Raw genomic sequence first — 447,104 nt, forward strand, 5'->3', positions numbered from 1 at the left:
AGTGACAACAGACCAAAGTAAATTACTAAACAAAATAAAGTAAAATATATCAGCTAAGCTTAATAATGTAAAAAACTTTTTGCATGTAATTTCTTACCTTAATAGCAGTTTTAATCCTTTTCTTTTGCACAAAGTAGGCAGCATCCTAGTCTGGGCTCAACCTTTCCTCCTGTTCAAACCAGCAATCATGTGGATGGTAACCAGGTGTCTCTTAGCATCTGGCAGCTGCCCAGATTGGGCAAAAATCTCTTTTAGGCAGGAAATCGAACAATGTGGGAATCTTCTTTGTGTAGTTTTCAACCCTGTTTACCCTCTCATGGAAAACTACCATATTCAAACTGGGTTCCACCATCAGATGACTTGGTCACATGTCTTGGCAGAACTAACCATAGTTCAGGCTTACAGGAAGAAGACTATTTACAGATCATTAAGTTCCTTGACTACTATTAATGTCCTTCATTAGCACATCTAGATATCTAAACAGTTTATTCATATTTTTAACTTCAAATACTGGAGGGAGAGGGGGGAATAGAATGTTCACATTCAGGGGATTACAAGCTCCCCAACTATAGGTTACATGCCTCATTTTGCACAAAGCATTTTCAAATTAGGCATATTCAAAAACATATTTTCATAAAATATGGGGACACAATGTCAGTCACCCTATAACAATAATACACTGGCAAGTCTCTCTTAATGGAAGCATTAAATATGTACAAAGATTCAGACACATATATAGCATCCTGTGAGGGAGAAAAATGAAGTGGTTTCCTTTCTATGGCTACTTGAAAACTTTTATAATATTTGATAGTAATAAGTATCTCATTCACACCACACTTTAAATTGGAAAAATATAGGTTGTACCTCCCTGGTCTGACTCTCTCAGGACCTGACCAGTCCTGAATCAGGGCAGGTCAATGCTCACCCCTCGGATGCTCTGGTGGCAACAGAGGGGCTGGCGTTGACCAAGCAGGCACCAAGTAGCCACCTTGCCTTCCCTAAGCATTCCCCCATTGCCTCTGCTCCTCTCCCTTCCTTCCTTCCTCCCTGACCTTGAGCATCATAAATGAGCTATTTGCAGTGCTCTGTGAGCTCTGAGACCATGTCTACACTGTATGGAAGATCGACACTGCCATGATTGATCTTCCAGGGTTCAATTTGGCAGGTCTAATGAAGATCCACTAAATTGACCAAAGGGGGTGCTCTTTGAGTTACCAGTACTCCTGCTATTCACGAGGAGTACAGGAAGCCAATAAGAGCATTTGCTTTTGTTGGCTTCCCATTGTGTGAACAGTGCAGAAACTCAATTTAAGATACATTGACTCACTACATAATTAACATAGCTGAAGTTGCGTATCTTAATTCAACCTTCCACTCTAGTGTAGGCCTGCAAGAACAGGGAGGAGTTGCTAAGTGCAGGGCCTGGCTTTTCCCTGTGAATGCTCAGGACCGGGAGCATCCATAGAGATGCTGACCATGGTATTGCCAGACACTGGAAGTGCAGACTATAGAGGTACAACCAGTATTCAGAACTTTACAATTTCACTGATTGGAGATAGAATACTTATCTTCCTACCACTACACATTTAAGATGTATAGTGAACCTCTAACAGGGAATCCTTTTTGGAAGGGGACACAAACTATCATCTGGCACATTATGCTAACCCAGCTACAAGCAAAGGGCACAAATGTGACCTTTAAATAAAGGGGACATAACCACTATAGTGGATCAGTGCAAGTACAGTGTATTGGCTGGGTCACCAGTGTCCAAATGATTATTGACCTCATTCAGAAAATACCACTAGACTGGTGAGGCATGATTTTCCCTTTTAAAAGCCAGCTTGACTTTCCCCAGAAATATCAAGTTCATCTGCGTGTCTGATCATTTAGTTGAAACTATAGTATACAACAATTTTGCCTGGTTCTGAAGTGAGGTTTTTCTGGCCTGAAACTACTAACATCACCTCTGTAGCTCTTGATTTTTTTTTTTTAAATGGGCACTATGTGAGCTATCCTCCAGCCATCTGGTACAAAGACTGATTTAGGCAATCTGTTATATAACACAGTTAGTAGTTCTATAACTTGATATTTGAGTTATTTCAGAACTGTTGGGTGAATTTCATTGGTCTTGCTGACTTATTGCTATTAACTTTATCAACTTGTTCTAAAACCTGCTCTGACACCCCAATCGGGGACACTTCCTCAGACCTGCCCCCTAGAAAGGATAGCTCACTTGTGGGTATTTCTCCCTGCATCTTCATTGAAGAGTGATATAACAAATTCATTTAGCTTCTCCACTTAGCTTCCTGGCATGTTCCTTTAGCACCTCAATTAATCCAGTAGTCCAACTGAAAGTTTGTCAGGCTTCCTGCTTCTGATGTTCTCTTAAAAAATTGTTGCTCTTTCTGACTTTTGCCACTTACTCTTCAGATTTTCTTGATATGCATAATTATAGTCAACTTTCTCTTTTCTGTTTTCCTCAGTAGCATTTCAGTTTGGATTTTTTAAAGAATGCCTGGGTTTTGGGGTCACTTCAGTATTTTGTGTTTGAAGGGTAAGGGAGTGTGTGTGTAAATACATTTAGTTTTGAGCCTGTGTTATGGAGTTTTTAATAGTTTCCATGCAGTTTTCAGGCATTGCACCCTTAACTAGCTCTTTCATTTATGGTGTAGTTCCCCTTTTTGAAGTTAAATTCTATGATGGTGGATTTCTTTGACACTTTGCCCCTTTTATAGGCATGTTGAATTTAATTACATTTATGTTTACTATTATGGCACAGTTAAGCTATATTGGTCTATGACCCAGTGCTCCTCTTGGATTAAATCAAGAATAGCCTCTCCCTTTGTGTGACCCAGGGCAAGCTATATCAAGAAGCAGCTGTGGTCTTTAAAAAAATATATATATATTTTTTTTTGTTTGTTAATCCTCATAAGAGGAGAAGGGTTTCAATAACTTTTTTTTTCCTGGGGTACTGAAAGTATTTCAATGCCAAGGGAACAGTACAGAAAAGTAGGTCAAATATCGCAACTAACAAAATGAGCTGCACGTGGCAGTGAAATTGGGTGTTTCAGGAAATCAGCATCATAATCTTTTTAGTACATTTACACTTCACAATAAGCCCTTAACGCTTATGTTTACCTGAAGTATGTTCTCAATGCAATAACATACGCTTCTAAAGGCATGAACCATTGAAAGACTGCATCATTAATGTGTAACACTTGCATACGTATCAGTGCAATATATATTTATGACTAAGTAGATTTTTGACAGAGTGATACAGAAAATGTAACAATAATATCCAACTACATTTACAGGTATTTAATACTATTAGAACGTTTTGTATGCTAAACTATCATCATTGTATCTACAGTACTGTGTTTATAAAGTAAAGTACTTTCAAATGCTTGTCAACCCAGTGACACACAGTGCACTTTGAACATATGGTAAAGGCACACAGTTAAAGTACCATGTAAATAAAATTGTGTCTTATCAGGGTAGAACTATACACAAAATTAACTCCTATTAGAAGACCTCTTGTCTCCAAAGCTGTAGAATCTGATATGGAACTTGTTGCTTGTCATTTGAGACAAGAGAAAATGTTTGCCTTATCTGTGACACTTCAGCTGCCATTTTGTTCTGTCTGTCCTCCAAACTGCCGTGATCTATTTGCTACTGCAGGGGGGAAAACCAGGAATCATCATGTTGTAGAAAAGCCAACTGTAAGTGTTACCTCTTTTGTTGTGAGAGGTGGAGACAAGGGCTTCTTTTCATAGCTTCTCATGCATGTATTTGTGTAGAATACTGCTCATGCAGATTCTTTTCTGAGCTGGTGGAAAAACAGTTAAAATATTGATGCAACTGTTTGCCATCTTTCTTTTTTTCCCAGGGGGGGGGGGGGAAGAGCTGAAAATTTTTCAGTTATCCGTATCTTACTGTCACAAAGTATAACTGCAATCAACAGGGATTTTAAGCAGTTGCTCATCATTCCTGAGGGCACATCTAAAAGGAGATGTTAGTAGATTCCACCTTCTCCTTGTCCTGTTCAATGTGCAGATGAATGAGAGAGCATATATTTGCTTTCCATGTGATATCTAGCTCTGTCTCTCCTCTGATCCAGTTTATGTTGTGGAATATCATGACCAGTATCTTGTTGATCTTGGGGAAGTCGGCTGCGACTGTCTAGATAAGATGAAGTGATGATGGTAGGCTGACAAAAGCAACCAAAAGATGCATTGACAGTATCTGTTCCTGTCATTTATTACTAGAACTTGCATTCTAAGAAACCTCATTCCCTTATACTTTGCTTCTGATCATACCTGCAGCTGTAATATCATAATCAGAACTGGGTCGTCTTGGTAAGTGGTTTGCTGGTAGGAAATACTCCAAGAGGAACCCTCAGCTTTAGAACTCACTCCTGTCTTGAACCAAAACAGTTCTAGTCAAAAGCGACAAAGTCCTGTGGCACCTTATAGACTAACAGATGTATTGAAGAATAAGCTTTCATGGGCAAAGACCCACTACGTCAGATGCATGTAGTGGAAATTCCAGGGGCAGGTACATAAGAAAAGAGGCATAAGAAAAGAGTACCGATCAAGAGCAAGGCTAGGGATAATGAGGTCAATTCAGTCAGGGAGGATGAGGCCCATTTCTAGCAGCTGATGCGGAGGTGTGAACACCAAGGGTATGTCTACGCTGCATTCCTCTTTTGAGGAGGAATGCAAATGCAGCTGAGCAAAAAATGAGATTTAATGGTTATTTTGAAAGAAGGGGTTTCTTTCAAAGTGACTGAGTCTATACTGCATTTTGATTTCTAAATAGGGTGTTTCGAAATAGCAGCTGGACGTGATTATACAAATGAAGTGCAGGAAATTCAAATCAGCGTTTCATTTGCAATTTCGCTCAGCTGCATTTGCATTCTCTCCCGAAAGAAGAATGCAGTGTAGCCATATCCCAAGAAAGGAGAAACTGCTTTTGTAGTTGGCTAGCCATTCACAGTCTTTGTTTAATTCTAAATTGATGGTGTCAAATTTGCAGATGAACTGTAGCTCAGCAGTTCCAGGTCAGCCATAAAAATGTTGGCATATTGTGGGACCATACAGGTGCCCATAGTGGTGCCACTTGTTTGGAGGTATATATTGTCACCAAATCTGAAATAGTTGTGTGAGAGGATAAAGTCACAGAGCTCAGCCACCAATTGTGGCTGTGACTTTATCCTCACACAGAACTATTTCAGATTTGGTGACAATATATACCTCCAAACCAGTAGTACCGCTATGGGCACCTGCATGGCCCCACAATATGCCAACATTTTTATGGATGACTTGGAACAATGATTCCTCAGCTACATTGATGACATCTTCATCATCTGGACCTATGGGAAGGAGGCTCTGGAAGAATTCCACTGTGATTTCAACAATCTCCATCCCACTATCAACCTCAGCGTGGACTAGTCTACACAAGAGATCCACTTCCTGGACACTATGATGCAAATAAGTGATGGTCTCACAAACACCACCCTGTACCGAAAACCTACTGACTGCTATGCCTACCTTCATGCCTCCAGCTTCCATCCCTGACACACCACATGATCCATTGTCTACAGCCAAGCACTAAGGTACCACCGCATTTGCTCCAACCCTTCAGACAGACAAACACCTACAAGATCTTCACCAAGAATTCTTGAAACTACAATATCCACCCAAAGAAGTGAGGAAATAGATTAACAGAGCCAGACGTGTACCCAGAAGCCTCCTACTACAAGACAGGCCCAACAAAGAAACCAACAGAACACCACTGGCCATCACCTACAGTCTTCAGCTACAATCTCTCCAACGCATCATCAGTGATCTACAACACATCCTGGACAATGATCCCTCACTTTCACAGGCCTTGGGAGCCAGGCGAGTCCTCGCCCACAGACAACCCGCCAACCTGAAGCAAATTCTTACCAGCAACTATACACCGCACCACAGTAACTCTAACTCAAGAACCAATCCCTGCAACAAACCTCTGTGCCAACTCTGTCCACATACCTACACCATCACAGTAACTAACCAGATCAGCTACACCATCACGGGTTCATTCACCTGCACATCTATCAATGTAATATATGCCATCATGTGCCAGCAATGCCCTTCTTCTCTATGCATCGGCCAAATGGGACAGTACCTACATAAAAGAATAAATGGACACAAATCAGATATCAGGAATGGTAATATACAAAAATATAGGAGACCACTTCAATCTACCTGGACACACATTAACAGATTTAAAGGTAGCCATCCTGCAACACACAAACTTCAAGAACAGACTTCAAAAAGAAACTGCTGAACTACAGTTAATCTGAAAATTTGACACCATTAATTTAGGATTAAACAAAGACTGTGAATGGCTTGCTAACTACAAAAGCAGTTTCTCCTTTCTTGGTGTTCACACCTCCACATCAGCTGCTAGAAGTGGGCCTCATCCTCCCTGACTGAACTGACCTCATTATTTCTAGCCTTGCGCTTGACTTGTATATTTATACCTGCCTCTGAAATTTCCACTACATGCATCTGATGAAGTGCATCTTTGCCCACGAAAGCTTATACTCCAATAAATGTGTTAGTCTATAAGGTGCCACAGGACTCCTGGTCACTTTTGCAGATTTAGACTCGCATGGCTATCCTTTTAGTTCTAGTCAAGTTTGTTTTGAACATAAGAACAACATAAGAACATAAGAACGGCCGTACTGGGTCAGACCAAAGGTCCATCTAGCCCAGTATCCTGTCTACCGACAGTGGCCAGCACCAGGTGCCCCAGAGAGGGTGGACTGAAGACAATGATCAAACGATTTGTCTCCTGCCATCCCTCTCCAGCCTCTGACAAACAGAGGCCAAGGACACCATTTTATCCCCTGGCTAATAGCCTTTTATGTACCTAACCTCCATGAATTTATCCAGCTTCTCTTTAAACTCTATTATAGTCCTAGCCTTCACCGCCTCCTCTGGCAAGGAGTTCCACAGGTTGACAACATGCTGTGTGAAGAAGAACTTCCTTTTATTAGTTTTAAACCTGCTACCCATTAATTTCATTTGGTGTCCTCTAGTTCTTCTATTGGTTTCTGGCGCACTGCAGAGCCTTTCCCAAATGGGGAGAGAGAGTCGTATAAATGCAGGCAGTAGCAAGTTAGGTGGTGTTTTGCTCATGTTAAGAATCTATGGATTGTGAAGGATTAATATATGGTTAGTTAATGAACAAATAAAGATAGTATTGTATATGATAAGTGTGTTAATGTTGCATGGGATTACAAGGAACTTGTTGGAATGTAAAACAAATTGACAAACTTAATGATATATCAACTTATATAACTGATTTATAAAAAGTTCCCTTAATATAAAGTGTGTCCATAATTTCATTCATTATATGTTACCTTGCACTTGGCCACATGGAATTTTTAATTGCCTTCATGTTATTGAAGCATTCTTTCAGGACCTCCTTGACTTTTCACATACACCCTTCAATTTTTACTGACCTAAGTAATTTTCTTCTCAGAATATTTTACCACTGTGCTATTTATCGCCTTCAAAATCACTGTTAAGCTCATTAACCAACACAGATTCTAGCATTGATCCTTTGAATTACCCATTATATTACCCATTATTAATTTATTTGCACCCTGAAAGAGCCATTCTTTGCTTCCTATCTCCGAACTAGTTCTGAAGTCCGTGCTAACTTTTTCTTTTTGCCCTGTGGCTTCTACATTTCTCTAACTGCTTCTGACAGATTTTGTCAAAAGCCTTTTTGGAAGATCAAATTAAATCCACAAGTTTTTCTCTAGCCTGCATTTTTATTAATTCTTTCAAAGAATGCTAAGCAATTTGAGACACACAACTTGCCTTACAACAGTTGCACTGTTTTTCTTCTATCAAATTAATAAAGGTGACTTACTCTTGCACATTCATCATCCACATGCCTTCCTTACCATCATGCCTCTCCCTTCTCCCCCAGTTTGTTTTTCAGGTACTGAGTTGAAGCTCTCAAGTAGTTTATTTTCCATGATTATTCTTATTGGACTTAAAGACAGCACCAAAAAGACCATCCTCTAGTCCTGAAGAGTCAGCTTATACCTTTTTTAAAGCAATCTTTCTTCAAACATCAGTAACTTGGTGCTTTACCTGCTTTAGAACTCTCAGATGAATATCTTTCACCAAACTAGAAGTAGTAGTTGTTCAAAAACTTCTGTACAATTTTTGGGTACATGCACATCAAGGTGGATGTGTTTCTTCTATCTGGCTAGAAGTGTGATTAGACCAGGAATACTGTGTTTAATTCTGGACACCACATTGCCAAAAATGATGAATGGAAGGAGTTAAAAGGAAAAGAACAAAAATAACTAGAGGACTGTTGGAATGATTTACAAGGGAACACTAGAGAATTAACTAGGTAAGGTAATCTTCTGATGCTGAGGAAGGGGGGATATCAAATTATACATATTTTAAGATAGAAGATGGAGAGAGATTACTTGAGCTTAAATAGTATCCTAAAGATGGCAGTGGAAGCCCAGTTGCTTGGGATGCTTACACTATAACAGACAAAATACCAGGAAATGCCTATTGTAGAGACGAGTGCTGCAGTAGATGGTTTTTCATGTCAAAGCAAGAATAGTTGCATATGGAATGCCCAACATACAGGGTTCTAAACCTGATAAGGACCTGTTGGATGCTACCAAATATAAATGTTTGAGAGTAGTAGCAATGATTCTGTTCAGATTTGGCAAGGCACAAAGCTAGCAACAAAAACACAGATGTTTCAGAGTAATTCAGACATGGGCATTATTACTCCTATGTGTAGAGGAACATCTGGCAAGCATATGATCACTGTCCATCTGAAAGCCATAAAAAGGCACAGTTTAACTATGTGATTAGGTTCTTAAACTACACTCATCACTATGGTATCAGAGAGCCTAAGAAAGATGTCCTAGCAAGCTGCAAGCATGACATAAACTAAGAATTCATTAAAGGGGACAGAGGTAAAAACTAGCATTGTCTGTTTGAAGTGACAGCTTCCCCCCCACCCCTCAGCTATAGCATACAGATGCTGTATAGATTTTTTTTTTTTAAAGCAGTATTGAACTTTATCCATTTGGCACAGATTAAACAAAGCCACAATACTGTATTGGACAGATTTTCAAATAATCTTGCCTCCTGGGGCATGTTTGTGAAATGTATCTGACAGAAAAACAATTAAGATGGGGTCTGGTGACCTCGAGAGGTTAAATTGTACATTTCCAGTATGTTTAACCATTTGCCTTATAACTGTACTGTTTGCACATTCTTGTCAATATCAAACAAAGCTAAGTATCACACAAAACAATAGCAGCAAAGGAAACTCATTCTGTCTTTTAAATGAAAGCAAAGCCCTGGGAGGGCATGGGGAGGTGATAGAATTGCTGACTCCTTGGGCCAAGTGAGGGGTGGCAGTTCTGTGCTCTCAGAGGTGGTGCGTTGGCCAAAAGGAGAGAGGCTGGACAAATTGCCATCAGGACTTGCTGGACTGCACCTGCATCCCCTACCCTCACCCAGGGCTCTGCCAATGATTAAGGGCCCAAAGCTCTGGCCTCTCTTGAATTGGTGGGTCCCCTTTGCCCCTTCCCTAATACTGTATATTCAAACAGTATGCATTTCAGTACAGTCAAATGCAAGGACGTATGTGACAGTTGGGTTACAGATCCACTTGAGACTGTCAGCTGAGGGGCTGATCATACCACTGACACCCCCATCTGTCCTCTGGGGCAACCCCCTTTCTACCAAAACCTTTGGTCTCCCCAACAAAGGCACAGAGTTGGAGTCACAACTCACAGCAAAGGCATCGACATTGAGAACAGTTCAACTCTGGGAAGGCTCAGTCATGGGGACTTGGAATAATTAAATTAGAACTTTGAGAGATAATCAAGTTCAGTCCCCTGTCCACACAGCAGGACTAAGCATCATCTAGATCATCCCTGACAAATGTCCATCTGACTTGCTCTTAAATATCTCCAATGATGGAGATTCTACATCCTCCCTAGGCAATTTTATTTCAGTGAGTAACAACCCTGACAGGAAAGTTTTCCTAATATCCAACATAAACCTCCCTTGCTGACCAGAACCCCAGAGATAAATCCATCTTATGCTGCATTAAAGTTTTACACCGAGCAAGCTCATATGCTCCCCCCCTTTATCAATGAGAGAGAGATGCACAGTTTTTGACCCTTCCCTCCCCTCCCCCTGTAACATTTATACTGGGTTTAATAATAAACAAGTGATTTTATAAAATATGAATGTGAGACTTAAGTGGCTGCAAGTGGTGAGAGATCAAGATATGTTACTTAAGCAAAATGTTGCTAAGCCTAATACACTAAAGTTTTTAGAAATCATCATAATTTCTCATCCTAGTTCTTATTTCATGTAAAGTCTTTTTCAGGCCAGAGCTGATCTTTCTGACCTGGGTCCAGCAGTTCACCACCTCCTGTGTGTCAAACCTTTTTGCTTCCAGGCCTTTTCATGTATTCTCTTGGGGGTAGTGAGCAGTCTGTGAAGCTAGCTGAAGACAATCCTTCTTTGGTCCCCATTCCTTATATAGAATTTTCCAAGGACAGGAAGTCTGTTTAATTTAGGGATGTAAAATTTCAGTTATTTGGCTAACCAAATAGTCAATGCAATTTGCATTGACTATTCGATTAGTTGATAAAGGTGCTTCCACCTTTGAAGTGTAGCAGAGCTGTTGCTACACTTCAGAGTCAAAAGCTTAGCGTGGAGCCCAGGGTCAGCTAGGGAGTTTGTTTTAAAAAGTTCATTTTATATAGCAGTCTAAAGCGTTACAGATCCTAACAACTTGAAGAATTTTTTGAAGAAATTAAATCAAAATTGGGTGCTTTTCTAAGAAAGAGGGTCTGGATCAACCCCAAGTTACCGAGTATGATACAATAATTACTTTTTGAAGCTCTTTATACATGAGAGGTCAGGCTAGATAAGAATAATGATCCCTTCTGGCTTTAAACTGTGTGCATTTTCCAGTAGCAAAACTGCTTTTTCTTAAACAAATACTATTCATACAATGATTCACAAATTCATTTGGGTCTCAAAAGTTGCCTTTTAAAATATTTCATGTGCATGCTTCTTTACTTCCTTGTTTTGACCAGGATGATAAATGGAAATAGTGCCGTACGTTTAGAAATGCCTGAAGACGTTTTAGCTGTCACTTAACTAAGTTGCACTAGAAGTGCTGCACAACAACATGGTTTCTCAAATGTAGTCGAGCTCAGAGTTGTACGTAAAACACATACAATAATGTGCCTATCTTATGTAGCCATATGGAAATAGAAAGTGAGTGTAAACAATTACTCAGTTTTCAAGTGCACTTATGATAACCATTTAAACATGCAGTGGTACTGGTTTGTATGTGTTTTCTGGACACTTTCCCCTTTTGTAACATAGCTGGCAGAATCCTTGAGGACTGATTAATTGTGTAATGCTTTAAGATTCTAAAGTGCTAAATGTTGTTGTTTAGCCAAATGTAAGACGCTTCTGATTTCCAAACCATGAAAGTTTAATATTTGGAAGAAATTGTTTAGAGTATAGATATGTTTTAATATTTCTGCTAGAACATGTTGCTTTAACTTACTTACATCGGATAGCAATAGGTCCATTTCCTATTTACCTTATGTCTATAAGTACCCAGGTGACCATTTGTAATTAACAAGCTTAATTGTTAATTACAATTCAAATTTTCAGGGCCCACTTCATTAAAGACAAATAGCACTGATTGTGATAGACACTAAGTATGGTGCTTTTCATTTGCCGGGAGATACCAGGAGTCTTTCCTGCATTGATTCCCCCTTGCTGTGCATTATAATCGATTCTTTATATTATTTCTTATGCTAGTTGATCATTTAAAGTGATGTGACATATCAATATTAGAGACACAAGGTGCATGAAATCAGTCATGGGACTAACCTCTGGTGAGAGAAAGCTGCTCTCACTAGCAGAGATGGGTCCCATTAAAAGATAGTACTTCTCTCACCTTCTCTCCCATATCCTGGGTCCAGCACAGTTACCACACTGCATATATCAATATTATCAATTTTACAAGTGCTGCCTCTGATTTAGAAATTTTGAAAAGTCACAAAACAGAGCTCTTATTGTAAAGTTTTCCATTTCAAAGTCATGGTGTTTTTATAGTCCCAGGCGATACTTTTAAGCATTTAATAGTCTGGAGAAGGTTATAAATCAAATCTATTAGGTGTGATTTCCCTTTCCGGAAGCCATGCTGATGTCTTTTAATTAAGCAATGCTTTTCCAACAAGTGGCTCTTTGTAACAGTTTAAAACCTTTGATTCATAAACATTTCTGTTGAATTTATATAACTTTTTTTCAGTATAGTTCAGGATCTACTGGTAGATCTTGGAGCCTCTGACAGATGATCATGACTGCTTTGGCCAGGAGGCTATCAAATGCTGGCAATTGAGGTGCCTCTTCCACCCCACTGCTGTGCTGCTTCTGCCTTGGAGTTGCCCTCCAGAAGCTTCCTTCTTGCTATGGACAGGAGGGTAGTACTGATATCAGGGTGTCCCCTTCCACCACACCATTGTACCCTGTCTTCACAGGGAAAGGGGCATGACAGGATGGGGAAAACTTGCTGGCAGTTGTTCCTATGTTTGAATGGAGTAATATGACTCTATCACACTCGAACAGTGTGTCTGTCACTCACATACACACTGTCTTTCACATATCTCCTGACCCAGCCTATTCTTGCGGTGGTGGTTTTTTTACTTCTTTCAAAACTTTTGCTGGTCTGTGCATTTCATGGTTTTATTTCTTATGCTTAAATTTAATTCTTTGAGTAGGGAGTTCTAAAATGCCATGCCTGTCCTGTCCTATGGTAATTTTGCTAAAATATATACTTTCTTCATCAAGTAGTGTCTCCGAGGGTGCTCCACTCGAAGTGCTGGGCTCGTCCTGGCGCCACAAACCGGTGGATTTTTAGTAGCAGTAGCCCCCCCTCTCCCACGGGACCGTGCATGTGCGACCACTGCTTCGTGCCTCTCAGCTGAGCGCGGTCCGGCTAGTCAGTTTCCTTCCAACCGTCCGCGGCGCAGACGGAGTTAGTTTATCCTCCCCCTCCTCTCTGAGGAGTGAGGGAAATTAGTTAGTTTAGCTTGTTCTTCTGTTTGTCAAAAGTTGTTACTGTTAGTGTAGTTGCTAGTGTAGTAGTAGTTCCCGGTCAGTGTTTTTAATTTCCTTTGCTTGTTCTGTCAAGCCTCAGGTTGCATTAACAATGCCAGGATCACCTGGTTTTAAAAAGTGTATTGAGTGCCAAGATGCCATGCCGGCATCAGATGGGCAATCTTGTTGCATAAAATGTCTCAGGGACGGACATGTCCTGCTGAAGCGCAGCCACTGCGCTAAAATAACAGCGCGCGCCAGGAGGGATTGAGAACTCAGGCTTAGAGTTCTCCTTTTCAATAAAGTCCTCTGGAGATGTCAGACTCACTCCCCAATGGGGAGCTTAAGGATCGGACGACTCAGGAGAGCCCCTGCGGCATGGCAGGCAAAGTAAGCAGCGGAGACAGACTAGGAACCTCTGGCCATTCGCCGAGGTATCCTCATGAAAAGATAGGCAAAGGCCGAAGTTCCTCGGTCCCTACCCGAGCCCATCGCGAGGACCCTGTCCTGGTACCAATGGGGGGACTCACGAGCAGAGTCAGTGCCGGCAACGGTCCAAATGGCTGCTCTAAAGTGGCCAGTGGACACCCCGGCACTAGCTTTTCCTGCACATGCGCGGATGACCGCAGCCGCCGCAGCAGCAGTGCCGGGCTTTTCCCCAGCTGTAGCTGCTGCTTCCTCCCAGGTGCCTGAGTCAGCGGCACCAGGATCAGTGCCACAGGAGGGTGCTTGCATTTCAGAGCCCTCGGCACCGGCATTACCGGCACCGGACCTGTAGCCAGCGGCACCGGGTCGGTCAATAAACGCACAGGCTGTGGGGGTTGCCTCCTTATCCCCTATGCTCTGCACCGTTGCCTTCTTTCAACTCCTTGGTGCCGACAAAGGCACAACACAAGTCTGCGCAAGTCCGAACACCGTCTTTGACATTGGACCGTGTCATGTTTTCACCTGGACTGATGTCACCTGCTTCATCTTATACTGCAGACCATCACTACGCTCATCATCACCATTATCATTATGCATCGGCCGGAGGCCATTACTACCAATCATCCCACCGCTCACCGCCGAGACAGTATTGCCGAGACCGCTACTCTCGATCTCCCTCTCACTATTCCAGGAGATCCTTTTCACCAGGTTCCCCTAGACCCCTGGAATGTCCTTGCCACTGACACATGCTCAGAAGGTACTCTTCCAGACGTTCCCCGAGTCCATACCGCAGGCATCATTATCAGCGAGGTTATTATGACCGCCCTTCTCCTTCTGATAGATGACGTCTGCACTCCTATTCACCGCAATCCAACCAGACCCTATCTCTGCACGTACCACTGCAATCTTTACCTTCGGCTGCTCCACCGGCTCTGGTGGAGGACACAGCATCTGTCTATCAGGAGGATGACCACACCCCTCACCAGGAGCACCAGAGCCCGGATTCGCCGGCTCCCCACTTTTCTTCATCATCACCTGGTGACGCAGTGGTTCCTGGAGACTTGTCTCCCACGAAGACCACAATCAGTTCTAGGAGCTTTTCAAGAGGGTTGTCCAATCCCAAGAGATCCACACGACAGACGTACAACAAAAGCAACAGCGGTTGTTGAAGAACCTGCAACCGTCCCGAAAGTCGAAGCTGGCATTCCCCTTTGATGAAGCCATTTTAGAATTTGCCAATCACATCTGGCAGACCCCAGCTATGTCATTGCCAACCAATAAGAGGTTGGACAAAAAGTACTTCATAAGCCAAAAGGGTGTGGACTTTTTATTTACACGCCCTCGGCCCAATTTCCTTGTGATAGATGCAGCACAGCAGAGGGCGAAGACTTCTCAGGCCAGAAACGCTGCGACTGACAAAGAAGCTAAGCACCTCAATCTCCTAGGCAGGAAGATATACTCTTCCACCACTTCAACTTTAAAGATGTACAATTATGTGGCGCAATTAGCAAATCATGACTTTGATAATTATTCAAAATTGGTCCCTCTATTTGAGCATTTGCCGGACTCTAAATTTTCCATCTATTTGTGGGAACACTGGCTGAGTCTCTTGGAATCAGGATCGATCTCCTGGAGACTCCTGCAGCCAAATCAGGAGATCGGCTGCTAACAGTCCGGCAGCATGGCACACACAAGTTAAATTTCCCCCTCCTTGGCATTGGCTCTGCATCATTCCAGGAAGTGGCTGGCACATCCCTATGGCTCCAGGAGAAGGTGGGGCAGGAGGTCTCCACATACTGCCTTTGCCTGCAGGCAACTCTTCTGCAGCTGTCACTGGTCAGGAATGAGGAACCACAATTAGTGGGACATGTGGATCCGGGAGGGTCAGAGTACGAAGCCACTTTTCCTTCCTTGCCAGGAGCCCACTTTTGGACATGATCTTGTGCTTAAAAAGGTTGGAGATCACTGCACTAGCTATCTTCCAGCCATTTGGTACAGAAGTTGATTTTAAATTATGGTTACAAACTACAGTTTTAGAAGTTCTGCAATTTCACATTTTATTTTCTTCAGAACTCTTGGGTGAATGCCATCTTGTCCCAGTGACTTCTTACTGTTCATTAGTTGTGTGACAAAACCTCCTCTAATGATACCTCCACTCTGGAACAGTTCCTCAGATTTATTACCTAAAATGAATAGCTTAGGTTTAGGAATCTCCCTTATGTCCTCAACTGTGTAGACTGATGCGAAGAATTCATTTAGTTTCTATGCAATAGCCTTATTGTCCTTGAAGGCTCCTTTTAGTATCTCAATCATCCAGTGGCCCTATTGGTTGTTTAGCAGGATTCCTGCTTCCGATGTTCTTAAACAGTTGTGTGGTTTTTGTGGGTTTGTTTGGCTGGTTGGTTGGGTTTTTTTGCTATTACTTTTTAAATCTTTGACTAGTACTCTTCTGGCCTTCTTAATTATATTTTTACACTTCACTTGCCAGAGTTTATGCTTCTTTTGATTGTCCTTACTAGGAGTTAACTTCCACTTTTAAATGATGCCCTTTTGCCTCTTTCTGCTTCTTTTCCTTTGTATAGCCATGGAGGCACTTTTTAGGTTCTTTTTTTGGTTGTTTGTTTAATTTGGGATATAATTTAAGTTGAGCCTTTATCATGGTGTCTTAAAGTTTCCATGCGGCTTTTAGCCTGTATCCTTTTAAATTCTATTAACTATCCTCATCTTTGTGTCGTTACCTTTCTGAAATTAAATGCTACAGTGTTTGGACTGCTGTAGAGTGCTTCCTGCACAGGGATGTTTAATTTATACTATGGTCACTATTACCAAGAGTTCCAGCTATATTCACCTCTTGGACCAGATCCTGTGCTCCACTTAATCCTAAGTCAAAAATTGCTTCTCTTATTATAGGTTCCAAGATTAGCTGCTCTAAGAAGCAGTCATTTAAGGTGTCATAAAATTTTATCTCTGCATCATGTCCTGAGGTGGCATGAATGCAGTCGATGTGGAGATAGTGACCGTGAAACACTCAGGAAGAATAGAGAGGCCAATAAAAGAAAAACCCTCAACAGTAGTAGGGGATTTCAGCTATCACCATCCTGGTCAGCTGGTTGGTAATATATCCCTACTGCTATATTCATATTCTTAGAGCATGAAATTACTTTCCATATAGATTCTACAGAACAGTTTGGTTACTTAAGACTCTTACTTCATTTGATTCTAAGCTTTCTTTCATATATAGCTCCACCCACCTCTCCTCAGCATGACTTGTTCTGTCCTTCGGATATATTTTGTACCCTATCATTACTGTTTCCCATTGTTTATCCTCAATCCACCAAGTTTCTGTGATGCCTATTATATTGATAACCTCATTCAATATGAAGCTCTCTCTGTTTCACCTATCTTCTTATATAGATTTCCAATATTGGTATATAAGCACTTTAAAAACTTGTCACTGTCTGGCTGTCTGCCTTTACATGATGAGATTGAAAAGACTCTTTCATTTGACTGTTTCTCATCGGATCTTGCCTGTTTTTTTTTTATGTTCCATTCTCTCCTACTTACTAGGACATAGAGAATCCCCATTAATAAATCCTCCCCTTAGGGATGTCTCTGTCCAAACAAAATGCTCTTCCACACCTCTCTGATTTCCCCCCCCCCCCCCCCCATCTCTTCAAATTAAAAAGCTTGGGCAGTTTTCAAGCTAAGTGCCAGCAATTTTGTTCCATTTTGTTTTGATGGAGCCCATTTTTCCTCCATAGACTTGGAAAAGGGGGAAAAGTTTCCCCAGATCCTAATAAATCTAACCTCCTTCCTATACCATCATCTCATCCACACATTAAGAACCTGCATTTCTGCCTATCCACGTGGGCTTGTGTGGGTGACTAGAAATATTTCAAAGAACACTAACATGGAGGTCCTGGATTTGGCCTCCAGGACTTTTCTCCTATCAGTTCCCTATGTCATTGGTAGCTACACATATCCTGATCACCAGCTCCTCCCAAGCACTACATATATCTCTATCTCTTGACACCTTAAGACAGGGATGGGGAACCTTTTTTGGGTCAAAAGCCACTTACCCACAGAAAAAAATCATTTGGGGATCCGCACACAAGTGAGAAGCCTCTGATTTAGAAGGAGAAAGACACTTCCCATGTTCCCCTTGCGCACCACAGCCTAGGGGGGCCCAGGACAGGTAATTTTGTGTGCTCCAGCCCTGCAGGTGGGTGGCAGGGGGGGCTGGAGTGCCAGCACAGGCTCCTGAATGCTGAGCCTTGGGGGCTGGATCCAGGCAAGTGAGGGGGCTCAACTGGCCCCCAGGCCTGAGGTTCCCCACCCTCAACTTTGCACCAAGCAAGTCACCATGTGGTTGTCCCCATCATCGCATGCCCAGATATCTGCTTCCAATGATTGAATCTCCCATAACAGTTACCTGTTTCTTCCTAATAAATGGAGTTGCCTTTCCTGCAGAGAGATCTTCAGTGTGAGAGGATACCATAACATCATCTGGAAGGAGGGTCTAAATGGGATAGTTTCCCTTTGCTCCAGTTGCATGTTCTCTTTTCCTGAGACTTCCATCCTCCTTAACAGTACAAAGGCTGTCAGATCAGCGGTGGGACCATTCTACATGGATAAGACTTTCTGGGATATTGTACTTCTCTGTCTCTTAGCTCCTTCAGTTCCGCCAATCTGGCCTCCAGAGCCTGTACGTGATCTCTGAGGGCCAGGAGCTCCTTGCGCTGAATGCTCACGCATGCCAAATGCCCATATATGCTGCATTGGGCTCAATAAACTGGACATCTCCCACTCTGTTGCTGGACTTCTGCCTGGATTCTCTTTTTACTCCTGAAACGGATTCCTTTGTTTCTTTTTGTTTTTTATTTTGGGATTATTTTTTGCTTTACATTTTAAGGAATGTTAAGTGTATCTAGCCCCCCTACTCCCTTCTAAACTCACCTGGAGAACTCCCTCACAGAACGCCCCTGTTAGCAGCTTCTGTTTGCTAGATTAAGAGCAGACTTTTTGAAAGTCCAGGTCCTCCTGAGTAGCCCAACCGCTGGTTAAGGGTTGATGGGCATTAAACAACTTAAAGATCAAAGCCCCATTAAAAGATCTCAGCCTTGCCTACCAGGCTGCTAGGCTTAGCACACACATGGTCAGCACACAGTCCTCCAAAGAGACCACACAGTATATTTCAGTCAAACAAAAAATTGTCTCCAGACAGTAAACTATAAATAGTCTCTGGGTATAGGTGAGGGGGGACAGGGACTTCATTTGGGTCCTTCCTGGCACCGTGGCAGCTCCTGTGCCACGAGGCTGGCTGGAGGTGGCTCTGCTCCAGGCATTGGATTCTCCAGGATTGCTGTGCTGCTCTGGCTTAGCCCTGCCCCCGAACTGGACCTGACTGTCTGGGTGGAGCATTTACTTGGTTCATGGGATTGCAGTGTCACTCATTCACATTTGCCCTACCCGGACTCCTGGGAGAGGCATAAGGATCTTGTGAAAAACCCCTGTTTTGCGCAAAAAAACCCCATCCACGCAGCTTCTTTTTGCACAAAAACCCCTTGCGCAAAAAGAAATGGCAGAAAATATGCTAATGAGAGTCCCTCATTAGCATATTTTTTGCCGGAAGATCTCGCAGTATAGACGAAATCTTAAAGTCCTGTGACTGATGACAAAGGGAACTGGGTGTCACTGGGGAGGAGAGAGAAGGAGATGGAATCATCAAGGACATCAGAAAATAGGCATGAGAGGGGAAAGGTGCTACAATAGTTTATGCCTATTTAGGGATGGATTCCGGTACAGCTCAGTGTGGAAAAGGGCAACAGAATCTGATCCTCAGTAAACAGAAAATGCCTGCTCAGGGGAAACAGACATGCCTTTGTTATATTCAGTAGGCACTCAGTGTTTAGCCTTGAAAGAAATGCAGCCAGAAAAAATCACCACACCTAAAGTAAACCTATATAAGATGCAAGGAAATTAAATGTTTTAAAAAAAATCTTAAAATTACCGTGGAAACCTAGTCTAAAAAAAGACATTAGAGGTGATTTCTGATGCTTATGGACAGAAAAATCTCCCTAAACTGTAAGTATACATGGAGCATATTTGTTTAAAATGTTTGAGCCTTACCTTGGGTGCCTTTCTAAAGAGAATGCTGTAGTAAACCAGAATTTAGGGACATATTCCAGGTTACATTTTATGGAGGCAGGCATATTAGATTACCATATTGATCCCTTGTGGACTTAAAAGACCTTAATCTGCAAAATTCTGCTCTTATTTATTAATTTGTTTAGCTTCTTGGTTTCCTATTCATTCCCTTGTTCTGCTTTTGTCTTCTACCTAATAGCTTCCTTCATAATTTTCTCTATTGTTATTGCTGTTACTTGTGGTATTCACCTTTTTTTTTCATGCAGGACAACTATGTTCTTTCAAAACAAGTGTGGCATCTTAGAGACTAACAAAAATATAATTATATACAGGGCTCGACAATTAGGGCAATCTACTCGCCCGTCGTGAATAGATTTTAGCCTGGTGCGGCTGCGCAGCGCAGTCAGCGCAAGCGCACCGTGCCAAACTGCGTGGCTGGCAAGCGGGGCTCGCCGCTGCTTGTCAAGCCCTGATTATATATGGTGCCACAGAATTACTTGTTGTTTTTAAAGACACAGACTAACACAGCTACTGCTCTGATCTTCTTTCAATTCCTTCTTAAAATATACTACGGCCATGAATTTTTCTAAGTGATGATTTGCCATATGAAAACTGCAGAGTTCCAGATTGTGAACATACCCTAGATAGTTGGTGGTATATTTCTGTATGAGCTTTGTCAATATTAGACTCAAAGTCCCTTGGGGCAGGAGCCAAATTGCTTGTTTGTAAACAGCTTCATGCACATGGTCAATATGCAATATTATGTTTCATGTAAATGATTATTTAGCACAGAAGAGGTAAAGGATTTAACCCACCTGGATAAAATAAAATTGCACATGCTGTTGAACTGACTTTAAAATTAATTGTAAACCAAAGATCCAGGCTCTTAAAAGTTGCAGTTTTAGTTTAATATCTTAAAAGCTGTAGTGTTTTCATTTAGTATCTGCACGCACATAATATATAAGGACTGGCACTCGTCAATCCCCAACAGATTCCTTTATAGTATTGATTCTTCTTGAATCAAAATGATATCCACTTTGTGTCTGAAAATAAATCTGACAGCATTACTTTCCACTTAGTTGACTGACCTCACAGCTTATTCAGAGCAGCAATGTGAATGTTTAATTAGGGACTAATTTTGCAATGTGATGAGGGCCAGATTTTTTTAAAATACATTTAACAGCTTAAAGATGCAGGTAGCTGCCTAATGAGATTTTTCACAAGTGTGAAGGCACCAATATATCGTTGGTTCTCTATTGATACCTACCTGTATCTTTGTGTTTTCAGCATCTTTGAAAAGCTGACGCTGGGCATCTTTGGTTCCCACAGATTTCAAAGGGGCTGCTAAGTACCTTTTAGTGTTCATCATTTCTTGCAGGATTGCCTGCACAGCAAAGCAAAGTATATGAAGAAATAATTAATTCTGCTTTTCAGCACAAACCACTCCTTTGCATAATCAATATTTTATTCCATATTCAAATTCCTTATCTACACCCATTCTCCACACTGAAATCAAAGATATGTCCAAAAAGCGACAGCAGTGCTGAACTATGAAATACTTTTGAGACTGTATGATGGAGAATGTACCTCACATCAGCTCTCATAGTGTTATGAGAGCCTGAGATAACCTAATGGTATCTGGCAGAGGGGAAGGTGGCTCTGACATGAGGGAGGGGCATCAGGAATATGGAGGAAGGGGTAGGAATAAGCCCAAAGATGCTGTCCTGAGCTGAGACTCTCTGACCTAGCAATGTTGTCAACCTATCCAACTTCACTCTTAGGGCAGATTCCTCTGCCAGCCTCCTCTGCCAGCCTATCTTGAGTACTCTCCTGCTGCCTCACCATCCTCACAAATATGATTCAGTTCTGTGGAGATCTGGAGACCGATTTTTTTTTTCACCGCATCCGCTTAAAGGAATATTTCCATCACATCAATGTACACACACTGACCTTGCAGTTCCCCTCGACCAATTCCACAAGAGGAAGGCTTCTATGTGGAACCCTACTAATGGTAGCAATGTGAGTCTTGACTTCTACATCGATTGATTCCGCAAATGTGCATGAGCTGACATTGTGAGCAAACAATAACATATGACCTGAGTCCTGCAGAACGCAATGCTCAAAAACAATTCTAACATCATAATCAAAGAGGCTGACAAAGGGGGTACTGTAGTTATCATGAACAGATTATGAACAGAACAGATTATGAACAGGAGGTGACCAGACAACACACCAACACCAGAATGTACAAGCTTCTCCCTTCTGATCTCACTAAAGAATATTAAAAAAAAACCTTAAAACAACTGCTCATGAAGTTCCCCAATACTGCTCAGGACCAAACTTACACCAACACCCTCCCAATCCCCAACCAGGAGTTTTCTATCTGCTACCCAAGATACACAAACCTGGAAATCCCAGATGAGCCATCATCTCAAGGATTGGCACATTTGTACCAGGATTATCTGGCTATATTGACTCTCTCTCCTCAGACCCTAGACTGCCAGCACACCTAGCTATCTTCGAGACACCACCAACTTCCTGAGGAAACTACAGAATATCAGTAATCTTCCTGAAAACGCCATCCTGGCCACCATGGAGGAAGAAGCTCTTACACCAACATTCCACATGAATACAGAATATAGGTTATCAGAAACACCACCCCCGATGACAGCACAGCACCCCTGGTTATAGAACTCTGCGATTTTGTCCTCACCCACAACTACTTCCGATTTGGAGACAATTTGTATCTTCAAGTCAGCAGCACAGCCATGGGGACCCGCATGGCCCCATAATATACCAGTGTCTTTATGGCTGACCTTGAACAATGTTTCCTCAGCTCTTGCCCCCTAGCAACTTTACTCTACATACACTACATTGAAGACATCTTCATCATATGGACCCCCCAAGAAAGAGACCCTTGAAGCATTTCACAGGGATTTCAACAACTTCCAACCCACTATCAACCTCAGCCTGATCAGTCCACTTGAGAGAGACACTTCCTTGACACTACAGTACAATTACATGATGGGCCCATTTCCAGCACCTTATACTGGAAACTACCAACCATCACAGTAACCTTCATGCCTCTAGCTTCCATCCCAGACATGTTACTCAATCTATTTATATACAGCCAAGCCCTAAGATACAATCGGATTTGTTCCAATCTCACAGACAGAGACAAACGCCTATAGGATTTATATAGACTGAGCATTCTTAAAACTGAAATACCCACCCAGGGAAGTGAAAAAACAGATTGACACAGCCAAAAGAGTACTCAGACATGAACTACTTCAAGACCAGGCCAAGAAGAGAAAACCAAATTCCACTTGTCATCACTTACAGCCCACAACTTAAACCCCTCCAACGCATTATCATACAATCTATCCTAGAAAATGACCCTTCACACTCACAGGCCTTGGGGGAAAGGCCAATCCTCACCTACAGACAACCCCCAACCTCAAATTCTTTCCAGTAACCACACAGCACTCCTCCATTGTAATAATAGGAATCCACCCCTGCAATCAGCCTGGAGCCAGCTCTGTCCACACATCTACACAAGCAGTTTCATCACAGGACCTTGTCAAGTCACAGGGCCAGAGCTCAACAGGGTTGTAGATTTGCTTCAAGACAGTGTCAATTAGGGATAAATAGTTGCTTTTATTAATCTCACTATGAAGGCAGACTTAATACTGCCAAATAGTTACACAGCTACTACAAAATACAAATCTCACTACATCACAACCATTACAGGCTTAATACTGCCAAATACACAACTACTGCAAACTAATCCAAATCATTAGCATAGGCAAAGCAATGCATATAAATGAGCAACAGGCACTTGGCAATGCTTACACCCCTTCAGGTCTGCGGGGAGTCCTGTTTGAATTACCTCGCATCAGGATGCAGCGGACATGGCTCCAGCTGAGGGACCCAGGGCACCTTCTGAGGTAAAAGATCTCTGGTGGAACTCCCAGAGGGGCGGGACCCCCAGCAGGTCTTATGCTCTAGCTATTTACCAAGTGTGCACGAGTTGGCCCAATGCCACTGTGTTCCCACGGGGCTTAGAACTGAGGTCATGTTATTTATCCCATATGAGGTTCTCAGCTAGCAAGCAAGGGGAGTTCAGGCTGGTGAAGACTGTCTGATAAAAAACACCTGATGTTTTTGCTAGCAGTCCTCAAGGCTGGCCTAGAGGAGCGCAAATTTAATCCCTGCAGACCAACCTATGGCTCATACTACAGACCCCACCACAGCAGAGGCTCATTTAACTGCACATCAACTAATATGATCTATGCCAGTAATGCTTCTCTGCCATGTGTATTGGCTAACCTAGACAGTCTCTACAGGAAAGAATTAATGGACACAAGTCAGATATCCGAAAAGGCAACAAACAGAAACCTGTTGGAGAACACTTTAACCTGCCCGGGCACTCATTAATGGATCTCAAAGACACCGTATTTTTTCAGGCCGATTCTACAAGCCAAATACACAGGGAAGCACTGGAACTTAACTTCATTTACAGGTTTGGGACCCATCACAAAGATATGAATAAAGACATTACCTGGCTAGCACACCGCATCCTAATGACTTAACCAACCAAACAATGGGTACTTAAGAACAACTTGACCTTCTCTATCAGCTTCTTGTAACATGAACACTCTAATTCACTATTTTTCCCCCCTCTTCTCTCCCCCTCCCAACCCATCCCCTATTTATTTTGGAACTGGACTGTTAATACTCCATTTTATTTGAAGAAGTGGGTTGTACCCACAAAAGCTCATGATACCATCTACATGTTTTGTTAGTCTTTAAGTTTCTGCTGGACTATGTGTTGTGTTTTAAGTTTTTCCTGAGCTAAGGAGTCTGACAAGAGGCTAGAAGCAGTAAAGTAGTTAGGAAATACAGCAGGCTGTCATGGTAAACCTAGAAACAGGCAAGGGAAGAGCGATTGGGTAGGCAAGAGCCCGGAGAAACAGCAACAGGGATATGGACTCAGCAGTCCTGGATTGCTGTTTATAGGTCCCTGGGCCAGAATCTGACAGTGGGCCTAGGTTTCCTGACAGCCACCTGTATAGAGGCACAGAGGTGGAGCAAAACACCATCAAAGGCAGCAATTGGACAGTGTTTGCTGGACTTGACAACCCCAGAAGAGATGGAGCAAATGGTGACTTGGCTGGAGGGTTAAGATATAAAAAGGGACTATTGCAGAACAAGCAGGCAGCAGAAGGGGACACACAAAGTCACAAGAGCTACTCTGTCTGATTTAGACATACAGAGGCATGCTAGCAGTGAATGGGAACTCTGTTCCAGGAAGTGAAAATATTTTTAATTCTGTGACTTACTGAGTCTTGTGTAGCATGATAGTAATAGGAATTATATTCATGCTGTTAAAGTATTCCCCGTAAATGTTTCTTCAGCTGTCAGGTGCTTAGGTTTCACTAGGCCATTAAATTGCATACACACAAACTTTCTTGTTTTCATGTCATCCATGTTATAACTAAAGCCTGTGTAAAACCTCTTGGAATCCCCTCACTTTTTTTTTTACATGAATTTGAGTTGCATAAGATTGCACCTTTTATGAAGTTTGTGTCAAGTTTCAGCAAAACCAGCAAGGAGTCCCGTGGCATCTTTTGAGAGTAACTGATATATTATGGCATAAACTTTTGTGGGTAAAACCCATTTCATCAGATAAATTGGAGTGGAATTTACAGAGGCGCGTGTGTGTAAAATTATATGTAAAATAAAGTGTCCCATACTTAGCTTTTGATGTCCATGGGATGTTGAATATTAGGAAAGCTGGTTTTACAATAGGTCATCCAGTTCAAGCCTTTGTTCGGGCCAAGAGAAACAATGTCAAATTTGCATGTGAATTCCACACACCCTCTGTAGTGGTTTGTGAAATTCTTTTGTAGACGAATGGCTGCTTTTTAAATTCATTGAGTGCTCAGGCAGCTTAAAATGTTCCCCTACAGGATTCTTGAATGTTCCCAGGCACCTTCAAGAACCGTCCAGGATGGTGTGCATGCCAAAAGCATTTTTGTTTTAATTAAACACGGAGAGTTTATTCTGCCTGGAAGTCAGGTGACTTTAATGCCATCCTTTCTTATACGGCTATGTCAACTATCCCTTCCTCATAAGGCATAATCCCATGAACTCTGTGAACCTGTAATCCTGGGGGGAAAATCCCTCAGTTTGTAGCATGCTACTATATCAGTCCGGAAAGTCTAAATCAGCTTCATTTAAATTTAAGACATGACCTTTATAATTAATGAAATATGAAAGTGAATACAATAATCAGCACAATAGTAGCTTGTGCAGATATTAAATCCAGTTATGTTTGAAGTATCCTCATGTGTTTGTTTGTCAATACATCGGTCACCAATATAATGAAATGTGTAATTACATCATGTCAGAGTTGAAGCTGAAGGCCTTTGGCAGCTGGATTAGTGTTTTGGTACTTAATGTTGAGTGAAAGCATTTTAATACTATGGGATAAGCCTGTTAGGTTGAATTCTTCTGCTAAAATGATAATTAGTTTAAAAGTTCACACTCTCAAGGCTGTTGTCAAGTTTCCTGTGTTAAGACTCAGGAACACAACCTTTAAATGTGAACCCACATATAAACTAATGCTGTATCATCTTCAGAACATGAAGGCTAGAAACAATTTTTAATGACAGACTTTGATTCTGGAATATAATTATGTGAAAAGGGAGTGGAGAAAAGATAGGTGTCATGGCAAACTTGGGAACTACAGAGTGCAAGAGGGCCCATTCTAAAGATGACAACATTTCCTTACAGATGTTGGATGTTTGCATGTTTTAAAAAACTTTAGTATTGTTTTACACATGTAGCATTAGATGGCCAGATTCTGCCATCACGCTGTAAATCCAAAATAATTCCATTATCTTGGTTGTAGCTATTCTGCATTTATAATAGAATAACTGAGAACAGAACTCGGTCCACAATTTGCAATAAAGAGAAAAATTATAGTAGAGTCTATTTTTTCATCAAATGTGTGGATCAACTAAACACGAAACAAAAGTGTGAGAGCTTAGGGTTAGGGTTCTCCACATGTTCTCTTAAAGGAGTTAAATGAAAATTGTGCAGTTCAACTTTGTATGGTTTTGTAGGGTCTAGTGTTCTTCTGGTAATGTGCTAAAGAAACTTTGGGGGAGAAGGAACTGAAATCCTACTCAACTCTAAGTAGCCTCTTTCTTGTTTTTGAGCAGATTAGCCAGAAGCCCAGAAATTTGCTTAAAATGTAATATGTTGTGCAATAAGTGGCATCAGTCTGCCTGTGCTATTTCATACTGTGAATCATTCTTCTGAGCATTGTAGCATTCAGGTTAATGCAATCAGTCTCCCCAAAAATTTCAGTTGCTAAAGGAAACTGAGGCCTTACCTTTGTTCCACTGGCTAATGTAAATAAAGGTGAATTTGTAGATAATGTTAGCAAGACCTGTTTCAGGAGACTATTTAATAGCATACTAAGCCATCCAATAAAACTGAGGCCAAGTAAGAATGTCTATAAAATATGAAAGATACAATCTTGTTTCATCAAATGAAACTACCACTTGCATGTCAGACATTTTTCAAAATAGATGTAATAAATTCAGTTGTCCTCTGTTTTCTATCATTAAGCTGTCTTTCCAAGATAGGGAAAGGGAGGGGCTGAGGTGCCAGAGGCAGAATCTGACTAGGAGACTTACCAGCCAGCAGCCTGTTCCTGAATCAGCCTTGGTGCCTGCCCTGCCCTGCCAGGCTGCAGCCATGTGCTCTGTGAATAACTAGAAGCCCCTTGTGCTTTGTGGCTGCCTGTTATTGAAACAAGCAGCTCACATTGGCTAGTTTCTGGCCAGAAGCCAGCCAATGAGATTATGCTAGGGGTGGGAGCAGCTTCTAAAGCTTTCTCCCTACCCTGTGGGCTCAGTTTTTAAAGTGAAACTGCCCTGCAGTTGCATTTGAGTGCTATGCGGGTGGGGCGAGGCAAGCAGGAGCCTGCCTGCCTACCAGTTTGCACGGGCTGTATTTGGTGGCATGGCAGGCTGGATCTGACCCATCGGCCATATTTTGCCCAGGCTTGCCTTAGGGAGTTTTGCAAGCAACGTTAGGGTTGCCTGGTGTCCAGTTTTGAACTAGGCAGTCCAGTTTTTGAGCTTTCTGTTTGGGAAACAAATTGAGAAAATATAAACGTCTGGTATTTTCTAAATAAGATGTACTATAGATTGTGATGTAGTGTCAAATGTCTCCAGTATTTTTGTTGAAACCATCTGGCAACCCTGAGCAACATTATTTATATAGTGTTCAAATTCTTGGTCTTGGTTAGTGAATATTTATTAAACATGCTGCTTTTACCAAACCCTGACAATTGTTGTTCATCAACCCAGCTCCACTCCCCAGAAATATTGAATCTGTGTAGAATAATTAAGTATTTACCAGCAATGAGGGGCCAAGACACACATCACTCCCACACATGTTAAACTGCCATGGGATATGTGAGTGTATACATCCCCTTTTAATAGGTGGTTGGAAGCTGTCTCAACATCTGAGCACAAAGCCTTCATGACATACCTTGATTGGTTATATCTGAATGATCAATGAACTCACTATGTCAGCATGTTGACCTTAATGAGATGTTGAATTGGATTTGCAGCTGCTGTCAGTGTCTTCTGTCTTGTTAGAAACCTAATTATCCTCACTGCATCTCTAACAGATTTATGTAAGAAGTTCTGTGGGAGCTATAATTTGGTCTCCAATTATTTTTTGATGAATTTGAGGTTTTTGTGGAGGGCCTTAGGAAGCATTTAGTTTAGTTTATGCTGGTATCAGCTGACAAACTGCGTTCTGTGAAACTGAGTGATCTGTAATATCTCTTAGCCTCACAGAAGCCAGTAGGAAAGCTCCCAGTGATTTCAATAGAGTCAGGATTTTGACCTCTATCCACAGCAGTGATTCTCCATCAGGGGATACACATACCTCTGGGAGTATGCAGAGATCTTCAAGGGGATATAACAACTCATTTAGATAGTTGCCTAATCTAACAATAGACTAATAAAAAGCTCTTCTGAAGTCAGTATAAACTAAAATTTCATACAATGGCTTGCTCTATATACTCTACATTGGAATGTAAGTACAATATTTGTATTACAATTGATTTTATTTTATAATTAGATTACTGAAACATTGTAGAAATGAGAAGTAATATACTGCTGGGTCACACTGTATTTTTGTTGGATTTTGTACGCATGTTTGCTTGTGAAGTGAATAGGGTTGCCAGATGGTTGCAACAAAAATACTGGACACACTTGACATTACATCATAATCTACATTTACATCTTATTTAGAAGATACTGGACATTTATATTTTCTCAGTTATATTTTCTCAATTTGTTTCCTGAACAGAAAGCTCAAATACTGGACTGTCCTGTTCAAAACCGGACACCTGGCAACCCTAGAGGTAAAACTTGGGGTACAGAAGTCTGGAAAGGTTGCGGGCCACTGATCTACAAGCTATACAGGGCAAAAGGCACCACTAGTGCACAATGTCATTGAGATCCATGGATTGCATTGTTTTTACCAGGTTCAAATCCGCCTGCTGATGACCTGGATCCATTGGCACTGCTTAAGGTGGAGATCTAAGTTCCCTCTAAACTGTGTGGCTGCAGCAGCTCTGGAGAGAAGATAAGTAGGAAAGGGGGAGGGGAGCAAGTTGGGGCATGCAGGGCTTCCACATGCCTCTCCTTTTGCCTCAGAGTTTTGTGCTGCTGGTAGAGAGAGAAAGGCCCCTCCTCTCCCCTGATTTTCTTGCTGCTGGCCAGGAGAGGATTGTGGAAAGTCCTCTGGCCCAAGCCTCGGGGATCCTGCACCCCAAACTCCTCCTCCCCAGCTCTCAACCTAGCCTCTACTCCAGCCCTGAATCCCAGACACAGCCCCAAACCTCTGAGTCTCAGTCCCATCCAGGGTACGTCTAGACTGAAGAGTTTTTCCAGGATACTGGAGGTATCCTGGAAAAGCTCTGCCGAATCCAAGGCATGTGTCTGCTTTTCCAGAAACAAATTGGGAAAAGCAGACATGTTTTTTTGGCATCCCTGTAAACCGTGTTCTATGAGGAAGAAGGGATGTTCCAAAAGAGGGGCTTTTTTCTGACATTTGGCCCACTGGAGACAGGCTAAATGTCGGAAAAGCCTCTTTTGAAAGAAAAGCGGAAAAAGATGTGCAAATTGAGGTTCTCAATTTGCATCTCTTTTTCTGACTTTTCTTTGTAATCTAGACACAGTCCCAGAGTCCTCATTCCTCCTTCACATGCTCTGCCCTACTCTGAGCCCCCTCACAGTCCTCTCAACCTCACCCCATTAGCTTTATGTGCACCAATCTGGAGGTGATTTGTCACACATCACCTTCATAGTGGTGCACATTGCAAGATTCATTCTGCACGTGAGTGGGGGAAAATTAGAGGAAACACTGGAACTTGTGACTCTTCTTTTGGAATCTGAATGCTTAATTTCCGTCGTAGGCCCAATCATCCCATGAACTGTGGCAATGACGTGCTGAATAAATTTCCATTGACTTCATTAAAAGTTGTAGGCATGCAACTGATAGTTACCAGGCATCAAGTCTTTTGTTTTCCTTTCTGGGAGTTGCCAAACTGGACTTATCTCCTTTTAACTATACATTATTTGTACCTGAGGCCATGGGTGACAAATGATCGATGTATCTATCTTAAGGACCCAATCCAGCAAAGCATTTAAGTCCATGTTTTACTTTAAATATAAGCTTGTAGTTCCACTGAAGTCTAAACCTGTTGTAATTTGAGCAGAACGATATAAAGGTTTGTGTGTACATTTTTTTTTTAAGTGGAAGGATATCTAACTTTTTTTTAAAGCCTTTAGATACTTTTATTCTACTGGCTGTGGCTCAGAAAAATCAGGAACACTTTTCTATTAGACTTCACAGGCACTGTGAGGTTTTTTTTGTCTTTGCTGTATATATTATGGCATTCTGCTTTAACAGTGATTCCTCCTACAATCACTTGTTCACTTTTCAAAGCAAGCACACAAGCTGTTTAGTACTGTCATGTAAATATTTTGTGTGTGTCTCTTGTCCTCTGCAACTATAGTCCGCTATGAACTTGCCTTTACGAGTAGTACCTGTGCCTGAAGGCTGTACTTGCCTAATCTCATTACATGCATTTTGACAGCTCCAGGCTTTCCAGGACATCAGCCACTCCATACAACCTGCTTTGCTGGCAGCAGAAGGTACCTGGAAAAAACCTTGTTTTCCTTTTTTATCAAATATTTTCATGGGAAAGGTAATATTATCAATGGGCATGTGGCCTGGTGTAAGGAGAGCACAGAATGTGATTGGAACTTGTATGGAAAAAACAGACTATTCTGAATATCTTAGTTTTATGCAGATTGTTTCCTCATAGATTCCTTTGTTAAATGATGTGACAGTCTGTGATTTTCAAAAAGGCATGTTTGCTACATTTGAAAAATTACACTTTTAAAATGACCACCTATGCAAAAGTTTATTTGTAGAGAAAAATAACCTCTAAATGGGCATTTGAATATGCACTTACCTATTGGATATGCTCTAATGCCCATCTTGCTCCCAAAAAGGTAGTTATTGTAGTTCCAATTACAAGCCTTAGATGACTTGGGAATAGTTTTTTTTAAAGCCCCCAACAAGCAAGAACCTGGCCAGCTCATAGATGGTCTCCTTTCATAGTCACTGTTAGAGCTTGCAACTGAAGGAGTTCAAGGACAGGCTTCAGGTTTTGGAACCCTTTACAGCCAGAAATCAGAATGCTCAAAAGTTTAGGGCTCAGTGTGCAAAGCATGTCCTCTTGCAAGTTTTTTCCTCAATATCTGTGGCAGCAGAATGGCCTACATCTGTCCTGAAACCAAATGTTTCCCTTCCACTTCATTATGCAGACTAAAGGATGAAGAGAGGGGCTGTCTCATTTTGCACTTTTGTTGCTGTTAATAATTAGCAATATAATCTCAGTGATGGATATGCAAACAGATGGTCATAATATATGTGCAGCTAATGTGTGTCTTGTTAATGTTAATAACTGCAGCATTTTAATTCTCAACACTGAACCTTTGTTTCCTGTTAGTAGTCAAAGTCCTGTAAATGGAAGCCTGCATGCAATTAGGAAGAAAATGTTAATCTAAAGAAGATGCTAGGAGTACAATGAAGCTAGGAGTACAAACCATATACGTAATAGTGATGGAAAAATGTTATGGTGTGCCAGACCTTTGTAAATGGGATTCCATGGATTTTTCACCATTCTCTTCTGCTAGCTGTTAAGCAGTATTTTCTGTAAGCTGTGCACTTGTGCAATCACTCAGGAGAGATTCAAATGCCACCCACTGCTTAGGAGAGTGTCCACAGCTAGATTTTTAGTTTGTACTGATAATGCATATTTGGACATACCTTGGTGCACACTAAAATACTTATTCTGTACATGGTTGGAAAAGACGAGGGGGAACATTAAATTGCAAAATTAAGTAATTTCTCATTTTACTCTACTGTGATTTTCCTAATAAATTAAAAACCATAAAAACATTACTTGAATTTCCACAGGATATTCTAAAAGAATATATAGGCTTAATAGATCAAAAAATGGTCTGAGCCGATGGGGTATCTTTCTCCCTTTGGTCTATTGGAATTGCAATCATTGCTACACGTGTCTGAATATTTTATGTGCAAAAAAAAAAAGCAGATTGGCTTCCATGATATCTCTGCTATGCAATGAAGTGCACAGAACAGCAGTGTAAGGTTTTTACAAAAGGACAGATCTAATAACATGAACCTCACTTCTTAACAATGTGTTCTCATTGTAATCATTACCATTAACAGAGAGAGAAGCTCAATGTGCTAGAAACATTCTGATTTATCCAGACATGGATGGCGGCTCCAAGCACAGCAGTTGATTTCTGCGTGTCTGAGACTGCCTGCTGTGAAACCAGGTGTGTGTTTGCCCTCCTGCTCAGAACTTTCACCCTAAAAACTGCATTTCCAAGAATGACATTCATAAACTATTCAGCTGACGATGTCAATTGGCTGGTGCTATGAAAAACTCACTGGTAAAATAGCTTTTGTGGTATAGACTGGAATAGGTACACGGACACTTTAGTGGGTGATGGGGCCATTCAACATCATTCCCTTAGCAACTGAGAAAGAAGAGGAAAGAGTTCCTAGTTTGTGGCAAAGGTGCTGCTCAAAGGATCTATGGTCAGTCAGTATAGAAAGAATTAGATATTGTCTTGGTAAATGTTAGTTAATGTTGACTCCACTGTCCACACACAGACAAAAAAAATTATCTGACCTCCTAATGTTTGCAACTGTGAAAATTTAAATCAATAAAGTAGACAAAGCTGAGAAATACAACTTCTGCAACTGAGAATTTAAATATCTAAAAATTTAAAACAATGCCTAAAATGAAATATTAATATCCATTAATTACTCTAGTATTCTGCAAAGCTTATCTTTATGCTGCTGGTTCCCTTCCACAAAGGAACCTACACTATTGGGAGGGCTATGGGGGGAAATGGTGCAGAGAGAGGGGACTTTGATGTCCTCTGTGGCTGTAGGTATAGAGCGGAGTGAGCTCTGGGGGAGGCCACTGCTACGCCCAGTAAATAAAGCTGAAATTCCTGTAGATAGCACTTTCCAAGGGACTTAAGACAGGCCTATATTTCAGAACTCTAGGACTATGCTACACACTGACACCAAACTGAAAGGGTATGTCTAAACTACGTGGCTGTGTCGCCAGAGCCATGTAGATTAGTTTACTAGACATACCCAAATGAAGCCATGATTTAAATAATCGCTATTTCATTTAAATTAAAATGGCTGCCGCACTGTGCCGATCAGCTGTTTGGCGGCACAGCGCTGTGGTCTTGATGCTCCACGGTCGACATCAAAGGCATTTGTCGACCTCCTTGGTAAGCCTCATCCCATGAAGCATTTATTTAAATCGCCACTTCATTTGGGTATGTCTAGTAAATTAATCTACAAGGCTCTGGCGACAGAGCCATGTAGTCTAGACATACCCTAAGTAACTTTTGGATGGGGAAAGAGGACTCAATATGACAAAGAACATATGCATATTGAATGTTCATGACAGCAGGTGTATTTAATGGACTAAGTTATTACGGGCAAATGTTTTATCATTCATACAGCTAGATTACTGTTGCTTCTTTTCCCCCTAATAAAGTGTTCTTTGTTTCATAAACAGACTCTGTGCTTTCAAGAGGGAAAGCTATTGTTTATTAAGGCTGTCATGGCAAGGTATTTAGTGACTGCAGAAATTCTGCATGGGGGCTTGAGCCAGTGTTAGGTAGGGGTTACTCTTAAAACTGTTTGAACTCAGCCCCCGTGGCTGCTGACAACAGGCAGAAGGGTTACAAAGAAAAGAGTTCTCAAGTGCTCTGTTGTCTCCTATATGTAGGAGCTTCAGGGGGTAGCCGAGCTAGTCCGTTACAGAAAAAAAACCAGCAAGCAAATGGTCTGGTAGCACTTTATAGACTAACAACACATGTAGATGGTATCACGAGCTTTCATGGGCACAACCGGTATGTAACCTATATGTAGGTTAGCAATGTTTGTATTTGTCAAGCATCAGATTCTATTGCCAGAAAGAAAAACAGTATGTCTCTTAAAGGTTCTCACAAAGATTTTTTTTCTTCAGTTTCCTTTTTCCTTCAAAAAATATAACCACATTGAAAATTAAATGGAACAAATTAATGTTAGGTGCTTGACATAAAACCAGAAATGCAATTAAATTCAGAGTTGAAGCTGAATTTCCATCCTTAACTCACTCTGTGGGAGGGAGTGATATTGTAGTGTTCTCCAAAACAGTGGGTGGTGATTTTTCACATATATGTGCTTTTGCATTTCTACAAGTGGAGTGGTTTAAAGTATGATTCTAAAATGGTTATGTATAAACTACTGCTCCAATCTGGTCTTTGTGTTACCCAGTCATGTCTGCTTGATACAAATATATTTTTCCTACTTTTTACTCCCATCATCCCTGCAGAACTAATGCTACTCTGGGAGGGTGAAATGAACTGAAATGTGTTCTCATATAATCAAATCACTAATGGAATTCCAATTGCAGTGACAGCTGGGCAATGCCATTAACTTCAAGTTATACCTCAGTTACATCTGCCACTCTGCTAAAGCAATAAGTGATTCAGGGCACAGTCTAAAGACAATGAAGTTGAAAAGGAGTGAACTGAGAGCAGCATTTGGCCTATAGAATCCATGGCCTGAATCCACAAAGGTGCTTAGACACTGAGCATTGCAAAACCTAACTTTTAGACATCTAGAAAAACACAGGCAGGAGGACCTTGTGATTCATCAGTCCTGTTAGTTGCTTATGCTTTCTATGCAGGGAATGGGCAGACACAGAAGCCTCACAATGTGATTCATAAAATCCAGCAAGGTATGCGTAGAGCTACCTAAGCTAACCAGTGGGAGATATCAGTGACAAGTGTGCTCAGTCCTCTCCCTCTCCCAGAAAGGCATTTGTCGGCTAGTGATCCAGTAACCTGCTAATCCTGTTGCCTGGAGTCAGGGAGCTTAGGTGCCTAAGCTTGTGGTGTTCTAACTCAGATCCTGAAAAACAGGGGCCTGCCTCATTCCACACACACTGGAGGAGCTGGTTATGGGGGCCCACCTCAAAAATTGTTGTCCATGGGTTAGAGCACTTGCCTCCAGATGTGAGAAACCTGGGCTTACTTTCCACTTTCAAAGGGGAAAAGGGAGATCCTGTTCAAATCCCTTCTCTGGCAGATAGGGCTTTTACATGTCTCCACATCCCAAACACTAGCATGAAAGTTAAAAGGTGAGCATCACAACTTCTGCCACCTCCTGCAGACTGAGAATGAGAGCTGATCTGGGAGGCAGCCTCTCAATATGCCTACTAGACTGATCATGAAATATTGATGGGCAAATGCAACTGCTTCCTGAGTTCATGATTCACTCTAGAACTGAAATGGGGGCAAAGCAGCTAGATGCCTAGAATCAAGCATCAAGACAATTTCTTCCTTTGAAAATTTGGGCACCAAGTAAGTTTGGGCACCTATGAGGTTCAGCAGGAGTTCTGTGGATTGCCGTAGTGCCTAAAGCTGAGGTTTAGGTTCTTAACCCAAGATCTATGTGAGTATCTTTGTGGAATTCCACTGTTTGTAGCTAGCGATGATGAAGATTTAGAGAGGTCTAACTTTATTTTCAGACACCAACGTGAAATACAAGTTGGCAGTTTGGAAAATAATCCTTTCACTAGTAATCTGAGCAAATGTGATATGAAAATAAGTGACACACAGTAAATGCAGAACCCCACGATACTGTTCTTACAAAGCCACTTCTAATAGTAAAGCACTCTTAGGAATGGTTCCTGTCTTCTCTCAAAATGTCATTGACTGTTTTATGACAGATGCTTGATTTTTTTTCTATATTATGACAGTAGCTTAATATTTTATCAAGAAGCTATAGCTTTTACCAGTGGTTGTGGTCAGCTTACATTAGAATTTTAATAATTTAAAAGAGACTCTTATCTCATTTCTTGAACAACGATAAATTCATTCCTAGGTATATTTTAAGCTTGTCAAATTTCAGCTGTTACAGCTTTTCATAGCATTACTTGTACAAATGATCTCATTCTCAACTCGATAATAGAATCCTTTTTATAACTTCAAAGGCAGCTGCTTATTGATATGGTGGTTAAAATTAACAGTACAAGAGGTTACCACAGTGTTGGCATTGTCTTATCTTGTTGCCCTTAAAAAAATAGCAACTCTTACCCCATTTCCATTCTATTCTATTAAAAAAGGACATGTATGAAGCTGTGCTCTCATTACACTTTTTTAGAGACTCAGTCTTAGTGTTTTATTTCAAAACAAATTCTGTGTTGATTATTGTATGTAACACTTCAAAACAATTAATCTCATCCTAAGGCATAAAACCAGGCAAAAATGCCTGTTACACCACATAGTCCCATGTTCACAGAATAAACAGTATAGACAGAAGGTGTCTATGCAGCACCTTCAAGGACAGCAGGAACCAAAGATAAGTTGTTTGCTGTCTATGGCTTTTCTTCTGAGAGAAGAGAGCTGAGTAGTACTAGCTGTAGTGGTGGTTTTTGTAAAGGGGGCAACTGGGATCTGTCCTGAAACTGCTCACTCCTTTCAAATCCACCAGGGTTCAGAGGTAATACCTCTTGGCCACTTCTAACTTGGGCAGGATTTGTGCTGACCGCCAAGATAGGAGCAAAGGTCAGAAATTTGTTACTGAGATCAGTTGTAGAAGTGGCTTGAAGGATTAAAGAGATTCTCCTTAGAACTTAAATTCAAGAGCTTGTCAAATAAGGGAAGGTAAATGGATACACTACTGCATTTACTTTGAGGTTTGAGAAATGAATAAAACACGTACAAATATAACTTCGTAAGGATGAAAAGTGAAGGAAAAGAAGGAATTTAATGGTTGATAGACTGTTTTTTGGTGCTCCAATCCATTACTACAGCATTTCCCTCATTTCCACCAGCTGACTTGGAAAGTTAAGTGCATCTTCAGGTATCTCTTTTATGTTTTACTGCCTAAGTTAGTAGTTTTCTGCCCACCACTGTTGGCATGACATTGTGAAAGGCAAATTTGCCTTTCACACTCCTCTAGGATTACTGAGGGAGAGTAAATTAATTAAGAGGACTTGGAGGTCAAATAAAAGGAAATAATTGATTTGGTCTTGTTCTGACTTTGCTGAGAGAGAGAAATTATAGATGAGGTTAATGGTGCACTTGAATTAAAAATATTCAGTGTTAAGCAAGATATTTGAGAAGATGATGATAAAAGCAATTGAGAATTGGGGTATGAAGATGCTAGGGCTATAAAGGGTATTTTAGAGCCACTACAGTATACATGGGTAAGGATACTTCTTACATTGACAGAAGGGGGGGGGGTTTCCATCAGAGTAGTTAATCCACCTTTCCAAGAGGTGGTAGATAAGTCAATGGAAAAACCTTTCCATGGACCCAGACATTTTTACACAAGGGATAAGCTGCTTTAACCACAATGTTCAAGGTGTGAAAACTTCACAGCCTGGAGAAAGACCTCTAGGTAGCTGTAAATTTTTATTGTAGACCAAGCCCAAGTCCCTCCACATTGCACAGGTCAAGGATCACAATACATGATGGGGTGCTTGGGGTGTTGGAGTGGTAGTACCTTTACAGTGAGACGGCAATGCCTGTCTTTTTCAAGTGGTCAAGCTGCACTAGTCCATGCATCAATTTCAACTTGTACAGTTGCCTCCTCGTAGCCACTTGGACAGAGGGGTGGGCATACCCTGGTTCCCGATTTTGGCCAATCAGCTGAATACCTTGTGGGCAGCCAGCTGAAGATTCTTTGGCTGGCGAAGGGAACCATCCTTTCCCATCCTTGTGTCAAGTGGCCAACAGCAGGTCCCTTGTGGAGATGGCAGATGAGCTGTAACCTGGATAACCAATGGTGTCTGGCGGATGAGCTGCTGGGTTCTGTGCTTCGAGACATGGCCTCCCAGTCATCTTGGACCTCCTTGCCATTTGTTCCAGACAATGCCGTGGTCAAGCATTGTGTAGTTGCTGATGTGCAATGGTGTCTCCATGTAAAACACTACCATTCACAGGCTCTTTCTTGGATAATCACCTCTACAGCCTTCTCTTTTCATGACTTGTGTCCATGACTCAAGTCCTTCGGCGATCTGCAAGTGACAAGGGGGGCAGGCTTGTGCAACTGGAAGCTGCTAGTCACAACCTGGCATGGAGGCAACAGCTGCAAGATGGTTGTTGTGCACTTGGATGAGATAGAAGTGTACTCCGGAATCTGTAGCTGTGAATGAGCAGTTCTATTTAGGATCTGCTCTTCTCACCCCAAATGGGAAGGTGGGCTAGAAAAAATGCCCAAAAAATAATCTCTCTCAACCCAACCTGCCTGGTAACTGTGGCCAGGGGGAACACCTTTCAATTTACAGGGGCAACAATAAGGAGAGAGAAACATTTATACATCGATTTGGAACCTGGACACTGACAGACAGCAACAAGTCTGACTGGCCTGAACAATGAACAGCTGTCATTGCCCTAGAGGTAAATGTGAAGATGAGCACTTCATGCATGTTATCAGCTTTCCTATTAAGAATAGCCTAAAGTGTAACCCCAGTGGATACCCTACTGGAGTCAGTGAACATCTAATGACGCTGTCTTAGGCTGGCTAACAACCAGTTCACAACAGTAGTCCATGCTTACACTCCCAGCCTACAAGCTGACAAAGATACTAAGGAATGCTTCTACACAAACCTTGATAGCATCCTCAGAGGTGTCCCTAGAGAGGACAAGCTTGTACTTCTCAGGAATTTCAGTGCCAGAGTAGGTACTTAGTACTATCTGTGGAATGGTGTCATTGGGTTGGAAGGTGCAGGAAAAATGAACTCCAATGGTCGTCGTCATCTTACACTCTGTGCTGACCATGGTCTTGTTATAACAAATATCCATTTGATATAACACATACACATGGCCCCACAATATGCCAACATTTTTATGGCTGACCTGGAACGCTTCCTCAGCTCTCATCCACTCACTCCCCTTTTCCACCTATGCTACTTTGATGACATCTTCATCATCTGGATCCATGGGAAGGAAACTCTCGAAGAATTCCACCACGATTTCAACAGCTTCCACCCCACTATCAACCTCAGCATGGACTAGTCTACACAAGAGATCCACTTCCTGGACACTACGGTGTAAATAAGTGATGGTCACATAAACACCACCTTATACCGAAAACCTACCAACCGCTATGTCTACCTTCATGCCTCCAGCTTCCATCCCGGGGACACCACACGATCCATTGTTTACAGCCAAGCACTGAGGTACAACCGCATTTATTCCAACCCCTCAGACAGAGACCAACACTACAAGATCTTCAACAAGCATTCTTGAAACTATGATAGCCACACAAGAAAGTAAGGAAACAGATCAACACAGCCAGATGTGTACTCAGAAGCCTCCTGCTGCGGGACAAGCCCAAAAAAGAAACCAACAGAACACCACTGGCCATCACGTACAGTCCTCAGCTAAAACCTCTCCAACGCATCATCAGTGATCTACAACCCATCCTGGACAACGATCCCTCACTTTCACAGGCCTTGGGAGGCAAGCCAGTCCTCGCCCACAGACAACCCACCAACCTGAAGCATATTCTCACCAGCAACTATACACCATGCCACAGTAACTCTAACTCAGGAACCAATCCCTGCAACAAGCCTCGGTGTCAACTCTGCCCACATATCTACACCAGCGACACCATCACTGGCTCATTCACCTGCACGTCTACCGATGTAATAAACGCCATCATGTGCCAGCAATGCCCCTCTGCTATATACATTGGCCAAACTTTACAGTCCCTACACAAAGAATCAATGGACACAAAGCAGATGTTAGGAATGGCAATATACAAAAACCTGTAGAACACTTCAATTTCCCTGGACACACAATAGCAAATTTAAAGGTAGCCATCCTGAAGCAAAAAAACTTCAGGACCAGACTTCAGAGACAAAATACAGGACTATGTAGCACTTTAAAGACTAACAAGATGGTTTATTAGATGATGAGCTTTCGTGGGCCAGACCCACTTCCTCAGATCAAATAGTGGAAGAAAATAGTCACAACCATATATGGCATTCTTCCATTTGACTAAAGCATTTGACTCCATCAACCATGAGGTCGTCTGGAAAATCCTGCACTTTGGCTTTCCACCAAAATTTGTCAATATTATATGTCTCTTGTGTGATAACATGCAGGCCATGATACTCGACAGTAGCAACGCAACTGAACCAATTGATGTAAGGACTGGAGCCAAACAAGGGTGTATGATTGCACCTGCACTATTTAATATCTTTTTGGCAGTCATGCTTCAGACTGTTAGAGAGGACATCCAGGTGGAGTTGAAATAACCTACAGGATGGATGATAGTCTCTTCAATCTGGGCTGCTTCAGAGCCAAGACCACAACAATGTGAGGGGTAGAACTTCAATACTCTGACAATGCCCAGGTCAGTGCCACTTCAGAAGATGGGCTCCAAGCAACTGTCAATGTTTTTACCACAGCCTACTGCTGACTGGGACTGGCTCTCAATGCACAAAAGACCAAGGTTCTCTTTCAGCCAACACCCACCATATCATTCTCTGATCCAACCATCATGGCAGGTGACTAAGTGCTGGAGAATGTCAACAGCGTCCCCTTTCTTGAAAACTATCTGTCCAGTAATGCAGACATCAATGATGAAATCCACCACCGACTCTCCAGTGCCAGTGCAGCTTGTGGACATTTATGGAGACAAATCTTCGATGTCTGAGACAACAAGAGAAAATACTTTTAAAAAATCTGACTTCTCAGGAAGAGCATGAACCTTGGGGATTAAGTACTCCAGAATCTGATTTTTGCAGCTTATGTGGTTTAACTTTATACGGTGACCTAGAAGGGCAGTTTGGGCTTCCAACTAGTATTTGTTTGTGATCGATCTAATTCTATTTTCTACTGCAGGTGAGCAATTAGACATGATGGAGCTCCCTGAGTGATTTTTCTCTTCTTCTCCAAAACTTGTCTAAGGCAAAAAAATTTTGTAGACAGTAAATTGTTAAAGCTTGTGTGAACTCAAAGACATGTCAATGTCACTTCATTAATAGATCTTCAGTGTCCAGGTGAAAAATGGGAATTATATTGCAAAACTGGAAGGGGGAGTTGAACCATTTGGTGTATACTTAATGGCCATGATGCACTGAAAGGTGACAGAAGTGACACATCTGTATTGCTGTCTAGCATTTTTATGTTTTTCAAAATGTAGCACAAAGTCAGTTTCTGAATACTTCATAAAATATAAATATGGCTTTGTCATTTGTGTTCACACTGTGCTTGTTAAAGGATGGTTGTTGTTGGTACTTTTATGCATTGGCTCTCCAGGCAATTTTGAGTACCAGCTGTGCTGCAAGAACTGAAAGCAAATATTTTTAAATGAAGATTCCACTTAGCTAAAGACTTCAAGAGCACAAAGCAGGAGAAATCATCTCACTTTAGCATATGAAAGGATTAAAAAACATTTGTTAGACATTCCAAAGTTTTGGGAGTAACGGAAGTCAGCAATACGGATTCCATTAGCATATTCAAAAGATAGGTCGCCCTGAAGAGCTTTTAGCTGCTCTAGAATGTATACAGGAAGGATCTTTGTTCTTGAAAACCCCACAATAGCTTGTTTCTCTGCTGATTTTCTTAAACCATTGGAATAGAAGAATGCATGATTGCATAAAACTGACACTTTTTTTTTTTTTTTAAAGCTTCGGGAATTCACTGCACCCATTTGCCTGCCTTTAGCAGCCTGAATGATTTTTTTCTTCAGATTTTACAATTTAGGTATCTTGTAGTTGAGATACTCCCCTAACAGAGGTGGTGTATGGGGAGCGGGGAGAGGAGAAATGAGGGCACGTGCCTTCCCATGCCCTGGGTGGACATGGCAAAAGGCCAGCAGAACCAGAATCTCTGAGTGGCCAGGGGGCAAAGACAGGCATTCACAGCAGGAGTCCCCTTCACATCCCACCCTTCACTCACCAGTAGGAGGAGAAAGTGGAGTGACGTGGCCCTAGCCTGCTCCACTCCCCTACTGCATCACTTGGGATGGGATGGGATGGGACTACTCTTCCCCCACCCCACCACTGGTGGGAAGCGGAGTGATGTGGGCAATTGCTACATTGCTCCACTTCCCCCTGCCACTAACGGGGTGGGGGAGGGGGTGGGAGAGACTGATCCCCACTGCCAGGCCAGACTCCTGCTAGTCCCCAGGCAGTGTCACTCAGAGGAGGGTGTTTGGGGGCAGAGCAGGGGCAAGTCAGGTTTAAGCATGTTAAATGTATATTAATAAAATAATGGAATAATCAATGTAATTTGCATCGAGTATTCAATAGTCGATAAGGGCGCCTCTGCCATTGAGATGTAGGAAGAGCCCTGGGATGGCTCTTGTACATTTCAAAAGCAAAGTGCTGCCAGGAATGTGGGCCCAGTAAGGGAGCCTCTACTGGGCCCACGCTCCCAGCGGCACTTTGCTTTTGAGATGTACAATAGCCTCCCCTTCCTCTCCTCTCCCCCCCCCCCCCCCCCCGCTCTTGCTACATTTTAAAATCAGGGAGTACAGGGCCACTAGGGGACTGTTTCTGAGTCCCCAGCTGCCCCAGGCTCTCTGCAGTGCTTCTGCTATTGAAGTGTAGCCAGAGCTCTGCTCTTGCTACATTCCAAAGGTGGCAGTGCCGCCAGTTCCCCACTTATACCTCTGCCCCTTCTCCCTGCAGAGATGGTGCTGGGAGGGGGGAACCAGCTTTTAAGCCAGCTTCCCCCAGCACCATATCCTGCTCTCCCTGCTTTTGCTGCCTTTATCAGGGAGAGGCAGCAGGAAGGGGGATGCAACTAGTCAAGTCACTAGTCAACTATCTGATAAGTATTTGCTTATTGGATAATCAACTAGTCGCTTACATCCCTAGTCAGTTTAGCATGTGTATATAAAAATATTTCCCTCTATTAGTAAGTATGTCAGTCCTGTGCAAGTATATTTGACAATATTGCTCCCTGGAAGCTACCAAGGATCTATGCTATTAATGGCTGAAGGAGATTCTTCTTCCATTCAGGTGGTAGGAACTTGTGAAGTATTGTGCAGTTGCAATGAGCAAAATAGCTGATGACTGACTCCCAATGGGTGGAATAATAAGTGACATTTATCATTATTCATGTATGCTTCTTGCCCCCAGATCATATTAGAAAACTGTATAGAATTCATAGTTGCACAAAGGTCTTTAGATATGGACTTTCATAGATGATTCAGACAGAAAATCCTGTGTGACTAAAACAGTTTTATACAACTTTCAAACTCAACTGGAAAAATTTTGCTCTTAGACTGTAATGGCACAGCAGATAAGCTAGTTAGAATGTATAATGAGACCGATGCAGTATAGTAGCCCTTCACTAGCTATAAATGTCTCTATTTGTACAGGAGACAGTAACAACTTTGCTGGTTTGAGGAAAAAAATCCATTAAAATCTCATCTCAAACGCATTAAATATGAAAGCATGACTATTTGAAAATTGGATTGTGGGTTTGATACTTAAAATATATTGCAAAGCTGTATGCACAGATCTGCACTAAAGTCCCATAATAACGTAACAGGTGCAGATGATAACTCAACTGAAAACCATGGATCATTTCAGGCAGGCTTAGCCAAATACAAAATGTACATGAAAAGAACAAATATTACAGATAGAGAGATGTGTGAGTACCAAGAAAAACACTATTTATAATGGACAGTGACATGAAAACTGCCACAATAGATAATCTTGATGTTAGTTTTGTCTGCCCTAATCTTTGCTGTACATGATACTGAAGACAAAGATGCTGTTTTTATGATCTCTTGATCTTGCTGCATCACAAGGGCTCAAGTTGCTCACTTCACTGTGAGACACTTCATCAGAAGCACAAAGGAACATTTTGTGGTGCTGGAGAATGTGGTGGTGGATAAAAAACAACTTTTCAGATTTAACTCCTTTGAGCTCATGAAGCTTTGAAAATACTGGTAACTGAGCCAATAGGATGGTCATTGCTGGTCTTGGACAAGGGCCAAGGGATGAGAATAAAGGATGAAATTGAAAACCCATAAAATATGCTAAATAAGTAGAATAAGTTCCTCCTTCAGTGGTAGTTTTTTGGGGGGTGGTTTTTTTGCAATGAAAATTCTTTTCTCACAATCCCTATTACAAATTAATAGCTCACTAACTTTGGCCACACCTAGTCTGATGTTCTGGCCTTTGGAGAAAACTTCTTAACTCCCACTTGACAGGCCTGGTTCAAGCATGCTGGTCATGTGTTTCCAGCACATCTAAAAAGTTCATTGGGGGTTAACTATCCATACATCACACAAGAATATTAATGATCAGTGTCTTGTTAGTTTTCCAGTGAGTTATGTCAGCTCATGTGCCATCTGGCATTGATGTGTTTGAGAATCATTCTTCCACCACCCCTGACAAATGCAGGAGAGGTAGCCACTGACTGACCCCAGGCAGCAGGTCAGAAGCCTCTTTTTTTGGGCAGGGCATCAGTAACCTTATTTTCTTTCCCCTTTAGTATGTTACATGCCATGTCCTAGTCCTGGAACATCATGCTTCACCATGCCAGCTTGGAGTTGGAGGCTTTCCTTCTGTGCAACCAAATCAGTGCAGAGCAGGCCAGTCAAATCCCTGTTGTGTTTTTTTTTTTTAATAAAAACATAAGGTCTGAACTGCCTGATTGTCTGCACTATAGCCTCACATTCCGTTCCATAGGGGATCCGTTTCTTTCTTAAAGCAATGAAATGGGGGGGAGGGACATCTCCTGAAGGTGCATTAACACAGCACCTAAAACAATGCGTTACGCATCTGTACAGAATTCAAACATATTGTCAAAATCTGAACTGGCCAGAACGGGCTTTTCTGACAAAGTTGTCTTTATTGAAAGCCTCTTGACCAGCAAACAACCCACCCCTTGTCTAGCTTTGTTTTTTTTGTGCAAATCTGTCATGGCAGATACAACCTCACTGAACTCATACACAAATCCAGCAGTAGTAGTTAACCTAGCCTAAGAAAGATTGAACTTGCATTTTTGTCTGAGAGAGTTCAATTCATAATAGCTTCTTCCTCAAATAAGGAATTTTGACTGCTCCAGTTTTACATGTAGAGGTCTTAACAGTGAGACCTACAGTCTTCACTGTACAGTTTCCAAGTGTTTCAGTTGATCTGTCCAAGAGTTGCTAAATATTGTAATATAATCTCCTGCAAAGTCTTATAATCCTGGGGTTCTCAACCTTTTTCTTTCTGAAACCGCACCATCCCAACATGCTATATAGTTGCCTAGCCTGTCTCATAACATCTTTTTTTGTTTCTCAATATAAAAGCTTGGACTGGCATTAGGGGGTAGCAAACAGGACAACTACCCAAGGCCCCATGCCATTGAGTCCCTCCTGTGAAGCTACATTTCTTAGGCTTTAGCTTTTACCCTGAATGGTGGGGCACAGACCCCAGGTTTCAGCCCTGGGCCCCAATGGGTCTAATGCTCATCTTGGTTGGAGGATCTGGTTGAGAACCACTGTTGTAATCCATTTAACATTTGATTGACGAGCCTCAGAAAAGTGGCTCTTGTTTGAATTAATCCAAAAGGTAACTCTTTGAATTAGTCATGTATTAGTAATAAAAGCAGATTTTTTTCTGTGCATTTTTATTTAAAGGTTAGCTGCCAATAACCTTTCACAAGATCAAAAATTCTAAAATATTTAGAGCAAAATAAGATATTGGGCACATTGTCAACTCTGGGCAATGAATAAGTATTTGGAGCAGTGACCGTTGAATTTTCCATACACAATGTAAAATCTTAATGTTATAATTTTTAGGGACCAAAAGGTGATGCCCAGGAGCTGTCAGATTCTTTAAATCATCCCCATGTTCAATATGCTGTGTATCTGGTATCCATGTGCTGTTGCACCTTGCCAGTGGTACAATTGGCCCAACTGGTGCAGGCTGGGGTCCAAAAGTGATAATTTTGTGTCATCATGAGTCCTCTCTGACTTGCTGTAGAATTTCATGATTGCAGTAGACCTACTTCTGCTTGCCAGCATGCATCAACCCTCCGCATGCCTCAGTGCATTCAAGTGATGAGTCATTTCAGCATTCAGCTCTCAAATCCACAAGAGAACCTCAGTTTCCTCTTAACACAATACATTGTATTTACCATTGCTTCCTTACTATTACAAGCTTTAAGCTAATTGATATGTGCCTTTTGAGTGGCAACTTTACTGTCAGCTAATTTTCCATATATGCATATACCCTTTTTAGTCACTTGAAAAGGTTCCCTCCCTCCTCCCCTCCTCCCCATGCAAGTACTGCATTTGGGAAGGGGGGGGCAAGGGAGCAGGTTTGTGTTAAGTTTTCTCACAGGGATTGGCACAGAGTCCTCTACTTCAAAAGAGCTTTCACAAACATATTTATAAGACCAAGTCTCTTCTTTGGTCTGGCTGTTAGTGAGGTTAGTTTGAACTACATCCATCATGTCTCAACTTTTTTGTAAACCTTCATATATACTCAGTTACAGGCTCCTCTTCTCTGTTTCCTCTTCCCAGGAGTGTGAGATCCAGTGGTCCCCTCACTTTTCTTCTGCCTAAAAGATCAACTGAGGCAAACCTATAGATGCTTGGGGCACTTCTGCATAAGCAAATAATGGATAGTCCTGGGCTCTCTTGTTTGGAGACATCCCCAGCATTAATTTCAGTGTCCTATTGAACCTTGCCCCCAAACTATTTGTCTCTGAGTGATATGAATCAGTCTGAGGTTGCTTCACTCCACATAAATTCCATAATTCGCTGAATAGCTGGAATATGAAATTTAACCCACAATCTGATAATCTCTCCAGGAAAACCTACTCTGCTGAAAATAGCAAGTCAACCTCTCCATTAGATAAAGCCACTGCCTCCGCTATCTAATGGCAAAATCGAGTACAGTCAAGGTAATCCTCTCTCCATTTTGGTAGGATACAGCAATAGGGCCCACAATATCCAGCATGGAGATGACAGCATGGAATGCACACCCAGGAGGGGAAAAGATCTATATCTGGGGATACATTTCAGAAGAATACATTCCAAACGTTGAATGGACTGCAAAGTGAGGGGCTTGAATCCCTAAATTATCCATTCTTGAGAAGCTGTTGGCAATTTTGACTCTCTGGGGATCCTCCTTTTTTCCATTCTCCTTCTCGGGGCATCTTCGTGAGATTCCCAAGAGGAGATCTGTTTTTGAGGAATGAGTGTCTGGGCTCCCAGACTATGTATTCCATGTATCCATTGTTGTTGTTTTTCCTCATGGGTAAATAGGGTCCCCCTTGACATGGAGCTTTTGCCCTTCCCTTTAGGTTTTGTGCAGACTGGGCACCTTAACTTGCACATGGCATCAGCTAAATCTGCCACTTTTGGACAAAAACCTGGGGTTTAGCTCAAATAACTTGCCCAATCTCTTTAGAAAGTATTGTAAAGAATTCTTCATGAACAAAGAGCTCACATAACTAGTCTGCCTGTCAATGATACACATACTCAGAAGCTTCCTATATAGAAGGATATCTTATCACTTTTTTGAAAGGCTATGAAAAGTACATAAATTACCAAAGGACAAAGAGAATCCCCACACTCAATAATAAGAATTATATAAATGTATGGTTTGAATGTGGCCTCAGATGGAAGAACTCTAAAAATTCACTGAGTATGAACCCAAACCTTAATCTTAGCCTGAACAGATCACCACCTCAGCCCATTTCTCAAAATTCAGTGGGTATGCTTAAGGCATCTATGAATAATGGGGAATCCCTTCTTTGGTGTGTTTTTACACTTTTAATATTGTTCATTATTCTAACTACTATAACTACTGTGTCCAGGACACTAATCCATTGCTTAAGGGTAATGATGCCTTGACCCAAGAAGCCAGTTAAAAAATCACATTCTTTCAAGGAAAAGCGACGAGGAGTCATGTGGCACCTTATAGACTAACAGATTTATTGGAGCATAAGCTTTCGTGGGCAAAGACCCACTTTATCAGATGCATCTGACAAAGTGGGTCTTTGCCCACGAAAGCTTATGCTCCAATAAATCTGTTAGTCTATAAGGTGCCACATGACTCCTCGTCGCTTTTGCAGATCCAGACTAACGCGGCGGCTACTCTGATTTTTTCAAGGGCATCTATTGATTACTCAGATCCTAAACTCTTATGGTTGTTTGTTCCTGTGCAGTTGAAAAATGTTATTTCACATGCATCTTAATGTTCCAAAATACCCATCTAATATCCTACAAAACTTCTATTCAGTTAGGAAGAAATGGGAACTCCCCCTCTCCCTTTTTTTTCTTTCTTGAGCCTCACCTTCCCATTCCTGCTGCTTCCTTTCCCTGACTTGCTTCATGAGTCTTCATGATATAGTTAAGTGATGCACTCTAGCCTCTCTGAGCTATTCTAGTGAAACCATCCCCTTTTTGCATGTGTGTTGTGATGATTGGGCCTAAAGGTTTACCATAGTTTGTAAGCTTAACTGGTGTAAGGTGGGGTAAAGGCTCATGAATTATAACAAATCATTATGACATATCTGTATAAATAAAGAATTGAGGAGATAGAATGTGTTAATTGAAACAGAAAAGCTCTACTGATACCAGTCAAGGAGTGTGGTGGTTATATGACAGATAAACAAGAAGAACAGAAATCTAGAAACCAAAATTAGTGTCAAATTATGTCTAACAAGAGGATAAAATAATGACAAAGAATAAGGAACTCTTACCATCACCATGGCTTCTATACTAAAACTTCAGCTATCACTATTAATACACTTCACTAATTCAAATAGTTGAAACATCATGTTTTTAATCTAGTCTTAATTATGGGAGAGGTTTAAGAATCCCAGACATAAATGTAAATGCAAATGAAGAATGGGTTTGCCTAGATGATTTACTTGAGGATCATTTGTGCATCCCACACTTCTGGAGAAACTACATAGATTTAAGGCCAGAAACAACAATTCTTAATGAATCTGTAGAGCAGGGAGAAATTTCGAGATTAGTAAAGGGAATTTTTACCTCCCTCACATCCTTTGAAAATGTTCCTCATAATGAATAAAAACTAAATAATTATCAAACCACCACTTTCAAGCTACTTTACTAGTATGTGAATCATGCTTTTCATATCCTATTCCCTTTGGTAATTTTAATAAGAAAATATTCAAATGTCATCTTTCGTTTACATTTACTTTAGGGATTCATAAATTTCTCCTCTAATTAAGATTAAATTAAAAACGATATATCTCAACTATTCGCATGAGTAAAATGTATTAATAGTTATAGTTGAATTTCTAATACAAAAGTAGTGTAATTGATAGTGAAATATGTATTTCACTGAGACAGCCATGTCTACAACACAGCAGTAAATCAGCTTAAGTTAAGTAGATGATCATAAACCACTAAAATGACATTGTTTGTGCAGGTTCACTCAGCGCTCCTTATGTGAGTAGAATGCATTCATGGTTGGTGCTCTAGCACTGACAGAGGGAGCAGTACATTGTCGGTAGCTATCCCACTGTGCTAACTGCCACCTTCTCCTGTTAGGTCTGGCAATGGATCACCACAAGGAGGTCTGGAAATAGATTATAGTGCATCATGGGGGTGAGATTACTATACCAGATGCAGTTTTCTTGGTCCTATAATTCTAAAAGCTTCTGACTGTTTTTCAGCAGTTTTTGTGAGCTTTGTGCACATTTCTGCCTGAAAGCATAGATCCTGCACTGTTCCCTAGTCTTGTGATAAGTATTATGAGCACAACATAGCTGATCTTGTAGGTATTTCACAAGCTGCAAGTCTGACCAGGAATCCATGGTGACCGTGCTGCTCTATGCCATGGAAAGTAAACAATTTGATTTGATGTTGGCATTCAGTGAGCAGCTGCACACAGTGGACCATTGCTTATGGACTCAGGGAAACAAGCACCAAGTGGTGGGCTTGTGTTGTAATGCAGGCATGGAACGACAAGCAGTGACTACAGAATTCTCACATGCACAAAGCCCCCATCCATGGACTTGTGCAGAGGTCACCCATGCTCTGTAACACAAGGACACCCAAATGAGAGCTGCCCTAACTTTAAACAATAAAAATCATGGGCTTCATAAAGACACTGGATTTGTGCTTATTACAACCCGCTAACTCCCTCTCCCCACATTTTTTTGTCCTATGGCTCTGTATAGCTCAAAAGCTTCTCTCTCTCTAACAAAAATTGGTCCAGTAAAAGATACCACTTCACCCATCTTGACGCTCTACATAGCTATAGGAGGAATAAAATTTAAAAAAAGACAGCGTCCTCTCTCAATATTTATCCACATAAATGCAGAGGTGTGAAAAATCTCAGTCCTCAAGGGTGGCCACATCAAGGAGCAAACTGTTTCCTGCTTCCTTGGGCTCTGTATACCAGCCCTCACTGACAGGAGTGGATTTGAATTTGGGGAAATGCATTCTACCGCTCCATGGTGGGGAGTGGCCTTCCAACATCTTTTTTCTTTGGCCTCTGAAGAACATGAAAAAGGTTGGAGAGGGATGAATGTCTACCAGGTACTATACACCCACAAAAATGGTTACTGACTTTTGTGGGTACTAGCAAGACCTGTTTGCGTGGGAGGAACAATGGCTTGGTCGGAGGCAGGACCTAGGTGGAAGAAATGAACAAGAACTGTGATCTCCACTATTTCCTTCTGCCAAATAAAAGTAGGAAAGCCTGTCCCTCCTCCCCATATTCAGGACTGGTATTCTATGCAAACTGCAGAGAGCAGCTGGGATCCAACTCCCCAGGCCAAATGAGCAGCAAGCTCCCAAACTTGGACACACTGCTTTCATTCCATGTTTCAGTTAGGATCCATCAATAGCACATGCTGTATATTCTCATCTCCCTTAAAAAAATCTTTTTTTGAAATTGCTAAGTGTATCACTGAAAATATATGTATGAATTTTCCATTCGCTTAACCAGTAGAAGCATTTCAAAAATAATTTGCAAAACATAAAGCTCTAGCCTCATGACCAGCTAAACTCTGTTAAATTCATTAACTTTTTTTTTTTTAACATGAAGTCACAGTACTTGCAAACAGAGTAAAATCCTGCCCCCACTGAAATTCATGGTAAAACTCTCTGGCTGTGTCTACATTGGCACCCCTTTCTGGAAAAGGGATGCTAATGAGACTAGTCGGAATTGCAAATGCCATCTCCTTACCTGTGTCCACAGAGCCAGTTACTGCATCATAGAAGGCAATCAAGTTGGTCAGATATGACTTACCTATGGTGAGTCCATATTGACGATTGCTGATCACTTTACTTTCTTCCAAGTGCTTTTAAAATGAATTACTTGAGGATCCCCTCCATGATTTTTCCAAGGGCTGAGGTGAGGCTGACTGGTCTGTTGTTCTCCGATTGACCTTTTTTAAACATGGGAACTACATTTGCCTACATAACCCCACCTCTGCCTAGGGTAACTGAAATTGAAACCCACTAGCCCTGCCCTACTGGCTGCAGAAGCATGTTAGATTGGGTGGCTTCCTAGCAAGCACAGTTCACATCATGTCAGAGGCAGCCAAAACACTTCCCAATCGGCACTCTCTGCAGCCAGGACTGTGTGGGTTTGGGTGCTGCTAGGTGATTCACTGCACACCATCTCTCCATCCCTTGTCCTGGCAGCTGTGCAGGCCTGATTAAGTAACACTTTTTTTCCCCCAAAATATTTCTCAGGTCAGATTGGGGAGTGCTTGGGCTGTAGATGGGCCTCAGGCCAGGAGTTTGAGACCCCTGTCCTAACACATGCTCTAATAGATTACCTATCACCTGGAGAGTGTGCTAACTTTACTAACATGGCTCCTGCAGGAGGTTGTTAAAAACATTTCCAGAGCCAGATGCTCTCTTCACTACAGTGGACAGCTCTTTGGTTTTATATTTGGCTGGGGGAGTGAAAACAATTGGCAAATGTATTTATTTTAAAAGGATGGTTGTGATGATCTTCTCTTGTGTATTTTGATGGCAATGCAGCCACAGAATTGTGTTCTTCAGCCTAGGTTTGAGGGTTTAATAAGTAACTCAAAAAGAGACATAAAGCTTGGTTATCCCGAACGTGATTTAACCTGCAATCAGATTTCTTGTTCCATACTTCAATCATATTAACTATAAACCCATTTTAACTGGGTATGAGAGCTACAGCTGGAACATGGCATTAAACTAGAAATTCTCGCCCTATATTTCATGTTACCAAAGACACTATGGAATAGTAGAGTGACCATGGATAGAGCCCTGTGCGTAAACAACATTTTGTATCTCCATCTGCAAAAATAATCCATGGATATCTGAATCTACATCCATGGGTGCAGATACCCATAGATATAAACCAGATAACTGCAGATTTGTAAGGCTCTAATCATGGATCTTTAGGCTTCCACTGCTGTCTGCTACTGGTTTATAGAATGGCGTTGGACATATGATTTGACCTCTGACTCTATTTCCCCATCTATAAAATGGAAACACTACTTAATTACTTTCCTCACAGGAGTATTTTCAGGATTTATTTAATGTATAGGTATGTGACTTCTTCAAAGGACAATAAACAAAGTGATTACAGCATGGTGAAAATTTAGCATACCCAGCTTCCTGTTTGGTGTCTCTCAATAAAACTGACCCTGTTCACGTCAATGGAAGCTGCAGAAGCACAGCAAACTCCAGGTCAGGCATCTAAAAATAAAGTTGGATGTCTAAAGTTAGATACCCAAGTCCAGAAAAAGAAAATACATGTATAGACACATACTAGCAAACAAAACCTTTTGTTTGCTTTTATTCATGTCCCACTGAAACCTTTGGATACCAAATCAATACCAGAAAAATTCACAGCCAAGTTTCTATCTAGTTTATCCTGAATGGTTAAAATGTATGTGATTCTTGTAGCTGTCAACAGCAGTCTTACCTATGTTAAAAAGTGGCATAGACAACTTTTGCCTTTAACACTGAATGTCATCCCCTCCCCAGATGTTCTCCTGCCATGTAATTTAAACGACCATATGCTTATTCACTGATTTTATTTATTTATTTATTTGGCACCAAGGTCTGCTCTCTGGCTTTTTAGCATGAATAGAAATTAAGCTGTTCAAATAGTACGTTACTGTCAATGATTGTGCTTATCCTGTTTCATGATTACCCCCCCCCCCCCGCAGTAAAGAAGGCCAGATGGAATCAATTCCTGTTTGCTCAGACACAGTCAGTGGAATTTCAATAATGGGTTGCTAATTTAGTATTCTGAAGGTTAAAATTGCACGCCTGCCCATGATGAAGCTACATACTGTGCTGCTGTCAGGTTCTAAAATAAGCAGAAGAGCATCAAAGAGATTCTCCCAGAGAAAAGTCATAGAGGTAGGGAAAGAGGAATTTAATTATGCATTGGATCCTCACAGTATCTGAATTAAGACTAGATACACTATAGAACAAATGTCTTGAATGCTGCTATTCTAGAGATGTACAAAACAGCCAGTTATGAATGTTGTAATATGTTCATATTGTTTTCAACAGGTTTGTGTACAATGACTGAGCTCTCCATTTAAAAAAAAAAAAATAAAGAGGGGGGGATGGTCACAAATGCTCTTTGATTCTTAGTTGAAAAGAAATAAGAACACAGTGCTTCCGTTAATGGGTATCCTGTTGCAAACTTTTTGTAAAAGAATGAATCAAAGTTCCCAGTGAACTCTCTAAAGTTTGAACAGCTCTATGCAATACTGTACTGAGGCTAGATGGCGAACAAAACCAACAAGAATGTGTACCATAACTGCTGGTTTATTTAAGATAGCTGTATTGCTCCTTGGGCATTTTACTATTGTAAAAGTTCACTAATCAAAACTGTGTACGTTATCCAGAGGCCACATATATTTGACACTTTCTAGGTGATCCTAGAAATATCGAGCTTTTTGACATCTTAGAAAGGCTAATATTTAGATACCAGTCTGTTTGACACAGAACTGTTTACCATTTTTGGAAGGATTGATTCCCAAGAGGAATCGCCTAAAGAATTTAAAGGAATGAAAATTGTAAGTGCCTAATTGTGTTCCTGGATATGCCTTTTTTTAAGGCATAGAATAGCTCAAGCAGTATTTGTAAAAAGCTGTCCTATGATATTTTTTGGAGCACAGTGCTAAATGTATGCATAACGGGTACTTGTCAGCTCATGAACTTTTGCGTTTTTCCAAATCATGTTAACATTTCAATGTGTAGAATAAAGCCTTCTGTAAGCTCCAGTATTGCTGCCATAATTCACTTGGGAGCTTACTTGAAATCTTAACAAGGTTCATTTCTAGTAAAATGAAATGTACTTGCATCATATTACATGGGGTGGGAAATCCCAGAGACAAACTATAAAAGTAACAAGTTTAAAATAGAAAAAATAAATTGAAATTAGAGAATTGTTCTATTAAACAAATGGCCAATCTATGGATTACACCATGCAGTGTCACAGAAAATCATTGAGGCCAACTGTTTAATAGACAAGTGGGTAGACTTTATTTTTTAGTTTTATGCCTCATGTATAATGCATAAAACTAAGACTTACAATTATGTTTTCTAGGGTAGATAGAAAAGTTATAGGTATATTCATCTTCATGCAAGGCCTACAGCAATTATTGGTAGTTCTCATGAAGGAAAGGCTATCATATTTGTCAGATCAGAATACTAGGCTAGATGGACCAATGGACTTCTCTGGTATGTTACACAAATCGAATGTAATATCTGTTAATCTATATTTAGCATTAGGTATCCATTTGTAGTAATACAGCATGATCACAGTCTAAAACTGAACTCTACTGGCAAGCAAAATATCCCAGATGCTGGGGTGATATTTTTTAAAAATTAATATAATTTTTCTACTCTTTTGCTTTACAAATGCTTTCGTATGCTAGTCCTTTGATTCATGTGTCATAAAGCCAAAAGGAACTGTTATGATCATTTGGTTTGGCCACCTCCATATGCTGTTTTGCTATTGAATATTGAATACTTTACTTATATATATTATAAGTGCTTAGGATTTTTTCTGTGTGTTTTTTTTTTCCCTCTTTGGGAATTGACAACTGGGTTTGAATTTTGTGATTCAAATCTCATTACTTTTAAAAGCAGAATAGCACTTGATAATAGAGGTCATCTGGTAAACCTTTAAATATCAATCTGCCTACATTTCTGTCCACCTAATGTAGTGAGCTCCTATATAAGAGCAAGGCCAATTTGATTTCAATCCCGTGTGTCTTTTTGTTCATAGTTTTAGTGGTTGCATGCTCCAGAGATGGGACATGCAGATGGGGAATCAGCTGCCTCGTGCAGATGGCCTAAGGTGACACTGAAATTTTCTACAAATTGCTAGTGCCTTTTTGTACTATCAACTTTCTCTCTTTTGCAGTAGAAGAGATACACAGTGGAGACCAACAATCCTATTTTACATCCTGTTCATAATATTATACAGGTGGCACAATATAAGTTTACAAGGTGACAGTTTTCATAATGCTGTGGCAGGAACCATTATGGAGAGGAATTTTTAAAAATTCATCCTTGGTGAAACATAAATGTCAGCTAAAATGTTCTTTGGACTTAAACAGTTAGTAATTGACATAACATTTAAATACTGTAATGTATTAAGTACAGTTAAGAATAATACATTGCACTTTGAAGATCTCTTAGGGTATGTCTACACTACAGCGCTAATTCGAACTAACTTAGTTCAAATTAGTTAATTCGAACTAAGCTAATTCGAACTAACGGATCCAGACTAAAAAACTAGTTCGAATTAGAGTTTGCTAATTTGAACCAGCATGTCCACATTAAGTGGACCCTGAACCGGGCTTAAGGCTGGCCGGAAGCAGTGCCGGCAGGACATCAAATGAGGACTTAGAGCGTGGAGCTGCTGCCTCAGGCTAGACGAGGGCTGTGCTTAAAGGGACCCGACCCCCACCCCAGACAGACAGTTCTCAGGGGTGCCCCACTTGCAAAGCAGTCCTGGCTTGGAGTGCCCTGAGTGCCCACACTGGGCACGTCACAGCACTCGGCCATCAGACCGGCTGCACTTGCCGCAGGCTGCCATCAGGGGACAGGGGGCAATTGGGGGGCTGCAGGAGAGCTTCCACGCCCAGAAGCCCGCAGAGCCAGCCCAGTCCTCCCCATCAGGGGCTCATACCCCATTCCTCCCTCACCTCCTTCTACTTACCCTTCCCTAGCCCCCCTTTCTGATGTACAAAATAAAGAAAACGTGTGGTCAAAAATAGAATCTCTCTTTATTGAACAAAACTTGGGGAGACTGGAAAAAGGAGGTGGGAGAGGGGAAGAGAGAGGGTGGGAGAGGGGAGGGCAACTACAATGATCAGAGGTTTGGAAGAGGTCCCATATGAAGAGAGGCTAAAGAGACTGGGACTTTTCAGTTTAGAAAAGAGAAGACTGAGGGGGGATAGGATAGAGGTCTATAAAAGCATGAGTGGGGTGGAGAGGGTGCATCAAGAAAAGTTCTTCATTACTTCCCATAATAGGACTAGAGGACACCAAAGGAAAGGAATGGGTAGCAGGCATCAAACTAGTAACAGAAAGTTGTTCTTCACAAAGCAAAGAGTCAACCTGTGGAACTCCTTGCTGCATGAGGCTGTGAAGGCTGGAACTAGAACAGAGTGTAAAGAGAAGTGAGATAAAGTCATGGAGGTTGGGTCCATGGAGTGGTATTAGCCAGGGGGTAGAAATGGTATCCCTGGCCTCTGTTTGTAGAAGGCTGGAGATGGATGGCACGAGACAAATGGCTTGGTCATTGTCTTCAGTCCATCCCCTCCAGGGCAGCTAGTGTTGGCCGCTGTCGGCAGACAGGCTACTGGTCTAGATGGACCTTTCGTCTGACCCAGTACGGCCATTCTAAGCTCAGGGTCGGGGGTCTCAGTGGACCACCTTGATTTTCATGCAAACCTGCTCCTGGGTGGCCAGGCTGGCAGCTCTCCTGCCCTAGATGGCCACTTTCCTGTGCCTAGTGCGGAGGTCATGGACGAGGTCCACGATGTCTGCACTAGCCCAGGCGGGTGCCCGCCTCTTGTGGTCCTGGGCAAGCTCCCGGGAGCCGCCAGCCTGGTCCCGGGAAGAGGGGGAGGGCTGAGGGTCATCGGGTGGCTGTCTCGAGCCGTGCCAGGTGCAGGGTCTGCTGGCTGGGTGCTGGCAGGCTTGCACCTGGCACGGGCATCGTAGCCAGCCCGTGCCCCTTTAAGGGGTCCGGGGCCGGGAGGGGGGCAATAGAGTTTGAAAAGTATGTAAGTATGTAAGCTTGAAAATGGGACTTGGCATCCTAAATCACTTGAATGCTTTTGAAAATTCTGAAAAGATAATCTCTCCTAATAGTTTTTTCTTATAGTGAATGTTTATTTCCCCTTCATGACTCCCATTTCTGTTAACGTGAACTGCAAAGCTCCACATAGCAGTGAAAATTTACTATGGTCTCTTAACTGCTATGATTACTGTCAAACTACCAAATACAGGCTATAAAGATATATGAAAGTGGTCAACTTTTGGAACTCATGGTCCCGTTGCCAATTTACCAGCTTTGCTCTCATTAGATTGTGCACTGCTTAGATACAACAGTAATGGAAGCCTATGGCCTTGTGAGGCCAAGCATTTCCTCCTGGCCCTTCTAGGCCTCTGGAGAGCTTGTCTTGCTGGGAATCAGATCTGAGCAGATTTCCTTTGGGAAGGGCAGGGCACTGATGCCTCCAGCAGTGAGCAGGGAAGGTCTAACGGACACTGTCGCAGGGCCATATCAATACCATAGACAGATGCCTCCTAGCATGTATCTTTTGTTTGTCAGAGCATGCCAGAGCTATATGCTTATACAGTGAGCACCATTTCAATAAACTTTTGTCACTTTGGGGTATATAATACAGTATTTGTGGTACCTCTAGTGCTTTAAATAGCAGCAAAATGAATAACTGGTCAGCAAATATTGGATGGGGGGGCTTCAAGAATACTTTCTGTAACCATATTTTAAATTTTGTTGTTTAATGAAGGAAGCTGTAATCCTTGAAAAATCAATACATTATATAAATAAACCTGGAGGCCACCTCAAAGAACTTGCAAACTCATGGCCATATTTTCAGGAAGAATTACATATAAAGATTTGAGTATATGGTACCCCAAAGCTCTTACCTACTGAGAAGGGAGTCCCAGAAGGAACTTCTTCCTTTATGCAAATCCCATTTGCTTAGGAGAACACCATCAATTTAGAATTCTATATTGTAAACAAATGTATTTACCGATGTTAATAAGAATACTTTAGTTTTTAGAAGAGAGATTTATAAAAATCTAACTTGTCTCGGTTTACTTCATTGTTTTTTATCCCAGTTGTGGAGTGGGGAAGACAAAAACCGAGTCTTACATTTGTTTATAGCCTGGTTCCACAGTCAGATGAAACACTAGGAAAACATGTCTGTTTATATCACAACAAAAGCAGTTTTTGAAACAATGAGAGAACACTGTTCACAGATTTTATAAAAATTCAGTTATACAAAATTTAAATTTGGGAACAAATTCACATTGACAGGATACATAGGTGATTTATAGAATACTGGAACGGGAAGGAACTTTGAGAGATTAAGGCTAGCCTCCTGCCCATATGGCAGGACTAAGTACCATCTAGATCAGAGGTCAGCAACCCCCAGCATGCATGCCACAAATGGCACGCAAGCCAATTTTTACTGTCACATGGAATGGGAGCTCAGCCCTATCTCTCCCACCCACCCAGCAGGGAGTCTGTGTTCTGGCCGGATCCTTAGCCATGCAGTGGTAGGCTGGAGCAACAGCTCTGGTTTCTTGCTGGGGGTGGGAGCAGGAGAGGTAAGTGCACGAGTCCCTGGAGCTGCCTACTGCTTCAGAAGGGGGCAGGGCTGGGCCTGCTCTGCAGAGCCGGGGCTGAACAGCCAGCACACGTGGCATGCCAGGGGCCAGGCTATACCACGCTGCTCCCAGTGGGCTGTGTGCAGAGCTAGGGAGCCTCTTTCCCAGTGCCTCTCTGTACCTTGCTGGGCTGGAGCCAGCCCTGGGCAGCCCTCTGCACTGCCTGCGCTAACTCTGGAGCCACAGCCTGCAGGCAAAGGGCTGGGCTGGGCAGGGAAGAGAGTCTGCCCCTTCCTAGCCTCTCCTCACTCCAGCGCTGCTCCTGGTGATGGTTGTGAGTCCCAGTACTGCTGCCTTGCCAGTGAGTGCACCAGAGAGGGGGTGAATGAATGGGTGAAGGAAGATGTGGAGGCAAGATGGAAGGGGGCAGAGGTTGTACTGAGGATCATGGGGTGATGCAGGGGATCAGGCTGGGGTGGATCATGAGGCTGAAGGGAGCAAGACTGGAGCTGAGGACAGATGTGAGGGGGGGATACAATTTTACTTTGTAGAAGAGGCACTTTCCTTTATTCCCCACTTTTTTGCCTCCCTCCCCAACTAGCTATTTGGCTACATTCTCACCCTCTCGCCTTTTCTGCGTTACTCCCCCAACTCCTTCCCACCCCAAAACTACCTCTCATACCCACACCCTCTCTGCTGCCAAACTCCCTTCCAGACCCAACTTCATGCCTGGATCCTGCATCCCTGTACCTCTCACTGGCAGTCTTGTCCCACACATTGAACCCCTCATTTTTGTTCCTACCCCAGAGCCTAAGGGAATCCACAAAATTCACTAACTCTGGAACCCCAGAAAAGTAAATCTGGCCTTTGGGAAATCCTGAACCTCAGTCCTCCCAGTTCCTTTCCCCGGTGGGCTGGAGTGCCAGAAGAATGAGGGTGAATCAGTTGGGGGCCACATCAGTGAAGGTTGGAGGTTTTGGGAGGAGTTTCTTTGGTTCTCACTTGTCTGGTCCCCATATAAGGAGTGGAAGATGGGAGGGATCAGCAAAGAAAGCTACCTTATTAAGGTTTGAGCATGTAGGGATAAAGTGAGAGAGGCTAAAAGTCAGGTAGAGTTGGACCTTGCAAAGGGAATTAAAACCAATAGTAAAAGGTTTTATAGCCATATAAATAGGAAAAAAAACAAAAAAAGAGGAAGTGGGACTGCTAATCACTGACGATGGAGTGGAAGTTAAGGATAATCTAGGCATGGCCCTATATCTAAACAAATACTTTACTTCAGTATTTAATGAGGCAATGAAGAGCTTAGGGATAATGGCAACATAACAAATGGGAATAAGGATATGGAGGTAGATATTACCAAATCCGAAGTAAAAGCCAAACTCAAACAGCTTAATGGGAGTAAATCATGGGGCCCAGATAATCTTAATCCAAGAATAGTAAAGGAACTGGCACATGAAATTGCAAGTTTATTAGCAAAAAATTTTAATGAATCTCTAAACTCAGGGGTTGTACCATTTGACTGGAGAATTGCTAATATAGTTCCTATTTTTAAGAAAGGGAAAAAAAAGTGACCCGCGTAACTGCAGGCCTGTTAGTTTGATATCTGTAGTATGCAAGGTCTTGGAAAAAATTTTGAAGGCGAAAGTAGTTAGGGACATTGAATTAATGGCAATTGGGACAAATTACGACATGGTTTTACAAAAGGTAGATCGTGCCAAACCAACCTGATCTCCTTCTTTGAGAAAGTAACAGATTTTTTAGACAAAGGAAATGCAGTGGATCTAACCTACCTCAATTTCAGTAAGGCATTTGATACAGTACCTCATGGGGAATTATTGGTTACATTGAAAAGATGGGGATCAATATGAAAATTGAGAGGTGGATAAGGAACTGGTTAAAGGGGAGACTACAGCAAGTCATACTGAAAGGTGAACTCTCAAGCTGGAGAGAGGTTACTAGCGGAGTTCCTCAGAGATCAGTTCTGGGACCATTATTATTTAATCTTTTTATTACTGACCTCGGCACTAAAAGTGGGAGTGTGCTGCTAAAGTTTGCAGATGACACAAAGTTGGGAGGTATTGCCAATCCAGTAAAGGATCAGGATATCATACAGGAAGATCTTGATGATCTTGTAAATTGGAGTAATAGTAATAGGATGAAATTTAATAGTGAGAAACGTAAGGTTATGCATTTAGGGATTAATAACAAGAATTTTAGTTATAAGCTGGGGACACATCAGTTGGAAGTAACAGAAGAGGAAAAGGACCTCGGAGTCCTGGTTGATCACAGGATGACTATGAGCCGCCATTGTGGTATTTCCAATAGGGATAAGGAGGTGTTAGTGCCATTATACAAGGCATTGGTGAGACCTCATTTGGAATACTGTGTGCAGTTCTGGTCTCCCATGTTTAAAAAGGATGAATTCAAACTGGAACAGGTACAAAGAAGGGATACTAGGATGATCCAAGGAATGGAAAACCTGTCTTATGAAAGGAGGCTCAAGGAACTTGGCTTGTTTACCTTAATCAAAAGAAGGCTGAGGGGAGATATGATTGCTCTCTTTAAATATATTTGAGGGATAAATGCCAGGGAGGGAGAGGAATTATTTAAGCTCAATACCAATGTGGACACAAGAACAAATGGATATAAGATGGTTATTAGGAAGTTTAGACTCGAAATTAGGCGAAGGTTTCTAACCATTAGAGGAGTGAAGTTCTGGAACAGCCTTCCAAAGGAAGTAGTGGGGGCAAAAGACCTATCTGGCTTCAAGATAAAGCTAGATGGGTTTATGAAGGGGATGGTTTGATGAGGTAACATGATCTTGGCAATTAATTGACCTTTCACTATCAGTGGTAAATAGGCCAATGGTGGGAAGATAGGAGTTGCTATAGAGAACTATTTTCTGGGTGTCTGGTTGGTGAGTCTTGCCCACATGCTAAGGGTTCAGCTGATCGCCATATGTGGGATTAGGAAGGAATTTTCTTCCAGGGTAGATTGGCAGAGGCCCTGGAGGTTTTTCGCTTGTCTCTGTAGCATGGGGCATGGGTCACTTGTGGGAGGATTCTCTGCATCTTGGGGTCTTTGAACCATCGTTTCAAGGACTTCAATATCTGAGATATAGGTGAGAGGATTATTCTATCAGTGGGTGGGTGAGATTCTGTGGCCTGCATTGTGCAGGGGGTCAGACTAGATGATCAAAATGGTCCCGTCTGACCTTAAAGTCTATGAGTCTGAGTAATTTTTATGTGGGCCAGTGACCCCAGACCCAAAAGAGGTTTCCCACCTCTGCCATAAATAAAGAAAACATTGAAACCTTTGGGGTTGGACATAATATTTTACTTTATTTAAAACTAAGTTTGATAAACTAACATGAGAAAGTTAAAATGTTTAATCTGTTTAATAATTTAAATTGAACCATTCTCCCTGCACTAGCAAAATGGCTTAGACATAATTATGTAATTAATGGTGAGTTTTCATTAGCAACTAGTAGTCTGAAAAAATTTGCATTGACCCAGGTGGTCCACAGGGCACGTGGTGGAGAGAGTGAAAAAGGGTTAAATCTTGGCACAGTACTTCGGTGCTGACCCCTGACCTAGATCATCGCTGATAGATGTCTATTCAACTTGCTCTTAAATATCTCCAGTGATGGAGACTCTACAACCTCCCTAGGCAATTTATTCCAGTGTTTAACCACCCTGACAGTTCGGAAGTTTTTCCTAATGTCCAACCTAAACCTCCCTTGATGCAACTTAAGCCCACTGCTACAGAGGCCAAGGAGAACAATATCCACCCCCTCCTCCCTGTGACTCCCTTTTAGATACCTGAAAACTATCATGTCCCCCCTCAGTTTTCTCTTTTCTAAACTAAATAAGCCCAGTTCTTTCACTCTCTTCCCTCATAGGTCATGTTTTCTAGACCTTTAAACATTTTTGTTGCTTGTCCTTAGACCTTTGCCAATTTTTCCACATCTTTCTTGAAATGTGGTGCCCAGAACTGGACACAATACTCAAATTGAGGCCTAATCAGCGCAGAGTAGAACAGAAGAATGATTTCTCATGTCTTGCTCACAACACTCCTGTTAATGCATCCCGGAATGGTGTTTGCTTTTTTTGCAACAATGTCACACTGTTAATTCATGTTTAGCCTGTGGTACACTATGACTCCTAGGTCACTTTCTGTAGTACACCTTCCTAGAAGGTCACTTCCCATTCTGTATGTGTGAAACTGATTGTTCCTTCCTAAGTGGAGTACTTTGCATTTGTCCTTATTAAACTTCATCCTATTTACCTCAGACCATTTCTCCAGTTTGTCCAGATCATTTTGAATTATGACCCTATCCTTCAAAGCAGTTGCAGCCTCTCCCAGCTTGGTATCATCTGCAAACTTAATAAGCGTACTCTCTATGCCAATATCTAAATAGTTGATGAAGATATTGAACAGAGATGGTCCCCAAACTCATGGTAGCACTCAGGAGGTGCACTGCTCCCTGCACCTCCATCAACATTTTAATTGCTAAATAGGGTGCCCCTTTGTACCTCCTGTTACTCTGGGTGGCCCTCCCAGCACCTCGTTACTGTCCACCCCCCTCCCCCCAGCCTAAAATCCTTAAGCAGTGAGGCTTTTGGATCTACAGGTCCATATATTTTATGAGTCAGCACCTCATCCTGGGGCCCTGATCCGCAGATTGGTATATGTTTTATTTGAATCTTCCTTTGATTCTATCCTTTAAGATCTTCTTTGTTTTTCCCCTGTGCTGAAATACTTTAGTTACTATGGAAACAATGTCATTGGCTTGGGCTTCTAAATCATTTGTGTGTGTATTGAATGTTGTTTTTCTTTTTTCCCTCACTCATGAACATACCTTCTCTATTCCTCCTACACTATACTTCATCTGCAGCTGACTCCAGTAAATGGCACTGAACAGTTTAATCACAGCCATTTCATACAACCAAACTCTGGGATGCTTCAGTATTTTGTTCATTTTCATGCTGGAAATAGATTGCTTTTCTTGTAGTGCTTCTCCCAATGCAAGTATGGCCTTATTCAAATCTTATTTGTGGCAGAAGAAGAAAAGGTCCCAATATTTTCAGTTCACATTTATTTTTAAAAGACCTCTTTGGACCTATTACATTTATATCTCATACAAACGCAGGACCCTTTTATTAATATACCGATCACATTGTTCTTGTTTTGAATGATCCAGGATGTAAATTATGTAAAACGGAAATATACCACAGGTTTCTTAAATCTGAATGATGCATTTAAGAAGGATTTAGCTGCAGAACTTTTTTAAAACAGTTCTGCATAGTGCCTATATTAATTGTATATAGCTTTATTCAAAGATACACAAAAATTAGTTACACTAGAGGTACGACTCATGAAAGTTACTGATGACTAAACATAAAACTGGTATTTACATATGATTTTTTTTAAAAATCATAGTTAAACTTGAGAACTGCCCAGTCATTATTGCAATAAGGAGTCTGAATGCCGAAGTCTCTGTAATAAATTAATCACCTGATACAGCACAAGAACTATTTTGTAGACTCCATTTAAAAAAAACACTTGTTTTGTGGGGTGCCACTTGAAAGAACATAAGCTACCGAAACTGTGACGTAAATGCTGTTAATATTATTTGATTAAGAAGCTTGTGGAATGTGTTAGCATTGTTGCACTTGGTGGAACAAAAGGAGCAGTGACCTCTTCGTGAAAAGAATGTAGTGGATAAGCTGATTGGTACCTTATCATCTTAGTTATTGTAGCTATGCCAGCCAGACATGTTTGCATTACTTAGACATGCTGTGTGATGATATTTATACTCAGAGAGAAGTGTTTGAAGATTGATCTGTGACCTCATCTGGCAGAGGTAGCTGCTAATAAAGTTTAAGCCCATATATGAGAAATTCAATATTTTTAAAATGTCTCCCTCACAAAATACTTAGGAACCAGGCTGAAGCTAGCTAAGGATCATATTCTCATTTTCAGTGACTGTTTTTTCCCCCTGTCCAGCAAAGAATGTTAGTGAAAATAGGTTTCATTGTTCTATTTATTTGGCACCTGTACACTCGCTCACCCACCTTCTCTTTACGCTAATGATTAATGACAGCATACTTTGTAGCTCATGCTATTTTAAAAGTACCTTTGAACTTTGATTTAAACAATTGATTCATATTTTTGAAAAATACAGGAAAGGGGCTTGAGTATAAATTGTGAGCATCCAGAGAACTGTGGTGGCTTAAAACTTTGTGCAGAAGGGCAAATTTCTAATGTAGCAGTTAATCAAAATATGTTCTTTAGTTAACTTTCAGAGGTGTTTTGAGTCTGATAGGACAGGCCCAATGAGTTTCTATCATTTAATTGGATGATCTAACAAGACAAATAGAAAAGCTGCTGAGTTCTGAGCCACCATTGTGGTGATGTGTCGAGGAAACTGTTCTCTAGTTTAAGTTGATTGATTATCATCTTGTTCTCTGTATCATGCAACCATGAATATACTTCAGGTTTCAGGGGAAGGCAGAGTACTTGGTCAACTTCTCGCTGTTGCTTTGGGCTTTCGCTCCAAGCTCAATCTGAGATTGGGTGAAGGGAGGCATATCCTGTTGTTGGCAGGATATTAAATGCCTGAGCAACCCTTGAAAATTTGCATCCAATGCTGCCACCACCCTCTCTGCCATCTTCTTTTACCAAACAACACATATCCATGATGAAAAGGTGAGGGGAAAAACAAGGAGGAAAAAAAAAGGAAATCTCAAATAGGGAAGAGAACTGGCTAACAGATGGATTAGTGGGGTGGGTGCAGGAACTCAAAGTTAGAGGAAAAAGAGAAGAGATTATGGCTAAGGAAAAAAATAGTTGCTGGTAAGCATTGCATTAAGGAAGAGATGATGGGATGGAGTGCTGTACTGCCGAAAGAGAGAAACAGGAGGGTAAGAGGGATGGGAGCTCACTAAATGTATCTTTCCAGATGTCTAATATAATTGCCTAATGTGTCCTTGAGTTCTTATAGGTCAAATAGTTTGTGTACCTAATATGTTGCTAGTGGAAACGTTTTTTTCTCTTAGATTTCAGACTTCTCGTTTATATTATCCAGAATGTACAATAATAAAGAGAAGACTGCAAAACCTGTTACTGAAAAACCAATACAATTTTCATTTAAATCTTTCCCTTCCACTGTTAATGTTTCCTAATGTATTCAGATGATTGTAGCACAGATGGAGCAAAGTCCCCTCTCACAGCATGGACCTCTCTTACATAACTGCATTCTTTCATGGGCAAGTGCAGAATATTAAATTAGAGCTCCACAGTATAGACTCCCACATTGAGTAGATGGATAACTTAGCCAGGATTTGAGGAGCCAAGAGCAAGAGAGCTAGAGATAGTGCATGGAGTCTCCTGAAATATATATCAAGGTATAAATGGGAAAGCTTGCTTGACCTCTTCCTGAAAATGGATTTTGTTAAAATGTGCATTGTACCAAAATTATTTCATTCACTTGAGTAGATTATTGCTCAATTGAAATCACCCAAATACAATAAAAATTTCACAGTGCACTTCAACACATTGCCACAGTTTAGTATAGTAAACTAAGTGGACTGCTTTCTTTTCAAGCAATAATTATTACAGATAATATCTAGGGCCAAACTTGGTTCATGTATTCTATGTACATTGCCCTCAACCCATGTAATGGGTAGTTTTGGGTTTTTGTTGTTGTTGTTCTGGATGTAATTATGCTGATAGATTACTTGCAACCTTCTTTGTGGATCTGTTATTACTTGTATCAGAGGGGTAGCCGTGTTAGTCTGAATCTGCAAAAGCGGCGAGGAGTCCTGTGGCACCTTATAGACTAACTGAAGTGTAGGAGCATAAGCTTTCATGGGCAAAGACCCACTTCATCTGACGAAGTGGGTCTTTGCCCACGAAAGCGTATGCTCCTACACTTCAGTTAGTCTATAAGGTGCCACAGGACTCCTCGCCGCTTATTACTTGTAGTCTATCAAGACTATTATGCTCTTTCCAGGACCTAACATTTCTCATTTACATATCCTGGTGGTGTGTATGTTTAATATGTAGAAAGATCCTAAAGCTTACAAACTGTGCAGGAATCACTTCACCCACAACTCAATTGAAATCACCCAAATACAATAAAAATTTCACAATGCACTTCAACACATTGCCACAGTTTAGGATAGAAAACTAAGTGGACTATTTCATGTCCATCTGAAACTGAGACAGAATTTTAGACCCACTTGTAATTTTGCTGGGTCAACATACACTTATAAAGAAGACCAGTTTTACATTTCAGCTAGAGGACTGCTACTTTTCAAAAAATGTCCCATAATTCTATTCAGTGGTATTGGTTGAGTAATATTTCCTGCAGCATTTTGGAGTGCTCTTGAAACCTCCCATCCAAATAGTGACTTATGCCAACTCATTTTATGCCTGATGAAATCTTACTACATACGTGATATGGCTATTTATGGAATAATAGTCTCATGTTTAAACTGGACTTTGTTTACCCTAAATTGTCCTGTCCAACTGTTGTTTAAAGTGTTGGTGTGTTAGTCCCCAGATGTTTGAGAAATAAGGCAGGAGAAGAAATAAGTTTTATTGGACCAACTTCTGTTGGCAGACGACAAGTTTTTGAGCTACACTGAGTTCATCTTCCTTGTTTCTGTCCAGTTGCTAGAGGGGTACATTTTACTGGCTCAGTTTTTCTTGAGACATGTATTTGATTCCAGGTTACTAAGAGAAAATTGGGTAGTGATATAGTTGAGTCTAATTTTATCTGATATTTTGATGTAGGACATCTCCTGTCCCAAAGTTAGATGCATTTGAAAATATTCTCCTTTGTTTTTGTCCCACTAAAAGTTTAAGTTGGGAATTATGGTACAGTTAGCCTGCCCTGCTAATCTTCATATTTTCCATGCAAACTAGCCACATAATTATCTGGCTTCTGATGGAACTATCAGGACTTAACTGTCTTTTGTTTTCATGCAGATGACAACCATATGGTTTGATATGGGTTCTCATGCTTTGTTAAGAAACATGGTGTTTTAACCCCAGTGGTTTCTGTATCAACACCATGCGATATACAATAAGTGAACATACTCAATATCACTATTGAGTATAGGAATGAGAATTGCCTTCATACACACAAGGTGCTGGTTGCCTTCTCTAAGCTGAAGTCAGGGCATTTTTGATCCTGCCCTGGCCAAGTGTATTGCTGGGTTTAAGGCATCTCTGAGAGACTCCCGAATAGCCAGTGGGCTACTTTGTCCATGGCCTATGGGACATAGCTTCTTTTGTCTTTCGATGTCTATATGGCATATCCTGAGTCTCCTCTCCTCATGCACCGTCTACATGTTAGTATCAATCTTGCTGCTCATCTTCATATTAGAATTTTAAACACATCAGATATCTTGTGAACGTGAAGAGAAATATCTGGAGGTAGCTTTAGACAAGAGAATTGATGACTAACAGATATGGAGAAGTCTATGGAGAACATAAGGCAGAGGGTGTATGCTACTTATTTGATAATGAAGGGTATCTCTACTATGCCAAGGAATCTAGAATGATGAAGACAGTAGAGAAATATTTTCGCCATTTTTTATTTTTTCTCTGTTCAACAGAATGATTTCTCAGAGATCAAAATGAGTAACAACCATCACTCTAAAAGCGACGAGGAGTCCTGTGGCACCTTATAGACTAACTGAAGTGTAGGAGCATAGGAGTACTCTGTGTGGCTGGCCAGCAGAACTGATGTATCCCTTTTGCATAAAGTGGGGTAGGATTTGGGGAGTGGATGTGGACAACCTCTTTGCACCGTGGAGCCCAACCCGATGGAGAATAGCGGTGATTCTGGGACAGAATGAGGTTGGTTTGGTCTCTCACTGTGTGGATCCACAAGTCTTTGCCTACCCTCTCATGTGCATGCAAAAATCACAGCTTTGAAATTGAAGCAACAACACTACAATGGCCTGGTCTCAGGATTCTTCCTCAACTTCAAGCCTCAAAGGAGATCCCCAGTGCAAACTTGAATTTTGTGTTGGTGTGATAGTGCTCTCTTTATGAATCTATATACATTCAGGTATAATGCACATGATCAAAAGGCAGCATAGCTTTTCTTTAGGGCTAGTCTACATATTAAATTATTCCGGAGTAGTTATTCCATAATAATTCCATGTGTGGACACTCTCTTAATCTGGAATGAGTACCATGTTTCTCTATCTTAATGCAAAGTTGAGTAAGCTAAATAGAATCAAGCACTCATATTGCAAAGCATCAGACATGTAGGAATGGTGGCTGTGCTTTAAACTCATGCTTGACCTTGATATGAATTAATTTGCAAGTGTAGACAAGCCCTAATTTACTCCCCCCGCCCATATTCATGGACACTATCAGTCTGCACTGTGCTAAGAGTTGTATGATGAGGAATTTAGTGTTTACCACATGAGTAATATATTTGGATCATCTAGTAGGAACCACTCACATTTTTCACGTTGGCCTGAGATGAAAATTTTGTCATTGGCTTTGGTATTGGAACCTAATCTCTTTTGAACTTCAGTTTCCCAATAGACCCTGTTACACTGGTTCCATTTCACCAAGCCAACTCACTCTCATTATTCTAAATCTGATGATAGCACGGTTATTATTGGGATATTTTCTTTTTCACTCTGATTTCACTTTCAAATATTGTCTACATCTATAACAGTGTGTGCCAGGATTTTTTAAAATATTTTCTGATTTTTCTCTTTTTTTTTAATGTTGCAGAGAGAGTGATTCTTGTGTTGAACAAATTGTTTTTCTTTGTAACCACGGTATTAATCACCAAAATTCACTCCAAGCAAGAAATCACAGCTGTATTATCCTGGAAAAATAGTGATGATTTTGGGTTGGGGAGATAGATCGGGGAAGACCTATGAAATGTAATAAATTTTGTTGATTTTCTGTTTTAAAAAATAGTTTCTTTGCTTTGCCATCATTTAAACTATACTGAAGGCATACTTTTTTCTGACTTCAGTTCAGCTAATTGATTTTATCTAATACTGTGTCACTTTAATTGTTTTCTGCAACAATGTCAAGAAAGTTACTGAATATCCCATCAGACCTAGAGATTAAAACAAAATGAATACCAACATAAAAGGAGCTAAAGGGGGGACATTGTTGAGAAAATGGGTCTTAAATCAGCAGACCACATTTCTCTATGCTGAATATGGGACACTTGATAAAACTGCTCATATTCAATCAAGTTCAGTGGCAATCAAACAGAAGTATGTAGTTCAAATGTTCAAATTAACATCAAGCTGACTGAGCCCCTGCTAAAAATAATTATTTCGTAGCTGGATTCTTTTTAATTACTTATCTTTAAGACATTAGGGTTCACCTGGGGAGAGGTGACACCATCCGCAAACATACACACGTATGTGTGTGCGCGCGTACACACACCCTTTCCTATACACCTCTGTAACACATGGGATGGTGACTAACAACCCTCCTTTCCTGGTATTCTACACTTTACAAGCCTAATATCTGTCTTTCCTGATATCTTCCCAAGGCATAACATGGGAGAGGGCATGCAGGGTTACATGTTCCCCCTCCGCTGATTTCTGCCAGGATTCACACCTGAATGGGGACAGCACCATCCTTTTGGCACTGTGTAGGAGGGAAGGAATGGGAGCTGCTGCCAAGAGTGGCATGGAGAAGGTGACCGGGGATGAAGGAGCATCCAGCCCAAGTCTCTGCAAAGCTCATCTCTCTTTTTTCCTTCTTGTTCATCTATGGCTAGAAATAACTTTTCCCTGCCTGCCTGCACAGTGTTGAAAGGCAGCTATGCCTCCAGGCTGCTGCTAGCCACTGACACATCTCATCTGACAGAGCAGTATGGGCAGGATGGGGTTAAACCATATGGATGCACTGTGTACCAGGACCCAGGAAACATGACTGCAGGAGCTTCAGCGAATCAGGCCTGAAAGGTAGCTCAGCTGAGGAGGTTGCCTAGGGCACAGGGCAGCCCCATGCTCCCTGGGGGAAGGACCCAGGATGGAAAGGCAGGTGAAGAGGTGCTAAGCCTCTGCCCTGGGAGCTGTGTGAATACTGCAGGGTTGGGGCACAAATATGCTGGAAATCACTTTCCCCCTTCACTACAGAGCTTAGAGATTGCCACTCAGGAGCACAGAGATTGCCCTTTGCCAGTACTGTGTGGGGCTCGGTGCTTAGGCTATGTCTACACTGCGGAGCTATTTTGGGATACCTCCAGTATCCCAGAATAGCTATTCCGTGTCTTAAGAGCAAGCCTGTCATATTGAAATATAATATATTCAGTTATAATATATCCAACGTCTCTGAAACCTCATTGCACGAGGGTAAAAGGAAGTTTCAGAATAGCATCTTATTTCAAAATTACCTCAAAATGAGCTACACAACTTGCATAGCGCAAACTGCGAAACAGTGTAATGTGAGGTCTCAAGTAAAACATGGTGTGTCACTGGTCATCAATACCAAAATTCATGTGTAAAATTAAGGACTTGTCTACACTGGAAGCTATATTCCTAAAGTCTGTGTTTAAGGACTGGTGACCAGGAAAGACAAAAAACAAAGTTTCTGTCAGACAAGAAAGGTTCATCTGTCTGTTTACTTAATTTACATGTATCATATATTTCACAATGGGACTCCTCTCACCAGTCTGAACAGAATGTTAATAAAGGACTGTAAACATTTCATAGAACAAAAAGCAACAGGAAAAAGAAAACAGCAGAGAGGGAGGAGAGGTACAGAACCTATCTTGAGGTGCACATCAAAGGTTTGCTTTAGTATATCTGAGAGAGCAGAGAACACTGTCATTTTTCACCTAGCAAGTAAATTGACAGCAAATTTATGAAAAAAGGATTTCAACCAGACTTGTTTGAAAATGCTGGATAGAACATTGGGTGAGATAAGCTTTAAACAAGAGGATAACCTGTTTAAGCCTCCAGAAAGCGGTGGTGGTGTTTTATATGTAAGATTATCCTCATTTAGCTCCAATATTCCCTCTAATTTTTTTCCAGCCATATGTGGAATACATTTTTGTGTGTGTGTATCAAAGAGTGTGTGCTACCAGTAGAAACAAAAACCCTACCTGTGAGCACTCTGCTAATCACTGGGTGGCCACACATGAGCACAGTTTATAGGGAACACTGCTTAGCATCACTTGAATCTCTGTTCTACTGGTAATACACACATTCTTGTTTTAATTCTAAATATATCGAAGTGCTGTGGTGTTAAGCAAAATGCTGGTCTTGAGTTGAATCTTACAAGCTGGTGTGTACTATTCCTTTGAGACCAGCAGTCCTAGGAATTCTGTGCATGTTCAGTGGCTAAGGGGCTGGACACTGCAGCGATGCTCAGAGGATGTGGGGGTGGGTGTATATCTATCACTACTTGTACAGAGAGAGCAAGGGCTGTAAGGTTGTGCTTGTGCTTCCAAAGACTGGTAATTTCCAGGAGCTAATCCATATCAGGCAACAGACAAGAGGAAATGATGATGGTGCCTTACAAACCTGGGTACAGTAGGGGATTGTCACAGTGGGTTAGAACTTAATCAAAGTGAGCTAATATAGTGTAAATTCTGTTGTGTAAAAATAGCAAAAAAAAATTCCAAAATTATATAAAGGCCTCCATTATCCATTTTACAAGATACAAAGAGTGAGATCCTGCCCCTGACTAAAGTCAGTGGGAGTTTTGGCATTGATTTTAGGGGGGACAGGGTTTTACCCATGCGGTACAAGTGATGGAGAAACTTCAAGATGTTCAAAGATTCTCTTTACTTCTGTTAATTACCAACCTTGAGGGTTCTTAAGAAAATTAGCCTACATGCTCTGGACCAGATCAGGACCAGAAATCTTACAAAGGCAGATTGTCCCCAGAGACATCCAGGACATAGTCATTCTGGCAACACCGTGCAACATTCTTCATTACAGTATGTTGGCAATTCTGTTTCTAGTTGTAACTGATTTGGTTTAGGTTCTGAGTTTAGTGACAGCTGGAAATGCAGGAGACAAAAACATAGCATTTATCTTATTGGAACCATTCAATCGCATTGAAGAAGCTTTGTTCTGAAAGTCTGTTGTATTTTGATTGAACTGAATCTTTACTTAAAGCTTCACGAGGTAGCTGAGTTGGGGTATGTCTACACTACAGCGCTAATTCGAACTAACTTAGTTCAAATTAGTTAATTCGAACTAACGTAATCCAAATTAGTGCATCCAGACTTAAAAACTAGTTCGAATTTGCGTTTTGCTAATTCAAACTAGCATACCTACATTGAGTGGACCCTGAACCGAGGTTAAGGATGGCCGGAAGCAGTGCTGGCAGGGCATCAGAGTAGGACTTAGAGCGTAGAGCTGCTGTCTCAGGCTAGCCGAGGGCTGTGTTTAAGGGACCCGACCCCCACCCCGGACAGACAGTTCTCAGGGGTTCCCCGCTTGGAAAGCAGTCCTGGCTTGGAGTGCCCTGAGTGCCCACACTCGGCACATCACAGCACTCGGCCATTAGCCCGGCTGCACTTGCCGCAGGCTGCCATCCGGGGGGGGATCAACCGGGGGGCTGCAGGAGAGCTTCCACCCCGAGGAGCCCGCAGAGCCACCCCAGTCCTCCCCATTGGGGGCTCGTACCCCATTCCTCCCTCACCTCCTTCCACTTGTCCCTCCCTAGGCCCCCTTCCTGATGTACAAAATAAAGGACACGTGTGTTCAAAAATAGAAACTCTCTTTATTGAACAAAATTCGGGGAGACTGGGAAAAGGAGGTGGGAGAGGGGAAGAGAGAGGGTGGGAGAGGGGAGGGCAACTAAAATGATCAGGGGTTTGGAACAGGTCCGATATGAAGAGAGGCTAAAGAGACTGGGACTTTTCAGCTTAGAAAAGAGAAGACTGAGGGGGGATATGATAGAGGTCTATAAATACAGGAGTGGTGTGGAGAGGGTGCATAAAGAAAAGTTCTTCATTAGTTCCCATAATAGAAGGACTAGGGGACACCAAATGAAATGAATGGGTAGCAGGCTTCAAACTAATAACAGAAAGTTCTTCACAAAGCAAAGAGTCAACCTGTGGAACTCCTTGCTGCAGGAGGCTGTGAAGGCTAGAACTAGAACACAGTTTGAAGAGAAGTTAGATAAAGTCATGGAGGTTGGGTCCATGGAGTCGTATTAGCCAGAGGGTAGAAATGATGTCCCTGGCCTCTGTTTGTGGAAGGCTGGAGATGGATGGCACGAGACAAATGGCTTGGCCATTGTCTTTGGTCCATCCCCTCTAGGATACCTAGTGTTGGCCGCTGTCGGCAGACAGGCTACTGGGCTTGATGGACCTTTGGTCTGATCCAGTATGGCCATTCTAAGCTCAGGGCTCAGGGGTGGGGGTCTCAGTGGACCACCTTGATTTTCATGCAAACCTGCTCCTGGGTGGCCAGGCTGGCAGCTATCCTGCCCTAGACGGCCTCTTTCCTGTGTGTAGTGCAGAGGTCGTGGATGAGGTCCATGATGTCTGCACTAGAACAGGCGGGCGCCCGCCTCTTGCGGACCTGGGCAGGCTCCCGGGAGCCGCCAGCCTGGTCCCGGGAAGAGGCGGAGGGCTGGGTGGCAGCGGGTGGCTGGCTCAAGCCATGCCAGGTGCAGGGTCTGCTGGCTAGGTGCTGGCAGGCTTGCACCTGGCATGGGCACTGTAGCCAGCCCGTGCCCTTTTAAGGGCTCCGGGGCTGGGAGGGGGGCAGAAGAGTTTCCCTGGTGGTGCCCAGAGTGGCCACCAGGGAAAGCTGGGAAGGGCTAGCCTCTCACTAGTTTGAATTAAGCGGCTACACAGCCCTTAATTCGAACTAGTTAATTCGAACTAGGCATTAGTCCTCGTAGAATGAGGTTTAACTAGTTTGAATTAAGCGCTCCGCTAGTTCGAATTAAGTTCGAACTAGCGGATCGCTAGTGTAGCACCTATCAAAGTTAATTCGAACTAACGTCTGTTAGTTCAAATTAACTTTGTAGTGTAGACATACCCATGGTCTGTACAGGATAAACTTAAAAAACAACAAATGGTCTAGTAGCACTTTATAGACTAACAAAACAAGTAGATGGTATCATGAGCCCACTTCTTCAGATGACCAGTCATGATACAATCTACATGTTTTGTTAGTCTATAAAGTGATACTAGACCATTTGTTGTTTAAGTTTATCCTTTACTTACAGTATTAATTTGGGGCATGGAAGGGAGAAAAACTAGTATATTAATGTTTTTATACTATATTCCCTAGACTTTAAGGCCAGAAATGATCATCATGATCTTCTAACCTGACCTTTCCAGGCCATAGAACCTCACCCACACATTCCAGGGGCACAAGGAATCCACCATTTATTCTAGTTCAAACCAGCAAGTAGCCTGTACCCCATGATACAGAAAGAAGTTTGGAAAAAAAATAGAACAGGGTGTGTGCCAGTCTGATGTGTTGAAAAATTCCTTCCTGAGCCTAACTATGGAAATCCATTAAATCATGAGCATGTGGGTGAGAGTCACCAGCTAGGCATCTAGGAAACGATTTTCTGTAGTAACTCTCAGTTCTCCCCATCTAATGTCTCATCTCCAGCCATAGGAGTTATTGCCTTCATAGTGTACGGGGCATCCTTGACTGCTATTAGAAATCTCTTCATAACATCCTCTCCATAAACATATCAAGCTCAGTACTGAAACAAGTTAGGGGTTTCGTCTCATGTGGCTCCCTGGGAACCCTGTTCAAGAACTTCACTCCTCTGCTGATTAGAAACCATCATCTAATTTTAGGGCTGAGGACAGAAATGTCATGCCCCTGAGGGAGTTGCTCCCCTTTTCGCCCCTCCTCCCCAGCCTTTCTGCACTTCCTGAACTGTGCAGCTAAGGGTTCTGGCAGTAATTTAAAAGCCAGAGCACTGGCTGCTGTCACAGCTGTGAACCCCAGGCCCTTTTAAATCACCAGGCTGCAGGGTAGTTGCCCTCTTTGCTCACCCCCATTGGCTGCCCTGTCTAATTTAAAGTCTAAACGTATTTATGGCTAGTTCATATCCATTTGTTCTTACATCCACATAGCTGCTTGACTTAAATCAATTCTGTCCCTTCCTGGTGTTTATCCCTGTGATATGTTTAAAAGAAGCTATCATATCTCCACTCATCATTCGTTTTGTTAGACTAAGCAAGCCAAGTTACTTAAGTCTTCTCTTGTATGGCAATATGACTTCATATTCATTCTTGTCCTCTTCAAAATTCAGTCCCAGAGATCTTAAAATAGATTGCTGATCTATTCCACAGTTCACACTGATATGTACTTGAGACATTAGAAAATCTGAAACATTTTGTTGATACTGACAGCCATGATGACAAAGTAGACAGTTATGCTAAATCACTGCTTCATAAATAAGATTCATAACTAGCAAAGTAATGTGTGTAAAAAAAAATTGAGCCCCCCTCTCTCTATATTTCCCCCTGCTTTAGCTTCTTCATAGTGGCAAATCTCAAAGAATATGACTTCTTTGCAGATAAAGTGCCACTGAAATTTATCTGTAAGTCCTTAAGATGAACACCAAAAAACAGACCATCTTAAGTCCCACAGATTGTTGGCTGTGTAAAACACACACCTTAGAATCCATTGTTCTTCCAGTCTAATATGGAAAGCTACTGAAACCAAACCAGTGTTGGGTTGCTTAGTTGAGCTTTGAATATCCTCATTTCTGTTCTTGTCTTGCCCTTTGATATGAAACAGCTAATTAAGACAAGAATTGAAAACATCTATCCCATGTTCCTCAACTTTCCTAATTGTCCATGTTTAACTTCCCTACCAGAGAGCTGGTATAAGCAGAGCTCTAAAAATCTACAGCTTGGTACCATATTTGATGTCATGAGTCTCAGAGGCCACTGGCTAAACTGAGACACTCCTGGTGCTATACAAGCATCCACAGCTTTTGAGTATCCTCCAGTGCAGCCTATGATGCTGCTAGACACCTGACAACTGCCACTTGTTCATCTGCATGGTTTAATTCAGAATTGGTTGTAATTTGGAGGACACGGCTACTTGATGGTAATGACCAGGGACTTATTATTTATCTGGGTTAATAACCAAACCAATGTGCACTGATTCTCACCCAACCAGATGAGTGATCACTGCAGCAATTCACCAAACCATGCCAAAAAACCCAGTGTAGTTGAGATCCAAAAACAAATCGTTCAGCTCAACACCCCACAACAATTGCTATTTCAGCCTCATACATCAGCCAGTCAGTGCTGATACTGAGCAATGACAGAAAGCAATCTTGCCAAACTCCTGTGGAGACGGGAAACCAAGCTGTGTATCTACCATTGAATCAACCACAGCTTTCCAGTCCACTATAGAAATCATCTGTCAAATTCCACTATCTTCCCAGGGATGCAAAATCGCCTTATCAGATTCTGCAAACTTACTTGATGCACAGAATCAAAGGTCTAACGGAAGTAGACAAAAGTGCTCTAATTAGTTTTAACTTAATTTTTATGGGGCTCTATTATTTTATCCATTTTTAGAAGTAAAATGTAGCAGCGCTGAATTTGACAGTATTTTGATGCTGACCATAATTTTACTTAAGTAAATATATTGCTAGAACCTGACTAGTACTGTGAGGGGATAGATTGTTATATATCTCCTTACAGTGGATATGTCTAAAAATGAAATAAAGAATTTTTAAATACTTAGCAAGTTTATTACTAGTGTTTAGAACTGTTAGTTTATGGTGCCATACTGCTTTATTACAAGGGTAATTTGGAGGTCGTCTTGGAAAATTCTATAAACTTTTAAGGATAAAATAGGATCAATGTGTTTTGCTCCTTTTTGCAAGGGGTTTTTACCCCATGCTGTGTATGAACTGCCTGCCTTAGAGGCATGTTGGCTGTGATCCACATGATTATATTTCTTTTAAAAAGAGGACCACTTTCCTTGAATTCTTTTTTACTCAAATGCCCTCTACCAAACATTTTTGAAGTGATTTTGTGGGTATTTGATTTAAACACACATGTGTAGTTTGAAAAACTCTTAAACTGCCTCCTTATTATACATTCTCTGTACAACATATATATAGTAACACACATCAAAACACCTTCACAAATTATTCGGTAAAAGTAACTATAAAAGCAATCTCTCACTCAGGAATGTTGCTGCTAGAAACTTGAAAATATGTAGAGCAAATAATCAAACAGGTGCAGGAGCTGTGAATAAGTCTGGCACAATAAAATTAACTCTAACTCTGCAGTGTTCTAATTTCCAATCCCTTTTGCATAGATATTACATAATATACATTTAGTTATGATAGTGTTTTGAATTATGAGACATCTTATGTAGTGGCGAGAATGCAAGAATGTGTGTCAAACTATAGGTTTCTATTCCTGACTCTGTCACTGACTTCCTGTGTGACCTTGGGAAGAATCATAATCTGTGTTTCAATTTGCCTATCTATAAATGATGTAATATTTACCTACCATAAAAAGTGTTGGGAGAATTGAGTAACTCATCTTTATAAAGTACATTTCAATATTTCTGTATATGTGCAAATTAGGCAAAGCACTCCCATTTTCATTGTAAATTGAGAAACAATATTGTCTATCGCAGCAGCCCAACTATCCTTGCATGGATGTGTTTTTCATTTAAGCCTACCATGCACATGATATGGGCGATGGAAACAAGGTCATAAAGATCTCTGATTGTGCTAATGATATCCAGGCATAATTGAATGCTAGGCTTTGTTTGTTTTTCTATTTGGGTATTCAGTTACATCCCCAAGAATAATTACATCAATCCTATATCAAGAAGGATAACTTTATTTTCATGTGAATGTAAGGAGGGATTTGTTCTAGTGACATTTGGTGTCATTTGGTGCTAACTGCATTTGGAATTTGATACACTTCACATTTATGTTTTATGGCTGAATATTCAGTTTAAGAATACAGTTAACAATTAGTCTGGTGTTAAATGTGGAAGCTAAATTTTACACTTTTGCTGCATGGAAAAACAATGAATACATTTGAGTGATCCTTGTTGAACTAATTTATGAAATCCACCAGGAATGTAATCTATGATGTTGGTGAAGGAAAGTGAATAGTTTTGTAAGTGCTGTAAATCATTCTGGTCTGAGACAATTGGAAGCTACCATATGTGGAGGAAAAATAGCAACTGGAGGATGTGAATTACAATGCTGTATGTGATACGTTGATAAAGGTATCTCTACAGATAAAGTTGTGAGTAATGCCTGCCATTTCTGTTTTGAAAGTAACATGTCAGAGCACTCTCCTAGGTAAACCATGAAGGAACAAGCACCATTCAATGTCTGCTAACTTTGTTTCCAAATTGTGGTGACTTGTGCACAGTGGACATTTGTTCAGGTCAAAAGTAGCTGGCAACACTATGTGTAAGCCATTTTTACAGGCTTCTGTATCTGGACTGTTTCAGAGACTGGTGAGGGCTGAAACATAATTTAGACTAGGGATGTTAGCTATTGTGTAATTGAATGGTCATGTAACTGCACAACAAAAAGCTCCCCTTGCGGACCGGCTTCCTGCCACCTTGTGCTGCTGCCTCTGATATAGCCATGGGGGTGATGGGTCTGAGCTCCCCATGGACAGAAGCTGCTCCATGGAATGCAGAGCAGCCTCTGTCTGTGTGGAGTTCAGACCCTTGGTGGACAGAGGTTGCTACCACAAATCAGCTTCCTATGCCCTCCTGCAGTGCTAGGGGAGCAGGCAGCACCGGCTCCTGCTTCCCTGATATAGAGGCAGTAAGGGGGGAGAGAGGTAATGCAAGTAGTTGACAAGATTAACTGATGATTAACCAATAAGTCTAAACTTGTTTAGTCAACTACCTGTTAATATCCCTAATTTAGACAGACCTTAGGCCTGTCAAAGTTATGGGAGCACAAAAGGGACTTGAGTGGTGGTAAGGATCTCACATGCTGTGCTTTCTTGAATTTGGACCATATTCAGGGTCTTATATTGTCTCTCACCTTGCCTTCCACCTAACTACTTACTCTGCAGCTAGTACGGTACTCCTTGTTTAGTCAAAACTTCTACTGACTAGCACTGGAGCTATGCTTCCAGGAGGGATATACAGTTGGATGCTTAACATTGAACACTGCAGACTGCGTCCCATATGTGCATTCTTTAACCTAAAGAAAAAAAATGGAATAAAACATTATGCTTCTCTTCTGGGTTTAAGGTAGTCATGGACATGGGCAATCATATCAAAAGGATTAAAACATGTATCTTTCAATTTACAGTGAAGTCTATGTAAATACTAACGAATGTGGTAGCAATTATAAATGATCTAATGTTCATGCATTGACCCATATATGGGGCAGAAAAACAGAAAAAATCTTATTCTGATTTTACTTACTGTGCTGTAAATCAAGAACAACTCCAATGATGTAAATGGAACTACAGCAGTGTTAAACAATTGTAAATGGAAAACTGGACCCAGTATCCACATCTCATCTGAGGAAGTAGGGTTTATATATGTTTTTTTTTAGCCTCTAAGGTACCACTGGACTACTCATTATTTTTAAAGTTAAAGACTAACACGACTACCTCTCTGAGACTGGTAAAGAAAAAGTTACTGAAATGGTATTTTAGTAATGCAGAGTAATTTTGTTGTAATGTTCAGTACACATCTGTAACACATTCTTAAAGAGGTTTAATGTTTTCCAGCCAACAGCTTTAGAATCAGTTGCAAAATCAGCAAATTGTCTCCCTTTCTGATCAAAATGAACCAACTTTGGGTAGTAGTCATGACACTAAGAATCTGTGCTTGAGTCACTGCACTGTTCACTTGAAGGCAGTTGGGACCTTAGCGTCAGATGATGTTTCCTAGGGAATGTATTAATAAATACGAGCAAAGGATTCTTCCTCCATTCTAGAAAGTTAATGGAGAAGGTGAAAAATCAATAAACTAGGATTGATGTTCAGAATATGGTCAATGATACAGCATCTTACTCAAATGTGCCAGAATGTGTTTGAAATCTGACACATTGACATTCCTTCTAAACACAGAGCATTTCTTTGTAGGATTCATAAAAGCAAAGGACAAGCTGCAGAGAGCTCTGAAGATGATCAGTAGCCCCCCGTGGTCCATTCTTCACTTGTGCTGTATAACTCCCATTGATGTCAAAGATTTGAAGTCGGTGTGCATATTGCTACCCCGCAAAGGAGGGAATCGGGCTTTGGTGGAAGAAATGTCTGAAATCAAACACATTGGGCCTGCTTCTCTGCTTGCATTTGTAACACAGACAGACCCTGTTTGTTGGTGAGAGGAATTAAATGTGGGATCTCTGAAGATAAATACGTGAGCCTTTACTGCATGAACTAAAAGCATTGTGCCTGTTAGCTAACACTGCAGACCAGACTCATTAACCTCTTTCTAAGATGTCTCAGTGCCACTAGATTGGACAGTATACCACACCCAGGAGGTGTGTGAGTTACATAATCCACTGGCAAATTCCCAGCTGGGCCCCAGTAGTAGAAACTCAGTTAGGAATAGAGGTGCAGCAGTACAACCTCTCCGAATTAGACTTCACCAGAAAGTCTGAAGCTACCTGCTGCAACCCAAAAGGGCATGAAGCTGACCTGGGAAATGCTGTGATACATTGTACATCCTGAGCAGCCTCAATGTGCCCTAAGGAAACTAGAATGGGATTTAAAGCTGCCTTCCTCTGATCAGAATGGAAATTCAACAATAGCTCCAGATGTCCTCTCCCAGGATTAATCTGTCAGCTCAGCTGCAGGTGGCACATGCAGACTAGGGTGAATCTTACCCTTGAACCTGTCATATGCCAGAAACTCTTATACAGTTTCTAATTAGATTAGATGCATAATATATATATAAATAGCATGTGTATAATACATTATTAAAAAAATCTGAAACAGCTACATAAGTAGCTGGGGATGAAGGGTATTAGGTATGATGTGGTCACTACTAGAAAGCCAATGTTTGCCAGTGTTACCGGATTATATCTGATATGATTGTATCTCCTTCAATCTACAGGTAAAATGTGAAATTAAAATTTCACAATTTCAGGTATCATTAGTCCTATGGAGAAACTGAGATATAATGAAGTGTTTAGTTTCATCTCCTATACTAAGTAAATGATACTAGTGTGATACCTCAGGTACAGTTGTTACCACCTAAAATTATTTTCTCTTTAGAAAAAATCCACATTAATATTAGTTAAACATGCTAAGAACAATTTGTAAAGATTGTAATGGTTATTTTTGGTAGCAAATGATGCTTAATGTTGACTTCTTAGTGGCAGTCATGAATTGTAGTGTTAGTGCATATCAGTAATTCCAAATTTATTTTTAATTAGGTGACCTTTAAAGGCTTACTTGTCATAACTGCATATTGCTTTTCATAACTTCAAATGTCCTCCTTAGTTACACTGAACATCAAAGATACGGGACTGAGACAATTTGCCTTTTATTAGCCTAGATTATTTGTAATGAGGTTTTACTTTTTACAAACATGCTGTATGGTGTATATAGCCCTTCTCCCACTTAACAAAAATTCTGTACAGACCGAACTGAATGTTTGCATAAAATGTTGAAAAATGTAAAATAACTGCAGCACAGAAAAAGAAAAAAACCCATAAATTAACATTCTGTGCTGGAGATCTGCACATGATCAGCCATGCTTGCTGGATAAGTCTGTCTGTTGGTTGTTGCTATGGCTACAAAAAGCCAGTGGAACCCAATGAGCTGTCTGCAGCACTGCTGAAAGGACCAGCCATTTTGCTTATGGAAAAGAGTGTGACACGTTATGCTGTGTTTTACCACGGAATAAACAAAAATCCATTTGCAGAAAACAGAAAACAGGCATATTAGTGAACAGTTACTATAGCTGAGAATGTCCTCAAGATGCCATTTTGACCAGTGGGTGGCTGTTGCTGCTGCCACTAGCTGATCTGAGAGGGTGGAATGCAGAGTGATAATGCTGCATATCTGCTAACAGGCAGTAGAGTAGGATTTTTGACTTGTAAAGGCAAGGTTTCTCTGTAATGTTATCTCAACAGCTTGCTAGCTGCTCGGAGTGAAAGCTGCTGACCCAAAAGAAGGGTGTTGCCCTCTCTCAACATTGTTCTTGAGTGCCGCTGTTTTATATGAGCAAGCGCTGCTGAAGAAGCAGGTGTGCAGTTCAGATGGGCTGTATATTGTAGGCTGTACAAACCAGGTTTACATGTTTCCCATTAACAAATTGTTGGTTTAGGAGCATCTGCCTGTGGACTTATTCGGAGAAGGCGGCTACTGTACATCTCAACTTATGTGAAAGAGGTAAGCATTTGTTTTGTTTTCAGTTTTGTAAATACATCAAGCAAAACTTCATGCAAGTGAAAGTGATCTATAAAATATTTACTGTTAATATGTGACTTAAGCAGTAACTTGTTTAGAATCTGTAATTATACTGATTGAACATTTTACAGATTGTCAAAAATTGTATCCCTCCAGATATTTGCTATTTTGAAATTGATTTCATTTTGAATAGTCCACAAAGTCACATACATACATTTTACCCACACACAATGGGGATTTTATGTGACCTGTATTGTGGGAATTATGTGGGATATGAAACCTTATAGAACTTGTGAATATTTTATTTGAAAAACCTTAAAATCATCAACTCCATCAGTATTGCTGTACATGCATTGTTCAACCTTAATAATGAAACTAGATTTAAACTGTCCAACTGCTACTGTGCAGTATGTAGGTCATAATAGAAAGCAGGCTTTGCACTCATTTTTATGAACTGCATGCCCCAGTGCTGTGTGTTAGGTTAGTTTCTGGTACTTGTACTTTTAAGAGCCTAGGTAATAGCGTCCGCTCACACCCCTTTTCAAAGATATCGCACATACCATGAGCATAGAACACAACACACCCATTGTGTCCCTCAATTTGGAGTTCGGGAAAAGAAAGGAAGCCAGTACTCCACATTGAGCACTAGTATAGCTATCGAATAAGATGGTTAAACTTCTTTTATTGCACAACCTCTTTGCTATGCTAGCTGATATGAGTGTTACATAAAATAAAAATACCAAGACAGATGCACAGAAATATTTAAGTAGAATAGTTTTTGAAAATGGCTGTGGTAAAATTATAGACTCTTAATTCCAAAAAATTGCCCCTTGAGTAATATGAACTCAGACACCGACAGCAGTTATGTGGATTGGACTGGGTCAATAAAACTACAATCCTTTGGTGCAGCCTGTGATCTGAAAATGGTTAAATTATGTTAATCCATACCACTTCAGCCTTAATAATCTAAGAACGCTCTTACTGAATACCATCTCTTTTTGACAGCTCATAATAATATTGAACATGGGAAATGGATTAAAAATATCCACTGACAACCCACCAGGAATTCTGATTCTTGCATCGTATTTTATATTTATTCTTGTAAAAAACATGTTAATGCAATGTTTGCATTAACTTGTATTTAACAGTTGTATAGATTTAAATCGTGCTGTGCTACCTCATATATTTAGACAATAGACTGGGCATGAGATTAATCATTACAAATTCCAGTACATAATTGCAAAGGTAAATAAGTAACAAGTCACTATTGTATAAGTGGTCAGTAACTGAGAGCCAAAGTCCAAATGGTTTTCGAAGTGAGTTTGTCCAGCCAATGCACACAGAATTACATGTTATGTTTGAAAACACTGTTGCAGAAATGGAAATCTCTTATCCTACTGCCTCTTATAAATCGTTCCTTCAGAAAAGCCATCTCTTCCATGAATGTTTGTCTAATTATCCCTGAAATAGCTCCCCTTCCTGAACTACTGTTCTGTGTTGAGTCATTTAGGCATACCACTGTAAGTTCTTGATGCAAGGACCATGCCTTTTCTATGTTTTGTAAAGTACCAAGTACATTTTCAATGCTACATAAGTATTTATAATTAACTGAATATATGTGTGAGATTGCTTCAGTCATCCAAATAAGTGGTGGAGAGTAGGTGGAGCTCAACATTTGTAAAATGCTTTGTAAGCATCTAAAGAAAATATTGTGGGTCGTCATGACAAATCATGCAAAATGTAAACATTTATATATATTTTTACATACTACAATAGCAGCCAGCCCATGCTAGCACTTTCCCATCACAAAGCCAGGTACTGTACATTCTTCTAGACAGTGACTATCTAAAAAGGCAGACAAATGAGGGCTGGTTATTTAAGTAATGACAGGCACATGTCTTATTTATTACACATTTGTGGGATTAAAAACCACTAAATTTCTTTTCCATGGCAATTTATTCCTCTTGTCTCCCCCCCCCCCTTTCCACAATGCCAGTCTCCAGACAATCTTTCCTTGCTGACTTTCATTCCCCTCTATCCACACTGATGAGCAATTTGCTTAGAAACATAAATGAGATAGATAAGTAAATGACTTTCACGTAGTGCTTTTCAGGCATAGAAGAAGTGTCTCTTCAGGAGGAATTTAAATGAAGAATTTCAACTGAACATCATATGCAAATGAAGCAAATTCAGTGCTGTGTGTGGGTGTAAAATAAGATAATTCAATATTCAAATCAAATCAGGAAAGTCTCTGTTCGGTTTAATTGCCAAAAGGTGTGTCTAAAAAGAATCTTTGGAGAAGAATATGATGATGATATCAATTTGCTCTGAATGTTACATTCAGGGCAAACAGTAGCAATTCACATAGGAACTAAAGTTGAAATCCTGGCCTCATAGAAGTTAAGAGATTTGCCTTTAACTTTAATAGAGCTGGGATTTCTCCCACGGTTTAAAACCATTTTGGGTATCTGCAGGATTGTGCAAATCAAACCACAGGAGCCATATTTTATCTGCAGAATCTTTTCCCAATTATGCTGATATCAAACTACAGTAATTTCTAGACCTTATTGATAAAATGAGCCAGCATGTTCCGTGTGTCAGCATTAGTTAAGTGGCGTGGTCACGAACACTGTAGTAAACCAAAATGGAATCAGACAAATGAGTCTTAACATGAGAAGTCCTTCTCCAAGCATAGCTTACCATAGCTGCAGTAGGTGCAAGAACAGGGTCAGTGAGGAAAACTGGGATGACCAAGTAAAAGAGCAAAATCAAATAACAGCAATTATTTGGTGTTTTCCTATTTAAAAATGTTATTAGATGTGACCAGAACAATAACCTGCAACAGAAACCCATTGTGGGCTGTGGAATACCAGAACATAGTGGATGAAGAATGGGTGTAACTCATGTCATACATACACCATTAAGATATGACTGCTTAGGTATGTGAAGTGCAGTATGTTTGCAAACAGGGCAAAGGAAAGTACCAGTATGAATGAAGATGGATAACAGCATATGCATACAAATCAGTCTCAAGCGTCTGTATAATAGTCAGCACATCTGGAAAACGTCATACTTTGCAGCACCGCCCCTATTTTAGTAGTCCAATATGCCAATAAGAATAGATATTTAATAAGATACACCCATGATTATGTGGTTCTTGGATAAAGTATCTCAACTTTGATTGTTAACTGCTATTTCTATTCCAGTAAGGCTGTCTGTGTTATTGATTGGGGCATGATTTGAGGGTCTGTTCTTATGTAAATATTTTTGCCTAAGGGGAATACTGATATTTCCATCTTGTTGCATTATTCTGTATAGGTGTCCTTTTCAATAGCATTTTATTGACATTGCATTAATATCTGTTACACTCATTGCAAGCTACTACATTTGTTCATAAGAATGCTGTGCATAACACACATATATGCAATATACCTTAGTAGTAGATTTTTACAGATCTGCGTTACTGCACATTTTTACTATAAATGGCATCTAAACTTGTAATTGTTTCCCGTACAAAAGGCTATAATAAAAGCCTACCACTAGAACTGGTTTTAAAAAAAAAGTGCTTTGTCTTTCATTTTCTCTCCCCTTTAAGGAAAAATTCAGTGTTCTGATTTGTTGAAAACAGACTCCCCAAACATGAAATATTCCTTCTTATTTTCTTTTCTCTTCACTCCCCCCCCCCAAAAAAAACTTGCCATTTTTCATCTTTTTTTGTTAGTTTGGCATGCCACAGCTATGTATGTCTTGCTCTGTTTCTGATCTTTCTCTCTAGTCATATATAAAAACTATACAGATTTTTAAATGTAATATATTGTAGAAATCTATCAACAGGTAAAGAAAAGCAAAAAAGCTAAAAAGCACTAAGCATAGTTTCTAGGGAATTATGTGATGTAAAATGCCATGACTGAGAATGAGGGAAGACAATAAAGGAAGAGTAAAGAGAAGTAAATGCTTAAAAAGAGTCCTGAGTCAAGCTAGCAAAGAAAGCTTTGAATGGAAACAACATTTTTAAATGACATGATTCTTGACCTAAAGTAAATCCCTGCTTTCAGTATTTTAGGACAGTTCAAACATGAAAAACACATCATAGCTAATGTTGCTGTGAAACTTGAAATTCAAAAACAGTGAAAGATTTTCCTTCTGTTATTTTCAGATCCTCACTCTAAATCAATTAATTTTGTCACCTTTTTTGAGTTCAGTCTGGATAGTATTCTGAATCATCCACACATAAAAACTTCACTAGTCTTACTCAACAAGGGGCTTCCCTTGAAGAACACACATTTGGCTATGAAGATAAGCTAGGTTTTGATGCTTCTACTGGAGTTTCTAGGCAGCCTTTTAGAATTTAAAAAAAATCTTTTGAAAAGCAAAATATTGCAGCCCTATACTTTTTTAAAACTCTGATATTGAGTCCTGAGAGCTCAAAGAGTTTGCAAAAAAAAAAAAAAAAACTATATAAAACGTGAGGGAAATATCCTCCAATCGTAAATTGGCTATCATTTCATTAGATAATGATTTTTTTTTTAAAAAAATCTGTGAATTAACTTTGATAATGAACACTTTATTTTAACATGGCACCATATTTATGTTCTGAATATTATTCTTCAAGCTGTACAAGCCGTGTTTGTTTTACAGTTAAAATGTTTTAAAGCAATTAAGAAATTAAACATCAGTAAGCCCCATAAAACACAAATAGTTGATCAGTCAATCAACGGTCAATGTTTATTTTATTTGGGTTGCAAGTAGTGTTTATTTTATTTGGGTTGCAAGTAGTGGGTTGCCGTCATGAAAAGGCAGATATGCCTAGCGAAAGAGAAGGGAAGAAAAAGTGCTGTAGCTGCTGAGCACAATCAATAACTACAATGTCCATAACAGAAAATAAAGGAAACCAAACCCCTGCAGGCACATAAAACTGTAAAATGAATCTGTGATTAAAGAGCCATTAATGTATATGACTTACAATCCCACTAACAGAACATCAACAACTGAAGCTGACAGTCAAAGTAGGTGGAAAGTTCAAGGACACTTCCAATCATTGTCTCAACTCCAGCAATGGAAGTTCAGGATACAAGCCAGCTGTAGCTCAATAGATAGCTCAAAATTGTGTAGTGCAGTTCATATGGACAAATATCAAGGATGGGGCAAGGACAGGCTAGTTATGAAATGTGTTTATGTGGTGTATTTCCGGGATAGTCTTCACCATAATGAAACAGGTAAGGGCTTCTACTACACTTCAGACTAAATAAAAAGCTACTAAATAAAAAGCTGCTATAGCCCAAGCAGGACTCTAAGGAAGAGCCAGATGGTCCCACTTACATAGTGAAAAGAAGGTGGCTACATAGAAATATGTGAATATTTTCATTAATTTCATTGTAGGCATAGATAAGACACTGGGTAGAACAGCAATGGGCAACCAAAAATAGGGAGTGTATTGCATGAGTGTCCCTCTTTCACCTCTGTGGGCCACAGCAGCCCATGGCTCAGTAGGGTTCCACTTGCAGCCCCCTTGTGTGTCACATCCCCCTCGGGTCTCTCACTCACAGGGGCACCAGAGCCCTGCACTTCCTTTGCCTCCCCACTCCCTCCAAGCCTTTTTAGAGCGTATGAATCGTCTGATTCACACTCCGTGCCCACTCTGTCCCTCCCTCCCAGAGCTAGAAAGCTGCGAATCAGCTCTTCACAGCTGTTCCAGCTCTGGGAAGGAGTGGGGACAGCAAAAGGATCAGGCAATTCATGGTGCAGGCCTCTGGCATGAGAGACATATGGGGGAGAGGGGCAGATAGAGGGTCCACAGGCTACAGGTTGCCCACCACTGGTGTAAAATGTTATGTGATCTGGATATAACCCATGCTGTAGATAGCATTGCAAGCCTTCTTAATTAGCACAGCCCTTTATTTCTACATCCATGTCAACAATGGGTGACAAGGGTACAGAATGTACAACTGTGTGATGTGGTCAATTGATAGATGTATATGCAACTGATGACAGATGTTCAAAGGCATTTAGGCACCAAGTGGGATTTTCAAAAGCACTTACTGGGTGCCTAACTCCCATTGATCTTTACTAAAACAGTTAGCTGTGGAAGAGGACCTTGATAAAGACATTTCTGAAACATGGTAAAATAATACAAAGTAATTTCATACTGCTATCTTTGAATATAAACTATACTGGAAGGTTGGATTAGGGTGTAATGGTGGAGTCGGAGAACAAGATCTAAAATTCTATACAATCCATTGAGATTAATACATGAACTGAGTGGACTATATTTAGCAGAAACTGTAGAGATATTAATACCAAGAACTACACATACAAATATATAGTGTTGAGGTTTTTTCTATTGGCCTTCTGACCAGAAAAAGAATATGGAGTGCATTGTATTAAGGGATATAAAAAAAGCAACTAAGTCTAATAAGAATTGCTTACAATAGTTACAACTAACCACGAATAGACAAATTGAATCTTAGAACAGATCAAGGTTTAGGCACACATTTTATTTAACATCAAATTTCTTCTTGGAACAGCTAATTTTCGAATAAAACTGGAAAGGCTAGTCTTGACTAAGTCTTAAATAATGCTGAAAATTGTTTCAAAAAATAATTATAATTGAGCCTCTAACTAATGGTGCCCCCAATATGGCTAAGTTCAACATACTCAAGCAGGAAATCATATCAAAACCTTGCACAGTGGAACCAAACTGCAGGAAAGTTTGCAGATTAAATGTTGTTCTCATGTCATAAAAAATAGGCAATACGAGAGTCCTATTTAACGTTAACATTAATAGGACTCTCATATTGCCTATTTTTTATGACATGAGAACAACATTTAATCAAATTAAAAGGCAACAAATTCTAAACTGAAGATTTTTTTCTTATACTGTGACAATGAGTTCCATAGGTTATCCTGGAAATCAAGAGTTCGGTTGAATTAGGATTTCTAATTGGGGAGGGTATTAGGTGTCTAAAAATTCTAACTCCCCCTCATTGTCTTTGGAAACTCCTACCTTAGATGTGTATATATAAATTGTGAGATCTATGATTTCTAAATTATGATTAAAATTAATAAGGCATATAAAACCCTTATGCATCAGATCATAAGTCAATCATTAACTGATGAGAATTTGAAAAATTGCTATATAGCATGGTTATTCCCTAATTGTCATTACATTGTTTCTTACTCTTTTGTCTTGCAAGCATCTGATACTGGCCAATGTCTGAGAAAATATACTGACCAGATGGACCCTGGTCTAATTAGGTACAGCAATTCCTATATTACTCTCTTCCTTGTCAGAGAAACTTACATATATTTTAGAACTTTTCCAATTCTAATATATCTCTTGAGATCAGATGACCAGGAGTACACATGTGGATTTATATACAGCCGTTATCATTATTTCTGTTGTACAGGCAGTCCCCGGGTTACGTACAAGATAGGGACTGTAGGTTTGTTCTTAAGTTGAATCTGTATGTAAGTCGGAACTGGCGTCCAGATTCAGACACTGCTGAAACTGACCGCCAGTTCTGACTTACATACAGAATCAACTTAAGAACCCCAGGCGTCCCCAAGTCAGCTGCTGCTGAAACTGATCAGCAGCTGATTCCAGGAAGCCCGGGGCAGAGCAACTCTGCCTGGGGCTTCCTGTAGTCACCGCTGGTCAGCTTCAGCAGCGGCTGACTTGGGGACGCCTGGGGCAGAGCAGCTGGGGTGCTGCTGGGTTGCTCCAGTAGCGCCGCTCCTCGGTGCTACTGGACCAACCCAGCAGCACCCCATCTGCTCTGCCCCAGGCGTCCTGATTCAGCCGCTGCTGAAACTGACCAGCAGCGGCTGAATCAGGACCTGGGGCAGAGCAGCTGGGGTGCTGCCGGGTTGGTCCAGTAGTGCCCAGAGCGGGCGCTGCAGGACCAATCGGCAGCGCCCCAGCTGCTCTGCCCCAGAGTCCAAAACAAAAGCCTGGTCTGCTGGGGGGGGGGAGCACACTAGCTGCGCGCCCCTCCCCCCCCCAGCAGACCAGGGACACGGGGAGCAGAGCCGCAGCGGCAGTGGGGTGCCGCGCCTCTGAGGCTTTGCTCTGGCAAAGCCTCAGAGGCGCGGGACCCCCCCACGGCTGCGGCTTCAGTCCGGGTGCCTGTGGTCTGCTGGGGACCATCCCCAGCAGACCACAGGCACCCAGACTGAAGCGGCAGCAGCGGAGGTTCCCCGCGCCTCTGAGGCTTTGCTCTGGCAAAGCCTCAGAAGCGCGGGAACCCGCCCGGTGCCCCTGGTCTGCTGGAGACGGTCTCCAGCAGACCAGGGGCACCGGAGCAGCTTACGAACGGGGCTTTCTCGCCCCGACCTCCGGCAAAGGGGACTGCCTGTATTATATTTTCCTTTCCTAATGGTTCCTAACATTTGTTAACTTTTTTGATTGCCACTGCATATTGAGCTGGTATTTTTCAGAAAACTATCCACAATGACTCTAAGATCTCCTTTCTGAGTGATAACCACCAATTTAGACCCCATTTTATATGACTAGTGGGGATTACATTTTACAGTATACAGTACGTTGCATTTGTCAACATTGAATTTCATTCACCATTTTGTTGTCTAGTCATCTATTTTTGTGAAATCCTTTTGTAACTCTTCACAGCCTGCTTTGGACTAGATGTTGAGTAATGTACTGTATCATCAGCAAGCTTGGACAATTCACTGTCTCCCTCTTTTCCAGATCCTTTATCAATATACTGAACAGCTTTGATCTAAGTGCTGGTTGTGAGGGGTACCCTATTATTCACCTCTCTCCATTCTTAAAACTGATCATTCATTCCTATGCTTTGTTTCCTATTTTTTAACCAGTTACCGAGCCATGAGAGCAACTTCTCTTTTTTCCCATGCTGGCTTCCTTTGCTTATGAGCCTTTGGTGAAAGATCTTTTCAAAGACTTTTCAAAAGTCAAAGTTTACTATATGCACTGGGTCAAACTTGTCCACTAGTTTGTTGAACCCCTCAAAGAATTCTAAGAGACTGAGAATGTATGATTTCTCTTCACAAAGGCCATGTTAATTTTTCCCCATCAAATTATGATCATCTTTATGTCTGATGATTCTGTTTTATACTATCGTTTCAGTCAATTTCATATTTGAGTATCTGCACCCCTCTTGAGTGAATATCATATCCTCGTGACTACTTATTCTTTAATTTTATCAATTTATTACAAACCTTCTATCAACATCTCAGTCTGGGACAGTGCCTCAGATTTGTCACCTTAAAAGAATGGTTCAGGAATAGGAATTTCCCTCACTACTTCTGCAGTGGAGGTCAATGCAGAAAAACATGCATTTAACTTCTTAATAATGGCCCTGTCTTCCTTGAGTGCCCTTGTGTGCTTCCGTGAGCACCCTAGTTGGTTGTTTGACAGGTTTCTTGCTTCTAATTTAGTTTTTGTCTTTTGCTAGTTGATCTTCAAATTCTTTTTTAGCCTGCCTAATTATACTTGACTTGCCAGAGTTTGTTGCTTTCCATTTTATTCATGAGGCTATGGTTTTTTCGTTTTGCCTGTCACTATCTTCTTTACTATGGTGTTTAGGCATTTTTGGTCCTTTCTTTTTGCGGGGGGATGGGAACATATATTTAATTAGAGCATCTTTTGTAGTGTTTTTAAAAAAATCCCATTTCAGTTTTCCTTTACACAAGGATGTTAAATGGAATTACATCATGATTACTATTACCAGGCAGTTCATCTATATGAACCTCTTGGAGCAGATCCTTTGTGCCACTTAAGACTAAATTAGGAGTGAGCAAGAGGCTGCCAGCAGGCTGGATCCAGCCCGCCACACTATCGGATCCGGCCCACGGATGCCTTGCCGAAACACTTAGGAAGAGAACAGCTCACACTTCAAAAAGCCAGCTGTTCTCCATTCCAGATAGCTGGGAAGGGAGGAGGGAGACTTCTCGTGCTGTTCCTGCCCCCCAACAAAATTTCTTAGCTCCCATTGGCCAGTTTCTCAGCTCCTGGCTAGTAAGAGCTGAGAATTTTTGCTGGGAGTAGGAGCAGTGTATGAAGCCTTCGCCCTTCCTCCTCTATTTCCTCCCCCTCCTTTTCTCTCTCAGGCCTGGAGTGGAGTCATGTGGAGCAACAAGCAGTCTGCAGCAGACAGTCCAGGTTTCTGCTGGTAAGTGTCTCCCAGCCAGAGCCTGTCTCTGGCAACACTTTGTCCCCCCTCCCCAACCATTTGTCCCCCCTCCACATACCCCAACCCTCTGCCCACTCCTGAACTCATACTCCTTTCCAGATCTAGCACCCCAGTCTCCTGCCCCAGATCACAATCACCTCCTACCCTAGATCACATCCCAATCCCCCTGCTGTAGGTCACAACTATCTCCTTAATCAAACTCCCTCCCAGACCCCATTCTCCCTCCTGCACCCCAATCCCTTCCCCCAAGATCTCTTCTGAATCCATTCTCCATCTCAGACCCCACACCTCCTCCATTAATATCATGGAAGAGTGCAGCCTTTGACCACTTTCCAAAATCTTGGAGTGGACCCCCATCAAAAATTATTGTCCACCCCTGGACTAAATCATGAATTGTCTCTGTGCTTGTGGGTTCCAGGATTAGCTGCTCTAACAAACCATCATTACTGTTGTGTAGAAAATTAATTTATGCACCCATCTTGAGGTAACTATACCCAGTCAATATGTTGAAATTCCCCATTATTGAGTAATCTGTGAAATGATCATAGAATCATAGAACACTAGGACTGGAAGGGACCTCGAGAGGTCATTGAGCCAAGTCCCCTACCCTCATGGCAGGACCAAATACCATCTAGATCATCCCTGATAGACATTTATCTAACCTACTCTTAAATATCTCCAGAGATGGGGATTCCACAACCTCCCTGGGCAATTTATTCCAGTGTTTGACTACCCTGACAGTTAGGAACTTTTTCCTAACATCCAACCTAAACCTTCCTTGCTGCAGTTTAAGCCCATTGTTTCTTGTTCTATCCTCAGAGGCCAAGATGAACAAGTTTTCTCCGTCCTCCTTATGACACCCTTTTAGATACCTGAAAACTGCTATCATGTCCCCCCTCAATCTTCTCTTTTCTAAACTAAACAAACCCAATTCTTTCAGCTTTCCTTCATAGGTCATGTTCTCTAGAACTTTAATCATTCTTGTTGCTCTTCTCTGGACCGTCTCCAATTTCTCCACATATTTCTTGAAATGCGGTGCCCAGAACTGGACACAGTACTCCAACTGAGGCCAAACCAGCGCAGAGTAGAGAGGAAGAATGACTTCTCATGTCTTGCTCACCACACACCTGTTAATGCATCCCAGAATCACGTTTGCTTTTTTTGCAACAGCATCACACTGCTGACTCATATTCAGCTTGTAGTCCACTATAACCCCTAGATCCCTTTCTGCCGTACTTCTTCCTGGCTAGTCGCTTCTCATTCTGTATGTGTGAAACTGACTGTTCTTTCCAAAGTGGTGCACTTTGCATTTGTCTTTATTAAACTTCATCCTGTTTACCTCAGACCATTTCTCCAATTTGTTCAGATCATTTCGACTTATGACCCTATCCTCCTGAGCAGTTGCAACCCTTCCCAGCTTGGTATTATCTTCAAATTTAATAAGCGTAATTTCTATGCCAATATCTAAAAAGTTGATGAAGATATTGAACAGAGCCGGTCCCAAAACAGACCCATGTGGAACCCCACTTGTTATACCTTTCCAGCATGATTGTGAACCATTAATAACTATTCTCTGAATACAGTTATCCAGCCAGTTATGCACCCACCTTATAGTAGCCCCATCTAAGTTGTATTTGCCTAGTTTATTGATAAGAATCTCATGCGAGACCGTATCAAACGCCTTACTAAAGTCTAGGTATACCACATCCACCGCTTCTCCCTTACCCACAAGACTCGTTATCCTATCAAAGAAAGCTATCAGCTTGGTTAGAGGTTAGAGCTATCACATTAGAGAGGTTATAAAAACAAGCATAGTTCTACTGCTCTAGTCTTAATAATGATGACTGGAATTTCTACCTGAGGTTCTGTGGTACAGTTTGATTCATTTGAGATTTTTACTATATTAAACACACTGCTTTTTCACATATATAGTGCCACTCCCCTACTAGTATGACCTATTCTTGCAATCCTATATATTTTATACCCCAGTATTATCATGTTCCATTGATATCATTCTACCTAGTTTCTATGATCCTAGTCTATCGGTATCCCCATATGATAGCAGGCACTTAAGTTCACCCATGTTTAGACTTTCTAGAATTTGTATAAAAGCCTTTACAAAATTTGTCAATATTTGTCAACCTTCATGTGATATAACTGAATGGATCCTTCCTTTCTGAACACAGAGATCACAAAATATATCTTTGAGTACAAAATTGTTCCATATACATAGTACTACACTGTCTTCTATGCAGTTGCTCACTTTGACTTTTTTGCAAAGCTGAGTCTTGTCAGGTAGTGTCTGCCTCATGTCAATTCTGTAGAAGGATTTTCCCCTTCTATTATCAGGCATACAATGGATGTAGTAAACTGTTGTATGCCTGATAATCAAGCAAGTCCCAAATATCTCGTGACTGAAAAATGTTCAGTATGTCTCCTTGAGGTGGGGTCATGCATTACACACACATCAATAGACTGCTGCTTCAGGCTAGTCATGCCATTTTGCAACATTTAATTCCAACAACAACTGTCAGTCCAGGTTTTTAAAAGTTTGTCTATTCAGTTTCTACTACATTTCCAGTGAACTGCTGGTTCTCAGCAGTGAAATTCTCTCATGTAGCTCAAATCCATGGAAATTTCACTGTGTTAATTTTCAAGTGATATTAGCATTATTGGTTAGCCATGAATATGTATAGTACTGAAGAAAGACCAATCAAAGAAAGGAAAGTATGGCTGCATATTCATGGAGTGAGATGTTAACAAGTTAGACCGTAAAATAAGACCTAAAGCTAAGACTTTGCTGTGACATACATTCAGATAACTAGGCAACTTGAGTTTCTTAACAGACATATTTTCCTTAGGGGGGTCACTTGACAGGTCTATCTAGTAACCTGATCAGCACTGCAGATTACCATCCAGCATTTAAATAAGCTCAAGGGAAAGGTTTTCAATTCTTTGTTTGCATAGCTGCAGATTCACACATTCTATTTTAACAATGTCATTTGTTTCAGATAAATCTGTTGGCTGATTTACAGCCTTGCATTTGAACAAAGGCCAGATTCAGGGAATATACCGAATTGTCAAAACTACTAGCCCAAAGAAAGCTTTCTTTTGGCGATCAGCACCTGTTCTATCTCATACATTCCAGTATGAGATACTGTACATTGGCATAGAGAAATATTATGAAAATGCCTACCAACTTAACTGCTATGAAATACAGTAAAATTTTCATGCCCATAGGACTACACGGGTTGTAAAGACATTTTCCCAAACTGGGTGTAATTCACTGGCTACTGTTTCAGGTACTTTATTAATTATTGACAAATACTATTTCAATAATTTCAACTAAATTTAATCAGTCTGCTTAAACTGAGCCTGAAGATTGAAGATGGTTTGAGAAACAACATAGAGCTATACTAGCATCTCTTCTGCTGTGTTGTTTGCAGCATTCTCTTCAACATAAAACTAGGTGGCTCTTTTTTAGAAGTTATAAAGGTATTTTGTAAGAGCCAGAACTTAGCTTGCAAGTATAACTTCAGTATTGACTTCGCTCATTTATAATGCTCTCAAAGGGCTATAGGACTCTTCAGGAACAAAGGCAGTAATAAGATTTCATCAGAATTTCTTAGCCTTGAAGAAAATCTGTGGCTTAGAATGCTACAGAAGAAGAGGAGGGATCCTTTGGCTATTTCATCTCAGAAAGAACCATTGTTACTAGTATCCTTTGAAATACTGCCCACTGTATGTTACATGCTCTGCAGTAACTCAAAAATTATGGTCCCTGTTCTGAAAAGCTTCCATTCTGAAGCCAAATGAGTAGATCCAGGTTATTAGAAGGGGAACCGGCTCTTGTGCTCATCATGTCTTAATTGAGGTCTCAGGGTACCCTTAATCAGTTCAGTTTAAAAATAGGGCTGAACTTCAAGCCCATCATTATTACTTATAATTGATTTGCATAAAATAATTAATAAAATTAATATTAAATAAATCTAAATCCATAACCTATTCCCTTCCCTTTGTATGTCTTAGATTGTAAGCTCCTCGGGGCCTGGAAACAAAATCCAATGTCTGTGTCTAATAAATAATATATTATAGTATTTGACCTTTTATGACCCTTGCAATAATACTGCTGTGTTGTAGCATCTTGCAGCATATGTCCCTTGACAATTAATTTACCTATTACAGATGAAATTACATATTCTCCACTCCAACCATCTGATATTTCTTAACATGATTTTATTTATGCCTGTTTTTGGAGTCGTCAGTTCAGTTTTTCACTGCCTAGCAGTGCTTAGTATTTCTAGTTAGAACCACGTTGACTCTGATTTGTTGTTTTCGTGATGTAAGTTTCCTTTTCAGCTTCTTGCTGTTTTGAAGCTTTCAAACTTAGCCTGCGATTATGTTTGCCAAGTCTGTACCTCAGCCAGTGGTGTGAAGATGACAGGCCAACTTCCATCTACAGTTTTTGCCTCCCTGGTCCAGCACCTTTGGGACCTGACCAGTTCTGAACTAGGGAATTGGCCAAATGAGGGAAGGTCAGTGCCAACCCTTCTGCCGTCTTTGACTGCTGGGCTCTGCTTCATCAGCAGCAAAGGGGCTGGCATTGACTGAGAGGGGAAGAGGCAGGATGGCTGGAGAGCCCCATGGTTGGGTGTTAGGAGCTCAGCCAGATAGGAGTGCAGCCCCGTGGGAGCTCACTGAGCCCCACAGCAGCCAGGCTGTGCTCCCAGATGCTGCTACTGGCTGCAGAGCTGCACTTCTGGCCCCTGGCTAGAGGACTCCACAGCCTCTGTGTTTCTTCCCATGAACATCCACTGTCCCTGCTTCTCTCCCTCCCTCCTGCCTCCCTTCCTGAGCTTGTCATAATGGAAGTTCTGGGAGGGCAGGGAAGGAATTGCTGAGTTGGGGGCTGGCTTTTCCCCATGAGTGCTTGTGTCCAGGAGTACCCATGGGGATGCCAGACCACAGATGGTCCCAGGCTACTGAAATCTGGGCCAAAGAGGTTGAACCTATAGTAGAAACACAAGAGTAAAACACAGAACATTCAGTAAATCATATGGTCTCTTGAGAGAGAATGAAAAGGGACTTCACTCTCTGGCTGTTTCTGTATCTATAGAAGCAGATTTTAAGACAAACTAGGATGATATCCATAAGTAGAAAAATGAAAAAGCAACAAACTCCCTACAATATGAATAGTTTGATGCTTAGCACTTCCACTAAAGGTACTAACAAATTGAAATAACTTTTATTTCAGATTTCACAAAGCATTTATTTTTGCTGCAGCTGTTATGATTTGATGGCATTTTATTTTTGCATATATCATCGTATACTAAAACTTTACACTTTTTATGGATTATCACAGAGATTAGGTTCATTTAAACTTTGTCAAAATACAGGGTCAATAACATTAATAAATCACTAACCTCAACCTAAGAGATCTCTCACGATCTGTAATTGATGGAGACCCTTTTCAAACCCACAAAAGTGGGCTCATCACAGGCCACAAAGTCCTGTTCACAATTTTCTCAGCAGGGAAAATAATTGTAAATTCCCTAATACCACAATACTACTTTTATGGGGAATGCCTCTCTGATTATGAAGAAAACCTTATAAAAAGTGGAGACACATGATGGGTCTCCAGAGTTTCCAGTATCTAGCTGTAAAATGTTAGAAAACACACCCAGATCTGTTTGAGTTGCAAAAGGAAGAGCAAGTCCAAGTCTGCATTTTAAGGATCCTGGGAGTGCTAAATTTGATTTCTTCTTTAAGGCTACTTCTGTGTTCGTCAGGCCCTACATACTACCTTCCCTGGACGTGGGAGGGTAAATAACTGCATGCTTAAATTGTGTGAAAGATACAGCGTAGTATAAAACAGTTTTAGAGAACAATGACCGGGACTTAAAAGGATCCAAAGCTCTTCTAGCATGTGCTAAGCCAGTGATTCATTTGATGACATTTAGAAAGTTGGTTGACCTCCTTGTACTTCAGTCAAACCCAAGTAGGAAATTGTGTGAAACCTTTGTCTTGGAGAAAACCAGGGTTATATGCCCTATGGGTGCATCTACATAGCAAGGCTAAAGCTGAAATAAGCTATGCAACTTGAGCTATGTCAATTGCGTAGCTTAAGTTGAAATTACTTATTTTGGCTTTTGGCGCTGGCTACACAGCAGGAAGTCTGAGAGAGCACTCTTCCTTCGACTTCCCTTACTCTTTGTATAATGAGGGTTATGGGAATCAGAGTAGGAAGTCCTCCAGTTTGCCATTATTTCAACATTATGTCGAAATAACTGCTTGCAATGTAGACACGGACGATGTTATTTCAGAATAACATCAGTTATTCCTAAATAATACAGCTGTGTAGATGTACCCTACCATTGCAGAACTGCAAATACAGTAGTTCTTTTTAAGTGAGGAACAAAAAGTGATCTAGGAATCTACAGGCCTGTTAGCTTAAACTCAGTTGATGCAAATCCTTAGAACAAATCTTGAAAGAGAGTAATTAAAGACATAGTACTAATCAACAGTAATTGGGATAAAATCCATGTTTTTGCAAAGTTAGATCGTGTCAACCCAACCTGATCTGTTTATTTGAGAAGATCCTGCATTTTCTTTGTTTAGAAATTGTTTAGGTCTAATTACCTCTATTCAGTAAAATATTTGATGCAGTTCCACATGGGAAATTGTTAGTTGTGTCAAAGAAGATAGGAATTGATATGAAAATCAAAAGGTAGGTCCGACCTGGTTAAAGAGGAGACTGCAGTGGGTCACACTGAAAGATGAACTATCAGGCTGAAGTTTCTAAGGGATCAGTCCTGGGCACAATCTTATTTAACGTTTTCATTAATTACCTTAGGACAAAAAGTGGGCGTGCGCCAATAAAATTTGCAGATGAGTCAAAGTTGGGAGGTATTGCTAAGAGAAGGCCGGAATGTCATACAAAAATATTTGGATGACCTTGAAAACTAGCCTTGCAGAAATTGGATGAAATTTAATAATGCTCAAATGCAAGGTCATGTTGTTAGGAACCAACAACAGGAGTCTTTGCTATAAGCAGGAGACTTGCCAGCTGGAAGTGATGGAGGAAAAAGACTTGGGTGTATTTATCAATCACAGGAGACCTATGAGCCACCAGTGTGTTGTGGCCGTGAAAAAGACTATGAGAATGCTAGGATGCAGTAGAGATAGGAAGCATTGTAGGTGGGAGTATTATTATCATTATACAAGGCACTAATGAGATCTCATAAAATACTATGTGTGGTTCTGGTCTGCCTTGTTTGAGGGATTAATTCAAACTGAAACAGATGTTGACAAGAGCGTAATAGGATGGTCAGAGAAATGGTAAACCTGTTTTATGAGAAGAGACTTTAGGAGTGTGCCTTGTTTAGCCTAATAAAATGAAGGCTTAGGGGACATATAATTGCTCTATGTAAACATATCAGTGTGAAAATTACCTTTCTGTAAAGGGCCATGGCCTAATGCAACCTTGTTTCTGCTTATGCACACAGTAGGGCTGATCTATTATGCATAGACCCCGACATATAAAGGTGACTTCCCCCCTCCCATATTACCATGCGCCTAGGCCTTAAGTTGCTCTGTTCTCTCAGCTCCTATTGGATTCAGTGTACCTCATGGGTTCACAGCCCCTGTCCGCAGTTAAACACAATAAGTGATCATAGCTCAAGCAGAAAAGAGAGCATGTAAACAATAGTGACCTTGTACAAAGTTCCAGAAACAATGGGCTGGTGGTAAATACACAAAACTTGATGAACAATAGACTCCTAAATTGTATTTCCTGCTAAATCGTTTTGCATATTTACACCCTCTGTGTATTCTTGTAATCCCTTGAAATTAACATTGAAGCAGGGGTAGGTCTGTTTTAGCAACACAATTGGAGTATTATGTCTGTACAATGTATCAGTTGTAGTTACAGTTAATGAAGCTTTTTTTCATTTTATAAGAACAAGAATAATTTAGACTGATGCCAGTTAAATGCACTTGGCATAGGTGCTACATGCCGATTATCATAGATTGAGGAGATGCTATATATTTTTGGAGTATCTAACAGACTGCTTAAAAAAAAAAGCCTTTTGAAAGGTATTTGATTTGCATCACCCTGAGACTTTCCTTTGCTGTTTCAATGCAGTTATTTGGCATTCATGTCAGTTTATGTAGTGGGAGTAATGATATCATAATTTTTAGAAATCGGTATCCTTGTGTAATGTCATAATGAAAGTATCTCAATGTGTTTTATAATAATCCAAAACAAATAGTGCAGTGAGTCTATGGGCTACCTAAATGATATCATTTCCACTCCTTAAACATGAGTGAAAACCTCATCCCATGGAGTCAGTGGGAGTTTTCCCATGGAATTTGACGGGACCAAGATTTCACCCTAAATCTGGTTTGATGAAAATATGATTGGCAGGGAGCCTAGAGTTCTCTACTATTTATATCTAAGGTGTCATAAAACCTGTTTCTTCCATCTCAAGTGGAGTGATACCTGGCTAGGAGTTTGGGATGTTGAAAGCATGCTGGCTTGGTAAACGGTCTGCTTTTTTCTCTGTGATGCCAGTATAATGTGTGAGATCTCAGAGACCATGAAGAATAGTTTCTCAAGCTTTCAGATCTAATGACTCCTTTCCAGATTAAGGATCTTTGAACATGTCTAACAAGAATCAAAACTGTGAGCTGGTGAAATCTTGTAATTCTGACAAGTTAAATAAGATGTCAAAAGAGCAACGTTTATAAAGGAGATACAATTTAATATGTTGGCTGAGTCTTTCTTATAGACAAAAGCAGTTCCATATAAGGTTGGATAGAGGAAATAATAGAATTAATTCATTTTTAGTTGGTCAATATTTAATTTTTATTGCAAGCATCAAAGAGAAATCTGTCTCCTCAAGTACAAAGAGTAAAATGAAAACAGCACTTTCAATGCATCTGTAGAGAAAGTTAGGTGATTAGAGAAAGTCAACTACAGACATTTTTTGGTAAGGTATTGGTCAACTTGTCTTACAATGATTCTGTCAGTGCTGCTGTGTTACGAACATCTTGGATACAGCATCTTCTGATCCACTTCTTTCACAAAGGAGTTACTGGAGAAAATAGTACCACGCCTGGGCCTGCAGTTCCCTCAAACACTCACCCACAGAGGTCAGATGCTTCCTGATAATTCCTGTCTGGCTCTTCAAATTTCCCTCACAAAATCTGAGCCAAGAGGAAACTTCTATGTTTCCTGTTTGTGCTCAGGAAGACCAAATTCAAAGTTTTCTGATGAATCATGCATGGACAGACCATTCCTGTTCCAACCCTTGTAAAAAAAGCTCAGCTCATTCAAGGACGTGAGCTAAGCAGTGCCACCCAAAATGACTTATTGATGGAATCTGCAAAAATAAATTGATCATTCAGAAAAACCTTTACTTCTCCTCTAAAGAGCTGAATTAGCTGTCATGAAATTAAGTGCTATCTCACTTCATCTGAAAGTGGAGAAGATTGTAAGAGATTTTTCCATTGTGATAAGAGAACAATGGGAAAAAATCAGAAATACTTTCCATGGCCTTTAATGAAGCTCACTACTTTATAACCTCTGTAAAAACAATATTTTTCAGACATCTAGGCAACAAGCTCTTGGGAGCACATAAAAAGCTAAAGCTGTGAGGTGTTGCACATAGTGTGTGAATCCATGTGACTAGGCTACTATTCTTATCCATCATCACGTTGGCACCATCCATGCAGATTGCAAACCATCATTCCCATTTGGTGTGGATATCTTTGACTGTTTCCTGCAATGTCTTGAAAAAAAGTATCTTGTTTTGTTGTTTTCCCTGTCAATAGCTGTATAAAAGACTGTCTACTGTAATAAATAATTAGAAACATACCTTGCAACACTAGATATTTTGCAGCACCAGTTATATCATTTAATTGCACACTCAGCCATGTCACTACAGGTTGCACCTCCGAAAACTAGCAACCCAGTTTTGGTCTGTCTGGTTCAGGAGCATCTGTTGGCTCCTGGGTTCTCAGGACTAATGGAAAGAAGCGATGGCTAGGACAGGGGGCAGCAGGGCCAGTGGTGGTGGCCTGAGTCCGGAACCCCACAACAGCTCCCAACAGACTGTGGCAGTGGGGCTAAGCCACGGAGCTGGTGATAGTGGGGTAAGCAGCCTGGCCAGCAGTAGAGGGGACTTTCTAGAGTACTAGCAAGCTGGTAGCACTGATTGGTGGCAGGCTTGGGGTCCAGCAAAAATTCTCTTGTTCGGGACTAGTTAAGTCCCAAGAGTGCCAGATCAGGGAGATCGAACCTGTAATATGGTACAAAATAGTAAAGCATAGCAAAAAATTTTGGACAAGATTTTTAGCAGAGAAATGTACATGCAGATAGATCCAAACATTTGTGAACTCAAGTCAAATTTGTCTGATTGCTTTGGTTGGAGGTGAGACTCAAAAAAATCCAAACATTTCTATTTTTTTAATTCAATGTTTTTATGTTTTTCAAATAAAGTAAAACAAACAAAAAAGTATTTCATTCAATCCAAAAAAGTTTTTTTTTTTTAACTTTTAAAAGCTCTTTTTACCACCACCCCCAATTTTCTCCCCTTCTGATTAGCCAGTGAACGAAAAAAACCACGATCTGAACAGCTCTACATAATGGTGTTATTTGGAAAAAGACATTATTTAGTAGCTTTTCCGTCCCTATACTTCATAAAACCTATGGAACAATGGTATTCCATCTTCACATTGTTCTATGATTTGAAGAGATACTTAAAAGTTTTGAAGGATTCCATAATAATATTGCCACTCCAAGTAATGAAGACTTAGGTTTCCCCCCCAAAGCTTAAGGTTTTCCTTGTGGGGGGATGTAATATATATCACAACAAATTTGAGGCTTCATACTCTGATTTGCCAACACTTCAGAACACATTCTGCCCTACGGTTTTCAATGAATTGATATATATTTATCATTGTATTCCCATGGTTTCTCTTTTCTTTCTGAGCAGCTAGAACAACTGGCTGCTCATTTTTCACTAAATGACCCACCTTTCTGAACTAGTCCTGAGCTCCAGCAAAGATTGAAAGGTATATGAAATTCAAGGTTTAGCAGTGATCTTTAGCCATTACATCTTAACTGTACAGCATCCAGTTCAGTGCCAGGTTTCTGCAGAACTTGTGCTTATTTATATATATTTTATTTCTATATAAAATGTATATACTTCTTTGAGATGTGCTCTACTTTAGGTGTCTTATCTGTAAACAGAGATTTGTAGTAGCAGTGCCCAGTTGGCTGCACAGGATCAGCAGGCATCTCCCATCATTCCAAGCAATCACCTAGCATGTGCAGTCAACCTTCTCCCAGTTTACTTGAGCTGGAGTAATAGCCTTGCCTGTCACACTTTAGATAGGTCACCACCAATCCTCTTCCTTTCCCTGTTCCTCTTCAGGGGCTCCTTTCACAAGCACCTGTTACAACACGAAATCAACCACCTCCTACAATTAAATACAGGTCTATGTAGCACTTTAAAGACTAACAAGATGGTTTATTGGATGATGAGCTTTCGTGGGCCAGACCCACTTCCTCAGATCAATGATGAGCTTTCGTCTGGCCCACGAAAGCTCATCATCCAATAAACCATCTTGTTAGTCTTTAAAGTGCTACATAGACCTGTATTTTGTTTCAGCTACACCAGACTAACACGGCTACATTTCTACCAATCTCCTACAATTAGGCATTGTAGAACCTGTAACAAAGCAGCTCAGGGAGAGGGTTTTATTCCCATTACTTTTAGAAAAAGACCAACAGTTGGAGACCCATTCTGGATTTATGAAGACTCAACAAATTCATGAGAACATGACATTTAAAAAATAATGACTCTATTCACAATAATTCTGGCATTAGAAAAAGGAGTTTGGCTCTTGGCCCTTTACCTCCTAGATGCTTATTTTCATGTTACTGTTCACCTGCATATTCCTGAGATTTAATTTAGGTCACCAGTGTTTCTAATAAAGAACACTACCTTTAGCCTGTCAGTTGCCCCAAAGATTTTCACCAATTGTCTCATTTTCATTGCAGCCCATCTCCACAGATGGGGTGGTGATCTTCCCATACCTAGACTGCCTTTTAAGAGCACTAATGCAGCAGGCAGGAAGCAACACCACATAGACCACTATAACCTTGTTCATGGACCTTGGATTACAGATAAATGTGCAGAAGTCCACCATGTGCAGTAATTAGAATGTATAGGAGCCTACCTCAGCTGTCTCGCAGCAACAGAAAGCTTACCCCAATACTGCTCTCTTACCTTAGCCAATCTAATTTCAGTGGTGACTAACAGTCTGCAAACATCTGCCTGAATGTGGTTACAACTTTTGGAGCATGCAATTATGACAACATTTGTTGTAACATATGCCAGGCTCCACATGAGATGCTTACAGGCCTGGCTTCAAAATGTCTATATATCACATCAACATTCTCTCAACAAATGTCTCAGTGCCCTGCAAAGTAAAAGTCTTGCTCCATTGGTGGACATAAGCACAGAATTTTTGCTCAGGTGTCCTCTTTCAAAAGAAAGCTTCTACTGTAACGGGGGTGGGCAATAATTTTTAATGGGGAGCCACTCCAATACAAGCGGTCAAGGGCCACACTTCTATAGAGGAAGTACAGTATCTGGGATGGAGGTTAGGTGCAGAAGGGAGCTTGGGGTAGGGGGCTAGGGTATAGAAAGGAGCTGAGAGGATGTTTGGGTGAAGGAGGTGGTTGTGATTTGGGGCAGAGGCTTGGGGTACAGAGTCTGGGCGGGTATGGTGCAGAAGAGGATTCTGGCCAAGGGGATACAGAGTTTGGGAGGGAGTTGTGACTTGGGAGAAGGAGGAAAGGGGTACAGATGGTTAGGGTGGTGGCCTGTGGCAGGTAGTTGGGTGGGGTGGAGGTAGATACCAGAGGTAGGCTACTGTCACATATAAGGGAATTACATCAAAAATAGCATTCCAAAGGTGATGACAAAGTTGTGTAGAAGTATTACATTAATAATAATAATAATTTATACCCACTTAGTCTGGGTGGTGGTTACCTGCAGGAACCTGAGGCAAGCTGTCTGCTGAAGTCCCAGGCTCGTCAATGGCTGATCCATGTGGTTCTGCTCTGGGGGTGAGAAGGAGGGTGGCTTCACACGCTGTCCCTGCCCCCAGTAAAATTTCTCAGCTTCTATCTGCCATAGACTGGACAGTGGGAGCTGAGAGAGTTTGCTGAGGGGTGGGTGCAGTGTGTGAAATCTCCCCCTTTTTCTCCCTAGCTTCCAGAGCAGAGAACAGCCAGCCATTTAAAGCTGAGCTGCTCTGTGCCTAATGGTCCTTGTGAGGCAGCCATGGGCCAGATGGTATGGCTTGGTGTGTTGGATTCAGCCTGCTGGCCACCTCTTGCCCACCCCTGTACTATAACAGTCAGGATGGCAGCTTTCCTAATGAGATGGGGGGCACATTTTTGCAACACAATCCAAGATCACTGGTTCCCACTGGAGTCCAACCTGCCTATAAACTTACTGGAGCTACGAGCAGTTTTCAACCACAAATTATATGGGAGAAGGAAGCATATGTGGAGAGGCTAGGCAGCAGCAGGGGACTCCAGAGGCATTTTGGCCGTTTTCACTAGAAAGGAAAAAGAGTCTGAAGAGTTGTGTTCAGGAGAGCTCTGATGCCCTTTTAGAGGGTATAGTGTGGCCTCCTCTTCTGTTGTTCTTTTCCCCTCGTTTTCAGAAATGGATAAAAATGTGAACCCAGCTTCACCCTTAGAGGGAGCTTGTACTGAGGATTGGAATAGTAGCTAGTTTCTATGAAAGAGAAAGCTCCTTACACACCACCTTCTATCCTTACAAATAAATTCCAGGGCCTAGTTCTGCTCCTGTTGTAAAGTAACTGAATTTATTTTGTCATTGTCATGAAAGCAAGCAAGGTTGGGCCCTCTCTCCAGATCTTGAATGAGAATTTATTAGGCTCACTGTGGTCAGCGTAACCCAAACACACAGAACTGGGGAGGGGATTTGCCCCCAAAGATTTTTTTTTTTTTTTTTTTTTTACTGTTTGCTAAAATACCTTATGCACGAAAATAAGGTTGTCCTTTTCCATATGCAGAATACAAAGGACATCCAAAAATTTGGAGCACCTCTGGGTCCTAATCTCACCCAATCCTCCTCTTCCTATCTGTGTTCCATAGCTGTAGTTTCTCCAGAGAGGACCTAGTTACTTTAAAAGTGAAAAAGCCCTCCAGAGCTGTTAGCAGAATGTTGAATCTGTGAAAGAGACAGTCAAGTGGTAATGAAGCCATTTAACAGGTATTTGCCAAGACTCACATAAATATTGTCTGTTTTTTAATTTATTGACAAAAGCAATTGTATATTACATATTTACGCAGAATCTGTTAGTCTATAGGATCTTAATTTTAAAATTGCTTTAAATATTTCATTAGTATGTTGCTGAAATTATAAAATCACATCTCTAAAAAATAATCAACTTACTACCACCACCCTGGATAGCCATTGGACATAAGGGCACCAGTTTAATTGTACTGCATGGGGCCCAATAAATCTTAAAGACATCCCTGCTGTCACATAGAGGGGAATTGGATCAATAACCCTCCAAAGGTGACAACAAAGTTGTGTAGAACTATTACAGTAATAATATTAATAATTTACACCCACTTATTCTGTGCCTAAATTATGGGATTTGAACAGCTTTCAAACTAGTCTAGAAAACTTCCCAAAGGAGGAACAATTCTCCACCCATTGAATAAAGACAATTCCCATTGACTTGTCTAGGAGCTGACCTGGAGAAGTAGGTCTGCGAAACTGATTCTAGTGAATTCCTACCATTCTGTTATTTTTTTCTTCAATAACAGCACCAAACTCCATTATCAGTAAGAGAAGATATGTAGATATTTTGAAGAGACTATTTTACCTTCTTTTCACCCTTTTGTTATGGTTTTAATCTGTCCAGATTCTTAATGTGTAAATTTAAGATACTGGAATAACTTGTAAAACTTTCTTCAGTGCTATTCAAACATGGAATTACATGACACCTTGAACAAGCTGTCTATGCTCAACATGTATTTTTATTATTTTCAGTTAGTTTTGATTTGTTTGTACTGGTTATTTAAATAGGATCATAATGCTCCAGTAAAACAACTATAAAAATAAATTTGCGTTGGAGCTGCCAGTGTTAGTGAAAAATAGTACAAATAGTATTTTCTGAAAAGTGTAATATAACAACAGCCTTTGCAACAATGACAAGGATTCAATTATGATTTTTCTTGACTTCTGCCTTTGTGCTTTGTATATGTTTTGCTAACAAACATAGGGATGATCTGAGCTGGCCTTGAGAAGAGCCAGATGGTATGTATGTTTTTTAGTAATAGTTACTGATTATAACACATTTTTCCCAACCAATCATCATCTGATAAGATTTATATCCAATAGCTGAAATAAACGATTAAAATACACCTAAACAGTACTACTGAGCATGGTTAATAAATTATATAAATTAGGTATGTTAAGATTTACATGGAATAAATTGCAAAGAACGTATAATGAACAAACCATTAAGGGCCAGACGTGAATTATGTGCTGCTTGATAAATCATGGAGCTTGATGTAGTGAATGGCTGTCTTCTGAGAACATTGTTTCATGAAAGATATATATATATATACACACACACACATAGTGTGTGTGTGTAGCAGCAGCATTAGTGTATGTATTTGAGTAATAATTAGACATTCAGACATGTCATGAATTTTGGTTGTGAGATTACATGTGATATCTGGATTAATTTATATGTATCAGTACTCAATGGTTTGACCTCTTAACTCGCAGGAAATGTATTATTGAGTATGTGATGTCTAGAAAAGTGACACATTAATGGCCTAATGCATTTTGCTTATGTATTTACATTCTAGATTCAGTTCCAAATGACAGGCCTTTAATGAGGCACAAGTTTGTATCTGATCCTGCATCCATCTCAATAATCCAGTTTAAAAAATAAATGTAAAAATAATTGGGAGTTCTTAAACCTTTACCTGTACAGTGATTGTATAGTGTGATAGAGATTAACTCTTCTGTGCCTCTGTGGGTGAATGTTTGTGGTTAAGATAGTAGTCCTAGATTGATTTGGGTGACATTCAGACAGTTGAGAAGGTGACTGGGCATTTCCTTTTAGGGACATTTCCTTCATTCTAATCATGTGTGTGTCAATAGGAACTGACAACTTGGAATGAAGCAATAATAATGCTTAACTTAGCAGTCAAATATTTAGTCGTTATGTTGTTAGTTAGCAATTGGTCTTAACAACAGGGACACTGTGATGGTATAGCTCAGTTTTGAGAGAGTCCTTCCCCGTGCACAGAAGAATAGGTTCTTTTCATTTTCACACTTTAACATCTTCATCACTGTGTTTGGTGCTGAATTAGGGTTTGAGAACATGTTATTTTTAACTGGGCATTTGTCACTGGTGTTTTTGTTTCAATTGCCAATATAAACTTGTTTTACCACATTGATGCTTTATTGGGTTGCTGTATTTTTGTTTGTTTTTCCTGATTCAAGCACCAGGAAAAACATTCCTCAATGTCAGCCACACACATACCATTCATCAAGAAATCAGAAGCTTAGCTGCACAGTGATTTGAGTTCATAAAAACCACCTACCCAAATCAGCAAGCCAATTAAGTAAAAATCTGAGGTAGATTTAAAGATTTAGTAAAGCATTTTATAATCTAGCCAGCATGGACTTGTTTTGGATCCATTTTAGTAGTATCAAATTATTTTTCCTTGTAATGGAAATAAAAGACTTATCAAGAGAAGTACCTAGTGATGTGGTGGAATGTGATAAATTGTCTTGGTGGTGCAGTGAACTGTGCCTGTCACAATTGGTCAGGAAAAGATTTAGAACATCCTGAAAAGCTCCTTTTCATGACAGAGGTCAAAGAAGGTTAAGTTATGATGACTGTTTTTTCACAGATTTCTGTTCATTAATGTTGTCTGTAATCCCCAAAGAAATTAGCGTCATTGAGGCTGAATAGCATGACCATGAAGCTAAGTTTTTTCTGTGATGAATAGCTCAACCTCAGTAAACATTTTGTTTTCCTTGTCGTATTTTCAATAAGTGGGGGCAGGTATGTGGGTAACTCCATCATGTCACTGAATTATCCCTGGTCTTTACTGACAGATCAGCTTCAGTGTCAACAGTCTCAGGCCACTTTCCGAAATATTCAGATGCTCAAAAAATAGCACACTTGATTAAACTGAAAATTTAGATGCAAGCTGAAAATAAACTGCTAGAAGACTGAATTGCCATCAGACACTGACACCAGCTAGATAATAAATACTTGAAAGCAAAAAGAGCAAATGACCTCTCAGCTCAGAGAGAATCCCTTGTAGAGAGATGGAGCATCATCTGCAGTAGTGATTAATCTTGAAACTACTTTTCCAAGCAAAAAGAAAATATAGTGGTTCATTTATTGAGTCCAGAGGTAATATAATCTTGAAGTAATGTAGTCTACACTATTTTTCCTCATCAACATTACTTGTTCATTCTGTTTCTTTAAACTAAAATGTGGACAATGCACAAAGTTGTTGTTGTGGGTTTCCTGATTTATATGTGTGTGAGTGTTTTGCATTTTCATCCTGATTGTAGGCAAAGCAGTCTGCTGCTGAAAATAGCTCAAATGCTCCTAGAAGAAGTAGTACAAGCCAGCAGCTTGAGTTCATAAAAACTCTCTTATCCGCTTTGCTCTTTCTCTTTACAGATTCTTGGATTTGACTTAAACTTAAACCTTCGGAGTGCAAACCTTCAAAAGGGCTAAATAAACAAGATCTGAATGTACAAGAGCAAAAGCTCTTACTTCCTCTGCACTTGAGAAGCAGCCAAGCTTGTCCGTCTGGTAAGTCATATATAGATAGAAAGATAGATATAGTTTTATTAAGGATTTGTTTTCTTACTACAGTCATGACTGACCACCTTGGTTATCCAGCCAATGCTTAGTTAGAACCTGCTGCTTATTACTAGTATTTCTCAGCTCTATGTACTATTTCTGTACAGAAGTGCAAACCAATTTATGTTATACCGAGGCAGAGTTGAGGTCCTGCCTTACAGTGCTTTTTTAAGACTTTCTGCAATATTTAATCTAAAGTTATGTGTACTACATAGGAAGGGAAGGGAATAGGTCTATTAATTTTAATATTTTAGCTCTCAGGTTGTTATATATAAAGCAAAACCCTAAATCATTGTATTTTTTAGATTTCTTCCCTGTTTAGTATTTGAAAATTAATAGAATACAGCCAGCTACCTAAGTAAACAGAATTTCTCAATCATAGCAACTTAAAGCCTTACTGATTCATTAGTGTTGCTTGGTTGGCTTGTTTGTTGCACATGGTGCAGAGACCGTAGAGAATCTAAAATGTTGATATGTACAGTGTAAGATTTAATTTTTCTTTAAATGATTTTAATGAATCAACCTAGTTAATCTGTGGTGTTGGCACAATTACCAGCAGGCTTTTTTAAGCTAATAAAATATTTCTATAACTTCCCTTTAGGCCATTATAAGGATACTCAGTATGACTTACAGCTTTCAGTGTATTTTGATCTGTATACTTCAAACATGATATATTTTGATTATGGGGTGTTAGCATATCTTTTGGGGAAAATGTTTTGCTATGGTGACATGACAACACCTTCTGAATAAAAACTTTGATTTGTTGACTACATTCCTGTATTCTTCTGCACTGTGACCAAAATGAAGAAAATCTCTAAAAAAGCAATAACAGTTCTTCCTATTTCTGAGATCAATAGCTTTTTTTGAGCTTTGATGATCAGCTTCCTGCTGCATGCTATGACTTCTCTAAATAAGAAACTAGTACTAAATGACAACTTATAAGACCTAGTCCATATGCTTACATACACTGGGGACCACTAAATTACCACAATTACTATGTTCTCGTGTACTGTATGCCTCAGTTCAGCATAACTGGTTTTTCAAACTTTGCCATAGAAAACTCTGGAATTAGAGTTCACATTTAAAAAAAAAAAGTGTATTGAAACCCTGGGCCACTTATCAAAGCAGATCTACATTTAAAAATACAGTAGGCTCTGTATTAATGTTTTCATGAGAGGAAAGTTTGTCTGGGTCAATTCTTCTATTGAAAAAATTATTACTTGGCTTCCTAACACATTAATTCCGTAGGAGGGCTTTTTAGTTTACTTTTAGTAAAAAGAAAGACAGTCATATAAGCTTATAAAGTGTGTATATAGTTTTAACTGTACAATATATATTTTGGTAAAAAATATAGACGTATAAAATTAACATCTTAGGTGTCTTGTGATATTTGTTCTTTAGAAATGCAGGTCTAGGTCAAAGCCCTGTGGTAATATTTCCCACTGCTGTGCATGGGCAGTGAGAGAAGCGGCCACATAGGCAGGTGGGCCCTGCCCATGCTCCACCCCTGCTCCTCCCTAGGGCTTGTTCCCTCCCCCCTGTCTCCCTCTTATTTCCTCATCCCCATCAGACAAAATCATTGAACCCAAATGTAGTAAATGACATTTGAAAAAAAACCACATTTCTACAATTTTTTTCTAAAGATAATGGAGCATGTTTTCCATCTGCATGCCAGATTGTGAAGACTGGACATGCAGAAGGCACATAATTAAAGTACTGAATTTAGAAATAAAAAAGTCAGTCACAGATTTTTTTTTTATTGTACCCTGAAATTTGTCAGAGATTTACTTGCAAAAGCTTGATAGTAAGGGCAAGTCAATTGTCCTGATTAATACAACATTACTTTTTGTGGAATATATGATGCATCTCTTCTGTTTTGCATTTTCTTAATCAGTGTTTCAAAGCTGATTTTATATTTTAAATATACTCTTAAGCTTTCATAAAGTAATCATTCCTGATTATTACATATTTAACTCACTGAAACAAAATACATTAAATTTAGTGTGCTCATAACAGTGTTCATTTTTTTTTTAGAAAAAGAACACTAATTTATTTTATGACCTCCATGACAATAGACACATTTATGAAAATTCATCATATATTTGTTAAAAATATGTTTCCAAAGATTTTAGGAATAACAAAGGATTTTATCTCCATGATACTGATTTTGGTGGTGGGTTCTCTTAAAACTAGTACATTAAATAGAAGGGAAATGCATTTGTCCACTATCTGGAAGAGTAGAAATGTTGTTCTTTTAAGAGCTCCCTTCAATAGGGGGTGAAGGGAGAAAGCTTACAGCAGCCAGGATAGAAAGTACAGGAGGACTATGGACTACAATAAATGCAATTAAAAATGAGTATTTTAGGTAAGGCTGGTCTTTTGAAGTCTGTAGCTGCAACATTACAGCTCCTGGACTGGATAAGGCTCCTCCACAGCAGCCTGGCTCCTTTTCTCCCAAAATGGAGGCCTCCTTCCCCCCGACAGCTGAGACCCTCTCTCCACATGGAGAGCCTCAGACGAAACTTCACTTCCTGGTTTTCTCAAGGGCTCATGGGAATTGCAGACCCTAAAGCTAGATTGCAGCACAGAGGATCCTCCCAGAAAAAAGTCAGTCACCTTTAGTAAGGGGACTATCCTCAGATTGTACATCTAAATATCTGTGCACAGATTTTTTGAGAGACATGATTTTATATTCTTCAGCAACAAACTAATGAAGTATTTAAAGCAAATTTTAAACTACAGTTCTGTAGACTAACAGGTTCTGAGTAAATATACAATGCACATCTGTTTTTGTCAGTAATTTCAGAACCTGACAGTATATATCTCTGAATTGGCAAATGTTTGTAAAATGGCTTCATTACCATGTAATGGCTCTTTTAACAGTTTCACTGTTATGCTGGAAAGCTGGAAGGCTTTTTACTTTTAAGTTACTAGATCCCACCCAGATGAAGATTCATCATGCTGCAAGAGCCTGCTGTGGAATCCTGCAGGAAGAATCAGAATGGGGATAGGAAGAGATGAGAGGTTGGGCACTTCCTTCCTTTGCCTCTTATACTTACTACCCATGCCACTATGGGAGATGTGGATCTCATTCCTGGAGTCTTGCTCCCTCATGCCAACAGGTGTTGATAATTATGAGTAGGTAGGAAGCTCACAGCTGTGTGGGATTTGTATCACTCAGCAGACACATCTCAGACTCTTACTCAACTAATAAAAGCATTCAAACAAATAGTGAAATAATGCATCCAGTGACCTGGCTTTGTCCATTTAATTTTGAGACTAAGCCACTTTGTCAAGCTACATTTCTGTGTCTGACCAAAAGGAATCAACTGGCCTGTGTCTCTCCTCAACTGTCTACCCTTTGCACTTCAGTGCTGGGCCATCCCACTTCTCTCAATTTCTCACAAATCGCAATTTCTCCTCCCCTAGAATCCTTCTCTTCTACTGCTCATCTTCTTGGACAGTGAATCTGTTGCTCTCTGATCTCTCACCAAAAAGCCCCACTTCCTCCTCTCCCAGCTTGCTTGGTCTTTCCTCACTGAGTAACTAGGGTGGGGTTTTTTATCATGCAGCAATGACCACTTATCATAACTGTTAACAGTTGTTAGGGAGAGTGTATGATCTAACCATCAGTGGCTGGTCCGTTATGGAGAGGTTTTTAACGCCGCGGAAAGGAATACTGTTTAACGGCTGGTTGCTGCCATGTGGTTCCAGGTGTGGTGGGCGTGCGCCCTTAGGCAGAAGTGTGGAAGAAATGTATGATTTTTCAACACTGTGATGGACCTCCTTTAGAGGAGATAAAATACAAAACTGTATTATTGGCAAAACTTTTACCAAATATTATTTTTTATCAGAATAATATTTGAGGTGTAAAATAAGGATGGGAATTTTTTACTTGTTCCATTTTAAAGTGATGAAACATTTTGTTTAAAAAAAAAAAAAAAGCTATATTGCAATAAAATTGTTCTGGAACGGCAACCAAATAATGCTAAATTTCAGCCTAACATTAATTTTTATGATCAAGTAAATAGCTACTGCAATTTGGAGTCAGTATGTAAATGCTGACACAACCTGAATTGTGGTGGTGTTAATGTGGCACTTGATATAATTCAGTTGAATGAACGAAGTCTCAGGAGAGCAGCGGAATGTCTTTCTTTTGCTTAAATATACCTCTGCATTCACAGAGAACACACAGTAACATTTTGTTCATGTTTCTCCCTTTGACAGTGTGTCTTTGTTCACTCACCAAAGGTGATGTCAGATGTGTCAGTGAAAAAATAATAAACTTCCTGGTTTGCATTTTTTTATTTTACTTAACTGATATGCTCCCAGGGAGCCTTGTAAGTCCTGAATAGCCTAGCACTGTTGCTTGTAATGCAATGTGTTTGGAGAGTAAAGAATCAATCAGAGCAGTTAGTGTTGGTTAAATAAACAGTGAGACCTGTCACTGATACCTGTATATATTCAAACATGGAAGTACGGGTATGCTTTTTGATCATGGAATCTACACATCTGATCAAATAGGACAACTCAAAATGTCCTTGATTTGTTCATGATGTAGAGGTCTCTCTTTCAAATACAGTGATTGCATTCAGGATATATGGCTGCTAGAAACAATTAAGATTCTATCCTGAGAGCTAAGATTTCTTGTATTGTAAAAAAATGTTTACACTGATAAGGAATTTGAATTCAACATCTGTTTTGCCATCAGTGAACATGGGTAGCTTGAGATTAGTGGGTATATATTTTAATGAAATGTTGTTTAAAACTATATAATTATGTTGAAAAAATAAATCAGAATGTTTAAAAATGGTAGAACAAAGTATGCAGGATGGCTGAAATTCGTCCATTATTTGGAGAATGACACACTGCCCTCTTTATAACTTAAGGATCAGAAAGGGGTGCACCAGGGTCAGCTGGGTGAGTGTTTCTGCTTAACTGCAAGACAACAAAGTACTCTATATATTGGGCTTACATGGATCAGCACAGAAAGTTGAGCATGACAGTGGATAATTCTGGGGCACGCTTGGAGCAATGATTCAATACTGACATATTTCAGTTTGCATCATTACTCAAGAAAACTTCTGCAGAGAGGTTGCACCTTAGTAGACCCTCCATGTAAACTGAGTATGGATAGCTGGTAGCCCTGTATTGGTTGCTCTTTTCTCACATAGATAGAGCTGTGCTAGTCACCTTTAACAAATGAACAGCTACTTGTCATCTACTAAAGTTGGAGTCACAAATTAATAATGTCCTGACGAACCCGCACAATGTTTACTTTATCTAGTTGCTTGTTGCAGGCCATCATCATTATGTAGAGCCGTAATGTTGTGACATGATGGCATATTATGTAAGAACTGCACCCATTTTTATGTCACGCTGAGTGCTGGGAGGACTCCACCTTTTCTCTCCTTCCCCATTGCTGCTTAATGAGAGAAATGGAGGGCATTCCCTCTCCCTCATCAAGCCTTGGCTTGGTATGCACCCTTACTCCTGGAGTGATTCCAGTCACTTAAGAGCTAGCAGAGTGCCAATAAGACATAGGGTTTTGGAGAAAGACCAGTAACAGCCCTGATGAGCCTATTGCAGTTTGTGGGGAATGAGTTAAGTTACAGTTCCTTGTCTTTACACTATAACATTCATCAGGTAATGAGCATTATCATTAGGATTGCAAAATTGTTTTAATGGCAATCTCCTTGTTTTATATGCTTACTAGCAGATGTATTTGGCAGTGCCAAGGTCCTTCTGGGGAGGGGTCTTGTAGTGCAAGGGGCTGTAGGACTCTGGGCAGGACCTTGGGGATTTTTGGGAGGAGAGTGCAGAAGGCTGGTGCAGGAGGGAGTATAATAGTGAGGGTTGGGAGTGAGGAGGAGCTCAGAGTAGGATGTCACATCCGGCATGGGCCTTTTCTCCCCCTTCTGCCCCCAGCACCTCCAGCAGTCTCCGGGCCCTCAGGTACCCATCTGGCTACTGGACACCCTTTCTTCAGGCTCATCCGAAGGACAGAGAGAGAGAGAAATAGAGAGAGAGAGAGGTCTTTAAGGTACCACAGAACTACTCATTATTTTTAAAGTTACAGACTGACACGGCTACCCCTCTGAGACTGAAAGCTATGTTAGTTAGCTGTGTTTCTTCTTATAAAAATATGAAGCATGTAAGTGTAAATTTTTTTAAAGTTTCCACCAAAGTGTAAATCTACTAAGTGAATCTTTGGATATATTTTAGTAAGCCTCAGTAAGCCATAAAAATTGTCTGTGTTCATTTATAAGAGTGTGTCTGTATATTAGTGGCTTAATGAATAGTATTTATCATTATTGGCTTAATCTCTAAATATTCAATACTCTTTAGCATTCAAAGAGGCTTAAACACACATGCTCCCCTAAAGCCTAAAAGGTTTAACTGCTTGGTTCAGTTTGATTTTTTTTTTCCCCTCCCTTTTTAATAAAAAAGTCCAAAACTGAGGGCAAACTAAATCCACGTGTGGCAGAAACTCTCAATATATGGCTCTTTGCTGGTCTTTGCAGAAATATAAGGGAGGACAGCTGCTTTTGCAGCACCATCTCTCTGTTCCTTAAACCCTAAGAAGTAGGGTGACCATCAGTCCTGTATTAAAGCCCTCTTGCAGCTGGCCCGATGTTTTTTTAAAAAATGGGCAAATTGTCCCGAATTTTCAGCTCCATCACTCCCCCTGCTGATCGGTTAGTCAGTGCAGCTGCAGCAGCCTCCTGTTAGGGGCTGGCAGGTGAACACAACAGGTGGTAGCCAGCAAGTGGCGCACTCAAGCAGGGTGCAGAGGCTGGTAGCAGGAGAGGCAGCGGTGTGTGATAGAAGTGTAAGGGTATGGGGATGAGTGAGGGTATGGGGAGAGTGTTACATCCCCCACGGGCATCCTAAATCAGGATTTCCAAAGATGGGGGGGGGGGTCTGACAGTCCTTTCAGGCTGTGGAACTGAAGCTATGATCCCTGGCATCTGCTGCAGGGCTTGATATCTTCATCCCCAGTGGCCCCTCCCACACTGAATTTCCAGCATCACCAGACTGAAGCCCCTGAATTTCCAGGCTGAAGCGTTATCCTCAGCACACCTCTCCCCACCTCCCACCCCCAGGTAGCAGCCCCAATCCCTCACACTCCCCTCCCCCAAGGGTTGAGGCCACAAACCCTGGCAACTCCTGCGAGGCTGAAAGTAGGAGATGAGGGACAGAAGTCCCCATCCCCACTTGGCCAAAGTTGAAGCCAGAAGTGGCAGGGCTGAATCCTGGATCACTGGTGCTCCCCATGCAGCAGAAAGCCCCGAGCCCATGGGCAGAACTGGGCAGCACAGGACGTGTTGGTCCTGCCCCTGCAAACTTGAGTGGAAGTGCAGGGCAGACCCAGGAACAGAACCACCCTTTTCTTCCCCACACCCCGGCAAATTTAGAGGCAGGAAGCTAGAGCCATGCAGGTTGACGCATCTGCTCCTCTGTCTGGTGCCATGGCTCAGGCAGCAATGCTGTTTCCTTCTCTCCTGCCGCTGTTGCTAGTTTAGGGGTTTGAAGCTGCCCCTCAGCTCCCAGTCCCCTTTGTTCACAGAGCCAGTAAGAGCCGCTGGGATGTGAGGGACCTAACTCCATGCCCAGCAGAGCCCTCTGGGAACAGGGGGACTACAAAAGCCCTCCTGGCACAGATACCCATTCTCTGAACCCTGAGTTTTCCTCCTGTCTGCACACAGCCCCTACATCTCCCTGGCCACACACAACCCACAGATATCCCCTCCCTGCCCTCTGTGCTGCCCCCTGGCCACACAGTCTAGCTGTTCCCTCTGGTGGGGTGAACACAAACAATATTGAGTTTTCTTCTCTACCGTGTGAAATTTCTGATATGCAGTATGGATTCCTATATCAATTGATTGAGAAGCTTCTCTTAGTGAAAAGCTTGCTGGGCTTTGCGCAGGCAATACCAATAGAAATTTTGATGGTGCTAAAAGTGCTGGGAAAAACAAAGTACAGTGAAAACTGCATGTCAGACTAGATTAAAAGATCTTTTGTCTTAGTTGTGGCATTCACACAGTTCGTAGAACTGTTGCAAATAGCAGCTGACTGTCTTCTAGTTGTTTTGGTGTCCTTTTTCCATAAAAGTGTATAAATACAAGGGGGGAGGGCTCAGGGCATGCAGTGGAAGGCAGGGGGCGCTCAGGGTGGCAGATGTGCAGGAAGCAGGGTGAGCAGTCAGGGCAGGGGGTGAAGAGGTGGTGGAGTTGCCATGGCTGCCCATTGTGGCAATGGTGTTGCTGCTCCAGCTGCAGCTACTCTGGGAATACGACCAAGTGTGGAGGTGGTGGCTCATCCCAGGGGGCTGGGGTTGCACTGCCCAGCCCTCCCCCAGCAAGTGATTCCCCCTCAGATGGCCAGCCTGCCTATGCTCCCCAGCTGATGGCTCCTGGTGGGGGTGGTTTCCATCTCCCCCAGCGGGCCAGCAGTTCCCCCTGGACAACCCCTTTGGGAGCAGACTCAGGACAGAATGCCCACCCCTTGGCCTCTACTCTCCTGGGGGGATTGCAATGTCCAGCTCTGGGGGGGCACAGCAGTGGGGCTGGTGGCTTATAGGGCACTCCCCATCTGGCACTGTAGCTGAGGGCTGGGGGAAGGGGTTTGGAGTGGGAGGCATTTACCTGTTGTAATGACCAACAAGATGGTAAGCTCTGGCCTTATCTGGCCATTATCTTGCTGGTGTGGTTTTCCCCCATAGTCACTTTGCAGCATAGCTCTTTTCCTGTCAGCCCCCTCTCTTTCCATATTATGGAAAACAATAGAAGTCTATGCACATCCCCTTTTCCTGGCACAACCAAACCTCTGATTGTGCTTTAACTTATATAAGAGGAAGCTTCATACCAACATTGGTGGTCCTAGCTATTACCATTTCGGAGGAGTTCTTGAACAAATGGATTCACGAACAGACAGATTCACATTTCTAAATATATAGACAGATAATAATGCAGTGTTTCTTTTAATGGGGGCTTAATCAACTTAACGCTATTTTGAATGTTTGTGCTGCATAGTTCTGATTGATTGTCGTTGAATTCACATAAATCAGAGCAATTTATCAGGTGTCCTGTATTTGCCATAGGGAAATATGGTCATCCTACTAAGAAGGTCATTCAAGGTAAACAGATGAAGCACAAACTATGTTTCCTTTGCTAAAAACTTCTCCACGTTGCACATGCAGTTGAGTTAACATTGCTTTTTAATTTTCTGTCTTTAGCTATGTCCCCTTACCATTGTGCAACCACAAGTAGATTGCAGAGAATGTAAACCAATCCTATTATCATTAGAGCAACAGATGAAATACAGTAGCAATACCATTTTGTATAGACTTTGGCCTTTTTATAATGCATAGCTTTGACATTCTCAATCTATTTACATGAGTTCAAAGCAGGACAGGTGTGCAATACGGGCAACTGAAAGGATGAATTTGCTACTGAAAGGATGGCTTTCCCATTTCTTTACAGGCATTTCACAGGTCCTGAATCCTAACAGATTTGTATATAAAAACAACAATGTATGCTCTATATCAAATAATCTCGGGAATTGATAGGATCAGTTGCAATCTGACATATTGTTTTCTATGATTTGAGGCACTTGTTCCAAACACCAGCTTGGCTCCATCCTTAGATGCTTTAAAGGCCTGGCTTGACAAAGCTCTGGCTGGGATGATTTAATTGGGGTTGGTATTGTTTTGAGCAGAGGTCTCTTCAAACTCTATGATTCAATAAATCAGATTTATTAGGCATGTCCTACTCTGAGTTTGAGAGCATTTCTGATGAACTAATGATTTCAAGAAATTAGCATGTATTTCTGGGATTATAATCTCAGCCTTCAACTACAGCCTGATTATGCCTAAACCTTAAAACTCCTGGGTGAGATGGCTGCATGTGTTTATGTCATCTAAGATGCAAGGCTAAAGGCTTCTCTTCAAGTATAGTTGAAGTTGGTCTATCAACTCAATTGTCATTTTCTGGACAATCATGTCCAAATTCTTCCAGAGATCCTGGGGTCCTTTCAATGGTGCTACAGTGTTACTGAGGCAATGTCTGTTCTCTCTGACCTTCTTGGTTTTACCTCTTTTCCTCTTCCATCCAACCTATTAAATCAGCACCACATTGAAGTTTTACATCCAGCACTCTACATCTCACAGCATTAATGCTACCTTGCTAGGTGAGAAGGAACAATGCCCAGAAGCTGTTTTGACAAGTGTGGTTTAATAGCCTATGAAGTAACTAATAGTCTTGCAGCACCTTAGAGACTAACAGAAACATAGATAGTATCATGAGCTTTCCTGGGCACAGCCCACTTCTTCAGATGAATGGAGTTTTTTCAGTTACAAACTTATACAACTACCCCTCTGAAGCATATAAAGTAGTTCAGATCATGCCCCACAGAGATAGTGGGCTCCTATGATGAGGACCCAAGTGACATCTGTAGCAGTCCTCAGTGATGTTTCGGTATTGGACATTAGCAGGGCTGCTATCTGATCTTCTATATGTACTTTTAACAGACACTATCTGATTATCCTTGTGTCTAGGTCAGTTCCACAGTTTGGGAAAGCGAAAATGAGTCTGGTGGCACTTTAAAGACTAACAAATTTATTAAGATATTATGGCGCAAACTTTCAGGCACTACAACACACTTCCTCAGATGCTGAAGAGAAAAAGAAAAAAAAGGGATACAGAGATGGGGTAGTGATATCAGTGCTAATTAAATCAGAGAGGATGTGACTCATCTCCAACATTGATGAGAAGGTGATAGTACCTAAATGGGAAATGATCTATTGTAATATGAGTGTTATGGGGCCATTCTTTGAGCAGACTCTGAGTCCCACCTCCTACGAGCACAGTTTGAGAGTCACCCCTGAATGGAATACACATCTGCAGCCACCCAAAGAAAAGAGAGTCACTACCCTGTGTTATAACTGTTGTTCTTTAAGATGTGGGTGCAGATGTTTTTTCCACAATCCACCCTCCATCCCCTCTTCTTTGGAGTCTACTCCTAATTTTTTTATGTGAAAGAACTGAGGGGGGACCAGACAATGCTGTTCTTAAATAGCCAGGGAGGGACTAGAGCCACAAGGTGTGAGCACTGTCACTATGCATATCGCTGGGCAACAGGGTGCCCCTCCCCCCGCTACACACACACGGAATATACATCTGCACCCACACCTGGGAGAACAATTACACTACAGGTAAATCATTTTCTTTTCCCATCCCCTAGTTAGCTTGGCCTAATCTTTACAAAGAGAAGTAGTACCTGAAGAAATCATTCAGATGCTGAGTCTATTGAGAGGACAGAATTTCATACTGTAGCCAATAAGCAAATATTGGCTATTTTAGATAATTTAAAATCTTTCCTTTCCCCTTAACACAGAATGAATATTATTTTTTTATTTTTGTATAAAGACATCCGATTTTTAAAATGACAAGAGAAAGAAAAGTCAAATGTATTGGTTGTCTTGAAGATTATTCATTTAGTTTTCTCTTGTTTTTTTATTATTGATAGATTCTGATTGTGTGTGAGAGAGAGGTGTGTATTTGACAACTAGACATAAACTTCCAGATCAAATACTCTTATATGCTTGAGCTAATTAATTTCTATATATATTTGTGTAAACAGAAATAAAACCTTCTTCCCAACCATTCATATGAACAAAACTCAGTTGTTCAAATATCTTTTAAAAAATGTAATAGAATATAAAAGACTGTTGTCATGATTGGATCAAATTACAAATATATCTTCTCACCATTCACCCATTTTTAGTTGTGATGTTGTCATGTTGTGAAACCAGCACAGAAGATCTCATGTTTCAGAAGTCTCACTCTGGATAACATGTTAATATCTGGCTGCATCTGACCAAGAATAACACTGTACTCAGCAAGACCATTCTTAGAAACTTGAAGGAGATAATTAGCTGCTTCAGCATGTGAATGGCTGTCTTCTGCCATATAAAACCATGGGCTCACAGATCAATTACCTACACAAATAGAAAAATCTCACATACGTTCTGGAGATTTTGGCATTCATGTTGTGCTGATGTTATCCCAATATCAAAATTCACTGACAATTATCTGTTTTCATATTTTAAAGTTAAAACGTGCCATGTAATTTATAAATTAAAAATAAAATCAGATGCCTCTATCAGTAATCCCTCTGATTCCAGCATTATGGGAATGGAATGATCTCTTGCCTTATTTACATAATTGCTGAAGCATATACTTAATATTTCAATTCACTCCATCCTCTTCAAATTCTGTATTAGTGTCTTTGTGCAGCCAGACAAATTACATAATAATTGTGATATTCAGGCCAGCTAATTTCACACTAGATGATAGTAGGCTGTGTTCCACAGTGAACACAAGAGGAAAAATGAGTATTAAAATAAGGCATTGAATGGAAACAAAACAAAATACCCTGTAGGCAGTGTATGCGTTTAGCCACGTATACATATATTTTCTGACAATAGTCTTTCTGCTTGTATTTCTTTCCTATTTTGTTTTTGACGGAGAGCTTCACACATCTTCATTTAACATGTTTTTTCTTTGAAGCCTTTGCTATACAATCCATCAGTGTAAACACTATTTATGTTCTGATGTGTAAGGTTACGCAGACTGATGGCTAACAGTTGTAAATTCCTATCTGAAAACATAGTGATAATTCTCTCACTAAGGTGTGAAAAACTGATTGCAAAGGTCTTTATGGATTTACATCTCATTAAATCCTTTAATATTTATTCATTTATCTAAATGCAGCAGTAAAACATTAAATACATTAATTCTGACATAGTTTTTAATATTTCATTCCAAACTTGATATAAAGTGCACATATATTAACTTCTTTAACAAAAATTCATTAGTAAATTATTGATCTTGACATTTATCATGAAAATTTACCAGTCAGATAGGAAATCTGTTCTAACTACCCTTACTATGAAAATGACTCTGATGAAAGAAGAATAAGGGAGAAAAAACCCTGGAAAAATAGTTTATTCTGTTTTTGTATAGAACCTACCACAATTGGGCCCTGAGGCCAACTGCTTACTATGATTTAAAAAAAAGAAAATAAATGTGTGTCACCCAACACCATCTGGTTTTTGTTTTGAGCAAGTGGGTGACTCGTTTGTTGTGACAGATTGTTTGCCTATGCTCTGCCTACTAATCCATTTTCTTCATGTCTTATCCTAGTATCCTCTTGCCACCTCTTGAAGTAGAACCACTTCAATCTCATGTTGATAAAACTTTTGTACCCACTATAGTATAACCTCAAAGATACGAACACCAGAGTTATGGACTGACTCGTCAAACAGACACAGTGGGGAATTAGAAGTAACCAATCAAGCAGTAGGAGAAACAAAAAAACCTCCAAATACTGTACTGTGCCTCTATTACAACTAAAAGGTGGGCACACTTGGGCTGCCTGTCCCCACCCCAACGTCCCATATTCACCATGTGGCAGGATAGCCACTGATAGGTAGGAGATGAGCACTGCTGTTTTCCAGCTAGGTGGGAGCAAGAGGAAGGGAGACAAAGCTTGGAAGCTCAGAGCCAGGAAAGGAAACTTCTTGAGCTGCTACTGACACTTAGCCTGGAGTATAAGCTGCTGGAGCTGGGGCCTGAGCTCCTGCAAGCATGCTGCACTCTGTGGGAGTAACTCAGTTTTAAAGGACCACAGTCTACACCATGCACCCACCACTGATGGTGCCTCACTCATCACCCTAGCATCCAGGGAATAGAATCTGCTGTCTGTGCATACCCTGACTCACCAGGCAGCCACTGCAGAGCTGTGAACTCCCACTCAGCGCAGTCTGCACTGAGAAGCAACCCATAATGGCTTGTTCAGAATATTTACCTAAATTCCTGAGGTGTCTGTAATTCTCAGGTTCTGCTGTATCATGTATTCTCTCTGTAAAGCATGCTTCTGTATAGTTTGATCTTATTGAAGAAATCTCCTGGCCATACTGTGCCTAGAAAAGGGAAGCAACAAAAGAGTATGTTGTCTGAAACTGCAAAGGGAGGTGATTATTATTATGGATGGTAGCCTTCCATCAACAGGAAATAGTTTTGCATTAAAAGTCTAGCCTGTGGGGACTGGAAATAGTCTCCAGACCATTCATCTTGAGAGTGTCAATCTCAGTCTGGTCTTGGTTAGGGATACGAATTATTTGCCAGTTAATTGGTAGCCTCACCAGTTAAGGGTGAGGTTTACCAGTTCTGCTTAACCGGTAGGAGCTGGAGCTCGGCTGCGGTGTCTGGGGAGGCAACTCCAGCCCAGGGTAAACGCACACGTGCCCACAAACACACACACCCTCTTCAGTCAGTTAACCTACCAGACATAATGTTTAACCAATTAAACAGTGTTTTACATCCCTAGTCATGGTAAATAATGGCCAACATTTGTGACCATTGGATTGTGTTTGAAAGATGTACATGAAATGAGACTAGTACCCTCAGTTGATTTTCCAGTCAATACGTGTATATATCTCAAAAACTACCACCAGAATTGTCAGTAAATGGCATCCCTGTTGTATGTCTCAGAAGGGTGGCCCTGGCTGGACTGAGCACTGAACTTCAACTTTTCTTTCTCTTTTAGAAGAGGTCCCTCTAGGTTAAGCCTGAGGCTTACTTGTCAGACAGAACTGGAACTTTTTCATTTGTGCAACTTCTATTTTATTTTTGTTGTGAAGTAAATTAAGCACTTCAGTGGATGAGATACACTGCTCTGAAGAATGCATATGTTTTTAAAAAATCAACCCTATCATTTATATTTGTGCAAAGTAGGTGGAATATTCTGATTTGGTAGCCTTTTACACCAAAAGATCTTTCATTGAGGGACAGCTCTTGATAGTATAATTAAAGTTGCTTTTAAAATATTTTATAATATTCCTCAAGTGCTGCAATCTTTTTCTTCTCTTTTAAATGGGCAACAGCATCTTACATCCTTTTCTGAAAATAACTTTTGACTAGACAGAATAAAAGTGACACAGAACTATTTGGATGGCATGCAATTTTTTGTGGTCTGAAAAGTTTATCATGCCATGGAGGTGATAGATAAATACAGCAAGTAGTCAGTCAGTCATCGGTATGAAGTACGAGAATAAAAATCTTCAGTAAATCATATTATTTTTAGAACTGTAATAAAAGCTTGTGCAGCTATCATAACCTTTTGGCAATTAAAATATTGCTGCTCAGTAGATACACTATGGTTTTAAATTTGGCACATTGGCTGTGGGTAGTACATTATTTTTCTTATCATCCTTTGTATTTGAGATGAAATCCTAGTGTGGGTGGGGAGAAGGGAAGGTGGATCCAAGCCATTTTCTTCTGTTTAGCTTGTTTCCCAAAAGGCCACTTACCTTTGGCCATCAAGCACTGGTGTCCCTTCATTCTCTCAACACTACTATTAATGGTCAAGATTCCATGACATGGGCTTTCAATCCCTGGGTAGAAATACATTGTCCTCCTACAGAGCTCATTTTGTGTATGGCCTACTAACCACAAGTTTCTGGAAATTCGTTTGCATGTTTCTTAATAAATCCTTTAGATGACTAGCTGTCTCTTTGATTTGTACATTTGCTCTGAATCCTCCCTAACCAACCAAACACTAAGCAATTAGAGAAGAATAAATGTACATTCTAATAAAATATTAAAAGTTGGCTTTACTGTTGCCAGTATAAGTAAGGGTTAACTGTTAAATGGTATTTAGAAGGATGCAAGAACTGTCATAATATGGATCTAGAAATCAAGTTTCTCTGTTTCCTACTGAATTTTACCACTAAGAAATTGCTACTAAAGATGACACATGACAATGAAGAAAGGTTAAGAGAGGTCAGTAAACAAATTCACTTAGGTGAGAGTTAGTCAGAGGAAAATGAGCAGTCAGTGGCACTGATTTATCTACAGATAATTTGAAAGGTTTTCATATTTTCTACATGGTCCAAAAAACAAAAGATACTGGTGAATGATTCTTCTGCATTTGATTTCTGATGCTGTTCTAAAAACACAACTACACAGCTACTACATGCAGTATATAGCCTACATGATCATATGGTCTGATTCAATAAACACATGAGCAAATGTGTGAAATTTTGTACTGGCAAAAATTAGGATTGGTTAAGGTCCCCATTAAAAGTCAGGCCATGATGTGCAATTGAAACAACATACATTCATAACAGGTGGGTACTGTAAAAACAGCCTTAAAATAATAAAAATTAAGAGAAACTCCAGCAAGATAAGGGAGACTTGGCATGTCTGTTAATATTAGTTTATAATTATAAAACAGGATAACTATATTCCCATGCAGAGTAAAGGGAAATTTAGCTGCTATTCTCTTCATCTTAGGCAAGTTGATATGAGTAAACAAGTAATGTTTTTACTGAATAATTTCTCTCTTATTTTATTTGGATTTTGCAACAAAAATCCATTTGGAGAAACACTGAATTAAAAATAATTCCCTCATGAAATCCACTCAAGTAATATTCTTGTTAATTGGCAGGACATACAGATTCTCTTTGAAGAGGCAGAGAAGTTCATTTGCTTCAGCAAGGATCATGGTGTAATGACCCTGCATTTTCAGGGTGGTTTCTCTGCATGGCAGTTTTAGGACTATAGAGTGGATTTCTAGAACTCTAAGAAAGTTCATGTTGTACTACTTAAATGAAGAAAGGCAACTCCCTTCCCGCCCCCCCCCCCCCTCCCCCGGATCCTGTGACAGTCATTGGAGTCCAGACCCATTTATGAATATGCTTCACAGCAATATCATTAGAAGATCCTATAAAAACCATCCAATGGAATAGAATGAGGTATGAACAGGATGCAACTTGAAAATATACCTTTTAAGTCCTCAAATGCAGCATTATTTTTGCAGTGATTATTGAATGGGGAAGGAGAACAAAACAAAGTTATGAAGCTCCATATTTCTAGAAGGACAGTAAAAATATAGCAAATATTCCTGGACAAATTCATGTGTACCTGTTGTTGCCCAGACCTGGGCAGGACTGGGGCCCTGAATTTGTGCACATAAACAACATTTCCACACAATAGATCAATAACTGCACATAAAGATGGGAGAACTGAGGTGCTGGTGGGTACACCAAGGACCTGCTATTATTCTTCCATGAATTCACTGTGAGTTTATTAAGGCTCTGTCTACACTGCAGGATTTTTGCGCAAGAAGCTTTTGCGGAGATCTCCCTCAAAAGCATATCGCAAAAGCCATGTGCTTTTGCGCCAGTGAGCGTCCACACTACATAGACAATCTTGCGCAAGAAAGTTCTGATTGCCATTCACAGAATGGTCATCAGAGCACCTGTGCTTTTTGTGATAGGCTCTTTTTGTGCAAGAAACCCCTGTTGAGCATCCACACACTCCTTTTTGCACAAGAACTCTTGCGCAAAAAGGAGTTATTCCTTGTGCAGAGAGGAATAACTCTACTGGCAAAAGCTCTCTGTCTTGTTGATTTACAGTATTTTTTTTGAGCAAAAACGCACTTGAGGTATGGACGCGCCGCAGGTTTTTGTGCAAAAATAGCTGTGCAAAAATGGCTGGTTTTGCGCAAAAACCCTGTAGTATAGACATAGCCTCACTTTATTGTGCAGTAGCTCCCCATCTCTAATTGGGAATAATTATAATATTCATCTTTGCAAAGTTCCTTGAGTTCTTTGGATGAAAATATATAATGCAATATATCAGTGCTTGGAAGTTCATGGCTTTGGGGGGGTACAGTGGTGTGTGTGTATGTGTGTGTGTGTCCTGACTGTATCATTATTATGTGTATGGTGCCATAAAACATATATGACATTGTCTTATAAATTTGGCCCCATGTGTATCCACAATATTCATTTTTAATAATACTCGTATTCATAATAGTTTATAGCATAAACCTGTAAGGATTAGGTAAGTTAAAATATGATGTGTGTTCTCTTGATCCTGGACAGAATGAGTTCCTGACTTGTTTCTTAATGGTGAGTTTCATTGTTAATTTCAAACTAATAAATAAGGTCCAGTCTGGCAGATATTTTACTTATACTTGATTTTTTAAAATTACATTAGTTAGAGGTTGCAGTTGGATTTATTGCAGCAATGGTAAGCTGTACTTTCAATCAGTGTGATCTCAAAGATTATTATTTGGCTCTCATTCAGAAACTGACAGTCTTAAAGGTGCAATAGATATACAGGCCATGCTTACCTGGAAATGACATGATCCCTCTCAGGCAGTATAGTTCCACACTGGTACAAGGGTGAGTTGTGCTTAAATAGCTTATATATAGAATTGAACTTAGCAATAATAAATGTTACAGGACTGATTCTGATTTCACAGGTATAAATCAGGAGTAAATTCCACTGAAGTCAAAGGAGCTAGACTAGGGTAAAAGTGAGGAAAATAAAATTAGAAATAGGATTTTTATGTTTTGAACACTCTGCTGTGAGCACAAAATTGCTGAATATGTAACAAATGGAAACAATCTCTTCTGCCTCTCTTGCTTTGAATCCTTTATACAGCTTTGTCCAAAGTTGATTTTTTTCCTTTATTTGGAGACCTGCACACTTCATCTAGTACTATATGTCTAAAATTAAGGGTGTTTTTCACTTGATGCCCACCAATTTGTCCAAATATGTTCATGAATGAATTGGCAGAGTAACTGGATTCTCACTGAGGCATTTCTTTCTAGTGAATCATTAAGTGGAATGAATGTTGTAGCTAACAGGGCAAATGCCTTGCTAGTTACATTTTGCCCCTTTTCCCAATTATGTCGTCTTCATTTCACAACTGCAATTTTGGCTAATGGGACACCAACAGCCACAGTAACAAAAGTGAAAACTGTGATTTTTCTAAGTACTGAAAGGAAGAGATCCTTTTACTGAAAAGAAGGGCTTTGGAATTTGCAACACAGCTATAAAAACAAGTAATATATGGTCCAGTTCTACCATCTTTCTGTTGTGAATCTTATTTCACAAGTAGTCATGTTGATTTCAGGGGGGTTGTTTTTGGTCTAACCTAAGCATAGCCGAATCGAGCTCATACAGAGCTAGAGAACCACAGGTATTTTTTAGCTCTTAAGCTTCATTCAGTCAAGGTATTTAGATCTAGAGTTGTATCTACATTATACCCCTCAAAACATGTTTTAGCTTGCCAAAATATTCATTTCCAAAATATTGTGCTTGTAAGAATATTTTGAATATTTATTGTCAATACAGTCTGTTTTTATTCCATATAGTGTTCCACTCTGTCACTGGCACTGGTGTGCAGAAAAATCAGTTTTATGAGACTTAACTCCAGTTCAGAAAAATCATTAATTTGTCACTCTCCTTAAATCTCATTAAATAGTAAACTGCCTTTCTGATGCTTTATAAGTATCAGGTAATGGTAGATGTGTTCTCTCTGCCTCTCTCGTCATTTGTTTGAAGTTATGTACCACAGAGGATTGTACAGGAGAGAGATACTTGTTCTGGAAATATACAATATATTGTTTGACAATTTCAACTGTGGTCCTGTTTCTCAAGTTGGAAAGTTAGGGGAGCAAAATCCACTTTGAAACCAAAGCCAATACCATTTCAGTGACCAAACACCAGGAGACATTTGTATGCCAAGTGACTTGTTATCTTTCCTCCCGGTCCAATGAAAAATATAAGGTTCATGCCTGAAACTGGATCTCAACAAGGCGTCAAAGTGTTCCTGCTTAATCTGGCTTCTATCTACAGTGTAATTTAATCAGTGAAATGTATTATAAAAATTTAAATTTAGATTGTGAAAAGGAACAGACTGTGCTAAGCTCTGAATGCTTGACATGTAGTGAACTGCTTACCTCCTTAGACCACTAGATTTCACCTCCATGTGAACCTGCATAAACAACAATGGCTATGATAGCATTTTGGGGAAAAGCAAAATTGTTACATATAATTTATTTGCTATTTTTGATTTAACAAGCTATGGCAGTTTCAAGTAATTAAACTGAATATACATGTTCTGTGGAGTGTGCTTCATGGTAGGAATCCTCACAGCAGGGTGACCTACAGTACCTTCAGGATGAGGAATGAGTAGCAGGTTCCAGTAGTATTTTAGCACTCTACGCTGTTGATAAGTTCTTAGTACTGGTATGACAGCACATCCAGCTTTCTGTCCTTGCTTTCTCTTTACCCAAGGGCAAACAGATGTTTTGAAAGACTGGAGGCAGCTCAGTCGCTATGATGTCATTTACACGAACATGTCTGTGATGCGGAACATAACATAAGGCAGGCATACTCTGACCATATGTATATCACAGGCCATTAAATTTCACTCTGATATCCCTATAAAGTGTGCCTAATGACTTCAGTTATGCTAAAAATTTCAGCTTTAGAAGACCAAGCTGCTTGTGCCACCAGCAGAGAACAGACTGCAATGCCACCGATGTCCAAGGCCCCCTGAAACTTCATGAGGATAAAACTTCCACTGATGTTAAACTCTGCATTATCCAGTCCCACTTGTTAGAGTATGGGCTCTTTAGAGTGGTATGGCTTTTGATTAGCTCTCTGTACCATTCCACTAAGATTTCAGCTTTCTTTGTGCACATCCTCTCAGTTTTCGGTATTAAACACTCATTGAATGACCTTTATATCTCGGGACAGGGCATTGAGTGACACTGAGAGGTCGAAGACCAAGACTGTAAAAAGACTGCTTAAAGTTATACTCCAAAAAGTAAAATCTTCAAAAACACCCAAGTTACTGAAGAGACTATTTGACATTATGAGAGGTACACTCCTAAAGGCAGGCCCACCGATGGGGGGGGGAGGAGGGCAACTGCCCCTGGGCCTGGTGATTCTAAAGGGTGGGGTAGAGGCAGCAGCTGGAGCCCAAGACCCTTTATATTGCCGCTGCAGAGTGATGCCGCACATTCCAAGTAGCTCTAAGGGCTGAGTCTGGGGTCGTGGGGCATGATCTGGCTGGTGCGCAGGTCTAGCTGCCCCCTGCCTTGCCCCTTTTGCCTGAGGCCCCACCCCACTGGGAGACCAGAACTTCCCCCTCACTTTACCCAGGGGCCAAGTGTGGCTGTTGGCTCCCCTGCCTAAGGGCAGACTATTAAATGTATTCAAGGCTTAAAGATGCATATGCGCATATAGTGGGAATTAGAACAGTACCTAAGCACTGAACTTCCATTGATTTAATGGATCTAAGTCACTTTTGAAAACTCTCCTCCTAAATCACCTAGCTGCTTTTGAACATTTTTCTCCTAAAGTTCATATTTAGGCACTTAGATCAGTGTTGCTAATTCTGAGTATTTAAAATGAATCTCACAATATTTGGGATTTCTTCTTAAATCCCACCTTCTGGAATGTGTTGATTACCCCATGAGAATCTTAGCTTTTACTAATTGAAAGTTAAACTTCTTGTTATTGTGGTTGCAGTAAAAGATAGAAAATGCGACCCAATTGTTTCCTGAAGGCTCCAAAATCCAAAGACAAGGTAAAAGAGAAGCCTAAATGTATTACTTGTTAATATCTTGTGGGTTTTAAGCCAGTCTTGTGATTTTTTGGGGGGGACTACATCATTTTTGCATGCTTGGCATTGGTAGTACAGCTACTGAAATGGTATATCTGAGCACCCAACTGCTCTCATTTAAGTCAAACCAGGCACTTACATAAGCATTAAAAATATGGATTTAGTGACTTAATTTTACGCACTCATTTTTTATAGTTTTGCCTCATGAGTCAGATTTGTTTTATGGAAATGTATATGGCCATTAAGATCTATAAAAGTGATGGGGGAGAGAACCTTTGCTCCAGAGTTAATCTCTCAGGGTATGTCTACACTACCACCCTAGTTCGAACTAGGGTGGTTAATGTAGTCATACGAACTTGCAAAGGAAGCCCGGGATTTGAATTTCCCGAGCTTCATTTGCATGTTGCCAGGTGCCGCCATTTTTAAATGTCCGCTAGTGCGGACTCCGTGCCCGCAGCTACACGCGGCACGAACTAGATAGTTCGGACTAGGCTTCCTATTCCGAACTATCTGGTTCATGCCGCGTGTAGCTGCGGGCACGGAGTCCACACTAGCGGACATTTAAAAATGGCAGCGCCCGGCAACATGCAAATGAAGCCCGGGAAATTCAAATCCCGGGCTTCATTTGCAAGTTCGTATGACTACATTAACAACCCTAGTTCGAACTAGGGTGGTAGTGTAGACATACTCTCATTTACTACACTGCTAAGGAAAAATGTATTTTAAAGAGAATGCTGAGGTGTTAAAAGTTATTAGCACAATATTCCCGAAAAAAAATTTCTCTTTGATCACAGAACAGGGTGCAGCTCTGGAAGTCATATTGCTGTACTTCACCATTGTCTCTCTTCCTGTCCTGGAACCACCAATAGGGCTTTGTCTACGCTGCAAGTTTTTGCAGCAGAAAATATGCTAATGAGGGACTCATTGCCTTAGTTGTGATGTCATTAGCATATTTCTGCTGATTCTCTTTGCACAAGGGGTTTTTGCGCAACTCCCCCACCCCCCCCCTTGCGCAAGATCTCTAGGAGAGACATAAGGATCTTGAGGAAAAGGGGGGGGGGGAGTTGCACAAAACGGAAGCAGCTATACTGCTTCTTTTTGCACAAAAACGCTTTGTGCAAAAAGAATCGGCAGAAAATATGCTAATGACATCACAACTCATACTAATCAGTCCCTCATTAGCATATTTTCTGCTGCAAAAACTTGTAGACATAGAGTATGGGGAAAGCTCTGTCTGTATGCATACATTTAAATCCTTGGTGTCTCTGCTAGAACAGCTGACGATGGTACCTAATAGTACTAATTGTGATGGTTGATCTCTGTGATATGTATGCTTATATATTTACTTGGAAATGGACTGAAACTACAAAACTCACTTCAGAACATGGTTTTATTGTTAAAAACTCAATTTTTATTTTTCTAATGAAAACATGATAATTATTCAGATGAAGCACATGATGAACCTGATTGTTAAAAACAAGTCATAGTAAATGAATGCATATAAATTTCAGGACTAACGTTAAGAAAGAGATTAATGTGTTTCTGCTTAGAAAAAACTGTCCCACTTTTGAAAACTCCAATAAATCAAATTTCTCTCCTACTTTATTTTGCTTAAGCTATCACTAGGAAGAGTTCAAAGCACCCTTTTAGCATATTTCAGTAAAAGATGCTGTTGTATTCATTAATTTTGGAGAATGCTGAGTAAGATAAACCTGATGTGTTTCAGTTTTGCTGAATGGTTTTCCTTTCCAGAAGGAAATTGAGCAGTTTCAGCAAGGCCATAGCAAAGTTACTTCTTTGTTTAAAAAGAAAATTACATTTGATTAAATTGTCCCTTTTGGCCAGGTGTGTCTCTTCTGTTCAAGATTTTTAATAAAGTACATTGAATATTGAAAGATAATTTGGGTTGAGATCTTGCAAACCACTTATGCATATGAGTAAATACAGGCAAGTAAATGTAAGCAAGTCATCCTAGGTCAGAGTGAGATCTTTGGCCAAAATTTGAACATTTTTGGTGGCCAAGGAGATTCTGCTGAAGTTTTCATAAATGAGACATTGTTTTGCATAACTATTTTACTGTTTCTTCTAACAGCTCTACAAAGAACACTTATTTTTAAATATTCATTTAAATTTTGTTCCAATTAAAGTTACAAGTTCTCTGAATTTCTCTTCAACTGAAGCACAGTATTAAAAGTGGGGGAGAGGTAGAGTTTTTTCTGTTGTTTTGCGGTAGCATCACAGAAGCAGAGAAACAAACACAGTCATTATGTCTAATTAGGATCAAGTATTTATTAAGCACTGGTAGCTGAACTTGGTGTACTTGCAGTAGATGGCAAAATTGTTTGTGGGTAATGTGCTGTACTAGTTACACACGAAGCATGCATGGTTGAATAAACCTGTAGAGAGATTTTTTCCCTTCTGTGGAATGTCTTTCATCTAAGTAGATGTTTATGTATTTAGCTAGCCTGTAATTTTCCCACCATTCTCCAATATCTATATCAAAATTATTCTAAGGACTAATTCATAAGATAGCTAGCATGTGTGCACTGTTTTAATGCAAAATTATTGTCAGATTGGCTGGTGAAGAGTCCAAATGGAAACCACGTGGTTTATTAACTTTGCTTTTTCATATGAAATGCAATAAGTAATTAAAAATGGAAAATGTTTCTCAAGATATTGAGAAACCACCTAAAAGTGGTGTCCTGGCATTTTTACCATTTCTGTAGATATATAGGCCCTGACTCCATGGGTGCTTCACGGCTGGAGCACCCGCGGGGAAAAGTTATTGGATGCTTAGCAGCCAAACTTCCTTCCTTATTGCCCCACTCCTATCCACTGTCAGGCCCTGCCAATCAACTCCTTCCCAACCCTCCCTGCACCTCCTGTACAGAAGCGGGAGGCACTGGAAGTGAGGGAAAAGACCAAAGAGGGGGCATACTTGTGGGAGCAGGCAGAGCCATGGTGGAAGGGCAGGAGCAGAGTGAGGATTGATGAGTACCTTTGGGAAAATTAGAATGTGGCACCTGTATGTTGATTAAAGTTGTAGAGATTAACCAAGACAGGAGGCATCTCTGCAACTATTAATTTCATTGGATAGCCTTGGTTCTTGTATTCTGTGAAGAAATAAATAACACTTTCACATCCTCTGCATGGTTCATGATTTTATAGATCTGTCATATACCTCCTTTGTCAACTCTTTTCTAAGATAACCAGTCCCATAGTGTTTACTCTTGAAGTATGCAAGCTGTTCAATGCCCCCTAGTCATTTTGTTGACCTTCTCATTACTGTTTCAAGATAATTTATCACTGTGTTGAACAGCACCAGTCCCAATACTGATTCAATGAGGACCCTGCTATTTACTCTTTTCCAATATTTATTCCTACCCGTCGTTTCCTTTCTTTTAATCAGTTACTGATCTATGAGAGGATCTGCCCTCCAATTCCTTTGCTTAAAAGACTTTTCTGAGGGACTTTGTAAAAAGATTTTCTGAAAGTCCAAGTACGCTATATCCACTGGTTCACCCTTCTTCAGATGTATGTTGCATCCTCAAAGAATTCTAATAGATTAGTGAGGTACGATTTATCTTTACAAAAGCCATGTTGAGTCTTCTCTTGCATTCTGTGTTCATCTAGGTGTCTGATAATTATGTTCTTCACAATAGTTTCAACCAGTTTCAACCTAACTTGTACTGGAGTTAGGCTTATTGGCCTGTAATTGCCAAGATCGATCCTGTCCTCTGCTACAAAGGCTGATTTTAAGTGACAAGTTACATACCAACTTTAGAAATTCTGCCATTTCATATTTGAGTTCCTTCAGAACTCTTGGATGAGCACCACTGTAGAGACAGAAAAGTGATCTTAATGATCTTCTGAAAGTGATTGAACAGTAGTTCTGGTTGTAGAGGTGATCCTTTATTTCTTACTGGTGCTGGGGGTTTCTATATTATTGGGTAGTCACTCATCTGATTCTATGACCTTCAGAACTATTGTCATTTTCCAGTGTTAGCTGTGTGATGCTCAAGTTTATTCACTATCTCTTCAAAAAAAAAAAAGGCAGTTTTTTCTAGAATTGAAACTGTTAATTGAAAGTAGACAAAATAAAACAAAAAATGAGTGGAGAAAACCTGTTAAAAGCAACCTGGGTTTGATGAGCTTCCAAGTATAATAAGAAATGATCCAGGATGCTCTATAAAGCTCTCTCAGTAGTTGCCGGGATACTACCCAGAGAATTTGACCAGCATAGCTGTTGCAGAATAAACACTCCACATTATCCATTACAAAACAATCCTCTTTGTGGACACTTTGTTTCTAAATAAAAATCACTTTATTTCAGAATTATTACTCCAGCTCAATGACAATAAATCATGTCCTCTCTGGACAAGAGGATAAAAACATGAGAGATTATTAAAACTGCTCCCTCCCCTCTCTCTCTCTCTCTCTCTCTCTTCTCCTTCTCCAAAAGCCTGACTCAGTTAGATTCTGTGCAATCCCCAAACCACAAGGAAATTATCCCTGCAAGCTAACAATGATAAAAGTAAGTAGCCCAGCCAGTGGCACCCACTCCAGATCTTTGACTGTAAATGACAGAGGCAAGAAGTAGGTCAGTTATTTGCTAACTACACTTTTTTAGTCCTAAAATAATCAGTACAGCTGTAAGGGATGATGGGTTCAATATGGCAAAAATGGAGCAATAGCAACAGAAAGTGTGACTGCAGATTTGAGAGTAGCCTAAAGGGAATATGTGCACAGTGTTAATGTGGTAGGCCTTATCCTTAACACTACTCTGCTATTCTTAAAAAAGAAAACTGTATCCACTTACCATAAAGTGATGAGATGGAACAAGATGAGAGGGCCATACAAACAACATAAAAGGGCTTCCTATGAATATCCTGTCTCAAAATAAAAGCCTATGTTTCCCTTAATGAATGCACATGTTAACAAGCATAGCCAGTGTTCATTAGCACCAAGAAGTGTACCACTACCACCAAGAAGTGTACCAGTACCACTAAACTTGTTCGAAAAGAAAGTAATGATGGAAGAGAGAAATCTGTAATTAGTGCCTAATAAAGGTGATAAAAGAGCAATCTTGATCTAGGTATTATCTTTGAGTACACTAATGTGTACCAGCTAAACTTGATCTTAGCCAAAGGGCTGAGAAATTTTTCACTATTTGTTGGACACTAGGCCAATATTAGTGGCTGAGTGCAGCTGCGTACATTAGTGTCCGCAAAATGTACAATCTGGTAACCCTTATTTAGTGTAAGGGCAGGTGATATGTTTGCATGAGACCAATTTCTAATGACTTTGGGTATATCTGTGTGAATGCCTGTGTTAAACCTCCTGAAGAGTCCCATTCCTAATTAAATTTTTCCAGAAGCCTAAGCAGATTCAGCATATGCCAAGATTTTGGGGCTATACCTTCTGTCCTAGCAAAGTGGACTCCTGAATACTCAGTGATGCATACACTTTAACATGCTCTTAGACTGCCAATTTGGCTCGCCTCAAAATATCAGAACTACAGCAGATCCAAAAATTTCAGTTGAAATATTTTTATAATGAAAAAGGGAGGGAATAAATCCTTTCTGGTCAATTAGGAAACTGCTGAAAAATATTTGTAACAAAAGGGGGATTTTTTTCCTAAAATATTAATATATTTTGGGGATTTTTTTTAGTTCCTCTGATTGAGAAATACAGGATATTGCTGCATTACAGCTTATTGAGTGTAAATTCTAGAATCTTGGAATAGGTGTATAGGTGATGTGCCAAGAAACAGAATAAGAGTAGTCTGGGGGCAGGTAGAAGGGGCAGTTGTTATGTATAACATAACATATAGTTATGGCTATGCATGGAAGCCATTTTTCTCATTAAGGTTTGCAATTTATATTTGAATCTGAATCCTATGACTGTTACTTTCCCACAAGTTTGCTCATGATTCCTGGGCATAGCAAGCCTGGCAGGTTTAATAAATTCTGTGTGCTCTACCCAACAGCTCCAGTATGTTTTAAACCACAAAATCTCTTTGTAAGCTTAGTTTTCCCCTGCTTTCTCTTGTTAACATCTGGAAGTCTCAGAGCTAGCCTCATATATAGCTCATATATAGGCTTCTTTCCTGCTAATGTTTATTAAGATAAAACTTAGAGGCTTCCTTCTTCTTAGAGTACTAATTCTGTCAGTTCCCTAAATCTTGCCTTGTGTTCATAAGGCATACACTAGTTGGCTCAGATAGCTTCCCAGGAAAGTTTGCTACAGAGTCAGGTGAAATCTTGCCTTTGTTTTACAAGAAGTTCTAGAAAACTTACTTCCAGACAACTGCTAGGACCAGCAACACAATGAATGGTGCAGGCTAGAAGCTAATACAATACCTCAGCATTAGCATGGGGCATAGCGGTTTAAAAAACACCTTTAATTATTTTAAGAGCTGGAACCACAAGACACCAACTTTATTGATATTTAAACTGGGGAGAAGAGGACACATGAATGCAAGATGACACGCTGCTTCCTGAGTTTCTAGGAAGGAGTATTGCAGAAACGGATCTAGGGGTCATAGTGGACCACAAGCTAAATATGAGTCAACAGTGTGACACTTGTAAAAAAAGCAAACCTGATTCTGGGATGCATTAACAGGAGTGTTGTTAGCAAGACACAAGAAGTCATTCTTCTGCTCTTCTCTGCACTGATTAGGCCTCAACTGGAGAATTGTGTCAAGTTCTGGGTACCACGTTTCAAGAAAGATGTGGAAAAATTGGAGAAGGTCCAGAGAGGAGCAACAAAAATGACTAAAGTTCTCAAAAACATGAGCTATGATGGAAGACTGAAGTAATTGGGCTTGTTTAGTTTAGAAAAGAGAAGACTGAGAGGGGATGTGATAGCAGTTTTCAGGTATCTAAAAGGTGTCACAGGGAGGAGAGGGGAAAATTGTTCTCCTTATCCTCTGATGATAGGACAAGAAGCAGCCAGGGAGTTGCAGCAAGGGAGGTTTAAGTTGGACATAACTGTCAGGGTGGTTAAACACTGGAATAAATTGCTAGGGAGGTTATGGAATCTCCATCACTGGAGATATTTAAGAACAGGTTAGACAGACATTTGTCTTAGATCAGTGGTCCCCAACACCATGGTGCCCGCCGGGCCATTTCTGTGCACCCGCAAAGTGATCGGGGCCAGCCCCGCCCCCAGGCTCACGGTGCATGGGCTGTGCCAGCTCCGGGCATGCAACGTATGGGCGTCCCCGCCCCTGGGCATGCGGCACAGGAGCAGTGCCGGCCCTGGGCATGCAGCACATGGGCTGTTCTGACCCCGGGTGCGTGACGTATGGGCGGCCCCACCCCATGGCGCATGGCACAGGAGCGGTGCCGGCCCAAGGCACATGGCACATGGGCACTGCAGGTGCCTGGGCGTGCGGCACAGAAGTGGCACCAGCCCCGGGCATGCAGCACATGGGCTGTTCCAGCCCCGGGCATGCAGCATATGGGCGGTTCCGCCCCTGGGCACGCAGCACAGGAGCGGCGCCGGCCCCAGGAGTGCGGTGCATGGGTGGCGTCAGCACCAGGCATGCAGCGTATGGGTGGCTCCACCCCCGGTTTGGGGACCACAGGTCTTAGATGATCTAGACAGTGCTTGGTCCTGCCCTGAGGGCAGAGGATGGACTTGATCTCTTGAGGTTCCTTCCAGTTCTAGTATTCTATGATTTTATGATTCTGAGGAAACATTTTTAAATATATTGTGTAAAATCCAGGCACTGCTTAAGTCAATGGCAAAACTCTCATAGACTTTACTGGGGCTAGGATTTCACCTATACTATGAATTTTGAAGAGTATCCAAACTTGAAATGCCTCACCATAATTTAGGGCAAAGTAGTTTTTTTAGGTGGGAAAAACCTCTTTGTGCTTTATATTGTGCTTCACATTTATAATGCTTAGCTCTAAGTGTGTACTTTTGCCTGATTAATATTACCAGCAAATTCCCCATATCCTATTCAGTATGAAGAATACAGTGGTAAAGATAATGACATGCAAATGGCAATTGTAACAATTTTTTGGCTATTACATTTCCCCTGTGGTTTAAAAAGGAAATATATACAACTATTTTCCTGGACTCATGCGGAACAGTATATTGTATTCAGATGATAATTGTAGTTATTCTACCTATTTACAGGCAGTCCCCGAGTTACGCGGATCCGACTTATGTCGGATCAGCAGTTACGAACGGGGCTTTTCTCGCCCCGGAGGACGGGAGAGGCGGGACACCCAGATGCGCCACGGTCCCGCCGCCCGCCTCCTGCGGGGTGAGAAAAGCTGCTCGTCATCTCCCTGGTCTGCTGGACCAGCAGACCAGGGAGATGCGGAGCAAAGCCGCGGAGCACGCGGGCAGTGGGACAGCCCAGACGCCCAGCGGCTATCCCGCGGCCGGCGTCCTCCAAGGCTTTGCTCCCTGTCTCCCTGGTCTGCTCCCGGGGAGCAAAGCCTCAGAGGACGCCGGCCGTGGGACAGCCACGGGGCATCTGGGCTGTCCCGCTTCCCACATGTTCCGCGGCTTTGCTCCGCATCTCCCTGGTCTGCTGATCCAGCAGACCAGGGAGACGACGAGCAGCTTTTCCCTGGTCTGCTGGGGGTGGGGGGCGCAGCTAGTACGCTCCTCCCCCCCTCCCCAGCAGACCAGGCTTTTCTTGCTGACGATGCCTGGGGTAGAGCAGCTGGGGCGCTGCCGGGTTGGTCCCGCAGCGTGGCTCCTTGGTGCTACTGGACCAACCCGGCAGCACCCCAGCTGCTCTGTCCCAGGCGTCCAAATTCAGCCGCTGTTGAAACTGATCAGCGGCTGATTCCAGGAAGCCCAGGGCAGAGCAACTCTGCCTCGGGCTTCCTGTAGTCAGCCGCTGGTCAGTTTCAGCAGCGGCTGAATCTGGACGCCAGTTCCGACTTACATACAAATTCAACTTAAGAATAAACCTACAGTCCCTATCTTGTACGTAACCCGGGGACTGCCTGTATTTGAAAAGATAAGTGGCATAGAGGCCTACTGACTGGGGTAGGAGGAGACAAATAGGGCAGTTGGTCCAGGGCCTGGTGGATGAAAGGTTGTTCAAGACTCCTCCCCTTCTGGGAACATGGAGTTGCCCCCCCTTGCGCAGGGCCTTGCAATTCCATCAGCCCTCAGTAGTATAACTAGCCTTGGACTATATAATTTTAATTTAATAGCTCTAATTAAAATAATTCTCTAGTTATATGTTACTAAATAGCATAGACGTCAATAGTTACATACTATGGAAATAGTAATAGAGAGGTAGCCGTATTAGTCTGATCTTGCTAAAACAAAAGGAAAAAACTGTGTAGCACTTTGAAGACTAACAAGATGGTTTAATAGGTGATGAGTTTTCATGGGCCAGACCCACTTCCTCAGGTCATATTCTGGAAGAGAATTGGCATGACCATATATACCAAAGGAATACAATGAAAAAGGTGAACACATTATTAAACTGACAAATCAGATTTAGTACAGAAGGTGGGGTGAAGGGGAGAGGGAGGGAGGGAATAGCTATTTATGAGTCAATGAATGGCTAATCAGGAATGACAAGTGGGGAAGTTATCTTTGTAATGGGTAAGGTAATTAGCATCTTTGTTAAGGCCCATTCGTAAAGTGTCAAGTTTAAGCATGAATGAAAGTTCTGAAGTTTCCCTCTGTAATCTGGTGTTAAAGTCTCTTTGAAGTAAGATGCATGTAGTAAAGTCGTTAAGACTATATCCCGGATACCCCAGAGGTCCCATCATTTCAGGTATCGGTACACTCACTACCGGGTAGGTCCAGGTAGGTTGAAATGAAAAGAAACTGGTTTTTCCTTGTGAAGATGACTGATGTCTGATTTGTGGGCATTAATTCTTTGGCAAAGTGTCTGAGAAGTCTGTCCAATATACATAGCAGAAGGACACTGTTGGCACATGATGGCATAAATTATATTTCTGGATTAACAGAAATATGTGTTCTTGATCATATAACTGACATGGTTAGGTCCAGTGATGGTGTCACCATAGTAAATATGTGGACAAAGTTGTCAACAGGGTTTGTTGTAAGGGAATGTTCCAGGGTTGGCATTAATGTGGTATGTCCTGTGGTGGTTGTTGGTAAGAATCTTCCTGAGGTTAGGTGGTTGTCTATAGGAGACTATGGGTCTAGCCCTCAGAGCCTCTCGGAGTGTAGTATCCTGTTCCAGTATAGGTTGTAGGTTATTGATAATGCGTTGGAGAGGTTTAAGTTGGGGGCTATAGGTGATGACACGTGGTGTTCTATTGTTGGTTTTCTTGGGCCTATCTTGAAGTAAATGGTTTCTGGGTATTCATCTGGCTCTTTCAATTTGTTCTTTTATTTCCCCCAGTGGGTAATTGAGATTTACAAATGCTTGGTAGAGATCTTGAAGTTTGTGGTCTCAGTCAGTGGAATTAGAGAAGATGCAGTTGTACCTAAGGGCTTAACTATAGACTATGGATCGTATGGTGTATCCTGGATGGAAGCTGGAGGCATGTAGGTAAGTGTAGCAGTCATTATTTTGTTTAGGACGGACCTGTTTAACAATTTCCCCAACATACCTGGTTATCCACACTTAAGTCCTAATTCTAGCATATATTTGTAACTCTTGACATATCACATACGTACAATCACACACAAATATTATTGATCAATGAGTTTTCAAATCATGAGATTCAATAAGATTGCAAATGATACCTCGCACAATATATTTTTACAAAGATTACTGCAGCAGTGCTTAAGGTAGGGTATTTAGTTTCACTGATGCATGCAAATTCCAGTTTCAGTGAGGTTCTCACTCAGCCCATAACAAAATTTAACCCATCTCATAGCAATCTCCTTTATACTTTAGAGCAGTGGTTCTCAAATGTTTTGGGCTCCGGAGCCCTTTACATGCGTAAAAATTTATGCAGGGCCCCAGTGGTCCACTGATTGTATGTATTGTACCTATCGATGTTTCCAGTTTGTCAACCTTGCAGAGCCCCTGGTGATGTCTCGTGGAGCCCTGGGGCTCCACGGAGCAAAGTTTGAGAGAGACTGCTTTAGAGAGTGAGTTTGTTTGTTTGATCAAGAACTCCTAAACAGTAAGAGCTTGGACCACCAAATTCAGCATACAGCTTCCTCTTATCATAACTTAAAGAAAGGTAAGGGATTGGTTGTGCCAAGAAAATGGGATGTGCCTGGAATGGGATTGCTTCTCATAAAACCAAACAGAAAAGAGACAATCCTCAAAATTGAGATAACTGAATGAATGTTAAAAGAGACTGAACCAAAATGAGCCAGAAAAATAGGCTGAACCTGCAATATGATTGCTTCTCAATAAAACTTACAGAAAAGAGATAAAACAGATTTTGAGAAGAGCTTTGTTTTGGCACAAACTGCACAACTCGGAAAGCGGCGAGGGCCATATTACTCCAAAGAAAACAGCTGCGGGCTACAAGTAGGGTTGCCAGATGCTCTCCCAAAAATACCAAACACCGCACGACTTCAGCAACCATAGGAGGCACCACCAGGCTTCCGTCCAGTGCCCAGCTAGGCAGAGAGCGCAAATACTGGACAGTCCAGTAGAAAACCGGACATCTGACAACCCTAGCCGCAAAGGTAGGTTGGGGGGGGTTATACTTGATTAAGAATTTTTCAATTAAATCAGGCCTGCACAACATACGGCTCCCAATGCCCTTACCCTCTCCTCTCTCAGCATCACCCTGTCCCCCCCTCCCACTGACACCTCCCCTCCTGCCCTTTTCCTCATTGTCTCCACTTGGCCCCCTGGCATTTGTCTCTCCTGCACCCTGTTCCTTGGTACCTTCCCCTTTCTCCTGACGTGCCCCCCTCCTCTCAGCACAAGCCCCTTCCGCTCCCCTACCTGGCTTCTGCCTTCCAGTTTGCAAGGCTGCCGGAGCCTTTTTTAATCCGGCGGTCACTGGCCATGACATCACGACGCCACGTCACACCAGCGTTCTGGCATCTGCCGGCATCCCGCCCTCTGGCTCGCACCCCTCCTCCTCATGCTGGAGCTGCATGCAGGCAGCCTGGTGACAAGAATCACCGCACTTCCTCCTTCCTGGCGGTGCTCCGCTCCTCCGCCCGACCGGCAGATCAGATGGGGCCATGCCGCCCGTAGTCATCATGGGCAGGAAAGTGAGCCCCTGCAGGCCACATGTTGTGCAGGCCTGGCTTAAGGTTTGAAAACTAGAAGACAATGTTATTGGAAACCAAAATGGTTATAGCTGGTTTTTGTTAAAACATTGCAAATTATAAGAATTTATAGGGATGAAGAAAAAATATATACAATGGAATTCCCATTTAAAACAATTTATTAAAAATAACTTAATAAAAATAACACTATTTTGGAAAAATACAATCATTTCAATAAAGAACATACATTTTCCTTTTATTTAAAAAAAATTGAGTTAAGGACCTGAGCAATGCCAGATGAATCTGCTAGTAGCATATAAATAAGCACATTTCTTTCCATGTTTACAAATTAAACATGTCAGTGTTTTTTGTGCAAGTAAATTTTATCACATGTGCTGATGATTATGTATAAAAATTGCATTCGAGTAATTTCATACGCAAAAATATTTACACTAAAATGGAGTCAAGGCTGTTTTGAAGATTTGTCCTATATGAGGAATTACTTTGGAGTAGCTGTTCCTGATTAGCTTTCCATGATTAGTCTAGAAAAAAATCTGTCATGAAGTATTCCTAATCTGATATTAAAAACATCCACATCATTAACCAGGAATGGTTAATCTGCTTTAAATTTATACCCTGTTTTACTCCAGATTATCTTTCCTATGTATAAAGACCCTACATTATACACCACACGTTTTTATCATTTAAACGTGAATGTTCTGGTTACAGAACAAAAAACAACTGAGTTACAAATTAACCACTGGACAAAATATTAAAGATAACAGAGAATGCTGGAATGAAATGTTAAAGATTTATTACTCTAGTTTTGTGCAATCCAGAAATTGAATCTGATTTTAAAGCTGCTTTTTCATTAACTAGCTATCTGTGTTGTATTGCCATATTATTGAACATTGCTAATCAAGCTCCATATGCTACTTTAGAAGCTCCATCTATGGCCAGGTTTACAAACATGACCTTGACATACTTTGTGCTGCAAGATTAGCACAGTATAATGGATAAGGAATCAGTAGAATGTTTAATCCAGTCCAATTCCAGAACAGTTATCTTCCCAGATATAAAAATAAACAGCTGAAAAGTAAACTAACCAACTGATCATGCACTTACTGGTAAAATATTTTGGCCCTCTATAAAGTTGGGGCCGTTTTCTATTTAACTAAAGAGTTAATATTTACATGTGAAAAATGGTGATTTCTGTAATTCTCTATGCCTTTGCTGTAAATAGTTCAACATGTTTGAAGTATTCAGATAATATTATTCACATATATATCCAGTTTTTAAATTAGTGACCCAGCTTAAAATTGTCAAACGCCTAAATGACTTAGGAACCAAACCCCATTCTAAGTGATTTCAGTACTTACAAAGTTTAGGTATTATAACAAATTTTAAAACTAGATATTATAGCAAATTAGAAAATAGTGCTTTAGAAAATTTGATCCTAGCCTTTTAAAAATATATGTTATAATCAGAAAGATAGGACAGAGCAATAATAGTGATTAAATAATTTAAAGTAAATAAGGCATTTACAGAAACTTGAATTTCTGTAATATTGGTTTCACAGAAGAGCTCTAAGGATTATTAACACATTAATTAAATTAATATACTCCTCTAGGGCCATCAATATGGATATGTTATTTATATATTTTTAAACTCACAATGCCACTATAAAGTGAACTGTAGTGTGCACATGTTAACATCTTCATTTTATCTCAAGTATTTTTAAGTTACTTGCCCAGTTCATAGAGTCAGTCAGTCAGCAGAGCCAGAAATAGAGACTAACATTTCTGACTTAGTTTCCTTCTCTAATCAGTAGGACCTAGGGAGTTATTTCGAAATTATAAGTGAAATGTCCATACTACCAAACCTGTTATTTTGAAATAATTGTCAATTGTGTATTTTGAAATAACAGGCTGGTTATTTTGAAATATGTACTTCTGCTTTACTCAGGTAATAAGCTTATTTTGAAATAGTTATTTTGGTATTTTTATTTATTTTCTTCAGTTTCTTTCATAAACCTAAAATCCACCTGATGATGACAAATTTCCAAGTCTGTGTGCAAAAAGCAAAAGTATGTGTAGCATAAGGGGCTTTCCTTATAGAAATCTGAAAACTGCAGCCCCATAGATTACCTAACTATAATGTCATAATATATGCAGAGTTTCTTTTTCTTTCTTGAATTAAGTACATGTATTTTGCTTTCCTCTATACTAAAATAGATTACATAGTGTCTGTTTATACGCACAAAAATAGATGTGCTGTGTACGTGTAGCTTTGATGTCTGCACATTATAACTGCAAATATTGCATGCAGCATGTGATGCTCACTGGTTGCTCTGTCAAGGGCTTCAGTTTTCCGCCATCTATATTTTATAAGTGCTGTTACCGAACCCACAGCAGAGGATAAAGTTTGTTTTTCCTGTTCTCATATCCATCAGGATGCTTGCTCATTGAATCTAAGGAAATGAATAGTTAATTTTTTTTTCCTTTTAAGCCCAAACGACTGCAGTCAGCATACAGTAAGTGTCTACAGTGTCTAGCATTTAAAGATATAAATCATGGCCGGAAAAAACAGTTTTGGCATGTGCAGTTTCTGAAAGGTAGAAAAAAATCACTAAATTATCCGTCAACAACCTGCAGGCTTGTCATTTGGTCATTGATCTGGGAGCTTCTTTCATGTTGGAGATACTTCGATTTGTTTGGGTTTTTGTTTGTTTAATATAGCTTTCCTTTATTTCTTGTGTAAATTTTTGTTTTCTAAGAGTAATAATTCTTTTGAGTATAGTCAGAGAATAATGAAAAGCAAATAGTGAAGAATTATACAAAATTGTCAGATTTTATAAGTTGTTTAGGTCAGGTCTTCAGTGGTTTTCAGAAAAAAGTGTCAGACATTAATTTATTGCTGAGCTTTATAGGAAATATCTCACATTTAAGGCACAGCATTTTGACTGCTTTCAAAAAAAAGGAATATCCTACCCATGACAACATTTACATTTCAGAGTTGCACCAGCCTGGCTTTTTATTACCTTTAACGTTTTGCTTACCTGTCTTATAGCTGTGCTACTGTGCAATACTGTTATTTCAGAATTTGAGCTTTATCTTGAGGCAAGCTTAGCAATGCACTAGAAAAGATAGCTGCCAGCTTTTTTAGCTCATTATTCTCTTTTTATTAAACTTGACAGCTAATTTGCAAGCTCGCACTCTCCTTCCCCCAATGTTACAGTTTATAATATTCTGACAGCTGAATCCTCTGACTCCCGCTGAATATGCAAATGCAATATCGTACTAAGAGGGTTCCCTTGCATAAGCAATTATAGCCAATGTATTATTAAGTTTAAGATAAAAATTAATTCTCATTTAGTGCAAAAGTGAGACTGAGAAAGGAGGATAACAATCTTGTGATTTCCTTTGGGAATTTCAGTATCTATGGCCAATCAGGTGTCTAGGAAAATGTCTCTTAATAAGTTCCCACCTAATAAATCTGTCCCTTTGTAACAACGTACAAGAAGAGAATGCTTTGGGTGCTTTACTATATAAAGATATGTTCATGTCAAACTGCGTGAGTGGCATTTTTATAAACCGAAATAATTTGTTTATTCTTAGAAAAGGAACACCATCATGTGACCTAGATGTGGGAAAAATATTTGGAGTGGTCATTTTTGGAATGGATTAAGAAAAGGAAATAGTGTGTATAAAATGCTTGGCAAAGCAGAAAGCATAAAAATGTCTCTGAACTGGGTCTGTTGCAAAACTATAAGATTGAAAGCTATTTTTAAGTATCTACAGAAAATAGAAAAAGTGTCTAACCACCTTCAAGATAACTGTTTTAGCTGTTTGTCCAGCAAGCTACATGCACGAGAAAAAAAAGTCTGATTCTGACTACTAGCTTCAAAACATGGATTAAAAATCTGTTTTTTTATTGCAAAATTCTTTCCTTGACACCAATTCAGCAAAGTTCTGAATAATCCCATCCTTATTCAGAAATGTATCTATGCTTAAATTGCCTCAAAGTCAGTGCACTTTAAGAACAAGTGTTTTGCTGAATCAATGGCTACTTTTTTGTGATTCACAAACTTTAAAGAAGCAGTCATTTATTACAGATATTTAAACTCGAATTCAAAGCTGGCTACTTCTTCTACAGTGTACACAATATTTAGGTCTATTAAAAGCATTGCTTGAATGTTTGTACTGTGTAAAATATCAGCTATGAGTCTGTAAAAGAAGGCAAGATTCCACCAGAAGATTAGCTATATCTTGGCATTGTTAGTTTCTTATATTTTTAACTTTCTAATCACAGATTATGCCATAATTTATGAAGATTTCTGTGAAAACTGCAGTTAGTACAGAACAATTGCCATCTTGATAACTCTGTAGAATTGATAAACATTTTGTTTACTACTGGCCAAAGTGATAAGTACCATTTCTTAATGCTGTTAGTTCCATTTACTGCTCTGGGAGGAAAGTTTTCCATTTCTGTAGACACCATTGTTCATATTGTGCAAAGCAGTTGACAGACTGGATAGAGTGGAAATCCAAGGTATCTAATGCAACTTGCTCAAAACCTTCTCTAGGTTACCATTTTTAGCCGCTTCTGCTGCTGGCCAAATGTGGCCATCTGTGTATTACTGTGTCTGCTGTGGCATCATAATGCTTCATGCCATAGAATAACAACATCACAATATAACACAGTACATGCAAGTTGCAATACAATAACATAACTTGATAATATGGGGTCAGGTCCCTTTAGGTCCCTTTAGGTATTCTTGAGGTGTAGCTTCTGTCAGGTCCCTTTAGGTATTCTTGAGGTGTAGCTTGCAGGAAACATGACTCTGCCATTGAGATATTAATACAGTTTTCATCACAGTAAAAAACACATTCTCTTGGGCTATTTCAGACTGAGCTGGCAGATCAGCTCACTGAGAGTAGCATAAGACGAAAAAAGAAAACACAGAGAACACATTTTCCAAAGATTTACTCTTTCGCTTATAATCTTATACTTTTTTCTTTTTCTTTTTTTCTTATACTTTTTTAGACTTTAACAAGATTCAAAGAAGACCTAGATAGATTCATGGAGGTTAGGTCCATCAATGGCTATTACCCAGAATTGGTAGGAATGGTGTCCCTAGCCTCTGTTTGTCTGGGAATAGATGACAGGAGAGGGATCATGTGATGATTCCCTGTTGTGTTCACTCCCTCTGGGGCATCTGATATTGGCCACCATTGGCAGATAGGATACTGGACTAGCTAGGCCTTTGGTCAGACCCACCCAGTATGGCTGTTAAGTTCTTCCTCATCTCTTTTCATGGCTATAATCCACAGGGAAGACGCCTTATTTGGTAGCCTTATAGAAATTAAATGGTTAAAAGACAGGGAAGATGGAAATTTTTCCAGAATTTAAAATAAAGGAAATCCATTAACAAATTAAAGCTTCAACCTTCTTAAAAATGGACAGAAGTTCTTTTTCCCAGGTACATCCTAAAACATATCTAGCATCTCCTAGAGCTGTGGTCTCCAACAAACTAGCCTCACATTTTCAGAACAATGTGGCTAGATTGCTATAGCAGTCAGAACTGGTTGGACAACATGGTCCTAGAGCATTTGACTGATATTGGCTCAAAATTAAAATACATTTGTGAAATGTTGCCCAACTGAATTTACATTAAATATAAAATCTGTGCATCTGTTCAATCATAAAGTATTTTCTTCAAGACAACGGAAAACAAATTGAGCGGCATAGTAAGTTGGCTGGATTTTTTTGAAGATGTTCTATATGTACAGACTATAATCACATTGTGATGCAAAGTTTAGTGTGGCAAGAAATTGAATTCCCATATAATCTCATCTCATCACGATTACTATAGCGTTCCTTTCTGCTAGCTGCCTCTGCCCTTGTTCTTCATTGACTTACTGCCCACATCCTTTTATGTGAGGAAAAACCCTGTATTTTATAGTTTTCTACATCAGCATTCTTAAAGTGAATAAACGTAAGGCTTTTAAATATTAGATTCTTTCCTATGCATCCTTTAATATCATGATTTGAGTATTTCCACCTGCTATGCCCAAAAAGCTTTTAATTAAAGGTTTAATGAATTTTGCAAACCAATTACTTCTCATACAAAAAATACTTGCACATAAGAGAGCTAGGGATGTTTCTGACTAGGATCCACAGTCACCTAATTATACATGCCTGGCATTAGTAGGCATTTGTAGTACAGTATTTGCAGGACTCATCCAAAGACGAGGGGTCCCTGCTGGAAATTGTCCATTAAAAATAATTAATTACATAGCACAGGGCCTTTCTGAAATGTGTGCCTAAAATTGCTCCTGTGTTTTTGATGAAGTGATGATATCTGAATGGTAGGAAGAATAATATTAAAAGGTTTTTTTAAAGATATTATTCCTGGGCAGTAAAATCAAATCTGCTGGCAATGACTATGGAATGGTACAAAATGCAAAACCAAAGTGCTTTGCTTACAGACAAGATTTGTGCTGATATGTCTGTAGGATGACCTCTGATCTACTGAAACACATTGGCATACGAAGGGTGCAGGTAATGCTTTGCATTGTCATGTGAGAGAGCTGGATTTGTTTTCTGGTTCTGGTATAGTAATCCTATGTGTCCTGTGTGAGAGCCAAGAGCCCCCAATCTGTTCAATTTTTTTGTATTATAGAAGTCCCTGAGAGCTCCAGTCATAGACTAGGACTAGCATTGTACAAACACAGGACCGAAGAGACCCTGTTTCCAAGCTGAGTTGGAACCAGTATTGTTCTTGGTGTTACACACACAAACTGCTGCTGCCATGGACAGTTCATAGTATATATTTAGACAAGACGTAACAAATTAATGTAGCACACAAATGTAGGTAGTGTGAGAGGGGGAGGACAAGGGTAAGTGGAGATGTAGTTATGTGGATTGGGTGCCCACTTAGTTTCTAGGTTTGAAGGGCTTGCGTGGTGGTGCTTTTTAAGAAATATGTTGAGAGACAGATATATAGTAATTGTTATAGTCTCAGTAATTATTGCTGACCACTTGCCTAGTTGGGAATTTATCACAAGCAACGTAGTAAAAGTCGGTCTTAAAATAGTTTCAAAGGAGGACATTATTGCTGCTTTGTGAATTAGTTGAGGAACTGTGTTCCATTTCTGAAAGGATGGTATGGAAGCAAACATGAAAGTGCTTATGGGAGAAGATAAGTGAATGATAACCAAGGCTGGCTTTTTTGGCCACATAAGAGAAATGAAATACCATCGTGGATTTGTAACATGAGAGATCAAATAGTAGTCTGTACTTTTTTTTTTTTAACAGATAGGAAATTGGAATACCAAGGAACTCAATGGAAGGATTAGAATTAACATACTCAATGCAATAGGTCAGTGTGACGGCTTTGCCCCCTTTCCTGTCCTAGCGGAAGGGCGAGAGGAGGCTGGGGGAGTTGCAAATCCGTCACAACCTGACCTGTTCACGTCGTGCCCGTCCTGGGACGTCAGGTCTTCTATATGCGAGGTTCTCTAGCCCCGCACCAATGGGTACTCCACGTCGGACACATTCCCGCCCCACGCAGAAGGGGGAAAAAGGGCGGCCCGGGCCCACCCTCACTCACGGGCCCCAGCCCAGGGCCCTAAGGACTCAGACTGCCTGCCAGTCTGGGTCCGGCTGACGGGGGTTTGCCCCTAAACGCATCAGCCCACGGGCTTCCTCACCGCCCTGCCCTGGGCTACTGCCTTTTCCCCCTTCGGTGGTCCTTACCCCGGCGGTGTCGAATCTCGGCAGGGCAACGGCTCGGGGTAGGGCGCTGTCCCTCCTGGCCGGTCCAGTCTCTCCATCCAACCACTCCCCCTTTCCTGTGTTGTCCGGCGGTTTTTAAAGCTCCCGCCGTGCTAGTACGCCGGAGTCCATCACGCCCCCTGCATTGTCCGCCCCGCTGATTGGCCTCTCGGCATGTCCGGGTTGGCCTCAGCACCTCTCCAGCGGCGCCACTGCGCTCGCCCAGCTGAGCCGCGCTTTCGCTCAGCTGAGCCGCGGCGCTGCCCCACCAAGCCGTGCCTCCGCTCAGCTGAGCCACGGCGTCCCCGCTTAGCTGAGCTGCAGCTCTACCCTGCTGAACCGCGGCCTGGGAGCAGCCGGCGCACGGCCGGTATCTGCTCCGTGGCTTCTCTGCCAGGGCGCAGAGCCTCTGGCTTTCAGTGCAGGGTCTTGGTGCCCCGTCACAGTCAGGAAAAATGATTTTAGCTATTGTGCTTAAAATGGACCCAAGGGAATTAAGGTGACTTTGAGGAGGAACATTGAGGAGGTTGTAGTAGTCATGATGGGAGAGTCTGGATCATTGAGAGATTATGGAAGAAGAGGTGGAAAGATTTAGCTAAACCAGAGGCAAAAAATATCTCCCAGATTATGGGCCTCTGTGATTTTGGAGAGTTGTGGTGGCAATGATGGAGAAAGCAGGGAGAGAAGTGGGTTTGGGAAGGAGGAGAAAAGGTGGGTCTCTTTCTCCAAGGGTGGGCTCGATACATAAGCTCTTAAGAAGAAAGTGGTGTATGTTATTCAGCAGCAACAAGGCCATCTGATTGAGGAGTGGGAAAGGGCTCTAAGTAAATGTAGTTATAGTAACAGGTAGAATAGACGAGCTCCTTAGAGCTTGGACAGGAAAACTGCAGACTCTCTAACATTTTAGTGGGAATATTGAAATATATAAGAGAGTACAATTTCATGTGATTGCCTAGCCGCACGTTTTTTGTTAAGTAGAGCCTGGTGACGGTGCAGCATTCTCTCTTCTCCATTTGCTACTGTGGGGATGGTACACAGGCATAGTAGTCCTGCTTCCTCTCTGACACCTTCCAATGGGCTTAGGCAGTTAAAGGACGCAATCTCAGGAGATCAGAGGAACTGGCCCTTGCTTCAGAAGAGCATGGGAGAAGAGACTCTGCACGTTTGCACACACATACACCCCAGTGCACATGCACCAAGTGCAGTCTTACTCTTCTTTAAAGAATGGCAAACAACTTCAGGGTTTTAATTCAGGTAAATAATGTGGCTGTTAAGCAAAACTGAAGCCTTTGAGATGAGTTGCTGGCAAAGACTTTTGCATCTCTCCTGGATGGAAAAGAAGATGAATATTTATGTTAGAAATATTGTTGAAGAGAAGTGAAGAAATGGAAATAACTTTGAGAAAGCTATTAAGGAATACATGGTAGCTGGTCATTATAGTAAAAACCAGTCAAGAAGGAGAGAGAGAGATGGTATTTGGCAGATCATTGGAAGGCCAGCTTCTTAAGTGTGCAAAGTTACCAATGGAAGAGAAGTCTTCTGAAAATTATGCTATGAAGTCACCAGTGTCCAAACCTAAATAGACTTTACCTGACATTGCAAACCACTTCAGGTAATATAAAAATTGAACCTCTGAGCAGAATCTTAAACTGAAATTAGAACACAGTTTTGGAAGCTTACTACAGTTTTTTAAAAGCTTTATAATGCTGCAAGCCAGGAGTGGGCAAAAGGGTCTCCACAGGCCGAATCCAGCCTTCCAAGCGAGTTGATCCGACCCGCCGAGGCCCTACCACTCCTCCCACCTCCAGGACAATCAGGGCCTGAGGGTGGTGTGAAGTGCACAAAGTCTCCTCCCGCTCTGCCCCTGCCCCCGCCCTGCACTTAAAAACACTGCACACTCCTGGCAGGGCAGGCGGAAAGTTTGCACGTTTCTTCATACCCCAAGCTCTGATTGGCCTGGGGATGAGGGGGGAGTGTGCGAAGTCTCCCACTGCCCTTTGAGTGTGCTTCGTAGCACTGCACTCTTCTTGCAGGACAGGGACAGGGTGGGAGGAGATTTTGTGCACTCCCCCTACCCCCAGGCCAATCAGGCATGAAGTCTCCTCCCACCCTGCAAGGGGCTCAGCCCTTAAAATCTATTGCCAGCTGCTGCTCAGCTGGCGGTTGACTCTAAGTGTGGTGCTCCATTGCAGGGCGGCGGCAGGGAGTGAGAGACTTCATGTGTTCCCCCTCCCCAGGCCCTGATTGACCTGGGAGAAGTGGGGGGCGGGGAGCATGCAAAATCTCCTCCCACCACCAGGGGCACAGGTACCTAAAGGGAACCGCCAGCTGTTCAGAACAGCTGGCCGTTCTTTCTGGGGGGGGCAAAGACTTTCCGTGGTCCCCCACCCCCAAACCAATCAAGGTCTGTGGGTGGGGAAGCATGGAAGTGTCCTGGCCCTGACCCTTCCACCTGAGACCCGCTGCTTCTGGGGCAGCCCAGGGCCATTTAAAAAATGTCTGAAGTGGCCCCCAGTCAAAAATTATTGCCCACCCCTGCTGTAAGTAGATTTTCATAGGTATCTAAATACCTACAGATTCAGATAGGTTGATTTCAACATCTATGCACTTTTGAAAACACCACTGTGAACTCCTTTCCATCTTCCACCACCTAAATATTTTTCAAAGTCTGGCCTGTAGTCTCTACTCTATGACATTATACGGTGTCCACATTTCAGCCAAAAGGACTTTAAAATTATAGAGTTTAGAGTGCAAAAATCAAAATGCAGGCCTGGATGGACTCAGAAAAATGCTGGTACAGTAAAACTCCAATTGTCCAGCATCCAGTGGTCTGGCACTCCTGATAGTCTGCCACTAACTGGAACCCAGAAGTGCTCCTGCCAGCTGAACAATTGGAGCTTCTCTGCCCCCGGCTTCCCCAAGTCTGCTGCTGCTGAAACTGACCAGCAGCTGACTTGGGGAGCCGGGGGGCAGAGCAGCTGGAGTGCTGCCGGGTTGGTCCCGCGCAGCACCACTCAGGTGAGGGGCGGCGCTGCGGGACCAACCTGGCAGCACCCCAGCTGCTCTGCCCCCGGCTTCCCCAAGTCAGCTGCTGATGAAACTGACCAGCGGCTGACTTAGGGAAGCCGGGGGCAGAGCAGCTGGGGTGCTGCCAGGTTGGTCCTGCAGCGCTGCCCTCTCCCACACTGCGCAGTTCCCTGCTGATCTCCCCACCTCACCCCAGACTCCTCATAGCCCCCCTTCCGGTACTTGGGCATATCTGATAATCCGGCACCCCCTGGGTCCTAAACCATCTTGTTAGTCTTTAAAGTGCTACATAGTCCTGTTTTTTGATGCTTGCTAGTTTGTCCCAAGCTAGTACATTAAAAATAGTGAGTGAATGAGCTGAGCTAGCACAAATCTGTCTACCCAGGCTGGAAGGCTTGCACCTAGTTGTATGTAGACTTACCCATTATAACCTGCCTGATACAGCTCATTCAAATTGGCTGTACCTCACTTGAGGATCTCATTCAATATTGTGATACCATCATAAACAGCAGACTAAAGTATGTGTCCATTTAAATCTTCAAACACACTCCACTGCACTGTTTAGCTTCCTTGTGTTTGCTGAATTCCTTTAACAGCCACAAAATAACATGATTCTTTACTGATGGTACATACAAGAAATTTATTCTGTGCAAGGACAAACCACAAAAAATAGATTTAGATAAAAAACAAACTGCAGGCCCAATCAATAAGTAAAGGAGCCATCAGATAGAGTATTCCACAAGCATTAGCAAAATTAGCAAGGGCATGTCTACATTACGAAACTATTTCAAAATAACTAAAATGAATTTAATAACTCCAAAATATCAAAATCGAAATAGCGTCTCCTCACTATGAGGGAGTCTCAAAATTAGTCTGAGGCAGGCTCCATTGATGAGGATGCACTACCTCGACTTAGTGCCCCAGGAAGTACTGGGGAGTAATTAGTTTGAATTATTCTGGGGAGTAGTTATTTTGAAATAGCGGCACTGGAGCATCCACACTACCTCTATTTTGAAATAACTATTTTGAAATTACCATTGTTCCCTGAGGAAAGCAGGAGTATAGAATTTGAAATAACCAGCTCATTATTTCAAAATAATGGGCTTGGTAGTGTGGACACTCTGCTTATTGATTCGACGTAGGGGAGTTATTTCGAAATAACTCCCTAGTGTAGACCAAGGCCAAAAGAAAGATATCGAAAGCTTGCAAAAGGATCACAATAAAATCACTTACTGTTTTGCTTTTCAGTTTCAACTTTAAGTGATGATATAAGATATGTGGTGTTTGTTTAGAAAAAGGGAGCAGTTTAATTGCACTTTTTTTTCTTTGAAAGCCGTTTCATGGATTTTTTTCTAACCAGATAGACATTTACAATTTGTTTTGTAATGAACAAGGGTTGAGCTATGCTACTGAAATTAAGAGAAGCATTTCAGGCCTGTGTTTTTTTTTATTATTATTATTCATATATTGCCTCAATAGAAGATTTAGCTTTATTATCAGTAATGAGCTTGTTAATTATTTGCTTCTTCCATCAGATCAATTAATTGGAAAAAAATAGACACTGTCAAACAAGCTTCTCTAATTACAAATATTCTGTGCAATTATACAGAAAAAGTGAATGATGGTATTTATTATATTCTTGACCATATGCATTTACATTTGGAAGCTGTTATGCTCATTGTGAGTCATCAACACTTTATTTTAGCTTTGACACCTCCTTGATTAGCTATAGTTCTACAGACATGAGTGCTGGATCATTATTGCAAATTTGTGGACACAATTAACAGGCTCTCACCTTATTGAAAAAACTAGAAATCCTCTGATGAAGCTACTGTGATTGCATTAGTCTGCATTGGGATGAGTGATTCATATGGTAGTTGTATGGTAAATGCTGAGAATATCAGGGTTCTTGGTATGTGAGTGGGCCCAGATGTTGGTATATGTAGTGATGATGAGACAAGTGAGGAGTCTGTGGGTACGTCTAGACTACATACCTCTGGCAACAGAGACATGTAGATTAGACTACCCAGCATAGGAAAATGAAGCGGCGATTTAAATAATCGCCTCTTCATTTAAATTTAAATGGCTGCCAAGCTGAGCCGATCAGCTGTTTGTCGGCTCAGCGCGGTAGTCTGGACGACCCACGGTTGACATCAAAGGCATCTGTCGACCTCCCAGGTATGCCTCATTGATTATACCCTCACACTTATAAAATTCAATGTCTATGTTAGCTAATCACAGAGGTAGCATGGATTTTCTTCTTTTAAAACCTGTCTCACATTTTTTCCTGCCAAGAAATACAAAGGTACAAGATACACTATTTTATATTCTTCAGTTTAGTATTTATTTGGCAGGCTTTGTAAACTGAAAGGAGGTCGACAAATGCCTTTTATGTCAACTGCAGAGCGTCCAGACTACCGCGCTTCATTTTCCTATGCCAGGTAGTCTAATCTACATGTCTCTTTCGCCAGAGGCATGTAGTCCAGACATACCCAGAGTTCTGTGGTTAATAGTCTATTAGGAAGGTAGTATGTAATCACCAGTCTGACTTCCTTTGTTTATAGTTCTTACAGGACATCTTTTTAGGACACTCTGTTTATTCATTCTGGCTGGATTCAAAGATAGCTCTACAAAAAGTATTTAATAGTCTTATCTACAGTAGACTGACACAGTGAGTGAGGTAATGTCTTTTATAGGACCGGCTCCTAGTGATGAGACAAGTTGTCAAGTTATACAGAGCTCTTCAGATTCTTCAGAACTCTAATATACAGGCAGTCCCCGGGTTACGTACAAGATAGGAACTATAGGTTTGTTCTTAAGTTGAATTTGTATGTAAGTCGGAACTGGCTCCAGATTCAGCCGCTGCTGAAACTGATCAGCAGCTGACTACAGGAAGCCCTAGGCAGAGTTGCTCCGCCCCCGGCTTCCTGGAATCAGCCGCTGATCAGTTTCAACAGCGGCTGAATCTGGACTCCTAGGACAGAACAGCTGGGGCACTGCCGGGTAGGTCCCCGCAGGACCAACCCGGCAGCACCCCAGCTGCTCTACCCCAGGCGTCCCGCAACAAAAGCCTGGTCTGCTGGGGGGGGGGGGGGGGGGGCGCACTAGCTGTGCCCCCTCCCCCCCAGCAGACCAGGGAGACCTGAGCAAAGCCGTGGAGGCGCAGAGGTCCCACCTCTGATGGAAGAAGCAAATAATTAACAAGCTCATTACTGATAATAAAGCTAAATCTTCTATTGAGGCAATATATGAATAATAATAATAAAAAAAACACAGGCCTGAAATGCTTCTCTTAATTTCAGTAGCATAGCTCAACCCTTGTTCATTACAAAACAAATTGTAAATGTCTATCTGGTTAGAAAAAAATCCTGTCTCCCTGCTGTGCTGGGGTAGTCCCCTCCTGTCTCCCTGCTGTGCTGGGGACCCCGCTGCCCATGTGGCTTTGCTCCTTTGCCCCGGACAGGCGGGGTGACAGGCGGGATCCCCTGTGCAAAGCAGGGAGACAGGAGCAAAGCCGCAGAGGTGGGGGACCCCGCCGCCTGTGCGGCTTTGCTCCGGGGCGAAGGAGCAAAGCCGCACGGGCAGCAGGGTCCCGCCGCCTGTGCGGCTTTGCTCGGGACTCCCCCCCAGCACAGCAGGGAGACCCGAGCAAAGCCGCACAGGCGGGGGACCCCGCTGCCTGTGCGGCTTTGCTCCGGGGCAAAGAAGCAAAGCCGCACAGGCAGCGGGGTCCCGCCGCCTGTGTGGCTTTGCTCGGGTCTCCCTGCTGTGCTGGGGAGTCCCCCCCCCCCCAGCACACCAGAGAGACCCGGAGCAGCTTTTCTCGCCCTGGAGGATGCGGTGGCGGGACCGCTGCGCTCTAGGCGGTCCCGCCGCCCGCGAGCTCCGGGGCGAGAAAAGCCCCGTTCGTAAGTGCGGATCTGACGTAAGTCAGATCCGCGTAAGTTGGGGACTGACTGTACTGAGACCAACATGATTACAACACTACATACAACATTTTTCTATTCTTTCTGGAGCAAATTTAGATTTACTGAAGCCTGGATCCATCAAAATGGCGGTGGTCTCAGAATTTCCCATCCAATTATCCAACAAAAGATATATCACCCACCTTGACTCTTTAATACCCTGGGATCAACAAAGTTATTACACCACTGCAAACCATAGTAGACTGTAGTTCTTGCCAAAAATTTGCTTGTTTATATGTAAAGACTTTTGTCTCAAAGTGCTAAAACCAGATCCCAGTATTCAATTACTTCTACTTTCAGTTTACAAAGCCTGCCAAATAAATACTAAACTGAAGAATATAAAATAGTGTAACTTGTACATTTGTATTTCTTGGCAGGGAAAAATGTGAGACAGGTTTTAAAGGAAGAAAATCCATGCTATCTCTGTGATTAGCTCACACAGAAATTGAATTTTATAAGTGTCAGAGTATAATCAAGGATAATGGGTGGCTGGAGCTGCAAGCGTCACATTGCTGCATAATAGAAGTTATTGCAAATTGCTGAAATGTCCGTGCAATATTTTCATTACAAAACCCTCTCCCCCCCCCTCCCCCACACACACACAATATTGTGAATACAAAATTCTCTAATGAAGATGTCACAGCTATTATTTAAGAGCTCGGTATCTCATTGTTTCCTGGCATTCCCCTTTCTGTTTGGCAGTATCCAAAATCCACCTGTTGTCTCTTGCCATATACCTTAGAGTCTAGACTGCAATCTCACTAGGCCAGGGCCTGTCTTTTTGTTCTGTCTCCACAATACCTACTACACTGGGATCTTTGCTCCTGAAGCTTCTAGGTTCTATGTTAATCAGTTGATAATTCTGCTCTTTATTAATTATCAGGGTTTCCACCATCCCCCTTGCTCTCCAACCAGCATTTCAGTAGGTTAAGTAAAATATTAAATGTTCATTGTCAATTGTCATGGTAAGGGGCTGACAAAGGTTAGTATGACCTTTCCAAAACAGCAGGGCTCCCAAAGCTGGAGTGACTTATTGTAGCACAGGTGTGTCAGTTGTCAAATGAGTGCACTGTATGTAGATTGCAAACCCCTGCAGGATTAGTCTGGAGTCTTCTGGAATTGGCATCAATCTCTGGACACCACTGAAAGCAATCTGCTAGATTGGAATAGGATATTTTAAGAAAGTGACATTACGTCATGTTGAGGGAAAATAAATCTCTCAAAATAGTTTATCAGAGTTGGTGACCCTAACCAGGGGTAGAAGTGGGGTTCTGTCAGGATTGTTGCCTTCTCCCTCAGCTCTCTGGCATGTTTGTTTTTAGGTGTGGTACCTCTTTACACAATTCCCCAGTCACATGATTAAGGATTTGGTCAGAAAGAGTGCAGCATCACAAATTTCTTAAAGGTCAGGAGTTTCATATATTCACTCTGCTTGAAATGGATGCTCTTCTATTGATGGAGATATTAGCAGTCAAAACCCTTCATGTCATGTGAGAGGCTTGTTCCTGTTGGGATGATAGATCATTATAGCTTTGCCATTTTCAAGGTGTTCAGTGGCACAGTTGGTACCTTTACTATTTGTCTAGTAAATAAAATGATGATCAAGGCAATAGCTAGATTCATTTACTTTTGTCTTTATAATGCAATTTGTATGTATTATTGCAGTGTAAGCTAAAATATTTAGACCAGGGGTTCCCAAACTTTTTGACATGGGGACCAGTAAATCCATTTACGATATTTTGGAGGACCATTAACATATATTTGCATATTCATTAAGCAAATGATGAATATGCAAATAAATTGTTTCTGGTCCCCCCCCCCCCCCCCAAGCCCCTAGTGCCAGCTTTAGCAAAGCTTTTGATACGGTCACCCACAATATTCTTGCCAGCAAGTTAAGGGAATATGGATTGGATAAATGGACTGTAAGATGGCTAGAAAGCTGGCTAGACCAGGGTTTCCCAAACTTTTTACTTTAGTTGGAACCTGGTTTTTTTAGTACTGTTTTTTGCAGCCTAAAAATATAAACACACATAAAAAAAAGAATGAAAAATGCATTAATTTTCACTGTTTCACCTGCATCCTCCACCCAGCCCAGGCCAGGGCTTGGGGGACCCAGTGCCGCACAGGCACTCCGGGAGCCCAGAACATCCGGCTGCATCCTCCACCCAGCCCAGGCCAGGGCTTGGGGGACCTGGTGCCACACGGGCACTCCAGGGTGGGAGCAGGAGCAGATTGAGGGTAGGGTATCTGGCTAGGAGGGAGGGGTGCAAGGAGTAGGAGTTGGACCTTCCTGGTCTGGCACCCTCTGGACCTGACTGGTCCCAGATGAGGGATTATTTGGACCAGGGGAGGTCATTTCAGGGCTCCTGGTTCCAACTAGGCTTCTTTGCACTTCCTTCCCCTGCAACCCAACTGAGCTGCCCACCCCTGCTGGTTCTCTGCACGTCTCCCAAAACCATTCCCCACAATCCAAGGGAGCGCAGCACCAGTTCCCTGCAGCCCCTCACAACCCAGCTGAGCTGCCCTTCTGTTCCCTATGCCCTCCTGTTCCCTATGCCCTCTCCCATCCACCTCAGCCCAGTTGAGCCCTGCACTGGTTCCCTGCATGCGTCCCCCACAGCACAGCTGAGCCCCATTTCCCTGCACCTCCCCCCGAATCCCGCAGAACTGCTGAGCCCAGCTCTGATTTTCTGCCCCTCCCTCCTTCCCCTTGAGTCTAGCCCTGGGTTCCCGGCACTTTCCTCCTCCTGCAGCCAAACTGAGCCCTCAGCTCCGCACCTCTCCCCCCTCCTCCCGCCCAGCTTAGCCCAGCACCCCGCACCTCCCCACTCCTGCAGCCCAGCTCAGCCCCACACCTCTTTACTCTCGCAGCCCAGCTGAGCTCCGTTTCCCTGCACCTCCCCCTAAACCACGCAGACGTGCTGAGTCCAGCACTGATTCTCTCCCCTCCCTCCCTCCTTCCCCTTGAGTCCAGCGCCGGATTCCCAGTACCTCCCTCCTCCTGCAGCCCAGGTGAGCCCAGCGCCCTGCACCTCTCCACCCCCCCCCCCCCCCCCCCACAGCTCAGCCTGGCACCTCCCTAGCGTGGCGCCCGGGGGCAACTGTCCCCGCTGCTTCCCCCTCGCTATGCCTCTGCCAGGAGCCGGAACATCCGGCTGCATCCTCCACCCAGCCCGGCCCAGGGCTTGGGGGACCCGGCGCTCCACAGGCACTCTGGGAGCCCGGAACACCCCAGCAGCCACGCTGAGGCCCAGTATTTTTTTCCTGTGGACTGATACCAACCCGCGGCTCATAGTTTGGAAAACGCTGGAATAGACCATTGGAGGGAAGCCTGTGGCTTGTGGGCTGCATGCTGCTCCCTGTGGCTCTGCCTGCAGCCCATGGACCCCCTGTCTATCTCTCTTCCCCATGCACCATGTCACTGGAACCCCACACTTCCTACTCCTTCCCAGCAGTTTCGGAGCACTGCAAATCTGCTAATTTCTGATCCATCCCCACTGCTCCTTTTGAGCTGACACATTGTAAATCAGCTGTTCATGGCTGGTCAAGCTCTGAGAGGGAGCAGGAGGAACAGGGATGGAGCGCAAATCAGATGATTTGTGGCACAGGTTGCTACAGCCCACTGAGATAGAGGAGGACCAATCATTGCAGCCTAGTCACTGTTCTTGGTTGGCTATCGCTGGTTTAGGCTATCCGGTATATAAAGAACAACTTACAAATTAACAGAAGTCAAAGTCTTCCTGCGTTTCCACCTGGAAGAAATCACTAAAGCTAAATTTCTTTCTTGGAGCATTCAAGCTCCAATTGATCACACCTGACTTTGTGTGTTCTGTCTTCTGTGTTCTACCAACTTTGGTATTTACATTGTAAGCTCATCTGAAGTGGGAACCTGTTACGTTTTGCACTGACCTCTCACTATCCAGCATTATGGAAACTTTTGGTGTCATACATGAGATTTGTAATAATAATTCATATAGAACAGACTTTTTTCATTCAAAAACAGCAATCCTATGTACTAATTTTGCAATTTGAAAAAGCCAATTGGAGGGTAAAGAAAGAAGACTATATGAATAGATGGCTTAATGTTGAACGTGGATAAATTTTCTAAAAATCCAACCTAAACCTGAAAACAATGGCATTCCAAATGAAGACTGAAAATACAATGGATGAAAGGAGGATGGAATTTCAAACAACAGCTGATCTACAATGTCAGATTCACTATTGCTGCAGTAATTAGGGTGAAATCCTGGCACGTCCAAAGTCAATGGTAAAACTCCCATTAATTTCAGTGGGGCCCAGACTTCACCCTGGTCTTTCACTACTTCCTCCCACTGCCATCTTTTTCACAGGCCCCACATACAGTGTGCACTTTTTGTACATGCTTTTTCAGTTAGCTCCTTGGCTTCTAAATTGGATTCTATGTTCCTTTTTTCCCCCTCATTCATTTATCTTCATCTATTAAACTCTGCCCACATGTGAAATCAAGAGTACTCACAACCCTAATGTTAGGCATGTCCTTAAGTACTTTATTCAATCAGGGCATTGTTTCTCAGCCAAATAAAGCCTCGAATCATTTCTGTCATTTCTTCTGTTGATTAGTTTGCATTCTGTTACCTGTTAACCAGTGACAACGTGCTTAGCATTGTACAATTCAAAATCAAGGACAGAAGTGCTTAAAACTTGGCAAAGTTTAAACTACAAGCTGATGGTGCCCTTACCATAATTTCTGTTCAGCATACAGCATATAGAAGTTACAAGTACAGTAAAACTCCAATAGTCCGGCATCCAATAGTCCGGCACTCCTGATAGTCCGGCATCAAAATGGCAAGAGCCTAATGAGTGAGCTTCGGCAAAAAATGAGTCACAAGGTAACAGCGGCATCAGCTGAGCTGAGCGAAAAGGGTAAAAAAGGGTTAAAAAAACTAAAACATTACAGTATACTGTATACAGTATGTACAATAAAAAGGGTTAAGAACACTTTATATATAGTATATACATAACCAGCTTATAGTACCTCCTGATACTCCGGCATATCTGATAATCTGGCACCACCTAGGTCCCATAGGTTCCAGATTATCAGAAGTCTACTGTATTACATATTTTGCTGATAGTTGAGAGGAGCGTAATCTCCTTTTTGTGCTGTTAAATTATTACTATAACCTGAGTAATCTTGGTAATAAATCTGGAAATGTAAATGAAACTGAGCGATGGGCTTCTAATCACAGGTTATATAGTAAACATATAGTAAAAACGAATACAGTGCACTTATTTATTTTTAATAAAATACTCAGAATTTAAAGTGTAAAACTCATTAGTTTGTTCATGTTAGCATTCATAGTTTTTGTGAATTTGATTTTAAAAATTCATCATTTCATATGCAGGTGTTCTCCGGGGAAGAATTTGTAAGGCTACTTTGTACAGTTTTTTTTTTTTTTAAATTGACAGATGATGTCTCTTATCAGATCATCCACCCCTTCATCTAGTGTTGAAACACTTCTAGTGAGCCTGCCTGAAAATAGCTGTCACCAGAGTTGTGAAAGGTGATACAAACAGGCAACAGAGAGCAGCTGTGCTCAGTGACAAGAAATCTTTAATCAGTTTAACCTCTAAACTTTTGGTAACTCTGCATGCAGTGGAAGTTTAAAACAATGAATGGCTGCCCTGTTACACCCATCGTTGTTTCCTGTCGTCATATTTGAAGGAAATCTGCATTCAGAATATCTGACAGTTATTTGCAAATGGTATGCAGCAAGTTGAAAAGTGAGCTCAGAAAAAGCACAATGTGTTACATTTAAAGCAGTTCAACTTTGTGTGTGAGTCATGGAAACAAAACAGTATGAAACCAAATAGTTACTAACCATATTCTGCTGAGGGGCATCCAAATGCTGTTGTCCAATATAGCTCAGTTTGTGTTTTCTATACTCTGGCATTCTTTGAAGAGAGACCAAATGGTTTTCTCATCTTTTTTGGTACCTTGTAGATGGATTAGGATCTATGGTGTTTAGCTTTTTCAGCAAAAGTATTAGAAAATCTCAAGTGCAATTTTGACACAGGTATGATTTCATTTTGTACCTCACTTGTTGTTTGGGGAGTACTTTGGCTTTTGTAATAGGGCCAAACACAATGAGACAGCAAAGTCTTTAAAGAGCCAATTGGCGCGCGCGTGTGTGTGTGTGTGTGTGTGTGTGTGTGTGTGTGTGTGTGTATTGCTGATTTTAAGGTAGTTCAAGGGATCAGGTTACATTTTGGTTTGTTTCGTCATTCTCCTCCCCCCCCCCATCTTTTCACAAAAATTCCTGAAAATGAATTTTTACTTGTACATGGTCTGATATATGTGCTGACAGATTAATCTTGGTATATTCAGTAGAATGATATTTTTAACTATTAAATTCACTGTTCCTCAAGACAATAGATTAGATTTCCAATACTATGGATCATGCTGATTCCTTGAAAAGAGTGATTTTATATGCGGGAGGGTTCCTGTGGTGTGTATAAAAGAAAAAGCAGTCACTGTTTTTTTTCTGAAGTTCTAAATACAGAAGTTTATAGATTAAGTACAAAAATGTAGAGGCTTGTCTGCTGAATCAGGGGCTTATTTTTATGGCTGTGTTTATTTCAGAAAATTAAATTAAAAACTACCTGGCTTGCCCTAAGAGAGAACTCCAATTTTCAGTTTGGGAATTTATTTTATATTTAGTGATTACAAGAATTTGTTAAAGATGTTTTAAGTGTACAAGAGCAGAATTTGTCTCTTTCACCTTTAAGGCAGGCTAAAGTCATGCCATTAATTGCTTTTGCCAGCTTGGAACTGGCTCTCCTGTAATCATAGAATCAAAGAAGATTACGGTTGAAAGAGCCCTCAGGGAAGCCTTCTAGTCCAACCCCCTTATCAAAGCAGTACAAGCCCCAACTAAATCATCCCAGCCAGGGCTTTGTCAAGCCTGGCTTGAAAAAACCTCTAAGGATGGAGATTCCACTACTGCCATAAGTAATCCATTCTAGTGCTTCACCTCCCTCTCAGTGAAGTAATTTTTTTTCCTAATATCCAACTTAGACCTCTCCCACTACAATTTGAGACCATTGGTTTTTGTTCTGTCATCTGCCACCACTGAGAAATGGTTCCTCTTCGGAACCCCCCCCCCCCCTGCAGTTTGTTGAAGTCTGCTATTGTGGCTGATGAGAGACTTCACCAGCCCTGGGAGGATGTAACTCTAGCAGGGCCTCTGGCAGAAGATCAGGGTTCAGGGCTTGCCTCCCTGAGCCAGCCCTTCAACACTGACATGGCTACAGGGTGCACAGGGCTAAGGGCTCAAACAGCAATTTAAAGGGCCTGGTGCTCCAGCTGCTGAGGCAGTGGCGGCAATAGCCAGGATCCCCCCTCGCGCCCTCCCCCCCTCCCCAGGTCTTTTTAAATCACCGGGCCTCAGGGAAGCTGTCCCTTTAGCTATTCTTTCAGTGGCTCTGGCTGCTATCAAATCCCCCAGGCATACTTCTTTTCTTCAGACTAAATAAACCCAGTTCCCTAAGCCTCTCCTTGTAAGTCATGTCCCCTAATCATTTTTATTGCTTTCTCCTGTCCTCTCTCTAGTTTGTCAACATCCTTTCTGAAGTGGGGGGCCAAAACTGGATGCAAACTCCAAATATGATCTCATCAGTGCTGAACATAGGGGAATGATCACTTTCTTTGATCTTCTGCTTAAGTTCCTACTACTGTAGTAAAATGTGCTATTAACTTTCTTGCAACAAGGGCTTGCTGTTGACTCCTATTGAGCATCTTGTCCACTGTAATCCCCAGATCCTTTTCTGCACAACTACTGTTTAGGCAGTCGGCCCCCTGCCTGTAGCAGTGCTTGGGATTCTTCTGTCCTAAGTGCAGGACCTTGCACTTGTCCTTATTGAACCTCTTCAGATTCCTTTGGCCCAATCCTCCAATTTGTCTAAGTCACTCTTGACCCTATCTCTGCCTTCTAGCATATCAACCTCTCTCCCCAGTTTCATATAATCTGAAAACTTTCTGAGGGCACAATCTATCCTGTCATCCAGATCATTAATGAAAATGTTGAACAAAACTGGCCGCAGGACAAACCCAACTGCCAGGTATCAGCTGCTAGCTAGACCTCGAGCTGTTGATCACTATACATTGAACCCAACACTCTACCCAGCTTTTTATCCACTGTATAATCCATTCATTTAATCCATATTTCTTTAACTTGCTGGCAAGACTGCTGTGCAAGACTGTATCAAAAACTTTGCTAAAGTCAAGGTTTGTCACATAATTTTCTCTGTGGATATGGGGAAAGCAGTAATCTCATCATAAAAGGCAATTAAGTTGGTCAAGCATGACTTGCCCATGGTGAATTCATGTTGACTGTTCCTGATCACCTTCCTCTCCTCCAAGTGTTTCAAAATGGATTCCTCGAGGACTTGCTCCATGATTTTTCAAAGGACTGAGGTGAAGCTGATTGGTCTGTAGTTCCCCAGATTCTCCTTCTTCCTTTTTTAAAGATGGGCACTACATTTGCCTTTTTCCCATCATCCAGAACCTCCCCTAGTCACCACGAATTTTCAAAGACAGTGGCAAGTGGCTCTGCAACCACATCAGCCAACTCTCTCAGGATCCTTGGATGTATTAGATCTGGCCCCATGGACATGTGCATGTCCAGCTTTTCTTAGTAGTCCTTAACCTGGAAAAAGATCAAAACAAATGAGTTAGTGCTCTAGTAAATATCCTTATTACATTTGATAATCACCAATGTATGCATCTCATTTTTTTCTTATAAAATAGTATCAGCGGAATTTCAACCACTCTCACTCATAATGAAGTACTGATCATTAAAAGATGGGTAGCCAATGATATGTTGAAGTCTCCTAACATACACTCTATAAACATGGCAAACTACTTGTCTCTTACATCATTGAGTCTGCACCAAAGAAAAAACATTGATGTATGTAATGTCAATCTTGTGCTAACTGTGCCTTCCACACAAATCAAAATGAGCTAAATTCTGAGCTGACAGGATCTGAGAATTATTTTGGAGCCAATGAATGGTGAATGACTGCATCCTAGTGCATCGGCTAGCAAGCATCTCATGTTCTCCAACAATATTCAGACTGTAATATACACATCCTGTGTCAGCCTTCTATAGGTACAAAGATATGACTTCTACACAATCACAGCCATTCTGTCGCCTGCTGTCTGCTTCTGTAATAGAATAGCATAATCTCCCTGCCATATAATGCTGACAGGTCATTACAAATCTTGATTTACCCAAGGATATTAACCATAGCCTTGTTATACGGTGGGTGCTCTTATGATTTATTAACACATCATCAGTTTTTATTTACATAGTCCCATAGGCGTTGAATTGCTGTTCAGAAAGGCTCTCTGGTTCTGTAGATTTGATCTTCCTTACTGTGTTAAGTGGTGAGAAAAGTATAAGACAAATGGAATGTGGAGAGACAGAGAAAAGATTCAATATAACTAGGAGAGAAAATTAGACAAACATTTGTGAATTTAAAATAAAGTTCACTCTGAGTTTGACAGAGGTTTGTGCTAGTTCTTATGTGTTCTCTCGTTTCTTGTAAGGCCTTGTGCATGTACATTTACTCACAACACTGACTGGGTTCCACTTGCATGACCTTCCAGGGGGGGAGCTGGACCGTGACCAGTACCAAAATAAATTAAGTGGCCCTCCTGCAAAAATTATTTCTCACCACTGCCCTTGGAGAAAGTGGGCTGGCCATCCACACTTTGAAAATCTTGGGCAGAATGGAAGGGAGACTTTTAAGCCACTTGGTAACTATGGCAGGAGACCATAAAAGGAAATAGTATGCTGGGTCTACAACCTGGAGAAATGCAGTTGTAAAGAGGAAGCAAAGTTGTGACACTGGCATACACAAGACCTTTATACAGACCTGTGTGTTTCTGGTATGTTCAGAAGCATTGAAACTCCTGAGGCCAAAATTCAGGCTCTTTGGGAAGGTTGGTTTGATTTGGGGGTTTTTTTGCCTCCAGATAGCAAATGCCTGTTGAAAGTTCATATTTATGCTCATGTAACATCATCATAGTCAGTGATAAAAAGGAGTACAGACACAGTCCATAGTTTGCCTTTAAAATACATTTCTTCCAGAATTCCCTAATGTTATATTATTAATTGCAATCTGTATGTACTGTTACCAGACTTCTGTCATGAAGGGTTTAAGTTTAAACCCAAACATCTTGGCTTGTTTTTAGAGCAAATTATGAGGATATGGGTTTTTTGATTGTTTTTTTGCGGGGGTGGGGGGGGTTGGCGGGTGGTGGATTTTTTGTTTTGTTTTGCTTTGCTTTGCTTTGCTTTAATTGTGACTGTCCTGCTATAACACAAACTCCTGCTTTTAGGGGACTTCATAAATAGTCATTTTGATTTGTGATCACATGGTTCCCTTTATAGGTAGGTCATATCTAGGCTTTGTAAAACATTGGCCATTGTCCCTTTCTTTCAGACTGTGCAGTATTGTGAAGCAGACACCTCCCTGCTATGCACAGGCCCAGATCCTCTATTGTTCCTTCTCAGGGTCAGATTGTCCAGTAACTGTCATTCACATTTGCTGAGCTCACAGAGTGAATCAGTCTATTATTCCTTTTGGGGGGCACTGGCCTCCAGGACTGCTAGATGTCTCCTAGCTTTAGCATAAATAAAAAATATTAAAGAAGCAGAATGTCAAATAAAACCAAAGAGTAGAGAGCTTAGCAAAATACCATCATCGTAAACTAGAATTCCATCTAAGTGGCACTCTTGTTGGCACTCTCAGGAGAGAGAGGCCAGGGATGGAGTGAACATAGCAAGAAAAGCACATCACTCTGTGTTAGGTGATTCCTTCAAGAAGGACTGAGAGAGCAGGAAAGAGAGAGGGGAAATTTCCCAGACCATTGCCTAGAATAACCTGTCCTGTGTATAAATAAAGGATTGCAGGCACCAGAACCCTACTTCCAAAATAAAAAGAGGGAAAACATGTAAAGTACTTCACTGACATCTTTCTTAGATAGCACCTCAGCACCTTGGAGAGAGAATAATAAAACCATTGTGCAAGCAACCCAAAGGGAGTATGCACACTGGATACAGACCATATACAAGTTGGGCGTCCCTGATACGGCGCTGTCAGGACCTAATCGGTCCCGAATAAGAGAATTTGCCAGATCAGGGATGGTCTCCTGCCACCAGCCCCAAGGCCCATTGCTTGCCGTTGACAGGCTGACCAGCAGGCATCCTGTTTCACCCTTCCCTCTCCAACCCTCCCCCACCCTGCCCAAGATGGCTGGGCTACTTGCCCAGCTGCTGCCAGCTCCCTGGGCAGCACAGACTCTGGCTTCTGCCGTGGGGATCCAGCTCCACGCTGTGGGAGCAGCCGCAGGGCTCCAGCCCCAGTCCTGCACTCCAGCCACAGGACTCCAGCCTGGCCCCATGCTCTAGTGCAGGGGTGACCAACCTAAACCTGAGAAGGAACCAGAATTTACCAATGTGCTTTGCCAAGGAGCAACAGTTCTATATCACCTGCCCTGATCATCTCCCCACCACCACTCTCAGCACATCCTGCCCACTGGCAGCCCCACCGGTTAGTGCCTCCTTCTCCTTTCCTCCTGCCCACTGTGATCAGCTCTCTCAGTGGGAGACACTGGAGTGGGGAAGCGTGGGTATGACAGGCTCAGTGGAGTGTTGGGAGGACTCACTGCTGTGAGCTGCTGAAGGTTGATGCAAGACTCCAGCCCTGGTCCTGCACTGCCCCCAGCCGGGCTGCCAACCTGGTTGCCCAAGCCCGGCTGACCTTCCTGCCCTTAGGCTCCCAGTCTCTCTGGTCTAGAAGCATCTCTGATCCTGCCAGACGAGGATGTTGCCAGACCAGAGAGTGCCAGTATTTGAAGGTACAACCTGTATAATGACTTTGTCTCACCATAATAAAAATAATTTAAAACAATAGTTGCAGTGTTTTTTAAAAATACTAACATCTGTTCTTTTTAATAATTTAATGTATATTTTGCTTTGTCTTTGACTTCATATCAGAATTCTCATCCTATTGAAAAACTCATGAAACAGTTTTGTCTGGCATTGTAGTATGATTAATTCATCAAAATCAGCTAGCAGTTGTCAAATCATACATTTTCTCAATAATATCTGTTCCTCTTCATGATTCAACATGTTCATGTTGATGGCTTTCAAAATAATTCACGGTTTGGAGATATCAGCTTTTGACTCGCCATGCAAAATAAATTGTCCTTGCCGGAAATGTATTCCTGCTTAAGCCACATTTTGTGGAAATATTCAAAATCCTAAGTAAGCCATTACATTTTTTAGCTTTCTGGATAATGGCAAATACGCCTTAACTTTCTAGAAAGAAATAATAATTATCCCAATAACTATGGATTTTCCAAGATCATTCATATTTCACTAATTATATTCCAATGATATTGTGCTGCAAGTTTATAAGGTGCTTTAGAGAACATGGAGAAAACAAAGGATTTTTTCCCCCAAGAGCTCAGTCTGTTAGACAAATATGATGCAGAAAGAAGAGAGCAAATGCAAGATGGCAGGAACATGTTACCAATAAAACCAGTGTAGAAAGGCTTCACAAATGAAATGGTGTACAGAGGAATTTTAAAAGTTTGAAGCAGAGGAGGTGAGCACCTTTTGCAAGTTACAATGATGTGAAACCAAGAAAGGGGAAAAGAGACAAGATCTATGTCTTCACTGCTTTAAAGAAAAAGTTTAGTTTTACCAAGGTGGTATAGTGCTGCTTATCTTGCATAATTTACTTTGTGGTAAAAGTAAATTGTAAATTTCTTCATTGTGTTTGCTATGGGATGTTGCATGCAGTAAAAACACTTTTTTTTTTAAGCAGCAGAGACAAGGCCAAAGGGCACAGTTCTGAGGGAAGATACAAAGGAATATCAGTAATGAGCAAGGATGTACAATGAAATAATAGAGTTGTGAGTGGTATAAAACTGTTTTCAGCCCTACCACAGATCTTCATGTGGAAGGTCTTGAATTCAAATGGGGGAAGTGATTTGCCAGGAAATAGGAGGATTTTAACTGTGGTAATCTAGTTGAAAGGGAAGGTGATAATGAGCTAGAGAAGATTACAGTAATCAAAGTAAGAGTTGAGCAAGGAGGAGAGTAATAGCAGTGGAGGAAATGAAGAAAGGATGGAGATGAGAGAAATAATAATAGAAGATGTGGAAGTGGCAGAAATGCAAAGTAAACTTTTTTTGTTTCATTCCATTGCTACTAACTTTTTGATGACATGTCTAGTATAGTGAATGACAATAAAAATAAGGTAAGAGCTGAAGCTAAAATAGGAAATGAACAAGTTAAAAATTACTTAGACAAATTGCATGTCTTCATGTCAGCAGAACCTAATGAACTACTTCCTGGAAGGCTCAAGGAGCTGACCAAGAAGATAGCTGAGCCATTAGTTAATATCTTTGAAAATTCATAGAAGATGAGAGAGATTCCAAAAGATTGGAAGAGGGCAAATATATAATACTTTAACTTCAATATCCAGAAAGATATGGAGCAAAAAATCAAAGCAATCTATTTGTAAATATCTGGAAGAAAAGAAGGTGATAAGTAACAGTCACCATGGATTAGTCAAGAACTAATCACGCCATCTTAACCTAATATCTTTCTTTGACAGGGTAACAAGCCTTGTGAATAGGGGAGATGGGGAGTCATAGATGTGGTATTATCTTCATTTTAGTAAGGCTTTTACGTTAGTTTCTCATAAACAAACCAGGGAAATATAGTCTAGATGGAGTTACTAAAAGGAGGGTACATAACTGTTTTGGAAATCTCTTCACAAAACTGGAAGGGCATATCCAATAGCTTCCCAAAGGGATTGGTCCTTGGTTCACTTCAGTGTTTTCCTACATGATTTAGATAATTGCCTAGAAAATACATGTATAAAGTTTGTGGACAATACCAAGCTGGGAGGGGTTGTGAATACTTGGAAGACAGGATTAAAAATTCATAATAATCTGGATTATACGGAGAAATGGTCTGAAATAAAAAGGAAGAAATACAATAAGGACAAAGTTGGAAGGAACAATTAGTTGCCCACATACAAAATTGTAATTGTCTGCCTAGAAGAAATACTCTGGAAACTAGTGTAGGATGCCCATCGCTGGTCTAGTTATTACTTAGTCCTTCCTTGAGTGCAGAAGACTAGACTAGATGACCTAGTAAGGTACCTTCCAGACCTACACTTATAATTTACTTCTGTGATGAATTCTAGAGGGCTAATTTTACAGTAGGTGGCATGGAATAAAATAACACTTTCAACATACTGAAATAACATCAGGTTTTATTCCGAGAAAAGTGCCTTGTGGGGTCTAAAGTGAAGAATACATTGCATGAAGCAGATATGGACTAGTACTCACTAAGTTCTTATTGTAGGGGGCCTCTGGTGGGCGATGACCAATAGGGTGTTAGTTATGGTAATTTAAGTACAAGCCCTGCACAGGGTCTTAAGTTCCGTACAGTAGGAAGAAGCAACAATCCTTTAACACCTACTTCTGCATCAGAGCTAAAATAGCTCATTTGTTTATTAATAATGTATATTAATTGATTAGACTACTTAAGTATATTAATATAATATATTCGACTAGCTGGAGTTTCCCGGCATTGCTCGGGAAGTTGATATAACTGAGGTGAGGAGCCTGAGGGGAGGGAGGAGGAAGGGAGTCGTGCATCTTCTGCAGGCGCCTGAGCCTGCTCTCCACTTCCTTATCTCTCTGCCGGCCTTAGTGAGTGACTGTCCCCGCTGCTTCCCCCAGGAAGCTGCTTCTCCCTGCACTTCCAAGCTCCGTGCAGCCCCGGGGAGAGGCGTCCATCTCTCATTTCTTCCCTCCCACAGTACCTTAAAACCTTCTCCTGAATAAAAAGTTATCCCGTGCGAAGTTTGGTTACCATAGCTCTTATAGTGTCCAAGTTATGAGCATACAAACATTCTCCTTTATATATTAGATTAGATGTACTTAAGTATATTTTTTTCTTCACTCAGTGCACAGTCAACCTGTGGAACTCCTTGCCAGAGGATGTGGTGAAGGCTAGAACTTTAACAGGGTTAAAAAAAGAGCTAGATAGATTCATGGAGGTTAGGTCCATCAATGGCTATTAGCCAGGATGTGTAGGAATGGTATCTCTAGCCTCTGTTTCTCTGGAGATAGGTGACAGGGGAGGGATCAAATGAGGATTACCTGTTGTGATCCCTCCCTCTAGAGCATCTGGTACTGACCACTCTCGGCAGACAGGATACTGGGCTAGATTGATCTTTGGTCTGACCCAGTATGTGTGTTCTTATTTTCTAATTGATTAGATATGCTTAAGTACTTCATGGGTACAACTGTAAGAAATTTGTGGGGTTTTGGTTCAAAAGTTGTGGCCAGTTTATTTAAGATATGGTTCAAAGTATGCAGTCTACCTTCTGAAACATGACTACAGCCCATAAGAGACGTAGTATACGCTGCTTGGCTCTCCGTGACAGCCATCACAAAGAGGTGGCCAGGCCAAATTTGAGTGGCAAGGCAGCCTTGTTTGCCAGGTCACAGTACCACTCATTCAAATATGACCTATCTACCCCTCCATCACACCAGCCCAAATCTCTATATCACTCTAATATTAAGCAATTATAAAAAGTTGCGCTTTCCACAACAAAATCTTGACCTGTGATTTTTTTCCCAACATTATTTATCAGAAACAAAATGCAGGACAATGTAGCACTTTAAAGACTAACAAGATGGTTTATTAGATGATGAGCTTTCATGGGCCAGACCCACTTCCTCAGATCAAATAGTGGAAGAAAATAGTCACAACCATATATACCAAAGGATACAATTTAAAAAAAAAAAAAAAGTGAACACATATGAAAAGGACAAATCACATTTCAGAACAGGAGATGCAGGGGCGGGGGGGGGGGAAGGAAGGTAAATGCCTGTGAGTTAATGATATTAGAGGTGGGGAAGGATAGATGTCTGTGAGTTAATGGTATTTATTTATTTATTTAATTAATTAAGTTAATGTGAGTTAATTGTATCCTTTGGTATATATGGTTGTGACTATTTTCTTCCACTATTTGATCTGAGGAAGTGGGTCTGGCCCACGAAAGCTCATCATCTAATAAACCATCTTGTTAGTCTTTAAAGTGCTACGTAGTCCTGTATTTTGTTTCAGCTACACCAGACTAACACGGCTACATTTCTATCACTTATTTATCAGAGTATTTTTAATGAAGTCCTGGGGACTATCTACACAAGTAAGAGCTGTGTAAGATGTTTCTGTTATATGCTCTAGTGATTGTTAGATGCTTTTTGCTGCAGAACCAGCAACCCATGTTCTTGTTTTTGTGACTCCAAAACAAATCACATTTTGTATTGAGAACTTTTGACAGAGTAATGAAACTTATGGCTTTTTTTGTTAAATTTAGACTCATACAGATATTTCCCAAAACATATGAGAAAATTGAGTTAAGATTATATACATTGCTTGACGTGTACTTCTTAATACAAATTTAATTTATATTAATAAGAAAATCACTGCATATTTATAACATAGTAAGTGATCATTTAAAACCTATTTGAAGACTAACATCTATAGAGTAGTATTTTGTTCTATTGGCCCCTATTTATAGTATACATTCAACTATTTTGATCAAGAATTACCTTCTAAAAGCCAGCTGCTATGTTTGCATTTTCTCATCATGTGTATTTAGAAGTAGGATTTTCAGTTGCAACTAAAGGACCCAGCATGGAAATAATTTCTTGACATTGATTTCAAAAGCAGGAATGAATTTCTCACCTCCTTAAGTGCCACTGCTCATCAGGTGAATAATTTAACAACTTGAGTGCTAGTCAGAGCCAATTATAACTTGATTTGCCTGGCATGGCATTAAAGGAACACTATATCAATTCACACCTTTCTCTGATTTTTGGTTTGTTTTTATTGTTAATTAACATATCAGATTACTGTAACTGAAAAAGAATAGAGAAAAACAGTTTCTGTACCTTCAGTTTATTAACGTGACAGCATTTGGGGTATACTCAATTTCACTGTTTTGCCTATATAGGGGTTTGCTTATTGTTTGATTAAGTCTTAAGAAAGAAAAGATATTTTGCTTACTGGTAACTGGTTAACTGGCAGTCCAGCTAGACTGGAGTGGCTCTCCATCATGATCGGGCCTACCATGCCACAGGCAGGAGGGCTGTTCCAGCACGGCTGGGCGTGCCGTGCCATGCTGCAGGCTGGGGGTCACTCCAACCTGCCAGATGGCCCCTGCCTGCAGGATCCTAGTTCAGCAGTTAAACATAACATTTAACCAGTTAACTGATTAAATGGGATTTTAAATCCCTAATTAAAATGTGCTTTTAATTCTCCCACAAAATTGGCAGGTACAGTATCCACAACTATTTTAAGCTCATATTTTAATTTCAGGTTGGTCCTTCAAAATGTTGTGCATTTAGTCTCTGGTGGTGTGGTGTGTGTGTGGTTTTGTGTTTTTTTTTTTTTTTTTTTTTGGTATGGGAGAAAAATGTTGCTTTTCTATGCATCTGCTCTAGAAGTGTATTTCAAAGTTTTGTGCACATCCAAATACATGAACTAATTGGAAACAATAATCAAAAAATGTTGCATTACATAGGAATAGGACTAGAAGGGTTCTGTTGAGTTGTTGAGTCCAGTCCCCTGATACCACAGACAACCTACCATATCTTCCCACACATGAACTTATCAAGCTCTATCTTACCTGCAACTACTGAAGGGCTGTTCTAAAAGCTCACTCCGTTCGTTGATGGTTACAAACCATCTACTCTCTAGTGTGAATTTATTCACAGCCAGTTTTTATACCCATTTGTTATTGTGCTAATGTTAATCTAAATAGCTCTTCTCCATCATCAGCATTTGCCTCCCTAATATATTTATAGAGAGTAATCCTATTCCCCCTCTGCCTTCATTTTGGTAAGCAAAAAAGATTTCTTGTAAAACAGGCTCGCTCTCTCCCCCAATCATCCTAGCAGCCCATTGCTGTACCTGTCCCAGTTTGGATCCATCATTCATATCTTGCCTGATATAGATTAGGATCCATATGCGTTCTTTGTAACCACATCATATTGGTGGCTCGTAGGCATCCGGTGATTGACTAATAAACCAATTCTTCCCATCTGTCCTTTCCAACGGCTAAGCCTCAACTTGTAGCAGATATTTAATAGTTATCTTTAATGCGTTACTTTCGTTTTAGGTCCCGGGCAATAAACAAAAATTCAAGGGAGCCCGGACCTGTCCTTGACTTTTACTAAAATTAATGTTGGGAGAGAGGACGGGAAGAGGGAGAAAATAACACCTGGATCCCCATGATGGGGACTGATAGCTCCAACCCCAAAACACGGAGGACACACTGTTCTGTCTGAGCCTATATGCAGTTCCGGGGCGGGAAGTAGGACAACACAGGCCTGACTGGCCCTGGCTGAAGCTGTGGGTCACAAAATCTGTGACTTTCCTAACCTTCCATGACTAAATTATATCTTTACTCATCAGCATATTTCAATGGAACACTCTTATTTTTTGTGACAGAGTCATTAATTAAAATAAGATCAGTCTCATCACCAGTCCTTCAGGAACTTCACCAGAAAGCTCCTCCAGGCCAATACCTTTTATTTCAGCACCATCCCGTATTATCTACACATTAGCCAGTTCCTGCTATCTTACAGTTCTTGTACTTATCCTCATTTTCTCTGTCTTCACTAATAATTTCCCTTTTGATACAATGTGAAATCCTTTGCTGAAGTTCAGATACTGAACTGAAGTTCTGGTATTTTCCTTCAGAAATCATCTTATCAAAGATAGATATCAGGTTAGTCTGTCATGATCTACCTTTGGTAACCTTACATTTATTTTATCCCATTTACTTCCATGTCTTCATTTATTTTTTCCTTCAAAATTTGTTCTGAATCCATGCATGCTATTGAAGTCATGCTAACTGATCTGTAGTTGCCCAGATCACTTTCCCGCTTCTTAAATATAGATACCATGTTTGCTATTCTCCAGTCATCTTGTACTACCCCTGTTTTGATAGAATTATTAAAAATCCTTGTAATTAGTGGATTTGCAATTTCATGTGTTAGCTTCTGGGATAGAGATTATCCAGACCCCATCAATTGAGAATATTAAGTTCTTTGAACATTTCTGCCACCTAGAATGTATTAATTTTCATTTCTGTGAATTCTGTCCCATTAACCATCTTGTCTTTGCTTCTATGTTTTACATTATCATGTTTACTGGAGACAAAAATAAAGTATGGGTGTTTGGTTAGGTTTGGATAGGTTAAATTAATTTTTGATCTGTATCCCGTCTTCATTCCATAGTGGCTTCACCTCTTTTCTTTTTATGTATGTAAGCAGGGGCTGAACTGCTGCTTGCTATCAGCCAGCTAAAAGGAGAGAGCTGCCCTGGGGTGGGTGTGCCCACTACAATTGTTTAGCTCTGCAAGATAATTAACTGTTAACTGTTGATATGTAAATACAGCTCATGCCAGGAGGGGGAGGGAATCCGAGGTGTGGCTATGTAAATCCAATTCAGCCAGGGCTGATGGAGGGTCAGTGTTGGAATGGAATGTGGTGTATTGTAAATAATTTGGGGCTGTTGTGGGGGTCACAAATCATGCTACCCCTAAATGTGGGAACTGTAAAACATGACACTAGTGCTTGCAGGAGAGAGACCTTCCTTGTAAGAGGTCTCCGAGGAACAAGCCTCCCCCCTTCCAGAGTTGAGTGGACTTAGCTGAGCTGGGGGGAAGGGTTAAAAGGGCTTGAGTCAGCCTGCTTAACACCTGCCAGGTGTGAGCTGTAAGACTGGCCCAACCTGCCCTTTTCCCCCTTTGTTTTAAGGGCAGACCTAAAGCAGACTCCAGGAGGAGTCTTTTTGTTAATCCAGTGGAAGCTGGAGTCCTGTGCCAGTCTAGGTGGTGGCTAAATAGTTGAAATCAATAAGAGCTGAAATTACTGATTTGGCTGGGAGCCAGACCCATTGCAGCCAGCAAAGCGGCAGTGGCCAGCAGTGTGGCTGGTGGGAACCGCTGGCAGGCAGCCAGTAGGAGCAGCAGCAGGCGATCAGTGGCGTGGCGCAGCCGGTAGGAGCGGTGGCAGGCGAGGAGCGGCGACCAGTGGCATGGCGCGGCTGGTAGGAGTGGCAGCAGGTGACCAGCAGCACGGGATGATTGGTAGGAGCGGCAGCAGGTGAGAAGCGGCGGCAGGTGACCAGCGGAGGGTCCAGTGGAGTGGAACAAGACAGCTGGTGGAGCGTGGTGGAGCGGCTCGCGTTAAAGACCGCAGCAGAACCCTATGGAGAGGTGGGGCCGTCGGCCTTGGACCACGTAAGGTGCCCCTATCTAGCTCCCCACCCCCATTTCTACTCAGGTTGGGAGGTAAAACCCTGCAGGTGAACTTTTGGACTTTGGGCGGCACTGACCAGGGATAGGGACTTTTTGGGTGTCGGACTTTGGGTGATTCTTGGCTGAGGAGGTGGGGGGGGGCTTAGCTCATGTTTGGGCTATGAACTCTGTTTGTGGTATTTTCCCAAGTTAATGCTGTATGACTTCTCTCTCTGTTTCATTAAATGTTTCTTTCCTACACTCAGACTCTGTGCTTGCGAGTGGGGAAGCATTGCCTCTCAGAGGCACCCAGGGGTGTGTGAATTTTTCAGGTTACTGGGTGGGGTCTCAAGCCAGTTCTGTGTGAGATGGACCCCTAGATATTGAACCCGGCCCTGGTTGCTGCCAAGCCTACCTGGCAGAAGGGTTACATGTATATGGCTAAACCCCTTTTATTGTTTGTTTTTTAATTTCTTTTTAAATGTCTAACTGATCTTGGCTCTGGGTAAATCACAAATTATCCTTATACTTTCTGACCTCCAGTGGGCAGCTTTCTTTGCTAATTGGTCCCATCTTCCATTCTGTGTGTTTTCAGCTTATTTATAATATTCTAGTGAGGTTGTTATTCAGCCACCTGGATTCAGCAGAAATGCACGATGAATTCAAATAACAAAATTACACATACTTCTTACATGGCTATTAACCAGATATTTACTGATTAAAATAAAATTGCATGAACAAAGCAAGTCTAGAACCTCTTACTAAAGGTCTAATTTGACTTTAGTATTCTCATTGGAAATACCATTTGTTAATCATTTCACATTCTTGTGTGTGAGAGAATTTCATATCTATAGTTAATCATTTACTTTTAACTTCCATATTTATATAAAATAACAGCTGTGGAACCTTTGAAACGGCAGTTATGAAGGAATATATAGTACAGATTTGGCAGATACGCAGGCGGATGGCTACTTCTGTGAATAACAAATATCACAGCTGGTTTTATCTCAATAATGGACTGAACCAACTCCCAGCTTAAAACATTTCCTAACTTTGGAGATGTTTGAATTAAATATACAGATTTGTAATCATCACAAACTTTTGTGGCTAAGTCACGAGAATATGACTTGTCCTGAGTTCTGTTTCTTGCAAACTTTTATAATTTAGGTGCCTAAATGGACACCTGTTTTAGCTCCCATTGCCTCCCTGTGCCCTTCTGACTTCAGTGAGAGCCTGTGTGCGCCCAGCACTTGGGAAGAGGAGGTTTATTTAGATCCTTAAATATTATTTTAGATGCCTAACTTTGGGTACCCAGGATTGAAAATTTTCATCTTAATCTTGATATTTCCCAGTTTTCACCTATAAAATTTGAGTTTGTTTTCCTGCAAATCAGCTTGCTTGAATATAAATTATTTTACATATGTAGGGTGCTCAAATAGAAAACTGATGACCGTGACACACAAAGCATGTTATAAAAACAATATCTATTTTATCTTATAAAATCCAGGATCAAACTACCCCGAGAGAACTTACCAAAAAGGCAGATTTTAGATAAATTTCCTAAAATAATATTTGTAATGCTTCCTAGTCATTGGTGCCTTAGAGATAAATCTAATTAGAGTAAAATGGAATAGGTTTTTAAAAATCTGTTTGCCAGTCCACTGCTTTATTTTGCTGAGTAATGCTTTCTCTATTTTAATTTAAAATTACATCGGTGTATAGCTGGAATGCATTTATTTATCTGATTTCTTCTCCCATTTGAACCCTTATTTACCACAGCAGTCTGTTACTCAGTAGGATTAAGCAATCTAAATCAGCCAACAGACAGTCACAATATGTTTAGGCCACTTGAATTTTCAGGTTGCATGAGTGTAATTTGTGTTCACATGATAGAATAGAGCTGTTGTAAACAAAATAGCTTAAAGAAACAGGAAGAATATATTTTATTTCAGCAAACCAAAATATTTGGAAACATACAGTGAAACTTTTAAAACAGAACTTTATTCATAGTTGTATGTTGATAAAGAAATCTCTCAAAACAATAAGCTTCTAGTTTTCTCAGTTACAACGTAGTGGAAAACTGACCAAATAAATACACTTAAAAATCTCAAATAAAGTCCTCTCCAAAAGAGGACTAAACTTACAAGCCCAACTATTCATACAATATGAAGGGGACTAATTTAGCTATAACTACTTGAGAGAGATCATGGGGTCATTGTGAATAGTTCTCTGAAAACATCTACTCACTGTGCAACAGCAGTCAAAAAACCAAACAGAATATTAGGAATAATTAAAAAAAGGATAGGCAATATCCTTCTATATAATTGCCTCTGTATAGAACCATGGTATGCCCACATATTAAATCCTGCGTACAGATGTGATCACCTCATCTAAAAGATACATTGGCATTAGAAAAGGTTCTGAAAAGAGCAACACAAATTATTAGGATTTTGGAACAGGTCCCATATGAAGAGAGATTAAAAAGACTGGGACTTTTCAGCTTAGAAAAGAGGAGACTAAGTGGGGATATGATAGAGGTCTTTAAAATCATGACTAGTATAGAAAAAGTCAATTAGGAAAAATATTTGTTCCCATAACGTAAGAACTAAGTGTCACCAAATGAAATTAATAGGTAGCAGGTTTAAAACAAACAAAAGGAAGCTTTCCTTCATGCAGCACACAATCAACCTGTGAAACTCCTTGCCAAAGGATGTTGTAACCACCAGGACTTTAACAGGGTTCAAGAAAGAGCTAGATAAATTCATGGAGGTTAGGTCCATCAATGGCTGTTAGGTAGGAATGGTGTCCCTAGCCTCTGTCAAAGGCTGGGAATGGGTAATGGGAGAGGAATTTGTTTGATAACTCCCTGTTCTGTTCACTCCCTCTGGAGCATCTGGCATTGGTCACTGTCAGAAGATAGGACACTGGGCTAGATGGACCATTGGTGTCTGACTCAACCTGGCCCTTCTTAAGAATGTCAGTCCAAAATGATAAACAGATTAAACTATTAATACAAAAAACGGATGTAATTTATAGGCTTAAAACACAGTAGTATCATAGAAAATAAATGTCATTCATATATTCATTGGATCACTTTTTTATGTAATCATAACTAGATTAAATAAGTATGTTGTAACCCATACATGTTTGGTTCAGTTAAAAGCAAAAAACATTTTTCACTGGTTGTGTATAAGAACTTTTGACTGGTCCCATTTTTTAGAATAACTTGTATTTGCTGTAGGACTCTCACCATAAATTACTGTAATGACAAAACTACAGAAAAAACATCAATTTATATATTGCCAAAGTAAATGTTTCTATTCTATTTTTAGAGAATCCAGAAAGTCAAGATCTTTGATCAGTGTTACTATTAAATTATGAGCTGAAAACTTCCATGGGAAAACAGTTGACATTTTTCTTCCTCCACCCTTCGCCATCCCCTTCTACAGGAGATAGATGAACTTATCCTTTACCACTGTGGCATTTCCCAAATTTTGTCCTACATCAAGGACCAGGCAGATTCCCCACAAAGGCTGCAGAATAAAGAGAGGGAATGAACCCAGGCAAAGCAGATTGAAAGAAAAGTCTAGCTGTGTGCTTGGATACATTCTGCAATTGATATTCTTCTTTTATAGCCATCTCCTAGGCAGAATTAACATTTGCTAGGTGGATTCTGAAAAAAATTAAACAACAATTTTGTGTTTAATGGAATTGCTCACATGCATAAAGTTAAACGTGCATAAGTCTTTGCAACATCAGAGCCTTGTTTCATAAAATGGAAGAACAATGGAGCCATATTACAAATCAATGTTATCAGATACAATAGATTTTAAATAGTATGTCATTTTGCATTGTTTTATCGTAGCACTTTTGTCTCAAAAATATTTCTTAGTTTAGTGTTGATTCCTGTCCATGAACGTAGGTTTAAATATGTCTTAATATCGTCATGGTTACAGTATCAAAATTCTGTTTGGTTTCCTTTCTATTCTACAGATCTCTAAGCCGTATACATCTAAAAATGGAGATGTGCACTAAAACACAAAGCGGAATTTAATGTGCAAGTAACAGTGGATTTTAAATGACACATTACAATGCACAGCAGTGTAGGTGACAATATCATTCTAAGATTATAATTAAGTATGTGGGAAAAGAGAATATCTGTATGGGAATGAAATCTTTTGCAGCCAAATTATAAAAAAACTACATGTTGCAAAGCTCTCATAAAACATCACGACCAGATTAATCATTAAAAATAAGCCCTCTGTGTTGAATAAACGTAGGGGGTAATCAATAGACAAAAACATTTTTATAATATTACCTCATGTTACCCCCTCTTTTATTATGCACCTTGTACTTGATGTGGTTGAACAACTAGTGCTGAAAATAGAGATGCAACTGGTCTACACATTTTCTTGCAACAGATGCCCACGAATATGTGAGAAGCACAACAATTAGTTCTATGATGATTATATGAAAAATAGGCCTTTAATGGCACTTGTGTGTGTATTAGAAGAAGAAGAAGAACTGGAAGTACATTTAGACAGGGCTGACATTCTTGAAATTGCATTTGATTTGCAGCTGATTCAGAACTCATTAAAGTCAATGGAAGTCTCCCAGGACATCAGGGCACTTCAGATCTTGTTTTCAGTGATGTTATAAATATCATTCTGAAAGCAAAACAAGCCACTATCATAATAAGTAACACCGTATAAACAGAAATGCAATTTAAATTAAATTTAGTAAGACAGTTTTCTTATATAATCAATTCAAATAGTGAGACATTATTTAATTTATTACGGGTGGAGCAATTTCCCATTTTAAGACTTTTCTTTTTCTTATAATTTTGACAAATGTTTATAGCCTTGACTGGAATTTTCCCTGTAAAATGCACTGTTTGGTCCACATTAAAAGATTCTTCTGACCTTTTCTTTGAGAAGCTATACTGCCTACACTTTGGAGGTTGTGAGTGAAATTTGGCAGGAGCACAGCCTTTGCATCAGGAAAGAGTTTTTTGATGCCCCTGTGAAAATCTGCCAAAATTTGGCAAAGTTAGGAGCATCTGAAAAATCAGTTTGCACATTCACAGTGGAGATTTGCAAGAGTTTAGCATGTAAAAAAATCTCTGAAAATTTCATCCGTGCTGAGCATGCTCAAGCCCAGAGTGGCAAAGGATTCCTCTGGACTTTCCTTGCAGTTTCTATTGTGAGCCATCCTTAGCCCAGCGCCAAAACTGAAAAACGGGTGTTTTTGCATCTAGGCATCCTGGAGAACAAAGGTGATTTGAATTCAGAGGGACCAAAAGCTGAATCTGAAGTGGCGTAGACTGGGTCAAGGAGCCTGAGTGTCGGTGTTCATAGCAGGGCAGAACAGGAGCAGTCCAATTATTTGTTGTCTGTTTGTTTCTCAGAGAACAGTACAGTCAGCTGTCAGATACTTCCTGGAGCTTTGAAAAGGGAGAGGCGCATGCCTGCAGGGCAAGGCAACAGAGGTCACAAAACATCGAGCACAGCTATCAGGGAAGGCATTGTGGGATACTGGCAGAAGCCAGTCCTATCAGCAAAACAAACAAAAGAGTCCATGGTGGTTCTTTCTTCACAGTAAAGGGAAGTGTGAAAGTTTTTTGTTGCCAAAACTGGGTGCTTTTCCTGACAAAAGTTGCATCACAGCGTGTACACTCTGGGGGTATGTCTACACTACCCCTCTAGTTCGAACAAGCGGGGTAATGTATGCATACCACACTTGCTATTGAAGCCCAGGATTTGAATTTCCCGGGCTTCATTAGCATAAGCTGGGAGCCGCCATTTTTAAATCCCCGCTGCTTCGAACCCCGTGCAGCGCGGCTACACGGGGCTCGAACTAGGTAGTTCGGACTAGGTTCCTATTCCGAACTACCATTACTCCTCGTGAAACAAGGTGTACCGGTAGTTCGGAATAGGCACCCTAGTCCGAACTACCTAGTTCGAGCCCCGTGTAGCCGCGCTGCACGGGGTTCGAAGCAGCGGGGATTTAAAAATGGCGGCTCCCCGCTTATGCTAATAAAGCCCGGGAAATTCAAATCCCGGGCTTCATTAGCAAGTGCGGTATGCATACATTACCCTCCTAGTTCGAACTAGGAGGGTAGTGTAGACATACCCTGACTGTTTTGTTACCAAAAGGCAGTTTTTGGTACAAAAACTTGTAGTGGAGACAAAGCCTAAATGAACACTATCTTCTTCACCTGAGGTATACTGGGGAGGGGGAAGGGGAAGCAGGCAGGGTGATGGAGCTAAAAGATTTGTAAGGATCTCCAAAAACCTAGTAATCTTCAGCCAAAGATGACTAAATTGAAAAAATCCTAATACAAGCTGCAAATAATCCTTAAAGACAATAACAATCTACTATGCTGGAAGGGAATAACATGTGGGATTCCGCAGGGGTCTGTTGTGGGACTGGTTCTATTCAGTATCTTCATCAACAATATAGATGATGGCATAGAGCAGGGCTACTCAACTTTGGAAACCCTGGGGACCACAATGATACTCACAGCATATGCTGAGGGCTGCAATTTAAGTGTGGTTGCATGTACATGCAAATATATATGCAAATAGCTTCTTTCACACTGACAGGCATGAATACAAAGCACTTCTACAATGCCCCAGTGCTCATGGCACCTCGTCCCTGGGGGCTAGAAACGCTGACACTCTGTATCCATCTGTTCCAGCCAGCCCATAATGTTCACCCTGCCTGGGAGACACCTCGCCGTTGTGGAGAATATTCCCAGCAGAGGCAACGTTCAAAGGATCCCGCCCCCTGGCTGCATGTTGAGCCCCATGTAAACCCAAACCACACCACGGGCTGCAAACAAATGGGCTGTGGGCCACATATGGCCCATAAGCCGCGTGTTGAGTAGCCCTGGCATAGAGAGTACAATTATTAAGTTTGCAGATGATACCAAGCTGCGAGGAGTTACAAGTGTTTTGGAGGATAGGGTCAAAATTCAAAAATATCTGGACAAACTAGAGAAATGGTCTGAGGCAAACAGGAGGAAGTTTAATAAGGACAAATACAAAGTGCTCCACTTAGGAAGGAACAATCAGATGCACACATACAGAATGGAAAGTGATTGTCTAGGAAGGAGTACTGCAGAAAGGGATTTAAGGGTCATAGTGTGCCACAAGTTAAACATGAGTCAACAGTGCAAAAAAAGCAAAAATGATTCTGGGATGCATTAACAAGAGTTTTGTGAGCAAGATATGAGAAGTCATTCTTCCTCTCTACTCTGCACTGATTAGGCCTCATTTGGAGTATTATGTCCACTTCTGGGCACCGCATTTCAAGAAAGCTATGGACAAATTAGAGAAGGTCCATAGAAGAGTAATAAAAATGATTAAAGGTCTGGAAAACATGGTCTATGAGGGAAGACTGAAAGAATTAGGCTTGTTTTGTTTAGAAAAGAGAAGACTGAGAGGGGATATGATAGTGGTTTTCAAGTATCTAAAAGGGTGCTACAAGGGGGAGGAAGAAAAATTGTTCTTCTTGGCCTCTGATGATAGGACAAGAAGCAGTGGGCTTAAATTGCTGCTAGGGAGACTTAACTTCCTTATTGTCAGGGTGGTTAAACACTGGTCTAAATTGCCTGGGGAGGCTGTGGAATCTCCATCACTGGAGATATTTAAGAGCAGGTTAGACGGACATGTATCAGGGATTATTTATACAGTGCCTGGCGCTGCCATAGGGCATGGGACTGGACTTGATGAGCTCTCGAGGTTCCTTCCAGTTCTAAGACTCTATGATTCTACTTATATTTTACAAAATGTAAAAAAAAATGCATGCATTGTAAAAATTCTCCCCGATCTAGACAAGATGAATTCCACTGAAAGGTCCTGTGGCTATAAATATGATCTGACTGATCAGTGTAATTTACTATCAACCTAGGCTATGTCTACTCTACAGAGGTTTTTTTTTTTTTTTCAGAAAAATGGCAATTTTTCTGAAAAAACTTGAATTACGTCCACATGGCAATCATGTTCTTTCAAAAGAAAATGGAAAGAACAGAGAGGTTTTTCCAACAGAGGTAATCCCCTTTCTACGAGGAAGAAACCTTTTTCCGAAAGTGCTCTTTTGGAAAAAGGCGTGTGTGGACGGGGGGAAATGGTTTTCTTTCAAAAGAAGAGGCCTCCTGGAAATAACACAGGGGCCCTCGTGGCTACTCCATCCAAAGTAATCACAACTCTATTGTTCCTGTCTCCTGGCACATCTTAAAGCTGCAGGCACCCTGGACAAGCCTTGTGGCAGGAAGTCAGCCTTGGAGCAGCACCGTGACCACACGGCTCTCCCTGCCACAGGTCTGCTCAGCCATGGTGGAGACACAGACCCCCGAGACCTACCTGGCCCTCACAGGGAGCACAAGCAGGGATCCCAGGACCCATCCAGGGGAACCAAGAAGCAGGCACCCTCCTGGTCTGGAGCAGAGATCCTGTCCCTCCTCAAATTGTGGGGAGAGGAGGAGACACTTCAGGATCTCCGCTCCAAGTCCTGCAATGAGGACATTTATGGCGGGATGGCCAAGTCCCTTGTAGAGCACGGAAACCCACCTTGGAACAGGTCCAGAGTAAGGTGAAAGAACTCCCTCAGGGATACATGAGAGCCATAGAGCACAGCTCAAGTTCCGGCCAGGCCCCCACACCTGCCCCTACTACCAGGAGCTGCACCAGATCCTGGGCGATGGGGAAGCCATTTCCCCACCCATCATGGTGGACTCTGGCTTTGACACATCCATCGTCGCTTGTCCAGAGGTCACAGCGGAGGAAGAGGAGGATGACCAGGAACAGCAGCAGGAGAAGGAGGAAGCGAACGACATGGCCACCATCACGCTTTCCTTGGAGCCAGTTCCCGTGACCCTGGACATCTCCCAGGATCATCTGATGTTGGGGAGGGATCTTCAGGTGAGTGCTCTGTTTGTCACGCACACAGGGTGGGGGAGATGTGTGCAGAGGGGGAGTGGTGTGAACATTGCTCAGTGTTCCCTCACGGCCAGTGTCTACCCCCTACCCCAGGAAGAAGGCCTTCCCCTTCCTCTCCACAATGTTGTGGAGGATACAACATGATGACACCACCTCAGGGATGTTGTGCTCTCTCCATGTCTAGGTGGGTCAGGAGGCACCTGAACTGTGCCTTGAGATGGTCAAAGGTGCATTCAACCTGAATCTTGGTCCAATTGAGGTGGACATTAAATTGATCCCTGCTGGGGTCCAGGTGGCTGGTTTAAAGCTTCATAAGCCACAGCATCAGGGGGTAGACTGTTTCCCCCATGATGCACAGTGGCATCTGCACATCCCCAACCGCAAAATAATGGCAGGGGAAGAATGTGCCCACCTCCTGCTTCCCATAGAGGCTGGAGTTTCTGAAGATGCAGGCATCATGTGCCCTGCCCAACCACCTGACATAAATGTTTGTGAACTGTCCATGGTGGTTGACCCAGGCCTGCAGCACCATTGAGAAGTAGCCCTTGCGGTTGATATACTGGGCTGCTCAATGTTGAGGTGCGCGAATCGGGATGTTGGTCCCATCAATCACTCCACCATAGTTTGGGAACCCCAGGGCAGCAAATCTGAACACGATGGGGTCCAGGTCTCTCAGGCGGATGATCCTCCGCAGCAGGATGGAGATGATGGCCCTCTCAACCTGCAGAAGGAGACAAACAAACACACAAAACAGAGAATGAGAGAGGGGGGTGCCTGAGCCCTTGGGAGGTGCCCACCCTCTCATTGTCCTCCTCAAATGTCCCAGGAGCCACTCCCTATTAGGCCACCCCCCCCCCCCCCCATCAGCAGAGCTGTGTGAGGGAGGGATGGCACAACCCCCCGTGGATGGGGCTTCCCCCCCACACACACTCCACCTCCCCTGTTTCCCAAGGGTTCCCCTTTTCCAGGACTCTCCCCTCCCCCCTCATGCAGGGACTGCAGCCTGAGAGTGCCTTACCTCCATGAGGAGGGCCCCAACAGTGGACTTCCCCACTCCAAATTGGTTGCCCACCAACCGGTAACTGTCTGGGGTGGCGAGCTTCCATATGGTGATTGCAACCCTCTTCTCCAGGGGGATGGTGAGCTGGAGGTGGGTGTTGTCAGAGGGCAGGGCAAGCCAGGCACACAGCTCCAAAAAGGTGGCCTTCTGCACACGAAAGTTTTGGAACCACTGCTGGTTGTCCCACTGCTACATGTCCGGTCCCACCAGTCAGAACTGGTGTCCAGCCTCCAGAAACTCCTCTCCGCAAGGGTGTTGCTTCCGCACCCAGGGAGAGAGGGTCCCAAGAATGAGCACTACAAATTGCTGCAGAAACTGCAGCATGGCCATGTGGGGCCCTTGCATGCCCAGGGGCAACTCCAGCTCCAGGGAAAAGACAAAAGCTGTGGCATCCAAAAAACCTGGGCAACCACAGCATGCACTGCAAGAGCTTTGCTGTCCCTCGAAGAGGTAGGCAAGCATGCAGCAGAAGCAGAGAAACGGCTATCCAAGGGCGTCCCTTTAAGTGCATGTCTCTGCTAGGCTCCGGCACCAACACTCGGAAGCAACTGGTGACCTAAAGCCCTGCGTGAAGTGGTTCCGGGTGGCCTTACATACGAGAGAGCATCCAATCAGTCTGGACCCTATCTTTTGAAATAGCAGATCGTTTTTTTGATACATTTGGCTAATGTGGATGCTCTCTTTCGGAAGAAGTTTTTTCAGAAGAGCTCTTCCGGAAAAGCTTCTTCTGAAAGAAGCCTGCAGTCTAGATGTAGCCTACTGTCATCACACATTCAGAATCAGGGAAGGATACTGTATTGACAGTGTTAAGGATGAACTTGTTTCTGACCTTGGCTTGGCTGTCTGGAATACTAAGCCAAAGCAGTAAACAGTTGCTCTCTCCATCTTTTAAGAACATTACGAGCTGTTAACGAAGAAAAGACTGATGATGTGCATTCTAGTATTTTAACTCAGTGAGGCACACAAACCATTCTGTCCCCCAAAATGCAATAATCAGCAAATCAGATGAATGAACAGAGTATTCAAGTACTTTTATATGAAAGATTGAGAGAGGATGAAATAAGATGACCAGATAATAAAACATGTATCCCCATAGGTAGAATTATATTATTGTTCCTCACAGATGGAGAAATCAGAAACGAGAAAGAGAGTAAATGCCTCTGAGCAGTGAAAATAAAAGTGTTAATTATCATGCTGACTGATTCATTTTTGTGCTTTAGTAAGCATTATCTTTGAATAGAAAGTGTAAGATCCAAGTGTAGGAAATCCTGAGCAATTACATGAATAACAGAGACTGATACGTGTAGTTTAAGTAATAGAGAGAGGAGTTTTTTCTTTAGCTAAGCAGCTAAAATAAAAAATAAGCATAATTTAAGAAAAATTAGACACTAAAGTCTATATTTTGTTATTTCTTCACCGAGTGTCCCCTTTCTTCCATGCTGCAATTGGCAGTGGAAACAGGATAAAAGGGACTTGAAGTGATGCCTTGGTACTTATAACAATGCATTGGAGGAAAGACACATCTAGCAGCATTTTGACAGCATAACCATTAGCCGGGGATTCTAGCAGTACACTCCTGAAAATTGCTATCATCATAGCATCCTAACTAATAAAGGTCAAAAACTGAAGTGCACTTTTTTTTACCTTGCACATAGTATTTTCTTTCTCTCTCTTAGTTTTTTTTCTTAATTTAATGCAGATGTGGATGAAGCTCAATGATGGCTGTTTTTAAAACAGCTTAATATCTTGAGCAAACTAAGTAACATTTATTAGATTTCCTATTTGAAAATGGTCTAACATACTTTTCCCAAGACCATATTGCCTGATAACTTGATACTGAAGGTTGACATGGCTACTGAACCAGAAAAAGACCAGCAAAAAATATTAGTCTCTTCAACCCTTTTAGCTTCTGTGGTTCGAATACTTTCAGTGAGACCTATTATAGTTTTTGGAATGTGTTGATCAGCACACCAATATATCTAAAAAGACTATCATTCAAACCCAGAAGTCACCATATATGCCTAGCTAAGCAGTTCATCTATTCTGGTGTCCCTTCTCTAGAAGCTGCATATTCTTAATGTTTCAGGATATGTCTACACTACAAAGTTAATTCGAACTAACAGATGTTAGTTCAAATTAACTTTGATAGGTGCTACACAGGCAAACCGCTAGTTCGAACTTAATTCGAACTAGCGGAGTGCTTAATTCGAACTAGGTAAACCTCATTCTACGAGGACTAACACCTAGTTCGAATTAAGGGCTGTGTAGCCACTTAATTCGAACTAGTGGGAGGCTAGCCCTCCCCAGCTTTCCCTGGTAGCCACTCTGGGCACCACCAGGGAAACTCGTCTGCCCCCCTCCCGGCCCCAGAGCCCTTAAAGGGGCACGGGCTGGCTACGATGCCCGTGCCAGGTGCAAGACTGCCAGCACCCAGCGAGCAGACCCTGCACCTGGCATGGCACAAACCAGCCACCCGCTGCCACCCAGCCCTCCACCTCTTCCCAGGACCAGGCTGGTGGCTCTTGGGAGCCTGCCCAGGTCCGCAAGAGGCGGGTGCCCACCTGGTCTAGTGCGGAGATCGTGGACCTCATCCACGACCTCCGCACTAGGCACAGGAAAGTGGCTGTCTAGGGCAGGATAGCTGCCAGCCTGGCCACCCAGGAGCAGGTGTGCATGAAAATCAAGGGGGTCCAGTGAGATCCCCGACCCTGAGCTTAGAATGGCCGTACTGGGTCACACCAAAGGTCCATCTAGACCAGTAGCCTGTCTGCCGACAGCGGCCAACACTAGGTGCCCTGGAGGGGATGGACCGAAGACAATGACCAAGCCATTTGTCTCGTGCCATCCATCTCCAGCCTTCCACAAACAGAGGCCAGGGATACCATTTCTACCCCCTGGCTAATACCATTCCATGGACCCAACCCCCATGACTTTATCTCACTTCTCTTTAAACTCTGTTATAGTTCTAGCCTTCACAGCCTCCTGCAACAAGGAGTTCCACAGGTTGACTATTTGCTTTGTGAAGAAGAACTTTCTTTTATTAGTTTGAAGCCTGCTACCCATTCATTTTATTTGGTGTCCTCTAGTCCTTCTATTATGGGAAGTAATGAAGAACTTTTCTTTATGCACCCTCTCCTTTTCTTATGCTTTTATAGACCTCTATCATATCCCCCCTCAGTCTTCTCTTTTCTAAGCTGAGAAGTCCCAGTCTCTTTAGCCTCTCTTCATATGGGACCTGTTCCAAACCCCTGATCATTTTAGTTGCCCTCCCCTCTCCCACCCTCTCTCTTCCCCTCTCCCACCTCCTTTTCCCAGTCTCCCCGAGTTTTGTTCAATAAAGAGAGTTTCTATTTTTGAACACACGTGTCCTTTATTTTGTACATCAGGAAGGGGGGCTAGGGAGGGGTAAGTGGAAGGAGGTGAGGGAGGAATGGGGTGGCTCTGCGGGCTCCTCGGGGTGGAAGCTCTCCTGCAGCCCCCGATTGACCCCCCTCCCTGGATGGCAGCCTGCAGCAAGTGCAGCCGGGCTGATGGCCGAGTTCTGTGATGTACCGAGTGTGGGCACTCAGGGCACTCCAAGCCAGGACTGCTTTTGCTGTCCCTCATCGAGTTAGACAAGCAAGCGGGGAACCCTGAGAACTGTCTGTCCGGGGTGGGGGTCGGGTCCCTTTAACCACAGCCCTCAGCTAGCCTGAGACAGCAGCTCCACGCTCTAAGTCCTAATCTGATGCCCTGCCGGCACTGCTTCCAGCCATCCTTAACCTCGGTTCATGGTCCACTCAATGTGGACATGCTAGTTCGAATTAGCAAAATGCTAATTCGAACTAGTTTTTAGGTCTAGATGCACTAGTTCGAATTAGCTTAGTTCGAATTAACTAATTTGAATTAAGTTAGTTCGAATTAGTGCTGTAGTGTAGACATACCCTCGCAGAAGAGCACATGTTCATAGTTTTCTCCTGTTCTCCATAACAGCCTTTCACTGGAAATCTTAAAGGCATCATTGAACCTGGTACTTGCAGGCTGATAATAGGGTGGTCAGGTGTCTGGTTTTCAACTAGAAAGTCAGGTCAAAAAGGGGACTTGATGGTATCTGGTCAGATTTACTGCAAGTGGGGGAGGTGTTGTATCATGACCCATGCCAGTCCCTACTCAGCCAGGGCCACCACTCTTTCCCTCTTCAAAGGATGGGGGGAAGAAGGAAGAGCAGGGAGTCATGTGGGTGGGGTAAAGAAGAAAGATCAGGTAGGTGGGGCCTCAGGAGGAAAGGGTAAGGTAGGGACAGGGTTTTGGGAAGAGGCAGGGCAGGGGTGGGCCCTGGGCAAAGGGGTGAGACAGGGATGAGGTTGGAGTGGGGTGAATCAGGGCTTAAGGGGGAGAGGCAGGGCAGAAGAGGTTTTAGCACTCCTCCTTAGAGTTGTCAGTCCTATAATGACATAGATTGTGGGAAATGATGTGAATGGCATTTCCTTTCCTAGTAGCACACAAATATGATGAAGCGCTTTTGAACTAACGGAGTGTTGGAGGATTAGCTAATTAAAAGGATGGCCTTGGATCTGAGTTAATGCTCTGATTCAGGGGCAGATGACCGTTTTGCGGGGCCCCGGGCAGCATAATTTCGCGGGGCCCCCCTTTGCCACGGCGCATGCGCAGTGACGCCACGGCACATGCGTGGGGCTTTTTGAAGCGCGAGGCCCGGGGCAGCCGCCCCGTTCGCTCTGCCCTGCTCTGATTTCATATGAAGTGACTGAACAGCGCCTACTCTGTGCCCTACTAAGATTCTTTATAATCCAGCATTAAAAATCTATATTAAAAAGTCTCAAGATTGCACAAATTATATTGTAAAGTTCTTAAATGCAATAACAATAGTTTGAAAAAATAGGGATTGAAAAGGAATACACCAGGAAAATAAAAATAAAAAAGATGGATCTTTAAAAACATGCCCATGTGATTTTTTTGAACTGCAAAAGCTGACATCAAAATATAAACCCCCTGCAAGGTGAATACATTTCCTCTGCTCGTTTGCTCCCTTCTCTTCACAGCTGGTAAATTTCTTTCTTACTTTGTGGCTGAAAGGGCAAGCAGATACAATTAAGGCTGTAATGAGCTCCTCAGTGGAAATGTATCATCTTTCTCACATTTGAATATGATGTCCTTTCCATCATTCTGTCCATATCTTATAACTTTGCTTTTATCCTTTATTTAGCCCTTTCTCCTTTCCCCAGCTAGGCTTTTTACATTGATTGAACAAAGCTGATTTCTCCTGGCAATCTCTGTGGGGTTGGCTATTCTTTTCTGAAATTTCTGGAGTATGTATTTCGTCCTGTTGTTATCATTGTAATGCACAGGAGCCCCAATCCTGGACCACGACCAAAGTTCTATCTAATCTTTTCCATCTATGTGCATGTGTGTGGATTTTTTTTCCATCTTGTGTATGGAATAAATTTTATGTACCACCAGCAGAAACAAAAAACCAGCTGTGAGCACTCTGTTAATTAGCTGGGTGACATTTGAATCTTTCCTGAGTAGGCTGCACAAGTGCCCAGCTTACATGGAACACGGGCCATTCTGCTGTGGGCTGTACAGCACAAAGCGAAAGATAGTTCCCTGCTATAAGAAAAAAGGCGACAGCTAAAGACAAGGGGATACAAGAAAACTATGATATGATATGGAACCATGATTGCTCCAATAGGCACTGCCAGTTGGGCTTTTAAAAGTGTGATCAGCAGCGCAGCAGGGAACCAGGGCTAAGGCAGGTTCCCTATCTGCCCTGGCTCCATGCTTCTCCCAGAAGTTGCTGCCAGGTTTCTGTGGCCCTTACGTGCATGGGGTGGCCAGATACTGGGAGGCTCCATGCACTGGGCCTGCCCAAAATGCTGGTTCCGCAGCTCCCATTGGCTGAGAACCGTGACCAATGAGAGCTGCAGGGAGCAGCATCTGTGGGCATGAGGGCAGTGCACAGAGTTTCCCAGCTGTCCATGTGCCTGGAGGCCACAGTGACCCTCTCACACCCTGCACCCCAAACCTGTGTCCCAGCCCTGAGGCCTCTCCCATACCCCAAAATCCTCCTACCTGGCCTCACCCTTGAGCCTGCTCCCCAAATGGAACCCTCAACCCCCGACACAGCCCTCAACCCCCTGTCTCAGGCTGGAGCCCTTTCCTGTACTCCAAACCCCTTATCCCAGAGCCCATACCCCCAACTAGAACCCTCACCCCCCTGCACTCCAAACTCCTGGCCCAGACCAGAGCCCTCTCCTGAACCTCAAAAACCCTCATCCTTGGCCTCACCCCTAACACCACACCCCCAAACTGGAGCCCTCATTCCCCATGCCTCAACCCCCTCCCTTATCCTGGAGCCCTCTCCAGTACCCTGAACTCCTCATTTTTTTTGTCTCAGAGCCTGTACCCCCAGCCAAGAGCCCATACTCCCACCTGCACCCCAAATCCCTGCCTCAGCCCAGGGATAAAAGCGTGTAATGAATGAAGGGGAGATGAGGTCAATGGGGGGCCTTGGCGAAAGGGTGGGGCATAGGCAGGGCCTCAGGGAAAAGGCAAGGTAGGTGGAAGAATGTTTGGTTTTGTCCTGTTAGAAATTTGGCAACCCAAGCTGCATGGCATTTAACTCTTACTCCAGATATCTAAAGAAGATATTAAAATGGAGAGCCGAAAGGAAACAGTTGGAAATTTAAAAAAAAATAGGAGATGGGCAGATGGAGGAATAGGGAAAATGGAGGCCTTAAAAGCATTCAGACTTAAAATCAAACTAAAGCTCAGAAATTGTAAAGATTCATGTATGAACTACACATACCTGCTGGGTGTGCTGTCCTAGCCCACGTAGTGGCACTTTTGAGACAATTTATAGAAAGAATCCTGAGTCTGATGTACAGCCTTGGCTGAGAGCCAGCTGGCTTTTAGCTCAGGCTCTAGAGCAAGGGTGGGCAATAATTTTTGCCCCAGGGCCACTTCAAATTTTTGCCCCAGGCCACCCCGGAAGGGCCGGAGCCTAAATGGGAAGGGGCAGAGCTGGGGGTGGGGAAGCCCCCTTCCCCCCCTTCTCACTAGGCACCCATGCCCTGGAAGAGGCTTGGCACACTTCCCACCCCCAGGCCAATCAGGGCCTGGGGAATGGGAGAGTGTGGGAAGCCTCCTCCCACCCTGCGAGGAGCACATGACACTTTGAAGTGCCGCGGGCTCCTTGCAGGGCCGGGGCAGGGTGAAAGAAGCTTCATGCAGCTCCCCAGGCCCTGATTGGCCTGGGGGCGGAAGAGCATGTGAAGCCTGCTCCGCTCTCCCCCTCGCCCTGCAAGCAGCGCGCAGCGCTTCAAAACACCACGTGCTCCTGGTAGGGTGGGAGGAGACTTTGCATGCTCCCCCACCCCCAAGCCAATTAAGGCTGGGGGGCAGAAGCAGAGCAGAGAAGGCTTTGGGCACTCCCCACCCCAGGATCTAATTGGCCTTGGGGCACAGGAGCAGCAGGGCCTCTGTGGGCCGGACCCACTTGGGAGGACGGATCCAGCCTGCGGAAGCCCTTTTGCCCACCCCTGCTGTAGAGGCTCATGCACTAAGCTCCAAAGATCCCAGGTTTGATTTCCCCTGCTGGCTATACACATGTAGCAAGTATAAGTAGTTAATAGTAACTTTGCTAAGTATAAGTTTCTTAGTCATAGTTTCTTTGGCTATTTATATGAGGAAGAATAGTAGCTCTTTTGCTTTAAATAGGGGTGAGGTATGTAAGACTATATTAGGCATGAAACCAGTAGACAGCATCATGCATACCATTTGTGTAAACAGAAGACTGGTCATTTTGAGTAGCATTGAACAGTAGAAGACTGGTCAGATTGGGTAGGAACAAAAGAGCAAATGGGGTCAAAATGGCTTTCATATTAAAGTGGCAGCTGAAATTCTTAGCAGTGCTATTTCATTTCCAAGAAGATGTAGTAAACACTTTTAGAAAAAGTTCAAAACTATTATTATATGAAACATAATTTTATTTCTATGTAATGTGTATCCATGTCTCGAGAGAGAGCTTTGTGTTGCTAAACTCTCCATCTTCTTTCTGTCAACACTTAAGGCAAACTCAAGTACCTGGAGTGGTTCTGTACTTGTGCTAAATGCCACTTGTGATTCTCTAAAGCTGCAACAGCACAAGCTAAGAGATACTGATGCCAGGGCAGTACAAAGCAGTATTTTAAAATGATTTTAGTATTTGTAATTGAGCTCAACAGAGAAAAAAAATGGAAGTTGTCACATCTGGGTTACATTTAGCTATCCAAGTACATAATCTGATTCATAAGAACATAAGAACGGCCATACTTGGGTCAGACCAAAGGTCCATCTAGCCCAGTATCCAGTCTACCAACATTGGCCAGCACCAGGTGCCCCAGAGAGGGTGGACCAAAGACAATGATCAAGCGATTTGTCTCCTGCCATCCCTCTCCAGCCTCTGACAAACAGAGGCCAAGGACACCATTTTATCCCCTGGCTAATAGCCTTTTATGGACCTAACCTCCATGAATTTATCCAGCTTCTCTTTAAACTCTATTATAGTCCTAGCCTTCACAGCCTCCTCTGGCAAGGAGTTCCACAGGTTGACAACACGCTGTGTGAAGAAGAACTTCCTTTTATTAGTTTTAAACCTGCTACCCATTAATTTCATTTGGTATCATGGGCTAAGCATTGACTTACCACAAAGGATTTATTATTCTGAAAGGAACCCCTGATAGATCTTGTTTGTTTGTTTTGTTGAAGTACAGTTTCTTATAGCTAATCTGTTTTTGCTGTGGTTTATTACTATAGAAGTAAAGAGATAGAGTGGGAGGCAGAGAGAGGATATACAAATATTCTGATGAATGTCTACTAAGTCAATCTTAGTTTATTTATCCTAAACTTAGAATAAATTAACGGTACACATTTGACTGTGGAATACAATACATTGTTATTTTAACAATTTTAAATATATAATTTTTTGTTTTTGTGGACAAATTAGCCACAACCACCTATCCCCTTCTTAGTGACCGTGCTATGCCAGCTGAGCTTTCATTATGCAATCTTGCCTGACTACACTTATTGGTCAAATGCTATAGAATGGAGATAGCACTACCCAAAGTGACATAGGGATGTGTGTATTTTGTATAGGAAAGACAAAGAGGGACAGAGCAAATGATGCATATAATGACCTCTCAGTGAAAGCACATCACTCCCTATGGAAGTGCTGTGAATTGTGAGAAGAAAAGATGTCTACTGAGAGGAATGGTTATAAATTAGAAATGGCTATTTATGGTTGTTTTATCTTCACACATCTAATCAGTTCCATACCCTGTGGAGAGAGCACCAGTGCAATATACACTGTGACATATGAATATTGAAACTGCAAGTGCCACCTATTTATAGGAGATTTGTAAATGATTCTTAGTTTGCAAAATACCTAGTATACAAATGATGCAAATAACCAGTTGCTATGTTCCTACTATTTGTGCTCATTACTATGATTTAATGAACCAGTTTTTTATCCCCTACAGTGAATTGTAAGCCCTAGGGTAGTGACATTAAATTTTTTTGCCCAGAAATTGTTGTAGGATGTCTGTCTTTCATTTAGACTGGGATGACCAACCTGCAATTCTTGAGCCACATGCGGCTCTTTGCTCATAGAAATGCAGCTCTTATTAGGGTTACCATACACCCAGCTTTTCCCAGACATGTCTTCATTTTCCCATGTTAAATTGCTGTCCGACCGGCTTATTTAAAACACGCAAAATGTCCATGAATCAGGGAGGGGACAGCGGCACCTGCCTTCAAGGGATTGTTGGATTGTCTTTCGGAGCCGTGAACCTGGACTGTTCATGGCTGCTCTGCGCATACACCCAGCGCCTGGAAGGAAAAGCATGTAGCTGCAGTGGTGGCTCCAATGAGCCCCAGTGTGTTAATGTTGTTAAAAGAATTTGGGGCTGCCTGGCTCTGGGGGAGGAGAGGTGGATTGGCTTAGAGCAGTGGGGATGAGGGTGTCTGGCTCTGGGGGAGGTGCAGGTGCATTGGGTTGGAGGGGGGGGGGTGCCTGGCTCTGGGGAAGGGGAGGTGCATTGGGTTGGAGTGGGGGGAGGGGGACTGGAGGTGCCTGGCTCTGAGGGATGGGTGGGTGCATTGGGTTGGAGCAGGGGCGGCTGGGGGTTTCTGACCTTGGGGGGTTCATTGGGTTGGAGCTGGGGGAGGAGTGGGTGCATTGGGTTGGAGCGGGGCGGGCTGGGGGTGCCTGTCTCTGGGGGAGTGGGAGGGTATTGGGTTAGAGCAGGGATGTTGGGGGTGCCTTAGGGTTATAGCTAAATATATAATACGTGCCTTATAGAGTTATAAAAATAAATATATAATATGTGGCTCTTTGCACTACTATCCACAGCTATTTTGGCTTTCTAACTGGTTGGCCAACTCTGATTTAGACTTTTGAGAATAAACTTGCTGGATGACATTTTCAAAAGCACCCGAGTTCCATTTTCAAAAAGTAATGAAAGTCAATAGGGTTAGGCTCCTAAGTCATTGAAACACTTTTGTAAATTTTACCTGTTAACTTTAAATGTGGTTATTCAACATACAAAGCACTTTCTCAGGCTTTACCCTTTTTGTGAGATGTCTATTAAGCATTAACATGAGCGGGTGCTTCCAGTGGAGCAATGTAACACGCTTGAAGATTCATTTGTATTATCATTGCATTCTGATACTGAGCCTGTGTTCATGAAGAACATTGAGAAATAGCTTGAACCCAGGAGTTTGTGGACCGCTTCCTCCTAAATTTGCTGGGCTTCTTTATTTCTCATTGTTGTTATTAATTCCTAGTGAAACCACATTAAACTCCAGGCCAGATTCTCAACTGGTATAAAATGGCATGCTCTATTGAAGTTGAGAACTGCATTGATTTACACCAGAAGAGGAGGACATAGATTTTAGTACATTTAATTAATTTTAATTAAAGTCTTTGTAATTTAGTAAAGACATTGCAAATAATTTTAGATATCCCATCTTCCTGTAGCGATCCATCTTGCACCCACCAAACCTTTCTTCCCCAGCTTCCCCACTCAGATCCCAGAAATCTCTTCCCACATTTGCAATGTCCCTTTGGGTATTCCCCACAAACCTAGCTGTCACAAGCTTCTCTACCAAGCTATCTAGACACCCAGACACCTCTACAAACACAGATATCCTCAGTCTCTGCCACCCTGCTGTCTCCTGGATAAACCCACAAAACCCAATTCCCCCCACTTAAACTTTTAACCCCACTTACTGAGATTGTTCCCATTTTACCTCACGTCATCCACACAAACACAATTTCCCTTTTTTACTACTCACCCCCAATTATATCAATTTGTCATGTTACTTTCTGTGCCACCAGTTGCAGCAGCCTCATCTCCCTCTGTCATTGGCAATTAGTCTGAAACAAATCTTTCGAGTATTATGGAAAAACCTAAGAGAAGAAAAGAAAATTAAGAGGCATCACCTGTTCCTATGAGTTTTGACTCTGCAAGTTCTGAGTACCAGCAAAACTTGAAATGGAAGCACCAATTGGCACTTATGTTTGAATGCTATTGCTGGTGTTAATTCCATCATTGCTATACAATTCAGCAAAATAACTGGTTTTAGTGCCATGCAGCTATCTGATAAAAACATGATTGCATGCAGTGGTGTTGTAACCATGTTGGTCTCAGGATAGTTAGAGAGGCATGGTGAATGAGGTATTATTTTTTATTGGACCAACTTCTGTAGGAGTGAAAAACAAGCTTTCAGCCTAGAGAGAGCTCTTCTTCAGGTTCATTTCCCAGACCAGAGGCAGAGCTATGTGTAAACTTGGAAACTTGTCTCTCTCTCACCATCAAAAGTTGGTTCAACAAAAGATATTTACCTTGTGTTCCTGATAAAAACAATTGGCTTTTAGAGAGTGCCCACATTTGTCACCTTTTCTTTCTCCTCCATCAAATATATAATGTGGCAAACAATAATACAGCTACTGCAGACTCGTTAATCCCCACTAAAACAGCTTCCATGGTATTTGAACTGATTGTGACTATTCCATCACTGCCGTGAATTCAGTGATTAATTTCCTCTCTCCCCCGCTCCCAGTTTTGCACATACTTTATCCACCAAACTACAGTCCTTCATTAGAACTCAAGCAGTGAATCTGTCAAACAAGATTAATGCAGATCTGACTCCCCACCCTCACAAATCCTGCAAGCCCCTTCCTCCTCACCTGCTTCTCAAGCATCTGGATGGTGCCATGCAGCTATCTGATTAAAAATGTGCTTGCATGCAGTGGTGTTGTAATCATGTTGGTCTCAGGATAATGGGAGAGGCATGGTGAATGCCGTATTATCTTTTATTTTATCTAGCTACCTAACAAAAGCCAAATCTATCAATTGCTTGCGAAATCACACAGAGACATGGATCCTGTTGCTTAGCAGTTTGCAATCAGTAATACGTGGCCATAATCATTTACTGAAGATGCTTTTCTGTTGAATTGTGGGTAGTAAAGTATCCGTTATAGTGATGATGCCTAGTAAGGGGTGCATACTGGAATTCACTTGATGACAATACATTGTTTGCCATAAAATCGTATTTTCAGTTTGATAATGTTTGTACTTCTGGGGGAAAGACGGGATAAATCAAAGGGATGTATTTGAACTTATGAAAAAAGCATCAGCTCCTACCATTTTTAGGTGGCATCCATCTATTTTTGTGGAAATAGTGCTGACTACCTTTGAGAAATATTTGGTTCCCTAAGTTATGTTCAAACAATTCACTTGGATTCTTAAAACCAAGAGTGCATTTTTGCAGGTGGCTGATCCATCAAATGATACACTAATAGGGAATAGGGTTTTTGTTTGTTTTATATAGTAGTTGTGAATATTTTATCTAAGCTACATTTTCATCCCAAATGGAAAAAGTGTATTAAGAAGTGATAAATGACAATTAGTAATAACATGAGCCTTTTAATTTATTTCACCCAAAGGACATTGAACTGACAATATTACATTTCTGTTCATCTAGGCCCAGGTTCAGAAATGTATGTAAATGACTGCCTTACTTAACATGAGTAATCTCATTGATTACAGTGGGCTATATTCATTCATTTATTTATTTAGATTTAAAATAATTGAGAAAATTCCCTCCTTCCTGACTTCATAAGACATTAATGATTAAATAAAATCCCTGCAGCATTAAAGTAATTATTCAAAGAGAAACTCCCCAGACAGCAACTCCCCAGTCAGTGACTCCCTACCCAAAAAGGGTTCCCTACCTCTCCCATAAATAAAGAAAACATTGAAACCTTTTGTATTGGACATAATATTTTACTTTATTTAAAATGAAGTTTGATAAACTAACATGAGAAAGTTAAAACTCTTAATCTGTTTCATAATTTAAATTAGACTGTCCTTACTAGCTGCAGCTGGTTCAGAAAATAAGGTCACTGTACCCAGCAGAGTAGTTCTTATCCCTGCCCCCTTCCACCTGAGGCCCCACCCCTTCTGGGTTGGCCCATGGTCACTTCCAAAATTTGTGAAGTGGCCCCCTTTCCAAAATTATTGCCCACCCCTGTTTTAGAGCTATAACATTCTGACTATTTTTACCAGGTCGAGGAGCAAGTTCCACATTACTGAAGTACAGACAGAAAACACCCTGACAGCTGTCTCCTATCTTTTATAATGAGAGGGATCCAGCTGTAGCACCCCTCTTGGGCACAACCATGGCACAGGGAGAATGCCATGATGCAGTTTTGATGGAGCTGCATCTTGTATTAACTTACGTGCATGCACAGAAGACCAGGATTTGCTCCTAATCCTTTATATGCATGTGAGAGATCAAGTTCTTCAAAAATGTATTTGATGATTTGTATGTAGCTTGCTGTAGAGAGTAGTCTCCTTAGACGTATACAAACTATCCTTGGAAAAAAGAAGAAAGTATTGTGTGAGAAACTGGCATTAACTAAACTCACTTTAGATCAACTCCACCTGCTAGAAATTATGTTGACATCTTAGGGTATGTCTAGACTACATGGCTTCGTCGACTGAGCCATGTAGATGAGTTTACTAGACATAGGAAAATTCTTCATTTACATAAAAAATCATAGCTTCATTTACATCAAAATGGCCACCGCGCTGTGCCAATCAGCTGTGTGGCGGCACAGCAGGGCAGTCTGGACATGCCACGGTGGACAAGGGAAGCCTTTGTCGATCGCTCCGTTATGCCTTGTGAAATGAGGTTTACCAGAGCAGTCGGCAAAGGCTTCCCTTGTTGACTGCGGCATGCCCAGACTGCCCCGCTGTGCCACCAAACAGCTGATCGGCACAGCGTGGTGGCCATTTTTATGTAAATGAAGCGAAGATTATTTAAATTGCCACTTCATTTTCCTATGTCTAGTAAACTCATCTACATGGCTGTGTCGACGGAGCCATGTAGTCTAGACATACCCTTAGTATACCCTGTTGTTGAGAGCATGAGTAGTGTTACATTTTATATTCTTTTCGTGGGAGCACCACTGATTGAGTTCCAAGCAAAAGAGCAAAACAAACAAAAAACCTTTAAAATGCTGACTCCTGTAGCAGCATGAAAACACTCCAAGAATTTGATGCTTTCAAGAATTCTTTGTGATTGTTATAGAAGTTTATAAATTGTCTGACTGCAACTTTAGTCATCCCAGTATTATTCCTTAACTTCTATGGTGTTTTAACATTTGCTTGCTCCTTCCCTTAATGTATAATGAAATAAATTGGCTTTTAATAGTATTATCCATGTTAAAATGCCTTATTTGAGTGAGGAATCTTACAGTCATCTTATGAGGCATTCTTAAAAACAACTGTGAATTTCAACAGCAGTACAAAATACATTCTGCATAGGCATCAGGATGGGAGAATAAATTGATAGAGGTTTCAGCCTTAGAGCTGCAATTCACCCAATTCCTCGTGATTTCAGTGACTGTTCAGGATACTCAGTGCCACCCAGTTTGTTTATTAATTACAGTAGCTCCCAGAAGTTCTCCTGAGATTGGGGCCTCATTTAATGTGGTGCCACATTGTAACCTCTGTGCCATTCTGATAATATACACAGTCATTCTTTAAAATGACAGATCAAGGAACAGTATGTGGTAAAAATAGTGGGGAAAGTATTGTGAAGAATAGTTTTGTATTAAATATTAAACTGATTTTACTCTTTTCCTATCCCTGTTTGTGGTGTAGGAACAGGAAGGGAGGGATGATGATTTTAAGTCACTCTTACGCTCCAATGCTTGGCTCTTTGGGAGACATGCTCCCCAGTGGTGTAAAATGAAACAGCCTTTAGATGTAAAGAGCTGAGAATAGCCAGAGTGCAGTTTGTTCTGTATGTGGCCCCTCTGTTCCCAGCACATGAAGTTGAGGGAGAAGTATAAAGCCATTTTGGCAGCACTGTACTGACTGAGCAATCCCCTTATATCAGGGGTGTTCCCTGCAACTTTGTTCCCAGCCCTTTCTGCAACTCTCTGCCTCTTTACTGTGCTTTTAAGCCAGTGAAGCATCTGGAATGGGCTAGACAGAAGATAGACTCTAGCTAGCCTCTAAACAGTCAAATAGTATCCATTACAGTTGCGACAAACTGTCTGCATTGGGGAAATTCAATTCCAGCTTGTCATATCTCAAATCAGAGTGATAAACTCAGGCACAGCATCCAGAGTTAAGGCCAAAATACTGGATTTAATTTAAGATGTCCTTCCTCCTCTTTGATGGTTGTTTCCTTGTTTGATATTTGTTTCTTTGCTTGTTTGTATTTGTTGATATTTGTTTTCTTGGTTATTTGTTTTTAAATATGATAAATAGTAGGAATTTACAAATCCAAGAGAATCAAACTGTTCTGGCTTCCTGAATTAATGTATTTATAATTTGTTTTTGTGCATATTATTATCCTTTCAGGGACAGACAGATGAATTTGGAAACCTTCCTGTGTTAGGGCCTGTTCCTGTATCTACTAAAGTCAATTGGAATTTTGCCATTGATTTCCATGCGGGCGCGAACAGGTCCTAAATCCGTACTTAGTAATTATAGCAACAAGTGGTGAAAATCACAACATCAGTAAAAATATCCATATTATCTTATACATAAAGGAACAAATCTACAACATTAATACTGGGGAAAGTGTTAATAACTTTGGCTGTTTAAAAATGTGTTCCTTGTCTTTCTTGTATATCTGTCTATAGGAAAGCATCAAATAAGACATGTAAAGAGCTTTTTTTTATTTTAGACATTTCATTACGTGAGTTGCTCTTTAGTTAATAATCTACAGACCAAAAATCAATTGCAAATTTCATCTCAAAACAAATGTTTACAGCTGAGATACTAACCATTTGAAAACAGGGTAGGTTATAATGGAAGTGTTGACTCAACTTTAACTTCAGAGGCAGACACAAGTGGTGTCAGTTTAATTAAAGCCTGTGTTTAAAATAAGGCTATCCTTGAAATGACATTGATTCACCAGTGTCTCCCTTTCCTCCCACCCCAGAAATACTGATGACATTTTATACCACATGCTATTGCATTGTGACAAAGTAACAGATAATTTTGTTTTCTGCAGGAAAACTGAAGACTTTTATAGCAAATTTTCCAGTGTCATAATGAATACAGGTATGCTGTTTCTGTGAGACATTTCTTTATCTTTTACATCTTTTATTTAATAAGCAAACTAGGGACCAAATTATTAAATGTTTATACACAAATTACACTAAGCTCATACTGAAATTAAACTAAACAGGATGTTATTTTAATAGTATGTTTGTATATGTGTATTTATATGTACCTCATCAAATATACATACATGTTTATGTATGAATATATATGAAATATGCATGTTTGTATGTGTTGTACCTGTGTGTTCATATATGTATATTGTATGTGTGTATAATACAATTATTGGCAATACATATATATATATGTGTGTGTTCTGCAGCACAATAGTATGCGTAATAGCCAAGGGAAAATGGCATCTCTTTATCTCTGGAAAACAGTGCTAAACTGGTTTCAGTTCTATAACAGCTTATTATCAGTCAATTATTTTAGGTGGGATTGTATAAACAAAAAAAATAAATTCAGAGGATGAAAAATTGAATAGGAGCCAACAATGTTTTAAAACAGGCTGAGGAATATTAGCAAGAGGTGGGTGAGATGTAGGAGGCAATTGTTCTGTTCTGCTTGACACTGGTGAGGCCTCAGCTGGAGTTGTGTGTCTAGTTTTGGGACACTACACTTTAAGAAAGATTTGGACAAATTGGAAAGAGTCCAAAGGAGAACAAGAAAAAGGATAAAAAGTTTAAATAATAGGATCTGTGAGGAAAGGAAAAAACTGGGCATGTTTATTCTTGAGAAAAGAGCACTATGGTGGGAACTGGTAATGGTCTTCAGATATATTAAGGGCTGTTATAAAGATGGCAGTGATCAATTATTCTTCATGTGCAGTAAAGGCAGAACAAAAAGTAATCAAATTAATCTTTGGCAAGAGATATTTGTTAGGTATGAGGAAAAACTTTACATCTAAAGCATAAATAAGTACTGAAACAGATAACCAAGGGATGTTGTGAAATGCCTGTAATTGGAGGATGTTAAGAATAGGTTAAAGAAACATCTTTTCAGGGACTGTGCAGCCTTGGCACAGAGGAAGAGATTAAATGATCTCTCTAGTTCCCTTCCAAGCCTACATTTCTATGATTTGATATACAGGCAGTCCCCGAGTTACGCGGATCCGACTTATGTCGGATCCGCAGTTACGAACGGGGCCGTCTCCCTGGTCTCCAGCAGACCAGGGAGAGGAAGCAAAGCGGCGGAGCACGCGGGCAGTGGACAGCCCAGACGCATCTGGGCTGTCCGCTGCCCTTGTGTTCCGCGGCTTTGCTCCCCGTCCCCCTGGTCTGCAGACCAGGGAGAGGGGGAGCAAAGCAGAGCAAAGCCAAGGAGCCCGAGGGCAGCAGGACAGCCACGGCACGTCTGGGCTGTCCCGCTGCCCCCGTGCTCTGCGGCTTTGCTCCGGACGCCTGTGGTACAGCAGCTGGGGCGCTGCCGGTTGGTCACGTAGCGCCACTCTGGGCGCTACTGGACCAACCCGGCAGCACCCCAGCTGCTCTGCCCCAGGCGTCCTGATTCAGCCACTGCTGGTCAGTTTCAGCAGCGGCTGAATCAGGACACTTGGGGCAGAGCAGCTTGGGTGCTGCTGGGTTGGTCCAGTAGCGACGAGGAGCAGCGGCGCTACTGGACCAACCCAGCAGCACCCCAGCTGCTCTGCCCCAGGAGTCCCCAAGTCAGCCGCTGCTGAAACTGACCAGTGGTTAACTACAGGAAGCCCTTGCCCCGGGCTTCCTGGAATCAGCCGCTGATCAGTTTCAGCAGCAGCTGACTTGGGGATGCCTGGGGTTCTTATGTTGAATCCGTATGTAAGTCAGAACTGGCGTCCAGATTCAGCCGCTGTTGAAACTGATCAGTTTCAGCAGCGGCTGAATCTGGACGCCAGTTCCGACTTACATACCGATTCAACTTAAGAACAAACCTACATTCCCTATCTTGTACGTAACCCGGGGACTGCTTGTACATTCAGATTATCTTTCAAGCTTCTGTCACAGAAATGTCAAATCTGGTCTTAACTAAAACACAAATTGTAGAATGTTTGCTTTATGGTCTTTTACAAAGTACAAAGAAGTACAAAATAGTTTGATCCTACACTATAGAAATCAGTGGGAGTTATTCCACTGTCTTTAATGGGAGCTAGATTGGCCTGTATAGTGGACAAGTGAAATCCTGGCCCCATTGGAGTCAATAGCAAAATTTACAGTTATTTCTGTGGAGCCATGATTTCACCCATTGAGCACATAAATAACTACCATCACCCAGATTAACTCTGAGCTACAATATTAGAGAGAGTGAATTCTCTAAACACAACAAATATGCTGAAGGAGCAAATCAGCTCATGTAATTTTTTATTCATCTGAAGGTTATATCATTTTATATTCACTAACTGGCGGGTCACACAAGAGTTTAAGAAAACATTTATTTATTTATTATTATTATTATTATTATTATTATTATAAAAAAATTTCCTTGTGCCCAAAGATACAATACAAATGAAGTTAAGGTGATTATGAAGCACTCTTTAGCTGATAGAATTATGATAGAAGAGGTAACTCAGCTAATCACAAATTTGACTACAATTCAGTTGCCTATTGCAGTCTCATTGGTTCAAATGTTGTAAGTACTATTTTTGGACAACTCTCCCTTTAAAAATGTCACACTTAATTGCTCTAATATCAGAGATGTGAACTATTGCCTCCTCGTGACAAATAGATATGATGTATGGGTTTATTGTTCTAATGTCCAGGTGCCACAAGTTTCAAATTTCTCTAGAGAAATCCATTAGCTTCTTTTTTTAAGTCCGCGCAGTTGAATTCCTTTTGTTGTGGACTTTAATCCTAATGCCCCCATAGCAGACTTTGAAAACCACTTACTGTAACCTCTTTGGATTGCCTAAACAAGCATGCCTTTATAAACTTACAGTGAACTTAAATGCATTGTACATTCACAGAAGAAATTACAAAATAAAGTAATATTTCATATTTAGGCAGGTCCACCGATAGAGGGGAGAGGAGTAGGGGGCAGTTGCCCCAGAACCTGGCTAATCAAAATGGCCCAGTGTTCCCAACCACTGCTGCTGCTATTGTGGTGGTGGCAGTACCCAGAGCCCCAGGCTTTTTACATTGGTGAGCACTAGTGAGGGGAAGCTAGTCATTCCCCTTCCGCACCAGATCCTGCTCCTTCCGGGGGCATGGAACCACCCACACATACACACTTTGTCCAGGGGGTTGGTAATTCTGTTAGCCCACCTGCATTTAGTTCTATTGATGTAGTCTGAAGCCCGCTACAAAAATCAAGATCGATTTAAGTGTAAGTATTGAGAGTTACTTCTGGGATAGTGCCTGAAGTAGGCTGCTGAGACATCACTTGCACTAAGCATGAGAGCAGGTGAGATAAGTGATAGCATACTTGGTTACACAGAGCTTCCCAACGCTCCTGTACACAGCACCCTAGCTGCTGTTAAACCAAAATAATAGTGCAGTGACCACTTTGGACCTTTGGAGTCACTGTTTCATAGTAGGAGTCCGTATAGATACACAGCTTTAGTTATTAAGTACAGTAATACTGAGTTGTCAACAATGTCTAGTAAAAACTGGAATATATCGCAACCTGTTGGTCTGCTTGAAGGCTAAACAGGTCCTCTGTAGCACTTGTGAACCTTGTCAAGTCATTAGACTGAGGCAAATAAAGCTTTTAAAAAAGAAAGTTTAGAGTAGACTCTTTAGTGTCCCAGTGGGTGCAGTCCTGGCAGACTACTTCAGCCAGAAGATATTTTAGTCTGCATAGTGTGTGTTCAGTTTTAACTTTCTACCATATATGGAATGATTTGTTTATTTGTTATGTGTTTTTGTATTTGATATTAATTCTTTACCAAATGCTAAAAAGGCAACTTCCCAAATTTAACAGCTAAAGGCAACAAAACATTTTTTGCAAAAATCAAAGAAATAAACAAGTTGTAGGAAGGGAGTTTCAAAGGTACAAACAAGGAGTTACACACACAACTCTCATTGGTTTTCAAACTCCTTCATAATGTATACAGAGAAAAATATCTTCATCTGTGCCTCCCCGATGTTATCTGCCCCACTTCTGGGGCTAATGATTGGTGTAAATCAAGGGTACGTCTAGACTACATGCCTCTGTCACCAGAGGCATGTAGATTAGGCTATCAGACATAGGAAAATTAAGCAGCGATTTAAATAATTGCCGCTTCATTTAAATTTACATGGCTGCCGCGCTGAGCCGACAAACAGCTGATCAGCTGTTTGTCGGCTCTGCGCGATAGTCTGGACGCGCGAGTGCCGACATCAAAGGTATTTGTCGACCACCCAGGTATGCCTCAGTCTCTCTAACTACTCTGATTCCCAAAACCCCAGTTTCTTACAGGGCCTGGTAACATTCAATCACTAACCTCCAGTCATGTGCTCCTCATTACCTGTCTATGATGGATTTATTACCAGTTCACAAAACCCAAGAAGTGAGCATAAATCGATTGATCCTAAACCAAATGCCTGCTCACAGGACCTAAAAGAAACATGCATTTCTCTAGAACTGTTCTGCCCTCACCCCTTTAAACCCACTTTCATGTAGATATTACACTTACTCAATTGTTTTACCTGTCTTATCTATCTACTACATCTAGATTATTTATATGTGGTCCATCTCTATGATATTTAGGAGGATAAATATTTACTGGCATTCAGTAGATAGTACTCTTCCCAGTGCAAGGACATTATTTTATGTTATGCCCATAAAGTCAAGTGCACACTTGTGGCACCATAGTAATAATAGGGTTGCAGTAAATTTGGAAAATTAGAAACAATATAGGATTGAAATTATATAGGCAAAACAAAAGATCTTTTTAAAATTTGTATGTAAAATTGCATATAATACTATTTAAAATTTATTTTTCTTGCCATACTGGACTATGAAGAATTTTAGTAGTGTTCAGGATTCACTAAAATTTGCCATGAGAGAATTCTTCTGAGATGGTAGTAATTCCATTGTTACTTTACCTAGATTGAAGACAAATATATATTTTTTAAAATCGTAAATCAGCTGCTCAGTAACTTCTTAAAATGCTTACCAACCTGCTTAACATATAGTGTAGGGTTGTTCCAAGTGTTCAGCATTGATAACAATCCTGTTGACTTCAATTGGAACTGATTTAGGACACCAGGGAATGCCTTAGGAAACCCCACCCATCATTATAAAAATGGAATCTGTGACTATAGGATATGAGAAACTGTAAGTTGGTTTTCTCTCCTTACAGTCTGTCAATACAGCTGCAAGAGAGAGATCCTAGATATGTTGACCCAGAACAATGTTTCGTACGGGTAACATTCTCTTCTGATTATGCCAAACCTGTATAAAGCCGAGACAATCTATTCGCAGAGTAGATTGTCTTTTAAAAGTGTTGTGAAGGCTTCCTTTAGGATGCAAATTGAGAGGTCAGATGTAGAGGGATTGTGAACACTTTTCACAAAGCAAGCAGGCACTAGGGTATTTTGTCTTTTATTATTTTCCTACATGAGTTAATTTAAGAGCATAGTGATTATCTAGTTTTACCCACATAGTTGTTGCTGTAGCATGTAGCTCACTGGATGAGGTACACCACATGTTGTAATAGGCACGTATAGGACCAATGGATGTTGAAAGGTGTGTTGTGGAGCTGATCATTGTGGCAGTGGAGCTATGTCTGCGGGTTTGGGGATCTGTTGTTCTGCTCTGCTGATGCTCTAAATCTGGTGTATCCTGTTCTGTGAAGAGCTGGCTTCTAATCATGAAAAAAATTGAGAGATTGTTTGAAGGCCTGAAAATGGGGGTTATGGAAAGATTTCTTTCAAGGTGGGTTGAAATCTTTCCCTAAAGAAAACAAAGGCTGAACTACTGTGCATTTTCAGAGAGAATAAATGTACTTATCACATATTTCATAGCAATATGCAAATGCTGATATTGTCTTTTGGCACTGATGGATAATGTTAATTTGCAAAAAAAAATCCTTGGTGTTCACCTGTCAGCCGATGGTCAGGGCAGTGTGTGTGTGTGTGTGTGTGTGTGTGTCTGTGTGTTATACACCCGAGTCTTCAACTGCTAGGACACAAGGTCCTGTCGCAGTGGGCGGCCTTAGGAGAGGCCAATGGGTGCCCTGAGAGGTTTTACGTCCGTGTCTTTAGCCACTAGGACCGAGGTCCGTTCGCAGCGGGCAGCCAACAGGCTGACAGACGCCCTAAAGTTTACAGGGAGAGCTTATTACACCCGTGTCTTTAGCTGCTAGAACCAGGGTTCCTCCACAGCGGGCAGCCTATGGAAGGCTGACCGGCGCCCCACGGATCTGTCCCCTGGAGGTGACGTGATCCAAATGCCCAGCTCTGCCTGCATCTGCTCCCTATGACCGGCTGAAGTTCTTTTAAATTGTGCTTGGTTCTGTTACAGCAACTGAAGGAGTCAGGTTAAAGCTTAAACAGTTACAGGTTTATTAAAGAGACTTCTAAAGCATATGGTTACAATGGCTATTGCTCTATTTCTTAACTGCTAGCAAATAAATATAGGTGCCAGCCAAGGCAGTTCTCGCAGCCTCGAGGTTAACAATTGGCGTATCTCTGTTTACAGCCATCCAGGGTCACTGTGAGCTAGCATATCCAGGCCTCCTGTCAAGGCTTCAAAGACTATGCTGATTTTACTGCTCTGTGTGTGACCTGTATGCTCCAGGCAAGCAAGATGGATGTTTCAGGTGGGGGTTCCTGTCTGGCTGCACCACCCATAAATATTTTAGTTAGGAATTTTACAGGGATAATATGCTTGGTAAATGCATCTAGTGTTAAAATGATTTAACAAGTCAGCTGTTGGCAACAAATGAAGCACATAAAAAGCAGCCAGGGAAAGATAGAACACAATTCTGGAAGTCTGCAAAACATAGGTGCATTAATTTTATTAATGTAAGTCAGCATATGATGTACCTTCTAGCAATTTATTCAATTTGTCATGGAGACAATAACAGAAATGCTTGGTCCCGGTAAATTCTCTGACTTGGTCAGAAAGTCACATTTGGTTAAATGAAGGAAATTATATTGATTCTTTGACAGCCCTTTTCTACAGAACATTATTAATAATAATTATTGTTTGTATTTTGGTAGAACCTAGTGACAATTGAGAACAAGGCCTCATTTCACTAGGCTCTTTACAAATTGAGTAATAGATGGTCCATTACTCTACCCCAAAGAGCTCAAGATTTTAAATAGACAAGGTAAATCAAAGGGAAGGGAAAGTGATACAAGTAGAGTGAACAAACTGATGGCTGGCAAATGTTATGTTAGAGCTACTATTTTGGTGAGAGAAGGTTAGTAGGGCTTTCTTTTTCTTTTTCATTCTTTGGATGGATGATTGCTGAAGGGCAGGTTAGCTAGTCAGGCAAAGGAAAGAAGGGAAGAGGAGAGCACTCAGGTCAGGTAAAGTTAGGCTGAGAATAAGACACGGGTGAGGCAGGAAGTGGCAGGAATAAATTGTCATTTTCCAGAGCAAAAACTGGTGAAAATAGTCTGAAGTCATCAATAGCCAACAGTTCCTTTGACAGAACTTGCTGCCACTGCTTCTGTATCTGCTCCCGCCAGAATCATTATTTCTGTGACCCTGGGGGGTTGGCTTCTTCCCAGAATTTTTCTTCCCAGAGCATCAATATCCCCATTTCTCCCTCAACATAGCTGTTAAGTAGCATGGGGATTACAGTGCATATGGCGGAATCAATGAATTTAGTCCATGTTACTATTTGTGAGTTATCTACAAAGAGATGACTTCTTCTCATTCCAAAGCGTCTTCACAGATACATGGAGCAGTGTATCATCACCATTCATTTCTGTTGATAGCTTGTTCCTCTATTAAGATCCACCTGTTCATGTCTTTGTGTACAATATCCTACCATTAGTCGGTCATTTGCTTCTAGATCTGTCTGACCTTTGTTGCATTTTCATTATTTTTGGGCATATCATCCATTTATCTTCTTCAGTGTCCCAGCTACTGTAATCCTTTTGATTGCAGCTAATGCTGTACCATAATTTGACATTCTGCTTTCCTTCTAACTTATTGATTTGTCTTCAAATCATTTCACAGTCTACTGACCATCTTTCAAAGAATTCTCATCTCTACCACCTCCAGCCTTCTGATGTCTGTACTTTTAGTAGAATGATTTACGTTTTCACTTTGGTACCAAACAAATGGCACATCAACTCCTGTGTGGAACCTGTAGCTAAAGCACATCTCCTTTTAACTTTATCTTTGATGAACATGTTGGCACTGATCAAACTTCCTAGATACTCATAAGATTTACATATTCTACAACTTTACTGCTGCTCCATTTCAATATTTTTCCAATACAAACACTTTTTCATCTTGGCATTTATTGTAAATCTAAGTCAACTACATCAGAGTTCCAATGAATGAATTCTAACATGTCTGCCAGATATACAATGTCATCTGCATAAGTTAAAGAGCATAACTCTAGAATATTCAATGTCACTCTCTTCAACTTGTCTACAATTCTTAATATCCAGTATAAGAACATGATGAAAAGTGATGAGAATTCCATATCCCTTTTCTTACATCAAACTTTGACTTGAATCAGTTGCTTAATTTTCCACCAATTCTTTGCAAAGACTTAGTTTTTTATAAATACATTTGTTCAGAATTCTTCCACAAATGTGAGCATTCCATAAGCAGAATCATTTGTGCTTAAAATGTTTACGGCTGTCTGGTAGAGCAGAGGATTGAGGGGTGATGCAATATGAAATAAGTTTTGAGATGCAGGTGAGGTGGAGTAATGTAGGGTATAGAAGATGAGACTGAGCTGTTTGAAGATTGTGTAATTTGCAAGTCATACATATGTAACCATTCCCCCACTCCTCACTCAGACAAAATTCCTGTTGATTTCCATAGCAGTTTTTTTTCCTGAGCAAGTATTGCAAGATTAGCTCCAAGATGAATAAAACAAAAATATCTAAAAATCTAACATGACACAAAACTGTAGAATATAGGATATCTGTACTGTATTTCAATTCAACATTAGACAATAATCTAGTTCAGTATTGCTTATGTATATATGCAGTGTGTTCCTATAAACATGTCTATGTTTATACAGGTGTATGTCATATATAAATATACACACACTCTATATTGCACAGCATACATTTTCCTATAGATGATGGGATATGTAAGAGAGAATGTCAACCACAACATTAGATATTGGGTGAAACAGAGACCTGTTATATAACTCCATTGACTCCAAGATTTTGGGGGATGGAATTCTTTCCCAGATGCCTTTCTGGTGCCTCATGAACCTATGCTCAGAAAGTTTAACTGATGAATCTATTTGGGGTTAGGAAGGGATTTTCCACTGGGTAAGAAGGCACAGATGCTGGGGTTTCACATTCCTCTGCAGCATGGGACATGGGTCACTTGCTGGTTTGAATGAGTGCAAATGGTGGATTCTTTCTAGCCTGAAATATTTCAATCTAGATTTGAGGATTTAAGTAGCTCAACCAGTGATTATGGGCCTATTACAGAAGTGGGTGGGTGAGATTCTGTGTCCTGTTATGTGCAGGAGGTTGGACTTGATCATCATTATGGTCCTTCTAGCCATAAAGTCTATGAGTGTAAGTTATGTAGGGAATGACGTTGGGATAGTGTTTCTTGAAATATTTGTTCAGAATGACATAGTGTAATGATTTGCTGCGTTGACTTTGACTTGGAGAAGTAGTGGTCCAGCCTGCCTCATTCTTGAGTGGTGTCAACAGCAGTCAGTCTATATCTCTATTTCCCTTTTTCCTGCTCTGAAATGAAATTAAAGTGCTTCTAGAAAATTACAATAAAGCTGGTATTACATTTGATTATGATGTAACAACACAACTGTAATAGGTTCACTCTCCTCTTGTGAGCACCCATATGCATATACTTGCACTCTTTCTCTCTGCTTCTTCCTGCTCCAGAATACAGCAGTGTCCCAACGCCCCTGCCTCTGGGATGCCTCAATATCCAGGCCTCTCCCCCCTTGCCATCCCAGCGGCTAATGGGAAATTTGGGGGCACCCAGGCTTGCCCACTACTCTGGGTCTCAGATAGCCTCTGTCTTCTGTGTCCATTCATTCCAAGTTCCACTGCTACTCTAATTCCCTGGGGCTTTTCTCTGTGGCCCTTTGCCATCTTCACCCTTACCTCAGGGCTCTGTCCAAGATGGAGTCCCAGCTCCCAACTCAGAGCTCCTTCTTCTTCTCTCCGGCTGCTGGCTGCACCATCTAGTCCAGGGTTTTCCGGCTCAGCCCATCCATGCTCCTACAGCTCCAGCAAGGAACTGCCTGTCTCTGTCCCAGTGCTTTATACGATCTTGCTGGGTCCTCATTGGCTACTTCTCACACACCGCTCCAGAGAGCTTGGAGGACTTGTCTGCTGCTCTTTTCTGGCGTAGGCTATGACACAGCCTACAGCAGGGGGCCTTGGGGCTTAGTCTATCCCATCACAACAACCAAATCAAATACCAGACTATATTGACATTTGCTAGTCAACTGAGCATCCTTTTAACATCTTTCAATAATTTCATATTAAAGAGAAATAGATATGAATACAATATGGTAATTAAGGTACAATGAAATAATAAAGGTTTACTGTATTCCTCTTTGAATTCTACTCTAAGCAGTTTCAGTGCAATCTGTCATCTCATGTTAGCAGGGGGGAAGTACAAGAATGGAAAATATTTTTGCAAATTATCTCTGATATTTATGTCAGTAATTTCAGGAAATGTACAGGTATGATGGCCATTTCCCTCTGTTTCATATGCATAATATTAATGAATAATTCCAAGCAATACATTGTGTAAGGCTATTGCACTGATAGCATGACTTTAATCACTTGACCTTTTGCCTTATGCCTCAGAACTGGAAGTGACTTTAGATAAGCTTAAGCCAGTGGAGAACAACTCAGATATTTGATAGCATCACCAACATTCAACACACATGCCACAAGATCCAATGCCAATACACTCAGATATTTTCCCTGGAATGTCTAAGCCAGTTTACAAATACCTGGAGCATTAACCCTTTGACCTAGGCTAAAGAGGCCCACGTGGTTCAACTCACAACTGCTGTATATAATAATCTCACATAGGTATATAGCATTTATGTCTGTCACAGAGCTGTTGTGAAAATTGTAGGGCAGTATTTTCCAGTGGGGTTTAAGGTATGCAACTGCCATTGAGTTTAGGTCCTTTGAACTTTAGATGTTTGAAAATTTCAGCCAGAATGAATAAAATAAAGAATGTTAGTAGTAGCAAAGAGTAGAGACAAAGCTGATTCTAAATAGAAGCACTTAAACCAAATATTTTCGGAACTATTTTTGCAAATATGATGGAGAGAGGTGATTGCCCATAATGAAAGGCCCAATCCCCTGACATGCTAACTGCTGCCAATAACCATGACACAGTGCCAGTGGGCACAGAATCTCCATAGTTTTCAGCTCTCAGTCAGTAGGACAGAAAGAAGAGGGGAATAAATGGAGAAGAAGAGGATTATCTGAGATTATTTTCCCCTAATTCCACAATTGTGTGTTCTAATGTATTCACAAAGATCTTAGATCTGTCCTGAACTTTCATCAGTCATGATAGGGAAAGAGCACCTTGCATTAATCTCCACCCTTTTCTGCCGGGATATTTCTGGGCTCCAGAGGGAAGACCATCACTCTTCCATTAAGTATAGTTGCCAGAATAAGGACAGGGAAATAGCCACCCTCCTCTTCCCTACCATGGAAAGAATGAGCAATTTTTGTCACTTGTGTTGAAAATATTCTTTGTAAATCCAAAGTACAGTGCAAAAGCACTGAGTGATGTAATAAAACATAAGCCTGGCTTGTGAAAAATACAGTAAAATGGCTTCACTGTGCTAATTATTGTCAAATATTATGCAGCATTCAATCCTTCATCTTGGTGAGGTATTTGTTGTGAATTATTATCAGTCATGGACAGGACAAGGGCAGGACTAAACAAAAAGTCATGGAAGCTCAAGTCCTGCAGTGCAAGGCTAAAGTTGCAGAGATCACATGAAATCACAGACTTCATGAGTTCAACTCATAGCCTTAGCTATACAGAAGCAGTCTTCTGGAACCATAGTGCATATATTGTCACAATGCATTAATTATTGAATACTTACAAAATTAGATATCAAGAGCTCCTAAAATTTAAAGTGTATTCTGCTAATATATGGGTTTTATAAAATAGAGCAATTCCTAACTGCATGTGTTTTTTAATGTATACTTGGCATCTCACACCATATAATGTGTTGCATGTGCTTGCTTCCTTTGTCCTGGCTTGTGTCTATGTCGTTTTGTGCTTCCAGATAGCGGTGGGTGTGCTCGCAAACGTGCTGCAATGTCTGTCATGTTAACAGCTGTGAAGAGAGTTCAAAGTTCTCCAAACCTATTGGCTCCAGGTATAACTAATCAGTGGGACACTGCCTCTGAATGGCTTTGTATAACATTGTATGTTTCTGTAGAATTATCCTGTGAGAAGCAGAAGGAGAGTAACCAAAATGGTTATTCTACTGGCAAGGTGTATGTTTTATGTTGTGGAAATTGCTGAACATATTTTGTTTCTGAAGATGTAATCATACTTTTTCTCTGACTATATAGAGTAGACATTGAAGAATAGATAAAACTTCATGGGAAATTTTGAACACCTGTTTTAATTTAAAAATTGTGTCTCTATTTTAAGTATTTTGGGTATTTTCCCAATCTTTGCACCTGCCTCCACTTAGTCCCCTATTTTGTTCAAAAGAAAACATAGATGAAAACTGAGATTTGTTTCTTAAGAACTGTTAAATTATAATTCTCTGCTCCCAGTTTTTGATACTATTGTTTTCTCTATCACAAGCCAAAAATTATAATTTTAGTTGCAGGGAAAAAATAGCGCCAAATGAACTTTTACAAAGCAAAAAATCCTATTTTCAAGATAATGTTTCTAGAAATAAAAAATCAGCATGAAATCACAGAAAATATTCCATAGAGAGGCAAAACTGTTTCTTAATTGTTGGAAGGTATTGAGAGCAAGTTTAAGGAAGTAAAACTTAATGCGTGGCTATTAGCCATTAAATGATAGAGTAACTTACATGCCAGGTGTAAATAGAGCAGAAACCTAACTGCATGTATTTTAGACTATTTGTACAGTTCCAGTGCACAAACAGGTTATGGTATTTTAACTTTATTTATAGATGGTCTACATTGTGGACTAGCTTAAAACACATGTGAGCATGTGGCACCAATATGGCATTCAGTGGTCATGTCAGATAAGTGTAATACACAAAAGAGGCAGAAGAGTGAGTGAACGAGAGATAAAATGATGGTCTGGCTGAGGTATTATTTACTTCAGTGTTCCACTGCATCATTTTGGTCATTCAACTAGAAGAAATTGTCAAAAACCTTGAGGATAGAACTGTAAACATTCTTTACAGAATGAATGCCAATTTCTCACAACACTTAGGAGTTTATCATAAGATATACTGATGTTTCAACATGTTTTCAAAGGAAGTAGCTTCCATGTTTTGTCACCAAATTGATATTACTTCAGCAAATACATAGCATCTCATCCTGAATGCATGTTAGCACATTGGATTGAAGAGTCTCCATCTGTACAGGTCTGATTAAAGGGCTGTCAGAAAGTGTAAACTCAGTATTGAGAGATAAATACTAGGTTGGTCATGAAATTTCACTCTTGGCTGAAACTTGCTATGCTAACTGTCAGCCTGCCAGCATTTCTGGAGAGTATAAAATGCACAGGAAACAAAGAGCAGTTGTTTTAGACTATTTGTACAGTTCCAGTGCACAAACAGGTTATGGTATTTTTAACTTTATTTATAGATGGTCTACATTGTGGACTAGCTTAAAAATAAATATGAAATCGGAAAAGTTTATTTTTGTAAATGTCATATGGATTCTTCAGATGTGAGAATCTACTCCATAAAAACAGGAATCTAATTGAAATGAGTGGGACTACTTGCATAATAACATGGTAGTCAATGTGAGTAAGGGTAGTAGAACTGTGCTTTTAGGGGGTTATTTTGTGTGTGTACATTATTGACTTTAGAAAATACATATTATTCCAAACCACCTCTTGCAAAGCCAGCATGGTTTATCATGTAAAAATGCAAACTGAGACTTTTAAAATGTTTTATTTATTATACTTAATAGTTCATAAAGGTAGTGATGGTCCATAGTGCCAGTACTTATTTAGATAATTTTATTTAGTGGATTATTAACCTATTGGATTGGATTGTCACTCATGAATCGTCTTTACACATTTTTTCAAAAGGAAAAAGAATTCCATAAATGTGCGTAACACTTTTCAAATTAGTACACCTTTAGTCCATCTAATAATGACACACCCAAACAGATCCCATGCAAATATACTGAAGATATTTATGTCTTTATCTTTGAGTCTGCCAAATATTCTAAAGGAGTCTTGTCATATCCTACGTTTTGGCACCATTCAAAAATCTCACATCACCTATGTATGGCCTCCTTGTTTTTGAATGAAGCCTCTCCATGATCTCTTAAAGCACTGTAATTTCTTCTAGTATCTAGATTTAAGAAGACAATATAGAGAAATATGGAAAACCAAGCAACAGTATTGTTTATTGTATTCCCTGTTTGATATAACAGTGTTTTTTAAACAGTCACAATGTAATAATTGTCAATGTACAATATAACCCTTGATAAAATGTAATTTAATTGAGCGATAAACATTGGTTACTTACAGGGCAATATTCAGAAGTGCATATATAGGTAACAGAGGGCAAGTTGTGAATATGTCATTTCAATAAAATAGTACATATTTTATAGCATTTTTTCAAACTGTACATCAGAGAAAATTTATAAGAAACTAAGTTTTTTCTGCAAAATGGAAAACTGCCTCTTTTGAGACTATAACAATTGCCATTGAGCTTCCTTAAATTAGATTAATTTCTACAGGCACAATTACATCAGCTTCTTTTAAATAGTCTATGAAATTATCTTTAATTCAATACAAAGAAAACGCAGTGGTGATTCGTTTAGAAAATATCCTTGCATACCAGAGCATAGGCAATTAAAGTTGTGGAAAAAAGAACGATGATGATGATATATAGATTAAAATCAATTTGTCTGTTAAGAGACTAATTTGGCTGTGGAGGTTCATGGAGTGTGTGACCTTATGGCTAAATTGTCTTAAGTAGCAGCAGCAACTGCTGCAGACTTTAAAAAGCACCACCTCAATTATCCTTGAGTTTCTATTAGATTCTCTCAGATACCTTTATTTAATTAGCCCAGTACTCAGATTGATTAAAGATTGTTAGGAACAGTGATTTTTATTATTAAGAAAAAAAGCTTAACTTGGAAAGAAGGTATTTATCAAATTCTGACCATGTTACACCTATTTACCCTAGTGACTTAACTGAGTCAGTGTGTGTTTAAATGGGTACAAAATTTGGCACTACACACATCAATCAAAATATCACCCACCTGACTACAATTTAATCTAAATTGCTGTCTTTAAAAAAAATTCTTATCAAAGTATATTGTGAACCTAGTCCTCCAGTCCTTGCACATCTTAAAATCATCCCAAAGTCAGTGTGTGGTCTGAGTGTGCAGGGGATGCAGAGCCAGGCCCAGCGTCACATGCAGCGTGCTGTTCCATCACCAAAAACACTGACACAATTACCTGTAGTATTTTAATTTCCAGCACACACTGATATGGTTATTTCTTTTTTAGGACCTGATTCTCAGTCTCCAGATTCAGGTAAATAAAATATTATTTTATTTATGTATAAATGTACTAGTATTGTCCATGTATGAATTATAGCCGTCTTCCATTTATAGCATCATACATCCAAATGGATCCCAGTGCACTGTATGAACCTTACTGATTTTTGCAAACTATCTCAGTGTGAAACCTGTACCTAAAACCTCAGTCTGAAGTGATGTGTAGGCTTCCAGGGCAATTTTGTCCAACGATTAGTCGATATCGTATCTGCCATACAATCTGTTTTGCTCCTGTCTCTATGGGACACATAATACCGAATGCTCACCGTAAGTGCAGCCACCTCTAGCCTGAAATGCAGAAATGATTTAAGAATGCATCACAACACTGCACATCTTATCAAACTGAAATTTTATGGTGAACAAATACAGGGAGGAATTTAGCCAGAATACTGCATCTAGTGCCTATTCTTAGGGTATGTCTACACTTGCACCATAGTTCTAACTAGGGATGCAAATGTAGGCATTCGAAACAGTCAGTGAAGTGGGGATTTAAATATCCTTTAAATATCCTGCGCTTCATTAGCATGATCTCGCCGGCGCGTTACTCCGATCAACAGCTCTTTCGAAAGTGAAAGTGCACGCTCATTTTTTGAGGAGTAACATTAGTTTGAACCAAGGGGTTTGGTTCGAACTAACATATCCCTGCACGCACTTTCACTTTCGAAACAGCTGTTGATCGTAGTAACACGCCAGCAAGATCAAACTAATGAAGCGCGGGATATTTAAATTCCCGCTTCATTGACTGTTTCGAATGCCTACATTTGCATCCCTAGTTAGAACTAGTTAGAACTAGGGTGCAAGTGTACACACATCCTTAGAGAAAGTGCCAATGAATCTTTAATAATTACCAGTGATTAAAATCTCAAATCTAGGTCTCATCCAAAAAACAGCATTTCCTGCAGCACAGCTGTGTAATATAGGAGTGTTGGCTAAAAGCTGACTCAGATAGAAGGATACAATATACTGATTCACCTTCAGGCATTTCAATGAGACTGAAGATTTCTGAGTACAGCAAATACATATCCCAATCATTTCCCTAAGAACCCTGTTTGCTTCTGTATCCCTTTCCTCCATCCATTGTCTAATCTTCCAGTCTATAAGATATTCAGGTAAGGAATGCATTTCTATGTGGACAATGACTAGATTACAAAGAACAGAAATCTGACAATAGAGGCCTCTTGAAACTAAAAGGTATAAGTATAATAGGATCCAATGACTACAAGTTGGGAGACAAATTCAGACTAGAAATAAAAAAGGCTGTTGGAATAATTGACCACAATTGTGGTGGATACTCCATCACTGGAACACTTGAAATATAGATGATTTTTTTTCTGAGAAATTATAGTTTGACCAAAGCTATTGGACTTGAAGCAAGAATGTCTGGAAGTCCTATGGCCTGATGTATGCAGTAGGTCAGACTAGAAAGTCACAAAGGTCCCTTCTGACCTTAAAATCTATGTGTTTATGAATCCACAAATATTGTGGGAGCTATCAAAATATAAGCAAAGTAATAATGATGCATCTGATCTAGCTGACAAAATCACAGCTTGAGAGGTTATAGCTTCAGGGTTATCCATTTAATTCTCATTTAGCTGTACATATTGTTGACAGTAGTAATTCTAGAAAGCTGTAATTTCAACCATTTGTTAAATAGATTTATTATACTAACCTAAATACTTAGGGATTGTTTACCAAAATTTTGTTTTGATTTTTTCCCTCACAAAAGCTTGGGCATCTTATAATGATGGAAGCAGAGAGACATTGAATGGAGACACAAGTAGTTCATCTCTTGCAGCTAAAGGCTTTAGAAGTGTCCGACCAAACCTACAAGAAAAAAAGTCACCAACTCAGGTAAACCTTCACACACAAAGTTGCATCCTTGATATTAAATATAAGTGTTAGCTTAGAGGTGCATTACATGCTGGTGTGATGTTGTATGGTGCATTATCCAGATGTTTTGCTGGTAGCATCTGTATCTGTTATATGTTGTAATATCTGATTTGTGGTACACATAAACATACACTATACAGAATACAAGTCTACTGGTTCAGTAACACAGCCAACTATTTTCTAAGAGCAAGGCTATATGCAAATAACAATAGGCCAGATTAAATCAAAAGCCTTAAGTATTTGGACTCCAAAGGGTATAGATTAGTATTTTACACTGCAAAGCAATATATTCTTTATGAAATAAAGAATTGGTTATAAAGTTGAATTACATTAATTTAAGAATAACCAGAACTACTGTTTTTCTCCGACATTGCTAAACTATATAACAATTATAGAAAATGCCATGAAATAATATGGCTTAATTTAGAAACATATTTGTAAGAATATTCACATTACTACTTTAATCCAAAACCTTTAAAAGTGTGAGAGTTTGAAAGTAATACATATGTTACTCATAAATAGTAGCTTTTCAGCTAAAATTATATGTTGAGTATATTATATGAACTATTTAAATCTCTGTAAAAAAATATAATTTTCAAACTAATGTCAGTGCATAGAGTATATTTGATACAGTGGACTCAGTTTTGATCACAATTTTCACTTTTTCCAATAACAAATGGAATCTGTGGTTTTTCTAGACATCAAAATACAATGCTATTATCAGGGACAATGCAGTACCTGATCCAAAGTCTTTCCATTGTATTGCATAGAATTTGGATCAGGCCCTGGTTCTTTTGTTTAAAGTTACAGGTCTAACTCAAGTTACTTTTCCTGCTAACATTTACTTTCTCTCTGTTTCTCCTTCAATGTTGTTTTGCTGTGTGTGGATGCTTTTGGCAAATAAGGCACCCCTGCCACCCACTAGAAAAGAAAGTTTTTGTAGATCAGGAATAACCAATCCCAAGAACAATGAAATTAATTTCCAGTCAATAACAACCAAGCCAACTAAAAAACTCCCCTCAGATAGTGTCCATTATACTAATAAGGAGGCTATCCAGAGTACAATGTATTCTAAAAAATCTAACACAAGTGTGTCCTATGCACAAACAATCACTAAACCACCTGCCATGGTCTCCAGCGCGGGCACAAAAGTAGTAGCTGGCATTAGTGCTACTCTTCAAGGCCACAGAGAATCATCTCAAAAACGCAGAGTGTCTACCCTGAAATTAACTCGGACACAAGACCCACTACATAATATTCCTAGTAATTCACAGCAACAGCCCAAGCCTAATGAAGTGCCAGTATTTCCACAAAGGCCTGTCTCACCTACCTGTAACCCTGTGCCTGAGATACACACAGCATCTCTTTCCATTCAGATAGCTCCCCTCCTTGACAATAAAGCAGAGCCTGAAATCCAAGAACATCCACCTGGCCTTTCTCCAGACACTCCAAAGATGCCTCCAAAAGATGTGGGACAAAACTCTACAGCTCCTCCTTCTGCACAGTCCACAGAATGCAATGTGGTATATTAAACTTTTCCATCTTCTTTTTTAGATCTTTCCTGAACCACTTAACACTTTTCTAGTTAGTATACTCACATTACCATGGCTACAGCTTCTGTTTTCTGGGTAAAACTACCTGCTGCATTATTCAAAGTAGAAATGAACAATTTACTATTTTTCAAAGGGTATTGCAAAAAGGTTTGGCCCTGGTTAAGTTGGGAGGTAAGCTTAAATTACATATTGAAAGTACATTATCTGACTCCTCATATTGTACAGATAGTAAAATTATACACAATAGGAAAGTTGAGCTGTGTTTGTACAGTGACTAGAAAACTGGGACTGTGTTCTTGATTGGCCCTGAAGCTCTACAATAATAAATGTGATTAATAATTATATTGGTGATGCACCCCTTAAATGGCACTGCTTGATGGGAAAAGTAGCATGCTGTCACTAGTGGGAACCTACTAGGACAATGGTGGGCAACCTGTGGCCCATTAGGGCTCTATGTGTGGCCAGAGAGACATTTTGTTTACCATTGTCCATGCTGAGGGTTGCCAGATTCCACTGGTTTCCATTTGTGTAGTATTTTCCTACCAATATTACTAAAGTGACATGCATGTAAAGCAAGGGCATGTAATGTGAGATGTGTGCTGATTACACACAACATTGCCTGTAAGAGCCATGCACTCCCTCTGCATCCGATCAAAGCACAGCTACATTTCATTCAGCACACCCTGAAAATTCTAGGTACGAAAACTACCCTATCGCAGAAGACTTGTTTACCACAATTGTGCAGCCCATTAAGATGAAGAAGAGCCACTCATGTGGCCCACTCACTAGCCTAGGTTTCCCATCGCTATACTAGGAATAGGCTCCTGGTGCATCTTTGAAAAAAAGAGATAGAAAATAAGACAGAGAATATCTTATTGCCTCTATGTAAAACCATCGTACGCCCACATCTTGAATACTGCATACAGATGTGGTTGCCTCATCTCAAAAAATATATTAGCATTAGAAAAGGTTCAGAAAAGGGCAACAAAAATTATTAGGTGTTTGGAAGGGGTCCCATATGAAGAGAGATTCAAAAGACTGGGACTTTTCATCTTAGAAAAGAGGAGACTAAGGGGGGGATATGATAAAGGTCTTTAAACACATGACTGGTGTGGAAAAAGTGAATAAGGAAAAAGTATTTACTTGTTCCCATAGCCTAAGAATGAGGGGTCATCAAATGAAATTAACAGGTTGAAGATTTAAAACAAACAAAAGGAAGTTTTTATTCATGCAGCGCATGGTCAACCTGTGGAACTCCATGCTAGAGGATGTTGAGAAGATCAGGACTTTAACGGGATTCAAAAAAAGAGCTAGATAAATTCATGGAGATTAGGTCCATCAATGGCTGTTAGCCAGGATGGGTAGGAATGGTGCCTCTAGCCTCAGTTTGTCAGAGGCTTGAAATGGTTGGTATGAGAGGAATCCTGTGATGATTCCCTGTTCTGTTCACTCCCTCTGGGACACCTGGCATTGGCCACTGTTGGAAGACAGGATACTAGGCTAGATGGATCTTTGGTCTGACCCAGTGTGGCCCTTCTTATGTTCTTATGATTCCTGTAAGTGCAACTCTACCAACGTGTTGGTGTGATTCCACTCCATCAAATCCCCTTCCTCTTCAGGGAGCCAATAGGGCTTCCAGCAATGCTAATTTTCTGTACTTGTCAGCTCATGAAGTTGTTTCAGCAAGGCAAACAACTTATAGCTGCCCTGTGCACAAGAGATGGATTGGATGTTGCCGGAAGAGGGAATCCTGGTTAAGGGAGGTACCACCTGTACCTTAGTACAGTTTTTCTAGTACCTTGGTATAGTTTTTCAGCAAGGCAGAATGACAGTTTTGTTTCTGCACAGAATCACAGCCTCTCCACAGTAATGAAAAAATTAGATATGAATGCCAGCATTTGGTAATTTGCCACACAAGTTCTAAAAATGTGATTTTCATTGCTGCCACATCCATCTGGATATGAGGGAATTGAGGACAATATTAAGTGCTTGGCTTTGAATGCATCATTCTCACTGCTCTTTTTAGGCAACCCATATGCTCAGGATTGTGGTACCTTTGTGGCTATGCGGATATAGGCTGGAGTCTTAGATGCAGAGCTCTCTTAAATTCGAGCATTTGGCTTCAACTTTGCCTGTTAGATTGTACGAGGTTAGGCTAGAAAGTAGTTACTCTTGATAAGTAATAGGTATTAATTAGTACATTGAGTCACCAATACTTCACTTCTGCAGTTATTTCTGATACCTTATTGCTGATACTTCTAACAGTGTCAGGCTCTGAGTTCATGATTTCTATCCAAGTGAGTAAGTACAGTTTAGGTGATTCCAATAATGAAGAAAGTCAGGAAAAATAATGGAAACTGAGCCAGAGCTTTTACCAGCATTTGATATAACCCGTGCTTTTTTTGTTTAAAAAAAAAAAGTGCTGGTACTCCATGGGAAAAGTTGTTGAGTTCTGACTGGAAGTGCTAGTACAGGCAATCCCCGAGTTACGCGGATCCGACTTATGTCAGATCCGTACTTACGAACGGGGCTTTTCTCTCCCCAGAGGACGCGGGCAACAGGACCGCCCAGACGCGCTGCGGTCTCGCTGCCCGCATCATCCGGGGCGAGAAAAGTGGCTCCACGGCTCCCTGGTCTGCTGGGGGGAGGGGCCCCCAGCAGACCAGGGAGATGTGGAGCAAAGCCACAGAGGACGCGGGCGGCGGGACCACGGCGCGTGTGGGCGGTTCCGCGGCTTTGCTCCGCGTCTCCCTGGTCTGCTGGGGAGGGGCGCAGCTAGTGCGCCCCCCCTCCCAGCAGATGAAGCTATTCTCGCGGATGCCTGTGGTAGAGCAGCTGGGGCGCTGCCGGGCTGGTCCCGCAGCGCCGCTCCTCGGCACTACTGGACCTACCCGGCAGCACCCCAAGCGTCCTGATTCAGCTGCAGCTGGTCAGTTTCAGCAGCGGCTGAATCAGGACGCCTGGGGCAGAGCAGCTGGGGTGCTGCTGGGTTGGTTCAGTAACGCCAAGGAGCGGCGCTACTGGACCAACCCAGCAGCACCCCAGCTGCTCTGCCCCAGGCGTCCCCAAGTCAGCCGCTGCTGAAACTGACCAGAGGCTGACTACAGGAAGCCCGAGGCAGAGCTGCTCTGCTCCGGGCTTCCTGGAATCAGCCACTGATAAGTTTCAGCAGCAGCTGACTTGGGGACACCTGGGGTAGAGCACCTGGGGTGCTGCCGGGTTAGTCCCCGCAGCGCCAAGGTGCGGCACTGCGGGGACCTACCTAGCAGCGCCCCAGCTGCTCTGTCCCAGGTGTCCAGATTCAGCCGCTGTTGAAACTGATCAGTGGCTGATTCCAGGAAGCCCGGGGCAGAGAAACTCTGCCTCGGGCTTCCTGTAGTCAGCCGCTGGTCAGTTTCAGCAGCGGCTGAATCTGGACGCCAGTTCCAAATTACGTACAAATTCAACTTAAGAACAAACCTACAGTCCCTATCTTGTACGTAACCCGGGGATTGCCTGTACTGCATCTGGAGGTGCGGGTACTGAGTACCTGGCAGTACCATCACAAAAAAAGCACTGGATATAACTAAACCTAAAAAACTGTAAGAGACAGAAACGTACCGTAAACTTTTATCACTTTTATAATATGTATTCAAAAATACTGTCACGCAGGGGAATATGTATCAATGTGGACTCTACAAATTATGCCCCTGTACATTTTTATTCTCACTATTATACTGTAGGTGCTCACACTGCTAAATATCTGATGCATCATATGTATTCATTTAGGTAAATGGAAGAACCTCTCCTAAACTCTGCAAGTCCTTCAGACCATTAAAAACATATTGCACTAAATAGTCTGTATCCAAGTGATTCATAATAATGTTTGTCCAGAAGATAAGTAAATTTAACCATAATAACTTAGAATATCAGCATAAAACCAGTAATTTTATATTGGTCTGATAAGTCTACCCTCTTCCTTTTCTGCTTTCTCCTTGCTTCACAGTATGGAGACACGGTCTTATATTTGCTTCTTCTGAGTTTTGTATTAGATTACTACAATGGTTCTTCAACTTGTTTGATCACCCTTCCCTTCTTTGTGTCTGTAGTCATTTATGCTCCACTTTCCTCACTCTCTCCTGATGAGCATAGCCCCAGGGTGTCCAGTAGCACCACAGAAGTAAGGATGACAATGTGAAAAGTGATGTTTTTTAATATCTCTTTTCACAATAGACTTAGTGCCCCATTACCACCCTTACTTCTGCACTATTGCTGTCACCCCAGAGCTGACAGCCAGAGCCCTAGGCTGCCTTCCAGTGAGGTGGGAAAGGGTGGGTTAGAAAGAGAACAGGTTGCCCCCAGATGGCAGGACTCTAGCTGTCAGTCCCAAGGCAGCACGGCTCTGGCTGTCTCCTTCATCCCCACCCCCAAGGTGTGAGCGACTCTTCTGCACAAGCCCCAGCCAACCAGGGCTGACAGCCAGAGTTCTTTTAAAAAAAAGAAGAAAAAGAAAAAAAAACTTACACAGCTTGCAGCTCTCTTGGAAGGCTAACCCCATTGTTTGAGAACTGTTGGATAATAGATTAATGAATTCCAAAGTGGAAGGAACCACTGTGATTATCTAGTCTGACCTCCTATATAATACAGGCCACCGAACTTCCCAAAAAATGGTTCTTAGAACAAATATTTTAGCAAAACATCCAATTTTGATTTTAGAATTGCCAGTGATGGTGAATCCACCACAACCTTATGTTATGCCTTTCCCTGCCAGAGTTTGAGCCAATTGCTAAATATTCCATACGTATTCACTTACAGATTATCTTAACCTTCTCTTTGTTAAATAGATGGAGATACGACATCTTTTCTAATACTTTAAATCATTCTTGTGTCTCTTCTCTTACCCTTGTCCAATTAATAAACATCTTTCTTGAATTTTGGGTACCAAAACTGAACATAGTATTCCTGTAATTATGGCTTATATTGTTTGTTCTTAGATAAATACATTCATATTTAGCCATATTAAAATACACGTTTATTTGCAGACAGTTTATCAAGAAATCCAGATTACTGTGCTCTTCATTATTTAACTCTTCCCCAATTTCTGGGTCATCATCTTCATACTTCATTAGTGACAATATTTTTTTTCTTATAGGTCATTAATACACATGTTAAATAGCATAGGTGTTACTCTGGTTGAAATAGAACTAGCAGAATCTTTTTTTGGAGGGGGGCAGAATAAGGCAATATGCCATTTTTATTGTGAAGGCAGAATTCATCTACTATCCCTAGCTACTTAGATTATCCACAACATGTATACACACCAGCCTCAGTTACTCATGTTATTCCATGAGGTGATCTACACATGAGGAGGGGAGCTGCGTTGTGTCAGTTCACATCAGTCCTCCTGGAGGATGACCCAATTCTATAGTTTTGCACCCATCTTTTTATATGTTTTAGTCCATAGAACCTGTTCTGTCCCACTGCCCCAGGGACTATGATGAGTCCTCAGTTAACAACAGATGGGACTTGGATCTTCTTTCCTTGACAGGGCTTTTTGTGTCTCAGGGCATGTCTAGACTGCCCATGACTTTCTAAAGAAGATATGCAAATTCATGCTGAATTTGCATATCTTCTTCCGATGCTGTTCTCAGAAGTTTTTTCAGAAAATAAGCAGTCTAGGCACTGTTCTTTCAAAAAAAAACCTTTCTCAAAAGAACCCTTTTTCCTAAAAAAATGAGGTGTATAGGGTTCTTTTGAAAAGGGTTGTTTTTTTCCCCAAAAGAACCGCATCTAGACTGCTTTAAAAAAAAAAAAAAAAAAAAAAAAAAAAAAAAAAAAAAAAAAAAAAAAGCTCTTCCGAAAATGGGATCGGAAGAAGATATTCGTGCAAATTTGCATATTGTGCCGAATTTTCCCTGAATTTGCACATGTTCGAAAGCCGCAGGCAGTCTAGACGTGCCCTCTCTCTCTCTCAGTGGGTTCTTTTGTAGGGCTTACTCGCATTGTTCTTCAGCCATTCAGCAGTGCTAGCAGCTGGTCACACAGGCAGGTTGGCTTCAGGGACTGATCTCTGTACACACACCCACATTCACACTTCTAAATGAGATTGTAGACACACTCTTAACTTTAAGCAGAGTAAAGGCAGTGCAGAGTTTAAAATGGGGTTTCGGATACAATATGAAGTTATTTCTAGTTACAATGTATTATCAGTTTAAAAGGGTTTTAGATACATTATAAAAAAGTTACAATAACAGATTCTTACAAGATAATTCTTAACAGGCTACTAACAAATTTATCCAAAAGTGGTTACAATTCAGGAAGTTACATAATGTCATATTGGTAGATATAATTAGTTAAAAGGGTGATTTAATTCTTCAGCCCTACATAGAACCAGTCTTGCTGTGGGATCCCACTTTAAGCACACTTGTTCAATAATGATTCTCCATTTACAATTACATTTGGATACCTCTCAGTTAGCCACCTTTTTATCTATTTATTGTGCCATGTTTATTTTATAGTCTAATGTTTTAATCAAAATATTGTACAGTACCAGTTCAAATGCCTTCCAGAAATCCAAACATTTTATATCAACACTTTTACATTTGTCAGCCAAGTGATAACCTCATTATTAAATTGATAACTCAGAATGACTCCAGGGGCTAACCAGAAGATAATGAGCTTTTCAAACTTCATTAATTTATTGATCTTTTTACAGCAAAAGTTTGCCATTAGGCATACTTGGTGGTTAGTCAGGCTCCATAAACTGTGTGAGTTTCACCAGCTGCATATATAGTACTGCTGTCGAATTGAGACACAAGCCTTTGTGAGGGATTGTATAAATCAGTTCTGCTCCAGTTTGCTTTGGGAGGCAAAGTGACTTGTATTGCTATTGGAAATTGATGTTAAAAATATACTTGTAAGATAATGTATGGGTAAAATCTTGGCTCAGTCAGTGACAAATCTTGCACTGACTTCACTCAGGTTAGGATCTCACCCTGTGCCTTGTGCAACCAGACCTTATAGTGTTTTTATAGATGACAGGAAAGTGAGAGACATACAACCCCCATGCACATGCAGTACAGTGACAAGTTCAATAAACTTGTGTGTTCTATAAAATTTTGAACTATAAAGGCACAGCTTCCTGCATATATATCATAGGTGCTATGTTGAAATTGTTTCTCATCAGATTAAGTCCCTCTCGCACACTTTTGGAACTTGTTGTGAGCACTGGCAATGTTCAAAGCTCCCACAGGAATCCTGAATAGCATTGAAAAATCCTGCAGTTAGTCTTGTGCATGTGAAGGAGAGTGAAGTGGAGGTGGGCGTGGGTGTGAATGAAAGGCATAGTGTAGACTAAGTATTGAAAACACGTGATGTCACATTTTATGGAAAAATATGATGAGTATAAATAAGAGACAGCTCCATATTGTCTGAGTGATGCACAACAGTTTTGCTGTAAGCCAGAATATATCAAAGTTTTCTTCTGTTTGTACTTTTTTTCACACTTCATTTCAAGGATCATCTGCTAGAATTTAAGAGCAAGCAGAAGTGTGGTGTGACTCACTGAATGACATTTCATAAACACGCCTACTTAGAGAAAGGTTAAATCCTTCAAAAATATGTAGATGTAACAAGAGAAGTACAGGCAGTCCCCAGGTTACGTACAAGATAGGGACTGTAGGTTTGTTCTTAAGTTGAATTTGTATGTAAGTCAGAACTGGTACATATTGTTGGGGAAACTCTAGCCAAATATTTCTCCAGAGCTCAGTTTTATTCTCCCACACCTCACTTCCCTCAGTCCTTTATTCTCAAGCTAAGGTGTCTGCTGAGAAAAGCCGCTCCACATCTCCCTGGTCTGCTGGGGAAGGGGGGCACTAGCTTCGCGTCTCCCTGGTCTGCTGGGGGGGAAGCAGCTAGTGCGGGGTTGCCTCACCCCGTTTGTAAGTAGGGATCCGATGTAAGTCAGATCCATGTAACCCGAGGACTGCCTGTATTTCAGGTGGTGTCATGTTGTTGTTACATGTCTTACTGTCTTCGTCTGGTAGAATTTTTTGAAAGATACCACTGCTTCATAGGATACTGATAAAAAAAATCTAAAGGGAAAATTGTCTAATCCATCTTAATAGAGAAGTCAGGATTTCTGAAGAGCTGACCTTTGCAGAGAAAGTACATTACTTGTGTCCATACTGTTTACAGACAAAAAGAGAGCAACAGAGGGGGATAGCAAATCAGGGAGTTTGGTTAAGCATTGAGAGACATTGCTCTGGATTGACAAAGTGTTATTAGTCTATCACCTGTGAGTTAGGAATTTAAAAAATGTATTACTGAAGACTACATTTGTGTCTGTCTCTCACTGTTCTACAACTGGACTTAAGTGCATAGAGTATGGTCTGCAAAAACAAGGTGTCCTTTCCTGTTTGGTAGTAGGCATATAGTCAGTGGGATTCAATGTCCTGGTAGAATTAAAACTCTTGTGCTCTTTTTTTGGGGGGGAGGAACATTTCATAGCATTATATAAGTGAGTCTTTTGCATAGGAAAATAAACTTGGAATTCCTAAAAATGTTTTTGTATAGTTTCAGAAAATACAGACATTAATATTTAATGACTGACAATGTCCTGAGCATTGTACAAGACAAAATAGACAAACACTGTATGCCTTTACGTTCTTTGGAAGAGGGACTGAGCAAAATACCAAAGAGTGTTATATATTTTATTCTCACAGTGGGAAGTAGAACAAATAATTTTATTAAACCCTGTGGACTGCACCGTCTCAACTCAGTTGCTTCCAGTCTAACTCTGCCATTCTTTTTGGCAGTTTTTCAAAGGGACATTATTAAGGGTGCAAGAGTACACCATTCCCCAGCACAGAAGAAATAGGAAGTAAGACAAGAGACCATGCTGGCTTAACAAAGAGAACTTCAATTATCTAAAAATCAAAAAGGAGTTGTATAAAAAGTAGAAACTAGGTCAAATTACAAAGGATAAATATAAATAAATAACGTAAGTATATAGGGGCAAAATTAGAAAGACGAAGACACAAAATGAGCTCAATCTAGCTAGAGGCATAAATAGTAACAAGAAAACATTCTACAAAAATATTGGAAGCAAGAGGAAGACCAAGGACAGGGTAGGCCCATTTTTCAATGAAGAGGGAAAAACAATACCAAAAAATGTGGAAATGGCAGAGGTGCTTAACGGCTTCTTGGTATTGATTTTCACCAAGAAGTTTGGTGGTGATTGGCTGTCTAATAATAGTGAAGTGAAAATTGGGTAGGTTCAGTAGTTAAAACTGAAAAATAACACATTAAAAATTACTTATAAAAAGTAGATGTCTTCAAGTCAGCAGGGCCTGGTGAAATCAAATGCATCATAGAATACTCAAGGAGCTGATTAAGGAGGTATCTGAGCCATTAGGCATCATTTTTGAAAAGTCATGGAAGATGGGAGAGAGTCCAGAAGACTGGAAAAGGGCAAATATAGTGCTCATCTATAAAAAGGCAAATAGGGACAACCCAGGAACTATAGACCAGTCAGCTTAACTTTAGTGCCAGGAAAGATAATGGAGCATATAATTAAGGAATCCATATGCAAACATCTAGAAGATAATAAGGTGATAAGTAAGAGTCTTCACAGATTTATCAAGAACACACCATGTGAAACTAACCTAATAACTTTCTTTGATAGAATAGCAAGCCTTGTGGATAAGGGGGAAGCAGTAGACATAATATACCTAGATTTTAATAATGCATTTGATACAGTCTCGCATGACCTTCTTATCAATAAACTAGGGAAATACAACATAGGCTACTCTAAGGAGGGCACATAACTGGTTGAATAACTATTCTCAGAGAGTAGTTATCAATGGTTCACAGTCATGCTGGAAGATCATAAACATCTCTGGGCTGTTTGTATCTTCAAAATCTGGGGCATGCAACCAGCTGCTGAACGCCAGAGAATTCACAGTTCAACTGCTGCCAAAATTCTATTAAACTTTGTACATTACTCTGTCACTATGGATCAGCTGCTTCCATCATTGCATCCACTGGTCCCTGTTCCATGGGTGTCCCTCCAGAAAACATGGGTCCTCTGATTCCAGCTCCACTGACCACAATACAGATAGGTAGCTCACTGGACAGAACAACTAGGATGACTTCCTATTATTTATTTTGTTAATTATAAAATATTATTAGTACTAATTTTTTTATTCTTCCCTTGTGGCCATCATGGAAGAAGTGAATCTTTAAGATGGATCTGAGGGGAAATAAAGGAAGGTTACTTTGACAGACCAGAATTGGGAGGCAGTTCTGCAGTAGGTGTGGTGTGGAAGTGGGCGTGGAAATAGCTGAGGAAAAGGCAGAGTAACAAGATGTCAGGGCAAGAATCCTTATCAGAGTACTGAAGGCAAGGATGAAATGTTACTGTAGTTTATTTGTTCAGGGAAGATCATCTTAAGCTTGCCTTACAATTTCAGATAGGACATACTTTTCAAGTTATATATGCAGCTAAGCAAGGTATGATGAGATTAAATGCTTTGGTGAACATCATACAATAAGTCATTGACTCAGCTAGAATTTATCATCTAGGCATCTGATCTGTTGCTCTCGCTAATAAACTATATACTGGGGGTGGCCAAACAGTGGATCCTGAGCCACATGCAGCTCTTTTACCATTAAAATGCAGCTCACTGGCCCCCTACATCCTCCCATTCTCCACCTACCAGGCTGGGGTAAAGGGGGCTTGGGACATCTGCTTTGAAGTGAAGTAGTTGAGTAGGAACTTCTCTCCAGTGGAGAGGAAGGTCTTGGGGCTTCAACCCCATAAGGTGCACCTACCAGGGCTCAGGGCTTCAGCAGGAGTGGGGCTGCAGCCCTGAGCCTGGGCTCTAAGCAAATCTGCTCCAGCTCTCAAACTTCTGAAGACTGTCATGTGCCAGTAAGTTTGGCCACTCCTGTTACAGAGCCATAGATGCCAGAGCACATAATTGCTTACATGATATTTTAGTATATTTATTTGGGTCATTGTCATTGCAGCACAGGTTGGACCTTGCTGGTCTGGCACCCTCAGGATCTGACTGGTCCCAAGTGAGGGGATTTGCCGGACCAGGGAAGATCCTTCCCGTTATGGCCGTGCTGTCGCCAGGCTAGTTCTCCAGCCTGTCCCCGTTGCTGCCTCAGCCCCCCAGGAGTCTTCCCAGCTCCACTACTGCTGGGGCCAGAGTGCCTCAGCCAGAGCCGTGAAACCAGGGCAGAGCTCCGCAGGCACCTAGCTCCACAGCTGAGGCTGGAGCTCTGTGACCAGGGCAGAGGGATAGGGCTGGAGCCCCGCTGTCCGGGCCAGAGTTCCCTGTCTGCCACTGGGGCCAGAAATCTCTGCCATTCCGCATATTGTGTGTACACACCCACACCCCCCCCCCCCCCCACACACACACCCCTCTCCCTGCCCTCTTCCTGGACTCTTTAGTGCAGGAACATCTGTGCTGAACCACAGATGTTGCCAGACCAGGGAGTCCCGGTTAAGGGAGGAACAACCTATAGTGTTATTGCTAACTATGAGATGCAGATTTGGTTAATGTTGTTGCTGCCTGTAAAGGTTATGGTTAAATACAGAATTTCTCTTTCCCTCCCTCCCTTGGGAAGGGCATTAGATGATGATGACTAACATTTTGTGTATTTCTATGTTGCAGCACAGGGAAGTATAATTTTCAGTTTTATGCTGATCTATGCTGATTTACATTTTTTGCAGACATATTAGATAACAAGACTAGACAACCAGAAAAGATTTGATACTAACCAAAGACATAGTGCAAATTGAGTGAAGGTGAAAGATTAGCTACAAGTAAAATAAGAAAATAAAAGGATCTCAAACTTAATATTTCAGGATGGTGGGTAGGAGGGGAGTCAATAGGATGAATCTGTGCACAGACAAAGGCATGAAAGTGTGTGTACATAAGCATTTATATGGGTATATGAGTATATAAGTCCGGGAATGGGTGTGGATATAGGGTACATATGCGCATATATACATGGAAGGTTTGTGGGGAGAGCATTCATGCCAACAGTTTGCATATGTATGTGTACACATGCATGGAGATATGGATGTTGTAGTGCAGATGGATGGATGTGTTCAGAAAGTGTGTGTGTGTGTGTGTGTGTGTAGTTTCATTCTGGGCAGCCACTTTCCACTCTTTTAGTTATATATGTGGTTACCCTTTTCTTTGCATTGTTAGGCCCTATCAGGCCTCTCTCTGTGAAGCACAAAGACATACTGGGTTTTTACCACAATGAAACGTGAATATGGGTTAGACAAATGGCTGCTGGAAATAAAGTGTACATTTTAACAGTAGACATAATGAGCCATTGGAACAACCTAGAGGGGATTCATCATCACTTCAATTCTGTACATCAAAACCATGTATGTCAGTTATACTTTTCTGGCCCCATCGTCATAATGTCTGAGCACTTCACAGTCCTTAATGTATTTCTCCTCACAGTGCCCTTATGAGGTAGGGAAGTGCTACTGTCCCTATTTTACTGAGGCACAAGGATCAGTGCCCAGCCCAAGATCACACAGGAAATCTCTGATCAATTAAGGAGTGAGCCCAGGTTTTACTGAGCCCCCTCACCCCCACTGCACCATTCTTCCTCTTATCATAAAAGTGTCTTTCCAAAAAATAAGGTGTAGCTCATCAGAAGTTATGGGCTTAATGCAGCTACTAAAGAGTGAAATTATCTGGGCTCTGTTATGTAGGCAGCCAAATTAGATGATCATAGTGGTCTCTACTGGCCTTAAAAATCTGTGACTCTATGGCTCAGAAATGAATAAAAATAATAAAACACTTTTAAAAGACATATTCTTCAAGTGTTTACAAAATAACTCATCAAAGCAAATGACAAGGAGAAAGGAGGAGAGGAATGTAGGCAAGTACTAGTTCATTTACAATTGAGCAGCTTTCCTAAAAGGGCCATGCAACTGCGAGCTTCCATAGCCCTGGCAAAGAAAACTAGCAGCCTTAAAACTCCAACACCCTGGCTGATCACAAGCTCCAAGAAGCAGTGCTCAAAGTACAGTAGTAGCTGTCTGTAGGACTGATGCTATCTGACACAAGGCAAAGACTTATCTAAGGGCTATGTTGGGGAGAAAAATCAGACGCTGGATGAAGCTCATTTTCAGGGCTGAAGTAAGGCACATGTAGAGTTCCAAAGCCTATTTTATTTGATTTGCATTTTCCCTCTTCACTTGGAACTGATAAAACACCACATTCAGGAAGCATACATCTAACTTTCAGCTACATTTTTCAGCAGAACACATGCATCTAGAAGAGATTTCCAAAAAGAAAACAGGCTGAAATTGCAGTAACCATCAGCCATCTCAACAATTTAATGATATATGGCATCACACAGAGAAAGCATCACAAATCCTTTTGTATGAGAGAGATGAAGTTGGAATGTGACACAAAAGAATGTTGCGTAATGGAAGAGAATGTTTCATGTATTTAAACAACATTCATTGAGACTCCTGTAAATGAAGACTTTCAAGAAATTGAATTACTATTCCATGCTAAACTAGTAGCTTAGGGTTATTATGGCACACTCAACTAGCCAGAAGGAGGCTTTGTGGTAAATTGTGACTTTAGAATAATACAAGGTTCTCAGAGAAGATTTAACTTTTTAAAAGCTTTCTTCAGCACCCTGTCTTAACTGGCTGACAGTGCCCATACTATGTATAGTAGAGCTAGTCAGAAAATGAGTATCTTTCCTGTGGAGAATTATAATTTGGCAAAAGTCTGAGAATGAAAATATTTGTTTTGGAAATGCTGCTGCAGGGATTTGTGAGAGCTGTGATCTGAGTGCTTCATACTCCCAATCTCCACTTTAGACAGGTAAATATTCAGACTATATTTCTCCTGATGCACCATCGTTTCCTTCTTTTGGAGAAGGATGGTGGTGCAGTTTTTGGAGTCCCTTGCCATGGCGTGTCATGGGATATGTAGTCAGCTGAACTGAAATTCTTTACAAAATTCATTACAAAAATCAATGGAAATCAGACTTTTCACACCAAAAAAAATCAATTTTGTTGAAAAAACAATTTTCTATTGAAAATCAATTTTTACCAGTTCTAAGACATACATTTCCACTGGGTGTCAGGATCACACAAGCAATACTTCATTATTATTGTGGTAGCAAATTTCACAGGAAGCAATTGGTGCTTTCACACACAGCTCTGATTACTGCTCCTAAATATGATCAGATGTTTCATGTGTGATGAATGATCCATTCAAATAATGCATGACAATAATAATAGTAATTTCTAGCTTTCATGTAGTGCCTATCATGAGATCTCCAACTACTTCACACTCAGTAATTTTTAAGAATTCCAGTTAAGGTAAATTAAAATGTTTTATTACAATGAAACTGCCAATCTGATTTTGCTTTTTAATGATGTTTTCCAGCAATTCCTTGCAAAAATCATTCAAATATGATGTTTGGCCAAAGTTTTTGAAATGGAATACCTAAAATCATATTTAGATCACTATATAACTGACTTGATCTTCAGAAGTGCTTAGCGCACACAATTCTCATTTAGTTTAGGTGTCTAAATATGGATTTAGGAGTGTATCTTTCAGAAATCAAGTTTCAAAATTTTGGCCTCAATTTTTAATAGTTAAAAATAAGAGGTATTTTTACCCATTTGTAAGACTAGGGGTGTAACTTGATTTTTCTGTACTATCCTGTCCTTATATTAACAGAATGAGTTCATTTACTTATATTTGAGTCTTCTCAGTTGTGTCTTGTCTGCTGAAGCAAGGCCAGCAATTTGGTGTCATTTGGTTGCACCATTCCAAACACCTTATTTTGAAATACCAGGTGACAGTTTTCAAAGAGCATACAGTAGTTATCTGCCTATTTTATAGTAATTCCAGAAATGTTATAGACATGCCTGACATTTTGCATTTATGCAGAAGGCAATCTCCTGTAGCCATTTAGAATGAACACATGAAAACAAATGTTAAAAAACACATTATTTGAGATTTTTAATGGGAAGGGGGAGGAATATGTTAACATTTAGCAAATCATGATCATTATCTTGTTCTGCTCACACCGTTTTTCAATATCTATATCTTACATATTCAGAACATCTGCCCTATGATGAACTTCTCATACTTCTTGGATATAGCCATAATGAGCCTGATCCATAGTCCAAATCAATAAATCAGTATTTCCAGAAGTATTGTCTTCAATATGCTACTTTTAGGAGTGTGTCTACAAGTTATGAAGGATCAGATAAAGATGACAATGTGCTCTGGGTAGGTAGTAGTATGAGTAGCTAAAATACTTACAGTTTTCCAGCACTCCATGTTGAGAGACATTCATGACTTTTTGAAGTTGTTTGGTCCAGCTTCAACAATCATGTTATTTTTGGTATCAGCTGACACACATTTGAAAGGAAGAATAATAACTATGATATGAACTTTAGTATGATCAGAACATTGTTTTCATTCAGAGTTGAGAAACTTAATAATGAGAGAATTCATTAAAGAGCAGTACTTAAATTCCAAGGCTGCTTCTGTACACAGTGGTATTAGAGTGACTCCATTATGTTCTATGATAGCTAGTCATATTTACATTTTTGTTTTGTGAAATTTGTGATCATTTGTCAGATAATTTAACTCTTTGGGTATGTCTAGACTACATTGGTTTAAGAAAAAAACCCTGCTCTTTTTTCAAAAAAAATTCACCTGCGTCTACACTGTAATCACATTCTTTCAAAATTAAATCGAAAGAATGTAGGGGTTTTGTTAACATTGGTAAACCTCATTTTACGAGGAAGAATGCCTTTTTCAGAAAGTAGTGTGTGGACGCAGAACAGACATTTTTCGAAAGAAGAGGCAATCAAAAAAAGCACAGGTGCCCTGGTGGCCATTCTGTGAATAGCAATCAGGGTTTTCTTTGGAGAGACCGTCCATGCAGTCTGGATGCTCTTTTTTTTGAAAAAGCAGATCGCTTTTTGGATCTGGTTTTGAGGTATGGATGCTCTCTTTCTAAAGAGTTCTTTTGAAAAAGCTTCTTTCAAAAGAAGCTTGCAGTCTAGATGTACCCTTTGAGACTGATTTCCTTTTTCTCTCTGGATGCACCCTGAATATCTTTTCCCATGTTGTCACCTCTGCCCTTTCCTTTTCTTAGACATGCTTGTTGTGATCCCAGCTAGACTTGCTAGAATGATTAGTACCCCAAGTTGCCTTTATTTCCTACATAGTGTTTTAGACCGTTTAGTTCACAAAGACATTTAACCATTTCTTCTACTATGGCTGATTAGAGGACAGCTAATCTCATGGACCTTAGGGCTCCCTATTATCAAGGCCTCGTAATATATTACTTCATCTGTCTACATTTTCTGAAGGGTCTTGAATTGATTCCTGATGTTCATCAGCACTAATGATGGATCTATCTTTCTGTTATTGCCACACTGTTCTGTGTCTAACAGTGAATGGTGAAAGTTACATAAACATTAATGAAACCATTATGTACCTTAAACTCCTGAAACTTTTAAATTTAGATTAATCTTCATAATTGCCTTAGCTATTCTTGTGGATGCATTTTTTGAAAGACAGTTTCATAAATAAATCAGTTACTCATCTCTTTACAGTCATGGATTTCTGTCTGGGAAACTGTTTTAAGTTAACTTATGAAATACTTTTGTTTTCATTTTAGAGTGTATCCCTGAAAAAACACTCAGAATAAACTATGTTTCTAAATTTAGGATGGTGCAGTGCTCCATGATTATAACTCCATGTTTGTGTACATACTATTCATCCGTTAATGTCAAATGATTTTTTTGTCATCTGGAACAAGCACATTGTATTTACCAATTTAAGAATTAGTTCTGTAGCCTTCGCTCATAGGCGTGGTTCTATCTACTTTACTTGTCAGTGTGAATAAGGGATCTTCAAGTAGTGTCGCTATGGGTGCTCCAAGTAAGTGTATCTGTACCCCTGCATTTCTAATTTCAGAATTTTGGTAGCAGTGTCTGTTCAACATATGCACCCTTCTTCCCTCTTGATCTGCCTTGAAAATATCTAGCATTGCATGGGTTATCTGTCCTCCATTCCTTCTCAACCTCAATTGGTTTGAGATGGAGCAAGTAGCATCCACTTTACTTTCTATATATTTATATTTGGATAGTGTTAGTTTATAGCTCTTCTTAGAGTTTCCATTCTTTGTTGCAGTAGCTTTAAAGTTTCTGTTCCTTAATTCTAAACAAAAAATATTATTTCTCTTCTAACCCATTTTCTTACCTTTGTCATGGGATTAACCTCCTACAGGCATTCCCAATTCTCCTGGTTTTAGAAGGAGTCTCTTCTGTAGGGAGGCAACTGACATGATGGATGGATAATCTTGTTGCATGCAGTGCCTCAAAGAGGTACACATCCCACAGAAGTGCATCTTCTGCCAACAGCTGAAAGCTACATCCCAAAACAGCCAAGAGGTAAAAGTGAAACTCCTCACGAAAAGTGCTCTTAAATGGGCAGCAGAGCCTATTGTGAGTCTTCTTCAGGATGCAGTTTGTCTTCAGACCCATCAAGCTCTAGAGAGGGAGAACTTCAGAAGAAGTCAGCTGACTCTCTCCCCTCCCCCTGCAGAGACTCCAGAAAAAGTGTTGCAAGTTCCCAAACACAACTCCTGAGCAGCCAGAGAAGATTCCTGGCATGTTTGGTCACTGTGGCAACAATGGCTCTGAGGCTTGAGATCCTAAGGAAACAGCCCCTCTCTTCCCCTCCCTCTGCCCGGTGCAAACCCTGCCACAATGCCTAAAGACCTGAGGGGCAAAAGCTCTGAAGCAGCGTCTCCGCCTGCTAGAGGCGAGAATGGGGACCGTACCATAGCTCCTAAATTAGCACCCACAACATCATCCTTGGCACTGAGTGCTTTAAAAAAAAAAGTTTAGTGCCAATGAGTCAGCACTAGCATCCCTAACAGTGCCAAGTGTGATAATGATACTGCAGGAGTTCTCATAGAATCCTAGGGCTGGAAGAGACCTCAGGAGGTCATCAAGTCCATCCCCCTGCCCAAAGCAGGACCAACCCCGACTAAATCAATCCAGCCAGGGCTTTGTCAAGCCAAGACTTAAAAACCTCCAGGGATGGAGATTCCACCGCCTCCCTAGGTAACCCATTCCAGTGCTTCACTACCCTCCTAGTGAAACTATTTTTCCTAATATCCAATCTAGACCTCTACCACTAACTTTTTTGCACCAGCTTATCCCATCTTGAGACCATTGCTCCTTGTTCTGCCATCCATCACTATTGTCTCCATCCTCTTTGGAACCTCCCTTTAGGAAGTTAAAGACTGCTATCAAATCCCCCCTCACTCTTCTCTTCTGCATACTAAATAAGCCCAAATCCCTCAGCCTCTCCTCATAGATCATATGCTCCAGCCCCTAATCATTTTGGTTGCCCACCGCTGGACCCTCTCCAATGCGTCCACATCCTTTCTGTAGTGGGGGGCCCAGAAATGGATGCAATACTCCAGATGTGGCCTCACTAGTGATGAATAAAGGGAATAATCACTTTTCTCTAGATCTGCTGGCAATGCTCTTCCTACTCCCCAGTTCTGCTTCTCTAGGGACCTTATTATCAGGGCTCGACAAACAATACAATCTACTTGCCCATGGCAAGTAGATTTCAGCCGCACGCCCCGTTCATTCGCGGCGTGCGCTTGCGCATTGCGGCTCTTGCGCATGTGCAGTACGGGGCTGGCGAGCGGTTTTTGCCGCCATTCGTCAAGCCCTGCTTATGATCATGGAGGAACTAGAATCCATGCTTGTCAGTACTGGAGCTCCAGTACCAAGTATGTCTCAGTCCCCAGAATCACTATCAGCACCAGAGAGCTCATCACCAGTGACCCTGTCAGCCATACCCTACTCCAGCAGGAAATCAGATGGGAAATAGGATGACAGTTTCTCTCTGGTGTTACACCACAGCCTACCATTATGGCGTCTGTTAATCATGTCCCCATCTCAGAAATCTGCAGGGCAACAACTTGGGCCTCTGTCTATACTTTCACAGAATACTTGAGACTCCATCTCTGATGCTGTCTTCCACGCCACAGTACTATTGTCAATAACAGGTTCCACTCTTAAGCCCCAGCCCTCATAGGAGGCTACTGCTATGGAGTGACCTATAGTGGAGCACCCAAAAGAATGTTACTTCAAGAAGTTAGTCACTTTGTGCAGTAATGATATTTCTTTGAGATGTGTCCCTATGGGTGTTCTACAACCAGCCCTCCTCCCCTCTCAATAAGGGGAAGGAACAGAGGGCAGTTTGCCACCGCAGCACTAGTTAGGCTCGAAGCAGACCACGAGGGACGAGAGGGTGCATGTGAGACAAAGGGACACTGCTACCAATGTTTTCCAATGTGACGTGCAGGAGCACATATATACTGACAGGGACACACATCTTGAAGAACTATCATTACTGCACAAAGTGGTTAACTTCCTCGTATAGAAGTGGACTCTTAATGAACTCTTCAACACAATCTGGGTCATCTACTAAGTATACTCTAAAGCTTTAAATGATATTTTTCAGGTTGTGGATTAAAAGGCCATTTCCAATTATCAGAAAAATCTGCCTGATTAAAACATTTTCAAAAGAGGAGTGTAAGATGCTTGTATATAGGAAATAACTGTGATATCTCTGAAAACTGTGTGGTCACTGTTACTTATTTATTATGGTAATTAGTGTGTGATATTTTTCTTAAATTTATATTTTTTTGAATATCTTCAGCAGCTCCTTGCCCCCTTCTGAGAAGTGAAAATATTAGTGCTGAAATAAGCAGTGTTTTTTTTTAAAGTTTCTGTTTATGACATACAATATGTTGCTAATTTATAGAAATTGTATAGCTGGCAGACAGTATGGAGAAGTATACCTTCTTAAGAAGGGGGCTTCCAATATGATTTTGAAGCACCTTTATTTGAGATGGGAGAACCTGGTGCAAAAAGTAAGTTTCTGGATTAGTTCAAGCCCAACGTCTGTTACCAAACATCAGGAAACAAAGCTCATCAAGTGTGTGGCAAATTTTCAGCACTCTTATTTAAAGATATATCCTTGTTTTCTTAAGAACACCAGAAAAAATTTGAAACGAATCAAGCACTTTATTTGTTTTGATATTAAACTGTCCCTATCTAACCCTTTCACCATTCCTCCTGCTTCATCTCTCATTTAAATCAGATAATCCTAACAACTGGGCTCTTTTCCTTTATACGTGTTGTGATCTGGTAGGTTTACAGGATACCTCTAGGGCTGGTATTCAAGGACTATCAAAATTTTTGACACTGAAAAAAAATGCAGTGGGTTCCAAGAAGCAAAAACTCCACAATCCATTTCTCACAACTAATGTGAATGTTTGATATTAATGTTTAAAAGTGGATAAAATGAATTCAATTCATGTTGTACTCTGTTTCAAAAAGATCTGATGGAAACCATTATTATTTGTGGTGGAGGAAGGATGCATTTTGTGATAATCAAACAAGCTGCTGAATTAATATCAACACTCTCCAACATTTATAAGTGTGATCCTACTCAAATCTCAACTCAAAACTTGAAACACATTATGGATATTCATCCCAGGACACTATGGTTACTGGCTTTGCTTCCAATAATACCTGACAGGATAATTTCCTTCATGTTTTCCTCCTCTAATATAGAGTGTGGTTGATTTATTTCCTAATCCATGTGAATGTGAACTTGCTAGCACAGCTAAAAGCATGTGTTTTTGCAATTTGCCTACACACAGCAAAAGGAAAAGGGAAAGTTTTTATTAATTTGGTAACGTTTTCTTTTCTTATTTTTTTTCTCATAACTCAGCTTGGAAACCAGAAAATAACTGCCAATGTGATGGAGGTAAATGCTTCACAGACACACAGACAAACAGCAACAGAAGTTTCTTCACTGCCTTCTCCTTCTGTGGTACCAGTTAACAGATCTTCTTTCTCACCCGACAGTGGCACTCACCTAGCATCATTTATTTTGCCAACACTTGATGATTTTTTGCCTTCACGCTTTTATAAAACCCTGGCCCTCTCACATTTTTCATATAAATACCCTTTCATAGCTCCTGAAAATACTATCCACAGGAATGAAACAACCTCTGTAATCTCAGACTCTGCCATGAGTGAGTACTCCTCTTGCACAGTGAGCGAGTCCTCCACAGCCATTCTAGATGAATTGCAGATTTGTAACTATGATACTACTGACTGTTCCGAGACACCTTCCCCAACCTTGAGCCAGATGTCTGCTGTGTCAGATGGCACCACCTTAACCACCACTGCTGTCACTTCTCATGTAATTATCCTTCCTTTTTCCTCCATTTTGTTCAAGCAGGTTGCCAGAAGGGATAAGAATTAATTCTTGTCTGTTATCCCATTACTCGTGTGGACATGGTGTTAGTTGTTTGTTCAGGTTCTGCAGAGTATGGTAATATGTTATACTACAATATTTTTTTCAAATAACATGTAGTAAAGCCACCAAAAATTGTGCAATTAGTTGTGCAACTCTAATTTCAACTAAGATACAGTGAATAGTTTGTTTACAGCAAATGACCAATTTCTCTCATCACTCTGTCCAAATATTTTAAAGGAAAGCAGACTGGAATTTAGGCTAATATACTATAAAATATTTAATTATTGGCCATACAAAAAGAATGCACAGATTGAATTTTCAGCAAGGCTAAAAATCAGCTTTTAGCTATCATTGAGGTACTTATGTCAGGCACTAATGTACCTCAGATTCATATTAATATGGCTGATGAGAACACATAATACAACCTTGTTTTTCCCCCAGCCATGATCACTGATTGCATGAAGCTGTTTCTGTTTTATCTCCTTTAACTAACAGTTCCCTTTCTTAAGCACAGTTATTTATCAGGAATGGATTGTATAAATAATATTAGATTTGGCTCCTAGGAATTCTATTATTTCTCAGGGATGCATTTTCTCTGGACAACTCAAGAAAAATAACTAAGTCTACATACATATGTGTTTATATATAATGTATAGTGGTGGTTTTCAAACTTTTTTTCTCACAACCCAGTTGAAGAAAAATGTTGATGCCCACAACCCAACATAAATTGAATAAAGTGTGGGCTCTGAGGTGCAGGGATGAGCACATTAGGTTGTAGGGGGGCTTTTGGTCAGTGGTGCGGCAGGGGTAGTAAGACAGCATTCCTGCTTCTCCTGGCACTGAAGACTATGCTGCATCCCGGAAGCAACCTACAGCAGGTTCCTAGGAAATGGGAGTGAAGAGCTAGCACTCAAGGCAAGGGCAGTGCATGGAACCCTGAGCGCTCTCTTCCTTCCCTCTCACCCCCTACCTAGGAGCTGGGACTGCTGCTGGCCACTTCTGGGGCACAACGCAGTCTGCAGTACCAGGAGAGGCAAGTAGCCTGCCTTAGCACCGTAATACTGGGTCATGAAACGCAATGACAAACAGTGATGTATAGTATATGTATATATGCATAGATAAGCAAAAAGGTATAGAATGTGGGTCAAATTCACCTCACTTTACCCGTGGGAATACTTCCATTTACTGCAAGGGACTACATGTACAATTAAGGGTTGTCAGAATTGGTCCCATATTTCAATTAAATAATGAGTCACTGAATTACAAAACTATTGATATTTTTAGTAGGGATTCTTTGGTGATATGATGATAAGCTGAGACCAAAGCTGTACTGGGTCAAAACGTTGACCAAAGATTTTGTTTTATTATGTACATGTAGAAATAACAGCAAATTTTAACTTAATATAAATAACTTTAAAACTAAAATGTCTTTTTAAGAATGGTTCTACAACAAAGTTGCAAATAAGAGTCAGAGTTCAAAGTGCTGAATGTTTTTTATACTATATAACAAATTTATGGTCATGTCATGTTAGCCTGATAATTCCCACCCATGAAACAAGAATTTTGAGGCACTGGAACTATGAATCTGTTCTTTGCCACCTACCTGCAAGCAAAGATTAGACATTTAATATAATAAAATAAATACAAAGATAAAACTGCATCAACACAGGCATTAACCAGCCAACACAGGGGAATGTCAGGTGCCTATATTATTTGTGTGCATTTATAGTAAACAACTTTTACTTTTTGAACAATATTTTGATATGTTAAAATAATCATGATCTGTTTTATTGCTATCTCCACCAAATATTCTTTTCTGGCCAATCTCCCCTCATGGAGACCTGTGATCTGGCAGCTACTTCCACCGTTAGCCACAATCATCCTTGTTACCATGAAGCCAAGTGGATGTCTTCTTTTCAGTGTCATTTGTCCCTTTAACTGCTAACAAAAATTACTCATCCCAAAGGAGTAGCTCCTTCTGAAGGACATAAAGAACCAGTCTGGAAGCCACACATGGAGTTCAGGCTGCTGCAAAGAGCTACTATTGAGATGATGAGGCGTTACTGCTTCTGTAACCAACCTTTTCTCCTTCTCCCCTCTTCTCTACCTATTGAAGGGGGAGGGGGAGGAGACTTCAACTGCTTACAATAACTAGAAATTAATAGAAAGGTTGGCAGCAGGCATGGGAGTCTTTGCTGTGGTTCCATTCCCAGAGGTGGGCATGCTAACCTAATTGAGGGTGACTCCTTTTCTTTTATGGAGGACAAGATCAGGTGAGGAACAGTAAGGACTAGGTGGACTTTACACCGTTCAGCAGTTTTCAAGACATTGGGTGTGTCTAGACTACAAGGTTTTGTCGACAAAAGTGGACTTTTGTCGACAAAACTATACCTGCATCTACACTACCGCTGAGTTCTGTCGACATAACGTCGACAGAACTCAGCAGTTTTGTCGACGCTGGTAAACCTCATTTCATGAGGCATAACGCCTTCTGTCAACAGAGTTCTGTCGACAGAAAGCGTTATTGCATGTAAACTGTCCTTGTGTCTACACTGCCATGTCGATAAAGCAGCTTGCTTTGTCGACAGAACTGAAAGTAGTGTAGATGCTCTTTGTCGACAGAAGCTTTGTCGACAGTATCTGTCGACAAAACCCTGTAGTCTAGACGTACCCATTGTGTAGCTCTTTGACATCTGCTGTGTCCAGTCCTATGGTCAGCATTAACTCAACGTTGCCACAAAATGGTCTCTGAGAAAACCTAGTTATGTTCTATTCTATATATAGTAAAAAGCTTTGATATCCCAAACATCACTGTGAGCTACTTTTGGCAAAGCAGACATTAATAGTGACCATTGCATGTCTTACTTGAGTCTCTCCCTCAGAGGTCACGTCTCCACTCACCAGAGGATTGACATTCTGGCGATTGATCTTCCAGGACTTGGTTTCGCAGGTCTAATAAACACCAGCTAAATCAAATGCTGAGGGTACCCTGGGTCAATGCCAATATTCCTCACTATCACAAAGAGTAAAGGACAACGATAGGAGCATTTCTCCTGTAGATCACCTGCTGTGAAGATACTGCCAAGCTCAGCTTAAGGTACGTCAACTCCAGCTATTTATGTGGCTGGAGTTGGATACCGTAAGCCTTCCTTACCACCACACTATCGACCGTGTTTCAGTAAGTCTGATGTAGTCGATGTTTATAATGTCCACATAAGCCACACGGTTATTTGCAAAGTACAGTGAACAACTATAGCATCTGAGACACCAGAGTGTAGTTCCTGTTGATTGACTGGCTATTTAATGATCATATATTTAGAGAGAACTTTTTGCTTTATTAATAACTACTCTTAGCCTATTTTGCTGATCATTATCAAAGATAATTTTATTTAAATATGGACCATTCCTCACTGACCGCCTATCTTTTCCAACTATATGAACTTGCAGCAAACACAATGCTAAATTAAAATTATTGCTTTAGCCACTAAACACTGTAGCCAGAGATGAGTTGTAAAGCAAATCTCTTATTCAAACACATATATTTGTAATTGTAGTAAAAGAAATTCAGAAAATAACTGGCAAATCTGACTGGTATGAGTGAGAATTGAAGCCAGCTGCTCCTCCTGAAGCTAAGAGTTCAGTGCAGGTGCCTGGCTTGGAGGGTGTCATCTGGTTGGTAAATTAGTAAACTCAGGGAGCTGGCAGATAAAGTCTGCCTTCTTGAAATCCATGTCTTGATGTTGCTGTTCTCCTTTCTATCATTCCTTAGAATCATTTCATGATCACTTTCACCAAAGCTGTCTTCCACTTTCAGATTCTCAACCAGTGCCTCCCTATTTCTTAAAATCAAATTTAGAACAGTCTCCCTCCTAGTAGCTTTCTCCACCTTCTGAAGTTAAAACTTATCATCAATATATTCCAAGATCTTGTTGGATAATGTGTGCCCTGCTGTGTTAATTTCTCAACAGATGTCCAGATAGTTCAAGTCCCCCAGCATCACCAAGTCCTGGGCTTTGGATGATCTTGTTAGATATTTTAAAAAAGCCTCATCCACCTCTTTTTCCTGGTTAGGTGGTCTGTAATAGACTCCTACCATGACATCACCCTTGTTTTTTACTCCTTCTGATCTTATTGAGAAACTCTCACCAAGTCTGTCTCCTATGTCCATCTTGACCTCAGTCCAAGTATATGCATTTTTAACGTATAGGGCAACACTTCCTCCCTTCAGATCACATGTTTCCATAAACCTGCTCTCCTGCCAGTGTTCAAGCCTGCTCTATGTTAAGGCTGAAGCAGGCAGTGGTAGAAGCCACACTATCCCTCCAGCATGTACAAGGCTATCCACAATATCCTCTCCATCCAGCTTTTGCTGAATCAAATGCATAAAGCTGGTGGGCTGCTATGGACTCCAATATATAGAGCAGATGGCCAACCTACCTGAGCTGGCATTGAAAGTTACATGGGAAGACATTGGAGGCTAGTTGGTCCAAAGCCTGACATTCTCACTCATAATGGGATGAAACCACCATATGTTTTCAATACACGAGTGCTGTTTAACATAAAAAATGTCCAACATCTCTGTGGTAGCCCAGGTTTCAGAGCCATATAATAGGATAGAAGCCAGCATTACTGCTGTTCTATTGATGTACAGCTTAGTTCACGTTGATATATGGTATTGATGCCACAAAGGCTCCAAAATTTTTCCAGTCTACAAATGTCCTGTTAACTCTGTTCCTCCATCTAGAGAGAGAAAATCACGGGCCTACCATCTGCAATTGGGAGCAAGCCTCCTCAGAGAGGTTGTTGCATTTACCTCTGCAAGAGGTGCAATTGGGCTCACTCTGCTTTTAGGGGCGAGGAGTCCTGTGGCACTTTATAGACTAACTGAAGTGTTGGAGCATAAGCTTTCGTGGGCAAAGACCCGCTTCGTCAGATGCAAGAAGGAAGGTACTTCGTCTGCTTTTAGGAAGAAGGAAGGTACCTCACATCCAGTGGGCCTTAGCTGAAGACATCCTTTCCCTAGCTCCTGAAATATTCTCCCTGGTGTCAACCAGCTCTTGTGTTCCTATGGCTAGAAGTATTTTTAGAGAGCTTTATAAAGGGAGGCAGCTCTACTGTAGCTCAGGTACACCACATTCAGAGTCCAAGATGAAGTCCTGGTAAGAGCCAGTGCATGGCACGAAGCACCAATGTGAAATGCTATTGCTCAGCTGTCCTGTCAAGAGCTGGGCTACCACATGTTGGATCCAGGGACATTTTTGATAGCATTTCTGTAAATTGATAAAGGCCTATATCCTAGTGACCATATTCAGGTTGTTTTTAAAACCCTGGCATGCACATGATACTAGAATGCACAATGGTCATGTTCACCTCTCACAAGCACCCCTTTTGGCCAAGTGCACATACCTCACTTTCTCTACATTCCAAAAGCCTTTTCAGCAACAAAGCCTTCTGGCTGAATCACACGCTGTATGAGTCAATCAACACAAACCCCTTCTGGGGTACACATTTAATAGAACCCATCTCTAAAGAGTTTGCAGGACCCAAGGTGGCATGCTGTGGTTGGCTGCACCATGCATCCAGGTGGCTTCCAGCCAGGGCAGCAAGCAACCAGCTGGGTGGGCAGGTGCCAGGCAGCGTGGGGCCTTGAAGGCATGAGGCAGAGGCAACTGCCTTGCTTGCTTTGCCCTAAGGAGTGCAGGGCCCTGAAGGTACGGAGCCAAAGGCTGGGCCTGCCCATCTTTCTGCCCTCTGTCATGTCCCTTCGAGTCCATTCCCCACTCTGAGAGAGAGTGGTGCCCCCGGGACTTCCCCTCCCGGAGACCATGTCCTTGCACTTACATCTGGGCTTTCTCTCAAAGTCCCATCATAGTCCACTCAAAAGTCCCACACTTAGCTCTCCACTCAGAGCTCTCCATGGTTCTGCTGCTCTCCTTCTGCCAGGCAGTCTCCCGCTCTATCCAGGTTGAGATCTCCAGAGGAACTGAACTGCCTCTATTCCTGCACCTCTTTCAGTCTTCCTGGCCTCTGAGTGGCCACTTCTCCTTGCAGCCACTCAAGCCTGCCTGGAGGAGTTCTCTATAGCCTTTTCTGGGCTGGGGTGTGGCAAAGCCACAAGCCTCCAGCAGGACACTTCAGGGCTTAGTCCATCCTGGCACAAATCATCTCAGCCAGATGGAGACTGACAATTTCAAATAAAGGAGCAGACACTATATTGGAGACTTGCATGTGTAAACACCTGAAATATATGAATAAATGTGAGTTCAAATTAAGCATGCACCTACATACACTGGGAATTCCGTATTCTGGAAATCAGATCTTTGAATTGTTTCATTCATTTTTAAAGAGTTTAGAAACAAACACATTTACAATAAATGCAGCTTTTGAAAAAAAATCTATTTAAATGTTTGTTCTTGAACAAGTCTGAACTAATGGACACTTTGGCACAACCTAAAACTTCACTATTCAATTCACTTCTAAAAGATATCCATAAAATATTATGGTCTAAATGCATTCAATTCTGATAATGACATATACTTAGGAGCTAGATCTTCTTTTCCTTACTCAACTGCAATTTCTATTGAGATGGGCATGTAAAATGTGAAACCGGGCCTGAAATTATTCATCCCTAAAATACCTATTTCTTAAACTACAGAAGAGAGTGAGGCTTATCACTTCTTATAACATGAGAGAGAGTGAAACCACATTTCATTTATGAAGAGTCTAGCCGTAACGTACATTCTCTTTAAAACTGAGGCTTTGTGTTCATTGTTTTTCTGCTTCATACCCTTAACTTCACATTTCACAACCACAAGCCTCCAGCAGGGAGCTTCAGGGCTTAGTTCACCCTTCACATCAGCAGTATAACACAAATCCATGCTTCTTTAATTGTTCTCTATTATACCAAACTACACAAAGGAAATTTTCAATGCTCATAATTCTGCTCAGATTTTTAAAAATAACTGCACGTAAAAAGAGGCACAGAAAATTGCAGCCCTGCCTTATTTTTTAAATGAAATGAATTATTTTATATTAAAAATTAATTTATCTTCTCAGATTTTCCACTCTATAATCTTGGCAGTGCTTTCCAAATGGGGAGTGGCAGCCCAGCTGAGATATAAAGATATGTGGCATGAGGGAGAGGGGAGCAAAAGGATACATTCCTTTACAAAAACTTTCTGAGAGCAGAGCTCAAGTGGTTTGTAATGTCAGCAAACCCCCTTAATGTACTGTTTTCTCCTTTTTTGTTCACAAGATGCATTGATGCTCCTTTTTGCTATGTATACATTACACTCAAGCATCTCACAGTTGCCCATAAGTTGGGTGGCACGTGGCAAAGAAGTTTCAGCTATGTCCTTTCCCGTTCAATATGCACATTCAGTCCAATTCCATTAATACCAACTAGAGGTAAGTATGTGTATTGGGGGGAGAATAGAAAGTGATCTAAGGCAGCCTTTGTCACATGCTGAGAGTAAGATTCACTGCCACCTTCATTTTATACTGATGTCAGAGCCGTGCAAATATTTTGTGCGGCTTATCCTGCTGTCTTGAGTATGCTTCTTCTGTCCCCTACCCATGATCCCAACATGCTTCATTCACAGACCTTTATTATAAGGACAAAGGGAGAGGCAGAGATGCATAAAGAGCACACTGCACTTCTTGTGTGATGAGTTTTGTATTTCAGTGAATTCTGATCCATTACAGCTAAGTACCTGGCAACGGGCATAGTCATGTGGATGACAATCTTGCATCACCCTTTGTTTGGGTTGGTATTCAGAGAGCTTTGTGTGCACTTTAATGGGATATTGTTTTGTTTCTCTCAGGCCCAGATAACAGTGAATGGGAACTCTGGCACTGTTACCAGTCCAATGAGTCACTTTCAAAGACCCTTTTCCCCTTCTTCAGCATACTCTCCACCAGCTTCACTCAATTCAAACATTATCATGCAGCATGGCAGGAAGATGGGTAAGCCTTTCGCAGAATGTTTACTTTATACATTATGCAACATGTTCTGATTTGTATGGCAAGGACTGCAAACAGTTACAGAGATTACACATAAATAAAGAAGGGTTTTTTTTCTATTTGTGTACCTGGAGAAGATTACAAGCAACCAAACAATTTCTTGCTAATAAATTAACATTGCTAAATTGACTTTACAACAAAGTCGTATTACTTTAAAGTAAGATTCTTGTGCCTATGGAAATGACCTCTTGCAATAATTCCATTAGTTATATTGAGAGTTGAAATTGTATATTAAAGATATTTGATCTTCAGATACTCCTAAATCTGGATCAGAAATCCATTAGGTATTTATTACCCACATTAAGGCTGTAGGGTCCAGTTTTGCATGGTGCTGAGTTAGTGCAAGTTGAGGCTGCAGTATCTTCAGATTATGAGATCCTGCGGTCTTATAACAGAGATGGGCAACCAAGAATAATGAGCAGGTCGCATGAGTGGTCCTCCCTCATCTCAGTGGGCCACAGCATCCTGCAGCCCACTGGGGTTCCACCTGCAGCCCCCCTGTCTGCCCTCCTTCCCCATGTATATCTCGTGCACTGGAGCCCCCACTTCCTACACTGCTCCTCCCACCAAGCACTTTTGAAGTTCCACAAATTGGCAGACGAACACTCCTCTCCCTCCCTCTCAGAGCTTGAACAGCTGCAAACAAATTTGCGGTGTTCCAGCTCTGGGAGGGAGAGGAGCAGGAATGGAGCATGGATCAGTGGGTTTCTGGTGCTCTGAAAATGCTAGGAGCGAGGAGAAGAAGCAGGAAGTATGGATCTTCAGTGCCCCCAGACTGTGAGAGGCACGTGGGAGAAGGGGAAAGATAGGGGGTTTGTGGACAACAGATGGAGCCATCAGTGGGCCACATGCAGCTCATGGGTTGCAGGTTTGCCACCGTCTTAAAAATTTAGTCAGTGCCAACTAAATTTTCTTATGTATTCTTTACTATAATAAGTCATACTTCAGAAGCATATAAAGACAAGGTCTCTGTTCCATGGAATTTTGTCTACAATGATTTCTGTTTTCAAAAAGCACATATACAACCAAAATTAATGTCTTTCCATTAATCTTAATATGTGTAGTTTTTTCATCCGCATTTGCATACCCAGAATCTGCATATACAAAAACATTTGAATGCGCATAACTTATTAGCTCCTGTGTTACAAATATGGTCTGATTCAGTGATCAGAATGGTCCCTTCTCCTCTTAAATATCTATGAATTGTATACATGCGGTATCATCTGTAGGCTATATCTAGACTACAGAGTTGTTTTGAAAAAAGTGGCCTTTTTTCAAAAAAAATTCACCTGTGTCTAGACTGCTGTTGCGTTCTTTTGAATTTAAATCAAAAGAACGCAGCGGTTTATTCAACAGCAGTAAACCTCATTTTATGAGGAAGAATGCCTTTTTTCAAAAGAGCTCTTTCAAAAAAAGGCATTATAGAATGCAAACAGGTCTTTTTCGAAAGAGAGCATCCAGGTTGCCTGGGTGCTCTCTTTCAAAAAAGTGGATTGCTTTTTTGAAACTCTTGTGGCTGTCTAGATGATCTCTTCCAAAAGAGGCTTGTAGTCTAGACGTACCCTAAGAGATGGGAGTGCAAATTGAGTATGTGTACCTGCACAACAAAAACACAAGGCTCATTTAAAATACCTGACCCCCTAATTTGGAGATCTGACTGTTTATGCTTCGGTCCTTTATGAACACATTTAAGAGCATTATCTCAGGATTTCTGATTCTGGGGTGATTCTGAGTTTGAGACTTAAAACAATGGCCAGATCTCATATTCCTTATACACTCAAAAATCCCTTTGATGCCAGCAGACTGGACCCTATAAGGAGCATAACATTGGATTTCAAAAATTTTCTAAATTTAACATCATGGATCAAGCCCAGATATTCAGACATTTGACACTCACAGATCCATCTTACCAGGTATCTGTAGTACTGGATTTTTACAGGCTTTCAGATTAAACAACTGAAAGGGTTGTTGTGTTCAATTAATTTTTTTTCCAATAAACAGGGAAAGAAAATATTCCCATTACACATAGAGCCACAAACCATCAGTCTCTTTTGTTGTGTTATGTCACAACTCTTCAAGTGAAACAGTAAAGACTGTAATGTCTATTCCATTGGTTGGGCAATCATAGTTTCCACTAGTAGTGCTAGAAATGTAGTTTTATGCCTAGTTTCATCCATACCACAGCAGAAGTAGATGGGTAGTTTAGAACCAGCTGTTGCAAACCAGGCTTAGTCATAATTGAGCACTAATAAACCACTGAAATCTGTTGCCTGAATAACAAGGGAATCTTTATTGTATTTCTTCAGTATGCAAGGTTATATTTAAGCACATCACCTTAGCACAATACAAGGCTTCATATGACATGTACCAGCATCTTAACATTGTCTCTTTTTTGTTAATGACTTGCTGTGAATTTTAAAATTAGGTAGTAGTAGCCAATATTAATTTCAGTAATTGAAAGAAATTAAAAGTAATGTAGATTACTTATTGACATGCCTGCTACTGGAGTTATTGATGTGCATATGGCATATTATTCATACAAAGCTATATAAATAAATGTACAAATAAATGTAGGGATGAAAAGTATGTGTAAAAAAATTAGGCTTCATAATTCATTTCTGTCCCAAAGCTGATAATGTTAAAGAGTGTTACCTGGGTAATTCTCCTACAGCATAAGCAAAACATTTCCCAACATGTTTTAAAAATCTCTGGAATGTGAGAGTAGATTCACGTATAGAATAGTAATTGTTTTCAACTCTGCCATGCTTATAGAAGCATATTACCTCAAAGCACTAATTCATAGTATATATGTCAAAGTGGCAAGTTTAGTTTACAGAAAAAAATGCCTGTTCCACTAGCTTAACTAAAACTTTTGCTTGTGTGTGTGGTTGTCTCTCTTCCCTCAGCCAGCCCCTAAAAACAGCAAAGCAAAAATTGTTTTCCAATGTCATAAGTTTTTTTAAAATCTCTTTAACCTGAGAGATTTTGAGATCAGCACAGAGGTTAATAAAATAATCCACGTATGTGTAGCTCCTTAAGTAGAAGGTTTTGCAGCAGAAATCCTGCTAAATTCAGCTGCTCAGACTAATGTGTAGTATTATCAGGTATTCTGTATGAATATGGTTATTAAATTTCCTTTAATGTTTGTACAGCACTTCGAAAATATAACGTGTGCTATAAGTGCTCAGCATGATTATTCTATTGTTTTACTATGTTTTGTTGCATTTTCTTTACAGACTCCACAGAGACATACTCACAGTATGCTCAGTCTTTTGGCAGCAGCACTGCTCCCAGTACAATACCAATCTGTAGATCTTCAGAGGAAGAAAAGAAAGTTACAGTCATTAGAGCACCACATTATGCAGGGATTGGCCCTGTAGATGAATCTGGAATCCCAACAGCAATTAGAACGGTAGGAAATGCTGGGGAGCGTGTGTTTGTGTGTGTGTATGAGAGAGAGTGCGACAGAGAGAATTTAGACAATGAATTGATTGTTGGTAATGGGTTTTTCACATTCTTCTAGTCTTATATAATGTAGAATGCAGTGTGTGTAATCAGAGGGCTCATGAATATAATATTGTGTGTTGCAGGAAGCTAACTGGGCAACTCCACAGTTCTAGTTTTAATTATAAATAGTAGGAACTGCAGTTATTCTTATGTTTCCATTAAGGTCCCAGCCCTTTGTAGTGTTATGCTGTAATATTTACTCTCTGTCTTGTCATTCTAAATCTGCAAAGTTTTGCTAATTTTAGCCATTAGCAAATAAAACTCAGGGGCCTTTTTTCCCTGGGTACTGTATTGAAATTAACTGACTTGTTCCAATAAGAACCAATCTGACTGTTATCCTAATGAAATGCATCAGAGACCCACCATGCAATGTTTAAATGAGCAGCATGGAAACCTTCTTTGTGATTAGCCCAGTTTTGATGACTTGCCACTGGTTACTGCATGAGCAGTCCCAGGATGTCAGACTGAACAGGGTTTTGTTTTTACTATGCTGAAGCATTCTTTCCATGCTGCTGTCAAGGCAGCCCCTTCTGGCTAGCCTAGACACTAGCAGTGAGTCTACAAAGGAGCTGCTCACTGGCCTTCCTGGCTGAAGGAGAGGTGTTGTGCTAGACGGAGAGAGAGTAAGACGAGTGGCAGCCAGGATGAGAGCCGCAGGACCCTTGCAGGTGAAATCTTTGTGATGGGCAAGCTGTTGGCTTTACTTTGCCTGCCAACACTGACATATGGGGTTGTTTAATTGTCAAGAGCTGCTTTTCAGGATTGAAAAATTGGGCGGGGGGAGGAAGAAAGGGACAGGAATTGATGGGGAAAAGCAATAGGAAAGATTTCAGAATAAGTGGTAAGACCGGGATATTTTCGGTGGGTGGGTGGGGTGGGAACTCTCTAGCATTTCTTGCTTTCTTTTACTTTGATTTCAGCATATATGTCATAAAATAGAAAAGCTTTCAAAAATGAGTAACTCGCATTAGAATCAAGCTATAGCTTCCCATGCCTGCTAAGCAGATGTCCCTGCCTTTTGTGTAGGAGTTATTAATAGCACATTGATTCCATAGGGTAGATATTAGTTATATAAGCGTATAGCTGAAATCCCTCAAATGTATTTGTGATTGGCAAGCAGCTAACAGTGTACTTAACTTCCAAATCTGTTTCTAAAATTTTCTCTGAAACTTGTGTGTGCCATTCGGACTTTCGATTTGAGTTTCTGGTTGCTTTCTTGTCAGCTCTGTACTGCTGCATCAAAATATTACACAGATTATAATATTACTGATATGTGAATGTCATGACCAGATGAGTTAAAAGTTACAGTCTGCTGTGTGTGTGTGTGTGTGTGTGTGTGTGTGTGTGTGTGTGTCCCTCACTTTCCCATGGGACTTAGCTGGAAAGAAGATGCAGTTCTCAAGGTACTGATGTGAGCAAACGCTTTAAACAAACTGCAGGTGATTTCTGCATGTCTGAGCATAAACCAACAGTGAGAGAATGAACACGGTGTTGCTGTCAGCAAACATGCCTCTCCCTCAGAAATGTAGCACCATCCAGGAACATACAGAAGTGCCACAACAGCATTTTCAGGGAACAAAGAATAACAGGAGTGCAGCACTCACTCTTTTTCCAAGGGTCACTGGATACCAAAAAATCCAACTTGCCCTTGAGTTTTCTATTGGTGGCACCTGGGTGTTTCAGTTCAGCTCATCTCAGTAGTACAATGAAAGTTTCAAAGTTTTTGCTTCATATGAAAAAGACAGCTGCCTGCAGAGTTCAGTAAATATGAGTTCCACTGTGGTAGATAACATTAAAAAAGTCTGCCCAAAGCACAGATGGCTTATCATGTTACCATAGTTTAATGTGCATCTGTGTCTCTTTCCATAGCTAATAGTATACAAAGGAGTTATGTGACTAGCATTCCATCCAGTCACCTTTGACTTCCTTAGCACTGTGGTTAGAAGTTGTCCAATAAAAGATAATATCGTATCCTCCTTAACTCTCTAGCCCTGTGGATCAGGCATCCATTTTGCAGCTGGGTTAACCTGATACAGCCTTTCAGTGTGAGTTTGAACCCACATTCCAGGATTGTAGTCAAGCACCTTGACCATTCAGCTACTCCACCTCATTGTAAATAACATCCTTACTGTATATTGAGACACCATGCAGCACAAAGATAGACTTTCAAGTAAAGGCTTAGAAACAAACATTTTTTTGCAGCATATAGCTCTGGTGATCTCCTCTCATTTTCCTTTTACTCTACCATGTTCTCAAACTCATTGTTTTCCTGATAAGAAAGACTGGATAAAGCTGTTTTCAAAATCCATCCTTGCCATTTCTGTATTGCAAACTGGAAACCATCATTGCAAAGCTCTCCTTAGTCCCAGCATCTGAGCATGTTGTCTCAGTAGCATTTCTGCCCTGCCAAACCAGGAAGCGTGGGAGTAAGCCAAAGTCTCTGACTCAGATCTTTGCATGTTGGGGTACTACAGGAGGACCAAACTACCATCTTAGTTCCAGACATTTTGAAATGTAAGAGAAAAAAATGGATTTTGGAAATAGATGATCAGAATTTGTCTCTTTCAGAAGAGTTTTTGGTCACATTGTCAACTGTAATTTTAATCCAGTTTTCAAATTTTCCAGCTAATTTGGGAGCAAAATAGTATCTGTATTGTGATTTTGCTAAGCATTTGAATCTTTACAAACATGAGGAAAAACAAGGTAGCTGGGAAACAATTTGAGCATTAGGCTACATCTACGCAACCACAGAAAGTAGACTTAAGATCACAACTCCAGCTATGTGACTAGGATAGCAGGAATCGACATACCTTAAGTTGAGTTACTACAGAGTCTACACTGTGTGGGATCAAGGGGAGAGTTGCTCCCATCGATTTCCCTTCCTACTGTCTTATGGGGCAGAGTAACCGGATTGACCAGAGAGCAGTCTGCAATCAATTTGCCTGACAAGTCTTTACTAGACCTGCTAAAACAACTGCCGAAGGCAAGAATCCTTTATGTTCAGTTTAAACCTTTTCACACTTTCAGGGGAAAAGTACAAAGTCCAAGATAGGTTCCTGCATCAGGGGACCTAAAGTCCCCCCCCCCCCTTTCCCTTTTGAGGACTTTGAACCCTTCTTACTGAGGCTGGCTTATAGAAAAAACGACAACATTTATAGATCATTGTATTAGTGAGCCATCAAGTTTCTAAAATACCTTTAATGGCCTTCACTTAGCATGTTTATATTAGTAAAACAGCTTTATACTTCATATTTATAATTTTAAATACAGGAATGATACATGCATACAAAAGGGAAAATCATATTCAGTAGATTATAACTCTTCAAATAATATGTTACATGGAGTATTGTATATAAAGCATTTACCATTTATGCATATTCATAAGCATATTTCAATATGGAATATAGATAGCCCTGTGACAAAGAGAATAGAAAATAATCTTTAAAACCTTTTTTTGCTATTATATAAATCACTGATAGGAAAGCTTGCAACTGTATGGTGAATGAAAAACACAAGTATAACATTTGAATGAGTGTGTGTGGGAGGGATGAATCACAGTGGGTCAAATTCAATCCTACTGAATCTCTTTAAAAGTCAGTGTTAATTACAACGTAGGGATGAGTTTGATCTAATGTGTCACCATTAATCCTTTTGTTTCTTTAGCTAATTGTTATAAATTGTATTTTTATTTAGACAGTTGACCGGCCAAAAGATTGGTATAAAACAATGTTCAAGCAAATCCATATGGTTCACAAGCCCGGTAAGTATACATTTTTCTATGTGCTACATAACTCTTAGAGCCGTTAAGAAATGCAACTTTCCCTGCATTTTGGTGGCTTGCTCTCTGGAAATACAAAGCTTATGATCACTGAGTTACAGATATTAAATAGGACCCAATGGGAATTTTTTGAGGCGAAGTCAGACTGTCTACACTGGGAAAGTTTGGAGACAGAAATGCTGTTGACATGCAAAATTGCCAAAATTGAAAACTGGTCAAATTAGTTTTTCTGTCTCTCGTTGTCAACAATTCATGGCCATATTGCTAGCACCCTATCAACAGAGAAAAGCAATGTGGGTAAGAATCCCACAGTGCAGTGTTGTGGGAGGGATGAACTGATCCCTGCATTTCCTGGGATTCGGTCATGGTTCTCTCTGCTGAGGAATGTCTAAGCAGCACAGCATTCTCGCCACCCTTCCTTCTGCAGCAGCTGTCTGCCTGCTGCTATATTCCTATCAGGGCAGAACAGAAGCATTCCCATTATTTATTCTTCGTTTGTTCCCCAAATGGAGCGGCTCACTCAGCTGTTACCTATTTCCTGGACCTTTGAAAAGGGAGAGGTGCATGCCTACAAAGCAACAGAGATCACAAAACACTGACCACAGCCATCAGGGCAAGCATTGTGGGATACTGGCAGAAGCCAGTTCTCTTGATGAAACAAACAACAGAGGCCACACTGGCTCTTTGTCAACAATAAAGGGAAGGGAAAATACAAGAGTCTCTCACAGGGGTGGAAGATTTTGTCACCAAAACTGGATGTTTTCCCAACAAAAGTCACGTTGCAGTGTAAACACTCTCAATGTTTTGTCGCCAAAAGGCAGTTTTTGGTGACAAAACATGCCAGTGTAGTCAAGGCCTCAGTGTGATAAATGTTTTTCCAGCAAAAGGATATGTACTTTTCTGATCGGCTTATTTTTACAAAAAAATAAAGGAGAAAAGCCTATCTGATCATGTATAGCACAAGAGGTCAGTGAGATGTTCTGAGCAGCAAGGAAGCTTGCCTAGTCCCATCTTCAGTCTGAGTGACCAGGAGTTGGCTGGGTAGAGGATGGTAATTGCTGCTAATCTCCATTCAGCTACATAACTCATGTGTGCTAGAACAATGAAGCCTACTGAATGAGGCAATATGTTGCCTCTCCATTTAAACTTATTTTGTCCCCTCCTATTAATTTCTAAATAAATTGTTTTTAAGGTGCCCCTGAAATGTGATTAGTCTTATTAATAATCATATGTTTGCTTATTCTCCTGTTCATTCAAGGATGGCGAGGCACTTTCCGCCAATATTTATGCTTCATTACACATCATGAGGGTTTGAGGGAAGGAAAAAGTTGATATTATTTCTGTTTTACTGGTGGGAAAATTGCTGTAGCAAGGTTGATTTGCTTATGGTCACACATGACATCAGTGGTAGAGCCAAGAATTGACAAACACCAAAATTATCTCCCCTAATCTGCTCTAGCCACTGGATAACATTGCTAGATGTAAAAAAGTTGTTTTTTACAGTAGAATGATACCTTACTGGCCTCTAGTATGAGCAAATCTGTCAGGAGAAGGAATGGCTGTGGGAAAAGGAGACGGTTGAATAGAAAAAAATGACTATGGGGTGAAGTAGTAACTGTGCAATCTGGATGTCATAACAACAAGATGCCATTCAGAATAGGATGATAAAAATAGCCCATAGTATGTTTTAAGGGAAAAGACAAACTCCAGAAAACATATACATGAGGGGTGAGAGTTGATTGCCTACTAATCCTCTGTTTGTATTTGCAAAGACAAAACTGCTGGCTATGATATATTGGCAAGTATTGCCCTACAATAACATATATATTTCTTTTTATAGATGATGTCACAGACATGTATAATGCTGCATATGCATATAATACTGGTAGGAATTATTCCTTTACTTCTTTTATTATTGTCAGCAAGCACTAATGGTAGCTAACCACTCAGGGCTGCTCTTATTAAGTTTGTATAGCCGGTCCCCGAGTTACGAACACATCGACTTACGACCGTTTGTATTCACGACCAACCTCCTATACAGCTGGAACCCGAGTTACAAACGAAATCCGCACTTACGAACAGCATGGCCGTATGTAAGTGAATGTAATCCGACTTATGAACAGATCAAGTTATAACCTAGTGTTTGGTTCGTAACTCGTTGGTAAGTCAGGGACCAGCTGTATAACAAAAAAAAGTGCATGTGCTTGTGTCTTTGTTCACCAAATGTGGCAAAGCCTCATTTTGGTTGGTTTCTTACTACAAAAATAATCAGAATGGTATTGCAGATTTGGCCCTCTCAATGCAGATCAGATATAATGTATTGGTATAATCTTTGACTAAATTATATTTATTCTCACTAACAATACTGAATAGTTTGCCTCTTGAATATTAAACTAAAGAGTAAAGTACAGTATGAAAGTATTAACTGTAATTACATCTACAGCTGAGGATTAGCATTGGGCACCATGTTATATACAAGTGCCATATCTTTAGATTATGTGACCTTAAGAAAACATAGTTATTATGCTCCTACTTTGTGTTCTTGTCAACTTTTTCCATGAGTCAATTATTATTTAGTGCTGAAAAAATAATATATTATTCTTGTGAGAGAGAGATAAATATCAAATTTTTCAAAAGTTAGGAAGCATATGACAGAGATATTTTACCATAACAAAAACTCCCTATTGTGTGAATGAAATACACACACAAAGTATTGCAGATTATAATTACTTGTAAGAGTTCTGTAATTTAAGTTTCCATATTACTTTCAATGGGGCTCCCATGCTGATATTTTATGTTTGATCAAAAATGTGTGTATATGCAAGATTTGTGACCCAAATGGACTCTTAGGAGCTTAGTCAAGAAATTTTACTGGGTAATTGTCTACAGCTCTAATTATGTAGAGATGCTCTGACATACAAACCCAAAATACATTCATTAAAAAAGATAAAAAAGCATGTCTACTTCTTTCTCCTTCTCAGCCTATGACATTAATAACAGCTGAGGGCAGGACAGTTCTGGGGGACTAATAACAGGTTGCAGTTAATTGCCATGGGCTGCACCTCAAACATTATCTCCCCCAGATGGTAATTAATTCTCATGAAATGTCCTGAGCTTTTGGGGGTGGAGCAAGTAAAAGGGGCCATATATTGATCTATAATAATTATTTGAATATGCACACATTACTCACCACTGTGTTTCCAAACCTTACAAGGTTTTGATGTCCTACATTTGTTAAAAGAGTGTAATTGTAGTTTAATGGAGATGCATTTTGGCTGTTTCTTTGTTCTGTTTTATTTTAGGTAGTTACAGCCCATCCCCCTCTGCTCAGCCACACCCTGCTGCGAAGACACAGACATACAGACCATTGCCTAAAAGCATTTCTGACAATGGCACTGATGCCTTTAAGGTCTCCTCTCCAATACCTCCTCCACATGTACCTCCTCCAATCCCACCACTTCGACCAAGAGAGAGATCTACACCTGAAAAGTAAGCAGATTTACTGGAAGAGGGAAAGTTCATAAATACAACATTGCATTCAACTAATGAAAGTAATGGATGTAGAAGTAACATAAGAGAGAGTTGGAACTTTGGAAGAATCACATGATATGAATGTTATGGTCCTATCAGGTATGAATGTTGTCCTCTCAAAGCATCTAAATAAATGTATATGCAGTTCTGGTAGGAGCAGTAATCATGGCACAAATGACATAAGAAGCACCTTGTGGGGGGCACCATCAGAACACAGGATACAGGACTAGACCCAGGCTCTGAGATTTGCTGTCACAGGCTTTTTGGTTTTTTTGTTTTTCCAGCATAGTCATATCCTAAAACAATCCTTATATGAACTCTTTTAGCAGAGAGCAGGATGTAAGTGATTTTGTAAATTGCAAGCAGTATGGGGACCAGCCTCATCTGAGATGTTTGTGTGGCACACATTTGGAACCCTAATGAGGAAAATTCCATATTCTCCTCTTTCTCCTTCCCTAACTCTTCTTTTAAAGCAGAAGGGTTTCAGGTTGAATGGACTTGGGCATTTTCTTCCTATTTTCTTGTCTCGCATGCTGCAGTAGCATAAATCCTAATGTTGAAATTAATGCCCAGCCCACCAAATGTAAATCCTGTTAGTTTAGGGAAAAATCCCCCATGCTTTTAGTCAAAGGAGAGCTGATTAAATGAAAAGTGCTATACTATTTATCGTAATTACAAGTTCCAGTGATGGAGCAACATTTTTATTTTCATACTTTCAGACCTTAGAAATTTCAGCACAGTTGCAGATACTAGTTCAAAATCCAGTTTATATTGACTATTTAACAACAGTTCATTTTAAGAAAATGAAATGGGTGAAGTTCTGCATCTTCCAGTACGTAAGATGCACGATATAAACGAAGAGCAGAATTTGGCCCATTCATTGTTGTTAATAGCAGAAAATGTCTTAAAACTATAAAAAGGAATGTTATATAGATGAATAATATTTATCAGACACTTAGTTTGAAAAACAACAAACAATAAATCCCTTAGTAATCTATAGAATGTATTGCAGGAAAAGAAAATTAGGGGCTTTTGAACATTTAACCAATTTATCCTGTAATTACAGCTTTTTAAAACATCTGTACATAAATTCATTCCAAAAGATAATTAATTTTGTTTTACTCTATTATCAATGTGAGCAAGGAGTGTAATGTAATATATTTTAATCTCATAATATTATAATATTCTACAACCATATAATTCTAATATTCTAAGATTATATAATATTGATCTTAACTGCCTGAATGAACCACTCAGAACTAAGTACTTGAACACAAGTTTAGTTGGTTTGGTTTCTCTTTTAAGGAATGTCTTCCATCAGGTGAAAATAAATTAATTTTGTTTTCTTGTCTGTCTTTTTGTACCTGAGGGCCTTAGTTTTTCTCAGAACTGCATACATTGTTTAAACTTGAAGGCCCTTGCCATGATCTCATTGGCCAGGGCATGATAAGAACCTCTACCAATGATTAAAGTGTAGGTGCCTCACAAAGGCTTTTGTTAGCATGATGTACAGAAATGCGTAACTGCTTATCTCTGCCCAAATTCTGGAGTTTTGGTGATAGTCCTGGCACCTGCGTAGGATACAATGAAGATCCTTTTAGGAGCCAGGAATCAAAGTCTCTTGCACTTCATTCTTCCTGCAGGAAACCATTCCAGACATTCCATTGAATAGGTCCCTTCTCTACTTAATCTGCTGAATTATGAAACTGAGAAAAGAAATCCAAATTTTCCCAATTAGAGAATTCTGAAGTCTTTAGCTTAGTGTATTCATGACAGTTGTAGGCCCAGACAACCATGGTGTGACGGATTTTACGGGTGCGAGCACCTCGCACCCCTCCCCCGGCCGATCACGGCCCAGTCCGGGGAGAGGACGGGGCCCAGCAAACCCACCGTCTGGGTTTGGCTCTTCGGCCTCCCCACCCGGGGTCCTAGTAGTGGTGTCTGGTTGCGGGCGCGGTCACCCCTCAGCCCCCCAAAGGACTGATGGGGCTCGGCGGCCCCTTCGTCAGCCTTTCCCCCTCCTCAGTTTTGAGGGGGAAAAGGGGGTTGATGCGGGGGGAGTGGAGTGGGGGACCCGGGCCCTCCCTCACCTCCGGGTCCCAGCCCGAGGCCCTAAGCGGAGGTCGGCGACCTGTTGTCGCCCTCCACGGCGGACGGGGCTGCGGCCCTCAACTCGTCCGCCCACGGGCGCCAAAAGTGTCCCGCCTCGGGCTCCTTCCACTCCCCGCTGACTTGCCCCACTGGCGGAACAAGGTTGGGATCACTCACCACGCCGGAATCGTCGGGCGCGTCCCAGGGCGAGCCGCCAGCTGCCGAGCCCGTCTCTCCGGGTTGCCCCAAGGGCTGGGGGTTTGGTGCTCCTGGGCGCCAGGGCGCCCGCCGTTGCACTCTCCCCCCTCTTGCCAGGACGCTCCCGGCCTTTATGGTCGCCGGGGGATGACGTCGGGGCGGTAAGCTCCGCCCCCCCTGTGCCCCTCCCTTCGCGGCTGCCCCGGCGTGCTCCCGGGTCCTCTGCTGAAACGTCAGCCGGGGCGGCAGGGTTGGCCGCTTCCTGGCCGCTCGTGTTCGGCCCCACCTCCCGCTCCCGGCTCCTGCAGGCGCGCTGCGGGGCGTCCGGACCCCAGCGCTGCCGCGCCGGTGCATTTACCAGCCGCGGCGGCTGCTTTTCCCGCCGCGGGTGGGGTTCCCCCACGGGTTCGAGTGCGGACCCCGCCGGGTCCGTCACACATGGCATGAGCATTAAAAGTGTGAGTCTTTCTTGTCAATAGGAGATTTTTTAAAAAATTTGTCTATGAAACAAAAGTATCTAAACCCTCAGCTAAAATGGTTTATGGTCCACATGCATCACATCTTTGGAATTTGGAGGCAGGACATAGTATGCTTCACATTATCAGTCATAACCAAGAAGTTACACTACATAAGGGTATGTCTACACTCCCCTCCTAGTTAGGCTTCCTAATCCGAACTAGCTAGTCCGTGCCGCGTGTAGCCGTGCGGCACGGGGTCCGAACTAGCCGGCATTTACAAATGGCACCGGCCGGCTTTATGCAAATGAAGCCCGGGAAATTCAAATCCCGGGCTTCATTTGCAACTCCGTATGACTACATTACCCCCCCAGTTCGAACTAGGGGGGTAGTGTAGACATACCCTAAGGGATTAAGGGTTAAAAATTGTAAATGAAGTAAAATGAGTATGAATCTTAATTTTATTGACATCTTTTTGTCTTTAAAATTACTTAAATTCTCTGAGTTATTTTGATTAAAATGCAACCTGTACTGAACACTTCCATATATTCAGTCATTCTTGGGAGACATGGTTCCAGTTTTCTGCTCTGAAATCACAATATCTTCCCAGTTAAAATAAAAACTAATTGAATCAGATAGTTTTACTTTACTTGTATTGTACAGTAATCCAACACCAGATGTGTCTGTGTCCCAGCAATTTCTCCTACAAACATACCTGTTTATTTTTAAGTACATGATAAAATGTGACATGCTTCATGTCAGATCACTTCAAGCTATATCACGTCATATGATGCAACAATTATCAGCACCTCTTTCCCATGTGTTACTGGTAGGTCATTTGCCACATTTCTAATTCAAAAGACATATCAACTGCAATCATCCTAAATGCAATATGGCTAGTGTTGGCAAAAAATTGCCCTGAAATGAAATTTCCTGATGTAACTAGCTGACAACCAGAAAGAAAATGTATTCCACATAGGTGCTGAGATATTATGGTGCGGGATGCAATATAAGATTCTAATTAAAATAGAATACAAGTGATATTTTTATGTGGACAGCATGCACAAGTTGCTAAGCAATGTATAGATAGCTATGAATAGGGCTCTATCAAATTCACGGTCCATTTTGGTCAATTTCACAGTCATAGGATATTAAAAATTATAAATTTCATTATTTCAGCTATTTAAAAAGTGTTGTAATTTCAGGGGTCTTAAACTAAAAAGGAGTTGGGGTGGGAGGTTACAGGGCTCTTGTAAGAGGGTGTCACAGTACTGCTACAGTTACTTCTGCATTGCTGATGGTAATGATGGTGCCTTCAGAGCTGAGCATCTGGAGAGCAGTGGCTGTTGGCCAGAATCCCAGTTCTGAAAGCTCACCCACAGCCAGCATCAGCACAGAAATAAGGATGATACAGTATTGTCACTCTTCTGCTTGCAGAGTGGGGCCCTCAGTCAGCAGCTACCACTCTGGCTGCCCAGTGAAGGCAACAGCACAGAAGTAAGGATGACATGGTATGACATCCTTACTTCTACACTGCTGTTGGTGGGTTGCTACCTTCAGAGCTGGGCACCCAGCCAACAGGCCACTCCTCTCTCGCCACCCACCTCTGAAGATAGCACAGAAGTAAGGATGGCAATACCAAAATAAACTTGTTGGCAAGATGTATTTTTCATGGCCATACATTTAGTGCGGCCCTACTTATGAAGATAATGGATGAAATCCTGGTGTCGTTGAAGTCAACTCCCACTGATTCAGTAGGACCAGACTTTCACTGAAGATGCCTAATCTGAAGAGCTCATGACCTAAAGATGAACTGAAATGATCATTTATTTGAAGCAAACTTCCAATTGTATAGTATATCTGTACATAAACAAGTGAAAAGGTACAGATCAGCATATAAAGCATCCATTAGATTATACTGTTTTATTTAAATACTGTTCCTGAAGTTATCCACCATGAAACAGTTTGCTAACTATATAATTTAATCGGTATGTATTTATGAAAATTTTGTCCAGTGACTAAAGCATTTAGTGCTTACCTACACCAAGTTTCTTTTACGTTTTACTGTATTTGTATATATGATATAATAAATGCTTCTGATGGCCACACTTGCATTTTAACCACTGTTGTCATTTCTCCCTGCTCAGAGCTGGTACACACAATAGAGTGGTAAAAATGCTGGTTGTATCCAGTCTATATAACACATTCACTGTTGCTGCGGCATATGGAACAGCAGTGACAAGAAATGTTTATCAATAATATGAATAATTAATGTTTATATCTGCAATGACAGTTATGGGAATTAATCATGTTTGTTACCTTCAATATACATTTGAAATGCACAAAAACCTTTCTATACAAATTTCATATTTATTGTGGAACAAACATTACAGTAGCATTCCTACTTTTGTACTGTGTACAGGTGTGGTCTCCTCACCTCAAAAAAGATATTTTGGTCTTAGAAAGGGTTCAGAAAAGGGCAACTAAAATGATTAGGGGTTTGGAACAGGTCCCATATGAAGAGAGCTAAAAAGAGTGGGACTTTTCAGCTTAGAAAAGAGGAGACTGAGGGGGGATATGATAGAGGTATATGAAATCATGAGTGGTGTGGAGAGGGTGAATAAAGAAAAGTTATTCATTGGTTCCCATAATATAAGGACTAGAGGACACCAAATGAAATTAATGGATAGCAGGTTTAAAACTAATAAGCAAAAGTTCTTCTTCACACAGCACATAGTCAACATGTGGAACTCCTTGCCAGAGGAGGCTGTGAAGGATAGAACTGTAACAGAGTTTAAAGAGAAGCTAGATAAATTCATGGAGGTTAGGTCCATAAAAGGCTATTAGCCGGGAGGTAGGAATGGTGTCCCTGGCCTCTGTTTGTCAGAGGCTGGAGGTAGATGGCATGAGACAAATGGCTTGATCATTGTCTTCGGTCCACCCCATCCAGGGCACTTGGTGCTGGCCACTGTTGGCAGACAGGCTACAGGGCTAGATGGACCTTTGGTCTGACCCAGTATGGCCATTCTTATGTTCTTATGTATTATTACTATCACCAATAAGACTGCAGCATTGTTAGCACTGGACCACTGATGTTCCTAGACCTCAGAGCTCAGGAAAAGGGAGGTCTGGCAGCAGAGGCAGGAGTGCTTTAGAGGTCAACGATGACTCGGCCAGAGTGTGTGGGGGAGGAGGAGGGATGGCATAGTGGGGAGTTCTGGCCCCAGCAGAGCTCCCTGGCCCCAGTGGCTGGGGAGCTCTAGCCTGGCCGCAGCCATGGACTTCCAGCCCTGGCCAGGGAGCTCCAACCCCAGCAGCAGCCAGGGAGCTCTGGCCTGGGCTGCAGAGCTCTGGCCCTGTCTCTCCACCCCAGCCACTGAACCAGACAGCTGTGGAGCTCTACCCCAGCTGCGGAGCCAGGTGGCTGCAAAGCTCTGCCCTTCCATAGGTCTGACCGTGGTGCTCCAGCCCCAGCAGCAACGGAACTGGGGAGAGCCCCGAGAAGGCTGAGGCAGCAACAGGGGCAGGCCTAACCTGGTGATATCACAGCTATGTGGGGAGGGACCTTCTCTGGTCCAGAAAATCCCCTCGTCAGGGACCAACCAGGTCCCCAGGGTGCCAGACCAGCGAGGTCCAACCTGTAGTAGGAAAGAAAAGGACCAGTTTAGACCCAGGTATATGCACATGGAGTAAGTTAAGGGGGCTAAGATTTGCTTAATTCATAATTCCTTCCTTTTGATGGTTATTTCTCTGTCTTAATAGTCTATTCGTGCATTTTGGGCCAAATCTGTCTCACTTTTCTCCTGTGAACAGCCACTACAATTAGTAGATTAATTATGTGAGTAAGATGAGCATAATTTTGTCTCTAGTGTGTACAAAAAATGAAGAATAAAATTCACATCCAGTAGACTACAATCTGCATGTTTGCTACCTTTGTGTAACTTGGTAAGGCTGGATGTAATTTTCATGATTGAGGCTGGGAAAAGAGCAAGTTGTGATGCAGTGAAACTGCTGACATATATATATGCCTTGTACAAAGCTGCAGTGTTGATGGAAAAGACAGTCCCACTCAACCTTTTATGTTTGTTGCTTAGAAATGATTGGGATCCTCCTGACAGAAAAGTAGACACCCGTAAATTCCGTTCTGAACCAAGAAGTATTTTTGAATACGAGCCGGGGAAGTCATCAATTCTTGAACATGAAAGACCGGTAAGAGGTGTATATGAAATGTGTTCAAAAAGGCTTAATGAGAATTAATGTTTTGTTTATTTTAATTTTTAGTAAGTATTGAATGCCTATTTTCATATTTGAGGTTTGGTCAGCTCACTTGGTGATTTTGCCTTACCCTTGAATGGTTGTGAAGATGATTTGGGATTGGTTTGGCTTACTTATTCAATGTAGCTTCTTTGACACTAAAAAGAAACCAAAGAATCACTGTGAGAAATTTAAACTCCCTTTAGATTTCACATGTTAAGATGTACATTCATGGAAAGTAATTATTTGCAAATGTAATGCATATCCATCACCCAATTTATCACCTGTTTTGTAATAATTTTATCAACACACCTAATCATTCACATGCATGTAGTGGTATGCCACTAGACAGATGAGAAAAAAATCCTACAGTGTGTTCAGGATATGTGCCTAATAGTACCGTCTCAAGAACATTGGTTGCCTATACACTAACCTATGGACTAAATATTCCTTATTGCCATTTTCTAAGCTATATGTCTACAGTTGTGAGATTCCTCTCAAGCATGTCTAATAAGGCTGAACTCTAATGCTCACAAAATTATCATTAATCTAAGTTTCCATTAACTGAAAAGGCATATGCAACCAGCTCTTCTTCTATACCTGAGAGTGTTTCAATGCTCCATTGTTTATGGATGGAATGGTGGTTGGGGGAATGTATGTGGTTAAGGGGGAGTTATAGTATTATTATACATGTATTCAGATGGCTCATTTTACTAATCTAAAATATATTGCATGCATGGGTTGTGGTATATATAATAAGTCAACAGTATGTCAAAGAATTGCACTGATATATCTGTTTCATCATATTTTTCTATAGTTTATATTATAATATGAGTTTAGTTAATTAGCTTCTATAGCAAACTGTGATTCTATAAAATAAGGCTCTTATAGAACTCAGACTTTCTTTCAAAGGGGAATTTCCCTTTTTAGCATAGGCCACTTAAACTGTCTGAACTAATTAATCATTCTAATGATTTACCAAAATTTCCCTGACTTAGGAATTAGTAGTTATTGTCAAGCTGAATTTACAAACAGTTCTGTGAAAAAATAATTATATTTTGCTGAGTAATTTTTCTCCCTCAGTGGCTGCATTACAGATATGGTCATTTACTAGCTTTTTCAATTACAGACAATCTTCAGCAAGTGAATGGTGATAGTCATAGGTTAAACACTTTTTAAAAATTACAAAGATATTTCATGTGAGGACACACATCTCTAATAAATTTAGACTTTCTGATATGAAAAATTAACAAGAGTAATTCATACTAGATCTGCAGTGCTGACGAATGTGATAATACAATTTTTACTTTAAATGCACTCAGTTGTCACCACTTTAAAGAAAGTGTGTGTGTGTGTGTGTGTGTGAGTGAGAGAGAGAGAGAGAGAGAGAGAGAGAAATATTTGACCATTGCTTGAGATTTCTTAAGCAAGTAAAATAAGCTTTTTCAATAGAAAAGTTTTCCCATTTTTTGATTGAATGAGGATGGTTGCTCTGGTGGATCATAACAGCCAGGAAGTCCATACCTAAAGCTGCTTTGGGCTGGCCCACAAGGCCCCAAACTTCCCCCTGTTGCCGCCCTGTTTTTGGAGATGTTGCATAGAACCCAAGTGACTGGCTAATCCAAGAGGTCTGCAACCTATGGCTCTTTTGTCATTCCCAATATTCACACAACTTTTTAAAATAAAATGAAAACATTAATTCAAAATTTTTAAAACGTATAATTACTCATGTCAAGATGAAGGTTTTTTTGGTCTATTTCACTTTTAACTGTTTGTTTTAACAACTATCCATCCTCTCCACTCATTGTGGGTTGTGTATATTCTCTTTATTGGATTGGTCAAGAAATCTTTCAATCACCATAAGTGATGGTGAACTCTGTAGCACCTTAACAGTAAAAATGGCAAAGAGAAGAGAGATGACGAGTATCAAAATTTTCTAAAGGAGTGGGCAGACTTGTATGCAATTGTAGATAGATATGGATCTCCACACTGTCTCATTTGAAATGAGAGACTGTTCACAAACAAACAAACAAAACCAACAACCCTGAATTTCATGGCAAAACATGTAGCATTTGCTACAAAATACTCTGAAGGCAATGCACGAAAAGCCTGTGAGGAGCTACAGCAAAAAATGAACATTGAACAAAATAGCCTGCTGGCATGGTCAAAAAGGGTGGAGCTTAAACACAAGTTGTGCAGGCTCATACAGCATTATCTGAGAGGGGAAGCCTCTCATTGATGGGGATTTCATGAAGAGATGCATGCTAAAAATTGGCCATGAGCTATTTGATGAGTTTCAAACAAGGACAAAATCTTACAGACAATTGAAGACATGCCATTATTGGCAAAAGCAGTCTGACAGAACTGTGAAAATGGCCCATCAACTCAACAAGGAACAAATGCAAAATTTGAGTACAGCTACTTATTTTTCATTTGCTTTGGACAAGACAACTGATATTTGTGGTGTTAATCAGTTGTATATTTTGGGACGATATATTTGTGAAGATGCTGTGAGAAATGATTGCGATATTACCAATGAAAAATCGAACAAGGGGCAAAGACATCCTTAAAACTCTGATGAACTACGTAAACAAGAAATACAATTGTATAATCTTTTGTCTTTGTGTACAGATGGTGCACCTAAAGCAGTTGGCAAATACAGGGGATTCCTTATTTTTTTCAGAACAGCTGAACCACCCACTTCTGAACTTTCATTGCATTGTGCATAAAGAGGCACTTTGTGCTCAATCTTGTGGAACTGAATTCAGAAATGTAATGGGACTGGTCATTCACATTGTCAATTGGATTCTTGCCTGAGTCCTTAATCACCATCAATTTCAGTCACTGCTCAAGGATGTCAAATCCGAATACCCCAATCTACTAATGCACAATGTTCGTTGGTTATCTCATGGCAAAGTTTTGTTTCATTTTGCCTTATGCGTTAAAGAGATTAAGTAATTTTTTGATATGAAGTGTGTCAAACACATTGAGCTTTCAGACTGTAACTGCTTGCTCAAATTTTACTATCTCATTGACATTACTGGTCATTTGAATGCATTGAACCTTAATCTACAAGGGCAAGGAAATACAGTCCTGACTCTGCAGCAGGCAGTGTTTGGATGTGAATCAAAACTGACTGTGTCTTCATCAAAGGTATTAAGATGGGCAGACTGGCACATTTTGATAGTTTATGAATGTTTCGTGATTTGTCTCAGAGAGAGAATCCAAGTAACAGCCTTGATTTGCAGTAGCTTGCTGGGTTTGTTTCTACGAGTATGTCTACACTACCCCCCTAGTTCGAACTAGGGGGGGTAATGTAGTCATACGGAGTTGCAAATGAAGCCCGGGATTTGAATTTCCCGAGCTTCATTTGCATAAAGCCGGCCGGCGCCATTTGTAAATGCCGGCTAGTTCGGACCCCGAAGCCTAATCCAAACTAGCTAGTCCATGCCGTGTGTAGCCGCATTTAAAAATGGTGCCGGCCGGCTTTATGCAAATGAAGCCCGGGAAATTCAAATCCCGGGCTTCATTTGCAACTCCGTATGAATATATTACCCCCCCCCCAGTTCGAACTAGGGGGGTAGTGTAGACATACCCTACGATCCTGATGGTATTCAAGTCTAGTTTTGTTGACTTTTGCAAACACGGTGCTCTGTTTTAAGTTTATGATTCATCCACAGAAAGCATCCGATGGGGGAACTAGATTTGACAGTCATCTCAGCATTTTGGAAATGGAAATAGCAGATTTCAAAGCAGGGTGGAAAAATTTGCCACGCTGAATTCTGATTTAGAATGTCTTGTTTGACAATGTGCAGAATTGACAAAACTGCACAAAAGGGCTGACACAAAGAAATTGCAGCAGGATGATAATCTGATTCTACAGTCTTGGAAAGAACTTCTATATACCACCATGCAGAATGTCAGCTTGGCCTTACTTTCAATGTTTTGCTCCACTTGTATGTGTGAGCAAGCTTTCTCTCATTTGAATCACATCAAAGGTAATTTGTGCTCAAGAGTGACAGAAGATAGCTTCATGCATGTATTCAGGATGAATTTGACCAGTTATGATGTAAACTTCAAAGAAATGTGTGAAAAGATGCAGCAGCATAAGTCCCATTAAATAAAGTCCTTGAGTACAATGTTTCATTTATGCTATTATTAATCATCATGTCAATTATTAGTAATAATAAGTTGCATACTTTCAGTCATGCAAATGGGCATTCTTATACTGGCTCTTTGACCACCTGTTCCAAATTTTGATGTAGTTTGGCTCTTTGGTTTGAAAAGGTTGCCGACCGCTGGGCTAATCCATCTTCTATTTTCTGTAAGGAACACCAGCTGCTAACTTTGGTATAACTGGAAATGTTATCCCAGACACACTGATTCACTGTAGGTTAATTCTGTGAATTCCTGAACCAATACGTGTCTAAGAAAGAAAAATGTCCTCTTGGGTATAAAAATCTATAGAGTATGTGTCTGTGCCATAAGGTAATGTGCTTCATAGAAATACAGTTTCTAAAATGCTCTAATGTGTTGTTCATTAATTGGACCATGTAGACCCTCCTGTTTTGGGCTAAAGGTTCCCTAGTGCAGTTAATGAAGTACTGTTTCAAACAGCAATGTGTTACTGCACCAGCAGGATATACGTGGCCCAATTAATGCACAATGTGGTAGCATGCTCCTACAGCGCACATTACCCCACTGTGTAGACAAGCCCTTACTATACGGGAATGAGGACTAACCAGTAGTTTTTTTACATTTTTTCCCAGGTTATCTAGTTCAGAATCATAAAAAGGTGTGAAACAAACTGATTAATCCAGATGCTTTTATATGAAGACTTAGCTGTACTAGTGCTTAGTTCTCTGTATTCATGTTTTGTTTTTTTTTTTAGATATTTTCCTTTGTACTCTCTTCAATTATATACACTAGGCTTCTGTAATTTGTGATCTTCTAAAGACATATTTAATTCAAGACCAAGGGCAGGTCTATACTGACTGGGAGGATCAGAACTGCAGTGATCCCACCAAGGATCGATTTAGTTGGTTTAGATAAAACCCACTAAATCGACTGTTGATTGCTTTCTCGTCAACGCCAGTGCTTCACTGGCATAAGGGAAGTTGACTGGAAAACGTCTCCCATTGACTCCCCCCAGAGAACCTGCTGCAACTCAGCCCAAAGTATGATGACTGCAGCTATGCTGTTAACATAGCTAGAGTTGCATACTTTAGGTCAATATTGCCCACAGGGTTGACCTGCCCTAAATAAAGTAGCAAATCTGAAATTTATAAAGCCAAATTTAATGTAATTTTTCTATTAAAGTCTTGGAAGTAATTTTTTATTGAATCACAGTAGATTATAGTGGTTCAGTGGTAATATTGAACTATAAATATCATGGAGATGAAGGATGATCTTATGTCTACTGACTAAGAACATGATTCAGGAGAAGTCACTTCATTCTCTGGTATGTGATACAGGCAAGCAAATTCTCTCTGGGCTTCAGTTCCCCATCTGTAAAACTGGAATAATGTTTCTTCTACATCTGAGTAGAGCTGTGAGGATAAATCTGTGTTTTTGGATAGTGTCCAGATGCTATGGTAATATCTTCTAAATAACCATATCTAGATAGCTCAATAGTGCTGTTAATTGAACTAACAGCAAGATTGGGGCAAACCCTATCTAGAGAGAGAGGTCAAGGCTTGAGTAAGTGGCTGGAGTATGTGGGCTGTTTCCATGGGCTGTTCCATTTTCTCTTTGGGAAAAATGGTCACCCAAACTGTGCCCCATATTGTCATTTTGAGACACTGGATTCAACTTGACTCAGGGCAATGTTGCCTACTGAATCACCAATATCATTGTTTAGGCAGGCATTGGCTTAGCTTATGAGAGATGAGAAACTGGCATACTACATAACATTTTAAATACAATCATATGAGTTTAAGAAGAAGGGGGCTTATATGTCAGAGACTTTAAACTAAGGCTACACTGTACCTTTGTGCTACATGACAGTTTACTTCAGGCTGTACAAAAGAATTCAATACCCTTTAGGAAATAATTTAAATAAAAGCTTTTTAAAAAATTCCACTGGAGCTGCCATTGTTTTGGACTGTGGTTTTTGCATGAAGAATTATTTTTCTGCTCATTGGGCAGTTTCCTTTATAATATTTTGGACCCATGCTATGCCAATGCACAGAGGATATGAGATGTTATAGCCCTGAGCTACAGAGCGTCGGGGTTCTTTAGCTGACGCTGTAGCAGCTCATGTATTTAACTTTGGAGATGCTCAATTCAGTCTCAGATGCATTGGCCAAGATGGCAGCTCACGAACTGAAATTTGTACTAGTTCCCATTTTTTGCTGAAAAATGGGAACATTTTCATAGAAAATAATTAAATCAAAAGGTCTGCATTAGACAAAAGTTTTTTTTAAAAAAACAAAACCACTCAGAATCCATAATTACTAATATTTTATACATTTCAAATAAGATGATTTAAGTAGATGGCAGTTTCATTACACTGGTTGAAATGGCTTTTTAACATAATGATTCCTGCATGATGCATATCGCTTATCTGTGCTGTGCGCTTATCTTCAGGCTTCAGGTTGAAAAAGTACAAAATTAACACACCTTCTTTTATAAGAAGACCCAACAGTGGCAAAAGCAATGTAGCTAAAATCATGTGCCTATCTACAACTGGTCAAGTTGGGCACTCTTTTGTACACACTAAAGGAAAAACAGATTTAAATATTTTCTTAGCAGGAAACCTTTGTAGGCTGGCATTAACAGTACCGAACAAAGCACTGTGTACAAAGCAAGCAACCAGCCGTTACATTTGTTCTATAATTATGCTCCTTTCTTTTGCAGGACAGTTAGGCTTTCGATCCTAACTGTTAATGCTGCCAAAGATAATACTCAGCTTTTCAAAAATTATTTTGAAGTGCTTGACATCTTTAATATTTGGTGTAACATTATGCAATAACCAATGGAAGAAAAAGCTGAAAAAGGAGGCATTTTAAAACAACTAGTTTGTAACCAGTCTTGAACAAAAATATGTTCCATATGGAATTCCATCTTCATTCTTTGGTTTTATTTCATTCCCTTTCTCCCTATTACTTGTTTTGTGTGTGTGTGTGTGTGTGTGTTGTGTTAATGTGACATGACATTTCCAGACTTTGCTCAGTGTGTGCCTTTTCCTTCCCTTTTCCTTCACAACGGCTCCAGATTGATCACATAACCCCAGATGACATAGATTTAGAAAATGAACCCTGGTATAAATTCTTTTCAGAACTGGAATTTGGATGTCCGGTAAGTGAGGCTAGAATATTAATATTTAAATATTAGGATAATATATTGCTAAAATGCAATCCATCAAATGCTAAACAGACATGTAATGAGATAGACAGAGATATTAAACTCAACAGTATAATACATCTTCAACCGTGTATGTTAACATATATTTCTATACAATATTGGCCCAATTTTTTATTCATAAATCAAGAAAATAATCCACTGAACTCCATAGGTGTTTTACTTACGAAAGACCAGAAGAATTGGGTCCAATGTGCATACACATTGGGCCATTTTCTTTTTAAAATGCATAATCTGCCAAAACATTTATTTTAATCACTAATTAAGGTGTGTATGCTACATAGAACAAGTAGTATATATACAAGTTGCTAAATGTTATATCAGCCATTTACAAAACATAATTGTTTATGACTTTTTCTAAATGTTTGCATTTGGAAAGATTAGATTTGAACAATTAAATTATCAAGAGTAGAGAAGACATTTCCATATAGACTAAAGTTAGTTTTGTATGAAGGAATATGTTTATTTTTAATACATATGCACACACACAAAATAAATGCCATTCAGAAACTCAACATTGGTATGCCTGTCATTATGGAATCTTCATCCTAAGTATAATAGATACTTCAGTTAGCGCAAGTGTCCGTGGAAACAAATGTTGACTTTGGGAGGGTAGAGGTTGAAAAGGGGGAATTCAATATTTCTGGACACAGGCATCTACAATAACTGTAGTGTTAAGGTGACAAATGTACTAATGTTGAATTTTTAAATGATGCCTGTTTTGTGTGCATGTGTCTGTCTCATCTACACACACGCAGGATATATAATTTTATACTTCAATAGGTATTAGCTTTAATTTAAGATAAACATCTACCTGCATCTGCATACTCTTTGGGTTTACTCCAGTTTTCACAAAAGTCAGTAACAAAACTCCCCTTAATGTCAATGAGAGCAGAAGCAAGCCTTGTATATGCAACTGAAGGGGACTGCAAACCCATTTTTATTGATTCAAACCATTACATTATATTTAAAGATTTAGATCCTAATTTTCTTTTTCACTCAAACAATGTACAGTATTTGATACTTAAGTATTTTTTTAATTTGTAGTCCTGCAATACATTCCTCATATTTTCATCAAACTAACTTTAACCTCATTGTATCAAGCTTTTAAAACTTTTAAAATCATCATTCATCCATATGTGCACAGGGCATAGTCAGACTAAAAAAGCTCTACCTTGAGACATATCAATAGTTATTGTCATTATTATCCTTTAAAATGTAAACTGAACATAGAAATGTCACTAGCAGGCCATAAATACTCAGTCCTTTATTCTATGTTCTTCTATCTCAAAAGTTTTTAAACTGTTGGCATTAATTAAACCATTCATATTTTAAGATAGAAGTTTTATTCACTAAAATTGCTAACATTTTATTAAGATGCTTGATAGTATTGCAAAATTATTGTACTACAATCTTACTTCCAGTCAACCCCCATTTTGCTGCTTATGAGTCACTCTTTTATCTGATGCTATCAACGCTTAGTTCCTAACTATGTCACCTTCTCCACATGTTTCATTCCTTGCTGCCATTGATACTGCTCCATTTCATCTCTACACTTCTACTTATATGGTGCAGCCTCCTAAAAAGCTTTTGGACTATGTTCAAGACAATTCTCCTGGTGTTTCCAATGAGGTAAATGAAGCATTCTTTCTTGTTCAGATCATTTGTTTGGGAAACAAGAACATGATACTCACCAGTCTTACCTGACTTTGTTAATCTTCAGTGATTTCCTATCAATAATTCCTGGGCTATTCATAATTCACAATTTTATCTTTGTCTTCATATCTTTCAAGATCACAAGTTCATATGGATATTCTTATTACATTAGAAATGGAGTACACAGCCCCAAACCACTGTGTCACATTCAGAATTATAAAATAAACCATACATTTCTAAATCTTGATACATTCCTGCTTCTTCAGAGTTATTCATTGATTTTAGATAACCATTAACTGTCAACAAGAACAGAATTTACAAATGATAAGACTTCAAGTGAAAATCTTGTTGGTTGAGCTTATTTTTTTTTTCCACTGAAATATTTATAATTGGCTTTCCTAGCCAGGAAAACCAACAGTGAATTGTGGTTGTAAATTAATAACTGAAGTATTGATAGATGTCATGATTATAAAATACCAGAATTAAGTAGAGGAGTATCATTGCCCTGCACTAAATCGGACAGATCCATATATCCATTCTTTGTCCCATGTCATGCCATGCTTGAGCACAAGACAGTGTCCTATGTAACAATGTGATTTTAAGTCATTCATGATTCTTAAATAAGCTTCCATTCCCGCATCCAAAAAATTAATGCCTTCAAGGATTAAAAGTAAAACATGACCCCTCATTGTTTGTTGCATAGCAGATTATTCATATTTGCTTTTAGTCTTGGCACCTGGCAAAACCTCCTTGGCTTCAAATGAAAATTGAGGGCACACTTGGGGGAAACCATTTGAATCACCCAGAATATGATGTTTATGAGTCTGTATCCAGTAGAGCTGGGTAAAATATTTATAACTGTGTTGTTTTAATGTGTAAATTATGAAAATGTCTGGGTTTATTTTAATTGAGTGTCTGTGAAATTGCAGTGATTCTTGAAGATATATTTCCTCAAATATTTTTCACTGAAGGCATTTATGAACATATTTAAAAAAATAATACTTTATTAAAAAATAACAGGGTTATCAAATTTAGCGGATTAAACAAAATTTCAGGGGAGCAAAGTCATGCCAAATGTCCAAAAAATCAACACTGATTTTCATGGATACACACACAAACTTTTACCAGTTTTTCCTAGTTTGGTATCAGTCACCATAAAGGCTCTGATTTGGAAAAACATCCCCTGTTCAAGAAACCAATCAGACACATGCTTAACTTTACGCATCTGCTGAAATGCTTTGCTGAAAAACATAATCATTTTGTAAAGTTTCATTCCTGTATTGAGCTATTTTGTAAAATTACCATTTTATTGGGTAGCAATATAGAAAACAGGAACACAAAAACTTTAGGCAGTGCTAAACATCCCAGATACTATGTGTATGTGGGTTGAGGGATGTGCCTTTCTGGGCATTGGATAGCTCCTAGAACTCATAGAAAGGACTACAGAATCCCTATAGTGTTGCCAAAAACACTGATACCAGTTCCTGTCCTTCCAAGACATTAATACTTTCTACCACACATGGCACTTCCTCCCCGTCAGTCACCCTATGCACAGTTTCACCTGCAGGAGCTTTGTAAACAGTTAAATTTATATATTCTCCACTTATTTTTAGAGGATCCTGTATATGAAAATGTGAAACTATGGTATAAATTAGTGTGATGAAGTGTATTTTACGTCCTTATACCAACTTTCATATGCATAAAATGCTTCAAAAATGAGTTAAACATAAACTAAAGAGAAAGAGAGGAGTAAGACAAAGTGGTTCAGTGGCTTGAAGGGAGCTTGTTTAGCAGCCTGGAAATTTTGTTGGAGAGTAAACACAAATCTTAAAAAGTAAGGGCTCAGTTGTGTGATTTAAACAGGCTCTAGTAGAAGGCAGGATGAACTGACATTGCCCCTGGGAGCACCAGCTTCAGGGGGCACAATTCCCCTAGAAATACCATGACACACATAGGGTGCATGTTCTGTGCATTTCAGAGACTAGCAAAGATTGCTTCCCAGACTTTGACTTCTTGGGCTGGTGACAAGGTCCTACCTCCTCTATATTTTAAGCCCTGATGATCTGCTCCTGGGATGGAACAAAGTTTGAGAAGTCTTTATTCATAGGGACTGCTATTGTGATGGACTCTTCTATTGACCTACATCACATCCAGTCAGGCTTTAGTGCTGAGTAGCAAAAAAACATGGCGTTACAGTTCACATTTTTAATAGGCTCTGTTCTCCTAAGTTCAGGTTTGGCTCAAGTGTACATTTTGGTCTCCGCAGTCTATATTTCTTGAAGGGCCACCACAAGTTCTTCAAAGTCATCACTCTCTCTGTTGTTTGTTGGCTAATAGTATGTGAGATGATAGTCTTGCTCTGATCTTTAGAGGAAATGGGATATCACAAAAAATCCACCTTTGATATTAATCTGCAACTGTCATGGCAATGAACATAGCTCTAACTAGAACCATACAAGTTCAAAATTCTTGTATGGTATGACTGATTGGTGCAATATAGATTAGACAGCCGGATGCTGTCAGACTTCGACCAAAACTGAGTGGGGAAGCAATGTTGCCTTAACATCATATAAATGTGGTCCTTCCAAAACAGACTTGACAATATGGAAAACATACAAAATTGAGGTCTTTGGTCCACTATCTTGTGCAATTAAATGGAGAGCTTTGTTTTCTATACTGTCAGTATAACCGCCTCAGTATTTGGCCAATTTTTAAAAGTGTATTTCATGCATTGCCATATTTGGCATTATTCTTAGAACCCCAGCTTCTGGAGTCAGATAGTTTATAAGAATCTCAGACTCCATTTTTGTACAAAAAAGTAAGTTTCTCGCCTTAATGGTTGCAGGAAAAAAGCTTGACAGCATGACTCGTAATATTGTAGTTCAAAAACCAGGGAACAAATAAAAAAGCCTTCAAGATTGATACAGTTTTTTAAAAGTTTGACCTACGATTTTTTAACATGCCATGGTATCCTTCATCAGCTCTAAATTAATTCCAAATTTTTAGAAAATGAAAAAAGGACAATGTTTTGAATTCTATAGACAGATTTAATATCTATGAAAACACTAAAGTATTAACTCTGTAACATATTTGGATCGAAAATTCAATAGCATATGGAGAGATTGCATTGTGATGCTTTGTTTCCTGTATAATCTGGATTATTAGAACTAGATTCTCACTGTAAAATTCACTCTAATCTACAGATAAATTGATTTATTCATCTGGCTTCAGAAGTTTTGGTCTGAATTCATGTATTTCTGTTTTTCATTTTTAATCCAATTCACTAATTATTTCTTTCAAAATGCCTTACAATATTCTGCTAGCAGCAGGCAACAGTGTAAGTAAATGAATGAGCACATTACTATGCCATATGACAAGATTTAGAGACCCATTTTTTTGCTGGAACATTGAAACCTGGAAGAAATGTCTTTCCATTCTTAGCATAAAAACACGTGTCTGTAAGAAACCAAAAAAGGTTAATTTAAAACATTATTTATGTTGGAATGACAAAAGGGCTATATTGTAAGAGCTGAAAGCTCTCCCCTCATGGGAAAGTGTGTACAATAGGTACATAAAAAGCTCCATGGGAAAAGGACATAGTTTGTAGCAAACTATTTTCACTGATGTGTAAGCTCCTAACGTTAGAAAATGTCAGGTACGTGGCCAACAATAGTGGCACAATCTTCCACTGCAAGGGCCATTACTAAAGCAGTCATACCATGTGGATAGAGGTATACCGCTGGGAACATTGGTCCACAGTATCCATTATTTCATTAATATATATGTTTCAGCCCAGCACCTTATAACCAAAGCTGGCAGGAGCAATGGATGAGGCAATGTTAATGTGCAAAGCCTAGCTCCTGTAATAACTTACTCCAAATATCAGTGGTATCATGCATATTACTTTTACGGTCACATACTTCTTACGGTATCTTAGCGCTTTTTGATGTCCTCCATCATAGCTCTTGTGTTGCATATGTTTTGGGGTTGTATTGGGCGTAACACCATGCCAACAAGCCCTTTTGTGTAGCACAAGTACGTAGGCATCCAATTTTGTTTTCATTTACAGCTCTCTTCCTTGCATGGCACAGGAGTACAGTGGTATGCCACCACTATTTTACCATGGGATTAATAAAAAACATTTGCCCGTGTTTTCCATTGGTGCACGTACTGCAGTGAGGAAGGATGATGGAGACAGGAATAAATTCCTTTTTTCCCCTCTTAAATTTAAAATGAATTCAATTACCTGCCATTAGGTGAAGTCTGTTGCATGTCAACAGCATACAATTTGCTCTTCAGACACTGCTTGACCCCTGTGAAGAAGTTATCTTTGGTGAGATGCTATAATAGTACCCCGAGGGATGAGCTCTATTAGCTGTAGTGAAATTGCCCTAGCTCTGCCTTTGGTGGGGTGACAATTTTAACAAAGAGACTCTGAGAAGTCTCCAAGGGTACCCCCTGCTGTAGGACTATATGGCCTGTAGAAAACTTGTGTTCTTAGTCTGGCACTATTTTTTGCCTGTGAATGGATGGTAAGATTAGATGGTATGAACACAGAAATAGTGAAAATTTAGAAATGGAACAGTTTTCATGCAGCATTCCCACAAGTCACATAACTTAGTCCTACAGCCTATTTCATTTCAGAATGAATTGCAAGAGAACAAAATTGAACAGCTAATTAATATATTTTGAAAACTAGTCAATTAAATGGATATTTTTTTTAAAAATTCTAAATTTTCTGCCAATTTTTAGAAGTTTTCTGTGAAAACCAAAACCTTTTTTGTTTTTGCTAAAAAATTCAGTTGTGAATGTTAAAAAAAATCAAAAAATTGTGAAGGAAACAACTTTTTCCCTTTAAAAAGCCAGTTTTCATTTAAAAAAAAAAAGTTTGATGAAAAATTTTCAACCTGCTCACTTCGAGAGCTGATAAGCATATTAAGATCAAGCAGTGACTAAAAATAACAGTAGCTTACTCTTCTGTAACATTTTTCATCAGAACATATCCGATACTTTATAAACATACTTTGCAGAGAATAGTGATAGAAATGTAGCCGTGTTAGTCTGGTGTAGCTGAAACAAAAAACAGGGCTATGTAGCACTTTAAAGACTAACAAGATGGTTTATTAGGTGATGAGCTTTTGTGGATCAAATAGTGGAAGAAAATTGGCATGACCATATATACCAAAGGATACAATCAAAAAAATGAACACATATGAAAAGGACAAACGTCTCAGACACTTTGCCAAAGAATCAATGCCCACAAAACAGATATTAGACAGGATGACAAACAAAAAACAGTTTCTTGCCATTTCAACCAGAAAGGGCATTGTCTCAATGACTTGATTACCTGCATCCTGCTTCAAAGACATTTTAACACCAGACTTGAAAGAGAATCCTCTGAACTGAAATTTGACACTTTGCACCTAGGTCTGAACAAAGACATTAATTACCTTACCCGTTACAAAAATAGCTTCCCCAATTATCACCTCTAATATCATTAGCTCACAGACATTTACTTCCCCCCCCCCCCCCATCATTCCCCTTCTGAAATTTGATTTGTCCTTTTCATATGTGTTCATTTTTTTGATTGTATCCTTTGGTATATATGGTCATGCCAATTTTCTTCCACTATTTGATCTGAGGAAGTAGGTCTGGCCCACGAAAGCTCATCACTTAATAAACCATCTTGTTAGTCTTTAAAGTGCTACATAGGTCTGTTTTTTGTTTGCAGAGAAGTGACTTGCCCAATATCAGACCACAGTTGAGTGGCAGAGCTGGGCCTATAATCTAACTCTCCTATATCCATATCAAATATGCTTTCCACAAGGCTATGGTATTTTCCAATAAAACCTAGACTTGCTTACAGTTATAATGTTAACAGACATATCCTGTCACTGATCCACTTGTGGAATTTCCAGTTGAAATCAGTTGACCAAGGGCTGTACACAAAAACTGATAGCAGGATATGGTCTTTATATTATACAGTGTAAATAAGAAAGGATCTGCTGGATCCAGTTTTTCCATAATGCATATAAGAGCAAAAGCAATAATAGTTGATGGGGCAAGATGAAGATAGGTTATGTATTTGTAGTAATCAAAACTTTTTTCAAATACACTAAAAATGTGTATAGTAGATGATATCCTCTCTCTTCATCTTTGTCTTTACTTTGTAAGTTCTGTGGAAACAGGGACTTATGTTTTAGTGTGTTTGTACAGCACCTAGCACAATAAGACCTTGATCCTAAGTGGGGACTCAGGACACTACAGTAGTAAATATAGATATATAGAATATATATTATTAATAATAATTATTATGAATCTAAATCACTGATAAAAATAACAAAAAGTTCATTTCAGATAAACATGCCCAAGTTTTGATCCTCATCCAGAGATAACCTGAAGTGCTTTCCTCTGAAATTATTCTTGCTTTTCCTTTCAATGACTTTCATCTCAACTTTCATTCCCACCTAAATCTAGAAAGTTCTAAATCATTTTAACCAAGCTGTTTAAAATGTCTGGAAAAATTTTTGGGATCAGTTTGGTCCAAGTTTTAGGCAATATTATGTTTATGGTTTATCCATATTTGTGTGGTTTTCTCTACTTTTAAAATGTGATAAACTTTAGTGAGTAATCCAATAGCTTACGTTAATATGCATTTTGGTGGAATTGTTCAATATGTGATATGAATCTTTAAAGAATGAAGTGTATTGAAAACTAATTTAAGACTATTATCTCTGAAGAATCTCGGGTATTATAGATACCTTTGATTATAGACTGTGCATGCTGTGCTGAATGTCCTTGGTAATGCAAAATCTTTTTCTAAATGTTTCTTAAACAAAGAGCGACCTCTAGAGGTGTTTTTACGTGTCAGTTATCAAAACTTAGTTGGACTACATTTTTAAGAACTTTGATTTTTTAAAACATTTGCAATGGCAAAGCATTTAAGACTCCCATAATTTTTCTATATGATTGTAGCATACCCAATACTTTCCTATAGAGAGAAAAATAGATCCTGTAGCATAGAATGCTATATGACAATTCTATTTTTAGTTCACTAGGTCATCTTTGAAAGGATACAGCATGAAATGTTTAACATTTCATTGACCTGGTTTTGTGCCCATAAAGAGGTGTCATGGGGACAAGATGACTTCTTTTCTAGCTACCACAAACTAGTGCTACATAACTAATTCTGCCTGCAGCCTTGAAACCTATTAAGTGAGTGGTTTAAAAGTAGCTGTAATTTAGAATTGAATTTATGTTGACAAGTAAAAAATATTTCAGAGGAACACTGCATTCCATCTTTCAGGCATCATGCAATAGCTACACTTAAATAATGAAAAAGCATTAGGACTCTCTGGGGAGAATGGTTCTTAAAATAAATTTAGGATGGGCAGCAAGTGGCCCCCAAAATTATGTCCCTTTCAGCTACATTTACAAAGAATTTCCAACTTTAATTGACATCAATATTTTGGTGAGTAATTATTATAGGAAATTCTGGGGGTCTTATATGCAAATGAATATTTTAGATTTTGTGTATTTCTACCTTTAAATCCATTTTGACCACAGTGTAGCAAATTTTGAAAAAGGCTAGAAAGTCCTGGATTGTTGTTTTGTGATATTTTAAATTGAAAGATATAATTGAGAGTGTGATAAAAATATTATGGAGCTTTTTAAAAAACAGCATAAATTCTGTTATGAAATACTATCAAACATGAAGTCTATAGTGCACAGGACATTTATTATTATTGTTATGGGGCTCATGATAGGGTCACTAATTTAATGAATAGTCAGACAATATCAATAGAAAATGTGACACTTTTTCTAGTGCAAAATATTAATAGATTGATTTATTTGTTTTCATAGACCTCCTTATATCACCCTTCAGACAAAGGCCTGGACAGACCTTCTAGGTAAGAAACCTGATGTGTCCGTATAGTAGATAAGCTAGCCAACCTGAAGCTGAAGGTCTTCTGAGCATCCTGAAGTCAGTGGGAATTAAGGGTGCTCTAGATGTGCATAGCACATCTTGGGACCCAACCTTTAGAACCCCAGTTTTGAGATGAGAGAATAACCAGATGTGGGTTCTCAAGACACTTGCAATTCTTCCTTTTGATTTAGAAGGAGATATTGCTCACTACTCAGAACAACACCCAACCTTTCATACCCCTCCACTGGAATCCGTCACCTTCTGTATTAACTTGTAGCTTCTATCGCTCACTTTCAGTGCACTGCATATTACATTACTCCCAACATCTTTGCGCTCACTTTTATTACACCTCTGCTTTACTCCACTCAAGGATTCCATCTCACTTCTATCTTCATATCCTTCTCCCATTCTCAACTTTGTACCAGGAACTTCCATTCCAGTGTTCAGTGGTACCAGACTCACGTCATTCAAATCCTACTTGAAAACTCCCCTATTTCACACCTACTTGTGTTAACCCCCAGATTAAATCTACTGTTACCTAATTTAAAATTGAAAAAATAAGCCTGTAACATCTTATACTAATTTTCTCCTCATCACATAAAACTATCAGTGGCTGTTTGATGCATCTATCTACTTAGGCTCTTACATTAGATCCTGAAACAAGATCCCTGTGCTCTTCAGTGAATGAGATCCCGCTTTTTCCTACTGACTCTTTTTAAGGGGTTCTTCTAATCTGTCCTTTCTTAAGGTCACACCATGACTGCTCTTTATTTCTTGCATCACAGCTTGGCTTTCTAAGACCTGTCTATACTTAAATTGGCTTTGTCAATACGAATATACTAGTACAGATTAAACATAGTTTATTTCAGAGGTTTTTAATAGTATATCTTAAATCAGAATAATCCACATGGATGAAAGGACTTTTTTTTACCAGTAGAGCTATGTGAGTGGAGTGTGTGATAGTTATGCCAGCAAATCTGCCAGCTATGCTAGCAATTTTTTCTAGTGTAGACCTGGCCCTAGAAGCCAAATGTATAGACAGCCTGCCAAAATGTTAGGAAAAAGCAAAAGTGTGAGATGAAGGCAGGTCTGCACTGGGCCTAAAGTTCTTGTGGAGAAGGAGGAGGAGAACTGCTTGTGTCCTTATTACTGCTCCTGTGCCAAAGGAATTCAGTAATCCCTTCATTCCTTCCCAGTATCTAACCTGGGAAAGTTTTGCTGACTGTAGCTGTATTCTGCTTCATGTAACTGACATTTCTGTTCCAGCCTAGTCGCTGGGTCTGAAACCTTAGCTTTGCTGGTTGGGCAGGATTGTGCTGTTTATGTGGGAGCCTTAGTTACTACTGCTACAATCATTGTACCTTTGTGCTCTTCATAGCTAGCAGCAAAGGTGAAGGGTGGCTGCAGGCCTTGGAACAAATCCTGGGGAATAGTGACAGGACAAAGAGAAGAATGCAGGCAGGGAGCCCGTGTAGCATGGGCACTGGTCATTTGCAGGTGCTGAAGCCTATAGGCTGTTTTACACAGTAATCCCAAGCAGAGGCAGGGTCAGTTACACCATACAAGAACTGCTATAGCTGCTTCAGTGCCAATAGTTCAGGCCTTTGCATCCTAATCCTGAACAGGCATGGCAAATCAAGAGTGGGACAATGCAAGGGTAGGGACAAAGAGAGACATTAAACAGAGCAAGCCAATATGCCCACCCATGCAGCAGGGGGAGGTGCTGTCTCTGAATGGAATAAAGCAGGGGCAGGGAACCTTTACTGGATTGGGTGGCCACTGACCCATATAAAAATCAGTGGGGGGCTACACTTGTGAGAAGCAAAAAAGCCCAAAACAAACCCTCACTGATGTGGCCCCCCGACTGAGAGAAACACTCCCCACATAATCCTCACACACCAGAGCCGAGGGAACCAGGCTGGTAGATTTTGTGTGTTCCAGCATTGCGGTGGTGTGGTGGGGAGCTAGAGCACCAGCGCAGGCTCCCCAATCCTGGGGGGACCCCGATCCAGGCAAGCTGGGGGCCACATCTGGCCCCTGGGCCTTGGATTACCCACCCCTGGAATAAATATTACAACATACACCCACATCCCCTGTCAAAAGCTAATGTTTGCATGCACCATTGTATAAGATGAAGAACTGTGTTATGGTCAGGTACGTAACATGACTATTGTGCCATTGATAACTCATGGGGCAGCCTCCCAGCATGAAGACAGGCTGTAAGAGTAGAGCTTCCCAGACTCCTGGTAGAGCAGCAAAGCATGGAAAGTAATATAACATAAAAAATAGAGAGGGAAATTTTGAAACAAAAAGTATTTTAGTCAAAACATGATCTTTTATGCAAAAAACTTATCAATAATGTTGAATTTTTTTGTTTTCTGTGAAAAGTGTAGAGGGTTGTTAACCACCTTTTTAATAAAAAATGTTGAAAACATTACTGAAATGGCCATGAAAATGTTTCAGTACTCGTTTTGATCATATTGTTTTTGATAGTTTAGATAAAAATATCAGAGAAGGTGTGAAAAATTTTGAATAAACAAAAGAAGAGGTCAAATCTTTTGAAAACGTTTAATGATGCAATCGCTTCAAAATTCTAAAACTTCTCCTGAAAATAGATTTTTATTTTGTAGTCAGCTTTAGAACAAATTGGGCTTCACTCTGCAAAGTGTGTAGTTCTTGGCAGACCTGTGAACAGTGTTTTGTCCTGTTATATTTAGGTCTATTTTTTCATGCAGTGTTGGAAATGTTAAATGGGCCAAGGGGCCAGCTTATCGATCCCTGAAGAGAAGATATTCAAAAGAGCACTGCTCACACGATTTAGAATGGCACTAATACCATTCTTTCTTTAGCTCTTCAAGTGACTACAGAAAAAGAAGGAAGTCAGAGCCTGCTGTAAGTCATCAGAGAGTGCACAGTGATCAAAATGCAAACAGAACTAGTGGAGGCCATGCAGATATGCAGGGCACATACACTACCCTTAGAAAGCCTTTAACTAACTCTTCTCCATCTTCTCCATCAAGAGCGAAAGGTAAGAGACAAACAAATTAGCAAACAATCAATAAACTTGTTTAATACTGAGTTCTTATTGCATTAAATGTTAGTAATAACTGTTAGGTATTATATGTTATTATTTGGATACAGTTCACTGTGGGGTATATCTTCTAAAACAAATAGTCTTTAGTTTCTAATAAAAAGCTAACCTATTTATTTTTCTATGTTATTTCAGGCTGGATTTGTTTTTCATATGTAGTATCTACTGTATATTTATTCAAACCAAATCAGTGAAAAATGTGATTTGTAAAATTCTAAACATAATTTCATAAATCTACATTTCAAACATTGCTTTCTTGATTACAGTACTGTAATTTCTAAATTCTTCCAGTATACACAGAATGTAAACTAAGAGAAACAGCATTTAAGATCATTACCATGCAAACAAATCCTTGAAACTTTCCTTCCCTTCTTAAAACCTACTTATATAACCTGATTCTTGGCAAGTGATAAATTTTGGGAAACTAATTTAAAAAAGAAATTGATATCCCAGTCTGATATTGAGATGATGGATTTTGTCAAAAATTCAATATTTAGTGGGTTCGATACAACCCATATAGTTTCTGATTCTTATGCAAGATAGGTTTTTTTTTTAATTAAGAACCATTCAGACCTCTCTTCCTTATCTATCAAGTCTTTCTTACCACTAAACAGGTTTTGTTTTTTAAAGTAAGGCAAAAGGAATCTCAGTATTATAGTAAGTGTTTGCACTGAAAGTAAATATATATAGTCCTACACCTCCTTTGTCACCCTCTTCTTATAATTCATTTGTATTCTAACAATAGCTAATATTTCCAGTAGACCCTTAGTGAGCTAGACATTTTATAAACTTATTTAAAAGACAGTCCCTGTGTAGAGCTTACTGTCTAGTTTACAACAGAACACAAGTGAACAAAGCAAGCAAATGATAGAGAATATGTTGGAGGATGGGTAATCGTACAGCAAGCATATCTCAGCACAGCGAGCATTAATTAATGCACGAATATCTTCTGTATTAAGGGACAGATCCCTGTACAACATGTGCCACAGAACTTAGTATTGTTTAGATGAGTAGCAATACTATAGTCCACTCTCTCATAAAGAAATGAAACCCTATTAGAATATTACATTTCTTGAAGTCAAGTACTCGACTGTCCCATAAAAAGTGTGGTAAGATTTTTGATCAACATATTTCAGAATTTAACTTTAAAAGACTTATGTAGTTAATTTATTTTATGTAAAAATAATGAATCCTAAGAACGAAGAGAGGTCTGAACTAAGGATATTAATATGTGGATACTTTCCTAATCAAGTGGTCAATAGATTTTTTTTTTATTGACTACTTGATTAGTTGATAAAGGTAAGAAGTTTCAGCACTTAGTCTGGCTTGCACTGGATCCCAGCATAACTTCCCCTATTGCCACTCTGCACTGTAAGGGACAGAGGAGCTGGTGTGCTAAGATGCTGGCTTTGTGCTAAGTCCCTGCTCCCGCAAGTCTCTGATCATTCTGCATAACTTTCCCCACTATCCCCCTGTTCCTTATAATGCAGAGAGGCAGCAGGGGAAGTTATGCAGACTGAGAGACCTGCTGGAGCAAGGACTGAACCAGCATTTTTGCGCACCAGCTCCCCTGTCCTTTACAATGCAGAGCGGCAATGGGGGAAGTTATGCAGATTGATGAGAGACCCGTGCGAGCAGGGACTGAGCATCTTTGCACGCCAGCTCTCTTGTCCTTTACAATGCAGAGCAGCATCAGGGAAGTTATGCTGGGATCTTGTGCAAGCCAGACTGAGCGATGGAAATGCCTAACCTTATCGACTAATCGATTAAAAAAATCTATCAACTACTCAATTAGAAAAGTAACTTCATTTTAACATCCTTAGCCTGAGTCAAAACCCTAGATCCAAGCATCCTGAACTCTGCAAATGTTTGAAATCCAGATCCAGTTTCTAATTCAGCAGATGATTTCTCTTTTATTCAGATTTCACCAACATAGACTACGTATGTGGTCTTTGAAATCAGTACTTTGAACTGAATTTTGAAGCCTCAACACATTTCTACTCAGAGTATTTCTTTTGTGAAAAGTGACTCTAACTTGTCACCTCTCAGTGACTTCCAGTTCAAATCTGCTCAAGTTAGAAGAAAAATATGGCTTTTCTAATTTTCAGCTATGAAAATTCAACTATGGATCTCAAAGACAAGTTGGGTTCTTTGGTTCTTGCACAACATCACTAGAATCTGCAGGCTAAATTATATCTTCAGTTACACCTGTGTAATGCATCCTATTGTCTTTAGATTATGCCTGAAGTGACAATCTGTACAAATCCATTGCCTTCATGTAGTTTTATAGGTTAAAGATCACTTGCCTTTCAGCTTTGGGAGAGATTTTACTATACCATCTAGTTGCACAATTCCATTGACTTTTATTTATAAATCCTTAGGCAATTTAAAAAAAATTTGTTTGGAATTTAAAATATCAATTTGATAAAAATATAAATGAAGTAGAGTACAGCTCACTTCTTCTATTGGTCCTATGAGTCTAAGAAGAGTAAAAAATAGTAAAAAATAATTTTTACCTGCAGCAGATAGTTTTGTAAATACACCCAAGGAGTAGAACACACCCTCCTGATGAGGCTGCTCTTAATAGCAGAGAGAGATAAGTTTTCTAAAAAAGGCATGAGTTATGAAGTTGCACTGTGGAGTTCTACATTTAAGTTAACACAGTGAATCTTTTGCAGGACAAGTAAACTCAATGCACATCAGCAAGCTCAACAGCAGGCTAGCATCTCAAGGTAGTTGTTACATAGTGCCATATATAGCTTCATTCATAAGGACAGTCAGCTAAGCAGGTGAAATAAAATAAAAAATGATTGGGACTTTCTGCAGGAAACACACACCCACTGTTGAATTGTTCACATATTCTGCTGTTGTAATGTTCCTTCCTGCTACACTCCACTCAAGACTCATTCATCACATAGTTTTATCACACATAACAGCCTGGGACTGTAGCAGGCAGGGACTCTGCCTTGGGATCCTGCAGGGCTGCTGCCAGGGAGCTGCTTAGGTAAACACCTCCAGGTCACAACCTGCTGCTGACACCCCAATCCCTCCCTCCCCCCAACTCCAAGCCCCAGATCACCATCCAAACCCTCTGTACCCTTCTCCTCTCCTCTCCCACATCACAGCTCCCTCCCAGATCCTCCATCCCCTTTTACACCCCTCCCCCAGGCCAGAATCTTCTTCTGCATCTATACCGTCTCCTGGACCCTGCGCCTCAAATCCCTACCCCAGATTGTAACACCCTCCTTCACCCAAATTCCCTTGTAGATCCCATACCCTCTCCTGCATCCCAGTCCCTTACCCTGAACTCTTTTCTGCATCCAACCTGCATCCCAGACCCCACACTCCCTTCATAGAAAAGTGTGACCACTTACCAAAATCTTAAGAATTGCCCCCACATAAAAAAATTATTGCCCATCCCTATGCTGTACAAACAACAGATTATGGTTAAAGTCTGCATGTCTCTCAGAGGTCATGGATTCCATGATTTCTGCACTGGATGATGTAGCTGATTCCGGGGCTGCCCAAGCAGATCAGGCAGCCCCTGGGCCAGCCAACCAGCCACCAATGGGGCGTTTTGGATATGAAAGGGCACTCAATCTGGGAAGGGGTTGGAGTGTGGGGTGGTGCTTATCTTGAGGGCTCCTCAGAAGCAGCTGGCATGTCCCTACAGCTCCCAAAGGGAGGGAATGCCAGGTGGGCTCTTCTGCATGCTATCCCACCATGACCTCCGGCTCTGCCCTGGCAGTTCCCATTGGCTATAGTTCTGGCCAATGGGAGCTATGGAACCAGAACTTGTGGCTGGAAAGCTCCTCAGCCTTCCCTCATCAAGAAGGTGCAGCAAGGATATTCTGGCCATTTCAAAGTAGCTGTGTGAAGTTGTGTAGTGATGGTACCCTGCCAGCCCCACCAACCTCTCTCCCCAGCACCAGCAGAGGGTCCCAGATTGTATGCTTCCTCCCAAGTCACCCACGGCAAAACCCCTGGACCACCCCCACCCGCACCCCCAAGAGAACCTGTGCTCCCTCTCCCCCAGCCCAAGGTTTAGTTAGGAGTGCATTGTAATAGTCATGAACAGGCCTTGGACCATTAATTTTGGTTTACTGCCAATGATGTGTTCATGGCTTTTACTAAAACTACCTATGACTAAAACCTAGCCTTAATTATAGTTACTGTCACTGAGATGGACCTGAGACCAAGTTCAGTTCTGCCTCAGGATCAAGCTCTTCCAGAGATAAGAATTTGTTCAGATCTAGACTTGGTTTAATCATATCTTCTGTAGTTGTGTTGTCTTTCTACCAGCTTAAGAACCAAAGGTGCTTTTCATATGTGGCATTTCTGATGGACAGATGTGCACTGTCTTAACAATCCAGTACTATAGTATGTTTTATTACAAATAGAAACCTGTGGCACTGAATCATTTCTGATGTTTAAATTATATAGAGTAAATTTTTACAATTGGAAAATTAAATAATTATTTAGCATGGATTATTGTTTTCCCCTTCTAATCTTTAGCGATGTGTGTACTATACTTGAATGCTATACACTAACTGTTTTCTCTTTTTTCTGTTCTCTCTCATATTTACTGATGTTATTTCCAACTTTTTGAACTTGTTAATATCTGGCAATGTCTCTTTTTTATTATGCTGCTCAATGGATTATAAAGGTGGAGATATTAGCAAAGTGTACCCGTCCCTTTTCAGTTACTCACTGCACAACCACAACACCTCAAATGAATTAGATTATTGTAGCACTTATAGCCAGCATTTGGCTGTTCCAAGTGATTCAAGAAGGGCAATCCACTACAAAAATGGATGGCAAATGACACGTCAGAATGCAGAAGTCTGGAGCAGCACAGAAGAAACTGCCTCTCCAAAGCGGAAATCCCGCAGCTGTGACGATCTGTTAACAGATGATCACGATAGTTTTCCTGATGCACAGGCCAAGTCTGAAAGTATGGTATCTCTCATTTGTGAGGAGGATTCCAAAGGCAGTTGCTCATTGACGTGGGCATCCCCATATGTTCCTGAGAGCCGTGGTGCTAGTCGGTCAAGAGTTCGTCATAGATCTGCACATGATGCCCCAGGTTTTCTAAAAATGTACAAGAAGATGCACCGCATCAATCGCAAGGACTTGATGAATTCTGAGGTGATTTGTTCTGTAAAATCCAGAATATTACAGTATGAAAAAGAACAGCACAAAGGCATGCTTCAGGGCTGGCGAGAGTCTTCTACTGAAGAGGTGCCCAGGGACATGGTGCCTACCAGGATATCTGAATTTGAAAAATTAATTCAAAAGTCAAAATCAATGCCAAATCTAGGTGATGAAACTTTATCAACAGTATCACTAGAGCTGCCTAAAAATGGCTTATGTCCACAGCGGCGATTTTCTATCGAGTCCTTGCTGGAGGAGGAAAATCAAGGTAGGCATGGCATTCAAGTACAACGCAACTGCAAGTCTAAAACTCTGGTGCCAATTCAGATTGAAGTGACCAGTGATGAACCACAAAGATCACATCTGGAGTTTTCTGACAGTGATCAAGATGGAGTGGTCTCTGACCTCAGTGACTTTATCCAGATAGAAGGCTCATCTTTTTGTAGTGAGAGTGACTTTGACCACTTTTCCTTTACATCCTCCGAGAGTTTTTATGGATCAGGCCACCATCACCATCATCACCACCATCATCACCACCACCACAAGCATCTCATCAGCTCTTGCAAGGGGCGATGCCCAGCATCCTATACCCGCTTCACCACCATGTTAAAGCATGAAAGGGCTAAACAGGACAGTACTGAAGATCCAAGGAGACAAGAATCAGAATCTGGCCTCTCTAAGATAGCATTCCTAGTAAGTCCAGTGCCTTTCCGGAGGAAAAAAAGTTCAGCCCCTAAAAAACAGACTGAGAAGACTAAATGCAAATCATCTATGGTTGAAGCTCTAGACTCTGCTCTTAAAGATATCTGTGACCAAATTAAAGCAGAAAAGAGAAGGGGAAGTTTGCCTGACAACAGTATATTACACAGACTTATTACTGAACTGCTTCCAGACATACCAGAAAGGAATTCATCTCTTAAAGCTCTTAGAAAAAGTCCCATGCATCAGCCTTTTCATCCACTGCCTCAAGATGGTGCCATTCATTGTCCATTGTACCAAAATGATTGTGGAAGACTACCTCTTAGTGCCTCTTTTCAAGACATGGATACAACCAACAACAACAACCCAAACAATGATAGTGCACTGTCTTTCCAAGGTGCATTGCCTTCCTTTCCTTTATTCTTGTGATTAAGTCATCCACCCTTGTTCCTTTCATTTCCAACCCTTTGTCCTTTCATTTTTGAGTATTTACTTATGCAGTTTAAAGTAACAGTTTACCATACAAAAGTCATAATGAAGAAAGGGTATTATTTTTACATAGCTATTTGTGATACATAATATAAAATGAATAAAGTAGTTGTCCATCCACAACAGTATAGAAATCTGGTTATCAAATGGGGACAGCATCATTTTACAATTAGGTGAGCAATACAGCAGAATATTATAATGCTGTAAAATAAAAAAAATTGAGGGTGGATCCCTGTTTTCAATAGTTGGAGTCTTAGGAGAACAAAAGTTTTCTGCTGATTAAACGTGCTTCACAGTATAATAAATATATACATCATAATGGGATGGCATCTGGAAAAGTACAATAGCTCTTCCATTTTGTTTATAATAAATGTGCACTGCACATTATTATTATTAATAATAACGATGTCATGCTAACAATATTTTATGTAAATATGAAAATCTGAGCATTTTTAAATGAATTCTGTCTATTTTATAAAATTGTCACAAAAATGTGCTACCTTGGAGAAATGCAACTTTTTTGTGACTAGATCTCTAGACTATTTATATTAAAAGTTTCATTTCCACTGATCAATACACTTTGCAATTTCTGTGGCAGCGAAATTAGATCTTTTTATTATATTTTAAATGTCTCTATTAAATTCAGGAGATACCCTGTCTCTTTGAAAAGGTAAACAAAAAATTAAAATAATCACAACTTGAAGGATACTGTCAAGGCGAATAGGAATAAAAACTGATTTCGCTTGAAAGGGAGATTTCCAACCCTTTGTCCTTTCATTTTTGAATATTTACTTATGCAGTTTAAAGTAACAGTTTACCATACAAAAGTCATAATCAAGAAAGGGTATTATTTTTACATAGCTATTTGTGATACATAATATAAAAGTTTTACATTTCATATGAGTTTATTGTTCCATTTTCTTTTTAAAAAAAATCATTGCTTGAGGTTAAAATAGTTTTAAAAGTTTGACTTATCATGAAATTCAGAGTAAGCAAATCACTGTAACAGCGTGTGCACAAATGTTTCTACTGGAAGACTGAGTTAAATGCCTTTGTAAAGACATTTCAAGCCTGAGTTTTTATTTTAAAAAATGATCAGACTACTCACAATAAATGGACTTCCAAAGAATTCTGTATTAGATATATCCTCCTTAGTGCTGTCTTAGTATGACAGGTTTATAAGGCTATTCCTGAAATCATGTAATTGAAGATGGGGGAAATCTATGGCTTTATTATATAAATTGTGCAGTATATACCTCTTATTTTTTCTTTAACTTTCATGTCCTGTGGTGAAATTTTTGCTAGTGCCACATTTGCCAAAAAAATATTGAGTGAATTCTGCAAGGCTACTGCTGTGCGATCTTAATGAGATACATAAAATATATAATGGAGTGGGTAAAATCTCTTGCATAATATCATTAGTTTCATTAGTCATGGGTTTGAAACATCTTTAATTACCTATTGGCATTGAATAATGAGTCATTATACACTGAATTAGAAATACATATAAAAGGTTTAGAAGCAACTCACATCTGCATTTGCACAAATTCAAAGTCACTGAGTTTACCCCAGATTTACAGTGAAATGAGAGCAGAATCTATCCCTATTTTTCAAATATAGCCCCCAAAATGTTTTCTTCTAGATATAATGATCACAGGAACTCTACTATTGTGGGTCCTCTATTGTGCATTTCTTAAAATAATTTTTTGCAATCCACATTATTTTTAGTTGAGCTGTATGTTTTATACAAAATGCACTTTTCATAATATACTAATAGTGAAATTCTACACTTCACATTATCAGCAAACTCCTGCCCTTTGCTGTGCTGATATGCAAGGATAGGGAAGGATCTATGGAGCCACTATTCTCCAAGAAAATAGGAGAGCAGGATCTCTCCCTAGGACTCACTAGTAAAAGATATCATAACTTGGCTCTCTTATCCATTCATCATGTCTGAAATGGGATATGTCCAGCGGCCTAAGCAGGTAGCAAGTACATTACTATCATTGGCAAGTATAACTGTGTGAGTACTGGTCCCCTTGCTCTGAGAAACAACAATGTTCAAACTATTCATGGTGTTTCAGCTCTCCCTTTAGAATCCTGATTTCATATCAAACATGACCTACCAAATACTGTCTTTCCATTCCCTCATCATATGTACAGATTTAAATTATAATTTATATTTCATGCATGTGATATAAGTGAAGAGGGGACACTCTAGAATACCAGGGCAGAAACTGGACAAGATATTGGTTGAAACTGACTAAACCACCATCAACCTGTCTTCAGCCCCCAGAGGTGTAGAATCATAGAATACTAGGAATGGAAGGGACCTCGACAGGTCGAGTGCAGTCCCCAGCCCTCATGGCAAGTACTGATTTCATATCAAAGACCAAGTACTGCCTAGACCATCCCTGATAGACATTTATCTAACCTACTCTTAAATATCTCCACAGATGGAGATTCTACAACCTCCCTGGGCAATTTATTCCAGTGTTTGACTACCCTGACAGTTAGGAACTTTTTCCTAATGTCCAATCTAAACCTCCCTTGCTGCACTTTAAGCCCATTGCTCTTTATTCTATTCCCAGAGGCCAAGATGAACGAGTTTTCTCCCTCCTCCTTAGGACACCCTTTTAGATATCTGAAAACTGCTATCATGTGCCCCCTCAATCTTCTCTTTCCTAAACTAAACAAACCCAATTCCTTCAGCCTTCCCTCATAGGTCACGTTCTCTAGACCTTTAATCATTCTTGTTGCTCTTCTCTGGACCCTCTCCAGTTTTTCCACATCTTTCCTGAAATGCGGTGCCCAGAACTGGACACAATACTCCGACTGAGGCCTAACCAACGCAGAGTAGAGTGGAAGAATGACTTCTCCGGTCTTGCTCACAACACACCTGTTAATGCATCCCAGAATCATGTTTGCTTTCTTTGCAACAGTGTCACAGTGCTGACTCATATTCAGCTTGTGGTCCACTATGACCCCTAGATCCCTTTCTGCCGTACTCCTCCCCAGACAGTAGTGATCAGCCTTCCAGCAGCTTGGCCCTTTTAGTGCACCACTACATTATGAAGCAGCAGTAAGAAGTAACTACTGAGCCATGCTGCCCTTAAATCCCTCTAGTCATTTTCCCTGCACAGGTAGCATGGTCAGTAACCCTTCCATTGGCTACTGCTTCTTTGCTCCTTCTTCAGACACATACATTAACACACGCACAAAGGTGATTCAAGAGACCATGGACAGTTTAATGCCTACTGTATGGATTAGACAGAAATTCCCACTAATACCAATAGAAATATATACAATTCCAACACAAAAAAAAAGCTGTTCTGTGTAACTGTTAGGGTTGCTTAAATAAAATGACCACCGATCCATACCTTGACAGATTGGAAATTCACACTTAAAAAAATAACCTTTGCATATATAATAGTTTTGATGACAATGCAAGACCTGATATGATGATAATGGAAGAACTGCAGTGGCACTCAGTTCCTTAATATACAAAATACAATGGATGTTATCAGGATGTTCCATTGGCTCATTACCAGAACTCAAAAAAACAAAACCATTTTGCTAATACATGCATTGCTCCATACTATATATTATGGGATCACTTGTATTTCTGTGAGGCACACTTGCACTGAAAGAAGGGGAAGAGAACACCTGTGCAGGGACTCTGACGTCATGTCACAAAGAATCAAAGAAAGCGTCCTCAGAATTGTGAACAAGGAACTATACAGAAATAAATTGCTATTCCTTAAACTGCAGTGTTCACTTTGCTTCACTTCATAGTTTCCCAGAAAATTTCTAGCATCCTTCCTACCTGGTTTTCTACTAAACTTTTAAAGTTACAGTGCATATATCCTAACTCCCCACTGTGCAGGGATAACAGGCCCTCATTCAGGAAAGTACCCGTAATCCAGGAAAGCACTTAAACGCATTTAAGGGCTTTCCAGAATTGTGGCCACAGTGTACTTGATACAAGCTTATGATAAGCACTGAATACAGCTTTTCACTCTGTCTCTGCTCCACAAACCTTATTTTCATTTCAGAACTATGCTGGTTACAGTGGTGTACACCAGAAAACACTGAGCTCACACGTGTGTGTTTTTTTCCTATAATAGTCGAAGTTTGACCTCCAAGTGATGGATTAAATGCTTTCAGTTCTGAGTTCCTTGTAGTGCTTCTTGATAGAGGGATAACCTTGGTAGGAAAAGATCATATTAACCAAGTAAAAAAGAAGCAAACATGATTCTCACTAGCCTATGTCAATGTGGCACTAGGAAAATACAGTAGAGGGACTCTTCTGAGTAAGAGGATATGGTTCATTCACTCCCCAAAATTTCCATAGGCTGGAAATAATTCCCTTTGTTTTCATTTCATACAAGCAGCCCACAGGACCCTATTGAGTGCAAGACTTTCATTTAAGAACTCTTCGTTTTATTTGATTTTTTCCAAATTTATTAAAATAATATGCACATAATGACAATGCCAAACTGTGCTTTACTGCAAATATGCCACTCAGCCTGGTGAGTAATGACAATAATAGTCTTTTAATTTTCTACGTGCAACCTAATGAATTCCTCGGCTAAAAGGGAATTCCATATTGCCAAAAAAAAAAAAATCTGGTTCATCGTTCTCTCATTGTGGCATGCTTTACGTATCTTTCATGCATGTAATTATGTGTTTACATTGTTATCGCTCAGACATGTTTGTTGAACCCTTCTGAATTTTCAGTAGAGTGATCAGATTTCCCTTTCTCCGGTTGTTCCACTAGCTGTATATTAGCTAATATGATGTTTAGTACCTACTGTTGTTTTTACAGGTTATACACCTTGGGTCTACCATATGAACCCAAAATGTATTTGTTTATGTTGGTAGTGCAGAAATTATATACAAGCTGTATTGTAGATCATCTAGATAGTTGTAGTTGGGATTTACTGTCTTTGTTTTTTTTCTTTTAAAAGAATATTTTAATAATCATTAATGGCATGTAATTTTTCTGTTAAAGGGGAATGAGTAGAACCAACCTCTCCATTTTTAGATGTAGTGCCCCTTTTAAATAAAATGAAGCACAACTCCAAAATTAACTTGCTTCAGTCTTGAGATTCATGCAATGTATTTTATTTGCAGTAGACCAGGAGTCACGTGGGAACTATTCTTCTGCTTTGACTGATGTGGGCCGATGTACTCCTCGAGAGAGAAGAGGAATTCCAGACAGAGAGGTATTTAATCAGGAATAAATAACTGAGCATCATCCAAAGTCAAAAGAGCATTTATGAGGCAATCCAAAAACATTTCCATGATGAAGTTTTATGTGATGCTAAGCAAGTGTAATGATGATGATGATCATAGGAGCGGTTAGACAACCAGTCATTTAAGGGGAGAATAGAAATTGTTGTACTACTGCGTTAACGTATTTACCTTTCTTTAATGATTGTTTTAATCTTTGTAAGTACAATGTTAAATGTTAAGATTAAACTGTACTTTCTGTTGATGTTTAAATGGCAAGGACACTCCTATAGGGGATCTACTGATAATTTATGTCAGAACTGACAAATAGATAGGACAAGAATCTAGAGGAAAATGCCAATTCTAACTGTGAAGACTCTAATGAAAGCCAATGACTATGCAGACCAATATACCTTCAGTAATTGCCTCAGATAGTTACTGAGCTACCAGGAAGATTTCTGCTCCCGAATCACTTATTTTTTTCTTATGTCAGAGCTGTTTAAATATTTTAAGCACTGTCCCTAATTTCTGTGGCAGAAAATTTTAATTAATTAATCTAATTATATAGTGATTGCTTATGCTTTGCTTATGCCTCACACGCAAACAATATTACAACCTTAGAAACAGAGAGACATCATAAAGGCAGCATGAAATGCCAGCATAGCTTTTCTTCAGTCTAGCTGCAGCAACAGCAAAGCTGTACCTGAAAAGGCAATAGTCAAGAGTATTCAGAGAGAAAAAAGGAAGGAGAAGAGGGATGGGCCGAAGCATGATTGATGGTGAGACTCCTGCATCTGGCCAAAAAATTAATTTAAAAATCATCTTTGAGCAGAACAATCATTAAAACACTTTTAAAAATTAAAGATATACTATTTAAAGGGGCTTTATCAGAAAATTGAATTGAAATTAGTCAATTTAACAAAAAAGCAAGTCAACAGTGCACCTTTATTTAAAGTGGTGCACTTCTATTACAGCAAGTATAATTTGAAACATTGCAGAAGCATGCTAGATTTTAACATTAAAAAGAAAGGTAAAAATATTAAAAAGTCTACCTACATTAGATTCTTCCAATTATTCTTAGGTGCCTAAATATGTGGTACTATTTTTAAAAGTACTGAGCACTCAGCAATTCCCATTTATTTCAGAGGGCCCCGCATGCTTTTGAAAATAAATCCATGTGTGTACATGCTTAAATATGGATTTAAAAATTTCAGGCACCTATCTTTGAACATCTTTATTTTAATAGGCAAATCATTATTTTTATAATATAGTTATATTATATATAAGTATTAATCACTTTGCCTGCTTTTCAGAGGCTGCCAGCTCGAGCTGTATATGACTTTAAGGCTCAGACCTCTAAGTAAGTATTAAAGTTTTGTTATTTAGTTAAGACTAAATATGAATGCAAGAGCAACTTATTTAATAACTCTCTCAGACACCTATCCTTTTAACGCCTATCTTACTTGTTCTAGCCATTGACCAAAGATTGTAGCAATGTTAGCAGTACATTTCTGTTGGGGGATACCAGCCCAAAAAAGCCTACTCAGAACTCTACTCTCCCAAAGTAGTAGCCCATAGACAAGCTGTGTAAGAAGCCATTTCATTTTTAAAATGTTTGAATGATGAAATACTTCATGTTTGTTCAAATGTGGCAGTGGCTATGCGTTCTCAGCAAAAAAACCTGTATTTCTTAGACTATTACAAACAGTTGAGATCAAAAACTATTGAAAAGCTACCCTATTATCCTTTACATTTAAACGGTGACACAGATCTTTCAGTATGTCTTTCAGTGCCTTTTTGACCTAAATTTAAAGGACTGTGGCCTGTATTAATAACTGACACAAAGTTAGCTGTTGAATATTCATGCACAATAGACTTAATAGTTGTTTATACAGAACATAATTCTGTTCTTTATACCAGGGAACCATACAGAATGGGCTGAGTAGGTCAGGATAGGAGATTGCCTGAGACATCTTGTTGGTAGGATAATGGGAGGAATATGATGTGTAGTGCACTTTTCTGCTTTTATAAAAGGGAGCACCAGACGGCTCTCTTACCCACCTATGAACCAAGTAGCATCCACACAGGTGGAACAGAAGAGACAAAGCTTGCATGCAGATCCACAAGTATTTATGGCTATGTGGATAGGGGTAGGCACGATCCGGCCTGCCAAGCTGTTTGATCTAGCCCATGTCCTGCAGGGAGTGCACGAAGTCTCTTGCTACCGCCCACAGGCCCTGATTGGTGTAAGAAGTCTCCTCCCCCTGCACCACCCGGGGCACGAGTCACACAGATGGAACCACAAGCTGTTCAAAACAGCTGGCCGTTTTCTCTACAGGCCATGTGCCCCTGGCGGTGGAAAGTAGGAGGAGATTTTACATGTTTCCCTGCCCCCAGGGCAATCATCATAGACAGAGCCGTGAGCTGATCAGAATGGCTGGCTGGGGGTGAGAGAGTTTGCACAGGGCAGGGGAGTGCACAAATTCTCTTGCCCCCTGCCAGGGTTGTGCGGTGCATAGACAGGACTGCCAGCCGTTATGAACAGCTTGTGGCTCTGTCTATGTGCCGCACAACCCTGGCAATGAGTGAGAGATTTCATGCACTCGCATGCCCCCAGCTGCAATGATTGGCCTGAGAGCATGCAAAATCTCCTTTTCTCCCCTCCCCCCAGAGGCATGGGATGCATAGAGGGAGCTGCAAGCTGTTCAGAACAGCTGGTGGTTGGTTCCCTCTAGGCACCATGTGAGACTGGCAGAGGTCTGAGACTTCACATGCTCCCTTGCCCTGATTGGCCATGGGGCAGGGGAGCATGCGTGAAGTCTCTTGCCCCGCAGGGATGTGTGGCCCTGAGCAGCAAGCACATGGAGGGTACCCATATGGCTGAGACTGCTGCAAGAGAGGGCCTACCTCAGGGATCCTGTTGAACTGGTGGCTGGCAGCTGCCTAAGGTAAGTAAATTCTGGCCAGTCAGAGTGGTACCTCAGCCCCTGCCTCTTGCATCCCAGACCCTCCTACTTCTTAACTCCCGGCCCCAGCTCATAAACCTCCCTCTGCAGGTCACTACCCAAATCCTCTGCACACTGCCCCGGATCACAATTCCCTTCCAGCCAATTCCCTCTGTTAATTGGCTGAGCGTTAGTCAGGGGGCGGTGCTACCAGGGCTTTATAAAGCTGTGAGTCAGCAACCAGGGAGCTTGTGAACAGGAGCAGGAAACAGGGAGTTTTGAGAGGGAGTTGGGAAGGGGCCAAGGTACTCTTGCCAGTCTTTATACTTTAGTTTAAAGGTTTTAATAAAAACTTCCTGTGTTCCGCACTAGAGATACCTCTGAGGGGGAGGGAATGCCAGTTGTTAGGAAGAGGCAGGTGTTAGTAGTGGGTGATTCGATTGTTAGAAACCTAGATAGTTGGGTTTGTGATGACCGGGAGAACTGTATGGTGACGTGCCTGCCTGGTGCAAAGGTTGAGGATCTCTCGAGGCATCTAAATAGACTTATGTGCAGTGCTGGGGAGGAGCCAATGGTCATGGTACATGTAGGTACCAATGATGTAGGGAAGGGTAGGAGAGATGTCCTGGAGGCCAAATTTAGGTTGCTAGGAAAGAGACTGAAATCCAGGACCTCTATGTTAGCATTCTCGGAAATGCTTCCAGTTCCACGCGCAGGGCCAGGTAGGCAGGCAGAGCTTGAGTCTCAATGCGTGGATGAGACGATGGTGTAGGGAAGAAGGGATAAGATTTATTAGGAACTGGAGACAATTTTGGGAGAGGGGGAGTCTATACAGGAAGGATGGGCTCCACCTAAACCAGGGTGGAACCAGACTGCTGGCACTAAACATTAAAAAGGCCGAAGAGCAGAAATGGAAACTAAGAAATGGAGGAAAGCCAATTGGTGCGGTGAACCACATAAATCAGATGGAGATTTCTCTTAGAGGAGAATCCATTGATAGAGATTCTCTAGGCTGTCGTCAGAAAGAGAGGCGGGGAGAGGACAAACCATGGCCAGAGCAGACAAACAACCGCATATAAAGGAATCCAATGCATCAGGGAAGGGCAGACAAATAAACAGTGACAATTTTTTAAAGTGCTTCTACACAGATGCTAGGAGTCTGACTAATAAGATGGGTGAACTAGAGTACCTCGTATTAAAAGAGGAGATTGACATAATAGGCATCACTGAAACCTGGTGGAATAAGGGAGATCTGTGGGACACAATCTTACCGGGATATAAAATATATCTGAAGGATACAGCAGGCCATGTGGGTGGCAGAGTGGCACTGTATGTGAAAGATAATGTAGAATCAAATGAAAAAAAAAATCTTAAATGCATCAACATGTTCAATAGAATCACTATGGATAGTAATTCCATACTCTAATAATAAAAATTTAGCAGTAGGGATATATTATCGACCACCTGACCAGGACAGTGATACTGACATTGAAAAGCTGAGGGAGATTAGAGAGGCTACCAAAATAAAAAACTCTGTAATAATGGGGGATTTTAATTATCCCCATATTGACTGGGTACATGTCACCTCAGGAAGAGAAGCAGAGAGAAAATTTCTCAATGGCTTAAATGACTGCTTCTTGGAGCAGCTGGTACAGGAACCCACAAGGGGAGAGGCAATTCTCGATTTAATCCCTGAGTGGAGCACAGGATCAGGTCCAGGAGATAACTGTTACAGGACCACTTGGGAATAGCGACCATAATATAATAACATTTAACATTCCTGTGGTGGGAAGAACACCTCAGCAGTCCAGCACTCTGGCATTTAATTTCAAAAAGGGGGATTACACAAAAATGAGGAGGTTAGTTAAACAGAAATTAAAAGGCACAGTGACTAGAGCCAAATGCCTGCAAGCTGCATGGAAACTTTTTAAAGACACCATAATAGAGGCCCAAATTAAATGCATACCCCAAATTAAAAAACCTAGTAAGAGACCTAAAAAAGAGTCATCATGGCTTAACCCCCATGTAAAAGAAGCAGTGAGGGACAAAAAGGCATCTTTCAAGAAGTGGAAGTCCAATCCTAGTGAGATAAATAGAAAGGAACATAAACACTGTCAAAACAAGTGTAAAAATATAATAAGAAAAGCAAAAAAAGATTTTGAGGAACACCTAGCCAAAAACTCAAAAAGAAATAGCAAAATGTTTTTTAAGTACGTCAGAAAAAGGGGTAAGCAGTGAGGTGGTAAAGTTGGCGGATGATAGTAAACTGTTTAAGATAGTCAAGACAGAAGCAGATTGTGAAGAACTTCAAAAAGATCTCACCAAACTGAGTGATTGGGCAACAAAATGGCAAATGAAATTTAATGTGGATAAGTGTAAAGTAATGCACATTGGAAAAAATAACCCCAACTATACGTACAGTATGATGGGGGCTAATTTGGCTATAACAAATCAGGAAAGAGATTGTGGAGTTATCGTGGATAATTCTCTGAAAACTTCCACACAGTGTGCAGCAGCAGTCAAAAAGGCAAATAGGATGTTAGGAATTATTAAGAAAGGGATAGAAAATAAGACACAGAATATCTTACTGCCCCTGCATAAATCTATGGTTCGCCCACATCTTGAATACTGTGTACAGATGTGGTCTCCTCACCTCAAAAAAGATATTTTGGCTTTAGAAAGAGTTCAGAAAAGTGCAACTAAAATTATTAGGGGTTTGGAACTGGTCTCATATGAAGAGAGGCTAAAGCGACTGGGACTTTTCAGTTTAGAAAAGAGGAGACTGAGTGGGATATGATAGAGGTATATAAAATCATGAGTGGTTGTGGAGAGGGTGAATAAAGAAAAGTTATTTATTAGTTCCCATAATAGAAGAACTAGAGGACACAAAATGAAATTAATGGGTAGTAGGTTTTAAACTAATAAACTAAAGTTCTTCTTCACACAGCGCAGAGTCAACCTGTGGAACTCCTTGCCAAAGGAGGCTGTGAAGGTTAGGTCTATAACAGAGTTTAAAGAGAAGCTAGATAATTTCATGGAGGTTAGGTCCATAAAAGGCTATTAGCCAGGGGATAGAAATGGTGTCCCTGGCGATGGATGTCACAAAACAAATCGCTTGATCATTGTCTTTGGTCTACCCCCTCTGGGGCACCTGGTGCTGGCCACTGTCGGCAGACAGGCTATGGGCTAGATGGACCTTTGGTCTGACCCAGTATGGCCATTCTTATGTTCTTATGACCCTGCAGCCCCTGCTACACCCCTCCCCCAGGGCAAAATTCACTCATATACTCAAAGACTTTAAGGGCAGATGAGACCATTATGATTATCTAGTCTGATCCCCTGCATGATGCAGGCCACAGAATCTCACTCACCCACTGCTAGAATAATCCTCTCACCTATATCTCAGATATTGAAGTCCTTGAAACGATGGTTCAAAGACCCCAAGATGCAGAGAATCCTCCCACAAGTGACCCAGGCCCCATGCTACAGAGGAAGGCGAAAAACTTCCAGGGCCTTGAGCACCCCAACTTCCTTCCAGACCCAGCACTCTAATCCCCTGCCCTAGGTCACAATCCCCTACTTCACCTAAACTCCCTCTTAGACACCACACCCTCTCCTGCATCCCAATCCTCTACTCAAGCTCCCTTCTGCAAAACCCGCACCCTCTCCATCGAGAAGTGCAGCTCTTGACCATTTTCCAAAATCTTGGAGTGGCTCTTGATCAAAAATTATTGCCCACCATGGGCTATGATGTAGATCAGGCCTGTCTCTTTAAGGGACCAACATTAGAATCCAAACGCAAATACTCAAGGTTTCAGATTCAGAATTGATTCTCCTTTCCATTGCGTGTACCACTCTGCATTTTACAATGACTTTATTTATATATCATCCACAGGGATTCGAAGCATGGCAGTGATGCTCCTTCATTAGATATTTATGTTCTTAAATACATTGAGATCTGAACTGTGTGTGAACAGCACTGGAATTTCTGAAGTTATTAGAGCATCTTAACCAAACCTGAAAATATCTGTCTAAAATGAATTTGTTACAGAGAACTGTCCTTTAAGAAAGGAGATACCATCTATATCCTCAGGAAGATAGATCAAAACTGGTATGAGGGAGAGCACCATGCGAGAGTTGGAATTTTCCCAATTTCTTATGTTGAGGTTTGTATGTTGTTTTAATTTATGGGATTAAAATAGATGCACAAATTACATGGAAATAATGCAAAAAAAAATTCATGTTCTCCTTTCAGAAACTTTGTCCCCCTGAAAAAGCACAGCCTGCCAGGCCACCTCCCCCAGCACAAATTGGAGATATTGGAGAAGCTATTGCCAAATATAATTTCAATGCAGACACAAATGTGGAACTGTCATTGAGAAAGGTAACATCTAGTTATCTTCAGTGAAAAAAAAATCTATACTGAATAACTGTTTATAACTAGCACAATTTGAAAATGTGTACATAAAAGCTGTTGTTTCTCCTACTCTGAAATACTAGTAGAAGAATATTTTCAGAATACTTAATTAACCTTCTTTACTTTGTATCTCTAGGTATCTAGCTCTACTTTTGTGAATGGTGTAAATGTGTTAGGCAGGTATTTAGGTTGTACTTCCCTGATACACACATGCAAACATCAGGTTACATGTACAAATTAGGTAACTGCCTAATTGCCATAAAAAAAGAGCTGTGTAGAGCTGTCTACACAGTGCTTTTTTTGCGCAAAAGGGATCCGAGGAGGAAATGAAAATGAGTGCGACATATGCAAATGAGCGGTCCCATTGCATTTCCTCTTGGGGAAGAGGATCGTAGTCTAGACATAGCCATAGTCATATTTAAATTACCCATGTACACATTTTTCAAATGCCTCTTTCCTCAACCACGGTTGTGAAACCTGCAATTTTGTAGATGCGCCAACTGTTTTGAATATATAAAAGGAGATTTTAAACCTGTTACAGTTTGTATATGGACTTTTTTGGAAACAACTCTGGCATTTTGTGGATTATCAAGCCCAATAAGGGATTCTGTCACTGCCTGCCTTATAACTTTGGGTTCCTTAAAACCATGCTGCTATGACTCAGAGCTCTGACATTGCTAGCCAGCCTACAAAGTGGTTTCAACTCTAGCTTCAACCAGCCTTGTTACTCCTCTCAGTTGAGCTCCACAGCCCTTTCCAATCCCAAGCTCCCCCAGATCTATTTCCCTGAGTTCTTAACTATGAGATATTCAGACTCTTCTTCTCTGGTTTGGCACCTCTGAAGGAGTAAAACCTCATGGCAGTGATCAGTTCACTTTGGCATATTACTTCCCACAGTTTACATACCAGAGACCTGCTTTGGGTAAAAATAAACTAAAGTTTAATAGAAAAATCAGATATTAAAAGATGAAATTGTGAGGAAGAGCAAATAAATACAAGCTACACAGAAAATAAACATAAAGACACAATCTCAGTCTTCACATTTCTACGTTAGCTAAATTCCATTTTCTTACAAGTTACTTATTGCCTCTGTACAGTTTCCCAGCAATATCCTCTGTCATAGAAGTGATCCAGTATTTCATGGACAGCACTCCACTTAGATGCTGGCCATCCATTTATGGATAGCTTTTACTTCAAACCCCTTCTTGTTTAACAAGATTTGCAGTTTGTTTTTTCTTTTCTTTCTTTTAGACTATGGTAATTCATGGTTACAGAGTGCAGGGAAACAGAAAAATCAGTTGGGAGCTGCACACGAATGAGAAGCATAAACAAAACAAAAAACTGTACCCTCAACTGAGACGGCTCCCGACTGAGAAGGAAAAAGACACTCCCCACATTCCCTTGCACACCAAAGCCTATAGGGGCCCGGGCTAGTAGATTTTGTGTGCTCCAGCCCTGCAGGGGAACAGCCGGGGGGCTGGAGCACAAGCATGGGCTTTCCCAATGCTAGGGAGAGTCCAGAGCCTCGGGGAAGCATCCAGCCTCTGGGCTATAGGTTTCCCACCCCTCAGCTATAGTACAAAGTTATATCAATGTAAGGTACCTTATATCGACTTAATTGGTGCAAGTTTCTAATCAAATATTTCTTCTTGGATTTAATGCCAATATTTTCTTTCTAATAGTAATACTAATTCTTGCTGTTTCAAGTACATCTTAAACAAACATATACATCTAACCATTTTATTGAAAAATTCCAAATTAGACATAGCAAGATATTAAATGTTAATATATTTCACCAAGTGAAACATCTTTATTATGAGATGTTTAATCCCCACATGATCTGGTAATGAAAGGGCATCCATGGAAGGTGCTGAGTGTTTTCATTGACTTCACTCTGGTTGGATCAGGCCTATATTTTGTTTAGTATACAGGTTGTACCTCTTTTAACCGGGTCTCCCTGGTCTGGCTATATCCATGGTCCAGCATGGACCACAGATATTCCTGGACAACAGAGCCCAGAAAGAGGGAGGTCTGGTGGCAAGGCAGGAGCACTTTAAGGGGCGCCGGTGACTGAGCTGGGAGCCCAGAGTAGGAGGAAGGGGGAGGCAGAAGACTGACAGCATGGCGAGGATTTTTGGCCCCAGCAGAGCTGGCCCCTAACCTTGGCCAAGGAGCTCTGACCCCAGCAGCAGCCAGGAAGTTCTGGCCCAGGTAGTGAAGCTCCAGCCCCATCCCTCTGCCCCGGCTACAGAGCTCTGGTCCCAGCCGCAGAGCCAGGCAGCTGTAGAGCTAAGCCCTAGCTGCACAGCTGTAGCCGTGGTGCTCCGGCCCCAGCACTAGCTGGGCCTGGAAGAGCCTCGGGGGGCTGAGGCAGCAGAGGGGCAAGCACAGACCAGTGCAGCATGGCCATGAGGGGAGGAACCTTCCATGGTCTGGCAAATCCCCTTGCTCAGGACAAGTCAGGTCCTGAGAGTGCCAGACCAGTGAGGTCCAACCTGTACCTTAATAAATCAGGAAGAGGGATGTGAAGGATTAATTTTTAATGTAAATATAAAAACATTAATATTGCAATGTGAGCTTCTATTTATAAACACCGCTTATCACTACAGGATTTTATATTAATAAAAGTTGCTCTCCAGCTGGCCTCATTTTAATAAGAGAATAGCTGGCACTTGTTTGTTTTTTGTTTTTTCAACTAGAGATGCTTTTATGGTATTCACAAATCAACAACAGAAACAAATCACATAAATCTAAGAGGACATCAAGATGGGAGGGTGGGGATTGGAAAAAAAGTTGTCCTGCAGGAGATATGATACAACATATGGTGTATAAAACAAACAGGAATCCAAGAAATCTTAATAAGGAGAAAAGTAGGGAGTAGTACTGACTTTTGAAATCCAGTTCCCAGGCTGGCTGAAAAGATGAAAATGATTATGTGCTCATCTGGACATGTTCTTAAGTGCCACGGCTGAATTGTATCTTAGTCTAGAAATTCCTATTGAGCTTTGTGGCATACTCTGCTTCCATCAGTTCCTAATTGTACTGGTTAGGGATGTTCAATTGCGAGTAACTGAATAATGTAAGAGTCTATAGGGCGCCCTCTAGGGCTGTTGCTACACTTCAAAGGTGAAAGCGGCATTTCAAAATGGCCCTGTGGTGCCCTGGATCAGCTGGGGACTCCTGGGCTCATGCTGCACTGCCGCTTTGAAACACCACGGGAGTCCAGTATTAAGCTCTACGCAGCATTTCAAAGTGGCAGTGCCACATGGAGCCTGGACTCAGTGGTGGAGTCCCATCCGATCCTGTGTTCCACACAGTGCTGTCACTTTGAAATGCCGTCCTGGGGACACCCCAGCTGGCTCTGGGCTGCATGCCATGTTTTTAAGCAGCAGCGCCACATGGAGCCTGGAGACTGGTACCCCTATCAGAAAGAGGCAGCAAGGGGGCAGGAAGCGACTAGTTGGCTAGCCTGTGTAGCATTTGCTTATCAGATAGTCGACTAGTCCTTCACATCCCTAGTACTGGTAGCACTGTAGTATGGCCTTTTTCTTAATCCCATTGGCTTTTCAAGAAAAGTACAAAACTAAACAACGTGACAAGCAAAACATTTACATTAATATAACAATAACTATTACTGATTGCAGGAAGGGGTCTAGCAGAATAATAGTGTACTGCCAGGTAGACATCTAGTTCTGAGCTTGAATTCAGAACTCAGTTGCCTGCAGAGCACCTCAGTTGTTATTTAGTATCTGGTGTAGGAAAGGCATTCATAGACCAACACAAGGTCCTGTCTTGCTGGAATTCTAGCATTATGTGAAGCTATGTGAAAAGTGGAACAGATTCTGAAGGCTCTGACAGGGCCACACAGAACTTCCATGAAAAAATACTCTGATATATTGAGAGAGAACTTTATTTTCTGAATAATTTATATTATCACTTGTCCACTGATGATTAATTTTGATAATGCATTACAGGGAGACAGAGTAATTCTTCTTAAGAGAGTTGATCAAAATTGGTATGAAGGTAAAATACCAGGATCCAACAGACAAGGCATCTTCCCTGTTTCCTATGTAGAAGTCATCAAAAAGAATGCATCAAAAGGTGCTGGTGATTATCCTGATCCTCCAATACCCCAAAGTTATTCTAGTGATAGAACACACCATTTAAGTTCAACTAAGGTAAGGAAGGTTTGTTTTTTCATCATGCCGACAATGTGTTAATCTTGTAAATCTTTTTTTTAAATGCATACTTGAATATGCATATTTTTAAAAGTTAAGCATTCCACCCACAGAAATCATATTTATAATTGATCTTTTTCTGAAGACATATTTGTATAGCTAAAATTTCATTGTATAACCTTTTATTTTTTACATTTTTAGTATACACTAAAATGCCACCAAAGTTGGTATTTAAGACTCTTGCTGGGTTTCACTAAATTTATAAAATGTGAAGCATAAAACCTAGGACATAAAAGCCTTAATTTCTAAAGATGTTTTAAATATCTTTCATGGGTCCCAAACTCTGCAAATCTAGTCATTAACTATTACGTTATTTAGCACATGGCCAGACAGAGTTTGGTTAGCAAATCAAACGCACCAAAACAAAACTTGTTTGACAACTTGGAACAGATTTGAGCATTCCGGGTAATAGTCAGTAAACTGTTGTTGCAGTATGAACATCTTTTCTCATGACACAGCTGAGAAGATCTTGCAATCCCCAAACAGAGAACCCATGAGAGTGGCTTGAGTGGCCTGTTTGCATGAGGACAAAGCTGGCCAAAAATGGCCCTTTGCTCTCTGTGTCCGTCTTTGGATGATGGAAGCAAGGAATCGATGATGACTTCTTTCTGTGATTTGCCTCCTTTTTGCCTCACACTCTCCAAAAATCCACTTTTGACATAGTGCAGACTCCTTGTGGTGATTTTGTAACGATAGCATTTGTGTTAAGTGAGAATGATGCAACAGTCATCACACTTCAGTACAGTTCAGGTTCAAATCTTTAAAGCTATAGCCTAAATCAAATTTCTTTACAGCTTTTACACTTACTCATGAGCATTCTCAAATCATCCATCACAAATTATATTAGCTGATGGAAGAAAGGCTGGTTTCCATTGGAAGTTCTGTTCTTTTTTTTTTTTTTTATGATGATGAACAGACTTTGATCAATTACTCAATTGGTAAAATATTTCTACCTTCTTGCAAAGATTTGCACAGTTTCTTTAATGGCAATAGAAGCATGAAGATTATTGTATGTGGCTTCAGTTACTGTTAATGAGATACCAGTCTAAAACTTCTGAACATCAAGGAGAGAAAGAACACTTTAGAAATATTAATTTGTCCTTATTTATCTCTTTACAGTATGTTCTGTCTCTCTGTGTGTGTGTGTGTGTGTGTGTGTGTGTGTATTGTAAACTCTCTCTGTTCAGTTATTGGCATATCTTTTGTTTCATGATGTCAGTAATATATTGCCTTGCTTCTTATATACACACACATATATATGACAGTTATTCATATTAGGGCCAAATTACAATGTCAGAATAGGAGAAGCTTCCCAACATTCTTTAAAGATTCTTAACTGTTACCAAAATACGTTCTTGAAGGAAAAGCCTGAATTCTGTGCCTATGGATAAATACTAAAAGCATCAAATGTGAGATATGCTTGCTCTGGAGATAGTTCTTGATCTTCAAATGTATGTCGTACAAGGATGCCAGCTGCTATTTTTTCCCCGCCTACTAAGAGTTAGGGTTAGAGGTAGCAACAATTTAAGTTTTTTAGTAGTCAGCCATCGTCAGATCTCCCTAATTCCAACTCTTTATCACATAACTCACTGCTAAGATTCTGATCATTTTATTGAGAGCTAGGCTGTAGTTCAGATGAGACTCACATTTCAGCTAAAGTCATCCAATAATTCTTTGATATTTAAATAAATCTTCCCTCACTTCAAAGTAGAAAAGACCAACTCTTGAGAGAGAGATTGGAAGCAGGAGAAAGTATGGAAGGGTGTCTCTCTCTTTCAGGGCTTGAAGAATAAAACAGAATGTCTGCCTCTGATCTATGTTTCTTCATATTTGCAGTGAATAGTTCAAACTGTCCTTTTTGTGATATACAGTAAAACTCCAATAGTCCGGCATCCAATAGTCCGGCACTCCTGATAATCCGGCATCAAAATGGCAAGAGCCTAGTGAGTGAGCTTCAGCAAAAAAAAAGAGTCACAAGGTAACAGCGGCAGCAGCTGAACTGAGCAAAAAGGGTAAAAAAAGGCTTAAAAAAAACTAAAACGTTACAATATACTGTATACAGAATGTACAATAAAAAGGGGTAAGAACACTTTATATACAGTATATAATGTATACAGTATATATATAACCTGCTTATACTACCTCCTGATAGTCTGGCATATTTGATAATCCGGCACCACCTAAATCCCATAGGTTCCGGATTATTGGAAGTCTACTGTAGTGGGCAGATACAAGCTACTGTAAATGTCATAACTCCATAAAAGCCAGTCAATTATGGCAATTTACACCACTTCAAGATCTTCCCCTGATACTGTGTAATGCCAACAGACAGGACTGAATTTAGGTCCTCTTGAGCTTAGTGCATGAGCCGCTACCACTTGAGCTAAAAGCCAGCTGGCTCTCAGCTAAGGCTGTAGAGTACACTCATTCTTTTTCTCTTTAAGTGTCCTCTGTAGTGGCACTCAGACCAGTACACCGCACTCAGTATCAAAAGCATTTCTCCTTGACCAGAAAGAAATAGCGCACCTAGCAATATTACATGTTCTTTCTCCTAATCACTTCATAGGAGCTGCACAAGAGCAATAGCAATGAGCAAGTTTGAAAAAAATCTCTGAAACTATAGAGAATTATAGATGGCTAAGTTCTAAGAGACAGAGGCACTTAATGTTTCTGATATAACAATAAGAACCATTCAGGTTTATTCACCACTATACCAATTTTTATGATAATATCAATGTAGTTACTGTGACATAGCAGGTACAATCCAGACTAATGAGTACAGTCACCTTGCCCTCTAACTTGGAGTTCTTTTTGCAATACCTTTCTGCTGTAGCCTCTAGCCTGGATTAGTCACAAACAGCCTCCAGCATGCAGGTCACCTAACTATGTGAGTGCTACGGCCAGCCACCACTGGCTGTTACTAGTCTTATTTATAGTATGGGGTAACCACAACAGACTCCCAGTGCTAGATTTTCTCCTAGCAATGTATGTCCTGTGCTGCCTAGCCATCAACTGGATAATTCAAATTCACATAGGCTACATCTAGACTGGCATGATTTTCCGCAAATGCTTTTAACGGAAAACTTTTCCATTAAAAGCATTTGCGGAAAAGAGCGTCTAGCACGGACGCTTTTCCGCAAAAGCACTTTTTGCAGAAAAGTGTCTGTGCCAATTTAGACGCGCTTTTGCGCAAAAAAGCCCCGATGGCCATTTTTGCGATTGGGGCTTTTTTGCGCAAAACAAATCTGAGCTGTCTACACTGGCCCTTTTGCGCAAAAGCTTTGTGCAAAAGGACTTTTGCCCGAACGGGAACAGCACAGTATTTCCGCAAGAAGCACTGATTTCAGACAGTAGGAAGTCAGTGTTCTTGCGGAAATTCAAGCGGCCAGTGTAGACAGCTGGCAAGTTTTTCTGCAAAAGCAGGTGCTTTTGCAGAAAAACTTGCCAGTCTAGACACAGCCATAAAGTCCATTATTTCTTTAATAAAAACATTATGTACACAATTTGCCACTCCAAATGTAGCTTCCCAGGCACTTTGTAGTTAATAAACTTACTTTATTGTTTTCTGTTATCCAAAGACAGATGCTAAGTGAGTACAACTAATGAGGTATACAAATCAGAAATGGATACAAGAAAATAAAGGCAAATGCTATTGGTGTATAACTTAAACTATATCAGATTCATGCAAATTTTCTCACAATATGCTTTCAGCAATCTTACTGACCAAACCCTCTATGTCAAGACCTCTTATCCCAGAATCCAATGAAGTCTTCCTTGGTCCATCAAATGTAGAGAATTGATGAGAAAAGAGAGAGATAAGTGGGCTCCACTGGGGTGTTTGACCTTCCGTTTTGTTGTTTCAGTCCCCCTTTTGAAAAACATTTCTAATTGGGTACCAGAAGACCAAAAGCATATGTGGAAAGATGTTCCTTACTGCTTTTTTCTCACCTCTGTGAGCTTTCTTTGTCTTCCCTTCCTGCTGAATGGCACTGTTTACTGTATAAATACAAATGAAGCAGAGCACATATTCCTTTGTTTGAGATAGACACGTTTGCCAACAGCTGGGAACATATGTTAACAACACCTTACAGTGGAATATTATAACGTCACATTCAATTTTACCAAACATATTTTATCAGGACAATGTTGACAAGTAAGCTGAATTTTCAAATGATACAAGATATACTTTGTACATAAATTATTACAATAGTGTGTAGACTGTGGACACAGCAGTACATTCTGTCAGTTACCTCTCTCTAGAATTTTTTCAAGGTAGAAACCAGGGCCCAAGAACAGTTTCTACACACCTGCATGTTTGTGATTATCTGTTTTCTAAGAAAAAAGCTTAAGGGTCTTTTACATGACCAAGGAAATCTATGCAGCAGTAACTGCACTGACACAAACAGGAAAAAAACAAAAATCTCTCAAACCAACTTCTCATCTCTTAATTCTTCTATATATTCAGAAGAAGCAACGTGTTTGGGGAAAGTGTCTTAAATCTTCTCTTCTTAGAATAGCTGGAGCTCTATTATATTAAACTTTATTAAACTTAAGCATTCCGAATCAGGTATCAGATTTAGCATGATCAGTGGCTCCACTTATATAGCCCACTGAACAGGAAGAGGAAGAATATCATCTAATCCATTATATCATTTTCTGCCTGTAGAGGCTCTTCCAATTATGGGGCTAATTTAATAGTGCTTGCATTATGCAGGCAAAACCAAATATACTCAGAGCTAATCAACTTTGCAAAGAGGGCTTCATATCAGAAAAGCCTATGCCAAAGAACTGCCTAAATTCTCAAAAATAAAGCCATCTAAGTTTGAGAAAACTTCCCTATGAGGTAAGTAATTTGCCCTCTTTTCCCCAGATTATGACTCTCGGGTTCAAACTCTATATAAACAATAAAGCCTTGTTTTCTTTTCTACAGTATTATTTAAAATCTAAAATAGCCAGATAACTAGAGATGTGCAGTCTGAAATTGTTTTAGATTATTCTTACAAGAAGATTAAAATATTTGTCATTAAAGTTTAACTTTGAGGATTCCTAGTAACAAAAAATACATTTTCAGTATTTACTGAAGCAATGGATATCTACAGACGCAGTGTACGTATGACTCACCAATCTGTCACTCTTACAAAAGGACTTTTATTTTACCACAAGGATACTCCAATCAATATAATGTAATGCTACTCAAAATATATTACTATGTACAGTGCTGTCACCGTCTTAAACTAATTGTTTGCTGTCTACATTCAGTTAAATTTAAGTGTAATGTACCTTAACTAAAATGTAATTTTATTTGTTCAAAATTGCATCAATTTTAAATAAAAAAAGTGCATTATGTAGTTATTGATGCCTTAATAAAAGTATGCAATGTATTTAAGATGTTTCTTTAAGATCACCACAAAAAGGTGCAGCAAATATTAATATTAAGAAAACCATCTGGATTTACTGTTTGTATTAGTGTTTAATCTAAGGTGTTTTTAAAAGTATGATTCTTCTCAGAATAATAATGATGGTTTTGGGAAATTACAGCAGTTGTGAGTGTACCATTTAGCAACTTGTGATAGATCCACTAGCACAGAGCAGTAAATAACATAATCCAAGAGGATTAAATTTAGGCTCTGTTCATGACTCTGTGATACAGATTGGTCTTGATGTTTGTATCAGGTTTTGGCCTATGGCTTAAATGTCAGTTTCACTTTTCAAATATCTTTTCAGTTATTCTGATTCATGTATTAATTATTTAAGACAGCTGTGCTCACTGAAATAATCTTATAACCCAGAAAATGGCACATAACTTTTTTTGCTTAAACTACTCATATTTAATCCAATGTCATTTTTGCTTGTTTATTTTTAATTCCTATGTTTTTCCTTATTTCTAAAGTTGGCTTACAAATCATCATCCCCACCTCCCAGATATCATTCCTCTCTTTGGTCAGATTCTAATAAAGGAAATCTCCAAGCTGTCACCAGTGAATGGTTATCACTGACTGTTGGTTTACAACCATCAAATACTCCTGCCCCAACTCCTCCACCTTTTCCTGGCAGCTTTCATTGTGATCTAGAGGAACTCAACTCTTTGGCATTAACAGCATCCCAGTCTGCACCAATGTCCCCTGCTAATATCACTTGTCAAGTTAAGGATGGTCATTCTGTTCCTATTATATCACCAGAGCCCTCTCTCCAGAATCCTGCATCGCTTCTTCAGCCCTTTCCCGTATGTTTTGTATCAATTCCTCCAACAATCCACTTTCAGGACATAGCACATAAGCCTATAACTAATGGTATCAAAATGAATGAAAGAAAATTTAAAGATTGGAAAGAGATGACTGAATCTCCATCTGTTAAAGAAACCAGAAGCTTATCAGATACTACAAAAGCATGTGGAACCATGAGTACTGCTTTTGCTGTCTCTGAGCTGTCTAAATGTGGCTCCCCACCCCGAATGCTAGCAGCAACTGATGATCAGGAAGAGGAAATCTGTGAGGAGCTCCTGTCAGTAATCCAAGAGGGCCAGCCAAAATGCCAAGATTCATATTTCTACAGACATGCACCTGATAAAAGAGAACAAATGCCAGGACTGTATTTAGAGGAAACGCTGAGACATGACAGAATAAAATCTCCGATAGCAATTAAGAGTGAGACTATGATCCCTTATGAAGAATACAGTTCATCAAGTATCCATAAAGAGGTATTTTAATTTCTTAAGATTTAGCTTCTGCAGTCCTACAGTTCACTCACAGTATAATTAGTCTAGCCTTTTCTAAAATATTTTGCCGTATCTATACATATGCATGCAGTATTATAATTAGGGCTGCATTCAATTAAACATATTATATATGATATTCTTAATGAATAATGGCACTCTCATTTTAAATCTCCCTCTTGCTGAACTGAAATAGCATTCTAAGTTACATGATGCCTGTGTTCTCCAGTCTTCCCTTCTCTGCTTCTATCACAGTAGTTCTGATTTGAAAGGCAGAATGCACAGCTTTCTTCACAGGCCCATTAGTGCTACCTTTGAATTATCTGACAGAATGGGACCTCCGAAAAGCAGGGCTATCTTCAATCTTCTGAAAGAGTGAGGAAGGCATGCCTGCAGAGACTCATCAATTCATGTCTCAGATGTATCTTTTGGCCATCTGATTAGTGTCTTCATATCACCAGAATCTGATTAATAACTAGGGGCCAGATTAAGTACAACCATGAAACACATGCTTTCTAAGGCATGATCCCTCCAGAAGTCACCCTAATGCATGACAATGTCTAAATGCCACAATATGGCCCTGAAATAATTAACACATAATATTTATATCATAATTTCAGTGTCTCTCAGGAAAGTTTTAGTAACTTTTTCCTATATAAAATTTGTTTCAACAGTTAGGCTATGTCTACACTGCAGCCTTTTGTCGGCAGAGACAATGCAAATTAAGTGCTCATTAGCATTTGTCATGCTGTCATTTGCATATCTTTGCCATGCTTTGTGCGGAAGAGGTTTTTGCGCAAAAACAAGCAGTGTAGACGGGGCCATTCTGCACAAAGCCTCCCTTTTGTGCAAGATCCTGTATACCTTCTTTTTTGAGGCATAAGAGCAAAAAACATTGGCAAAGATATGCAAACAACAGCACAGCACATGCTAGCGAGCACTTCATTTGCATTGTCTCTGCCAACAAACGGCTGCAGCGTAGACGTAGCCTTAGATAGTTCATGCAATCAATCTGGTTCATACCAATCTATAAATTAGAGATATGGGTGATCCCGATAAAATATAAAACTTCACAGCCCTCATAACCTGTTCTTGTGGCTTTAAAACAACAGTATAACCACAAGAACAAACCATACCATGATTATTTTAAGGAACACTGCCAGTATAAAAATTATAGATGTTAAAAATATTTTAAGTAAATGAATGTTTATTAACTTTATCAAAAGCAAAAAAATTAAAAATATATATTTTGCAAGTATATCCAATGAAGAAAGCCATGTATTCTGCCTTTCAGGTCAGAATTAATGTGATGGTAGCTAACTAACAGAGAAAAGAAAACTGAGGAAAATAAGGGTGCCAAGTAACAGAGAATGATATCTCTGTTTCAACAAGAAAGAGATTTAAGGGGCTGTTTAACTAAGAACAACTGCTTTAATTGTAATTTCAGAAAAAAATAAAGCATTAGGTTTTTTAAATGTTTCTTCTGGTAACTTTTAAAATTTGAACTTAATTTAACTGAACAGTACACCTTATAAATAGTATATTTAAAGGCAGGTTTCATTTTGAAGTTTTAATGAAACATAGGGCCCAATCCTTCAAGATAGTGAGCTCTTGGAGAGGTGCTAAGCACCTTCCTTTGCCTTCATTGTTGAGCACTTGCAAAATCAAAATTCAGACATACTAGGGGGCCATCCAGAATACAGTTACGAAATTCCAAGAAATACACATCCATCCCATATATGTGTTTTTCAAATGATTAAAGACAGGCTAATAGTGGGAAGTAAGAAGAATATGCTAAGACTACAAGTGATTTTACCCCAAAACATTAGATTAACTGACTTGTGATGAATGTAACATCAACCTGAGAATAGCCATTATGGGTCTGTCTCTGCCATTGCTTGTTAGTGGTATATTACTCTGCACTGTATGTCCTTCACTGATGGTTGTACAGCATGATTATGTGTCTTTTTTAACTGTTTAAGCCAGCTCCACTTTCCTCTGAGACACAAGGGCCTTCTGCTACTTCTCATCTTCCTCCTAGTCTTCCATTCCACTCTGCCAAGACACCTTTCTCTCTGTCTGTTTCCACATCTTCTCAGTCTGCTGTTCCCCACTCACCTCCTCTTCTTTCCAAACTTTCCTATCAAAAGGAGATAAACTCACCAAAATTAAAGGTAACTTGCGCTTCTTAAGTGTCAATTGCTGCATGTCTCCATGTATGTTTGACAAATAGAAGGATGGATGCTGAGATTGAGCTTTTTTAATTTTTAAATATAATTTCTCAGATACTAATATTTCATAATATAAGCATGTAGTTAGCTCAAATGTCATAAGCAGGGTAGTGCTTTTTCAGATGCAGTAACATCAACTAAGAAAAAATATCATGAAAGGACTTGATAGTTCAGGGAAGGATGTGGGAGTTTTTAATCTTTAGATCAAGTCTCTCAATCCACACTAGTTTTATCTAGCTCTCATTGAATTCAATCAGTGATTTCTGATCACTGCAATAGAAGATGAATCATGCTCTAGGTTATTAGATAACTGAAAAGTTTCCAGATGTTGCATATTCGCATCATGGCACTATTTCAAAATAGCACTATTTTGAAATAACAGCCGCTGTTAAGACACAGTTATTTCGAGAGAAAACCCTTCTCTCGAAATAATCCTTATTCTTCATACAATGAGGTTTACCAGTTATTTTGAGAGAAGGGTTTTCTCTTGAAATAACTGTGTCTTAACAGTGGCTGTTATTTTGAAATAGCGCTATTTCAAAATAGCACCATAGCACAAATATGCAAATGAAGCACAGGCTGTTTAAGTCCCGGCTTCATTTGCAATCTTGAATGTTTTCATTTGCATCCCTCTCTCAAAAGAGGGTGCAAGTGTAGACATACCTTGATAGTTTTGATCAGCCCTCTGTACCTGTTCTGGAGACACCACTTTGTGCCCCTGATAAGCAGGCAAAGATTGAGCACAGCAATGGGCAGGTGAACTAACATCCCAGAAACTTGTAGTAAGTCAAAAATATAATGCTTAACATTATACTGATCCATTTGGTTCTCATAAACACCCTATTTCTAGTCTGTGAATTAGATTTCAGAAGAAGGGGTCTTTCCTATTCCCATTCCACTTGTGTATATCAGTGAGTGACATGCTGAACACTGAATGGTTATTGTATTAAGAAGCTACGTGTTTAACTCTCAACAGCTAATTACAACAAACAAAACTAAAATACATAAGGTGAGGGAAAGTTGCTCAGATTTGGAGCAACTTTGTTTTACAAGATAAAGGGAATACTAGAGGATTCATATCCTATTAATGTCTGTCAGACAAAAGGTTGAATCACAGATGTTTGTAGAAGCTTGTCAATATCCTTATATGAAAATAAGATTGGTGGAGTACAAAAAAAATATTTTAAAGGAGCTACAGGTCTTGCCATCATGCTGGGGGGGGGGGGGGGAGAGGAGGGAGGGAGGAATAGTTTAAGTTCAAGTTAGCTGACCTGTTAACTAACTTGAGGTAAAATCCTAATGAAGATGAGGCAGTTTGCATTTTCACGTGAGCTAGGACATTAACCCATCCAAACTAATTCAAGGTAAAATCCTTATAACTACGTAACACAATTAGTAGTTTTCATACAAGTTAAGGCCTATGAAGGAGCCTAATCTTTGAGTTAAACTCAAGGACACACCTTTTTTCATAGGGAAGATAAGGCTTCTGTGTCTTTGGGGTCCAACTCCCATTGACCTTTAGTGAAAGTTTGCTGCCTTATCTGCCCTTTGTTTCTTTGATAATCTTCCATGTGTGATCATAAAAGTGTTCAGGAAATGATAGTAGAAAGTAAAATTAAGTCTAAGCCAGTCTCCTTAAAAATGTACAAAACTAGAACATTTATTTTAGCTCTCTGATCTTAAAATCTCTTTAATGTCATCATTCCTTTAGAACCTTATATCTTGCAGAGAGAATGTATTTAAAAGCAGCCATACATAGAAAAATCCTTTGATAACAGATCTCCCCTTGCATGCACAGTGGAAGGCATTTCCTTAGTAATACTTTTTCCTAGCCCTGCATGTGAGGGAGTGAGGGCGCAGCCCACAAAACAGGTAGGCTTGGGGGAAGGAGAACATTATGCAACACTTCCTTCACATCCACTATATATACCAGTAAATCGGTCACATTTTGGAAGCCCCTCGAAGGGAGCTAGGCCTGGCACAAGATTTGCAACTGTTCCCTTGATATCTACAGGGCTTGAAAATGAAACCACAGACTCTTCCATGTTGTAGAAACCCTCATTTTCTGAAGGAGGAAATAAGACTTAAGTCTTCAAAGGAGATCTTCAAGAGGTTTTTCCTCTATTCTTGGCTCCCCAGTAAAAGGCTTCTTTAGTGTTTACTGTTGCATTTCTTTGTTATTTACTCTGCTGGTTTCTAAAAGGCCATTCTTCACTCTGAGTACATATATAAACATTTCAAGTACAACTCTTCACAAAATCCAAAGGATGACATTTCCAATAAGAATAATTCTCATTTTCTTCACATCCTCTGTATATGGCAAGTTTTGACTTCCATGAAACAATTAGAACTAATTTACATAGGCACCATCCTTCACTGATTTAAACAAGTATTCAGAAACTAGGTCAGATTTCAGCACTGCTTTCAGTTTAATATCAGTTGCTAGTATTTCCCTGTTCTCTATGAACTTTCTGCTATGTGCTTTTGAACATTCCATGTTATTAATAGAGTCACTTCAATATTTAAATTTGCAGTGCTAGATCATATCTCAAAAAGGGTCATGGGCAAGTAATCTTGCAAAATGAAACTCTAAATGTCAGTGTATCTGCCAGAGCAACTAAATAATGCTGCTGGTGATACAACAGCAACAGCATAGGTGTCTTGGACTAACAGATCAGCTTGTTCTTTGCATTTTACTACATGGGTCTTTTCAAATGAAAGAAATAGCATGCCTAATTTGTATGCACCAATGAAGCAGCAAAAATCCCCTGTATGGCTTCGTACTTAAGTTATAAACTGACACAATTTTTGTGGTTTTTCCAGGGTGATTTAAAAAGAGAGATATTTGTTATGGGTAAACCTCCTCGTAGTCCTGTGATGACTAAGAGATCCTGCAACTCACCTGTCAGAGCTCACAACTATTCACACAGGGTATGGTACTGAATGCCCAGTGTGTGATGTCAGCACTCTCCTCTAGCATAAGAAGTTCAAGTAGCTAGTTTCCCTTTTCTTTGTTTGATAATATATGTTTGAATACAGTCAGTATACCTACCATGCCTCATTCCTGTTGTGCTGCAATGCTGCTGTAAAAAAAAAAAAAAAAAAGATTTGTGTAAAACCATAACAAAATTCTTTGTGCACAGTGTCTTACGTTACAGTACTGTTGTGTATTGTATCTCCACTGGATTGCCCACTGTTCACAAAATATAAAAAATTACAGCATTCTTTACAGATTTACTCTACTTTTTCAATTGTTTTCTAAATGGCTCTCCTTGTTTCAAAGCATTTCCTGTTTATTAAAATGAACTTTTTTATAGCCAAAAAGCTTGGTGATATGCACAGATTGTGGCTTTTGTAATGTGTTCTGTGTTCACTGATTTTTTGCATGTATATACTACTTTTGAAAATACTTTGTTGCCATAACAATGTGTGCTGCCTTCACTTGATACAGACCGTCCTCACTATAAGTCCAAGATACGTTCCAAAAAACTTGGACTTATAGTGAAACAACTTAAAGTGGGAAATCTTTTTCAAATGGCTTACTTCCATTTGCACAAATTGGGGTGTTTTTGTTTCGTGCAACTTAAGAGTAGGGAATGAGAGGACTTCTAAAGCATCAGTTCCTACAAGTGTAAACAACTTTAGTGTGGAACGGATGTATACTGGGTTGACTTATAGCGGGGATGCCCTGTATGTTTTCCTCAGCATTGATATTTGCAACTGTGATTCTCCTCAGCCTTTCCAGTCGTAGGTCTGTAACTGCATGCTATTTTATTTAACCTAAACATCAAATTATTTTCAGTGTCTATGTGTTAGTCTTATATTACGTGTTCATAATATTCAAGAAGATTCTAAATGAAAATATAGTTTGTGGGTTATGCTGGGGGGGGGTTGGTTTTTTTTAAAGGACCAAAATACTTTTCACATGTGTATCGTAACACTCAGACTGCTTTGTGTCAAAGGCATTTGAGATAGCTTTTGCCTCTTCTTTTTGATAGCAGAATGCATTTGCAAAGGAGCATAGAGATCTCTTGTGGTACAGTTGCCCTTTAATTTTATTCTTATCTCCCTGTCCATGTCTGCTATGTGTATGGGAGGTGTATCTTTCTTCCTCCTGCCTCACCCCCACAAGAAGATATTTGTGTTTTTCTAGTTTTGCTGGGATTCTTGTTTTCTATTGAACTGGCATGTACCAGAGAAGCAAATTAGGAAGCAAGTTAGGAAGCAAATTAGACGAGAGTCTATTCCCACTAAAGATGATGAGAGAAGGTGTAGGTCCTATGTTACTCTGCATGATGGGATAAAACATACAGCAAAAAGGTGCTATATAGGGCAGTATGTGTTGTGCATTCTTTATGGGCTTAATTCCCAAAACTAGGCACTCACAACTGCACACCTCATTTACCATGGGTGTGGCTGAATTAGCCATCAGCATGCAAAATGCCTTACGTACAGACACAGTTGTAGTAACCAAACACCAAATGAGATGTCCAATTGTGTATTTGTTCATATATTTGTTGAAATTAAAATCCTAAATCATTACAATAGTCACCAGCCTGAGATTTTTTTTTTCATTTAACATTGCCCACTGACGTAAACAAGTACTCAGAAACCAGCTCAGATTTCATCAGTGCTTTCAGTTTGATATGAAAGAGCTATAATTATAATATCAGTTGCTTGGTATCAGAATCTTGGTTCCTACACAGGAAGCAACGTGGTCTAGTAAACTGAGCCATGGACTGGAAGCAAGGAACTATAAGTACCTAAATGGCCCCAAATACTCTATTGCCTGAGGGTATGTCTGCACTGCAACTAAAAACCTGAAGCTGGCCCATGAGAGCTGACTCTGAGCTTGCAGGACTCAGGTTGTGGAGCTGTTTCACTGCAGTGTACGCTTCCAGATTCAGACTGGAGGCCAAGCTCTGGGACCCTTCTTGCAGGGTCCTAGAGCTCAAGCTTCAGAATGATTCCGGAAGCCTACAATGCAGTGAAACAATGCAAACCTGTGAGTGTGAGGCAGCTGACACAGGCTAGCCATATGTTTTTAATTGCAGTAGACAGACAGACCCTGAATGCCTAGATTTCCTGGGTTGTCATCCCCCCTCTGCCTATAGACTAGTCTCTGCCTAACTTTTGTGTGCTTCTGCATCTACAATGGAGAACAAAGTCCTTATTTGCCTTGCAAGGGCATGTGATGCTTTATTAATTTTTTCTACAGTTCTGTGAATATGTAAAGTATTTGCTAAGTACTGTTATTTCAAATTAAGTTTCAAATGTAAAATTATCTCTTCCTTTGAGTACCAATGCATTTTAGACTCTATCCCCCATTACCAGCTTAAGTAGAGATATTATAAATATATATAATAGTGAATTGTTGGAAATTACATGTTAGGTATGTAAGCGAGTAGTCGACTACCCGATAAGCCTACGCGTATTGGGTAGTCAAGTCGACTATTCACATTTCCCCTGTTCTTGCTGCTGCCTCTATCAGAGACAACAGTGGGAGGGGGAGGGGGAGAGGGAGGCTGCTCCAGCAGCAGCCCTGTCTTCAGGGGATCCCAACTCCCCACTGGGACACACCCACACACTCTTCCCCTGCAGACAGGGGCTGCTGCCATGAGAAAGCCCCTGTCTGTGGTGGCCAGCTGCGAAAAGGGGTTGCTGCTGGCTAGGCAGGCAACCTGGCTCACGCTGGTACCAAACCCCACTGTAACTCTGAAATTTAAAAGGCAGTAGGAGATGGGCAGCCTGCCCACCCAGCTCCTACTACATTTTTGAATGCAGAGCTCTGGGCAGGCAGTCCAGCTCAGTCCCTGCTCGTGCTGCGTCAGGGACCAAACCCTGTTGCAGTCTGAAATTTAAAATGCAATAGGAGCCAGAAGCAGGGTGCCTGACTCCTACTACCTTTTCAATTGAACAGCCACAGTGGGGTTTGCTCCCAGCGTGAGCCAGGACTGAGCCAGCAGCACCACTCCTCACAATCCCCAATAGGGAGTCTAAGCCTGATCCCCAACTCTCTGCTCCACCTTGAGACTGCCCCCAGCTGAGAGAAGCCTCCTGCATCCCAAAGCCCTCATCCTCACCCCAAAGCCCAGACCCCTAGGGTTGCCAGGTGTCTGGTATTGACCCGGACAGTCTAGTATTTTCACCTCCTGTCTGGTAAAAAAAAAAAAAAAATCAGAAAATACTGGACACCTAAAATGTCTGGTATTTCTGATTTTTTTCCCCTGCCAGGAGGCGAAAATACTGAACACCTGTCAACCCTACCACACTCAACAACTGGGCTCCCCTTCCCCCAGCCTCCCACAGGGGAAACTGCCTTCTGGCTCCAATCAAGAACACAAAAAGCCTAAAGACTTTTCTTAAAGGGGCCATGCTGTTTTAATGCTTATTTAAAAACTGTTTTTGCTTAAGTCTCAGGGGTTCCTTTTTTTTTTTGCTCAACTTCCCCCCCCCCCCCCAACAGAATTTTTTCTCTGGTGGTTTTTTTTGGGGGGGGGGGTGTTCGGTATTTTTGGTTAAACCATCTGGCAACCTTACACAGCCCCAGCACAGAGCCAATAACCCCACCTGTACTCTAACCTAGAACCTGTATCCACTCCTGAACACAAGTCTTGGACAGAGCCCATCCCCAAATCTACAGTCCGCTCCTGAACCCCAAACACTTCATCCACAGCCCCACTCCAGACCCTGAATCCTCACCCTGAGTCCTTGCACCCCAAATCTCTGCCCCAGCCCTGAGCCCTCTGTCACATTCAGAACCCCGTGGTCCCACTCCCACCCATGAATTTTGATATGTGCATCAATATGAAGATGATGTACAACACATCACCTCTATATCAGTGCACATAAGAAAATTCTTTCCACTCAGTGGAAAAAATTACAGGAAATGCTGGATGAGAGTTTAGCAAAGTCAGATTATCTGTTTTGTTTTATCATTTGAATTTCTCACCATTAAAATATAAAAACAAAAATACTTTAAGAATATTGTATGAAGATCACATTAAACAGAATTTATATCAGGAAGGACAGATAGTCATGTAGGACCAGAGTTTCAACAGTATTTAGGCAAGTGCCGAATGAGATTTTCGTAACTCCTATGGGACATAGACTTTTGCAGGCCCACTACATGCTAGCTGCATCTTTAGGCAACTGAATACCTTTGAAAATCTGGTCCATAAACTCTATACAGGTGAAATTGAGAAAATCTGTAATGTTCACTGCAATAAACTATGTGCACTAGTTTAAAAATAACCTTGACGGTAGCATTAACATTGTATAATTTAAGCCACATGAAAAACTGTGATTATAATATGTAATACATAACCATTAATCAAAATGTATCTTAACTTGTAAGCTTCAATATAAAAATGTAGGTGTTCCACTCACATAATATTGCTAAGAGTAACTAAGAGCAAGAAGCAGCTAAGAATAGTAGAGAAAAAACACCTTTAAATAAATATTTTGTTTAAAATTTGTGTATTTCTGTGGTGGATCAGTTGCTATTATGGATGTAATTGTTAAATCACAGGACTGTTCCAGTTTGAAAACTGGATAAAGGGATTATTTTTCAAGAGTGACAGACCATCATTTTACCTAACCTAAAGTATTGCTTTAAAATGATGCATTTTTTAAAAATCAGATAGAAAAATTTGATATGGCTGTGAGAAAACTCCGTGAGGGGGAAAAATTTAGGTAGTTTTGTTCTTTCCTTTTTTTAAAAAGGTGTATGTATGGCTGGTTAAATGAGGTGAACTGGCCTCATTTATTTGGACGTTGGATCCTTTAACTTCATTCATCTGAAGAAGTGGGCTGTGCCCACAAAAGCTCAAGATACCATCTACATTTTTGTTTGTCTCTAAGGTCCTGTAGGACTATTCACTGTTTTTAAAGTTTTTTGGAAGTACTATTAGTAATGAATTAAGACACAGCAGGAGTTGCCAGTGTTTAAAGCTATATAAATAGCCTGTAAAAACAGTGATGATGGTATAAAGTTTTTTAAATTATTGAGGGAAACGTTGGATAGCATAAATTATTAGTGTTCTCTTTTAAACTTCTGGGCACTGTTCCTTAAAGGAGTACTCATTTTTTTATGGTCCAGCAACTTAAGACAATTTAAGGTGTGGTCTGCCTGTTGGTCTTTGTGACAGGGTGAGGCAGCCCCGCACTGAACCCAAAGGGCCCAGCCAGGGTTACCTGGCCGCAGAGGCCTCTCCCCCACAGCCCTACCGAGCATGCCCAGGCTGTAGCTCCACTATAAAAGCCTGGGGAAGGACTCAGTCTGGGAGGTCAGCCAGAGGAGAAGGACCTGTGAAGGGAGCTCCTGCAGAGCTGTTGCCTGAGACTCCAGGCAAGTCCAAAGGGGGCGCAGAGGCGAGCTGGTGCGACCCAGGGACTGCCTGCCAAGGAGACGCCGGCCCGGAGGTCACAGCAAGCTGGGCGAGTACAGGGGAAGGAACCTTAGGGAACCAGGTAGGAAGTGGCCCAGGGCAGGAGCGGGAGCCTCTTCTCCCACCCAGAGAACCTCAGCGCGTTTCGGCCGGATTACCCCGCCGAGGGAGTGACCCGCTGCCTGGTCGCTCACAGGGCCCTGGGCTAGGACCCGGAGGAGTAGGGTGGTCCCGGGTCCCCCTACCTGGGGTGCGTCCCTGCTACAACCCTAAATTGTGCTTCGGACTCAGGCCGGAGGGCCTTGGACTTGAGAGGGTAGGCGGGAGTGGCCTGCCACAGTCTTGTATGCAGCAAAAGTACATATTCATGAGAACCTCTCTAGAGGCTTCTTTATGTCAAGAATTAAGATTTCATTATGCTCCCTAGTAGTGCAGTAGGAAATACCAGCTTCCAACATAGACAGGATCACATGAAGTATTGACAGATACGATAAGGTCCACATTACATCCAAAAAAGTCCACAAACTCTTACTATAATCATTAATAGGAGAATATGTGGTGTAGGCTATCTTTGACCAGTTGAGGTTCCCAAATTTCTTCTGGACTGCAAATTTATTTGGTGAGAGGAGGGTAGCCTCCACTAGTAATCCTAGTAATTGCTTTTCTCTTTCAACTGGCAGCTCTTCTATCTTTTCTGTATTGGTCTAACGTGGAAATAGATAGATACAAACACATGGTTTTCTGTTAGTTCATAACATTGTGTGCTTTTGTTTGTTTTTTTTAGGAAGGTAAGGTTTTCCACTTCCAATATTTAAAGTATCTGATACATAGTAGTGCTGCTGCTAATTTAAAATGGAAAGTAACTTTTAAAAGGTCATTGCACTGGAAATATCTGCCCGTTCTAAACTAAACATATTAGTGTACATGGTAACATAATTAGTTAGATTCTTTTAAAAATATGTGCGCATGTGCATGCACTGTACATGGGAATATTTGTCTAGATAAATCATAATGAATGGATGCTCATTCTTGTCTGTTAACGATGATTTTTTGTTACTATTTTGTCGGAGAACACACATCAGTCAAAGATTGTGTAACATACCATGAAACTCAAATGGAAATAATGTATGCATCTCCATTCCTGGAAAAAGAAGTGGGGCCCAACTTCAGCATGAAAAGATCTGATTGGATAAATAAAAAGCAGTTCCTTTTGTCAATTTTCACTATGTCCTTCAAGTCTAGTGTTTAAACCTATAAAAATGTTCTAGTGCTTTCTCTTTTATTTTTAAAAACGGAATAAGAAATGTCAAGAAATTTTGTACGGGTATCATGCCAGTATCCAAATTATACTTAAATTAGTAACAACTGAAAATCTATATTACATTTCAAATCATTTCATTACAGCCACAACGCCCCGTGTTTGCTCATGAAAACATACACAGTGGGGGGGAACCGTAAGTATATTTCTTATCTATTTATCCAGAGAGATAACACTGGCACTTAAGGGGACCAATAGCCAGAATATCTTTGAAGGAATCAGCAAACTACCTAGTAGAATCATGGGATAGCACAGCTATCCAAATAATGTCTCAAGACATCATCCAGGAAATCCCTGATGGCAAAACTAGCTAGTAAAGATATGTTATCTCACAAATGAAGACAATGTCCTATAGTGTTGTTACATACAACAATTCCTCCATGCTTTTCAGTTAAGATAGAAATTAATTAAAAAAACCCACTACTGGCTATTTTGTGATTCCATCACTTTTAGACTTTTTGAGCAGAATGCCAGTTATAAAGATTTAATAATAATTAAACTTTTCTGTCTCACTGCTCCTGAATTATCAAATTGTTATTTATCAAGGAAACCTTTGGAATTAGAAAAGTGAGCAAAATGTAGAAAGTGAATGTTAACAACAAGAATGCAATATAACATCTTACAAAGACTGAAAGCTAGCACAGTTTTTCCTACATAATGCTTGATTCAAGCCATTATATTCATGACTACTAAATTCACTCAAATGTAAAACAAGAAATTAACCAGTGTAATGTCTAACATTTCACCCCTTCCTTGTATGTAACTGCAACCAACCCTTTGCCTTCCTTAAGTTTAGATTCGCTTTTCTGCCAGGGATTTACAGTACAATTTTCCTTATATTTTTTCCTTCCTTTTCTCTCAGATTTTCTCCATTTTCACGTGTTTTTATCTGTTCACACTCCAAGGCAGCTCTAACTTACACTGAGTCCCAAACATGTGGCTGGCTAGGTTCAGAATCCAGTACATGTAGGGTTACCAGGTAGCTTCAGAAAAAATACCAGACAGGCAGATACACTTGATTGGGAGCAAGGGAAGGAACCAGCCAGGAGGGGAGCGGTGCTGGCCGGGGGAGAATCAGCCGGAAGGGGGTCGGGACTGGTCGGGACGGGGAGAAGGGAAAGGAGGGAGAATCAGCTGGTGGGGAGCAGGACTGACCCAGGCACATGCAGATCGCAGGGTGCTGCCCGTCCCGCGCACGGTCCCAGTGAAGCACGAGCGAGTCCGGCTACGGCTCCACAATGCGCTTGAACAGCAATCAGGAGCACGGACAGGGCTTCTCTTCCTCCTCCTCAGGTGTCACTCCTACATCAGACACAACCAGAGGCTCCCAGCGCCGATCACGCCGGAAAACCAGAAAATACCGGATAATGCAAATGTCTGGTATTTTCTGCATTTTTTTTTTACCAGACAGAGGGCCCAAAAACTGGACTGTCGGGTTGAATACTAGACACCTGGCAACCCTAAGTACATGCAAAGTGGACATACACCACAAGAGGATGTGGGAGAATTTAGTTAATCTATTAAGATATTGGGAGCTGCATCTTACTTTCCTTTTTGCCCCACACAGCATTTTACTCTTTTTCCCTCCTGTTTAGGCCATGGCTACCCCTACCACTATCTGTCTCTTCCCACTCTTAACCTACCTCTTTCTCTAAAGCCTCTCTCTCATGTTCTCTCCCCTTCTCAGAATAAAGTTGAAAGGAGTTGTGCATTAGCAACTTCAGTTAGACTGCAGAGCTATATGAATCCCATTACAAACAATTTAGTAAATCTCATGTGAATTGTCTTTTGTATAAGCTGTGCTATGTATTCTGGATCTAGTTCCATAGTACTAAAGCAGGCAAACATTCTGCTGTTTTCCAATATGCAGTGTTATAGTTTTTAGTAGAGTATGTTACTTTAAATGTTAATTAAATATTTGACAAACTCCTCTAAGTAAAGGTGAAAAGAACTTACTTTTTTAAAACATAACATTTGTCCTGTTTAAGGTTTCAGGCTCTATATAACTATACTCCTAGGAATGAAGATGAACTGGAGCTGAGAGAGGGAGATATCATTGATGTGATGGAAAAATGTGATGATGGATGGTTTGTGGGTATGTTTTATTTTGGTTGGGTGGGTTTAAAATTTCAGAAATACTTGCTGCCCTCGTTTACTTTTATGTAGATAATTGTATAAATTGATGTGTTGAAAGTAAAAAATTAGTTGTAAACCTGATTATGCTGAAGTTTTGGGGGACTGACTTGATCCAAACCCTCTGAAGTCCATAGGCACCTTCCCACAGATTTAATGAAGAGTTCCATTACACCACCCTCACTGAGACTGAGTGGAATCTACTCATAGATTTCAGTAGGATTGCTCATAAAAATAAATAAGCATGTACTCTGAATAAGGATTTCAGAAATAGGATCAAAGAAAGTTTCTGGTCATTCCAATCATCTTGCATAAAATATAAAAATACTTTAACTGTCCAACTAATCCTACATTATTTTGAAAAGCCTAAAAACTGCTGATGACATCCACCCTTATCAGATTATTTTATTATAATTAATATTTATAAATAACACTCAAATATATGGGTTTGTGAAGAACAAGTCATGCCAAACTAATCTGATAGCTTCCTTTGATAGGATAACGAACTTTGTGGATAAGGGAGAAGCGGTGGATGTCATATACCTAGACTTGAGTAAGGCATTTGATACGGTCTCGCATGATATTCTTATTGATAAAATATAACTTAGATAGGGCAACGATAAGGGGGGTGCATAATTGGCTGGATAACTGTAGTCAGAGTTGTTGTTAATGGTACTAAATCCTGCTGGAAAGGGATAACAAGTGGAGTTCCGCAAGGGTCTGTATTGGGACCCGAACAGTTAAATATCTTCATCAATGATGTAGATATTGGGATAGAGAGTACGCTTATTAAGTTTGCAGATGATACCAAACTGGGTGGGGTTGCAACTTCTTTGGAGGATAGGGACATAATTCAAAATGACCTTAGCAAGTTAGAGAAATGGTCAGAGGTAAACAGGATGAAGTTTAATAAAGAGAAATGCAAAGTGCTCCACTTAGGAAGGAACAATCAGTTCCATACATACAAGATGGGAAGCGACTGTCTAGGAAGGAGCATGGCGGAAAGGGATCTAGGGGTCATAGTGGACCACAAGTTGAATATGAGTCAACAGTATGATGCTGTTGCAAAAAAAGCAAATATGATTCTAGGTTGTATCAACAGGTGTGTTGTAAGCAAAACTCATGAAGTCATTCTGCTGCTCTATTCTGCACTAGTTAGGCCTCAGCTGGAGTACTGTGTCCAGTTCTGGGAGCCACATTTCAAGAAAGATGTGGAGAAATTGGAAAGGGTACAGAGAAGAGCGACAAGAATGATTAAAGGTTTAGAGAACATGACCTATGAAGCCAGGCTTAGTTTGGAAAAAAGAGATTAAGGGGGGACATGATAGCGGTTTTCAAATATCTAAAAGGGTGTCACAAGGAGGAAGGAGAAAATTTGTTCCTCTTGGTTTCTGAGGACAGGACAAGGAGTAATGGGCTTAAAGTGCAGCAAGGGAGGTTTAGATTGGACATTAGGAAAAAATTCCTAACTGTCAGGGTGGTCAAATATTGGAATAAATTGCCAAGGGGAGGTGGTGGAATCTCCCTCTCTGGAGATATTTAAGAACAGGTTAGATAGACATCTGTCAGGGATGGTGTAGACGGAGCTTGGTCCTGCCTTGAGGGCGGGGGGTTGGACTCGATGACCTCTCAAGGTCCCTTCCAGTCCTATGATTCTATATTAGGTTAATATTCATTATAATTTAGCCCAAATAATAATCTGGAGAGACATAATTTAAACATAACAATGCCTCTTGTATTTGCTTTCCCCTTCCTCATATTTTAAGTTGGAAACAATTTATGACTAAGAAATGTAATACGTCAAACTGTACAATACACAGTATTAGTTTAGCTTTTCACAAGCATCTCCTGTCCTAGTATATGCAGTGCTAACGTAACTTCATAGACTGAAAACAAAGTTTAAAGGCCATACATACATCGTGATTACTTACTGTTATTGCCCTCTTTCATTTATTACTTCTACTTTCAGGAACCTCAAGGAGAACCAAATTCTTTGGTACTTTCCCTGGAAACTATGTCAAGAGGCTATGAATTTTTTTCCTACTTATTTATGCTGCATCTCTGCAACACATCTGCATAAAGCTGCTAGAAAACATGCTACTACAGGCCTTCTGTTTTCTTGCTTTGCAGTATCAAAAAGGTCATCTAGTTAATCATCATCATCCCCATCCTCATCTGCCAAACCGTTCCAGCAGTATTACAGCAACAACTACAGTGTGAATAACTAAACTTGTATGAAACAAGAGGAATCGTTTCAACATTTAAGTACTTTCTCCTGTTTTCCTGCTTTAGTTCCTCCTCCCCTCATTAGAAAGAAAATAATAGGAAAACCTTGATGAAAGAAGGTACACAGGTGTATTTCCATAGGAAAACTTGCATTGTTTGGAGGCATTGTGGTACTAGCATTAAATGCTATGCAAAAATTTGATTCTCAGCTTCTGCCTGGTACAAAGAAATAGTTGCTGTTTATTTTTAAAAAGTTGTTTATCCACATTCTTTTTAGCTTGGCAGCATATGTTGCTTTCACTTTGCTGTATCACAAATTTGCCTATTCTTCTGGTTTACAATATATATGACAATTATAATATAGATTTTTTTTGCCTGCACTTATATGTTGTAAAATATGCACAGTGATTATAAAATTTCAAGGAGTAGTAGTTAAAATGAGGACACTGAAAGTGTGTTGGATGGGTGTGATTGTATTGGTAAAAGTCTTTTTTTTCCCAAATAAACTACAGTGCTTTCTGTTGAAATTAAAAGTGCGAGAGGTGTGAAATCTTGAGAGTTTGTGGATAATGAGCTATGAAGATAGACAATAACAAACTACTGATGTCTAACATTACATGACTATATCTAAATGTGTTGTAATAATCAACATGAAATTTGAGGGGTTAGTGGTTTTAATTATCACAAGGCTTATGAAAAATACAGTGTTAGTACATAGATGTATTCTAACATAGTCACCGAAAAAATATGCACAAGTGTACTGATTTTATTTCACTACATATATCTCTTATACATTAACAAAATCTTAGTCATACATTTGTCTTTAGGAATATAGTATAAAAAGTCACAACTCTTAAAACTGATAATTTTCATTTTTTGTGTGTGTGAATGAAAGAAACGTCTGAATACATCATTCTTTTTCTTTATGGAAAGGTAAGCATAAATAATATATGAAATTGAGACAGAATGATTATGGCTGTGGCTTTATACAAAACAATTCCAATTTGGTTTCTTCAGCACCTTATAGATGGCAAAAGCTTCTATTGCATTTTTCTTGTGGTAAAGGCTTGACTTATCACTATGTATGTAATCTCTAGCATTTTGTACTTCTTTTTTGTACAGATCCAATTTGTTGTTGATTTTTAAAAAATCAATTCCTCATTTGATCTCTGCTCTTTTCATATACAGAACATCATTAATGCATTTTTCTTTACTTGCCCCTGTTACCCTAAGCACACCCGGATAGTGCAATTCTGTAAAATAGCATTTTATGCAAAATTTTATTATTGGTTTTACTAGCCAAATCTAAATGTACATATGACTTTATTACAAAATGTCATTAAGACAAAGGTAAAGAAACATCTTTGTGCAGCATACCTTTATTACTGCAAAGTTCATGGCAAAAGCTTTATATTTCAAAGGCTTTTAATATTAATTTAGATCTGCATGCAGCTTTGCTGTAAGATTCATACCTATCTTTGATGCCATTTATGATGAAGACTTAATCTGTTGCCTGTCATATTTAAAAAAGTACTGTTTCTACTCTGTAACTGATTTTTAAAAATACCTGTTTTTCATACCTGCCTTTCAGGTAATTGACTCTAAATTCTTATAAGCAAAGGGTCTCTGTGTTTTTTCTTGACTAGACTTCTAATAAATTCTGCTTGGAGTACATTTCAACTTTTCTTCCTGTTATTTCTTGACTTACATATTTTTACACTTTTTTGTATTTAAACTGAAAGGTTCTCATGAATCCTGATTTATCTAAGGACACAATCACAAACTGATCTACCACCAAACATATAAGCGACAAAGAGTCCTGTAGCACCTTATAGACCAGTGGTCTCCAACCTTTTTACACCCAAGATCACTTTTTAAATCTCAGAACAGGAGAAGATCTACCGCCCTGCCCCTTCCTTGAAGCCCCACCCTCTCTATTCTCCTGTCCATCACTTGCTATCCCTAGCCCTTACTTACACACTCTGATAAACAGTTTATTTTTAGATTATGCGATATATAAAATAAAAATCATGTGTATATAGTTATGAAATAAATGGTCTTTTTTATTCATGCTATTTAAATCTAAAATGAAACATTTATGATACATTTTGTGGGGACAGAGTTCTGCATCTGCCTCCTCCCAGGATTCTCTCTCTCCCCCCCCCCTCCCGAGAGAAGCCAGCACTTGCCTCCTCCAGGCCTGACTCCCCGCCCCCGTGGCGCAGGGAAACCCTGCCTGCCCTGGGGCCAATACCCCCTCCCCCCCGCAGCAGGGCCAAACCTCCCTCCTGCGGCATGGCCAAACCCTGAGGTTGACCCCCGCTCCCACGGCGCAGGGAAACCCCTGCGCTCGACTCACCCTGGTGGCGCAGGGAAGCCACCACACTCCTCCTCCAGGGCCAACGCCCCCCTCCTCCAGCATGCAATAGAGCTGTGGGAGGGGAGCAGCCCATGCACTTCCAGAAGTGACACAGGCTTGAGACAGGACTTCTGTCCACCCCGCGGGAAGCCGGCACTACACTAGAGGTAGGTAGTGGGGCTTCTCGGAGGTGGGGGGAAAATGAAGGGTGGGGGTGCCCGAATGCCTCGCAATTGACCAGTCGATCACGATCGATGGGTTGGTGACCACGGTTATAGACTAACAGATGTATTGGAGCATAAGCTTTCATGGCTCCAATACATCTGTTAGTCTATAAGGTGCTACAGGGCTCCTTGTCGCTTTTGCAGATCCAGACTAACACGGCTACCCCTCTGATACTTGACACCAAACATATAGTATTTGTTGTCAGTTTAAGTAATCCTACACATTCAGAACCATACATATTAGATTTTTTAAATAGCACTGTTTCTCTCAGGTAGCTTTCTTTGATGTTAGTTATGTATAACTCTCAACTGTCTTGTTCCACACTGGGATTTCAAATAATGTACATGAAGATATTTGCCAGCTTTTAATGTCCCTTACTCATAATAATATCCCTAAAATATTTGCTTTGAGAAAGAATTTTCAGGAATGACATTTCTGCATCAAAAGTGCTAATCTTCAGGAACTCTACTGCCAATCCTAGAATTTTGTATCCCTCTACACAGCATATTAGAGTTAAAGGGATACAATCAAAACATGTTATGCTGATCAAAGTTCTTATATTTAATTCCTTTCACTAACTTAAATAAATCAACACCATTCCAATCCTATAAAATGAAAAAACACTAACAAGAAGACTATATATAAAGTTGGCTTCACAGTCCACCTGCAAAGACTAAACCAGGGGTCGACAAAATGCAGACCAGATCCAGCCCACCAGAATCCTCTGAGCCACCAATGTCTCATCGCTCAACAGGACCCTGGGGCTCCCTGCCTGCTGTGTCCTCTTAAACCGCTCAAAACAGCCAGGCTTGTGGGAGTAGGCAGCTCTCAGTCTCCCTTCCCCCATGGTGCATGCCACACACACACACACGCATTGGCCCAAGCAGTCTCTTTGAGCAGTTTGTAGGGGTGCAACCAATAGGGAGTCTGCACCCCAACTCCCTGCACCAGGTCACAACCCAAACTCTCTGCACCGCTTCCTTCAGCACTGTTCCACGTTACAATCTAAACCCACTGTACCTCCTTCTGGACACCTGTCCCTGATCACAACTCCCTCCCAGACCCTGCACCCACTTCTACATCTAAATCCCCTCCCAGACACGCCAATTCTCTGCTCCAGACCCCTCCACCCTCTCCTGCACCCCAATCCCTACCCTGAGTTCCTTTTGGCACCCAACCTTTGTCTCAGACCCTGTATATCCTCCATTACTATGATAGAACAGTGCAGCCTTTGACTACTTACCAAATTTTTTGAATGGGAACACCATCCAAAATTATTGTGCACCCTGGACTAAACTCTCCTACCCCATGCATTACACACACCAAGCCTATGCTTTATCTATACTACTGAACCTGTGTTGGCACAGTTATGCCAGGGTGTCCCCAGGCCTAGACACATTCCACACCAACCAGAAGGCTTTTTTTTTTTTTGGCACTGCAGGACAACTGCCTCACCCAAGGATGTTAGCTATTCCAACAGACAGAAGCACTCTTCTATTGTGGGAATAAGTTTGTAGACCAACTCTCAATCTATGGTAGGAATGTTTTATTCTACTATGATTTCTATACTGGTACATGCTACAATACCAGCAAAGCACTTCTTGTGTATACACAGCTATACTTACAAAGCTGGGTTTTGGATCAGTATAGTAAAACAACCCCTTACCAGCAAAACAAGTGATTCAGATAAAAGGCACCGTTTTGCCATTGTAACTGCATCAGTCCTACAGACTCCTGCAGACATAGCAATGTCAGTCGGAGATCCTTCTACTGACCACCATTCCCAGACCTGGCCTGGCTTCATCCCTGGAAGTAGCAATCACCTCGAACTGAGAAGTTATAAATTGCTCTCACCTCAATGATAAAGTCTTTGTGCTAGGCATTAAGTCTCTTAAACCTGGTCTACTTTTAAAAGTTTTGCTGGAATACAAATATGTCAGGGCTGACATATTTACATCATGTTCCCTTCCCCAAATACCATAACTATTACAACAGGGGTGGGCAATTATTTTTGATAGTCAAGGGCCACACTTTTCTATGATATTAATGGGGGAGGTGTGGAGTCTTGGACAGAAGGTGGGTACAGAAGGAATCTCTGGGTAGAGGAGAGGGGTGTAGGAGGAGGTGTGGGGTCTGAAAGGGAGTTTGGGGAAGTGACCTGGGGCAGGGTATTTGGGTACAATGTCTGGGAGGGGGTTTGGGTGGAGGAGAGGATTCTGACCTGGGGCAGGGGTGCGGGAGTGGGGTGCAAAGGGTTTGGGTTGTGACCTGGGGCAAGAAGTTGGGGTGTGTGTAAGAGGGTGTAGGAGGGGGTTATGACCTGAGAAAATGGAATAGGATGTGGAAGGGGCTGGGATGCTAGATCCAGGCTCTGGTCTAGAGGCACTTGCCATAGGCAGCTTCTGGCCAGCAGCCCAGGGGGACCTCAGGCAAGCTCTCTGCCTGCTGTGCCCCCACACGCTGCTCAAAACTGCCAGCTCCTGGAGCCAGCATGTGCATCTCTACACGGTGCATCAACCAGCCAATGGGAGCTATGAGGATTGTGTTGTGAACAGAGGCAGTGCATGGAGTCACCCTCCTCAGGGGGCATGCACTACGTAGAGACACACACGCTGGTCTCAGAAGCCAGCTGTTTTGAGTGGCGTGTAGGGGCAACAGGCAGGGAACCTGTCCAACGGTCCCGCTGGGCTGCAGTGGGCCATATCCAGCCCAAAGGTCATATTATGTCCACCCCTGTATTCAAGTAAAAGTCATATCATAAATCCAGTTATACCAACAAACGTCCTATTGCTGATATGTCTTTGTTTGCGGGTATAATATTTACTGGTTTCAAAAACATACAAACAAGTTATTGTGCCTGGAAAAGCTGTGCCTCCATTAGTAGAGTTAAACTGGCAAACTTTTCCTAATGTAGACAAAGCTATTAATTAATTTCTATGAAACGTCCAGAGCCTACCTTGCATTGTTTAAGAGAGAGAATCTCAAAAATGTCTACGAAATACCCTAGATGACTTAGAAATTTGTATGTCCACAGTGCAATAAAAGACCAACTATGGCTGGCATGGATCAGCTTACTTGAACTCACAGTGCTTTGGCTGCAAGGCTATAAAATTACAACACAGACTCTCTGGCACCACGTAATCTGGGCTCCAGGCCAAGACCAATGAGCTCAAGTTAGTTGACCTGGGCCAGCCATAGCTGTGCATAGGGCTTTATCACGGTGCAGAAATTCCTTAAAACATTTTTGAAAATCCTACCCTAAATCAACACATGCAGTAGACTAGCTACATTTTTATGTTTGTCCTCTGGCCCAATATTGTAAGTGCAAATGACAGGAAATAATATAAGTATACAAAGTAACCTCTTCATTCACTGATTCCTAAATCTCTGATCTAAATCACACTATGGATATTTCATAGATGATCATCAGAGAAATAGCGATGTGAAGGACTAGTCGACAGGCTAGTCGATTAGTTGCTTCCCTTCCCCCACTGGTGCCCCTATCAGAAAGGGGGAAGAGGAGGGGAAAAAAAGGGGTGCTTCAAAGAAGCAGCACCACGTGGAGCCTGGGGTCACACTGCACACAGGGGACCCCAGGCTGCACAAGGCATTTCAAAGCAGCAGCACTGCATGGAGCCCAGGCTCCATGCAGTGCTGCTACTTTGAAACACCACGTGAAGCCTGACAGCAGGCTCCCCGTGGTGTTTCAAAGTGGCAGCGCCACACGGAGCCAGGGTCAGCAGCTGGGGAGCTGACCCCCAGGCTCCATGCAGCGCTGCCGCTTTGAAATGCTGCAGGGAACACTGGGCAAGCAAGGGACTCAAACAGTCCCCCGCTGGCCCCATGCTCTCGCCTTGAAGTGTAGCAATAGCCCTGGGGTTGTTGCTACACTTCAAAGGCGGAAGCGCCCTTATTGACTAATCAAATAGTCAATGCAAATTGCATCAACTATTCAATTAGTCAATTAATCAAAATTTAACATCCCTACAGAGAAACCTCCTCCTTGGATCACATCATCTGGCTATAGGTTAGTTACATTCTGTTTGTCAGAAGGCAATCATAATTGTGCATCATCCACTCTGACACAGGACACCAGAATTAGGCAGCAAGGTGCTTCAGAGCCTAATGCCCTCTCCAGGACACAGTATGGTACCAACATTACAGTAACCCCTTGTGCTATTAATTTTAATACCATCATTGGTTTCTTCTATACTATGTCCTAATTTTCAACATGCTGCAGATTTTAAGACTGAAAATCATTGTAGAAGCTGTCAGAGGAAAGCTGCAAATTTTAGCAGCCAGGCAAAGGAAATCTGCATCTTCTGGCACTTATAAAAGTATGAGAGTTGGGCTGGTTTTTATCACCAAAGGCGAGGTGAGGCAAAAGGGGTTCAGATCTCTTTTTCATCCCTCTTCTGGGCACAGACAGAACTAATTTTACATTGGAGGGGGAGAAATGTTTTAAATGTTTTCTTCCCCCAGAGTCCTTGACCTGCCACAATTATCACAAAAGCAAAAATCACTGCACCAGTTTTATATTCAGTTCACAATTAGCTTAGTATCCCTCTGTACAAACATGCTGGCAGATTTCTATTTTTCTTTTATGATGAATCATATAGCAGCATCACCCCAAATTACTATATGATCACACTTAGCATCAACCATTTTCCAAGCTCAATAGCATCACAGCAATCAGCCTTTATAGTTATAAACATAGAGTCTGGACAGTGATTACAGCCTCACCATCATTATTACTGTAGTTACCATTTCATTTACAGGTTTCTAGATTTATGGGTGGGATATCAACCAATTAAATATAATGACAAACCAATACTAAGCATGCACCCATTCATACTGTACGTGAACAAAGCCCAGCTTATGACAGTGTTGCTATACTCAGACTGTACAGTATACAGAAAGCCAGTGGAAGCCTTCCTCTCAGACAAGACAAAATAAATATTTCTGGTACAGAAAAACACCAGCTGTTTCATCACTCTTGTTTTTTTTAATTTATCTGAGAATTAATCCAACTTTTCTGCTACAATATTGTAGCCAGACAGGAACCCCCCTTGTAACATCCATTTTTGCTTGCCTGGAGCATACAGGGCACACAGAGCAGAAGGACCAGGCTGATGTGACCGTGAATGGCTGTAAACAGAGATACGCCAATTGCTGACCAAGAGGCTGCCAAGGAGTGCCCTTGACTCAAACCCCTATTGATACGAACACACATCCATCCGCAGGGGGAGGAATCTCTCGCCCAGTAAAAAAATGTCTAGTACTCACAATTTAGTTATCTTTCTTGCAAGTGTAAATTAACTTGAAACTTGCTTGTAAGAACTGGCGCCACAAAACGGACCAGTACAATTCGGCATCTTAGATAAGAAAGAGGATACGGGCCCCCAGGGGTATAAAGATGAGTCCAGCAGCGCATTTTCTCTGAGTGTCAATCTACCATCTATCTGCTGGTCGGGTTAGGTGTTTGATCTCCCGAGGTTCCAAGGGGACGCCCACCTCGTATTCGACTTTCCTAGGAATTGAGAGACCAGCCCTGGCCTGACACGCTGGAGTCGAGAGGCACAGAAAGGGGTAAAAATTGTACCTGGATGTGGTCCTTTGTTTAAATATATATATATATATATATACACACACACACACACACACACACACACACACACACACACACACACACACACACACACACACATAGTGTTAGAGCTCTTTAAAGATTAAGCTGTCACTTGGTACCATTATTTCTATTTTCTATCTTTACCATTTTCCTGTAATTATTTTTAAGACCTATATGTGTATATTTGCTAGCATTTAAGAAATAGAGCAATAGCCATTGTGACCATATGCTTTTATAAGTCTTTTAATAAACCTGTAACTGTTTAAGCTTTAACCTGACTCCTTCAGTTGCTGTAACAGAACCAAGCACAATTTAAAAGAACTTCAGCCGGTCATAAAAGGGACAGACATAGGGAGAGCTTGGGCGTTTGGATCTGTGTCACTCCCAGGTGACAAGATCCGTTGGGGCACCTTTTCAGCCTTTCCTAGGCTGCCCGCTGCGAAGGAACTTTGTGTTCTAGCAGCTAAAATCTAAGGTGTAATAAGCTCTTCCTATATAACGGGGCGTCTGTTGGCCTGCTGGCCACCCTCTGCGACGGGACCCCGGTCCTAGCAGTAAAGACACAGACGTTAAACCTTTTCTCGGAAGCATACACACACACACTGCCCTGACCGTCGGCTGACAAATATGCTCCCTCCTTTTTCCAAATATGAAATCAAAATGTTCCCAAATCTGTGAATGTTTTTCATGTTCAGTCCCATCTGTGAGTTGATTGGGCCTGACACCACTCTGAATTTCACAAGTTTCACACTGGTTAAATCCACAAATATTAATACAACTCGCAGCATACTCAGACCAATTAGCCTTGGGTAAAGAAAGTTCTGCTTCTGTTCACTTTTTGCCTAGAGTGAATTCTAGTAATCTGAAACCAAATACTAAAGATTAATGTTGCTGTTGCTCCATTCAGCTTTGAAAGCCCTAATGACCAAATTCACAAATATTTGCAGGTGCATAATCACTACTTTTGGAGCTCAACATGTAGGCACCATTGACATTTTCAAAACCACTTCTCAGCCGCCACCTAACCCTATAAATGCGTTTATATGCGTATGTCAAAGTTTATTAAAAACCCATGGCTGGCCTATACCAGAAGACTCAGGCTCACAGGGCTCAAAGCTGCAGAGATGTTTAACTGCAGTGTGAAGATCTGTGCTCAGGCTGGAGCTAGGTCTTGGTAAGGTAGGAGGATCTAGAGCTCAAGCTGAAGCCTCAGCTGAAACATCTATACCACAATTAACAGCCCTGCAGCCTAAGACCAAGTCAGCTTCTAGAGGCCATCTGCAGATGTCTAATTATGGCATAGACACATCTTAAATTTCCACCAGTTAGCATATCAAAACAGCCAAAGTCCTAATGCTGCTCTTCAGCTAATGAGTTTCATGAAGCCCATAGCTCAAGCTGAAATCCCCAAAACAGTTTCTCAAACCATAGGGGAAGAATACTTAATTCAGCATTCTAGTCTAATCCTGTAGATGTGCTTTGAGAACATCTAAGACTCCATATCTGCCAAATCCAGGGTGCAGACAGAATTGCAGGGACCCTGGGCAAGTGGGGGAGAAGTTCTGCACTCCTGGAAGGGATGGGATTTTGGGTGGAAGGGGCGTAGCAAGGCTGAGGGCAATCAGCCTATAGTGTCTCCCAGACCATGCCACACATACCCAGTCATCCCTTAGCACCACCCAGAGCATGCTGCACAGCACTCAAGTGCCAATTTAAAGGACCCAGGGCTCCAGCTGCTGTCACAGTAGCAGCAGTGGTCAGGAGCCTAAAGCCCTCTTCAATTACCAGGCCTTGGGGAAACTGCTTCCTTTGTCCCCTACCTCAATGGCAGACCTGGCTAAACTCCACAGCAGGAAGGCCAGATACAGGTCACTGATAGGTAGGAGGGTGGCACTGAACACAATCAAAAGACAGCTGGGACAAAGTGAAATATACAACAAGCAGGAGACAGGTAGCAAATTTGAGTAGGACAGAGCTAGAGAGAGAAAGATATAGCTTAGGGTTCTAGAACACAAGCTACATGTAAGAGGCAAAAGTTACCTCAGATGACTAATTCCAAGAGAGGATTCACAGCTGAAGAGCCTAAGAGACAGGAAGCACCTACCTCTCTCTGGTCCATCAGACAAACAGATGAAATGCTGTGCCTCAAGTCCCTCTCCTTGGCGTTCACTCCTGGCTGTCTTAGGTGGCTCTCCTCTCTCCCCTTCAGCTTACTACCCTCTAAGGATCCCTTTCTCAGACATCTATTTTCACACCCTCAAAGGCATTTAGGCACCTAACTCCCATTAAATTGGAATTAGCCACCTATATATTTGACAATCTGGGTCCCAATAGTACCCATTCATTATATGGAAGCCCAGGCACCTATTGTGAGGCTGAAGATTTAATGGGGAGGCATGCTGCCCTAAGGAATAGGCTCTGCAACACTGAAAGAAACTATATCAAAGTACAATAAAACTCCGATGGTCCGGCATCTGATGGTCCGGCACTCCTGATGGTCCGGCACCATCAGGAACCCGGAAGTGCTCCGGGCAGCCGAACCATTGGAGCTGCTCTGCCCCCAGCTTCCCCGATTCAGCCGCTGCTAAAACTGACCAGCGGCTGAATCGGGGAAGCTGGGGGCAGAACAGTTGGAGTGCTGCCGGGTAGGTCCCGTAGCGCTGCCCCTCGGGGCTGTGGGACCAACCTGGCAGCACCCCAGCTGTCCCCAATTCAGCTGCTGCTGAAATTGACCAGCGGCTGACTCCAGGAAGCTGGGGGCAGAGCAGCTCTGTCTTGGGCTTCCTGGAGTCAGCCGCTGGTCAGTTTCAGCAGCGGCTGACTTGGGGACACCTGGGGCAGAGCAGCTGGGGTGCTGCCGGGTTGGTCCAATAGCGCCGCTCCTCGGCGCTGTGGGGACCAACCCGGCAGCACCCCAGCTGCTCTGTCCCAGGTGTACCCAAGTCAGCTGCTGCTGAAACTGATCAGCGGCTGATTCCAGGAAGCTGGGGCAGAGCAGCTCTGTCTCAGGCTTCCTGGAGTCAGCCGCTGGTTAATTTCAGCAGCAACTGAATCGGGGACAGCTGGGGGCAGAGCAGCTCCAATGGTCCGGCTGCCCCAGGCGTCCCCAAGAGCAGCTGGGGTGCTGACGGGATGGTCTCGCGGCGCCAAGGGTCGGCGCTACGGGACCAACCCGGCAGCACTCCAGCTGCTCTGCTGCAGGCGTCCCGATTCAGCCGCTGCTGAAACTGACCAGCAGCAGCTGAATCAGGGACTCCTGGGGCAGAGCCGGAATATCGGAAGGGGGGGGCTATGAGGGGGTCTAGGGTAGCATTCCCCCACCCCACTCCAGACCCCTCATAGCCCCCCTTCTGATAGTCCGGCATATCTGATAATCCAGCACCCCCTGGGTCCTAAAGGTGCCAGATTATCGGAAGTTTACTGTACTTTAAAGGATCTGGGCCTTAGGAGTTGAAGTCCTGACGACTTTCTATGAGATTTAGGCTCCCTCTCTGTGTCTCAGTTTTCTTCCCCCATTTGTAAAATGGGGATATGACACTGACCTTTGTAAACACTTCAAGATCTGTTGATGAAAAGCACTATATAAAAGCTAGGCATTATTAATAGCAGGCTTTTCAAAGCACTTAAGACTCCCCAAAAAGACTTGAGCATGACAACCTGAAATCAACTTCTGTCCATAGAGAAGGTACTGCCCAAATATCATGCCTCAACCCTGAGGTAAAGAAGCCAGACTGAAGGATTGATAGCTAATCCATGGAGGCACATGTAATCTCTTTGTCAGTACTGCCAATTATATGTCCTAGAAGCCTGTTTGGAATAGTTTCCAAAACTTCTCCCAAGAAAAGGCTCCAATGAAATGCTAAACACCTGCATCGGGCAGCCCCTTTCAACCTTCAAGACCTTATTCTGTTTGTCCTTGTTGGCATGTGCTGGACAACTATCTCTTTGCTAATAGGGTGAAATATACCTTTTTGCAGAGCACCTGCACAAGGAATATGAATTAGTTTCTGACTTAAGAGACATTTAAGCATGCTTACCCTCTATGCAAGGGTAGATTTCACACTTTGAATACAAAATAAAACTTTCCATCCTTTCTTTTCAGATATATGCACAAAGTTCCCACAAAGTATGGTGGAAATATAATTGTTATATGAGCTTGATGTGATCATCTGTGTGGAAAGCACAGGCTATGTAAAAACAAAAGGATGTGGACTGAAATTTTAAATAATGGTATATTTTGAACTGAACCACAGACACAGAATATGAACATGTGCTGTTACCAGCAACTACAGCAAGGCATAAATGTTGTCATGACATTTTGTAATGGTTGGTATTTATTACTTGCTTTTAAATGCCAATGTACAAAGTGTGATAAGAACATGAGGTGCTTCCTAAACATTGGAAAAAGCACTGCACTATCTAATGTGAAATAGATGAGAACTATCAGCTAACTATGAGGTAAGTAGCTGTAGTTGGACCTTAGATCACAGCTATAAATATTTTCTCTTAGAGCAGCTACAGATATGTAGGGTGAAATCCTGGCTTCAATGAAGTCAAATGTCAGACTCCCACTGGCTTCAGTGAAGCCAAGACTTTACCCATGGAGTTGAATTCATAATCTAGATTCTAGAATAGCCTGAACAATTGACAAACAAAATAGAAATAGCTAAACAAAGCACATCTGTGAAATATACGTGTTTCTTGTCTAATTGTTCCTATGGCATAATACAATATCAGTTCCTTGACATTTGTTTATTATAATAAAAAAGCCACATTAACATAACTAACCACTTCAGTCACTGTAGAAGATCAGTTGGTCAATACCTCAACTTAAGAAATAGCTTTTACAAATCTAAAAAGGTTTTTAGGATCAGACAGTGAAAAGATGTGCATAAAAAAAAATCACTGAATACATAACATAGTATAGTGAATATAAATTAGATCAAGAGTTGAATCTACCATACTAAAACTTAGAAAATAAGAGCTTAGCAGTGCCTGAGCAGGAAGCCTCATCAGCATGCTAGTAGGCAGGGAGCAGGCAGCAGCTAACCTGTACCTCGATATTTAGAAAATGTACATTTCTTTCAGTGTGTTATACCAATCGCAAGCAGATTCGTTTTGGGTATGTAAAGACAGAAGATGGTTTTATTCAGTGTCAGACAAAAAAGCACTTTTCTACATCCTGGCTATAAATATCCTGGAACAATTACTATTACTGTGGTAGTCTTCTGAATAACATCCACTAACCAATCAATATCTTTCTTCATAAAGCCATGGAGAGTACAAAAGGTCCACTCAAGGGGAAACATGTTCTCTCAATTTCGGTAAGAGTATTTCTAAAGATGTGTTACTATACATATACTATTCGTGATTCTGCATATTCATTGGTCTTCTGTCCCAGCAGGAAGGGGACAGCTCGTGCCAGCTCCAGGAAAACTGCAGCTCTGGGCTCTTACTACATTTAAATGCAGAGCTGCAGCACAGGTGGATCCAGGAGCCAATGTGAGCCAGGACTGATGCAGCTCTGCCTTTTAAATGTAGTAAGAGCCTACCCCATTTTGGTTCTTAATACATTTAAAAGGCAGTGAGGGTAGCTCAGGGACCTGGCGCGAACAAGACTGAGCAGTCCCGGCTCACACCAGGTCCCGAACTACTGCAACTTGACCCCACCCCTCCAGCAGAGACGATGTAACACACATTATTTTAACTAATGCCTGAAGAACAATTTAATGAAAATACAAATCAAATTTCTGCATGTGCTAATGATTAATTACCAGTTATATATAATTGCACTTGAGTACCTTGCAAAGATAAAACAGAGATGAAGTTTAGCATTTTAAGTAATTGTTTTGCCTTATAAAGAAGGTTCGTGCACTCACTTTGGAGCTTTTCTGTCAGAACAATTTTTCAACAGAAAACTGTTTTTGACATTTTTTGGGGAAACTATTTGCTTTCTGTGGAAAATTTCAATTTATATAAAAAACCATATAACTGATGATGCACTGCTGCCATAAAGTCCCATGATGCACTGCAGCAGTTCAACAAGACAAAATACCATAGTGCATCATGGCAGACATAGTCTAGCCAGAAACCCACGCCATAGAAAATAATGAGTCATGAAGCACACAAATGATAACTCCTGTGAGATTCAATGGTGGTATATCCAAGTCAAAGTTTTTGGTTTTCAGTTTTCGAATTACATTTTTTTGGTTTTGATCTTTCATTGAAAAGTCAATATTTTCTTTTGGGAAAAATCATTTTCTTGCCAGTGGTAGACAGCATGAATATAATAGATTATCAGCAGAATGTGCAAGCACAGATGGAATGATTCATGAGTGTATGCCCCTAGATACTGAAGGGTATGCATGTGTTCATTTAAAACAAAATGTGGTTTAGAAAGTAGGTATGCATAAAGAAGCATGCTGTGGCTCACCACCCTAGGAACAGTCTAGAAAAGGCCAAGGGGAGGGGAGGTGAACTCAACATGTGGAGTGAACAAGTACAAGCATGTGACAAACAAAGCCATATATGGAAAGGTTGAATCTGATTGGTTTAGAAGTTTGTGTTATATAACTTGTTAGGTAACCTCTTATGTAACTGCCATGTGCTATAAAACAGCAAGGGGAGGGGCTCCTTGCTCGAGGGTCTCTGGCTGATTTTAGTACCAGGGGCTCTCCCTTTGTGCACATTGAATAAAGTCTTGTTGAACTGAATTGAAGTATCAAAGACCCTTGATACTGCCCAGCACCTGACTCTCTGGGAACCACAAAATCCCAACAATACCAAAGTTCTCAGGAACTATTCTAACATGTCAATGGCCTGTAGGTGGCGTACATGCCAGCTAACTGGATGCATATCTCTATACAGCCTCTCTACGAGTTACAGACCAAACACTTGGCCGTAACTCGATCTGTTCGTAACTTGGACCCCATTAAGTTACATGTAACTGTGCTGTTCGTAACTGCACGTCACGTTCGTAACTCGTGGACCACCTTTATAACCGCTCCATGGGAGCTTTGGTCATAAGTGTGAACGGTCGTAACTCGACCGTTCACAACTCAGGGAGCGGCCGTAGAGGAAGCTACTGCACAATACAGTCTACTGAGACTTGTTGCAAAGAAGAAACTAAACCTTTGAAAAATTTATTTGTGTGTTTTATCTTGTGTTTGAAACCCAATTTTTAAATATTTTATGTGCTGACATTGATACTATTTTTATATTTTAGAAATACCATTTATTGTGATAAGGAACACAAAAATGAAAAATTCTATGGATTGTGAAAACTAAAACAAAGGGGAAAAAAGCAAGGTTGGTAATATTTTCAGCCTACTATTATTAATGGTGTTTTATAAAACCAGCAAGCACTGTATATTTTATTTCACCTTTGTGAGTGTATGACAGACTGTGTAAACGTGGAGGCTACGTCTACATTGGCCCCTATTCCGTAATAGGGATGCAAATGTAGCACTTTGGAATAGGCAAATCCGCGGGGGATTTAAATATCCCCGGCAGGATTTGCATTTTCATGGCTGCTGCTTTTTTCCGGCTTGTAGATAAGCCGGAGAAAAGCGCCAGTCTGGACGCGATCCTCCGGAAAATAAGCTCTTTTCCGGAGGATCTCTTATTCCTACTTTCTTTTGCCTATTCCAAAGTGCTACATTTGCATCTCTATTACGGAATAGGGGCCAATGTAGACACAGCCGGATTGTGTAAGACAGGGTGGGCAATAATTTTTGGTGGGGAGTCCACTCTAAGATTTTGGAAAGTGGTTAAGGGCTGCACTTTTCTGTAGAGTGGGCGTGGGGTCTAGGATGGAGATTGGGTACAGAAGGACACATGGAATAAGGGACTGGGGTGCAGAAGGCAGTGTGAGGTCTGAGAGGGAGTTTGGGTTGTGACCTGGGTCAGGGGATTTGCGTTTTGGAACAGGGAGGGAGTATGGGTACAGGAGAGGATTCTGGCCTGGGGGAAGGATTTACAAGGGGGGCACAGGGTCTGGGAGGGAGCTGTGACCTGAGGCAGGGGGGTGCAGAGGGTTTGGATGGTGACCTTGGAGAGGGAGCTGGAGTGTGAGAGGGGCAGGAGTGCCAGAGGCAGGCTCTGGCTGGGAGGCACTTATCTAAGTGTCTCCCAGCCAGCAGCCCTGCAGCACCCCCAAGACAGGCTAGGCTCCCAGTCTGCTGCAGGCCCAGACTGCTTGAAAATACCGGCTGCTCCCATCATGTGGCTCTCAGCTCCAGGAGGTGGGGAGAGGCTTGCATTGCCCCCATCCTTCAGGCCAGTCTCTCAGCTCCTACTGGCTGGATGTTTCCAGCAGTTCCTATTGGTCTGTTGTGGAGCTGAGGATTGGGCTTGGAGATCACACGAAGCTTCTCCCTCCCTCCAGAGCAGAGTCACACAGAGCAGCCCTGTGTTTAAAACAGTGGCTGCTGCATGCTTAAGGGTCCCAGTAGGGAGGAATCCGCTGACCTGATCTGGTGGCTTTGTGGGCCTGCTAGAGGTATCTTGCCCACCCCATGTAAGATATAAAAAAAAGTCTCTTAAGACAAACACTGATCTCAGCTGTGGTCTCTAGGTGCTATTGGAAGGTATATAAAACAATAGTTAGTCATTCATGGTATTCCTGAAGGAAAAGATTAATAAAATATCATTAAATACAGGAACGGAAAAAGTAACCTGAAAAAACAACCCAAAAAGGAACATTATACACACACAAAAACTCAAGTGACAAAATCTTGCATGATAGCAAACTTTAGTTACTAGGGAACATCTGGAGGCCTCTGGATATTTAAATGACCACTGCTGACAGGTATCTCTTCTTAGCATTATTTTCAGATCAGCCAATCCAGATCTGCACAAAGGAACATGGATCTACTCTTTTTCTGGACAAGGGAACCATTACAGATGCCCATCTGCTGGAATACTGAAAATTGTTAAGGTGGGGTACATAATAGAGTTGGAAGAGAAGAGTTGCTGAACTTCTCAGCACTGAATCCTGTTCCAAATCCAAATTTCTGCACAAAATAAAAACAAAAGAAGGAATACAAGTCAGAGATATATTACTCTCCAATAGGCCCACTCTGTAGATGCAAGAATAGTATGGGTCTACCAGGAACTTCACTGCCAGGTATCTTGGAGGCAATCAAATAACTGATGTGTCAGTGGGCTGGCTCCACAGTAGAGAAATCCCTTTCCCTTGGATTTTATTGAGCCACATATTGGGGAAGGAATGTAGAATCAGAGGACAGTGTTTTTCTCTCTTTAGCCCAGTCATGGGTCAACCATGAGAAAGGGCAGGGAACAATCTAGGCCTGTATACTCACATGTGAACTACGTAGGGCAAGAGAAAACAAAAGCATGAGCAAGTAAGCAAGATATCAAGCTGTTTTGAAAATTCCACCAAAGTGATTTAAGAACACATGTGATTTAAGAAAGTCAAATGAAACTTGAGCCTCTAAAATCATTAGGCCCATTTTAAAATCCCATCCATTAACCATCCTTTAACAATATTCCTACTCTTTTTAAATCCCATTTTGGCCCCTGTATAATGATACAACATCACTGCAGAAACTCTGAACTACACTCTCATAAACAGACTGATACCAAGCCAATAAAAATGGACATAATGTCATCTATTTAATCAGGCTGCCTCCACAAGATAGTTTAGTGCTAAACGAACAACTGGAGAACAGCACCACAGATAAGAAATGAGAAACACTGGAGGTTACTGAACATGTTGTTCTAGCTAGATCACCACAGAATTATTTAACACAAGTATATCTGTAGCTGTGATTCACTCAGAAAACCAGAGTGTTTAATGACCCTGAGTCAGGCTTCCTTCAGTGTGGAGTAGTGCTGTAGGGTAAGTGCACTGGACTGAAATATGAAACACGTACCAGATACTGGATGGCTCAAGACCTGCTACAGGTTTTTTCTTACACACATTAATCTGTTATAGATAGGGTTTGTTTGTTTTTTACTTGAAATACTGGAGATCTGTAAAGAGATGAGCATCAGTCCTCCTCTCCTTAAAGACCATAAAAGAGGCTAAGTGTCCAAAATGTGTGTCTGAGGTAGCAAAGTAATAAAAAGGAGTGACATTTATATAGCACTTTTCATCCAAGAAGCTAGCTACAAACTATTCACAGTGATCCTTTCCTCCCCTGCTAAAATGAAGTCATCTCTGAGTTGAAAGGTGACAGCCATTTAATAGCACAAAATGCTAAACACATTTTGAGAAAGAAAGAGAAGAATATCATATCCCACCGAAACAGCAGGGAGATATTTATTCGTAGGCCAACATTTCCAAACAAAATGTAGGACACAAATCCTTATTTAGGCACTTAAGCCAGTGGTCTGATTTTCAGAGGTTGCAAACTCCCACATCTTCCACTGAAGTCACTTAGAAGTTTATAAATGTAGCATCTTAGCTGTAGACCACTGACTATAACACCCCAAACAAAATTTTAAATCTACACAACTAAAAAAAATACAAATTTTAAAAACTAATTCAAAACACAAGATTAGCCCTTCTCTAAAGTCAGATATACCTTTAAAATCACCACTCCTGATAAAATATGTGAAAATATGATAAACATAAATGGGAATACATGGTTTCATTAAGGTAAGCAAGATAGTCTCTCTTGCTCATGATGTTTTCTTATTTTTATGGCCAGCAAGGCAATAATAAGGTGACAGCTCATATAACTGAAATATTATCACTTTATAGCAAGTACCTTGCTTAGTGAAGTGATGTGGTAAAAGGTATCTAGGCAAGGAATAGAGATAAACATTTGTTTCCTGGGAGGCAGAACACCTAACAAGACAATAAAACAGTGTAATAAATCTTGAACATAGCCAGACCCCAGTAGAGAAGGACAATTGTTTCTCAGCAAACCTCCCTTCCAAATAAGTTGCCTGCATAGTTAGGAAATGGAAACTTGTACAGATTCTCCTTAACATGCTGTTGTTCAAAATAACCAAGCAGGACAAGTGTTCTAATAATCACATAACCCAAACAGGATTTGTAAGTTTGATGCTAGGAATTGACAAATTCACCTAAAACTTTTTCTTTTATGTACATCTTCTGTCCTTTAATAAAAAAAAGATTAAATCAAAATTATAAAATTACTTCTTATAATAATAGTTAAACTCAGGGATTCATTCTGAATAACTACAATGCAGGCCAGAACTCTCAAAGGTCTCAGTTTGACTAGTTGTATTCTGTGACTGCTGCTGACTGGCTTGCAGCCCATTCTTAATGAAAACAGAAAGCCATATTTGTCTTTCAGCTGTTCCTATTTGTCAGGACCCAGTAAGCATAGCTAACTCTTTCATAGTAACCACTGCTAAAATGTTAGACCAAAACTACAGGCAGTCCCCGGGTTACATGGATCCGACTTACATCGGATCCCTACTTAAAAACGGGGTGAGGCAACCCCGCACTAGCTGCTTCCCCCCAGCAGACCAGGGAGACGCGGAGCGGCTTTTCTCAGCAGACACCTCAGCTTGAGAATAAAGGACTGAGGGAAGTGAGGTGTGGGAGAAAAAAACTGAGCTCTGGAGAAATGTTTGGCTAGAGTTTCCCCTACAATATGTACCAGTTCCGACTTACATACAAATTCAACTTAAGAACAAACCTACAGTCCCTATCTTGTACGTAACCCGGGGACTGCCTGTACAAGGTGAAAAAAAACCTACTGATCTCATTAGCCATTTGTTCATGGAAGATGAAATAACAATTGCAAGTTTCAAAATTCCTGTCTGCCTGCCTCTTGGGAAAAAATAAGAAAACTCTTACATTTCTGTTAACAAATGAAGACAATCATACAAATGATTACAGCATTTGTTTGTGGAGATAATCTTATCTCATGGTAGACTACAAAATATACATGGGAAATCCAGGAGTTTATTGCATGTTCTGAAGAAAGTCCTGGATTTCAATGCACATTAAAAAAAATCTGTTGCAAACCACCAGTAAAAGATTACCAAGAGATTCTTTTACAGAGAAAATGCAGATTGCCACTCATAGCATATTAGATACTGTAAGTGTAAATTCATGGGACAATAAGCTAGGAAAGGAGGAGGATAAATGAGGCTCATTATATCAATTAAAACAGAGAAGTATTTTCTTGGCAGATGCAGCATGGTTGTTGATTAATGTTATATTTCAAGGATTTATGACTAAAGTGTCTTATTTACAGTGAAAATATATTCTTTTTTACCCAGCAGAAAGGATACTGAAAACTACCAAGAAAGTCCCATGTCAGTTTAGAAGAACTATGTTTAAATTATATTTTAAATATTTATAAAATTAATTCCATTCATTTATAGATCTAAAACAAATCAGTGCTGACAGTATAAGAAGGTCAGCTTGGCAAGCACAATTATTGTCCTGGTAACTTCAGTAAACAGAACTCTTTTTCGAGGATGCAGTTTAATAAAACAGTCTGGGACAGACTGCACAAATTAATTAGCACTTACTACCTTTCTATAGTTAATCCAAAATATAAATATTTAAACTACAGTACAGGCAGACCCCGACTTACGCGGATCCGACTTATGTCGGATCCGCACTTACGAACGGGGCTGCCCCGGAGTACACGGACTGCGGGGCCTCGTGGTCCCGCCGCCCGTGTACTCCGGGCGAGAAAAGCTGCTCCGCGTCTCCCTGGTCTGCAGACCAGGAAGACGCGGAGCAAAGCTGCTGCCCAAGTCCCCCCCCCCCCCCCACGGCTTTGCAAACCCTTGGGGAAGCCGGCAGTGATGCAGCCCAGGCGCGCCTGGGCTGCTCCGCTGCCGGCTTCCCCGAGGCTTTGCAAAGCCGCGGGGGGGCTCGGGCAGCGAGGCAGTGCTCCGCTGCCGGCTTCCCCGAGGCTTTGCAAAGCCGCGGGGGAGGGAGGGGGGGCTCAGGCAGCGAGGCAGCCCAGGCGTGCCTGGGCTGCTCCGCTGCCGGCTTCCCCGAGGCTTTGCAAAGCCGCGGGGAAAGCCGGCAGTGGGACAGCCCAGACGCCCCGCGGCTGTCCCGCTGCCGGCGTCCTCAGAGGCTTTGCTCCCCGTCTCCCTGGTCTGCTTGTCTCCAGCAGACCAGGGAGACTAGGAGCAAAGCCGCGGAGGACCCAGGCGGCGGGACAGCCGCGGGGCGTCTGGGCTGTCCCGCTGCCGGCTTTCCCCACGGCTTTCCGCCGCCCACGTCTTCCTGGTCTGCTGGGGGGGGGGGGGGCGCAGCTAGTACGCCCCCCCCCCCCCAGCAGACTAGGCTTTTCTCTGGACGCCTGTGGCAGAGCAGCTGGGGCGCTGCCGGTTGGTCCCGCAGCGCCGCTCTGGGCGCTACTGGACCAACCCAGCAGCACCCCAGCTACTCTGGTCCTGATTCAGTCGCTGCTGGTCAGTTTCAGCAGTGGCTGAATCAGGACGCGTGGGGCAGAGCAGATGGGGTGCTGCTGGGTTGGTCCAGTAGCGCCGAGGACCGGCACTACTGGAGCAACCCAGCAGCACCCCAGCTGCTCTGCCCCAGGCGTCCTGATTTAGCCACTGCTGAAACTGGCCAGCGCTGACTACAGGAAGCCCAAGGCAGAGTTGCTCTGCCTCGGGCTTCCTGGAATCAGCTGCTGATCAGTTTCAGCAGCAGCTGACTTGGGGACGCCTGGGGTTCTTAAGCTGAATCTGTATGTAAGTCAGAACTGGCGGTCAGTTTCAGAAGTGGCTGAATCTGGACGCCAGTTCCGACTGACATAGAGATTCAACTTAAGAACAAACCTACAAATCCCTATCTTGTACGTAACCCGGGGACTGCCTGTATTTCAAAGATAAAGAGATTAAAGAATACGTTTTAAGTTGCTTTTGTACAGTAAATATGGTTTTCCTTGTGAGCACTTGACAGTTTTTCCTTTTGCCACAGTAAATCTACTGGAAACATCATATCATGAGTAAGTGTACGTGATAATACAACAGTTTGCTTGTATATAGAATCCTTCATTTAAAGCTCTCAAAGTACTTTATAAACATTAAGGATCATTAATTAAACAGAATAAGGAGGATGGACTTCAAAAAAGCATACTTAAGCTCAGAGAACTGGTAGAAAATGAAAGAGAAAAAGAAGTTCAGGAACACTGTATGTATCTTAAAGAGACCATACTAAAGGTGAAGCAGCAAGCTATCCTGATGGGAAGGAAAGATAGGAAGAATACTAGTAGGTAAATATACCTGCATTAGGAACTCTTTACCTAAAAATCAAAAAAACAATACCTCAAAAAGTAGAAATTTGGACAAATTGCTAAGGAGGAGAACAGCACAAACTGGTAACAGAACATTCCATTTGCAAATACCTGCAGGATGAAGTGCTGATCGCTAGCAGCCAGCATGGATTTACCATGAACAAATCATGCCTACCTAACCTGCCTGATTTACTTCTTTAGTAAGCTTTGGTGGACAGAAGAAATGTAATGGCCATAATATACCTGGGCTTGAGAAAGGCTTTTAACACAGTCTCACATGACATTCTCATAATTAATGTCATACCATTAAGTGGATACTTAATTTGATAAACAACTGCAAGCAAAGAGTAATTATTAATGGAATTACGCTAGCTTGGAGGAGGTCTCAAAAGGGATTCCACTGGGATTTGTCCCAGTGTTATTTAACATTTTTATTAATGACCCTGTAAGAATAGAAAGCATACTGATGAAGTCTGAAGATGATACAAAGCTAGGAAAATTGAAAACAGTATCGAGGATAGAACTAAAATTGAAAGGGATCTTGATAAATTGGAAAACTAAGCTATAGATAACAAAATGAAATTCAACAAGGGCAAATGTCAGGTACTACACATAGAGAAGAAAAACCAAAATGCACAAATACAGAATGAGGGATAATTGGCTTTGCAATAGCATTGCTCAAAAGGATGTGGAAGTTGTGGTGGATCACAACCTCAATATGAATAAACAATTCAATGCTACTGCAAAAAAAGCAAATGTAATTTTGGTTTACATTAATAGAAGTATAGTACACAAGTCATGAGAGGGGATATCACACTACTCAATGCTGGCTAGGCCTCAGCTGGAATACTATGTCCAATATTGGTCACTGTTGTATAAAATGGATGCAGAAAAACTGGGAAGGATCCACAGGTAAGTGTTGAAAATGCTCTAACTCAGTGTTTCTTAAACTTTTTAAGACCGAGGAACACCAAACAATATTTTTTTTAATGAGGAACAACAAGAATTTTTTATTGAGAAAAAAAATAAGTCGGGGGGGGGGGAGTTATTGAGGAAAAAAAGGGATCAGGGAAAAGACAAAAAAGGTCACTTGCCCCTTCAAGGGCAACCATTTTGAATTCTGTTTTTCTCCACAGCACATCTCCGACTGCCTCGCAGCACATAGTTTAAGAAACACTGCTCTAACTGATGGAATGTAAGACATATGAGCAAAGGCTGAAGGAACTGGGTATACTTAGTTTAGAAAACTGGAGACGTGGGGACATGCACTCACTTATAGTAATTTCTCATAAGCAAACTAGGGAAATACAGCCTAGGAGAAACTACTGTAAGTGAGTGCACACTTGATTGAAAAACATGCTGAAAGAGTAGTTATATGTGGTTCGCTATCAGTCAAGGAGAACATATCTAGTCCCCATGGAGGTCTTTGCGGAAGTCCAGTACCATTCATTATTTTCACTGATGACCTGAATAATGAAGTGGAGAACATACTTGTAAAATCTGCAGATAACACTAAACTTGAAGAGAGGGGGAAGTACTTTGGAGGACAGGATTAAAATTCAACATGGCCTTTATAAATTAGAGAATTGGTTTAAAACCAACCAAATCAAATTCGACATAGACAAATACAAAGATCTTCACTTAGGCAAAAATCAAATGCAAAACCACAAAACGGAGGATAACTGGCTAACCAATAGTATTGTAGAAAAAGATATGGGGGGTTACAGTGGATCACAAATTGAATATGAGGCAACAAAGTGATGCAATTGCAAAAAAAAATTTAAAAAAAGACAAATATCATTCTGGGATGATATAACAGGGTATTCAAATTCCGATCCAGTAAACAAGGAGTTAAACAACTGCTCTGGGCCCAGGCAGGCCACCATGCCACACCTGCAAAGCAGGCACAACATGAAGAAAGAGATCAAAAGTAGAGATGTAAAAAGTTAATTGGTTACCCCGTAAGCATTAGCCTTACCAGAATGCTCACCAAGGTAACTGGTTAACCGGAGGGCTGGGCCAGTGGTAACAGCTCCATGCCCACAGCACAGTGGAGCCGGAACAGCCACTTGCCCACATGCCCATGGCACAGCGTGACCAGGCCAGCCAGGGCCAGAAAAGCCTGCTACCCACCATGGACTGCCTAGCAGGACCCAGCTGTGGGGATCCCTGCTTGGAGTGGCTACTGCCACAGGTCCTAAACTACTCTGCACCAACCGTTTAAATCTTTTACCTATTTCTATTATAAATTATGTAAAAACTGACCTAAACTGAAAGACAAATATATAGAAACTAACACTGAGAAGTTCTAGTTCTCATAGTAGCTGTTTAAACTCACTGGTCAGATCACTGTGGTCTCTCTACCATCCACTGTCTTCCCACTGGTCAGAACCAGCTGTGCCATCTCATCTGGGTCTTCCGGTCACCAATCACTGGAGTCTCCAGTTTTGTGCTAGTCCCTGTAACAACAAACTCCCTCTCCCCTCACCTTGTTAACCAGTAACAGCAAGGGACATGGAGTGCCCCCATTCTGCATGCAACCCCTTTGAACTCCCCAAAAATCCTCCACTTTGTCACAGGTTGTCACCAGCTAGTCAGCTAACAAATTAACAAATAAGCAAGTGCGGTCCTGGTTAACCACAGCAACCACCCACCACCACCCCCAGCGTATTCTGCATTTAAAACTCGGACTTGCAAGTTGGCTCAGTCCCAGCCTGCCAGTCAAAGTTTTAAATGAAGAGTATGCAGGGGATCCACCTGCTACCCTATGCTGCTGCCACTGACACAGAAGCAGCAGCACAGGGCGGCGGCAGCCTTTGTCCATGGGAGGGCCCAAGCTCTCCATGGATAGAGGCTGCTCCAACATTCCACGGAGCAGCCCCTGTCCGGCTCGGGAAGCAGCACAGGTTGAGGGACATGCTGGAATCCCAGTTGCAGGCAGGCAGAGCAGACTGTATGGCTGAGGTACATGCAACCAAAGTAGAAGACCAGTAGGCAGGGGCCCATTAGCCATTGGGAGCCATGGGAAGCAGCGTGGGCTGAGGGACATGCAGGCTGCAGGCATAGAGCCTCTCAGCTGCCACTGGCTGGCAACAGCAAACAGCTCAGCTCAGAGGCTCCATGTCAGCAGCCAGCAGGTCCCTCCACCCATACTGCTTCCTGCAACTCGGGAAGAATCCGATCATAAACCTACACTCACTCTTCACAGTGGAATTTTTTCCAAAAAATGTCAGCTTATGAATGAGTATATATGTAGGTATTTTAGTAAAATATCTAATACATAATATAAAAAACTCTTATAAAATGGATTAGAACTGGTTTTGATATGAGCTCTTTCCTATGGATTCAAAACTGATTGATGGACTACAAACAACGGGTGAAAATACATGGTAAAATACATACTCATGCCATGTATAAAATCTATGAGAGGGGATTCAATTCCACTCGGGTTCTATGCCACATCCATCATCTTGATATGTGAGTATCTTGTGGAATCATCCCTCTACTTCCTGATGCACGCACTTGACATCCTATCAGGAGGGGCTGTGGTATGCTCCCTTTTGAAAAGGCTGCTGGGCCATGCAGAAAATTGACAAATCCCTAATCGCATCACCTCCTCTTTTCATTCTCAGGCTCCCTTGGTGTTCAGCATAAAAGAAAGAAATCCAAGGAAATTTCCCACAAAAGCAAAGAGATGACTATGTGCACCACTGATTCCACTCCCACCCCTCCCCCCACACCCAGCTCACCTAATTTTTCTCCTGGTCCACCTAGTTTTAAGCACCTCTCCCTGAATGGACCACATGGCGAGGCCTCCAGAAAATGGTGGAGGAGCATAGTGAAGTGGGGGCAGTGAAGTCCCCTGCCATGGGAAATGAGGAATCTTTGGACTGAGCTATGGAACATAATCTGGACCATTATTATCCTTACCCAGTTTTCTCTCTATTTTTAACTCTGGCAAAACTACTGCTTTTAGCTGACAATTTATATAATTAAATACAATTGAAAAGTGGGTATTTTCTCTCAATACAAGGGCTAAGCCCGTAGCAACAATAAGAAAATAGTGATGTGGCATCAAGGTTGTCACTGGTGATCTGGAAAATATGAACACTTGCACACTAATTTTGCTAGTATACGATACTAGCAAAAGTATTACCTTGACTTTAGCAAGGCTTTTGATGCGGTCTCCTACAATATTCTTGCCAGCAAGTTAAGGGAATGTGGATTGGATAAATGGATGGTAAGATCGCTAGAAAGATGGCTAGAAGGCCAGGCCCAGCGGGTAGTGATCAACGGCTCAATGTCAGGATGGTGGTCGGTTTCTAGCGGAGTGCCCAAAGTTCGGTTCTAGGACCGGTTTTGTTCAATATCTTTATTAATAACCTGGATGAGGGGATGGATTGCACCCTCAGCAAGTTTGCGAATGACACTAAGCTAGGGGGAGAGGTAGATACGCTTAAGGGCAGAGATAGGGTCCAGAGTGACTTAGACAAATTGGAGGATTGGACCATAAGAAATCTGATGAGGTTCAACAAGGACAAGTGTAGAGTCCTGCACTTGGGATGGAAGAATCCCAAGCATAGTTACAAGCTGAGGACCAACCAGTTAAGTAGTAGTTCTGCAGAAAAGATCCTGGGGGTTACAGTGGATGAGAAGCTGGATATGAGTCAACAGTGTGCCCTTGTAGCCAAGAAAGGCTAATGGCATATTAGGTTCCATTAAGAGGAGCATTGCCAGCAGATCCAGAGATGTCATTATTCCCCTTTATTCGGCTTTGGTGAGGCCACATCTAGAGTAATGTGTCCAGTTCTGGACCCCCAACTACAAAAAGGATGTGGACGCATTGGAGAGGGTCCAGCTGAGGGCAACCAAATTGATTATGGGGCTGGAACATATGACCTATGAGGAGAGGCTGAGGGACTTGGGTCTGTTTACTCTGCAGAAGCGAAGAGGGAGGGGGATTTGATAGCAGCCTTCAACTTCCTGAAGGGAGGTTCCAAAGAGGATGGAGAGAGGCTGTTCTCAGTAGTGACAGATGGCAGAACAAGGAGCAATGGTCTCAAGTTGTGGTGGGAGAGGTCCAGGTTGGATATTAGGAAAAACTATTTCACTAGGAGGGTAGTGAAGCACTGGAATGGGTTACCTAGGGAAGTAGTGGAGTCTCCATCCCTAGAGGTGTTTAAATCTCAGCTTGACAAAGCCCTGGCTGGGTTGATTTAGTTGGAATTGGTCCTGCCTAGAGCAGGGGGCTGGACTTGATGACCTTCTGAGGTCTCTTCCAGCTCTATGGTTCTATGATTCTATGATACATATAGGGAACTATACAGAACAATAAGAAAGGACACATGTAAGAACTGCACCACTGGAAAATCCTCTATCTCTTTTACACTGACGTACAAAAGAAATGAGAGTCAGGATGGAGCAGACAGATGGAAAGAAAACATCGGGGAACAAGAATGAACGGAACAAACTGAACATACCTAAATAGGAACTGCAGCATTGAAGATACCACCAAAAGAAAGAGAAATGGTTATCTACTAAACTACAGGTTGAACTTCCCAAATCCAGGATCTCTGCTCTGGCAACATCTGTGGTCTGGGCCACAGATGTTGCCGGACCAAAGAACCCAAGAGGCAGAGAACGGGAGCTAGCCAGGAGAACGCAGAGCTGGGGAACTCTGGCCGGGCCATCAGTGGCTAGGCCAGGTGGCGGCTGGGGAGACCCAGCCCGACTGGAGAATCCCCGGCATCAGCAGGACTAGATAGCGAATGGAGAGCCCCCTCCCCTGCCAGGGTACCCCTGGTGTCAGCCAGGCCAGCCCACAGATGGGGAGTCCCTGCCCTGCCTGGGGAACCCCTTGTAGCAACAGGGCCAGGCAGCCTCAGGGAAGCCCTTGCAGCAGCAGGACTGTTCCCGGAAGTGGGGCCAATGGTGGCCAAGTGACTTCAGCTGAGTAACCTCAAGAAACACCCAATGGCAGTGGGCTGGGCAGCCCTGGCCGGAGATCTCCCCAGCGTTATGAAGGCCAGGCAGGGTCGGGGAACTCCTTGGTGTCAACAGGGCCTGGTGGGGTTGGGGAACTCCTAGCGTCAGCGAGGCAGCATCAGCGTCCAAGTGGGGCTGGCGGAATCCAGGTGGCCCCATCAGGTGAAGCCCCGGCGGCAGCAAGCAGGAGCCCCACCTTTGGGAGCCTGAGAGTGGGACAGCCAACAGGAGAGAATTGACCTCCCCTGGTCCAACAAACAACCTGGTCAGGACTACTCAGGTCCCAACAGTGCCAGACCAGGGAGGACCAAACTATAGTTACAATTTTATTTCCAAGTTTACATATAAGAAATATCTATGACACTCTTAAAAATTTTCAATTTCAGTGAAACATTTTGTATGGGAACACTATACAAAACATATAGCCAAAAACAATAAATGAAGACCTAGAAAAACTTTGTGGTCAAGTAAATGACTGTATCATAAGCCGTCTAAAATGCTAAATGATCATTCACAAGGGAGAAAGTTAAACATCAATATTTCTGGTTAAGTGAAATGTTGATGATGCTGTGATATGGTCAAAGCAAAGACAGAGACAGTAATACAATCACATCAAAATGAGACCAGGTTGCTTTAAGAAAGAAATAGGAAGTTGTAACTTGAAGCTTACTGAATGAGTAGCTAGGCTGTACACAGTGAAGTAGCAAATAAAGTAGAGCTATTTGCTATGAGCTCCACAGAGTATCAAGACTTTATTTTACCAAAGTTGGTACTTCCCTCCCTGTGGGTGGAGAGACAAGAGACAGCTGACGTCATACAAGAGCAGGGATAAAGTGCTGTTTCTGCAGCTGTGGGATGAGAAAAAACTTTTTAGAGGTATAGAGAGTCTGCAAAAGACACTGCTAACCGAACTTTTATTCCTGCAGCTCAGCCTTCACTGAGCTTTGGAGAAAAGAAAAATAATCCAATAGTAACTGTCAGAAAACTGCTGCACAATGCCACAGAATGTTATTCTCCCAGGACCTGCTCCTTGGGGATTCAGGCTGACAGGAGGGATAGATTTTAACCAGCCTTTGATCATAACCAGGGTAGGTATCCTTTCCATTTCCTTTTTATTTATTATTTTTAACATTGCTTTAGTTTTGGCTCTTTATTTTTCTTGAATGAAGCAATAAATAAGTGCACTAGCTGTAGATTGTATTTATTAGTATTGTTCTAATTTATAGATTAGCTTGAAGTTGACAGTTTTGAAATGTTTTATGTGTTTATGAATTGAGACTGCTGTGTCAGGTAAAAAGGGTTTCATTCAGTTTTGGCTCATACAGTACCTCTGAAATGAAATTCCAGTGTCAAGGGACAATGGCAAGGTAAGAGGAGAGTGTGATTTCCCAAAGTTCTCAGATTTTCACTCTCCAGTTTGGGACCCACAGGGAGCCAAAGTCCATCCTAATATCCTGACCATATTGTAGCTCACATCAATTCCAGTAACTGGCCAGTGATTCTTGGAAGAGAGGGGGACTTAACAGCTGTTCCTTGTTGTTGGATCTTTGTACACTAATCTTCATGTCAATGTGAGTTAAGAGTTTTGTAATACCAATCTTGAACTAAGTCTAGATCTGTACATTGGACAGTACATTGGACATTCATGTACAGTTCTATGTTTTCATCAATTTTACATCAGTGATTTATTACAAATTTATTGCACCATGAACACGCAAGAAAATCCTATGCATTAACTAGTGGCTTTTAGTGATACTCAATATTAATCTCTTATAATACTTCACATTTAAAGAGGATTAGAAACACAAACCCTCCTCTATGTATTCTATTCTTAAAACTGGTATTTATTTCAGAGACTGAAATGACTAAATGACTGTAATACATAAATATCTATATTACATTCTTAAATAGCAAAATACATTTCCTCTCCATTAGGTAAACTTAGTTTAAATGTAGGGCTTTACATGATATATATATAAAACACATCAACATTCTTTATTTTTAGCTGGTTTACAGTACTTGCATGTACTGAAAGCATATTTCATTGGTCTTTCACTTCATCAACATAGATCTGATAGTACTGCACTGAGACTCAGTATTACATAAGTGTCAGAACTTGAATAAATATCTCTGATGAAGCCATGCGGTAAAAGTACTTTAAACAGTAGTTTGTAGAAACTGTAAGCACCAATATTATACTGTAAACTACCACAGTATAAATCTGAAGCAACTCCATATAGCTCAACAGAGTTACTCAACACTTATACCATCATAACTGAAATACCATTCTTCCCTTAAAATAATCTCAATTAGCTTGGTGTTATATAAACTTACCTGACAAATATTTGTTATATTACATGAAAACTTTGGAGGAAAAAAAAACATGTTGAGTAAAAAAAAAGTGAAAAATGTCCAGCTGTATTGGGATTTTCATTGCCTTTTATGGACTTAAAAGGAGAACATTGTTTCCATTATCTCTAGTGAAAACTATTTTAGCAGTGTCTGGTTTAAATTTTCCCTTTGTTTAGACTAAGTGCAATGAGGTTTAAAATTATACTATAACAAAAGATCAATTACGTGTATTGTAACTTTCTGAGGAATAAATAATTTTGCCATTGAGTCATCATCATACCTACAGAATGGGCTGGACAAAAAGCTGCTGGTTTGTAGCAACATGTCAGTGTTCATTAATCATGTGTTTCAAGCACAAGAACTGTTGATATAAAATACGTATTAAAATAAAATGTTTAATGTTTTAATGATGGCTTTGTTTGATATTAATGACCCATTCCTGCTAATCACGCTAGATATTTTTCATATATCTCAGTGTTCAAGCAGCAAAGTGCTGAGAGTTTCCAGCAAATTAGTGAGCACACGGATTCTTAGGCAGTGCTCAGCTCCTTCCAGGATTGAAAAGCACAAGATATTCACTTAATTTAGAGAATGAAAATAAACAATTATTTATTCATATTCCAATTAGCGTAATGACAAGAAAAATATTCCTCAGAAATACTTTAAACCATTAAAATAGTAAGCAGAAATTGATAGTTTATTATAATGTATCTTTTCAATTATTCTTCTAACTAAAATTCTTTGGCAGATATAACTGCAGTTGGCTAAAACCCCTTATTAAATCAGAGAAATCTTTATTTAGTGGTGTAACAGATTGATGTGGAAGGCTATCAGGGATTATCGTACACCTGTTTAGAAAACAGATATCATGGCAAAAACCCATGTGTAATTTTCTTAACCAAACACAGTAAGACGATCCTCTTGACTGTTTCAAGCAAATGTAAAACCAGAATATGATATTCAAGAAAGGCTAGTTATAGAAGTTAAGTGAATGTGTTTATTAGCAGGCCATAAAGACATAAAAAGCAAGAAGCAAAACATTAATAAGAAAAATGGAAACAGCTACTGAAATTCTTGTGACTTAACTTACATACATGTCTATTATCAGAAGGGTAGCCGTGTTAGTCTGAATCTGCAAAAGCGGCGAGGAGTCCTGTGGCACTTTATAGACTAACTGAAGTGTAGGAGCATAAGCTTTAATGAGCAAAGACCCACTTCGTCAGATGCATGTGACGAAGTGGGTCTTTGCCCACAAAAGCTTATGCTCCTACACTTCAGTTAGTCTATAACCGTGGTCACCAACCCGGTGCCCGTGGGCGCCATGGCGCCCGCCGGGCCCTTTACGTGCGCCCGCGGAGAAATCTGGGCTGAACCCACCCCCAGGCGTGCGGCAGGTGCCAGCCCCGGGCACATGGCCAGCCCCGGCCCCGGGTGCACCGCACGTGGCCTTGCCGGTCCTGGCGCTGGCCTTGGCCCCGCCCCCGGGGGTGCTGCGCGTGCCCTTGCCGGCCCTGGCACCGGCGCTGGCGCTGGCCTTGGCCCCACCCCCGGGTGTGCCGCGCATGCCTGCGCCGGTCCCGGCTCTGGCCACACGGAACCTGGGCAGCCCCTGCCCGGGATCACAGCACATGCCGGTGCCGACCTCGGGCGTGTGGCGCATGCTTGGCCCCGCCCCCAGTCACGTGGCCTGTGAGCGGCCCCGCCCCTGTACGCGCAGCACGTGAGCGGCCCCGCCCCCAGGCGCCCGGCAGCCCCAAAACGTTAGGGACCACTGGTCTATTAGGTGCCACAGGACTCCTCGCCGCTTATACATGTCTATGGAACCTATCTAAAGCGCCCAACTGAAGTCAATGAAATTATTTCAGTTTTCCTTAGGGTAGGCCTAAAGTGTGCCTGGAAATAAGGGACAACATCAGTATGTGTGTGTACACGTACGTGTATTATTGATACCTGTAAAAACTATACTTGAGGAAGGAAGGAGATACTTTTTATCAACTTCATAGTTTCACAATCTTAATGCTCTGCTAAAGCTCTATGGCTTCTCACTATGTATATACGTTACTTCTGTTTCACCTATAACGCATTTTCTTCTTTTTTTTTATTCTCTCCAAAAGAGTCTTTCTGAAGTATTCATAATTCTTTGTCTCAGAGCAATTTAAAATACAGTAGATAGAATAAAAGCACTGCAGACAGAAAATGTTTTTCTCCAAATCATATAATTGAAGAAAATTATCCCATGTGAGTAAATCAAGTTATTATGTAATCACCAAAATCTTTGCAATATTTGATATATCCATATTTTTCTCCCCTTTATTTTTTAATGTGAGAAGATATATATTTATATATTCACAGCACAGAAGAGCAATAAACACACAATAACATTGACTAAGGGGACTAAGGGTACATCTAAACAACAACATTATTTTGAAATAACTTAGTCCGCGTCTACATAGCAGGCAGTTATTTTGAAATAATGATGAAATACTGTCAAGCTGGAAGACTTCTTACTCTGACTCCTGTAACCCTCATTAAACAAGGAGTAAGGGAAGTTGGAGGAAGAGTGCTCTACTTCAAAATAAGTGCTGTGTAAATGCTCCCACTTTCAAAATAAGTTGTTTCTAAATAAGCTACACAATTAATTTAACTCAGTTTGCATAGCTTATTTTGAGTTAAGCCCTGCTGTGTAGACGCACCCCAAGAGACCTAGATACCCAATTCCAATTGAAGTTCAGTGAAAGTTGAATACATGTACCCTGAGCACCTTTGAAAATCCCAGGCCAGATGTTTAAAATTGGATGCATAAATTATGCCTCACAAATCACCCATTTACACTCGTAAAGTCGGGATTTGTAACCTAAATGCCCTTTTGCATGCTCAAATATTGGTTACATATAATGTAGATAGCAGGTTTTGAAAAAATTAGTACACTGTCTTATAGACTTAGATCTCAATTAATAAAAATATGAAAAGTGGATTTTAAGTTCTGTTACTACAAATCTAGCCTACTGAAATATCCAAGATATTATGCCAGTACACCAGACTAAAGTATTTAGGTCTATACTTTCATTGATTTCAATCCATTTATAAAAAACCTAGTTCTCTTAGGCTCTGCAAAGCTGAGTAGAGGAAGGCCTAAATACCTTTCAAAATCATCTGGCACCTAGATACTCTGGTGATAGGTGCATCAGAAATAGCAACCATGCATATATTAATATGCACTAATTCTGTACTGGTTTCTGTTTTATTTTTTTGGTTTCTTGCTTGTACTGTGTTCCAAAGGAAAATCCTTGTTTTCTGTCAGTGATATCACTAGAAATTCCTCTCTGGCAAATTTTTATTTTACTATTATCATACATCTTTTAAATTTCAACTACAGATTTGCAGTCTTTAGATTTAATACAAAATAATTTCTCCCCTTTGTCAGTGGCTTCACTCTGCTCTTACTCCTGCTCTTGGGAAAAACAGGTTTATGTTGAAGGGGACAACGGTGTAAGAAATTTCTAAATAAAATATCTGTCTCTGAAAAATTTTAATCTTTATTACGTGTGTGCATGTGGGTATACACACCACATGTGTACATACACACTTCTGTGACAAATATAGTGAGAGAAATAGTGGAATTCCAAATTTGAGGGGTGAAATGTTCTACTTCCTATGACATTCTATAGGCAGCTTCCAAAGGACTTAATTCCACAAAGATGAATTATTCCAGTAAATATACTGCTTTGTTATTTGGTAGTTTGTGTAATATTGTTTTATCTTGTAAGTAAAAAAGTAATCCTGTATAAAAAGTTGAATTGGAATCAAACGGATTCAGTCATCTAGAAACAGTTTTTATAGATGTTTATTGCAAAAGGCAAAAGGTATTCCTTTTGAGAAAGAAGTGAGTAATATACACATTACCATGGGACTGAAAATGCTGTAGGTGGACAGACATATTTTCCATCTTTGTAATATCTATCTTGCAGTACTTTTAATTCCATAGTCTCCAAATTAGAGGTGTAAGATTCTCTTTAGGATAAGCACCCAAAACACAAAGTTTAAGACTAGTTTCGAGTAGTAGCCCTACAAATAATTTTCTTGCTATAAAGTCACTTCTCTTTCCTTAATCTAAACAAATTGCCTCAAAGGCTAGACATGAAGCAATAACATCACATTAGAAAGCAAAAACATCAAGAAAATAGAACAGTACATTTACATGGGCATCATGCTAGCCAATGGAGACCTCAAGGAAGAAGTGACATCAATAAGAAAAAGATCCATAGCATTCATGAAACTCAACGAAGTATGGAAAGCAAATATATACAGTACTAGGACAAACCTCAGAAATTTCAATTCAAATAATCTTAGTATTAACATGTAGCTGAAAAACGGAAGATCTACCAAAAAATGAGACCGAAAACAAGACAACTTCAAAAATCAGCATCTATGAAAAATTCCAGACACTGGAGGGAAAGACCTGAACACCAACAAAGAGATCTGACAAATCACCAACCAGCAGCTCATCTCTACCAGAATCAGACGAAACCTCTAGACATTTTTGGAGCATATACAGCACATGTTATCATGCAGACTAGGGATTTTAAAAGGTGCATAATTAAGTAACCGTAACCACAGAAATTTTCAGCGGTTACACAGTTACACATAGGGTGGCAACCCCCAGGAGCTGGTGCAGCTTTTAAGCCACTGCCCTGTGCGTACCAGCTCTCTTCTGGGGATTGATACCTCTATGTCAGAAGCAGCAGCACAGGGCAATAGGCGGTTCCTGGGTGCCAGTGTGCTCTGGGAGCTAGCTTTTAAGCCAGTTCCCCATACCTACTGGGAGACTGCATGTAACTGTAAACATTAACCAATGATCTCAAGCTCATTGGTTAACCATTTATATGGTTACCCTTCTACATTCCTAATGTAGACTCCCACATAAAGTTGCCAAGTGGAAACCAACCGGTGTAAAAAAGTGGGTACCCAAAAGAAATCTTAATGGGAACCCTTAGTAGAAAAGGCAGAAAAAGTGTTCTCCACACCATATGAAAGCAATAGCAAATGACCAGAAAATATGGAGCAAACTAGTGTCGTCTACCCTGTGCCAACTCTGGCACGGAAAGGATGTAATGTAATGTAAAAATAAATGTCCTAAAGAGGCAGCCGGAAGGCCATTAAAGATGGCTAGGAATAGAGTCATTCCTTAGGGTGCAGAGAATTGTGGCGACCACCACGGGCCCCATGCTTTGGAATCAAATCATAGCTATCGGTCTTTGCAGATAACAGTTGCTTCTAGTCACTAAAGAAATACTTGACTAGCTACCATCAGTTTTAAAGAGTGTTTCCTTTATCATGAAAGAAACCATGCCAAAATACTATTGGGAAAGTTATGAGTTCGGTGAAACCTTGTTCAAAATGATGTATGAACAAGTCCTCCATTTAAAATAGTTGAAGAGACAGTCAAGAGACCACACAGTAGAGTGTGCCCAGAAACTAGTAGCAGGTGGGCTGAGGAGTCACAGTGAAACTGGTGCAGGGCAGTGTGAAAACACACAAAAACTGAGAACAGACAAGAATTGGGAATGGGGGAAGGATGCAGGGAAAGCCAATCAGTAGCCTGTAAACACATGTGACCATGGACTGAAAAAGTGGTAAGGTCAGAAATGGCTTTTTTGTTGTTGTTCCCGATTCACAGTCACAAAATTGTGCACATTCTTCATAAATAAGCAAAACTGCATCCGAAAAATTCCTAATTATCACCTATTTCTACTCCCCAACAGAAGCAACAAACTAGACATTACATTTTTAGCAAGCAGCACAGGTCAAAAATGGGTAATTGGTGTTAGAGGTGGGATCCTGTTTCCAAACAGAGATTTTGAGCTGGTGGTATGGTATTCCTTTTGAACTAAGTAAGCTGCAACAGATAATGGAGGTTCTTGCAGAAATAAAAAATGGTCAGCAGAATTTAAAACAAGATCTCAAATAGCAGCAGGAGACTTCACAAAAGGAATCAAGACAAGACATAAATGAAGATCTGAAATTTTTCCCAGAAAGGGCTGAGAGTGAATTTGCAGGTTGAAACGAGGTTGCTGGTGGAGCTCGCACTAAAAAAAACTTGAACTGACTGGGAAACCCAGTGGCAACTCATGCAGACTAGAATGGTAAAATAGATTTATGAGGTGAACAACAATCTGACTAAGTTTTTCCATGGTACAATGGAACTCAAATAGGCTTTGGCAAATTTGGAACTTGCTTAGATTAGTTGCAGCATGGACTTGAATTGAAAATTCAGGTCCAGAAGGAAATCAAAGGATCACAGACCACAGTGTAATGTATTTGTTTGGATGAGGAAATGAGCCAGACAGGGGACTTGGGTAATACCAGACATTTACAACAATTTTCTGCTCCTTTTGTAACCCACAGATGCTCAGATGGGAGAAGTCGAATTGTCACAGCTCAAATAACAAAACAACTTCCTGGGAGGCAACAGCAACACACTGAGGGGCATTTGGAGTCACATGCCCCCCAAGATTTGCTGGTTAGCTTATATTCAGCATGGTCAATAACTCTGCTGAATCTGGCTGTCCTCACTCTGCCTCTTCATTATCAGCAGGCATAGGTTGTCCCTGCTGGGGGAGAGTCTGAGAGGAGGGACAGAAAGGGGGGTTACTAGCAACCAACTTGGATGGCCCAACTCTCATTATGCTACAGAACTTACTCACAGAAAAAGAGACTGCATTAGCCAGACCTGGCACAAGCTCTTGACATGTAATTTGGTGCTAGTCATCAATCTGAGTTGGCCACAGTACAGCTAAGAGCCTAGAGATAGATGTAGAACAGTGGTCAGCAACCTTTCGAGGTTGTCGGGCGCCAGGGGGCGTGGCCGTTCGCCCGCCGGGCGCCAGGGGACGGGGACACTTGCGCCCCCCCCCCATAGCCGCATGCTCGGGGGCGGCCTCCCCCCCCCCATAGCTGCATGCCCTGAGCCGGTGCTCCCCCCGCCAAGCGCCGCGCGCCCGGGGCTCCCCCCGCCAAGCGCCGTGCGCCCGGGACCGGCGCTCCCCCCGCCATGCGCCCAGTGCCAGGCCAGCCCCGAGCACCTGGCGGGCGCATGGAAATGCCCCCGCGGGCGCCATGGCGCCCGCGGGCACCGTGTTGGGGACCACGGATGTAGAAGGAAAGAAAAAATATCATCTGAGCTAGAGGAGAACCTGCAAAGACTTATGGTCTTAGCATCACCAGACACCATTGAGGCTCTCAACACTAAAATGGCAATGGACCAATTTTTAAATGCTCAACTGGATTTGGAAGATCAGCGAAAGGAATCCAAATACACACTGAAATAATGTGGAATTTGCCACAGAACTTGAATCTTTTCTTGTAGCAGTGTCCAGAAGAGAAAGTTTCTGCTGTATAGAAAATGAAAGCGGATCACCATGTGCCCGGGAAGCACAGCTGTGTATCTCATAAGTATGAGAAAGAAGAGATTCTGATCTACTTTGGGACCTTATTGAAGAAAAACTGATAAATCTGATGTGTAAAATAAAGGGAAACTGGCAATAATGCAAAAATTAAACAGTTCAGTTAAATGTTAGTACTCTGACCACACTGGCCACAGAAAGGATTGTTATCAATTTACAATAGGCCCAAAGAGACTCTTGCAAGTGTATAGTGAAAGCCCCTTTTCCAATTCAAGAAATGGAGGAACACTACCCTGACAGGGCAAAGAATAGAGGAGATAAAAGGATCAACCTCACAGATTTTGTTTAGATCTGGACAATCATAATGGGAATACAGCTAATAATTTCAAGAAAAGTGTCTTAAAATTTTAGTCAGACTCCCTTTAAAGATATGGCCCAGGTGAGAGAAATTATTTGTAGATTCAGGCAGCACCTCTATAAACCGGGACTGTCTGGTCCAGCAACATCCATGGTCCTGCACAGATGTTCCAGGATCAGAGAATCCCTGTGCGCTGCAGGGAAAGGAGCAGGAGCCTGGTGTTTTGTGGGGCAGAGGAAGAGGGAGCCCAGTGTATGGCCCAGCTGTGCTGTGGATGGGGAAGGGGGCAGGACCTGGGCTCCTGGAAGAGGGGCTGGGAGCCGGGAAGCTGCCGCACTGTAGAGAAGGGTGGGAGCTGGGAAGATTACATTACATTTTAGCCTTGTGATGGGGCTGACTAACCACCCTGGCACTCCCAACCATCTGTCCTGAGAATAGGCTCTCTTGCGTCACTGGATGCCTCTTATGAGGTGGTGTCTCCCTGCATTTCTCCTGGATCACAGCGTCCTCTTCCAGACACTGCCTTCTGTCAGTGCCAACACCTGTGTCTGAGCCCCCCTTCCAGGGGTGGTGGTTGTTCTCTCTGCTCACTTCCCAAGGTCCTCTCTTTCTCAGAGCATCCCGATTTCCTCCTTAGGCGCTAAAGCCTGAGAGCTTGCCTGGCCAGAGCTCCCCTAGCGCTGCCTTGCCTCCCCAGGATTGCTCCAGCACTGCTTCCCTAGCAGTCAGGCTCTCACTGCTCTCTCTCTAGAGCAGCTGTCAGTTCCCCCCTGTATAGCTCCAGCTTGGCCCTCATCAGTTAGAACTGCCTCAGCTCAGGCTTTGTTCCTAGCACTTTCTCTAGGCTGGGGTTTTGCCCTTAAAGGGCCAGTGCAGGGCAAGTGCCCTGTCACAAGCCCCATAGTTGATAAAATATTAGCACATCACACACATATAGTATTAAAAAATGAAAATTATGATTATTGTTACTTCTAGATATTCACAAATGTGTTTTGATGCAAAATACATTAATAATTTTTCTTATTTCTTTTAGATTACTCCAGGAAGCAAAGCTTCAGCGGCCAATTTAAGTCCTGGTGATGTCATTCTAGCTATTGATGGCTATGGTACAGAGAACATGACTCATAATGATGCACAGGAAAGAATTAAAGCAGCATCACATCAACTTTGTCTCAAAATTGAGAGGTAATTCATTAAATGTATGTACCACAACAAACAGGCAGTCCCCGGGTTACATACAAGATAGGGACTGTAGGTTTGTTCTTAAGTTGAATCTGTATGTAAGTCGGAACTCGCGTCAGCCACTGCTGAAACTGATCAGTTTCAACCGCGGCTGAATCTGGACACCAGTTCTGACTTACATACAGATTCAACTTAAGAAACCCAGGCGTCCCCAAGTCAGCTGCTGCTGAAACTGATCAGCGGCTGATTCCAGGAAGCCTGGGGCAGAGCAACTCTGCCTCGGGCTTCCTGTAGTCAGCCGCTGGTCAGTTTCAGCAGCGGCTGACTTGGGGACGCCTGGGGCAGAGCAGCTGGGGTGCTGCTGGATTGCTCCAGTAGCGTGGCTCCTCGGTGCTACTGGAGCAACCCAGCAGCACCCCAGCTGCTCTTCCCCAGGCGTCCTGATTCAGCCGCTGCTGAAACTGACCAACAGCGGCTGAATCAGGACGCCTGGGGCAGAGCAGCTGGGGTGCTGCCGGGATGGTCCAGAGCGGCACTGCGGGACCAACCCGGCAGCCCCCAGCTGCTCTACCCCAGGGGTAGGCAAGAAAAGCCTGGTCTGCTGGGGGGGGCACTAGCTGCACCCCCCCCCCCAGCAGACCAGGGAGACGGGGTGGCGGGACCGCCCAAGACCTCCACGGCTTTGCTCCATCTCCCTGGTCTGCTGACCTGGGAGACGCGGAGCAAAGCCGCAGAGCACACGGGCAGCGGGACAGTCCAGGCGCACCGCGGCTGTCCCACTGCTGGTCAGACCAGGGAGATGGGGAGCAAAGCCGCGGAGCACGCCCGCAGCGGGACAGCCCAAGTGCGCCTGGGCTGTCCCACTGCGGGCATGCTCCAAGGCTTTGCTCCCCGTCTCCCTGGTCTGCAGGGAGACGGGGAGCAAAGCCTTGAAGCACGCCCACAGCGGGACAGCCCGGGCGCGCTTGGGCTGTCCCCCTGCGGGCGTGCTCCAAGGCTTTGCTCCCCGTCTCCCTGGTCTGCTGGGAGATGGGGAGCAAAGCCTTGGAGCACGCCCGCAGCAGGACAGCCGCGGCGCACCTGGGCTGTCCCGCTGCGGGCGTGCTCCAAGGCTTTGCTCCCCGTCTCCCTGCAGACCAGGGAGACGCAGAGCAGCTTTTCTCACCCTGGAGGACGGGGGCGGTGGACCGCGGTGCATCTGGGCATCCCGCTGCTCCCGTCCTCCGGGGCGAGAAAAGCCCCGTTCGTAACTGCGGATCCGACATAAGTCGGATCCGCGTAACTCGGGGACTGCCTGTATTTACTTTTGAAGGAAATATTAAAGAAACTGAGGTATTTTTTCCTCTGATCTAATGACTGTCTAAGGCAGCAGTGGGCAATAACCAGACCACAGGACAGAAGCAATTAATCAGGGTTAGTACTTGGCAGGCTGCCAGAGCTTTATTTATTTGAGCTTTCACAGATACAGCCACTTGAAGCTCCCATTGGCCATGGACTGCAGCTCCTGGCCAATGGAAGGAACTTCCTGCAGGTCCTGTTGGGCAGAAAGAGTAACCCTTGGCCAATGGGAACATCGAGCAGCCATACTTGTGGATGTGTGGGTAAATAAAGTGCCAGCGGCCCACCAGGGGCTAACCTTAGAGAGCCACATCTGGTTTATTGCCCATCCCTGGTCGAAGGAAACATAATGTATTCCCTGGATCCTTTCAAAAAGAATTAGGAATGATCTAACAGTATTTCATTGTAACCCTCATTTCACAAGGAGTAAGTAAGTCGAAGGAGGAGTCTTCTTCCTGAAACTTCTTGCTGTGTAGAAAGCGCTAAAAGCTAAATTAAACGGTTTGATTTCAGCTACGCAATTGACGTGACTGAAGTTCCGTAGCTTAATTTGACTTTAGCCCTGCTGTGTAGACGTACCCTTAGAGACTAACAAAAGTGAATGCTTAAGTGTTTTCCTGATTCAGGTCTAAATTAAGCAGATGGCAGAGAGAGAGAGACTTGTAGAGGAGCTACTACACAAATAAGGAGTCAGAGAATCTGCATTTTATTCAAGACTCTCTCAATGACTTGATGTAGGTCAGCTTGGGAGCCTGATTTTCAGCACAAGATATGTGTAATTAAGCTTATAAAAATCTTAAATTTGCACACACAATTACTACTGTTATGGATGCCAAACAGAATGTAAGGACCATCTTCACGGTTGCACATTTATCAATTCCATTTATCTAATTTGAAAAACAGGCCATAAATCTCTGCATTTTCCAATGGAAAAGACTAAAATAGTAATAACTCCACATGATTGTTTTTTAGGTTTGCTTAATTTATGCTTCCTATATGCTTTGAGAACCTTAGGTGAAAGTTACAAAGGGTCTGCTGGTGGTACCACTGAAGTTAAAAAGAGACTATTATAAAGCCATCTTCTTCAGTGCGGTGTACTTTCAAGTATAACTTACTATGTAAATTTTCTGATGAACAAATACACAAAAACACAAAAGATTCTGTCCATTTCATTAACATAATTTTATATTAAATATTCAAAATAATTGTTTTAACAAATTTCAGATTTTAAGTTTGCAGTATACATATATCCATGTATATGTGTCATGTTTATGGGAGGGATTTTTTTTTCTTTTACTAATAGGGCAGAAACTAGATTATGGTCTCCACAAGTTTCAGAAGATGGCAAAGCACATCCCTTCAAAATAAATTTGGAAGCTGAACCACAGGTATGAAGTTTTAAAGTCACCACTACACTTCACATAGCTTTTCACATTCTAAATTGTTTCATTCATAGTCATCGTAATTATTTATAGCACATTTTCTCCACTATCTACTTAACTTAATATAAATCATAAAATGTATTAAATACAGGGACATAATTTTACATGATTAACATTTTAAATTCACATTTAAATCTAAAGGAAACCTAAAATTCTCATGTGGAAAAACTAGAGTACCTCGAACTGTCTCTCAAAACTTTATACTTCACTATGGTTTTATTAATGAAAGAAAATATCTCTTTTGATAGTAATGTTGCTTAAAATCCTCAATTTTAATATTTAATTCATGATATTTTTAATTTCTTCAACTGAGACTACAGGTACATCTACACTGCACCATTATTTCAAGATAATTAGCGTTATTCCGAAATAATGTGAGCATCTACACAGCCATTCCGTTATTTCAAAATAATGAACAGCTTATTCCAAAATCTGTAAACCTCGTTTTACGAGGAATAATGCCTTTTCCAAAATAGCTATTTCGAAATAAGGCATGTGTAGACGTTCCACTGCTACTATTTCAAAGTAGCCTCTTACCAGGGACATTCTAAATTATTCCTCTACAGTGCCTCCTGGGGCTCTAAATAGAGATAGCAGTCTACATTAGGGAAGCCTGCCATGGACTAATTTTGAGGCTTCCCTGCAGTGTAGATGTGCTATTTCTAAATAAACTATTTTGGAATAACCATTCTGGAATAGCTTATTTCAAAATAAGCATGAAGTATAAACATACCCTACATGTTAAATATCAAAATTATTTCATTATATTATGATAGCAGTTTTTGCACTGTTACAGTCAGCTGAACAGGATGGTTCAGTAATGCGGAGTCTTTTTGCTTCAATAAACAACGGTAAAACAATGCAAAGCAACAGAAAACTGCAAATTCTGAATATGTGGAAAACTGAACTATTCAGACAGCTATCAGATGGATCGGTCATAAACTGGAACATTCTATCTGCTAGGGATGTGACAGTGTAAAATGGTTAATTGATGAGCCTGGGTTCACTGGTTAACCTTCAGGGTTACATGCAAGCCCTCTTATCCCCATGCTGCTGGGAAGGAGGGCAAATCATGGACTGGGGGGTGGGGTTGCCCCACCCCTTCCATTTAGGCCCCTTCCAGGGTAGCCCAGGGCTACTTCAAACTTTTTTGAAGTGACCCCTGGGCAAAAATTATTGCCCACTCCTGGTCTAGGACATATACAGAAAAAAAGGCTTTTGTAATGTCAGGGTCTCCTCCAAATGGAAAAAATCTTTAGAAAAATAATCGGTGTGATAATAAGCCTATACTATTAGGCTATGTCTACACTCGCGGCTTCTTGCGCAAGAACAACTTGCGCAAGGGTTCTTGTGCAAGAAGACGTCTACACTGCCATGTGCAAGCTCTGCTTTTGTGCAAGAGCCCCCATGGCAGTGTGGATGCTCTCTTGCGCAAGAAAGCTCTGGTGGCCATTTTAGCCATAGGGCTTTCTTGCACAAGAAATCCCTGCCGAGCATCCACATTGCCCACTTGCGCAAGAGCTCCTACGCAAGAGGGCTTACACCTGTTAAAAAAGAGCATAGCTCTTGCGCAAGGAGCCCTCCCTTACCACGCCGTACTGCAAATTCCCTTGCGCAAGAGCGAGCGGGCAGTGTGTTCGCTCTGCAGATTCTTGCACAAGAATGGCCATATTTGCGCAAGAACCCACAAGTATAGACATAGCCTTATAGTTCTATGTCTAAAGTAGACCATTTTTAAAAAACATAATGCAGCTGAACAGATAAATACTATTTGGCAACAAATTATTGAAAAACTATCTCCATTACTGTTATCAGAAAAACTGCTTCTGCTATAGCAGTGGTTTTCAACTGTGATCTGTGGACTCTTGAAGATGCTCAGACTATATCTAAGGCAGGGGTAGGTAAATACTGGCTTGCAGGCCAAATCTGGTCTGACGGAGTTAATCCCTGGCCGATCCATATTTCTATGCTTACCTGCACCCTCTACAGGTATCAGACGATCACAGTTTTCCTTGGCCACAGATTGGCATTAATGGTCAATGGGAACAGCAGAAGCGGTGTTCTGGTCCACACAGCTTCCAGCTTTTCCCATTGGCTGTGAACAGCGATCCACATCCAACAAAAGATGTAGCGGTGCAGCTAAACATAGCAGTGGCAGTCCACCATGGACAAAGCTTGGTGGGCCACTGGTTTTTTACTGCCCACCTCTGGTCTAAGTGGTCTGAAAAAGGTTGCCATTACCACAGAACAGTGGTTTTCAAACTGTGGTCCTTTCCAAAGGAGTATGCACCTCCCTTGCAAATTTTTAGAAGTCCACAAATGTCAAAAGATTAAAAACTACAGTGCTATACTAAACAGTTAATATTCATTTCCTTGTCTACCTCTTTCCTTAAAAGGGAACAGTAACAGATAGGTCTTTAGAAAAGTAGTTAAGCTTTTAAGCAACTGTGCTGAACTATTTAAAGGAATATTATAAAGGAGATTTATTTACTGCATAGTTAGACATAACACCTGAAGCCTACCATATATGTTCTGCTAATTAAAGAAATACAGTGGCAACATTTCTTAATGTTCCTCATACCTTAGCCTGAGCTGGTGAACTATAATGCATCTGTAATAAATGCTGGTTTAGCTTACATTGGTTAAGGTTGTTGAAAAACTGAAACAGATACAATGCCTGAATTTTAAAAAGGCCTTAATGCCAAGATCAGTGGAAAATTCCAAAGCACCATATTTTTCCTTAAACTCGAACTCCACTACATTACAAAGCTTGGTCAGCATTTCCAGTTTTTAAGTGTCTCTCGAACTTATTTCAAAGGTCATAATTGTAGTAATATCAGGGCCTTTTTCAAAAGCAAAGCCAATTTTTTACTCTCTGCTACACAGAAAACTTTGTTAATTTAAAGTTAATGTTTACTACACTAAGTAAATTATCACAAACATTTGAAAAACACAAATATTACTGTTTTAAAAAACTGAACATTAACCCATACATAAATAACAATATAGATGAACGTTCATGCATACCCTAGCAAAAATCTCTGTGACAAGCAGTGACTTTGAGAAGTGTATGTCTTTTGTTCATGAAAATTACAAATAACAAACTGACTATTTTATTTCATAACCATATCCCTGCCATAATGAGCACCTGCACTGGACATCTGCCACAAGTTCTAATTACTAAGTTATGACATTATAAACTAATCTCATAGGCTCACCCTGTAGAATCCCAAACATGGTATGAGGAAGACAGTAAAAAACCTACTTCATGTTCAGCCAATCTGGTGGTGAGGGAAATTCCTTTCCAGCCTCCAAACAAAAAAGGGTTAGTGTGATGCCTCCAGTGAATGATGAAGGAACCCAATCCTTTTCGGATTCTATGGGCAGAAGGATTACCAGCTCAACCAAGGTGAAAGAGGGCTTCACTGGGACTGCACAAGACATAAACATCAATCCTTTTTGGTCAATTGGAAGGCCAGTGCCTCATATCAACCTGGTTCAGCTGATTCCTGCTTCTTCCCACTCTGTGCAGGTAGACTTCTCCCTTCTTCCGCTTCTGCTATCAGTTGCCCCATAAAAGGGCAACCATTCCATGTCTTTTAGCCAGCTGGAAAAGGACTTACTGCATAAAGTTGTAGTGAGCACACTTTCTCCTCCTACCTGCAGGAAAAATTGGCAGCAGGAGCCAGCAGTATAGTCTACGGTAGAAATTAACAATATGAAATGCTGCTTGAGGTCCATTCCTGATAACTACATTGGTTGATTCTGATAGAAAATAGCTAACTTTTTTATTTCTATTGAAATGTGATATCATGGATAAATATTTTGAAACAACAGACTACACAGTATTAGTACACAGCCAAATGCAATACTATGTAACAAAGCTATTTAGCAAATAAGGATTTTGACTAGCTTAAACAATTGGAGAAAGTAAGTCTGCTTAAAATGGTTAATGCATGTGGCTTTAATAATAAACACCTCTTTTTTGTTTTTTATTTTCTACTAGCAGTGTAAAACAGTATTATGTATCATGTATTTTTCTCCTTTTCCCTTTTTTATCTTCAGCTAAAATTACAGTGTTTTCCTTACAGTAACTTTTTTAAAATTTTAATTTACTTGTGCTTTACCTTATAGATATCCTGTCATTTTAAGTATGGTATTCAGTATGACCTGATTTTTTAATAGGAAAGATGTTATACTTTTTCTGTAGTGTTAATTACATTATCATACAACTAAGATTAGAAATTTGAACAAAAACAGAACAAGAATCTAACAATCACTTTAATTTATATGATCAGAATGTATTAGTAATTGCAATCACATTTTAAAGCATTATAATTATGCTAACATACGAGTCCCTGTGCTTTTATACACCTTCATTTAACACCAATGTACATCTCCCAACATTTTGCTACGAGTTAAACTAAAGCTCTTTTAGTGTCAGGACAACTCTAAAACATAAACGATAATGTACTTTTTACTAAAGGCCCCAGGTCTGAATTCATTCTAAGTACACATAAACCGTCCACTGTTCCGATAGAGTAATGAAAATTCCTTCTTATTCCTATTTTGACTTTGAATGCTCTTGGATTCTTACTACATTTTCGGTGTAAAGGAGCAACTTTCCTAGTTTTCAGTACAACAAACACAAGAGCTGGACTGTTTTGACTGCTGTATGTTTTGTCATTGACATTTTGTGACATCATGATTTTCCATGAAAAACTAATTAATTGCAACAATGCAAACAATCTTTTGTCCACTGTAACATTGTGAAGATGCTATTATGATGTCATGTGTTCTCTGTTCTGTCATTTGTCAAGAACAATTACAATTGGATGAAATGACAACTCTTACGGTTTTTTAATATTTGCATATTTGAATCAATTTCCAATATCATGACTCAAATATAATACATACATTAGAAATGATCCTCAAATATTATAAAAGACAATATCTAATTACTAATATACTGTTCCGTTGCATCCCCTTCATAATGTACAGAAATACAAAACTGCAAGTGAACTTCTCTATGTCAATTTACCTATGTGCTGTCTTGTCTTCCTCAGTTTATTATTTCTTAACTGTCTCTTAATAGAACTGTTTTTTCCTGTTTGTGTTTTCTGGCAGGCATCCTACGTATTTATGTTTTTAAAGGGCTAATAGAAGCTCTGACACTGACCTCTTCCCACGATATGAAATCTAATTTATTTGGCGCTATGCCTTCCCCAAAGGGTTCCTGTCACATTTTTTGCCTTTATAGTCACATTTCCTTATTTTTAAAATGTGTTTCTCTCTCCCATTGCTGTGTGACAAATCCACAAATAACAGTGGACAGGGACTAGCAAACAAAATTAAGCTGACTATTGACAAAATACATAAAGCAAACAAAGTGGAAAAGAGAAAAATAATTTTAAAATATAAATGATTGTATGTAACCCTTATACCAGTTACTAAAACACTGAAGTTTTTACATACATGCCACTCATACTATTGGTTTTCATAAACAAACAAATAACATGTAAATGGCTTACATGCTACAAAAAAAGTTTCATGGATAAACACAGAATGTCTGTGTAACCTATAGGTATACTGAATCAAGTCTTTAAATTCCAGTGGAGAAAGAAGGGATTAGCAGTGTTGTCAGTTTTGCTTGTTATTAGCTTCATTGTGCACTGTAGCTTTGTGTATTTTGTCTGCCTATTGTGTACAGGAATTCAAGCCTATTGGTACAGCTCATAACAGAAAGGCCCAGCCTTTTGTTGCAGCAGCAAACATTGATGACAAAAGACAGGTAGTGAGTTCCTCCTATAATTCTCCAATTGGGCTGTATTCATCTGGCAATATTCAAGATGCTCTTCAGGGACAACTGAGGGGTTTAATTCCTAGTTCGCCTCAAAAGTAAGTATTGGTGTTTACTTACATTACGTGGTCTTTTGGGGCAATATCACTATCTGTTTTGTTGTCCATTCAAAACTCCAGCTCTTGCTGTTTTTTTTTCTTGACACTCTAAAGTTCTGTCATATTTTTCATAAATGGTGATAAATGAAGCAATTTCCTTTTAACATCCAGAAGTGACCATTCAGCTATAAAGTAGCCATAATGCAGATAGTTAAAAGTTCTCTTGCTCTGGATTTGGCTGCAATACTACACTCCATTCCCTTCTCTTACACTACCTTGTGCTCTTCTGTGTTTCCGACCGTAACAGCAAGTGTGTTTTAATACCTCTAGTCTGCAACATAGAAGTAGTAGTTTTTTAACAATTTGTAACATTTATTTACGCTAATTTTACCAAGTAATAAACAGTCATCAACTGAAGGAAGTTATTTTAATCCTTTTTTTACAGGATTTGAACTACTTTGAACACAAGCATAATATTCGTCCCAAACCTTTCATAGTCTCAGGCCGAAGCAGGTCATAAGCTTTAACTAAATGATGTTTTGGATGCATGGTTTTTTTAATACATAATCACAATTCATATGAAAGTGTGGTATTAATGCATTTGAAGTTATTTTATGCATTAAAGCTTATTTTAAAGCTTTAAAAATAAAATGCATGGTTTGCAGAGCTCAAGCTTTTATTTCTAAAGGAAGAGAGAGCAGATTCTGATGTCAATTACATTGGTGAGAGTCTGGAATAAGTCCAGTGAAGGCTCTTCAAGTTGAGGCATCTGGTCCAGATAGGACTAAAATCAGAATCTAATCTTGGAACGTTTATGAAGCTGTGAAATTCTCTAGTCTCACTATGCATTCATATAATTTGTAAATTTGCTAATTAAGTATTTCATCCAATCATATCAGGAACCTCTGAACATGTAGGTTGCAAAGGCCACACCTTATCATTCCACAGCAGGCTGAACTATTCACAATGCAATCTGCAGCAGAAAGTCTAAATAAAAGACAAATCTGAGTGCCACAGAGTAGCAAAACTAGAAAGGGAAGAGATCATGCACATGAGCTCCACTGATTACACCTAATTTCTCTCTCTCTCTCTCTCTCACAGTTGGGGCTATATCTAGACTGCAGACTTCTTTTGGAAGAAGATTTTCCGGAAGAGATCTTCCGAAAAAACTTTTTCTGAAAGAGAGTGTCCAACACTGCTAAAGCACATCAAAAAAGCAATCTGCTTTTTTGACAGACAGCGTCCATTCAGTGTGGATGCTATTTCACATGTAAGCTGTGATTGCTATGGGTGGAGTGGCTACCAGGGCACCTGTGCTTTTTCCTCTTTCCTCATCTATCTAAAGAACTCCCTATTTCCCGTCCACACATGCCTTTTTTGGAAAAGGCATTCTTCCTTGTAGAAGGAGGTTTACCAATGTCAAATAAACCCCTCTGTTCTTTCAATTTTTTTCGAAAGAACACGATTGCAGTGTGGACATGAGTGAGGTTTTTTTAGAATAATTGCCATTTTTCCGAAAAACATTTTGTAGTGTAGACATACCCTGGGTGTTATCATGCCTGAAACAATATGACTTGATCATAATAGAAGGGAAAGGATCCTTCTAAAATCAGGTGAAGCCTCTGTGGCTACATAGATGAGAATGCCTCACAGGCTTGAGTGGACCAACTTCTATGGATGTTGCTTTCCAGTATACAGGCTTTATTACTACAAGTGGCTTCAGTGCTGTACCTTATTTTCTAATTTAAAACATGTTTGTGTTGTTTCCAGCAGCTGAAGTCTGATACAGCAATCGGAAAAGTCTAAGCAGTTGGCATGAACCTCGTTGACGCCCTATTCATGTTGGGCATACACAGAAAGATTACCAAATTATGCAAACTATCCAGTTAGTGCACCGGTACAATACTAATATTAAGGGAGTTTTTCATTTGTTTTGACAAATAAAGTTTAGTTAGTTCAGTTTATTCTATGGAGCCTGCTCTTCCCATGCACAAGAAGTGACATGCAGAGCACTGGCACGGAAGATTCCAAGTGTATCTTATGCCCCCTTACTCCCCTGTGTTGGCACAAAGGACAGGTCTCAAACTAGCTCTTCATAAATATGTGGTTGACCCCACTATAGCATTGTATTATTACTCTTTGCAGAGAAGTGAGGTGAAATTGGGTTTTTGTGACAATGTTTGGACTTGTAAACCATCACAATGAGAATTTACAAGGTTCAACTATATTAATACCATTCTTTTCTCAGATGGCAAACTGACTGCAAAAATTAATCTGATAAGAAAGGTGATTAAAAATGTTAATATTTGTTAAGTGCTTTGACAATGGAAAGTTCTATATACTTCAAATTGCAAGCATTATTTATTAGACTCAGATAAATGGTACCTTTCTATTGCAAAATAGCAGCAATAGTATTGGTTGTGAGTTAGGTTTTTACCCCCCTGGACTGAACATCTATGTTAAGCAAATTCTGTTTGTTTGGTACTTAAAGTCAAGTTTGCCAGAAGAGAAATTTTAATTTATCATGTTGGAAATTCTCAAAGTAATAACTGAGGATTATATCCCAAAACAGGTTACATTCTTATTATTTTTTGAACATAGTAAAAACACCATCTAAGTTGTAAACCTCTCTTTAGGATATGAGGCCAAATCTCACACCTTATTTACACTTAAAGGGAGATCCTCTGGGGTTGATTTAGTAGGTCTAATAAAGGCCCACTAAATCAACCCCAATCACACTCCCATCAACTCCAGTATTCCACTGGATTGAGAAGTATAAAGGGAGTTGATGGGAGAGTCAATTCCATCGACCCTCTGCAGTGGAGATGTCACGGTAACTTAAGCCAGAATAGGTATGAATGATGTCTCTTGCCTCTGTCACAGACTGGAAATGGGTGATGACAGGGAAGGGATCACTTGATGATTACTTGTTCTGTTCACGCTCTCTGGGGCACCTGGCACTGGCCACTGTAGGAAGACAGAATACTGGGATAGATGGACCTTTGGTCTAACCCAGTATGGCCATTCTTATGATCTAAGGTATTCATATAGCTGGACTTGTGTACCTTTGTTAAGTATTGTCTATCAATGCAGACTGGGTTTTACAGTTCTCTCTCAACAGGAGTTCTGCCAAAATAAGGGCCAAGTTATAGGATTTGGCCAATAATTTCAATTTTAGGCACAATTATAGACTTTATCCTGACAAAACTAACTGGAAGATATATGAGATCTTTACACTAACTGAGTATTGCCTCTCTTTGTTACTGATAGCAATAGCTATGCTTCTTTTGACCTCTCAAAATATTCCATTTATTGAAACTTGTCATTAACAAGTTTTGCTGTGCTGAAAGATCTAAATCTTTTAAAGTATGGCCCCGATTTTTCTTAGCATGGGCATGCGTATCTGTGACAGGTTCCCTTCTATGGGCTTTTGGCTGGGGCATGCAGGGACTGCATATTTACTTGGGAACTTGCCTGTCTTTTTTAATTAATTTTCATTCTATTTGCCTTTGATGGTCAGGAATGTTTCTCTCTTTAAACTTTCAGAATATGGTCCTGCACACATTCCACTTGAGAACTAAAGGGAAAACAATTTTGGGTCATTGTGGTCCCTCTCCATGGCAGAGTTCTGAAATGTAGCTGTCTGGCAAGCACTGTATTATATTTCCAAACTGAGAGCAATATAAAATTCTCCCTGTTTTATTCAGGAGTCAGCCAGAAAAGAACATACCAGTACACAAGCATGTAGGTTGAAGAAAGCAAAATGAATCACAATCCCTCCCAAAAGTTTGATTACCATATATATGTGACTGTGACTCTGAGAAGGAAGTGATGTCAGATGACTATGGAAGGCCAGGACTATACATTGTTCCTGGAAAAACTGCCTCCTGAAAAAAGAAATCCTCTGAGTAAAACTAGGGCTGACCAGGGCCTTAAGTGCTATAGGAAGAGTGGTAAAACCAGTGACACTGAAAAGAAACATTTTGATATAATACTCACTACATTTTTGTGCTAATGATTCTCTAAATGTTTTACCCATATTAATGCTCAGTGGCTTTAGAGCTTCTCTAAAACTGGAGTTGTAGCCAACATCTTATTTTAATTATAAATAAAAAATAAGGTCAAATTGAAAAGTAACAGTGACCAAGATTTATTTAATATTATTTGACAATATATTCTGGTTTTGAGGAAGACCATTTTACATTCTGCTTGGAATTGTTATAATTTAGAATAGCAAAAGTATGTCCACTTTTTTAAACATTTCTAACTTTTTTTACATTTTCAGCAAAATACATAACAGTGTATTAAATAAATGTATTACTGAAATAACTTTAAAGGTGTACTACATCTCTTGGTGTAGTATTTAAGAAAATGTACAAAAAGTCATATAAATTATTTTAAGTTTTCTTTATAGCACACTCCTTCAAGTGAGAAAATGTAATGTACTGTTTAGGGGACAGACTGAAACAAAGAACTTGGGTTCTAACTCCTAGCTCTGTCACTGACTCTGCAATTTTGGGCAACTCACTTATCCCCTCAGTGACTCTGCTTCCCATTGTGAGGATAGAGTTCAGAAGGGTATGGTGAGACTTCATTAATTCTCTGAAAAAGGCACAAAGTAAAAAGCAATATTCTTTTCCAAGTATTCTGGCCTTTCAGACAGTTATATTTATTGTCAGTGACAGGGAAAAATATATTTAAACTCTGGGCTTTCACATATTCAGATTTTTTCAATTGGATTTTATTTGTAGGTTGGGTTGCGGGGGGGAGGAGGGAATTAAGGAAGTAAAGTTGATTAGATTAAACATACTTTTGCTTTTCTATATTTGATAGATTTCATCTTTTTCTTTATAGTCATGTTAACATCTCTACACTTGTTTATTTTGTCTTTATTTTGTGGGTATATGTTGCACACCTTTCTGTAAACTGACTATTAACACAGTGGAGGCAGTACTCCTTCCGGTATTGATGGTGGCAGTGGACGTAGTACCCCCTCATCTGTTAGTACTCTTAGTACTATTTGCCCTACTGAGTTGAAAGCTGCATCTAAGATGGCCCCTAACATTCCCTTGGAAATGGAACTTCCGGGTGTCAAGATTGTACATGCTCAGTTTAATACGCCTCTGCAGATGTACTCAGATGACAATATAATGGAAACACTGCAGGGCCAAGTTTCTACTGCTCTGGGGGAAAATCCCCCAATGAGGTAATCAGAGCCAGCATGTGCACTGAATATATTTGCTAAAGCATTAACCCTATCAGTTTCCTTACCGTTTCTACATTAAATTTCATATGATAGCTAAACAGCAACTAAAGATTTTGAAGCTTATATTATTTTGAAGCTACAAGTTGCAGCTGCTCCAGGGCTCCCCTTCCCCCGCTGCACAGGAAGCTGAAGGCTGAAGCTGCTCCAACATCTGGGGCTGTGGGCAGGTGCGTCAGTCTCCACCCCACTTCCTCTGAAGGTGCATGCTGGAGCTTCTTCAGCCCTTCCTTCTCCCTTTCGCCCACCTTCTGTCCTATCATGCTACCCGCTCCGCTCATAGGTATGCAATGAACATATCTTTTTAATTAAATGTGTCTTCTTCCCGAGGTATAGCAGCTTTATCATTAATAATTTGTCACATTCCTTTATCCTTCATTTTCGCACTCTAACAACTTAGTTTCTTTTTACTGTGTTTTACTAACAGTATTTTAAGTTTAATCATTTACAATATGTGTGGTATCAACATTTAAACTATTAAAATATTTTCAATCCAAGGGCTCAATAACAGACTTGAATGCAAGTTCAGATCATTCAGCACATTGCAGGATTGGGCCTTTACTTACATCAAAATCATACTTATCCAAAAGTATATAGGCCAAGTTCATGATCAGCTGATGGAAACAAAATTCCATTGTCTAAGAACTTTGTGGAATGACAGTATTGCCCCTACTGTGTGAGTATTCATCATCAGTAACATTTTTTAAAAGCAAACTTGCTTTCTCTCCTTGTGGAATCCTAGATTAAGTCTAAGGATTCCAATTTTACAATTGGCAAAGGCCTCCTCAGTTTGGGAACTGACCCTGCAGAGAAGCATGAAAAGTCTCAACTGTTGGGGGTTACTTTTCCTATTCATTAACTTGAAAAAGATATCTTAAAATAGTGTGTTTGGTAAGTAATTTTGATCAGTGGCAAGCAATTCTACAGTCATTACTTATTATTCTTGTAAACATATTAAAAATAAGTAAATCTGAATGAGGTGTTAAAAAATCAACCATCAGTAGGAATAAAAAAGTGGTTTTTAACTTAAATGAAAAGTTTTTCCTGTAACTTGCTGCAGTCTTTGTTCTCCAAAGTAAATTTAATTATAATGCATGTGTCTTATCTACAGTACTTTCACCAAGAGTAAAAAGTAGTATGCTGAGTAGAACAGATATTCAGTTCACTGTTTTAAAAATAGCTCAGAGAAATCTAGGTGGGGAATCAAAGAAATGTAGAACTGGAATGGACCTCAAAAAAGCATCTAGTCGATCCGCCTATCCCATGGAAGGCGAAGTACACCTAGATCAGTGGTTTTCAAACTTTTTTTCTCGTGACCCCGTTGAAGAAAACTGTTGATGCCCACAACTCAACAAAATTTGACTAGAGTGTGGACTCTGGGATGGGGCTAAGGATGAGAACTTTGGGATGTAAGGGGAGAGGATCAAGGCTGGTGCAGGAGGCTCCCAGTCAGCAGTGCAGCAGACCATGCTGCACCTCAGAAGCAGTCAGTAGCAGGTTCCCAGCCAATGGGAGAGTGGAGCTAGTGCTGGGGGCCAGGACAGTGTGCAGAGTCCTCTCCCCCTAGGAACCGATCCTGTTGCCAGCCGCTTCTGGGGCACAGCGCAGTCTGCAGTGCTAGGACACACAGGCAGCTGCCTTCACATACCCCTGATCATCTGATCACTCTGCAGCAATGAGACCCACTCTGCTGGGTTGCAACCCATCATTTAAAAACCACTGATCTAGACCATCTCTGAGGACATGTGTTCAACCTGTTCTTAAAAACTACAATGACAGGTATTGTACAGTCTTTGTTAGTAGCCCATTCTAATAAGTAACTATCCTTTAGTCGAAGTTTTTCCTAATTTCTAACCTAAGTCTTCATTGCTACAGATTAAGCCCATCAGTGGACATGAAGATCATAATCCTCTCTATAATAGCCTGTAACTTATTGGAAGATTATCAAGTCCCCCCCTCAGCCTTCTTAAGTCTAAACATGACCAGGTTTTGTTTTGTTTTTTTAACTTTGTTTTTTAAACCTTTTATAATTCTTGTTACTCTCCTTCTGAACTATCTAATTTGTCCATATCTTTCTTAAAGTGTGGCACCAAACCTAGGCAAAATATTGCAACTGAGGCCTCACCAGTGCCAAACAGATTAGAATAATTATCTCCTATGTCTTACATATGACATTCATATTAGTACATTTCAGAATGATACTAGACTTTTTTTGCAACTGCATCCCATTGCTGAAGCAGCCACTGCCTATGGTAGTGCAGAGTTAAGGGCTGGAGCAGCCTCCTGTCTGCAACAGGTGAGGAGACGCTTCAGCCCCCACCAGTTAATCTTAACTGCTATGCCTCACCTATTTAAGGGTGAGGCTTCCTGGTTAACAGGGTAAACATTTACATCCCTATTTTGTATTTGTATGTATGACTTTGCCTTCGCCTTTACTGAATTCCCTCTTGACTTCAAACCAACCCTCCAACCTGTCAAGGTCATTTTGAATTCTAATCCTCTCTTGCAAATGGTTTGCAACCTCTCCCAGCTTGGTGTCCACCTGCAAATTTTATAAGTCTGCTCTCATTATACAAAATTAATTAGTACTGGACCTAAGGCAGACCTCTCCAAGACCCCACTAAATATGACCTCCAAATCTGACCACAAATTAGGATTATAGACAATCAGGAATTCCAACATGCAAACGTAGTACAAAAGATTTCTGACCAATCATTCATCCTATTTATATTCTAAACCTTATTTTAAAAAATCAGAGACAGACAGACACACACAAAGCCCAAACCAACTCTTCTGCAATCAGTGAGAGTTTTATTATAAGCTTGGGAACACGAGCTAGGGATGTTAAATATCGGTTAACTGAGTAATCAAGTAACCTCATGAATTCTTATCGGTTAGTCAGCTATTCCATAGTCCCCGGGGACAGAGGGAGGGGAGGAGCTGGCAGCCAGTATGCTCCTGGCCTCACTCCCAAGGAGCAGCATGAGGTGCCAGGTGAGAGCTGGTCCGTGAAGGGAGCCAGTTTAAAAGCTAGCTCCCCTCACAGACCAGCTATCTGCTGCCCCATGTTGTTGCCTCTGATACAGCAGCAGCAGCAGCAGCAGCGGAGGTTGGCAGTTGCCCCATCTAGGGGTTCTGAGCTCCCAGACCCAGCGTGAGCTGAAACTGAGCCAGGTGTCTGCCCACCCAGTGCCTAGTACATTTTAAATGCAGAGCCACAACAGGGGTAGGTCCTAGCCCCATCACATGCCACAACTGAGCCAGGCTGCCGGCCAGCCTTCTAAAAACTTTACTGGGGGGGTGGGGGGAAGGAGAGGGAATGTGTGTAGTATACAGCATTAACGTATAAGTCTTTTCTTGTGGGATAATCAGTTAATCAACTACACTACTACATCCCTAGTAGGAGCAAGCTCATCAAGAGAGACTTATAAAATATTTATCTCTGTATAAATTCACTAATATGCTTCATTAAAGTACATGGCAGTGCTTCTACTTAATTCCCCAAAACTTAAAAAGTTAAAAACCCTTTGTCTTCAGCCAGATTCTTCACAATGCAATTTTTCACCATACCTACATGCCTTGTTAGTAATAAAACTTAATACAAGATAGCTAATATAAAATATTAAGGGGTAAAATTCTGGCCCTGCAAAAGTAAATAGGAATTTTGCCATTGACATTTAAGGGGCTTGATTTTTTCCGTGTGTGTTTATTTTGTTAAGACAGCAACTACGAAAAATAAGCATCAGGCCCATTTTATTTATTTTTTAAACAGATTTTCCATTCAATAAAGCTTGGCTTGTGAACACTTGCCATTGTGGAACATTTGTTTGTCTTTTCCAATGAATACGAGTTAAGATAACAATAATTGTGATTTACTTATATAACCATTAATATATTAACAAGTGATTGGTTAATGATGCCCTGCAGAAAGACTGGGTTGTTCAGATTTCTGCTAACCTTTCTTAACAGTATGAGTGATATCATGTTTTAATGCCACCCTTAAAGCTATTTGACCTGAAAATGGTATTCTGGAAATTAGGACAAAGAACAACTGGTGACTTGGCTACAGACTTATAGAGTTGTAGCTGTTTTTAAGAGTAAAAACAAATAATGGCCCATTTCCAGTGCAGTTATAGCCAGAAAAGTAACTTCAAAATAACATTATGGGATGCCACATGTATTCTCTAGCTAGACTGCTACATCAAAATTTGTATAAATCAGGAGATAACTTTTCTGACTACCAGTCCCACATATTCAACCTAGGATCTGAAAATGAAACTAGTTTCTATTTTTTTCAATATCAGCAGTAATAGAAGATTTTTTATTCTAAATGTAGCTGATAATATTATTAATAATAATACTGAGCACTTATATGAAATCCAAGTTACTCTTCCCTGATTGTATTTGTTCTGCTGGGATAATAGTATTAAAACTAGTTGTATCTGTAAAATGAAATCAGCCTCAAATCATTGGATATGTTGATTAATCAGAAGGATCTATTTCAATTGTCATTTTTCTAAGTTTAAATAAATATTAATTTATAAAATGAGAACTTGGTTTATGACAATACTGTGCAGCAATAACGGAATACAGGCAGTCCCCGACTTACGCGGATCCGACTTATGTCGGATCCGCACTTACGAACGGGGCTTTCTCGCCCCGGAGGTCGAGGTGGCGGATTGCTACCTGCGAGCTCCGGGGAGAGAAAGCCCCATTCGTAAGCTGCCCCGGTGCCTGTGGTCTGCTGGAGACCGTCTCCAGCAGACCAGGGGCACCGGGCGGGTTCCCGCGCTTCTGAGGCTTTGCCAGAGCAAAGCCTCAGAAGCGCGGGAACCCGCCGCGGCTGCGGCTTCAGTCCAGGTGCCTGTGGTCTGCTGGGGACGGTCCCCAGCAGACCACAGGCACCGGGACTGAAGCCCCAACCGCGGCGGTTCCCCGCGCTTCTGAGGCTTTGCTCTGGCAAAGTCTCAGAGGCGTGGGACCCCGCCGCGGCTGCGGCTTCAGTCCCGGTGCCCGTGGTCTGCTGGGGACCGTCCCCAGCAGACCACAGGCACCGGGACTGAAGCCGCAGCAGTGGTGGGGTCCCGCGCCTCTGAGACTTTGCCAGAGCAAAGCCTCAGAGGCGCGGCACCCCACTGCCGCTGCGGCTCTGCTCCCCGTGTCCCTGGTCTGCTGGGGGGGGGCGCAGCTAGTGTGGCCCCCCCCAGCAGACCAGGCTTTTGTTTTGGACCCTGGGGCAGAGCAGCTGGGGCGCTGCCGATTGGTCCTGCAGCGCCGCTCTGGGCACTACTGGACCAACCCGGCAGCACCCAGCTGCTCTGCCCCAGGCGTCCTGATTCAGCCGCTGCTGGTCAGTTTCAGCAGTGGCTGAATCAGGACGCCTGGGGCAGAGCAGCTGGGGTGCTGCTGGGTTGGTCCAGTAGCGCCGAGGAGCGGTGCTACTGGAGCAACCCAGCAGCACCCCAGCTGCTCTGCCCCAGGCATCCCCAAGTCAGCCGCTGCTGAAACTGACCAGCGCTGACTACAGGAAGCCCGAGGCAGAGTTGCTCTGCCCCAGGCTTCCTGGAATCAGCCACTGATCAGTTTCAGCAGCAGCTGACTTGGGGACGCTTGGGGTTCTTAAGTTGAATCTGTATGTAAGTCAGAACTGGCGGTCAGTTGCAGCAGCGGCTGAATCTGGACGCCAGTTCCGACTTACATACAGATTCAACTTAAGAACAAACCTACAGTCCCTATCTTGTACGTAACCCGGGGACTGCTTGTATGTATTTAAATTAAGAAAGATATCACAATAGAATTTCACCACTGTAAAAGCATACCAATCTGGGTGAAAGGTATACTCAATGATTCTGTCAACTGATTTTTTTATTGAAACTTCATTTATTGAATCATACTCATATCTGGTTGCTCTACTGCTTTGAATTTATATTGATTAACTCCTTACCTGCTGATCCTTTGTTTATGTTGCAGTGAACCAGTACCAACCTCCGTACCTCAATCTGATGTGTACAGGATGTTGTATGACAATCAGGAAGGATCCAGTCAACCACGTCAGTCTGGTTCATTTAAGGTACTCCAGGATTTAGTCTCCGAGGATTCTGGTTAGTGGCAATTTACTGGATATATCTGTTCACAGCACTTTTTATTTTTTACATGTGTGGAAAAAGGAAAACCTGAAAAGAAGATATACAGGAATCATAGCTTTAAAATTCAACCTCACATTTTATCTGTGTACTCCTTTTAACAGGTGCTATGACAATTAACAAGTCTTAAGAGTTCCATTTATCAAACACATTTTTCAGATTCTGTCAGGTTTTTTAAGTCTGTTAATGTACAAAGATGTTTTGACTGAGATATAAAAACCTTACATGAGAAAATGTTGGGGGGAGGTGGAAAAAATACCCCTGACATGGGGAAAGAAAATTTGCCATCTTTCTAAACCAGTAAAAGAATGGGGAAGCTCTTTCCTCAATTAAGATTCTTCTCATATACCCACACATACTTCTAAATAAAAAACAAAATGTTAGAAAATTGGTAGAAGAGAAGAATACAGTTTGCATGTTTATGTATAAAGTCATAATAAATTGTTTAGATTTTGATATGACTTTTTAATATTGCATCATCACATTATTCATATTGTGTCAATCTTTCAGAATGCATTTGAAGGTTAACTGTATAGCTGAGAATTTATTTTTTCATTAGCTGACGTTAACAAAGAACAGCACTCAGTGTCAATCTTGCTCCCACTGAAGTTAATGAGAATATTCCCACTGACTTTAATGATGCAGGGTTTGGCTCCTCAAAATTAAAAAAAAAAAAAAAAAAAAAAAAAAAAAAAAGAAGAAGCCTCAAAGGAAATGTAAGTTCTTTGGCTTATATAGAGAAACTCTAACATTACTGAATAAAAGCACAAGCTTATAAATAATGCCTTCCTTTTTTTGTGATATTGTGAAAATTGCAGATTCTGCAATATTAGGCTTCCACGGCAATTTTGACAGTATGGAGCCCCTACTCTCAACCCAGATAGCCAACTGCAGAAAATTACGGAAAAATAATAATGGATTATATTTACCATAAATAATAAATGTACTATGGTTTGTTTGCAACTTGGCCACAATTTTTTGACAAATACACTGTAATTCAACTAGACCTTATTTATAAATGCTTCTGTATTATACTAAATAATGGAGAATGTTCTGTTTTTCAGATGGACGTCCAGTTGGTATGAGGAGTGTGAGAGCACCAGTAACAAAGACACCTTCTGGTGCAGGAAGTGTACAAAAAGTGCCATTGTGTGACAAATGTGGAAATGGCATTGTGTAAGTTGTTTCTTTTTAATTTTAATAAAATTATAGCTATACAGTAAATCTTAAAAAGGGATTAAAAATATAAGAAGCTATTCTAAAGTATTTTCTGTTTGTAATTTTAGAAAAAATATTACAGGTGAACTGAAATACTTAAAATATAAACTGTTCAAATTCCAAAATCATTAACATCATGTGAAATATTTTATGCACATTCAGTTCACTTTTCACATTTAAGTTTTTTCACTTTTCAAACTTCTTGGTATCTCTTGCCCCACTCAGTCATTAACAGGTGTATACTGAAAAGAGCAATATAGATTGTACTGTTTCAGGCTGGGATTTTCATAGCTGCCTAATGGAGTAAGGTTCCCAATCAATGGGAGTTCTGGCTAGGGTTGCCAGGTGTCCGGTATTGTACTGGACAGTCCGGTATTTGCACGCTCTATCCGGTAAAAAAAATCAGAAAATACCGGACATGTGCAATGTCTGGTATTTTCTGATTTTTCCGTCTGCACACTGGACAGAAGCCTAGCGTGGGTGGGGGAGCGGCTGGGAGTCCTGGCTGGGAGGCGGGGCCACAATTGCTGCTGGGAGCCCTTAATTGGTTGAGTGTGAGGATGAGGAGGAGTAGCCTCCTCCTTGCTCGTGCATCGCCGGGAGCCTGCGCGGGACAGGCAGCAAGTGCCCAGGTCAGTCCTGCTCCCCGCTGTCCGACTTGCCCCCCCACTTCCCAGCCAGCTGGCCAGTTCTCCCCCACTTCCCCTCCTGATCTTCCCCAGCCAGTCCCCTCCCCACCCTCACCCGCCCAGCTCTGCTTCCCACCAGCCCATTCCTCTTCCTTGTCTCACCCGGCCAGTGCCGCTGCACCTCCCCCCCACTGCACCTCCCCCGACAGCTGTGCTTCCCGCTCCCCCTTCCTCCTGACCAGTGCACTGCACCTCCCTCCCCCCACCAGCTCTGCTTCCGGCCCCCCCTTACTTCCAGCCAGCCCCGCCCCCTTCCAGCCGGTCCCCCCTTCCCCGATATCCCACAGCCAGCCCCATTCCACCCGACCTCCCCACCCCCATGACCAGCCCTGCTTCCCGTTGGTCCCTTCATCTCCCCCGGCCAGCCCCGTTGCCCCATCCCCCCCCCCATTAGCTGTTTCCAGGGCTCCCCCCCTCTTCTCAGCCAGCACCGCTCCATTCCTGGCTGTCCCCCCATGAAGTGTGTTCGGGGGTTTTTTTTTTTTTGGTTTGTTTTTTTTAATGATTACCTGGTAACCGCTAGCAGTGATCCGGGTTCTCAGAGGTTGTGTGTGTGTGTGTGGGGGGGGTTGTTTTGGTTTTTTTTCCTCAACAACTTTGCCCCCCCCCCCTTTTTTCCCTTCAACAAAATTTTTCCCAGTGGTTTTTTTTTGGGGGGGGGGGGATCGGTATTTTTCTTTCAGCCATCTGGCAACCCTAGTTCTGACTCCTTCTGGCTCCTTTGAAATTCTCGGCAGATCTCAGTGGTATCAGTAATTCCAGAGAGGAATATAGAGAATCCTAAACTCAGGTCTTGGAGACCAAGACAGAGGAACTTTTGTTTTCTAAGTACTTTTTACGACCTTGTTGTTGGGCTGCATTTCACCCTCTATATGATAACTGAATGAGGCAGCATTCTTTGAAAAGCTTATCTTCCAGTTGGCATTTTATATTTACTCAAGAAAATATAAAATTGAGATTTCCATATGGCATTTTATATTTACTCAAGAAAAAGACTGATCAGAATCAACTTCCAGCTTTAAAATATTTTCCGCAGAACCTGCATATAACTCTGCAGGCACTATTAAAAAACCTCTCAGAGAAACAGTATTTATTTTGTGTGTCATGTTGCAATGCATTTCTGTTCTACTTTAACCTCATTTTCCTCTATTAATCTCTTTTTCTCTTTTTTATTTTCATTGACAGTGGTACAGTGGTGAAGGCTCGTGATAAGTACCGGCACCCAGAATGCTTTGTGTGCTCTGACTGCAATACCAACCTCAAACAAAAGGGCTACTTTTTTGTGGAGGGACAATTATACTGTGAAACTCATGCACGAGCCCGCATGAGGCCACCAGAAGGATATGAAGCAGTTACTGTTTATCCAAAGTGCTAGTCCTATACTAACAGACACACAGACATGCATGCTCGCCAAAATGTTAGCAGCTTAAAGCAGCAATACAACTGGTTGTACTGCCTTAATCCACAGTAGCCGCTTTTAAACATTTTCTTTTGGGGGCGGAAGTGACACAGCAGTGTCATTAACCAGCAATAACATATTTACTAGTAACATTTTGCAAAGTAATTATCTTTGAAGCTGTCAGTATAATTTAATTAAATAAGACAATTAACATTTTGTATGGCATATTATACTGGATAAAATAATTTGAAAGAGTTGAATGCTTGCATAGCAAATACAATACATAGAATTGTGAAATTAAGGTATTTTTGTTTAGAACTTGTTTCAACATAAACTACATTTTTGCACAAAATCTTAGTAACTATGAGTGATTCTGAGATGGTCTGAGCACCAGCAACTCCCACTACTCAATCCCTCAAAGAGTAAAAAAAACCAGGAATTTTACACATATACTACCAAACTGCAGTTATCTATGTCTGCTTCAGCCATAAAATCATTAAACTATTGTTACTGTGTTACACAATAATAGGTTTTGTTTTCCTTGCTTTGATATTTGAGAGTCTATTTACACTTCCTGGTACAACTAATGTAACAAAAAAACTGATGTTATTTTTATATAATAAAAACATCAAGCACAATGATGCTTACTTAAAGTGGAGTAGAATCAATGTCCCATATTATTTCAGTGAACTGCAAAGTACAAACTACAATGAGAATGAATCCTGCTTCACTTACTATGAAATTTTAGTGGAGGACGTGTGAACACAAACAGCAAAAATGGACAGGCATGATCATAATGAAATTAGCTTTGGTAAATTTAAAACTTTGGTAGCATTTATAATTACTGTGAATTAAAATATACCAATAAAACATCCTATACTAAACACTTGGTGAATGTCAAAGAAAATGTTCATGCTGAGTATTTTCTGAAATCCACTAAGAACCAAATTTTCAAATAGGTGCATGTCTATTTATGTATGCACTTTTGCTCATGCCAGATTTAGTCTTGCATTTCTTCCAATTTGCATGGCAAGTCTGAATCTTGTGTGCCTTCACTGGTATGTATAGGTAAACACCTCTACTCATGTGCTTCTGAAAAACTGTGTGCCTCCAACAGGTATTTATACAAGTCCATGAACACTTATATGCACACCTATGTGAAAAATTGAGTCTTACTGTTTACCATATCAAAACCATAGTATATTGTTTATGATTATATTTAAAAGTAGGTTGTACAAATTTAACTCCCATAACAAGCATGCAAATCTAGCAGACATGAAAAACTGACTACAGAAAGCCCCTAAGTATTTTCCCATTTTATCATAGCAGCTTAAAACACGCAGAACACTGACTCAAACTAACATTATGCGTATGTTTTACACCAGTGGTCCCCAACCTTTCGAGGTTGTCGGGCGCCAGGGGGCGTGGCCGTTCGCCTGCCGGGCGCCAGGGGGCGGGGACACTTGCGCCCCCCCCATAGCCGCATGCCCGGGGGCGGCCTCCCCCCCCATAGCTGCATGCCCGGGGCCGGCGCTCCCCCCGCCAAGCGCCGCGCGCCCGGGGCCGGTGCTCCCCCCGCCATGCGCCGCGCGCCCGGGGCCGGCGCTCCCCCCGCCATGCGCCCGGTGCCAGGCCAGCCCCGAGCACCTGGCGGCGCATGGAAATGCCCCCGCGGGCGCCATGGCGCCCGCGGGCACCGTGTTGGGGACCACGGTTTTACACAGATACTAGAAAAGCCCACTGAAGTTTGCATCTTGAAATCTGAAACCTAATGCCTATGTATTTCAACAATTTGCAAGGTGCCTTAATGTACTATTTCAAAATTTAAATATATTTATAAAATGTGTGCATGTCACCAGATATTAAATATAATAAGAATGTACACACACACAAACGGTACAAAATATGTCTTTTTAAATAAAGATGGTACCTTACTTAACTTTCAGACATCAAATATAATTACTTTTCCAAGCATCAGGAAGATTATATGCACTATTATATCCATTGATGAAATTCTCTGAAGTAAATCCACATTTTCTTTTGAAAGTGGGAAGGCAAGCAATGTATATAACTCTGAGAACCTTTAAATGTAATCTATGTTTTCAAATTAATGTTTGTTTTGTTCATTTCTTTATTACTAAAAACTGAAGAGAGAAATAAATCTATATAATGTTTGCCTTTGGTATGAAATGAGAGAAAGCATGCACTTCTCTCACTGGGGTATCAGAAGCATGGCATTTTCAACACTACAGCAGAGTTCACTTTAGGGATGTAAAATCCCATATAATCAGCTTAACCTACTAAGTGGGATCCTGGGGGGAACTGCTCCAGCTCCATGCTGGGGCAGGCTGCCTGCTGCCAGCTCCCAGCCCCCATGCTGTGGTTGGGGCTGCTGACAGCCTCTGCCAGAGCAGCTCCTGTTTTTTTTAAAGGGGTACTTTATAAAGAAAGGTTGAGAAACACCGAACTAGACGATTAACCAATAAGCGTAGGCTTACTGCATTCCCTCCACCCCGCTCCTTGCTGCCTCTGTATCAGAGGCAGCACAGGGAAGGGGGGGGCAGGATCTGGTGCGGAGGGAAGCTGGCTTAAAAGCCGGTTCCCCCCAGCACGGGCTCCACAGTGCCGTCTGCCCCTCCCCCTCCATGCTGCTTCCTCTGTCAGAGGCAGTAGTGGGGGGGGGAGCTGGGTAGGCTGCCGCAAAGCAGCCTCTGCCCATGGCAGGCTGTGGCTCGCAGTGGACAGAGGCTGCTTTGCAGCAGCAGCCCCTGTCCGTGGGTGGTCCAAGCTTCCCACAGACAGAGGCTGCTCCACATCCCGCAGAGCAGCTTCTGTCTGCAGTGAGCTTGGACCAGCCAAGACAGAGGCTGGTTCCCAGCAGCAGCCCTTGTCCAAGGGGAAATCTGGCTTCGCTGCAGCCTCCCCCTTACCCTCCCTTTCCTCCAACAGCCTCTGTCCACAGGGAGCAAGGACCCCCAGCAGACAAGGGCTGCTGCCACCCCACTCAGCTGATACAGAGGCAGCAGTTTAGGGCAGCAGGCAGACAGTCCACAAGGGAAGATGGTTTTCAAACTGCCTCCCTTTGCAGATCAGCTCCAGTCTGAGACCCTGCACTGCTGCCTCTGATACAGGGCAGTAGTGCAGGGTGGCAAGGGGCTCCACAGGAGACTCCAGCCCCACCACTGGAGACTACAGAATAGTCAACTAACCGCTAAGAATTCATGTGGTTACTCAACTATTTTATTGCCCACTATCTAACATCCCTACTCTGAACACATCTATTAAATGTGCAGCGTAGTCCAAAAAATGAACAAAAAGATGTGAATCATTAAGGAACAGATAAGAAGACAGAAAATATCATATTGCCTCTATATAAATCCATGGTATACCCATATATTGAATACCGCATGCAGATTAGGGATGTGAAAGTGTAACCGTATATAGTTAACCAATGAGCCTGGGCTCATCGGTTAACCTTCACATTTACAAATTGGCTCCCTGCATGCACCAGCTCCCTGGGAGCCGCTGCCCTCCTGCCTGCCCCTCCTCCTCTGTTGATACAGAGGCAACAGTGTGGAGAAAGGGAAGGCAGGAGCTGACTGCTCCCCTGCATGCAATCTCTGACATTTTCAGCAGTTACACAGTTACTTCATTAAATGCATTTTCACATCCCTAACACATATGTGGTTGCTCGGATTCAAAAAAGACATACTGAAATTGGAAAACATTCTAACAAGAGCAGCAAAAATTATTAGGCATATGGATAGACAAGTCCTATAAAAAGAGATGAATAAGATTGGAACTCTTCAGCTTGGAAAAGAGACAACTAAGGGAGGATATGATTAATGTCTATTAAATCATGACTGATGTGGAGAACTTAAATATGGAAGTGCTGTTTGTTCCTTCTTATATCACAAAAACTAGGGATTCCCAAATGAAATGAATAGGCAGCAGGTTTAAAACAAACAAAAGGATGTATTTTTTCAAACAACATGCAGTCAATATGCAGAACTCTTTGCCAGACAATATTGTAATGGTCAAGACTATAACAGCATCCAAAAGAAAATAGAAAAATTCACAGAGAATAAGTCCATCAATGAATATTAGCCAAGATGGGCAGGGATAGTGTCTGTCTGTCAGAAACAGGGAATGAGCAACAAGGGGTGGATCTCTTAACGATGACCTGTTCTGTTCATTCCCTCTAGGGCACATGGCATTGGCCATTGCTGTAAGACAGGATATAGGGCTAGACCAACTTTTGTATGGCTATTCTTATGTTTTGATGATATGGATAGTTATAGAAGAGGCTACCTTATGAAGTTATGGAATCCCAGTCATTGGAGGTTTTTATGAACATGTTAGACAAACACCCGTTAGAATTGTTTAGGCATTCTAAATCCCATCTCCGTATAAGAAGGATGTATTAGATGACCTTTTCAAGTCCCCTAATGCTCTACATCTCTGTGCTTGTTTCTAATGTTCTGTGTGATCTAGAGCAAGATTAGCTTTCAAATCTGTGGATTTCAAATCTGTGGGTTTGTACACTGAGAAAAGAAAGCAAAATTAAACTTCCCATTACAGCTAAAATCCTCCATCTTTGCGGAGAGAAAGTGGGAACATGAGGATACATTTCAAAGCAGGCATCAGCAACTCACCTCTTCTTATCTTCCTAGACAGTTTTACACATAAAATTGGAAAAATCAGCAGGTTAGTAAATATGAAAGCTGTCAAGCTGAAAGAAAGGTGAAGAACGTGACTTAATGGCAAAACATTTTGGGTAAGTTCAGTGGCATTATTTCATGATGTGATGCTATTTTGAGACAATATCTGAGACCGCAAGTGACATTAACAAATCTGACAGATAATCTTATCTAACGGTGAGTATCACCATTCAATGTCAAAGACTTAACAGCAATGTAAACTAGAGTAAATACATATGGGAAGCTTTTAAACAAGGGTTTCCACTCCTAAATGAATTTCAGATACTAGATTAGAACATAGAAGGCAGGGGGTAAAAATTGGAGTTCTGTCCTGTAGTCTCTATATAGATATATTTAAATTTTAAATAAAAGTTACAGCAACACTCTCCAGAGCATCCCAATTGCTACATTCTTTTTTCCTGTATGGTGTCAATGGTTCTAGGCGCATTTTCCTTACAAAATGTCTAACTCAAAAATGAAGACCTTTAAAAATGGTATGGCCAGTGATCATGGTAGCTTAATGCTACCATGCCACCGATGTCAACTATGCACAAATGCTTTTTTTAAAACTAAGAGCCCTGTACAGCTATAAGCATTTATTTTTGGATGGAGACTAAGATGCTAAGTATAGATTTCACATGTTTGTTATCTGGACTCTTCAGATGTTGATCAACAGGTGTAAAAAGTATTTTCCAACTACATTACTTTTACATAAACAGCGAAAGTATTTTGGGGCATATGAAACACTTAAAGATGCACCTTTCACAATGTACAAACTACAAATAGTATCAGAAATAAAAGCTATAACACGGCTTTAACACTTTTTGTCCAAAGACACGTCCCAGTCAGCTATTTAGGTTTCTTTCATGATATTAAGGCACACTATTTGAAATCTAAAACATCTCAACATAATCTGTTAAAAGACAAGTGATAGAAATGTAGCCGTGTTAGTCTGGTGTAGCTGAAACAAAATACAGGACTATGTAGCACTTTAAAGACTAACAAGATGATTTATTAGATTATGAGCTTTCGTGGGCCAGACCCACTTCCTCAGATCAAATAGTATAGAAAATTAGACACCACCCTCTACAGAAAACCCACTGATTCATACAGTTACCTACATGCTTCCAGCTCCCATCCAGCACACACCATACGATCCATCATCTATAGCCAAGCCCTTCGATACAACCGCATCTTCTCTAATCCCACTGACAGAGACCAGAAACTTCAGGATCTCTACCAAGCATTTATAAACCTCAACTACTCACCCGGAGAAATAAAAAAGCAAATTGAAAGAGCCAGATAAATACCTAGAAACCATCTACTTCAAGACAGACCCAAGAAAACTAACAACAGAACACCACTTGTCATCACCTACAGCCCCCAACTTAAACCTGTCCAACACATTATCAATAAACTACAGCCTATACTGGAACAGGATACTAAACTCCAAGAGGCTCTGGGAGACAGACCCATAGTCTCCTATAGACAACCACCTAACCCTCAAGATGATTCTTACCAACAACCACAGGACATACCACATTAATACCAACCCTGGTACCTTCCCTTGCAACAAACCCCGTTGCCAGCTTTGTCCACATATTCACTCTGCTGATACCATTATTGGACCTAACCAAGTGAGTTATAAGATCAAGAACACATATTCCTGCTCATCCAGAAATATAATTTATGCTATCATGTGCCTAAAGTGTCCATCTGCTTTGTACATTGGACAAACGTCTCAGACACTTCGGCAAAGGATCAATGCCCACAAAACAGATATTAGACAGGATCACAAAGAAAAAACAGTTTCTTGCCATTTCAACCAGAAAGGACACTGTCTCAACGACTTAATTACCTGCATCCTGCTTCAGAAGCCTTTTAAATCTGCACTTGAAAGGGAATCCTCTGAACTGTCATTCATGCTAAAATTCGACACTCTACGCGTGGGGCTCAACAAAGACTCTAGCTATCTTACCCATTACAAAGATAGCTTCCCCAATTATCACCTCTAATACCATTAGCTCACAGACATTTACCTTCCCCTCCTCCCCCCCTTCTGTTCTGAAATTTGATTTGTCCTTTTCATATGTGTTCATTTTTTTAAATTGTATCCTTTGGTATATATGGTTGTGACTATTTTCTTCCACTATTTGATCTGAGGAAGTGGGTCTGGCCCACGAAAGCTCATCATCTAATAAACCATCTTGTTAGTCTTTAAAGTGCTACATAGTCCTGTATTTTGTTTCTGTTAAAAGACACTACAACTTCATTACAGCTTCTTGTTAAATGTTTAGCTTGACATTCATATTTTTCTACATTAAAACATATTTTTCTCTCCCTTGTTAATCTGTGAAAAACACAGAGAGCGAGGGTACTGTGAGAGTGAGTGAGAGAGAGAAAATGTTTATTCGGGAGCCTGAATTAACCTTTTTTAAGACTCTTATAAGCAATCCAGCTGCCTACAAAAAACTTACATTAAATAAAGTACAGTGCGCAATGAAGAAGAGGGCTGAGAGAGAGGAATCAAAGGCAAAAATAATGAAAAATGTATGATTGTCAACTTTTGTATGCCAAAACAGTCAAACCAAAAACCAAAAAGAAGTTTCTTCATTCATGACTGTGCAACAGAGAAACGCAATATAAAGCAACTAGGGATGTAAAATCCCATTTAATTGGTTAACTATAACGTTTAACCGGTTAACTAATTAAGGACGTAAGCAGGGGGGCCATTCCAGCCTAGATAGGTTGAAGCGCACACACTCACACCCCAGCTTGCCTGAGTGGTGATAGAGCAGTCCCCTGCCATAGTCCCTCACAGCAAGCAGCCCCTCTGACCACAGCAGGCAGGGAGCTAGCTGCTCCAGTCCTCATTGGAGAACCGGAACCAATAAGCCTCACCCTTATGGTAAGGCTTACTGATTAACCTGTTAATTATTCATATCCCTAAAAACAACACATTACAGTGCTACATGATGAGCCTACATTTGGTAGCAGGCCAGGGAAGGAGCCATTATTCCCTCAATTGTGCATGAGGGAAGAAATCAGGGGGGTCTGACCAGTGTAGTTGCAACTAGGGATGTAAAAATTCATTAAAAAATGTAACCATGTAACCACTAAAAATCACAACAGGGTGGATGGGAAACTGCTCCAGTCCCTACTGATTAACCTTTTACATCCCTAACTGTAACAGCACTGCAGGTGATTTATGATTCATGAAGATCTGGCACAATGTACTTCCCACTTGGAGCAAGAGGAAACTCCAGAGTTAGACTCTCAATCTCCCTTCCAGCCTGTTCCATGGGGCAGTGCGACAACCCACTCCTCTTTGCTGGAAGCCCACGGAAAAGCAATAATTCAACCCATATATATTTCAAGTCCTTTTGATTTAAGGGATATTTAGAACAGTAATTACACTTTTTTCATATTACCATCTGGTTTTCAGATCATGATATATTTTTAATATGAATGTAAACGTATGATTTTTTTCTGATACCTCACAATTTTAAAAAAATTAAATTCACATACAAGTGATAGAATTTCATTCTGCCTATAGTCTGAAGGAAAATATACACAACTGTATTTCACTAGCAAAATGACATTCAGCAAAAATCAAATGCTTGTTTCTGTGGATGAAGTTTCCTACAAGATAATGTATTACTGAACAGCAGATGTGCAGTAATGGGAAAGCAACAGAGAATGTTTGAGTTTTCAGAAGGAACTGTATGTGTATGTGTCTGGAAAGGTGAGAGGAGGATTTAGTCTCAATATCCTTGAAATCTTTGTAAGCCACAACTATACAGAAAGCTACTAAGCTATGTGTACTACTCTGCTAAGCTATGTATATTCCCCTGAAGTAGGGTTAGTCATTTTTATTTTAGCTAATAATACAAGATGGACCTCCTTAGGACCCCTCTCAGGATCCTGAACAACGGAGTTTGCTGGCTGCCAGGCTCCCTTCCAGGCCATCGGCCCCCCCACTCCAGGGCTCCCCTTATAGCTGCTGACCCTGCTCCTGGCTCTGGCCACCAGGCTCCATTCCTGGCCCGATCGGGCTCCCTGTGCCCAGGCTGCTGGACAGGCTCCACTGCCAACCGGTGGACAGGCTCCATTCCCAGCCCGGCTCTGCTTCTAACCACCACCACCCTAGCTCAGCTCCTGCCCACCAACGTGGCCCCCAATCACTGACCAACTCTGATCCTGACTACTGTTTCAGCCACCGTTCCACCTGCCACTTGCCCACCACACCAACTGTGCACCGGCCACTGGTCCAGATCTGCTCCTGGCTGTGCTCCAGGTCCTAACCGACACCTAGCCACTGGCTTCCCTCTGCTCCCAGATCCAGCCTTGACCAGGCTCCCAACTGCCAGACATTCTGCCCAGTCGGCCCCCACTCCCAGCCACAGGGATTCTGGCCGAGCAACATCCATGATCGTGACAGACCACAGATGGTGCCCAACAAGAGAGTCCAGGACCAGAGAGGTTAAACCTGTATTACAGAGCTCAAGCGCAACCTAGACCATACCTTGGAAGAGGTACCCATGCAAGTACTCTCTATAGGGTAGAAGCAACATACTATATACATCTCTTTTCAGTGAAAAAAAGAAAGCAGATCCTGAGAAGGAGATCATAAGACTGTGAAACTACATCTTCCTTTCTCCAAAAAGGTATGGGGTTGTAAAAGGACATGTAAAACATTTGTGAGTGCCAGAAGTTTGTACTACCATTTGATACTTGTGAGGTCAGGTCTCATTAGTTGAGAGCTTAATAAAGAGACTGAGTCTATCTTGAGCTATTTGGTATTCCAGCCTTCTTCACAGATTATCCTACAGAGGTAGCTTAACGATAAGAAGAGCCCCAGGAAGGTATTAAATTGTACCAATTAACAGCCATTCAAACTTGTGCAACTAATACTTTTTCAGCACATATGCGTACGCTGTGTGAGGAAATCCTTAATAGCAAGAGACTTAGTTCTAGTCATTCATTTGAGCTCCTCAGCATAACCAAACACCATGAATTTTTAAAAATAATCACATTAACAGCTCAAAAATTGTACCTGCAATTGTAACAAAATAACCCTAATATTTACTACAGTTTGAACCTCCTAAATCCAGGACTCTCTGGTCCGGTAACATCCATGGTCCAGATAGACCATGGATGTTGTTGGACCAGAAAGCACTGATGGCAGGAGTGCAAGTCCGCTAGAGGTACAGCGAGTATGAGCCCCAGCCCGGGCCATCAGTAGCAGGGCCCAGAGAGCCCCAACTCCGGGGAGACCCAGCTTGGGCCAGCAACAGCCAGTGAGCTCCATCCCCAACAAGACCTGGCCAAATGGGGCAGCAGCGGTGCCGCCAGCAGTCGGCAAATCCCATCCCTGGGAAGCTTCATCCAGCTGGGGCAGAAGCGGGGCCGCCAGCAGCCAGCGAGCCTCATTCCTGCCCCCAGGAATCCCAGGCTGGGTGGAGCAGAAGCAGGTCCCACTGGTAAGCCCTGTCCCTGGGAAGACCCAGCAGGGTGGGACAGCAGTGGGACCACTGGCAAGCCCCATCCACAGGAAGCCCTGGCCAGGCAGGGCAGAAATAGGGCTGGAGCCCAAGTCCAAGCCTTGCGGTGCCAGAGCACATTTGCAGTAGTTCCAGAATAGAGCCAGCCACAAGGAAGAGCAGCATGCTAGGAGGCTGGGGGCAGAGGGATCTTCCCTGATCCGCAAAATTCCCTCATTCGCAACAGGTTGGGTCACGAGGGTAGTACAGGTTAGATCTTCCTGGTCTGGCACCCTTGGAACCTGACTGGTCCCTGATAAGGGATTTTGCCAGACCAGGGGAAGTCATTTCAGGCCCCCTGCTGCTGGCCCCACCCCACCTTGCCATTCTACCGGGTTTCCCAGCTCCTCCCGATAGCCCAGTTGAGCTACCATTCCCCCCCCTCGCAGCCAAGCTAAGCTGCATGACATTTCTCTCCCCCCCGCCCAGCTGAGCCACACACCAACTCCAAGCCCTACCACATGCCTGGCTTTCCAGTTACCACCCCACCTCCCCAGCCCAACTGAGCCACCTCCCCCACAGCCCATGCACCTTCCTCCTCCCCCTGCATTGTACAGGGCTCCCTCACACGCCCTTTGCAGCACACCAGGACTCTCTGATCCTGGAACATCCACAGTCCTTCTGGACCATGGATGTTGTCAGACTAGAGAGTTCCAGTTTATAGAGGTGCAGCCTGTAGAACAGTGGTCCCCAACCTTTAGAGGCTCCCAGACGCCCGGGGGCGGGGCCACTCATGCACCGGGCGCCCGGGGCCACTCACGCGCCAGGCGCCCGGGGGCGGGGCCGCGCGTCCTGGGGCACGCCAGGGGCGGGGATACCCTTGCACCCGGCGCCAGCATGTGGCCCAGGGCCGGGGCCGCCCGAGCGCCTTATGCCGTGGGCCCAGGGCCGGCGTCGCCGCCCAAGCCGCGCGCCTGGGCACCGGTGTCGCGCGCCTGCATGTGCCCCAGGGCTGGGGCCGCCCGAGCGCTGCGCACCAGGCACCAAGGCGTGTTGCGCACCTGGGGCCGGCGCCTCCAGTGCACTGCACGCCGGGTGCGGGGCCAGCCCAGGTTGTCAGCGGGCACACACACATGCCCCGGCGGGCGCCATGGCACCCGCGGGTACCGCGTTGGGGACCACTGCTATAGAAGATTTACCTGGCATCACTCAAATCCTTAATTCAATTAATTTTTGTGTTTTGAAAATAAAATGAAACATGCTTCATTTAAATCACTGCTCCGGCGCGGGGCTGGAAATGATAGATTCAGTATGCGGGCAGCCAGGGGGAAAGAGAGGATTACTCCAGCCCTCTCACTCATTGCAGCAGCTTGGGCCAGGTGAAAAGCACCTCTCCATAGACGCTACAGCTCCAGTGGGCATAGCTGGTGAAGGGGTGCATGTCCCACCGCTGGGACACATCCAGGTTCGGCCTCCTGTGCTCCCCAGCCTGAGTGAGGAATGCAGCAAACTGTGCACTTTCTCCTTGAATGTTCCTTAGCCATTTCCTGTTCATTACACAGATCAGTTTACTAATAACAGAGCATTTCAGTTTTGCTCATGTAATAAGTAGCACTAAGACCCTTTAATTTTGACCATGATTCTTTCCAAGGATTTTAAAAGTGATGGGGACATGACTCTTCTATTCCTCCCTATTAATAGTCATTCATGGATCTATTCTCCATGAATTTATCTAACAATTTTAACCCAATTATACTTTTGGCTTTCACAGCATTCCCACGGATAACTACTTTCTGGGAATGTTATCCAGCCAGTTATGCACCCAGCTTATAGTAGTTCCCTCTAAGTTTTATTTCTCTAGTTTGTTAATGAGAAGGTCATGGGAAACTGTATAAAATGCCTTACTAAACTCTAGATATACCACATCTATCACTTCCCACTTATCCGCAAGGTTTGTTATCCTGTCAAAAAAGCTATCACATTGGTTTGACGTAATTTGTTCTTTATAAATGCAAATACCTAGAAGATAATAAAGTATGTAAGTGGATTACTTAATTATTTGCTCATCATCTTTCCTGGTAGAAAATAGGGATGTAAGGATGTGTCTAGACTACAAGGTTTTTTTGAAAAAAGTAACCTTTTAAAAAAAAAAAAAAAAAACTTTCCCTGCATCTAGACTGCCGCCGCATGCTTTTGAAATTAAATCGAAAGAATGCAGCGGTTTTTTAGACCGCAGTAAACCTCATTTTATGAGGAAGACCGGCTTTTTTCGAAAGTGCTCTTTTGAAAAAAGGCATTCTTGAATGCAAACGGAGATTTTTCAAAAGAGAGGATCCAGACTGCCTGGGTACTCTCTTTTGAAAAAGCGGCTTGTTTTTTTTAAATAAGTAGTTGCAGTCTAGATGCCCTCTTTCAAAAGAGGCTTTTTCGAAATATTCTTTTCGGAAGAGAAAAAAGGCTTGTAGTCTAGACGTACCCAGAGTGTAGCCATTTAAATGGGTAACTGATAAGCATGAGTTTATTTGCCACATCCAACTCTTAGTCCAGCTTCTCAGGAGCCACTAACATCTGAGCTGCTGCCTCTGATACATAGTTAGCAGCATGGGGAAGCAGGCAGAAGCCAGTATGTGTGGGCATTTAAAAGCTGGCTCCGGGCACACACTGGCTACTGTGGAGCCACCTGCCATCCTATGTTGCTGCCTCTGTATCAACACACCAGATCCTAGGGAGCTAGTTCCTGCCCCACATATAACCACTGAAAATTTCAGTGCTTACACAGTTCATCCACTACACACATTTTAACATCCCTAGTACTGAAGCTGAGCCTACTGGTCTGTAATTCTTGGGTTGTCCTTATTTCCCTTTTTATAGATGGGTGCTATATTTGCCCTTTTCCAGTCGTCTGGAATTTCTCCCAACTTCCAAGATTTTTCAAAGATAATTGCTAATGGCTCAGTTATCTCCTCAGGCAGTCCTTGATTATTCTAGGATGTATTTCGTCAGACCCTGGTGACTTGAAGACATCTAAATTTTGCTAAGTAATTTTTAACTTGTTCTTTTCCTATTTGAGATTCTGAACCTACCCTATTTTCACTTGCGTTCACTATGTTAGACAGCCAATTACTATCAATCTTCTTGGGGAAGAATGAAACAAAGAAGTCATTAAGCATCTCTGCCATTTCCACATTTTCTTTTGTTTTTCTTTCTTCATTTAGTAGTGAGCCTATGCTGTCCTTGGTCTTCCTCTTGTTTCTAATGTATTTGTAGACTGTTTTCTTGTTACTCTTGTAATATTTCTAGTTAATTTGATCTCGTTTTGTGCCTTGGCCTCTCTCATTTTGCCCCTATGTACTTGTTATTTGTTTATATTCATCCTTGCTAACTTGATCTAGTTTCCACTTTTTGTAGGACTTCTTTTTGATTTTTAAATTATTCAAGATCTCCTGAGTAAGCCAGGGTGGTCTCCTGTCATTCTTCCTATTAGGGCTGTCAAGTGATTAAAAAAAATTCATCGCGATTAATCGCACAATTAAAAAATGTAATCTCAATTAATCACATGATTAATTGCATACATTTTCCCTTTGAAACACTACGGTGGTGTTTCAAAGGGACAGTGCTACGGAAGCCCAGAATCAGCTGGGAACTCCAGCTGATCCCAGGCTCCTAATGCACTGCTCCTCTGAAGCGCCAGAACAGTGCTTCAAAGGGGTAGCGCAGCATTAACGCGTTAATCCTTCCCTGCGTTAATCACAGGCGATAACGCACATCAATTGACAGCCTTACTACCTATCTTTCCTATGCAGTGGAATAGTTTGCTCTTGTGCCCTTAATAATGTATCTTTGAAAGACTACCGTCTTCAATTGTTTTTCCTCTTAGAAGTGCTTCCCATGGGATCTTACCACCTCCTTGAATTTGCTAAAGTATGCCATCTTGAAACCCGTGTCTTTATTTTGCTGTTCTCCCTCCTACCACTCCTTAGAATCAATAACTCTGCCATTTCATGATCACTATCATCCAAGTTGCCTTCCACTTTCCCAGTTCTGAAGAATTTTATCTACTGCTGTTTCTTAAGGGTGAATTCAAAAGCTTAGTTTAAAAAACCCTTTAAACGATATAGCATGATGCAACTGACATTTTTAAACTCTTCCGCCCAGCATAACCTCACTAAAGTAAAAGGGATTTGTCTGAGCTTCCTTACATTGATGTAAATCAGTTGTATTTCCACTGAAGACAATGGAATGTTACTGGTGTTATTTGGGATGATATTCAAATGAGGCCCAAAGTGGAAACCATGACTCTAAATATAAAACAAATATTTTAAAAAATTTTGAAAAATCAATTCTTTCTCTACTCAGTTGACAAAATCTGATTTGTTTCATCTGCATTAATGTTAAGATATATTCAGCTGCTGAAGGGAAACAATTAATTCTGAAATCTGGTTGTGTTCACAGGAAGCTACTGTGGTACATTTAGTATTTGGATAGGGACTTGATCTCAGTCATGAGGCCAAGAAAATTACAAACATTTATTTCTGGCTTCATAGGAGGTATCTAAGAGTAGGATTTACATTTTATTGTCGTTGTGTAATACTGCTGGCCTATCTCCAGCCACTACTCTTCAGCTGTCGATCGACAGGTGTATGACAGGCTCACTGCATACTTCTGCATAAACACTAGAACTATTTGGAGAGTCTGAGAAACTTAAATATTATGGTTATTCAGTTCTTGAGAATCATAATCCTCATGGGATCTGGAGATTTTATCCTGTAGAGTGGAGAGCACTTTATATCTTTGTGACTGCATCGTTGCAGATCTTCCCTCGGTAATGATGTCCAACTTTCCCAGATTTTTTTAATTTAATTTTTTTCAAATATAACCATTTGATGCCATGAACATATGTGCAAACTTTGTAAATGTAAATTATATAATAAAAAATCAGGCCACAGTATAAAAACTGAAAACTTCTCTAATATCTCAAAAAATGAAAGACAATTATCAGGCTCTCTCTTATGCATTCAGGCCATTTTCCTCCCCCCAGGAAAAGCTGAGGAATTACTTAACACAATTTTAAATTAGGACCCTCAAGATGAACAGACTCTACCACACATGTATGTATAGTAGTGGGCATAAAAAACTTTAGTGTCTCAGGTAAAACATGAGATGTGATATTAATATAGACATTTAAAATTGAATGTATGGGCTAATGTGTAAGATTTGAATACATCCACTATGGTAGGACTGCCTCGTGGTAGCATTTTGATTTGATCAACCTATTGCTGTTGTTTTATCAACAAAATTACAATATTTACATAATACTTGAAGATTTATTCAACGTTGCTCTAGTCCTAACTCAATTAATTTTTGTTTTTCTTCATTTAAATCATTGCTCTGGGATATGAAGGATTCAGTATGCAGCCCTCCCCAGGGAGAGAGGATTACCCCAGCCCTCTCTCACCACAGCAGTTTGGGATCAAGTGAAAAGCGTCTCTCCAAGGCCAATGCAGCTCAGGCAGGAACAGTGGGAAGAGTGGGGCATATCCCCCTGTTGGGGAAAGTCCAGGTTCATCTCCCTCCTGCACACTCCAACCAGAGTAAGAAATGTAGCAAACTATGCACTTTCCCTTCGCTCAATGTGTTCCTATTGTGGCACTACATTTAAAAATGCCAGACTAGCACATCATGTTTTTTAAAATATATAATTATACTTTGGTATAAGATGGTGTCATAGGTACACATCCATGTGTCCACATACTCTACAAATATATAAACCATATCCACATTATCCATATATATTTCTTATCTGGCAGTGCTCCAAGGTTCAATCATAAAACTATATTCCTCAACCAATCACTGGGCCTAACATCCTCAGGCCCACTATAAGGGATTTAACACAGTTGGCAAATAAAATCTATCAGTCGTATGAAAAATGTGCAGACTATAACTAAAGTTATATTATGAGTAATAGACAGGCCTTGTCAAAGCAAATGTCTCTCTGCAAATCAGTGTCTCTTCATTGGAACTGCTAGTATTAATAAAAGCACATGAAGTATGTAAATACAGTAGACTTCCGATAATCCAGCACCTTTGGGACCTAGGTGGTGCCGGATTATCGGATATGCCGGAGTATCAGGAGGTACTCCAGAAGGGGGCTGTGATGAGTCTGCCGGGACCCGCACTGCATCTGGGGGGTGGGCGGGGAACGGCACAGCGAGGGGCGAACACTCCGCCGTTTTGCAGGAAGGTGGGGGAAGCCCCGCACTGCCGCCGAGAGTTTTCAGGAGTTTCCACCCTCCAGACTGCAGTAGTTATCACTGAGCAGGGGGGTGAGGGACAGAAGTGTGGGCCCAACCTGGCAGCACCCCAACTGCTCTGCTCCATCGCTTCCCCAAGTCCACCGCTCATCAGTTTCAGCAGCGGCAGCAGCGGACTTGAGGAAGCGGCGGAGCAGAACAGCTGGGGTGCTGCCGGCTTGGTCCTGCAGCACCGCCCCTCACATCCCCCCCTTCTCGGCGATAACTACTGCAGTCTGGGGGGTGGGGAGGCTGCTCCCCTCCCGGAAACTCTCGGCGGCGGCACAGCGCAGCCGGAAAAGGGCAAGTTCGGGGACTTGGGAGAAGCCCCGCACAGCCGTGAGAGCTAAATCCCCGAACTTGCCCTGTTCTGGCTGCGCTGCACCGCCGCTGAGAGTTTCCGGGAGGGGAGCAGGCTCCCCACCCCCCAGACTGCAGCAGTTATCGCCGAGAAGGGGGGGGTTGGGGGCAGCACTGAAGGACCAACCCGGCAGCACCCCAGCTGCTCTGCTCCACCACTTCCCCAAGTCCACCGCTCGTCAGTTTCAGCAGTGGCAGCAGCAGACTTGGGGAAGCGGCGGAGCAGAGCACCTAGGGTGCTGCCAGGTTGGTCCTGAACCGCTGCTCCTCACCCCCCTGCTCAGCAATAACTACTGCAGTCTGGAGGGTGGGGAGCCTGCTCCCCTCCCAAAAACTCTCAGCGGCAGTGCGGGGCTTCCCCCACCTTCCAGCAAAATGGCGGAGGGTTCGCCCCTCGCTGTGCCGTTCCCCGCCCACCCTCCACCCCCCAGCCAGACGCAGTGTGGGTCCCAGCAGACCCGTCACAGGGGTATAATCCCCTTCCCCTCCTTTCCACTTCCCTTTCCCAGCCGCGAGCGCCCATGGGGCTCACAGCAGCTCCAATTGTCCAGCTGGCTGGAGCACTTCCGGATTCCAGTTGCTGCCAGACTATCGGGAGTGCTGGACCACTGGATGCCAGACAATTGGAGTTTTACTGTACATCCCATCTGGACAGTACACAGAAACCCAGTTAAGTACATAATAAAATAGTTTAAAACAACAAAAGTGAAAGCATAACAATGGGTAGTCAATATTTTGGATTAAAGGACAAGGGGAGGTACCAAACGTCATTAATGTATAAAATAATATGTACAATGTGTATAATAAATTATTCATTTCTGTCTAGAAATATTGGAATACCTCAAATTAATTCTTTGGCCGGCCTAGGGGGCAATGGTAAAATCCATACTATCAATTAAGCCGGGTCTATTGCCCCAGATACAAATACGTAGGGGCTCAAAGGTCATTTGGCTACCAACAACTATTGGTATACTTTGTTCAACAATAAACCTGACTCAGTTGCCTTCGTATCTTATCCAAGTCTGTGGTCTTTGGGAGCTCCCGTAAAGTCTATTATGCTAGCTACCCGTGCAGAGCTGGCATGATATACTGAGGAAGCGTACAAAAACGCATGCAGCTGAACGTTTATTGTGACTGACGGAGCAGGAGACCTGTCAGGCTGCCACACCAGTGAATCCTGAATGTACTTTATCACTGTTTTGAACTACTACAGCTCAGGCCTGTAAGTAGTCCCAGAAAGGGGGAGGTGTTTCCCCAGACAGTCCCTTTCACCTGCCTGGTGATTCCATCTCTGTTCTGTTTGGTTTTATGAGAAGCAAGCCCATTCTGGGCACATCCCATTTTCCTGGCACAACCTAATCCTTACCTTGCTTTAAGTTATCATAACAGGAAACTGCATACCACAATTGGTAGTTCTAGCTCCTACCCTTCAGGAAGAGTTCTTGAACAGAGAGACATAGTCTCAGACAAACTCTCTAAAAATATAGTAAATCAAATTGTGACAGACATGTGCCATTAGGGCTGAAAACAGCAATGTGAACATTGTACCTCTGGCAGAGCCTCAGGCTAGAAACCTGAGCTCCGACCCATTTTAGACTTGACAGCCCAACCCACAGCATCCACACGGCTATTTCTAGCACACTAGTTTAAGCTCTGCTAGTGTACCTGTACTGCGAAACTCACTTCCAGCTGCAGTATAGACATATTGTTAGGCCCTGATCAGTGGGATGTAGATGCCTGAATGCCTTTGAGAATCCAAACCTTGGCCACTCTGTGCCTCATTTTCCCATTTGTAAAATGGGGATAGTAACATTTCCCTTTCTCACAGGGGTGTTGTAAGAATAAATACAATAAAGCTTGGGAGGCACACAGATATTATGGTAATGCGAGTCATACAAGAATGTTAAATGGGCAGATAGGGAAGTAAATCAAAGTTCAGATTAATTTAAAACTTATTTCTTTAAATAAAAATACGATGAAGTTCTTAAAAAACATGCAGTACTAAAAATCAGTCTCAATGCTGGCCACTGCTAAAGACAAGCCTGCCTGCTGTAAAGGTGCAGCGAGGTAGGAGCATGGAGATAAACTGACCATAAATTACATGTATTTTAAATTTTCCAAGGCTTATTATCAAGCACACAGTGTGAAAAAATATACCTGTAAAGTACTGACAGCACACTTTCAAATGCCTGGCCAGAGGAAGGGGGAAGGCCATTACCAGAGACAATGGGACAAGAGAAAATCCCTCTGTATATACAAAGAAACAGCTTCATATGGGTATGGTCCATTTGATTGCAGTATTGTCAAAAATACTAGCTCTGGGGAATCTTTGCATTTTGCCTCCTGGCGGGGGCTGGGGTCTTTTGGGTTCCCAGACAAGCTGTGCTCTGCGCCACACCACGGGGCTGGCAGCTTGCTGGCTAGTAAGGAGAGCTGTGACCTGATTGCAGCAGCTGGGTCTGCAAGGAACGCCAAGCACCCAGCGAGCGGGGAGCTGGCAGTGGCGCGGCTGTGCTAAGTGGCTGAGGTTTCGGTCCAGGGAAGACTGCCAGGGGCTGGAGGGGGGCCCGCTTTTCAGGGCAGGGGATGTGCTTTGCACCAACGGGGCTCCGTGCAATACTGTCGGGTGTTCTCCGTGCAGGCTGCCCATCTGGCAGCGCGCGCACCCTGCCCCCGAGTGTCCCTGCACCGGCCCCCAGCATACAGGGCGCCACACAGTTACCTGCCTCTGCTCCACACGCGGTCGTTAACACTGCACAGCCCCAGCTCCTCCCCAGTCCCCCACGCGCCAGAGACCGAACGAGCTGCCTCCAGCTGGCCGGAAAAGCTCGCGCTGGGTTTGCTCCACAAGGGGGCGCCAGCCTCCCCGCAGCGGGTGGGGCTGGGCGGGTGGATCTCATGGCCTCCAGGGGGCGCGCGTGCATCAGGAGAACGGAACAGCGGCTGCCTGCCTTAGGCCGCTGCCGCTTCCGGTCCGGGAGTATCGTTACCTGGCAACGCAAACCACTGGCGGAAGGCAGAATAGATTGGGCAGTTTGGTGCAGTTTGAAGAGGCGAGTGCGGGCGGGCGGGCGCAAGAGAAGATGAGACAAGGCGGTGGATACAGTGAGTCACACGCCCAGGTCAGATCAGGGAACGGCTCAGGCGGTCTCAATTATAGCGATTGATTCTGTTTGTGTTTCAGGGAAGGAGGGCGGGGACCGCAGCGGCGAGAGCAGGGGCCAGGAGACGGACTCCCTTCCGCCGTCGGTCTCCAAAGCTCAGGCCAGCTGCGAGGAGGCAGGATCGGGTAAAATTCCTCTCTGACCCAAAACGCAGAGTCGCATTGGCACCTACCCCGGGAAGCACCATGCTGTGCAGTGACGCCATTGCACCCGTGCCGTGCCATGTGACGTCATGTCATCAGTACCGCCTGGCGTGACGTCATTGCTCTAACACCACACATTTATTCATGGCTTTTCGGGGTAAATGGGGATCAATCCCCCAACCTGGGAACATGTGGCAGCCTGTGTAATGAAACAGAGAGGTCCCTGTGTAATGAACAGACCTGGGTGCCAGCAAAACCATGCTGGTGGAGAAGAGGCCAGGAGCACCTCCTGCAGCAGAGGATGTGCAAAGAAGTAATGTCATGGGACTATAGCGATGCAGCTCTGTCTAAGATCCCATGATCACTGGGTGTTTCTTGCAAAATGGGAAGCAGTGAAATGGTTAACAGTGTTGCCATGACTGATCTTCAGAGTTAACTAGAGACAGGGCCGGCTTTAGGAAGTGCGGGGCCCAATTCAAACAATTTTGATGGGGCCCCACAGCAATTTTGGTTGAGCAAAAAAAAAAAACACAATCCCCCCACCAACACACACCTTCACACCCTCCCACGGCACAGGAAAACCTCGCGCTAAACTCACACCTCACAGCCGACGCACTCCTCCTCCGGGGCCAGCAGATTTGTATAATTTTTGGTGGTGCCCCCCCCATTAACTACTCCCCAACCCCCGTTAGCCACACTACCTGACCCACATTAGCCACACCCCCTGACCCACGTTAACCAGGCCTCTGGAGGTAACACTCTTGGGGCAAGATGGACACGTGACCAGAAGTAAAAGGGGTCATGTCACCCCTCTCAAAGGACTTTTCCCACCATCCTCCTACCAACAGGGATTAGTTTTGCCCCCACCAAACCTCCCTCATGCAACTATCCTGCAATTGCATTAACCCAGTGTGTGTGACATTAACCCGGCGGCAGAGAGACTGGGGGAAGTGTTCCCTCTAAGGCTATGTCTACACTCGCAGCTTCTTGCACAAGTACAGCCGTTCTTGTGCAAGAACCCACAGAGCAGCCACACTGCCCGCCTGCACTTGTGCAAGGAAATTTACAATATGGCGTGGTAAGAGAGGGTGTCTTGCGCAAGAGCTGCGCTCTTTTCTGACAGGTGAAAGCTCTCTTGCACAAGAGGGCAGTGTAGATGCTCAGCACGGATTTCTTGCACATGAAATCCCTATGGCTAAAACGGCCATTGGAGCTTTCTTGCTCAAGAGAGCATCCACACTGCCATGGATGCTCTTGCGCAAAATCACAGCTCGCACGTGGCAGTGTGGACGTGTTCTTGTGCAAGAAGTCTTACACAAGAACCTTTGCGCAAGATGTTCTTGCACAAGAAGTCTAGATATAGCCTAAGAGTTTCCTCCCATAAGCAGAATGGATTTTGTGTTGTGCACCTGTACTGAGTTCATGTGGCTTGTTTGGATGTGCCACTGTGACACCCAAGTTATTAATAAATATTTTATAAACCTTTACCTTTTCTCTCTCCTGCCATGTCTCCTCCTGTTGCACCATCAGCTCCCCTGGTGCCTACTGCCTCCCAACTCCTCACTCTCCTCTGCTGTCCTGACTCCTGCCCTTCTCACTACCCTTAGCCCTCCTGCGACCTGCCCCCCGCCACCAACCCTTCTCTCCCCCCTGTGCCTACTCCTCCAGTAGCCCCACTCTGATCAAGTGAGATACCCCTCCTCATCCCCTCTTCTAACACCTCCCTCTACACACCTTTCCTGCTTCTGTCCTCTGGTGCTGGTCCCTCCCCTGCAGGTCTCTGCCCTTCTGCTTCACCCCAGAATCCCCCTGCATCTTCCCTTAGCCCTGAACCCTCCTAGTGCCTCCCCCTTCCCTTACTGCCCCTGCCCCCTTTGCCCTCTTTTTCCCTGATGCCCACCCCCTCACCACTCTCTGCCCTGTTTCCCTCCTGCCCCTCTGTGCCCTCATACATGACTTGCTCCATCCCCACCTTTCTCATGCCCACCCCTTCTTTCACGCCTTCTCCCAGTACCTTCCCCTCCCCCCTCTAGTCCCCAATGCCCTTCCCCTCTCCTCTCCTCCCTCAGCATCACCCTGTCCTCCCTCCCACTGACACCTCCCCTCCTGCCCTTTTCCTTTTGTCTGCACTTGGCCCCTTGGCATTTGTCTCTCCTCCACCCTATTTCTTGGTGCCTTCCCCTTTCTTCCTCCTCCCCCTCCACACAAGCCCCTTCCCTCCCTCTTCCCACAAGTCCCTCCCCCCTGCACAAGCCCCTTCCCCCCCCCCTAATTTTCTCCCTCCCCTACCTTCTGCCTTCCACTTTGCAGGGCTGGAGTCTGTGCTCAGGCCCCCGATTCCAAATTCAGAACTAGGCCACACAATGCAATGTGGCCCCAAAGAGTTTTAAAGTCCCAGGCCATGACGTCATGTCACGCCAGGGCATCCTCCCCACCCACCTGAAATGCCACGCATGGCAGCAGCGTGTGCTGGCGAGGGGAAGCCGCACTGAAAGCTGCACACAGCAGGGATGATCCGGGGCCGGGGTAGGAGGATGCGTGGGCATGGTGACTGGGGGGGGCTGGGACCCACTCGAGGCAGAGCCAGGAGAGAGACCTAGCTCCACATATTGCTGGAGCAGGGCCCCCAGCTCTGAATATTAACTCGCCTCCCATGGCCCGACACACTTCCAGGTTCAGCGGCACGGGGCCCCCTTAGGTGTGGGGCCCAAATCGGTCGAATCAGCCTAAGGCCGGCCCTGACTAGAGATGTGAATGGTTAACTGATTACCTGGTAAGTGTCACCCTCATTTACTGCGTGATGCTTACCGGATACCAGTTAACTGGTGTTCGGGAGCAGCCCCTGACCCATGGCCTTCTGCAGGCAGAGGGCTGCCCCAACAGAGCTGAGAGGCACAGCAACGCTGGGGCTGGGAGCCTCCCTGGGACAGGGAGCCCACTTAGTCAATTAACCTGTTAAATGTTCGGTTAACCTAACTGTTAGCAGGTTAACTGATTAATCAGGATTTTACAGTCCTAGAGCTAACACCTCAATGAGATGAATAAGAGCAATTCACACTTCCTTGTTAGTTTTCCAAACTGTCTGGATACCCACAGTCATTCTCGAACCTAGAATTATTTTTTGTAATGAAAGCTTAAATTCCTTGCAAATTAACAGGTGCTTGCGCTGAAAGACTAGAGGAATTCAAGGTGTTTAGGGGCAAATAAAAAGTGAGTGGTAAGTTAGCCATGTTCTGAGGAGCATGTTTTGAAGTGACATTCCTCATGAACTAGAGCAATGGTTGTTAATCTTTTTTAATTTTCAAATGGAAGTACGGACATCTGCAGACCCTCAGGGCTCTATGGAGCAGAGGTTGAAAACCACTGGACCAGAGCGAAACAGGCAAGGGAGCCAAAGACACAATCCCCAGGTTAAAACTAAAGTTTTGGGCCCCACTTCATTCTGGTTTCTAGTGCTCAACTTGGCCATATGCAGTAGAATGAAGGATCCCTCAGGATTAGCTAACACCAATATTGCCTACCCCAAATATTCAAAAATCATGAGTCAGGCTTATACAAAATCATGAGCTTATATAAAAATAATAAATATGGTGCTTTTTATTTTACTTCTGCTTTATTGGGCCTTTAGAGTACAATAGGGTTACCTTTTGAAGCTTTGTCCATAGTTAAGGGGGTTAGAAACTCTTTCTTTAAGCATGATGGATGAAATCACATATCCACTTGACACCATGAGCCAGGGCTTTAAAGAAAATAATAATTATCATGAGACTGAAGACAAAATCATAAGAGCTGGCAACACCGTTCTCAGGTCCTGAATAGTGAAGGAACAAGCCTTTCCCTCCCCAGTTCGAGCTCCAGTGCAAAGTTGATTTCTCTCTCTTTCTGTCTCTTTATTCTCTGACTAGACATTTAAGGTTTCTGGCTGTGAATTATACATACCACTAGAAGACTCATTCATCATCGCCCGGGTCCAGCGCTGGCCCAGAGCAGTAGGGGCTACATGGGGTGTCAGCACAGCTGCTGGAGGCGGGGGAGAGGCCATGCTGGCCTGGGAGTGGTGGGGACCACGCAATACAGTGGCTTAGGGAGTAGCCCAGCACGGTGGGGGCCGTGCAGCATCCAGTGGGGTGGTGGAGACAGTGTTCCCAGCCTGCAGCTACTCCTCAGGACTGGGGCACTTGCTGCTCCCCGTGGTCATTCATGAGTACATCTGCCCCTCCTATCACACCCCTCACTTTCCATTTGACGCAAAACAATTGCATTCCATTCACATCCTCTCACAACCAAAACCCGCACCTTCTTTAAGGTGTGATAAGAGGAAGCTGTATACTGAATTTGGGGGTCCTAGCTCTTACCCTTTAGGAGGAGTTCTTGAACAAATGGACTCACGGATGGATGGATGGATGCACAAACTCTAAAATGACCAGAGCTGTCTCTTGGGTACAGGAAATTGAAGCAACAGCTTCAGCCCTGTGCTTTGGCTCCATGCTTCAGTGTGCGTGTGTCGTGCAGGGCTCAGTCTCTGATAGCAGCAGCCATAGGCACCAACTCTGTGGGTACTACAGGGCTGGAACGCCCATAGGGAAAAAAAAGGTGGGTACTCAGCACCCACCAGGCAGTCCCCTATCAATGTCTCACTCCGCCTCTCCCAGTACTTCCTACCTTTCAGGAGGCCCCATGGATCAGCGTTTCCTGTTTCTCTCAGTGCTTATCACATGCCATGGAGCAGCTGTATCGCAGTGTCAGGAGGTGCAGGGGGGAGAGGGAGGAGTGAGGGAGCAGCGCATTTTGGGGAAGAGGACAGGAAGATGCGTGAAAGAGGCAGGATAGGGTAGGATGAGGTGGGAAGAAGCAAGGTGAGAAGGGGCCATTGGTGGCTGGGGTGGAGTGGGGGAAGGTCCTGGGCAGAGCAAGAGGGGTATATCCCCAATCCAATTAGAAACACAGGCTGATTTGTCCCATGCCCTGCACTCCCCCAGGGATGGCTCTGACTGTAACTGTAGGGTTTGATGCTTTTATTTTTCAGATAATTATACCTCAGGAAAAGAAGGTCAAATTCAACCGCAATCAGCACTAAAAGTATGCTAATTTGATCCAAATTATTAGCACAAAACATCACAGGATTTTGAAGCTTGATAACTGTAAACTGATTGTTTCAGTACATCCATAACTGTATATAGTACTAAAGTTTCCAGCAAGAAGACCAATTTGCTGATGTAGTCTGAGGCTATGTAGTTTGCCACTAAATACCTTTTCAGCTGCAATTTTTTCCTTTAATGATAAACAAGTTTTGTATGTTTTTTTGTTCTGTTATTTGACTACGTCCATATAATATCGTTTATCTCCTGTTTGCCCTTCTTCCACTAGTTGGGAACACACTTCCTAAACAAACTGTGTGCAGATTAGAAACATTTTACCCAATAATGATACTTATTCTTCTAGTTCATGAATTCATTGTATTTGTGAATGCTTATGATCCAATTCAGATTTGGTCACACAGGAGTTCTTTTTGCAAATGAGTCTGAATAGAAAGATGTTGGAAACTCCCAATTAATTTCAGAAAAGCCACTAAATAGCCTTTGGACAGTACAACTTTTCTCTAGCTAATCAGTGAGAAATGGTCCAAACTGGCAATCTAGAACTGAAAGGGAAAATGCAAGTATAATACAAAGAAATGTGCTGACATGTCAATCTGTACAAACCTCTCAGCTTTCTATTCATTTTACAAATTTAGATCCTTCAACAACAGCTGAAATCATTTCAGGCACTTCGGCAACAGACTCTGCTGAATGTTAACATGGTAAGAGCAGAAGTTAAATATTCCTAAAATAAAAGGAAAAACCCAACAATCTCCTAAACTAACTTTTTAAGACTGATCTGGTATCTTAACTAAAGTTTCAGACCAAACAACTTTATTTTGCACAAAACCCGATAAAACAAACCAATCACTCTTCTAATACTTTATTCTGTATTAAAAATCAAAGGTTATGCTGATTATCTAAAAATGAATTTCCTAATTCATATTACATTAATAGACATGACCATTTAAACTGTTGGTATTGCCAGTAGCTGAAATATATTTTATCGTATAAAATAAGATTCTATTTTTATTATATGCAGTTTAAAAGAAGATGTTAATTAGCTTATTAAAGCTTTTTTAGATTACTCTGTTTGTTAAATGTGTGCTTTTTCTGCTACTCAACATATAATACAATTATTCATAAGGTGGTCTGTTGTATACATTCTGTCTAGGTTCTTAAACTGCATTACAGTACGAGGAGGACCTCAAAACAGGCAGTGTTTCAAGGAGAAAAGGGTTGAATTTAAAAAAAAGAGAAGGAGCCGAATATTTCTCTCACTATTGTTTAAATATGAAAGAGCTCCACTGACTTCAAAGGAGTTACTCCTAATCAGTCTAAGAAAGAGCAGAATTTGGCCGAGGGTTTTAAACACCACTTCTCCGAAAATGTTAGGCTACCATTTCAGGAACAGTGTTATGCCCTTTTTCAACTCACTTCCTAGTGTAAAAGAAATAAGATCATGATGCTTCAAAGAGCTGAGCAAATACTTAAGTTTATATATCGTGGTTGACAGTGGAACCAGTAATCCCTACCTCTGCCTTGCATTCCTATATGCGTGGTGAAAAGATGAGCTTACCCATCAACTCATGTTTTAATTTAGAGAGAGTAATTCTTTATCAACTGTGAAAATGAAATAATTTCTACATATGTGGAAAGGTGATAAGTAACACAGCATGAATTGTCAAAAATAAATCATATCAAGCCAACTTAATATCCTTCTCTGACAGCGAGACAAGCTTTGTAGATAAATGGAAGCAGAAGCAGTGATAGATCTCACCATTAGTAAGACTTTAGATACTGTCTTAGATGACTTCTCATAAAGAAACTAGAGAAATATTGCATAGATTATTATAAGGTGGGTGAACTGTGCACATCTGATGGGAAAAACACTTTCAGAGAGTAGTCATGCTTTACAATCAAATTGGAAGAGCATATCAAGTGGGATTCCACAAAAATCTGTCCTGGGTCTGATTTAGGGATGTTAAATATTGGCTAATTGAATAGTTGAGTAACCTCATTAATTCTTAGCAGTTAGTTAACTACTCTGTAGTCCACAGGAGCGGGGATGGCAGCCAGTGCACTCCATCTCCACTCCCAAGGAGTCCCCTGCCCACTCCGCACAGGATGCCAGGTGGGAGCTGGTCCATGAGGAGAGCAGATTTAAATAACAGCTCCCCTTGTGGACCGGCTGCCTGTCACCCTGTGCTGCTGCCTCTGTATCAGAGGCAGCAGCACAGGGTGGCAACAGCCCCTGTCCAAGGGGGGCGGGGGGGAAATGTGTGTAGTCTATAGCAGAGTTTCTGAAAGTGTGACATGAAATCACTTTGAGAAACACATTAACTGGCGGCCACCCTGGTTTGTTTATTTACTGGCTCCATGGAGCTCCCATTGTCTCCATTTCGTCCTTTGCAGCCAAGGGGAGCCGCTCCGTGGCCATGGTGCCACACTTTCAGAAACACTGATCGTTAGCATTAACCTATAAGCTTTTGCTTATTAGATAATCAGTTAATCAACTGTACTATTACATCCCTAGTGTGATTCTGTTCAAAATCTTTATAAATAATTGGGATAATGGCATGAAGAGTACATTTCTAAAGTTTGATGATACTAAGCTGGAAGGATTGCACAAGACTTCAGAGGACAGGATTAGAATTCAAAATGAACTTGATGCACTGGAGAAATTACCTGAAATAAATAGGATGAAATTCAAGACAAATGCAAAGTACTGTGCTTAGGAAGGAATAACCAACTGTACAAATACAAAATGGAAAATGACTGTCTATGAGCGAATACTGTAGGAAAGGATTTGAAGGTTGTAGTGGATCACAAACTAAATATGAGTCAACAATGTAATACTAATGTTCAATTTTTGCATAATTCTGGAGTGTATTAGCAATGATGTTGTAAATAAAACACGAGAAGTAATTCTTCCACCCTACTCAGCACTAATAAGGCATCAGCTGGAGTGTTGTATCTAGTTCTGGGCACCACATTTCAGCAAAGATGTAGGCAAATTGGAGAAAATACAGAGAAGAGCAATAAAAATGATTAAAGATCTAGTCTGGAGAAGAGAAGATGGAGAGGGAACATGATAGTTCTTCTTCAAGTGGCCCCGTGGGTGCTCCATTCTAGGTGTCAGGTCCCGTCCCGGCGCCACGGCTCGGAGACTTTTCATAGCCGTGCTCCACCGGCTCACACATGCGTGCTTCCCCAGGATAATGTTCGCGCCTTTGATCAGCCGCGCGTGAGCCAGCAACCGTCAGTTCCTCTCAACTACCTCAGGTCGCGGTCAGAGCTCCCTGAACTCTTTCTTCAGCGATGTTTTTAGATAGTTTTCTGTCTGTAAATAGTTAAAGTTTAGTGTTAGTCGTGTTCCTATTACTTGTTGTTCTGTTCAAAAAGAAAAAAAAAGTTTTTCTCTCAAAACCGCTTTTCTTTGAGAAGCGCTGCAGCAAAGCGCTAAAGTGGTGAAATTGACTACCCACAACTAGGATTACACAGGCATTCAGTTTCTCTAACTGTGCTGTTAATGCCTGGATCAACTGGCTTTAAAAAATGCTCAGTGTGCCGTGAAGCCATGCCAACGGCTGATGGCTATGATACTTGTATCAGGTGCCTGGGGGAAGCTCATGTCCCCAAAAAGTGCACCCATTGTCGCAAGCTAACCTCAAGAGCCCCGAGGGAGCGGGAGATGAAGACAAGGATGTTAATGTTTGGCAAGGCATTGCAGCCTGACCCGATCCTTCCTGCAGCCACAAAAACCCTGAGCGTAAGAGGAGAGCGGCTTCTCCGGGACCGGCTGTCTCAAAAACATCAAAGCCATCCCCAACACACTCTCTACCTGCGGCAGCCACAACATTGGCAGGGACTTCCAAGGTGACCCCCGGGGGGTCCGGACAACTTACTGGGGCTGGCATGAGAAAGCCCCCACTGCCCAGAGTGAGAGTGGCTTTGGCGCCGACATTGGGAGCTGTGCCGCAGCTGGCCAGCAAATCTGCACCAGCTTCAGCTGCGCGCTCCCTGAAATTGACGGAGGCGCCGGTGCCGCAATTGACCAGCCGCTCGGCACCAGCTTCAGCGGCACCGGCTGTAACGGCACCTGCCTCACCGGCCCCAATGATGGTAATGGCACCATCCCCTCTGGCACCAGTATCGGAGGCAGAACACTTCAATGCCTCAGACTCGGCACCGTTGTTAATCCCGGCACCAGGCATTCTACTGGCACCGGCATCAGCGCAGCAACAGCTGATTTCCCCGGCACCGCTTCATTTCCACTCGGTGCCTGGCTCCCCTGTAGCTGTGGGGATGGATGAGGCTTCAATACCTAGGAAGTCATTGTCAAAGACCCATTATAGGGACAGGTCTTTTTCTCCAGCTGTTTCACCAGGAAGGCATGGTCGCTATTGTGACTATAATGTTTCTCCTTCAAGGATCACGTACAGCCAGTGTAATTATAGGGGCGCAGTGTATTTAGAGGCACGTTGGTCCTGTTCACGATTTTCAAGATACGGGTCTGTTAGACGCTCTCCATGTCGCGTGTATTATATCCAACATGGTAGTGCACGCTCACCTCGACACTCCTCCCCGTCACGTTCTGAGTGGTATTATGAGCGCTATCATAGATCGTATGACAATCGTCCCCAGCGTGACCATACACCATCATCGTGTAGGGGATCTTCCTGCATCTGCCAACCACAATAGCAGAATACTTACCTCTCCGATCACAACACCTAGACTCACTTTCTCCAGCTAAGAGTCCAACGATTCAGCTAGACCAATCCGAACCGGAAGAGGGACAGTTGTCTGAAGCAGAAGACCCTAAACCGGAAACTTCTCCAGCAGACTGCTCCTCGTCTTCCCCGGATGAGGCGATATGCCCAGGTGACATCTCTCCACCGGATGATCTGAAACACTTTCAGGATCTCTTCAAACGAGTGGCAGGCACGCAGGAAATACAGCTGGCGGATGTTCCGGTTAAAAGGCACCGTCTCTTGAAAAATCTCCGCCCACAACGTGCAAAGGTCGTGTTACCGATTGATGACGCGATCATGGAAGTGGCGGATGAGATATGGCAAACCCCAACATCAGTTATACCTACGAGTAAAAATGCCGACAAAAATGTTTTGTACCGGTGAAAGGATTGGACTTTTTATTCAATCACCCCCAGCCTAACTCGTTGGTAGTAGGAGTAAGGCGCCACAGTACAAAAATACGCTTCCGGACAAGGACAATAAAAAATTAGATATTTTTGGTAGCAAAGTCTACTCTTCAGCCACACTGCTACTATGCATTGCAAACTATTCTGCACATCTATCGAACCATAATTTCGATAATTATTCAAAACTAGCAGAATTACTTCACCATCTCCCAGACAACAAGAAACCACTCCTGAAAGCAATAGTACAAGAAGGGTACGCATCATGTAGCACTGCACTACAGATTGCCATGGATGTGGCTGACACAGCGGCTCAAGTCACTGCTACAGGTATTGCCATGAGGAGATCATCATGGCTTTCATCAGCAGGGGCTCCAAGGGAGATGCAAAACAAGGTTGAGGATCTACCGTTTGACAAGCTTAAGCTCTTTGCGGCAAACACCGATGAAGTCCTTCACTTGGGAAAAGACCCATGCACCACTCTACATACACTTCGGATGTACACACCTTCCTTCAAACATAGACGTTATTTCCCTTACCAATGGAGATACGATTTTAATTTTTCTAGACAGCAAGCACGTCCCTTCGACAACCAGCGTCCTAGGCAACGCCCTCAGCACAAGCAACCACAACAGAGCCATTTGACCAATCAATCATCGACTAAGCAGCAGATTTGACTTGCTTGTCAAGGATGCAAGCCAACCCCCCATAATCAACACGGAAAACGAAACTCTTCATCTTTTTCACCATCGCCTATGATCATTTTATCATCAGTGGTCCGACATCACCACGGACAGATGGGTGCTAGAGGTAGTACAGTCCGGCCCCTCCATCTCCTTTTTCTCTATTCCCCCTACCACACCCCCTACCCCGTCCCTCTTCAGGGACCCCTCTCACGAGCAACTGCTGAAGCAAGAAGTTCAACGTTTGCTCACCATCGGGGCGATAGAGAGAGTTCCCAAACAGTTCTGGGGAAAAGGCTTTTATTCCCGATATTTTCTCACACCAAAGAAGTTGGGAGGCTGGAGACCCATTCTAGACCTTCGAAAGCTAAACCGGCACCTTCGAAAGCATTGTTTCGAGATGGTAACCTTATCAACTATTATTCTGTCATTGAACAAAAGGGATTGGTTTGCAGTCCTCGACTTGCGGGACGCCTATTTCCACGTAGCGATTCACGTGGCTCACAGGCTTTTTCTTCACTTCCAATTGGGGGATGAGCACTATCAGTACAGGGTTCTGCCATTTGGACTAGCATGTGCTCCCAGAGTTTTCACCAAAACATTAGCAGTGGTCGCGGCCCACCTGCACAGACCGGGGGTGACAATATTCCCCTATTTGGACGATTGTCTCCTCAGGGGCACAACGTATATGGAAAACCATATGGTTTGGACAGTATCCGACAAATTTGCTGCTCTGGGCCTTCTCATAAACGTAAAGAAGTCGTCACTAGTTCCATCCCAAAACCTTGTTTTCATAGGTGGACGACTCAATTCAACCATGGCGCGAGCATATTTACCAACGGAACGTTTTATGGTAATCAAAGACCTGGTACACACCGTGGTGCATGCTCCAACAATTCCCACACACTTCTGTCTACAGCTGTTGGGGCATATGGCTGCTGCCACTATTGTAGTGCGCAATGCAAGGTTACGTTTTCGTTGCCTCCAGCACTGGTTAGCCACGGTTTACATTCCGGCGAAACACAGTGTTCACAGGTTGATAGTGGTGCCACAGTATGTCCGGGAGTCCCTACAGTGGTGGGCCAACCCAGCCAATCTTCTCACGGGCGTTCCATTTCATCACCCGCAACCTACAACAGAAATAACCACAGATGCCTCCTTGACGGGTTGGGGAGCTCACATGGGCAATCTCACGGTCCAGGGTCGCTGGTCAACACAAGAAATGCTACTGCATATCAATGTGCTCGAGTTGAGAGCGGTGCGGCATGCCTCATGTTATATCAACAAACAAGGAGGTGTTCGATCCCATTCTCTTTGCTCAGAGAGCATCCGTTTATGGAATTTGTGTATCAGCAACAACACCGTTCTAACAGCTTCGTATCTTCTAGGTGTCGACAACTTAATAGCGGACTCTCTCAGCAGACGTTTTCCACACGACCATGAGTGGGAGGTTCGGATGGACATGGGGACTCGTATCTTTGCTCGATAGAGATTTCCGGCGATAGATTTATTCACAACAGAACTCAATTCGAAATGTCCCGCCTATTGTTCAAGAGCCGGAATAGGACGTCACTCGCTGGGGGATGCCTTTCTTCTCCACTGGGGGAGGTTGTTACTGTATGCCTTTCCCCCAGTAGTCTTAATTTCGAGGTTCTCGAAAAAATCAACACAGACAAAGCCCGGGTGATCCTCCTAGCCCCGGCATGGGCTCGTCAGCCTTGGTTCTCAGTGCTCCACCAGATGTCAGTGAGAGTGCCGTATCCTCTGCCTTCTCTTCCGAATGTATTGACCCAGGGCAACAGATCTCTCAGTCATCTGAGACCCAAAGTTCTGCTCCTCACAGTATGGGTGCTTGTTGGTTTACCGACTCCAAGCAATCCTGTTCTCAGCGAGTCAAGCAAGTGTTGATGCATAGTAGAAAACAGTCTACACAAACTACTTATATGGCTAAGTGGTCCAAATTCCAAGCACGGTGTGCAGATAACAATGTAAACCCTCGTTTCACAACCCTACTTTGTATATTGGAATACCTCTTGCAGCTGCATAACAACGGCCTGGCAGTTGCATCTCTACGAGTACACTTGGTGGCAATTAATGCATTCCATCAAAAGGATGGGGTTGTTTCCTTGTTCGCTCACCCTACTACAAAAAGATTTCTGAAGGAGCTCTCGAATCTCCATCTCCCGCAGAGGCCTCCTCCGCCTTTATGGAATTTGGATCTAGTCCTAGAAACGTTGACTCGTCCTCCCTTTGAGTCCTTGGCTACAGTGAAATTATACTTACTTACTGTCAAACTTCTATTCCTCCTAGCCCTCACTTCGACTCGCAGAGTGAGTGAGATAGCAGCTTTTATGGCCTCACCTCCCTCTAGAGTTTTTTCTAAAGACTCGGTGACATTAAGGACCCATTCGGCGTTTATCCCGAAAGTTTCTTCTGAATTCCACATAAATGAGCCAGTAGTTTTACCATGTTTCTTTCCAAAACCCCATACCTCAACGCAAGCAGCGCAGTTGCATACGTTGGATGAGAGAAGATCCTTAGTGTTTTACATTGACAGAATGCGGGGTTTTAGGAAAACAGACTGTTTGCTGGTATCATTAGCGCACCATTCAAAAGAACAGCCTCTAACTTCTCAGCGTATTTCAAGACTGATAGTTTCATGTATATCCATGTGCCATTCACTATGAGGGAAGCCTCTCCCTTCTCTTCTGAGGGCTCATTCAACTAGGGCAGTTGCTACTACTACGGCCTTTCTGAGTAGAGTGTCCTTTCATGACATTTGCAGAGCGGCAACATGGTCTTCTAATGTGACTTTTATGAAGCACTATGCTCTAGTCGATCAGTTTGCTTCAGACTCTTCTGTGGCTACAGCAGTACTTAATCGTGCTGGTAGTCTTGATTCCGGAGCGCTCTAATTCTGTTCTGGATGCTGCTCCGGAGTCACCTAGAGTGGAGCACCCACGGGGCCACTCAAAGAAGAAAAAAAAGTTACTCACCCTGTGAAGTAACGATTGTTCTTCGAGATGTGCCCCGTGGGTGCTCCATGACCCACCCTTCCTCCCCTCTCCGGAATTGTTCTTTATTTTTTCTTCCAGATGAGCGGGTGAGAGGAACTGACGGTTGCCGGCTCGCGCGCAGCTGATCAAAGGTGTGAATGCTATCCTGGGGAAGCACGCATGCGCAAGCCAGTGGAGCACAGCTATGAAAAATCTCCAAGCCGTGGCGCCGGGATGGGACCCAACACCTAGAATGGAGCACCCATGGGCCACATCTCGAAGAACAATCGTTACTTCACAGGGTGAGTAGCTTCTTTTTTTTTAAGTACATAAAAGGTTGCTATAAAGGGGAGGCGATAACTTCTTAATCATTGAGGACAGGATAAGAAGTAATAGGCTTAAATTGCAGTAAGGGAGATTTAAGTTAGATATTAGGGAAAACTCCACTGTAAGGGTAGTCACTCACTGGAACAAATTATATAGGGAGGTCCACTGTGATGGGGTTCCTGGGTACAACCTGAACTGTGAGATCCCTGAGGTCTCTGTCCCGCTATCCTGGAATATCCCTCTCATTCTTCAATGCTGTTCCCAAGCTACTGGCCTCTTACAGGTGCTGCACTTATACAGATATCCACCTGCCAGACATTCATAAACCAACAATAGAGATATTCTAGCCAGTTCCTCCCAGCTCCCCCATCTTGTATCCCAGAACTATACTGTCTTGCACTGGTCAGAAGCCTGGCCAATGCAAGTTCATTTCCCTGCCCCTCCATCCCTTTTAAAAGGATAGCTCATAAGACATAGCTTATACAAAACATGTAATAATTATAATGATTGTCATTATAATAATGACAATGGTGAATACGGAGGTTCCAGGGTGATATTTTGAAGTACAGAATATCACACCCAGAAACAAGTTTGGGATTGGAGGCCCTGGGGTTCTGCTCGGCACTAACCCCACAGGAGCGGCTCTATAGCTACAGTGCTGTGAATCTGACTGGGCTTGCCTCTCCACTTCAGGCGTTCTCATTATTATGAAATTGAGCTAACCCGCATAGGTGCTAAGACCCCAGAGGTTGCAGTGCCTGAACCAGGGAGGCAAACCCAGCCAGCCTCATGGCACAGGAGCTGCCATACAACCCTTTGAAACATTCTGGCAACCTGGTTCTGAGCCCCAGGTTGAGTAATCCCCGTTTTGATAATATTTAATCATGCCTCCATGCAGTGGACTGGGTAAGATGACCTATCTATGTCTCTTCCAGTCCTATATTTCTGTGATTATAGGTTCTATGCTGTTTTCTGTAGATATCTTTCAAAAAGTAACATTCTCCAAATATCTTTTTCAGGTACAATCTGAAATCAGTGAGATACTGAATAAAAATATAATTGATGTCAAAACCCCACAGTGCAGTCCAGACAAGCTTCTGAAGACAAGCTCACCACCTGATATAGCTATGGTATGTTTCTTAATACTTACTTACTACTGAATTGCACATTACAATATTTTATTGGATTTCTGTTTCTGAGAACTGTATGTTTTTTGCAAAATGTAATCAAAGCAAAGAAAAATTCTGGGCACAAAATGTGCCCACAGTAATTTCCTTTCTAACATATATAATGGTCTTATTTATAGTACAAGTCCATCATAATTCTATCTTAAAAGAACATTAATTGAAGACTACAAAAACAGTCATGTTGTGGGACCTAGTTATAACAAGCTTGTCTCCCAATATGGTTAAAGCTCAGTTCCTTTTTTACTTTAAACAAGACTTCAACAAGGGCCTCCAAACTATGCTAAAGATGTGAATTTGTATTAAGTGGGACAGCTCCTATTGAATGTGATGGGAATTCTATGTGTGTTTGGCACAGTCAGTCTCATTCCTGTGAAGTGCTGAGTAAGCAACATCTTTTAAATATGGATTTAGCACAAAGTTCTGCTTGCCTTACATAAGTTGTCCAATTAAATTGAGTAGGCTAATTGTGTATAGGGCTGCCAGACGGTTTCAGAAAAAATACCAAACAAACCCACGCCAGGAAAAAGTTTGTTGGGCAAAAAAAAGGGGGCGGGCACGGGGGAGAGACGCCTCACTATGCGGTTTTTAAAGGGGCTACAGTGTTTGAGCTTGCTTAACTCTCGGGTCCTTTTTTTTTTTTTTGCTTAACTACTCTTGGGGCTGAGTGATCATGCAAAACAAATTTAATTAGTCTTTAGAGCAGGTGTGTGGGGGGGGGAGGGTTCCAGTTAAATATATGGGGGGGTTAAATATATTTTTATGAGTACACTGTCTTTGCTGAAAATCCCCCAAGCTCCCAGAGCCTGAACCCCAAAATTCCCATCCCAGTCCCCTGTCTCAGCCCAGATCCTGCCCCCAAACTCCCTCCCAGAGCCTTAGGCAGGTTGGGGGGGCAGTCTTGGACCCATTCTAGGCACCACCAAAAATTCGGCCAACCTGTCCCCTGGCTGGGAACTGCTCCAACCCCGGGCAGAGTTTCCCCTTCCCTGCCCTGCGCTCGCTTGGACCCAGGAGGCGCTGAGGACAGTAGCCACAGCTAGGAGTCCCGCTGTCCCCTCTGATCGCTGGCTCCGGCTTAGCTGCAGGAAGCAACTCATCGCTGCTGCTCATGGAGACTCTGGGACCATGCTCCAGCGGGGGCTGCTGCGGTGCCCCAGAGCCCAGGCTGCAGCTGGGAGGGGGAATCTCCAGCAGGGCCAATCCCGCTGCTTCTCAGGAGCCTGTCCCAGCCTGCACCCCCAGCCTGGCCAGGCCCTGCTTGGCCCAGCCTCTGCCCTAGGGCAGGCAGCACATGGGGGGGCAGGTAAGAGTGACCCCCCAGGAGTGGTGTCCCGGTACCCCCAGGCTGCAGGAGGAGGGTTTAGCCCCAGGCTGCTCCCAGGCCTCCCCGCCTGCAGGGATTTTAGCTGCCTTGGTTGGGTGGGAGATTAGTAATCCCCGCCCCTCTGGGTTGCCAAGCTGCCTCTGTATTGAGCCGGACAGTCCAGGATTTTCACCTCCTCGCTGGGAAAAAAAAATCAGAAAATACTGGACATTTTAGGTGTCCGGTATTTTCTGATTTTTTTTTTTACTGGGCAGGAGGCAAAAAATACTGGACTGTCCGGTTCAATACTGGATACCTGGCAACCCTAACTGTGTAAGATTTGCCCATTAGCTTGTCTTTCCCCTGCTGCAAATGTTCCGATAGGACTCAACATGTTGAGTCAACACATTGGGCCTCATGCAGGGCCCAGTGAAGACAATAAAAAGATTTATTGACTCCATGTGCTTTTAAACAGATCCTTTTCTAAAACAGTGTGCCTTTCCATAACTGATAGAATACTTTGCTTTCTTGAAAAATAGTTAAATTTTATGCCTCCAGAAGAAAACAGAAAACTGACAAATGAAATGGGACTCATAATACAATTTCTTAAATTTGTTGAAGTATTCTGATCTGCTCTTTAAGATTTTAATGGAAAGATTAACAGTCTGAATATGTCTTTCCTCATGTTAGACAAATAGATTTTGTTGGCAGATAAAATTTCTAGCAATATTGCATGATTCATAGATTTTACAACGAATTTGTTGTCTTCTGCCTCGAGTGTTGTGAAAAATTATAGCCAGTATGATTGTTATTGTTTTTTGTAGTCTACAAGGAGTCCAGAAACACCATTGTCTAGGAAGAAATTTCATCTTGATAAGAAACATTGTACCATTCAATCTGTGGAAACAAATCCTAATAATATCTTTGGAAATGTGGTCAGTGATGTAAATATTTCAAATCAGATTTCATTAAAAACTATAGCAACTGGAAAGATTGAAAACTCAGTAGAACCAATTGAAAACAAAACTATGATTGTAAAAAATGATTGCAAATTGAAGGATTATGCCAAATCTGAATGTTTTCTACCTTGTATTGATTTGGAGCCTCAAAGTATGGTACCTTCTCATGAGAAAGTAAGTTTGGATGACTCTGAATCTTGTGTGCCTCTTCTCAAATACAGTGATGAACGTAACCTAATAGACAACCTTAGCTATTCTATCAAGCCATTGAAACAAGAATGTCAAAAGTCTCACAAACGGGACCTAGAACATGCATTTAAATGTCAGAATGTTTCCTGTAATCAAAATGTTGTTTTTGATGATATGTCAGAAAAAGAAAAATCTACTTTTTTATCTAGAGTGAAATTACACATGGACTTAAAATCGAGGGAAAATTCAGAGCCCGAGAAATCAGTAGACAATTCGCATGTTTCTCTGGTTTCCCTTAAAGGAAAAAATCTGAATCTTGGTCAAGAATTTAACAAAGACTCTGAATGTAACAACTCTCCGAATTCTGCTTATATAACTACATGCAGTACACAGACAGAAATGGAAAGCAAGAACAAAAACAAAGAATTGTATAGTACCGATGGTGTTGGCATGTTCCAATTAAATGCCTTTTCTAAAACAGTAAAAGATAAATTACTAATGCTTGATAACACAGAGAAACTACAGAAAGAAAAAGAACAGCAAAGGATACTAAAACTTGGAAATCAGAATTTCTGTGAAATCACAGCTGATGAGTCCCCTGCAAAAATGGAAGAGTTACAAAATTCCCTGAAAGATTCCAAACACTTGCAAAAAAAAGTAATGGAACTTGAGAGTGAAAATGTAGCGCTCAAGTCAAAAATGAAACCTCTTACTGTTATCATAAGGTCTCTGAGAGACAGAAATTCACAATATGAGAAGCAAATTAAGAATGTTGTTGAAGAAAAGAAAAGCATGCAAGTTAGGTTAGTTAAATCAGAAGGAGATAGCAAAGAATGTATTAAAGAAGTGAAAAAATTGTTAAAGAAATGCAAAGAACTTCAAGACCAAAAGAAAATTATTGAGGGAGAAAAAAATCAACTCTGTACTGAAAACCAATGTATGAAGCAAGCACTAGATGACTTCAAAATTAATAACCAGAAAGCACAAGAAATAACGATTACTGTTACCAGTGAAAAGGATAGGCTCTTTATGGAACTAGAATCTTTGCAAAAGGAATCTTCAGTGTTGCAAGAAACAAATCAGAAACTAGAAATAAAAATGTCCCAACTTGCAAAAGAAAAGAACTCTCTTGAAAAAGAATTTGAAAAAAATCAGATTCAAATACAGCAACTGAAAGAAAAAGAAAATGAAACAAAATCTGAACAGGAGACTCTTTGTCACATAATACAGTCACTTAAAGACAAAAATCTTGATCTTGAAATGACATTGCAAGAATGTGCTAATGCTAGACAAATGTTGCAGAAGGAGCTTGAGAGGGTCCAGTCAGATAAAGCTTATATAGAAGAGAAATTCTTGACTGAACTTCAAAATATAAAAGCAGAAAGGGATATTTTAAAGACTAAGTTATTGAATATGAACAGTGAATGTGAGAATTTATCAACAGTGGTGGCAAATATCACAAAGGACAATCAGCTTCTTAAAAAGGAACTGCAGGAAAGTAAACAAGATACTTCCAAATATGAAAGTAACATCAGAAGATTGAATGAAGACCATTTACTTATGGAAAACCAACTGCGGACTATAGAAAATGAAAGAGATGTATTGCAGTTTGAACTTCGCCATCTCCATAAGGATTATGTTAATCTAAGGGATCAAATTACTGTTTTGGTCAATGAGCAGCATAAACACAGTTACATTTCAGGCAACCAGAAGGAAAAATATTGCACTGAAATTTGTGAAGAAATTTCTGATTATAGATATACAGCTTTAAAATGCATTCCACAAGGTATGTGCTGTATTTCACAACATTTTACTGCACAGGTGTTGTTTTAATTTTAATTTACTCAGTTTCAGCACCACCAACCAACTTTTAAAGTAAATTACTTACCAAAGCCATTGCCAAGTTGTACATTAGTTTGACTTCTCTACTTAGGAAAACTCAAGAGGATTTTTTTTTTTTGCAGGGGGGGGGGGTGAAAGCTGAGGCAGTTTAAGTCTTGGTAGCTTAATTTAAGAATTTTTTGTTTCTGAAAAAGAGATTCTACATAGTACAGACACCATTTTTATTATCATAAAACAAAATCTCAGAGAGAGCCTGGTCCAAAGCCTACTGAAGGCATAGGAAATTTTTCGTGTACTGTAATGAGCTCTGGAACCCTGAGAGTTATACATTGTGCTTCAGGTTTTTTCAGTTGTCCTGAAGTGTCTCTTAAAATGAATTACTCCTGCTGTTTTTAAAGAAATACTATTTCTCTTAAAAGAAAACTGTCTTTTTTTTCCAGGCAATTCCAGTTAAACTGCAAGAGTCTCTTGCTTCAGAGAAATTGTAATAAACATTCTCTTTTAAACTGATTAAAAGTTCTGCTGTTCAGTTATTTCAGTTTTCAGTTGTTACTTCAACAAATGGTCTTTTTTTGTTCAATTTTCCTAATGTAAAATTTCCCATATGCTTTTTTGAACACTTGAACTTTGGCTGTATTTTATAGATTCATATGCGCAGGTCCTCAGTAGATGCAAATTGTTACAGCTCTGCAGATATCAGTGGGGCTATCAGAATTGACCCCAGTTGAGGATCTGCCCCCAAAAGGGCTGACAGAATGCTGGGCCGTTGGGTAAAGCGAGTGGAAGGGGGACTAAGGCAGAAGAGGTGAGACTAAACTCCCCTTCCCTCCACTAGCCCTTCAGCACCACCCAGACTGTGCCACCTGGTCCTTAGGCAGTGATTTAAAGAGCCTGGGGCTCCATCTGCTGCCACAGTAGCTACAGCATCTGGGAGTTCCAGGTCCTTTTGAATAGCTGGGCCCCACAGCAACTGCTCCCTTTACCTCCCCGTTGGCAGGCCTGTTTGACCGCTTTGTTTTTTTAATTTTTCAGTCTGAAACTGCCTAATGCAGCCCAGAGTATTGCATCCAGTTATTCATGCATCAAGCCCAAGGATTTGAATTACAGGCACTCCCCGACTTATGTCGGATCCGCACTTACGAACAGGGCTTTTCTCGCCCCGGAGCTCACGGGCAGCGGGTCGCCACCCGTGTCCTCCGGGGCAAGAAAAGCTTCTCCCGGTCTCCCTGGTCTGCTGGGGGGGGGGGGGTCCAGCAAAGCCTCTGGACCCCCTCCAGCAGACCAGGGACACCCGAGCAAAGCCGCCCAGGCGGCGGGAGTCCCGCTGCCTGGGCGGCTTTGCTCGTTTGCCCCGGAGCAAAGACGCCCAGGCAGCGGGACTCCCGCCACCTGGGCGGCTTTGCTCCTGTCCCCCTGGTCTGCTGGGGGGGTCCACCAAAGCCGCTGGACCCCCCCAGCAGACCTGGGACACCTGAGCAAAGCCGCCGCCTGGGCTGCTTTGCTCCCGGGCAAACGAGCAAAGCCGCCCAGGCGGCAGCTTTGCTCTGGTGTCTCTGGTCTGCTGGGGGGGTCCAGTGGCTTTGCTGGACCCCCCCAGCAGACCAGGGGGACAGGAGCAAAGCCTTGGAGCACGCCCGCAGCGGGACAGCCCGGGCGCGCCTGGGCTGTCCCGCTGCGGGCGTGCTCCAAGGCTTTGCTCCCCGTCTCCCTGCAGACCAGGGAGACGGAGAGCAAAGCCGCTGAGTGCTCAGCGGCTTTGCTCCTGTCCCCCTGGTCTGCTGGGGGGGGGGGGGGGTGCAGCAGGGAGACGAGGCGCAAAGCCTTGGAGCACACCCGCAGCGGGCGTGCTCCGCGGCTTTGCTCCTGTCCCTCTGGTCTGCTGGGGGGCGGGGGTGCAACTAGTGACCCCCCCCAGCAGACCAGGCTTTTCTTGCCTACCCCTGGGGTAGAGCAGCTGGGGGCTGCCGGGTTGGTCCCGCAGTGCCGCTCCGGACCAACCCGGCAGCACCCCAACTGCTCTGCCCCAGGCGTCCTGATTCAGCCGCTGCTGGTCAGTTTCAGCAGCGGCTGAATCAGGACGCCTGGGGCAGAGCAGCTGGGGTGCTGCTGGGTTGCTCCAGTAGCGCCGAGGAGCCGCGCTACTGGAGCAACCCAGCAGCACCCCAGCTGCTCTGCCCCAGGCGTCTCCAAGTCAGCCGCTGCTGAAACTAACCAGCAGCTGACTACAGGAAGCCCGAGGCAGAGTTGCTCTGGGTTTCTTAAGTTGAATCTGTATGTAAGTTAGAACTGGCATCCAGATTCAGCCGTGGTTGAAACTAATCAGTTCCGACTTACATACAGATTCAACTTAAGAACAAACCTACAGTCCCTATCTTGTACGTAACCCGGGGACTGCCTGTATATACAAATCTGAACATATTGCTTAGAAAGATATTGTTTAGAAAGATGCTCAGGTAAAGAAAGCATCTGGCAGCCCTCTAGGGGCTAACCTTAGTGAACTGCATCCAGCTCACAGCCTGTTTATTGCCCGCCCTTGCTCTATACCTTATTTTTGAGGGATTATTTTTAGTCAGCAATAAATAGGGTTCTGTGAAATAAATCCCTGAAAGAAAAATAAAGCAAAGTAACTAAACTGAAAGTCTAAAGTAAACTGAAATCCCATTATTCCCCTCCAGAGACTCATATTCACCATACTTTTTCCTCATGTATTGAAAGTGGTACTTGTGTGTTTCCATCTACCACAGGGCACAGAAATGAGAGATCTAATGTTCCTGGGATATATCAAGATATAGTGCTTTCTGATGTGTATGAGTAGATTTACTTCCCGTGAAAATTATAAATTAACAGATCTGTCCTGAGCAAGGTATAGTGTAGGCACATGGGCTACGTCTAGACTGGCATGATTTTCCACAAATGCTTTTAACGGAAAGGTTTTCTGTTAAAAGCATTTGCGGAAAAGAGCATCTAGATTGGCACGGACGCTTTTTTGCAAAGCACTTTTTGCGGAAAAGCGTCCATGCCAATCTAGATGCGCTTTTGCGCAAAAGGACTTTTGCCCGAACGGGAGCAGCATAGTATTTCCGCAAGAAGCACTGATTTCTTACATGAGATTGTCAGTGTTCTTGTGGAAATTCAAGCGGCCAGTGCAGACAGCTGGCAAGTTTTTCCGCAAAAGCAAGTGCTTTTGCGGAAAAACTTGCCAGTCTAGACACAGCCATGCTGTACACATAACATACATTTACCAGCATCAATTACTACAACTTAACCCTGACCCGCAGCAGACCTGTTATTTTAGTCTGGATCATTCGTGCAGAGTTTGCTATAATTACATACGGTGGAATAAACCACTGAGGACTACTGAAAGACTGTGGCATTCACTTGCATTGTAGCTTTTCAGAGTTGTTGTCTATCTTGTTTGTTCGTACAGCACAATGAATCCCTCTCTTGACTGGCACTGCTGTGCACAATTGTAATATATATATATATACACACACTCTTACTTATGATAATCTAAGCTGAAGATTCTGAACTTAGACCTCTAGAGGTGAAAGGCTAGTACATTAACCCCATGCGCCATTTACTCTGACTTTCCCCATAATTCAGAAATTGTGTTTAGAAGAAATTGCCTGTTCAGAGAATCCCTCATCCAATAATTCCATTAGAGGTAAGTTTTCAACATTGCTGCCACCACACCCTGATATTTGGACATGAATGTGGGAAAGGAGCATTTGTGTATCTGATTTATACCATTATACTGTGACAATATTTTAGCATTCCTTTATTTATATACAAAACTAGCACATATACCAGGCGCTGCTTAGGTACTTTACTTAACTGATTTTTTTAAATTAAAGGAAAAGGTACAAGCTTCATTTAAACAATTGTATTTTTCAACAGTGTTACTTTGATGAAGTTGTTCTTTTTCAAATTTCTTTAAAAAGTGATTGTTAATTTTTTTTTCATTTAATTGTTTTTAGTACATTTAAAAAAATGGAAATTCTTTCAAGTGTATTTTTCTTCATCCTTATAAACTATAAAGTTTTACCATTTGCTATGTTTCAACAAAAAATGGCTATGGTCAGTGTGGTTTACAGTAACATTTCTTCTAGTTTTTACACATTAAGCATTAATTTAGCTATGCCAAAACAGAGCACTACTTCAAATTTCTGTTTTATTTCTTTTCTGTAAGGTTTATTGAGAAGCAATCCTGTTGCAGGTTCATCTTATTTTTCTGGATCAGCTTGGGTCAGCCCAAGGGTGAAAGTAACTTACATT

At 41.4% G+C, this 447,104-nt stretch overlaps 3 protein-coding genes and 1 long non-coding RNA gene across 15 annotated transcripts; 3 read left to right on the forward strand and 1 right to left on the reverse strand.

Moving 5' to 3' along the window:
• The first annotated feature begins 82,551 nt into the window (after positions 1-82,551).
• SORBS2 (sorbin and SH3 domain containing 2) lies at positions 82,552-341,542 on the forward strand. 9 transcript variants are annotated; one of them, XM_089777891.1, is made up of 31 exons: positions 82,552-83,592; positions 111,561-111,695; positions 207,134-207,183; positions 213,781-213,901; positions 219,539-219,631; positions 222,943-222,969; positions 224,719-224,843; positions 225,788-226,405; positions 247,276-247,752; positions 255,633-255,774; positions 259,068-259,243; positions 263,032-263,098; positions 264,957-265,001; positions 266,419-266,605; positions 273,486-273,600; positions 280,861-280,944; positions 282,583-282,639; positions 290,527-290,573; positions 293,440-293,618; positions 298,348-299,931; positions 305,163-305,251; positions 306,572-306,618; positions 312,255-312,369; positions 312,459-312,587; positions 316,595-316,798; positions 322,749-323,555; positions 325,553-325,744; positions 328,625-328,732; positions 335,596-335,645; positions 337,498-337,604; positions 339,612-341,542. In XM_089777891.1, the coding sequence occupies exons 4-31, from the start codon at positions 213,871-213,873 to the stop codon at positions 339,671-339,673; spliced, it is 5,964 nt and encodes a 1,987-aa protein (XP_089634017.1). In that variant the 5' UTR covers positions 82,552-83,592; positions 111,561-111,695; positions 207,134-207,183; positions 213,781-213,870; the 3' UTR covers positions 339,674-341,542. The 9 variants fall into 9 exon arrangements, with proteins under 9 accessions (XP_089634017.1, XP_089634016.1, XP_089634015.1 ...); XM_089777890.1 differs by lacking the exons at positions 213,781-213,901; positions 298,348-299,931; positions 325,553-325,744; positions 328,625-328,732 and adding an exon at positions 189,329-189,480 and having other exon boundaries at positions 83,007-83,592; positions 305,160-305,251; XM_089777889.1 differs by lacking the exons at positions 213,781-213,901; positions 298,348-299,931; positions 325,553-325,744; positions 328,625-328,732 and having other exon boundaries at positions 83,007-83,592; positions 305,160-305,251.
• LOC112546681 (uncharacterized) lies at positions 280,938-422,664 on the reverse strand. Its single transcript, XR_012904275.2, has 5 exons — positions 422,523-422,664; positions 399,463-399,691; positions 328,854-328,884; positions 286,910-286,976; positions 280,938-286,119 (listed from the first exon to the last, which is right to left on the reverse strand). It is a non-coding gene; the product is annotated as an uncharacterized LOC112546681 (long non-coding RNA).
• On the forward strand, positions 369,098-403,625 carry PDLIM3 (PDZ and LIM domain 3). 2 transcript variants are annotated; one of them, XM_006128460.5, is made up of 8 exons: positions 369,105-369,370; positions 379,429-379,580; positions 382,219-382,303; positions 388,701-388,768; positions 393,198-393,461; positions 399,489-399,619; positions 400,726-400,837; positions 402,754-403,625. In XM_006128460.5, the coding sequence occupies exons 1-8, from the start codon at positions 369,278-369,280 to the stop codon at positions 402,941-402,943; spliced, it is 1,095 nt and encodes a 364-aa protein (XP_006128522.1). In that variant the 5' UTR covers positions 369,105-369,277; the 3' UTR covers positions 402,944-403,625. The 2 variants fall into 2 exon arrangements, with proteins under 2 accessions (XP_006128523.1, XP_006128522.1); XM_006128461.5 differs by lacking the exons at positions 388,701-388,768; positions 393,198-393,461 and adding an exon at positions 388,068-388,255 and having other exon boundaries at positions 369,098-369,370.
• An 80-nt stretch (positions 422,665-422,744) lies between the features above and the next one.
• CCDC110 (coiled-coil domain containing 110) lies at positions 422,745-443,345 on the forward strand. 3 transcript variants are annotated; one of them, XM_075930321.2, is made up of 6 exons: positions 422,745-422,905; positions 422,985-423,089; positions 428,134-428,186; positions 428,842-428,907; positions 438,369-438,479; positions 440,664-443,345. In XM_075930321.2, exons 1-6 carry the CDS (start codon positions 422,884-422,886, stop codon positions 442,818-442,820), a joined length of 2,514 nt encoding a protein of 837 aa, XP_075786436.2. In that variant the 5' UTR covers positions 422,745-422,883; the 3' UTR covers positions 442,821-443,345. The 3 variants fall into 3 exon arrangements, with proteins under 3 accessions (XP_075786436.2, XP_006128534.4, XP_075786439.2); XM_075930324.2 differs by lacking the exon at positions 428,134-428,186 and having other exon boundaries at positions 422,873-422,905; XM_006128472.5 differs by lacking the exons at positions 422,985-423,089; positions 428,134-428,186 and having other exon boundaries at positions 422,745-422,922.
• The last annotated feature ends 3,759 nt before the right edge of the window (positions 443,346-447,104 follow it).

This window comes from Pelodiscus sinensis, chromosome 4 (assembly GCF_052426305.1).
Source record: "Pelodiscus sinensis isolate ZL-2025 chromosome 4, ASM5242630v1, whole genome shotgun sequence".
Lineage (NCBI taxonomy): Eukaryota > Metazoa > Chordata > Testudines > Trionychidae > Pelodiscus > Pelodiscus sinensis.

What these genes read in the sequence shown, in the direction of transcription:
- SORBS2 (XM_089777891.1), top strand. Translation starts at nt 213,871, where the DNA reads ATGCTCCAGGCAAGCAAGATGGATGTTTCAG. An exon ending in TGCATATGCATATAATACTG is followed by an intron (nt 265,002 to 266,418) that starts GTAGGAATTATT and finishes GTTTTATTTTAG; the next exon opens with GTAGTTACAGCCCATCCCCC. An exon ending in TCCCAATTTCTTATGTTGAG is followed by an intron (nt 312,370 to 312,458) that starts GTTTGTATGTTG and finishes TTCTCCTTTCAG; the next exon opens with AAACTTTGTCCCCCTGAAAA.
- PDLIM3 (XM_006128460.5), top strand. Translation starts at nt 369,278, where the DNA reads ATGCCACAGAATGTTATTCTCCCAGGACCTGCTCCTTGGGGATTCAGG. An exon ending in ATAGTCTCAGGCCGAAGCAG is followed by an intron (nt 388,769 to 393,197) that starts GTCATAAGCTTT and finishes CTATTAACACAG; the next exon opens with TGGAGGCAGTACTCCTTCCG. An exon ending in AAATGTGGAAATGGCATTGT is followed by an intron (nt 400,838 to 402,753) that starts GTAAGTTGTTTC and finishes TTTCATTGACAG; the next exon opens with TGGTACAGTGGTGAAGGCTC.
- CCDC110 (XM_075930321.2), top strand. Translation starts at nt 422,884, where the DNA reads ATGAGACAAGGCGGTGGATACA. An exon ending in CTGCGAGGAGGCAGGATCGG is followed by an intron (nt 423,090 to 428,133) that starts GTAAAATTCCTC and finishes TTTATTTTTCAG; the next exon opens with ATAATTATACCTCAGGAAAA. An exon ending in CACCACCTGATATAGCTATG is followed by an intron (nt 438,480 to 440,663) that starts GTATGTTTCTTA and finishes TGTTTTTTGTAG; the next exon opens with TCTACAAGGAGTCCAGAAAC.